The sequence below is a fragment of the Bubalus kerabau genome, chromosome 11, assembly GCF_029407905.1.
Source record: "Bubalus kerabau isolate K-KA32 ecotype Philippines breed swamp buffalo chromosome 11, PCC_UOA_SB_1v2, whole genome shotgun sequence".
Classification (NCBI taxonomy): Eukaryota; Metazoa; Chordata; class Mammalia; order Artiodactyla; family Bovidae; genus Bubalus; species Bubalus kerabau.
In genome coordinates this window covers 28,419,226-28,872,581 of record NC_073634.1, presented here as the reverse complement: position 1 = coordinate 28,872,581, position 453,356 = coordinate 28,419,226, and the positions used below count along the sequence as shown (strand labels likewise).

Genomic DNA, 453,356 nt, shown 5'->3' with positions numbered 1-453,356 from the left:
ATTCCCATCTCTTTCAGAATTTCCCACAGTTTATTGTGATCCACACAGTCAAAGGCTTTGGCATAGTCAACAAAGCAGAAGTAGATGTTTTTCCGGAACTCTCTTGCTTTTTCTATGATCCAACGGATGTTGGCAATTTGATCTCTGGTTCCTCTGTCTTTTCTAAATCCAGCTTGAACATCTGGAAGTTCATGGTTCACATATTCTTGAAGCCTGGCTTGGAGAATTTTGAGCATCACTTTGCTAGCATGGGAGATGAGTGCTATGTGCTACTGCACAACTGAGCATTCTTTGGCATTGCCCTTCTTTGGGATTGGAATGAAAACTGAACTTTTCCAGTCCTGTGGCCACTGTTGAGCATTCCAAATTTGCTGGCATATTGAGTGCAGCACTTTCACAGCATCATCTTTTAGGATTTGGAAGAGCTCAATTGGAATTCTATCGCCTCCACTAGCTTTGTTCATAGTGATGCTTTCTAAGGCCCACTTGACGTCACATTCCAGGATGTCTGGCTCTAGGTCAATGATCACACCATTGTGATTATCCGGGTCATGAAGATCTTTTTTGTACAGTTCTTCTGTGTATTCTTGCCACCTCTTCTTAATATCTTCTGCTTCTGTTAGGTCCATACCATTTCTGTCTTTTATCAAGCCCATCTTTGCATGAAATGTTCCTTTGGTATCTCTCATTTTCTTGAAGAGATCTCTAGTCTTTCCCATTCTGTTGTTTTCCTCTATTTCTTTGCATTGATCGCTGAAGAAGGCTTTCTTATCTCTTCTTGCTATTCTTTGGAACTCTGCATTCAGATGCTTATATCTTTCCTTTTCTCCTTTGCTTTTCACTTCTCTTCTTTTCACAGCTGTTTGTAAGGCCTCCCCAGACAGCCATTTTGCTTTTTTGCATTTCTTTTCCATGGGGATGGTCTTGATCCCTGTCTCCTGTACAATGTCATGAACCTCCGTCCATAGTTCATCAGGCACTCTATCTATCAGATCTGGTCCCTTAAATCTATTTCTCACTTCCATTGTATAATCATAAGGGATTTGATTTAGGTCATACCTGAATGGTCTAGTGGTTTTCCCTACTTTCTTCAATTTAAGTCTGAATTTGGCAATAAGGAGTTTATGGTCTGAGCCACAGTCAGCTCCTGGTCTTGTTTTTGCTGACTGTATAGAGCTTCTCCATCTTTGGCTGCAAAGAATATAATCAATCTGATTTCGGTGTTGACCATCTGGTGATGTCCATGTGTAGAGTCTTCTCTTGTGTTGTTGGAAGAGGGTGTTTGCTATGACCAGTGCATTCTCTTGGCAAAACTCTATTAGCCTTTGCCCTGCTTCATTCCGTTCTCCAAGGCCAAATTTGCCTATTACTCCAGGCGTTTCTTGACTTCCTGCTTTTGCATTCCAGTCCCCTACAATGAAAAGGACATCTCTTTGGGGTGTTAGTTCTAAAAGGTTTTGTAGGTCTTCATAGAACCGTTCAACTTCAGCTTCTTCAGAGTTACTGGTTGGGTCATAGGCTTGGATTACCGTGATATTGAATGATTTGCCTTGGAAACGAACAGAGATCATTCTGTCATTTTTGAGATTGCATCCAAGTACTGCATTTCGAACTCTTTTGTTGACCATGATGGTTACTCCATTTCTTCTGAGGGATTCCTGCCCGCAGTAGTAGATATAACGGTCATCTGAGTTAAATTCATCCATTCCTGTCCATTTTAGTTCTCTGATTCCTAGAATGTTGACGTTCACCCTTGCCATCTCCTGTTTGACCACTTCCAATTTGCCTTGATTCATGGACCTAACATTCCAGGTTCCTATGCAATATTGCTCTTTACAGCATTGGACCTTGCTTCTATCACCAGTCACATCCACAACTGGGTATTGTTTTTGCTTTGGCTCCATCCCTTCATTCTTTCTGGAGTTGTTTCTCCACTGATCTCCAGTAGCATATTGGGCACCTACCGACCCGGGGAGTTCCCCTTTCAGTATCCTATCATTTTGCCTTTTCATACTGTTTATCGGGTTCTCAAAGCAAGAATACTGAAGTGGTTTGCCATTCCCTTCTCCAGTGGACCACATTCTGTCAGACCTCTCCACCATGACCCACCCGTGCAGGTGGCCCCACAGGGCATGGCTTAGTTTCATTGAGTTAGACCAGGCTGTGGTCCTGTGATCAGATTGGCTAGTTTTGTGATCATGGTTTCAGTGTGTCTGCCCTCTGATGCCCTCTTGCAACACCTTGCAACACCGTCTTACTTGGGTTTCTCTTACCTTGGGCGTGGGGTATCTCTTCACGGCTGCTCCAGCAAAGCACAGCCGCTGCTCCTTACCTTGGACGAGGGGTATCTCCTCACGGCCGCTCCTCCTGACCTTGAACGTGGAGTAGCTCCTCTCCGCCCTCCGCCGCCCGCGCAGCCACCGCTCCTTGGATGTGGGGTTGCTCCTCTCCTCCGCCTCCCCTGACCTCGGGCGTGGGGTAGCTCCTCCTGGCCGCGGCCCTGACCTCGGACATGGGGTAGCTCCTCTTGGCCGCTCCTGTGCCGACATAGTCTCGCACTCTCGGTCGCTGCCCCTGACCTTGGGCGAGGGGTAGCTCCTCTCTGCCACGCTTCTGCGCGGTCCGTCGCAGCCACTAGACCATTCAGGTATGACCTAAATCAAATCCCTTATGATTATACAGTGGAAGTGAGAAATAGATTTAAGGGACTAGATCTTATGGACAGAGTGCCTGATGAACTATGGACGGAGGTTCATGACATTGTACAGGAGACAGGGATCAAGACCATCACCATGGGAAAGAAATGCAAAAAAGCAAAATGGCTGTCTGGGGAGGCCTTATAAACAGCTGTGAAAAGAAGAGAAGTGAAAAGCAAAGGAGAAAAGGAAAGATATAAGCATCTGAATGCAGAGTTCCAAAGAATAGCAAGAAGAGATAAGAAAGCCTTCTTCAGCGATCAATGCAAAGAAATAGAGGAAAACAACAGAATGGGAAAGACTAGGGATCTCTTCAAGAAAATGAGAGATACCAAAGGAACATTTCATGCAAAGATGGGCTTGATAAAAGACAGAAATGGTATGGACCTAACAGAAGCAGAAGATATTAAGAAGAGGTGGCAAGAATACACAGAAGAACTGTACAAAAAAGATCTTCATGACCCGGATAATCACAATGGTGTGATCACTGACCTAGAGCCAGACATCCTGGAATGTGACGTCAAGTGGGCCTTAGAAAGCATCACTATGAACAAAGCTAGTGGAGGTGATGTAATTCCAGTTGAGCTATTTCAAATCCTAAAAGATGATGCTGTGAAAGTGCTGCACTCAATATGCCAGCAAATTTGGAAAACTCAGCAGTGGCCACAGGACTGGAAAAGGGCAGTTTTCATTCTAATCCCAAAGAAAGGCAATGCCAAAGAATGCTCAAACTACCGCACAATTGCACTCATCTCACACGCTAGTAAAGTGATGCTCAAAATTCTCCAAGCCAGGCTTCAGCAATATGTGAACAGTGAGCTTCCAGATGTTCAAGCTGGATTTAGAAAAGGCAGAGGAACCAGAGATCAAATTGCCAAAAAACACTGGATCATGGAAAAAGCAAGAGAGTTCCAGAAAAACATCCATTTCTTCTTTATTGTCTATGCCAAAGCCTTTGACTGTGTGGATCACAATAAACTGTGGAAAATTCTGAAAGAGATGGGAATAACAGACCACCTGACCTGCCTCTTGAGAAACCTATATGCAGGTCAGGAAGCAACAGTTAGAACTGGACATGGAACAACAGATTGGTTCCAAATAGGAAAAGGAGTACATCAAGGCTGTATATTGTCACCCTGCTTGTTTAACTTATATGCAGAGTACATCATGAGAAACGCTGGGCTGGAAGAAGCACAAGCTGGCATCAAGATTGCCAGGAGAAGTATCAATAACCTCAGATATGCAGATGACACCACCCTGATGGCAGAAAGTGAAGAGGAACTCAAGAGCCTCTTGATGAAAGTGAAATAGGAGAGTGAAAAAGTTGGCCTAAAGCTCAACATTCAGAAAACAAAGATCATGGCATCTGGTCCCATCACTTCATGGGAAATAGATGGGGAAACAGTGGAAACAGTGTCAGACTTTATTTTGGGGGGCTCCAAAATCACTGCAGATGGTGACTGCAGCCATGAAATTAAAAGATGCTTACTCCTTGGAAGGAAAGTTATGACCAACCTAGATAACATATTGAAAAGCAGAGATATTACTTTGCCAACAAAGGTCCGTCTAGTCAAGGCTATGGTTTTTCCAGTGGTCATGTATGGATGTGAGAGTTGGACTGTGAAGAAGGCTGAGTGCCGAAGAATTGATGCTTTTGAACTGTGGTGTTGGAGAAGACTCTTGGGAGTCCCTTGGGCTGCAAGGAGATCCAACCAGTCCATCCTAAAGGAGATCAGTCCTGGTGTTCATTGGAAGGAATGATGCTAAAACTGAAACTCCAGTACTTTGGCCACCTCGTGTGAAGAGCTGACTCATTGGAAAAGACCCTGATGCTGGGAGGGATTGGGAGCAGGAGGAGAATGGGATGACAGAGGATGAGATGGCTGGATGGCATCACTGACTCGATGGGCATGAGTTTGAGTGAACTCCAGCAGTTGGTGATGGACAGGGAGGCCTGGCGTGCTGTAATTCATGGGGTGGCAAGGAGTCGGACACGACTGAGGGACTGAACTGAACTGAACTGAGCTTGGGTGTGGCAGACAGTTCCAGGAAACCTTGATTGGAGTGTCAGCTGGACACTGTCTGGTCACTGAATTCCCAGCAGCCTGGGTAGTAAGTCCTTCCTTGAAGCATAGTCTTATTCCAGAGACATACAATCATGAATTCCAATGAAGTAGGTTATATTCAAATTTCCCTAACAAAAGAGTGTGTATTTAAAAAGGTGTGGAAAACACCAAAGGTGTATGATTGAAATCAGTATATTGGGAATATAATACAAATACACTTTCTCAGAGATATTATTGAAATCTGAAGCACTGCCATGTGGCTTCCTTTCTTTAAGTTTGATGGTAATAACTTTAAGTCAGAATTTTGGTTTACTTTGTCCCAGAACACATCTAACATTTTCCATGTTGGATTGCACATTACTTTTTCCTTTGAGGTACTATGAACTTCATTTTCCTATCCTTTTTCCATGACCTCAAGAGCCAACTATCTAAACAAATTTCACTTAAACTGATTCATATGGTAGCTCTGTACTTTGAAGTTCAGTGTTGATCTTTTGTATTATAAAATGATTCTTAAGCTTATTTTAAAGCAATGAAGTCAAGTGATTTCTTGAAATATATTCAATGTAATAGATATCATTCAAGAAGTTTAACATTATAAAAATTACCTTTTAGTGGGGAAAAAATAACTTTTCCTCTGGATCTAAGAATATTTTCTCTTGTGGGCTTTTTTTTTTCCTATCCTTGTCATTCTAGATCATTCTATTCTACTGCTGCTCTTTCTTTCTGACTGTGTTTCTTACTGGTTCTAACCAACGTTTCAAATGTTTTTCCCTAGCTCCTGTCTTTCATAGCTTATATGGAATTGCTATCAATAGGATCTAGAGGTAACCAATTATCCATTAAGGGCTGATTCTCCACTAAAAAAAATTAGACTCTTATAGACATTTAGAAAACTGTTTGCCAGACTCTTAAACCTCAAGACTCTTTTGACTCTGTTGTGCTTCCCTGTGCACTTGAATCTCTAGCTGTCACTCGAGGTGGTAGCCTTTTCCTCTTTGTTTTACTCCACCATAACAGAACAGCATTTGGGTAAGTCCAGCTCGGTTCTTTAGATGCTGTTGGAGCACTTGTTTGCAGCAGACTATAGCAAGGCGTCTCTGGTGACTCAGATGGTAAAGAATCCACCTGCAATGTGGCAGACCTGGATTCAATCCCTGGGTTGCGAACACCCCCTGAAGGAGGGCATACACACTGCAGTATTCTTACCCATAGACAGAGGAACGTGGTGGGCTGCAATCCATGGGATCACAAAGAGTTGGACACGACTGAACACCTAAGCACAGAGCAGGGACTAGAGGAATAAAGATAATTCCAGTCCTCCAGGATTCTGCTCTCTGATGGGGTAGACTTTAGTTTATATAGAGCTCAGTACTAACGAAGAGGTATACAAAATGTTCAATGAGAAGACAAAGAAAAAACACATAACTTAATCTAGAGGCTTATAAAGATGAGAGCTGATTTGAGTATTAAAGGATACTTAATAAGAGTTATCCAGTCCTGTATTACTAGAGAATTGTGTAGGAGGCACAGAAGGGGGACCATCAAAGTAATATATGCCATGCAAATAGCATGTATTGTATTCTGTAGGGCATGGAGACCACTGAAGAGTTTTAAGCAGAGAAGTGCCTTGGATTTTGGAAATATCATTCTCATTGGCATGACAGAAAGGAAGGCTCGAAAGTAGTGGTTCTCCATGTGCCCTGGATCAGCAACTTCAGCATTACCTTACAACTCAGAAATGCCAATTCTCAGGCCCCACTCCTGACCTACTGAATCAAAAACTCTGAGATTGGGACCCACCAATCTGTGTTCAAACAAGCCCTGCAGGTGATTTTGATCCAGGCCAAAGTTTAAGACTTACTGCTCTAAATCAGCCGGTGAGTGTGTGCTCAGTCACTTCAGTTGTGTCCGACACTTTGTGACCCCACGGAGCCCACCAGGCTTCTCTGTTCATGGGATTTTCCTGGCAAGAATACTGGAGTGGGTTGCCACGCTCTCCTTCAGGGGATCTTCCCAACTCAGGGACGGAACCTGTGTCTCCTGTGTCTCAGGCAGATTCTTTACTTGCTGAGCCCTCAGGGAACATCTGACAAAGCCTATAGCAGGGCTGAGATTAAGAAGGAACTCACCTCAGGTACAAAATTTAAGAGGGTGCTAAAATCTTCAGAACCCAAGATAAATAATATGTTAAATTAATGTAACATTTTGAAAAAATCAAAATGAATGCCAAAAATTCAGTGTTGTTTGTTTTAGGGCTCTGTGTTATTGTGCAATGGAAACAGTTGTTTCCAATCTGCTTGGGGTTCCCAGGGCCCACACAGCTGTCATATTTCCCAACAGGCTGATTGGGTAATGTGGGGTTCGGGTCTGGCTCCAAGGGTATGGGAACTGTGCAGGTGAACAGGGCCTCGCATGCAGAGGGACCCTACACTTAGAGAGGGCTCCCCAATTGTTCACCGTTCTGCTGTCAGTGTCTTGGAATTCTTCATAATTTAAGAAGGGGCCCTGTCTTTTCATTTTGTACTGGGCTCTGCAAAGTATCCCTGGAATGGTTTTCAGGGGTTTTTTCCCCTTCAAATTTCACCTTAGCAAAGAGTAAATTCAGTTTTCTTGTTATTGTATAACTTTAACTTTTTGCACTTAGTTCAAAATATGAGAGGGCATTTTGGGAAGTGTACGTAGGGCACACATTTTTCCTTTTGCCTCCAACATGGCCCAGCTCAGGACTAGTACAGAGATTAATCGTCACCACTAAGGTTCTACTGACACCTAGTGGGTCGTGACCAGGGATGCTGCTAAACACCCTACCATACACAGGACACTTCACATCAAGAAATGATACGGCATTGAAACATGTAAAATATCAGGGATGAAACGAGTTGCCAGTCCAGGTTCGATGCACGATACTGGATGCTTGGGGCTGGTGCACTGGGACGACCCAGAGGGATGGAATAGGGAGGGAGGAGGGAGGAGGGTTCAGAATGGGGAACACATGTATACCTGTGGCGGATTCATTTTGATATTTGGCAAAACTAATACAATTATGTAAAGTTTAAAAAAAAAAAGAAATTATATGGTTCAGAATGTCAGTGGTGCTGGGGTAAGGAGGTTGTTAGCTGTGTCTTGAATTAGGACAGTTATTGCAAATATGGAACTACCTGGAACTTGGTGAGTAGTCAGCTGGGAGGGAGTGGAGTTCAAGGGAAAGAAAAGTCCTCATTAGGAAATAAGCTATATGGAGAATTGAGGAGAATTCTGAAACAAGACAAAAAGAAATAGGAGTTTGAAGCAGGGCATCCGAACAGAGATGTTCATTTGAAGGCCAGCATCTGAAGCTCTGAACAGGGTTTAGCACAGTCCACAGGTACCTCTATTATGGTCCTCTGCCCATACCCAAAACTCCAGGACAATTCCACTCCTCCTGCTTCAGGGAATGGACACCACAGCTCAACCAGGGGACAAGGAAGGCAATTTTCAGCTTTTTAAGGTCCACATGATTTTTCTGAAACTCATGGCCGAGAAATTGTTTTGTTCATTTCAAATATTTAGGCCCTAAAGGGCTCAAGTACAGAGTTTATTGTCATGCTATAAGTAACAGACTGGGATAACAGGCAAGCACTTTTCTCTGAGATGAAATAAATATTCCACAGGTGGAAGAAGAAGAGGGACAAAACAACGTAGGGGAGAGGATGGCTGGGAGAACGGGATTGGGTCGGGGCACCAAGCCGACAGGATCTGAATCAGTACCAACAGCAGCACACCCCCACTTGCAAAGGCAGCCTCTTCTCCAGTAGCTGAGACCACTTGCAGGCCTCAGCATAGAGATCAAGGCCCATCACCTATTCTTGGGCAGGGCTGAAGGGATCCACCATCCATTACAGATGAATACCAAAGTAATCTCCTGTGGCTTCAATTACATTTACTACGCAAGCTTCTCTAGAACAGTTCCAGGATGACTTTTATTCCTTCTTCAATTTTTTTTTTATCAGCAGAGAGTGAATTGATTTTTCACCCTAAATATTTCAAACTTTTAATTTCCATCAATAAAAGGCAAGGATTTTTCTTTGTTAAGTTTATGGGATACAGTTTCTAACTACAAGATAATTTTCTATTTCCTGGTTTTTTCTTAAAAAACGTTTTTGCTTATTCTTTAACTCTGCCCTCATAGTTACCTTTGAAGGCAGAGACCTGGCCTTGTTCAATATCATATCACTAGACCATGGCATGGGCTTCCCTATGGCTCAGATGGCAAAGATCTGCCTGTAGTGCAGGAGACCCAAGTTCCATCTCTGGGTCGGGAAGATCACTTGGAGAAGGGAATGGCAGCCCACTCCAATATTCTCGCCTGGAGAATTCCATGGACAGAGGAGCCTGGTGGGCTACAGCCCACAGGGTCACAAAGAGTTGGGCATGACTGAGTGACTAACACAGACCATCGCACAGTGCCCAAAGCACAGTAGGAGCCAAGGCATTTGTCCCCTCAGTGTGGCTTGTCTCAGCTGCGACAGACAGCTCACTACCTGATCCAATAACTGCTCGATGTAGGACAGAAGCTCTGTCCCTTCCCAACAACTCCAGAGCTTCCAGTAGGATTGGCTAAGGCCTCTGTAGCAAATCCATCGCAGTTCAACACTTTCTGACCGGTTCTGTTTCCCTCAAGCCCTTGCCAGGGTTGTTCTCAAGAGTACTTGCCAGTAACTCTTCTTTACACAAATCTCTGCCTAGAATCTGTTTCCTGGGGGACTGACTTAAGACAACGTTTAATAAATATTCGTTGAATAAATGGATAAAGGAGCTCTTTCACTGTAAACTATGAGGTTCTTCACACTAAGCAGAAATAATTGCGGAAACCTCTGACCTTTATTTGGAGACTTAACATTTTATCTTTGTCATTTCAGGCCCTAAAAGTCAGAGCTCACACTCAAATCATTCACTCAGCTTGTGGGTCATGCATGACTTTCCTATGATGATAGTATCAATACCCAGTTGTTGCAGTTACGTTGTCATTTGGCCACCAGACACTCAGAAAGCCACTCTTTCTGGCTCTGGGTCACCTACTCCAGGATTTAACATTAAACCCAAATTACCCATTTAGTACCATTAATTCCCCAAGACCTTATTATTATGGCATTGTTTCATTTTGCAGGAAAGTGTCACCGAGACAGTTGGCCTCATTTGCATATAAAAAGGAGAGTTTGGAATATAATGGAAGGAGCCCTGGACTAAGTACCAGCACCACTGCACACTGGTCATTTGTTCCATTTGAATGTTTCTCCATCAGTAAAATGAGAATCCCAGCTCTGCCTGCTCTAAAGGTCTGGGTTAAGGAATACTTGAAAATGATTGGAATCGGGGGAAGGGGTCTAGTTGAAGGGAGCACATGCGTTCCTCCCTAGTACAGGACAGCTCTGAGTATAGGGGGCTAGGATGTTGTCCCATAGGTAGTGAGGAGCTAGTCTAAGCCAGACTCCTGGGCTGGGCAGTAATTCCTTTTCTTGTAGGACCCTTTGAGGTATGTTCCCCCTCTGAGAACAGCACAAAGGTTTCTTGCATGCTGGGGTGCAGACAGCATGGTTTATTTCTTCTGAGAATCCTCAACTCCTGCCCACCTGGGTGGCCTACCAGACTTGGAAGGGGTAGCTGGGTTTAGACAAATATTTCACGCTGTTATGAGATGGACCCTCACTGCCTGAATTTACCCATTCCCACGCCAAACTCTGAGCACAGGCAGAGGTGAGTGCCACACAAGCCAGGAAAGTTTGGGATAGGCTTAGGTCTCCCCCAGAAGACTGCAGATGTCAGCCAGACCTGGCCCCATGGGAACCACCTGAGACCGGACAACCATGATGAAACGCACATGTGCTTAGGAGATGCGCAGAACTCAGGGGGGGAATGCACTGTTGGTGGGCTGGAGAAATACCTCCTAGAGGAACTGCAGCCCCACAGCAGAAGGAGTTTGTTAGCAAGTACCCCCCACCTGGCGCTGCAACGAGGGGAGGAACTTCAGTGGTCATATGGCACAGGATATCCAGCACTACATCCACTTCTACCACTGGACCAAGCGGCCATTCTCCTGTTCCAATCTGGTTGAAAATGTGGATTGTGCTAGGTACCCAGGGATCTACCCCCAAACAGGGCCTGCAGCCTAAATTCCAAAGTCCAGAGACTGAATCTTTCAGCCTTTCTCAGGGAGCACCTTGATTTTTGAATCTTTATTGTGATGCTTTGTATCAGGTCTGTACTAGTTTGCTGTGGTTAAAAAACAACTAACAAAACAGCTTGCACTTGTATTCGTTTTCAATTCTATACTTCTCTGCTCCATGTCTTTTCTCTCCTCAAAATCTATTTCAATTAAGAAAAGAAAAAAAAGCACCACACAAAAATCCCAGCAGCACAGGGTTTAGTCTCACTAGCCCTACGGCTGTCTGAGCTAAGGGGCTGAGGGCTGAGGGCCAGGTGAGTACACTGGAGAGGGTCTGGCCTGGACCCTGAAGTAAACGGAGCCTGGCATCCACCCTCTTTTTTAGTTAGGGAGTACGTTAGTTTGTTATTGCTTCTATATCAAATACTACACGCTTGGTAGCTTAAAACAACACACACTCATTTTATTATAGTTCTGCAGGTCAGAAGCCTGAAATGGGTCTTATGAAGTTAAAAATCAAGGTGTCAGCATGGTTGTGTTCCTTGTCTTTCCGTTTCTTTCTTTCCGCCTGCATTCCTTGGCTCGTGGCTCTTTCCTTCATCTTCAGAACACGTCATGCTAACCCCTGCTTGTGTTGTCACATCTTTTTCTGATTTCAATCCTCCTGCCTCCACCTCATGAGGACTCTTGTGATAGAGGTCACCTGGAAATCCACAATAATCTCATCTCAAAAATCCTGTATTTAATCACATTTGCAAAGTCCCTTTTACCACATAAGATAACATATTCACAGGTCCCAGGATTACCACATGGACATCTTTGGGGCATCTTTGTTCAGCCTACCATTGGGGGTGCTGAAAATTAAGTGAGAGGCAGTGAGCCCCAGAGGGCTTGTGGTTGACCATCAAGTGTGAATGGGAAAAAATAACAGACCATTTATTGAACATGTTTTCTGTTCCAGAAACCCAGATAGGCACCTCCCATGTGCAATCTCATTTACTTATCACAGCAATGTAGGAAACTCAGTTCAGTTCAGTCTCTCAGTTGTGTCCGACCCTTTGCAACCCCATGAATCGCAGCACGCCAGGACTCCATGTCCATCATCATCTCCCAGAGTTCACTCAAACTCACGTCCATCAAGTTGGTGATGCCATCCAGCCACCCCATCCTCTGTCATCCTCTTTTCCTCCTGCCCCAAATCCCTCCCAGCATCAGAATCTTTTCCAATGAGTCAACTCTTCGCATGAAGTGGCCGAAGTATTGGAGTTTCAGCTTTAGCATCATTCCTTCCAAAGAAATCCCAGAGCTGATCTCCTTCAGAATGGACTGGTTGGATCTCCTTGCAGTCCAAGGGACTCTCAAGAGTCTTCTCCAACACCACAGTTCAAAAGCATCAATTCTTCAGTGCTCAGCTTTCTTCACAGTCTAACTCTCACATCCATACATGACCACTGGAAAAACCATAGCTTTGACTAGACGTACCTTTGTTGGCAAAGTAATGTCTCTGCTTTTGAATACGCTATCTAGGTTGGTCGTAACTTTCCTTCCAAGGAGTAAGCGTCTTTTAATTTCATGGCTGCAATCACCATCTGCAGTGATTTTGGAGCCCCAAAAACCAAAGTCTGACACTGTTTCCACTGTTTCCCCATCTATTTCCCATGAAGTGATGGGACCAGATGCCATGATCTTAGTTTTCTGAATGTTGAGCTTTAAACCAACTTTTTCACTCTCCACTTTCACTTTCATCAAGAGGCTTTTTAGTTCCTCTTCACTTCCTGCCATAAGGGTGGTGTCATCTGCATATCTGAGGTTATTGATATTTCTCCTGGCAATCTTGATTCCAGCTTGTGCTTTATCCAGCCCAGCATTTCTCATGATGTACCCTGCATATAAGGGAAACTAGCTATTATTAAAAGATGAGAAAACAGGCTGAAAGAAGTTAGCTTACTTAGTCAGTGGTAAAGTGTCACACTTGTGTCTCTGACTCAATCCTTTCTCTTAACCTCAAGAAAACTCAGTTTTCTCATTTGCACAATGGAGACAGTAATTTAGCTGATATTAATACATTTGTATAAAGATTAAGAGAGCTGTCCTCTGTGAAGGGCTGAGAAGAGGTGTGGCTTGTGTTGAGTGCCCATTAATGCTGGATGTTACTATTATAGACCTGACCTTCCCTGGTCTCTCCTTGCTCAAGTCCCTCCTCTCAAGGGCAGGGAGAGCATCACCATGTGCTAAGCCAATTCTGACCGAAGAAGGCAAAAGCTCTGGCAATGTAACTCTAGGCAAAGTAGGCTGTAAGTGCTGAGATTAGTGTGTGGCCAGAGAATTGGTACCATGAGACACTAGGGTGGAGCATTCAGTTGAAAGGAGACACTATTTTGCATGATATTTTAAAATAAAGATGAATGGCCCTATTTTGTAGATTTTCTAACAGAAATGCCCACAGAAGTGAACTGGGCTTTGCCTGAAAGGGGCAAAAGTGTTACCTATATTTCAAGTGAAGTAAAAGTTGCTCAGTCGTGTCCGACTCTTTGTGACCCCATGGACTATACAGTCCATGGAATTCTTCAGGCCAGAATACTGGAGTGGGTAGCCTTTCCCTTCTCCAGGGGATCTTCCCAATGCAGGAGTCTAACCCAGGTCTCCCACATTGCAGGCAGATTTTATTTTTTTTTAACCAGCTGAGCTACAAGGGAAGCCCAAAAAGGTATTTGCTAGTTGCATATGACTTACAGCCATGTCTACCACACAGTGCATTCTATTCCCAACCCTGCTGAGTAACTCTGGTTTCCTCTCTGCCCTTTATTTATAGAACATAACTATATTTACTCATACCCCAAAATGCTCCAAGCAGCTATTCTGCAGGCTTTCAACTCAGTCCTTCCAGAGGAATAGGACCACTACAGTATATTCACTCAAACCAGAATCCTAGAAATCATCTCCAATTTTTGTCTCTCATCTACTGCTGTACTCAATCAGCCCGCCCTGCGTTCTATTGGCTGGGCCTCCTAGTCATTTTTTAACACCATTTAAGTTCCTTTCAAAGGTACTTCTACTATGTTCCACAAGTAGAACAGCTCAAAAAGGGTATTTGGAGTATTGAACAATATATCTCCAAAACATTACCCCAAACTAGTCAATTTCTGTCCTCGTGGCTGAAAGAACTTGTCCAAGGATTCTCATTCTAGACACAGGAAATATGAATATGGAATAGTACACAGGTATATGGAAGCAGCCTAAGTGTCTACTGACAGATGAATACACAAAGAAGATGTGGTGTATGTGTGTTTGTGTGTGTATTAACATATACACACACAATGGAATAATACTTGGCCATAAAAAGTGAAATATTGCCATTTGCAGCAACATGGATGGACCTAGAGAATATCATACTGAGTGAAGTAAGACAAAGTCAAATATTATATAATATCACTTACATATGGAATCTAAAAAATAATACAAGTGAACTTATTTATAAAACAGAACTATGGACAAAGAAAACAAATTTATGACTACCAAAGGGGAAGAGGGGAGGAGTAAATTAGGAATGTGGGATTAACAAATACACACTACTATATACAAAATGGATAAACAACAAGAACTTACTGTATAGTACAAGGAGCTATATTCAATACCTTGTAATGACCTATACAGAAAAGAATCTGGAAAAGAATATGTACGTATAACTGAATCAATCACTTTTCTGCACTCCTAAAATTAATATTGTAAATCAACTATAGTTTTAAAAAAACACAATCTTTACCTTTTCCAAGAAATTCTGTTTTACAAACTTTGTTTTCTCCCCTCACAGGACCCAGCTGAGTCCTACTCTCTTAAAATTTAAATCAAGCTTTCTATCCCTTCTTGTCCTAGAGATTTCTTCTCCAGATGTCCCAAAGAAACAGTGGTAGGTATCTACAAGTTTGCTCCTCTGAAGAGATTTTGTTGTTGTTTAGTTGCCAAGTCATGTTCGACTCTTTTGCAACCCCATGGACTCTAGCCCTCTAGGCTCCTCTGTCCATGGGATTTCCCAGGTAAGAATACTGGAGTGGGTTGCCATTTCCTTCTCCATGGGATCTTCCTGACCCAGGGATAAAACCCCCATCTCCTGCATTGGCAAGTGGATTCTTTACCACTGAGCCACCTAATTTTTAAATTACTCACTGAAATTTTCTTTTAAAGCTTAAATATGTGATTTATGTAAAAAAAGTTACATGCATCAATATGAGTTTTAAAAACAATATTGAGCAACTTTTATAAACAAAATAATATTCTATTTGAATGTTGTATTTCAAAATAAACATATTATTTAAACTGAGCTGACAAGCTTTTCTAACATACTTCTGGGTAGGAAGTTAATAACCTAAAATCTATTTGTAAATATTTGTTTTATGTATCTTTCTGGATGAATTCTGTAATCCATGTGAAAAAATACGCTATCATTCAAACAGTGCTGAAATAAACAACTTGGTAAGTGAATGCCCCCTGTAATTTCACCCCCAGAAAAATCACTGTCGACATTTGGTGAGCATTCATCCTGGCTGAACTCCTTATTGAAAGCCAAAAATAATTCTGTAGTTTGCTGCCACATAGTGGTAAAGGAAGCATCACTGCACATGAACAAGGAAGAGAACTCGATGGTCTATTATCCCAAGCTAACAAGGAGATCCAACCAGTCCATCCTAAAGATCAGTCCTGGGTGTTCATTGGAAGAACTGATGGTGAAGCTGAAACTCCAATACTTTGGCCACCTCATGCGAAGAGCTGACTCGTTTGAAAAGACCCAGATGCTGGGAGGGACTGGGGGCAGGAGGAGAAGGGGACAACAGAGGATGAGATGGTTGGATGGCATCACTGACTCTATGGTCATGAATTTGGGTAAACTCTGGGAGTTGGTGATGGACAGGGAGGCCTGGCATGCTGCAGTCCATGGGGTCGCAAAGAGTCGGACATGACCGAGCAACTGAATTGAACTGAACTGAAGAAGTATTTGGTGAGTTACGCAGGGCACTGTACTAGTCAACAAGGACCCAAAAATGGTTCCTGTCTTGGAAAAGTTCATAAATTAGTAGGGAGACTGGCAAAGGTACAAATAACTAGCATGTCTCAACAAAGTGACAATGCCGAGACAAAACTACTGGTAGAAAAAAACAAGAATTTCTCTATCACACACATGAAATTTCACTGAGGAGATGATATATGAGATGGATCTTTGAAGTGTGAGCAAATTTCTTGGGTGGAAATAGAAAGACCTTCTGAGCAGACAGCACAGTACAATGCATGAAAGATTAGTGCTTTTAGGAAATATTGAGAAGGTCTCATAAATTGGAGCCTGGTGTATGGCGAAGGAAAGAAAGAGTACACAGAAGACAGCCAATATGTGCTCTTAGGTAGGGAAGGGATAAGATCAGAATCCTTACACATAATAAACCTAGATTTTTTATTTTTAAGGGAATTTGCTTAATTATTAAAATAAATATTTACACTGAGCATAGTTAACTCAGTGGCTTTCTTCACATTTTTTTTAAAGAGTCACAGAAGTTGCATTTATGTTTTAAGCAGTTGAGATGGTAAAGATTCTGTCTCTACTTCATAGGAAATAATTACATTCAATGACTCCTCATAACAGCCATTGCTTTTGAAGCACTGGTTGGGTTGGCATCTGTGATGGTAGCCAAATAAATGAGATTTCTATGTAACACATGCTGGTACTGGGTGCATTTGTTTGCCAGGCTTTTGTTCTGATACTCAGGATATAGCAGATCAGCTGGTCATTCTCCTCTAGGAGCCATCGGATCATTTTGATTGACTTCTGTTCTGTCTGTCAGCCAGTCTGGTATGAAGGCTGCTGACATCCATGCCCCATGAAGCCCTGTGCATCTGGTAAACCTAGCCTTATGATTAAATTCTGTGGCTGTCTTCTATGAAAATGTATGTCATTAAAGGCAAGTAAGTTTGTAAAAACACATGTAAGAACATTTAAGTGTTTCCATAAGGTCTACTGTGGAAATTATAATCAAACAACTCATAAATAATTTCTTACTTGTGATCCATTAGTCAGTATATTTTAAGTATTAAGAAAAATTTGCAGATGTGTTATACACAGTGGTAGCTAGCCTCTAAAGTGGCCCCCCAGTTACACTGGTCTTCTGGCATTTATCTGTTGGTGTAGTCCCCTCTCACAATGACCAGTACAATGAGAAGGGCTGACCTTTGTAATCAGTACTGTATTGTTGAGATGGTATGTGACTTCTGGGGCTGGGCCATATGAACCACTGAAGCTTCTACCTTGCTCTTTCTGGGGAAGGCCAGCTACTGTGTTGTGAGAATGCTCAAGCAGCCTGAGGGAGAGACCCACACAGGGAGTAACTAAGGCCTTTTGTTAACAACAAGCACCACTGAATTAAGTTATCTTAGAAATGGATCCTCTAACCCTAGGGTACGCCTTTGGGATGACTGCAATCTCATCAGAGACCTCTGGCCAGAAGGACTGAGCCAAGTAGCTGCTGAATTTCTGACCCACAGAAACTGTGAGATAATAAGTGTTAATAGTGTTTATGGGCTTCCCTGGTGACTCAGATGCTAAAGAATGTGACTGCAATGCAGGATACCTGGGTTTGATCCCTGGGTTGGGAAGATCCCCTGGAGGAGGGCATGGCAACCCACTCCAGTATCTTGCCTGGAGAATCCCCATGGATAGAGGAGTCTGGTGGGCTACAGTCCATGTGGTCATAAAGAGTTGGACATGACTGAGCAACTAAGCACAGCACAACAGTGTTTTAGACATTAAGTTTCAGTTCAGTTCAGTTCAGTCACTCAGTCATGTCCGACTCTTTTCGACCCCATGAATCGCAGCACGCCAGGCCTCCCTGTCCATCACCAACTCCCGGAGTTCATCCAGACTCACGTCCATCGAGTCAGTGATGCCATCCAGCCATCTTATCCTCTGTCATCCCCTTCTCCTGCTCCCAATCCTTCCCAGCATCAGAGTCTTTTCCAATGAGTCAACTCTGCATGAGGTGGCCAAAGTATTGGAATTTCAGCTTTAGCATCATTCCTTCCAAAGAAATCCCAGGGCTGATCTCCTTCAGAATGGACTGGTTGGACCTCCTTGCAGTCCAAGGGACTCTCAAGAGTCTTCTCCAACACCACAGTTCAAAAGCATCAATTCTTCAGCGCTCAGCCTTCTTCACAGTCCAACTCTCACATCCATACATGACCACAGGAAAAACCATAGCCTTGACTAGACAGACCTTTGCTGGCAAAGTAATATCCCTGCTTTTGAATATGCTATCTAGGTTGGTCATAACTTTCCTTCCAAGGAGTAAGTGTCTTTTAATTTCATGGCTGCAATCACCATCTGTAGTGATTTTGGAGCCCAAAAAAATAAAGTCTGACACTGTTTCCACTGTTTCTCCATCTATTTCCCATGAAGTGATGGGGCCAGATGCCATGATCTTAGTTTTCTGAATGTTGAGCTTTAAGCCAACTTTTTCACTCTCGTCTTTCACTCTCATCAAGTGGCTTTTTAGTTCCTCTTCACTTTCTGCCATAAGGGTGGTGTTATCTGCATATCTGAGGTTATTGATATTTCTCCTGGCAATCTTGATTCCAGCTTATGCTTCTTCCAGCCTAGCGCTTCTCATGATGTACTCTGCATATAAGTTAAATAAGCAGGGTGACAATATACAGCTTGACATACTCCTTTTCGTATTTGGAACCAGTCTGTTGTTCCATGTCCAGTTCTAACTGTTGCTTCCTGACCTGCATACAGATTTCTCAAGAGGCATGTCAGGTAGTCTGGTATTCCTATCTCTTTCAGAATTTTCTACAGTTTATTGTGATCCATACAGTCAAAGGCTTTGGCATAGTCAATAAAGCAGAAATAGATGTTTTTCTGGAACTCTGTTGCTTTTTCCATGATCCAGCGGATGTTGGCAATTTGATCTCTGGTTCCTCTGCCTTTTCTAAAACCAGCTTGAACATCTGTAAGTTCACAGTTCACATATTGCTGAAGCCTGGCTTGGAGAATTTTGAGCATTACTTCACATGCTAGTAAAGTAATGCTCAGACATTAAGTTTAGGAATCATTTATTATGTATCAATAGGTAAGTAATAGAAGTGTCATACTTTCTTTCATTGACTTGGGGAGAAACATATTACCAAATAACATTTTTATTATATTAACAAAGAACAAAATATATTAACAAACAATAAATCATATTCATAGCTCTAGTATATGCTTTTGGATTTCATTGTACACATGAAACTATTAAACAGGGATTATGATGAGGGATTTCTTAATTACATAAATCACCATGCATTGCTGGCAGCTTATCATAAAGTATACTTTTTTAGGATGTGGTGACTGATAGACTATTATGATTTTCGGTTAAGGAAAACAACACCTACAGGAGATACCTGCAATTGGAGTGAAGTTTATGAACAAGTAGTAAATGAATAGGGAATTAAATCCCTTTTTTTGTGGTTTTAAAAGGTCAAATTTTAATTATTCAAATGTAAAAGAAGTTAAAAAATCATTATGTATGAAAATGCATCATTAAATAACTATAAAAATATTCCCTTCCCTAACTGAGGGAATTTGATGCTTTTGAACTGTGGTGTTGGAGAAGACTCTTGAGAGTCCCTTGGACTGCAAGGAGATCCAACCAGTCCATTCTGAAGGAGATCAGCCCTGGGATTTCTTTGGAAGGAATGATGCTGAAGCTGAAACTCCAGTACTTTGGCCACCTCATGTGAAGAGTTGATGCATTGGAAAAGACTCTGATGCTGGGAGGGATTGGGGGCAGGAGGAGAAGGGGACGACAGAGGATGAGATGGCTGGATGGCATCATTGACTCGATGGACTGAGTCTGAGTGAACTCCGGGAGTTGGTGATGGACAGGGAGGCCTGGCGTGCTGCGATTCATGGGGTCGCGAAGAGTCGGACACGACTGAGAGACTGAACTGAACTGTACCTGCTTTAACAGGTACATATTTAAACTACACTTAAAACCCAGATATACTAATAACTTTTCATGATTTTATGTAGCCCACACTTTCACAATAAGATGCCACTTATGTATTTTCTTTTATACTTTTATATATTAAGGATTACCGAGTCTTCAAAAATTCCCTTGGAATACGTTTTTACTAGTAAAATATATAGCTACTTAAAAAATGGTTCATAGCCCAAATTTATGCTATGTTCTGAAAAATCTCAAGCAGAGAATTTAAAATAGTCTCAAGTTGGGCTTCCCAGGTGATGCAAGCAGTAAAGAACCTGCCTGCCAAAGCAGGAGGTTCAAGAGATGTGGGTTCAAACCCTTCTGGAGTTCGAAGATCTTCTGGAGTAGTAAATGGCAACCCACTCTAGTATTCCTGCCTGCAAAATTCCATGGACAGACGAGCCTGGTGGGCTACAGTCCATGGGGTTGCAGAGTCGGACATGACTGAGTGAGCACTTATAAGCTGGCAGTGCAAGGTGACTACAAAAAAAAAAAAAAAACTCTTTTCCAAACACGTTACTCTTTCAGTCTTTAAAACCTGAACTTTCTCTTGCCTTTATTTCCCCTAAAGTTACCACTCCATTTATTTGCCCCTGTGTACTAGAAGCACTGGAGTTGTCTCTGCTTGATCTCATCATTGTCAGTTCTTTTCCTCCCAGTCTCTTTTACACCCATTCAAACCCACTCCAAGCAAACTTTTGCCCCATCACTCTATGAATGGAAACTTTATCCTTCCAGTTGCTCAGATCAGAAATCTTGGAATCATCTTTAACTCCTCTTTTCCTCATACCCTATTTTATCTTTCAGGAAATCCTGTTGGCTTACTTCCAAATCATATCCTGAATTTGTCCACTCTTCACACATTCCACTGCTACTGTTGTGATCTGAGCCGCCAGCATCTTGCCTGCTTAGTTTATAGCAATAGCCTCTTCACTCACTGGTCTTCCCACTTCTGCTAAAGTCTAGTCTCAACAAAGTAGATCCAGTGGCTCTTTGTAGATTAATCCTATCACTTCCTGCTCAAAATTACTCCCCACTTCACTTAAAGTCCTTGTAAGACTTTACATAATGGAAACTCCCTCGTTTCATCCCCTGTAACATATACCTTTGCTCACCTGGTTCCAGCCACACTGGCCTCCTTGTGGTTCTTCCACACCAACCTCCTGCCCTGATACCAGTGCAGTGGCTGTTCCCTCTGCACAGAAATTTTGTAAATCTTTACTCCAGGAGGCCTACCCTGACCACTCTATTTAAAATGACAACAAATCTCCCCACAGTCCATTCTCATCTTCTGTTTCCCGTTTTCTCAATGGCAGTTAGTGCCTTTTCACATACATGTTTGTTGTGTTTGTTTGCCTCCAAGCTCATGCTCTAGTTTTGTGGGGAAGAGTCACAATGTCTGCCCCTTACTTTCAAATGGTTGGGCCAAAATTTAAAAAGGGTTGGAATACAGATCATTATGAAGTTAATTTCAGTGACCTGGAAACATATACTGAAAAAAGGGAAACACTTAAAAAGGGTGTTAAAATACAAAATTCAACCAAGTAAATTTGAAGATCTAATTGGTTTTATTCAATGATTCATGGATCAGGCAGCATCCCACCTAGTAAATAGGAAGGCACTCCATAAGTGGTACAAAACGGGAAGCTTCTATAGAAATGACGTGGGACAAGGAGGTTAACGATAAAGGAAAAGAAAGGATTGTTCCAGGTAAGGTTACCTCTCTAGTGCTGTTTAGAAATTCCATTCTTGAGACAGGCTGAAACTGCAATGAAGTCTTGGTTTGCAATGAAGTTTGGGGCTAGTGGCTCCACCCTGGGTGTGTTCTTTTTTTCTTCTTCTTTTTTAAAAACAATGGTTAAGATGGTAAATTTTGTTATGTGTATTTTACAACTTAAAAGACAGAAAATATCAGAGCACATAGCTCCTGTAGAGTAATAAGCAGTTCAAGAAATTTTTCTTGTAGTTACAAAGTATGAGTATTGAGGTGTAGTTGGTTTAAGGTTCAATGCATTTCTTACTACCAGTCCCAATCAAAATTAGAAAAAAAATTGATGTAGAGAAAGTTCTACATACACTCATCAGCTGACACATACAAGAAAGTTCACAGCAGCATTGTTAGAGGAAAAGCTGGAACCTATCCAGATTTCGAGAGGAGAATGGATAAATGTGGTATATTAAACAATGGAATAGGAGGCAGTAGTGGTAAAGAACCCTCCTGCCAACGCAGGAGACATAAGAGACTCTGGTTCAATCCCTGGGTCGGATCCCCTGGAGAAGGAAATGACAACCCACTACAGTATTCTTGTCTGAAGAATCCCATGGACAGAGAAACCTGGTGGGTTACAGTCCATGGGGTCGCAGAGTTGGACACGACTGAGGTGACTTTAGCACGTGAATGAAATAACTATCGTGAAGTCGCTCAGTCGTGTCCGACTCTTCATGATCCCATGGACTGTAGCCCACCAGGCTCCTCCATCCATGGCATTTTCTAGGCAAGAGTACAGGAGTGGGTTGCCATTTCCTTCTCCATGAAATAACTATAGGAACCTGCTTTTCTGTGGATGCCAAAAGCAATGGTGAGAGAAGCAAAGTCCTGGAGAAAACAAACCGATTCCATAAATAAAGTTCAAAATCAAACAAAATAAGATATACTCAGTAATACATACGTGATAAAATTACAAAGAAGAATAAAAGAAGGTGAGATAAAATTCAGAAAAGTCACGACTGAAAACTTAAAATCATTAACCTGGCTAAAGGTGTGGGGATATTCAATGTTTATCAATACTTCCCGAATTAATTGCACTTGAATATAGATAGCCTCAGTGTTTATTTCCTCATCTTACCGTCCCCCTCCCCCGACCCCCTCAGCTTCTAGAGTAGAGGCTGTTGTTCAGTCGCTAAGTCGTGTCTGTCTCTTTGTGACCCCAAAGACTGCAGCAAGCCAGGCTTCCTTTCCTTCACTATCCCGTGGACTTTGCTCAAACTGATGGCAATTGAGTCCGTAATGCTAGAGTAAAAGTTGGCACCTACTTATTTTATTTATGCATTTTTTTCAAAGGTCTGAACCATCTGATAAAACGTGGTCATCGCGTTAGTCAGTCACCTGAGACTCTTTACAACCCCAAGGACTGTAGCCCAGCCAGGCTCCTCTGTCCATGGAATTCTCCGGGCAAGAATACTGCCGAGGGCTGTCATCCTTTACTCATCTTAGTCAAAGTTCAAACAGTAGTTTCAGGGGACTGCCCGTCCCACCCCCTACCCCATTTCATAGGCTCTAAAGTCTTTAGGCTCCCGTTCTAGCGGCCCGGAGGCAGTTTTCTCCCTGTCTCGGCGCTGAGGATGAGGAGTGGGAGGAGAGTGGAACGTCTGGCTTAAGGCAAAAGTGCTTTCCAGGCGGTCAGGGGTGTGGAGGCCACAGTGAGAATTGCCCTAAATGGAAGGAGGCGAGCGGCGACTGGCCCAGCCAAGGCGGTGGGTGAAGCACTCCGCGCTCTCTTTAAAGCAGAGTCAAAACTCACTAGCACCGGTTCGCGGGTGACATCAACACCTATCTGAATTCCTGATTGGAGAAGCTCCCTGGTTCAATTCTCGCGATGATGCTTCCTCCACGTCAATTACTTCCCTCCCTAACCCGGACCCGGTAGTCGACTACAGACCACGCTGTGAGCTACCGAGACACCGTAGAACTAGACCAGCTTCCGGGACTCATCCTGACTGCTGCGACTCTTCTCAGACGCTCACGGGCACGAGGTTTGGCTTCCAGGCGTCTTCTTTGCCAGAGCCGCGGTAGTGCGCGACTCTCCACCGCTTGGCCACTTTACTAGGGCAGCCAGGGGATGCACATCAATTCCCGTTCTATAGTTACGCGAGAATTTGGCGGTCTTGAAACTGATTTCCGAAAGCTTAGGTCTCCATGGAGATAGCACTTTAACCACTCCCCCCCCCCCCCCCCACCCCGCATGTCATTCCCTAGACTCCACGTGGTTGGGAAATTGTCCACAATGTTTGTGGGAGTCAGCCAGAAAGGTGTAGGTTTCACTGGAGCAGCAATCATAAGGGAAGCAGCCAGTGGGGAGCAGGAGGAGTATAATTTACTGAGCATCTTCTGGCCACTTAAGGAGTGCCTTAAGGTGGGCACGAGATTTTCCACTATTGGGAGGACAAACGTTTGGGCATCCACTGAGCACGCATAAGCACCAAACCTCTTTGTGCAGTCTTAAGGGTTCCAAGATAAAATTCTGCGGCAAATTTGCTCACGATTCATCACAGAATCGTCTCCCCATTTGCCTATCTCTATCCCTTCTAAGGTTTGTATGTTGGTGACTTACCTGGGAAGTAATCCCTAGTGCTTATTCCCCTTGATTTAATCATGTCGCTTTTCAAATTTTTACCTTGTCGATGCCTTTCTAACAGTGTCCGTTTTTATTACCATTTTCTGTTAAGTGGGTTTTCCTATTTCACTGCTGTATTAATTTCTTACTTTGCAGAGCGACCATAGGTTCCTCATTGTGAGGACTAGCTTGTCACTTAGATGACAAGTAGTCCACTTTTCTGCTGTTAAAAGTACACATACTTTTTAGTACATCACTGATAAATGTTTGTTAACTCATTAGTTTATTCATCAAAAATTTTTAAGGACCTGATATATGCCAGGTACTGTTTTGGGAATTGATGATTAAAACAGTGAATAAAACAGATTAAACTTGCTGCCTTCATTGAATTTATTACTAGGGGAGACATATATGCAAATAAACAAGTTCTTTTAAGTTCAGGTAGTAGTAAGTGCTATAAAGAAAATAAAGCAATAGAAATGACCTATATGTGAGTAGAAGTGGTGGAATTTTAAATAGAGTGTCCATGGAAGGCTTCTTAGAGGAGGTAATGTTTGGGAAGAGACCTGAATGGTGAGGAGTTGGCCTTGCAAAGATTTGGTGGAGTAAGCCTAACAGTAGACATATCAGGACGTACAAAGTCCCCTAGATGGTGAAGAGAAGATTGATTTGAAGTGAACTGCAATGGAAGGAAGGGCCAGGTTATTTAGGGCCTTGAAGGCCAAAGTCTCAAATTTATATTTTATTCTAAGTAGAAATAAAAGCCCTTAGAAAATTTTAAGCAAGAGAGTAGTTAAATTTGAAAAAAATTGCTTTGAAGACTGTGAAAAGAATGGACTCTTCAGAAGCAGGATGGAAGTTTGGAGACCAATTGGGAGTTTATTGCAGGGATCCAGGTTAAAAGGGTTCATTGAATTTCTATTTGGATATTGGATAGTCTCAGTGTTGGAAAGTTCTCTGAAAGGCAGCTCATTTTATAATTGAACCGTAGATTTTTTCCTTTGTATTAAGCTGTAATTTGCCTCCCTGAAGCTTGCGCTGACATCTCCTAATTCTGTAGCCATCTAAGACAGAAGACATCTGAGACTTCCCTGGTGGTCCATTGGTTAGGACTCAGCGGTTTCACTGCTGTGGCCCTGGGTTCAATCACTGGTCCAGGGAACTGAGATCTTGCAAGCTGTGCAGCAATGTGGCCAAAAAAAGAAAAAAACCCCGAAAACTACAGAATAAAATCTATTCCTCTTTCTCTCAGTCCTCCAACAGCAGCACTCATTCTGTCCTCTTTTCTCTAGGCCAAACACCTTTGGTTTACTGAACTGTTTTCTAAAGGGAGGTGCTCTCCAGGACCTTCAGAAATCTGGCTGTTCCTTGGAAAGTGAAAGTGAAGATGTCTCAGTTGTGTCCGACCCTTTGCGACCCCATGAACTATACAGTCCATGGAATTCTCCAGGCCAGAGTACTGGAGTGGTAGCCTTTCCCTTCTCCAGGGGATCTTCCCAAACCAGGGATTGAATCCAGGTCTACTGCATTGCAGGCGGATTCTTTACCAGCTGAGCCACAAGGGAAACCCAAGAATACTGGAGTGGGTAGCCTATCCCTTCTCCAGCAGATCTTCCTGACCCAGGAATCTAACTGGGGTCTCCTGCATTGCAGGCAGATTCTTTACCAACTGAGCTATCAGGGAAGCTTGGAAGCTCTGTCATTTGCTATGGCTCCTAGCACATATGGCTCCTAGCACAGCACCTATTGCTCCATACATTCCCTGACCTGTGAAGATGACCATCCCTTGGTCTAGCTGATTCCTAATGCGGATTTTAAGTCATGTTGCACTATTGGCTTGTGGCTCACAAACCACGTGTTGAATTGTTCAAACCACATTTTATCTCTCCTACCTCCCCATCCTGTATTTCTGGGTATTATAAATCCTGTATTGTATTGTTCTTATCCAAAAGCAGCATTTTACATTTATTTCTATTTCATCTTGGTAAGTTTATTCCAGTTTATTGGTCACTTTTTAAACCCTGATTCCATCATCCAACACTGTGTTGGATGCTCCTAGCTCTGTGTCTTTTCTTAATTCACTGTATTATGTCCTCTACTGTCTACATGATAAACACCACTAAAAATCCTCAAGAAGAGAGCCCCATGTGGCATTTCCCTAGTGACTTGTCTTCAGACCACATGGTACTCTGAGTGTGTTCCTTTGAGTATCTTTGTTCAGCCTATTGTGAATCCTGTTAGCTGAAACAAACTCTATTTATTAGCTGAAAGCAAACTCACAGGGATAGTATGTGAAAGTTTACTTTATCAAAAATTTTTCAGAAATCAAGATACAGCTTGTTAGGATACCTCCTGATCTGTCAGTCCAAGAAGTCACAGAGATTAGGTAGGCCTACTATATTTTTGAAAAGCCGTTCTGGTTTATTTGTTTAAAATGAAGGTTTGCTGTATTTAAAATACAAAGACTGGGTAGGTAAAAGTAACCTTAGACAGTAATAAACTCTTCTTGAGTCTAAAAAAAGTTTTTCAAAACAGCAGTCCTTAGGCCAGTCGTTTAAGCCTGTGGCAGCTTTGCTCCCCAGGGGACATTTGGCAATGACTGGAGACCTTTTTCGGTTGCCACAACTTAGAGGAAAAAGGATGCTACTGGCATCTATCTAGTGGGCAGAGACCATGTCCTACAGTGCTTGGGATGATACCCTGTGGCAAAGAATTATCTGGTGCCAACTGTCAGCAACACAGAGTTCTTCAGTGCATTAGACAGTCTCTTTAAAAAAATCTTTATTTTTATTTATTTGTTTGTTTGTTTGTTTAGCTGTGCTGATCTTAGTTGTGGCACTCAGGATCTTTCATTGCAGATTCGCACTCTTAGTTGCGGCGTGTGGGATCTAGTTCCCTGACCAGGTGTTGAACCCAGGCCCCTGCATTGGAAGCATGGAGTCTTAGCCACTGGACCACCAGGGAAGTCCTTAAGCAGTGTCTTAAAACTCTTCTTTCTTGTAGTGACTACTGTTGATTCTATTTAAAATGGGTGTAAAGAAGAAGAAAGAAACACAGGTTACTTCATTGACCGTTTGTCATCGGGACCTTGAAACTTTGAAATGTAAGTGATTTCTGACTTGTTTATCTCTTTTCGAGGTTGCAAATGGTTGATTTATCTCTGGGACTCCATATCACAGAATGTTCAGACTCTTGGAATTTAATCATTGCATGTTCTTTACATTCAGTTTTGGATATAAAATGGTTTTCTTAAACATCTGTCTTCAGTCTAAGTTCTCCTGGGTTTTGTTTGTTTATAAATATTTAAATTTTATAGAACACATAACAAAGATAAACTCATATCTATATATTGTGAAAGCATTGAAGAAATTTTTGTTTTGTTTTGTTTTATATAGCCTTGGCTGATGTGGAAGGGAAAAATCTAGCTTCTTTGCTGTTGCATTGTGTACAACTCACTGATGGAGTGTCACAGATCCGTTATGTTAAACAGGTAAGGCTGATCTGATGTTCATGGATGCATCTTGTAGGTTATCATGCTATTATGGACTTCTAAAGTTAACTGAGCCACCAAGGAAGTCCTAAAATTAACTGATAATTTTTGGCTCCTAATTATTTTTTTACATTTGGAGTATATTTATGCTCCACAATGTTTGTTAGTTTCTACTGTTCAGCAGAGTGAATCATCCTTATATATAATATGTGTTGCTGTTTAGTCGCTAAGTCCTGTGGACTCTTAGGTACCGCATAGACTGTAACCTGCCAGGCTCTTCTGTCCATGGGATTTCCCAGACAACAATACTGGATTTGGTTGCTATTTCCTTCTCCAGGCTCCTAATTATTTAATACTGAGGTATCATTAAAGAATAGAAATTTTTTTTTCTATTCATTTTATGATTTTTTAAATTCAAAGTGGCAATGTAAGCCATATTGAGGCTTTACCACTGTTGGAATTGTATATAGGTAGGATAATGAGATAATTGACATTGACATTGAAGTCGCTCAGTCGTGTCCAACTCTTTGCGACCCCGTGGATTGTAGCCTACCAGACTCCTCTGTCCATGGAATTTTCCAGGCAAGAGTACTGGAGTGGGTTGCCATTTCCTTCTGCAGGAGATCTTCCCAACCCAGGGATTGAACCCAGGTCTCCCGCATTGTAGGCAGACGCTTTACCATCTGAGCCACCAGGGAAGTCCTTATGAGATAATAGTGCATTCTTTTTTGGTAGAGATAAATTAGAAAAATATTTTTATCTATCTGGATCTTCAAAACTTTTTAGCAGATACATTAAAAAGTTAACGCAAAATGTAAAAATTGTCCTTACCTTTGATATTAGGATTTATCATTTGAACCTGCATAGTATTTTTTGGAAAGTAGTTAAATGTATCATTGGTTTTCAGTAATGCTACAGAATTCCTGTACCTTAAGCCATTAACAAGTCAGTAATTTTCAGTGAAGGTGGGTCTGGAGGGTAAAGTGAGTGTTGGGGGCATGGTTTAAAAAAGTTAATAAATATTGAAATAGGTGTTTAAAACAGTGTAGTGTGGAAAATATTACACATTAAAATTGAGACTTAAAGTATTTGAATCCATGTTACTTTTCTATACTTGATATTAGAAAAAAATTACTATAACTTTGAATTTTTTGGATTATAGATTGTGCCCTTACTGGAGAAGGCAAATAAAAATGGCACATGTGATCCCACTATTCGAAGTTGTTTGGATATTTTAGCAGGCATTTATCTTTCTTTGAATCTAAAGAATCCCTTGAAGAAAGTCTTGGCAAGGTAAGAAAAAAAAAGAAAGCAAAGTTAGGCATTGTAAATGTTCAGTTTGACCGAAAGTAACTAGTATTTAAGGTTCCCTCTTTGGTAAAACTGAAATGAAATATATCACTTAGCAATTTCATTCATACAATTTTGTCTTTGTTTTGTTTTGTTTATTCATTTATCATAATTCTTTAAAAATGTAAAAGGCTTCTTAGGTCACAGACCTTAAAAAAATAGGCTGTAGGCTATAGTTTGCAGACTCCTGGTTTAGTACATTTACATGTAATGTGATTATTGGTTAAATTTAAACCTGTCACCTTACTGTTTTTTTCCTCTCTGTCCTATCTGTTTTTGTTTAAACGTTTTTAATTACATAGGTAATATAGAAATATATGCTTAGTGTAAAAACTTAAAGCTGTATAGAAGTACACAAAATAAAAAGTGAGCTTTCCATTGCACTATTTCTGGCCTCTCTTTTTTCTTAGTAAAGGTTATTACTTAACATTTTGGTGTTTCTTTGTAGATCTTGTCCCTGGATTTAGTGTATGCATGCTTTTACATAAATGGGATTATACTCTGGGTACTTCTTCGTAGGTTATTCTTTACTAAAGAATGTCTTAGAAATATTTTCATGTCAGTATAGTCTTTACTTTTTTTTTAGTCGTAGTTAAAAATCCCCCACATAACATAAAATTTACCATCCTAACCATTTTTGAGTGTTCAGTTCAGTAGTGTTAAGTGTATTCACATTATTATGCTGTGGATCTCTAGAATTTTTTCACCTTATAAAACTGAAACTGTACTCGCTAAACAAGAACTCCTTATTTCCTTCTCCCCCTCGTCCCTGGCAACCACCATTATTCTTTCTGTTTCAATGGTTTTGATTACTTTAGTACCCTGTATAAGTGGAATATTTGAACTTATCTCTCTGTGACTAACTTAATGTCCTCAAGATTCATCCGTGTTGTAACACATGACCGCGTTCCTTCCTTTTAAGGCTGATTAATACTCTGTTGTATTTACATAGCACATTGTCCATCCATTCCTGCTGATAGAGATTTGGGTTGCTTCTTCCTCTTGACTGTTGTGAGTAGTGCTGCTTTTTGGACACAGGTGTGCAAATATCTCTTAGCGATCCTGCTTCCAGTTCTTTTGGATATATATGCAGAAGTGGGATTGCTGAATATGGTAACTCTATTTTTAATTTCCCAAGGAACTTGCAAGCAATTTTCCATATGACTCCACTATTTTACATTTCCACCAAAAGTCCTCATTCTTTCTAACAGCTATAGATACTCCATAATATGGATGCACTGAAATTCATATGTGCCATATTACATATCTCTTCTCCATTGATAGATTGCTTTCAAGTTTTCATTATTCCAATAATGCTACAGTGATATTCTTGTGTATATAATTATATATGTGTATTTCTCTGAAATGAATTCCTAGAAGTGAAATTACTTGACCAGACTTATGCCTATCAAAATTTTTGATAGGTATTGCTAAATTGTACTCCTCAATATTCCTATTTTTCAATATTTTTTCCTTCCAGAAAAACTTTAGAATTGTTGAGTCAATTTCTTAAAAAAAATGTTAATTTAGATAAACTGTGGTAAAATTGGCATTATATTTAATTTACCCATTCAATAGATTTTTACTGATTATCTACTATGTGTCAAGTGTTCTTCTAGGCATTGGGGACATAGTGAATGAAACAGAATGGAGGTTATTTCTAAGAGGAAGACAGGAGATAGAAAAATTAGCAAAATATATAGGAGGGAATGAGTGCTATGGATAAAGAAACAAAGCAGAGAAGTAGGAAAGGGAGTCCCAAGGATGGGGGTGAGGGCTACAGTGTAAAATATAGTAGTCTTTTCAGATATCTTTGTTTAGTGTCATTGATTGGGTGATCTTTGAGATTGACCTGAAAGGGATGAGGAAATGATGAATGGGGAATAATCTTTGGGATATTTGAGAGAAGAGAATTCCAGGTGGAGGAAATAACAAGTACAAAGACTTTGGCATGTTGTTGGAATGGAGAAAGGCTGTGTAGCTAAAGCTAAGTGAACAAGGATCAAGATGAACCAGAGAGATGATGGGGGGGCCATATTGTGTAAAGTCTCATAAGTCATCGTAAGCACTTTGGCTGCTGCGTTGACTGAGAAGGACATTGTTGGGTGGTTTTAGGCAGAGGAATAAATGATGTTTTAGTAATATCAATCTGGCTGCTCTGTTGAGGTTAGTCCTTGGAAAGGGAGCGAAGCAGGTTGGAAACAGGAAGACCAGAGGAGAGATGATAGACCAAGGAGTTCCAATGATAGCGGTTATCATTGGGTAGTTCCAATGATGGTGAAGTTATTCTCTGACTGTATTTTGAAGGTATAGTTCAGTATTTCTTCATTTGTAATATTCTCTTCCCCCCCAACATTTCCTTGAACATACTCTAAGGTGGTCAAATTTTTAATATTTGGTTCTTTTTCTAGCTCACTAAATGGCCTACCTGAATTTTTTCTAATTGAGGCTACACAAAGTTTTACTTCTCGTCTTCAGGAAGAGTTGAATACGAGTACTGATCTGTACTCTTACAGAAAAGTTATTGACAATATATCTTGCTGTATGGAAAACTTCGACTTGGGTAAGCTAGCTTTTTTCTGGTACTTTTTCTGGCTAACATCTGTCATTCCATCAGTGTTTTGAATGGTGTTAATTTTAGTTCTGAAACTCCTTACCAGTGTTAATTTTTTCCCCACAGGTAGATCAAGTGTTAATAATCTTCTTGAAAATGGTAAGTTCTATTTTATTTTATTCTGAGAGGTGACTGCTTGTATAAGTTGTTTTGTAACTGATTCTTTTAAGTTTCTTGGCGGTGGGTGGATTACTACAGATGATGAAGGTATATTATGCTCCTTCCTTTTAAATTTCTACTTTTATGATATCGTTTTAGGTAGCAGTGATTTTAAATATTTTCTTGTGCTGAAGTCAGAGTCCACAGTTTTAAACTCTGATTTTTTCTTATGCCCTTTTTGTTTCAGTGCTTCATTTCCTGCAGAAGAGTTTAATTGAAATCTCAGAAGAAAACAGGCAAGTGTTACATGTCTTCATGCCTGTGCATGTGGTATGCACATTTGCAGTGGTACTTTATCTTTGTGCGGGCTTCCCTGGTGGCTGAGTGGTAAAGAGTCTGCTTGCAGTGTGGGAGCCGCAGGAGACACGGGTTCTATCCTTGGGTCGGGAAACCCCCCCGAAGGAGGGCGTGGCAACCCACTCCAGTAATCTTGCCTGGAGAATTCCATGGACAGAGGACCCTGGTGGGCTATAGTCCATGGGGTCACAAAGAGTCAGACATGACTGATGCGACTTAGCATGCACACACGCCTTGTCTTTGTACAAGGAAATTTTTAAGAAGGGTCCAGGGTGTACTTCTTTCCATCCCTCTCCATTAATATTAGATGTAATTATTTAAATTTATTTTTTGAGATTTGATATTTAATTAAAAAAAATCAAATAAGTTATGAGAATAAATGAGAAAGGGAAGAGTTCTTTTCTTTACTGTTTCTTTTTCATAGCATCCTGTTGTTATTTCATAGATGACATATGCTCTGTTATCTCTCTGAGAATATTAATAGAGTTTTCTTTTTTAAAGTTTTCATATCTTTACATAGGTCTCAGTTTCTTTCAAGCTGCCTTTTTGTTTGCTGCTTTTGGTCATTATGTTTGTTGCCAGAAGCTTTCCTTGGAAGTCTGGTAATCCTTGTCTGAGTACCCATTTAAGACTGGGGCACTGAGACTTACTTGAATCTCTACATATGGATGGGGGCTTCCCTGGGGCTCAGACAGTAAAGAATCCACCTGCAGTGCAGGAGATCTGGGTTTGATCCCTGGGTTGGGAAAATACCCTGGAGGAGGGCATGGCAACCCACTCCAGTATTCTTTCTTGGAGAACCCCATGGACAGAGGAACCTGGTGGGCTGCAATCCATGGGGTTGCAAAGAGTTGGACATGACTGAATGACTAAGCACACACACAGGTATGGATGGGGTTGATTGTAGGCTTTATTGAAGTCTGGTCTAGCTGGACTGTTTCTTTGGGGAACCCTTGATGTCAGTATCTTTAGGTCTTTTTGCATGGGTAGTGGATTTGCCAAGGAAGAACCTTTCAAACCATTGACTTAATATTCTGGTTGCTGAGTGAGGGAATAAAGCTGAGATCTTGACATTTAGCATTTATTGTGCAGATATTTTCCTAATTCTCCTGCTTGCAATATGGTATCGTTGCCTTAACTTTGTGTGTTCTCTTCCTGTCCAGTCACTTGCTGTTTTATCGTCCCTAGAGGTAAAACCAAGGAATGTTTGCTAGCTGGGAGGGATGGCCCAGAGCTGGCATTCTTCTTCGGCAGACTTGTAACCACTCTTCCTGTTTTCATCCCTACATTTTCCTTCATGTCAAGGAGCACCTGGTGGCAACAATTTTTTAGCCTTTAGGGGCTGCAAATCAGGTTGCTCTGGGTGTGTTCTCTGACTTAGGATTCAGAATCATTCTTGATCCTGTTAAGTCAGTTATCACTCATCCATCTGCTACTTAAATTTTAGTATTGTCTTGTCTGTTTGTTGCCCTTGTGTATTTATGTCTTTTAATGTTGTAAATCCCTTGGCTGTGGTTTAGGGAGCCTCTGAGGGGATAGTAAAAGTAACACCTGTGTGCCATGTTTAACCCAAGATCTCTTTTGCCTTACCTGGAGCTCCTTCTTGTCCCCTTTAGGCTTCTCTTTCTCTGCTCATCTCTTCGGTGTGGGTTCTGTCTTTCCATTCTGTTTGTTTTGACTGCTTAGTATTGTCCACTTCTTTGGTGTCACCTACATTGCTATATTTAGGATGCCCAGATTTATCACTCCAAGTTAGATCTCTTCTCGAAGTGGTAGACTACTTTAGTGGTTGTCTTCTGGACATCTCAACTTGCATGTTTTACAGGTGCCTCAGATTCAATGTATCCAAAAGAAAATTCACTGTCTTTTTATCTCTTCCCCAAACCCCTGGTAGCCTCTATTCTACTTTCTGTCTCTTTGAATTCTGGGTACCTCAAATAAGTAGGATACAGTATTTGTCTTTTTTGTCTGACTTACTTATAATGTTTTAAAGGTTAATCTTTGTTGTAATTTGTTTCAGAATTTCACTCCTTTTTATGGTGAAATCATATTCCATTGTATGCATAGACCATATTTTGTTTTTGCACTTGCTTGTTGATAAACATTTGGGTTGTTTCTATCTTTTGGCTAATGTGAATAATGCTGTTGTAAACATTGATATATAAATAACAGTTTGAGTCTCTACTTTCAGTGCTCTTGGTGTATACTTAGGAGTAGAATTGCTGGATCATATAAATATTCTATGTGTAACTATTTGAGGAACCCCCAAACCGTTTCCCCTGATTTTTCTTTTTATATCACTCTTGCATTCTGCTATGTTGAGAACAGACTGCGAGTGGCAGGCATAGAAGCTGGGAGACTAGTTCAGACTCTGGCAGTAACAGTGAGGGAGAGATGAGAGTGCCTGGGAGTAGCAGTGGAGGTGGTCTGATAATGGATATGTTTTGAAGGTAGAACCACAGGATTTTCTTACAGATAGGATGAGTGGGAAAGGAATCAAGGATAATTGCATTTTCTGTAGGATAGAGATTCTAGCAGGTGGAGCGAGTATGGAGTTGCAGATAAGTGTGTCAGACATCCAGGTGAAGATATTGAATACAAAGTTGTACATACAAGTCTGGAATTAGGAAGAGAGGTCTGGGCTGGAGATGAAAACTGGGGAATTGTCAGCATATAGATTATAATTTAAAGCTTATGAGCTAAATGAACTCAGCATCAAGGGAGTGAGTTAGATAGACAGAAGAGGTAAGGACTGAGTTGTGGTGAAATCTAATGTAAGGACATCAGGGAGAAGAGGATGAATTAGCCATGTTGTCTCAGAAGCATGAAAAAAGTGAAATAGAAAATCTAAGAGCATTTTGGAAGTTAGGTCAAGGAAATTGTAAAGTTAGGGAGTGTTCAGATTTTAAAATTGTGTCATTTATTCTTGATTTGTTATTTTTACTCTTAAAAACAAGAAATGAAGTTAGCCATTAGAAGAGAAAAAGGGAAAGTTTTGAGCTAAGTTAAAAGAGTGTCAAAAGTTTGCAATAAATGTCTACATAATTGAATATTTCTGGGAATGGAAAAAAGAGGCATAGATGTTGATTATAATCTAAAATTGATTTTGGCTGTTTGATGAGGAATTATTTTGATGAGAAAAGAGGTGACATTTTGACTTTTCTTTTGTAATAATGTCTTTTTTTTGTTGTAGAAAATTGGCTGGAAATCATATTGTTCAAACGCAGTTGATGAATGACTTGTTGGTGAGCATTAGAGTTTCGGTGATGTTAGTACAGAAAGTACAGGGTTTCCAGAGACTTCATTTGAAGAATTCTCCTACCTGGCAAAGTATGTGTGGACTGCTGAGTATGTTTACCAACTTTTTAAGTGATGGTAAGTATGAAACATACAGTGATGATTATAATTGAGTGTTAATCTGTTTTCACTTCTAATAGTATGAGATATTCAATACTTAGCTGTGATAATAGAACTTCCTTTCCCTCAGCCCCTCAAAGTGCGGAAAGATCCTGGATTATAAGGTTTTAATACTTTTTCTTTCAAAGATACCAGTTCAACTTATCGGGATAACACTTCAGGACTTTTCTAAATGTGTGTGTGTCTGTGTATGTGTGTGTGTGTATTGCATACAAAGCAGAAAACGTAACAACCTTAGTGTTGAAAAGCCACAGGCTTTAAAAAGTGAAAGAAAATTCTTGAGAAATTTCCAAATTTGAAGGTAAGATCTGGAAAGTTTAGTGTAACCCATACATTTTTCCTTAGCAGCAGGTGCTTCCTTCAAATCATGCCCGTGGTCACTGTGGGGTCATTCTTCCTCCTTCTGTCTCATGTTGATTCTGTCCATATGATCTGTACCACCAGGAAACCAAGTGATTAATGAGAGAAAATGTCTTTTTTTTTTTTTTAAAGTATTTCAACCAAGAAGCTGAAATGATAGAATTAGAATATCACCCTTCTGTAACTCCCAGTGAGTTGAGATGGGCATTAAGCATCAACGGCTGTTAACATTACAGAAAGAGACAACCAGATAACACGTGCCTATTGCTTTGTGGTCTTGATTTTATCACTTGCAGTTTTTCCCAAAGGGATTGAACTTGAGATTGTTCCATCTCTCAGTCACCTGCCAGTTTGCAGGAATTACAGAGGACAGAAGAATGTGTTGAATTGTGCTAGGGGTAAATAAACATCCAGATTGTGGAAAACTGTACAGGTTAAACGGAGAAGGCAATGGCAACCCACTCTAGTACTCTTGCCTGGAAAATCCCATGGACGGAGGAGCCTGGTGGGCTGCAGTCCATGGGATCGTGAAGAGTCAGACATGACTGAGCGACTTCACTTTCACTTTTCACTCTCATGCATTGGAGAAGGAAATGGCAACCCACTCCAGTGTTCTTGCCTGGAGAATCCCAGGGACAGAAGAGCCTGGTGGGCTGCCATCTCTGGGGTCGCACAGAGTCGGACACGACTGAAGCGACTTAGAAGCAGCAGCAGCAGCAGCCAGCAGTACAGGTTAAGAGGCCAGAGTTCTTCAGTAGAAATTATAACAAGAAGAAAAAGGCGAAGGGGGCACCTGTAGATTAAAGGACATATCACATTTTTTTAAATGGATGAAGCATTTCTGCCTTTCTGCTTTGCCGTCTTCAGTATGTTGCTTTCGTGCACGTGTTTGCTGTTTCATGGTTACTGTATGACTACTCTGCCTCCAGACCTCTTGTCTGTATTCAGGGTAGGAAAGAGGACCAGTTACATCTTTACCTTTAATCTGAAAGAAAAAAAATAGCCGAAAGATTTCTACTTATATTCCATTGGCCTAAATTGTCCTCTGGTACCTTCAGTTGTAAGGAAGATTGAGGAAACAGGTAGCCTGTCTTTGCCTGGGCACATGGATGTCCCAATCAAAGTCATAGTTAACAACTGTGGGATGAAGGGCAGAATAAATTTTTGGAAGATCGTTTATAGTAGCTATTCGTAATTCTTACCCCATGTTGAATAATCCACTATATTATTTTGTATACTTTCTTACAAACCAGAGGCTAATAGATAATGAAAAGAAGTACACCAGCACTGTTTGGTTACATTGGGTACAGTGCCAGTGAGAGCAGAGTTTGTAATTAGTACTGATGTAGGCTCTTTACACAAGCCCTGAGATCACTTTCAGAAAAAGTAATGTACATGGGAGTTGAGATGCATACACAGCAGTAGAAGAGAGGGGCCAGGAGGTACTGCTGAGGCATGTGCTGGGAGGCAGTAGATGGAGAGGAAGAGACAATGGATGTTTGGATTGAGTATTTGTGTGCTGAGCATAGAAGCCTTTATGTTCATTATCTATTTCAACCTTACAACAATTGTGTCAGATAGAGTTATTTTTTCCTCAATTTACAGAAGAGAAAACTGAATCCCTGGGAAGTGAAATAACTTAATCTAGTCTTAATCACCTAGTAAGTGGTCAAGCTAGAAATTCACCCAGTACTCTCTGGCCCCACAGCATGTGCTCTTTCTATTATACCACAGTGTCTATCATCATTTAATACATGCTTTCTGCTTTTTTGCAAATAGATGGTCTCTTACAGACAATTCAGAGTACATCTGGATTAGCTGTTATTCTTTTTATTAAGGCTATGTTTCATCCACCTGAAAAGATTCCTGATTTGGTAAGTACATGTCCTTTTTAGGATTGTACTTTGTTGATAGTTAAACATGTTTTAAAAATAGTTATAAAGAGTGAATTAAAACATTTTTTTTCATAGTCTTTCTGATTACCCTTTTCTCTTATAATGAGTGACAGTCTTGGGACTTCCCTGGCAGTCCAGTGGTTCAGAGTCCACTTTGCAATACAGGGGACATAGGTTCAATCCCTGATTGGGGAACTAAAGATCCCACATGCCAAGGAGCAGCCAAGCCCACACACTGCAACTACTGAGCCTCCATGCCATAACTAGAGAGCCCATGAGCCTCAGCAAAAGATCCTACATGGTGCAACTAAGACCCAACACAGCCACATAAATAATAAAGAAAATAAGTGACAGTTTCAAAAATTTGGATAAAGCAGAAAGAAGGCAATAATAGTCACATGTAAATCCATCTCATGAAGATAATCATTGTCAACATTTTTGGGTGTATATCCTTGTTTTTTTCTAGCATTGTTTTCAGTTCCATCTTTCAGTATCATAAAAGATATTTATAACATTAAACTTATACAGATGGAGAAGGAAATGGCAACCCACTCCAGTATTCTTGCCTGAAAAAGTCCATGGACAGAGGAGCCTGGTGGGCTGCAGTCCATGGGGTTACATGACTGAGTACTCATGCATGAGGAGGGTGGAGGAACATGGGTTGGTAGCAATAAACTGGTGGAACTGAAAAAAAAAATTATGCAGAGATTGATGTATAGGTATATTTGGTAATAACTTTTTGGTAAATATGTTATTTTCCTTAAGACTAACCCAGATATTGCACTAGAATCAGTTAGTTGTTCAGTGAATTTGATTATATGGAAAGTGTAAGTTCATAATTTGGGCCATAATTCTTGGATTTAGTACTAGCAGTATTTTTTTCTTATTGAGGAAACTTATTTTAGTTCTTTACTAAGAGCAAAATTACTTGATGCAAAATAGATGTGTACTGTTTTATGAGCTCACACAAAGTAGAATAAAGTTTAAAAATTCGAATTTCTCAAACCACCTCTAAAAAAAGCATTAGTTAGTACGCTTATCCACCTGCAGGGGGCAATGTGTTGTGCTCGCCCAGTACATTCAGACCAGCAAAAGGGTTCATATACTTAGATTCAGTTTTTTTCCTTTTGATATAATAATTTTAACTCTTGTGGCTTTTTGCGTTTAGGTTCAGCTGTTTTTCCTAGGATGTTTCAGGGGAGAGAGCATTTTGCATTTATATTTTGAAGTATCTCTGGAAAGTTTTAGAGGCTTTATGTGTATCAGCTCTGTTGTATTTTTGCAGATAAGCAGCGTGCTTCTCCGTTCCGTGGACCCCACCAGTGCCCCCGAGTGGCTTTTGAGCTGCTGCAAGAGCCTTTGTTGTGCTGATGTCCCCCCGTCAGCTCTCCTCTTCCTGTGTCAGGGGACACTCACTATGTTGGACTGGCAGGAGGGGAGGATGGGCCCCAGTGGGGAGGCCCTGCTCCTGAATACTGTGCGTGTTTTGTTCACCTTGAGTTCACAGTGAGTTTCGTCTCATATTTTGCTTTGCTTGTCAGACATTTATAAGATGGCAGTTAAGTTAGCTTGCTTAGTAATTCAGTGAAAAGTGGTCAGGGTAATCGTAAATTAAAAGGGAGATATGTGTAGAGAATGAAGTGAGTGTGAAAGTAGAACAGAAGATGGGATGATGGCACAGAGAGAGAGAAATTTTAGTGCAGGTTAACTTGTGACAATTTGTCAAATTAATTTTAGCATTCAGTCTCCTATGTAAGCATTTTTAAAAACCATAAATATTTGTGTATGGATAAAGCTTTTGAGTTTATGAATAACATCAACATAGGTAGTTCAGTGTGATCCTCACATGTCTGATAGATAGGATAGGAAACCCAATCTATTGAATGGGTAAAATGAAGCTTAGCAAAGTAAATGCTTACCTAACAGCATATTACCTACAAGCACCCAGGCCAGAACTGTAATGAGGTCTCTGACTTCATTGGATTGTATTTTGTGTTTTTTTTTTAAATGTAAGTTATGTACATTTTAAAGTCATTAAACAGCTTTATTGAGGTATAATTTACATTCCATACAATTCACCTACTTAAATTGTGCAATTACAGTTATTTTTCTTCAGTATATTTATAGGGTTGTACAACTCTCACCATAATCAACTTTAGAATAATTTCATTTCTCCCCAGAGAAAGCTGATTCACTCTAATATTCCCCCTCCCTGGCCCCTGAGTACATTTTTAAACACCTGTGAAACCATCACCACAGTTAAAATAATGAACCACATTTCCTTGGGTGCTTTTTTGGATTAACTTTTACAAAATGGAAAGATTTGAGATTTGTTTTGGCTGTGTTGTATTTTTGTTGTAAATATAATGATAATTTTATGATCATTCTTTATATTTTTAAGGTCTAAATGATTATAAAATTAGACTCCTTTTATTTGTCAGTTTATACTAACGTGCCTCATTTTTCTTCAGGATCAAGGAGTCAACCCTGGAAATGTTTCTGTCTAGGATTTTGGCATCTTGGACTAATTCAGCTATACAAGTCCTTGACTCAAGTTCCCCAAGCCTAAAGGACAACCTGAATGGGAATGCAGATGTGGTTAGGAGGCTTTTAGACTATGTCTATACCCACTGGGAACATCCACTGGATGCCTTGAGACACCAAACCCAAATCATATTCAGAAATATTCTCCAAATGCACCAGCTCACTGTAGAAGAGTCAGGTTCAGATTTGTCTGCTGATCGTTTCATTTTTGAACTGACCGAGAGTCTTCTGCGATTGGAATGGCATAGTAAAGGAAAGTACACATGCCTTGGTTGTTTAGTAGGCTTCATAGGAATTGACCATATTTTGGCATTAGCTAAAACCATTCCGTCACAAATCTTAGAGGTGATGGGGGACCAGTCTCTGGTGCCTTATGCAAGTGACCTCTTGGAAACCATGTTTAAAAATCATAAGAGTCGTTTGAAATCCCAGGCTGTCGACAACACTTGGATTGACAAGTGGCACGAGACTTGGGTTTCTCCTCTTCTTTGTGTACTGTGTGAAGGACATCTGGATCAGAAATCTTATGTGATTGATTATTACTTGCCAAAATTACTGAACTGCAACCCTGAGAGCTTAAGCTATATGGTAAAGATTCTTCAGACTTCTGCTGATGCTAAAACAGGTAAGAAAATGAATTTTTTTGTTTTAGTAATTTCTAGTTAAGCTGCTTAAATAGAGGTACCTACCTGAGATGTTGGCCATATTCAAATTTTAATATTACCATGTCTATAAATAGTAAAGGAGGATATTAAAGATAGAAATTTTGTATTGAAATGAATGTTTCTATATCCAGCCAAATAGGTTTTTGGGCTAAAGTCATTTCTGTAAGCTAAAGATTGATTGCAGTTATGATTATGAGTTTTCCTTTATTACTAGGTTTTAATTCATTTTACCAAGTTTTTATTATTTGGTTGTCAGCCTGGAGTAGATGTTTGTGTGTTTTATATAATTTACTTATTCAGGTGGTTGAGATAGTAATTACAAATTGATGTAGGCAAGGTTGCTGCTGCTGCTGCTAAGTCACTTCAGTGGTGTCCGACTCTGTGCGACCCCATGGACGGCAGCCACGTCTATGAATCCTGGAGACGGGATTCTCCAGGCAAGAACACTGGAGTGGGTTGCCATTTCCTTCTCCAATGCATGAAAGTGAAAAGAGAAAGTGAAGTCGCTCAGTCATGTCCGACTCTTAGCGACCCCATGGACTGCAGCCTACCAGGCTCCTCCGTCCATGGGATTTTCCAGACAAGGGTACTGGAGTGGGGTGCCATTGCCTTCTCTGGTAGGCAAGGTTAAAGACAGGTAAATTAGTAGTAGTAAGTACTTGTCTCTAGGAAAGAGAGAAAAATTTAGAAGCATGACCTCAGGAAAAAACTCTCTCTGGCTGTTGAGAGTAAGTATAAACATCCCATTGGAATTCAGTAACTTTGAAGAAATCACTGCATTAAAGCATAATATAGTAATTAATGTATAAAACAATGATCCTGATTCATCATGTAAAGCTTACATTTATTATATTCTATTTAATGCAGTGGGAATAGGTACCCTCCATCACATTTTAAGGTTATTTCCAAATAAAATTTAAGTTATTCTTTCAATCCTTCAAAGAATAACCATGAGCTAGCTGGAAGATTTGATTCCTGTACATAGAAATGAGCCATTATTTATAATCTTTAACAATAATCCCTCTTGCATTTTTGAGAAGCCATCTAAAGCTGAGGATCCGTGAGTCTGTTCTGAAGCTAGACAGTCTTTATATTAAATCAAGGTCTCCTGTGAGCCCAGAGCTCCCTGTCCTGTTAGTAACAGCTGCTGTCCTGGCCTCTGAAAGCATCAGGGTCTTTGTGATCCTCTTTTATCTTCTTTACTAAGAAGACACAGTAACTCCAAGATATGCAGATAGGTTCGGTGTTTGTTTTTAGAGAAATAATGGTATTTAGCCACAGAAGTGTTTTTCTTATTTTTGGCTGAAAATCATTTTAGTTATTTTTATTGTTTTAAATATTTCTGATTAAATTAAACCTGATTTTTTTTTTCCTGGTTTATTTTCTAACTGTCAAGGAAAAGGTAAAAAGATCAGCCAAAAATTATGATTTCTTAAAGTTAACAGTAAGTGGATTCAGTTTACAGAAATCATTGACATAAGACCTATTAAATCCTTTTAAATAATGATTTTATAATAGGAACATTAATTCATGTTAGAGTTTAGCTAAAAATACAATTTTTACTTCGTGAAATAACAATGTTAATGGGAAACGGGAATTGTTGAAGTTGTTAATAGCACAGTGGTGGTCTTTGTTGCTGTGTTTTTGAGACAACAGTAATCTTTTCCATCCTTAGGATCTTATGACAGCAGAGGGGCTCTGGGAGCTTTGATGGCTTGTCTAAGAACAGCTCGAGCTCATGGACATCTTCAGTCTGCAACTGATGCCTGGAGGGACCTTGTGTCCAGTGAAAGAATAAAGCAAGGCTTAATTCATCAGCACTGCCAAGTAAGTGAACAATGTAATTGGGAATTCATACATGCAGTAGATCCCTGATTCATTTATTCATTTATTAATAGTATGCAGTACATCTCTGATTCTGTTTTAAGGCTCCATAAGAAGGATGTGAAGCGTGTAGACATTGCACTTGGGCTACTTAAAGTTTAGTTTAGGGAATAAGAAAACCTTCATAAGACAACTGGAAAGTCTTTTAAAAGATAGCACAAGTATATCTTTATGCATAAGAACTTGGAAAGCTTAGAAGAGATTCGTCTGAGTATAGGTGATGGTTGAGTAGGAAAGTGATTTGAGGCAGGGAAGCCCTCGTGCCCACTCAAACTGGAAGGACACAAGTAAACAAGGACTGGAGGGTGACTAAGGACATTGTTTGGCGAGAATGGAGTCCTTTGTCCATTTTATGGATGCATTCAGTGCTAGGCTGAAGACTTCAGGTTTTATCCAGTTGGTAACTGGGAGCCAGAGTCACTCCACCTTCAGCCAGGAAAGTGGCATGAATGGAAACAGAGATGAATTTTCAGAGTGGGAGCAAAAAGAACCCAGGAGACCAGTGAGAAGTTCATGGCAATAATTGGAGAGTGAGGTGATGTGGTGCTGGGGCAGAATGGTCACTGAGGAAAAGGAATGTAGTTAAACATTACTGTGGAATAAGAATCTTCAAGATTTTTAACTTTTGTAAATACTCAGTTTGTACATTTAATGAAATAATTTTATAAGAAGTAATCACAGGATCTTTGGGATTATAGGACTTTTCTGAAATACATATATGTACACTGAGATTTATCTTTCTTTTCTGTCTTTGATATCTGTGTAGATAATTAAACATGTTAAGTGGTTTAGGCTTTGCTTTTGTCTTGGTAAAAAATCTGCCTGCAATGCAGGAGGCCTGGGTTTGATCCCTGGGTTGGGAAGATCCCCTGGAGAAGGAAATAGCTACCCACTCCACTATTCTCGCCTGAAAAAGTCCATGGGCAGAGGAGCCTGGCAGGCTAGAGTGCATAGGGTCGCATACAGTTGGACATATTGAGCAACTAACACATCACTGAAAAATGAACATCTTATTCTTTGGTGTATTTTAGGTACGGATTGATACATTAGGCTTGCTTTGTGAAAGTAATCGAAGCACAGAAATTGTTTCCACAGAAGAAATGCAGTGGATCCAGTTCTTTATCACATACAATCTTAACAGTCAGTCTCCAGGAGTGCGACAACAGATTTGTTCTCTTCTTAAAAAGGTAAAATTTCTCTTCAGAAAGTGTAGGAAAGTGGTAAACTTTGCCCTGAAAAATTATTTTTCGAAAGAGCCCAGATTTGGGAAGAGTGTGGGAAGAAGGGTCGTGGAATTGGACTACCAGAGCTCTTCGTGGCACTTCTGTGAATTGCTTGTTCTGTGATCCAATTGAGTTTACATTTGGGCTTAAAATCCAGAGTGAAAAAAGTCCATTCACTTTGGTGTAATAAATCAACCTTGAGCTCTTTTTTTGAAAGGGGGAAAAAAAAAATCTAGCACTGGAGTTTTCAGTGTGTAAGGTATTTTTTTAAAGTACTTTAAAAATATATATTTTTGGCCTTACCTCATGGCATTTGGGGTTTTTGTTTCCTAATCAGGGATCAAACCTGTGCCCCTTGAGGTGGAAGCATGGAGTCTTAACCATGGGGCCACCGGGAGGTCCAGGGTATAAGGTATTTTAAGAAAACTTTATTTAGTAAGAAGAGGAAAGATGTCCTTGTATTTTTATCATTTCTATAAGTGCCTTTAGCAATGGTCTTTATTGAATCATTTGGCTTAAATTAATCACCTGAAGTGTTTCTGAGGTAAAGAGTTGGTAGAGAATAGAAGGGAGTAAACCTAATCATCTTTAGGTTCACGTTGACCTAAGGGAAATAGGAGAACTGTGGTTTAATAACTGTGTATTCTGATTTGCAGTAATACTTGAGTTTTTGGTTTTATAAACATAAATGTTAATTTTCTGTCAGAAAGAAACGCTATGGTAAATATTAAGAGTTTGAAAACCAGTACTCTCCTTGCCTGAAGTTTTAGTCTAAAAAATTTAGAAAGTTCTTCCTTTGCATTTCAAGCTGGTATTTCAGGTTAATGTGGCTCACATACACTTCATTTTTCTTTTTCTCCAAGTTGTTTTGTAGGATACAGGAAAGCTCTCAGGTACTTTATAAACTGGAGCAAAGTAAATCCAAACATGAACCAGGGAGTGAGTCAACCAGACAACACCCTTCTGTTTCTTTACAGCAGTATAAGGTAGGTGATTTCCAGACATACAGATTTTTAAGACACCTGAAACAGTTTTGCATCTACATTAAAGAGAAATAATACTCGTGCTGAGTAGCATTTCTGCACTTTTTTCCTTCAAGCTGGGTTTTACATATTCCTTCTGGTGCTTTGTTACTTCTCTTAAGATAGCCTGAGTTGTGGAACCAGTGCTGGACTTGAAGTCTGTTACAGAATAACATTAATGGGCTAACCTTGATATTTTACAACTTATGTGAGCCAGATAAACTTAGTACTTTAATAAAAGGGCGTTGCAGCCCTGACTCCTCCACCCCCTCCCCAAGGAAGAGGACTGTTGTGTCTGGACCTGTTGCCCCTATCATCTTAACGTGAAAGTGGCTTGACGTTTGCAATTCCTGAGCCAAGGTCCAATTACTGGGGTTCCTCTCTATCCTGTTTTGAAGTGGGCTTGAAGAATAAGACTGGATTTTAGGGCACTGGAGTTAATGGCCTGGATGGAACCCCAGATATAGCAGCTGTAGTATGGGCCAGGGTTCAGTTTCTGTCCATCAGAACAGAATGAACTTTTTTCCACTGGTTTCTTACTCCAGATCTGTCCTCTCAGAAGCAGATGCATATTTGCTCGTAAGACCCAACAGAGCTCACTTGTTTTATTTCATTTAGGGAAACAGGTATAATAAGTGGTATAGTGGAACCATTACATAGTCACTCATCTACTTAAGGTTAAACATTACCTAAAGGAGAATATTCCTATACAGGGGCTGAAATTAGCTTCATCTTTGTAAAATCTGAACAACAAAAAGATAAGAAAGTCATAATCTGAACTTGAAGGACATAAATTTACTCACAATTCTGCCACTGACCACTTGGCTTACCTTAATGAGTCTATAAGTGGGATGAATAACCTCTCTAAAAAGGTTCGTTTTGAGGATTAAACAGGAATGCTGTCTGTAAATTCTGAATCACTCTAAAAAACTCTGCTGGGTATCAGTAAAAGTAACTATAGTTAATATTGAGCATTTAATGTGTGTGTGGAGCAGTTATATTTTAGTCCTTCAGAAGCACATCTCTTTTGCTTCTTTTTGCAAAGAATAAAATGACATTTGTGAAATATCAATTAGGTTCTTAAAAACACAAAACCAATTTTGTGGATGACATTCTGAATCTTTGTGTATGTGCCGTTTCTTAGTTTGTGGGCTTTTGAAAACTAGTCCTTCGGATTCTTGATCTGAGTCAGTCTCCTAGTTCTGACACTTTCTCCTGATGGTAGACTCTGTGGCTTTTGAAGGTTGCAACTTTGGAGCTGTTTTATGATCATCATTAGAACAGTGGGTGTCGTGTGCAGTGTCTGGTAGACTGTGCTAATCAACAAACTAATTGCTGTGGGAGAAGAGGAGGCTATGAGTGGGAAAAAAGTGTCTTCTAGTCTAGTGAAGAAGGTTATTTCATACCTAAATAGTAGCTAGTGTACTTAAAAATACATTAGCTATAGCAGTGGTCCCCCAACCTATTGGGTACACAGTCCCTGTGTTTTTGGTATCAGGGGCTGGCTTTGTGGAAGACAGTTTTTCCATGGACTGGGGTGGCAGTGGGGGATGGTTTCAGGGTAATTCAAGTGTATTACATTTATTGTGCAGTTTATTTCTATTATTATTACATTGTGATGTATAATGAAATAATTATACAGCTCACAATGCAGAATCAGTGGGAGCCCTGAGCTTGTTTTCCTGAGCTCAGGCAGTAATGCGAGTGATGGGGAGTGGCTGTAAATACAGATGAAGTTTCACTCGCTTGTCCTCTGCTCAACTCCTGCTGTGTAGCCCAGTTTCGAACAGGCCACAGACTGTTAACTGGACTGTGACCCAGTGGTTGGGGATCTCTGAGCTAGAGTACTTTAAGGTATAAAATGCTTTATATCAGTGTTCTCATTTATTCTTTAATGATAAATCTGTGAGACAGGAATTATTACTGTCACTTACCAAGTGAAATAAGTGACGCTTGGAAAAGTTGAATCAGCAAACTATCCAAGTTTCCTTAGCCCAGAAGTGGTAGAGCCAGACTCGAATCCAGATCTGCTCTGGACAACCAAATCAGAATAGTTTTCCCCTTAGTACCAGCTTGAGTGAAGGCTTGGAGGTAAGGGAGTACGGAGAGAATTTGGGGAATGGTTAATTCCCTAGTATGAGTGACGCATAAGATACCTGAGGGACAGAGGAATTGAATAACGGGAGATGAGTTGGAAAATCAAGTTGGGAATGAGTAGTAGAGAGTTTTGAATGGTCGGCCAAGGTACCTGGAAGCCTGGCCAGAAGCCTTTTCTAGTGGAAAAAGACTAGAGCATATACTGAGCCCTTACTGTGTGTTTAGGAGACTGTTTGTGGGACTAGGGACATAGAAGTCCATAGACTGTCATTCCTGCCTCCATTGTGGTTACAGTCTGGTTGAGGGAAAGAAGCACTATTTATAAAAATGTAATTGACACTGCAATTAGGATAATTCGTAAAGGATGAACTTGTTGCTCTTGAATGTGGATACTATACTACTCATTTATAATTAAAACTAGTTTATTGGATTTCAAAGGAACAAAGTAGCTAGGGCCTATAGGATAAATCCCCAAGGTTGTTTATCCTTGACTGAAGAAATGAATGCAGGGATGCTGTCTAAAGACAGGGACTGGGGCTGTTTATATGCTGATGAGCTATATGTTGTTGGAGCATAGCAATATATGAGAGTCTTGAGGATAACAGCTTTTCTTCCTAAGTTTTTTCTTTGGCCTTATCTAGAAGTTATAATTATTTGTTTTAATTAGAGGAAGAAGACTTTATCTTGGATGAAGTATTTCCCACATTGCTTTTTTTTTTAATTGCATTTTTACTAAAAGTTTTCATTTGTGATCAGTTGTATGTATAAACAGAAAGGCAGAGTAACAATCTCAAACGTACAGATAAAAGACAGTAAAATAGTTGGGTCTTTGTTTTGAATTGTGTCTTTATAGTCAGATATCAAGTACTTAGTTATCAAATTTATCAAGTAATATATATTGGATATTTCTTTGGTCATTTTAAAACTTTAAAAAGTATACATACCTTTAATGGTTGAATGCTTCTGGTGGAGAAAATCAGTATTCATACAGATTTAACACAAGTCAAAGCAGAATGGATCATGTTTTCACCAAAAAGAAGTTTTTTTTCTTGTCTGGACTACAGTTAGAATTGTACTTTTTGTTGTTGTTTTTAACTTAAAAAAAAAATCAGGTATAATTGATGTATTACATTAGTTTCAGGTCTATAATACAGTGGTTCATTATTTGTATATATTGCGACATGATTACCACACTAAGTCTAGTTAACATTTTTCACTATATAAAATTATACAAAATTTTTTTCTTAGCAGCTTCCAAATATATAATAGAGTATTATGTATTATGACTATAGTCACCATATTGTACATTACATTCCATGACCTATTTATTTTATAACTTGAAGCTTGTACCATTTTTTCAACACCTACCCCCTCCACCTCTGGCATCTACCAATCTGTTCTCTGTATTGCTTGGTTTTTTGTTTTGCTTTTTAAAATTAATTTGATTTTATTCTATATACAGTGAGATCATTTGTCTTTTTCTGTCTGAATTATTTATCTGTTTATCCATCCATAGATAGGTTGTTTCTGTATCATGGCTGTTGTAAACAGTGCTGCAGTGAATGTGGGAGTACACATATCTTTTTAATGAATGTTTCCATTTTCTTCTGTACTTCTTGTTAACTTTATAAAGATAGGATTCATTGAAGTCATGAGCTCATGGTCAAGGGTGCCAATCTGAATTGTCAAGCAAAGTGAACATCTAGTATTGCTTAAAAAATTTTTTTCTCTCTAAAGCAGAAAAAAAAAAAATTCACCCTTTAGAATGATACTAGTGGTACTTTCAAGATAACCTGTTGTTCAGGTCAGTTTGGTCGCTCAGTCGTGTCAGACTCTTTGCCACCCCATGAACCGCAGCACGCCAGGCCTCCCTGTCCATCACCAACTCCCAGAGTTTACCCAAACTCATGTCCATTGAGTCGGTGATGCCATCCAACTGTCTCATCCTCTGTCGTCTCCTTCTTCTCCTGCCTTCAATCTTTCCCAGCATCAGGGTCTTTTCAAATGAGTCAGTTCTTCACATCAGGTGGCCAAAGTATTAGAGTTTCAGCTTCAACATCAGTCCCACCAATGAACACCCAGGACTGATCTCCTTTAGGATGGACTGGTTGGATCTCCTTGCAGTCCAAGGGACTCTCAAGAGTCTTCTCCAACACCACAGTTCAAAAGCATCAATTCTTCAGTGCTCAGCTTTCTTTATAGTCCAACTCTCACATCCATACATGACCACAGGAAAAACCATAGCCTTGACTAGACGGACCTTTGTTGGCAAAGTGATGTCTCTGCTTTTTAAAATGCTGTCTAGGTTGGTCATAACTTTCCTTCCAAGGAGTAAACGTCTTTTAATTTCATGGCTGCAGTCACATCTGCAGTGATTTTGGAGCTCCCCCAAAATAAAGTCAGCCACTGTTTCCCCACCTATTGTGAGTTAGCACAATTATGTTTACTGTAAATTTTTTTTTTTTTTTTTAGAACTTCATGTCATCCATTTGCAATAGTCTTTTTGAAGCATTGTTTCCTGGCTCTTCCTACCCAACTAGATTTTCAGCTTTAACCATTTTAGGCTCAATAGCTGAAGTTTTTCCTGTGCCAGAAGGTAAGTGTTCAGTCGTGTTTGGGGAAAGTGTTTTCTTGCAAAGTATACTTTGTCAACATTTTGCTTTACTTGAAGTTTCAGGTTTATTGTCTTTTGTTTAGATTCTTATGGGAGGTGTTAGTCTTGTTAAATGGCTTCCCTGGTGGCTCAGTGGTAAAGAATCTGCCTGCCAATGCAGGAGTGCAGATTTGATCCCTGGGTTGCAAAGATCCCCTAGAAAAGGAACCTGCTCCAATATTCTTGCCTGGGAAATCCCATGGACAGAGGAGCCTGGTGGGGTACAGTCCATGGGGTCGCAAAGAGTCAGACAGGACTTAGCAACTAAACAACAAGTCTCATTATATAATTCTTATTTGGAGATAATTCAGTTTGCCAGTAAAGGGCATATGGGAGAGAAACTTTTTAGTGATTGTTATTTGCAGACCTGAAACTGCAGTTTTCATGGATCAAGCTTATTATGAGAAGAATTGCTAACGTCATCCCACTAATTTATGTGTTGCTGTTTTAGGATAGTGCCCAATCTGTTCTCTTAAGTTTAAGCAATTAAAATAATAATAGTTTCTTTTATGTATAACATTCCTCAGTGAGTCTCTGTGGTTAAAATGTGGTTCCCCTTATATGCTATCTGTTTCATTAATCTCAATCTGATTTCGAAAAGTCAATATAAGGATGTCATTTCCACGCATTCTGATTTAATCGTACCTTTTGTTTCTTCTACTGTGAAGTACTCAAGAAGATGAATATTTAACTTCCCTCTTCGAGTTGTTTCATTTTCATTTTGACAAGAAATGATTCTTATTATCCCCATAAATGAATGTATATGTGTTTTAATGATGATTTCTTGTTTGTGCTCAGTCTTCCTTGACTGTAGACAAACAGGAAAATGTCTTGCTCTTTTGGAGGGAATGGCCAAAGGACCAGACACTATAGATGGATTTTTTTTTTCTGTTTAAATTTTTAGGTAAAGTATAATTATTTGGCAGGGAGACAGTTATTTGCTGTTAATATAGCTTGCTTCATTTGAAGAAAACCCATTTCTTTCAAGTTTTTGTTTTAAAAAAGTTGAAATTAACAGCAAAGTTTCAAGAATAGTTCAGCCATGTACTCTCTGCTGCTGCTGCTAAGTCACTTCAGTCGTGTCCAACTCTGTGCGACCCCATAGACGGCAGCCCGCCAGGCTCCGCTGTCCCTGGGATTCTTCAGGCAAGAACACTGGAGTGGGTTGCCATTTCCTTCTCCAGTGCATGAAAGTGAAAAGTGAAAGTGAAGTCGCCCAGTCATGTCTGACCCTCAACCACCCCATGGACTGCAGCCTTCCAGGCTCCTCCGTCCATGGGATTTTCCAGGCAAGAGTACTGGAGTGGGGTGCCATTGCCTTCTCCGATGTACTCTCTACTTAGATTCATAGGTTGCTATTTTGTCAAATTTGCTTTACCTCACTGTTCTTTAAATTTTCTAACTATAACACAATGATCAAATTCCAGAATTAATGTTGATATGATGCTGTTATCTAATATACAGTTCTTATTCAGATTGTACCAGTAGTCCTAATAAGTGGCTTTTTATAGAAAATTTTTTTCCCCCACAATCCAGGAACTGATCCAAAATCACACAGTGCAATTCATTGTTGTGCTGTTTCAGTTTGGAAATGTTCTTATTTCATGACATTAACATTTTGGAAGAATGTATTTCGGTTTGGGCTGTTTTATTGTTTTCTTATGACTTGATTCAGGTTGTGCATTTTGGCAGGAAAATGCATAGGTGATGTAGTGTGTTTCTCAAGGCATGATAACAGGAGATGCATGATGTTGGTTTGTCCCATTATTCATGGTAATAAATTTGATCTCTTGATTAAGCTAAGTGTAGTAAACCGAAAAATGACCTCCATGCTGGGTACAATAATCTGGGCTGTAGGTTATTTTCTTTCATCATTTTAAGTATGTCTTGCCATTCCCTCCTGGCTTGAAGAGTTTCTATTGAAAAATCAGCTGTTATCCTTATGGGTATTCCCTTGTGTGTTATTTGTTGTTTTTCCCTTGCTGCTTTTAATATTTGTTCTTTGTGTTTGATCTTTGTTAATTTGATTAATATGTGTCTTGGGGTGTTTCGCCTTGGGTTTATCCTGTTTGGGACTCTCTGGGTTTCTTGGACTTGGGTGATTATTTCCTTCCCCATTTTAGGGAAGTTTTCAACTATTATCTCCTCAAGTATTTTCTCACGGTCTTTCTTTTTGTCTTCTTCTTCTGGGACCCCTATGATTCGAATGTTGTAGCGTTTAATATTGTCCTGGAGGTCTCTGAGATTGTCCTCATTTCTTTTAATTCGTTTTTCTTTTATCCTCTCTGATTCATTTATTTCTACCATTCTATCTTCTAATTCACTAATCCTATCTTCTGCCTCTGTTATTCTACTATTTGTTGCCTCCAGAGTGTTTTTAATTTCACTTATTGCATTATTCATTATATATTGACTCTTTTTTATTTCTTCTAAGTCCTTGTTAAACCTTTCTTGCATCTTCTCAATCCTTGCCTCCAGGCTATTTATCTGTGATTCCATTTTAATTTCAAGATTTTGGATCAATTTCACTATCATTATTCGGAATTCTTTATCAGGTAGATTCCCTATCTCTTCCTCTTTTGTTTGGTTTAGTGGGCATTTATCCTGTTCCTTTATCTGCTGGCTATTCCTCTGTCTCTTCATCTTGTTTAAATTGCTGAGTTTGGGGTGTCCTTCCTGTATTCTGGCAGTTTGTGGAGTTCTCTTTATTGTGGCGTTTCCTTGCTGTGTGTGGGTTTGTACAGGTGGCTTGTCAAGGTTTCCTGGTTAGGGAAGCTTGTGTCGATGTTCTGGTGGATGGAGCTGTATTTCTTCTCTCTGGAGTGTAATGAAATGTCCAGTAATGAGTTATGAGATGTCTATGGTTTTGGGGTGACTTTGGGCAGCCTGTATCTTGAAGCTCAGGGCTGTGTTCCTTTGTTGCTGGAGAATTTGCTTGGTATGTCTTTCCCTGGAACTTGTTGGCCCTTGTGTGGTGCTTGGTTTCAGTGTCGGTATGGAGGCGTTTGATGAGCTCCTGTCAATTAATGTTCCTTGGAGTCAGGAGTTCCCTGGAGACCTCCAAAAGAGACCCACACCAAATCCTTAGAATTCATGAGAATGTGAACCTTACTTAGAAAAGGGATTTTTGTAGATACGATTAAAGATCTTAAATTGAGATAATCTTGGATTATCTGGATGGGCTTTAATGCCATTGCAAGTGGTATTGTAAGAGAGAGGCAGAGGGGAATGTGACAAAAAGAAAAGGAGTCATTGTGACAGTGGAGGTAGAGATGGGAGTGCTGGGGCTGTAAGCTGGGGAATGCGGGCAGCCACCAGAAACTGGAAGAGACAAGGAATAAATTCTCCCTTAGATCCTTGAGAGTGATCATGGCCCTGCAGACACCTTGATTTTAGACTTCTGGCTCCCAGAACTGTGAGAAAATAGATTTCTGTGGCTTTAAGCCACCAAGGTCATGGTGATTTGTTATGACATCCACAGTAAATAAATTCAGGAGTACCCATTAGTTTATGGAATTTCAGTGGTGCTACAACTGAATTTAGAAATGAAGTTTTACCTGAGAATGATTGATTATCCATTCACCAAAAAGTTTTCTGTACATCTACTGTATGTAGAGTTATACCTAGGTATATGGGAAATATCTAAGGCTGAATTATACTGCTAATTTTTCAATTAAGAGAATAGTTTAACATGTTCAAATGTACTTTGAAAGTGAAAAACCTGTGTCATCTTCGTAATGAATGAGTCACATATAGTTAGACAGTGACTGATAGCACAGTAATGGTGTTAAACAGCTGAGAGGTAATGCCAGTAGAGCAAACCATACTGTACCCACTAACTGTAAAGGAGGCTAAAGAAACATGACTGCGGGCTTTCCTGCTGGTCCAGGGGTTAAGAGTTCACCTTCCCATGTAAAGGACAAGGGTTTGATCCCCAGTTGGGGAACTAAGATCCCACACACCCAAGGGCAACTAAGCCTGCATACTGCAACAAAGATCCAACATAACCCAATAAATAAATATTTTCAAAAAAGAAAGAAAAGAAGCATGACTAAAAAATACAGGAAGGGAAATGTAAATTCATTCTTCATCTTTATCTCAAAAATATTAATGTAGGTTTTTGTATCATTTTATAGAAAGATTATGATTTGAGATTAGTTAAAATGGTTTTTGCCTTTCCTCAAGTGTGTCCTGGTTCAAGAAGAATAAGTCACATGCACCCTTCTCATTTGGAATAAAATGTCACTGTATTCATGGTGAAAAATTGGATTCACAATTAGATTAAGAGGGTTTGTTCAACAAATATTTATTTAGTGCCAAGGATATGCAGTGTACAAAGCAGAGTTCTTCCCATTTTTGACTTTTGACTTTAGTGAAGGTAGACAGACAGTAATTCAGTGAATAATACATAGAACTTCAGATGGAGATAAGTAGTAGGAAAAAAATGTTTCAAGAAGAGAAGGGCGGGGAAATAGAGAGTATCTGGAGGTTGGGAGTAATACTCATTTCATACAGTGGTATCAGAGAAGGCTTCCAGTTTGAGCAGAGCTGTTAAACAATCAATGAATCAAAGAAATCATGAGGGCAATTAGAAATACTCTGAGAGGAAGAAAAAATATAACTTACCAAAACTAACAGGATGAAGCAAAAGCAGTGGTAATTGGGAGATTTATAAACTATAAATACCTACATTAAGAAAGAAAAAAAGATCTCAAATCAATTAACTTTATACCACATGGTATTAGAAAAAGAAGAGCATACTTAACTCTCATCTACGGAAGGATGGAGATAATAAAGATTAGAACAGAGATAAATGAAATAGAGAATAGAAAAACAATACAGAATCAATGAAACCAAAAGTTGGTCTTTTTAATAAAGATCAACAAAATTGACAAAGTTTTAATTTTACTAAGAGTAAAAAAAGATGTAAACCACTAAAATCAGAAATAAAAGTAGAGGCATTTCTATGACCTTATAGAAATAAAGAAGATTATAAGACAATGTTGCAAACAGTTATCTTGTACTTCTAATAAATTAGATAACCTATATGAAATAGACAAGTTTCTAGAAACATACAAATTGGTAACTCAAAAAGTAGACAGTTTGTACAGACATGTAAAAAATAGAGATGGAGTCAAAAGCTTCTTAAAAGTGGAGGACTGGCTTCATTGGTGTATTCTACTAAACATTTAAAGAAGAATTAATGCCGTTCCTTCTCAAACTTTAAAAAAATTGGAGAGGAGGGAAATAGTTTCCTAACTCATTCTATGAAGCCAGTATCCTCTGGTACCAGTGATACCACAAGAAAACTACAGCATCTTTTACGAATATACATGCAAAAAGTCTAAAGAAAATGCTGGAAAACCACATCTAACAGCATATTAAAAATATTATATACTATGATTATGTAAGTGGAATTTATCCCTGAAATGCAAAGGTGTTTCTCAATGTAAGACAGTAAATGTAATATACCACATTAGAACAAAGAAAAATAAAAAACTCACGATAATCTCAGTGCAGAAAAAGTGTTGACAAAATTGCACACCCTTTTAGATAAACACTCAGCAAACTAGGAATAGAAGAGAACTTCCTTGGCATGATAAAGGACATTAAGAAAACCCCATAGCTAACACTGTTTTCAATGGTGAAAGACCAAAAGCTCCTCCCCTAAGTTCAGGAAGAAGACACAGATGCCCCTTTTCACTGCCGCTATTCAACATTTTACCAGAAGTTTTAGCCAGAGGAATTAGGCAAAAAAAAAAAAAAGAAAAGAAATGAGATGTCTAAATTGGGAAAGAAGAGGCAGATTTGAGCAGAGGTGTGATTGAAGTGACAACAGCTTCACTTGCTTGACCTATGAATTTCACAGGGTTGGACTAAGTTGTGAGTTAAGATTAAATAAACTCACATGCTGATTTCTATTGAGCAACATTGAGCATTCTTCTAATTAAGCCTAGAAATATTTTCAATTATTTTGAGGGATTAATTTGTTAAATTAACCCCTGGGCTTCCCTTGTGGTTCAGCTGGTAAAGAATCCGCCTGCAATGCACGAGACCTGGGTTCAGTCCCTGGGTTGGGAAGATCCCCTGGAGAAGGGAAAGGCTACGTACTCCAGTATTCTGGCCTGGAGACACAACCGAGCAACTTTCATTTCACTTCACTTCAATTTGTTACATGCTCTTCACATCCTACCATGAAATCTTTCCACAGGTTTAATCTTAATCTTAAAATTAAATGGATTTGGTGACCATGATCATTCTTTAGTGGTAGTTTTTCTTCTTATTTCCTGGTTGGCCAGAATTCATCTTTTCTTTGAGAAGAGTTTTTAGGAAAATTAGTTCTTGATTTCTTGTACCTTCAAAAATATTTAGATTGCTGCTGGAATCAAGATTGCCAGGAGAAATATCAATAACCTCAGATAGGCAGATGAAACCACCCTTATGGCAGAAAGTGAAGAGGAACTCAAAAGCCTCTTGATGAAAGTGAAAGAGGAGAGTGAAAAAGTTGGCTTAAAGCTCAACATTCAGAAAACAAAGACCATGGCATCTGGTCCCATCACTTCATGGGAAATAGATGGGGAAACAGTGAAAACAGTGTCAGACTTTATTTTTGGGGGCTCCAAAATCACCACAGATGGTGATTGCAGCCATGAAATTAAAAGATGCTTACTCCTTGGAAGGAAAGTTATGACCAACCTAGATAGCATATTGAAAAGCAGTGACATTACTTTGCCAACAAAGGTCCATCTAGTCAAGGCTGTTTTTCCAGTGGTCATGTATGGATGTAAGAGTTGGACTGTGAAGAAAGCTGAGCACTGAAGAATTGATGCTTTTGAACTGTGGTGTTGGAGAAGACTCTTGAGAGTCCCTTGGACTGCAGAGAGATCCAACCAGTCCATCCTAAAGGAGATCAGTCCTGGGTGTTCATTGGAAGGACTGATGTTGAAGCTGAAACTCCAGTGCTTTGGCCATCTCATGTGAAGAGTTGACTCGTTGGAAAAGATCCTGATGCTGGGAGGGATTGGGGGCAGGAGGAGAAGGGGACGACAGAGGATGAGATGGCTGGATGGCATCACCAACTTGATGCACATGAGTTTGGGTGAACTCCGGGAGTTGGTGATGGACAGGGAGGCCTGGAGTGCTGCGATTCATGGGGTCGCAAAGAGTCGGACACAACTGAGCGGCTGAACTGAACTGAACTGATACTTGATACTGGAATAGGATTTTGATATGCAGATTTTCATTACTCCTCTTTTCCCTTAGGATTTGGTTAGCATTGCTCCACTATCTTCTGTTACTACACATGCCTGTGGCAAAGAATGAAGCCAGCCTGATTTTTTTCTCACTTTGTAGATGAATTGAACTTTTTACCTGAATGGCAAAAAGATTCTTTCTTTATTGTTGATGCCCAGGAATGCTATTAAGATATGTCATTATATTGATTATTCTGTGTCTGTTCACCTAAAGCATGGTAGGACTTTGGATTCTAGGATAAGAAGGCTTGAAGTGTTTTTTAAAAAGATGGATTCTTAAATTGTTTGTACTTGGTTAGTTGAAAAATAACTTAGTTATCTTTTATATAATATATAACTTTTTGAAAGAGAATAAAATAGGTTTAAACAAATTTTAAAAAATATTTATTTCCTTTTATTTGTCCCTGGGTACTTTTTTGATTTCCTCTTTGATTTCCTGAGTGAGCCATTGGTCGTTTAGAATCATATTGTTTAGCCTCCATGTGTTTGAATTTTGCAGGTTTTTTCTAATAGTTGATTTCTAGCCTCATAATATTATGGTCAGAAAAGATGCTTGATACAATTTCAGTTTTCTTAAATTTACTGAGGCTTGCTTTATGGTCCAGCATATGATTTATCCTGGAGAATGTTCCATGTACACTTGAAAAAAATGTGTATTCTGCTTCTTTTAGATAGAATGCTCTTTAAATAACAGTTAAGAACATCTGGTCTAATGTATCATTTAAGGGCTGTGTTTCCTTACTGATTTTCTGTCTGGATGGTCTGCTGTTGATGTAAGTGGGATGTTAAAGTCTTCCATTGTTGTTACTGTCAGTTTCTCCTTCTGTGTTAACATTTGCCTTATATAACAAGGTGCTCCTATATTGGGTGCATATATATTTATACGGAGAAGGCAATGGCACCCCACTCCAGTACTCTTGCCTGGAAAATCCCATGGATGGAGGAGCCTGGTAGGCTGCAGTCCATGGGGTCGCTAAGAGTCGGACACGACTGAGAGACTTCACTTTCACTTTTCACTTTCATGCATTGGAGAAGGAAATGGCAACCCACTCCAGTGTTCTTGCCTGGAGAATCCCAGGGACGACGGAGCCTGGTGGGCTGCTATCTATGGGGTCGCACAGAGTTGGACACGACTAAAGTGACTTAGCAGCAGCAGCAGCATATATTTATAATTGTTAAATATCCTTCTTGAATTGACCCTTTGATCATTATATAGTGTCATTCTTTGTCTCTTATAACAGTCTATATTTTAAAGTCTATTTGTCTGGTGCTAATATTGCTGCTCAGTCTTTCTTTTGATTTCCATTTGCATGGAATACCTTTTTCTGTCCCCTCATTTTCAGTCTTTATGTGTCTCTGGATCTGTACGAGTCTCTTCTGGGCAGCATATATATGGGTTCTGTTTTTGTATCCATTCTGCCAGTTTATGTCTTTTGGTTGAAGCATTTAGATGAAGGTAATTATCAGTATGTCTGTTTGTTTTGTCATTTTATTAATTGTTTTGGATTTGTTTTTGTAGGTCTTTTCTCCCCCTTTTGTTTTTATGATAAAACTTTCAATAAAAACACTTCAGAAAGTAGGCAGAGAGGGAACACGTCTCAACATAATACAGGCCACATATGACAGATGCACAGCTAACATCATACTCAGTGGTGAAATGCATAAAGCATTTCCTCTGAGATCAGAAACAAGAGGAGGATGCCCACTCTCACCACTTTTATTCAACATAGTTTTGGAAATCCTAGCCATGGCAGTCAGAAAAAGAAAAAGACGTAAAAAGAATCCAAATAGGAAAAGAACTAAGACTGTCACTATTTGCAGATGACATGATGTTATACATAGAAAATCCTAAAGATGCTACCTGAAAACTACTAGAACTCATTAATGAATTTGGTAAACCCGCTGGGTACAAAATTAATGTAGAGAAATCTGTTGCATTTCTATACACTAATAATGAAATATCAGAAAGAGAAATTACAGAAACAGTCCTGTATATCATTGCATCAAAAGGAGTGAAATACCTGGGAATAAACCTACCTAAGTAAGCCAAAGACCTATACTCTGAAAACTGTATAAGACACAATGAAAGAAACTGAAGATGTTACAAACTAATGGAAAGATATACCATGTTCTTGGATTGGAAGAATCAATATTGTTGGAATGACCATATTACCCTACAGATTTAATGCAATCCCCATCAAATTACCAATGGCATTTTTCACAGCACTGGAACAAAAATTTTCAAATTTGAATGAAAACATGTAAGACCCCCAATAGCCAAAGCAATCTTGAGGAAGAATAACACTCCCTGACATCAGACTACTACAAAGTTAGTCATTAAAACAATGTGGTACTGTCAAAAAAATAGACATATATATCAATGGAGCAGAATAAAAAGAAGTAAACCCATGCACTTACAGTCAGTTAATTTACAAAAGAGGAAGCAAGAATATATGTTGGAGAAAAGACATTCTCTTTAATACGTGGTGCTGGGAAAATTGGGACAGCTACATGTAAACATATAAAACTAGAACATTCTCTAATGCCATATACAAAAATCAATTCAAAATGGATAAAAGACCTAAATGTAAGACTGGATATTATAAAACTCTTAGAGGCAAACAGAGGCAGAACACTCTTTGACATAAATTGCAGCAGTATTTTATGGCTCCATCTCCTGGGTAATGGAAATAAAAACAAATAAACAAATGGGACCTAATTAAACTTGAAAACTTTTGCAAAGCAAAGGAAATCATAAACAAAATGAAAAGATAGCCTTTAGACTGGGAGAAAAGATCTGCAAATAATGCTACAGACAAAGGATTAATTTTCAAGATATACAAACAGCTCATACTTTATTTTTTATCTTTTGCTCATACTCTTAATATAAAAAAAATACTCAATTAAAAAAAATGGACAGAAGACTTAGATAGACGTTTCTTCAAAGGAGACATACAGATGGCCATCTGACATGAAAAGTTGCTCAGTAACGCTAATTACTAGAGAAACACGAATCAGAACTACAATGAGTGGGAATTCCCTGGCTGTCCAGTGGTTAGGACTCTGTGCTTCCATTGCAGCAGGCCTGGGTTTGATCCCTGGTTGGGGAATTAAGATTCCACAGGCTCATGGCATGTGGTGCAGCCAAAAAAACCAAAACCTACAATGAAGTATCACCTTTCACCAGTCAGAATGTCCATCATTGAAAAAGTCTACAAATAATGAATGCTGGAGAGAGTATGGAAAAAAGGAATCCTCCTATATTGTTGGTGGGAATGTGACTTGGTGCAGCCACCATGGAGAACAGTATGCTGTTGCTGCTGCTTAGTTGCTTCAGTCTTGTCCAACTCTTTGTGATTCCATGGACTGTAGCCCGCCAGGCTCCTCTGTCCATGGTGTTGTCCAGGCAAGAATACTGGAGTGGGTTGCCATGCCCTCCTCTAGAGGAGTTCCCGATCCAGGGATTAAACCAGGGTCACCTGCATTGCACGGCTTCCCTCATAGCTTAGTTGGTAAAGAATTCACCTGCAGTGCAGGAGACCCCGGTTCAATTCCTTGGTTGGGAAGCTCCCCTGGAGAAGGGATAGGCTACCCACTCCAGTATTCTTGGGCTTCTTTTGTGGCTCAGTTGGTAAAGAACCTGCCTGCAATATGGGAGACCTGGGTTCGATCCCTGGGTTGGGAAGATCCCCTGGAGAGGGAAAGGCTACCCATTCCAGTATTCTGGCCTAGAGAATTCTAGGCATGTTTACTCCATGGGGTTGCAAAGAGTCAGACACAACTGAGCGACTTTAACTTTTTGCATGCAGATTCTTTACTGCTGAGCTGCCAGGGAAGCCCAGAGAACAGTAAGAAGTTCCTTAAAAAACTAAAAACAGAGTTACCATATGATCGTGCAATCCCATTCCTGGGCATATATCTGAAAAGATGAAAACTTTAATTAAAAAAGATACACGCGTGTTCACAGCAGCACTGTTTACAGTAGTAAGATATGGAAACAGCCCAAATGCCCATCAACGAATGAATTCAATGATGTGTATACATACACACACTCACACACACACACATACACACACAGTGGAATACTACTCAGCCATCAGAAAGAATGTCATTTGCAGCAGCATGGATGGACCTAGACGTTATCATATTAAGTGAAGTCAGGCAGAGAAAGACAAATGTACGATATGACTTATATGTGGAATTCTTAAAAAATGATACAAATGAATTTATTTACAAAACAGACTCATAGACATAGAAAACAAACTTATGGTTACCAAAGGGGCTTATGGGGTGGGGAGGGGGGAGGTAAATTACTAGGGTTTGGGATTAACATATACACACTATTATATATCAAATAGATAACCAACAAGGACCTTCTGTGTAGCACATATCTTTTAATAACCTATAATGGAAAAGAATCTAAAACAAGTATGTAGTTAACAATCACTTTGGTGCACACCTGAAACTAGCAGAACGTTGTAAATGAACTATTCTTCAATTTTTAAAAATGGTTATTTAAAAAATATGTCTTCTCTGTTTGTAGAATTGTAATACTTATTATTTTATCATTTTTGTAAATTACTAGAAATATTTCTTATGCTATTGTGAGTGAAGTGTAAGTGAGTTCTTTTTATACTAATTTTCTGTTAATTTGGCTAAATAACTTTAAAATGTTGATTTCCTTGTCTTACTGTTCACTTAAAAAAATTTTTTTTTTTAATTTTTAGGTAGAGTCCAAACAGTGTATCAGCTGAGTCATGATATTGATGTTGGTCGTTTCCAAACACTAATGGAATGTTTAACTGGCACTTTTGAAGAAGTGAAAATTTTAGCATTTGATCTTCTAATGAAGTTACCAAAAACATTTGTACAATTTCAGGTATTTTGACTTTTCTTCTGTAAGTGTAAATGTGATGTATGCATGAAAACTTTCTGTCTTAGCAGCAGATAAAGCCGTCTGTGGATTGTCCAGGTTCTTTGCTTCTGCCTTCTTGCATCTTCTGTTTCAGTTATCTTTACTACCTCTCCAGCTGCAGGTGGTGGGATGGCGAAGGTAGGGATGGGTAGTGGGGCTGGAGGAAATGTTGTAAGAGAAAGAAAATCCAAATCAGTGAGCTTTGCTTTTTTAAAAACTTGTTTTGATAAAAAGGGAAGTGTAGGAAGCAGTAGGTTTTGTTGTTTACAAGAGTATCGATAGATTTCAGTAAACTGTGGTCTCCCCAGTTCCCCTGGACCTGTTAATATTCGATCAAAACACATCATTTACAGTAACTTGATTTTTTTTTGAGATAATCTCTCTGCTTCGTGGACTGGGACGTGCCTGTAAGTGAGGTAGAGAACATGTTTCTGATGTTCCAATAAGCAATAGCTAAACTGAGACTGAAACTCAGAGTACTTGAGGTTAACAACAGTTCTCTCCCTGGGCGTTCTACCCCAGCCCCCACGCTTTTCCTCATGCCTTGCTCGTCCTACCTCGGGGTGAAAATCAAAGATGGGCTCAGGAATGAAGGCACAGCTTGGGAATGGGTCTTCAGGGGGACCCATAGCCCAGGTATTTGACTCTTCCTTTGGGACCTAATCTTGGGCAGTGAAGTCACCAGTAGCGGTGGGGTGCCTGGCTCTAGAGCTTTACTGTGGCTCCTGGGGAGCTCTATAGAGGCCACGGGAGCCTTCAGGGGTAGCAGCTGAGCAATCGTCTGGGCTCCAGCTATTAGGCTCTTGTAGATGCAGTGGGATTCTGTAGGAGCTCGTGTCAGAGAGCCCAGGGGGTTTCCACTGCTTCTGGAGGACATTGCAAAACCTCAGACATCTCTTCTGATTTGGCTTCAAATTGAGAGTTGCTCTGTAGTGTCTGCCTGTCCTGGCAGTTTTTCAGGGGCCTTGATGAACAGAAGCTTCTTCAATGCTTAGGCTGCTCATTTTTGTATTTTATGAGTTTTTAAAGAAGATGCTTTCTCTTTCTCTATCTCCTTCTACCAACCCTTGCCTCTTACCTTTCATCACACTGTAGCTTTGTATCATATGTATAACTATGCCTCAGTCTTGACTATTTTGAGAGTATCTGGAGTGGGGAAAGGTATATATATTGTACCTATGTGAAATACCTGGTTCTAACATGAACAGTGTAACTATTTTGATAAACATGTGCATGGTATAGAGACACAAACTATAGAATTCAGGAAACTTAGGACATACGGCTTGCTCTAGGATTCTGGTGGTTATATATTTGGTCTGGCTTGTGTATTAGTAAACTGGTCCTAAGAATAGGCATTTGAGACTTTAAAATATTAATTATGCATTATGCTTTGAAAGTCTTTGAGTAGAACCTATATAGTATGTAATTAACTTTTTAATATAGTTAACTTGAAAACATTGTTTGAATGCTGGCCTAATCTCTCTAAGGACCTGTATATTTGTATTTTGATGGCATATCTTTCAAATATATGACTTTACTACTCACCTAGTCTCTTGCACTTCTTTCTTTTGGAGCTACATATCCAAGGTCTTTTTGTTGTGTTTTGACTGTCCTGAAATGAAAGAACAAAGGTGCTGTTTTAAATTCCAAAGGCTATTTATTTTGTTTCTTGCTGCTGCTGCTGCTAAGTCGCTTCAGTCGTGTCCGACTCTGTGCGACCCCACAGACAGCAGCCCACCAGGCTCTGCCGTCCCTGGGATTCTCCAGGCAAGAGCACTGGAGTGGGTTGCCATTTCCTTCTCCATTGCGTGAAAGTGAAAAGTGAAAGTGAAATCTCTCAGTCGCGACCGACTCGTAGTGACCCCATGGACTGTAGCCCACCAGGCTCCTCCATGCATGGGATTTTCCAGGCAAGAGTACTGGAGTGGCTTGCCATTGCCTTCTCCGATTTTGTTTCTTACTAATTGGCTAGTTAGGCAGTTTAGGGACTTATTGTCAGTTACAAAAAATGATTTAGATGCTTGATTGATTTCTTTCTAATGTTTATTTAGATATGAGCTTCTGACCAGTGTCTTTCAGTTTTTTAGGTCATAAAAAATTAAGCATGAAACAGCAAAGAATTTAAGTAAAAGTAAGCTATATTTGAATCTATTACCTGATATTTGAAGACATTATTAAATATTGATATATCTATGATCAAATTCAAAATTACATTTATAATGATTTTTTCCCCTTATATTAAACAGTTATGAGATAATTTTAGTAGATTGAATATTATTGAGCAACAAAACCCTGAGTGGTGAAACAGACAACTTGTTAACAGGGAGCTGGGACTAGGATCCATGTCTCTGTCCTCAGCCCCGTGCCCTTCCATGCATTATTACAGTGAACTGCCCTTTGTTCTGTCTTCTTGAGGACAGGCTGTGTGAGTGGATATTTAGATGAGATACAGCTGTGGGAGCTGATGCAGAGTTTCTGAGGTTGATCTTATCACTTTGCTTTTCACACATATATGTGGAGCTTTGCCAGGAACAGCCTGATGAGTTTGTATTTTCATTGTTGTTGTTCAGTTGCTAAGTCGTATCTGACTCTTTGCAGCCCCATGAACTGCAGCCTGCCAAGCTTTCCTGTCTTTCCCTGTCTCCCAGAGTTTGCTTAAACTCATGTCCATTGAGTTGGTGATGCCATCCAACCATCTTATCCTTTGTCACCCACACTCCACCCCGCCCTGCCCTCAGTCTTTCCCAGCGTCAGGGTTTTTTTCCAGTGAGTTGGCTCTTCCTATCAGGTATTCAAAGTATTGGAGCTTCAGCTCAGCATCAGTCCTTCCAATAAATATTCAAGGTTGATTTTCTTTAGGATTGACTGGTTTGATGTCCCTGCAGCCCAAGGGATTCTCAAGAGTCTTCTCTAGCACCACAATTAAAAAATATCAATTCTTTGCCACTCAGCCTTCATGTGTATGTGTATTTTTCTCCATTGAACTAGCTCTATAGGAATCAGCTGGGGAGAAGGGTAGGAGGTTGATGCCCAGTAAAATAAACCTTTCTTGCCATGTAAAAGAACTTTGGGCTATACAGAAATAATGATGATGATCTGGTTATGGTCATAGCAGAATTTCTACAAGAAAAAGTATACTTTTGCTGAAGAAAAAGGTTTTTCTTTTTGAATTTCCCAACTGAAATTTCTTTCAAGACTTTCATCACTAGAACTGATTAAAGTGAAGTTGCTCAGTTGTGTCCGACTCTTTGTGACCCCAGGGACTGTAGCCTACCAGGCTCCTCCATCCATTGGATTTTCCAGGCAAGAATACTGGAGTGGGTTGCCATTTCCTTCTCCAGGAGGTCTTCCCGACTCAGGGATTGAACCCAGGTCTCCCGCATTGTAGGCAGACGCTTTACCATCTGAGCCACCAGGGAAGATCTCTAGAAGTGATTAATAATCATTTAATTAATAAAAACGTCAGACTGTCTTCAGGGAATTAGCGTTCATATTGAGTTACAGTTGTGTGGCAAGCTCTGTCTTTAAATATGTGTTTTTCCTTCAAAGGAAAAAAGAAATGTTTCAGCGACAATGACTGAGTCTCTGCTTTATCCTAGGGTTCAGTGAAACTGCAAGGCTTATTCCAAGCAGCTCTGGAGCTTAGTACCAGCACCAAACCATATGACTGTGTAACAGCTTCCTACCTACTGAACTTTTTAATCTGGCAGAATGCTTTGCCGTCATCGCTGTCTGCTTGCTTAAAAACGCAGCAGGTTGCATGTGGAGATGGAGATAAGTCTGCTGCTGTGGAAGAAAGTAACACATTAATAGGTTCGTATTGAGGAAATGACCTTTTGCTTTTCCTTATCAAAACCAGTATCTTACTCTCTCACTGTTCATATGGTTAGGATATCTAATGGTTAAACACTTACTCTGTGGTTTTTTCTTTTACTTAAGAGTTTACCAGCTTAGTAGTTTACCAGCATATAAGTATATCATGGATTTCTCCTTTGCACATAAATAGTTTATTCAACTATATTATTTCTAAACAGAGGATTCATGTTAAATAAGTACATATGAAAATGTACATTACTAGAGCTTTTATTTAAATAAGACTTTGCTTTGTTTACCAAAAATGTACTTTCTTCTCTGCAGAAATTTTACTATGACTATAGCCAGATCAGGCTTCCCTTATGGCTCAGTTGGTAAAGAATCCGCCTGCAATGTGGGAGACCTGGGTTTGATCCCTGGGTTGGGAAGATCCCCTGGAGAAGGGAAAAGCTACCCACTCCAGTATTCTGGCCTGGAAAATTCCATGGACTGTATAGTCTATGGAGCTGCAAAGAGTTGGACGTGACTAAGTGACTCACTTCACATAGCCAGTTCATCTTTGTTAATTTTATGTAGAGCAAAGTTCCTCTGTCTGTTGGGGTTTATATTTTAACTGGCTAACACACTCTTCCCTTTTGCTCTTTCCATAGAGCCAGTTCCAAAACCTAGGATCTGAGTTGTTTTAGATCTTTAGACCTAATGATTTTAAACAAATATTTTTTGGAGGTTCGTATACTTAATTTTATCCTATTGAGTCTTCATTTTGGAATTGTACTATAAATAAAGACAGACAGGAATTTTATTAAGTAAAACAAAGGTCAGATCTAGAAAGAAAGGTGAACAGTGTTCTAAAATGGTGGAAAAAGCCATGAAAAAGAGAACTAATAATGGGAGAAAATTAGAAGCCATAGATAGTTCTGGTAGAGATGTAGCCATAGAGCTTGGCACAGAGAGATGACATTGCCATGGAAGGTGACATGTGCCCAACTCTAATTGTTTCAGGGCTGGGTTCCAGAGGAGACCCTGATAAGATGATAAGATGATAAGACAAGGTCTGCAACTGGGGTGAACTGGGGAGTTCATGCTTCATGTTGAGGCTTTTAAATCCAAGACATTTTAAAATTTCATAAAATATTTCAAACATAAAAAGTATATATATAGAATACATATATATAGAATCTAAATAATAATAGTATAAAAATTTCACAAGGTGTCCCAAGCTTGTGATATCACAAGCTAGGTGATAACACCTAGCTTAAGAAGTGTAGTAGCACGACCCATAGCGTTGAAGCCTCTTGCTAATCCTAGTTCCCTCCTCCCACCATGTAATTATTGCCCTATGTTTAATATTAATCTTTTGTCTTGCTTTTTACCAATTTTACTACCTATTTATATATTATTATATGATATATTATTTTCTTTTATTAATACATGATTATGAATATTATATAAATAGTCCTATATGTATTATACAAACTTACTACAGGGTATTAATTCATTCTCCTATTGATGAACTTCTTTTTTCTATATAAGTAATGCCAATGTGAACATGCTTGTTATTCTTATTATGTTATTAGATATAACTTCTAATGCATATGTCTAAGAGTTTATGATAAACAGAAAAGTAGAATAGCCTAGTCATAAAATATATGCATCTTCAACTTTACTAGGTGATGTCAAGTAGATTTTCAATTTACACTCCCACCCACCAATAAATTATGAGAATTGTAGTGCATCACTATAACTTGCTATTGTCAGATTTAAAAAATTTGCAGAATATCAAATGGTGTCTCATGTGGTTTCATCTCGCATTTTCCTGATTACTGATGTAATTGGGCATCTTTTTACATGTTTATAAGCCATTCACTTCCACCCCTGCTATGAAATGCATTTTCATGCCATTCGTTCAGTTTTATGTGGGGTTGTTTGTCTTTCCCCAAATGATTTTTGGGAATTCTTTAAATTTTCTAAATATGAATAATTTACTGGTTATACACAATTCTGAAACTTAAAATATAACCCTGTCCTGAATGGTGAGGGGAGACATCCACTCTGCTAGATAACTGGATGTCCACATGCAGAGGAACAAAATTTGACCCAGTACCTTATACTATATACAAAAATTAACTTAAAATGGATTAAAGAGCTACATGCGAGAGTTAAACAATAAAACTCTTAGAATAAAACCTAGGTGTAAATCTTTGTGATCTTGAGTAAAGTAGATAAATTGGACTTTGAAACTTTGACACACAAATTTGAAACTTTTGTGTGTCAAGGATGCCAACAAGAAAGTGAGAAGACAACCTGTAGAGTGGGAAAAATATTTGCAAATAATTTTATTTGTTAAGGGCCTTGTATCTAGAATATATAAGGAACTTTACAACTCACTAATACAAGGATATAAGCAAATTAAAAAACAGACAAAGAATCTGAATAGATATTCCTCCAAAAAACATGAATATAAACAATAAGTGGATGAAAAGATGCTTAGCATCTTTAGCTGTTGCTGCTGCTGCTAAGTCGCTCCAGTCATGTCGGACTCTGTGCGACCCCATAGACGGCAGCCCACCGGGCTCCCCCATTCCTGGAATACTCCAGGCAAGAATACTGGAGTGGGTTGCCATTTCCTTCTCCAATGCATGAAACTGAAAAAGTGAAAGTGAAGTCGCTCAGTTGTGTCCGACTCTTAGCGACCCCATGGACTGCAGCCCACCAGGCTCCTCTGTCCATGGGATTTTCCAGGCAAGAGTACTGGAGTGGGGTGCCATTGCCTTCTCCCTTTAGCTGTTAGGAACATGCAAATCAAAATCACAATGAGGAAGTACTGCACACTCAGTAAGATGACTATAATTGAAAAAAAAATAGGTGATAACTAGTGTTGATGAGGATTCAGAAAAAAATGGATCTCTCCTACAGACTGTTGATGGGAATGTAAAATGGTCTGGCCCCTTTGGAAAAAGATGTCTGGTTTCTCGAAAGGGTAAACATAGAATTTCCATATGACTCCACAGTTCCTCTCTTGGACATTGTCTTAGTCAGCTCAGGCTGCTTTAACAAGATACCATGAGTGGTAAACAACAGGCATTTATTTCTCACAGTTCTGACGGCTGGGAAGATCAAGATTACGGGGTCAAATGATTTGGTTCCTGATGAGAACCCTCTTCCTGATTTGTAGAAAGCAGTCTTCTCAGTCTGTTCTCTCATGCAGGAGAGAGCAAGCTGTGGTCTCTCCTCCTCCTGTTATAAGGACACTAATCCTATCATGGGGGTCCCACTGTCATGACCTTAGCTAAACCTGATTACTTCCTAAAGATGCTACCTCTGAATACCATTGCAATGAAGGTGAGGGTTTCAGCATGAATTTGGGGCAATGGCAAGGAGACACAGACATTCAGTCCATTATGGGCATTTAGTGAAGAAAAGTGAAAACTGTGTCCGGACAAAAATTGTGTGTGAATGTTCATAGCAGCATGATTCATAATAGCCAAAAAGTGGAAACAAATCACATGTCTATCATCCGATAAATGGATAAATAAAATGTGGTTTATCCATACAATGGACTGTTATTCAGCTGTTTAAAGTAATGAAATATACATGCTATAACATGGATGAACTTTGAAAGAAGCCACATATTGTATGATTAGATTTATATGGTTGTGTCCAGAATAGGCAGAAAACAGGCAAGTGATGGCCTAGGGCTGAGGGAGGTGAGAGGCACAGGGAAGGGAGTGTCTGGCAGTGGGTAAAGCTTTTCTGAGGGGGGTAGATTAAAATGTTCCAAAACTCACTGTGGTGGTGGTTTTTGCACATAGCTGTGAATATCCTAAAAACCAATGACTTGTACACTTTGAATGTATAAATTGTATGGTGTGTGAGTCATAGCTCAATAAAGCCGTTATTTTAAAAAATCTGTCCAAGTAGCACATGGCATATGGGCCTGGGATTTGCTAACCCAGATAGAGGATGCCTAGGAGGAATGATCCAGAATGAATGCTGTAAATGGATCCAGGAAGTCAGGGCAGAGACACGGTTCTGCCTTAACTGGAAATGGAGAACAGGCTGGATAAGCTTGGATAATCTCTTTTTTCATTCAGAAACCTCTAGTATAAAATTCAGTTGAGTTGAATGTCTTTGTGGGAACTGTTCTGCTGTGCACAGATTTGTAAATGTGTTTTTAAACTGGTGTTATTTTGGTGGGTTTTGTTTTGTTTTGCATTTTTTAGTTATCAAATGCTTGTTGGAAAATCTTGAGGAAGAAGTATCTCGGGCTGAAAATTCTCTGCTTCAGGCAGCAGCGTCATTTCCAATGTATGGGCGGGTCCACTGTATAACAGGAGCTTTGCAAAAGCTGCCTCTGAAGTAAGTATATCCCCCTGTCGTCTCCTGAATACTCACTTCTGAGCTTTAAACTCCTGTTGGAATGTGTCTTGGGAAAGGAACAGATTGCCTTAAAGATAATTAAAAATGAAAACATATATACATATACTTTTATGTCTTACATATTTCATAGATGGAATGATTTTGAAACCCAAATTCCTTTGATCCCTTTTGTCTGTTTCCATCCTGAAAATGTGGTTTTGGCTTTTCGTATAAATTCCTCTAACATCCTTGTTGCAGCAGCCTGCAGTTGGTGAGTGAGTGGAGACCCGTGGTGGAGAAGCTCCTTGTGACCTCCTATAGGGTCTCGGCCGTGGTGTCTCCAGTCATTCAGAGCTCCTCCCCAGAAGGCCTCATCCCCAATGACACTGATGCAGGTCAGTAAACAGAAAAAGCTAGAATGACTGTGTTTTTTCCCTTACTCATTTCTTCAGAGAGATAGGTTAAATGGGGGACAAAGACATTATTATTATGACTGGTGATATTTCTATCTGGGATAGGCAAAGACCACTGGACACAAAGGCCATTTAAATGAAAAAAAAAATTGGAAGAGACGCTCAGAATGTCCAGACTAGAACTCATGAAATTTCATCTTTCTTTCCCTCCCCTCTTTTATCTTTGCAAACTGTTCTACCAGAGACCTGTTTGTGCAAGTCAGGAGCTAGGGCTGCCCGACATCTCCCCTTTACTCCTTGTATCTAGCCTATCTCCACGTTCTTTCAGTGGTGCCCCTTAAATATCTGTTACATCTCTTCTTCTTTTATCTGCATCTTCTTACCTTACTGCAGGCTTTTATCCTCTCTTGTTTCCCCACATCTACTCTCATCTCCTTCCATTTCCTTTTTACTACATCCAAAGTAATCTTTTCTAGTCATATCATTTATCATGTTACACATTATCTTTACTTAACCCTTGTGCTCTACCCATCCCCCTTCCTTTTTATTTAAAACATGTTAGTGGCTAGGTTCTATAATAATTTCGTTCCTGCTGCCTTGCCAGTCTTGTCTCTTAGCACTCTCCCCTTCCCATAGATTTCTCCTTCGTTGGAGTTGTTGCAGTTTAACTGGGAATTTTGTCTGTGATTTCCTCCCTTGCACTTGGCACAGTGCCTGGTAGAAGTAGATATCCAATGAATAGTTGTCATAATGAATAAACAATTGCTGCAAGTATAGGAACTAAATTCAATGCCTGCAATGTCCTAGTGGCATATGTATGCAGCAATCCCCTCTTATCTAAGGGGTAGATGTTCGAAGACCCCCAGTGGATGCCTGACAATGCAGATAGTACCCATACTTATGATAACATGTTTTTTCCTAAACATACACACTTATAAAATTTAAAATTTAACTTACAAATTAGGCACAGTAAGAGGTTAACAGTGATAACTAGTAATAGTAAGCATTAGTCACTCAGTTGTGTCCAACTGTTTGCAACCCCATGAACTGTAGGCCGCTAGGCTCTGCTGACCATGGCATTTCCCAGAATGAATACTGGAGTGAGTTGTCATTCCTTTCCCTTCGGGATCTTCCCGACTCAGGGATTGAACCCAGGTCTCCTGCATTGCAGGCAGATTCTTTACCACCTGAGCCACCAGGGAAACCCCAAACCAATAATAATATAAAACAATTATAGCAGTATACTGCAGTAAAAGTTAGGTGGATGTGGTCTCTCTTTCTCTCAAAATATCTTACTGTACTGAGCTCACCCCTTCTTCTTATGATAATGTGAGATGATAGAATGCCTGTGTGATGAGGTGAAGTGAGATGAATGGCATACGCATTGTGACTCACTGTTTGTTCAGTTCAGTCGCTCAGTTGTGTCCAACTCTTTGCGACCCCATGAATCGCAGCATGCCAGGCCTCCCTGTCCATCACCAGCTCCTGGAGGTCACTCAGACTCATGTCCATCAAGTCGGTGATGCCATCTCATCCTCTGTCGTCCCCTTCTCCTCCTGCCCCCAATCCCTCCCAGCATCAGAGTCTTTTCCAATGAGTCAACTCTTCGCATGAGGTGGCCAAAGTATTGGAGTTTCAGCTTTAGCATCAGTCCTTCCAGTGAACACCCAGGGCTGATCTCCTTTAGAATGGACTGGTTGGATCTCCTTGCAGTCCAAGGGACTCTCAAGAGTCTTCTCCAACACCACAGTTCAAAAGCATCAATTCTTCGGTGCTCAGCTTTCTTCACAGTCCAACTCTCACATCCATACATGACCACAGGAAAAACCATAGCCTTGACTAGATGGACCTTTGTTGGCAAAGTAATGTCTCCGCTTTTGAATATGCTATCTGGGTTGGTCATAACTTTCCTTCTATCACGATTGACCACCTGGTGATACATTAGAAGAGGATTACCTGTATCAGTGTTCCTGGATCATCAAGCCCTGGAAATGTTGATGGTTGGATGTCAGCTTGCAGATGATGTTGATGGTTGAGGATCCTAGGTGGAATGGAGAGGGCCAGCATGAGATTTCATCATTCTATTCAGGATGGCATGCAATTTCAAACTTGTGATTTCTTTATTTTTGACATTTTCCATATAATATTTTCAGATCATGTTGACCAAGGATAACTGAAACCTGGATAAGGGAGGGGATTACTGGACCCATACTACAACAGGCCAGAAGTGGTTGACTGTTAAGGATATATACTAACAAAGTGTTTTTTTGAACACTTAGAAAATCATGAAGTAGATTTGTATTTCATGTTGAAATAAAGTTGGTGAGTGCATTTTGGAACACAGATGAGAGGCTTATATTAAAAATACACTGAGTATATCATAAACACACACTGAATTATATAATACTTTGCACTGATAATGAACCTAGAGTTGTGTGCTTGCATAGAAAATGTTATGTTTTGTTCTTTACTGAAAATGAGCTGGTAGGTTGGTGATGGTTTATGATGTGTGCGTGTGTGCTCGGTCGTGTACGACTCTTTGCGACCCCATGGACTATAGCCTGCCAGGCGCCTCTGTCCGTGGGATTTCCCAGGCAAGAATACTGGAGTGGGTTGCCATTTCCTTTGTCAGGGTATCTTCACCATCCAGGGATTGATCCCACATCTCTTGCATCTCTTGCATTGTCAGGCGCGTTCTTTACCAGTGAAGCCCCAGTTTATGATACTAATAAGATAAAGATTTATTTTGGCTGATAGACTAAATACTAAAACTTTTTGGTTTAGTTTTCCTACTTAAGCAGTGCATAGGAATAAAGACCATCCAGTCTGAGAGCTAATATTTGGATCAGGCAAGTACCAATATATTTTGGATGAGAAATTTGGAATGTTTGTCACCAGTTATGGGTAGGGCCTTCAAAGTATGCCAAAATTCTGTTTGTTATTAAAGTTTTTAAATATCTTCAACTTAAAAACTGTCTATAGTTCACTGACTTTTCCTTAATTTTGCATTTTCTTTTTTCCTCTGATTGTCTCCATTTTTCTTGTATCTTTCCCATGTTATCTACTGTGCATTCTGAATTTTTTGGTAAAAGTCACCCCTGAATGCCACAAAAATGAATGAGTAGGACTCTTAAAATTTTATTCTGGTTATCCCTCTGTTTTTTCTTAGTCTTTCTGTGGTTTGTTTTGGGGCCAGTGCTTTTTTTTCATGGCCATCAAAATTTGTTTTGGGCAAAATTTCACGGAAGCCACGAGTGAACATAAGATGTTGGCTGAATCACTACAAGAGCAGTTTGGGTCTTTGTATTTCCTATAAAACTTAAAATATTTTGAGTGTGTGTAATAGGTATACAGTAAATACTCATTCTTTTGATTTGTTAATTGGTTTCCTGTTACCTGTTGTTATTTTCCTAAAAAACATCTGAGCCTGGCTAGCCCTTTATTACCTAGTCATCCATAAATTCCTTCAGCCCATGTTACTAAACCTCTATGAGGCAGTTTCTGTTCTAGGCATTAGCAACTCAACAGTGAACAAAGTCTTGCATTCATGGAGTTTACATTCCCTAGTCCAGTGAGTGCTTACAAAATAAAAATGAAGTTAAATATAATAGTAGGACTGTAAATCTTACTTAGAAAGCAGTATATTGCATATGCATCTCAAGGTCAGTTTTTATGATATTCCTGGGCTAGAAAAGATCGTTTTTGTAGGTGATGGGGTTTCTTACCTGTTTAAAGAAAATTCATTGAAGTATATTGCTCTTCCTTCATCTGTTTGAGTGCTGTGTTTAAGATTCTTAGACAACACTAAGAAAAGCCACGTCAGATGGCAGCTTTTGTCTGTGGACAGTTTCTGTTGTGTTTTTTGGTCCAGTCTTCACCCTACTTAAAATATTCGCTTTATTTTCAAAGTACATTCAAGTATCATGAAGACTTTATATAAATAATTTTTATATTATCCACCCTGGAGTCCCTTCTTATAGTGCTAATCATCAAGAATTAAAAGCTACAAAATTTTTGAGGGCAAACGACCCTTAAGGGATACCTGCATCTGATATGGAACTGGGGTTTTATGTAATCTTGTCTTTCTCCCTTAGAGTCAGCAAGCCGCTTGCACAGGATTCTGAATGAGATTCAGCCACGAGATACTAATGATTATTTCAGTCAAGCCAAAATATTGAAAGAATGTGGTAGCTTTGATTTAGAGGACTTGAGTGCCAGTGTACCGAATATTGATACTTCTGCAGAAATCAAAGGTATATGTAAAATCAGTACTGGAGTCAATATTTAAGGGACAAAATGTGCAAAATGCTCTTTTCCTGTAGTAAATCAGGGGCTGCAGATGTATGCAGGACTGTGGAGAAAATAAGGTCTTTTTTGAGCTTATAATGATTTATTTTGGGGAATGAGTTTATAAAACTTTTACCAGAAATTGGTGTGCCCCAGTCCAGGATACAAGGTGCTTCAACAAAAAGCCTTTGAGTCCTGAAACCTCGCTTGACAGCCAGGTGATATAGGAACAGTGACGCACAGTGAACTTGGGTTTGGGCAGCAGTCCGCTTCTCCCAGCAGAATGGTCTGATGCTGTGAGCGTCCTTACAGTCAGGCAGCCTTTTAAAGGAAACAAATTTGTGACTTATTAAAATGTGAGCTACTCTTTTGCATCAGGACTTCAGAATTCAAATTCTTACTGTTTGTTTTCTCAGTTATTCTTTTATAATTTTCTTCAATGCTATAAAAAGTTATCAGAAGCAGTAATATCTTATTGGTTTCGAACATATTCTACATTCTCCACTAGATGGGGATATTGTCTTGTAAAAATTTCTCTATTTTTAAAAAAATTATATAAATGTATGCTTGTTGTAATCGTTTCAAATAATTCAGAGGTAAATGCAAGCTAAAAACAAATTAATTTCATTTTTTTCCCCATTTCCTTATTTCCTCTCCAATCCTACTTCTTCCCTTCTTAGTGTATATGTTTCAGACCTATTTGATGTATTTAAGTGTATGTATTGACACATTATCCTTTGAGTTTAGCAGACTTTTAAAAGACAAAGGGGATTATGTTCAAGAGATTATTTTGTTAACTTACCTTTTAAATTTAATAGTTTGTTTTGGATTTTTTTTTTTAATGTCAGTACAAAAATATTCCTAAAGCTAGAAAAAGAGAGTAAAGATTATAGCTAATTGGCTATGGAATTTAAGTATATTTAAAAAGATAATTTGTATATTCCTTTGAAAGGAAAGTCGTATCCTGTTATGCTACTGACGTAGCAACCACCCCCACTGAAACAAATAGTAAAGTATATTTATTATAGTCGTATTTTATGGATGACTGAAAGGCGGAAAGAGTTGATTCCATTAATTTCCAAAAGTTAGAGTTTGGTTTTAGAAGACTACTGTTTTTATTTTACCTTAAATATGGCTATATAGAGGGTGATTCCGGCCCATAGCACATGCCTGACAAGTGTTAGTTATTTTCTCCTGAATAAATATAGCATATGACAGATTGGTTTGTTCAAACAGATTATTCTTGGGGAAATTATGAATAAGCTTGTTCTAAGAAACTTGGGATGTGAGTAATCAAGTGTCTAGTGTTGCAATAGTTTTTTTATTTTTTTAAGGTAAAGAAGGAAAAACATGTGACGTAACTGCTCAGATGCTGCTGGTGTGTTGCTGGAGAAGCATGAAGGAAGTTGCTTTACTCTTAGGCTCTCTGTGCCAGCTTCTACCCATGCGGTCTGTGCCAGAGTCTCCCGATGGATTGTTGACGGTGGAGCAGGTAGGGTAGGCGTTGATTCCTCTTGGTATAATCTCTGGTCAAAGCATATATCCCAAACTTTTATTCATAACCCAACTTAAACAAATTTTTTGGAAACATTTTTCTTGAATAAAATCTTAACAGATGTCAGCTGAAGAAGGTTCACTAATGTGTAGAAATTGGACCTTGCAATACATTTCCAAACTTGGGCATTTTTAGAAATGTTTTTATTTTTCTAAGTTATATAAATAATTTTAGCTCTTACCTCACTTTTAACTTCAGTATTATCGTTTGAATTTTTGTTTCTCCATTGAATACACACAAACTTCAAATTTAAATGAAATCGTCTGTTTAGGAAAACTCCACAAACCTCTTAAATTTTGGAAAGAAAAAAAATATACATATATAGGTTAATTATGGATCTCATGGTTCTCTCTGCATTGATGATAAAGTTATATAGTTACTTTGGTTTTTTTGGCTGACTTTTATTTTAAGACCACAAAGTTAGTTCACCATCTGGGACTGTTCAAGGGACTTGAGTGCAGTGTTTACAAGAAATTAGCTTACCACAAGCATTTCATTTGGAAATATTTTAGATTTATTAGATTTCTGTTTTTAATTGATTCCCTCTTCCTTTCCATATGGTTTCAACAAATCCATTTCCCACCATTTTCCAGCAAAGATATATTAACATGTACTTTCATTTTTAACCTTTTTCAAATAAAGATAATTTTTCCCGTAGGGTGTTACGACATCTAAGAACAAAACAAATACTGTAGTATGCTAATACTGATTATTTCTATAATAACCATGTGACCACTACCATGGAAATAATGCTAATATTTTTATTCTCACACTTGCTGTGGCTAATGTGCTCGCATCTGGTTAACAGCTGGGCATGTGATGTTGCAAGGCTCTGAGATGGAGAGTGGTGAAGGGGAGCAGGACACTGCCGGCTTCATCATGTTCCGTATTCTCTTCCAAATCAAATAGGCGTTAGTGTTCCAGCGTTCCTTGCAGTCCTTGCTGGTGACTGGCTAGAGTGCCAATGCCAACATCTTTGCTGAGGAATCCAGCTATGATTAATGATTACTTCACTGATGTTCACCATCTCACTAAGAAGTAAACATGGGCTAGAGAGCCCCTTGACTTCTCAGCTTTTCAAGGACAAGTTAAAACATCTAGTTTTGGGGTTTGTTGGCCTGTGTTTTAAAAAAAGAAAATTAAGGGAAACATTGTTTTACTTTTACTGTAACTGAGAAAGACCTGAAAGCTTCCTGTGAAAATCATTTTGACTTGACACCTTTTGTAGGACATCCAAGTCATATGAAGGTATGTGGGATATCCAGGTTAAAACTGGGAGTTCAGTTCAGTTCAGTTCAGTCGCTCAGTCGTGTCCGACTCTTTGCGACCCCATGAATCACAGCACGCCAGGCCTCCCTGTCCATCACCAACTCCCGGAGTTCACCCAGACTCACATCCATCGAGTCAGTGATGCCATCCAGCCATCTCATCCTCTGTCGTCCCCTTCTCCTCCTGCCCCTAATCCCTCCCAGCATCAGAATCTTTTCCAATGAGTCAACTCTTCGCATGAGGTGGCCAAAGTACTGGAGTTTCAGCTTTAGCATCATTCCTTCCAAAGAAATCCCAGGGCTGATCTCCTTTAGAATGGACTGGTTCGATCTCCTTGCAGTCCAAGGGACTCTCAAGAGTCTTCTCCAACACCACAGTTGAAAAGCATCAATTCTTCGGCACTCAGCCTTCTTCACAGTCCAACTCTCACATCCATACAAAATTGGAAAATAATGTAAAATAGACAAGATGTTTGTGACAACAACAAAGAGAGGCTGTTACAAACCAAAGAACTCTCCTGATAACTGTTTTCTTGAATAAGAAATAGAATCCTGTTTTTCTGTGAAATATTCATTTCCATTCTAATGAGGTCTGGTCATTTCTTCATGTCGCCATTCACATGGCGACCCCACAAATATTTAATGACTGAGTGAGTGACCAAGAGCGTATGTGATAGCACTCTTCTGACATTGAAACCCTGCCCTCTTTGGAAAACTTGAATCTTGATTACCTTCAATTTTACTAAAAAAAATTTCAATTTTTCTAAAAAAATTAAATGCTTCTGAAAGTGTGGGAGCATGTAGACAATGAACTCTAAAGTCACCAAGAAATTAGCGTTATTTGTATTATAGAGGATTCCTGCTTTTAAACGTAAAATTTTGTTCCATGAAATTCCTTTAAACATACTGCCATGTACTTAGTACTTTTAAGAGTTAAAAATATAAACAACAGAGAAGAATGTAGTTTGCGTTGGAGTGGCAGGACCAGGCCTAGGGAAGAACACAGATGCCCTAGTCTCTCCAGGTCTTCTGGGCACATAGTGGCAAAGCTACAGATTTAAGAATCCCCAGTGTAGGTGAATGTCACCACAGGAGACCTGCAGAGACAAAGGTGACTTGCAGACAGAATGCTCCCTGTTTGAGGTGAAAATTGGGAATTTGGATTTCTTACTGTTGAGAATCATAAAAACCATAATCTGCTTTTCTCTCAGTGGATGAGGGAAGCTGTTCTATAGATCCTGAAATATTGATGTGCAGCCTGATGCTTTTCTTGTTCCCCACTCACCCTTCACTCTTGAAAAAGTAATAGGATTCCATTACAACTGGGAATTTGAGGTCTCACATGTAGATGGAGGACTGGATTTCTTTTGGAAACTCAGCTCCTTGAAGCCCACCCTGATTTGACAGCCCTTGGACAACTTCAATCCCCCATGCATAAAGATGCTTTTAACAGGCCAGCAGGTAGTGAAACTCCAATTTGGGGATTTTTGCTGCTGTTCGAGTAGAGGAGCTGGTGCTTGTTTATAATTCTGAGTATATAATTCACAGACTCCTCGCTGGAAGGATCACAGAGATGATATTATCCAGCTCCCTTGCACAAGGGGTGACTGAAGCCTTTGGATGTTACCTCGTTTGCCCAAGATCACAAAGCTGGTTTGTGGCAACTCTGGGATAGGAACCCGATTCTTCTGCTTCCCAGCCTCGGTTCCGACACGACACAGTGCCACCTTTGTTCTGCATGGCTCATTTAATCTTTCTTTAAATTTAATTTTCCCAGCTTCCCATAGCCAACCAGATTTTTGCAAGTAGTGGGTAGTCAGGTTAACTTGCCACTGAACTTTTGAGCAAATGCGCCTTCCCTCGATGACTGCGTATGAAGCAGTGTGTCCTCCACGACTTAGCAAGAGGAAAATGTGTTCATTCAGAGGCACGTCTGACCTTCCTCCTGCGCTGTAATCATGAAATGAAAGGTTCTTTCATAAGGTCCCTGTCCCAGAGGCAGAGATAAAACCAGCTTTGAGGGATGTAAGTCGAGACCCTCAAAGAGTGAGCAGTGCATGCAACCTTATCTTACCACTTCCTGACTAGTTTGTGTCTGGGCTTTGAGCTGGAAGCTTTACTTGATACATTGTTGGTCCTCTTTCCATGGGATATTGGATACCGAGTACCCACTGCTTTTCTTAAACAACTTCCTCTACTGGGCCATCAGTTCATCTCTTTATATACTTCTAATATTCCTAAAAAGAAGCTTCTGGGTGGAATTTTTTTTTTAATATCTGCTTTCCCCTTTCTAGTAATTATTGCCCCAGAAATCACATGAATAAAAATAATTAACTGTTTGAACTATTAGAAATGGGCAATTAAAAAACTCCTACTTTAGATGCTGTTGTAATTTTCATATACATTTCCTCAGTGCCTTTTGTTTCTGTTTCAGTTTTTGTTAATGATCTACAAATGGGATATATGTTTATTAGTATTCATCTGTCTTCAAGAGATTGCTTCTGTATTTTCTTCTACCAAAGTTTAGTTTTTAGAAATCAGTTCAAAGTATTTATTGAACTGTACTGAATGCAGGCTACACGGTTATGTTACTGGGATGTGAAGTTGAGCATGGAATCACATCATTTAGTCAACTATATATTGACTGCCTTACTACATGAGTTGTGGCAGCATTAAGAAATATAATATGTGGTTCTCTGACTTCAAAGGGCTTAGAAGTGTAGTAAGAGATTCAAGACAGAATTTCATTTCAGAAAGTCAGACTGAAGGGCAACTGTTAGTTAAAGTGGCACATGGTTAAGAATTTGCCAGAAGACAAAGAATAAACGTTCTGATGGGAGGATACCTGAATACCAGGAAACCATCATCTTTGTTATCATTATGTAGGAGGACAATGTTTGGGCTTTGAAGAAATCCCAGGTGTTAGTAAGAAATCACAATGGTAGAGAATGTCCAGTGTAAAACGTTATCTTACTATACTACAAACTTTTATGAACTATTCTATTTAAGCAAAGTGGAATTAGAAATTCCTCTTGACATCCCTAAGGTTATAAGAAGTGGCTGTGTCTTAAGTAAAATTGAAGGTTTGAATGAATGTGTGTGTTAATCGCTCTGTCATGTCTGATTCTTTGAGACCCCATGGACTGTAGCCCACCAGGCTCCTCAGTTTATGTGATTCTCCAAGCAAAAATACTGGAGTGGGTAGCCATTTCCTTCTCTAGGGTATCTTCCTGACCCAGGAATCGAAACCAGGTCTCCCACATTGCAGGTAGATTCTTTACCATCTGAGCCACCAAGGAAACCCTAAGAATACTAGAGTGGGTAGCCATTCCCTTCTTCAGGGGATCTTCCTGACCCAGGGATCAAACTTGAGTCTCTCACATTGCGGACAGATTCTTTACCATCTGAGCCACCAGAGAAGGTTTAGGGAAATTAATTAAGGTTTTAGGGATTAAGTCTCACTACCTCATGACACAAAATAAAAACAAAAATTGACATTTAGCAATATTGCTTGCTACTCTCTGCCAGGTACTCTGCTAAATGCTTATATGCATAATCTCATTTATTTCTTAGAATAATCCTGTGAAGTAGGTTCTAGTTTTATCCCCATTTCACAGAGCAGGGAACTCTGTTACATAATTAGCTTGTATTGATAAGGAAGCTGAGTAGGGTTCCTAAACCCAGACTTCTTGTCTCCAGAATCCCAGATCTTGACCACTGCACATGCTCTTTGTAGAAATGTCCCACCTGTATACTTGAATCTGTTTTGGCCTTTCTAACTTGTAGTGAAGGGAATTAGCTTTTTATTTTATTTTTTTTACTGTATTTGTCTCTACTATTTAGATAAAGAACAAATGAAAAATGTATTTACATTTGTCCTTTGTGGAGTTCATGCTTTAGATGAACATTTATGTTGCTCCTCTGTTTAGTCCGTAGTTGAATTATAGGTGCCTGGAGACGTGGCATGTCCCCTGTGGAAATTTACACCTTGTAAATCCATAAAGCATGTTAATTTGTCTATAGAAGTAGGTTTTATGGAAAGTTAGAACCAGAATATACTAAACTTTAAAAGATAGTGTTGTTCAGTCACTAAGTTGTGTCCGACGTTTTGCTACCCCATGGACTACAGCACATCAGGCTTCCCTGTCCTTCCCTATCTCCCAGAGTTTGCTCAAATTCAGGTCCATAGAGTCAGTGATGCCATCCAGCCATCTCATCCTCTGTCATCCCCCTCTCTTCCCTGCCTTCAATCTTTCCCAGCATCAGGGTCTTTTCCAGTGAGTTGGCTGTTTGCATCAGGTGGCCAAAGTATTGGAGCTTCAGTTTCAGCCATCAGTCCTCTCAATGAATATTCAGGGTTGATTTCCTTTAGGATTGACTGTTTTGACCTCCTTGCTGTCCAAGGGACTCTCAAGAGTCTTCTCCAGCACCACAGTTCAAAAGCATCAGTTCTTCGGCACTCAGCCTTCTTTATGATCCAACTCTCACATCCATACAGGACTATTGGAAAAACCATAGCTTTGACTATATGGACCTTTGTTGGCAAAGTGATGTCTATCCTTTTAAACACACTGTCTAGGTTTATCATAGCTTTTCATTGGTGACCAAAACCATCCCCCAAAAACCTAGTGACTAGAATTTAATTTTAAGACTAGAAATAAGTGGCCTTTGAAAAAATTTTTATTGATACTTTAATTCCCTTTCAAAAAGTCTAAGATATGTATTATTTATTAAGAAAATGTTTTATAAAGACATCATCCATGAGAAAAGAAATGTTTTGAGGCTTTCTTGGTGGCTCAGTGGTAAAGAATCCTCCTGCACTGCAGGAGACACAGGTTTGACCCCGGTCTGGTAAGATCCCACATGCCATGGAGCAGCTAAGCCCATATGCCATGATTATTGAGCCAGTGCTCTAAAGCCTGGGAGCCACAACTGATGAAGCCTGCGTGCCCTAGAGCCTGTACTCTGCAACAAAAGAAGCCCCCGCAGTGAGAAGCTGGTGCACTAGCTCCCGCTCCCCGCAACTAGAGGAAAGCCCATGTAGTAACGAAGACCCAGCACAGCGAAAAAAACATAAATAAAAAAGAAAGAAATGTTTTTGTGAACTTTAAATAGGAGATTAGCATCAAATAGAATAAAAGACAATCAACTTGAATTTTCAGAGGACTGTTTCATTGTTTTAATTAAATTAAAAAATTATTATTCTGATTCTACTATTGTTGTAAGTTTCTGCAGAGTTAAATATGTTCCCTGTACTCTGTTCATCCAAGGGAAGGCATGGCTCCTTTTCCTTGTCCAGCTACTCATGGACCACGTTGCCAGGTTGACCCCTCCCACTCCTTGTGTGATAGGTACATCCCTACCTTGCAACCCTGTCTTCTTCCACTGTTTTCTAGCATGAAACCTTGAGGCCATTCAGCTAGGTCTGCTATTAATCTCCTGTATAGTCTGTGTTCATTCATATAAAAAGACCCCATGAAGTATCTGGGAGGTAACAGGTACTTAATAAGTGTTTGTTCATTCATTCTAATATCCCAGCTGTTTCTTATGTTAGTTATCTTTTTCCATATTGATTCACCCAAGTATAACCTGTTTAAGGTCTAGCCACTAATCTTCAGTTCAGTTCAGTCGCTCAGTTCTGTCCAGCTCTTTGCAACCCCATGGACTGCAGCACACCAGCCTTCCCTGCCCATCAACAACTCCCAGAGCCTGCTCAAACTCATGTCCATCGATGCCATCCAACCATCTCATCCTCTTTCGTCCCCTTCTCCTGCCTTCAGTCTTTCCCAGCATCAGGGTCTTTTCCAGTGGGTCAGTTCTTCACATCAAGCCATTAATCTTACTGTAATAATTTATTTCAATGTAAAAAGAATTTTCATTTCTTAGTGCAGTTAAGCTCCTGATAGGTACCATCCAGCATATTGGTTTTCTCTGAACTGAAAGCCTTCTGAGGACAGACGTCTTGTTTTGTTCTTTGTCTACCCAAAACTGAGCTACTGAGCATTTGACAGACTGCTAAAGAAGTACTTACTATCTGATGAATAGAAATATACTCTCTTTAAAGGGAAAAATTCATATTAAGCCTTGATATTACCTAGGTAGGTTTGTTGGGAAATAAAGTGCAAATTGAAATAAGAAAAACTGTCTACTTCTCACATATGTCTTTAGAATCTCATACTGTTTTCTGAGACCAGGAGTACCTAGGGTTGAGAAGAGAGACCATCTATATGCTTTTTGATTTGGGCCCCTTTAAAGGGAATTAAGGTAAAGGAAGCAAGGAACATCTGATCTTTGTTTGAGAACTAGATTGTAAATCCACAGAGAAGCACTTTACTGGGAACATTCGTTTTCCTGAAGCATGTTTTAATATCTTTAATATTAAAAAAATTCAGGATATAGAGAGACCCCGTCTCTGTGACTTCCTGTTTTTATTTTTTGTGCCTTAAAACACCTTCTTAGAAATCTTTAGTTTTTCAAGTAATGAAAGTGATGGTCATAACCAGATAAGTAACTGATATTTCTTTCGGTTCTATTTTGTAAGGTTATTGAGCTACAGGTCTGTCTTGGGGGTTAAATGCAGAATTAGTGCTTGATAATTCTGTTCAAAATATACTCTGAAATTACATATTGAAGGTAAAAGGGTAAGGCTTACCCTGACAACTAGTGAAAGTCACTCAGTCGTGTCTGACTCTTTGCGACCCCATGGACTATACAGTCCATGGAATTCTCCAGGCTAGAATACTGGAGTGGGTAGCCTTTCCCTTCTCCAGGTGACAACTAGTAGTATGTAGCTTATCAAAAATATTAAAAATTAGGGGTATCATCAGATCTTCACCTGAAAACTTTAGCTGAAGAGCACGACATGCCACTCTTTGATGATACTGAAGTGTTTTAAACTTAAATAGATTTAAAACTTCTGTTGTAGCTTGCTTCTTTGGTTCTTTCTTGACCTCATGTCTGATTCTTATATCTCTAAATGTATCACCCATCTTTCTATAATTGTATATATTTTGAGTTTAGAATATGGCGTTACCTTTTCTCTGTTTGGAAGCCCATATGGAGCTCAAGTTGAACTGAATGGGTTTATAAGTTAAGGGCCTATGCTGAGCTTTTAGATTTATTAACTCACTTTAATATACAGTCTATGCTGCTGCTGCTGCTAAGTCACTTCAGTCGTGTCTGACTCTGTGACCCCATAGACGGCAGCCCACTAGGCTCCTCTGTCCCTGGGATTCTCCAGGCAAGAAGACTGGAGTGGGTTGCCATTTCCTTCTCCAATGCATGAAAGTGAAAAGTGAAAGTAAAGTCGCTCAGTCGTGCAGACTCTTAGCAACCCATGGACTGCAGCCCACCAGGCTCCTCGTCCATGGGATTTTCCAGGCAGGAGTACTGGAGTGGGGTGCCATTGCCTTCTCCGCACAGTCTATGAGGCAAGTGCTATTATTATTCCCAGTTTATAGATGAGGAGACTGAGGCAGTTGCCCATGGTCACATGTTCAACTGCTCTTTCTACTGTTTATCATCTCTAATGTGTGCAGAACACAGTCACTGTACTAGGGTAGAAGTTGTTTCTGGATAAACATGTGTGAGCTATTTGGGGTAAGCTTCCTTTTTCACCATTCTGTGACCTGCTGGGAAGACCTGGATCAAGAGGTACTGAGGTTGTATACAGAATCTTGATTTTCTAAAGCTGATCAGCTACCAAATCTTATGGTATAAAAGTACAATCAACCCACTCATTAACAGTTCATGCTGTGCAGAACCTCATCAGCAACTAACTGTCAGTCATGTCTTCTTTAAAATATATTGTCATATTTGTTAATTGTTTAAACTTGCATGGAGAAAGGCAGCATGTAGGAAAGTGATTGGGTAGCATACTGGAAAGCTCCATGCTTCTGACTCAGAGTGAAGCCTGTCAATTTTCAGGGTGCCCTTTGCCCTAAATCTTGCATGGCCATTAACGTTTGTGTGTGTGTGTGTGCACGCGCGCATGTGTATAAAAAGGTAATTTTTGGAAAATATTGTTTAGTAGGTTGGAGCTTTAGTTTGGGAAGATGAAAAATTCTGTAGATAGATGGTGGTTGTGCAGCAAAGTGAATATACTGAATGCCACTGAACTGTAGACCCAAGAATGGTTAAAATGGTAAAATTTATGTATATTTTAGCCATAATAGAAAAAAAATTTTTGAAGAGAGAAAAAATAGGTAATTATTTCACCTAGGCCTAGGTGAGTGAAGGTTGTCACTTTTTGTGATTTGCTGTTGGTATTGAATGATGTGAGCTAACAGAGAAAACAGCAAGGTCTGTGAAGCTGGCATAGGGAGGCAGGTCTAGCGTAGCTGTTAAACCTTGGTCAGCTCTGGAGCCAAATTGCCTAGGTTTATGCACTGTTTCTACCATCGACTTGCTGTGTGACCTTGAATAAGTTACTTGGTCTTTCTGGGCCTCATTTTTCCCCATCGTAAAGTGGAGATAATAATAGTGCTTCTTTCATGGCTTCATTGTGAGAATCAATTGTGATAGTGTCAAAATGCTTAAAATATTAACTGTTGCATAGTAGGTGCTAGACAGACATCTAGACCTGAGTTCTAAGTGGTTACAGACATAAATACACCTGTCAGTGTAAACTTAAGTTGAGTATTTATTTTTTGATTTTGTTTTGAAGGTAAAAGAAATAGGAGATTACTTTAAACAACACCTTTTACAGTCCAGGCACAGAGGAGCATTTGAACTGGCTTACACTGGCTTTGTGAAACTCACTGAAATCCTAAACAGGTAAAACAAAGCAAATATCCCTTTGTGTACGTTTTAAAAAGACCACATGTACAAGCCATGTGCTTGAAGTAGAATTTAGCTATGTCTTTTGATGTTTAAAAGAGTAAGAGTTGGCTTCAAAACTCTTGGAAGAAATTGTTTTCTTAGGTTTCACCGTATGATTTACTGCAGATGATGGAGTGAAATGTCCAAACCGAGTTGCTCTCTTATTGAAAGGTGATTTGACACAAACTCAAAGATCTTACTAAAAATAGCTTTGAAGTTTAACATTTATTTTCATTGAATGAAATCACTGTTTTGTCTGTTTGAAAATTACTTGGCTTGTGGAATAAAATAAGCCCTCCAGTTTTTTGGATTTGTGTGCATTACAGACAGAGAAACACTTAAGGATTTTGTGTTTTTATTCGTAATTTTATCTTGTAGAAAAATGTAAAAGAACAGTAAATAGACCAAAAAATATAAAAGATTTTCCCACTTACTTGGAAAAATACTCAGGTAGATTTCATATATTTAGCCAAATGTATTTTTTTTTTTACATTATAGGTGCTGGCTGATAATTTCATTCATTCATATAATAGATTTCCTCCAAAGAGCTTGTGAGGAAACCTTAAATTACTTAATGACTAAGTGTTCATGGCAAGTGTTCTCTAAATAAAGGTAGTATTTTCCAAGAAAACATTTCCATTGCCTGGAAACTTTTTGAAATGAAGCAGAGTTCTGCCAGCCTTGTAGCCTCAGCAAACATTTTATTTTGGGCCGTTAAGACATCTACTCCTTGAATATTTTTGAAACACTTTTTCACACTCCTGGTAAAAACATTTATAAAACATTTCTACCGTTATGAGCTGCACAGAATATCTTTAAATGATACATTTTTAAATGTCCCTGACATTAAACTGCTGATCTTGAAAATGTTTTGTTATCTTTGCAACTCTTTCTTTCCAGTGTAGAGATGACTTAAGAATATTTTTTTCTCACAGCACAATCCACTTCACTCCCTTCAAATCAGTTAGCAAATGTATGTATTGAACACTAGCTGTGTGTTTAGTCCTATGCTTGGTTTGGAGGCTGAAATACTTCTTTATGAGACAAGCTTCTTGCTCTCAAAGAGCTTATGGTTTAGTTGGGGAAATAAGCAGGGATGAAATTCAAAATATTTAACAAATGGTATGTCATGGGCACTGACTGGTCAGAACAGACAGTGGCTGTGAGCACCCAGCATTGCTGTCTGTATGGATGTATATTAGCTGAATACGAGCCTGGAAAGTGAGACCAAGACACTTGAACAAGATGATCCGATATAACTGTCAAAATTTGGGCGAAATTTGCAAATTCTGTAGGAATAGCAGAGAGAAAGCAACAGGGATAGGCTAGTAGGGCTTAATGGAGGAGGTAGAATTTGTGCTAACACATGAGTAAGGTTTAAGTAGATAGGAGGAGAAAGGAGGAGACTTTGTAAGTAAAAACTGAGAGGCTATAATCAGCCTGGCAGATTGTTAGGTGAGTAAGTGAGCCAGCCTGATTGTCGCAGTGGTGGTAGAGTTACTAGGCAATAACATCCAGTTGAATAGAAAAAGCCTTATTATGGATGCCTAGAAAGCAGAGTCGCTATAGTTGGGATGGAAAGAGGCACTGAACATTTTCTTAATCTGAAACAGATCTCAGGAGGCAAGTAGAATAGAGAAATAACAATGATCTATGACATGAGGTCTTAGTTCTGCTGGCAGTGAGATTGTATAAAATTGAATCTCCTCAGCCTCTGGTCTCTTTTTATCTATAAAGTAAGGAAGAGACTATTTGCCCTAATGACAGATCTCTCTGGTCTTTCTTATATGGATCAAGTAAAATAGATATTTATGAAGATCCTTTTGCATTATAAAGTTTTCTACAAGTGTAAAACATTATGAGACTGATGTTGGTTATGGTGTTGGTACATCAAAGTAGTTTTTCCGTTGGAAGTGTTAGGTTAGATAGATTGTAATGACAGATAGTAGTGAGGAGAGCCTGGCATCAGCTATTAATAATCTGGAGCAGAGGTGATACAAGCTTTGATGATGGCTCTAGGAATGGAGGGAAAGAAGTGACATCTCAATTAATGTTTAGCCCCATGTAGTAACAACTCTACACATGACATTTTGAATGCTTAGAAGGGAAGCCGTGGACATCTCTTATTTTATGATTTTATGCGTCAAGAATTAGGGCAGTACATACCTGAGTGATTCTTCTCCTTGGGTTATTTACTGAATTCAGTTGGTGGTATTCAGCTGACAGATGAACTGGTCAGGAGGGTCCTAAACAGATTTATTCACATTATGGCACCTTGGTGGGATAACTAGAAGATAGGGCCTCGTTTGGACTGCAAGTGGCCTTTCAGCATGGCAGTCGTAGGGTAGCTGAAGTTCTTATATGGCAGCTGGCTTCCTCTAGAGAGAGGTTTCCAAGAGAACCAGGAAGAAACTGCATGGTCCTTTCTGACCTGGCCTTGGAAGTCTCATAGCATTACTTCAGTTACATTGTTTTGGTTCTAAGTGAGTCTTAAAGCCACTTGGATTCAAGGGGAGGGGCATTAGACTTAAACTTTACCGTTTGATGGTAGAGTGGCAAGATCATATTGTAGAAGTACATTTGGATGGGAGATATAGTGGTGGCCATCTTTGAAGAATGGAATCTGCCACGTGAAGCAAACAGAATGTGTGTAATGAAGGTCCCCAGGGAGTCCATGACTGTTCCTGGGCTTTAATTCCTAGTGACCAGAAAAGTGGAATTGATGTTAACAAAGGCAAGGGGACTGAAAGAGGGGATTCGTTTGATAAAGACGACTAAGTTTGTTTTGTATGTGTTGAGTGTGAGATGATGGTGGCATATCCTGGTGAAAATATTTAAGTCATAACTGGGAGATGGATTAGTTTGGGTGATATTACAGAAACGGAGATAATCTTCTGAGCTCTCTTCATAAATATCATAATATGATTGCAGTCTTTAGGGAAAAACTTAAAAGGAGAAAAGAACAGAAGACCAGGGACAGAGGCTTTTCAACAACTGTATTGTGTAGTCGAAAGTACTATTGAAGGCATTCCAAATAAATGGAGTAGGAAGACAAGACAAGGCCCAGTGCCTAGTATTGCAGCCTAATCTGCATTAAAGAGCTCCTCATGGCTGTCACTATTGGCTTTTAACCAACCTGTTATGAGTTCCCAACTGTTGCTTCCAAAACCAAGTGGTTCTTGATCCCTTTGGAGACATCTCAGATCTGCTGAACAGAATGTTTTACGGAGAACATCTTTGCAGTATGTGTGGCTTCCTTTTGTTTGGTTTTTATTTTTAAAAGAAAAATATGTTTCTTTTGGATCCTTTTGAAAGCTTTTAAGTTATGAAAAAGTTATTTAGGCATACAGCGTTTTTAAAGTTTGCAGAAAGAAATCTGGACTTTCATGAAAATCCACTGAAATGGAGGCCAACTGCTGGCCACCTCTTGAACTACAGCTGTGTGAAGGAAGCAAGCACTTAAAGAGATTAATGGGTAAATAACCGAAGAGTTAAACATGAGCCACATTGTTTGAATTGGTTTTTAATAAGATTATTCAGAAGGTCTTCAAATGTAAACTGACTTCACCATTAAACAATCATCTAAGAATAAATAGGAGTGGCAGACACTATTCTTTTTTCTGGGAATTTTTTGAAAGCAACACTTGCATACACATACATACACACAGACACACATACTTAATACTTAATATGTTGAGTTAATTTTCTCAGATTCTAAGAATCTGATTTGTAATATGGTGCTTTCTGTTTAAAATTTTATGAAATATTCATATACTTTTTAAAAAAGTAATCACCTTCCTATGCATAATTCCCTGCTTAAGCATTTGATTAGTGGTTTAATGCATTAAAGTTACAACTGTAAATTCAGGTTTCTGATGAAATTCATATATGCTTATTTATGTGCTGTCACTTTAGTATTTCAGGTTATTCTTTCAATGAAAATGAACTGAAGAGTGCTACACCAGGGAATCTAGCTTTCATTTATTCAACCAGAAATTAAAAGCTTAACTCTTAAGGGGATTAAATTGTTCTGTAATTCTAAATCTAGAAGGAAGGTTCATGAGTACTTGATATTGTCTTGCTCTTCATTTTTTTGAGTTGCTCTGCTTATTGAAATGTAGCTTAATCCATGAATATTTACTGCACTAATTACAATCAGTCTCACATTATTGGCTTGAAAAACTGAACTGCTGACATTTAGCGATTTTTGTCATAGAATGCTGGTGCTGACTTATGGCATCAACAGTTATGGTGGACAGAAGTCATTTTTATATGTTTTTCAACTTTCATGAATTAATTATAACTACTACAATTCAAATTCAACAGAAAACTTCTTATACACCTTTGGAATATAATAATAAAAAATAATTTCACTCTACTGGAGACTGAAAGATCAAGTCTCTAAAGAATATGCAATTGAGCAAGAAATAAATGTAGAACATAATGTACAGGTTTGGGGAAAAGTCATTCAATACTAAATTAAAAAAAATACATATATAATCTCTCAGCCTTATCTTCATCTCCATTGGCATTTCTGAGTATCCTATGATTTTTATTTGAAAATTTTTTTTTATATTTTATTTTATTTTTTAACTTTACAATATTGTATTGGTTTGCCATATATCAACATGAATCCGCCACAGGTATACATACACGTGTTCCCCATCCTGAACCCTCCTTCCTCCTCCCTCCCTGTACCATCCCTCTGGGTCATCCCAGTGCACCAGCCCCAAGCATCCAGTATCGTGCATCGAACGTGGACTGGCGACTTGCTTCATAGATGATAGTATACTTGTTTCAATAATTAAAGAAGAACAAATTAAGTGGTCATCCACTCTTGGAAGCCATATTAATACTTTATGTAGGTAAAAAAGTCCTTTAAATCTGCCATTTCTATAGTAGATTAGAAGGATTTGAGGAAAACTAGAATGTCTTAATGAGTTTTTTCTGTTTTTAAAATTTTTTAGAATGTCTTAATGTTTAAAATCTAAATCTTTGTGTGTTTGACTTGTGATCCTTGAATTTCTATTTTTAAGTCCACCCCACAGTTGCATAAGATGTTACCTTCTTTCTGGAGCTTTGAATACTCATTTTTTTTTAAAGTTCTGATACTAATTCTCAGTGATTTTAGACTCAGTAACAGATGGATCTTGTTCTTAGTGAATAGCTTCTATCTCAGCTTTTTTAGTAAGATCCCAGAGTTGTTAATATTAGTTTTTTCCTTTGTGATCTCAGGGAATAGTTACATTAAATAAGAGAACCAACAATTTGTTACATTTATCTAACCACTTTTTTTTTAAATCCACATTTATCTAACCACTTTTTTTTAAAATCCACCGTATCTTGCCCTTCTCCTTATGGCTTGCCGACTGGTAATTTAATTTCTATTTGGCCATTGTTGTCAGCCTGTGCCTGCAGCTGAGGCTTTACAGTAGCCCCTGATGTTTTAGCCTGCAGTAAACCTCAACAATATTTGACGGTAGAGAGGGAGGTTAAGATGGCTTCTGTTGATATGTAGCTTTCTCACTGGATCTCATTTGGGCAAATCGTTTTTCAGGCTTAAAATTTCTCCATGCTTCAAGGCTGTGTTCCCTTTTTAAAATGTGCATGTACATGCCCACAACCTTCCTGCCCATCTGTCACTGTTTAATTTAATTGAAATAATAAACATGAACCTTGAAATAATAAACAGTACTTGACTGAAGAATGAATGGAGTGGAGAATTGGAGAATTTAGCTTATGAAATAATAGGAGCTTGGAAAAATCTCTAAATTAGGAAAAATAACCCTACAGAAAACGTCTGAGGAAATGAAGGTAACATTTCTCAATCATAATATAACTAATCAGAACTCGACAAAAAATAGCTCTCTGTTACTGTCCTTAGGTGGATGGATAAACCATTGGAAAGCCACTGTGTAGTCAGGGGACCTGATTTATTGGCACAAAATAGTCTAATGACCAATTAGTTGGGTATACAGCATGTGTAATTTGATTTCAGTCTGGGTTTTATGCTTATCTTAGAATCCTTACCCACTACCAGTGAGATAGCTTTGTGGATAGAAATTGGACTAATCTGTTTATGGAAGAATAATTTGCTTCAGTGATCTTCTCAAGACAACACAAAGACCTAAAAAGCAGCCATGGACTGGCCTGTTCATTTCTGTTACTTTTGGTAGAGACTCAAGCTATGAAAGTGTTAGTCACTCAGTCGTGTCCGACTCTTGTGACTTGGGCTATGGCACTTAGCAGAGAAAAACCAAACCAGATCCAGACTCTCTTGTCTCTTTCCTGTCAGCCTTTTAATTTTATTTCTTTTAATTTCTACTATTTCTTGACTGATAAACAGGAAAAGCAGAATGATCTGATTTCCTTCCACATCCCCATCCTTAACCACCACCTCCCTCAGAATGTAGAGGAAAGAATATTGAGGTATGAGTTAGAGCTGAGTTCTACCTACCAGCTCTGTTGACACTAGCAAAGCCATGAAAACCTCTCTAGGCTGCTGTGTCACCTTTGATAAAGGAAGAGAATTCAGCTTTCTAAGGCCTTTTTCGATTTCCATTCTACTCATAGTACAGTGCTGCTTACTAGTTTCTGATTGGGAAAGTCTGGGGATTTGGGGTATGAAAGATTGAGGGATGTTGGATACATTTTTAGTAAACTTCCTTCAGAAGTGGTAAATCAATCTCTTAGGAGTCTTTTGTGGATTAATAACATTTAGTGAGACTGGCTTATGAAGAACCTTGAATCCCTTGTAAGAAAGTTGCAATTTTTATGATGTACTCAGAGATTAAAGACACTGTGTATTTTGCATTAACTTGACGCTGGAGTGAAGTAAAACAAAAGAGCCTCAGACAAAGCGGATGTCAGCTGTTTTAGTGGAGAGGCACTAGCTAACCGAAGCAGGCTTGGAATTCCCCATGGCTGGGGCTGGTGAACGCATGGGGCTGGCACAGACAGCCATGGACCACTTTACTCAGGGACCTTTCCCTGGATTGTTTGATGAGGAACCAAAACAAACAACTAGAGTTGGTCGCATTGTTCTTGGGAGCCTTGCATGGTTCCATTTTTACCTCTCAATTCCTTCATTATCATAAACAGCAGCAACTCTGGAGTTTTGAAATCACTTCCTTGTGAAGTAATCTTTCCTTGCTGGGGAACAGACAGACGCTTCATTGAATAGTCAGAAGTCTAGGTTGGGCTGTTGTTTTTTTCTCTGCACAGCACAGTGACTTCACCATTGAGGAGCCTTATGGGTTTTTTAGCCCTCCTTTTCCACATCTAGTTTTTCAGTTATCTGCCTAATTGGAAGCACAGCTAATATGGGGTAGCTGGTACCAATACTAGTTGGTCCTTATTTATTCGTTGAGCACACGATTTCCTGAACATCTTCTGTATGCCTGGGTAGAAACACTCTGACCATTGAGAGTGTGATATGGTAAGCCAGAGTTTCTCTGAACTGAGAGACAATTATTAGGATCTGAATTAGAAACATTTATCGCTGTAGAACTAAGAGAGGCATGTGAGGACCTGAATAAGGGACTGTAGCTTGTGATGCCATGATGAGGTGTTTTGGGGACAGTCTAATGAGGAGCTTTGGGTACTTATATAATATAGGGTCATTGTTCTCTCTCTTTGGAATAGTAACCCAGATAATAGTGTCTCATTATTAGTGATTTTATTTTCATTCTTGGGCATTGAGAAATCAAGTGATTTGTCCATAGCCACACAATTAGTTGGGCTTCCCTTGTGACTCAGCTGGTATAGAATATGCCTCAATGTGGGAGACCTGGGTTCGATCCCTGGGTTGGGAAGATCCCCTGGAGAGGGTATTTAACCTCAGTTAAATACCACTTTATACAAACCTGAACCCTCTATAGGGTTTTGAACCCTATCTTTGATTTTGTTCTTGAATATTGGGGAAAAATTCTCTCTTGGGGTAATATTTAGGTTAACAGATTTTATTTTGCTTGGGGATTTCAGTAGAAAGTCAGTCATCACCATCATCACCTGAATGAACTATGGCCATGGGATGTAGAGATTTCTGAATGTGTTCATTCCTGTTTGAGGAAGCTGAGGAGGGGAATCAGCTGTGGCTCTAAGGGCTCCTCTTGGCATTGGAAAGCACTTTTGTTTACACTTTGCTTTCCAGTTGCTACACCCTCTTGTTGTGTCAGCCTGGTTTCTTACAGTGGTACACTTAATGGAGTTGGTAAGTCATAAGTTGTTCATTTATTCAGCAGATATTTGAGCCAACTATTGGGATGCCAGACCCTATTCTGTGTGTTTGGGAATAAAGAAGTGAACAGGACAAAGTTTGTGCCTGATATCACGGAGTTTGTATTTTAAAGGACATCTAGATAATAATAAACTGTCAGATAAATTTTATGTGTCCTTGGTGTGATAAAGTTTAGTGTAAGGAAAAGTCTCTCTCTCTCCCTACACTAAAGTAAGCCAAGGCTCAGATGACAAGAAGCAGCAGCTTCCCAAGCAATGGGAACAGTGGATACAAAAGCATTTCGAGTAAAGAGTAGAATGGTATAAGATGAAGTTAAATGAGGCTGTTCAAATATGTAGGGCTTTGTGAGCTAGGATCTGGTGTTCCCTGGATTTTTTTTTTTTAATTATCGTTTGTAGATATTTTCATTCAGGTGATGATGGTGATGACTGATGATGCTGAGCTTGAGTAAATACTCATTATTTACTATATATTAAGGTTAGGGACAGGCTTCCCTGATAACTCAGTTGGTAAAGAATCCGCCTGCAATGCAGGTAGACCCTGGTTCGATTCTTGGATCAGGAAGATCCCCTGGAGAAGGGATAGGCTACTCACTCCAGTATTCTGGCCTAGAGAATTCCAGGGACTGTATAGTCATGGGGTCGCAAAGAGTCGGACGTGACTGAGCAACTTTCACTTTCAAGGTTAGGGACACCTCCTTGTTTTGTTCCCAGACAGACTCATTTGTCTGCCTTATTTAAAATTATCTAAACAATTAGCAAATGAAAAATAAGGAACCATGGTAAGGTAAAAGTTTATTAACAATCAGTAAATAAATAGCTTTGTTTTTATTGATGTTTGCTTTTCTGTACCCAGTAACTTACTTATTTGAATGAATTTTCATTTGGAGTTGCTGTTAAACCTGACAAAATGAACGTATGTTTATGGGAAAGGGAAAGGATTTACTTCCTTCTTAGCTAGGAAAAAAAAACCCTTAGTGATAATAGCTTGGTAAGTTATTGTTTTAGGAAAAGAAGATAATTGGTAGAGGCTTAACTTCTACTCAGTTGAGGTTATACTTAACTAATTTCCTGGCAATTGAATTTTGATAATTTAATTTTGCTTCATATTTTGGCCTTAAGTGTATTTCGTATTTAAAATGTGAAATTAGTTGCTTTTGTTTGAAGGTGAAGTAATTTCTTTAGGCGATCAGTGAGTCATTCAGTTGATTTAAGAAAATAGTTTATTAATGGTAATAAATGTCCCCAGTTGTCTAAAGGAGTTAGAATACCTTCACAGTTTACCTCAAGTCAGTCACAAGTAGCTTATCTACTGAGTGGATTTCTTGCAGGCAATTTTGATTCTCCAGCTAGCTTTCTTTCCATATCACCAGTTTGTTTCAAAACTATTTTAAGCCCTACTCTAATGGTGGATATTCAAGGATTGAAATGAATCTGAAAGATAACCTGACTAAAATATGATTAAGAAGGCAATCCTTAAAAACAATATACTCTGGTAATGCATTCTAGGGCTTCCTAGTGACTCAGTGATGAAGAATCCACCTGCTAGTGCAGGAGACGTGGGTTCGATCCCTAGGTCGGGAAGATCCCCTGGAGAAGGAAATGGCAACCCAACTCCAGTGTTCTTGCCTGGGAAATCCCATGGACAGAGGAGCACGGTGGGCTGCAGTCCATGGGGTTGCAAAGAGTTGGACACAACTGAGCCACTAAACAACAACGGTAACAACAATGCATTCTAAATCCAAAGGAACCTGCTTGCTGGATTGAGTGTAATTTGGAATTTGTATTCTACTTCTCCCTTCCTAGGGCATAGCATAGTGCCAAGCAGATCTTTTTGATCTTTTAGACCTTTCTTTTTCCAAGTGAATGAATGAAACCTACTGAAGCAAATAATAAGAGAATTGATAATATCTCTCTCATGAACCAGATTGAGCCAAATATGTACCTGAGCATTTAGGGCAGGCACCTGGTCCCAGCTCAGGGAGGCCCCGGAGAAGCTCATTGACAGCGTTGAGGAGGGGGCATTACTGAACTAGTATTTGTTGTGCTAGCATTTCAGTGCCCTTGATAAAAAAAATAAGGAAATAGGAAAATACCCCTCATCTCCTGCAGTTCCTTTTCCCCCTTGTGTTTTTCTTACTTAGTGAATTCCTACAGGAATACTTAACCTTCATCTGAAGCATTGTCTGTAAGCCGGTGGTCTTGGGGTGGGGAAGAAAATACGGGCCAATGAAATCCACAGAGAACTTCAGATCAAACAGTCTTTCCTTTTTTCATCTCTGTGACCCCAGCTTTTAATCTTGGCTGGTAAGATCACAAAAAGATGTCTTTGCTTTAATTCTCTCTTTTGTTTTCCCCCCCCTGTTCACCCATTGTGGTATAAGTTAACCCAAATATACTTAAAAGACAATGAAGAATGAGCCAAAAAAGGCAGTAAGCCATAACTGGATCATTAGCACTTAAATTTAACAGCTCCTAGGGATTTGGGTTTCATCTTTTGACTGGGCAACTGTGTGAGGATTATACCAAGTTGGCAACGTTAGTAGTAAATGAAAGATATTGTTCTGTAAAACAGATGTTTTCATCGTAATTTGTAAAAGATACTAATACATGCCTAGTGATCAGAAAGTAACTTCAGTAATATAAGTAACATGTGGATTATTTTTATTATTAAAAATTCAAACATATAAATGGATTTCTTATGAAAATTTCCAAACATATAAATTATAAACATATAAAACATTAAAATTTCAAACACATACACACATATGTGTGTGTGTGTGTGTGTGTGTGTATATACATGAGAGAGAGAGAGAGAAAGCATAATGTAATGAACCACCTTTATCCATCATCCAGATTCACCAGTTACCAGAGTTTTGTTACATATACTTCATCTATCCCTTTCATTGTCCTTGGCTAAAGTTTTACAAAGTATATCCCTAAAATGTTATTTTTACTCCTATGCACTTTATATGCATCTCTAAAAAATACAGACACTTTCTTCCACATTCACAGTGCCATTGGCACATCCTATAAATAATTCCTTGGGATCATATAATATCTAATATATACGTAACTATCTGTATTATTTGAAAGTATCCTTTTTTACATTTGTTTTTTTCAAGTTGGAATCTAAACAGGGTTCATACTCTGAGTTTGGTTGTTCTGCCTTTGAATCTCTTCTAATCTTGTGATTTAGACTGTTGATGCCTGGTTTTTGTGGCTGAGGGAGCCAAGTGGGAAGAACCAGGAATGAGGTAACGGATTTTAAGCCAGGCTAAAAGGAAAAACCTTTAAAAGTCACAGAGCCTGCTGGGAATAGGGAGATTTGGTTGTAACATCTGTGGCTGAAATAATGTTTTTCAGGCCCATGTCAAACTTTAAAAAATGCCTCCTTTCAAAGCAGTTGTATTGATGTATATTTTGTTCTATGCAAGACATAACTAAATTTGAGTTGCTATTTGGAATGTTAGAAACTGAAGTTGTCATTCTTAAACCAAACTAAAATAAAGAGAAAAAGTCCCCACCAGAGAGTAACCCAACATTGTATATCAACCATATTTCAATTAAAACACACACACACACACAAAACCACATGTTTCTAAGAGCTCTAATTCTCTTTACAAATTAGAAATCAGTTACCTTTCTACAGATTGTCTTCTTCAATTCAAAAAAGAGAAGAGTATTTTTCCTTTGGACTTTATCTCTCTATTTTTGTATTAATTTTTAAAAAATGCAATTATCCTCCTAAAATAATTGTCTATCTACCATTAAATATGCTGTTTCTTAGGATAAGGTTATATAATTGCATATTAGGACATAGCCTGGTGGAGGAAATGGCAACCCACTCCAATATTCTTGCCTGAAGTATTCTATGGACAGAGAAGCCTGGCGGGCTAAAGTCCATGGGGTCACAAGAGTCAGACACGACTTAAGTGACTAGACCACCACCACCAAACCACCACATTAGGGCATATGCTGAAAAAAAATTGCATTCTAAAATAACAGTTAACATAGTAGAGCAGAATCTCACTAAGAGTAATGTCCAAATAACTTCACAATGTTTAAGGCTCTTTCCAAACAACTTTCTTTATTAATTCTACATAGGATCTGGATGAAAATTTAGTTTGTAATAGACTACACTTTGAGAAACCAAAGAGTAATTTATTAAAATATAGTTTCAAAAATATATTTTCTCTGAATATATATAGTTTCTACAACTGCAGACTATAAACTATAATAAACTATAAGGTTATGTTCCTCTCACTGGAAATCTTGAATTTTGCAATATAGAACATTGGTGAGTCCTTGGTAAACCTTCAGAACATTTTGGATGTGGGTGCAAGCTTAGATATTAAAGCTCATTTACAGATAAGACACGTGCTGTGTGTGTTTTTGTAAGAAATAGAACCTGTCACAGCTTCAAATCCTAAGACCCATCATAAAAAAGAAAGTAGGTGAAAAGTAGAAAGTGAGACACTTTTAATTTCCCTCCTTCCGAATGCCAGGATTTTGTTCTTTCCTAACAGTGTTAATGTGTGTCAATAGTTTGTGCTTTTACCTTTTGGTACCTGATAATTCCAAATGTTTGCTTTACATATGCCTTTTAGGTGCCCTAATGTGAGTCTGCAAAAGTTACCGGAAGAGTGGTTATTGAGTGTTTTAGAGGAAATTAAGTGCTGTGATCCTTCGTCTAAACTCTGTGCCACAAGACGCAGTGCTGGAATTCCTTTCTACATACAGGTATTATGCTTACCTGCAGGATCATAGCTGGGGGTTTTGTTTGTTTTTTGATAATAACCCCCCTGACCCATGAGTGACCGTATTGCATAAGGGACATTTCTGTCTTTTCTGTAGTTCATTTCACAAATACTTTGTTATAACGTGTGGACATTGTGTTCCTGTGACAGATCTCTTCTTGGAACAAACCCTCTAAGAGGTCAGTCTTATAATATGAGCAGAGAGTGGTAGAGATTTCCGCCTGTGTGTGAAGTATGAAGACATCACTGTGGTGCATTCATTCCTCACTTCCAGAAGTGCACATCCTACCTTTTTTTCAATTAGAAAGAATATTCTTCCTCTCTTTTCAAAGACCCTTAAGACTGTAGGCAACCAGTGTTAAAAGTTTCTTTTGAATCCTTCCACAAAATATCCATGCATGAAATAATCCTAATCCTAATAGTAGCTTTTATAAGTGGTTATTTCACATGTTTTCTCATTTAATCCTTTCTCAAGCCCTACAAGATAGATCCTATTATCATCCATATATTGGGCCATAGAAAAGTTAGGTAAGTGACTTGCCAGTGGCCATAGGGATAGTAAAAGCAGAACTAAGACTTGAGCTGAGCCCAGGCACCCTGCCTCCTGAACACCTGTCTTATGAGAGAGAGAGAGTGTGTGTGCATGCATTTTGTTTTTTATCACTGATGAAAGCATATTCCACACATTGTTTTGCCCCTTACTTTTTTTTTTTACTTAACATTATACCTTAAAGATTGCTCCATATCAGCATGTTCAGATATTGCTAATTGATAGGAAAATATTTCCACAGTGTTGAAATTAAGAGGCCATCACCTTTATGAATCCAAAGAATAAAAACTAAGTCCTCACAATACTAAATCAGACCCGACCTGAAAGATCTTTCTTTAATATTCAGGAAGATAAAATCTAGGAATAGGTTTAAAAAAAAAAAGAAAATGAAAATAAGTGAAATGAAGTCTGTCTTTTAGTGTCCCAGTATTTTTTCCTTCCCTTTGTTATTCCTCCCCCAAATTCCCAGAGTCATGATTTTTTATGACAGTGGGTACCAGTTGGAAAGGTTGATTTGACACACAGATCACCAAGGTGGTAGATTTTAGTGATCTTCAGAAATCAACTCATTCTGACCTAGTGTGTTTTTGCCCCTTATGTCTGTCTGAGAACAAGTGTTAAGGCAGCAGCAAGGTTTGGTTGCACATTTGTGCTGTGTGCTTATTTCTTGGTTCCCAACTAATATCACATATTGGGTGATAATGATAGAGAGGTCAGGACTGTACTTTCTTAGCCCAGCCTTGAGAAGAATGTCATAACTACACACAGCTCTTGGGGGAAAAAAAAAAAACCAAAAAACTATGGTTCCCAGGAGACACATCAGTAATCACATATGGCTTTCTTATTTATTTTGGTTGAATAAAATCTAAATTAATAGAAAAAATCTGCTCAGGAAAGTCCCCTTTTTCCTAGTATAACTTTACCAATAAAGTGATATTCTTGTTCTAGTGGAAAGCTCTGCTCGGTGTTAGCTGGGAAGAAAAACTGCTTACTTAGTTTATGAGCTTACCTTTGGTGTAGATATATATAAAATTTTTTTGAATGGTCAAAAGATAGTTTATGTATTTTCTGAGCATAAATATGTTATGAGAAATTTCTTTTTTAAACCTGTTTTGCCTATGTATTTTTACTTTGCTCCTTATGGGTTATAAATGTTTCAGAAGAAGCTGAATGACTTGAAGCTTTCACTCTTGGCAGCCAGTAGCTACATATATATGAAATATTCTGGCTACTCACAGTCCTACACAGCTACTAACCTATATTCTGTCTGTATAAATGGAATCATATAAAATGTGGTGTTTGTGTTTGTCCTCTTTGACTTAGCCTCATGTTTCAAGGTTCATCCATATTGTAGCATGTGGAAGTACTTACTCCTTTTTATTGCCTCAAGTGGTTTCATACTACTGTTTTTATGTTTATCAAAATGTTAGAAAGTAAGCAACTCTTGAACATTCAAATATAGGACCTCTTTGAAGTTCATAGTATTTCCTTTTGTCCCATGGAGTTTCCAGTGCTACAGTTTGAGAGTCCTCCAGCCTCCAGTCCTCTCATGAAGAGTTGAATAACTGATCTATCTCCAGGGAGTTTCCACATCCTTACAAGAAATTTAATCCAGAGGTTTTTTGTTTTTCAAGTAAAGGGAAGTTTCTTGTTGGATAATTCAAACTTATTGTATCTGAGACCTGCCACTCAGTTATGGTCCTAGAAGAGTTATCAACAGGAGCTGTTTTCAGCCTCTTAGCGTTACATAATCAACAAGCCAAACTGGAGGTAACCGTAGAGATTCTGTAATATCACCACCTGATTTTACAGGTGAAGTATCTGAGGGATGGAGAGGTTAAGCTGCTTGCTCAAGGTCACACAGCTTAATTAACTTGCTTAACACCCCATTGGGGAATCCATTCTGGGGAATAGCAGACCGGTGTATATACAATAATAGTCCTGATAATTTCTTTGTTGTTTTTCCATAGGCATTGTTGGCATCCGAACCTAAGAAAGGCAAAATGGATTTGTTGAAAATAACAATGAAAGAGTTAATCTCTTTGGCTGGACCTACAGATGACTCACAAAGCACAGTCCCCAAGGTAATAATGCAAATACACAAACTCTGCTAGGAAGTCAGTGGTTTAAATCTTTGCTGTACTTAAAAAAGAAAATTTAAAAAATCTGTCAAAGATGCAGAGCCCCTGAAGATAAGACAGACATTTGAAGCTTATTTGGAGAGGTTGCTTTTGGTTTGGTTTTTCTAGTCCACAAAATAAACCATTGCTGTAGTTGGTATAGATTAGCCAAGATGGTCTGTTTTTTAACTCTAGTGAAAACATTTGACTTAGACAAGGTATTTTACAATATTACAATTGTATCTAAAAATTAAAAAATGAATGTGCTATCACTTTCAGATTTCGTGTGTGCTGCTTTGAGTTGATGTATATTTTAAAATTTAGCAGTTGGGTTGTCCCCTAAAATGTAGTGTCTGGCTTTTGGTATAGTCACATTTTAATTTTAGCTAATTCTTAGTCCTTTTTTGTCACTGCTAACGTTGGATTAAGTATATACTTATTTGTGTGTATGAAGTTGGGTTAAGTGTTCCTCACAGTTCCGCCCCACTCCATGGTAGTACACACCTGTCAGAAACTTCTTGTCTAGGCTTTCTCAGCCAATGCCTCGTGGTAGGATGTTCCTGCCCACCTGGTGGAGGCCCATGTTAGGTAGAGAACAGACTGAGAGCTGAAGTTTACAGTCAAGTACAGTAAGTACGTATGGTTTTATGTCAGAGCCTGTGGGAGGTATTAAAGGGAAGCCCATGGGCCAGAAAGTGGGCCAGTGGGAAAGGATAGGGTTTATTAACACATGTCACATAGTGGCCTGTGACTGTATGATGTAAAAATTCTTTGAAAGTTTTAAATGAAAAGTTACAGATCATCTTTCAGAAATGATCTGAAATCACTTTAAGATTTTTTCCCCCCTAAAATGTGAAAAATATAACTGGTTCCACTTTTTAGACTACGAGTTAGAAAAATACTATTGTTTAATAAGAACATCTGAAAATAGTGGCATTTGATTTTTAAGAGTGCTTTGATTACCTTACTCGGCTTCAAAGTCATTGATTGCCATTAGTGATCATTTTTATTAAATCAGTAAAAATTTAATATTTCATCTCTGACCAGTCTTCTAGGTGTTAGATGATTTGCTTTGCTACTTTTCTCCCATGGTTTATTTCTCTATATTTTTTAATGTATCTGAAATATTTCAGCACATAAAAGTGTATGGCGACTAAGCAACATCCATAAAACCAATTCCAAGTTTAAGAAGTAAAACATTACAGATTGAATACACTCTAGATGCCTCCATATTCTGTTTCCCTTTTTTCCTTCTCAGCTATAAATCACTAAACGAAAAATTTCATGCGTGTTTTTCATTCTTTAAGAGCTTTTTTTTTCCTCTTTGAATATGAATTGTGTTATCTACACATTGTTTTATTTTGGGTTTTTTCCAATCAACATATTTTAAGGTTAGTGAGCTCCAAGTTCATTTTAATTTCTGAGCAGAGTTTCACTATATATAAATGTTTTCTTTTCTGCTTGGTGTGAAATTATTGTGTTCCCCAGTTTTATTTGTATTTTTCTGACAACTGGTAGCTTTAACAACTCTCTGTATATTTATTAGTCTTTTGGATAACCTCTGTGCATTGCCTTTTTAAAGACTTTGCCTACCTTTAATTTGGTTGTCTTTGTCCGGCAGGAGTTGGGTTTTTTGTTGTTGTTTTAAAATTGTTTTCCTGATTTTTTTTTTTCCTTTTTTGTTATTTGAATTACACGTCTTCTCTCAGTCTATTGCTTCTTTTCACTTTGCTTATTATTGTTATTGCCCAGAAGTTTTAAATTTTAATAAAATGGAATATATCAGCCCTTGTGGTTTGTGCATTTGGATATTGTTTTAGAAAGCCTTCCATAACCAAGTCAGAAAGATATTTCATATTTTCTTTATATAATGCACCCTTTACTCTTGTACTGTTGTACTAACACCATTTATCTCAAATACTATTTCTGTCGACATATGTGTCTGTTTCTGTGCTCTATTATGTTAGTCTGTCCCTAAATCACTATTTTATTTACTGTATTTTTTTTAAATAAGCTTCGATATCTGATAGAATGAATCTCCTTTTCTTCCCCCTTTGGAATTACCTTGGCAGTGCTTGTCCCATTGCTCTGCCATAAAAGTTTTAGAATCAGCTTGTTAAGTTCACCCAGAAAGCCCTTTTGAATTTTGGTTGGAATTTAAATTTATTATTTGGGAAAAATGACTTCTTTTTTTGATTCAGTTCATGCAGATGGCTTTATATCTCCATTTATTCAGATCTTTCTTAATGTTTTTCATTACATTAAAAGATAATTTTCCATAAAAGTCTTACAGATCTTTTGTGAAATGTTCAGTCACCTGCCTAAATTGCTGTAATACAGCTAATGACTTATCTGTAAATTCCATGCATTTTCTTTATAGATAATCATATCCTTCATAAGTAATGCTAAATTTGCTTTCCTTTCCTGATTCTTTAAAAAAGTTTTCTTAACTGCTGGGTGGCACGTAGTAATAGTTCTGTATAGAAATAGAGATAGCCAGCATCCTTGGGTTGTTTCTGATAGTTGCTGTAGGTTTCCTCTTTTCAAGGAAATTAGATTTTATTGAACGCTTTTAAGCATTTTTGAGATAAATGTTTTCTTCTAGAATTTGCAAATATCATGAATTATGTTGACTTTTTAATATAATATGACCTTTACAATAAGACAATGAACTCCTAACTTTGAAATGGTTAATTTTTTTACACGTTGCTAGATTCACTTAAAAATTTGAAAAAAAATTTATTTCACATGTTTTCACTGGATTTGAAACTGATATTAAGCTGTGCTTTTCCTTTTTCATGCTGTATCTGTCCTTTTTTTATGTGAGAGTTTTTTGTTGAATTATGCTAAGCATACAGAGATGTGTACAAATGTTTGCCTCCACAAAGTTTCACAGAGTGAACACACTTCAGCAAGAAGGGAAACATTTTAGCACTTGAAAGCCCACTCATACTGCCTTCTAAGCAGCACCTTTCCCCCAAGTATAACCACTAACTTAGTTTTAACACCTTAGGTTTACCTGTTTTTTTAAAAAACTTCTTATGAATGTAGCCATACATTCTATACTCTGATAGAATTTCTTTTGACATTTTGTTTATGATATCATACATGTTGTGAATTATGCATTTTCATTGCTATGTAGTAGTATGTAATTAGAACTTTTTGGAGAAGGAAATGGCAACCCACTCCAGTGTTCTTGCCTGGAGAATCCCAGGGACGGGGGAGCCTGGTGGGCTGCCGTCCATGGGGTCGCACAGGGTCGGACACGACTGAAGCGACTTAGCAGCAGCAGTGACTCAGTTGGTAAAGAATCTGCCTGCAATGCAGGAGACCCACGTTCGATCCCTGGGTTGAGAAGATTCCCTGGAGAAGGAAATGGCAACCCACTCCAGTATTCTTGCCTGAAGAATTCTGTGGACAGAGGAGCCTGGCAGGCTACAGACCATGGGGTCACAAAGAGTCGGACACGACTGAGAGACTAATACCTTCACTTTTCAGTATATAATTTGTTTATCTGTTCTGTTGTGAACATTTGGATAGTTTTAAATTTGAGGTAATTAAGAACAGTGCTTTTAAGAACATTCTTTTACATGCTTAATGGTGAACATATATGTACATTTCTTTGGAGTAGATACTTAGGAGTGGTTATTGGGTATGTACAGGTTGAGCCTTTAATAGATACCATTTCTCAAAGTAGTTGTCCCTACCTCTTTTTTTTTTTTTTTTTTAAAGTTGATAGCCTATTTAATAGCCAGGCTACTGGACTGTTGAAACAAACTTGGGCATTTCTCTTAATGGTTTAAGTAAGATTGGAATTATCTATTCTTTGAATATTTGGTAGAAATTATCTATAAAGTCACGTGGGTCTTTTGTGTGTATGAATGTTTGTGTTATTTTGTTGGGTTTGGTGTCTTGCTTTTGTTTTGGTCTATGTGGGAGATTTTTAACTATTGATTTCCTTTATATAATGGTAATGTCTCTATAGCTTTTCCGTTTCTCCTTGAATTTGGCTTGATTAGTTCTGCTTTCTAGAAAATTGTTCATTTTGCCCTAAATTTTTCTGACTAGGAAACTGGTCAGTTTATAACTGATGTACCTTTGTAACTCTGATGTACATTTTGTTTTTTTAACTCTGATGTACCTTTAATCATGTCCTCTTTAGTATTCATGGCATTGTTTATTTTCTTCTCTCTCTTCTTGGTTAGTCTCATGATTTGTTTCTATTTCAAAGAATCATCTTTTGGTTTTGTTAATGCTCATAGTTAAGTCATTGATTTTAAAATTTTCGAATCTTTTAAATTTTCTTTTTCAATTTTTAATTTATTGTTCTTTCTCTGTTGTCTTAATTGGACATATTTTCCAATTTTTAAAATTATAGCTGATCTACAATGTTTTATTAATTTCTGCTGTACAGCAAGGTGATTCAGTTTTATATATATACAGTTTTTTATTTTCTTTTCTGTTATGGTTTATCATAGGATATTGATTATAGTTTCCTGTGCTATACAGTGGGACCTTGTTTTTATCCTTTCTATATATGATAGTTTTTTTTTAAATAGATGCATTTAAGGTGTATGTTTCTTTTAGATTCCACTTAAATGCATCACACAAGTGTCAATGTGTAGCATCTTTATTATTATCCACCTCTAAATATTTGTTTTCTTGGACTGTGCTTTAAAATGTGTCAGTTTTTAAAGTATGTAAGGAAACTGATTTGTAACTTAATTGCACTATGATCAGAGCATAATCTGTAAGAAATTAATTTTTTTAGTGCTTGTTGAGGCTTTACTTGTGGTAGGTTTGAGGTCATTTTAAAAATAAATGTTTCATGTGTGCTTGAAGAGAATGTATTGCCTGTATTTCCTAGGTATAGGATTTTATATAGGTCCATTGGATCAGGCTTTTGTATTGCATTGTTCAAATCTTGCTAACTTAAAAAAATGGATTTATCAATTATTAGGCATGTTTTATTAAAAATCAATTTTATTTGTGAATTATTCATTTCTTCCTGTAATTTGGTAAATTTTTTGTTTGCTACTGGAGATATACAGATCTGAAATTACCATGGTCTTCAGCCTACAACTAATTTTGAACTTTTTATTCTAGGTTCATGCTTTAAATATCCTTAGAGCCTTGTTCAGAGATACACGTCTGGGAGAAATTATTATCCCTTATGTTGCTGATGGAACTAAGGCCGCGATTCTGGGCTTTACATCCCCAGTCTGGGCAGTAAGTGCATTTGCCATTTATTTTCATTGACTTAATTACACTTATGAGTAGATTTTAATAAACTAACCTTTCACTGAATGATAAAAAATATGTACTGCATTTTGTTAAGGAGTTACTCCAAGGGATAAATCCTTGAGTCAAGCTACATTTTGACCCTTGGTATTTTACAGTTACATTCTGTCTCCTGTATTGGCTGATTAGCCATAACTCTTTGTTTTATTATTTTAGTGTTTGCTTTAGAGTTTATAGTATTAATATATATCTTCAACATCATAGTCTGTCCTCAAGTAATATTTTACCATTTCTTAAGAACTTAGCAATATGTACTCCCATTTCTCTCCTCCCAATCTTTGTGCTCTTAGGATAGATTTTGCTTTATGTATATTGTAAATTCACACTACATTGTTATTATTTTTGTTTCAATTGTCAATTATCTTTTTTAAAAAAACTAAAACCATTTTAACTATACATTTCAGTGGTATTAATTATATTCACAGTGTTGCACAGTCATTACCACTCCATTCTCAGAGCTTTTTCATCATTCCAAACAGAAGCTCTGTACCCACTGGATAATAACTCCCCTCCACCGTTTTCCTCCCAACCCCTGGTAGTCTCTGTTCGACTTTTTGTCTCTGTGAATTTGCCTATTCTAGGCACCTTATGTAAGTAGAGTCATATAATATTTGTTCTTCGTGTCTGGATTATTTCATTTAGCGTGGTGTTTTCAGGGTTCATCCATGTTGTAGCATGTATTGTAATTTCATTCTTTTTTAAGGCTGAATGAAATACCATTGTGTGGATATTTGACATTTTGTTTATTCATTCACCTGTTGATGAACACTTAAACTGTTTCTCTTTGGCGGTTGAGAATAATGTTGTAGTGATCTTGTATACTTGTATTGATGTACAAGTAACTGTTTGAGTCGCTGCTTTCAAGTCATTTGCATATATCATATACTAATTCTGTGTCTAGTTTTTTGAGGAACTGTGTTCCGCAATGGCAGCACTGTTTTATACTCCGATCAACAGTTCACAAAAGTTCCGGTTTCTTCACATCCTCACCAGCACTTGTTATTTTCTGGGTTTTTTGGTAATAGACATCTTAACAAGTATGAAGTGATATCTCATTTGATGTTTTGATTTCCACTTGATGTTGAGCTGGAAGCAAAACAACTTTGAGTATCTCAATGTGTCTTTCTTTTGGATGTTGTAGGCCCTGGGTATCAGTGTGTTGAGTGAATGCTGGAAATATACTCTATCAAAAGGTGAAAAAGACAATCACAAAAGATTAAAATGGAGGTTAAATGTTGAGTCGCTTATTTTGTTTTGTTTTTTGCAATATATCCAAAAACTTTTTGATTGAGAATTATAAGATTGTTGGCAATACCTAATACAATTGTTGGATTTAAGAAAGTAAACGTTAACCTTTTTTTCTTTCTGACTGGAGAAAACACCATGATTTTATTGTTTTCCTGCATCACTGTGCCTTATGGAATAAAGGACACTAACCTGTGGTTTGCAGGCACTTGCCTGTGTCATTAGAAAAAAAAAGAAGATTAGTAAAGGGAGAGGAGAAAAGAAGCTAGATCTGCAGAATAAGAGAATTTACTAGAAAAGCAGATTTCCCAATCAGCGAGCTGCACACACCATTTCATGACTCTCTGATGAGCCTCTAATTGAGAGTCAGTATATTGCAGTGTAGCCCAGGGCACAGACTCCCAGTGTAAAGAGGAATCCTCAAGGTTGCCAACTGTTGCCTGGAAAACTGTAGGTCTTCCTGTAAGAAATCTGCATCCTGCCTAGGAGCATTGCCTAACTACTCCTGAGGACACGGTGTTTACCTTTTGCATTTACAGGAAAACAGAGCAATACCCGTATACAGTCAGGAGAGGCAGGTAGGAATGTGGCTTGACCGTCAGGAAGAGTAGAGATCATAAAACTGATTGCCAGAAACCCCAGTATTGTTTTCTTTACTCCATTCATTCCACAAGTACAGACAAATGTTCTCTGTGAAAGGCCTTCCAGAGAGTGAAACCCAGCGACTTTTCCAACTGGCAAAACTAAAAGTATTAGAAATGAATGAATCATTTTTTTGGAAAAGTCTTCTGAAAAGACCTTTTAAACAGTAACACATGTGCACTGCAGAAAGTTTGAAAATAAAAGCATAAAAGGAGAAGTCACCTGTTTAACTACCATACAGATATAATAATTTTTAGTATTCCAATATGTTCTCTCTTTTTTTCTATACGGCTTTTACATGTGTGTACTACTCACATATACCCTTAATAGCCTGCACAAATATATGTAAGTGCTTATATATAGTTTTATTTGGGAGGAATCTTCCCTTTTAACACTGGTTATAAAGGAATCTTTTTGTTTCTATTCAGTTTGTTTGTTTACCAGAAGAAATAAACATCACAGCTATAATGATCCATACTCCCATGTAAGAGCCTGATCTAAGGTAACCCCAGTACCCTGTCAACATAATGAATGTGAAGAAGTCTTCGTTTTACAAAACAATTCACTGTAGCATTCTGTGTAAAGTTCTTTAAAGAGTGCTTTTTCCTGACGGTGTGTGAAATATGCTTTGATTTAGAAAAATCTTATTTGTACACATCTTCTCAGGAATATATCTTGTTCGTAAAGGTGACTCCATCTGTACTTTTGACCTAATTGTTTTTCTTGGTAGGTTAGATGGGGAAAAAAAAAAAGGTAAAACAAGCTTAATTTTAATTTTGCAGTAAAGGAACATTTTCTAAGAAGCATTCATGTATATATTTGTACAGATTCTTAATCTGTATTAAGACCACACACATCTCTCCATCTTTACCACCTATTAGGCATTTTTAAAATGCAGGGGAAATGTATTATTGCAAAATGTTAAACACTAGAAATACAAGGATAAGTAAGACATAATCATAATAATGACTGTCTCATTGACTGTTTTCCTTGTGCTTGGCAGAATTACATTACCACAGTTAATGCTTGGAATAATCCTGCTAGGTAGATTCTATTATTAGAACCCCTGTTTTATAGATAAGAAAAACAAGTTTCAGAGAGGAGAAGTAACTTTCCAAGAACACACTATTATTTGTGAATCAGAATCTGTGATATTATTGGGGAACATTTTGCATATTTCAGGAAATGTAGTGAATAAGTACATCTTCCTTATCTTGTAGGGTTTTGACCTGTCCCCCCGAAAACAGAGCTGAAGATGTAGCCTAGGTGCTAAGTTTTTATTGAATGATACAAACCCAAAGCAGCAGGAATGTTGGGAAGTGAGGTGAGAAAAGACATTAACAAGCAGGCCTTACAGGTTAACTTGGAGGAAAACTGAGCTCCTTGTCTCATCGTGTGGTGCTTCTTCTAGCCAGGCCGTGTGAAACTACCAGCTCTGGGAACAGTCCCACCCTCTGTCTCTGCTGGTCAAAGTTCACAATGTGGGCAGGTGTTGGCACAACCCTTGGGCAGCCGCTAGAGAAGCCAGATCCAGTGCCACATGAGGCCGAGTCTCATCCGAGTCTGCAAATGGATGAAGGAGCCGCAGCCACCATTGGTGTCTGGGGTTTGATGCTTGCTGTTGAGAAATCCTGCCTGAGAGAGTTTCACAGTAGGGGGGTGCTTGGATTTGACTGATGGAGTGAAAAATGGAGTCTTGATTGTGAGGTGAGGGGAGGTGGAAGACCACTCAGGAAGATATTGTAATAATTCTGCCAAGTGATGATGGTGGCTCAGAATAGAGAAATATGAGTAAAGGTGGTGGCAAGTGATAATCTTCAACACATATGTTAGATGATGCTTGTTTAGTTAAAAATTAGGTACCAAACGTAATTTTCTAGGTGTGTTTACCCATGGAAACTGAGAATTTTCCAGGCAAGTTTTGGGATTGGAGACATTTCTGGGCATTCCCTTTTTTATGTTCAGATGCCTGATCTTCTTCCCTGTATCCTCATTGCTGGACAGGTAACTCATCCTTTTGTTTGCCTGGAAGCTCTGTTGAGTAGGCCACATTAGGGCCCTGCCAAGACCCACACCAGGTTTATATTTCTATCCGGTGCATCTGACTTTGCATCTCTTTGGGCCACCTCTGGTTTACAGTATGCAGTGGGTTTCAGAGGAGAACAAAGGGCCTTTCAGATCTTCCCAGCAGTGCTGCCCTGTGCACTCTGTGCCCTTGTTGGCACTGTCTGCAGGCCCTCTGGTGGTTGTAAGCTTGCTGCAAGGGTGCCAGGCTGAGAGCTGTGCGGTGCTGAAACCCAGCCATGCTCTACATGCCATGGCGTGGAGTTTTATTCACTCACAGGAAGAGTGCTTTTTCCTTAATTCACCCATAGGTGATGTATGGGCTACTGGAAGCTCTGTCTCTTCTTTTCTCCTGTTGTGGGAAAAGTGTCTTGTTACTTTGGAAGAAAGTCACTCCAAATTCCAGTCAGGGCTAATCCTCCCCCTAATCATAGGACCAGAAATCCTAGTATGGTTTTCCTAGATTGCAGATGAGGGATTTGAGACTTGAAGTTTTAGATGTTGTTTTCAAGGTCCATGGCTAAGAAGTGATGGAAGGCGAATTAGAATCAAAATCCCATTTAATTTTTTCAGAAAGATTTCTTTTTAGGATAAACTGGCACTGTGTGCACTAGACAAAATATTTCATAATTCCACCCTCAAGAACATGACTGTCCATGAAGAGTGAAGATACATGATATGTAAATGATCAGACCACATAGTGATTGCACATGGTAGGTTCTTCATTCATATTTTTAAATATTTGTTAAGGCAGCATTCTTATTATTGAAGAAATTCATGTTATATAAGAAAATACAAACGTATAAGAAAAATGTATAATATAGGGCTTCCCGAGTGACTCAAACAGTAAAGAATCTGTCTGCAATGCAGTAGACCCTGGTTCGATCCCTGGGTCGGGAAGATCTTCTAGAGAAGGGAATGGCTATCCACTTTGGTATTCTTGTCTGGAGAATTCCATGGACAGAGGAACTTGATGGATTACAGTCTGTGGGGTTGTGAAGAGTCAGACATGACTGAGTGACTAACACAGACATACATATGTGCACATGCATACATACACACTCAGAATACACACACATTCACACACTCAGAAACACACACACACACTGCTTTGTGCAACCTTATTTTCATTTACCTAGCTCTTCTGTATCTTACAGATCTGTATGAAAACTTCTTCATACCAGAAAGGAAAGAAAAAGCGTATGTACTCAGGAAAAACTTTGGTAGCAGTTGTCAGTTTGTAGCCAAATACCAAATCTCTAGGAGCCGTATGTTGAGGGTGTGATGGCAGTAAGGGAACAGGTTTTCTGGTATTTTGCTTGTGATAAGGATTGATTATAGCTAGAATTATTTGGGAACCATTCTATTCTGTCCCTTTCTAACTTTATCTCGACTTACTCTTTTCTGTCATTCCTTTCCTTTAAATTTGCATTCTCCTTGGTCCTTCCTTGCTAATAAGCAGGACTGTTTTCATGGCCATTCCTGCTGTGAGTTTTTCAAAATATACTATCACTGTATATGAACTTTTTCATTACCCATGTTAAGATTTAACATCTGTGACTCACATTAGTGTTTACTATCAGTGTTTTAGGAGTTGATGATGCAGTTTGTCAGTTAGTCACAGACTTTTTCTCAATTGTACTTCTTAGTTCTCCTCCTCATTAGCTTTAGACTGAACGAGGACGTGCTACGCTAAAGCCTTTGACCATGTGGATCACAACAAACTGTGGGAACTTCTTAAAGAGATGGGAGTACCAGATCACTTTACCTGTCTCCTGAGAAACTTGTATGCAGGCCAAGAAGCAACAGTTAAAAACTGGAGATAAAACAACTAACTTGTTCAAAATTGGGAAAGGAGTATGACAAGGCTGTGTATTGTCACTCTGCTTATTTAACTTATATGCAGAGTACATCATGCAAAATGCTGGGCTGAATGAATCACAAGCTGGAATCAAGATTGCTGGGAAAAATATCAACAACCTCAGATATACAGATGATTCCACTCTCATGGCAGAAAGTCAAGAGGAACTAAAGAGCTTCTTGATAAAGGTGAAAGAAGAGCGTAAAAAAGCTGGCTTGAACCCCAGCATTTAAAAAACTAAGATCGTGGCATCTGATCCCTTCACTTCTTAGCAAATAGAAGGGGAAAGAGTAGAAGCAGTGATAAATACTATTTTCCTGGGCTCCAAAATCACTGCAGATTATGGCTGCAGCCATGAAATTAAAATATAGTTGCTTCTTGGAAGGAAAGCTATGACAAACCTAGACAGTCTATTAAAAAGCAGAGACATCACTTTGCTGGCAAAGGCCTGCCTAATTAAAGCTATGGTTTTTCCAGTAGTCCTGTATGGCTGTGAGAGTTGTACCATAAGGAAAGCTCAGCACTGAAGAATTGATGCTTTCAAACTGTGATTCTGGAGAAGACTCTTGAGAGTCCTTTGGACTGCAAGAAGATCAAACTTGTCAATCCTAAAGGAAATCAGTCCTGAATATTCATTGGAAGGGCTGAAGCTGAAACTTAATACTTTGGCCATCTGATGTGAAAAGCCTACTCATTGGAAAAGACCCTGATGCTAGCAAAGCTTGAGGGCAAAAGGAGAAGGCCGCAGAGAATGAGATGATTAGCTAGCATCACTGACTCAATGGACATGAATTTGATCAAACTCCAGGAGATGGTGAAGGACAGGGAAGCCTGGCATGCTGCAGTCCATAGGTCGCAAAGAGAGTTGGACATGACTTAGAGACCAAACAACAATGAACAGGGACAGAAAGTATGGGTGAACTATTAGAAAATTAAAAAGGGTACCTAAAACAGGTATTCTTGAACTATTAATAGTATCACACAGAAACAAGGACACTGTTCTAGCTTAAGTAACATGTAGTCTTCATGCTAGTTTTCTGGTCTACATTTACAATAATTTAAAAAAATACTATGTTGAATAACATCTACATTTTAAAAACAGTATATATACTTCAACATATGGAAGTCAATTAATATATGAATAAAGAATGAAAAACCACATGATCATTTAAGCAGAGGTAAAAAGCAGTTGACACAATCTAACACTATTTCATGTTAAAAACACTTAATAAACTAGAAATGGAAGGGAACTTTCTCAATCTGATGAAGGCTATCAATGAAAAATCCATAGTCAACAATGCACTTAATGGTAAAAGACTGAAAGCTTTTACCCTCAGATTTTGAATAGGACAAAGATATCCACTCTTGTCACATCTATTGAACATTGTACTGGAGATTGTAGGTAGGGGAATTGGGCAAGAAAAAGAAATAAATAGCCAGATTGGAAAGAAGATGCAAAACTATTTCTAATTTTTGATCGCACTTATATATAGAAAATCCTAAGAAGTACACACACACACACACACACACACACTTAGGGTTAATAAACAAATTTAGCAAGGTTGTAGGACACAAAATCAGTGTACAAAAATCAGATGTATTTCTGTACACTACCAATAAATAATCAAAAATGAAGTTAAGAAAACGTGTATTTATAGAAACATCAAAAATAAAATATTTAGGAATAGTGTAACAAAAGAAGTAAAAGATTTGTGCAGTGAAACTTACAAACCATTGTTTAAAGAAATTAAAGAAGGCCTCAGTAAATGGGAAGATTTAGCAGCATTGAGGAATGCAAGTCAAAAGCATCGGGAGAATACAAGTCAAAACCTTAGTGAGCCGTCCATTTCATACCCAGTAGGATAGCTGTAATTTAAAAGATGAACAATAGCAATTATTGTGAAAGATTTGGAGAACTGGTGAAAATGAAATCCTCTTATACTGCTGGTAAGAGTGTAAATGGTGCTGCCACTTTGGCAGTTTCTCAAAAGGTTAACATAAAGTTACCACATGGCCCAGCAGGTTCATTTCTTGGTGTATACCCGAGAAAAGTGAAAACATTCACACAAAAAGTTGTACATGAGTGTTCATAGCACCATTATCCATAATAGACAAAAAGTAGAAACAACCCAGTGTTCATCAAATGATGAGTAGATTTTTTTAATGTAGTATATCCATAAACGGGAATATTATTCAGTCACAAAAAGGAACGACATGCTGACAAATGCTACAACGTGGGTGAACCTTGAGAATGCAAGCATGAAATTCATGCTTTCATGAAATTCATTTCAAAAGGTTGCACGAATGTGAAATGTCCAGAATAGGCAAATCCATAGAGACAGAAAGTCTTGCCTAGTGCGGGAAGATGGGAAATGACTGTTAATGTATATAGAGTTTCATTTTGGAGTCATGAAAATGTTCTGGAATTAAGTAGTGGTGATCATTTCTACTTTGTGAATATAGTAAAAATTACTGAAGAGTACCCTTTAAGATGGTGAATTTTATGATATGTGAATTATATCTCAATAAAAGGATAATTAATTTTTAAATGTCTTATAAGTTTATCTTTTGGTCACCTTTGGAGATTACTGTGGCATGAACTCATTATTCTGCAAAGTGGTAAATTTATGGAAATAATTCTGTATTAACTAATAACAGAATGACCAAACAGCTCATGAGGGAAAGCTTTTTTTTTTTTAATGGTAGTTTTTCTAAAAATTATAACTAATGGTAGAACACCACTAATTTGCTGTATCTACTGGAAAAATTAATGGTAGTCATTGGCTACTAATGAGGGAACTTGATGGTGAATGGATCAGGATGGTAATCCGTCTGATCCATCTTAACATTACTCAAAGACATTATGTGTCTCCTGCCTTCAGCCTATTGAATCAAACAAGGGAGTTTTCCTTCTGCAGGTGCTCATTCAATCTGTAAAACAGTCCTCTATAGTTTTGATAAAGTGTGCCTCCTCAGGCTTCCCCTTTCCTCTCCAGGAAGTCCTGTCTTAACTTTACTGCCTCTGGCAGTCTTTGTCAGAAAGTTTGGTTTAGGGCAAGATGAACTTTGTGTATTGATTTTTCTTTTCTTTTTATGCTTTTGTGTGATTCTTTAAAAAACCCAACAAACCCCAACTTTTTATTTTATTTTGGCGTGTAACCTATTAACAATGTTGTGGTAGTTTCAGGAGCACAACAGAGCGATTCAGCCATGCATATGCATGTATCTGTTCTCCCCCAAACTCCCTTCCCATCGAGGCCGCAGCATAACATTGAGCAGAGTTCCCTGTGCTACACAGTAGGTCCTTGTTGGTTGTTAATTTTAAATATAGCAGTGTGTACCTGTCCATCTCAAGGTGATAGGGTCATGGATGTCTTTACTAAGTCATCTTCAACCTAAGGAGTCTTTGGGAACCAAGTCCATAGACTAGGTGAGAGGTAAGACCTGAGCTAGGTCAGAGGGGATGTCACTAGAGTACCAGGACAGAGTGACTTGTTTGGGGATATCAGGGATTTCATTAATGTTTGTTAACTGTGGAATGGATGTAAGTGAGCTTGTCCAGTTTTAGGGTTTCATTGCAATTAAGGTATGAATTGTGCCAATGTATCTGTGGTCCATTTCAAGAGTTACCACACAGAAATTGAGTCGGTCATGTGCTTCTGGAGGAGAGGTTACACACTGGTGGCTGATACGTCAAATCTGGCCCACAACTGTGTTTTATTTGGCTCCCACAATACGTTTTTGTTTTTTTTTTTCTTTAATTTGTTGCCAATATTTCAAAATAGAATTCACATAAAACTTAGGGTTTCTGGCTTCTGTTGAAAAAGCAGAAGACCTGGCAACACCGGGCATACATTTTCCTCAGGGCATTAGCTTCAGCTTAAGCTTAATAGTGCCTGCCTTAGACCCAGTCCTCTGCCGCCTCTGTAACTCACTGCCTTTGTGGGCATTTGAATTTGTGATCCTTACTGCAGGAGTTTCGGGAAGCTGTTTTCTAAATCCTACATTGTTACTGTCAGCTACCTTTCTTATTATATTGCTGTTTTAACACATTATATAACTCCTATTTAATTAGAATATGAGCTCTGTGTTAGCAGTTAGTTGTGTCTTCTATTTCTGGATATTCTCCATGCTAGTATACAGCCTTACATACTTAGGGAAGTCAGTACATATTTATACATCTCTACTCAGATTTGGCAAGGTAATTGAGGAAGCCCAATATCCCTGGTATAGGGCTTCCCTTGTGGCTCAGCTGGTAAAGAATCCGCCTGCAATGCAGGAGGCCTGGATTCAATCCCTGGGTTGGGAAGATCCCCTGGAGAAGGAAAAGGCTACCCACTGCAGTATTCTGGCCTGGAGAATTTCATGGACTGTATAGTTGATGGGGTCGCAAAGAGTCAGACACGAATGACGGACTTTCACTTTCACTTTCAATATCCCTGGTGGCTCAGATGGTAAAGAATCCACCTGCAGTGCAGGAGACCTGGGTTTGATCCCTGGGTTGGGGAGTCCCTTGGAGGAGGGCATGGCAACCCACTCCAGTATTCTTGTCTGGAGAATCCCCATGGTTAGGGAAGCCTGGCAGACTACAGTCCATGGGGTCCCAAAGAGTCAGACACTACTGAGCGACTGAGCACAGCACAATATGCCATGATATTCAAGATATTTTTATGATATAGGAAACTGTCTTGATACATTGGTTGGGAAGCAGATTAGTATTTTATTGGCCATATTAATAATGTGGATCCATTGAGTTAGATCTGTTAAGTATTTTCTCATAGGTAAATGATTGTAGAAAATAAAAGGGAAGAGCTAAGCTCTTTCTTGGGATATTCATCAGAGATGATGTAGAAAAATAAATTTATTGGTTTTGTTTTTTTAAAAACTGTTACTTGATGATACAGGTACAAAGAGATAATGCAACAGTTGGTGGTTGTAAAGAAGTATAGGAAAAAGCTATGTTGTGTACATGTGGTTAGATTGTCAAGCTCAGTTTAAGAGGAAGTCCTTCATAGTAATGAAGTAATTGCTATAAAGTTATTGAAAATTGTCTTATTTTATGAACACAACTATATCTTCTTTAGCCACACACTAGGCAATCGGGTAATGGTTTTGAATGTCTAGTTTGAACATTGTAAATGTTGGTTTCATGCCATGAATATTTCTTAACCTGTATTGTGTATTTTTACACAGGTGAGAAATTCATCCACGCTTCTCTTCAGTACCTTGATCACAAGAATATTTGGAGTTAAAAGGGGAAAGGATGAACTTTCCAAAAAAAATAGGTAAGCTTCATCTAATGCTAACTTTATTTTTTACAAAATATCGTTCTGGCCAAAAATAATTTTTAGAATTTTGCTTACTTTTATAGATTGATCTAGGGCATAAAACTATTAAAAATAATATAGTAAATGAACCTATGCTGCCAAATGCTAAGCCCCTATGCAAAAATATCTACTGTTTAATAAGTGGACCTTTCAAAGCAACAAAAATATTGGAGGTAGCAAGGGCTGAAATGTAGAGCTTGTTTCTCAGTGCAACAGCTAAAGTTGTTTTTGTTTGTTTGTTTTTGATTTAATCTTCTTCAGGTATTCCTGAAATGTCCTAAATTGCTTTTTCTTGATGTATCATCAAGTACTAGCTTGTGCAATATCTTTGCTTTTATAGTAACTGGAAGTTTAAATGTCTAAGGTACGCTCATCAGGCCTTGTCCCAGATTACTTCTGCATTAACCTGTAGCCAGGGGGAGTAGTTAAAGGTGTTGGCCACACTGAATAAACAATGCTCTTTACTTTTAGGTCTATTGTGTTATACTTTCTAAGATGTTTTTCTCTTAAGATTTTTTTTTTTTAATGTCTGGAAAAAAACCTTATTGAAACACTTTGATTATGAGTCATCTTTGGATACAAGGCAGAAGGTCTGTTTGTTGGTTTTTAAAGAAGAGAAGCTTTGAATAGTTGTTTATTAGCGGTTGGGAGGGTCTAATGGCAGGCTGGTGGCTTGCAGTTGTTAACACTAGATGTCACTGTCGCTGCGTGTGTTATCACCTCCTGTAACTATTTAGGGTCTGATTTGGCCCAGTGGTCTTTCTCTTGATGCTCTAGAGATATATCAAGCCCTATTCCTCTCCTGCCAAAAAAAGTTGATGATCAAACTTTTAATTCAGATTTTAAGCTCTTGTTTATTAAAATATATTTTCTTGTGGTGGAACTAAGTCTTAGGGATTAGAAAATATCATGAAATAATTGTTTGATGCACCGTTAGTAATTCTAATGAAACCTATTGGTAGTTCCGAATTGTCATTTAAATTGTTGTTTATCACCCCTGCCTGCTAAGTTGCTTTAGTTGTGTCTGACTCTGCAGCCCCTATGGACTGTATCCTCTGTCCATGGGATTCTCTAGGCAAGAATACTGGAGTGGGTCGCCCCACCCTCCTCCAAGGGATCTTCCTGACCCAGGTATCGAACCCACATCTTTTGCGTTTCCTGCCTTGCCAGATGGGTTCTTTACCCGTAGTGCCAACTGGGAAGCCCTATTTATCATTCCATAAAATTCAGTAAATATTTAAATGGAAAGCAATTGGCTATGAATGTGAATTCCTTGAGTATACTAAGGAAATATTAGAGAGGTATTTTTGTATTTGTTTTTTAGCTGAGTTGTATTTTTAATAAGGATAACATTATTTTTTTGAAAGAATGATTATAATTTTTACTATTTGGCCCAGTTCCTAAATAAATTCTTCCTGTCACTGGTTATTTTTCTCTTTAGCTTTGCTTATTTTGTTAATAATTCAACAAAGTGCTAAGGGTTAAAATGGTTTGGTCATATTATAAGGCCATGGTAAATAGTGTATAAATAAAATATGATATGAGGTTATCAAACAAGTAAAATTAATGTTTAAAACTGAACTCAAAGAAATGCTTTCCCCCCCCCTTTTACTTTTTATAAAAGTGATTCTTGGATGTGTTGCAACTTTTACTATGTATAGGATAAAATGATCAGGTTCATTTTATGTAGGTTACTTCTGAGGACGGTGGACGAACAGCACAATGAAACCACACTGCTGTGATCTCTTTCCCACATCATGCTGATGGGAAACCTCTATTATAAGTTCATTCCTCTTAAATAGGAAAAGTTACAGAATATATAACTTTCCTAGAAAGAGGGAAATTGAACATTCACATAATTGTTTTGAGTAAGGCTGACAAGTGAAACGAAGGTATTAAAATGTTAACTTTTCAAAATGTGATGAGCAGTTTTGGTAAGAGTTTTTATTTTAGTAATCTGAAGCTTGGTATATTTCATTACATTTTCAAGGCTTCTGTTCTCTGTTTAACCCTCCAAGAGTCTATTTCTTTACAGCATTGCTAGATTTAGTGTTTTCAGCTTGCCATTGTTTTAATGATTCTTCTAGTTGTTCTTTGTTTAATTATGTCATTTTGGGATGAAAATGTTTATGTACCTGTCTGCTACAATATTAAGTCCCTGAGGGCAGAACCTTTTGCTTCTATTTTGTGTATATGTGATGGGTGCTGTAAGAATGCTAGTAATAATGATGTCTTTCTTGTTGGTTGGTTACTCAGCCATTGAAGAACTAAACTCAGCCAGTCAGACCTCACAGGCCGGTGAGGTCTACTTTCACAGCCACAGATTGTTCTGCCACAATCTTGCAAATGTGTACTCTTGATCAGAATGGAACTGGACGTAAAAACATCTGCCTTTCCCATCTAGTGGGGGGCAAAAGTGTCTATCTTGGAGTAAACAGACTTGGTTTCTAAGCATTTTGCTGCCACTGGAGATGACCTTAATAGACTCCCTTATCTGCTTTGCACTTCAGTTTCTCCATCTATAGAGCAGGAATGATAAAATCTGCATTCTGTATTCATAGAGCTACAGGGAGGATAAAACAAACTATTAACAGTTCATTTTCTTGTAAAATATTCAAAGTTCTATGCAATTAGAAATATAATTTGCTTTTTCTTTGTTACCACTTCTTTTATTATACTCATTCTATTGTCTTACATTGTCTTCTAGAGTACAGAATCAGTATCTTATCCTTATTTTTGTTTGCCTGGTGCCTAGCATAGTGTCTGGCATGGCCAGAAATACTTGAATAAGCAAGGTTTTTTTACTAGATGAGAGATGAGACATTTGGTTTCTACTCCTGCCTTTGTTGTCATAGAGACACCATAACCAACTGAAACAAATTAGTTAACCTGTCTGGGCCTTGGTTTTCTCCTCTAAGATAAGCGATTTGGACTATCCTTGAGCGATTTGGACCTCTTGTTTCTATCAAATACTAAGCTAGGGTTTACATAATTGTTACTAGAATTGTGAGTTTGGTAAACTGCTGTGCTCCCAGTGCCTAGAACAGTACCTGCCTGGTAGTTCAGTTCATTTCAGTCGCTCAGTCGTGTCTGACTTTTTGCGACCCCATGGACTGCAGCACACCAGGCTTCCCTGTCCATCACCAACTCCCGGAGCTTGCTCAAGCTCGTGTCCATCGAGTTGGGGATGCCAGCGAACTATCTCATCCTCTGTCGTCCCCTTCTTCTCCTGCCTTCAGTCTTTCCCAGCATCAGAGTCTTTTCCAATGAGTCAGTTCTTTACATCAGGTGGCCAAAGTATTGGAGTTTCAGCTTCACCATCAGTCCTTCCAATGAATATTTAAAGGAATATTGATTTCCTTTAGGATTGACTGGTTTGATCTCCTTGCAGTCCAAGGGACTCTCGCGAGTTTTCTCTAACACCATAGTCCAAAGTATAAATTCTTTGGAGCTCAGCTTTCTTTATAGTCCAACTCTCACATCCATACTTGACTACTGGAAAAACCAAAGCTTTGACTATATGGACCTTTGTCGGCAAAGTAATCTCTCTGCCTGGTCGTAGGGACAAGTTCCCCTTTCATGTATAAAGAAAGGAGCAGGGAATTTCTATGGTGGTCCAGTGGTTAGGAATCCACCTTGCGATGCAGGGGACATCGGTTTAATCCCTGGTCCAGGAACTAAGATCCCACATGCTGCGGAGCAGCTAAGCCAATGTACCACAACTGGTGAGTTCATGTGTTGCAACGAAAGATTCCCACGTGCCACATCTAAGACCAAATGCAGCCAAATTAAAAATACATATATACTTTTTTTTAGAAAAAGAAAGCAGCAGAGGTTCTGCATCCCCATTAATAGGTGTGTAGAGTAGCCCTATGAAGGCTCATAATGATTGAACTCTGGAGCTTATTAGCCTTGTTCTAGATGGGTCTTTTGGATTATGAAGAATGAGAAAACATAAGTTTTACTTGTTTGTTTTAAATACTGTTATTACATTTTAATTTCCTAAAGCACCTTTCCTTTCTGTTTATTACCCCCCAGACTGACTTGGCCTGACAGAATGAATAATTGATCCTTTGTAGAATCAGAAGCGACACAGCTCTGTGATGTGGGGAGCATGCTGGGCTTCCCACATGGCCTCCATCTGCCTTGAGTGGGCTCACCTTGGTAGTTCCTCATTCCTCACAGACAGGAGCTAAACCAATGTGATCTTTAACTCTGGTCTTTGCCTTTAACCCCTTTGTGTATTAACTGTCAGCTGTTCTAGTCCCCGGTAAATGACAAATATCAACATACATGTAGTAGTCTGAAAAGCTTTATTTTATTCATTACTTTTTAAGAGCTTATTTTTGTTTTCTTTAATTTTTTAAATGTTTAATTGGAGGATAATTGCTTTACAATGTTGTGTTGGCTTCTGCAGTGTGAATCAGTGATAAATATACATATGTCCCCTCCCTCTTTTTTTCTTCTTTTACTCAGCTTTATTTATTGATGTAAAAATGACAAAATTATATATATTTAAAGTGTGCAACATGATTTGACATACATATACATTGTGAAATGATTACTAGATTTTGCAGTTCTGTTTGGAATTTTATCTCAGTTAAGTTGAAGTTGCCCTAAAATATTTTAAACATATAACTACCTGATTTTCAAAGATAAGCCTGAAATATGATTTTCCCCTCAAGATGAAATATGAGGAATTCAGCACTTATTTCCATGAAAAGCTTTATTTTAGACTTTGCCAAAGCTTCATGCAGGTGCTCAGTACAGAGTGTTCTATAGCTCTTGCTCTCTCCATGTTAAACCAGTCAGACAATAAGAATTTATAAGCATTTGTCATTAACTCAATGTTGGCACAGCAGAGGAGTCCATGAGAAATAGAAAACGTGGACCTTGCTCAGGGAGCTTACCTTTCAGCTTGGGAAACAAGAACTGTCATTTGTGAAACAGGTACAAATAGAAGACAACATAACAGTAATCAGGTGCACAGAGTAATCTGAGTAATGGATGCATTAGAAATTCATCAGTGGAGAGTTGAGTGAAGCACTTGGGTGGACTGTGTTTCTGATAAAGCTCTGGGGATGAGTCGATTTGGGGTACACAGAAACAAGTAGGTTGAAAAAGAAGAACAAAAGAGAAATAGTCTTGTTTTCAATGTTAAGTACAATCTTCATTCTGTCGTATTAGAGAGAGCTCATATTCAAATTAATAGCTTAGGATGTGTAGTACAATTTAAGGGGAAAATGTTTGTAAAAGGATCACTAGGTCCAAGTAAAATTATTTCTAATGAGCATGTTGGGAGATGTTAAATTGTTTTATTTTTCTGAGTATAAATAACAGAGACTTGCTTTAGTTATTTCCCTTAAGGTCTTAGTGGTGTAGGTCTGAAAGGATCCTCTAAGGGACATCTAATCTAGTCCAGCCCCTGCTTATAGACAGATTTTGAAGCAATTTCCAGACAGACTGGCTTCTCTCCTGTTGTTCATGTTTTCTAGGAAAAGAGATTCCGCAAGTTTTTGTGGTTACCCACTCCTTTGTTTCGGAAAGAACTGGGTTCTCAAAACTAAAATTGGGAGCTGTCGGGCAACTAGGTTTTTATATTTTCAAGAATGTAATTATTAGAATTCAGAATAGCTTATTTTATTTGCTTTGAACTACATAGTAGTTTGTAGCATGTGCCTATTTGGCCAAGCTGAAGATTCAAATTTTCTTTTGACTGTGGCCTGGATAATCTTAACATCCTCATACCCAAAGGGTTCTCGTTTTTTCCCCATTCAACAAGCATTTATATTGTGTGCCCTCTGCTTTATATTGTGTAATCCTCTGCTGGGCACTGGGATCCAAAGATGAAGCAGACATACTCTTGGCCCTAAGGAAACTGACCATCTGATGAAGAATATGGCAGTTACCTATTGTGCTAGACTCTCTGTCCCACCCATGTAAAAGGAAGGAAGAAGTAGTGAAGGAAGATGGCATATCCATTTGTGTGCTCAACATATGCCAAAGTCTTTATGAGTGTCTAATTTAGCCTTCATCACAGCCCTGAAGAATGGATAGAGTCATTGTAATTTCACCGAGAAGTAAATTAAGGTTGGTGAGGTTGAGTTACTTGCTGGAGGTCATGCAGCCAGAAAGTGGTGGAACTTGAATCCAAATCCAGCTGCATCTGCAGAGGGCCTGTGGATTTACCCAACAGCACACACAGCCCTTTGTGATCGGTGAGTCACCGTTGAGAGCCTGGCTTTAGATTTTACATCCTGAGACCATGGGAAATGAGGCACTTCACCCAAAGTTTCAGTGTGGAGCCAGGACTCGCACATCTCCCTTATGGCAAGTTGATTTTAAGACCCTTTAATTACTCCCAATAGGATATCAGTGTGGCCAGTAAGCCATTTACCTCTATAAAACTCCTGTATTTGATGATAGTTGGGTACTATAGAGAGAGGATTTGGGGGTTTTGTTATAATCTTTGTCTATGGTATGATGTCTTCCAAGCTTAACCTAATGTTTTTCCAAATCTCTAATTATATTTTTCATTCATTTGTTTAATAACAATTATAATAATAGCCCTCATTATATTAGTTTTTGTATTTGAGAGGACCTAAGAAGCTACCCTGGAGGAGGCAATGGCACCCCACTCCAGTACTCTTGCCTGGAGAATCCCATGGACGGAGGAGCCTGGTATGCTACAATCCATGAGGTCGCTAAGAGTCGGACACGACTGAGGGACTTCACTTTCACTTTTCACTTTCATGCACTGGAGAAGGAAATGGCAACCCACTCCAGTGTTCTTGCCTGGAGGATCCCAGGGATGGGGGAGCCTGGTGGGCTGCCATCTATGGGGTCACACAGAGTCGGACACTGAAGCAACTTAGCAGCAGCAGCAGCAGCAGCAGCAGCAGTAAGCTACCCAGTCCTGTTCTCATTTTGCACATGTGAAAATTGAGGCGCTCAAGGTCACACGGCTAGTGCTGGAAATAAGGTTAATGGTTATTTTTAGCCCACAGTTAGCTCAACTAAGACATTTAAAAAATTTAGCTGATCATTTATAAATGGAGTTTCTATTAGCAACAATAATACTAGTTTGGATTCAAATATTTTGAAATTAAGCTAAGAGCCCCAGTGTTTTGATATGGTCTGGAGGTGTCATTCATGCATTTTTCACAGTTGTTTATAGAACATTCAATCTAGGTCTTTAGGCAGAGTAGGTAAATGTGTACTTTTGGAGACTGAGAAGTAAAGTACAAGTCTTGAGTAACTCTTATTGAGAAGTTCTTAAAATCAGAATTCTGCCTACTCTGACACTTTGGCCTACTGAAGAGTTTCATGTTTCAAGTTTTTGTTCATTCTTAGGTTCACGGATCACAAGTAGGAAAACCACAAATAAAAATTTTAACCAAAAAGAAGCTCTTAAAAAGAAATATGTTCATGAACTTGAAGTGGGAATTAGTCACTGTGTTCTTAAATATTGACTCTTGCCGGGGCGAAGTAATCTTTGTTCCTAAGTACTGCTTCAGGCCATTGCCTTCTTTAATAACTAAGGCATTGTTGCTTTAGTTTGAGCATGTTCTATGGAATTTTGGCAATGCATGCATCCTCTTTCTGTGTCTCAGTAAAAGCATGAGTAAATATTTTTTCTTAGCTTTGGTATTTTTGTAGCTTACATTTTATATGAACCAGACTAATATACTGTTAATACCAGGATTACATAATTTAGGACATCAGGATTTCTTCCAGAACTATGAGATAAAGTCCTCACTTATCAGGGGCTTTACAAGCAGTATTTGTTGCTCATTCAGTACCTGTAGAGAAACACCACAGAGCTCTTTTCCCAATGAGAAAATGGAGTCAAAGAGGTTAAAACCAGAGGGAACAGTTTCTTTAGAACTTGGATCATACTTCTTCTTTATTCAGAACTTGATCCTTTTAACTATTGATTTTAGTAATGTATAGTTTAGAAATTCTAGGAATTTCAGACTATTCTTATTACACACCAAGATGCCAGACTTTTAATAAAATATAATCAATAAAAAGTTTTCATTGAATACTTATGATATGCCTTTCCACTCTAATATCTCCTAAAGTAGTTTATGACACGGTCTTAGATTTAAAGGAGTTTATTATTTACTGATAGAGAAAACATGTGAGCTAGTTTAGAAAAAATGAATATCCAACTCTTCTGATATTGTCAGGGAATAGGGGGCAGAGGGAGTCAGAGGAGGATGAGGTCAGTCTCCATGCAGGAGTTAGAGCTTAATCTGGATTTGAAAGGATGGTCAGGATTTGAATAGGTAGAGAAGAGGATGTGGCCTATAAGGTTATATAGGCATGAACAAAGATATCAGTGGTGGAACACTTGTTGTATATGTCTGAGAAAGCTAGAAGATAAACCAGACCAGGGCTGAAAGCTCACAGTGGAAATATTCATTCATTCATCCATTTTTTCCATTTATTCCTAAAGCCAAGGATACATTGATCCAGGATCCTACCCTCTGTAGGCACTAGATCAGGTTCTGGAGCTATATCAATGAGTAAAACAGATAAGCCAAGGAGACTAGTTTGAATTTTACATGACATTATGAGTCATTTTGAAGTTTTAATCTTGGAGTATTCCATGATACAGGCATTGTTTTAGGAAATCATTTGAGAAGTGATTGCATTTTGTGTTCCTCACTGGTAGTATTGGAAAATATGATGCCAGACTATGGAAGAAAGTTACTTAGGAATAGCTTGTACTCTCTGTAGATTGTTAAAGCATGGTTCCAGCTTGATGTGTTTTTTTTTTTTAAAACATTTATTCTATTTGTTACTTCTAAATTGAGTAGTGGCTATATTAGAGGGGAATATACCTTATGTTTTGAGGATTACTAGTTTCTTCAAGGTATTTAAAAGATATTTAGTGAAAAGTAGTTTATTATAAAGTCAAGTAAGTTTTGCAAATACTGGATTAAATTCAAATTTCTTTATGACAGGACTTCTCAGAACCTTTCATATGCTCTAATAGGCTTTGCGAATCTTCAATAACCCAACGTGTTTGACCATGGATCTCAGCACATCTATTACCCTCTTGTGTTCCATCACACATACTTTAGGGGATATTGCCATGGGGATACTGGTCGAGGCAGGTGAAAGGCATGTTTCCAATCATTAGGAGCTGTACCATACAAAGGAAGATATTCATTTCAGGTCTATCTTGGTAGCAACAGAAGGACTTCGTTTTAGTTGCAGTTAAATATGCTGTAAGTTATCTTGAGTTGTCAGGTAAAAATTTAAGATGGTATCCTCACATATGGTAGGTGGTCAATAAATATGAATCAGTAAAATCTCATAACTTTAGACCTTTTAAAATCGTATATATAAAATGCTTCTTTGGGAGAATAAACTTTACGCCAAATTAGTTTCTTCTACCATTTTGTCAGATGAAGATAACATCCCTTTTCCCCAAAGCTTTGATCATTGATAATGGGGGAAATAGGGCCTACACCATGGTTGATGAACTTAACAAGGTTAGTGCCAAGCCCATCAGAGTATGATGTATGTATCTGTGTGTGTGTGTATGTGTGTGTTTGTTGGGAGGGCAGATAGGGAGAGGAGAGCAGAACAGTAACCAGATTTGAAATATAATAGGTAAGACTTTAGGACCTAGTAGTATGGCTGAGTTCTATACCTTAGGTCTGTATGTCTTGCTAGCAGCATCTTGTTGTCCTTCATCAAGGACACTTGGAGCTATTATAAATAGCTCCATTGTAAATATTTAAACAGAGGCTTTAAATAATTCAGATTTGAAGCAGTTAGAGTGCTTTTGGCTGCAAGTAACGGAAAACTCAAATAAAAATTTAAACTATAAGGAAAAGTTACTATCTCAAATACAACCAAGAAGTTTTAAGGGGGGGTTGATTTATTCATCATTGATGCATTTGATGAAGTTGATAACATCACCAGAGACCCAGGTTCTTTCCCTTTTTCACCTTGCCATCCTGGATGTGAGGGCACTGGCCCCAAACAAGCTTTCTTCCTGATTTCAAGATGGCTGCCGCTCCTGCCATCACATCTCGATGCAGCAGATGCAATGTGCAGTGGCTTGTGCGTCCCTCTTTCTTTTTGAGAGTGACAACACCACCTCCTGTGTGAGTTCCCACACTCTCAGCTCCACACTCTACAGACTTCCCTTCAACATCTTTTTGGCAGTGTTAACATCTTAGTATGCCCCAACTTATCCCAGACAATGGATCCACCATAATTAACTTAGACTAATTAGGATTCTCCAGTTGGGTCTGGGGTTGGTGCCAGCCCTCCCTGAAGCATATGACTACGGAGAAAAGGGTGAATACCCAACCAAAGTCAAATACTGTTAAAGAAAGGATGGGGTGAGGGAATGGATCTTTATTAGGTGACTAATAATGTCTGCTGTTACATCCTTCTAGGCTATCTCAAAAGCTGTGAAAATGTTTTCATTTCATTAGGAAGATAAATTATATATGTGGCATTTTTAGCCTAATAGGAAAGTATGTTTTCCCTTTATTTATGCAATTCCTTCATGTAATTTTTAAAAGATATGAAGTAGTAAAAGTGTCTGGCTTTCTGTATCACTCCTATAGGCAAGGCTTCATTAAAAATTTTTGCTTAGGAACAAAGTTTTGTCTTTACACATGAAAGAAGTTTTGTATAGCTTCTTTCTGAATAAAATAAATATGAATTTCTAAGTCAGAAAATGCTACTTTGCAATATGAAATATCTCTCTGATTCATAGCTAACCTCCAACAAGCTAACAGAGCATTAACATTGTTTTTATTATAAACTCTAACTCACTTTGGAATTTGACCCATATTACAACATTGATTTTGTTCTTGTAGGGTCAAATGGTATGAAGTCAAATCTAAATTTATTGAAATTGGTACTTAATTATTTTTATTTATAAACACAAAATCCCTGTTCTATTTAAACTGAGCATAGTATTTTGATGTGACTTTTGGGGCCTCTGAATTCAAATTAGGCCATCTGTCTTGAATGATTTCTCTATCTTTATCTGCCGGGTTTCTTTCTTTTCTGTCTGTCCAAACTGTTACCATTTTATTCTGTACAAACTGCCTCTGTAGAAGTGGAACATGTCTGGGTCACAGTAAACCAGCCCAGTTCAAAGGAAGCTGGGGTCAGACTGGCTACATTTGACAAGGATCAGTAAGTCTGGTCCAGGTGCTAAACCTTCGCGGTCTAGAATTTTCTACTGTAGAAACACATCCCTAGAGCCATCCATTGCTCCTAATACATCTTTGTCTTTCTTCTGTTTATCTCTATGATTACTCGTTGTGAATAGCTAATTTAGACACATAAAAACGATCCTCCATTTATAAGCACACTTCCTCCCTTTAAATTCACTTGATCCCGTTTTCACCCCCCTACAATCAGAGCCCTCCCTCCTAGGTCACCGGTTTCACTCTTACAATTGGTGGTCTGTTTAGATGGGTCAGTATTTTTTTTTTCTTCATCATTTGTTCAACGTGTTTACTGTGTTCAAGACACTGAGCACTGAGGGGAGTACAGACCTTTGTGAAGTGTGATCTGTGTATTTGAAGAATAGTGGAGGAGGAGAGCTAAGACTTGAACTCAATTGTCATGCAAGGTGGAAAAGCCACAAGTACTCTGAGAGCACCTTTCCTGTCCCTCAAGGGAGAGCTGGAGTGCGCCACTCATTCCGCTTCCTGGCTTCCTTCCGGCAGCGGAAGTGCACCTGTAAGAGCTCACCCTCTTCAAAAGCTCATCCTCTCTAAACCCTTCTCCTTCCCTTCCCAGTTCTACCATTTAGGTGGGAATATCTCACGTGGCCATTTCTTTATCTTGCCTTTGTTTTATCTGTGGGACAAGCAACGATTCAGATCATAATCAGTAAACGAGAGGGCAGTATTAATGATATCCCTGCCCTGTCTGTATTTGGAAACGCAGTTCTCTGTAGTGAACTTCACGCCTCTGAAGGTGGTGAACGCCCACTTTTTTTCCCAGAAACACACCACAAGTCATCCGCTCTGCGTCCTTTCTGCTTTTAATTAAGCCAACTTAATTTTCCTAAGCTTCAACATGTTAGGGAAATAAAAGAGAACTTCTCTTCAATGGTGTTCTCTTGCTTTGATTAGCTACTAATGCTGCATGTAATAACATAAGGTTTAACTTTTTATCGTTGTTAAAATATAATGTTTCAGTGGAAAAGTATATATTTTCTAAGGGATACCTGCAGTGCCTCCATTTATAATATTTATGTCTTTGGAAAACATGTTTCAATTGCCAGATGATCATTTGTAAATTGTGGCCTTTCTACAGATGGACATTTCTTTCTTAAATAACTTGCTTGTTCTTTTGCTTCTTGTTTTCAACCCCAACTGCCTTTAGAATTGTACTGCCAAACTGGTTGGTTCACCCATGAAAATTTAATTCCAGGGAATTTGTGGCATTTTCTGTTTAGGTTTCTTTCTCTGGAAATCTCTTCCTGTCCCCACCCTCCATTAAATTAAAATGTAATGATTTTTCTTGGTTTTGTAAATAAAACTCTTTCTAGCATTTTTCTAGCATTTTAAAATAACATTCCTTATGATAGACAAATCATGGTTAACTTAATAATTCTCTTACTATTAAATATTTAGTTTTCCCCTAATTTAAAAAATATTTTTAATAATGTCGTGGTGAGTATCTTTATTTACAAAGTGTTTTAATACGTAGGATTATTTCTTACAGATAGATTCTCCTCAGTGTGATTTCTTGGCAACAGTATATAACTAGACTTCAGATTCTTTTTATGTATTGTCAGAATTCTTGATAAATTAGTCTTGAAAAATGATTTCCCCCTGTCACCCTCTTAACTCAGGAATTTTCATTAGTTCTCTGTTGTCCATGGTCTAACATCTCTGCCCCTTTAACTGGCCTTTGTCCTTTTTGTTAAATCTTTTTTTTTTTTTTTCTTGTTTTAACCAACTGTCTGCCATTGAGCATTTACAGTCTGTCTCCTTTTTCCATGTTATAAAAAGTGGTATAAGAAATACCTTCATAGTTTTTAGATTTTCCTATGTTTTCTGGACTATTTCTTTGGGATAAATGATCAGAAATTGAAATACAGAATTAAAGAATATAAACATTCTATGAAACTGATAGCCAGACTTCCTTTAAATAAGATAACAATTTACAAATTTGCCAGCACGTATAATCTTTCTAGTAGTGGGTATTGTTCTTTTTTTAAAGCAGGTTTTTGAGAAGGTGGGAGGGGAAAATTAGCATGTTTCAATTTATATTGCTGTTATTAATGATAAGGTTGAACATTTGCCCACATTATTTGTTGGTTAATTGTATTTTTGTCAGTTTAGCTTTCAAGGCCCTATATAATTTGAACCTGCCCTTTTCACCTTGTCTCCTATTAATCAAACCCACAAATATTTATTGAACTTCTACCAGCTACCAATGAATGCATGTAGTCTAATCAAGCTAATCTAACTACTGTTCCTTTCAATGTTATGATTTTCCTTTTTGTTGCTTTTGTTCGTGTTTTTTCTGTTCCTAAAATGCTTATCCCTTCTTTTCTGCTTACAGCATGCTGATTTTCCCCATCCTTTAGGGTTCACCCTGCATCTTTTTTTCCTCTGAGACATTTTCCCTGACTTTAATGTGGCTTCCTTGAGAGCAGGGCCTGTGTCTGATGCCTTTTCTTTGGCCCTAGTATCTTGTAAAGGGTCTGCCTTACATAGGAGGCAAAGAAGTGATCTATTGATGTTGATAAGAAAATGCATGTGGTGTTCAGCAGCTCTTGATTTAACCTTTGACTCTGACCTTAGGCAAGTTTAGTTTGTTGAGTCTCAGTTTCTTTATCCCAGCATCATCATAGATTGGAGATGATACTTCAGTCTGCCTCCAGAGTTGCTGTGAGGAGTGAGTGTGATAAAGCTCATAAAGGGCCTGGTGCAGTGGTACTTGGTATACAGGAGGCTCTTTCAGTGAGAATTGTTTTTAAATTAGCTGAATGAATCATGCTTGTCCTGGCAGTCACTGGTTTCCCTTTTCTTAGGCCTCTTCCAGGTGTACCCCAAATGATGTGTGCTGTCTCTTTCTTGTGTTGGGATTGCTTCTTGTGAATTAGTTTGTTGCTGTTCAGTTGCTAAGTTGTGTCCGACTTGTTGCGGCCCCGTGGACTGTAGCCTGCCAGCCTTGAGGTTTCCCAGGCAAGAATACTGGAGTGGGTTGCCTTCTGCATTGGCAGGCAGATTCTTTACCACTGAGCACCAGGGAAGCCCATGTGAACTAATTAGGTACTCTCAAATCAATTCCAAGTTATTCAGGGGAGGAATTGTGTTTTAAATCAGTTGCATGTCCTAAAGCAATGTGTATTGATTGGTTAGGTATAGCTGAGTAACTTTGGTAGCAATGAAAATAAGGGCAAAGCAGTGATGAAGATCTCATTTCTGTTTTTTACTGAAATCTTTACTGGACCTTTGCTAGAAGAAATTATTTTATTTTAGGGTCTTTAAGAAATGCTTAGTTTTGTTGCCTGTTCAGCCAACTGGAGTTAGTTATCCAGTAGAAAATGGTAAAAATATCCAGATAACACCACTGGATTTCACTTTTCCATATAGTGTTTCAAAGTGTTGTATTCATTAATATTTGTGAGAAACCTATGGTTAATACCACCAGAAGTCATAAACTAAACCAGATTTCCCCCGTTTTAGCTTTCACATGACTTGGATTAACAACAGTGTTACTCCCTAATTTACACCTGGGATTTAAAAACCTTCTCAAAAAGCTGAAACAATGATTCATATTTAGTCACCATATGACTGGATTATTTTCATTTATTGAAAATATAAACAAGAAAAAATATCCTGGATAAAGAGCTCCATGTATTTTAACTAGTGACAGATGCTATGATCAGAATTTCTACTTAAGTCAGGCATTTTTGACATACACCTCAAGCCTCGCAATTAAGCTTTATGCCTTTCCAAACATAACAGTTAACCAATAAACCAAAATATCAGCCCGGTCTGGCTTAGCTCAGCGGTCTTTTGATTTCTTCCAGTCTGTTTGATGTGGAGGCTTATTGAGATTTATCTACTGAGCTGTTCATAGTTTGTAGGGCTGGCTATATTATATAAGATTCCATTAGTGACGGGAGAGTGTAGACAGTCTCTACAGTGTAGATAATTTAGTCAGTTGTGCTGGTCATGGTTTTGTTGAAATTTTTAAGACTTCTGTCAAGATTTTTAAAAACTTATAGTCAATGATTTTTATTTCCCAGTTTATACCATAGCCTCAAAACAGATATAATTTGATTGGTCCAATTTAGTTGAAAATTTCTGTCAGTAGAAATCTCTATGTAGATTGAAAAGTTTTCCACTTATTGGGACCAGTTTATCCACAAGGGAGATAAAAATAAAAAATATACAGTAAGCAATTATAAATGTTGGGTATGCTACATGCTAAGTCATTTCAGTCACGTCTGACTCTCTGTGACCCTGAAGACTGTAGCCCGCCAGACTCCTCTGTCCATGGGTTTCTCCTGGCAAGAATACGAGACTGGGTTGTCGTTTCCTACTCCAGGGAATATTGGGTATACCTAATATTGGGTGAGTTAGATATCATTCCATTATGCTGTTTGTGATGATAATAGCATCAGTATCCTCAACTTTATAACATAAAAGCTGCAGGGGACTTTCATTAACTTATGCCATGCAATCTGGAATACTCAGTAAGATAATTATTATTGTCCTCATTCTAAATGACACACTTGGAATTCATATTATTTATTTGCTACGTGTCTTGTATCTAGTACGAAGCAGAGCTGGTGTTCAAGTTCAGATACAACTCCCAAACCAGTTATTTTTGCATTTCGTTAAAGCTTTTTGTTATATAATACACAATATTTCTAAAAGTAACAATGTCCTGCCAAACAGCTTTTCAGTGGTTTAATCACATCCTCTTTCCTAAGAAGTAGATTAAAATTACTCATGTTTACCCTGCTGGAGATAAGAGAATAAGAGCATATTGGAGGAATAATAAAATGTATTCATTCTTTCTGCCTCAGTTGCCTCATGTGTTGAATGGGGGAAGTAACTAGTACTCACCTCATTGGGCTTTGAGGTGGATTAAGTGAATAAATGGGGCTTCCCTGGTGGCTCAGATGGTAAAAAATCTGCCTGCAATGCAGGAGACCATGGTTTGATCCCTGGGTTGGGAAGATCCCCTGGAGGAAGGCATGGCAACCCACTCCAGTATTCTTGCCTGGAGAATCTCCGTGGACAGAGGAGCCTGGCAGGCTACAGTCCCTGGGGTCCCAAAGAGGCGGACATGACTGAATGACTAAGCACAGCACAGCACAAGTGAATAAACAAATGCGATTAGAAGAGTGCCTGGCATTGAGTAAATGGTAATATGTTTTGCTGTTATTGCCTTCATTTACTCAGCAGGGTTTATTCATCCGTTGCTACATGCCAGGTAATGTACTAGGTATTGAAAGGTAAATAAGTCCAAGTCTTTGGTCTCACAATCAAGGGAAGGAGACATACAGCAGACTATACACCATTGGCATGAATGTTCTACACAGAGGTCTGCAAGGAGAGATTTGGAAGCATGAGCAGAGATGAGTACCTGCTGTTAGAAAGGCTTCCTGTAAGAATGCGGGCTGAGCTTGATGTAAAAGTTAGCCAAGAAAACAGCAGAGGAAGAAAAGGGAGCCAGAAGGACAGATGACAGTGGTAAAAGGTTGGTATGAACACATTTCCTCAATTAGGATTTCTTGAAGACTTTCCCTAGTAGTCACAGTATTGTTGTTCAGTCGCTGTCATATCCAGCTCTTTGTGACATGATGGACTGCAGCCCACCAGGCTTCCCTATCCTTCAGTATCTCCCAGAGTTTGCTCAAACTCATGTCCATTGAGTCGATGATGCTATCTCACCATCTCATCGTCTGAATAGTTACTTGTTTAAAATATTGACTTATGGAATGTTTTTTATGGAGAATATTATGAAGAACTATGTTTTAAGGAACACACTTTGGGAAATTGAGTAAATCTGGTGGTGAGAAGTGAGTGCAGGTCAGAAATGGGATAGACATGGAGAAGGGGGTATAGTTAGAGATATTAAGTCAGTTTAACAGTATTTAATGAAAAATGAAGAGACCGAGGGACAGGAAAGGAAGATAGCGAGGTGAGAGCAGATTCAGGGCTTAGAATATTGTCTGGGGCTGACAGTGCGGTTTACAGAGGTGAAGATTTAGGAGAAACATTGGGAGGGTGGAATGGAGGAGATTCGGACTTCAGTTATTGGATCTGTTTTGAGGTGCCTGAGGGACACCCAAGGGAACATACTCATCACACCGTTCATTGTCCTGGGTCTGGAGCATATGAGTGAGTTCTGGGCCGGGCGAAGGAGTCATTCGTGAGAGATGGTATTTTATGCCAGGAAATTGACTGAGAGAACCCAGTCGGGCGAGCGTAGACTTGCTGGGGCCATCACTGTTTAAGTGACGTGTGGAGAAGGAGGATCTCTCAGCAGAGGTTATTTGGACAATCTAATATTCTTTGGGACAGTTCTGATATTCTTTGGGACAGTCTGATATTCTTTGTCAGTTCCCTGTGCCCTCTTTTCAAGATCTATGAGTATTTTGTTTTTTTGTGTGTGTTTTTTTTTTTTTGGAAAGTGTCTGACTCCACCCATGCAGGAAACCTACTTTGCGGGCCACTCCTTCTCCCAGGAATCTGAGTAGTTGTAGAAAGAGGCACTTCACCCACACCCTGAGCTCTCTGAGGAGAGTGTGAGAGACACCGCCCAACCCTTCCAAGCCCAATGGTGGAGGGTGGAGCCATGTTGCGCTGTTAAGTTTTTGAATATGAGGTCCTTCAGTGTAACTGGAAAAATCATGAAAGAGAAGTATTCCACTAGATTAAGCAAGTTCAATGGGTTTTAATTTTCCTGATAAACTATTATTAAGAAATTGTTTTGGAGATTTACTCTCTGAGTAGGATTAGCTAACCTACATTTTTCATTTGGATAAGTAGTTCTTTAATTAGAAACCAAGATTAAGGGAATAGTTCCCCATTGCTTTATATAGTGTAGAGAACGTATGTGAAAATGCCAAATGAAAGTTTTCCTCATGCTAGTGAGGAGCAGGGAAAACAAGAGGAAATTATAATATGTTAAGGGAAAGGATTCTGTTCTCCCAGCATGCCTGCTTTTATCTTCAATTCTGGAAGTCTCTGCCGGCATTTTTTTTTTTCCTAATTCCCTATTCTTGTCGTGCCAGAAGTTGCATATTTCTGGCAGAATGTTCATTACTGGCTAGGGGTGCAGCAAAAAATCCTTTGCCAGAGAATTAAGCAAGCAGAAGTCTGTCAAAACAAATATTCTAGTTTGAAAATATAGTCCTGTTGGGGGGGAAGGGGGAGGGGTGGATAGTGGAGGAGGCCAGGGCATGTTCTAAGGCTGAGTATTTATTTCATAAGAATTCTGTGTCCTGAAAGATTGTTGCTGGTAGGAGTGCTGGAAAAAAACAGGATTGTGGTACATTAAATGTACCGATGAGCAAGGATGGATTTTGGGGGATTTTTGGTTTGCTCTCATGTTTGGTATTTAGCTCCTATAATGACAGCCTTTGCTAAGAGTGAAACATTTGATAACAAATAGCCTGTAAATTTAATTGAAGAGGAATTTAACAAAACTTATGTTTACATGGAAAAACTCTCAGGCCTGAGGATATTAAACATGTATAAATAAACATGCACATAAACACACAGTCCACTTTATAAGCATTTATTTGACTGGGAAATGCCAACTTTGTGTAATTTCAGCCTTAAAAGTATTGGCCTATTGATTCTGAAAAAGCACAATTTTTTTTTCTTCCCAACTTTTCCTTGTACCTCTCTTGTTACTTTAAAAGAAAATCATTTTATAGAAGAATGATTATAGATTGGACAGATGTCATGTTTTGGGATTTCTTTGCTGTTTAGTTCCTTAAACCTATTATAATTTGCTCTTCAAGTTGGAGAGACATAGACTGACATTTGTGTTACTTTCCACTGGGATATGGGGTGGGATTAACCATATTAAGCTCCTAGGATGAAAATCATCACACACAGAGGTGGATTTTGAAGATTTCCTGACCATATATCTGCCTACAAATGATATTATTTTTTGAAAGAATTTTAAAAACTAAAATGTGCTGCATTGTAATATTGAAGTAAGTGATCATACATAATAGAATGTCTACATAATAAAGAAAAGCCCTCAAAGGAGTATTAATGAAATGCAGACTGCTTTATTCTTATCTCCTTTTAGGCAAGTTTTAGACTAGGTGCCATCTAGGCAATTCAGGGAACACATATGTGCCTTTTTCTGAAGTAGTGGGCGAAAACCTTCTTCTTGGTCTTTGATTTTCCAGTTTGATGTACTTTAGTTACTGGAAGAAACATTAATTAATATACTTAAAACAATATAGTAATTCAAAAGAATAAATTTTTTTGGAGGGGTTGAAAAGATCATGGTGCACCATTGGAATTTGCCTTTAGTAAATGTAACATTTGTTTTCTAAAGAATTATAACAACATACTTAAATTCCAGAACAGTAAGCAAAATAGCTTAAGTTCACTGACTTGAAAAAACATTCTTTTATACTGCATGGTTCTAAAATAAATACTTAAAAGAAACAGAGAGCAAGCCATTCTATCTTGGATTTCATTTTCCTTCAGATAGAACAGCTAGAACAAACATTCTTGCTAGTTAACATTGCCTGTGTTTTTATGAAGTTAATAACTGACCTGTCAATCATGTCCTATATAAATACGGTAGTTGAATGCTTTCTGCTTTAGAAGCACTTTTATTTACAAGAGCTGCCAGCCAAGATTTCCAAAGGACTCCACGGGCTGTTTGCTTTGATCTGTTTTGAGGGCTGGTCTCTTTATACCTGTTGGTTCGCTATTTATGATACCTTTGTGTAATCAGGTATGGGGAGAGCAGATGTGCAGAATAAACACGTCTTAAGGAAACCAAGGCTCAAGAGAAATCATGTAATTATGCACCAACAGCTTTAAAAAGAGAGAGAGGGCATATTTCCTTAAATCAACTGAGTTGCTGTTATGACAAGAGAACAGATGTTGTGGTATTCACCCCAGAGAAGGAAAAGATGCTCTCTTAAATCTGAGTTTGTAATGAATGGAGGTGGTGTGTTTATCCCTACCCTTCAAACTGTTGCTCTCCTTTTAAATTTTTAAATTGCTGAGATGTTCCAGCTCCTCTCGGTTGACTTTTTACCTTTGACCTTTTTTCGTTTGCTCCTTGCCTCACAAATGTTTACCACATGTCTCTATCCAAATAATCGTCTCTCTGTGGAAAGAGTTACCTTTGCGTTTTGAACTGAAAGATGCCTTTTTATGTTTAAGGCAGGTTTCAGAAAGGGATGACTTTTTGTTGTTGTGTGTTTTCTTATTTTGCTTTGGGGTCCGCCTCCTAAGGGATCCTGAAAGCCAAATTCATCTTTGTATCCCCCACCATGCCAAGCATAGTGCCTCTGATAGTGTAAGGGCTCAGTCATGAAAGAATGGCAGAAATTAAGAGAAACCCAAATCCTTTTGTCTTGTTTCCAAATTGACCTATTGATCTTTTGGTTTCTTTCATTTTTCAATTAAATGTTGCCCTAATAATTCCTGTACGTTATATTTACATATTGCTTTTCTCTAGGAATCTGAATGTTTTAATATATTGGAGAGGTGCTTAACTTCTATTTTACTTTAAAATTGGAAAGCTTCCCCTACTTTTTCTAAAGTAGAAAACTCCCCATCACTTTGCAGTGCTCTACTGATTTAGAGATTTCCAGGCACTTGGTGTTCCCCTGCTACTTTGGGCAGTTCTCTTTATCCTTTTCATTCATATCCATTTTACTGACATGTTTTGGTCAGCAACTTTTCGTCTTGTGACACTGGCATGAATCGTAGACTTTCTAAGGAAGGGTGCCTGAACATGTCCTAAGGTTTAGAGAGCAGATCTGTTATTAACTATTTTCTCCTTGCTGTCATTATTGCTCAGAAACGTTTCAAAATCCAGTGCCTTGAGCTGATATGATTGCTACTTATTTGATTCCTTATTTATAGTTTTACTTTTTTTGGTTTTGCTTTTTCTTCCAATTTTATTGAGACATAATTGACATACAGCACTGTATAAATTTAAGGTGTATAGCATAATGATTTGACTTACATACATCAAGAAATGCTTACCACAGTAAGTTTAGTAAATCTGTCATCTCATATAGATACAAAATTAAAGAAATAGAAAAAAATATTTTCCATGTGATGAAAACTCTTAGGATTTATTCTCTTAACAACTTTCATATTTAACACAGAGCACTGTTAATTATATGTATCATGTTGTACATTATATCCCTAGTATTTATTTGTCATATAACCAGAAGTTTGTTCCTTGTGACCACCTTCCTCTGGATTGTAACCACCCCCACTGCTGGTAACCACAAATCCGATCTCTTTTTCTGGGAGTTTGTTTGTTTGCATGTTTTTGAAGTATAATTGACCTACAACACTATGTTAGTTCCTGTTACACAATAAGTGATTCAGTATTTCTAAACATTTCAAAACGATTACTGTGATAAGTCCAGTTAATGCTGTGTGACCATACAGATTTTAAATGTTAGCTTATGTAAGATAATCAAAGTATAAAATACAGCCTCAGATATGGTATTTTCAGCATATTCAGCAGCCTTCCCCAGATAATCACCTGCCATAGTGTAAAATCATTTTGTAAACTTCAAGGTGGATTAAAGCTTGCCTTTACATTCTGGACTCCCTCTTCACAACTTGTGGGGTCAAAAGTGGGAAAGTCCTTGGGTCACCTGGAGCCAGTGAGAGCAAGAGAGAGCAGTCATGTCTCCTTTGTTGAGGTGCAAGACTCCAAAAGGTATGAAATTGCCCAAATTACATTTGAGCATTCTCAGGCCTTTGATTGCAGAACCTCTGTTAGAAGTTGAGTGACACAGGGCAGCCCAAGATCAGGTCAAAGAAGGAAGCAGGACTAAGCTGCAGTCAGCCATGCCCCAGACACCGTGGAGGAGACTGCCTTTCTGCATGATGTGCGCAGGGACAGTTTTGAAAGTCCATGGTACTGCTTAGTTGGCAGACTAGCGAAAGGAAAGTCCCCTCCAATATTTTCATTTTGCATTCGTCCAAGGCTCAAACCTATAATTAAATTTTCTGAACAAAGACCCTATTAACGCACACCATCCAGATTGATGACTAACAGCTCTTCCTTCCAGGTCCATAAGGAAATCTGTAACGCTTTATGCAAAAATAAAGACCCTAGTCAGGGGCTTTCCAGGTGGCCCAGTGGTAAAGAATGTGCCTACCAATACAGGAGATATGGGTTCAGTCCCTGGGTCAGAAAGATCCCCTGGAGTAGGAAATGGCAACCCGCTCCAGTATTCTTGCCTGAAAAGTCCCATGGACAGAGGAGCCTGGCGGGCTACAGTCTATGGGGTCACAAAGAGTCAGATGTGACTGAGCACATACTTTTCAACAGAATAAAGATTTATTTAAAAATTTAAAAAAAGACCCTAGTCAGGTTTGGAGGGGGGATTGAGTAAGGAGTGGTTAGGACTGGGTTTGCCTTTAAGAAGCCAGCCCCAGCTGATCCAGGGTATTCGAAGGAGAGACGGCTAGGCGAGGGTCGGGGAACAACTGCTTAATTAAACGTTAATTAAGGATATAAAGAGTAATGGAATAAGGATAGCTCAGTAGGAAAATTCAGTGGAGAAAAGAGGCTGAGTAGCTTGGTTTACGCGGGGGACCAATAAAACTTCAAGACAAGAAGCTTGCACCACTTACGTAGGCCGCAGGCGTCCTTCCGTTCTCCCGAAGGAGAGGAGACACTGAGGCCTCCCCGGTCGGATCTTAGAAGCCCAGGCATAATTAGTAAGCATGGTGGGTTCCGCGCTCCAGATGGAGACTCAACCAGAGTGAGAGAGAGAGAGAGACATGGGGAGACCAGTATTTCGAGAAACTGATCCCAATTCTTTATTTTCCATGGTCTACTTTTATACACTGAGGTGTTATGCAAAAGTCACGCGGGGTCAGCAGTCCTGACTTTTATCAAAGTCAGGTGCTTCATACAAATGTATACAGAGGTCTTAGGGGTGTTACATCATCTTCTGGCCGGGGGGCCTGCTGACAATTTACGACCCTAGCGGTCAGTCAACCAGGACACTTATTTCTCCAGGGGTGATTATTCTTAAAACAGACGCCACCCAAATAAAGTTACATTCCTATAGGGTGAGGGTGTAGTGGGTTTTAGTTAAGGAAAGAATTTACTTAGCCTAAGGTCTAACGTGATTTATATCAAAGGTTAATACTTATTTCTTTTATATATTCATTAATGTGTGTAAGGGCAGGGGATATGGAGACTTAGCAGTAAACATCAGCTCAACAAATGAAAAACCCTTCACCAATATGATTTCTAATCAGCCCATTATACTTATACTAATAATTTTCTAACTTTTCTAAGGAACCTGTTTTTAGAAGGTTTAAAGCATCTTGTGCCTCGCATGGTTGGGAGGCTGTGAGCAATCACATGTGGCCGGACAAGCCTGTCAGGCAGGCTAGAGAACCTTCAGAGGAGTTTGTAGGTTAAAACACTCTTGTCACGCCCAGGGGTTTTTATCAACTGGAGCTCTAGGTTAACTCCTTCTCCGAAAGAGGTGGTGGGGGACAGCCCCCCGTAAAGTCAGAGGTGTAGGTGAGAGCACAAAGTAGTAAGGTAGGCAGGCTCTGGTTATGGGGGTAGACGCTCGAGGATTTCCAGGGGGACTCCTGAGGCTCGATCCCGCCTTTGCGTATGTCGAGCCTCCTTCCTCATGACCTTTGCCATGGGCGGAGTGCCTCACTCTGGCCCCCAACAGAAGTGCTGTGTAAAATGATCAAGTGGCTGCTGCATATACTCAAGTATATGTGATTGAGTGGTCTAAAACTTAGTCACAGTGAGAGGATTTTATTTAAAAATCTATGAAAATATTACTGGTTTTTAAATTTTTGAAACATTGCTGAGAAAAATTCCTTCTTTTAATTCTTTCTTGTGGGCAGTATAGACTTGCCTAAAAATGTTTATGACAGACCTAAACACAGTTTTTTCCTCACGTGACCAAAACTTCAAGTAGCGTTCCAGTATTTGAGAAATCAGGTTGAAATTCATTAGGGTGACATTCAGGGCCTTCCATGGCCCAACCTGCTCTCTACCAGAGGAGCTCTAGACTTCTGCCTTGTCCCCAGGCAGGGCTTACACATCTCTACCTGCATGGAGTCTTGTGCAGCCTCATCTCCTCTACATGCTTCCTCTACTAGAGGCTCTTCTTGCCTTGGGAAAGGGAACCCCTAGCTGTCCTGCAAGGCCAGGCGTCACCTAGATTAGTTTAGGACCTCTTTTGCCTTTGCTCTGCATTTCCAAATGGGTCTACCTGCTGCTTGCCTTCCAGCTGTGAAGCTGGCCTTCCCTGAGTAGCCCTTTGTAGGGTCTCCTCTCTGCTTTGGCCTCCAGAGCAAGGTTATACCATTCCATTGGCTCTTACCATGCCAGTCCTTCAGCCATGCTTTGTTTTGATTTCTGCCTTGTTTTTCACACTTGATTTTAAGTCTCTGAGACTTAGAATTGTATCTTCTATGTGCTAGTATCCTCCAGAGCACTTAGCCTAGTGCTGAGCACATGTTTGTCCTTTCCTTGCTTGGTGCTTGTCTAGGCCCAGGACTTGATCATTAGCAGTTTGTAAAGACAGTGAGCTATTTTCAGAACCACTGGGTACCTTTGTACACCAGGTTTATTTTTTGGCTTGTCAGCTCAGTCGTGGAGATGTCAGGCCCAGTTCTGTCCAGAAAACCTGTTTTCTAAATCTTTGCGTGAACAGAAGAGTGTTACAGTCACACTCTGGAGCAGTTTCACCTGGGCGCTGCCAAATCTTTCCTATGGTGATGAGCCGACCCATGTGGGGTGTTCCTCAGATCTCATTTCAGCCTTTTGGGGTACTTTTATTCTTAATTAAAGGTAAGCTTATTTCTAAGACCTTTCTTGAACCAAAGGCAAGTGATTATTCATTAAATGTTTACTTTCTTGACGTTAATTCACTTCAGTGGGTGATAACTCAGGTGGGATTATGCCTTGACAGTGATCTGACAAGGTTGTTGTTCATGGTAGTTATTGACTTTTCCAGTGTGAACCTTTTCAATGCAGCAAGAAGCCAGCACCTTGGTGTCTGAACCATATAAGGAACTGGCTTTCTTTTAATTTTGTGTTTTGAGTTTGAGGAAGAGGCAGGCTGTGCCAAGTTGGGACTTTCAAGACTTCAGTGCTTAATTCATTTGATCTGAAAATTACTGGCAAAATTACTACTTTAGCGAAGTATAGAATCAAGTCTTAGAATAGCAAATGCCCTGGTATGACTGACACAGCATGCTTTAAGGCTTCTGAAAGCATGGGCTGGACTCGGAGAGATTTTAATGGGCCAGTGTGAAGCCAGTGCCCACAGCAGTCAATCCTTCATGTTAGTATAATGCTTTTTGACACCCCTGTGTTTATTCATTCAACAAATAATTTTTGAGCACCAGCTAGGAGCAAGGCATTGTTCCAGGTTCTTGGGGTACAGTGGTGAACAATTACCAAATATTTCACTTCTCTATTATTTTGAATTCTAATCTGTCTCCCCTTACTAGAGTGTCAGCTCTTTGGAGGTCAATCTACCTTCTTCACTGCTCTATCTCCAGTGCCTAGAGCAGTGCCTGACGCATAGCAGAAGCCCAGTCCGTATGAGTGCGGGAGTCAGGTTCTACAACGAGGGAAGGAAGAGTTGCTGCCATAATGGCACAGTGGGGATACATGCAATCTGGGCTTTGAGGAATCCAGTAAGACAACCTAGAGCAAGAAAGAAAACAAAAGGATATGCAGTATTTACCTGGGGAAGAACAGGTGACTGCTCCTGTGCAGAAGTCTGGGGGTCACAATGAGCCATCACCACACGCCCGCGCTCTGCAGAGTGCGCGGGAGGTGTGGCCTGAGGTGAGGTGAGGACCTTGTCTGCCATCTTGAGGACATGTGAGCAAGGGAAGTAGTTTAAGCACAGGTGTAACAGGATTAGATTTGTTTTAGTTTGATTATTTTGGCCACCGTGTAGAGAACACACTGAAGCTGAGTTGGAAGTAAAAGTTGAAGACTGGGAGATCAGTTTGTTTGAGTAGTTTTGTTTAAGATAACATAGGCTGATGGTATCCAGACATTTAAACTTCATGAACCAGCTGAAAAAAGGACATTAAAAAACACCTCACTTGTCAGAATCATTTCCTAAAATAAAGGCCATTTTAATATACATGCCCACAAATACACATGTACCACTCACAGGAGAATCTCAAATAAATGGTAGATATTTAAATGGAACATGTTTAGCTCTATGTGCATTGCCCTGGGTTTTCTCCTTTTCCTCCTGAGTGGGCACCTGTGTGGTCTGATATTTGTAGAGGTGATCCAGCTATAAGGAAGAAATACGGGCAATCTGAATTAGACTAGTGACAGTGGAAATTGAAGTGAATAGAATGGAGAGAAAGGAGGTGAAATCAGCAGAAATTAATGATTTCAAAGTACTTTCAGGTCTCTCACCTCATTTGATAGTAACAGGTAAGGTACAGTCCATGGGATTCTCCAGGCCCGAATACTGGAGTGGGTAGCCGTTCCCTTCTCCGGGGAATCCTCCCAGCCTAGGTATTGAACCCAGGTCTCCTGCATTGTGGGTGGATTCTTTACCAGCTGAACCAAAAGGGAAGCCCAAGAATACTGGAGTGGGTAGCCTATCCCTTGTCCAGCAGATCTTCCCGACCCAGGAATCGAACCAGGGTCTCCTGCATTGTAGGTGGATTCTTTACCAACTGAGCTATCAGGGAAGCCTGGGATTAGGTATAATTATCCCCATTTCATACATGAGGAAGCTAAGACTTGGAAGTTAGGTGACTGACCTGAGTCACATATGTGAGTAATAGCAGAATTGAAATCACCATTGAAGTAGTGTAGAACTCTGGACATGTGGTTTCCTCACCCCACCCCTTTTTGTCTTTTTTTCAAGTTTCAGGGGGAAAAGGAAAAGGAAATGTGAGCTCCCTGTGAGTCATATCTTTTAAGGCAAAACATATGATATTGTCCATCCTTAGAATAAAGCAATGTTTTAGCGATGACTCTGATTCACCCTTACTTTGCAATGCACATCATCCATTACCAGTCCATGCACTTGAGTAACCCTTTTTAAATTAGGCCACAGGACACTAAGAGGCTTCTTTGGCTATATTCTCATTTTATCCTGTGTTACTCTTTGTCCTTTCCATAAATAACCTTTGGGCACCCTATTTATGAGTTTTTGTGGGGGGAGTGAGGCTTTGTGTGTATGTCAGGGTATTTATCTCCTACCACCTGGTTTGTTTGTTTTTTTTTTTTCCATTTTCTTCCTCAGTGTACTTGTCGATCAGAGTTACTTGGTACCATACAAAATTTTTGAAGAATGGTATAGATTTTATAATGTGCTACCCCCGTTGAAGTGTACAGAAAGGAAGTGGAAGTATTTAAGTTCTATAACGTCTAAAAATAAAGGCACCTGGAAAATTTAAAAAAAAAAAAAAACAACAAAATTGGACTTAAAGGAAGGAAAAATGAAGCCATAGCAATTTGAATTGGACAAAAGGAAAAAATGTACTAGAAAATATTTGTGGGCAGTTCCCTGTAAATGGCTTTATAAACAACATTTTTGGTGTGTAGTCACAAAATCCTCTGACCTATGAAACACCAATTTAATGGAATTAATTAAAAATAAGATGGAATGCCAAAATTTACATATGAAAACTATTAGTGACTGTTCCTTCAAATAGTTATTTTATTTAGTGTTTTAGCAGTCATTTTTGTAAGCTCCATGTTTTCTGGCTAATTTGGAGACTTTTTGGAAAACTATTAGAAAGACTGTATTCCCATAAAGACTCAACTGCTAGATGGTCTATTGTAATCACAAATAATTATGAGAAATATGATTTTCCTTTGCCAAGGATGAAATATACTTTTATTGAAGCATCAGCACCTGTTTGTGTGTATGTTCAGTTATGGAAATGTCTGTTTTTACTAGTAGAATGGGCACATCCAAAATAAATACTACGTTCTTAGAATATATGAGTGGAAGAATGTGAGAGCAGCATTGTGTACCATCGTTTTTATTGTCTCACACAATCCTGTGTGTGTGTGTGTGTGTGTGTGGTGTTTGTACTTAGACACCCTAACCATGTTTTTTTCTACTAATATAGATCCATTCATCCCACTTTATGGCTTTCTTCCTGGCCTTTGACTCTTATATTTATGATTTAGTATATGACTACGGCAAAAGTACAGGTGTTAATATATTCAAAATGCTATGTAAAAGTTTTTGTGCCAAACCCAAATTTTACCCATATTTTCCGTGCCTGCACGTCTTGTATTTTTAAAACCTATTTGTATGGCAAGACTGAAAATGACTTCTGTTCTATGGTACTCTTGGATCTCGGAATCTCAGAATGTATTGACCTTAATTGTAATTTGTTCTAATCCCCTTTCTATTCCTTTCATCTCCTCTTTTAAAGTGGGGAGAGGAACAAAGACAGCAGCGTCATAGGAGCCAAGGCCAAAGAACAATGCATGTGTAATTGGATGAGAAGATAGTGTATTAGATTTGTCTATATATTATCTCATTTCTCACAGTAAATCCACAAAGTAGGTACTGTTATTCCCATTTTACAGAAAACAAAGGGGAAAGGTACTCAGCAAGGATTCATAAATCACCCGAGGTTAGTTACACTGCAATAAGCAGTCCTCCACTGGTCTGGCTGATTCTGAGTCTTTGCTCTTTCTCTACGTTGTGTTTCCTCATTTCATCTCCACCACAGAATAAATAATCTATGGAACACAGTTTCAGACTTGAAGCCATGATGTAGTAGAGGCCCTTTCTAAAATAAAATGTTGTGCGTATTGTGTAAAAATATTTTGCTATTGAAAATAGGCTTAATGTAGGCAGATAAGTAATATTTGAACTGCCCTAGTATATTAAAAAAAAAAAAAATGTGAGGAGGGCAGGTCCTTTAAACTATTGTTATGACAAAACAGATGTTTAACAGCCCAGGTAGTCTGGTAAGGAGCTGAGTTTAGTGCTGGTGGGTCAGAGGTCTCTAGTTCTGTTTTTTAAAAGCAGCTAGAGTCTTCTGGGGAGAAGACAATGGCACCCCACTCCAGTACTCTTGCCTGGAAAATCCCATGGATGGAGGAGCCTGGTAGGCTGCAGTGCATGGGGTCGCACAGAGTCGGACATGACTGAAGTGACTTGGCAGCGGCAGCGGCAGTTTATGTCATATTTTTATCTTTGAACTCATGGCGTTATTTTACTTTTAATATACTTATATAATTAAGATGGGTATTTGATTTAACACTTGTGAGTTTTACACATCTTTAAGACTTTACTTGTAGGTATTTATATATTTCAAATATTTACTGGGAAGTATCTTTGCAAAGTGGGGTGAAACATTTTACCAAGCTCCCACTTTCAATGAGTCTCTGTTGGGAAAGGTTAAATAGCACTGTAGAGTAGTCTTTTGGAATTCAGGCAATTCCTCTGCTCAAATAACAGTGAGTATAATTGACAGTCTTAGTAATAAGGTCATAAAGTCAAAAAGAGTTACCACAGTGTGGTCAGCATTTTGACCATAAGGAACAGTATGTAAAAGTTGGTTAACTGAAAGGATTTCCTGCCTCCTTAGTAACTATTGTGTCTCTGTTTCTTTAGAGTCATAGCCAAACTGGAAAGAAGGGGAAAATCTTTTATGGTAGAACATTTGGCATTTAGAATTTGTATTCTTTAGATTCACATGATGAAAAGCTTCTACAGAGAAAAGAAAACCAGAAGCTATCCTTTGAATAAAATGCCTTTCTGCTGTGTTACTTATTCAGGGTGGTCTTCATTGTGCTGTTTTTTTCTTGGCCTATTTTCTGCACCCTGTTTGACACATTATGGAACTTCATGTTTTTAACTGATAGATTTATTCTTTGCATTGGAATGTGTGTATTTGTGCAGCAGGAAGAGAGGTACTATAATCACTCCAAGAAACAGCTGCCACCTGAAATTTATAATCAGTATTAGAAGAAGAGTATTTTTTTTAAAAAAAGGAATTGAATAGAAGCAAATATAACACAGTGGCCAGAAGAAAACTTAAAATGAAAAAAGGTAGATTAACATTCTCGGAGAAATGAGATAAAAGTGATTACATGAAATAAAAACAGGATGGTATTTCTAAAAGAGCAATCAGAATAAGAAAGAGCTATAGGGAATTAGAAAATATGATAGCCCTCAAAAAGTCTACAAGCAGTAAATGCTGGAGAGGGTGTGGAGAAAAGGGAACCCTCTTACACTGTTGGTGGGAATGCAAACTAGTACAGCCACTATGGAGAACAGTGTGGAGATTCCTTAAAAAACTAGAAATAGAACTGCCTTATGATCCACAATCCCACTGCTGGGCATACATACTGGGGAAACCAGAATTGAAAGAGACACGTGTACCCCAATGTTCATCACAGCACTGTTTATAATAGCCAGGACATGGAAGCAACCTAGATGTCCATCAGCAGATGAATGGATAAGAAAGCTGTGGTACATATACACAATAGAATATTACTCAGCTATTAAAAAGAATGCATTTGAATCAGTTCTAATGAGGTGGATGAAAATGGAGCCTATTATACAGAGTGAAGTAAGTCAGAAAGAAAAACACCAATATATGTAACGCATATATATGAAAAAACGCATATATATGGAATTTGGAACGATGGTAACGATGACCCTATATGTGAGACAGCAAAAGAGACACAGATGTAAAGAACAGTCTTTTGGGCTCTGTGGAAGAAGGCAAGGGTGGGATGATTTGAGAGAATAGCATTGAAACATGTATATTTTCATATGTGAAACAGATCGCCAGCCCAGGTTCAATGCATGAGACAGGGTGCTCAGGGCTGGTGCACTGGGATGACCCTGAGGGATGGGGTGGAGAGGGAAGTGGGAGGGGGGTTCAGGATGGGGAACACATGTACACCCATGGTGGATTCATGTCAATGTATGGCAAAAATCACTACAATATTGTAAAGTAATTAGCCTCCAATTAAATAAATTAAATTTTAAAAAAAGAAAAAAAAAAGATGGAAGACAGAATAAAAGAACCCTTTCAGAGGCAAAACTCAAGAGGTCAAGAGAGATGGAAGGTGAGAAAGGGATTTAAAAAAAAATTAGAAGATTATTTCAGGCAATTCAGTATTCTACTTACAAGAGTTCTAAGGGAGAGCACAGGGATTTCCCTGGCAGTCCAGTGGTTAGGACTCTATACTTCCACTGCAGGGACAAAGGTTCTGTTCCTGGTCAGGGAACTAGATCCACATGTGTATGGTACAACCAGAAAAAGTGAGGGTGGGGGGACAGGAGGTTGGAGCAGAGCAAAGTAAGGGCAGGAAATTGTCAAAAAAAAAAACAGCACAGGAAATTTTCCTGGACCTTAAGGACACAAGTTCTGGTACAGTGACTGAAAAACAATCCACACCAAGACACAATACATCATTATGAAATTTCTAAAATTTTGTAGAGTTAAGAAAAACAAAAACAGCTCACATATGGAGAAATAAGGATCAAAATGGGAGCAGCCTTAGAAGATAGAAGAGAGATACCTTTAACATTCTGATGGAGTATGATTACCTTATTTTCATTTTGTATTCAGCTAGATTATTGATCAGGGCTTCCCTGTGGCTCAGAGGTTAAAGCGTCTGCCTCCAATGTGAGAGACCTGAGTTCAATCCCTGAGTCAGGAAGGTCCCCTGGAGAAGGAAATGGTAACCCACTCCAGTATTCCTGCCTGGAGAATCCCATGGACGGAGAAGCCTGTATGGAGATAAAGTAATAGATTATATTTTTATTCAAAACATTAAAAAAAATTAGTCACAAGGGACTTCCCTGGGTGTCCTGTGGTTAAGACTTCACCTTCCAATGCAGGAGGTGCAGGTTTGATCCCTGGTCAGGAAGCTAAGATCCCACATACCTCAGGGCCAAAAAACCAAAACTTAAAAGAGAAGCGACATTGTAACAAATTCAATAAAGATCTTAAAAATAGTCTGCATCAAAAAAAATCTTAAATAAAATAAAATTAAGGACAAGAAAAACTTGATTTTTCTCTTTCTACTTACAGAATCTAAATAATTTGTAAAGCACCAAATTTTTTTTTAAAGTGAGAGTTGCTGAACAGTATTCAACACAAACCCTCCTGTTGACCACTCCTCCAAAACAGCTATGTGTATTATATGTATATTTTTTATGTTTTTATACATATATAGAAAAGGTCTTGAATGGGGCAGTGTGATATTTCTTTTACTACTTACACATTTGTATATTGTTTGGGGTTTTTTTTTAATGAGCGTATATTAATTGTAATTAATAGAATATAACTCAAAAGAGGGGAAAGAGATGAGACATGATTTATTCCTTAATTTATTTTTAAATGAAGGCAGCACATGCTATGTCTGTCTCTTCTACTAGGTGCTATAGGAGATACAGTTGAAGTAGCAAACACAGCCTCAGCCTTTTGAAGGGTTTTGGGTCTGGCTGTTGAGGGGAAACATGCTTGGCAGAGAATGGCTCCCAGCCGAATTGAAAGCCTGCCTCTGTGTGATCTCAGGGTACAGGCTGCTCTCAGGGCCAAGCATATGGCTTTCCAGGGTCTGTGAAGAGGTGGTACCCTACTTCCTTGAGAGTATTAAAAAAAAACAAACAAACACAGCATTCGTGAGAACACCAAACACAGAGCCCTGATCCTGGAATGTCTAATTTAATAAATTTCGTTTGCATTTCTACAGAAACCAACATGCTTCTAGCTTCCAAACCTAGGAGCCAAAGGTTAGGATTTTAAATAATAATAATAATAATGAGTTATACTTATTCCAGATTAGTTTTCTGGCTCTCCAAAAAATAAATGGCTAAGATGTCCAAAATGTTCTTTTTACAACTCTGCCAAATGCTGGCTTTCCCTCTTCGTCTGGAGATCCAGCCAATCTGTTGAAAATTATCCCATCTTTTTGAGTACTTCCAGGCAGTTGTTCAGAGAGAAGACTAAATCCTGCAATCTAAGAGGGACATAGAGACTCTTAAATACTTTCACAGCAGAAGAAATCATTCTTTGATTTCTTAGTCTTATTTCCTCTAGCTGTGAGTTTGGGAAAACATACACTGGACATCACATCATACCTAGGTATAGACAATGTTCTGTATTAACTGGGAGTGTGACATTTGCCTGATGACTCCTTGGCTTTTTTGTTTTGTTGTGTTTTGTTTCCCTTGTAAATAAGCCTTGGCCTGAGTATAAACTTACAAAAAACATGGATTCACTAGGGAGAAGCCCTTGAGTCTGAATAACAACAAGTAAACACACTTTCTTTTCTGGTTTGATTTGCATGAGATTTAACGGATTTTTTCCTTTATATTTTTGTTTTTAGTTTTTTTGAGGGGAAGGTCGTGGTGGTGAGAGTGGTTAAGGGTATTGTTGTATACTAGGAAGATTCTCTTAATTTGAATACAGGGGAGACAAGACTTATTAGATCAAATGGAGTATCTGTGGTCCATTGACCTCTGAAAATGCTTTTTAAGGGCAGATGGATAGATTTTTAAGGATTAGTTTAGTTGCCAGTTTGCCCGCACATCTACTCCATTTAAAGGTGGTGAGTGGGCCTGGCTCAGTGTATGGAGCTTAGGGAGGGAATCTTAATCTAAGTTGACCGGGGCTGATTGACAGCAGGGGAGGGATGGCTATCTGATCCCATCACGAGGACATGAACTCCTTTGAAAACTGGACTGTCTGGGCCACAGTGTCCTCTCCTCATTAAGCAGATGCCTGGTACAGGATGAGTGGATTACCTGTGTAATGGAAACCCTAAAAAAGTCTAGTGGCTGGATTGGGAAACAAGAGAATTGGGTTCTAGTCCTGAATTTTCCCCCAACTTGCATTTTGAATTTGGGAAACTCAGTTCTTCTGAGCATTGGTTTCTTCATCTGGAAAATTAAGTGATTAGAGTAGTAGACCTTCGCTGAGGGTCCCTCCTGTTCTGATATGTTCCTTGAAGTCTGGAACTCTGTTGGCACCTTCCTCATGCTTTAGTAATATGAATTTGGCAAATTCATATTAGTCTTAGTGAACATGTCCATAAGGTTTAGAGTAGGATCTTGAAAAAAATTAGTTGAGTGAAAGCATTACAGGGATAGAAACCAAGAAATTTTTATTCTGAAATATTGGACCTTTTGTTAAATTAGTCTATTAATTGCTAATGAGTGAAAGAGAAGTTTCTAGGTGATTTCTTGCTAGAATTTTGGATGAGGATGAGACCAATTCAACACTGAACTTTTGCATGTTTAGTACATTTGGTTGACTATAGTTTTAATGCTTATATGATATTCTTTCAGTTCGGTCGCTCAGTTGTGTCTAACACTTTGTGACTCTGTGAACTGCAGCACGCCAGGCCTCCGTGTCCATCAGCAACTCCCAGAGTCCACCCAGACCCATGTCCATTGTGTCGGTGATGCCATCCAACCCTCTCATCCTCCATCGTCCCCTTCTCTTCCTGCCCTCAATCTTTCCCAGCATCAGGGTCTTTTCAAATGAGTCAGCTCTTTGCATCAGGTGACCCAAGTATTGGAGTTTCAGCTTCAACATCAGTCCTTCCAATGAACACCCAGGACTGATCTCCTTTAGGATGGACTGGTTGGATCTCCTTGCAGTCCAAGGGACTCTCAAGAGTCTTCTCCAACATCACAGTTCAAAAGCATCAATTCTTTGGCACTTAGCTTTCTTTATAGTCCAACTCTCATATCCATACATGATAATTCTTTAGAATTACCAAATAAGAGCTTTTTAATCCTGTTCTTATTTTTAGAGTCAGACTCTTGGGAAATGGACACTTATGGTTGAAAAGAAGACAGCCTGTCCTTTCCTGGAGCAAGATTTGTGGAGGGAATTCTGAGAAAACAATAACAAGGGAGCACTGAGTGTCCTATGTACTAGCACCATTCTAGGTGTTGAGGTTAGAGAAGAAATAAGACAATTTTTAGTTTCAAGGGTCTAACTTCCTAGTAAGAGGAGACAGGCTTGGAACATGTTTTAATAAAACAGCAGTAACTATTAATGTTACAGAAAAGATGAAATATTATCATAGGGACTTATAGGCAGTGACAGATGGAGTATGCTTTCTTAAATAGAGAGATTTGGAAGTTGGGAATAAAGGGAAGTAAAAAGATAGGGAGTGTGGACCGCTATCTTGGGTTTTACTGTCTTCCAAAGCCCCTCTAAACTGTGTCTCTTGGGCTCACATAGGTATATCAGAGCCTGTACATCAGAGCCTGTGCTTGCTAAGGATAAGAGGGAGGCCAAACTGATGATCTCTCACCCCAACCCTGCTTCCACCAGAACAGTTCCGGTTTGTTGTTGTTTTTCTAATGTTTTAAATATTGGGATTATAGTTGAAAAAAAGTGGTCCATTGCTTTAAAGATTTGGAAAATAACTGCCTTGGAATTAACCAGTTATGTTCACTCTTGCCCTGAGTGTCTTAACTCGTAGGTTTTCGCAGTGGTACAAGGCAAATACCGGTTCTCTCACTCCCTCCCCTCCACCCCAGAGACATCAGTTCTTAATCCCTAGAACCTGTAAATGTTACCTTGTAAGCAAAGGGGGTCTTTGTAGGATCTTTCAATGAGGTGACTATCTTGGATTATTTGGTTGGGCCTTAATGCCATCACTGGTAAGTGGAAAGCAGGGGAGATTTGAGAGACAAAAGAGGAGAAAGCAGTGTGACTGCAGAGGAGATTGGAGATGGTGGGAGTGTCAGCAACCATGCAGAACTAGAAGAGGTGAAGATTTGTATTCTCCCCTAGAACCTCTGGAGGTGCAACTCTGACTCTTTGATTTTTGGACCATTGATAATGATTTCAGATTTCTGGCCTCCAGAACTGTGAGAGGATAAATATAGAAGTTAAATTGTGAGTTCCTTGTTATCAGTGTCCTTTTTATTTAGTATTTACCTTTTTCACAGAGTATAATTCAGTGTCTCAAATGTTATAACTGTGTTTCACTTAACCATTGCTACAAAACAAACATCCCCAAATTTAGTAGCTTAAAATAAGGACAGTGATTTTTTTTTTTTTTTTAATCTCTCACAATTCTGTGGGTTGGCTGGGTTCGGCTGGGTGGTTCTTCTTTACCGTGTGGTGTCATCTGGGGTCACTCACATGGTGGCATTCATCTGGGGCCTCAACTGAGGCAAGGATGCCTGGGCAGGCTAGTTCGGACTCTCTTGCAGAGTGGCCACGTCCTCAGGACAGTGACTACAGAAGCTGCCAGGCCTTGTGACGCCTAAGACACAGCTGGCACTGCATCACTTCCACTACTTCCTGTTGATCAGAAAAGTCACAGGACTACTAGACTAGAGGCCAGGGGAGAGGAGATGGAGCCCGCCTCCTGAAGGGAAGGGGTCCTGCACGTGTAGGGAGGCAGTAGGAACTGTTGTCGGCCATCTTTGGAAACAGTCTACCACAGACTGCTTACACAATGATTATTGGATTAACCCAGATATACTGAGATTTTTAGATGATGGAATTCAGTAAGAAACGTTTCCTAAGAAAAAAATCTCTGATGTTTTTTTTTTTAAAAAAGAAAATTCCAGTAAAGGGAAGTCCCCTGGTGGTCTAGTGGCTAAGATTGTATGCTCCCAATGAAGGGGGCCCAGGTTTGATCCCTGTTCGGGGAGCTAGATCCCACATGCCACAGTTAAGAGTTCACATGGTATAACTAAATGACACCTGGTACAGCCAATGAAGTAAATAAATACAACAGTTTTAAAAATCTAAAAATATATTGTATAAGCTGCCAGAATGGGACCTTGCACACATGAGGAATTCAAGAGATGCCTGCTTACTGACCAACTGGCCGGGTAAGGACAGAAAACGTATTTCCCAGCTCTCTTATGACCGGTGATTTCACAAGGAGTAGGGCAGGGCATTTCTAGAACCAAGACCATTCACTTCTCTCCCTGGGTATTGCATAGTGATGGCTAATTTTGTGATTCGGAAGCTTCTCCACCTGGAAAGCAGTTCCTGCAGGAAAGGGTTAGAAAAGCTTTCAACATGGCCGAGAACTCCATGGCTATCTACAGAGATTAGGAAGGTAGATGAGACTGGCAGGCGACCTGGTCAGAGTCCTTTAACTTCCTACACAGTTTGCCTGAAATTTTATAACAGGACTTCCTGGTGGACGCATCACAGTGATTACAAGTGCTTGTTGAGTGTGAGATTCTGACCCTGGGACCCCTGCCATCCCTTTTGTCCAATCCCTTATTCTTGTTTAGTTATTACAACTCTAGGGAGAAACTCTAGTGTCAGCCCCAGTCAGAGGTAGGGAGAGGATTCTGGGAACGGAGTCAGAGATGGTTTTCTTGGTGGGATTCCAAATCCAGATTTCTTTTTATTAGTTGTTTCTAATTTTTGAGTTTGCATTTGATCATCCTTTGAAATGTGTGTGTGTGCGCTTTGTCTTCTTTGTAGGTTTGTTTGCATTTGGGGGTACTGTATTTCTCAACATGAGTTTGCTGTTTTTATCAGCAGTCACTGTGGCAAGGAAACGTAGGCCCTTAGCTGATTTCTCTCCTCTGGGGTGGTTTTATAGACCAGAAACTAGGGAGTAGCTAGGTTTTAATAGTTTATTGGGTTCCTATTTGAAATACCAACTGAAAACCCCCAGGCTTTTGCCTTCATCATTTGTTTTCATCTAATGACCAGTTTTATGGTGTTTTCCATAGCCTGTGAATAAGTCCAGGCTTTTTAAAACCAGGCACACACTCTACCTTTGCTGCTATTTGCTCTGCACCTCCTTGCTGCTGCAGGTTTTTGCTTGCCCTTGCTAGCTTTCTCTTTTTATACCTTTGTACATTACTCTGTTGATCCTTGTTCCTGGGAGGATTGAGAGTGATAAGGAGTATATATGTAGGAACTGGGAGGTGGAGATACCTTATTTCAACATGTTTCCCCAAATACTTCTTTTCTTTGCATGATAGTTTTCATCCTGTGTGAAACTCAGAAGCACGTGTGCTTCTGGCATTTCAACTAATTAGGACACAGATCTCTAAGAGAAATAGAAGCTTGCTGCACGTGAAGGTTTCTCTTGGCTGTTAGATGGCAGGGAGAGTTCATAGACTACTGAAATGACCAAAGGTCAGATACTGTCCAATGCTCGACTCTCTTGGCGTTAACCAAGATTAGGTGTGGAATGTGCAGACAAAAGGGCGGTGCTGGAGTGAGGCTCTTTCCGCACATGGCTTAGTGGTGCTGGGTTGATGTCTGGATTAGTGCCCCAGGCCTGTGTCCAAACATAGGAGAAGCACAGAGAGTGTACCACACAGAGGCTACTATATCAAAATGGGTTCAGATCCATGTGGACCAGCGTTCTTCATATATTAAGTGTAAAAAGCAGATTATAGAGCAGTATATAAGGAGGAGAAAGGTATGAACGGACATCAAGACAGACTGGCCACTAACTTTGGATAGTATGATTGTGGTGATTTTTAGATTTTTCTTTGCAATGTTCTTTATTTATCTAAATTTTTCTCAATAAATAGGAAGTGTTAGAATAGATTTAAAATAGCTTTTAAAATAAAAACAAAACGGTGCCAGGTGGGCATTTTCTTTCACTCCGTAAACCTCTCTTGCTAGCTTCTTTCGTTCTCAGCCCCAGCTGGACTCTGGGGGAGTCTGTCCAGGAACATGGCAGCTAAGGTTCACCTTGGTGGAGATGACAACCACCCTGTGCTCTGGGCACCTTGCTCTTGGTGCAGGACATGTTGATTTATTCAAGCAGCTTCTGTGTTTCCCCAGGAGCCTCTCATCCGTTGTGCTGGCATTATTCTTACCTGGGATGGGGAACAACTCACCTTTTGATAATCTGAAAAATCCAAGGTTAAAGCTGCTTATTCTAACCCTCTATCCTGGATTGTTTGTTTTCTCCTGTGTTTATCTGCTTTATCCCATTCAGAGTTTTTGCTATTCTCCTTTGTCTTCCTAGGACATTGAACTTACAGAGGTTCAGCTTTTCCTTTTTATCATTTTTCTTGTTTCCGGTAAAGTTGCTGGGCTAGTTTTTGGCCACATAGGTAAACAGGTTTGAAATGCCTGTCACTGGAGAATGTTACCCCCAGTTCAATTCAGTTCAGTCTCTCAGTTGTGTCCGATTCTTTGTGACCTCATGGACAGCAGCACGCCAAGCCCCCCAGTCCATCACCAACTCCCAGCGTTTACTCAAACTCATGCCCATTGAATCGGTGATGCCATCCAACCATCTCGTCGTCTGTCATCCCCTTCTGCTCCCACCTTCAATCTTTCCCAGTGTCAGGGTCTTTTCACATGAGTCAGCTCTTAACATCAGGTGGCCAAAGTATTTGGAGTTTCAGCTTCAACATCAGTCCTTCCAATGAACACCCAGAACTGATCTCCTTTAGGATGGACTGGTTGGATCTCCTTGCAGTCCAAGGGACTCTCAAGAGTCTTCTCCAACACCACAGTTCAAAAGCATCAATTCTTTGGCACTCAGCTTTCTTTATAGTCCAACTCTCACATCCATACATGACTACTGGAAAAACCAAGCCTTGACTAGACGGATCTTTGTTGGCAAAGTAATGCCTCTGTTTTTGAATATGCTATCTAGGTTGGTCATAACTTTCCTTCCAAGGAGTAAGCGTCTTTTAATTTCATGGCTGCAGTCACCATCTGCATTGATTTTGGAGCCCATAAAAATAAAGTCTGACACTGTTTCCACTGTCTCCCCATCTATTTGCCATGAAGCAATGGGACCTGATGACATGATCTTAGTTTTCTGAACGTTGAGCTTTAAGCCAACTTTTTCACTCTCCTCTTTCACTTTCATCAAGAGGCTCTTTAGTTCCTCTTCACTTTCTGTCATAAGGGTGGTGTCATCTGCATATCTGAGGTTATTGATATTTCTCCCGGCAATCTTCATTCCAGCTTGTGCTTCATCCAGCACAGCATTTCTCATGATGTACTCTGCATATAAGTTAAATAAGCAGGGTGACAATATACAGTCTTGACGTACTCCTTTTCCTATTTGGAACCAGTCTGTTGTTCCATGTCCAGTTCTAACTGTTGCTTCCTGACCTGCATATAGGTTTCTCAAGAGGCAGGTCGGGTGGTCTGGTATTCCCATCTCTTGAAGAATTTTCCACAGTTTATTGTGATCCACACAGTCAAAGGCTTTGGCATAGTCAATAAAGCAGAAATAGATGTTTCTTTGGAACTCTCTTGCTTTTTCGATGATCCATCGGATGTTGGGAATTTGATCTCTGGTTCCTCTGCCTTTTCTAAAACCAGCTTGAACATCTGGAAGTTCACGGTTCACATATTGTTGAAGCCTGGCTTGGAGAAGTTTTGAGCATTACTTTGCTAGTGTGTGAGATGAGTGCAATTGTACGGTAGTTTGAGCATTCTTTGGCATTGCCTTTCTTTGGGATTGGAATGAAAACTGACCTTTTCCAGGGCTTGCTATATCTGGGGAGGTAACATATTACCCTGTTGGCTTATTTGGGGGAACTGGAATCAAACCGTTTGTATACCAGGGAGACGAGCTTTATATATTTGTGTTTAAGAACATTTTGAGCCCTGCCAAGATACTCAGTTTATTAATTTAGATGATTCCGAATACGCTTAGATATAGCTAATGATGCACTTTAGGAAATTATTTATTTGTTATCATCTTAGTCATAATTATTTTTCTCCTTGACTTTGTCAAGAACTCTTTTCTCTAGCTTCATTCACCCAGCAACTGTTCACCAGCTATGAACTGAGTATCATACTTAGTACCTGAGATAATATGGAGAAATAAGATACATATGGTTAGTCTCTGCCCATGGAGAGTGTGTAACTGGTGTGAGAAATAAGCAAGTTATGGCATGCTCTAAATGCTGTGATGGGGAGATTGTAAGTTATAGTGTAAGAGCAATGTCAGGCACCCAACCCATGTTTGAAACATCAGGGATGTGTCCTGGGAGAAGTTGGCTTAAGCCCCAAATTCAAAGATTGGGGTTAGTCTGGGGTGGCCGAGGGCAAAAGTGTTCCTAACAGAAAGTGTATTTGCCAACATCTGGAGACTAGAAAGAGCATGAAATGTTGATAGAACTGAAAGAAATTCTGTGTGGCTGGTTTTGAAGGTAGAGAAGCAGAAGTAGCTGGACAAGTGAGTCAGAATGAGCACCACTTTGTAAATCAGGCTGAAGAGTTTAGACTATCCAAAGAGCACTAGGGAACTATTACTCTCATAATGTAGGTTTGTATTTTAAAGACAGTTCTTACCACAATAGAGTTACAGAGAGGGAAGATCTGAGGCAAAGAGGTCAGGTGAGAGGCTGATAAAGCTTCTAGACAAGAAACAATGGCATCAGACTTGTGGTCTAAGTAGGGGGAATGGTGGGAAATAGACTCAACATATACTCTGGTGGTAAAAGTGGCAAGCCTTGCCTATTGATTGGTGCATTGGGAGCTTTGGGCTTGGGAAGCTGAATGAGTAGTTAAGTGTCAGGTAGGTACCAGTCACTGAGAGAATAAAGGCATAAAGCATAGGTTTGAAGTCAACTATATTAGAATTTTTTTTTCTTCTCTGGCTACCATTATTTATTCATTCATTGCCATAATATTTACCAGTCAACCAACATGTACAGAGTATTATGCCATGAAGCAAGAGAGATGCAGGAAAGCCTTGATGCCTATAAATTAATGCTCTAGTTGAGGTGAAAAGGTGCGCATGTAGTGAATGTCCATGGGGCCACCGTGTTTCTAGTCTCTCTAGTCTAGTCTGCTCTTGTCACGTCTCTCTCCTGTTCAGAAACTTTCAGTGCCTAGTAAGACACAGGTGAATCTATCTAGTTTGGGTTTCAAATTTCTAAAAAACTGTATGTTTTCCTGTGCTTTCTATGCTTTCTACTTTCTCCTGTCATGAAGTTCTCTTTTCATCCAGCCAACTTTTCTATCCACTTAATGCCTGTACCTACCCATCCTCCATGCTGTCTTTTCTCCTTTTTAATCCAGTCTTACCAGTTTTTCAAGACTCACCTTAGTGTCCAAAACTTTCCCTACGTTTCTAGTTCCCAGTGATACCTCTTCCAACTGTGTACTCTTACTGTAAACATCATTTATTTGACCCTTACACTGGTTTGCCTTATGTTCTTAGTTATAGTCTATAAATATGCCAGCCTTCCTAATCAGATTTTAGCTCCAAGAGCAGTGGCTATCTCATATTGTTAGTATCTCCCTGAGGACCTAGCATAGTGCTCAACATGGAGTATACAGATATGTAAAAATATATATTTGCTATGTTCTTGAGAAAAACATGAGCACACAGTTTTGATTAAGCAGCAAGTGAAAGGTAAAACTTAGATGTTCTAGGATTCAGAGGAGGGAGATTCAAACGTGGATTAAAATGGTTCCATGACCTTGGTCTTTTAAAATGAGTTTAGATTACAGACCTATACAGGCAGCCCAAAACCTATGAACTGCCTCCACTTAGAAGCTCTATTATACACAGTGGTTCTCCATTCAGTATAATCATAAAATGTAGTTGTTTGTTAGTTGAAGGCTGGAATTAATATATATTAGCAGCTGAAGTTCTGGATTCAAGATGCTGTAGACCTTTTGGTGTAGTTGAGAATCAGAGGTGAGTGAAGTGTGAATAAGCCCCTGAGTTAATTTTGATATCCATTTATGTCTAACTTGAGACTCTGTTTTATAATACACAAGAAGTGTTAATATTGCATATCCTTCAGGCTACACTCTATAAACTTTTAGCCAAGTCATTAGTAGCCCTTGGCTGATGCAGAGTTCAGTTTATGCTACCTGGAAAGTAAATCCTAGAATAGAAAGGCACCTCCTGTGTCTCAGCAGTCCTGAATACAAGGTCAGAATTCTCCTTTAAACATAATTTTCCTTTTTCTTAAACATTGGCAGATGCACAAGTGATGCTTCTGTCTCTTTCACCACCAAGCAGGGATACAGTAATTTTAACAGAATATTTTTTTAAAGATTTAGTCAAAACACACCAGGCTATTAAGAACAAAACAATTAGTTAAAAGATTCACCAAATAGTTAACTTTGAGTAATGTACCTTCTTCATATAGCCTCCAAGATAAAATGGTTGGTAAATGTTTGCTAAAGTAACTGAATGAGGTAATTTGCTTTCATTCCATTAAAACAATGACTTTAGGGAATTCCGTGATGGTCCAGTGGTTAGGACTCGGTGCTCTGTTTGCTGAGGACCTGGATTCAGTCTCTGTTGGGGAACTAAGATCCCACAAGCTTGTGTGGCATGGCAAAACAAAAAAAGACTTTCATTTTAGAATAGTAGCTCCTCAGCCCTTGTCTCTGGCAGTATTGTGGTCAACAGGGCCAGTTATTTATCAAGGCAGTTTCTAGATGATGGTGATAACGAGCATATGGTCTACTTAAGTGAGAATGTTTATCTTTGTTACTCCCCCAAGAGATACCAGGCTGCTGGAGATTAGTGACTGATTCTTTGAGAAGATATGTCCTCCGGGCTTTGTTGTGTAGATGGAGATGTTCTGTATGGGCAGGTAGTACTCAGGTATCCCAGTACTGAACTCCTAGAGTTTTACCTTTAAATGACTCCACTAAAAACGGAAACTGATATTCTTAACCATTTTGCTTGGAGATGGTAAAGAATGTGACATAGCCTGTAGGGGAATTGGTTTGTCTTCCCCCTCAATAAAACATTGACCTTGCAAAACCCAGGTTTGCATTTTTAACTAAAAATTTTATACATGTCATCCTTTGTAACAGCAAGAGACTGGTAACAACCAAAAGCCCTAACCATTAGGGATTAAGTCACACGTAGCTATAATACGGTTTACTCTGCAGTCATTAAATGGAAAGAAATAGATCAGGGTGCCTGATATTGAATGATTTTGTAGATACAGTTTTGATGAAAAAAAATCAAGGTGCACAACAGTATTTGTAATATGCGTATTGGTTGATGGAAAAAAGTCGAACAAAAAGTGTGTACTTGAATTCACTGAATTTTATAAAGGAGAAAGCCAAGATACTTTTGCATAGTTTTCTATGAGGAGAGGCATTGGGCAGTCTGTTTCTTTTAACATTTATTAATTTTTCCCATAAAAATATGTAAGTATAAAGAAGGAAATGAGCTTTCTTTACATAAAATGCCCAATAAATGTTCAATAAATCTATAATTTGAAATGAGTAAGGACTTCAAAAAATTTTTATTTTACTGAATATGAAGTAGTTATAAAAAGAAATTTATAAAGTTGTGGTAAGGTTTAAAAAGTTTGCAATAGATGTAGAAAAAAAACTTAAGATACCAAGCAGGGAAGAAAGAGGGTGGGATGAGTTGGGAGAATGGGATTGACATATATACACTACTATGTATAAAATAGATAACTAATAAGAACCTACTATATAGCATAGGGAACTTAGTGCTCTGTGGTGACCTAAATTGGAAGAAAATCTAAAAAAGAGGGGATATATGTACACTTATAACTGATTCACTTTACTGTACGGCAGAACCTAACAGAAGATTGTAAAGCAATTATACTGTGATAAATTTTTTTAAAAGTATGCAATAAATAAAAGTAATCACTCTTCTCCAAAATCATGAGAATGGCTAAAATGGAAAAAAAAAGACAACAGGAAATGTTGGAAAGGATATAGACCTACTAGAATGCTTGCTTATTGTTGTTGAGAGCATAAAATATTATAATTATTTTGGAAAACCATCAGTTTTCTAAAATATTAACCTTCAGTTTTATTATCAGATATTTATCTAAGAAAAATTAAAATATATGTCCACAAAAAACCTTGTGCAAGAATATTCATAGCAGCTTTATTCATGAAAGCCAACAAATGGAGACAGTCCGTGTCTGTCAAGAGAAGAATGGATAAACAGACTTGTATATTCATGCAGTAGAATACAAAGCAACAAAAAGAATCAATCTATTGCTACATTGAATAACATGAATGAACATCATAAGTTTTATGCTGAGTGGAAAAAAGCAGACCCAAAAAGTAAAGTAATGCATTATTACATTTATATGAAATTCTAGCATAGACAAACCAAATTGTGGTGATAGAAATCAATTCGTGGTTGCTTTGGGGATTCAAAGTTGACTGGAAAAGGGGAGCAAGAGAACTTTCTAGAATGATGGAAAACTCCTCAGGCTTCATAGAGGTGTATTACATAAGTGTATGCTTTTATGAAAATTGACCAAATGGTATACTTAAGGTTTGAGCATTTCACTGTGTGTAAAATGCGCTTCCAGTTTTGAAAAATGGTATTTGGGATCTTTATTAGTAGGAGAATGCATCTAGAGTTGATAAAAGGGCAGGTTTGGGAATATGTGTGTCACCCCTTCAGAGTAGTTCCTTCATAGTTTTGGAGACACAGTATTTAACCAAGTGCCATATTTAGCTTGGGCTTTTTTGTCGATTGTACAGTTGAAAGAACTATTTCAAGAATCTTGTCCGTGCAGAGAGCAATTGTTTGTAAAGAGGAGAAGATAATCCTCGCAAATTGGCACTCCAGAACCTTACACGCCATGCCTTCTGATGATCATGCTCCAGACCAGTGGGTCTCAACTGGGAACTTTTCTTTTCCTCTCAGGGTGCATTTGGCAATGTCCAAAGAGATCTTTGGTTGTCAGTTGGTGTGGGGAGGGGTGTTGTGCTACCTGCATCTCATGGGTAGCTGCTAAACCTTCTGCACTGCACAGGATAGCCCCCCGCAACAAGGAGTTATCTCATCCAAAATGTCATTGATGCCAACTTGGAGAAACCTTGTTTTACATTTGTGCTTATTACAGAAGCTGAATCAGTCTCAGTCAACCAGGTGCTGATTCTACTCATGGTCCAAATCAATTGTGGAAATTTGGCATTTTCACAAATTGCACATTTCTTCCCTGTCAGAATTTAATATTGAAGACCTATAAGTATATGTAATCTTAAATTTTGAGGTAAACTTCCTTGTGTTAAGAGCATTTCCAAAATCCAAAAAATTAAATTCTTCAGATGTTAAGTTTTGTTCTTAACTTTATTTCATTAAATATTCAAACAAATGATCTTAGTTGATGTTCTTTAAAAAAATGAATAAGTAAAAAGGCTTTATCAACTCAGAGGAAATAAATGATAATTTATCTCCTTTTCTACCTCCACAGAATGACAGGGAGCGAATTTTTCTCTCGTTTCCCTGAACTCTATCCCTTTCTTCTCAGACAGTTGGAAAGCGTGGCCAGTACTGTGGACAGGTAAGAAGAGAACAGGGTGGGCCAAAGTGGAATCAAGGATGTGAATTACTTAGAGATTTTTCCCTCCAGGCAGCAGTTTTTAATCAGCTCCTTCCTTGTAACATAGATGGATTTTTTTTTTTTTTTTAAAAACCTGCTTCTTTATTACATCGTATTGCCTGATGCTCTGTAGCAGATTTGTACCTGTAAAGTTATATAAAATCAGGTTTTTAGATTTTATTTTACCTTTTTACAAATCCTGTTTTTAAAGTTTTTGATGTTTTACAGGAATTAGATTTTTAGAAGCATATTGTGATTTCTTCTAAGAATCATTTTCTTCCCCTTAAATTTAAGAGCCTGTGTGTTTACACATTGAGTTTGCTTTAACACACACCTGTCATTTTTTTTTTTTTAATCACTGGTCTATTGCAGCTGACTCATCTGGTCATGTATGATCAGAAATGATACTGTTCCACTTGAGTGAAGATGGCCAGCGGCCCTGGAAACACAAAATAAAGCTGATAAGAGGGTTTCCACTCTAATCAGGGCAGATTAAAAAAAAAGTTCACTGCTGTCCTTTCCATCACAGTCTGTGGCTGGTAGTGGAATTTTAGGTATGGACATCTTAGAGCATGGGCCATTTTATTCTTTCAGCAGTTTTTGCACTTGGCATGAATTTATACCAATTGTCTGTAATGAGAAAATAAAATCGCATCAATGAATTTTTACTTCTGTTTATGATACATTTCCTGACAGTAATTTGTGCAGACCGGCTTTTCTGGCCCTGGTAAGCGACTGTTCACGCTTTCTTAAGTACATTTGGATGTTGAAAGTTTCACATTTCATACTCTGGAACAGGTATCTCTCTACTGTCTGAACAGCTCAAATCAAAACAGAAAACTCTAATTATCAAATAATACGCTTTGAGAAGAGAATCGTGTGCAAAAGCCCAGTCTGCGGCTTTGCCAGTAGTTCTTCCTTATTTGTACAGTAAGAAGATATGAAGTAAGTGGAGGAAAGAAATGCAAAAAAGGACAATTATCCCTGATCATAGTCTCACTTTATATATTGTGTTGGCCAAAAAGTTCATTCAAGTTTTCCATAAGATGGTATGAAAAACCCAAATGTACTTTTTGGCCAACTCAATATGTAATTATTTAATGAGAAAAATGTTTGAAGACAGTGCCTCCGCCTCAAGTCTTAAACCTTTTATGTACAATACTTTCTTTTTTTCAGTGATACAGGAGAACTAAACCGTCATCCCAGCATGTTTCTCTTACTTTTGGTGTTGGGGAGACTCTACCCTTCCCCCATGGATGGCACCTGTTCCGCTCTCAGCATGGCACCTTTTATTCCCTTCATTATGAGGTAGTGTATGCTGTGTACAAATAATGGGAGTGGCATGGGCTGTATGGGGCTATTTAATCCTGTTTCTATTTCAGAAATTATAGTTTTTGTGTTTTTTTTTTAACTTTGGGAGGGTGCTTGTGAAGGTGGAGGCCTGGAATTACTGCCATTGCCTCCTACTGGCCTCCAGTTTTTTCAGATTACGGGTTTAGGAGCTCCTATCTACTGTTTAAGAAGTGTTCCCTGGGAGTCCTGCCTGCTAATGGGCATGTGGTGTTGATAGGAGATACCCCCTTTTGATAAATATAGCCTTATCCCTGTGCCTGGTCAGCACGGGGCAGGCTCAGTTCTGGCATACACCCCTATCCCTGGGCTTAAGGGGACACCTGGCTCTTCACTCTGGAGTTGGAGGGTAGTTTCAAGGAGTAGCATCTAAATGGCAATGCTGTGTAACATGCGTTTACTTCCCACTCATCTCCTCTTTAAGCTTGGAGTGTCTGAGAAAAAGCATGCATAAAGAATATGCATGGAATCAAATGATAATAGGCATTTCTGCTTCTATAGCCTGTTACCACGTCCTCTGTTTCATTTGTTTTGAGGCACTTGCCAGCTGCTACTTTCCCTTTTTTTTTTTTTTTTACCATATGTACTCTCTTACTGCTAAATAAACATGTATTTCCATTGATGAAATGTAAAAACTTGAAGGTAAATGTTTCTTGATACATAGATAATATAAATTAAAAACCCAGTCAAAATTAATATGCAGTGAGATGGAAACAATTATAGTTTGCACTCAGTGTAATGACATTTACCAGCTTCTGATCACCTTTTTTGTTTTGGATCAAAAGCCTCAATAAATAGGCCTCTGAAAAGTACTGAAATTTTCTTATGAGATATTTCTGAAGTCCTGTCAGCTTTAGTTACCTTTTTACCTTTCTGCTTCCCTCTTGACAAAACAGCACCTTCATTTTTATATATCTGCCAAAAATTGAAATAGATTTAGAGCAGAAGGATGAAATATAACCAACTCAAGCGAGTGTACTTGTTATTTATGTGGTGTCCTGGGTTCCACTTCCTGGTTTCACAGAGCTGACTGATGCACTTTAATGTGAGAAACCATTAAACACGAGATTCTGGTGTGTGATTGCTGTAGCCATTTGTTTGCACCAAGCCTGGCTGTGGCTGTGTTATCTGTGATCACAGAGATGACTCACTCAGATTGGTTTTTGTTTCCTGATACACAGAGTTACCAGCCTCCCATATCCAGCATTTGGTGATTCATTTGAGGAATTTGGGTCATAAATTTTACTTTCAGGAGCATTTAAAAATTGTACTTTCACATATAACTGGAAAGAGCTAAAAAATATTTCAGAAAGTTGATGGTGGGGGGAGGCCCATATACAGAATGACAGCGTACATTAAAAACAAAGATAGGCTTTAGAACTTCATCATCCTGTGTTGAAAACATTCAGTTTGTGGAAGGTTATCATCAGTCAGTCTGACATGTGTTACATCCTAGAAACCAGAAGTTACTACTTTGAAAGTATCCTTCCTGTTATTTATTAGTTTACTTATAAACAGAATGCTTATACTACTACACCTATATTCAGAGCACTTTGATATGTAAACATATCACTTGAGATGGGGGTCTCATAAATTGTGATTAAGTAGGCCTGGGGTGGAACCTGAGTTTCTGCATTTCCCACAAACTTCCAGGTAATACTGATGCTGCTGGCCTGCCGATCACACTTTGAGTAGCAAGATTAAATTTGAGAACTTAAACATGATCAGAACCACACAGAGAGAGATGATTTTAATAAACTGTACAGTAGTAGGGTCATACTTGGAACTTGGTTAGACTATTCGGGAGGTTTATTAGAAGTAGCTTTTGATCCAGGAATGCAGAGAACAGCAAGAAAGTATTCTGAGCAGAGAAGTCAGTAGGGAGCAGACCAACCTTTGCTGAGCCTCCACTGTTGGCCAAGCACCGAACTGGGCATTTTTCGTATAGAGACACCGAGAGAAAGTGTTACACCCCTCTTTACCTGTTGAGGAAACTGAGGTTCAGAGAGCACGGCAGTTATAGAGTTGGAAGATGAAACCCAGACTGCAGGGCTTGTCAAGAGTGAAGGGTGTTCTTTTTCAATTACAGCAAAACATGCAGCTCCCTTTTGTATATAGTATAGAGCTGTAGCTACACTGAGTAGGTCCAAGAGCCCTGAAATCCATGCACCTAGGAGCCATTCGGAGCCTACATGCAGTCAGTGAATCTGAGTGCAGGCTGAAGTCCCAGTGTGGAGGGTGCGCCCCGCTAGCAGTGCGATCTGTTTCTGACCTCACTCTTCCAGGGGTGGCGGTGGCCTGCCTGGGGGCACCCTTTCTCTCAGACTCGCATCTGTGGGATCATTGCTTGGGGTAATGGGTCCGTCTATGGCCCAGGATAAAAGAAGGCTGGCTTTGCTTTCTTGAAAAGATAGTGAGAAGATCCTCATTTTAAAGTTAGAAAACCCAGTTTGCAGTTTCATCAACCTACTGCCGGGACAACCTTGTACTACTCTAAAAGGTCCACATCCCATTGGGGAGATGAACTATAAACAGATTTTTTAAAAATAGTGAATTTGGTAAAACTGCACACATTTGATTTATTGATAAACTACTTCTGAGAAAATTATTCATGAAGAAAGTGAAAGATTGATCAGAAAACTTGCCAGTCCAGGTGGTATTTGTGGTTCTAATCATGGTAAAGATTGGGCTGCGTTGACTTAGGATAAGCCAAATAGGTGGCTGTATGCACACAAGTGGATGGGCAGTGTTTTATTTTTGTTGCATTGCTAATTTTAATTCATGTTCTTGGAAGAGATATTAATCAGGCTCTCAGATACTCTGAGTTTAGCTGAAGAGAAATTTTTCGGCTAGTGGAAATATTACAAAGGTTGCTCTAACTGTGCTAAAGTGAATCAGTTGTACAATGAGAAAATTAAAAGCTCAAATGACAACTTTTTATTTCCCTTTGAATTTACATATACTTACCTGCCATTTCCTTCCTCTCTATGAGGTGTTTGTATTACTTGTATCTTTGTCCCTCATTCCACATTTGGGAATCTAAGCTTATGTCTCTGTTAACTTAAATCTTAGAAATTTCTGGTTTGGATCTTCCACAGTTATGCGTGTGTGCAGCTATGATTTGTTGCATCATCTGGAATCAGAAATGATCATGTTAATTCCAGTGTTTTGTTTACAAGTTTGTTTTTTTTTTTTTAAGAATCCAGTATATTTTATGTCCCCAGTGGTGTGCTGGATCCAGATCTTTTCCATGCAAAGATGATAACTTCAACTTAAGGCCATTCACCCTTTAGCTCAGAATCCACAAAGCAGAGTGACTCCTGCTTTAAAAGGGACCCCAACTAGCTCCCTGAATATAGTTCGTTTGAGCCAACTTGTCTGGGGCTTTCTAGAGACCAAAATATCTCTGGATATACACCTTGGAAATTCACAAGCAAGTTTCGAGTTTGAATCAATGGAGCAGTAGGAAACCAAATATGCCCCAAACCTAGATGATAGAGCATGGGGTCCTGAACAGAGACTTGGTTCTTACTAAGCACTGCCACTATTCACTAGCTGTGACTCTTGAACAAGGCTCTGTACCCTCCCTGGACCAGTGTGGCACCTGTGTGTGTGAGGCAGAAAGTGCCTTCTGTTGCAGAGAACTGAGGTCTCAGCATCAGACTCATTGCACTAATCCCCAGTGGGAGAAATACCTCCATTGCCTTCTATTCACTCTGGGATGCTTTTAAAAGGATCTCTCACCCTCCCCCTTTTTGACTTATTTTCATGGCAAATGACTTTCAGTATATTTTTCCCCAACTTGTTTCAATCATTTTTCACTTAAGGTAAATTTTCAGTGAAATCTGCTTTTCTTTTTCTGAAAAATTTTGAGGTACAAATAACCATACAATCTTAATTAAACACGTGGCAGTGGAAATCACCCATAGCAACCTATGCAGTGGAAATTTTTTTAGTTGCGATATTAAAACATCTAGTCAACAACCAAAACAAAAATGGAAAAATATGCATTTTATGTATTTTTAAAATATTTCATGGAACCTTTTGACTGTACCAGTCTTAGAAAGGAGGGGTTGGAAGTACAAAAACTAAGATGTAGGCCTGTTAAGCCAGTGATATTGGGAAATAACAGTGACTCTTGTTTTCTTTTCCTTGAAAGTTGCATAATGCAAGGATTATCACTTTACTCCTTACCCATGTTATGAAGTTGAAAGATCTTATTTGCCGTAGTACAGAGTTGGGGATTTTACAGTAGACCATAGTTGGCTTCCACCTTTATTTGTGATTATAATACTAGGAACTTTCCTCCCAGGCTGTACATTTCTATCTGTTATGTCTTCCCAGAATCCTTGTAGATAAGTAGAAGGCAGGTTTTGCTTTATAGAGAGAGAAATGAGACAGAAGGCTGCTGAGACACTGCTGGGAAAGAAGACATACCCATCTCCCTTTCTCTCTACCCCAGCTCCTAATCCGCTCTCCCCCTGAACAGCTCTACCATTAATTTAAACCTCTTATCTTGTTATTCATCATTATTGTATTTTATTGTAATTTATATGCTCAATGCTTATTCCTTCCAAATAAATTGTAATCTCTTTCCATGGTGAAGCAGCTGTGGATTTTGTGGGTTTGTTTTTCCTTTTTGGTACCTTTTTCTGCCTAGCCCCAGTTTGGTCTCAGAGACTGAATTATTAACCCCAAAATGAAACTTTGAAATGAGACATTTTGTGTCTTAGCAGATCTGTGTATCTATGAAGTACTTAAGGGACTCCTAGTCCTACAATATTGGAGCCATATTTATATCCTACTGGTTACTGGTTATGTAGAAAGGAGGCTCAGCCCATTTTTGTGTTTTTCCTTACCTTTGAGGAATCTTGTGCTCTAAGGTGAGCTCTGACATTTGCTTTTGCTTTGACTTCACCTCTCTGACCCTCGGTTTCCTTTTCTGTCAACTGAAGGACCTTGTGCTGTATGCTCATTCCCTTCAGTCGTGTCTTACTCTTTGTGACACTATGGACTGTAGCCTGCCAGGCTCCTCTGTGCATGGGCTTCTCCAGGCAAGAATAGTGGAGTGGGGTGCCATGCCCTCCTCCATGGGATCTTCCCAACCCAGGGATCAAACCGGTCATGGTCTTCTTTGGCCTTATAAGCCTATGACCTGAGACCTTCCTGGACTCTGAACTCCTCCTCCATGACTGCTGTCCAGTCAAGAGATCTGGAGGGCCACCTTGCAGCTACTCTGCTGTAGGCTTTAGAGTGAAATGAGAGGAGCCTGGATTGACAGGAAGAGAGGGAGGTTGAAGAATTGTACACAAGCCAAAATGTGTGGGAGAAAGCCTCCCAGATTAACGTGGGGTGAGTAGGGGGCCCCTAGGTGCTTCAGGCTGTCAGTCTGTATAATGGGGACAACACTGACTATAAAATAGCAGATAAAAGCCCCTTAGTTTGCTTGTTAAGAAAAATTCTAGAGAGAGGAAGGGGTTGATAGTATAGTGGTGATAGAAAGAGGACAGATTTTTTTTTTAGCTCCTGCTTTAATTTTATCTCTACCAGTAAACTGGAAGGAAGGCCCTGAAGCCAGATGTAGGTGAGGTAACAGAAAAAGAATACTGTCTCTTCTGGATAAAGGCAAACCCATGGACCCAGATTAGCCTAGAACCAAGTCAATAATCTGGAGGGTGTGTGGAATGAGAATGTTATCCTCCAAGCTTGCAGAAAGATTTCAAAAGAGAGAGAAAGGCATATTTTTATCAGTGACCAAACACTTGTGTTGATATTGGTTGATTCAGACTGGATCATCTGATATACGACTTGCAAGTACTTCATACTTTATTTGCTGAGAGCTAGTAAGGATTCCCAAAGAATTAGTCATGCCTGAGTCACCTCATTGTTTTGATGGGATTACCAGTCTGATAGATGAGGACAGTGCTGCTTTATTCAGCATTTGAATTACTTAAAATGAAGACAGACTAGACTGTGTGCTTATTAGGTTTTCATACAACAAATATAATTGGTGATGGACTCAAATTCAAAACAGTCCTTAAGCATAGGAGTGACAAACAAATTCAGGCTCGTAGCCATTGCCTTTATGAAGCATGGAAGGAAGGCGATGAAATTAAGGAAGTATACACTAGAAGTTTGTTTTGTTTGTGATGTGTTCTTAAGCTGGGTTTTGGGCAATTGGTTGTCATGTTATTCTCGAGGCATGGTTTTTTATTGGATGTGTCTGGTGTCAAAATCATAGTTGAAAAATGTGATTTCATAGTAGTCTTGGAAAACTGGTTTGATGGCCTGAGACTATTAAGATAACATTTAATAGAGATACGTTTCAGGTTCTGATTTTTTTTAAGTCAAAATTACACATATATAGAATGAGAGCTGTTGGCTTCATAGCAGCTTTTATGAGAAAATCCTGGGGATTGGGTTTTCCTAGTGAGCCAGACATGACTGAGCGACTTCACTTTCACTTTTCACTTTCATGCATTGGAGAAGGAAATGGCAACCCACTCCAGTGTTGTTGCCTGGAGAATCCCAGGGACGGGGGAGCCTGGTGGGCTGCCGTCTATGGGGTCGCACAGAGTCGGACACGACTGAAGCGACTTAGCAGCAGCAGCAGCAGCAGCAGCAGCAGTGAGCCCTGAGGAAGCATATACCACAGTTGCTGCTTCTAGGTACGTACAGCCGTAGTCCCCCTGAACTCTTCTGGTTAGACTAAACCCACATCATTCTGCTATAATGTTACTGTGCTCTGGGCTTCCCATTTTAGGAGGGTCACTGATAAACTAATATTTATCCAGAGGAGGGTGACCAAGATGAGAAGGAAGCCAAAACATCTGGAAATAGTTAGACTGGAGAAGACTAGTTAGAGGCAACATGGTAATGGCCTTTGTGTAGCTGAGAGGCCACCATGTCGCAGAAGGCACATAATTTCTGTTTTGTGCTGACGTTGGGAAAGTAGGAGATGGATTTCAGACTTTAATAGAAGGAAGAATTTTGTGAAAGTTTGCATTCTACATCAAGAGAACCAGCAGATTTCCATAATACTGAGCTGCTGGTCATTGAAAGTCATCAAGGAAAACTGATCACATGCTGTGTATATTTTGAAAGGATTTCTGCAATGCATCTGAGGTTGGGGTGGATGACCAGCAAGGCATCTTTTTGAGGGGTCTTGTTTCAGAATAGCTGAACAACCCAGCCGTAGATTCTAAATGTGCAGTGAAATGATAAACCTGCCTTTAAACCTGCAACATATTTTTTATTTGTACGTTTTTTATCCATGGGTTCTTCCATCAACCATTTGGGATGTCATTCTTGGCATGGCCCACAGGTCATGATGGTCTCCTGAATAGTGCCCTCCAGCAGTTAATCCACTTAAATTTAGCTTCTAAGTCACTTCTATAACTTTGTTCTGGATAGTTCTGAAAACATTTTTTTTGGCCTATGGGCTGTTATGTCTGAAAAGGATTCCTTATTAATTTAATTATCTTTTTTGTGTGTGTGGTTGTATATTTTTCTCCATTCCAGATGCTGACCTAAGCCACATTTGTTTTCTGACAAGTACAAGGAACATCTGAGTCTTTAAGAAAAGTCAGAGATACTTTTCTGAAGAGTGATTAAAATAGATAACTCTTTGTTGTTCAAATTTCCTGAATAATCTTCTTCAGATTGAGATGGCTGTAAAGAGAACAAGGAAGTTGCAGATCCTAGCCCATTACTAGTAAAAATATTGAGAGTAAGGGCTTTCTGGTTCTGTTACTATAGCATTTCCTCCTGCTGGCCAGCCTAGAGGTTCGGGACTCCACCCTTCCCTTCAGTCCAGTTCAGTTCAGTTCAGTCGCTCAGTCGTGTCCAACTCTTTGCGACCCCTTGAATCGCAGCACTCCAGGCCTCCCTGTCCATCACCAACTCCCGAACTTTACCCAAACTCATGTCCTTTGAGTTGGTGATGCCATCCAGCCATCTCATCATCTGTCGTCCTCTTCTCCTCCTGCCCCCAATCTCTCCCAGCATCAGGGTCTTTTCCAATGAGTCAACTCTTTGAATGAGGTAGCCAAAGTATTGGAGTTTTCAGCTTCACATCAGTCCTTCCAATGAACACCCAGGACTGATCTCTTTTAGGATGGACTGGTTGGATCTCCTTGCAGTCCACGGGACTCTCAAGAGTCTTCTCCAACACCACAGTTCAAAAGCATCAATTCTCTGGCACTCAGCTTTCTTCACAGTCCCACTCTCACATCCATACATGACTACTGGAAAAACTAGTCCACCTTGACTAGACGGACCTTTGTTGGCAAAGTAATGTCTCTGCTTTTGAATATGCTGTCTAGGTTGGTCATAACTTTCCTTTCAAGGAGTAAGCGCCTTTAATTTCATGACTGCAATCACCATCTGTAGTGATTTTGGAGCCCCAAAAAACAAAGTCTGACATTGTTTCCACTGTCTCCCCATCTATTTCCCATGAAGTGATGGGACCGGATGCAATAGTCTTAGTTTTCTGAATGTTGAGCTTTAAGTCAACTTTTTCACTCTCCTCTTTCACTTTCATCAAGAGGCTTTTTAGTTCCTCTACACTTTCTGCCATAAGGGTAGTGTCATCTGCATATCTGAGGTTATTGATATTTTTCCTGGCAATCTTCATTCCATCTTGTGCTTCTTCCAGCCCAGCATTTCTCATGATGTACTCTGTATATAAGTTAGATAAGCAGGGTGACAATATACAGCCTTGACGTACTCCTTTTCCTATTTGGAACCAGTCTGTTGTTCCATGTCCAGTTCTAACTGTTGCTTCCTGACCTGCATATAGGTTTCTCAAGAGGCAGGTCAGGTGGTCTGGTATTCCCATCTCTTGAAGAATTTTCCACAGTTTATTGTGAGCCACAGTCAAAGGCTTTGGCATAGTCAATAAAGCAGAAATAGATGTTTCTTTGGAACTCTCTTGCTTTTTCAGTGATCCATCGGATGTTGGCAATTTGATCTCTGGTTCAGAAAACGAAAATCATGGCATCCGGTCCCATCACTTCATGGCAAATAGATGGGGAAACAGTGCAAACAGTGTCAGACTTTATTTTTTTGGGCTCCAAAATCACTACAAATGGTGACTACAGCCATGAAATTAAAAGACACTTACTCCTTGGAAGGAAAGTTATGACCAACCTAGATAGCATATTCAAAAGCAGAGACATTACTTTGCCATCAAAGGTTCGTCTAGTCAAGGCTATGGTTTTTCCTGTGGTCATGTATGGATGTGAGAGTTGGACTGTGAAGAAGGCTGAGCACCAAAGAATTGATGCTTTTGAACTGTGGTGTTGGAGAAGACTCTTGAGAGTCCCTTGGACTGCAAGGAGATCCAACCAGTCCATTCTGAAGGAGATCAGCCCTGGGATTTCTTTGGAAGGAACGATGCTAAAGCTGAAACTCCAGTACTTTGGCCACCTCATGCAAAGAGTTGACTCGTTGGAAAAGACTCTGATGCTAGGAGGGATTGGGGGCAAGAGGAGAAGGGGACGACAGAGGATGAGATGGCTGGATGGCATCACTGACTCGATGGACATGAGTCTGAGTGAACTCCGGGAGTTGGTGATGGACAGGGAGGCCTGGCGTGCTGCGATTCATGGGGTCGCAAAGAGTCGGACATGACTGAGCGACTGATCTGATCTGATATGATCCTCTGCCTTTTCTAAAACCAGCTTGAACATCTGGAAGTTCATGGTTCATGTATTGCTGAAACCTGGCTTGGAGAATTTTGAGCATTACTTTACTAGCGTGTGAGATGAGTGCAAATTGTGCAGTAGTTTGAGCATTCTTTGGCATTGCCTTTCTTTGGGATTGGAATGAAAACTGCCCTTTTCCAGTCCTGTGGCCCCTGCTGAGTTTTCCAAATGTGCTGGCATATTGAGTGCAGCCTTTTCACAGCATCATCTTTCAGGATTTGAAATAGCTCAACTGGAATTCCATCACCTTCACTAGCTTTGTTCGTAGTGATGCTTCCTAAGGCCCACTTGACTTCACATTCCAGGATGTCTGGCTCTAGGTGAGTGATCACACCATTGTGATTATCTGCGTCGTGAAGATCTTTTTTGTACAGTTCTTCTGTGTATTCTTATTGCTAAATTCCATGAACCTAGAGGACGGGATTAAAGGTTAGGAGTTTTCCCTGTACCATCCTGATCTGTTAACAATGGTCTGGTGAAAAAAGGCACCTGCCATCCCATTAATGTGTAGAAACCCTGATTCTGGTTTTAGTGATGTGACTCCAGGCCAGGCTTTGAGCAAGACTGTCAAGGTGCAGATGTTCATTCCACTCAGGGCTTTCTTGAGTACTCAGTGTTCCTCTTTGCCTGTAAGCCAAACTTGTGCCCACTCTTTGCTTTCATACAGACGTGTAAATGACCCCAGTCATTACCTTCCTTGGGACTGTATGTTGTATTACACAGAGATACATTTTTAATTAAAGTGGTGAATCTAGGTAATGGAATGTGGAGCCTTACATAAGGGAGGACCTAAAAGTAGAGTTGGAATGTGGTTTCCTGTTGCTGGTGAAATCCCACTTTGGGCAGCTATCTACTTGGTCTCCTTTTGACCATGGCCCTGCCTAGCTAGTGCTTGATTTGGAGGGCTTTTGTTTTTTTGCTCATGGCCTTCTGAATTTCCAGATTCCACCCAGGGGTAGCTGAGGTTCGGTGTGTGGAATGAAATCCTAGTTTCTGTATTGTGGGGCTCTTTTGCAGAGAGTTCTGGCATAAAAAGATACTCTGTCATCTGTCACTGATTTTTATCTCTCAGTTCCTAGAGAGGGGCCTGGCCAACTTCTCTCTCTGGTGCCAGATCTCTTTAAGACCATTTTTTAAATATGTTTTTGAGCAGAAGGAATGAGGAGTTCACCTCTTGTGGAATGCATTGACAAAGCAAGCTAGAAAAACAAAACTTGTAAGGACCAGCTTTTCTGCAGCATTATCTGTTACTTCAACAGGCCAGTTCAGGTCATGTTAGAACAAGTGATTTGATCTGCAAACAGCCTCATTCTTAGGTGAAATTTCTGACAATGATGATAATCCATGGCCTATTGATGCCATTCACTCTCAAACTTAGAACCCAATCAGTTAATAGATTAACCAGGTAGCTGTTAAACATCCATTGTATACCTAGCTAGCGTGAGGTCCTGGGTAAGATGTGAAGAAAAGGAAAAAGGTCTTCATTCTTGAAGAACTTATGACCTAGCTAGTGAGATAAAACCCACACTTGTGAACCTGACCTGCCATACTGCGCCTGTGTGTGTGGGCACGTGCACGTGTGTGTGCTCAGTCATGTCTGACTCTTGGTGACCCCATGGACTGTCGCCCACTAGGCACCTCTGTCCATGGAATTCTCCAGGCAAGAATACTGAAGTGGGCAGTCATTCCCCTCTCCAGGGGAATCTTCCTGATCCAGGAGTCGAACCCCTGTCTCCTGAGTTTCCTGCATTGGCAGGCAGATTCTTTACCACTGGGCCAGCTGGGAAGCCTGTGAAACACTTAACTATGTGGCAGGTACACTAAGGATTGAGGGCCTATAAGCAAGAGGGGAGCACCAGTGGGTTGGAGCAATTCAGGGGGCTTTCCCTAGTAGCACAATAGGAAAAGAACACAGGAATTCAGTGTGCCATCAGGGGGACTTTTAGAAATCTCCCAGGCAGGTTAGTAGCTCTTATGAGAGGAGAAGAAAATCATGCTGTCCATTCTGTAGACAGTGAGATCTAACAAGGGGAAGATTGTGACAGAGTTTTGTGATTAATAACTTGGAATTTATCATCAAGAGCTTCGCTTTGCTTGGATCATGGGTGACCCAGGAAATTCACAATATAAATGGTTTGCTACTTAACAGGAGAAACCATCCACAGTGAATCTTTGGCAACTTTAATTATGAACAGGATTTTCTCTAGGTGTTCCATTTCCAGGTCTTCTGCAAATAATGAATAGTAATGGATAAATTAATACAAATATCAGATCAGATCAGTCACTCAGTCGTGTCCAACTCTTTGCGACCCCGTGAATCGCAGCACGCCAGGCCTCCCTGTCCATCACCAACTCCCGGAGTTCACCCAGACTCACGTCCATCGAGTCAGTGATGCCATCCAGCCATCTCATCCTCTGTCGTCCCCTTCTCCTCTTGCCCCCAATCCCTCCCAGCATCAGAGTCTTTTCCAATGAGTTAATTCTTCGCATGAGGTGGCCAAAGGACTGGAGTTTCAGCTTTAGCATCATTCCTTCCAAAGAAATCCCAGGGCTGATCTCCTTCAGAATGGACTGGTTGGATCTCCTTGCAGTCCAAGGGACTCTCAAGAGTCTTCTCCAACACCACAGTTCAAAAGCATCAATTCTTTGGTGCTCAGCCTTCTTCACAGTCCAACTCTCACATCCATACATGACCACAGGAAAAACCATAGCCTTGACTAGACGAACCTTTGATGGCAAAGTAATGTCTCTGCTTTTGAATATGCTATCTAGGTTGGTCATAACTTTTCTTCCAAGGAGTAAGTGTCTTTTAATTTCAAATATAGTAATATTTAAATTGTAAAACATTTTAATCATGTTTTCCCTTAAGGAGCCTTTATTTCCTGAGTCTTAATTGTTGTCTCAAAAATTATAACCAAAGTGCTCAGCAGGCATTTTTAATGCTGAATTGAAGATTTGAGAGGACCAAGCCCCAAATGCCAATTAATTGGAAGTCATCTTCTCCTACATGATAGGGAACATTTTAGGATCAAAACTGTATGTTTTTCTCTTTAAGCAGAAAAGTCCGAATTAAGGAATAGAGTATGAAGGTAAAGAGGAGTTACAGTAGGCTTAAAATGAGCACAAGGAGAATGAACGACATGCCGTGTTTTGATTATCTTTCTCTGATTGGAGCAGTGTTTTCCCCTCCCTCTCCTCTGGACCTTGACCCTTACCAGTCTATTTATAATTTTCTTGTTTTAATCAAGCTGCAGTAGTCCTATCAGCGGCACCAGATACATTCACCCTCACATCTCTTGACTTTCCCCTTGTGTCTTATTTTCCTCATTTCACCTAGAGTGTTGAGAGTCCTGACTTCTCGTCTTGCCCCTCCTCCACACAGCAACAAGGGCTCGCTTCTTCACCATGTATTCTTGTCTTTCACTTTCTTCTGTAAGTGCTCTTCATCTCCTGGTTGTCCAGCCATTGAACGTATTTGCTGAGGGCCTCCTTTGTGTCGTTGCCCAAACCCAAGCCCCCTACTTTCATCAGCTCTTCTTTACAAGAGAAAATGGAATAGCCCATCAGATATGGACTCTTTCCATAGAGACACCCACGTTACCCACCACCATAGTTCCTTCTCTTGTTTTACAACCAGGCTCTTGGAAAAGGTTGCCTGTGTTTACAGTCTCCATTTCCTCCCCCTCTTATTCATTCCTTCAATCACTGCAGCCCGGATGCTTCTTCCACAACTTCACTGAAGCTTCACTGACAAAGGTGACATAGTAGTGCCCTCTTCATTACAAAAGCCACTGGATGCTTTTCAGTCTTTAGCTTTCTGGATCTTTCTCTGGTATTTGACACTCTTGTGCACTGGCTTTTCAAGACGCTCTTCCTCTGTGGCCTTCTTTGGCCTTTGTTTCTTCCTCGTCTTTTAGGGCTCCTTCCTCACGCTGCCTCCCAAATGCTGGTACACCTCTTTATCTTGTTCTCCACTCTTTTCTTTATTCACTTTACCTGTATGGTACTTCTCCGGCTGGCAACTCACATATGTTGATGAGTCAGTCCTAGCTCTAGAATGCGTATGAAAACATAGACTCAACTTTCTGTTGGACAGCTCCTTCTGTATGTCCATAGATATTGAAAAGTCAGCAGTTTCCCCCAGGAAGTTCCTCTGCACACTGAGGTTTGAACAGCCATCTCTTAGGGCCTAGCACAGTGTCCACACATTCCCTCTGGCTAGCTGGAGTCAGAAGACTTCTTTGAAAGGAAACAGAACTCAGGATATTATGGAGTATCCTTCCCGTATTACTGACTGTGTTCATATGAACTCAGTAACAAAGGAAAGTTGGTTTAAAAAGTCATTGACTTTTGATATCCCACCAGTAAGTTTGAAATGGTCTGCTTTTTTCCTTACACTGATGATCATCAGTTTGAGGTAGCAAGTGGCAGCTGTTGGTAACTTTGGAAATGAAAAAGTTAAGGCCCAAAGGAGCGAGCAGAATGTGTTCACAGTCAAAAACTGATTCATTAAGGAGTCAGGGATTGATTTATTTATTTGTTTACTCAGCTGTAAGCATCGATCAATGCAAAGAAATAGAGGAAAACAACAGAATGGGAAAGACTAGAGATCTCTTCAAGAAAATCAGAGATACCAAAGGAACATTTCTTGCAAAGATGGGCTCGATAAAGGACAGAAATGGTATGGACCTAACAGAGGCAGAAGATATTAAGAAGAGATGGCAAGAATACACAGAAAACTGTACAAAAAAGATCTTCATGACCCAGATAATCACAATGGTGTGATCACTCACCTAGAGCCAGACATCCTGGAATGTGAAGTCAGGTGGGCCTTAGAAAGCATCACTACAAACAAAGCTAGTGGAGGTGATAGAATTCCATTTGAGCTATTCCAGATCCTGAAATGTGATGCTGTGAAAGTGCTGCACTCAATATGCCAGCAAATTTGGAAAACTCAGCAGGCGCCACAGGACTGGAAAACGTCAGTTTTCATTCCAATCCCAAAGAAAGGCAATGCCAAAGAATGCTCAAACTACCGCACAATTGCACTCATTTCACATGCTAGTAAAGTAATGCTCAAAATTCTCCAAGCCAGGCTTCAGCAATATGTGAACCGTGAACTTCCTGATGTTTAAGCTGGTTTTAGAAAAGGCCGAGGAACCAGAGATCAAATTCCCAACATCCGCTAAATCATGGAAAAAGCAAGAGAGTTCCAGAAAAACATCTATTTCTGCTTTATTGACTATGCCAAAGCCTTTGACTGTGGCTCACAATAAACTGTGGAAAATTCTTCAAGAGATGGGAGTACCAGACCACCTGATCTGCCTCTTGAGAATTTGTATGCAGTTCAGGATGCAACAGTTAGAACTGGACGTAGAACAACAGACTGGTTCCAAATAGGAAAAGGAGTACGTCAAGGCTGTATATTGTCACCCTGTTTATTTAACTTATATGCAGAGTACATCATGAGAAACGCTGGACTGGAAGAAACACAAGCTGGAATCAAGATTGCCAGGAGAAATATCAATAACCTCAGATATGCAGATGACACCACCCTGATGGCAGAAAGTGAAGAGGAACTAAAAAGCCTCTTGATGAAGGTGAAAGCGGAGAGTGAAAAAGTTGGCTTAAAGCTCAACATTCAGAAAACGAAGATCATGGCATCCAGTCCCACCACTTCATGGGAAATAGATGGGGAAACAGTGGAAACAGTGTCAGACTTTATTTTTCTGGGCTCCAAAATCACTGCAGATGGTGACTGCAGCCATGAAATTAAAAGACGTTTACTCCTTGGAAGGAAAGTTATGACCAACCTAGATAGCATATTCAAAAGCAGAGACATTACTTTGCCAACAAAGGTCTGTCTAGTCAAGGCTATGGTTTTTCCTGTGGTCATGTATGGATGTGAGAGTTGGACTGTGAAGAAGGCTGAGTGCTGAAGAATTGATGCTTTTGAACTGTGGTGTTGGAGAAGACTCTTGAGAGTCCCTTGGACTGCAAGGAGATCCAACCAGTCCATTCTGAAGGAGATCAGCCCTGGGATTTCTTTGGAAGGAATGATCGTAAAGCTGAAACTCCAGTCCTTTGGCCACCTCATGCGAAGAGTTGACTCATTGGAAAAGACTCTGATGCTGGGGGGGATTGAGAGCAAGAGGAGAAGGGGACGACAGAGGATGAGATGGCTAGATGGCATCACTGACTCGATGGACGTGAGTCTGAGTGAACTCCGGGAGTTGGTGATGGACAGGGAGGCCTGGCGTGCTGCAATTCATGGGGTCGCAAAGAGTTGGACACGACTGAGTGACTGATCTGATCTGATCTGATCTGAAGCATCGGTTATGTGTCTGGCATGATAAAGGGGAGCATCAGAAAGATAAGAGTTTTGGCAAAATGGGATGTCCTTTGTGCTGTGTTGCCTCTTTGTCCCTATCATCTTTGCTCTAATTTTTTCCATATAATTAGTGATAAGTGATAATAATTAGCAGATGTTTACTATGAGCTAAACACTGAATGCATACCAACTCATTTAATCATCATGACAGCACTCTGAGGTCCCTAACATTATTATTCCCATCCTACATCCTACAGAGAGGGTAAGTTGGGCAGTGGGAAGTTTAGAAATGTGCCCTAGGTCAGGGTGCCCAACCCCCAGGCCACAAACCAGTACGTTCTGTGGCCTATTAACAACCGGACTGCAGAAGGTGAGTGGCAGGTGAGCCAGTGAAGCTTCATCTGTATTTACAGCCACTCTCCATTGCTCATGTTACTGCCTGAGCTCCACCTACTGTCGCATCAGTGGCAGCATTAGATTCTCATAAGAGCACAAGCCCTCCTGTGCTTGAATCATCCTGAAACCACCACCCCAAACCACCACCCCACCTCCGCCCCAGTCCATGGAAAAATGGTCTTCCACGAAACTGTTCCCTGGTACAAAAAAGGTTGGAAACCACTCGCTGCCCTAGGTCATACTGCTCTGAAGTGCTAAGGCTTGTATTTATTTGAACCAAGCAATATGGCTCCAGAACCTGTGCTCTTTGCCACTCCCTTAACTACGCTGGCACTGAATACTACAATTTACTCTTTGCTCCTCTGTTTACAATGCTCCATCTGTGGGGTGTGATGAGCTAGTTCTCAACATGCCAAAATTAACTTGCCATTAAATAACAAACAATTGGACTTACTTTGCTTTCTTGAGAGATCTCTCCTCTGAGCTTCTTGGGCATTGCTCTAGCGGTGCTCTCTTCTTCTAGTCTGAAATCAGTAGAAAAGGAGGAAAAACTTGTTGTTAAGCCCAAGTGATTGTGACAGGTTGCTGAATAAAACTGGCTCAATTGAATTTCTGAGATTCTTGAAAAACACTGAGAATTTCTTACAAAAAAATTGTCCTTATAATAGGGGATCGAGGGTCATTGCCCAGTTATAAGTGTCTTAGCAAAGGAAAAATGTTTCTTGAGGCTAAGAAGCATAAAATCTTCATGAGATTATGTATGGGCTGCTACTTAGGCATACTTTTTAAATAATTAGAACATGTATTTTCCATCTGACTTTACCTAAGTTTCTACTGTTAAAACTTAACATAATTTTGAAAATCTTCAGGGTTGTTGAAAGAGTAAGAAAAAAAAATATTAACAAGCATTTATATAAAGAAGTTGAAGTTTACAATATACTTTCATACACAGAACCTTACTAGATCATCCTCCTTTTACTCTCTTAGAAAATAGTATCATAAAGATATCACTATATGTTGAAATTTTTAAAAATTGCCAATGTTTTCTTATGTGGTAATCCTACACTTGAAAAGGAGCCTTAAAAGGCAAGTTTCAATCAGTGAAGTGTTCAAATTACTGAATATTATAAAATGAAAGTTTCATTGCTCCAAATGGTACATATAAATTGAGGGAACTGCTTTCTAATGGGTAGGCGACAGTAGCCTCTGGTTAATGTATTAGTTGACATGCCCCACCGTGAAGCCTCTGAGTCAGATTGAAATCCCCCTTTATTCATCAGTTTTGTATTTTTCACGTGCGAAGTACCACTTCCTTTCTTCACAACCAAAGGTTACTTGCCAAACCTGCTGAAGGGCACACTGAGAGTGGGATGTGTGAGACGTGCCCAGTGACTTGTGTTCTGTTTTGTTTTGCATCAGGGAAAATTCCTGGTTTGGGATATTTATGTCCTGGCCACCAGTCCCCAAGAGACAGCCACATTTCTCCCAAGTTTCAATGAAACTCTCAGTCCCAGAGGTAAACTTCAGCTCAGCCTCAGTCTGAATAATCACAAAATCAAAATTAGTCAGGCCCACGTGAATGAGATTTTCTGTTTGGCCTATACAGTGTCCAGAGCGTTAGCAACACGTCTATTTGTATGAAGGGTGATACTATTGTCAATAAGCCTGCTACTTTTTGATAATTGCAATCATACAGGAAAAAGCCATCTGTTTTGGTAGAAACTATGGAAATATATCTAGGTAGCCAAGGAAAAGCTGGATTGTTACTAAAGGATGTGTCACACCAACAAGAAAATAATTTACAAAGCAGTGTGTAGAAAATATTTTCAAACACTAAACAAGTGAGTCTCTTAAGCTATCCTTTTGCGTGATGGGTGAGTAGTGCTTGTTTGTTTTTTGCTTGACTGATTATTCATTTTTTTCCCCCCAGAAGAATCTCTTTTCTTGTGAAGTCAGAGTTTAAGGCTCAGCTTCTTTTCAGCTTGAATAAAATGAAAAGTAAAATTCTTCTGTTACTAATGGTAACCTACATAAGTCTTGTGAAGAGAAACTTAAATGTAATTCTTGCTTTCTAGCTGAGCTTCAGTGCCATATAATTAATAAATTCAGTTACTTCTTACCCACCCCCCCTTTCTTCTTTTCTGCATGATTTAAGACGTCAGAATTTAATTCATAGCCAGAATGAAAACCGGACTTAGGAAAAACTTGAAAAGACTAGAGAGGGATTTCATTCTGTTGCATGGTTGAGCACGTCGCTCAAGTAGCAGCTTTAGAATGTCGTGTCCTGCTAGAATTCCCCGTAGAACACTGGCCAGCAGAGCAGTCTCCTAATGCCCTCCCCCTGGTCTGCACCACTGGGGACTGTCATGAGGGCCCAGGATCTGAACCGAGGGGGCTTCACAGGATTGCGCCACCGCCTAACAGAAGGGCACTAGTCTCACTGGGCAGTCTGTGCTCTGGTTCATCAGCCCCAGGCTGTGGGTTTTGGAGTTGGCCAGCCACCCTGGCTCGACTTTGGATAAATATTCCTGGGTTCTATGTAGGAGGGGGAATTCAAAGCCCTGTTTTTCCCAAGTCCTTCCACAACCAATCCACAGCATGTTATGAGGTCTGAGTGGAGTGGCCGTGTTTGGAGGGGTTAGAGAACATGTTCTGCTCCTAATTAATATGTACACCCGTACTCACACAGAGAGCCAGATTTTAACCCACTTTATTCACCCAGACCAGCTTCACTCCCAGTGTAGCTGAAACCTGTATGCAATGATTCGAAAGCAGTGCCTTTTACCCACCCAGCTTTCTCAGATACCTCTTCCCTTTTGAGCTGAATCTTTGAAGTTTTACAGGTAGTCTTTTATTCATTAAGTATATGGGTTTTGTGCTCAGTCACTCAGTCATTTCTGACTCTTTGTGACCCCATGGACTGTAGCCTCCCAGGCTCTGCTGTCCATGGGATTTTTCAGGCAAGAATACTGAAGTAGGTTGCCATTTCCTTCTCCAGGAAATCTTCCTGATCTAAAGATCAAACCCACGTCTCCTGCATGGCAGGCGGATTCTTTACCTGCTGAGCCATTGGAGAATCTTTAATCCTTTCTAAAATGGACATCTCATAGTGAGATATAACACTTTAAGGTATTATTGGTTATTTAAACCATAAAATGAATTATAATGTTCAAGTTTCTTTGATTTTGACAGGAAGAGACATCGGTTGGGTGCACTCTTAGAGCTGGGATAAGGCCAGTGGTGGCCATAGGGTGTAGAACCTGGGGCGAAAACAGATTGCACTTTGCCTGGGTGGGGACCACAGTGGCTTCTTCCCCATCAGAACTCGCTGCCATGCATTTCCTGAAATAGGGCATCCTATTTTCTATTTATGTCTCCTTGCTGGCAGGGAAAGACTTGGAGGTCTTTTTACAGCTTTGACTGTTCCTCACCTCTTCTAGTTGTGGTTCCATTTCCATTCCAAGATGAAAGCTCGTCTCTGTCCCCTCCCACAATAATTCCAGGCAGCAGAACACAGTGAATCCTTCCAGATAAAAGACCTGCTGATAAGATACCAGATTGTTATCAGAGAAGCAAAGTGAGGGGAGTCCCTGCCATTAATTACCTACTTACAGCTTTGTTTATATCCTGTTCATTTGGAGGCATGTTTTCCTTGGGCAGTTTCTTGTCTGTATTCTGAACTGCAGGCTGATGTTTGTAAGAATCCCAAAGGTCAGGGAATAGTGAGTTCCTTATATTCTGAAAGGTTTAATGGCAAGGAAGAGAATATCAGAGTTTCTATCTTCCACCTGGAAGGAAATGGACGAATGCTTGGTTTGGGTGGTTCTTTCCTCACCTCAAGCATACAAGTCCTAGTGTGTTGAATGAACTCTGATTTTGTATACTTCTTCAAGAGGTTACCTGGAAATAGAATGACATCTGTCTCTGTGAAGCCATGAATATTAACTAGTGAATGCCTGGATATCTAGATACTGAAGCCAGAGTCTAAAATGCTCTAACCTTGCTTGGTGAATGTGCTTAATGCCACTGAACGGCATACTTAACAGATGCGTAAGTTTTGAACCAGCCCATATTTGGGGTCTCTTGCCTCCTGAAATGGTCCACACTCCGTGGAATTTGTTTCTCCCAAGTCCGTTCTCATCTTTTGAGATGGACCACATTCTGTCTGTGGAATGTGTATCTCTCTAAATAAATCTATTTCTTACCTTAAAAAAAAAATAATGTGTGAGTTGTATGTTACGTAGATTTTTGTTGCTTTTGTTGTTGTTTAATCACTCAGTTGTGTCCAACTCTTTGTGACCCCATGGACTGTAGCCCACCAGGCTCCTCTGTCCATGGGATTTCCCAGGCTAGCATACTGGAGTGGGTTGCCATTTCCTTTTCCAAAGGATCTTCCTGACACAGGAATTGAACCCATGTCTCCTGCATTGACAGCCAGTTTCCATACTGCTGAGCCACCAAGGAAGCCCCCTATGTATATTTTACCACAATATAAATGAGTGAATGAATGAATGATACTTGCTTCCTGGGAGCTCCAGTACTTCGGACACAGATGGAAATACCACAGCTTAAGAACCGTGTGACTAAAGCACAGAGAACCTTAAAGAACACAAGACGAAGAGACTGTTTTGCTGACATCATAGGGACATATTGACAACTCTGGGATTGGAGAAGAGCCCTGTCTTGAAAGTGATTGATTCTAAACCACTCTAGCCACGCTCTTTCCACAAATGTAACAAAAGAAGGGAATGGGGTCTCTTGGTGGCCAGAATAGCAGCATCTATTGCTCAGATTTTCAAATAGTGGCATTGAAATGCCCAATGACCAGAAGTAGTGTTAAGTTAATGTCATCTGCAAAGCTCCTTGAGTGGCCAAGCATGTGTTTCTTCACCAAATCAGATTCAAACCTGGCCTTATATTTTCCTGTTAGGCTGTGTTGGTCCAACTAATTTTTGTTGTAAGACTGACTTTTGACCAGTGATTCAACCAGTTCTTTTAGCTTCACTGGTCATGGTGATTCTTTTGGAGGACTAGACTCTTCCCTTTTTAATATTTTTTAGTTTTATTTTTGCTAAACCAAGAAACTTCTCTAACATTGCAAACATGTTACCCCGTGATACAGCTGAAGTGTGATTTCCGCATGGAAAAAGAAAGTATGAAAACAGCGCTATTGCAAACCAGGAAACTTTTTTTGTTAAGCCTGAAAGCCCTGAACTCAGAATTCTGACTAAAAGGTGCTGCTTTTTTCCTGTGTAGGAGAGAGAGTGCTTATTCTTACACTTATTTGAAGGTAGTTGTGAACATTCACCATGGTTTCAGCAATACCTTTTTTTGTATTTAAATTTAGTACTTTCCTTTAGCAAGGTGCGAACCTATAGGAATTGAGGAAGAAACTAAGGTAAATTTAAAATATTAATGCTCACTTTGAATAAAACCAGTAAAAGCATGCCCTGACATTCTCATACATAAGAAAAATTTGAATTCAAAAAAGAAAAAGTTTTCTTTCAGGAAATAAAGATTTAACCAGAGTAACATGGATAGATAAAGCAGTATGTTGTGAAAAGTGCATCTTAAAAACCTCCACTTTAAAAAATAAGATTCTTTACTTGAGAACCCTATATGCAGGTCAGGAAGCAATAGTTAGAATTGGACATGGAACAACAGACTGGTTCCAAATAGGTAAAGAAGTACGTCAAGGCTGTATATTGTCACCCTGCTTATTTAACTTCTATGCAGAGTATATTGTGAGAAAGGCTGGACTGGAAGAAACACAAGCTGGAATCAAGATTGCTGGGAGAAATATCAATAACCTCAGATATGCAGATGACACCACCCTTATGGCAGAAAGTGAAGAGGAACTAAAAAGCCTCTTGATGAAAGTGAAAGAGGAGAGTGAAAAAGTTGGCTTAAAGCTCAACATTCAGAAAACGAAGATCATGTCATCTGGTCCCACCACTTCATGGGAAATAGATGGGGAAACAGTGGAAACAGTGTCAGCCTTTATTTTTGGGGGCTCCAAAATCACTGCAGATGGTGACTGCAGCCATAAAATTAAAAGACACTTACTCCTTGGAAGAAAAGTTATGACCAACCTAGATAGCATATTGAAAAGCAGAGACATTACTTTGCCAACAAAGGTCTGTCTAGTCAAGGCTATGGTTTTTCCAGTGGTCATGTATGGATGTGAGAGTTGGACTGTGAAGAAAGCTGAGCGCCTAAGAATTGATGCTTTTGAACTGTGGTGTTAGGGAAGACTCTTGAGAGTCCCTTGGGCTGCAGGGAGATCCAACCAGTCCATTCTGAAGGAGATCAGCCCTGGGATTTCTTTGGAAGGAATGATGGAAAGCTGAAACTCCAGTACTTTGGCCACCTCATGCAAAGAGTTGACTCATTGGAAAAGACTCTGATGCTGGGAGGGATTGGGGGCAGGAGGAGAAGGGGACGATGGAGGATGAGATAGCTGGATGGCCACTGACTCGATGGACGTGAGTCTGAGCGAACTCCGGGAGTTGGTGATGGACAGGGAGGCCTGGCATGCTGCGATTCATGGGGTCGCAAAGAGTCAGACACGACTGAGCGACTGAACTGAACTGAATGATTTTGTCAGATTAATCATTTGAATAGTAAATGAAATACTTGGAAGTATGTAAGGGAGCGGAGAACTTTTCTGTCCCTTGTATGAACTGGTGATACAGATTATAAACTAAATGATTCCAAATTTCACCAATTTACTGAGGATCCAAATATTAGCATTTGTACCCTAAGCCATAGAAATCTACTGAGAAAATCATAAAAATGAACAGAAGTGATCTAGATTGTTTCCTTTTCCTTTGAAATGTTGATTGCATTAAATCTTAGCAACCCAGAAGTTCAACAGTATTGAATTTCACACATAGCACTGTATTTTTAATCTTAGGTTGAAGGTTATGTCCATGGCATGATTGAAGAATGATTCATACAGTTTGCACTTTTTTTTAATGGCCAAGGAGGGAAATTGGGGAGTAAGGTGATACTGAATTGATGCTAAATTTATTAATTGAATTCAAATGGGAATAAAGAACATCACTTAATGATTTTATTTCTTTTTATATTCATTTGTCTACCCTTTGTAAAGATTCTCTTGAATGTTACTTATGCTTTGAATGCAATATAAAAATATCTTTTGGCCACTAAAAGTAGCAGTGGATATTAGCAGTGATTTTTCTCCTAGTGAATGTATCAAGTCGTGCCACAGCCAGAACCTTCAGTCACATGGACATATTTGAGGATGTGACCAGAGTTCTTTATTAACATGGTCCCCATCTTAAAATACAATTACCATGAAATGAATGTATTAAGCCTTAGTCACAACCTTAGTCTTAAGGAAAGACTTCAAGGTAATGTGACTCTGCTTATAATTAGTAAGCTAATTAAATGCTGGAAGGCTTCAACCACTTTGTGATGTACCTTGCTTCTGAACAAAGATAACATCACCACTGAAACTGTATACTTGTAACACTAGTATTTTTTTCATTAGTGGTAGAGTATGTGGGTATGTGTGTTTATAATCTATTTTGTTTCATCTTCAAATTTTGCACAGCAGTTTCCATTGTGCATTCACTGGGACTGTGTTAAATAATAGTACACTAATTTGGTTTCTGTTTGTTCAGAATTCAGCATGATACAAATAGGGATGAGTTGAAAATTAACCTTTTCACTGTGGAATAAACAAATTACCAAAATAAGCACGTGCACCAAAAAAGATACTAGAAATCAGGTTCAATCTACTCAAGATGGAGGATAAATCTGTTTGACCTTAACCACATGAAAAATTCTAATGCTAAATGCAGTACTTATGAAAGCTGGCCCATTCTGCCATTGCTTGGCAGAAGGGTGTGGGTTGTCAAGTATATGTAAGAGTTATTATAAAATTGTATTTCTTTTAGTATTTGTTATTGTTGTTCCATCCTATGGTGGTAAAAATGCTTTATAGTTGGGGCATGCTGGTTTTTTTAACTACCCTGGTCTCTGGAGTCAGTCAAACCTGACTTTGACTCCTGGCTTGGCCGTTCACTTCTTTTGTGAGCTTGGTCAAATCACTTACTGTCTCTGAGCCTGTCCTAGAAGAGCACATGGAAGGCTTGGAATACTGGGTCCTGAAAAATAGTTTCTAATTCTCACTCAGTTTATTGTTAGGATTTAAGTGTTTATTGATTTGATTCTTTAAGAGAGCACAAGGAATGGGCCATTCTGGTCATAAAAGTTCAAAGTCAATATCTGGGCTTGTTTAATATGCAGAAGAGAAGATTTGGGATGTTTTGGAGGTGTGACTGGTGACTGAAATGGGAGAACAAGATAGGGTGTGTAACTTAACTTTTCTAATGTATGTGAAATGTTATTCTTAAAAAAAATAGTATTGAGGTATAAGATAAACTGCACATGTTGAAAGTGTACAATTTTGTAAGTTTATACATCCATAACATCATCCCCAGTGTGGGATGGTAGTCATATCTAGCACTCACAGAAGTTTCCTTGTGTCCCTCTGTGGCCTTCTCCAACAATCCCAGCCCGCCTCACCTGGCAACAGCTGTTCTGCATCACTGTAGATTAATTTGCATTTTCTAGAATTTATATAAGTGGGGTCATATGTATTTTATTTGTCTGACTTTTTCACTCAGCATAATAGTTTTGAGATTAACCCATGTCATTACACATATAAGTAGTTTGTTCCTTTCTATCACAGAATAGTATCCCATTGTACAGCTATACCATGATTTACTTACATCCCTGTTGAGGGACATTTTTGCTGTGTCTAGTTTTGACTACTACAGATAAAGTTGCCAGAAATATTCATATACAAGTTTTTATATGGACGTATGCTTTTTTTAGAGTGAACATCCAGAAGCGGAATGAGTAGCTTGTGGAAAATGGTGTACATTTAACCATTTAAGAAACTGCCAAATTATTTTCCAAAGTGATTGTGCCATTTTACATTTCCACCAGCAGAGGATGAGTTCCACTGGTTCCATATGCTGGTCGACACTTTGTGTGCTTGGTCTTCTTAATTTTAGACACTGAGCATCTTTACATGTGTTTCTTTGCTATCCATATATCTTCTTTGCTAAAGTCTTGGTTCCAAATTTGACCCATTTTTTTTTGTTGTTGGTTGGTTTGATTTCTTCTCATTCAGACTATATTTTGGGCACAAGTCAAAAGGTTATTCTTTTAGGTATAAATTCATTTATTTCCCTGGCATGTGGAACCAGAAAAACAAAATTAAGTTGTGACAAGAAAAGAGTGTAAGTATCCTTAAGGAAGTACTTTTTGACTGTGAAATGAATGTGGGTACTGGGGCAACCGAAGGAGGATGTAAAACTTTCCCTGGAAGTGTTTAAAGATAGGGCTGGCAGTGGTCTGCTTGGACGCTGTAGGGAGGCTGATGTGTGACTCAGTTTACCTAATTTCTGTCTTCATTTGAGATAAGAATTTTTCCAGGGGCAGATCTCTTATTAACATCTCAATATGCTTTGCTCATTTGTGCTATTTTTTCAGGTCAAAGAAGTACAATTTCTTGGAACTTTTCAAAACTTTCCATGTACTTCGTGGTTTAAAAAAAAATTCACTCTTTCTGATTTTAGCTTAAAGTGATGCTGTGAAACCTGAGGAGGGTCACTCAGGGGTATTAATTAGCTTCAGCAAAAACAAATTGCAGTCTCTAGAGAATAATCAGATTAAAAGAAACGCTCAAATTTCTCTCATCTAGCAGGAGCACAAATCACTGTTTTAGTTGATAGTACTGGGAAGATTCATTCAGCTCTCCATTGAGGCAATGTAATTAACTAGATTCTGGAGAAGAGGTTCTACATGATTAAAGGAATTGGAGTTGGTTTAGCCCACGGAAGGGAAGAGTAAGGGGTGACTTAATGACAGGATTCCAATATAGCTAATGAAGGGTTTTCCTGTGTATAGAAAACACTGGTCATTTGTTCTCCAACTCCACAGAGGCTCAAACTAGAGAAAATTGGCTCCCAACTATAGAAAGATTGAGTGTGGTTTGTATTAGACATAAAACTTCTATTATCCGCATCAATATTGTTGTTATGAGATTAAGCAATGGAGCAAGTCAAGAGAGGTCATAAAGATATTCTGAAATAAAAAAGATAGCTGTCTGCCTGGAATGTTTAAATGTCCGTTGAATTATAGGATTTTGTTATTGAAGGGGACCTTCAAGATCACTTACTCTAATCTCCTTTTACAGATGAGGATGTGAAAGGACATTATGTAACTGGCCTACAGCCACATTTAGATACTAATATTTTAATTTGAGGATGTTTTAAAAGTAGTCTGCCTAACGAGGCACCAAAGGGACTGTGTAAGAATTTCTGCTTAAAAAAAAAAAGAAGGAAGTTTCTGCTGAACAGTAGGTTTCACTCCACCAAAATAGTCACTTGAAGCTGATGACTATGTGTATTATTTTTTCCTAAGCCCATGAAGATCCTGCCAGTGTGCTGACCTGTGTCTCTTGTCTTTAAAAATGTTAAAGATTTTTATTCTTGGACATTTTGAGCTTGTCTCTAAATAAATCCTCTACTTCAAAAGACTGTAGATGATTTGACCCAACTTGGCTAATATTGATAGAGGACAGCAGAGCTCATTCCCACAGCCCTTGGGGAGCCTGTCCCAGTCTAATGCAGGGTTCTCCAGAAACCTTTGGCCGCTGCCTATGCTACAAAGACTACAATTTCCTGGACAGCTATTCCCTGGTGACTAATTTGCCTTCCTTAAAGATAGTGAGTTATGCACCCTTGGGTTTTATTTTATTAAACACTAGTTGGAGCAGTAGGAAACACATTTAGGCCACCAGTTCGTTGTGTATGGGATCTGCAAAAATGAGTTCTGACCATTGGGGTTAATGGGATAAATTGCTTATACAGGATTCCACATCCATTAACCACAGCAGAAATCGGCACAGTGCACTTTATTTGCTTGTGGATATTTTATTTGGTAACTCATCATTCTGTACATGTTCCCACTAGACCATCTAGAGCAAAAACTGACATGTGTATATAGTATTATATCCTCATTTCAAAGGATTTATGTGAGTCCTAAAAGTGAGATAAAATATTTGAAAGTGCCTTGCACATGGCCTGATACCTGGCAGACACTCTAAACGTTCCCACTTTCCATTCCCTTTCTCTTCCTTGGGTTTTAGATAGATATTGGAATCTCTCAGAAATGTAACAGCTTCTTGTCAAAAAGGAAGTTCATAAAATTGTTTACATTTATAAGTGTTTATTTTAAAATTATCAGGCTATGTTAAGTACGCACATTAACTCAAAAAGATTTTAATATCTTCTCAGAAAGAGTCACCTGAAAAGTCAAGTTCCATTGGTTTGAGAAAGATGTACTCAGCGCCTATGATTTGTCCACCGAATACTGGGCTTAGTTTAGGGTGAGGGCTTCCCTGGTAGCTCAGTGGTCAAGAATCTGCCTGCATTGCAGGAGTCACAGGAGGCATGGGTTTGATCCCAGGGTCAGGAAGATCCCCTGGAGGAGAATATGGCAACCCATTCCAGGATTCTTGTGTGGAGGGTCCCGTGCACAGAGGAGCCTGATGGGCTATAGTCTATGGGGTCACAAAGAGTTGGACATGACTGAGTGAAAAAGATATATATATATAAAATCTTAAGAAGAGAGTAAGTTTTCTCTGTATCTTTGTGTAGTTTCTTAAATTGACTATCCTGTCCTGGATTAGCGAACTGAAAATCACTCACTGAGTATGGAACCACATGCCCTAAAGGTTAATGGGTTGTGTTTCAACTGTGTGAAGTTACTTAGAGAACTCGACCTCTGATCAGTTCAGGACTATTTTTCTCCAACCCACCACTACCTGCAGGGAAAGGTGAAGACATGCGGAGAGGCCAGGGAGTCACCTCAACCCCGTTAAAGGCCCAGGGACTGCCTGAATGTGTTCATCTCTCGTCTTTAGAGGAGCTGGGCAGAAACATCGAGGGGTTTTGCTCCTGAGAGGAATGCGCAGCTCTTTCCCTCAGTCTCCACAAGCAGCAGCCATCAGCTCCTGCCCTGCACACAGCTTATCCCAGCTGGAGAGCCCCAGGGGCAGATCCAGAACACTTTTCCAGCTGTCCTTGCGGAGGCCAGTAGACCAGTAGACCAGAATGCAGCTTGTTGATCCAGAGTCAGAGAGGAAAACCCACAGATGGACCGGGAGGAAGATCGTGCCAAAATTTCAAACTAAGTCTAGTAGTTATTTTCATTATGTAGGAAAGTTTTATACCATTTATGTTAGCTTTTTTTTTTTTTTTTACTTTATAATACTCCATTTTACTCTGGGTAATGACTGAAAGTAATGATTCCCTTTTAATCTCTAGGACCTCCAAAGTCTTTGTGTTTATGTTGCCAGAAAGTCTTTACCATGTTTTTCATAGTCAGGAATGAATCATTGTTAAGTTACAACTGCATTTCAGTGCTCCAGAGGAGAGGGGGAAAAAACCTCCTTTCCAGCTGTCTAGACAATTTGGTTGGAATCTGAAAAATTAAGTTTCAAATTGTATTTGTTGTTGTCTAGGCAAAAAATAATGAAAGCATAAAGTGAAATTTCAGATGAAATACAATTTTCATACTGTATGTTTGGATATCAGGAAGCAACCAGAGATTAGTATTCAGAAAGCATCCTTTCATTTATTTAGAACATGTTTGTAATTCTAAATAATTAAAGAGTATTATTCAAAGATCTCTTTAAACTGAGCACCACACTGAATACCTTCCCCTGTTGGCAAATTCCCTTGCTTTATTTCCTAACACTAAAAGGGATGATATGAATGCAACTAGCCTTTGCCACTGCATCCATCACCCTGTGTCCTTGCCACATATGTGGACAAGTGTGTGCCCAATTCTTACAGGGACAAGCTAAGGGTGGCAGAGTGTTGGAAGCTGATTCCCAACTCCTGGCAGTTGCCATTTTCAGCCCTTTGGAATTAACAGCCTATGGCTCATTGACCTGGGGAAAGCCTTGGTAATTTGGAGGCAGAGTGGAGATGACCTTAAAAGGATGCTCTTTCTACAGCTTAAACTCTGGTTGAGATGTCCCAGAAGTACACACTGTACTTCTCAGATGTCCTGTTTTGGCTTATTGATTATTTTCAGCATTTCTTTATGTAAATTTTTGTAAAGATCTTAACATGTGGATTTGAGTTAATTTGTAAAGAGCAATTACAGCTTTGAGCTGCCTGGTAGCCATTTGAACTAAACACTCTACCTGCAGAAATTATTTTTATATATATATATATATATATATACACACACACACACACACTTGTCCATGAAAGCTAGAAATGTGCAATTTTTAGCTTAGCTACTGTCTGCTGCTCTTATTTCTCCCTTACTACCCAAACCAAGAATTATTTTTAAAATCAAACTTCAGAAGTCCTGAACCCATTACCCTTCCAAGAAATATATTTGAATAAAGAAATCCATGAGCTGTGCAGAGGCCAAGATTACAGTAAATGCAACTTCTAAGTGCTAGCGATTTGAGTTGCAGGAAAAGGAACGAGTGGTTCAGGTGATGGTAGGCCCTTTGATGAACTGAAAATCAGTAGAGGAGAAGGACAAGTAGAGACTGGCAACTATGGCTGAATCGAACTCACCTGAAAATGTGCAAAAAGGACTTCAGGAATAGCACTTGTAACAAAAACATATTTTATACCGACAGGACATGCTGAACTGTTTTTTTCACATTTGCCGGTATAACCTTATTTTTTTTAGTGGTTTCTCTCTTTTATGCATACACACGTACCCACACATGTACATGTTTCCGAAGGCAAGACTGAAACTAGGAACCACACACAATAAAAAGGAAAAATAAATCTTTGGTGAAATGGCATTAGAAACAGCATTAGAATTGACAGAAAGTAGAATTTGGGCCCTGGACCTGAGGAATAAAGGCAGCAGACCCCACATAAACAAGTCAGTTGGCCCCAAAAAAACTCAGTCTTCTCTTGTTTCCAGCTCCTCTGGTGGGGAGGGAGAGGGACAAGCTTTTATGAGCCCTGAAGCCTATTGGCTATCATAAGGCTCTATCCTCAGCCAGTTGTTGAGATAGACAACACTAGAGATTTTATATGTGTGGCTCAAGCTTATAAGTATAAGGCATTTTGCCTTATAAGGCATTGTGTTTTATATGCATTGTCTCATTTAAGCTTCACAACAGCCTATGAGATAGTTACCCTTCCTCGTTTTATAGATGGTAAAAACTTAGGAGGTTCACTGACCTGTATAAGGTCACCCACTAGGCAGAACTTGGACCTAAACAGGTTTTCTGGATTCTAGAACAGGTTCTTAACTCCTGTCTTATTTGCTATATTACTCAGAAACTAAAAAGATCCTATTTCTGCTCTCAAGATAATTTTGGTCTAATAGAAAAGAAACTTACAGTTACCGAAGGGGATAGGAGGTCAGGAAAGGATAAATTAGGAGTTTGAGATTAGCAGATACAAAACTTCTAAACATAAAATAAACCATAATGGCAAAGAATATGAAAAAGAATATATATATATACGTTACATATATATATAAAACTAGATCACTTTACTATATTCTATAAACTAACACAACATTATAAATAAACTATACTTCAATTAAAAAAATTTTTTTAACATCATTTTGGTCTAGCCAACATGATACCTGAGAGAGGAATATAAGCAGGATGTTTGCCCTGACACCTGTAAGCATGCCATTGAAGTGACAGGGTGTGTGCATGAATGCTCAGTCGCTCAGTCATGTCTTACTCTTTGTGACCCCATTGACTATAGCCCTCCAGGCGTCTCTGTCCATGGGATTATCCCAGCAAGAACACTGGAGTGGGTTGCCATTTCCTCCTCCAGGGAATCTTCTCGACCCAAGGATTGACTCCATGTTTCTTAGAGCTCCTGCACTGGCAGGTGAATTCTTTCGCTCTGAGCTGTTTGGGAAGCCCAAGTGACAGAGCACGGGAGAGCAAAGGATTGAACAGAAGTTACACCTGAGCAGAGTTCAGAGGATACAGAAGAGTTCCCCAAGTATACAAGGGTGAAAAGTCCATTTATTCCAGTGAGTGTAAGCTGTGGTGTGCAAAGGCACTAAAGATGAAACAATATTTGGATTGACAAAACGTGCATAGAAAGTTTTTTATTTTTGTATACCTGTGGGCTCAGCCTACTTCTTCCTACCCAGCCTTCAGAGATACCTCGTGAGGTAGGGTCATCTCAGCTTTGAAGATTATCTATAGATGAAAAAAGGGAAAGTGAAAGTCACTTGGTCGTGTCCGTCTCTTTGCAACCCCATGGACTGGACTGTACAGTCCATGGGATTCTCCAGGCCCGAATACTGGAGTGGGTAGCAGTTCCCTTCTCCAGGGGATCTTCCCAACCCAGGGATTGAACCAGGGTCTCCTGCATCACAGGCAGATCCTTTACCAGCTGAGCCACCAGGGAAGCCCAAGAATACGGAATGGGTAGTCTATCCCTTCTCCAGTGGATCTTCCCGACCCAGGAATCGAACTGGGGTCTCTTGCATTGCAGACAGATTCTTTACCAGCCGAGCGACCAGAGGACCATTCCCTAAGGGCAGCTGGCCATGCTGTAGGAGAAACAGACCATAATGGCATGCATTCTTGAATAAAGCTAGTGAGGGATTCGAGGAGAGGTCAGACATAGCTTCTTCAAACTCAGTTTAGTCCCTAAGATGCTGACACCTTGGTCAAGTAGGGGCATCTCGAGAAAGTGGATGATTATTTTCATCAGCAGCAGAGAGTCCCTTACATTCAAAATTACCTCCCCCACATCGCGATTAATGTTCTCTCAGCCATTCTGCCTTGTAAGGATTAAATGATGTAATACACGCAGAGCTTTTAACGATAGGTCTGGCCCTCCATAGATGCTTAGTAAATGTTAGTTACTATCATCGTCATCTTTATTGTTCTGCTCCACAGTCTAACAATTAGGGACTGGCTGGTTCCATAAATCATTCATACCTCAATGTGATTAGGTTGAACCTGTTACTTTGGAAACATTTGGTGTTTTCAAGGCTCTGAGGATCTTGAGGCAGCTGCACTGTTCAAAGTCTTTGACTAAATTTTGCAAGTGGAGAAACCCTAATTAAAATGCAGGATCTGCCACTTGCTAGTTTTATGACTTTAGTATGTTGGGAAACCCTACTTTTCTCATCTTCAAATAGGGCTGATGATGCTGGCCTTATAATGAAGATTTAATATAAAGTGGTGTTTCTGAAGTCCATAGCCAGCTCTGGCACACAGTAATCATTTAATAAACCTCAGTTCCCTTCCTTTTGACTGCGGGCCCTGGGGGACAGTTTGGGTTCATGGGCAGAAAGGCATAGGGGCTTCCTTCTGTCTGACCCCACTTAGTCACAGCGGGACCCTGATGACCACCCACCCTCCTTTCTGGGGGTCCCACTTCAGTTCCCTACAGCAGCCTGTGTTCACTTCTCATGATCCCAGAAGGCGCTGGCTGATTGGCCTGAATTTCCTACTAGATTCTACACTCCCCATGACCTGGGCAGTGATTCTCTCTGGTTCCCTCATTCCTAATAACTCAGTATATGCTTTTGCTGGGCACTCAGTGGATGTCTCCATGCCTGACAGCTATGAGTGATGTCCAGCCACTTACCAGTAAAATGTTCCACCGGAATAGCTTCAGAGGCTAAATATAAGAGAGAAACTCCGAAAAAAAAGCTTAGCCACCACACTGTGAAACTGGATGATGTCAGAAGAATGATTTTTCCCTGCTCAGAATCGTGTATTCTAAAATTTCCAGGGCCCGCCAGGGTTCCTAAAGTCCAAAGGTGTGTATCACCCTCCCTTGAAGATCGTTCATCTCCTCCAGGAAACGACTCGAACTCTCCCTCTTGTTCTCTTTTGTGCGCCGCTTCACACCTTTGGATGTCCCCATGGGCCCTGCTGGCTGGGGATCGTGAGGCTGTCCGGCTGGCTCCCCCTGAGCTGACGGTTCCCTGTGACAGCGTCCTGTTCTCCATCTCCACATCTCTAAAGCAGAGTGCTTACCTGCCAGGCACAGTCACACTGTGTGCAAAGAAGCAACTGCAGATTCTTAACCTGGATCTGGGAAACTCTGCCCCAAGGGTTTTGAGCATGAGCCATGAACCTCCTAAAACTGGTGGGAAATTGTATGTGTATGCATGTAAATCTACTGTTCTGGTGAGAGAATCTATAGTTTACATTAGATTCTAAAAGGTTTTCATGAGTCTACGAATGTTAAAAAGGAAAAAACCCACTAATTTAGAGATTTTCCACATACTTGTAAATTCAGGCCCATGTTTTCATTAGCTGGGAGATATTTTTATGGTCCTCCAATACCTAGGTATGAGGTACAACTTGAAATAGCCCACAAGCTCCATCGCAGAGCCATGGATGGCAGTTCTGGTCTTGGAGCTGCCGTTTATACATCATGGAGGGTTCTCTGAGACTTTTGAGCAGCATTTTACTTTTTGTCCATTAACTGAGGTTTATAATGCCCTCATATCTTACAGGAATGCTGTATAGAGAGATAAGGGATGTGCAGGCATTTATAAGCAGCCAAGGGTTGTACAATTGTGGAGCGCAGGTGTTACTATTACGAATGTGTCATCTCTCATGTTATACAGGGTCAGGAACACAGTAGGCAATTGATACATGTACGATTAAAATGAACATGGACAGGGTTTATTGAAGGGAGAGAGCTAGAGGTTTAAGACACCAGTGTCTATGTGTTCTGCAGATCCTGTGAACGATTTAGTATTCAAGCCTAGAACACAGCTGGGGTACTGAGAAAATGCTTTCCAAACTATGATAATAGACGAAATGACCTTCAAGATTCAAAACCCATTTGTTTTGTTTTCCAGAGACTTAAAAGAGTAGAATTGAAACTTAAAAGAGTAGAAGCTGTCTCACCTTTTTCAGGAGGCCTCCAGAGTCATCCTTATCACTTTATCATGTAGGCAAAAAAAAAATCCTCCTTGTCATCATATCATCAATTTATTGTTCTTTTCTTTTTTGAAATCAACCCTGAATATTCGTTAGAAGGACTGATGCTGAATCTGAAGCTCCAATACTTTGGCTACCTGATGGAAAGAGCTGATTCATTGGAAAAGAGCCTGATGCTAGTAAAGATTGAAGGCAAAAGGAGAAGGGGTCGGCAGAGGGTGAGATGGTTAGATAGCATCACCAACTCAACGGAGATGAATTTGAGCAAACTCAGAGAGAGTGGAGGACAGAGGAGCCTGGTGTGCTGCAGTCCACGGGGTCACATAGAGTTGGAGACGACTGAGTGACTGAATAACAACAGCAGCATTCACAGCACAGTCTTAATTCTCTCATTGGGGCCACAGAGAGGCCTGCCATTCCTAGACTATACTGATCCCATTGTAACAGAGGCATGGCATATTATTGAAACTGTATTTTCAAAGTACCTTCCTTCTTGGAATGTTCTCATAGACACCATCTCACTGGGGATAGATAACTGCCATTACTGTCTGCACAACAGATCCAGAGAGGGTCCTACAACTTGTGCAAGTCACAAACCCTAGTGTTCAAAACAGGATGATTATTCCTAAAGATCATCTCTGCCTGATTTTGGCACCTTTGCTGAATCAAAACTAGAAAATTCTATGGGAAAGATAGATTTTTAGCGTCAAATATATTCCACTTAGAGCTGAAAAGACTATTTATATCCCCTCACACTCCAGGCCACACATATCTGAAGAAAAGCTGGATCTCATCACACCCGCTTCAACACCTCAGTTCAGTTCAGTTGCTCAGTCATGTCTGACTCTGCGACCTCATGGACTGCAGCATGCCAGGCTTCCCTGTCCATCACTACCTCCCAGAGCTTACTCAAACTCATATCCATCAAGTCGGTGATGCCATCCAACCATCTCATCCTCTGTCGTCCCCTTCTCCTTCTGCCCTCAATCTTCCCCAGCATCAGGGTCTTTTCCATTGAGTCAGTTCTTCACATCAGGTGGCCAAAGTATTGGAGTTTCAGCTTCAGCATCAGTCCTTCCAATGAATATTCAAGACTGATTTCCTTTAGGATGGACTGGTTGGATCTCCTTGCAGTCCAAGGGACCCTTAAGAGTCTTCTCCAACACCACAGTTCAAAAGCATCAATTCTTCAGTGCTCAGCTCTCTTTATGGTCCAGCTCACATCCATACATGACTACTACCATAGATTTGACTAGACGGACCTTTGTCAGCAAAGTAATGTCTCTGCTTTTTAATATGCTGTCTAGCTTGGTCATGGCTTTCCTTCTAAGGAGCAAGCGTCTTTTAATTTCATGGCTGCAGTCACCATCTGCAGTGATTTTCAAGCCCCCCAAAATTAAGCCTGTCACTGTTTCCACTGTTTCCCCATCTATTTGCCATGAGATGATAGGACCAGATGCCATGATCTTAGTTTTTGGAATATTGAGTTTTAAGCCAGCTTTTTCACTCTCCTCTTCCACTTTCATCAAGAGGCTCTTCAGTTCCTCTTCACTTTCTGCCATAAGAGTGGTGTCATCTGCATATCTGAGGTTACTGATATTTCTCCCGGCAATCTTGATCCCAGCTTGGGCTTCATCCAGTCCAGCATTTCTCATGATGTACTCTGCATATAAGTTAAATAAGCAGGGTGACAATATACAGCCTTGACGTACTCCTTTCCCAATTTGGAACTGGTCCATTGTTACATGTCCGGTTCTAACTGTTGCTTCTTGACCTGCAAACAGATTTCTCAGGAGGCAGGTCAGGTGGTTTGGTATTTCCATCTCTTTCAGAATGTTCCACAGTTTGTTGTGATCCACACAGTCAAAGGCATGGGCGTAGTCAATAAAGCAGAAGTAGATGTTTTTCTGGAACTCTCTTGCTTTTTCTATGATCCAACAGATGTTGGCAATTTGATCTCTGGTTCCTCTGCCTCTTCTAAATCCAGCTTGAACATCTGGAAGCTCTCGGTTCACATACTCTGGAAGGTTCACGTACATCAGGAAATTTCTTGTTTCATAAAAAAGGCTTCCTCAGTGATCAATGGAAAGAAATAGAGGGAAACAATAGAATGGGAAAGACTAGAGATCTCTTCAAGAAAATTTGAGATACCAAGGAAAAGATGGGCATAATAAAGAACAGAAGTGGTATGGACCTAACAGAAGCAAAAAATATTAAGACGAGGTGGTAAGAATACACAGAACTGTACAAAAAAGATCTTAATGACCCACATAACCACAATGGTGTGATCACTCACTTAGAGCCAGACATCCTGGAATGCAAAGTCAAGTCGGCCTTAGGTAGTATCACTACGAGCAAAGCTAGTAGAAGTGATGGAATTCCAGTTGAGCTATTTCAAGTCCTAAAAGATGATGCTGTGAAAGTGCTGCACTCAATATGCCAGCAAATTTGAAAAATTCAGTAGCCACAGGACTGGAAAAGGTCAGTTTTCATTCCAATCCCTAAGAAAGGTAATGCCAAAGAATGTTCAAACTACCACACAGTTGCAGTCATCTCACATGCTACCAAAGTAATGTTCAAAGTTCTCCAAGCCAGGCTTCAACAGTATGTGAATCAAGAATTTCCTGTCCTTAAAGACTGACAAAACAGTATCCTGGAAACTTTTTTTTTTAACTTGATAGTTGTGCGTGTGTGAGTGTGTGTAGTAGAATCTGTCCTTCCATTTAAACAATTTGCCATGAGAGAGGAGTTTTAAATTGAATTTAGTCATTGCTTTAGAATGAATGGTACTTAATTAAATATTACTTTAAAAATCGGCTTCTCCTCTTTTTCTGTAATTGCATTACTTTTTTGAGGGGCAGTTTTGTTTTGCTCTTTAACCTGATTGTGTGCATTTGGAAAGTACCCTAGTACAGAGTATCAGAAAGCAGAAAATTCTGGCACTTCTCCCGACTTTCCATTCTTTCTCCTGTATGGATGCCAGATTCCTTTGGGAAATCATCATTTGTAAAAGGTCAGGAGCAAAAGCAGGGGGATTCTTTAGTGTATGGTTTCTGCTAATTAGAAACTAAACATCTGTAACCATGTCAGAATTATTTGTATTTGAAAAGAAACATTTATACACAAGTGTTTTTTCAGTAACATAAAGCACACTATAACACCAAGTATTATGTGTCAGAGGGGTGGGGGACAGACAGCCCAGGAAGCTTCCGACAGATGGCTGTACTGGGTGAGGTCATTTGCTAATTAAATCTCAGAGCTTTTTCAGAGGATTTTCTTTTCTCCATCAATTGAAGTTTTCTCACTCACTCCCCCACTATGCGCCCCTCTCCACCTCCACCATGGCCAAAGCAGACATTTGACTCCTTTTGCCAATTACAGATCAAATGTTTAATCATTTTAAAGGGAAGATACGTGAGAAAATGGATGAGTTGGCAAAGTCCAGTCAAAACCATTGGGAAATCTCTAGCTCTCTACTGTAGCCTTAGTCTTTAGTGTCTGCTCACATCATGTTGTAAGGTGAGCTAGTCTCCATCCTGGAAGTGTGTGCTGATTGGCCCATCTCTAGCCTGCTGTCTTGGGGGGGGGAACAACACAGTGTTTTGACTTATCCTGTACTTCTTTCTCTTCTTTCCCTACTTTCTCCTACCTACCCTTCTCCCCAAGATGAAATTTTGCTTAGATCAATACATTTGTACTTATATCTGCACTTTTACTGTCATATTAAGATACATGTCAGTGATGCCTCTGAAGTGTTACACTTTAGTCAGGGCTTTATCTCTCTATATGCTAAGCGTCAATGGCCCCATGGGCCTAATGGTCCAGATCTTGCCAGTCATTTTTTTCTTGGAATATTGATTAATTTTGGAAAAAAGATAAGAGGCCATCTCTTTCCCCTGCAGAGTCTGCTGTCTTCTGGTCTTCCCCATTCTTGTCTTGGCATTTAAGACATTTATACAAGTTGAATTTTTTTTTTTTAATGGGCTGAAAGATCTTTAAGTCTTGAGGGTTCTAGTCAATAATTTATTTAAGCTAAGACTTAACCATATTGGGCTTTCCTTTCAATTAAGACTGTGAAGGCCCTCAGGTGCACAGTTTCAACAAAATGGTTGTGGACTCTCAGGTTCCAAGTGTTTACAAAAAAGCAGCCTGTAGATGACTTGCCTTTCTAATCACCTCTGTAGAATCTCAAAATAACCTCTTGTCCATGACTTTCACTTACTTAGGAACTGGCTTCTCTCCAAGCTCTTTGGGTGTGAGGCAAGGACTTGGTGACTCAAGGGTCTATCTCTTGTTCTCTTGACAATAAATTCAGAGCCTGTATTTGGCCATTTCAGACACTCCCCAGTCTGGCCTGACCCACTTCTCAGCCTGCAGTTCCACTGCTCTTCATGAACCTGATTTAGCCAGACACATTTAACTATACTATACCTCAGGTGTTTCTACCCTTGCTTTATGTAACTGTCCCTGGTTGAAACTGCCTGGTTTCTTTTGGCATACTTGAATCACACTTGCTTTCCTGATTTCCATCCTTTGCAATACGATAGCCCACAGCCTACAACCTGTGGTAGAACCACAGATGTTAATGATGTTTATGAAAAGAGCAGAGTCACCTGTAGACCTAATATAAACAAAGAAACAAAAAATCATTTGAAATCAGGGCAGTATAAAAACATCATTTGGAATCGGAAGCAACTCCTTCCCCCGTTCCTGCCGTGGGATGTCTCAGCCAGAGCTAGAGAGAACATCAGCATGTACAAAGGTGTGGATGTAGACATGTGTATGGAATGGTCTTGTGTGTTTGTCTCCTCTCAGATGTGGTCACTCACCTGTCTACCGCTCCCGTGAAATGGCAGCACGTGCCTTGGTCCCGTTTGTTATGATGGACGAAATCCCTAATACCATCCAAACTCTGTTGGCCAAACTCCCTGACTGCACTGACCAGTGTTTCCGGCAAAACCATATTCATGGGACACTTCTCCAAGTAAGTAAAGTCAGTCTTTATGACTTCTGTCAAATACTGCAAGGTGAACTTTGGTGCTGTTAAGCAGGTGACGATTTGATACACAGACTTTTCACTTTATGCGTAGAAGTGTTTTCTAATGCTGAAAGAACAAGTATTTCCTAGGGGTGCTTTTTTCATCATAAACATGAATGCAGTGTCACAGTGTGATTCAGTCAGAACATCTTTTGCATTAAAACCTAGGTTTTCTATGGCCTGCTTTTCCATCTGGCTTTCCTCTCTGAAGAAGTTGTGTCTTTTCCATCAAGTATGCCTGAAGAACATTCTGGGCCACTCCCTGTTCACAGTGAAGTTGCGAGCATTCCTTGATACACATCAGGCAGCTTCATACCTTAAATGTCAAACCCTTTCCTATTTTCTCTGTGCTACAAGGCAGACTTCTTTTTTGAATAAATAAGCAAAATGACTTACTGCTTTTAACTTAACATTTCTTCTAGGCAAGACTCAAGGACAATAAATGATTGAGAAATAGGCTTCTTATTGAAACAGTCCTTTTTAAACCCCGGCTGTAAATATGGGGATAGATTGGTATTAGTGGGGTCTGCTGTTCATGTGGCTGGTGTGGAGCAGGGCTGGGATGGGATTTAAATATCAGGTCATGCTTCTGATTTGTGAACAGATTTGAGAGATGGCCTTGAGATCCAAATATATGTTCTAAGCCTGCAGTCCACACTGCTGACATTGCAGGAAGTGTGTAGAGTGGTTAAAGCCTGCAACTCTGGATCTGGTCTTGTGTGGGTGTCGATTTCAGATCCACCACTCAATACCTATACATGTGTCTTCTCTTTTAAACCAAGGATAATAATAGTAGTATATACCTCTTAGGGATTTCTGTGAAGAATAAATGAATTAATGCATATAAGGTACTTAGAATAGTACTTGGTCCATAGAAAGATACATAAATATTATTATTCATAGTTTTAATAAATCTGTGATAAAATGAAAACTGATGTTTTTAGTTACTAATTCTGTCTAGTTGAGAATGTAAAAGAAACCTGGTTTTTGCCTTCCTTCCTTGTTTTTTGTATATATTCAACAAGTATTTATTTTGTTGAGTGACTTCTTTATACTACTGTGTCAAAGTCAAAACAGAGACCAAGTTCTTGTGTTGAAGGAGTTGAGGGCAGTAAAAAAGAGGACTGCCCTGGTGGTCCAGTGGTTAAGAATATGCTTGCCAATGCAGGGGACACAAGTTTGATCCCTAGTCTAGGAAGATCCTACATGCCATGGGGCAGCTAGACCCATGCACCTTAGAGCCTGTGCTCCACAGCAAGAGAAGCCACTGCAGTGAGAAACCTGCTCACCGCAACAAAGAGAAAGCCCTTGAGCAGCCACGAAGACCCAGTGCAGCCAAAACCAAATAAATAAATTTATTAAAAGAAGAAGACCAGAGAATGAATGTGCTAAGTGCTGCCGGATTGGTCCTGGGGATGTCAGGAAAGGCTTCCCAGAGAAAATGACATCTAAGAAGACAGTGGAAAGTAGCCAAGGGAAGGGGAGAAGGATACCCACCCTTCAGAGGGAACAGCATTTAGAAAGGCTCAGACTGGCTCAGAGTCAGCCCACCTGGGAACTGCAGGGCTGGGTGGGACAAAACTTCTAGGGTGGCGGGTCTCAAACTGGTCTCAAGATCTCCTCACCCTCTTGAAAGTTTCTGGGCATCCCAAGTGGCTTTTGTCTATCGATATTTAATTAGAAACTAAAACAGAAAATAAAACACAGGAACTCATGAGCACACGTTCCATTAGTCATTAGAGGGGTGACATCATCACACACCTTGTAGCCTCTGGCAAACTCCACTGTACACTTGGGAGAGAATGAGAATGAAAGAGGAAACTAATGTCTCAGTGTCATTTTGAAAATAGTTTAATCTTGCAGATCTCCTGAAAAGATGGTGCAACTCCCAAGCGTCCCAGACCAGATGCTCTGGCCTCTGTTATGTGCATTATGGATCGTTGGTGGTTTCTTTAGTACAAACTCCTAAGCACTCATCTCCCTTGGTCCTCACTGTATCCCTGTGAGGAAGAGGGGTAGGGGTCATTATCTTGGTTATAAAGATGGTACCCTGAGGCCCACACAGTTCTGTGCGACTCCGCTGTTTCTTTGAAGGGAATCTGTAGTAATGAGTCATGCAGAACAGGCTTTTCAGAGATGCATAGGGGATGCAGCTGAGTTAGAAGGAAGGTTCAGATTGTCAGGGGGCATCCAGTTTTCTTTATTGAAGAGCCACTCTTGGCCAAACTTAGAAGCAGTGAGATTGACATTGTTTCTTTGGCTCTTCCACCAGCGGTACAAATGGGCCTCCCAGCCTCATTCCCCATACTCACCTCTAAAAGGTCTGGCTTGCGTTCTGCCAGTCTGTCCAGCAACAACATATAGTCTCTTACTCTGTCTCTGGGCTGCCTTTGCTATTCTCAAAGTTACTTCTTCTGCTGCATAATATGTGAAACACTGTGGGAAAGTCAAAACCCTCTAACGCTGGGGTGCTTGTGGCTATTGCTCTTGTTCCTGAGTGTTAGGGAAATGAATGGCTTGTTGGAAAAAACAACACGTATATGGGTGTTGGGTGCTCGGTATTGTGTTTGTGTTTGTCAAACAGATTCCTGTCTTTACCAAGATTGGCTTATACCCTGGTTGCAAAAAGGAAGTCAAAGGCATGTGAAAATCTTTTTGTCATGTCTATTCGGGTGTCTCATCTGTGTTGCAATAGTTCTGTTTCACTCTGTTGTTCTTTGTGGGGAAAGCAGGAGGGGTTAAGATGGGGAGGGCTCTCTTTCTTATTCCCTTCTGTGGCATATAGATTCCTTCTCTGCATAAAGCTACCTTTGAAATCAGTAAAAATCCTGCACCTGGAAAAGCGATATTAGGGCTTGAAAGGAATAGTCATCTCCATGGGACTTTCAGAGCCAGCTAAGTAAATAGAAAGTTGTTATTTTTTTCAAAAGCAGGAAATCATTTTGTAATCAGAAAACAAATTCTTTCACAGAACATTTTCTTGAATTATAAATTTTGACATCTTTAAAAAATGTTTACATAAATACATTAAACCTCAGAGTTATCTCTGTAGTATACCTTGCAAACAAGAAATATGCTGAGCTCTGAATTTGGGGGAACTGTGGAAGAAAGACTCAAATTATAGGACATGAAAAAAAGGAAAGAACATGTGGGATTTGTTCCTTAATCATTTTAAAAACCAGAGGCTCATAATTGCCATATTGAAATGGATGTTAAGTAACACACGTCAGAAAAGGTGAGATTATCCTGCAGGTTCACTAGAGCCAGTGGTAAATGACATTAAATCTCAATAAAGACTAGATAAGAGCCATGGACATTACCTCATTTGGGAACAACACTGGCAGGGCTACCCTGTCTTTTAAGTAAAATTAAACATCTGTTCTTGTTGCCAGAATTCTTCACATTGGGGACTTGACATTATTGCTAGGTTACTTATTACTCCCAAGAAATTGTGTTGGAGTTCACAAAGTTCTCTTGTATGGAGGAAGAGTTTGGTCAACAATCATGAGGAAATATTTATTCTGGTTCTTGGGTACTTAACTCACCTTTGGTTGTTTCATAAGGAAATATATACTATTTGAAGTCAAAAATTGAATTCTAAAGTTTTTTCATTTCCTGCCCATTTCAGTTATTTTTCCTATGATATAGACATATAAAAAGTGATCCTTGCTCTTTCTTTAATTAAGCTCTTTTATTTGGGTAAGCTAAAGTGGGAAGTTGAGGAAATTCAGCTGCTATTAAAGCAGAAAAACCACTTTTGCATTTATATGTATGTTCTAGGCAAAGATATTCTTTTTTTCTTCAGTTAATCCAAATAATCTCCATAATTCTACACGTCCCTTTCCTGGTATTACATTGTCTCCATCTTTACCAGCAGAATCTGTTGAATACTTTAATTCTTTTATTTCAGCTCCCTAAATTTGGAGCCTTGATTTCTGCACTTTGAGAATTCTGGGTTTAAAAGCTTCTACTTTTCTAGTTACAGAGCTGAGTAGGATTGCTGTATCCTTGGGTTGACATGAAATATTAACCAGGGATGGGCTTCAGATAGCCTAGGCCCACACACTATCACACACACGTGCACACACACGTGCACACACACACACACCATTCTCTGTGTTTCTGATGAGGAAATTGAGGTGAGCCTGGGAAAGATAAAGTCACAGAGATAATCAGGGTACAGAGAAGACATTAAAGCCTGCGCTCCTCTAGTGTTTAGAACTTGCTGCCTCCCTGATAGTTATGTGAATAATGACTTTTTATGCCTAGGGAAACCAAATCAAGAATCTATCTTTGCTCTGTTTTTAATCCCGTATCACTCAATTAGTCTGCGTAAGTCTAATTTGATATACTACAACACTGGAAACAAAAAAGTCCATCCATATTGTATAGAGGGACAAAGGATGCCAGTGAAATCCTGCAAAGCTACAACTGGTAAAAGACCTTTCAAAGTACTTATTGTACCTTCCTTCCCTCTGCTCATCTCTTTCCCATCATTTCTCTTTGGTCTCCCATTTAATACTCCTAACCTAGAAATACAGAATCCTCAGGACCTAGGTCATAGCCAAGTTCACAGTTGCCACACCTCTGTCTTCCTTAAGGGTGTAACAAAGCCTCTCAAACTTGGACAACCATATAGGTCCTAGGCCTGGGAGCTGCTGGGACCATGTAAAAGTGGTCAAGATTGAATTCAGTTCACTGTGGAATGCCTGCCCTGTTCTAGGCTCAGTGAAATCATGAGTTTGCCTTTAAGGCTTTTACCTCCCAGTGTGGGGAGCTGTGGGCTAGAAGCCAAGTGAGCCAGTTAAACCCTCAGGGACTAGGGAGCGTATGAATAACAGAAACAAAGATACAGCAAAAGATGAAGGCATCAGTCTTAAAAGGAGACTGAAGCGAAGGCATTTCTGCTTTAGTCTGTAACACCCTGATAGACTCTGTGGTAGGGCCAGAGTTAAGATCTTTAAGTGGGTGGGTGTAGGGGTGCTGGGCTGGGAGAGACAGCACAAAGACAAAAACAGAGGTAGATCTTGGTGTTACCTTTGTGGAAAAGAAAAGCAGAACACCAAGAAAGAAAGAATGATGGGCCACTTTGGTCAGCTAGTTGTCTGAAGGAATCACTGTTCAGGAAAAAGGAATAAGACCAACCATCCTTTTTTCTCTGCTGTAAAGAGAAGCAGTGGAAACAAATAAAAAGTCAGTAATGGAGGTGGCCTTAAGTATAAATTCTGTTGGAGTTTTCTGAGTAAGGAAATGAATGTTTTTAGGGGAAAAAAAAAGTTTTTACTAATACTGTTGCACCAAAACCCATGAATAAGTAGAATTTGGAAGAATGATCAATTCCATCTTTTCAAAATGTGACCATATAATACAGTACCTTATGCTTGAAGGATTTTAACATCTTTCTCATATTTCTTAAAAGTGCAAAATTGTGAAACATAAAGTAGAAATTCTCTCTAGCTGTCCAGAGATGAAACATTCCTTGACAGATTCCACTTGGTGACCTAAGCTTGGCCTGTCTCCATTGTTTATTTTCTACACAGAAAATAGAATCTCAGAATGGAAAATCAAAAACAAAAGATGAAATTATGCTGATGTTGTAAGTTATAAATGGACGGCTGGTCACTGTGCTTTTTTTTTTCTGGAATGAGTCATGAAGAAAGGCTCACTCTTGTCGCTAGTGGCCAGATTTACTCATTCTTTCTGAGTACTTGTGTTCCTGTGAAAGGAGAAAAATCTAAACTGCTAGGTCCCCAGTCCAAGAAACACTAAGGCAGAGCTTCACATGGCTGTACGTGTAAGTCTTTATTGACTCCTTCAGCACCCAGGGAGTCTGAGTGAAGCCTCCAGGGGCTGGAGGCTCCAGGCAGTTACCTGCAGCGTCTCTTTATCCCCAAGTGCCAAAGAAAGGTTATATTCTGCAAGTGCCTTGATGTGAAAAGGATTGGGAAGCCCTGGGCCCTTAAGTTCAAACAAACCAACCAACCAACTAGACCTTGTTAAATCTTACCTTTTGGCAATATATTTCTATCTGGATATAAGCCCAGAAAAGTCATTTTTAATTAAAATGCTTCTCTTGAAGATGAATTAATCCCTTCCTTATAAATATCGAAAGGCTTTGATTTGATGTGTGTTATTTAGAGAGCCTGTTCTGGGTGTGGGGGACAGCTTTTAGCTGCCAGGTCTGGATCACTGACGGTAGTACACCGTGGCCGTCACTCGCCAGCGTCCTGCTGCTGTTTTCCAGTGCTCTGTACTGACAGTGTATCAGCCAGGGGTGTGCAGAGTTCAGAGGTTTTTCAGTTGCTGTATCCCCTGGCTTTTGTACTGTTTGGAATTAGAGATGGGGAAGTAATGGTAGAAAAGAGTATACGTACGTAAGTATGTAGATATAACACACACACACATACATATACACATGTATAGAGATGCCAGTTATTGAGAGAGTGTGTGTGTTTATATGTTTGAGGGGGAGGTGTATGTATTGAGGATCTATGGCTGCTCTTCTGAACAAAGGGTATTAATCCCATCACAGTGATGAGAAAACTGAGAGCAACAGAGGTTATGCGTTTGACTAATTAGGCAGGGATAAATGGTCAAAATGTAGCTGGGAGTTAAAGCAACTTCTCTGGAAGAGGGAAAAAACATTTTTGGGCTAGAGTGACTCTCTCCGGGGCTTTCAAGGTGTGGGGTAAAGTGGAAGTTGACACCATCTATTTGTTCGTTCATTCAGCTGTTGACTGAGCACTGCTCTAGGTGCTTAGAATACATCAGAGAACAAACCTTGGCTTCAAGGATCACAGCTCTCAAAGAGTGTACATTCTAGAGGCAGGGAGACAGGCAATAATAAATGTTATAAGAAAACTTACTCCATAGTGGCTGTACTAGTTTGCATTCCCACCAACAGTGTAAAAGGGTTCCCTTTCTCCACACCCTCTCCAGCATTTATTGCTTGTACACTTTTGGATCGCAGCCATTCTGATTGGCGTGAAATGGTACCTGGTGGATTCATGTTGATGTATGGCAAAACTAATACAATATTGTAAAGTAATTAGCCTCCAATTAAAATAAATAAATTTAAATAAAAAAAAGAAAGAACACTTACTCTAATTTATTGTATGAAGTATAATAAATAGGTATGTCATTTATTAAGAAGTAATCACTGCTGTAGACCAAAGGAGCAAGTAGGATAAGGAGGATCAGGAATTGGTGAGCGAGGAGGGCAGACAGCAGTATTTACTGCATCAGAACAGTCATTTTGAAAAGGTAAGTCTTGAGCAAATCCCACCAAGAGACAAAGGAAAATGTTACTATTTTTTAAAATAAAGAATAAACATTTTTTCTCCAGAAATTGGTTTGGTTACACATGTATATATGTTCAAGACTGAAGATCCCCTGGAGAAGGGAAAGGCTGCCCACTCTAATATTCTGGCCTGGAGAATTCCATGGACTACAGTCCATGGGATCGAAAAGAGTCGGACACGACTGAGCAACTTTTACTTTACTTGTGATCATGGGAAGTGCCTGTAGAGTGGGCACTGGTGGATATGCAGGCCAGAGCGATGTTGTTACATAGAGGCTTGCGTGCTTTATAAAGTCCCCATGCTGTATGTGCAGGTTATGGGGGACTGTTTGAAGTCCTTTCCCTACAGAGTCACAGTCTGTCTTGGTTCCTGTGAGCTTAGGCAAATCTGAAAGTATCACATTGCCTCTTCCCTCTCTAGAATGATCCTTACCCTAACTGTCTGTGGCTGGGCCTTAGAGATAGGGAGTAAATGTGGAGAGAGTTTGTTTATTCTCTTACTTAGCAGATAGCTATTGCGTAGGGATTTTTGTTTGTTTGGGTTTGGGGAAAGATTTGTTTGTTTTTGTTTTGGCCAGGCAGCAGGGCATGCAGGATCCTAGTTCCCCTGACCAGAGATTGAACCCATGCCCCCTGCAGTGGAGGTACAGAGTCTTAACCACTGGACCGTGAGGGAAGTCCTATTGTGTGGTTATTAAGTGCATAACACTCAGCTAGGTTCTCTGGAGAATACAAAGAAAAGTTAATATGTGACATGTTTTCTGCCCTCAAGAGGCTTGTGAGCTGCCATGGAAAACAAGCCATCCACACCGCAGACACTACCCAGAGACACGCTGTTCTAGGCAGGTGGTCAAGAACGCATGTCTGAGAGGAGAGCGCAAAGAGGCTTGGGAAGAACCTTTCAATTAGTTTTCTGTGGTGGAGACAAGGGGCTTGGTGAGAGCCAAGGCACGGAGGAGGGCAATGCAGAAGCTTTTTGCAGAAGAAGTGAGGAGACGAGTCAGGTCTCAGAGTGCACTGGGGAGCCATGGTATGCCTAGCCTCTAAAGCGTGGTGTGTAAGGCAGTAAAGTGTGTGCAGGAGCATGTTAGTATGTTGTTTCTTGTCTGTCTTCTTTTTAACTACTATTTATATCAGGTGTATCACATACACAATGTATTAATGAGGCCCTATATAATTTCTGAATAAGTCTGCAGAAGCCGGGAGCGTGTGCTCAAAGAGGGCATTCTATGCGGTGAGGAAGAGCAGAGGCTTCGGGGCCAGCTTGTCTGGGTCCCTGCTCTGCTGCTTGCTAGCTGTGCTGTGTTCAGCGAGTTGATTTCCGTGCCTCTACTTGTTCCTCTGTAAATGGGCAGATAAAACTACCTTCTAGTTTGCCTGTGAGGATTAAATGAATGAACTAATACATGGGTCATGTGTTCCAAGGTCTCCAGCACGTAGTAAGTGGTCAGTGCCTGCTGGTTATTACTTTTTGGCGCTGCGGCTGCCACCACTATGACCACCACCGGGTTAGGGGTTTATGATCCAAAAAATGTGAGGCCCACTGATGCAGATGGCAAGTAAAGGATTTTGAGCTACAGAAAACTGGGCTTTAGAAAAATTAATGTTGTGTGTCAAAATAGTAATGTAATAATCTCTATTGATACTTGAGTGTGTGCGTAAGAGAGAAATAAGTATTTTCAGCAATTTTGACTTTACGTGTTAGCATGCTTCACAAAGGCGTTCAGCAGCTCAGTCAGCACTCTGTACCTTCCTGTAGATCACACTGAAGATGATAAGAGCTCAAATTAGTTCTGATTTTCAAGGGCCGAGTTCCTGCCTATCAGGTTGTTTTTCCTTGCACCTGTTTTGTTTTGAATTACACCGCCTCCCCCAGGCCCCATCAGAAAGCCAAGGAAAGGAACACTGTCAAACTGTGCCAGACAAAGGAGTCTTTTACCATTTGAAGGGGGGGATTTGACGGTTCCTAATGGGAAAGGGAAATGCAGGATCCTCCTAGACAGATTAATCTAGCGCTTTTCCAAGTTCGTTTTTCATCATGGAAGACACACTTTCCATCCCCTTCCAGCCTTATTGTTTGAGGCTTTTTATGACAGAAGATAATTCTGGATGTACTCTAAGAACAGAGCACAACAAAACACCGCACTGTGGGCACTCTAGCAAGCTCCTGTCATTTCCCAGGATTCCTATAAATATCAGTCCCATTAGGGGATTCAGTTCGTTTGGTGGGCCTCCATCCCGTGAAAACAGTATTATTTGCTGTTTGTTTTTGGTTCTGCCAATCTAACAGGCAAAAGGAACGCCTCGTTGTTTCTATGAAGGAAGCATTTTTGAGCTTGCAGAGCACATGTACTCATTGCATAGCCCTCGAGTTTATTTAGAGCACCCAATGCATTTCAGTTACCAAGGACTCAGTTGGCTCTTCAGAAGAACTGTGGTTGAGAATAGCCAGACAATATGACAGCCATCTTAGAGGGCTACAGTAAAATCAGTCCCGGGCCTAAGAGAAAGTTTAAATAAGCAATAAAAATCTTTCTATTTTAAACCATGTTACTGTTCGTGACATTCTTATATTTCTCTGTGCAGTTGACTCTTGAACAACAATGGGAGTTGGGGTGCTGACAGCGTTCAGTGGGAAACCCATACATAACTTTTAAAAAATAATAATTTATTTTAGGATTGCTGGGTCTTCATTGCTCGTAAGGTTTTTTCCTAGTTGTGGCGAGTGGGGGCTACTGTTCATTGCAGTGCTCGGACTTCTCATTGCGGTGGCTTCTCTTGTTGCAGAGCACAGGCTCTAGAGCATGTGGGCTTCAGTGGCTGCAGCACATGGGCTCAGAAGTTGCAACTCCACTCCCAGGCTCTAGAGCACAGGCTCAGTATTTGTGGCACACAGGCTTAGTTGCCTGGTGGCATGTGGGATCTTCCTGGACCAGGGATTGAACCCGTGTCTCCTTCATTGGCAGGCAGATTCTGAACCACTCAACCACCAGGGAAGCCCCACAAATAGCTTTTGACTCTACTTAATAGCCTGCTGTTGACTGGAAGCCTTACTGATAACACAGTCAAGTGACATATTTATAGATGTATTATATACTATATTCTTATGATTAGTAAGCTAGAAAAAGAAATACACTCCTAGATAGTGTATTAAAAAGACACATTTCTAGTGTCTAGGTTTGTCATAGCTTTCCTTCCAAGGAGCAAGTGTCTTTTAATTTCATGACTAAAGTCACCATCCACAGTGATTTTGAAACCTAAGAAAATAAAATCTGTCACTGCCCTCACTTCTTCCCCATCTGTTTGCAATGAAGTGATGGGACTGGATTTTGAAGAGCATTTCACATGATGTACGCTGCATACAAATTAAAGAAGCGGGGTGACAATATCCAGCCTTGTTATACTCTTTTCCCAATTTTGAACTAGTCAGTGGTTCCATGTCTGGTTTTAACTGTTGCTTCTTGACCTGCATACAAGTTTCTCAGGAGATAGGTAAGGTGATCTGGTACTCCAGTCTGTTTTCCACACTTTGTTGTTATCCTCACAGACAAAGGCTTTAGCACAGTCAGTGAAGCAGAAATAGATGTTTTTATGAAACTCCCTTGCTTTCTCCAGGATCCAACAAATGTTGGCAATTTGATCTCTGGTTCCTCTGCCTCTTCAAAACCCACCTTGTATATCTGGAATTTCACAGTTCATGTACTGCTGAAGCCAGGCTTGAAGGATTTTGAACATAACCTTGCTAGTATGTAAAATGAGCACAATTGCATGATAGTTGGAACATTCTTTGGCATTGCCTTTCTTTGGGATTGGAATAAAAACTGACTTTTTCCAGTCCTGTGGTCACTGCTGAGTTTCCCAAGTTTGCTGATAAATTGAGTGCAGCAATTTAACACCATCATCTTTTAGGATTTGAAATAGTTCTGCTGGAATTCCATCACCTCCATTAGCTTTGTTTGTAGTAATATTTCCTAAAGCCCGCTTGAGTTCACACTCCAAGATGTCCAGCTCTAGGTGAGTGACCATGCCATCAGGGTTATCTGGGTCATTAAGACTTTTCTTGTATATTTCTTCTTTGTATTCTTGTCACCTCTTCTTAATCTCTTCTGCTTCAGTTAGGTCCTTATGAGATATCTTTCTATTTATTTGTGTCTTTAATTTTTTTTCACCGTATTTTAGAGTTTTCAGTGTATAGGTCTTTCATCTCCTTGATCAAATTTATTCTGAGTATTTTGTTTTTCATGCTACTATAAATGAGATTGTTTATTTCTTTTTCAGATAATTCACTGTTAGTGGATAAAAGTGCAACTCGTTTTGTATGTTGATTTTGTATCTTCCAACTTGACTAAGTACATTTATTGGTTCTAACAGGTTTTCTTTGGGTGGAGTTCTGAATTTTCTATATATAAGACCATGTCATGTACGAACAGAGATAATTTTACTTCTTTTCCAATTCAGATGCCTTTTATTTCCTTTTCTTGCCTGCTTTCTCTGGCTAGGACTTGTAGTACAAGCTCTATATCATTAACTTCATCTTTGTTTTTGCACATTCCTATGTTGAATAAGAGCACTGAGAGTAGGCACTCTTGTCTTGGCCCCGATCTTAGAGGAAAAGCTTTCAGCCTTCCATTACTGAGTATGATGTAGGCTTGTTGTGTTTGGGCTTTATTTATGTTGAGGTTCATTCCTTTGTATACCCAATCTGTGGAGAGTTTTTATTGTGAACAGATTTTGAATTTTGCCAAAGTGTTTTCTATATCTGGAAGATGATCCTATGATTTTTATATTCTCTTCTGTTAATGTGATATGTCACATTGATTATATTGCATATTGTTGACCCATCCTTGTATCTCAGAAATGAATTCTACTTGATTATGGTATATGATTTTTCAGTGTGCTGTTGAATTTGGTTTACTAGTATTTTTGTGTCTGTATTGATCAGGGATATTGGCCTGTAGTTTTTTTGTTTTTGTTTTGTTTTCTTGTAGTATTCTTACCTGGCTTTGATATCAGGGTAAGCTGATCTTGTAAAATGAATTTGGGAGTGTTCCTTCCTCTTCAAATTTTTGGGAAGAGTTTGTGAATGATTGATTTAAGTCTTTAAATGTTTCGTAAAATTCACCAGTGTCCTGGAATTTCTCTGTTGGGAGGTTTTTTTTAAAATTATTGTTTATTCAGTTTCCTTATTCTTTATTGGTCTGTTCAGGTTTTGTTTTTTTTCTGATTCAATCTTGTAGGTTCTTATACATGTTTTTAGGGATTTACCCTGTTGACCAATTTGTTGGTGTACAATGGTTGATACAATGTCTTTCTTCTTTGCCATCTTTATTCTTGTGTTCCATTAGACCCTCAGATAATAATGCGTGTATTCAATAGAATGACGTATATGCATCTAGCTCCTAGAGCAGTGCTGACCATTCTGACACGCTTGACCACCCTGGACTCCCTCCTCCCGCCCTGTATCTCATACATTATTTAGCCTTCACTCTCAGACCATTAGGTTTCATCTTTGCCCTTGTGCATCATCTGTGCTGCTTCTCCCAATTAACAGTTCTGTCTCAGTGTAACAGTAGTTGAGAAGGGAGGGAAGGCCCTGGAGTAAGACTGTCTGGGTTCAAATGCCAGCTCAGCTGCCAGCTTAGATTCCTTAACCTTCATTCCTAATTCTATAAAATGGAGAAACAAATAGTTTTCTGGGGATAGCTGTGAAAAAAATGAGATAAAGCAGAGTGACTCTAATGGTCAGATCACTGACTCTAATGGTCTCCAGAAGAGGGCTGGGGAGGGGGCGGTGGATGTTCTTCAAGGCAATAAGGGGCTCTTTTGAAACTGTTCTAAAGCTGCATTGGTTGTGATCTCCTTGGTGTGCAATGAGTTTCATGATCACTCTTTTTTGTTGTTTTTTTTTAATATAAATTTATTTATTTTAATTGGAGGCTAATTCCTTTACAATATTGTATTGGTTTTGCCATATATCAACATGAATCCACCACAGGTGTACACGTGTTCCCCATCCTGAACTCCCCTCCCACCTCCCTCTTGAGTGCAGGATGCTGTTGGGGATTCCTAGCAAGTCTCAATCTCCACATTCCAGATGGTCCCTTTTTTTAAAAAATTTTTTTACTAAATGAAGGTAGACTGTTGCCTTCCTGCTTCATCCTCCACTTTCTTTTCTTATTAATAAAGGGAATGTGTGTTACATACGTGAATGAATGGCACTCTGGGGCAGTTGTTAGGTATGTACAGGTGTCATATGTTTTAATATTTGACCTATATTCATGTTGAAGAGGTAAGCCTCTCTTTTCACTAGGATCTTGGTCATTCTCCTATTTGGGATGCCTTTTTAATCTTAGCAAAGTGAAACTTCGGGGAAGGGGAAGTTTTTCATTAACTACCTGAGAACCATATTTCCCAAAAGGGAACTAAAATTGTTTGGAGTTATTTTTTATACAAAATGGGTTTAACGTGGTTTTTTTGGTGTGACTTTGAAGAGTTTATAAGTGCCAGAAAATTCCATCACCTTTGTTACACTTCAAAGAGATCAGTATAATTAACATCTCAAATGTGCTATTTGACATTTTCCACCCTTATTCACTATTTAAGCCTTTTTAAAGTATCTTTATTTCATGTAGATGGTAAGACAGGTTTTACTTACGAGTTTAAGTCAGTTTATAGCAAAGGAACATTATGCCTTTCCTTTCTTCTTGGATTACAGGACATGTTTCTAAAATACAGTTGTAGTTTCATGTTTTATAATTTTTTTTTAAGTATGTGAGACATTTACTAGTCCAATTAACAAGCTGCTTCTTTTATTCTGAAAAGTGGTATTCATTGATCAGTCTGAGAGAAAATTTAGTCATCAGGTTTGATTTTCAAATGTTTGTTTAGAGCACAGTTATAGGGCAGTTGTTTATATGAAAATTTATGATTGAGCATACACTCACATGTGTATGTATGCATTTAGAATTAAAGTGCTGGAAATTTGAGTCCATATTCTCATAATGAGATGGAGATACAGTACAATCTGTAACCCACCAACTCAAAATGAGGTGGTAGATTTCTGAAGATCAATATCAGTGCCCTGCAGCCTGTAACCTCCAAGCAGTAGCAGGGCTGCTGCTCTTGTAGCCCACTCCTCCCCAGGACCTCCTCAGCCTCACTGAAGAAGGAGGGGGACTTCCCTGGCAGTCCAGTGGTTAAGACTCCACACTTCCATTGCAGGGGGCATGGGTTCAGTCCCTGGTCAAAGAACTATGATCCCACATGCAGGATGGCACAGCCAAAAAGGAGGAGGCGGACCGTATTGTTTTGCATTGATGTCTTCAAGGTCATTACTTCATCATTCTGGATCAATGTATAATTTACTTTGGTAATCTTCTGTGTCCTCACTTTTCCTTCTTTGTTGATTTCATTCTTTCTCCCTCCTGAAGGCGAGTACAGAGTGAATAGAGATACACAATTCCCAGCTGTCTCCCCATTCCAGAAGTTAAATCTTAGATATCACCACCACCTCAATCGCAATGAGTTTGGTCAATGGAGGTAGCTTGTGTGTGTGTGTGTGTGTGTGTGTGTGTGAGGGGCCAGGAGTGGCAGTGGTTGTGCGCCTAAAGCTATCTACAGATTAATTTAAAATAAAAGCAACACCAAAAAGTTGACCTCGGAATTTATATTCCAGAGACTAGATCTGAGGATTGAAAACATTTCCCTTTTGCTTCCTCGCTTGGCCTCTCAGACATGGGGTGGGTCGCCGTGGAACAGAAGAAGCACTCCTTCCCAAAAGAGTCAGACACCATCTCGAGTGCCTTGTTACTCAGAGTGTAGGGCCAGGCCAAAAGCATCAACACACCTGGGACTGATCCAAAATGCACAATCCTGGGCCACCCCAGACCTGCTAAATCCACATCTGCATTTTCCCAAGATCCCCAGTTAGACGTGTATGCTCATTACAGTTAGAAGTGCTAGTCCAAATAAGCCTTTTCCAGGATGTTGCAGTGGGCTTGTAACCTACTGCCTACCTATACCGATGTAAATAAATAAATGATTGAACAAATGGATAAATGATAAAGAAGAGGTACAGAAGGATTCCAAATAATTTATGTAGTTACCTGCCAGTGCCTCCTTCAGAAGGTGAAGCTTACCTTCCCTCCCCTCATCCCTGGAGTGTGGGCTGCATGCAGTGACTTGCTTTTACAGAGCATGCAGAGAGACAGAGAGGAGAATAACTCCACGGTGGAGAAAGCTGGCCAACACCACCCCGTTATATGATCCAACCGAATATCAACAGTGATAAGTCATGTTGCATGTACCCTTGTTATATGATGAGAATGGCATGTCACCTGTGTGGTCTTCCTCCCAAAACCCATAATCCTTAGTCCAATTAAAAAAAGAAAATCAAACAAACCCAAATCAAGGGACTTTTTACAAAATATCTGACCGGTACTCCTTAAAACTGTTGTCATCAAAAACAACTGTCACAGACCGGAAGAGCCTGCACAGTACACCCTGGTACCTGGACAGGAAACAGAGGACAATAGGTAAAAACTAGTGACATCTGAATAAAGTGTAAAGTTAACATAATGTGCCAGTTGTTTTCTTAGTTGTGAGGATGAATCACAGTGTGGAAGGTGTAGCAATGGGGCAGCTGGGTGAGGGGTATACAGAAACTTTGTGTGCTGTTTTTGCAACTTTTGGTTTCATCCAAAACTTACTCTAGTACATCTACTTTCTCATCCTCTCATTTAGAAGACCAGTTTTTCTTTCTCATGGAGCAGTGGTGGGTAGAGGTAAGCATGCTGTGTGTGTTCAGATTGCCAGAGCCTCTGAAAGGCTCTTCTGAATGTCAATCATTACTGATACCCGACTTCATGCAAGTGCTGCATTTGGGCCTCGATCTGGAAAGTAGCAAGAGTCCTCACTGTTGACCCCAAGCAGGTGTTTGTTGTTTTGCTTCTAAATGGAATAGAATTAGTCTTCATCCATTTAACAAGTGACCTTCAGTAACTGAGGCTGAGTGTTTAGAATATGGCTCTTTATCATTGTCTGGGAACATCCCGGTAAATCCCTAACACGAGATTCATTTCAGGGGGAGGGACATTTGTTCTGTGTACTTGCAGCTTTAGAATCAAGAGAACTTTGAAAATGAATTGAACCAAGTGGAGGCCATGTTTGGAGAGAAGGTGCTTTTCATTAGAAATAAACGCCAGCTCATTTGTCTCAGCTGCTGGTAGGGGAAAAAAAAAAATCATCCAAAGGGTCTTTAAAAGAAGAAGATCTTTCTTCAGGAGCGTAGCAACAGTGTCTTTGTATCTGACAGTCTAAACAGAAGGCTTGCGCTTTCTGAGCTGTATCTTACTACACACCAAATAAAGTAGAAGACAGTACTGCTGGTCCTGTGTGGAATTCCTGGAAAGGACAGACGTGGAGAAGGGCTATTCTGTCTTCTACAAGAACAACGTTAACCATGCTGTGGCTCTGGGAGTTTCTCAGTGTTGATCTGACTTCAAGGGCCCCCTTGAGTCTGAAATGGTTTGCACTTGGGTGGTGTTTTTTGTGTTGAGCTGTGAACACTGACACCAGTCTCACAAAATTCTCTAGCAAAATGCTTTTGCTTGCCTGTGCTCCGTTTTATTCCTGCTCTTGGAGACCGTGCTGGTACAGGCCCGGTGCCGATTTTCCTCTGCCGTCTTACCACCATCAGCAGTTCTGTAACAGGATTAAAGGGATACCTCCATTTCCAAAAATAGAAGTTCAAGAGGCTTATTGCCCAGCAGAGGGAAGTCAGAATAACCCGTGTTTTATTCTTCTGGCATACAGATTTTCGGTTTCCCACATTGGGACCTTGTATGTAGAAAATGAAAACAGTTACAGAGTTTTCCTCAGTGTCAAGTTGTGTTGAAGCTCACTGTAGCTTCACTTGAACTCTCTTCTTTATTGGAAAGAATTTGGTATAAGGTGGATTCACCTTGACTAGTATTCAGTGGCTGAAATGCCAGGCTCTCCTGACAGAGTGGAAATAAGACCCCAGCATTACCATTTTAAAACTAAAAAAGCATAAAGAGAAGATACTGTGTTTTATTGTAGTCACTTCATTCCTACTTGATATGCACAATTTATAATCTTGCACTGTTTTTTTTCTCTTTTTTATTGAAGTACAGTTGATTTACAATGTTATATTAATTTCTGCTGTACAGCAAAGTGATTCAATTATACATTTATACATATAGATCTAATTCTTTTTTCTATTCTTTTCCATTATAGTATAAGAAATTGAATAATATCCCATGGTTTTAATTGCTTAGTGCTTAGAGTTTCTTTGAAACCTGTGTTATTTTATGGGTGGAGGATGGTATATAGAAAGAGGTTTGGGATCTAGGCTTGATGTACTCTTTTTCCACTTTGAGGGTATTTGACTTGGGGCAAATCACTTAAATTCTAAAATGAAGCTTAGACATCTATAAACTATTTATAACACATAATTTGAAAGGTTGATATAAAGAGTAAAGATGTTGTATGTACAACTTCCCAATATAGTGGCTATCATAGTATAATTTTTTAGTTAAGTGATAACTTTCATTTATTATTTTTATTATAAATTTTAAAATACTATTAAGAGTATTGAACCTTATCAATAGGAATTTAAAAATAAATTAATGGACAGCTATTGCATGATTTTTTTGGTCCCAAATTCATTTATTGAAAAGTACATTTTATCACTCCTGACAGAAATGTTATCGTTCTATCATACACTAAATTTCAGTATTCAGATCCTCTTATTTTCTAGGTTTTTAGTCTGCTACATTGAGTGGTTTGTCTGTTTATACACCAGTTGCTCACAAGAACTTTGTAATATGTTCTACAATTTGGTAGACTAATTCCCCTTCATTACTTTTCTTTTTCAGTACCCTGTGAACTCTAAATCAATTGTTTGGTTTTCCCATCCTCCATTCTATTGATACTTTTATTGGAATTGCATTAACTTAATGCGTTAAATTATTCACCATGCATAACATCCTTTTTATGCTGTTGACCTCCTCAAGACACCGTATGCCTTTCCATTCGTTTCTCTTCTCCATTCCTCAGTGGCATTTGCGATCCCATGGACTGTGGCCTGCCAAACTTCTCTGTCCATTTCCCAAGCAAGAATATTGGAGTGGATTGGCATTTCCTTCTCCAGAGGATCTTGCCAAGCCAGGGATCGAACTTGTGTCTCCTGCTTGGCAGGTGGATTCTTTACCACTGGGCCACTAGGGAAGCCCAAATTAGGTATTAGACACTTCAGTGTCCAATAGATCATAAATCTTTGGAATATCTGTTCCACTGGACAGAAATTATTGATATTAGTGTCTCTACCCAACAAAGTTCTGCAGATTCATAAATAACTTTATTAAGTCTGAGACCTGGGGTTATTCCTCCAGACCAGGGGTTGGCAAACTATAATCTACAGGCCAAGTTGATCTGCCTGCTGTTTTGTAAATAAAGTTTTATTGAAACACAGCCATGCCCACTTGTTTACTTATTTTCTATGGCTGCTTTTACAATATAATGCTAGAGTTGAGTAGTTAACAGCAGAGACTGTATGACCCAGATAGTCATTTTTACTCTGGCCCTTAACAGAAAAAAAAATTACTGAATACACACCTACATAGTCCTTGTATAATGAATTCTACACATATTTTGTAGATTTATCCAAAGATGTTTTAGTTCTATTAGAAATAATAATGTTTTTAAGTTAAAAATTCCAAGTGTTCACTGCTCGTTTTTAGGGAATATAGTTAATTTTCACATATTGACCTCATATTCCAAGACCTTACCAGTAAACTTATTAATTCTTGTATCTTTAAAAAAATAGATGTTTTAGGGTTTTTCTGCATAGATAGATAATAATGCCATCTACAAATAAGATAGTACCTTTCTTTCCAATCGGCATTTTGTTTCCCTACCACGTCTTACTGCACTAGCTCATCTTCCAGTATAATGTGAAATACGAATACTGAGAATGGACCTTCTTAGGCTTCCCAACCATAAGGGGAGAGCATCCAGTCTCATCAATACATATATTAGCTGTAGGTTTTTTCTAGCTATACTTCATCAAGTTGATGAATTTTTCTTCTATTTCTAATTTATTGAGTTTTTAATCATGAACAGATGTTGAATTTTGTCAAATGCTTTTACTGCATCTATTGAGGATGTTTTTCTTTTTTTATGTCTTCAACTCATGAATTACATTGATTTTGGAATATTGAACCAACTTTGCATTGCCAAGATAAACCCCATTTCTTCTTGATATGTTATCCTCTCTAGTAATTACTGGATTCAATTTGCTAAACTTTTATTAAAGACTTTGTGTCTAGAAAAATTTTTTTAGAAAATTCAAGAATTGTAGAGCTTGCCATATCAAATCCTAAAATATAATATAAAGGTATGTTAATATTTATATGTGTGTTATTTTTATCATACATTAATATAAAAGTATAGTACTAACTCATCATTAGAAAGGAATATCAGAGGACAAAGTGGAGAAACCAGAAATGCATCCCAGTATGTGTGTGCATGCGTGCTAAGTTACTTTAGTCCTCTCCACTTTGTGCGACCCTATAGACTATAGCCTGCCAGGCTCTTCTGTCCATGGAGTTCTCCAGGCAAGAATACTGGAGTGGGTTGCCATGCCCTCCTCCAGGGGATCTTTTCAACCCAGGGAGGGTGCAAACATCCTAGTATATATGAAAGTTAATATATTATAAGGCCTCCTAGGTGGTGCTAGTGGTAAAGAACCCGCCTGCCAATATAGGCGACATAAGAGACGGGTTCGATCCCTGGGTCGGGAAAATCCTCTGGAGGAGGGCCTGGCACTCCAGTATTCCTGCCAGAAGAATCCCATGTACAGAGGACCCTGGCAGGCTACAGTCCATAGGGTCGCAGAGAGGCAGACACAACTAGAGCGACTTAGCAGCAGCAATATAAATGTACTATTAGTCCTGTAAAGCTCACAGTTTTCATAGGGATACTGAAGATCTTGGGCTGTTTGTTTTAATCTTTGAATCACGATTTATAATTTAAGCTATATATTGTATATTGTACTTTAAGTAGCCATGTGAACACGTCACAGTTATTTTATATACTCCCATAGCATTTGACTGTAAACCCTCAACAAACGTTTGTTGAATGAATGAACTAGATTAATGCTGTTTTTAATAATCAAAAGGGTTTGAAATAGTGCTTTCTTCTTTTTCTCTGTGTTTTCCTATTGGTAGCATTAGAAACAAGTGCTTCTGAAATAATCTAATTTTAAATTTAAATTATAAATTTATAAAATTTTAAAAATCTGATTTTAAATATACACTAGACTGAGTATCTGCTATGTCACATTGGAGATTGACCTTTCTGCCACTTTGAGATACAGCTGGGATGGCTCATTTCCTTTTGGTGACGTGAAACATAGGAACGCAACATAGTTGAACAAGAAAACTCATGTTGTAGAAAACTCTCCTTCATCATCTGTGTTGATTTGGTGGTGATTTGAAGACCTTCACACCCTGCAATGCAAAGTTCTCAGAGTGGTTAGAAACTCCTGACTTAGAATACCAGGTTTACTGGCCACGTCAACTCTCACTTTGTTCATTAAAGAGAACGAGATTTTTCTAGATTAAAGAGGAAATCTCATTACCTTGAATTTTACCATTTTAGAGTTTTGTTTTTGTAATTCTCACTAAGACTGCACACACGTTTTCCTTCCTCCCTGAATGTTCACCGCCAATGAAGCTTCTGAATTTATTCAGAATCAGCTTAATAGAAATACGACTTGACAGGCATTTGTTTGTTTTAGTGTGGTTCATGTTACTGACCACAATTTTAAAATAGACCAGCAGTTCTTTAAAAATTATTTCTGTTTAAAAAAATTTCTTGTGCACTCAAATTGGTCTTTTCTCAATTATTTTGTATCTAGAAAGTGTTGCTGTTTCTTCGATATTTGCCACTGATATGTACACATTTATCTAGCTGAACACATCATCATCATGGCCTACCAAGGAAGAAGTTTATAAGGAGGTGACAACAGGCAGTTAAAAGATGGAGGAATGTGTTTGGATGAGTGGTGACAAAAACCTAACACCTACCAATGAGTTATCTCAACCATCAGAGAGGTCCAGGATGAATTGTATATCCTCAGCCTGGGTTGTATAATCCATCACAGGCTTGGGTGGTAGATATTTAAACAATGGGAAAAGTTAGCACATAAACATAGCAGCTAAAAGGACAAGTGATTTCTTAACGAACCAGAAAAGGGAAACGATAGTGGACCTTCTTAGCAAATAATTGGCCAAATTATTTATAGAGGTTTGGGAAACAGCCTGAAGCAGTTTGGTCCATAGACACTAAAGCAGTTTCAGTTAGAAAGATTGTAAAGATTTAATTCATTTTGTTTACTGAGGAGTTGATATATTCAAGAGTGAGTTACCAAAAGAATCATAGAGTTTGAAAATCAGAATCAATAATCTTTTCCCTCGTAGCGAAAGATGTACATTTCAGTTTTTCTTCTGTCTTCATTTTTATAAGAGCGTTTTCTTACTGAATATTTTTTAATATAATATAAAGAGGCAAAGTATTTACTCCTGAAGATTTATCTCTCCTCCAGCAAAAAGTGAGAGCTGCTCTTTGTTGTATTATGAACACTCAGTATCTACTGTTAGCATTTAAGTCAGTGTAGGAGGTGAGAACAGTTAGAACTGGATATGAAACAACAGACTGGTTCCAATCAGGAGAGGAGTACGTCAAGGCTGTATATTGTCACCCTGCTTGTTTAACTTGTATGCAGAGTACATCATGAGAAATGCTGGGCTGGATGAAGCACAAGCTGGGATCCAGATTGCCAGGAGAAATATCACTAACCTCAGATATGCAGATGACAGCACCCTTATGGCAGAAAGTGAAGAAGAACTAAAGAGCCTCTTGATGAAAGTAGAAGAGGAGAGTGGAAAAGATGGCTTAAAACTCAACATTCAGAAAACTAAGATCATGGCATCTGGTCCCATCACTTCATGGCAAATAGATGGGAAAGCAATAGAAACAGTGACAGGCTTAATTTTGGGGGGCTTGAAAATCACTGCAGATGGTGACTGCAGCCATGAAATTAAAAGACGCTTGTTCCTTGGAAGAAAAATTATGACCAACCTAGATAACATATTCAAAAGCAGAGACATTACTTTGCCAACGAGGGTCCATCTAGTCAAATCTATGGTTTTTCCGGTGGTCATGTATGGATGTGAGAGTTGGACTATAAAGAAAGCTGAGCACCAAAGAATTGATGCTTTTGAACTGTGGTATTGGAGAAGACTCTTGAGAGTCCCTTGGACTGCAAGGAGATCCAACCAGTCCATCCTAAAGGAAATCAGTCCTGAATATTCATTCATTGGAAGGATTGATGCTGAAGCTGAAACTCCAATACTTTGGTCACCTGATACAAAGAACTGACTCATTGGAAAAGACCCTGATGCTGGGGAAGATTGAAGGTGGGAGGAGAAGGGGACAACAGTGGATGAGATGGTTGGATGGCATCACTGACTCAATGGACATGAGTTTGAGCAAGCTCTGGGAGGTGGTGATGGACAGGAAGGCATGGCGTGCTACAGTCCATGGGGTCTTAAAGAGTTGGACACGAATGAACAATTGAACTGAACTGAGGAGGTGAGAATTCTACCATTTAACCAGCAGTGCACAAGAATGTTATAATGTATTTTCTAGAACAAATATGATGACTTAAAAATAATCTTAGGTAATGGACTCATTTGTTGAGTTATATTATTTTAAATTATTTTTTTTAAAAAGTATATAATTAGGCATATATAAAAATTCATCAAGCTGTACACTTTGGATTTGACACTTGAACTTGTATTTCAATTTAAAGTTCTCCAAGGAATGAAGCTTGTGATTAATTAAAAACATGAAGAATATTTTTAAACTCTGTACCTTCAAATCAAGTATTTAGTACAATTGAAGTCCAAGGGCTAAAAGAGAGTATGTTATGGACTTGATTTTCAGCATTCACTTCAAAGCAGAAATGTAATATTCATTAATCTTGTTCTTTGATTGTGGTGTTAGCTCTTTTGTTACTGTTGAGTTTACCTTGGCCCGAGTGCTGGCAATTAAATGGCACAGTGAAGCTTACTGGGAAACATTAACTTGTTATTGTTAGTTGACATCGTTCTAAGGTTGATGGGAATTAGCGTTTATAAATAGACTGTTCTATGCATTCAGTTAGAAATCTGCTCAGTTTCAGAGATGAATCTCATCATATGGACCACTCATTGTTTATATTTGAAGCTTTTTCGTTAACACAGAGTGGGTTCCTCTCTTTGAAAAATGTAATATTGAGCATAGCTGTGGTGTACCCCCACTGAAACTTTTGTTTTCGATATTAACTTCTTGAAAAAATTGGCTTCTTATTTTTTGCTCAGTTTTATTTTTCTGGATGTTATGTAAGTGATAATCTTTAACTTTTTAGAAAGGGTTCTACCTTCTTTTCTACTTAATACAATTCATTTCTATTTTAATCCATCTTCATGCTTTGAAAATATGGTTTAAAATAATCATACTTGAACATTTATAGTGTTCAACATGAAACTTCTCTCCATTTCTGAGAGGCGTCCCTACGTGTCCTTGCCTGAAAGCAGCCTGCTGCTTGAATTTTTATCATGCACTATCAGATGCAAATAATTAACTCAGAGCTCTCCCCAGCATGACGGTGGAGAGAACACAGGGTCAAAGTAGTAATCCTTGAGGGATAAAGGAAGTTGACTCTATTATGAGAAATCTAGGCAGTCAGACAAGGCCTCACAATAGTTTCTAGAAATCTGGCCAAGTCACTGAATAATTGCCTTCTTTTAGGCCAAGGAACAAACCCTAAATTACCATTTTCTCATTCTCATTAACCTGATGGTTGATGAAGGAGGGGTTCAGTGCTACTCAGGTAGACCTTAAGAGATGAAATTTTAGGGATTTTGTTTTTTTATTTTTGTTGTTTGGGATTTTTTTGTTTGCTTTTTGGTTTTTTGTTTCTTGAGTTGGATGGTGCCTTTACCAACCATTCAGCAAGGTTTAAATTGTTTCAATTAAATGCTCAATACTGTGCTCCTTAGGCACTAGGTGTGTATAAAACAGTATAAATTCATCATGAGAATCTTTCAATATGTCTGCAACAGAAAAACTAAAGTGCAGAATCACAGAGTATTAATTTTTAAGTTAAATCATCAGCATGGATGGAATAGGTAGAATCTTCATGACTAAAGCCTGTGTAATTCAGGTCATCTGGCTATATGTCTTCAGGTCTCTGGTTGTTAGAAAACTGCCAACAGGTTTAATAGTCTGTCACATATTCCCCAAACTTACTTGACACAAGAGTTACATGAGGCGTTGTTTAAAATACAGGTTCCCAAGTCTCTGTCCTAAAGATTTTGATTGTGTGGATCTGGAATAGGACTTCTGCCTCTTTCATGTGTAACACAGGTGATTCTTATGATCAGCCAAGTTTGGAAAACATTGGGTTAAGAGTGGAAGAGAGGGATTAATATACAAAAGTAAATTAATATAAGAAACAAGTGATTCTTATGTCATGTCCAGGGAATAACAGAGGAGATTTATCCCCCAAGTGATGGATATTATATATCAGTAGGTAATTTGCCACTGAAGTTAAGGGACCATGGGAACAAGAATAAAATCTTGACATTTCTAAACTCAAATATTTGAAGGGCAAAAAGTGTTCTGGATTTCATTTAATTGCTCAGTTTCTCTCCAAACCTGTTCCACTCCAGGAAGGGTGCTCCTGCTCATTCATGTGGAGAGCAATTGGGCAGACGAGAGTCCAGAGGAAGCATTTGAAACAGCAGCTTGGCGGATGCAAGGAGAGACTCTTCCAAGTTTAAAGAGCAGCAGGCAAGGCTGCCCAAAGGCAGGCGTGGAGGAAGTGGGAGACTGAGGGAGCTGTCTAATAGCACAATGTTTTGTGGTCAAGATCAAGGGGCATGAAGTAAGAGCTGTGGGAAACCAGGGCAGAGATAAAAATGTGCATGACCCATCTTATAAGGATCAAGGAGGTCAGCAGTGCACATAAACTCGTAGTCCTCATCCCGAGCTATAGAGGGGACATTGGTTGTATCATTTCAGTTTTACAGCTGGAGACCTAGAGGTAGTGGGAGAGGTGTTTTTTGCTACAGATAGTGAACTTGAGAAGGAAGTAAGAGAATTAGAACCAGTAAGTTTTCTGACCTGTGGTGTTGGGTAGGGTAATTGTTTGGAGGATGGAGAAGAGCAGAAAAGGATTATCTTGATGTTGAATTGGTGAATTGATGAAATTTTGGATTTCAGGTTAGGTAAATGAAAAAAAAAACTTATCAACAGGTTAAAAAAGTGGTGTGGAATGGAGTTAATGAAAAGAGGTGATAATGTTGAGAGATTTTTAGCTGTGAGCAAAGAGAAAGTAGATACTGTATGGGAAGCAGATTTGGCACAAGGGTATGATACAAGCAAACTTTTGTACCTCCTTAGGATGACTTTTAGATAATGGTTGTAATAATAGTCTCAACCACATCTTCTCTAATGAGCGTTATACTTTTTAAAATAGTCTGCAACAGAGAAGCTTTAAAAAATTAAATTCTGTCTAAGAATTTAAGCTATGGTGGTTGTTTTTTCCTCCATCATAGTAAAGAGACTGGAAAAGCAGTGCACACTAGAAAAGCAATAAAACAGGTCTTCACAGTGAACTGTAGTCAATGTCTTGAAAAAACCTATAACAGAAAAGAATATATACATTCAGTTCAGTTCAGTCGCTCAGTCGTGTCCGACTCTTTGCGACCCCATGAATCGCAGCACACCAGGCCTCCCTGTCCATCACCAACTCCCGGAGTTCACTCAGACTCACGTCCATCGTGTCAATGATGCCATCCAGCCTATATATATATAAAACAATCACTTTGCTGTTACCTGAATCTATGTAAATCAACTTTACTTCAATAAAACACACACAAAAAAATGGGTCTTTACTGTTTGCTTATATGTTGCACACTGTCACTTGAGGATCATTCCTTTTTCCACAGTTAGTACCATCTTATGGCTCGCCTCTAATGACAGACTTGGCTATTTTTAATTAGCATCTGATGCTAATTTTTGAGGTTCTCAAAGCATCTAATTAATGCAGGCTCACAGTATCAGTTGGTCCACTAAAGTAAATGTGTAGTTCACCCACAAGGCTTTTTAATAGATGAGGAGCTGTATAATCAGAGATTTTAAAACATGTCCCAGAAATGACACTGAATACAATATTATATCTTTCGAATCTAAAAAATTTTTAATTGTGATAAAGTACGTGTATAACTGATCATCTTAACTATTTTTAAGTGTTCAGTTCAGTAGTGTTAAATATGTTCCCATGTTGTTGACCAATCTCCAGAACTTTTTCATCTTACAGGACTGAAACTTTATGCCCATTAAACGGCTCCCTATTTTTCCTTTCCTTCTCAACCCCTGGCAACCACCATTCTACTTTCTAGTTCTATGAATTTGACTACTCTTGATACCTAATATAAGTGAAATTATACGATATTTGTCTTTTTATGACTGGCTTATTTCTCGTTGCATAATCTCCCCAGGATTCACCATGTGTTAGAGTGTCCTTCTTTTTTGTGGCTGAATATCATTCCATTGTATGCATATACCACATGTGTTTATCCGTTCATCTGTCAGTGGATCCTGGTTTGCTTCCACCTTTTGGCTATTGTGTATAATGTTGCTGTGAAATAGGCGTACAAGTATCTCTTTGTGACCCTCCTTTTGATTCTTCTAAATATATATTCAGAAGTAGAACTCCTGGATCTTATGGTAATTTTTAATTTTTTGAGGAACTGCATTACTTCTTTTTTTTTTTTTCTTTTCAAAGGAATGTAGGAAATCTTAATTTCTTGCTGTAGTTTGACAGTAACTTCATTGGGAACCTTAATGGTTTGTTTCTTGGCTTCACTCTCCTCCAGTATGAAGAAGTTTTGTATATAAATAAACTTGTGTTTTTTCATTCATAGTCCTCCTGTGTTGTGGATACCTCCCCCTCTGCCTAGCATCATACCCCATTGCTGTTGAAACCTTTAAACCTCCTAGTTTTTCATTGAAGTTGTTTATAGAGGTCTGAGAAATAAGACCCAAGTGGTCATGGAGGGTCGCCTACCAATTGTATGTATGCGATGCCAAATCTTCTCTGGTCTCTCTGTCTGTAACTTCTTCCTAATTAAAACGCCACATTCTTCAGAAAGTGAGCCTTTCCTTTATCCCACTTTCCTTAGATCTTTCATTAACTGAATGTATTTGTATATAGTTTGCTTGATAGTAAATCTCATTTGTTGGTATTTCACGTCTTAAGTGAAAGTGGATTTTATTTTTTATTTAGTAGAATTATACAGAACTCATTTAGCTTGCTGCTGCTGCTGCTGCTGCTAAGTCACTTCAGTTGTGTCCAACTCTGTCAGACCCCACAGACGGCAGCCCACCAGGCTCCCCCGTCCTTGGGATTCTCCAGGCAAGAACACTGGAGTGGGTTGCCATTTCCTTCTCCAATGCATGAAAGTGAAAAGTGAAGTGAAGTCGCTCAGTCGTGTCCGACTCGTAGCGACCCCATGGACTGCAGCTCACCAGGCTCCTCCATCCATGGGATTTTCCAGGCAAGAGTACTGGAGTGGGGTGCTGTTGAATATATGTAAAGTTAAAGAATAAAAGAGAAAAACTATTTACATATCGCCTGCTGAGTTGTATTGCCTTTTCTCTCAGTGAACATGTGCCCCAGAGTGAACAGTGAGCTGTGAGTTGGCAATGTACTGTCTCTTCAGAGTCTGTGGCTGTGCTGATTGTGACTGAAGGTCACTTTCTCTGTATACAGTGTTCACCCCGGTCTGTGACTTTATACCTTACTCCCACAGAGGGTGTGACCGTATTGTACCTGTATGCTGTCTCTTGAAATAAACCATAAACCTCTAGGATATAGAGATTATAAGATGATGTTTTCCCATCTGAGCAAATACACACTCTTTATTCCACAACCTGGCTGAGCCACAAACATGGCCCTCCACCAAGCTTTACATTCTCAGTGAACGGCACTATCATTTACCCAATTTCTTGAGAAACCTGGGGCTCAAGTTTCCTTTAGCTTGGTATCTAATCCACCAGTATCATCTGCTTCTCTACTCTCATTCTCTACACCACTATCCTTGTTCAGGCCAGTCTCCTCTTTTGCTTAGACAGCTACATCCACCTCTTTGCTTGTACTCACGCCCCCTTCATTCTACTCTCTATGTCGGACAGAAGGACCTTTTTAAAACACAGCTGAAATTTTCTTAATCCCTGCTTAAAGCTCATTAGCCGTGTTCCATCACGCTTAAAATAAATCCACACTTCTTACAGTAGTTTAGAAGAACCACAGTGATCTGAGCAGCCTGTCTCTCCAACTTCATCTCATACTGCCCTTTCCTCCTGTTATTCAACTCTTACCCCTTGAACTTCCCTGTAATACCCAGGCCTTGTCCTGCCCCAGGGCCCCTGTACATGCTATTCACTCTTCCTAGAAGACACATATCAGCAGTATAATATTTGCTGAATGAATGAATCAGTCCAGGACTTCCCTGCTGGTCCAGTAGCTAAGACTCCATGCTCCCAGGGCAGGGGACCTTTGTTCGATCCATGGTCAGGGAACTAGATTCCACATGCTGCAACTAAGACTTCGCATGCTGTAGCTAAAGATCCCACATACCACATCTAAAACCCTGCACAGCCAAATAGATAGATACTGAAAAAAAAAAAAAAAAGAATGAGTCAGGATCTTCTTAAGAAGGTAGACCATACTAAGTATTTGCTTCCCCAAAGTAGCTATAATTCATGGTATCAGTGTGTAGATTTGAATTCCTAGTGCAGGGATTCTCAACTGGGAGCATTTTCCCCCAGAGAGGACATTTTGCAGTGTCTGAAGATATTTTTGGTTGTTGTAACTGATGGTATGCCATCAGCATCCATCAGGTAGAGGCCAAGGATGCTGATAAACATCCCATAATGCAGAGGACAGGACCCACAACAAACAGCTTCTGGTCCCAAATGTCAGTAGTGCTGGGGTTGAAAAACCTTGCTTTAAACTAATACATTTGCGTTAGGAGAAGTCAGTTTTAGTCACTCTACTGGGCCTTTGAGTCTGTCACATTACATAAAAAGCCTACTTAAGTAATACTAGGAAAGTGACTCCTCTTGATTAAAGACTACTGTCCTATCCTCAGGGATTGTGTGTTATTTCCATCAGAGTCAATGCCCCTAGTCCACAACTTAGGAACCAAGACTCCCCTATTGGTGAGTATCTTGCTTACTTCCTCACAATGGTAAGATGAACCCTGCCTTTCCATTTGTTTTTCCAATGGTGAAATGACCAGTAATCGCCAAAGCTGAAGGCATCTCTCTGAACCAAAGTGAGACCCTCTTCCTCCTCCACCACTTGACTCAACTCCTTTTTCATGATAGCTAAGAGTCTGCCAGTCATGCAGACATACTTCATTCTACTGAAGTTCACCATTAATTTCAAGAGACTGGGAGTATATTGCCTGTTTGTGAAAATCAAGAATCTGTGGAATTTTCAACACATGCACACACACATATTAACACACCTTTTATCCAAGACTACAAGACCGTAAGGCCTTCCTTGCTATATGAAATATCCAGATATCCATTTTATGAGATTAATATACACCTGAAAGATGCTTTGATTCCTTTAAAAAAAAAAAAAAAAAAAACTGAAAGTGAAATGGTCAGATTCAGCCAGGAAATGACCTGAGTGGAAGGTGAAGTGTTTGTTACCTGATTTGGGTCATTTAGGAAATACTTAGAAAAATAAGAAAATATGCTTCCTTAGCTTAGTTTTTAAAGCATTTGCCTCTGTGCAGCAGGAAAATGGAGCTGGAGAGGTATAGCTTTGGATATGTGAGGTTATGGAGCATGGTTTGTTAGAGTATCAAGGATTAAACTCTTGAGGGTCATAACTTAGAGACCTAATATCTTCAAGAGTCACCAGTTATTCTTCTAACAACACTGAATGGCACAACTTAGCCTTAGATGTAAATCTAATGTTTAAATTTACCTTTGATGCAGAAAGATTAACTTGCAACAAAAAGAGCAAACTTGATAACAAGTACTGTACTTATACTCCTCAAAGCACCTGAAGGACAATTAATTTATCCTTGCCGTACACTTTGTTATTGTTAAGCTGTAATGAGATGATTAGTCAGAAAGCGCTGTTATTGGGAAAATTCAGAGACCACTAAGAAAAGCATTGCTAAGGAACAATACCACAACAGGCAGAAGTCCAGTGGCCAAGTGAAAACAATTGCCAAAAAAAAAAAAAAATAAGTAGGTACCACAGAGGATTAAAGAAAATTACCGAATAGCACAGTATCAGGAGAACATAGACCTCAGGTGGATAAAGAGGGATATCCACACTATGGAAATAGCACACAATCCCTGAGGATGGAAGAATAGTCTTTAATCAAGGGGATTCGCTTTCCTAGTGTTATTTGGTCTCCTTTTTACCTCGAGATGTTTCAAATGCACAGCCAAATTAAAATCACACATGGGCATGCATTCATTAATAAGGATGACTAATTTTTTAATGAGTAATTGCAAAGGTCTTTCATATCCGTTATCTTTTAGACCTCACTGTACCCTCATGAGATGAGCTATGTTATTAGCTCCATTGGCTAGATGAGGAAATTAAGGCTCAGAGAGGTTAAATAATTCTCCAAAGGTCTCCAACTAGGTCTTGACCGCAGAACCCTTGCTGTTACAGTAGGCCAGGGCTTCTCAACCTCAGCACTCTTGACCTTCTGGGCTGGATAATTCTTTGTTCAGGGGGGTTGTTCTGTGCATCATAGAATATTTAGCTTAGCAACCTCTCTGGCCTCTACCTGCCAGATGCTGGTAGCTTACAGCTGTGACAACCAGCAATGTTTCTAGCCAATGCTAAATGTCTTTGGAGGTAAAATCACCCTGGGTTTAGTACGTACCTAGAGGAGCGTCCCATTGTCCTGTAGTAGTCAGCCCCGATATTTGACAGGGAGGGCTTGTTTACGGGGGAAATTTTGTAACAACTTTTCTTAGAACTTCCTTAAACCTGATCCTCATAGCCTTCCAGCAGTGTAGCGAAAGAGGACAGGCCCAGATGGATCACGGATGGTTGCCCAGAAAGTCATTGTTTCATTCAGCCACTCACTCAACAAAGAAATCTTAACGGTTCAAAGAATAGTTTCATAGAGGCGCCAGTGTTTGAGCTGAAGTAGGTTTAGAGGGTAGATTATGAGCTTCCTTAAGATGAGGTTGGAGGGATGATGAATTCATATACATAACACAACATGTTAGTGGGCTCAGCCTAGCAGGCTGATGGCCCAGGCCGCAAACATGTTCCAGGCTCAAGGACTTGCATTCATTGGTCATCTTGCTTTGTAAGCCAACCCATTCGCAAGCAGTCTTGGTGTTTACTTTCACTATTGAGTTAACTATTGCCTTGGAAGTACTGTTTATCTCAGCCCACATGGTAATTGCCTTAAATTTAAAATCAAATCAACAAACTTTTGCATTCCAGTAAGGCTCTGTAGGAGATAAAAAGACATGGTTTACATAAAAAGATAAATAGCAATCAAGGCAACATATCTTAGGTGCCAAATGAGTGGTTCAGATAATAAATACTGTGGGATGAGAGGATGGAAAGATTGCCACAACCTAAAATTGTCAGGAAGAACTTCATAGAGGGACTTGATGAGCTGAGCCTGAATGGATTAAGTAGAAATAATATGAAATCTTTATAACAGACCAGAGATCACACCTTGATTAATGCCCATGGCACCCCATGTTTTAAAAAGTACCTTTTAGATGATTATTGTAATCCCATCTAGTTTCATTGTTTTGGAATATATCTCATAGCCTATAAAATCCTGTTTGAAACTCATCCATAATGTTTGTCCAGAGTTCATTATGAGCTAAGCCCAGAAAACTCACAAGTGAAAAGGGTGTTTTTGATCACCCTCAGGGATCAGAGGAGGTTCATAAAGATTGGTTTCACTGACCCTTGGCTTCAGTTAGACCTCCCGGAATCACCCTTCCCTGAACTGAGGCGCTTAGAGGAAACGGCTGGAGAATGGGAGAGAGCTTCCTGCAGCTGGGCTTTGTGACTCTGGGCCTTGGGACCTCTCGGGAGTAGGGTAGTGGAGGCACAGTTAGCAAGAGGTGCTACAGAGGCTTTTGCTTCTTGAGACACTGCCTGGTTTATTTCACAAATCCCAGCCATCCAGTCGGCTTTTATAATTCCACATAAAATGGACACAGCAGATGTTCCTGGACTTCGCTGCTGGAGGTGTCGAATGGCGAAGGAACAAACAAACTGGGGGAGGGGGAGAGCTGCCCACATCTCCATTCCTAGGGGCTTAGAGGAATCATTTTTTTTCCTCCCTCCATGTGAAAATATAAACAGTTGCTTTATAAACAGTTGTCACTTTTTGACTTATAAAGAGTCACAGTCTTTTCCTTTTGTTTACTTTGATGACCTTTGAAATAAGCTACAAACTACAGAGTCAAAAAAAAACAACCCACTTTTTTTCCATTTTCATTTTTCAGAAGGAGGCATCTCTGTTAGCACAGTGTGCTAGAAGCCAACAGACTCTGAGGCTGTCTCTGGCCCAGGCCCAGGTTTGTGGGGCTTTTGCCCCAAACCCCCTCACTGGGCAGCTGGAGTTACAAGCCTAAAGTCCAGATGCAGAAAGCCAGGCACTTCTGTGGGTCAAACCCTTTTTATAAGGCACATTTTACAGCTTCTCTAAAGTCTGGGAAATACAAATTAGTATAATAACTCTGCATTTCCTTTGGCTTTGTTTGCTGGAGACAACCCTGGAGATAGATACTCCTGCAGCTCTCTCTTCAGCTGGCCCTTCCCCACCTCCCTGGTGGTCCGCCTTCTCCACCCTCAGTGGGTCTCTCCCCCGACTGGCTCTTCCTCACTTTGTTTGGGCACAGATCTGAACAGTCAGAGGGGGAACCCAGGGGGAGCCTTGGAAAAGTCGGAACACCTTTTCTTTGATGTGTTGAAAGTTCCTTTTCTTTGATTTCTGTGGTGAAAAATGCCACGCAGCCACCCGTCCCAATAATTATTAGTATGTGAATTTTCATACTGAGTTGAAGTTGGGAAATATATGATAAAAAGAATGTTATTTTGTTTTATTATTTCTGATACCAAAAATAATGCTCTTCTTCCTTTGTGGTGATGAGACAGTTTGTATCTTGATTTCAGTGGTGGCTACATAAATCCAGGCATGGGCTAAAACTGTCCACCTGCCAAACACACACACAAAGAAATACATGTAAAACATGCTGACAACTGAGGAAGATATGTAGTCTAGTTAACAGTAATGTGGCTGTCGGTTTTCTGCGTTGGTTATAGAACTACAGTTACATAAGGTGTCACAAGTTAGAGGATGCTGACTGCAAGGAACAACTCTAGTTTTGCAACTTGTTATGATGAGGCTCTACAGTTAGCCCTTGAACAATGTGGGGATTAATCCACATATAACTCACAGTCAGCCCTCCATTGCCAAGGTTTCTCTGCATCCTTGGATCCAACCAATCACAGATTGTGGTACTGTACTATTTACTGCTGAGAAACACCCATGTATAAATGGACCCTTGCAATTCAAACCTGTGTTGTTCAAGGGTCAACTGTAATTATTTCAAAATATGAGGTTTTAAACTTCAAAATAAGAAGTTTTAAAAAGTAATACATTCTTACTGTGAAACTTTCTAAATTACAGAAATGTACAGTGTCGAAGGTAAAAGTCCAATCCCCATGATGTTAATAATTTGGCATCAGGTAAAATGGGATCATACTATTTTTGCAGCTTGTTTTTTCACTTACCAGTGTGTCTTAGAGATATTTTCATGTTGATCCATATAAATCTACAACATTATTTTTAATGAAGGCACTGCTTGGCTAGATATGATGGGATACTATGTAGGAATATCCCATCATTTTTTCAACCGGTCCTGTATTGACTGTTTCTAAATTTTCCTCTTACAGTAAGTGCTGCTTGAGATCATCCTTGGGCATCTGTTTCTGTGCCCATACCTGTAAATGTTTCTGTGAGATAAATTCCTAGAAATGGGTATTTCAAGGTTAAAGAAAGTTCATGTTTTCCATTTTGATAGCAACAGTGACATTCCCAACTTGCTGCTTTGTCTAACAAACAGATGAGGCCATCTATATGGAATACATTGTGTGTGCAGCAATGTGGCCCTGCTCCTTACCTCCCGAAAAGGTTGAAACAGTTCCTCCTCCCACCATGAATGACAATGTCTGTTTCCTTATCCCAATATTGATGGGTCCTACCCTTTAGAGAAAATTCTCTGTTTATTAATTTTTTTTCTTTTAAAAATGCATTGTTTGAATTGCCCTTCCTTAAATGTTAATGAAACTAAACATGTGTCCTCATGTCCTCATGTGTTTATTGGCTATTTGTATTTCATCTGTGAATTGCTTGTTTATATTCTCGGCTAAACAGATTTGCAGTTCCCAAAGCATGTGCCAGAGTGTCGTGGGATATTTTCAATTTGGGGCAGAGAAGGACAATGATACTTGCCATCTGTGAGATATTATGTGAACTACTTGCTTGAAGTCATTTATAGTTATCAGCATTAGCTCACACTGCATTCCTTTTGATGATTCTGTATGTCTTTGCAAAGTTGAGTGTTTGATAGTTGCTGTAATAAAGAGCTAGTCCCATGAGAAAATCCATGTGGAACAGGAATGAGGCTAGTGGAGTCCCGAGATTTCCAGAGCTTGCAGAGTTATAAAGTATCCAGCAGGCACACACATCCCATTAGTAAGTAATTGTGGTTATTAAAGAATGAAATAAAAATATTTTTGCTTTCAACTTATGTGTCTTATTTTTTCAAACAGTTCCTAAGTTGTAGGGCATAAATACTTATTAGGTTGTTTGGACCTAACTACTTAATAAATGGAACTGTTAGGTATTTCCTTTGGCCTAGAGGCACCATGAAAAGATTATTGAGGTGCTGAGGGTGCTATGAATGAGGAAGTGTGTAACTCCCTGCCACATTTCACTCAGTTACTTTCATTTTTGTTATTAATTTGCAAGAGCTTTGTTCCTTAGGGGAATTAGCAAATATTTTACCCCTGGCTTACCTATACTTTTGAATATTCCTGGTAGTTTTCACTACACAAAAGATTGCAGTTTTTATGTTATAAACACATCGTTTTTCTGCTTATTTTTTTATTCATAGCTTTGTGTTCATTCTTAGTCTGTTTTTGCCTGAAAATTGTAAAACATTTTCCTGTTTTCTTCTGCCATTTTACGGTTTCTTTTTTCTTAACATTTAATTATTTTCTCCATCTTAAATTTATTTACTACAAGTATTTGGATACAGACCCAACTATATTATTTCCCAAAGAACTAGTTGGTTGTCTATCTTCAGTTCAGTTCAGTCGCTCAGTCGTATCTGACTCTTTGCGACCCCATGAATTGCAGCACGCCAGGCCTTCCTGTCCATCACTAACTCCCGGAGTTCACTCAAACTCGTGTCCATCGAGTCGGTGATGCCATCCAGCCGTCTCATCCTCTGTCGTCCCCTTCTTCTCCAGCCCCCAATCCCTCCCAGCATCAGAGTCTTTTCCAATGAGTCAACTCTTCACATGAGGTGGCCAAAGTACTGGAGTTTCAGCTTTAATGAACACCTTCCAATGAACACCCAAGACTGATCTCCTTTAGAATGGACTGGTTGGATCTCCTCACAGTCCAAGGGACTCTCAAGAGTCTTCTCCAACACCACAGTTCAAAAGCTCAATTCTTCGGCGCTCAGCTTTCTTCACAGTCCAACTCTCACATCCATACATGACCACAGGAAAAACCATAGCCTTGACTAGACGAACCTTTGTTGGCAAAGTAATGTCTCTGCTTTTGAATATGCTGTCTAGGTTGGTCATAACTTTCCTTCCAAGGAGTAAGCGTCTTTGAATTTCATGGCTGCGATCACCATCTGCAGTGATTTTGGAGCCCAAAAAAAAAAGTCTTACACTGTTTCCACTGTTTCCCCATCTATTTCCCATGAAGTGGTGGGACCAGATGCCATGATCTTCGTTTTCTGAATGTTGAGCTTTAAGCCAACTTTTTCACTCTCCACTTTCACTTTCATCAAGAGGCTCTTTAGTTCCTCTTCACTTTCTGCCATAAGGGTGGTGTCATCTGCATATCTGAGGTTATTGATATTTCTCCCGGCAGTCTTGATTCCAGCTTGTGCTTCCTCCAGCCCAGCGTTTTTCATGATATACTCTGCATATAAGTTAAATAAGCAGGGTGACAGTATACAGCCTTGACGTGCTCCTTTTCCTCTTTGGAACCAGTCTGTTGTTCCATGTCTATCTTAAGTAAGTCAGTCTTTTCACTACTGTTTGTGTCACTTTTATCATCTTCTTTCAGTTATTTCTGGACCTTCTGTTCTCTATCTCTCTTACAACACTTACTGTTTTTACCTTGAATTTTATTTATGTACATATCTTATTTCCTGCACAAGATCATAAGATCTTTTTATATTGATTTCATCTCTATGTCCTATAGCAAGGTTTTTTTTCTTTCCCTTCTCTCCCTCTGTAAATATTTTTTAATTTTTTTAATAAAAATTTTAAATATACACAAATGTAGACAGAATAATATAATGAATCCCTTATGCCCAACACTCAGCTTCAGTTTTTTTTTTTCCTGGCCATGACACACAGCTTACAAGATCTTAGTTCCCTGACCAGGGATTGAACCAGGGCCACGGCAGCGAAAGTGCTGAGTCCTAACCACTGACAGGCAGGCTAAGTCGCTTCAGTTTTATCCACATCTTTGCGACCTTGTGGACCGTAGCCTGCCAGGCTTCTCTGTCCGTGAGATTCTCCAGGCAAGAATACTGGAGTGGGTTGTCATGCCCTCCTCCAGGGAATCTTTCTGACCCAGGGATCAAACACAAGTCTCCTATGTTATAGGCAGATTCTTTACTGTCTGAGCCACTAGGGAAGCCCACTAACCACTGGACCACCAGGGAATTGCTTTCAATTAACTGTCTTGACTAAACAAATTTTATTTTTCCTTAGTGAGGTTTACTGCATTAGAGAGTTACTTGTTGATCTCAGGAAACTCAATAGTTTGAGGATCCAGATATTAGAAAAAAATAAATTATCATGTATAATAAAGCTGTCCCTAAATAATTTAAACTGGGATTTATTTTACAAAGAAATAATTTGTAATTTGAAAAATGTTGTATGTAGCTTTTCAGAAATATGTCTGTGTTGTAAAGCTAGAAACTCTTAAGTTAGAACAGATATTGTATCAGTGTTTTGTAAATTGTTAGTTCTTTCTAAGCAAGTCTTTCTCTGTATGTTTGCTGAAGACTAACTCTAAACCTCATCCTAACCCAATTCCTTGGCATCCTTGACACTTCTTCTGGGTGATGGAACTTCTCACTGCAGGCCAGAGATGATCTAAGACAAATGTATACTCATTCCTTATTGTTTTGTTGTTTTAGTCGCTAAGTCATGTCAGACTCTTTGCAACCCTGTGGACTGTAGCCCACCAGGCTCCTCTGTCCTTGGGATTTCCCAGGCAAGAATCCTGGAGTGTTCTTATACTCTCTTATTAATACCATGTGTTTCCTCCAACCCATTGTGTGGGGAGAGTTTAGAGAGTTGACTCTTAGCATTCCAACTGCTGCTGCAAATATAGGTTCTGATCCTGCCACCCTGGCAAGGGGGCGGGGTGGTACTCTAGATGGATACATGCTCTGTTGATTGAGTCTCTTTCTGCCAGATAAAGCTGTATATTCCTGGAGTCCAGAGACTACGAAGAACAAGATGCAGTCCTTTCCTTCAGTGAGCCATGCTCCAGGAAAGGGAAATTATGGATTGATAACCATGATGACAGAGTTTAAAAAGTTAAAAGAAGAAATCAAATGAAATGAGTCATTGGGCACTGAGGAGGAAAGTCTTAGGATGGGGATAGGAGGTGGTGATAAAAGCTGAGCAAGGCTCTATGGAGGAGGTAGTATATAAGCTGGGTCTTACAGCATGAATGAATTTCAGTAGGCAGAGCTGAAGAGGTTGTGGGGAGAAATGGAAGGAAGTTCCTAGCTGGAAAAGCATTGTCAGGAATGGGAAATCATCACTCACAGCCACAGAATAGGTCATGAAGTGGAGGAAATTGGAGGGGAAACTAGAAAGACAAGTTGAGCCTTCGGTGCCCGGAAGATTATTTTAGGACACTGGAAATCATTGAAGGATTTTGAATTTGGGAGTGGTGCAATCAGGGCTTGGCTTTTAAGAATTCTCGGCAGCCATGTGTAAAATGAATTTTGGAGACAGAGACCAGTCGTTTAAGTCGTTTGCATCATCTAGGTGTAAGATCTTTTGGTTCCTGAACTGAAACAGTAGGAGTGTTACTAGAGGAGAAGGCATGCATTTGAGACACAAAGTGAATTTCTAGGTCCCCACAGACTTTGTTTGTGTACATTTTAATCCTTAGAGATATTCATGGCCTGCTTCCCAAGCCAGAGTCAGCTAGGAAGTAATGACGCTTTGTAATTAGCATCCTTTTCCTGGCAGCAACAACGCAACACAGCCAAGTGTCACCTTTTGGGAATTCACCCAGACCTTTCTAAGGATCTGTCCTCGTCTGATAAATAGGTTGTGGTTTGGGGGAGTAACCACTTGAAATGCTTCCTGGACCTGCCCTCCAGCCTAAGGTTAGATCAGTAAGTAGCCGTGGGTGGCACATGCCCACTAAGCCTGTTCTGGATGACCAGCATCCAAGGGTCACGCCTCCAGTCCACCCAGTGACCCTCCAGGGCAGGTAACAAAGAAGAGTATGTGGAGCTGTCTGTACAGATGACACAGGCAGGTAGGTACATGGACCCAGGAAGCGCTGTGCTCTGTGCTGTGGGAGTCAGAAGCCTGTGGTCTAGTTATGAATAAGATTAATATGCCTCTAGTTAAGAATAAGATTAATATGCCTAGAGCAGAAAATTAAATCCTCAAACACATTGTAATGATTGGAATCGGCAGAGAAGTTAGAGAACTCTTCTCTCTCTCACTTTCCCAACTTCACCTCCCCCTCCCAAACACACACATGCATGCAAATAAACACAATCTGCCTTTTAAATAATTTTTGCTGTATCCGTTTCCCAGCAGTTCTATGATTAGGCATGTTTCTGTGAATTAGAAAGTTTAGATTCCTTCTTCAGCCATCCCCCTTCTCCCCCAACCTCCTTTCAGTCTGACTTAAAGCCATAAAATACTTCTGCCTGCCTGCCTTTCGTTCTGTTTGTATGAATTAAGTCGACAGGATAAATATTCACATTCCCAGCTACAGGCTGAAACAATGTTTGCCTGTTCTGCCCAGTGAGTCGAAAAGAAAAGGGGGCCTGACATCACCCTATACTGTACATTCCCGGCATAGATCATTTATTTAAGTCCTTGAAAAAATACAGATGTTTTACCAGCCGAAATAAAATCCTGTGTAAACACTGAGCTTGGAAAAATGTGGCTCTAACTTTGCTGTGGGGGTTGGAGCAGCGTGGGGAGAAAGCCAGGAGGCAGAGTAGCAGATACAGGAATTTTATACTTGGGGCTGAATGTGATAGGGGCAGAAGTGTTCGCCCCCAGTCTGCGTGCTGTCCAAGAAGACCAGGCTTTTGTTTTTAAGGAAATAAATACAGCTGCAAAGGGGGATAGATTTGTGGATCTTCAGCAGGATTGTTCCTGATAAGGATACCTTCACCTCATTTATATCTGACCTATGAAATGAACATCCCTTTTCTCTTCTGAGTTGTCCTTTTTCACGGCCTGCCTAAACCTGGTCCTGTTACTGCTGAATCCTGCTGGTTTCTGGAACTCAGCTGCTGTTGATCTTATAAGGGGGGAAATTGCCTAGAAGCCATGCTTGGTGGAGAGGAAAAGCCATCTTAGCGTTGCATTCCCAAACAGCCATATATCATCTTGATCTTGTCTAACACAAGTCACTATTTTAGTCCAATAGCATAAACCAGACGTATTTCACTGGTGCAGCGCAAGTTCTTCCAGGAGTCTGACTCACGACTCTCTTTAGGCCTGTGGCATGTATTCAAAGAGCATTCCATTTGCTCTGTGGAGTCACTTTTGAGATTCAAAGCCGCGAAAATGGACCCCATGCTTTACCAAGATGTTTGGGGGCGCCCCTCAGTCTCTCTGTGTTTAGCATGGGATGAGGGTGGGCAGAGGCTGACTGTTCTCCAAACTCGTCTCAGATTCTCCCAGAGTTTCATTAAGGCTTGCATCTCAGGGGCAAGAAGTCTTAGGTCCAGGAGCTGCTTCCTGACCACTCCTCCTCAGAGCAGGTGTAACCGCCTCATCTCTGGGCGGCCCAGGCCTGTGAGAGTCGGGGGTGAGGATGCTGGTTCGTACTTGGTCGCTTTCTGTATGCATTTGTCTCCTTCTGACAACTATCTTAAGTCAATAAAGCCTTCTCCTGTTTTTGTTTTTGGGTTTTGTGTGTGTGTGTGTGTGTGTGTGCTGGAGACATCCCTACGTCCACTCTAATCTTTCTCCAAGGGGTCTGCCATGGCTGGAGGTTACCAACTGTCTCAGTCTGTCCCAGTATGATTATTAATAGAGCTCTTTTTCACTCTCAAAAGAATTCCTGGTTTGCAAGATAAATTACCCTAACAAGCGTCACATGGATATTCCTGATCCAACTCATTAACTCCCCATCCTTCATTCCCAGTCCTGCCACCTATTCTCATGATCCTGGTCTTGAAGCCTGGCCCTCCATCCCCAGCTGCCCTGGGGGAAGGTCTCTTTCCTGACCTTCAATGCTGGGTCTTCAGCAACTGCCAGGTCCTGCTTCTCCTGCCTCCAAGACGTCTCTCAGCTACATCCTTCCCTCTGCGTTCTGCTGCTGCCATCATTTAGATTGGCATGAAGTAGGGGTGTCACAAAATTGTCGGATCTTCTCATTTTTCCAAAGAGTTTCGACATCAGGTTGATTTTGATGTGAAATCTCCCAGTTCACACAATGGCGATTTCAAAATACCGTGTAGGCCAAATAAAACATCTGCAGCCACTTTTGGTCCACAGTCTGTTCTTGGTTTACAGGCTCTGGTTTCAAGCCCCACCACCTTTTGTCTAGATGGCAACAGTCTCCCTCACCCGACCCCTTCTGACCCAGCCTCCTCACTGTCCCTGGCCTTTCCTTTTCGAATTGGAGATCTGATCTCTGAAGAGGTCTTTGCTGTCTCCAGAACAGAGCACACATCCCTTGATTCTGCCTTTGAGATCCTTCCCCGTCTAACCTGACCCCTCTCTTCAGCTGTGTCTCCCACCACCCTGCACACATCCTGGCTCCGCTCTTGTTACATGCAACTATTTGCTGTCCCCTGAGCAGTCCCAATATTTTTCTTTTACTGAATGGGGTTTTTGTAGAACAATTTTGGATTTTCAGAAACCATGAGTACAAATAGTTCCCACGTTATTCCTCTCTTCCCCGTCCTCTCTCCCCAGTTTTCTCCTGTTATTAGTAACATGCATTAGAGTGGTATGTTTATTACAATTACAGAACCCATATTGATACATCATTATTAACTAAATTAATTAGTTAATAAAATAAACTACTTTTCATTTATTTTATTATTTTGCATTATAAAGTATATTTATTTATTATTTTATATGTATTTAATTTAAATTAAATTAAAAATTAATTAAAACCCATAGTTTATCTTAATGTTCATTTTTTTGTTGGCAATACCAATAGTTTAATACTCTTTAACACTTTTTAATAATTCAGTTTCCTCTGCTTGTGTATTCTTCCTCCCAATTCTGGCAAGATTCTTTTCAAGGCCACATATGGGTATCATTCTTCCTGCAAAGCCTTCTCTGTTTATTTTTGGAACGAGGGCTAGAAGGGAGGGAAGAGATGGAAAAAGAGAACTAGCGTTTTGATCAGGTGCCTAACATGTGCCAAGTACTATCTATTTATCTATATATGTTCTTTGAAATCTTTCTGTAGTTCTACCAGATAGATATTATTGTACTCTTTGTATTACAAATAATATTATACTCATTATATTATAGATAATATTATACTCTTTACTGTGGGGTAAACAAGTGACCCAAAGCCCTACAGCTAGAAACTAGGTTTCCACCAAAGTCCACTTGGCTCCGAAGTCTGTCTCACCCGCTTCAACAGGGTTGCATTCTGATCATTGATCCAGCCTCCCTGATTTCCCCACTGGGTTAGCAATCCACTAGGTTAGGAATCCATGGAGTAAGGAGTGTGCATTATCCAGCTCTGTGACTCTGCTCCTAACTTGGGGTTGGCGCCACCAGCAGCTCACCAAACCCATGGGTGTGTGTCCTAAAGGCAGAGATACTAGAGGAGGAGGCACCAAACATCAGCATCAGCTCAGCAAATGCTTGTGGTGGAGGCTCGAAGGTCACGTGGAAGAGCGGAGCGATGGCGAGGCCATTGTGCAGGTTATAAATCCCAACCAGGCAGAGTCTGGGAAACGACTGATATTTTTGTTTATCCACGACTGGAATGGAAGCTGCAGGAAAGCAGGGATTCTGTGTGTTCTCGGCCGCAGCCCCTAGGATAGCGCCTGGTCATAATAGTTGTTTAATAAATGTTTTTGGACTGTATGTTGGAATCCCGTTGCCACCTTGGGACACCTAAAGTGACACTGAACTCCTCAGGGTTCTCCTGTGGGTCCAGTTAGTCGTCATCCGGGTCTGGCAGCTTGGGTTTCTCTGTGTTTGGTTTAGTGCAGTTTACTAATTATCCCAGGCCTGGACTTGGCCACGCAGTTTGCTCAGAAGTTCCTCTGGACCAGAATGTCAGAAAGGGAGTTGGGGGGAGGAGCTGCCTCACCTCTGCCATCCTTGCAGAGCTGATGGACAAATGATCCTTACTGGAGCTTCCTGGAACTCCCAGACCTGACCTTGGACCAGAGTTCCAGAAGTCTGGCCTCACTTCTGGACTTGATGCAAAGGATGGCCTCATTTTCCTTGAGAGAATTAAGCCAGCACTCTTTTTTTTGGCTATGCCGCACATAGTGTGGGATCTTAGTTCTCTGGCCAGGGATTGAACCCTCAGCCCCTGCATTGGAGGCATGGAATCTCAACCATTGGACCAGCAGGGAAGTCTCAAACCCAGCAGTCTTCATGTGATAGGAAGGTAGTCATATATTCAAACATTTTCATTAATTATCTTTAAAGAAAACTTTTTCTCAAGCACCGTAATCTGTTTCAGACATGGCTTACAAGCCTCTTTTTCTGCTTTCGCCGCCCTCTGTCTTCTCTCCCCCTCCTCCCCTGTCCCCATTTTCCTTGTCTCCTCTGACCCTGTCTATCACATATATTGCTCCGTTTCTCCTGCGTGTATATTTCCACCAAGGTTCTTCTAAGTCTACCCTCCCCCACCATTGGTCCCATATGTAAATAGACCGCACTCCGTTCCCCACCATTGGTCCCATGTAAATAGACTGCACTCCGTTCCTGGTGAATAACCAGGATCACAATTGTTGTCTGGTTTGTGCCCGAGGTGACAGAATTGATGGGCTCATAGGCTGGTTTTCATAAACCAGAGCTACCAACCGTTTCAAAAACAGCCTTGTTTTTGCCAAGTAAGGTGAGCAAATATAGGACGAAGTTTAAACATCCATCAGGAGTTATTTTTGAAGTGATTGCTTCTAAATGAGAGGCGTTTGAAAAATCTCACAGCTTTCTTTATAAGTAAATTCCAAAGTCATGTATTTTGCTGGTGTCTGCTGATTAATTACAGTCCTGTGACACCATGAAAAGCCCCGGTGGTTGGTTCTGTGCAGCTGTGGAGAAAAGTAACGCAAGGCCCAGTGGCTTTGCCAACTCTCTCAGGATGGTGGGGATTCGGGCAGAGGGAGGTGATTTTTTTTCACTCTGGCAGTCACCACATAAGAACAGAAGCCCCAGCCAGAACCACTGCTCCAGACTTCACGACGGGCGGTATGGGTCCCCATGGGGGTGTGGTGAAGTAGTGATATTTGATCTGTTGCTTCTGAAATAACAGATCCATTATTAGAGAAAGCATTTTCAGGCTCCACACTGGGACTTGTGTGCCTTCTCCTATTTAGGGAAAAAAAAATTTAATAGCAGTTCCACACAATAAAATAATCAAAACTGACTCTAAACCAGAGGTGCTCGCACAGAATATATTTGTTTTTGGAAATTGCAGATCTCTGACCCAGGAAAACCTGCCTGCTCAGACCCCATTTAGGGTCTGATGGCTCTGGATCTCTTATCTTGACCTTTTGCTTTTTCTCATTACTTCCTTTCCATATTTAACTCGCAAAGTTATGCCCTTCATTGACAGGAGAGAAAGAGAAGAAAAAGTGGAATCCTGCCGTTTAGAAAGAATCATCTGCAGCCCTGGTAAAGGATACAACAGAAAGAGAAAACACTCTGATTATTAAAATAGGCTTCCCAAGTTCTTGATGTGTTTATCTGTGCTTGCTTTGCTCCACCCTCCTCCTCCCCTTGATAAAGGAGCTGAAGGATTTCTCTGACATGTCTTTTCCCTTGACACTAGTTAAGGTCTATGGATCTCGTTTATGCCCTCATCCACTTTTGTTCTCTGCTGCAGGTTAGTACTTCTCACCGAGGCCTTGTTAGTGTCATGACTGAATGAACCCAAGGCATACATATGGACACAAACCAGTACACACACACATGGCCTGTGCCATGGCCTTGCTGGAATTGTGGCCTTCGTTCTAAATATAGGCAGCTAGAGAGAGACAACAGGATTTGTCTTGCTCTGCTTAGTTCTAATGTATAATGTCATGGAAGAGTAAGAAAGCAGGGTTCTGCACTGCTGCCTCAGCTCCTGACATCTTAGAAAAGATCTAAAAAATCTCAGTAGTTTACAAGCATCACTATCCAGTATTTGCGAAGGCAGGCATCATTACAGCCTGCTTCTTCAGCCAAGCCCATTCTGATAAACCCCAAACCAGATTAGACTCACAGACAGTTGATTTTTTCCTGTATAGTAAGATTTTGACTTTAAAAAATACTGTTTGAGGGGCTTCCCTGGTGGCTCAGGAGATAAGAACCTGCCTGCCAGTGCAGGAGACACGGGTTTGATCCCTGATCTAGGAGGATCCGTGGAGCAACCAAGCCTGTGCACCCTTGAGCCTGTGCTCTAGAGGCAGGGAGTCGCAACTACTGAGCCCAGGTACCCTAAAGCCTCTGCTCTGCAACAGGAGAAGCCACCGCAATGGGAAGCCCATGCACTGGAACTGGAGAGTAACCCCCACCCTCCGCAACTAGAGAAAAAGCCTGTGCAAAGTAGCGAAGACCTAGCACAGCCCAAAATAAATAAATGCAGAAATAATTTTTTTAAGTACTTTTTTTTTTTTTCATGAGACTGCTAAGATAAAGATGTTTGTATTTCTTTGCTAAAATAAATTTTTAGGCTGTTTATAAGTAATAAACTCTTGCATCTAATGACTGGTCACAGAATAGTCATCTTTTTCTAGACTTGGTAAGGAACTCAGAGCACAGGTACAGATGAAAGACATAAGGTTTTTACCACTTGCTGCGTCCTTCCAAGATCAACATGCTTTTCCTGCAAAGAGACCAGAGCCACATTTTGCAGGTGTCTGTTTTCTTTGAGGGGAATATTTTGAGGAAACCTAAAAGGGAAGAACTGGACATTTAGGAAAAATATATTTTCACAGCAGGATATTGCTTTTTCTCTCTCTTTTTTTTTTTTTGGTTTAGGTTTTTCATTTGTTACAAGCCTTCTCAGACTCCAAATACAGAATGAATACATACTTTCAGCAGGAACTGGCTGACGTCGCTGTTTGTACCAAAGCCAAGCTCTGGCTGGCCAAGAGGTATGTTAAAGCCCCACATGAGCATGGAGTTATCGGGGGTTAGGAATACACTGGAGAAATGCTGTTCCTGGTTGTGGGAGTTTTAGAAGTCACTGGCATGAGTTTTCTAAACTTACTGGAGTTATATATCTTTTTCAAACTTTGGGTTGTGGTAAAGAAAGAAAAATATTTTCTTGACAATTTTTCTAAAACTGCTGGGTGACTGGGGGGGCATGTACTATGGCTTTTTATCTGTCTACCAGTTTGGTTTTTTGAATATCTGCTATGTGCCCAGTCCTGTGTTAGAGAACCTAGCAATGAAAGGCAGCAATTGACTGAATCATGTGATACAGACTACCGGACACCATGGCAACTCAGAGATGAGAGACTTGTGTAAGACTTAAGCCCTCGCAGAGGGGCCCAGAGGGGCTGAATAAGAAAAAGATACAAGTTGCCATTTTAGGTATGTAGTGGAGGAGCTTGAATAAGCCAGGCAAAGGAGGTTAGATACATTTTTTTTTTTTCATCCTTGCCATCATTAGTTTATTCTGAAACTTAAAGCATTTTCTGTGTGAAAGATGGAGTAAGAAGAATTTCTCAATTTTCTCGAATATACAGGAAGGCCTCTGTGTAACACCGTGTTCGATATCTGTGTCTCAGAACCTGATATTGGTTGGACAGTGTTACTGCGAGGATTTGCCACCCCCGTGTGCATGCTCTGTGATTCCAGGAGAAAGGAGTCCAGCAGAGGCCCACAGCCTACCACATTCCATGCTGTAGTATGTTGCCTTTGATTAATGATTAGTATCTTGGTTGTCTAACATAGCAGCCTCTTTTTTATTTTTCAAAAAATGTGCTGTTGTTCACTTTCCTTGGGCTCCCCACCTTACATGGTGAGGCAAACAATGGCTAATGTGAGACCCACAAATCAGTGGAATTCAGCAAAGTCTCGTTGAGCATAGACTACATAATAACCTCATTGTTAGGAGCTGTAGGGATGCAAAGATATAGAAGGAACTAGCCTTGGCTTCAAGGAGCCCCATCCAGCAGGTAAGAAAGATGTGTAAATAAATTATTTTCATTGAATATGGAAAGCGTGGTAACAAAAGTATATAGTAGGTATAGGAGTAGCCTAGTGGGTGGTGGGCAGCATGCCTTCAAGAGTTAAGAATTTTGCCAAGTGGTCACGACAGATGAGGGGTATTCCAAGCTCAGGGAATGTCATAGGTAAAGACATAGCAGTGTGGAATGCCTTGATAAGTGTGGAGAACTACACAGAAGTTAGCTCTTCTGAAACCTAAAGTGTAAGGGATGTGTGGCAGAAAATGGGACTGAGGAAATACATGGAAGCCACACAGTGCAGAGTCCTAAAGGAGACCTTTAGGTGAAAGGGGCCCAAGGACTTCCCTGGTGGTCCAGTGGCTAAGACTCCACACTCCCAACGCAGGGGACCCAGGTTCTATCCCTGGCCAGGGGACGAGATCCCACATTCCACAGTGAAGATCAAAGACCCCGAGTGCGACAACTAAGACCCAGTGCAGCCAAATACATGAATAATATATTTAAAAAAGAAAGAAAGAAAGGGATCTAATGAAGAATTTCTCAATGAGTGGAGATGTGAGGCTGTATGTTTTCTAAGCAACTATAGCTTTGACCAGGGTTATTGATGGGAAATTCTCTAGTATCTGAAATGCCAATATAGGGATGGTTAATGGTGAGCCTCTCATTTTTAGTCCAATTTTTGTTTCCTCTCCAAAAACTGCTCCCTTAAGCGTAGTATCATTTGCCTCTGTGTGGCTTTTAGACAAGGTCCCAAGATATCTTTTCTGAGAGAACAGGAACTGTGATCATATTCATGTTCTCTGCTTACCAATTAGTGGGCCTGGTCCTCGTAGCTGTTATTCCTGGGGATCAGGAAGTCAGGGAAATCATCCTATAGAAACCTCTGCTTCCAGCAAGGACTGCCCCAAGACAAAATCTGAATCTCCTATTCTTCAAGTTCTGTACAGAAGGACATTCTGCCCCCCTTAGTTTGCTGCCCCTTGATGAATCTCATAGAAATTCATCATCTTTATGATGTCTGATACTTGCTTTAATACAACTTGAGGGAGGAGAGAGGATTAAGAAGAGCAGACATACTTTGATAATTGTTAAAGTCTGGTCATGGGTCTATGTGACTTCATCATGTTATTCTCTCTACTTTTGTATATTCTTTAAAACTTCTATAATAAAAAGTTGAAGACAGGAAAAAAAAAAAAAAAAAAGAAATTCATCATCTGCTGGCTTCCTGAGTCAGTTCCTTCTTGGAAGGAGGAGATGGAGTAACAGGCCAGCCATCTGAATGGACCTTCATGTTGCACAGTGCCTGAGGATGGATGACAAAGCTGCCACCAGCCTCCTCTTCAGCTAGAAAAATCCTCTCGGCCTTCCCTGTGGTTCCTGTTGCAGTTTCCTAATCTAATCTTTTCATTATCCTTCTCCCTCCCCTTCTCTGATTTTCCTCCATGATTTTCCAGCCTAGAAAACAAAGACATGAATCACTGGAATTCGCTGGGTTTCCAACTTCCTTGCCCAGAGTCTAGGAAAGCCACTTTTATGTTTCCAGTACAGTCAACTCTTTATTATCCAAGTGTGAACTTTACACTCTGTGGGTGGTCTGTAACACCAGGCTTCCTCTTACTCTACAGCACACTTTTACCATATTAATCAGGATGTGTTCAGAGCCTAGAATAGAGTTTGAGAGGAAAACACATGGCCAGAACACAATATATCCCAAACCCATGTGTCAGTTTTTCTGGATTATGCATGTCACTGGCAGGATAACTTTGAATTTCCTAAATAGGAAAGTATAGAATCGGGTATGAGTGATGAAGCCTCAGCCTGCCACATGCCTGCCCTGTCCTTGAGGTCTTCTGAGAGTGTTGTCCTAAGAGCTGTTTGTCTGCACTGGGAGTTCCGTGCTTAGACGAGCCACTTCTGGGTCCGGGTGGGCCCTTCTTAAAGCCAGCCCCTGACTTATATTCTCATATGCTTTTCCCTGAAAGATGTTATAATACAAAGTATTCCAAATTTCACTGCTGAAGAGGCCTTTTTATGTCCCCAGCAATTTACGAAAGAGGAATAGTAAATGTTCCTTTGTGCCTGCTAAGGATTTTCTGTTTGAGTTTAGCTTGAAACATCGCTGTTATTGCAAAGAAAAAAAAAAGTCGGTTCAAATTTTAGCACCAACAGCTTTTTCTTCTTCAGTTTATTTGATCATTTAGCTTGAGTTTATTCAGTCTAATAGACACTAAAACATTAGTAAGGAGGTCATTTATTTATTCCCCAAAAGGAGGTTTAAAAAAAAAGTTCATTGGAACCATTGGATGATCAGTTCCATTTTTTAACATTTTGACCACAAAATCGAGGGTACATAAAGACTTTTGTCATATATTTGTGTTTTGACTTTGCAAGATTAATAGAGATTTATATGAGGTGATTAAGCAACAGCCATGGATTTGTTGGGGAATTTTTGGTGATGAATGGCCAGCTGGCAGCATGGCCGGAGTAGAGGACTGGGCTTCTGCTCTTACAGTCCGCTTTTCATTCCAAGATGTCAAAGCCTTAATGGAAATCAGCTCATTAATCCTTCGAGTCCCTTCCTTCCCCTTTCCCCACCATCCCTCTCTCCTCAGTCCAGTTTACTATCTCTCTCCTGGTGCAAAGACGGTTTACCAACTACTGGAAGAAAACTAAGCTGACCCAGGCCAAAAACCAAGTGGGAATAGGGGTCAGCTGCTGGCCTGGCGAGGCTGGCTGTGAGGACGGTGACGAGGAAGTCAGCACAGCCCCACTCGCAGCCCTGTCTGCTGCCCCAGCTCTATGCAGATTCCAGCCCTGCCGTCCCAGCTGGACCACAGGTCCTGCCTGGATGGGAAGGACTTTAAAAAGCCCTGTTAAGTAAGAGTAAGAGGAGAAAACATTTATTTCCTTTGATTGAGAGTTGGAATTACTGTATTTGGGGCTTTAAATTTTTTCAGAAATCAGCCTGGTTATCTATCATCTTTGGTTATAAAAGGAAAAACGTGTGTGTGTGTGTGCACGCGCGCGTGCCCTTTGAATAAACGCAGTAAACTAAATGGGCTATCAGACTCCATGCGATGGATGGTGTGATGCCCAAGAAGAAAAATGTGTCCTACTAAATTTCTTTCACTTTTTATTTGACTATCAGTGTAGTTTGTGTTTATCATAGATAATTAGGGAAGAAAATATAAGTCTGCTCTCACCAACATCCAGTGGAACCCACTGTTACTGGTCAACAGTTTTATATACATAGTTACTTCATCCTTCTTCCTGTATTTTTTTGAATGTAGTTGAAATTAAGCTGTATGTATGTAAGTTATCACTTTTTCCATTTAACAGTATATGAATGCATTTGTTGAAGAGTCTTCTTTTTTTTTTCTGGATGGGCTTTTTTTTTTTTTTTTAATTTCTGGCTGCCCTGGGTCTTTGTTGCTTTCTCTGTTGTGGTGAGCAGGGTCTGGTATTTGTGGTGAGCAGGCGTGTCTCTGTGTGTGTGTGTGTTTGTGTGTGTGTGTGTGTGTGTGATGTGAAAACTCTTTATGGTGTAGCTGCTATGGAAAATAGTAGGGGGTTTCCTCAGAAAACTAAAAATAGAATTACCATATGATCTAGCAATTATACTTCTGGGTATAGACCCAAATGAATTGAAAGCAGAGTCATGAAGAGATATTTGTGTGTGGTATAGTTGTATTATTCACAGTAGGCAGGAAGTAGAGGTAACCCAAGTGTCCATTGATAGATGAATGGATAAACAAATATGGTATGAATAAGAGAACCTTATTTAGGCTTAAAAATGAAGAAAATTCTAACACACAGTACCACATGGATGAACCTTGAGCACGTTGTGCAAAGTGCAAAGAAATAAACCCATCACAGAAAGACAAATACTATACGATTCCACTTATGTGAGGTTCCTGGAGTAGTCAAAGTCAGAGAGACAGAGTAGAGTGGTGGTTGCCAGGGGCTGGCAGGAAAGCGAATAGTTAGGGTTCTACTCAGAGAGCTTTCATTTTACAGGATGAAAAAGAGTTCTGGAGATTGCTGGCACAACCACGTGCGTGTGCTTAACACTCCCGAACTGTTCACTTAAAATGGTTAAGATGGTCAATTTTATACTATGTTTATTTTATCACAATTTTTAAAAATTTTAATGACAAATATTTAAAAAACTCTTTTTGTATTTTATCATTCCTCTAAGGTTATTGTTCAGACTTCTTATGATAATTATTTTCTTGCTTTTCTGTCTAGTTTTTACTGTCTATGCATCACTAAAAGTAAAATGCTTTTTTGCCTATTTTTATATTAAGAAAAAAGTCTTTGAAAACATCATTTGTTAAAGATAGCATATTTTTGTCACCTGAAAAATCAGTCATTAAGTTGACCTTACCATTGTTCCATTACTGGCCATTCATTTTGTTGCCCATTCATTCAACAAATATTTATTAAGCCCTGCTGTATGCCAGGCCGTATTAAGCATGGAAACTACTTATTAAAGCCCCTACTTTAGTATGGAGAAAGCAGCAAAACAGTCTTGTCAAATAGAGCCGTAGACCTAGAACTTTGGAACCAGAAGGAATCATAAAGTTATTGTAGTTCCCTCCCATCCCCATGCATGTGGGAAAGTGCAACCCAGAGAGAGGAGGGATTTGCCTGTGTTCAAACAGCTGACCAGGCTGTAACAACTACCTGATAACAGCTGACGTTTCTGGAGGGCTTAACTCCCTGCTCCTTGTCAGGCTCTTTCTACTGGACCACATTGCCTCTATCTAGCCAGTGTTTTTAAGTCAGGGCTTTGAATGGTGGTAACTGAACATTTTCTATAACAGTGCTTCTCAGACCTTAATGTACACATGGATCACCTTGTGGGGCCCTTAGAATGAAGAGTCTCCTTTAGTAGGCCTGGGGTGGAGCCAGAGATTCTGCTTTTCTGACGAGCTCCAAGGTGATTCCAAAGCTGCTTTCTGAGACAGTGCCCATTTGAGGGCCAAGGATCAGAGAGTCAGCCACTGTGGATCACCCTGCCCTTTGAAATACTCCCACCTTCACCCCCTCATTCTCAGGGCTTGTGTCTGGAGCTTGGAGCCATAGGAGAGGGTGAGGCTACTGAAGGGATCAGCACAGAATTCTTTTGTCATGCGTCTGGTGTGACCTGCAGCAAAGGGGACCACACGGCCTCTAAGGGGAGTCCACACTCCCTTGTCTGGGCAGCCATCCCAGGGGACTCAGTGCCTAGGGTAGGATCCAGGCTTCATTGGCATGCAGTGAATATTCATCATTTTGAAAAATAATAATAGTCTGATACTCTGTTTAGAAATAATAGTCTGATTCCCTTGTGGCTTAGTTGGTAAAGAATCCACCTGCAGTGTGGAAGACCTGGGTTCGATCCCTGGGTTGGGAGGATCCCCTGGCAAAGGGAAAGGCTGCCCACCCCAGTATTCTGGCCTGGAGAAGTCCATGGGGTCACAAAGAATCGGACACAACTGAGCAACTTTCACTTCACTGGTGAGAAAAACAGGCTCTCAGGAATACAAGAACAGGTCCCAAGGTTACTAGGGAAGCAACCTTGGGAAATAAATTTTTGAATAATCAGTGCTGATGGAGGGAAGAGATGATGGAAGGAGTTTATTATGTTTGTTGAAGACCTCCTCTTTGTCCCAGACCCAATTATTTGTTTCCCCAAGTTAATTCTTATTTGCAGAAAGTGTTAGCTGTATGACCCATTCACTTCCCCTATACAACTTCCTGTCAGTGCTCCTGACACCACCCAGGCCCTCCTTCATGTCTTTTCCATCTCCCTAGACTTCCTTCTGTATCCACCCACTTAGCCCTACTCTCATTTGCTCTCCCCATTTTCTCGCCTTCTTACTGGCCCCCTCTAAGCTGAGGTGGTATGCTCATGGAAGGCCTGGGATCTAAATACATAAGAAAAATATGCTTATAGAGACAAAGCTAAGGCTGGCTTTTGTGTGGCAATCCCAGTTCTGCCCCAGGGGGGGTCTGTGGCCAGCTGCAGAAGTCCTGGTTTAGAGTTCTGTTTTGCTTTACAGCTGAAGACAGCAGTTATTTTCTAACCACCAGATTTATTCACACAAGAGACTATACTTCCCAGGCAGAAATCCTGGGATTTAGGTCAGATTCCATTGTCCCAGTGTCCCTTAGCCCTCCCCCTATCCCTCGCATCTTCTGGACCAGCCCCCTCCCCAAAGAAAAGGTCCTTCTTTCACAAGCCCTGCGAGGGGCCTTAGCCCTTCACCAGAGCTGCAGGTTGCATTTCACTCCCCTGCTGCTGAAATGAATCCAGTGGAGATGGGTTGTTAAAATATTCAGATGATCATGTGGCATTCTAAGGCTGTCATTTGTGGTCCCTGCCAAAACTGTAAGGGAAGCAAGTCTTAACAGGGATGGTTACTTACATAGCAAGTTTCCAGGCATTACTGGGGGTTGGGTTTGCTTCGGGTTTGTTTCTTCTATGCTCTTTTTCTTTTTCTCAAAATAAAAGTTTTCCCAGTACTCCCCCGCCCCTCCCCCTTTTAATTGCTTTTCTTTCAACCCCCAGATTTTACCAGGGAGGGAGAATCTCATCAGGGCCCATCTTTAATCCCCCAGCTCAGCCTATTCAAAGTCTCTCTGAGCCTCGTGCATACTTGAATGATGAGAGAAATGAAGCTGGTGTATTTTAGACCCAAGCTTGTTGACATTTGTTCACTTCCCTTTCAGACTTCTCAGGAATGTTCAAGGTCATGATATCTCGGGATGAGATCCTGTTTGTATTTTTAAAAACAGAGAGAAACATTAAGTTAGCACATTTCAACCCAAAGCAGTGGACAGCCTTGTCCACAAAACCTTTTCTTCATTAGATATTCCTTTTAAAATTACATCAAGTTTTAAAGGAATAAGCTGTTTAAGAAGTGAAGCTTGAGACTACATGAGGTATTTCTTGTTGACAGGCTGAGCTTACGGAAACTAGTCAGGTAAAAGCACTCAGAAATGATCAATATATTAAACTGAGCCTTTGAACAAGTTGCCCAGGATCAAAGCTTCCTCCTTACTGCAGCAAGAAATAAAAATAGTTTGTTTATGCAACTGCGCATCAAGAATTCAACCCCCAACTTTCTACGTTTTAAATATAGAAATCTGCAAACCTAGCCTGGAGGTGGTAATTCATTTGATAAAGGGCTCAGAAAGATCTGTCTTGCTCCACTTGTAGCTGTTGGCTTCTTGGGGTATTGCTGTTGGAAGATTCAGGCAGTGTTGTCATTGCCCAGCTTGCAAGGGATGCAGGCTTTAAATGGCCTCAACACATTTTCATAATATTATGTAAAACTGTAATATAGTGGGTTACTTTTTTTCCTTAGCATGTGACATGTTTCATCCTTTGGATAAATCAACGCCTTGGTTACCTTCATTGAGCCATTACCAATGAATCCAAGCCAATTCAGATGGCACAGTGGAGAATGTAGAGATGAATGATATTGTCCCTATTTCAAAAACCAAGTGAATAACATGGGTATGGATTTAATTAACTGTAAACATGTAAGAATTTGGTAAATGCTGGAATGAGGTCAAAGTGTATTATAGAAGCCAGCTAGTTGGGGATGGGATGTCAAGGACATCTTTGAGGAGAAGGGAGAAGTCTTTAAAGGCTTGCTGCTGCTGCTGAGTCGCTTCAGTTGTGTCCGACTCTGTGCGACCCCACAGACGGCGGTCCACCAGGCTCCCCCATCCCTGGGATTCTCCAGGCAGGAACACTGGAGTGGGTTGCCATTTCCTTCTCCAGTGCATGAAAGTGAAAAGTGAAAGTGAAGTCGCTCGGTCGTGTCTGACTCTTGGCGACCCCATGGACTACAGCCTACCAGGCTCCTCCGCCCATGGGATTTTCCAGGCAAGAGTACTGGAGTGGGTTGCCATTCATTGTTAGGTAAGGTTAATTCTCACAGATTGGTGAATGAGTGAAGTTACACTGATATAGAGCCTATGATGTTAAATAAGCTGTGTAGGTCTCATTGTCCACTTACAAAGAAAGGAATTTTAGTAGTGCTCAGCATTGTGGGGACCATTTTTGTACACGCGTGCATACTCAGCCACTCAGTTGTGTCTGACTCTTTGCAACCCCATGGACTGTATCTCTCCAGGCTCCTCTGTCCATGGGATTATCCTGGCAAAAATACTGGAGTAGGTTGCCATTTCCTCTTTCAGGGGATCTTCCTGACTCAGGGATCGAACCCGTGTCTCCTGCAGCTCGTGCATTGGCAGGTGGATTCTTTACCACTGAGCCACCTAAGAAGCAGAGACCACTTTAGATATATATAATTAGGCCTCTATTGTCAAGGTTTAGTTATGATCCAGTCTAGTTGAAAAGAGCTTATCCATGTGGAAAAAAACCAACAATGACATTCATATAGAATTCTTAATTACGTAGTATGTATATTAAGTATAAGAATTCAGAAAAGAATGTGGATTGGGATAGCCAGGGAAGGTTTCCTAGGGGAGTTAGGTAATTGAGCTGGGTTTTAATGGGCGTGATTTGGAAACACTGTAAGTGGTGAGAAAAGAGCATATCAAGATGGTGGACAGCACGGTCAGGGACACACTAGTGGAGAAAGTATTTGCATTTAGGCCAGTGGGGGTGTAGAGCTGAAGAAGACGTGGTGTGTTTGGAGAGCTGTACAAGATTTGATAAGAGACCAGTTGTGGCAGGCCTTAAATGTCAGCCAGAGGAATTTGAATCTGATCCAAGAGGGAAGAGGAAGTCAGTAAGCTCAGACTAGTAAATAGGCTGCTGTCTCCATGTGGATGAGACACACTGAGGAGCGTGTTACATCTTCCCAGCCTCTCTCAGTGACTGAAAAACTCTCCAGCCCCTGCTGGAGGTTCATAGAAGCTCCCTAGTAGCACCCCACCAGCTCTGTCTGGTACTTGGAAACTCCTTTGCATGCCTGGGCAGTTAGTGAGGGGAATAGAGGTACTGCCCATGGGCATTTTAGACTTCATGGTTACTGTCTGCTCAACATTGCTAAGAGGACCGTAGAACCACAGAGTTTATAACAGGAAAGGGAATGTAGAGATCATCTAATCCAGTGGAATCCTTTCTTCAAACAGAAGCTTAAGTGGAAGTTCAAGATGTTCGAGATAATAGAGATGGCAAATACGGTGCAAATATGGGCCTGGAGGCCCACCCACATGGCTTCTCAACCACTGGAGCCCCCAGAGGGATGACAAAGAGCACCCTAACTCCCTGTTTCAAAAAAGTGAAAAAAGTGAAAGTGTTAGTTGCTCAGTCATGGCCTATTTTTTATGACCCCATGGACTGTAGCCCGCCAGGCTCCTCTGTCCATGGGATTCTCCAGGCAAGAATACTTGAGTAGGTAGCCATTTCCTTCTCCAGGGGATCTTCCTGACCCAGGGATTGAACCTGGGTCTCCTGCATTGCAGGCAGATTCTTAACTGTCTGAGCCACCAGGAAAGCCCCCTTATTATTTCAAAACAGGAATCTAATCCAAACCAGTATCTGTAGACAGGAAAATAGACACAAGGAACAGGTGACTTCTTCCTACTTGACAGCTGTGTCTGGCTGCAAAGATAGCCAAATTTGGGATTTCAAGAGCAAATTGGTTTTCTGCCTCTTGGTCCTCTTGCTTCCTTTGCTGCGGCTGGATCATCCTTGTAGGAAACACTGCCACCCCCAGCCTCTGGGCTGCCCAGGGCCTTCTCTCAGGAGCTGCCCTCCTTGGTCAGGACCCCATCACTAGACCTTCTTGCCAATACAACTCAGCTTCTCCAGATCCCCTTTCCCCAGAAATCCACCCTCAGTTGACTGACTGCTGCTTTTCATGACCCACACATCATGCTTACATGTTACTAAGCGCTAGTATGTACATAATTCTTCTGACTCTATAGCTGTTTCTTACTGTTGGTCTTCTGGAGACATTGCTTTTAACCGAAGTCAGTAACTTGAGGGCAGACTTTCCGGCAACACACAGACCCAGCAGGCACACTCCCGGAGGCCTCACTTGGCTTCCTGCTTCTCTGTTCCTCATATTGAGCCAACTTAGCTCTGGTGCCTTTGTCCTAATTGGCCAGGCTTTGGGCTGACCCTCCGAAGGCTTGTGGGGCACGTGGGCAGGCCTTATGTGAATAAGTCAAGGGAGCGGGTTTGAGAGAGACCCTCCAAAGCCTCACTCTCCTCCTCGCTGCCAGGGATGCCCAGCCTTCCTCAGCGATTGGACTGGCCTGCAGGTCTCTGGAAATAGCTTCCCCTCACAATCAGGAACTTAGTCCCGCTTGAGCCAGAAGGGACCCTTACCAGCCCGAAGGCCCTGTGTTCCTGGGTACCTACAGGGGGTCACTTTGAGAGGCCCTGGTTGAGTGGAAAAGACTCTAGCTGTGAGCACGCCTCCCTGAGGTTGAGGTGGGGCAGGATATACTCGCTGGTAGCATGTCTGTGTTCTGGCCCCCCGCTCAGCTGCTAACCAGTGACGGGTGGCCTCTAACTTCCTGGGGCCTCTTTTGTTTGTTTTGGTTTTAACATTTATTTACTTATTTGGCTGCTCAGGGGTCTTAGTTGTGGCATGTGGAATCTAGTTCCCTGACCAGGGATTGAACCTCAGGCCCCCTGCATTGGAAGCACAGAGTCTTAACCACGGGACCACCAGGGAAGTCCCAGGTGTCAGTTTTTTATCTGTTAAGTTGGAAGATCCAAAATAGGAAGTGGGTGAAGGTGGAAAAGAGCATAGTGAGTAATGGGCATGCAAATACGAAAGAGCTAAGCAAATAGGGAATATTTATTGTCAGATAATGAAGTCTTTATCAGTCTTGTTGGCCATGTTGAAAACAGGCCTTTCTGGTGGCCCACACAGAAACAGCTGTACTTCGAACCTCACTCTTCTCCAGACTGGCCACCAGGACACGCCACCAGAGCGTGCAAAGCAACATGCTCTAATTGTTCGGCCCAGCCTCTCCCCTTTCATCACACTGTGTTTGGAACGCACAGATACAATTTGTCTAGAAAACCTTGATGCTATTCTTGGTTTCTGCCCTGATCTTGGACAGGTCACTTGAGCTATGTGAGCTACTTTGTTGATTTATAAAAATGGGAATAATAATGCCTATTTTTCTCCTCTCAAGAATCTTTTAAAGATAAAATGTTTTTTGAAGATAAAACTTTTAATAAAATGCAGTTGATATTATTTTTGTGGCCAGGGCTAATTTCCAAGCGTGTGCTTCGCCAAGATTTCATGAACAAAGTTCAGACTGTCCTGTTAGAAATCCTCACCTGTGATCTACATTCAGACTTCTCTTGCAGCTACTAGAAGTTTTCACTCACCTCACTTATATATTCTAATGTTTTAAAAATAATCTAGGAAGAAAGTAAAGTTTGAAAAGAAAGGGGACTTCTGTTAGCATTTTATGTAATAACTGAAGCTAATCCAAGCCCCAAACTGTACAATAAAAGTTTTCTTGGACACTACCTTTCTCCCATAATCCCTAGCACATTGCTTATTAAGTTATTAACCAGCAATTTCTCTGGCAGCATATTAAACTTTACTTTTAAACAAGTCACAGAGGGGGGGAAACATGCATCTCTCATAAAAGGAATAAAAAACATACACCCTCTAAAATGGTTTCTTCAGGCTTTGAACAAATCCCAACCCCCACACAAGGTCTCTTTTTCCTCATTCTCTCCATATAACTTGAGTGTTAGTACATTAATGAGAAAAAGATGCCTAATAGAAAGATGGAAAAATATGAGGGCCTCTGGGAGGGGTGGGTGGCTCCCTGGGGGTCCTCTGAAAAGGCAGGTGAGCCTTCCTGGAGGGAAATACAAAGCCTTGGCATTGAGCTTGTGGGCTTCCTCTCATATAGCAGCACTCCCCTGGGAAGCAGAGGTGGCTGTGACTTTGACCTTGACCTAAGCAGAGCCCCAGGGCCTTATGCAGACTGCCTGGGCCTTTGCCAAGTGCCTACTCAGAACCTTGGTGGAGTAGTTGGGGTCCTCTTTTCACAGAGGCAAAGGAGGGTTTCCCTGTTGGCTCAGCTGGTAAAGAATCCGCCTGCAATGTGAGAGACCTGGGTTCGATCCCTTGGTTGGAAAGATTCCCTGAAGGAGGGCATGGCAACCCACTCCAGTATTCTGGCCTGGAGAATTCCATGGACTGTATAGTCCACGGGGCTGCAAAGAGTCGGACACGAGGCAGCCTTTCCAGGGGTGCATATGGCTTGGACATATGGTCCCTTTCTGGACAGACTCACAGCTCATGGTCTCTTGCCTTGTGCCTGACAACTTGGTAAGAATTCCTTACACATTGGTCAATATCCAGAGCAGGGCATGAAGATAGCTTCACTTTAAAAGGAGAATCCCAATAGAAGGGCTGTGGGGCAGCTCATATGTGTGGGTGTGAGTATAAATACTAGCAGAGCTCCAGACCAAGAAAGGCTGGATGGAAGCTGGAACATACCATAAAAATGGACTTCTGCTGCCACCAGCCTCCCCTCCCCCGGGGAAGCACAAGGTAAATGAGCAGGGCCGGGAGCGGGCGTTAGCCAGCCAGGGGGTGGCTAACAGGGGGTGTTGGCCCTGCGTGCTGCTGCCAGCTGGCCCTGCATCCAGATCTGAATTCTGTATGTTACAGAGTAGGGGGAAGAACTTATATATTCTGCAGTTCCTGACCATTTGGCATCTTGGTTTAAACAAATTCCCTATTGTTTCTCCAGAAATGTCATAGGAATGATTGCTTGGCTGGGGGCCGTGGTAAAAATGGAAATCAGAAGGGAGAGAGGGGTCCTTTTTATTTAATTTACACTTCCACATTTATATGACTTCATGGGGCCCACATCAGAGAAGTACCTCCTGGCTCCTCACCGCGGCAGCTCTTCCTCTTATAGCCAAATGTAAGGCGAGATGGCATCTGGTCTGCGGACAGCTAACATTGCAGAGTCTCAGACTGCAGAGGAGTTCAAAGATGGCCAGCGGGATCTCTGGGAGATCAGAGGAAGTCCAAAGAGACGTCCGCCATTCACACTGTTCTCCGAGGCCAGTCTCTGATTGTTGGTCAGGGACGGTTTCCTAGAGGACAGGCTTTGAAGTGAGTTTTAAGTACAGGACATGGTGTGGCTCGACATGTGTCCAGTGAGGGGACTGTGGCAGGGTGTGGGGACAGTTAGAGACCATTTCCGCCTTCCCTTTTCTGCCTCTTTCCCCGCCGCATTGTTCTGCTCCTCCCACCTGTGGCCCAGCTTCTCACCTGCCTGCTCTCCGCCTTCCTCTTCACCTCCTTTCCCTCTTTTTTTTTTTTTCTGGCTTTCTTCTTTCCAGCCTATTTCAGTCCTGGTGGTGGTCCCCAGAATACTGCTTCATTAAGCTCAGTGCTGGCTCCATGGCAAGAGGCTTTGTAGCCACTGTGGTGCAGACCAGACGTGAGCTGAATGGGAGTGAGTTCACACAGGATCCCAGATTAGAGGGAGAGATTGCCATGGACCATGATGGGCCCCTGCCAGGACTCACGACCCAGAGTCATTCCAAGCTGTCAAACTGGCCAGCTGCACCTGTTTGATTTTCTGGACTTCATTCTTGCCAGCATGCGGCAAGCTTGCTCCCATCTTTGGATCTTTGCAAAGTGAACTCTCTTGTCTGAAATTCCCGCTTTGCATTCAGTTGCGGAGTCTTTCCACATCTCCAGACCCTTCCTCCATGATATTCTCTCACATTGTTTTGTGTGTGTTTTGTTTTTCTCCACATACACCCTCTACCACCACACACACACACACACACACACACACACACACGACTATAAGCTCGTCAAGGCCAGAACCTGTCCACTTCTCTACTCCTCTTCCAAGTAGGATACACCCCATGGTACTTAGTAAAGGTTTCTAGATTAATAAAGTTAAACCATGAGTCTAATCAGGATTCTAGGGGAGAGTAATTCCCTGGGGTCTGGAGTGACCTTCAACCTTGACTGTTGAAGTCCAGATAGATTTCTCAGGATTTAAACCTTAACAGTGGAGAAGGCAATGGCACCCCAGTCCAGTACTCTTGCCTGGAAAATCCCATGACCAGAGGAGCCTGGAAGGCTGCAGTCCATGAGGTCGCTGAGGGTAAGACACGACTGAGTGACTTTCACTTTTCACTTTCATGCATTGGAGAAGAAAATGGCAACCCACTCCAGTGTTCTTGCCTGGAGAATCCCAGGGACGGGGGAGCCTGGTGGGCTGCCGTCTCTGGGGTCGCACAGAGTCAGACACGACTGAAGCGACTTAGCAGCAGCAGCAAACCTTAACAGACACTAGCAGCCTAAAGCCAGAACAGTTGTTTTCAGCCCTCTGAAGATGGCAGTGAATTCTTCTGAAAAAGTCATCCAAGGTGACAAGCAAAAATATGTCCAAAGTGAACTGTCTGTTTCTTGCTGGGAACCCTCCCAAGGCTGCATGCTAATGGGCCCTGGGGGCCCCAGCCATCCAGTGGACCAGTGGGGTCCCATCTGGGACCATTTGGAGCTTTTGGAGCTCTGAAAGGTCACTCCTAAGCACTTCCATTTGGGGCATGTCATCATGCGTCATTTCCTGCTGTCCCATCCATTCCACATCCCCTTTGTACTTCTTGTTCTTTTTCAAACATGTAACATGCCGTCATCTTCGGACATGCTGCTTCCTCTGCTGGAGTCATTCTGCCCACGGTCCATCTCTTAGACTCCTCCTGCAAAGGCATTTCTGGATTTACCGAGGCGTTTCCCCCCAACCCCACCCTTAGGTTTTACTCTTGTCAACCCTCCTTTGAGCACCAATCATACCACATGATTGGTTGTGTGTTTCTCTCACTAAACCACGGCCTTTCAAGGTTTTCTGACAGCCATTCACAACCAGAAAGAGATTTTACAGATGACTTAGTATGTATCTTTGTTCCCCGTGTGTATATCTGTGTGGATATATACACAAACATACCTGTGAAATCTTACATAATGTAAATTTTACTGTCTACATAAGATATGAACAGTTTGTAGAAAAATACAATGAGAGGGAATTTACTCAAGATTTAGAAGATTTAATTTCAGGAATGTTATCCACCATCATTTTGGATATCAAGAATACCCCACTGATACCATTTGGTATAATAGATGGTGACTTATTACCTGAAAAAGAAAAGGACATTAGACTAAATCAGTCAATATTTTTACTCAGAGTTATCACATTTTATAAATTATATCAAAGATAATTTATTAAAAATTCTTTCTGGACAAAAATTTTCTAGAAATCCTATATATAACAATTTAAGGGAGCGATGCTTACCCTGACTGCTTTGATGCAGTGTGATTATCTTTCACTGCTCCCCCTTTCCCTAGCTAGCTCTCTCCTCCCTCCTCCATCCCCCCTTCCTCTTCCTTCCTTTCTTTCTCTTAGGCTTTCTCTTAACACTAGTAGGTGGTCATCTAAACCTACTAGTTTATTTCATAACCAACAAAATGGGTCATAACCTACAGTTTGAAAAACGCAGTTCAGGACTCTAAGTTTCTTGAGGGCAGTGACGAATGCCACTGACTCATTTCATCTTCATATATCCATACCCTGGCATTATTTGGGCTCTCAGTTTCCTCTTAGTGAATGTTTTCTGAATGAATGGGCTTCAGTTAAAAATCTCTGCTGCCACTGGGATTCCGGAAGGGAAAGAAGAAGTGAATAATTTATCACAGGCTTCCCAAGAGCTTCTGGTGTCCTCCAGACACTAGGGCCATTGTAAACATGTCTGGGAAGCCTTACTCTCTCTCCTCTGCCTTCTGCCTCCCCCAGCTTCCAGGAGAGAGGGCAGGAGGTTTAATGAAGTTCAGAGATCGAGTTCTTGGGTGGGTATATGTCAAGGGACCAGTGATAAAAAGAGTGGAAGAAAGTTTTAACAAGGCCTGCATTTCGCTTTATTTATGTACTTAGTCCTCATAGTACCTGATTCCTGTTCACTCCTTCTAAAACCTCTATTATGCTGTTTTTTAGCCCATTTGTTAGACCCTGACCACTCCTGAGTTTTTTTTGAACACTCTCAATCTTTATTATACCATGCCCTGTGCCAGGATTTTTCCATCTGGGGGCAGGGAAAAAAAAACCCAAACCCACCAAAACCCTGTGGCTTGGTTTCCTGTCCAGCTGGCTTGCTCTTTCCCAGGATTTTATTCCCATCATCAAAGTGGCTTGACAGACCGAGAACAAACCTCTGGCTCACCCTGAACTCACAGTGTACCATTTCCAAGTCAGAACAAACACCAAGTCACAGGGAGAGAAAAAGAAAAAAAAATTATTTTCCTGACTTAGAAGCCAATTCAGAGCGAAGCCCAACTCTGATTCCAGACAGCGATGCTGTGAGGCTGTGGCTCTCCTCAAGGGTGGAGCCTTGAACAGTGGGCTCTGGGCCAGAATTTCTCTCTGAGTCAGTCTTGAAGGAGAAGCCATGGATGGACTCCTTTGTAGCCCCAGATCCTCTCTGTTTCCTGGAATCGAAAGCAGCAGAATTTGAGGGAGCCTCCCACGATCTCATTGACTACATCAGACTTGGCGTAGAACCTCAGTTCTGGGAGCAGTCAGAGTGGTCCCTGCCGAGTCCCAGGCTGCCAGGAAGGTTGGCAGCCTGTGCCAGGCCAAGAGAAGGTGCAGAACACTTTAGCCTGGCAGGGGGACGTAAAGATAGCCAACATTTCCTCTATTCATTTAGAACTGTTCTAAAATATATTAATTTAGCTAAAAATATCATGGAAACTAGGTTCCTCACTGAGCTTGAAAGTCAAACCAATTTCCCAAAAACTTCCCTTTATGGTTCTACGTGACTCCACTAGCAGGAAAACATCTCAGGTGAGAAGTTATGACCCTGTGAGGTCAAATGGAGCAGGCAGTACATTTTTATACCAAGGAGCACCAGTTAGCACAGAGTATCCCATCTCCCATGGGTCCCCAGACAAGCTAGACTCCTTTCTTCCTGCCTCTATTGCCCCCTCTCAAAATCCCCTTCCTTGTCAGCTTTGTCTGTCTAAATTCTTCCTGTTGTTTACAGTTGGGCTTAGGTCTTCATACATCTCTTCCATGTTTCTGCTGCTGCTGCTGCTAAGTCGTGTCAGTCATGTCCATCTCTGTGCGACCCCATAGACGGCAGCCCACCAGGCTCCCCCGTCCCTGGGATTCTCCAGGCAAGAACACTGGAGTGGGTTGCCATTTCCTTCTCCAGTGCATGAAAGTGAAAAGTGAAAGTGAAGTCGCTCAGTCGTATCCGACTCTTAGCGACCTCATGGACTGCAGCCTACCAGGCTCCTCCATCCATGGGATTTTCCAGGCAAGAGTACTGAAGTGGGGTGCCATTGCCTTCTCCGTCCATGTTTCTAGTCCACCCTATTATATTCTTTCCCTTAACTCCTTACATCCTGTCCCGAGTTTTGTATTTATTTTTTTCTCCAAAACAAGACAGAACTCTCCGAGGCCAGAAATCATCTCTTGTGCATCTCTTTCCAGCACCTGGCTCGCAGCTGGATGCTCAGGAGGCATTCATCCTGCTATCTGCAGGCCGTTTATTATTCAGCCCTGTGCTTCATGTCTGATAATTCATTAACCCTTTGCATTAGGTTTCCTTGCTTTCTCTCCCGAGTGATTTTCCACTGGGAGGAGGAAAGATATCCCACGTTTTAAACAGTGGACGTGCCAGAACAGGGAATGATACTGTTAAAGTAATTTTTGTAGACTATGGACTTTTCAACTTCACAAGTCAAATTTGACTGACCTGAGGAAAACTGAATAGAGACAAAATATAAAGGTAAGATTTGGGGAGAGTAAATTCCAAATAGATCAAAGTGTTAAACAAGAAAAAAAATGAAACTGTAAGATTTGCCTGGTGGTTCAGTGGTTAAGAATCTGCCTGCCAATGTAGGGGACATGAGTTCGATCCCTGCCTCAGGAAGATTCCACATGCCACGGGCAACTGAGCACATGCTCCACAACTACTGAGCCAGCCCTCTGCAAGTACTGCAGCATATGCCCCCTAGAGCCTGTGCCCTGCAGTGAGAAGCCACCACAGTGAGAAGCTCACTCACAGCAACTAGAGAAACCCCAAGTGCAGCAATGAAGATACAGCACAGCCGTAAATAAAGAAATAAATAAATGGAACTGTAAAGTACTAGAAGAAAAAGTACTAAAGAAAAATTTATAAATATAAATCTATATTGAGGAAAGGTTCGACTTTGGTAGCAGGACATAAAATCCAGAAGATAAAAGTAATATATTTGACTGCATTAAACCAAACAGTTTTGAATTCCAGAAAAGTACTGTAAATAAGTTTAAAGTCAGATGATAAACTGCGAAAAAATATTTGCAACACATATGACAAAGGACGGATTTCCTTAATATACAAAGAGCTCCTACAAATCAATAAGGAAAATACCAATAACATAATAGATCGGAGATTTGATCACAGTTCACAGGAAAGGAAATGAAGATATTTTTGAAAAGCTTATGAAGGGATGGGCAACTTCATATAAAATAATTATGACTTAAAATGATGAGGTACTGTTTTTCCACTTACCACCTTGGCAAAGGTCAAAAGGTTTAATCACAGTGTGGGTCAGGTTGTTGGAGCTGGAGGGGAATCTTAAACACTGTTGGTGAAAGCATAAGTAGTCCCAGTCTCTTAGGAGAGCATCTGATCTAAATGAAGCAAAATTTTAAATGCATGAATATCTTGATCCAGCACTTAAGCTTCTACAGATTTCTCTTTTGAATATCCATTCATATGCATAAACTAATATACATATATCTTTATTACATCATTGTTTTCAGCAAAATATCCTAAACAGTCTGACTTATTTCATTAGGGGACGGGTACATCCATGAAATGGAACAGTTCACAACCATTTCAGAAATGAGGCAAATCTGTGTTTTTTAATAGAATGATATCTTAAATGTATTAGTGAAAAAAAGGTAATGCTCAGAACTCAGTAAGTAGTAAAACACTACTTATATAAAAATAAACAAGTGGGGAGCTATAGATAGATGCTTGTAAAATGTGCCTGGAAGGATACGCTCTAGAAAGCAGTAATAGCAGTTGCCTCAGGGGAACAGAACATGTGGTAGAGGGTGGGGGCATGGAAAAGGAACTTCATTTTTACTGCATACCCTTCTGTACTGTTTGAGTTATTTTTATACCATGTGCATGTGCTACCTGTTTTTTAAAACTAATTTTTAAAAATAACTGGGCATAGGCATGAAACTAGGCCAAATGTGAAGTGTACATATAAACTAGTCGTTATGGCAGAGTCGGAGTCAGGGAGCAAGCAGATACTGTAGGTGAAGTAAGGCAGGGAACAGAAATGAGGCAGGTCAGCAACAGGGAAATCTTGAAACAAGACAGTTTTGTTTTAATGGAAAAGTATCTGGTTTGCTTTTCATGCAGATATCGCATGCCCCTAGGATATGGGCAGTTCAGGATAGAGTGAGAATAAACTTTAGAGAAATGGTAAAACTTAACTTATAGGAAGTGAGAAGGATACATCGAAGGATCAAGCCAGATGGAAATACACTAGCTGGAACTCATGTCGTTCCCTCATCCTAGGTTGGAGGCAGAGGAGCAGAGCAGGGAACATGCGAATCAAATGCTCACAGTGACTCGCAGTGAGGTGCTTGCGGTGTCCATTGTGCCCGTCAGAAATCTGATTCAGGTCACAGAGATACTAGATGGCAAAAAGCCAGGATTCAAACCCAGGTCTGTCCCTGTTGTTTTTACCACTTGTGTGCATGTGCTCAGTCACATCTGACTCTTTGCCACCCAATGGCTCTTCTGTCCATGAAAGCTTCCAGAGAAGAATACTGAAATGGGTTGCCATTTCCTCCTCCAGGGGATCTCCCTGACCCGAGGATCGAACCTGTGTCTCTTGCATCTCCTGCATTGGAAGGCAGATTCTTTCCCACTGAGCCACCTGGGAAGCCACTTTTACTGTTTATATTGAATTATTAGTACCCTCGGGAGGTTTGGGCACTTTTTCTTGACCAGTATGAACTGAGGCTCAGAGTCAGGGAGATTCAGTGCTATTCTCAAAAAAAGGTCTTCATTCTTCCATTTTGATCTAGACCCCCTCAAGCCAAGCCCACTTACTTTTTCCCCCATGTGGTTCAAAGAATAAAAAGACCTCCATTTATTGAAAGAAGAAAAGAAAAATCTCATTTATCAGGAAAGGAATGTCTGTCAACAGTGTTTGTTAATACTTTCATGTTTGTTTTTTCAGCTGCTTTTTTAAGTCTGTAAATACAGTTTATCATTTGTGAGTGCAATTCTCCTCCAAAATGCTAAATCACTGATATTCATAACCAATGATGTTTCCCCTAAATTTGTCCAGTTAAGAGGAAGATAATAGAATATGGTGTCATATTCCCTACTTCCCTCTTGTCTTCAAATAACTGGGATAGGGTACTGGTTTTTGTTTGTTTTCAGTTAATTTTCTTTGGCGCCAGAGCATAGAATTTTCTGTTTTGTACAAACACAGTCCCAACCTCTACCATAAGCACTAGGATTTTATTTTCATTTTCTTTTCATGAGAAATGAAAATTTCACCATTGTCAGCATCGGTGACTGTCCATCATTTTTAGCATTTGTTACAGCTCTGGGGCTCCCCAGGTGGCCCCAGTGGTAAAGAACCTGCCTGCCAGTGTGGGAGACATAAGAGACATAGGTTCAATCCCTGGGTCGGGAAGATCCCCTGGAGGAGGACATGGCAACCCATTCCAGGATTCTTGCCTGGAGAATCCCCATGGACAGAGGAGCATGGTGGGCTACAAGTCCATAGGGTCATAGAGAGTTGAACACGACTGAAGCAACTTAGCACACGCACACACAACTCTTTAAGCCTTATGATATGCCTGGTAGAAAATACCCATTTTCTCTTTTCTGTGGCCCAGGCCTCAGAGAGAAAAATTACCAATTTATTTTCTGTTCTTTACCTTTCTAGGCAAAATCCATGTTTGGTGACCAGAGCTGTGTATATTGATATCCTCTTCCTGTTGACTTGCTGCCTTGACAAACTCTCAAAAGGCAACCAGCCAGGTATGATTCACAGTTATATTATATTTTGGAGTGATTACAGGTCTTTGAAATGTAGGTGGGGTTTTGAATGGCTCTCCCACGCACTCCCCCACTTCTACTTTTGCAAGACTAAACCACATATCAAAATTACACTTAGTGTCATACGCTTCCTTCATAAAAGCTTCCCAAGGAAACTTGTCCTTGTTTAGTTGCAAGTTTGTTTTCTATTTGGTCATTCCGGGAAGAGTCTGGACTCGACTCTTGTCATTTTCAGTAACTCAGGAGTTCATTCTGTTCCATTTTGCGGCGATAACTGAGTAGACTCATTTGTTGCTGGAGCCTAGATATTTGAGACTCAGTCTCCAGTCTACCATGCACTACCTCAAGCTCTGACTTTGTACATGTTCTTTGGTGTCACGTATGTTTCCTGGTATGGGCCCCAGATCCACATGCAGTTGTTCTATTTTCATCATGATTCACAAAGTGGTTTTCTTAAAACCGAGAGGGGCAGCTCCAAAAAAAAAAAAAAAATGTTTTGATGTGTTTATATAAGAGGCCGCAGGAAGTGCTGTACATGAGTTCCAGGCCACAGACTGAAACTGATTTTCATCAACACAAACTGGAATGCAGGGTAATGAGCCTGCAACTGGTTAAAATCAGCCTCTTCTAATTGATTAGGCCTGTCTAAAGGAGGCTACAATTACAAAGTCAGATTCTGAGTACAAGCAGGCCAGGCCTTTCCTCTGTTACATTTAGTCTGTCAATGATTTGTTGTCTTCAGTAAATATATTCAGGCTGTCAGAGTCCAGCTCTGTCCATATGGAATCCTGTTCCCAAATTCAAACCAATTTAAAATGCTCTGGGGGGAGAGGCGAAGCTGCCTCACTCAGATCAGTGTATATTAGCCCACAAGGCCCCTGTGGCCACGCAGAGGTAATAAGAACACGCCTGGACTTTGATCAGCTCCACATCCCTGCATAGGAGTAGCTGTTGCATCCGTTTGGTAGAAGAGGATCATATAGTTTTATGGCTGTGAAACGGTTCTAGTTTATACCTCTTATCCCAGCATAATTATTAATAGTGCCCCTTTTACTCTTGAAAGTGTCCAGGTTTGCACAATAAATCACAGGTCACTCTAGCTGTAAGGGACCTGAGGGTTGTATCCACTTTATTTTACACTTGAGTTAACTGAGGTCCAGAGAGTATAAAGAGATTATGAATCAGACGTTACCATGTAAATCATTTGTACCATTTTTAGTACCAAAAAATAGTTTCTACGTAGCATTTTTGTATCTCAGTTCCAAATTTCATGTAGCTTAGTAGTACTTCTCTGCTTAATGTTTTAAAGAGCCTCGTTCATGAAAGAGTTGCTCACTACTTACAAGTCCACTCCCTGGGTTCGTATCAGAGTTGTGTGATCGACTCTAATCTTTCATTTGTTGAACTAAGTTTTTCCTGGTGTATTAGTACCATTATTTTTTGTCTGAAAGGGTTTACCCTTGAATATTGTAAAATACCCTTCTCTCTTCTCCAATTGCCCGTCCTTTACTAATGAATCATGAAGATGACTTTGGCCTTTTGAAATCATCCTTTCCACAAACTCTGACATTATTTAGTGTTTATACCCCCAGTTAAGTGTGCTCACAAGCTGTTGTCACTCAACAGCATTTCACTTGCATCAGTGTATTGTACCTCTTAGAGTCATTACTTGGCAGAGTAAGATGTGTAGGGGATAGGTCACTTTTACTTTTTTTTTTTTTTTTGGTATGACAGCCATAGCTCTAAATATTCCATCCTGCCCTCTCTAGTCTGGCAGTCACTAGCCACATGTGGGTCTTGAACTGTTGAGATGTGGTGGATCCAAGTTGAACTATTCTATAAGAATAAAATACACACTGAATTTCAAAGACTTGGTATGAAAAAAAGGTTTAATTTCTCAATAATGTTTATACTGATTACATATTGAAATGATAATATTTTTGATATATTAGTTTAAATAAAAAGTGTTATTAAAGTTAATTTCATCTGTTTCTTTTTACTTTTCGTTGTTGTTGTTCACTCGTTAAGTCATGTCCGACTCTTTATGACCCTGTGGACTGCAGCACACCAGGCTTCTCTGTCCTTCACTATCTCCCGGAGTTTGCTCAAACTCATGTCCATTGAGTCAGTGATGCCGTCCTTTTTAGAATATAACTATTAGAAAATCAAAATTTACATGTATGGCTCATAAATTCCTGTTGGACAAGCACTGATGGTTTTTTCTAGTCCTTTGGGAATTGCCCTCATAAACCACAGAATATATACGTATGTGTCTTTCTATATGAATGTGTGTATCTGTGTACTACATCCACACAAATAGCAATAGCAAATTTTCCTCCTTTGAAGATGAATTAGATTTTTGGAATTAACCAAGTATCAGATAAGGGTTTCCCTGGTGGTTCAGTGGTAAAGAATCCACCTGCCAAGGTGGAAGACTCTGATTTGATCCCTAGTCCTGGAAGATCCCCTGGAGAAAGAACTCACAACCCACTCCAGTATTCTTGCCTGGAGAACCCCATGGACAGAGGAGCCTGGTGTGCCACAGTCCATGAGGTCGTAAAGAACAGGACATGACTTAGCGGCTAAATAGCAAGAATAATAAATCTCAAATAAAATGGTGGCCAAGGTAAGTAGCACAGTTTAGAATAAAAATAAAATGTGAGCTTAAAATAATTAAATCGATTCTTAGTGTTTAATTATTTCCAAAGGCAGTTTGAGCAGTAGCTACACCAAGCAACGTGAGCACTCACCTGGATGTGTAGATTTCAGTGTGATTTCAAAGGATCATTGTGACAAGTTTACATTGTAAATGCCTTGAAAGAATGGATCATGCTAAGGTTCTGTGTCCCCCAGCTAAGCAAGTAGTAGGTGTGTATTACTGGCACAAAGACAGAAATATAGATCAATGGAACAAAATAGAAAGCCCAGAGATAAATCCACGCACCTATGGACACCTTATCTTTGACAAAGGAGGCAAGAATATACAATGGAGAAACGACAATCTCTTTAACAAGTGGTGCTGGGAAAACTGGTCAACCACTTGTAAAGGAATGAAACTAGAACACTTTCTAACACCATATACAAAAATAAACTCAAAATGGATTAAAGATCTAAACATAAGACCAGAAACTATAAAACTCCTAGAGGAGAACATAGGCAAAACACTCTCCAACATAAATCACAGCATGATTCTCTATGACCCACCTCCCAGAATATTGGAAATAAAAGCAAAAATAAACAAATGGGACCTAATTAAAATTAAAAGCTTCTGCATAACAAAGGAAACTATAAGCAAGGTGAAAAGACAGCCTTCAGAATGGGAGAAAATAATAGCAAATGAAGCAACTGACAAACAGCTAATCTCAAAAATATACAAGCAACTCCTGCAGCTCAATTCCAGAAAAATAAACGACCCAATCCAAAAATGGGCCAAAGAACTAAATAGACATTTCTCCAAAGAAGACATACAGATGGCTGACAAACACATGAAAAGATGTTCAACATCACTCATTATCAGAGAAATGCAAATCAAAACCACAATGAGGTACCATTTCATGCCAGTCAGAATGGCTGCGATCCAAAAGTCTACAAGCAATAAATGCTGGAGAGGGTGTGGAGAAAAGGGAACCCTCTTACACTGTTGGTGGGAATGCAAACTGGTACAGCCACTATGGAGAACAGTGTGGAGATTCCTTAAAAAACTGGAAATAGAACTGCCTTATGACCCAGCAATCCCACTGCTGGGCATACACACCGAGGAAACCAGAATTGAAAGAGACACGTGTACCCCAGTGTTCATCGCAGCACTGTTTATAATAGCCAGGACATGGAAGCAACCTAGATGCCCATCAGCAGATGAATGGATAAGAAAGCAGTGGTACATATGCACAATGGAGTATTACTCCGCCATTAAAAAGAATACATTTGAATCAGTTCTAATGAGGTGGATGAAACTGGAGCCTATTATACAGAGTGAAGTAAGCCAGAAAGAAAAACACCAATACAGTATATTAATGCATATATATGGAATTTAGAAAGATGGTAACGATAACGCTGTATGCAAGACAGCAAAAGAGACACAGATGTATAGAACAGTCTCTTGGACTCTGTGGGAGACGGAGAGGGTGGGATGATTTGGGAGAATGGCACTGAAACATGTATAATATCATATAAGAAATGAATCGCCAGTCCAGGTTCGATGCAGGATACAGGATGCTTGGGGTTGGTGCACTGGGATGACCCAGAGGGATGGTACGGGGAGGGTGGAGGGAGCGGGGTTCAGGATGGGGAACACGTATATACCCGTGGCGGATTCATGTTGATGTATGGCAAAACCAATACAATATTGTAAAGTGATTAGCCTCCAATTAAAATAAATAAATTTAAATTAAAAAAAATAATCTAAATGGATTTTAAAAAATTAATTTGTTTATCTGGCTGTGTCTGGTCTTAGTTGTGGCACACAGGGTTTTATTTGCATCATTGCGGCGCACAGACTGTCTAGTTGTGGCCAAAGGGCTTAGTTGCTCCTTGGCATGTGAGACCTTAGTTTCCCCGACCAGGGATTGAACCCACATCCCCTGCACTGCCAGGTGGATTCTTAACCACTGGACCACCAGTTCAGTTCAGTTCAGTTCAGTCGCTCAGTCGTGTCCAACTCTTGCGACCCCATGAATCGCAGCACGCCAGGCCTCCCTGTCCATCACCAACTCCCGGAGTTCACTCAGACTCACGTCCATCGAGTCAGTGATGCCATCCAGCCATCTCATCTGTTGTCCCCTTCTCCTCCTGCCCCCAATCCCTCCCAGCATCAGAGTCTTTTCCAATGAGTCAACTCTTCGCATGAGGTGGCCAGAGTACTGGAGTTTCAGCTTCAGCATCATTCCCTCCAAAGAAATCCAGGGCTGATCTCCTTCAGAATGGATTAGTTGGATCTCCTTGCAGTCCAAGGGACTCTCAAGAGTCTTCTCTAACACCACAGTTCAAAAGCATCAATTCTTCAGCGCTCAGCCTACAGTCCAACTCTCACATCCATACATGACCACAGGAAAAACCATAGCCTTGACTAGATGGACCTTTGTTGGCAAAGTAATGTCTCTGCTTTTCAATATGCTATCTAGGTTGGTCATGACTTTCCTTCCAATGAGTAAGTGTCTTTTAATTTCATGGCTGCAATCACCATCTGCAGAGATTTTGGAGCCCAAAAAAATAAAATCTGACACTGTTTCCACTGTTTCCCCATCTATTTCCCATGAAGTGATGGGACCGGATGTCGTGATCTTCGTTTTCTGAATGTTGAGCTTTAAGCCAACTTTTTCACTCTCCTCTTTCACTTTCATCAAGAGGCTTTTTAGTTCCTCTTCACTTTCTGTCATAAGGGTGGTGTCATCTGCATATATGAAGTTATTGATATTTCTCTTGGCAATCTTGATTGCAGCTTATGTTTCTTCCAGTCCAGCGTTTCTCATGATGTACTCTGCATATAAGTTAAATAAGCAGGGTGATAAGTCCCCAAATGTATTTGTTACTAACTGATTAATTGAAATCAAAATTTTTCAGTTTTTATAATAGTAACAATTGTCATCAAGATACAAATCTTAGGACTTCCCTGGTGGTCCATTGAGTAAAAATCTGCCAGCCAAACAGGGTTCAATCCCTGGTCCGGGTAGACTGCACATGCTGCGGATCAACTAAGACCAAGGGCTGCAACTCCTGAGCCCCCGGGTCACAGATGCTGAAGCCTGCACACTCTAGAGCCCATGCTGTGCAGCGAGAGAAGCCAACGCAGTGAGAAGCCTGCATGCCGCAGCTGGAAAGTAGCCCCTGTTCACCACAACAAGAGAATGCCCTCGCCCAACAGTGAAGACCCAGCGCGGCCAAAAATAAATTAAAAAAAGAGAAAAGGGTACAAATCTTATTTAAACTCATGCATCAGTCAGATGTAAATTCATTTTCCAAATTCAAATCAAATGTTTATATCATACGCATATGTTTGTAAATATACATCTGTCTACATCCAAAGCTCACCAAACTCAGAATAGGGAGTGTACCCCAAGGGCTGTAAAGCTTGATCCCTAGGTTTGAATCCCAGGTCTGCCATTTCTTAGTTTTTGGACCTTGGGCAAGTCATTTAACCTCCTTGAGACACTTTTTTCTCAATTGTAAATGGGGATGTAATAGAGTCTATACCTTAGAATGTCCTTTGCATGGCAGAGAATAAGCACTCAATAAATATTAGCTACTGTTAATATTATTATCATCATTATCGTTATCACTGGCTCGAAACCATGCAGGTAATCCAATTCCCTGCAGCCTGACAGAGTTATGACCAATTCCTCACATTTATAGTTCTCCTCATGTTCTTAAACATTTTCAAGAAAGAAGAAATGCCTGCTTTCCTAGGAAAACACTGAAACATACCTGGCATAGAATGTCAGGAATCCACTTTGGAATCCACTGGATTCGGGGTGCTCCTGCCTCTCTTACTAATCCAGAGAATGGCCATCTTGTTCGTTGATTTTTTTTTATTTATCAGACATGACATGCTAACATCAGACAAGCAACTACATCTGGAGAGGCACGTGGTATGTTTGAGGTTTGTAAATAGGCCCCAAAAGGGATTGAGATGCTATAAATGAAGTGTATATGGGATACATGTGAGGCACTAAAGAATAAAAAGTCATTTCTACTTGGTAGAACAGAAAAGGCTTCATAGAGGGGGAGGTGGCTCGTAGAGGAGGAGCAGAGTTTTGAGAATATGTAGAAATTCAGTACTCTTGCCTGGAAAATCCCATGGACCGAGGAGCCTGGTAGGCTGCAGTCCATGGGGTCTCGAAGAGTCGGACACGACTGAACGACTTCACTTTCACTTTTCACTTTCATGTATTGGAGAAGGAAATGGCAACCCACTCCAGTGTTCTTGCCTGGAGAATCCCAGGGACTGAGGAGCCTGGTGGGCTGCCGTCTATGCGGTCGCAAGAGTCGGACACAACTGAGGCGATTTAGCAGCAGCAGCAGCAGAAATTCACCAGGTGGTCAAAGTATAGGTGGGTGTTAGAGACAGAGGAAGGAGCATGTCTGAAGCCACAGAGGCTCACATCAAAGAGCTAGCTGTCAAAGAACTAGGACAGTGTGATTGAAGTGTTGGCTTCAAGGACAGGAAGATGTGACTAGAAGTGAGACTGGAAGGCAGGATCTCAGTCAAGGAGGGCTTCATGAGCCAAAGTCTGCATGCATGCTAAGTCGCTTCAGTTGTGTCTGACTCTTTGTTACCCTGTGGACTGTAGCCCAACAGGCTCCTCTGTCCACGGGATTCTTCTTGGAGTCGGTTGCCATGCCCTCCTCCAGGGATTCTTCCCCACCCAGGGATCAAGGCTGTATCTCTTACATCTCTGCATTGGCAGGCACGTTCTTTACCCCTGGCACTACCGGGGAAGCCTAAGGAGCTTGAATTTGACCCTGTAGACAAAGGAGATTATTGGAGGATATAAGACAGAGAATAAGGTCACATGGTTTTTTAAGATAAAGTGATGTTTTCTGTGCCCACATCCTTATAGGATATTTAGATTCCTTATGGAGCCAAGTGCTTTTGTCACAGAAAAGGAATGTAACTGAAAATGCTTTCATGGAGCGTCGGGGCATTATGATAGGCATTACTGAGGGTTTGGGAGAAAGGGGATCGGAAGTGGAAGACTAGAATTAATTAATGGCACACTGTGCTAAAAATAGTGCAATTTAAGGGAATTTCTTCCTCTTATTTTCCATTTTACTAATTTTACATAACATATTCTGTTTTACTCATGTGTGTGTATACATATATTTCAACAGTAACTATTTGTAGATATGAATCTTAAAGGATGTTAATTATTCCAAAAGAAATGAAGCAACACCAGTTTCTGGGAAACGTTTTTGGATGGAGGAGGATCTGCCCATCTCCTCTCAAACACTATTCTGTAAGTGACCTTGGCAGGCTATTTCTACCTCTGAAATGTCTTAGAACTACACTGAAGGGCTGGGGGCATAAACAATGAGAAAACCAGTGAAGGGAAAGGCAGAGAAGATGATTAGAACAGCTTAAGATAATGATGTGTTTTGTGTAATTCAAACTTTTATCTTAGTACTTCCCAATCATTTGAGGTTTCCTTAGCCATTAACTAGGTTTTAAAAATTCCAAATCTGGGGGTTTTGTTTTGAGTTTTAAAGTGATTTAAACCCACAAGGACTCTCTGTCCCCTGTATTCTTTTTCCTCTTCTGAATCCAGCTGTCATCATTAGTATATATCAGTTTCCTGCTAGAAAGAAAATTATAGTCTCCAGTTGGAGTTGGAGGGATAAGGAAGAAAGAGCCAAACTGCTGCAAGAACTCGGAGGCTGGGTTACAGGCCTGGGCAGGGACAGGGAAATGGAGAGCTTTCATTCTCATTTTAAGCCCATCTTAAATTATTTGCTCTCAGGTTGGAAATTTTCCATTGAAATATCTATTTACTGAAATACTATCTGAGAGTTGACTAAATATTTACCCCCTTTATTCTGAGAGGTGGATTTTCTATTTCTCTCTTATGCCCACACCCCTTAAATTTATGTTTTTCACAGCTACTGAATTGAACATTTTCTTTACCAAGTGTTTAAACAAATATCTTACCTATTTGCACTGACTTTCAGTTTAAGTTCTCTTGGTGGGTTTATGTGTGGGCTTTTCCTTTCCTAGTCTGCATTTTACTAATTTTATATAACCTGGTATTTTTTTTGTAATTATCTCTATGTGTTACATATTAAAATATGAATCTTGAAGAGGATCAGTTAATCCCAAAGAAATAAAGAAATGACATCATAACAGTTTCCAAAAAATATTTTAGGTGCGAGGAGGAGGTTTTGTCCATCTTGCCTACATCATGTAAGTGATCTTACAAGACTGTTTTCCTACCCCTGAAATGTATACAGGATTCCCATTGTATTCTCATTTTCAGGAAACATTATTTGCAGTATCATCTCCCTTGTAGGGGTCATAATAATTATGGTCAACCTGTATTGAGCACTTAACTCCATGCCAAACACTATGCCAAGCATTTTGTGTGCATTAATAAGAGGTACTAGTGGTCCTTAACTTTATAGTAATTTTTTGTTATTTTTTTAAAATTTTTATTTGTTTATTTTTGGCTGTGCAGTCTTTTCTCTAGTTGTGGCGAGTGGAGTCTATCTCTAGTTCCAGTATGAGGGCTTCTCATTGCAGCAGCTTCTCTTGTTGCACAGCACAGACTCTAGGGTGCACGGGCTTCAGTAGCTGCAGCGCTCGGGCTCAGGAGTTGTTCCCAGGCTCTGGAGCACTGGCTCAGTACTCTGAGCACACAGGCTTTGTTGTACTCTTGGCACACAAGCTTAGTTGCTCCACAGGATGTGGGATCTTCCCAGATCAGGGATCGAACCTGTGTCACCTGCATTGGCAGGCAGATTTCTTTACCACTGAGCCATCAGGGAAGCATGACCCTTCATTTTAGACGTGAGGAAACTGAGGTACAGAGACAACCACACGATATCACGTGTATAGAAGGAGCACGCCTGAGCTCTCCAGCCACGCCCCTTCCCGGCCCCACAGCACACTCAAGCCTGAGTCAGGAAAACCACTCCCTGTCTCAGGAAGAGGTGCTTTAGAGCTTCTGTTGATTCAGCTTCCCAGGAGTCTGCCCCTCCTGCAGAACCCCCAGGCCTCAGAGAGGGATCCCTTTTCCAGTAGCTTCCAAATCAAATGCTTTTATGGGGACTTTCTTGTCTGCGTTGCTGTCCCCCATCTCCAGGGTGTGTGGAATAATATGAGAGCGTACCCAGGACTAGTTACTAGAAAGAGAAATCTTGACACTCCCGGGAAGCCACCTGCCCTTTTTCCCTTTGAAAATGGACCTATGGCCACTGCACGAAAGACTGCCCAGTACCAGGCTGCTAGTGACCACATTTTGTGGTTTCTTTGTTACTTGGCATTTATAGTTCGGATCTCATCAATCTGCCAAGTGCGATAAACATTTTGTTCTAACTGGAATGTAACTTGTATTATTGTTATTATTTCTCTTCTTAATGCCATAAACATGACCAGTGCATGTGAAGTCAGGACCCCTAAATAGCCTGAATGCCAAGTTAGTGTGCATTGTAGATCAGTATAAGATTCGAAGGGCTTCCCTCATAACTCAGTTCGTAAATCATCTGCCTGCAATGCAGGAGACCCGGGTTCAATTCCTGGGTGGGGAAACATCCCCTGGAGAAGGAAATGGCAACCCACTCCAGTATTCTTGCCTGGAGAATCCCATGGACAGAGGAGCCTGACAGGCTACAGTCCACGAGATCTCAAGAGTCGGACACGACTTTGGGACTAAACCGCCACGACAATAAGGCGATTAGAAGACAGACTCTCATTTTTTACTGCTTGTATTTATATCATGAAGTTCAGTAATATAAGCTCTCCCAAAAGCCAGCTTAGATGTTGATGGTGTTTAAACGGTAAAATCTGTGAGGAATATTCAGCAGTGCCTTGTATTCGTACTGCCTTGAAGATGAATAATATATGTGTGACAATATAAGGTCAGTGCTTTTTACAACATTATTAACTTCCTTTACCCAAGTTCCTGGGAAATATAGCCAAACAATTATAGAGAATAAAAACATTGGCAACTTACAAACACCTGCTTTGATTATTTGGTCTAATTAGGTTAAATTTAACCAATCCCATCTGAACAAATTGAAAACCACTCTTATCTGTTCTCGCGGTCATGCACTTTCATCAGTGTTGGATGCGTATGTGCTTAATATGACACACTTGGTGCTATTCTCTCAGCTCTGGGTGGGAGATGAAAGGGAATTGAGAACATATTTTTAGTCTTCTGGGGACTTTGTGGATCTGCAGCTATGAAATTTCAAAAAAGTCTTTGTTGTCAATAAATTAGCTGCTTTTCTCCAAAACACTGGGACTGTCATCTGAACGGTTACTTTTGCCAAAAGTCTCTTTCCCAGGGAACAGTGAGCTCCTCAAATGAGCAGATGATTCCCAGCTACCTTTTGGAAGTCTCAATAATACAGGATGTGTTAGTAGATTGCTAGTGTCATGTGGTGTTGACCCTTTGTTAATTCCAAGCCTGGTGCTGAGTATGCTGGCCCACAATTCTTAGAATTTTTAGAGTCTAGAGATCATCAGTAGGTAGAGTGGAAACTGTAGCAATTAAGTGACTTGCCCAAGGTCACATACATAGCTGCTTAGTGAAAAAGTCAAGCTTTCCTGTATCCTGGCCTACTGCCCATTTCTGTGACCAAAGTCAATAGTATTGAGAGTTGGGCCAAGTGTCTGGATCATAACAGAACCATGTTATGAAACCTTTGTGCTCACATCTCCACCCCAGAAGTAAAATACTGTTCCAATGGGCATCTGGGGTCTCAGAACATCTGTGATTTCAGTTTTCTCTGTGTTTCTATCTTGCCCCACTCTAACCCGTCTCCTCATGGATAATCAGAAACCAGTTTGTGACCACATGGACTGTAGCCTTCTAGGCTCCTCTGTCCATGGGATTTCCCAGGCAAGAATACTGGAGTAGGTACCCATTACCTTCTCTAGGGGATCTTCCCAACCCAGGGACTGAACCCAGGTCTCCTGCATTGCAGGCAGATTCTTTACCATCTGAGCCACCAGGGAAGTCCAGTTACCCATGTCAATTAAATTAGTTAAGCATGATGTTTTTGCAAATTTATCCTAGGTATTCATGTAAGTGGAATCAAACAACATAATCCAACTTTTGTGTCTGGATTTTTTTCACTTAAAGTTTTCAAGGTTCACCCATGTTGTAGCCTGAATCTTTTTTTACGACTGAATGATATTCTGTTGTTAGATATACCGTGTGTTTTTTCATCACTTGATGGACTTTTTGACTATTTACACTTTTTGGCTATTATGAATAAGGCTGCTGTGAAGATTCATGGACACGTTTTTGTAGGTACATATGCTCTCAGACTGCAGCCATGAGATTAAAAGATGCTTACTCCTTGGAAGGAAAGTTATGACCAACCTAGACAGCATATTGAAAAGCAGAGACATTACTTTGCCAACAAAGGTTCGTCTAGTCAAGGCTACGGTTTTTCCTGTGGTCACGTATGGATGTGAGAGTTGGACTGTGAAGAAGGCTGAGCGCCGAAGAATTGATGCTTTTAAACTGTGGTGTTGGAGAGACTCTTGAGAGTCCCTTGGACTGCAAGGAGATCCAACCAGTCCATTCTGAAGGAGATCAGCCCTGGGATTTCTTTGGAAGGAATGATGCTGAAGCTGAAACTCCAGTACTTTGGCCACCTCATGCAAAGAGTTGACTCGTTGGAAAAGACTCTGATGCTGGGAGGGATTGGGGGCAGGAGGAGAAGGGGACGACAGAGGATTAGATGGCTGGATGGCATCACTGACTCGATGGACATGAGTCTGAGTGAACTCCGGGAGTTGGTGATGGACAGGGAGGCCTGGCGTGCTGCGATTCATGGGGTCGCAAAGAGTCGGACAAGACTGAGTGACTGATCTGATCTGATGCTCTCAGAAATGCAAAAAAGCAAAATGGCTGTCTGAGGAGGCCTTACAAATAGCTGTGAAAAGAAGAGAAGCAAAAAACAAAGGAGAAAAGGAAAGATATACCCCTTTGAATGCAGAGTTCCAAAGAATAGCAAGGAGAGATAAGAAAGCCTTCCTCAGCGATCAATGCAAAGAAATAGAATGGGAAAGACTAGAGATCTCTTCAAAAAAATTAGAGATACCAAGGGAACATTTCATGCAAAGATAGGCTCAATAAAGGACAGATATGGTAGGGACCTAACAGAAGCAGAAGATATTAAGAAGAGGTGGCAAGAATACACAGAAGAAGTGTACAAAAAAGATCTTCACTACCCAGATAATCACTATGGTGTGATCACTGACCTAGAGTCAGACATCCTGGAATCTGAAGTCAAGTGAGCCTTAGGAAGCATCACTACGAACCAAATTAGAGGTGATGAAATTCCAGTTGAGCTATTTTAAATCCTGAAAGATGATACTGTGAAAGTGCTGCACTCAATATGCCAGCAAATTTGGAAAACTCAGCAGTGGCCACAGAACTGGAAAAGGTCAGTTTTCATTCCAATCCCAAAGAAAGGCAATGCCAAAGAATGCTTAAACTACCGCACAATTGCACTCATCTCACATGCTAGCAAAGTAATGCTCAAAATTCTCCAAGCCAGGCTTCAGCAATATGTGAACCGTGAACTTCCTGATATTCAAGCTGGTTTTAGAAAAGGCAGAGGAACCAGAGATCAAATAGCTAACATCCACTGGATCATTGAAAAAGCAAGAGAGTTCCAGAAAAACATCTATTTATGCTTCATTGACTATGCCAAAGCCTTTGAGTGTGTGGATCACAATAAACTGTGGAAAATTCTGAAAGAGATGGGAATACCAGACCACCTGACCTGCTTCTTGAGAAACCTGTATGCAGGTCAGGAAGCAACAGTTAGAACTGGACATGGAACAACAGACTGGTTCCAAATAGGAAAAGAGGTACGTCAAGGCTGTATATTGTCACCCTGCTTATTTAGGATGAGAAACGCTGGACTGGATGAAGCACAAGCTGGAATCAAGATTGCTGGGAGAAATGTCAATAACCTCAGATATGCAGATGACACCACCCTTATGGCAGAAAGTGAAGAAGAACTAAAGAGCCTCTTGATGAAAGTCAAAGTGGAGAATGAAAAAGTTGGTTTAAAGCTCAACATTCAGAAAACTAAGATCATGGCCTCCAGTCCCATCGCTTCATGGCAAATAGATGGGGAAACAGTGGCTGCCTTTATATTTGGGGGCTCCAAAATCACTGCAGATGGTGATTGCAGCCATGAAATTAAAAGACGCTTACTCCTTGGAAGGAAAGTTATGACCAGCCTAGACAGCATAAAAATCAGAGACAGTACTTTGTCAACAGAGGTTTGTCTAGTCAAGGCTATGGTTTTTCCTGTGGTCATGTGTGGATGTGAGAGTTGGACTATAAAGAAAGCTGAGCACTGAAGAATTGATGCTTTTGAACTGTGGTGTTGGAGAAGACTCTTGAGAGTCCCTTGGACTGTAAGGAGATCCAGCCAGTCCATCCTAAAGGAGATCAGTCCTGGGTGTTCATTGGAAGGACTGATGTTGAAGCTGAAACTCCAATACTTTGGCCATCTGATGCGAAGAGCTGACTTACTTGAAAAGACCCTAACACTGGGAAAGATTGAGGGCGGGAGGAGAAGGGGATGACAGAGGATGAGATGGTTGGATGGCATCACCGACTCAATGGACATGAGTTTGGGTAACCTCCGGGAGTTGGTGATGGACAGGAGGCCTGGTGTGCTGCAGTTCATGGGGTCAAAGAGAGTCGGACATGACTCAGCGACTGAACTGAACTGATGGTCTCAGTTCTTTTGGATATTTACCTAAGTACTGCTGTGTGCACAACTGCTGAGCCCATGTGCTGCAACTACTCAAGGCTGAGCACTGCAAAAAGAGTAGCCTCTGCTCACCACAACTAGAGAAAACTGACACGCAGCAATGAAGACCCAGCACAGCCAGAGAAAAAAGCAGCTCTGAGCATAGGAGTATTTGTGTGGCCCTATGTTTCTATCCCTCTTAAGTAAAACCTGGGAAAGAGATTACTTATTATGTAATAAGGATTGTTTAAATAATAAGAAACTGCCAAACTGTTTACCACTTTACATTCCTACCACCAATGTATGAGAGAGGTCCAGTTGTTCTGCATTCTCGTCTAGACTTGGTATTGTCCCTCTTGTTAATTTTAGCCATCTGGTAGATGTATAATGGTGTCTCATTATAATTTTAATTTGCATTTCCCTAATGACCAGTTGGGCTTCCCTGAGGGCTCAGTGAAGAACCCATCTGCCAGTGCAGGAGACATGGGTTTGATCCTTGTGTCGGGATGATCTCCTGGAAAAGGAAATGGCAACCCCCTCCAGTTCCCCCTCCATTCTTGCCTGGGGAATCCCATGGACAGCGGAGCCTGGCAGGCTTACACAGAGTAGTCAGAGTCACAAAGAGTAGAACATGTCTTAGTGACCAAACAACAACAATGACCAGTTATACTGAGCATTTTTTCATGTACTGTACTTGCCATGCATATATCTTTTTGGTAAAGTCTCTGTTCAAATGTCTCATATGTGTCTTTTTTTACTTGTGTTTTTCTTGTTATTGAGTTGGTTCTTTGTTCTGAATATAAGTACTTTATACTGATAAATATTTGTTAAAGACCTTCTATCTGTTGCTTGTCTTTTTACTTAATGCCTTTTGAAAAACGACTCTTTTTAATTTTTATTAAATTAAGTCAGATTTCTCCATGTTTTCTCTGTGTTTTATGCATTTTGTGCCCTAGTCAAAAAGTTTTTGGCTCTCCAAGGTCACAGCAATGTTCTCTTAGGTTTTCTTTTAAAGTTTGATATTTAAGGTTTTACGTTTAGATCCATGATCCACTTTGAGCTAATTTTCGTATATGTCATGAGCTAAGGTCGAAGTTCTCCTTTTTATTTTTTCATATGAATATCCAGCTGTTTTGGCTCAGTGGGATCTCTGGGCTCTGGGTTCCCCTCTCTGTGCTGGGGTTGTCTCTAGGTAGTATTCCAGGGCAACTGTAAGGCTTACCTTGTTTGTTTCCTTCTCTCAGGGAAATATACTACTCATGTCTGATGCTTAAAAACAATAATTTCATACATGCATTTGTCTACTTTTCTAGTTGTTCATGGCAAAGGGTAATTTCTGTAGACTTTCATGGGCTAAAGCAGAAATGACTTTCATCACTTTGTTTTGAAACCTCTTAGTTCCTCAGTTGTAAAGTAGGGATAATACCCTCAGAGGATTGAAGTGAAGGTCACATGAAAAAAATTGTTAGAACTCCATGAAAAGGAAAAGTCCAACACTGGGAGAAAAAAAGCTGTGAGGAAGTAAAATTGATGGCAGGAACAAAGAAATGAATGGTCATCTCATCCATAATAGAAGACAGAGCTTCTGCTGGTCCCATGGCCAAGTATACTTACTCCCAGACTCACCTCTATTGCCCATCCGGCAGAATTTACATAATTGCTCCCTTCACCTTATTTAATTGCCACACTTCACCTTAAATCGAATTTCCAGTCCAACCAGACTGTTGGATTTGCCAGCTGTCAACTGTACCTTGCAGCAGCATTCCCAGAGGAGCTGATGTAAGTCATTGGTGCCAGGAACCTCTTGAGTCTTAGAGTCTGTTTCTCCCAGAACGGTAAACTGTAGTGCTGGCAGGGGACTGACTCATGGTCCTGGTCTTTCATTACAGGTGAGACAACAGAGGTAAGCCCCAGTTATTTAAGGGAATCTTCTCAGACCGCTACCAAGCCTCTTAAGTTGGTTTGGCACTGTACCTCATTGCCTAAGGGTGGAAGAGAACCCTGAGGTCCTTTGTGGGGGAAAAGGTTAAATTAAATGGGGGTACTGCAGTCCATGGGGTCGAAAAGAGTCGGACATGATGGAGCGACTGAACTCACTGAAGGTGTGATAAGGAAGTTTCTGATTTCCCAATCTTGTCCTTAGGAGCAATTCGCTGACAAAGAACCCAAAGCAGTGTAGGCTTAGAGGTAATTTTATGTTTGTGTCTTTGGGTTGTCATGTGTTTATCCGCAAGTATTTCCTGACTTCCTCCCAGTGTTGGGCAGAGCCAGGGATGGGATGGTGGGTGGAGACAAGAAGTAAAAACTGCTGGTCCCACCCAGGGCCTGATGAGCTCATTTTTAGCCGACCCAAATTCCTTCAGAGCTCTTATGGATCCCTGTCTCCCAAACCACAGGGACTCTTCTTATTTTGTGGGTTGACGGAGAGTCTTCAAATAGTATTCTCAGAAGCACATCCTCCTTCCTCAACAGCAGATAAGGAATTCTTAAAATATGCTTCTAGACTATGCTGGGGCAAGGGAAGTGGGGAATGTTTTCAAAGGGGTGTGTGTCAGTCGGTCAGTTCAGTCACTCAGTTGTGTCTAACCCCATGAACTGCAGCACACCAAGCTTCCCTGTCCTTCACCAACTCCTGGAGCTTGCTCATACTCACGTCCATCGTGTCAGTGATGCCATTCAATCCTTCTTAGAGAAATAAGGAGTGAGGAAATACAAAGTAAGGAAATACTTTGTGTCGGGGGCCACACTTAATGCCCCTCAGGCAGGAGGGGTTCTGGAGACCTGGAAACAAAAGTAGGCAGCAAAGAAACAACTAGTTCTGTTTCTCTAGACAAAGTCCCCAGACCCTTCCACCAGGTCATTCTCCGTGTTTGTAACTGGAAGGGCCTCTCAGGTCAGAATTGCTGTTTACTGGGAGCGGCAAAGGATTAAATAGAAGAATGGAATTTCCCTTTGATAAGAAGCAGCCAAGATTTATTAAATCAGTTGATTTTTTTGTTGTTGAACTGTTGTTGTTGTAGTTCCTATGGTTTCCTTCTCTCTCCAAATATAATTTTTTTCTTTTTAACTGAGAAGTTTCGTAACAGGACATTAACATTCACAGAGTGTACAAGTTATCATCTGTGATTATTTTTAGAACCCGTTTATCAACTGTTCCAGATAAGAACTTTTGTTGGATCTGATTACAGATCTCTCTGACCAGAGCTACAGTTCTTTGAAACAGAAAAAGCTACCCATCTCACGAAGCCTTATAAGTAAAATCTGCTTCGTATTTCCTCACTCTTCATTTCCTTAAGGAGGGTGGAGACTCTGGGGGCCAGGGGAATTGGGGAAATTTCTACAAACTTTTTTTGACCAAATGGTATCAGAGCATTCAGAACTGTTACAGTATATGAAAGAGAAGTTCATTCATTTGTTCATTCATTCATTCAAGGCAGAGGGAACAGCATGTGAAAGGTCAGGCAGAATGAAGAACCTTCTTCTGCGGCTCAGTGGCAAGTGACCAGCATAGTGGGACAATCAATATCACTGTCATTTATGTGGTATCCCCAATAAGTGACTTACTTCCCCTTTTATGGATTCTGACTGCTGCTTATTAGTAGAATACTGTGATTACTGGGGCTTTAGCTTCTCCTATAACCATCTCAGCTGGGGCCAAGAAAACTCTGTCACTTTGGACCCTTACCTTACTCCCTCCGGCCCTTTTGATTTCGGCCAGCTCAGCACAAAGCAATGAGGCTATCTTAGTTTGGGTCAGTAACAATGACAGCCAGAAACTGTATAATATTCAGGAACTCTTAGGTTAAGCACTAGATGAAGGGGTTGGCATATGATTAGCAGCCATGGTGTACAAAAACAAATACCATAAAACACTGGAATTATACATGTTCGGCACAGCAAGATGTTTATGCTGTGAGAAGCACGGATGATCTCAGATGGTCTGAGTAGCGGTTCTTAAAGTGTGGTCCCTGCATCATCAGCAGTAGCAGCAGCATCGCCCAGGACTTGTTCGGTTGTGACTGGGGGACGGGCGGGTGGGCTGACCCAGACCTACTAATCAGGAGCTCGGAAGGTGAGTGCCCCAAAGTTGGAGACTCACTGGTCTGAGGCAACAGCACCACCACCCTTCTGGGGATGTGCTCAGTGACTGGAATGTCAGATGAAACTGCCCTCTCTTTTAATTGTTATTTTTCAATTTCTCTCTTTCTCTCTGTTTGCTGAGTACTTAAGAGTTAAATTTACCTAAATTAAATGCTCTTAGGTGAACCTCCACTGTGTCCATAATTATGTGGTAATGATATCACCCACATTGTTTTTCAGAATGTTCTTGTTAAAGCTGTTTAGATTATCATGAATCTTTTCAGATTATGTTGATTTTTTTTTTTTTTTTTTAAACAAACCTGTACCAGTAGCTCAGAAAATCAGGAATAAATGACCAGCAGGCCTGCCCTTTCAGGCTGTGCTACTCCTCTAGGAGGAGATAGACTTCCCTAAATAATAAACCAGGATTTGGGAACTAGGATGCTGACCTTGCTGGAGGCTGTTGTTCAGTCACTAAGTTGTGTCCCATTCTTTGTGCTGCATGAACTGCAGCACGCCAGGCTTCCCTATCCTACACTGTCTCCCTGAGTTTGCTCAAACTCATGTCCATTGAGTCGGTGATGCCATCCAGCCATCTCATCCTCTGTCATCCCCTTCTCCTCTTGCTCTCCATCATTCCCAGCATCAGGGTCTTTTCCAGTGAGTCAGCTCTCTGCATCAGGTGGCCAAAGTATTGGAGCTTGAGCTTCAGCACCAGTCCTTCCAGTGAATATTCAGAGTTGATTTCCTTGAGGATTGACTAGTTTGATCTCCTTGCTGTTCAAGGAACTCTCAAGAGTCTTCTCAAGCACCACAATTGAAAGCATCAATTCTACGGCATTCAGCCTTCTTTATGGTCCAACTCTCGCATCCATACATGACCACTGGAAAAACCATAGCTTTGACTAGACAGACCTTTGTCAGCAAAGTGATGTCTCTGCTTTTTAATACACTGTCTAGATTTGTCATAGCTTTTCTTCCAAGGAGTCTTTTAATTTTGTGGCTGCAGTCACCATCTGCAGTGATTTTGGAGCCCAAGAAAATAAAATCTGTCACTGTTTCCATTATTTCCCCATCTATTTGCCATGAAGTGATGGGACCAGATGCCATGATCTTTGTTTTTTGAATGTTAAGCTTTAAGGCAGCTTTTTCACTCTCCTCTTTCACCTTCATCAAGAGGCTCTTTAGTTCCTCTTCAGTTTATGCCATTGGAGTGGTATCATCTGCATATCTGAGGTTGTTGATATTTCTCTTGGCAGTCTTGATTCCAGCTTGTGAAACATCCAGCCTAGCATTTCATGTGATGTCCCTGATAGCTCAGTTGGTAAAGAATCTGCCTGCAATGCAATCCCGGTTCAATTTCTGGGTTGGGAAGATCCACTGGAGAAGGGATAGGCTACCCACTCCGTTATTCTTGGGCTTCCCTTGTAGCTCAGCTGGTAAAGAATTCACCTGCAAGGGGGGAGACCTGGGTTTGATCCCTGGGTTGGGAAGATCCCCTAGGGAAGGGAAAGGCTACCCACTCCAGTATTCTGGCCTGAAGAATTCCATGGACTGTATAATCCATGGGGTCACAAAGAGTAGAATACGACTGAGAAACTTTCACTTCACTTCATTCACTCTGCATACAAGTTCAATAAGCAGGGTGATGATATTTGGCCTTGACGTACTCCTTTCCCAATTTTGAACCAATTGGTTGTTCCATGTCTGGTTCTAACTGTTGCTTCTTGTCCTGTACACAGGTTTTTCAGGAAACAGGTAAGGAGGTCTGGTATTCTCACCTCTTGAGATGAGGTTTGTTGTGATCCACACAGTCAAAGGCTTTAGTATAGTCATTGAAGCAGAAGTAAATGGTTTTTTGAATTCTCTTGCTTTTTCTATGATCCAGTGGATGCTGGCAATTTGATCTCTGGTTCTAGTTCCACTCTAGGTAGTGCTGCTTTTAAATTCTGTATTCACAGCCTGGATTGATGTCAGTGCCCTACCTTGGTTGGTTAGGGAATGGCAGCTTTGAAATCCAGTTAATTTAGCAATCAAGTTTCAGACATAACACTGAAATCTACAATTTCCTAAAGAACCAAAACTGCTAAAATAGCACATCTGAGACTCCCAGAGGGAATTGTGTGAATGGAGCACTGTGCTCCTTCTCATGGACACTCTGCTTGCCATCCTGAGGGATCGGCAGAGGCCCCCCATTCCTCTCTAGGAAACCTCTGTTCAGGTTGGGCTTGCTCTCCAGATGGATCAACCTCAGGAAACTTCCATCACCTTCTCCGAGGCTGCAGTTCCCTAATGCTGCTCCCTGGTGATATTTTCACCATAAAACCACAGCAGAATGACAACTAAGCAAATATTTCTTAAAACCACATTTCTCCCAAGAAGTGTCCTTTATGATGACCCTGGAAGTCTATGACTTTTTTATTGCTCAGATAGCCTTTTTTTCATGGAATAATGACAGCTAGTAGATTTTTTAACATCCTTTCTTTACCAAACAAAATGTTGGCAACTTATACCAGCTTGTCACATTGTTTTGATTTTTGATTGGTTCTTGAATTCCAAACTTTGGAATTATTTCTCCATTGAACCAGGACAGAGCACAGCAGGAAGGATTGTCTTTCCAAGTGAATCCAGCCATCCAGCCATTCCTGTGAAGGTTAGAAATATACTTGGTCTAAAGAAGAAAAAAAAAGTTCTTTCCAAAACTGAAATCATATTGGATGTTTAGAATCAGTCACACATACTTGGGTGACTAAAATGACTACATTGTTGGGAAAATCCAGCAATTCCAAATGAGTAGGGCTGGAAAAAACTCCAATTAACAAGAGTTTACAAAAATCATCTAATTAATGAAAAATCAGATGGGGCCATTAAAGGAGAGGCACTTAATTCTTCCACTGGAACACTTGGCTTTCCAAGAAAGATAGAAAGGAGGCACCCAAAGCCAGCAAAATTGAAATTGCAAGTAGAAAATTTGTCTTCTAGAAAAGAGGGTTGTCAGACCTCAGACTGAAGAACTAAGTGCCATCAAACTACTAACTTGAGCTTTTTTATGTCCACGAAGCAGTAACTGTGACCCCAGCTGCACAGTGGCATCATTTGGGTCACCTTGAAACCAGGCTCACCCTAGAGATGCAGTCAAGTGTCCCCTGACATAAGTGTTTTTCTAAAGCTCTCCAGATAAATTTAATGTACTTCCCAGGCTGAGAAACCACAGCTCTAGAGAGGAAGGCAACATTGCTGCTTGTATTTCTAATCCCAACCTCCTGTTTTACCCAGAGGACCCCTCATTCTGACACAGGTGGAGAGGGTGTTCCCCTTTAAAGGCGAGCTCCAGGAGAGCCGAGCCTGGTCTTTGTAATTTCCTGCTGCACCCTAGAGGCTTCCCAGGTGCAGCAGGAAAGTGGTAAAGAATCCGCCTGCCAATGCAGGAAACTCAAGAGACACGCGTTCCATCCCTGGGTGGGGAAGATCCCCTGGAGGAGGAAATAGCAACCTGCTCCAGTATTCTTGCCTGGAGAATTCCATGGACAGAGGAGTCTGGTGGACTAGGAGCTGGAACAGAACAGGTATATAATGACCCAGTGTTGAAAGCCTGCCTGTGAGGGACCTTTCTAGAGCTTATTCATTCTTTTGAATTCTTGGGGATTTCCCCTCCTTTGATGTTTTTATTGATAACAGAAAACGCGGGCAGTGAATTTTCTAGTTCTTCACTATGGTGAAGTACTGGGCTGGAATCAGTTGTGCTCTATGGAACTGCAGCCCATATCTACCCACCGTGCACCCCCCCTCCAAACCCTGTGAACCCCTATGAAAGTCATAGCTTAGGAGTGTGGTTCTCTGCTGGGAGACAGAGCGGAATTACCTGTTGGCTAATTCCAAACCAACCGAATTGGAGTCTACAAAGATGGGATCGGGGCATGTGTGGTTTTAATAACTTCTGGTTAAGAGCCATCACCTGAAGGCAGTGGTTTTCGAAGTACCTGGCAGCAGCGGCAGCATCAGCTGGGAACTTGTTGGAAATTCAGATTCCTGGTACCCGCCCCAACCATCCTGGATCAGAAACTTTGGGGGTGAGGCCCAAGCAGTGCTCTGTGGTTTAACAAGTCCTCCAGGTGGTTCTGATGCTCACTCAAGTTTGAGAAACTCTGCTTTAGGATCCCTCACTGGGTCTTTCTGCAGAACAAAGAGTATTTCTAACCAGCGGTTTGGAGAAAGCACCTACGTGAATGTCATCTGATAGTTTCCTAGCTTGTCACTCTGATGGAACCTCCCCCGCTGCTCCTCTGTTGACTGGTTAATTCAGTGAAGCATCTGCCTGCCTCCCTTTATCTACCCTCTCCCGGCTCTCCCACCCCAGCAACTGCCCTTTCCTCTTCCAGGCAGGCACCTCTGGGCAGCCTCAATGCCCATCTTAAATTGTGTTCCCTCCTGAAAGCTCCCCCACCACTTTTTGTTTTTTTTACTTCTTCTAATAGAAAGTAAGTGTATGTTGCATTCCTTTTGGTCATTCTTATGGCTTTTGTATTTCCTTTACCTACTATTTCCTGTGCGACCATGGGCAAGTAACTCATCTGTAAAATACCAAGGAATCATAATAGTGCCTATTTCATTAAATGAGTTAGTACTTATTAAAGTGCTTAGAGTAATACTCAGCTAGTGTCAACTCTAAGAAGACAAAGATTCAGTTGTGTCCAGCTCTTTGTGACCCCACAGACTATAGCCCACCAGGCTTCTCTGCCATTTCCTTCTCAATGGGATCTTCCCGATCCACAATTGAACCTGGGTCTCCCACATTCCAGGCAGATTCTTTACCATCTGAGCCACCAATTCTAAATGTAATTATTATTCATTCATTAAAAGATGGGTATGTGATATTTTATAGTGCCTGGCACATTAATACTCAGCAGTTACCAGCCCTTCCCTAGTGAGTTTAGGGCACCAAGCATTTTGCCGTTTTCGTAGTTGTTTTTATCCTCCCATCAGTTTTGAAGCTTTTTGGCAGCAGGTAAAATACATCTTCTCCCTTTCTCTTCCTTACTTCATCCTTTCTCTCCTCCACGACCACAGCAGTTGTTCAGCTTGTCTGTTTGCTTCTAATATTGCCCTCTTAGCAATAAAAACAGTTCAGTGAACATGTGCACTTGATCTTGTTGCTTAAAATAACCCCTCAGTGGCATCCCCTTCGCTGCAGAAGAATGTGTAGGTTCCTTCACATGGCCTAGGAGGTTTTCTACATCCTGGCCACGTTGCTTTCTAGTCACTATGTTCCCCACCTTGAATTCTGTGCTGAGATCAAACTGCCTATCGTTCCCCACATGGTCCATTCCATGTTATGCCTTTGAACCTTTGGCGGTTCCAATGCATTTTCCTCTTTCTTCCTCTTTAAGACTTCCACTACTATATTGGAATCACCTAGTCATTCATTTCTCTTTCTCCAACTAAAATACTAAACTCCCTAAAGGCAGTGTTCTTATTTTACTTAGCACCCAGCACACAGTAAGCAGATAGTAAGTATTTGTGATCAGAACTGAGGCTACAAAAAGATCTTGGCAATCTAAAAGGCAGGGTACAAAATTACAACAGGGAGATAAAATTTAACAGGTATCCATTTGGGTTTAAAGCAAATAAACAAAGAAAAGAAGTCTTGATCTGAGTCCTGAGTAGTACAAAGTGGGAGATGGGTGACTCATCACGGTCAGCAGACCATGTGAAAAAGAAAAGCCTGCAGTTTCAGTTGACTTCATGGTCCGCATGAGCCACTGGTGTCATACAACTGCAGCAGCCTCATGTCAGAAGAGGGAAAGGAGCAGTCCTTCTGCTCAGACCACGAGGGAGCCGTGTTCCCTTCTCTGGGGCCCTGCCTGAAGAGGGCATGAGGCGTGTCCAAAGGAAGGGGGCTCAGAATAGTGAGAGAGGGTGGACCCCATCATCTGGAACTAGTTGAAGGCAGTAGGAGTGTTTCACGTGGAGAACACAGATGGGATACAAGAACTATTCAGATGCCTAAAGGGCTCGCTGGGGACCTGATAATGCAGAATTGGGCCACTCAGTGGAAACTCCAAAAACAACTTTGGGACAATTAGATCTACTAAACAGTGAAACAGTCTGTCTCGTGAGCTCCCAGTCCCTGTTGGGTTCCACCAAGAGCCTCTGAGAAAAAGTGCTGTTGAGAGGATCTAGCCCCTGCAGGGAGCTTGGACTAGACGTTCTTTTATCCTGCTCAGCTTTGAGACTTGGTGATACAAGAGGTCACGGAGTTTGTATGTATTGGATGTTAGGGAAAGGTACCAGGAATGCATTTTCTGATACGAATGCCTTCTGTGACCCTGGGGTGGTACGGAGGGAATTATTTTGCCTGAATAGAAAGTACTTCAGGGCCAGAATTCTGAATCTTAGTGGCCTTGTCACTTCTTACATGGTTTATATGAAATCTACTCAGGAAGGAGGTCTGGCAGTTTTGCCCAGGGTATCCAGAGCCTTGCATGTTCTCCCATGTCCTTTGTGGACCCCTGAATAAAGTGATCATCTCTTTTAATTTGCCTTTCTGTTTTTTTAGTTCTGGAGCATCTTGGCTTCTGGGAGGAAGTCAGAAGGATCATCTTGGGATCAGAGCTGATAACAGGGTTCCCCTATACCTACACGGTGCCAGGCCAGCCCCAGTATCTCCAGAGCCTCACCAAACTGGCCATCGCTGCAGTGTGGGCAGTAGCGGCCCAGGCTGGAGAGCAGAACAGGGATGTTCCCATCTCCTTCTCTCAGCTGTTGGAGTCTTCCTTCCCTGAAGTGCGCCTGCTCATGCTGGAAGCCCTGCTAGAAAGGTTCTCAACAGCAGCCTCTGCTCTGGGAGAGAAGGGACTGCCGCCCTTACTGTGGAATATGGGAGGGACATTCTTGACATTGGTGCTGAAGGAAAATCACCCAGAATGCCTCTGCAAGGTAAAGGCTCGTGTACTGACGGGTACACTTTCCTCTCCCCACACTTTTTGGCGAGCCCCACTCAAGTAGTAAGGTCATGAGGCAGGACTGGGTGTGGCGTCTCCAGGATAGGAAGGAAATTCAGCATCCAAAGGGCAAGGACTCTGTTTGCACAATAAAAGGGCACTAAGAAAAGTGTTTGATGATAATGGTATTGCCAACAGAGATTAACCAAAGCAGAGATTGAGAGAGTAAGCCACTCAGTGCCCACGGAGACAGAGCATTGAAAATTGGCTATAGAGTGTACTAACGGGTAAGTCTCTGCTGACACGGCTCTTTAGGGGCAGATGGTTGCCTGGAAAGCACAATCAAAAGGAAAGGGCACTGGGACTTCCCTGGTGGTCCAGTGGTCAAGACTCCACGCTTCCATGCGGGGGCGTGGGTTTGATCCCTGGCCGGGAGCTAAGATTGCATATGCCTAGTGGTATGGTCAGAAATTAAAAAAAAAAAATTTTAAAGGAAAGGGCGCTGACCTAGGAATATGGCGTCTAGCCTCTGATCTCACTATGCTACTGCTCCCAGCTGTCTTGTTCTCTCAAAGCTGTTAAGGGGGAAAAAAAGAAGACAGTGGGAGCTTTCTGAGAGCTAGACTTCCTTATCCAAACAAGTGATTATTTTATTTAGATTCTGAAGGCTTTTTTCTGAGGTGTTTGTGTGTTTGTTTGTTTTCCCTGGGTCTGGCTCACATAGATACTGAAAATTCTCCATTGCCTGGACCCCAGTGAGTGGCTCCCTCAGACAGAGGACCGTGTCCATCTCAGCTCAAAGGAGTTCCTGATCTGGACGATGGATCTTGCTTCCCATGAAAGGTTTGCCCCAGTGCTCCCCATGCAAACTTGGTACCACCCGTGGTCCCGTCAGTTATTTATGTGATGAACCTGAGCGCAGCCCTGGCCTAAGGACTCAGGTCTTGTATTTCTTTCTAAGTGTCAGGCTGTGTTCTCAGCCCAAGCAATAGAATGATGTCAGAGTTTCCCATTAATTACCAAAAGGTAATTGCTTCCAGAAGCATTTGTGTAGCCACGAGGTAGAGATTTCCAGTCTTCACAGCCACATGGAGTACAGACTGTCTGCAAAAACCATATATATATATATATTTTTTGATTGATTGATTTTACTTATTTTCATAATTGTATATTTATTGAAGTGTACTTGCCTTACAGTACTATATTAATTTCAGGGTGATTTTTTCTTTGGAATGTCTTCTGGCTCACCTTTCTAGGTCTGAAATTCAAAGTGAAGCTCTGAGACTCACCTCCAAAGTGATTGCCCACCACATGCAGATGTGTGACGAGGTAAGGTTGATTCCCCTGTGCTAGGGGCTAGATTTCTGTTCTCTGACTTCCCTGGAGGGTGTCAGTAAAAGTACATCATCCCACAGGCAAAATCTGTGGCACGGGTGTGTAGCTTCTGCAAGAACATTGTTCATGTTGATTTTTCACTTTGGTTATAACTTGAGAAGAATTCTGTGAGCACCTTGTTTAGCATTTCTCTTCTTTTGTTCTGGGCACATTTGATTAAAGTCCATGAGGGTGACTCTATAATCCATTCATGTTATTTTTTAAGATTTCACATATAAGTGATATTTGTCTTTCTCTGTCTGTTGCTGCTGCTAAGTCGCTTCAGTCGTGTCCAACTCTGTGCGACCCCATAGACGGCAGCTCACCAGGCTCCCCCGTCCCTGGGATTCTCCAGGCAAGAACACTGGAGTGGGTTGCCATTTCCTTCTCCAATGCATGAAAGAAAAGTGAAAGTGAAGTCACTCAGTCGTGTCTGACTCCTAGCAACCCCATGGACTGCAGCCTACCAGGCTCCTCCGCCCATGGGATTTTCCAGGCAAGAGTACCAGAGTGGGTTGCCATTGCCTTCTCCATTCTCTGTCTGACTTACTTCATTAATATAATAATCTCTAAGTCCATCCATGATGCCACAAATTGCATTTTTTTCTTTTTCTGGGCTGAGTAACATTCCATTGTGTATATACACCACATCTTTATTGTGGATAAAGTTGATGGGTACTTAGGTTGCCTCCATGTCCTGCCTAATGTAAATAGTGCTGCTGTGCACACTGGGGTGCATGTATCGTTTTGAATTAGAGTTTTCTTCTGATATATGACTAGGAATGGAGTTGTAGGATCAATGGCAGCTCTATTTTTAATTTTTTAAGGAACCTCCATATTGTTCTGCATAGTGGCCTTACCAATTTACATTCCTACCAACAGTATAGGAGGATTCCCTTTTCTCCACACCCCCTTCAGCATTTAATATTTGTAGACTTTTTAATGATAGCCATTCTAATTGGTGTGAGGTGATACCTCACTGTAGTTTCGATTTGCATTTCTCTAATAGTGGTATTGAGCATCTTTTCGTGTGCCTGTTGGCCATCTGTATGATTCAATTTATATGCAATGTCCAGAACAGACAAATCCATAAAGATAGAAAATAGACTAATGGTTTAGGGGTGGGGAGAGGGGGAGCTGACAGGATGGGGGTGATAACTAAAGGATACAGGGCTTCTCTTTTTGCTGATTAAAATGTTCTAAAATTGACTCTGGTGGTGGTGGTACACACATATCTGTGAATGTACTAAAAATCATTGAACTATGTATTTAAAAGGGTGAATTATATGCTATGCATATCTCAATATTAGATGTTACTAAAAAGAAGAGTTGACTCATTGGAAAAGACCCTGTTGCTGGGAGGGATTGGGGGCAGGAGGAGAAGGGGACGACAGAGGATGAGATGGCTGGATGGCATCACCGACTCGATGGACGTGAGTCTGAGTGAACTCCGGGAGTTGGTGATGGACAGGGAGGCCTGGCGTGCTGCGATTCATGGGGTTGCAAGGAGTCGGACAGGACTGAGCGACTGAACTGAACTGACTGATAAAGAAACAACAATAGGGTTTTGTTTTAACAATAATGTTGGTTAGGATGCTGCTTTAAATGTAACAGAAACTCAGAAATACAGTGGCTTAAACCAGAAAGAAGCAATCCAAAACAGAGAGTGACTCGACAGTATTGACCCCCCAGACCCTTCTACCTTGTTCTGCTGTCCTTAGCATAGCTTCCATTCTAAGGTCCCAGATAGTTGCGGCAGCTCCCATCACCTTGTCTTCATTAAACTAGCAGGAAGGAGAAACCCAGGATGTGAGGGTCACACCTGTTTCCTTACATATGACCTAAAATTGCACAGATGCCACTTTTAATGGCATCTTATTAGTCAGAACTTAAACACAAGTTATGCCCCAACACAAGGGAACCTGGGAAATGTAGTCTTCAGCTGAGTACCCACATGCCCAGGCAAAAATCTAGGCTTCTGTTACTAAAGATAGAGAATCTGGTTTGGGGGACAACAGGTATTGACTGCCACAGTCTTCTCCCAGAAGTTTTGTCTTTACCAAAGCTATCAAATACATCAGTGTTCTAATAACCTGATTTGCATCCGAAAAGACTCCTGGAACTTGTTCTCTCATTACAGCGACTCCACATTACTGAAGGATCACATTTCCTTCCCTGGAGTTGTTTTTTTCTCCCTAGTTGGAATGGAAAAGCAGCTAATAAACCTTTCTTCCTTTCTCCTGCGCTGAGAGCTAACTTGCAGATCCAGTGTGGTATACGCTATGTTCTCATCCCTAATTCCCTGTCTGCTCATGTTGCCTCTTCTGAATTAGTGTACGTACACTTTGTACTTTCAGACCAGAGACTTGGTGGCCCCCAGCCTGCAGCAGTGGGTTCAGTTGGTTGTCTCTTCCTGTGGAGATCATCTGCCCACAGAGTCCAGGCGGGCTGCTGCTGAAGTTCTTGCCAGCACTGCACCATTTTTCCTCACCAACCCCCAACCCATTCTCGGTAAGTGCACTGAGCTGCTGTCTGGCGGGGGCTGGGGAGGGATGCGGCATCCATTGTACCAAATACACTAAAAAAATGTGAATAGATGCTCTAGGTTACAAAAGAAGGGAGGATGAAAGATGAAAGATGGCAGCATGCACCGTACCTTTATATCTTTGAACGATATTCCCATCCTCTCCATTCCTACTCTAATTACTTTTCACCAACAGCTTCCTAACTGGCCTCTTTTTTTTTTTAGTCTTGTCCCCCAAGCCATTCTCCTTATGCTTCCAAGAGCCCTCTGTGGTCTTTCTGAAATACAGATCTGAGCATTTCCCTCCACTGCTTGAAGCCTTTGAGTGGGTGCCCATTGCCTTCAGGATGAAACCTAAATACTCTTTAGCCTGGCTCAGAAGGCCCTTCCTCTTCCATGCCCTGGCCACTTCTTCTTCCTCACCAGCCCCCAGGCCCCATGCGTCATCAGCAGGGAATAGTTCTCTAAACAAACTGCTGCTTGACTGACTTCTCTTTGTCTTTCAAGACAGCCTAACTATCACCCCTCTCAGGAAGCCTGTTGGAGTGATCCTGATGAGAAATGAATGGGTGAGAGTGAAGAGTAGCCTTGAGGAAGAGAAAAGGCCAGGCTTGAAGGCATTTAGGAAGGAGACTCAGCAGGACTTGGTGTTGAGGTTACTCTAAAGGGAACAGTCAAGGGTGACTTCCAGGTTTCTGGCTTAAGTGACTGGAAAGATTGCTATGAATGAGTGTTCATTGAAATGAAAGAAAGTTCATTTCCCGGAAAGTAGTTTTAAGTTTAAAGCATCTTTGGGATTCCTGGCGGTCCAGTGGTTAAGACTCCATGCTTCCACTACAGGGGACACAGGTTCTGTCCCCGGTGATGGAATTTTCTACATGCTGCACAGCATGGCCAAAAAATAAAATAAAAAGGTTTAAGGCATCTTTGGGAAAGAAAGGTAGAGATATTTTGAAATCAGACGGATGTACAGTTCCAACTATATTGTCCACGTTCTTGTCTCTTTCCTCACTGTTACCCCCTATCATTCAAGAGTAATAATTAGGAAAGAGCATCATATCAATGGAGGTTGAGAAAACCAAGCTTTAGGAAATCCAAAGGAATTAAAAAAGCATAGGGGTTTTTGTTTTCACTTGAAGATATTTTTTCAGATTGTAGTGTTTTGTTTTTTCTTTTTTTTAACTTTTTATTTTGTATCGGGGTATAGCTGATTAAGAGGCAATGTTGTGATAGTTTCAGGTGAACAAGGAAGGGATTCAACCATTTTGTTTTGTTTTAAACATAGGGTTTCATAAATGGAAAACTCAGGACCCAGAGCAAAGTCTCAGTACTGACCCTGCCCCTCTCCTGCCATCTTACACTCACATTAACCACACTGGGATTCTCTTCCATCCGTTACTGGAATTCTGTTTTTGTACTCCTCCTCCATGCCCAGCCCTGGAGAATAAATCATGGTCCCTGCATCCAGGGAGCTTTTAGTATAGTTGTGGAGAAAACATTTTCAGAATAAAAGAGAGAATTGCTTTTTCAGATGGTGAGTTTCAAATTTTAAGTGTTATCAGAGTTCAAACCAATCAAGTGTCTCATGTCCCTGGATCTCTCTGAGGAACAGTTGTCTTTGGTATCTTCTTAAATCTTTCTTCTAAGTGACTTTTAGGCATTTTTTTCACACCCACAGGGGAACTTAAAAGGGGAGCTGCTACCATTTTTGTTTAATCATTGGACCCAGAAGAATAAGAGCCAAGGTTTATATACTTCGGTGACACTTCTCCAGGGAGGATAATATCATTTTGCAGCACATTTTCCGGGTGACTTTGGCTGTTCTAACCCAAGTTCATGTCAGGAAACTGTATATGGAATAATATAGAATTCCTGAGTGAAATTGAGTCCTGGGCAAAAGCCATTAGTTCATCATGAATTGCTGGAGCTGGTTAGAGCATTACAGGCAATGAGGAAGGAGGTCGGTGGTAGCTGATGGCCTGCAATAACATGAAAAACAGATACAGAACTGAGAAGCAGAAGACATAAAAGTGCATGGAGACAAGTGAAGGACAGACCAAAGTTGTTTAAGGAGAAAGCAAAATTGAAATGGACTAAAGAGGAAAGATCGAGGACTTTCAGGGTATAAGAAAATATTAAGAAGGGAAAATTTGAAACCCAAGAACAAATAGAATGGATAGATTCTTGAGAGAGTAGCGTTGACATATATACACTGTGTGCGTGCCTGCTGAGTTGCTTCGGTTGTTCCCAACTCTGCGATCCTATGGACTATAGCCCACCAGGCTCCTCTGTCCATGGATTCTGCAGGCAAGAATACTGGAGTGGGTTGCCGTCCCCTCCTCCAGGGGATCGTCACAACCCAGGGACTGAACCAGCATCTCTTAAGTCTCTTGCATTGGCAGGCAGGTTCTTTACCACTATCACCATCTGGGAAGCCCCATATATATACTACCATGTGTAAAACAGATAGCTAGGGAGAAGCTGCTATATAATACAGGGAATTTGGCTCGGTGCTCTGTGACCACCTAGAGTAGTGGGATGGAGGGGAGGCTCAGGAGGGAGGGGATATATGTGTCCTTAAGCTGATTTGTGTTGTTGTACAGCAGAAACACAGTATTATTGTAAAGCAATTATCCTCCAGTTAAAAAAATAAAAATCATAAATAAAAAGAAAAAAATGAATGAAATAATATTCAACTCCAAAAAAAAAAAAAAGGAAAGAGTAAAATTTAAAGCCAGATTTATAACAGACCAGAGAGCACAAACCCCAGAGGGAGTCATTACTATTCTTGGAATGACTGAATCGTTGGTGGCAGTTGTGGACGGATGTGGGAGAGAGTAGGATAAGGAGAGTTCTCAGGGCAGAGTTGGTTCCCCACTAAGCAGGCAGGGGATGGTGAGTGGTGGTCTTCCTGGCGGCCCACCCCACCTGGGCAGCATGCCTCCTTCCTCTGAGGCCCCGCCCCTTCCCACTCTCATGCAGCCCACCTCCCTTACACCAGCCCCAGGGACCTTGCCTCTGTGGTGAGTCACAGCCACGCGTTCCCAGCCCTGCCTTCCCCTCACCGTGTGTTCTCCACCTGATGTCCACTTCGGTCGCTCAAGGGCAGACGCTCTCTGATCCTTCTCTGTGGTCCCCAGCAGCACCAGGCATGTGGACTTGACAGGGTCCCTGCCCAGGGGGCGGCGGCGGTCAGGACATGGTGCAGCCTATATCGTGGCTCTTTGCTTTTTTCAGTTCTTGCTGCCCCCTCCCCCCCCAAGCATAATCTTGATTGAAACTTTGCTTTCAGAATTTATAAGCTCAAACAGTCACTCAGATCAACACTTGGCTAGTTTCCCCAGAGCACTCGTGAGGCATAAAGTTTCATTCCTGAGAAATATGAGTCATTGTGGACAGCTAGGCCTGAGTCAGCCAGGTCATACCTTCTCTGAGGGCCTTGCCTGGGGCCTCCAAAAGCCTTTCCTATTCCAAAGGACATTTCCAAACCTGCCCCCTTAGGGTCCTCACTGTTCCTGTTTTATCTGACTGTCAGGTCTCCCTTCCTTGCAATACCCACAAAAAAAGGAATAACTCATTCAGTACCAGATTTGAAGCAGTTATTTGTGCCAGCCTGTAGATTGCATCCTAGGTAATCTGAATTCTTTTTGGCCTTCTTAGGACTGCAGGATACGCTTGCTCTCTGGAAATGTGTCCTCACCCTCCTGCAGAGTGAGGAGCAAGTTGTCCGAGATGCAGCCACGGAAACTGTGATGACCGCCATGTCACAGGAGAACACTCGCCAGTCAACAGGTACTTTGTTCTTATCTCTCTTCGATGCCTCAGAGCTCTTGGACAGGAGTTGACGCATTTTCTGTGAAGGGCCAGAGAGTGAATCTTTTAGGCCATTCATTCTCTGTCTGAACTCTGCCATTTAGTGAGAAAGCAGCCTAAGCAATAGGTAAACAAGTGACTGTGTTCCAATAAAGCTTTATTTACAAAAGCAGGTGGCTGCCCAGATTTGATCTGCTAGCCACAGTTTGCTGACATCTCCTCTAGGACATTATAGAGAAAAACTGCTTTACCTTCTGTTGGTTACATGGTCATCTGTTTTAAGTAAGGCCAAGTCTGAATTTTCTCCGTGGTTACATAATCCAGGAATTACAGATCCATCATTTGGTTCCTCCGTGCATTTCAAGTTGATCCTCCTCATGCCTTGGCTCTTCATTTGGTGGTGACAGGAGGCCAGAGGGGAGTGGAAAGAGGAGCAGCCTAGATGAGTAGTTCTGAGTTCATAACCACTCAGCTCATAATATGAGCTTTTTTAGAGCTCTTGGCGCTGGTTACCTGTATGTGAGGGCAAGTGCTGTGGAAGCAAAAGGGAACTCCAGGCTAAAGACAGAAAATGGACCTCTGGGTAGAAGGGACAGGGCTAAGTGGAATAGAAGCAAGGTGACGCCTCTAAACAAATGGCCATATGGGACGGTAACTGCTCTGGTAGACTTGAATTCCCTGCATTTGGGGCTAGATCTCAGGAAAGAGCTCTGGGCCAGCCATCCCAAAGGGGAGAAGAACACCATTTTGAGACAAGTAGTCACAAGCTGAGCAAGGAAGTTTACATTAATGAATAGCAGAATGGGAGGGGAAGCAGCCATATAGTGTTGGTACCTGACTCGAGGTCCCTCATTCCCCTGGGAGCTTCTTCTGGAATGTGTGAACTTCTCCATACTTGAGTCATCTCTTATAATGGTCTGGTCACTTTTCTCTGCATATGTAGAGGAAGCTAGTGTGTTAGTAATCTCCCATGATACTACTCAAGTTTAGCCAGGATCAGCTTGGCCTCTCAGTGGGAAAACCTTCAGCTTGGCACTGCGAGCATTGTGCAAGCAGCCTTCTCCCATCCCTGTCCCAAGCTTTCAGAGTTCCTCATACCCCAAATTCTGCCATGAATGATTTATTCCTTTTTCCAATTATACATGTTCCTTAGAAGGATACATGGAGCACCCAGCAAGTGCTCAGCAAGCATTTGGTAGAATGTAATACTCACTAGATTACTATAGGACCCTCTCACCAAACATGGCAAAGATCATTTCATGCTGGAATTCATAAGTGGGCTTCTTCTCTCCTAATCTTTAGAGTATTTGCCCTACTACTTTGATTTCTTTCCGAATTTTTCCAAGTTCATTACTATGTGCTCCCTCCTTCTGGTTTTTCTCAAGAAATAGAAATCAGGAATTGTATATTCAGTGTCTTTTGCATGTAGACTTCCATGTGTGAAAGCCTCGAGAGGTGAGTAATGTAAAAGGCTACTTGTCTTTGTATTCCCCATCTTGATCTATAAAATTGAGGTGCGAAAAAGATAAGAATCTAGACCGATTAAATGTAGTATGTTACCCTGAACCAGATCCTGTACTGGAGGGGTGAAAAGCCATACGGAAAATGATTAGAATAGCTGACAGCATTGAAATATTGTCTGTAGATTAAAATCAATATTAAATTTCCTGAATCTGATAACCGTACAATAGTTTTGTAAGAGTGTTTTTATTCTTAGGAAATGGACATCTGAAATATTAAGGTGGAGAAGGGCACAGTGACTGCCACTTACTCTCAAATGGCTCAGAAAAAATAAAATTGTGTGTGTAAGTAGTAAACACAAGTAGTTACTATACTTGCATCTTTTCTGTATGCTTAAAATTATTTCAAAATAAAATGTTTTTTTGAAAATCCAATTCCACAACTAGAAAAGACTAATACAGTATATATATTGATAGATCATCTGCCTGGTTGTCGGGTATTCCACCCCCCAGTGTAACTTCTCTCACGTAAATTATGTGAAAACATCCTGCCCCACCTCCACCTTTTTTAAAAACTCATTTTGAGTGAATTTGCATCCAAAATACTCAAAGCCAAGCCAGATTCCTCGCATTCAGAGGTCTCAGCAGCATGACGTCACTGTGTGAGGATATCATTCACCGTGTCCCCGTGTGTTCTCTGTTCTGCCTGATAGCAATGCTTAGACAGAACCTCCATAATGCAGCGTGGTTTTCTTAAGCAAAAAAATGCACATCTTTCTGCTTTAGATGGAAAGCAACTGAGAACTGGGCACCACGCCCTGATTTTTTGCTCTAGTCAGTGTTTAGCCAGCTGATTCACTAGAACAGTATTGTCTTGTTTTGACATCTCTCAAGGATACCAAGCAGCTGATGGTTAAGTTTTCACATTCCTTGAACATACAGGGGTTTTCTAGAATACTCTGCTACTGGCTTGCTCTTTGGTGTTCCAAGTTAATTGTTACTACTGAGTCTTAAGTACATTGAAAAGGGTGGTGGTGGTTTAATCGCTAAGTTGTGTCCAACTTGCGTGGTCCCAGGGACTATAGCCCACCAGGCTCCTCTGTCCATAGTATTTCCTAGGCAAGAATCCTGGAGTGGGTTGCCATTTCCTTCTCCAGGGGGTCTTACTGACCTTGAAAATGTGCTGTGTGTGTTGTGCTTCATCACTGCTTTGTCTGACTCTTTGCGACACCATGGCCAGCCAAGCTCCTCTGTCCATAGAGATTCTCCAGGCAAGAACACTGGAGTGGGTTGCCTTGCCCTCCTCCAGGGGATCTTCTCAACCCGGGGATCGAACCCAAGTCTCCAGCATTGCAGGCAGATTCTTTACCATCCGAGCCACCAGGGAATTTGAAAATACATGTACATAATTTTGTCCTCAAATCAGTGGTTTAAAAAGTGCCACAGTAAAATAATCATATTAAATGAGGCTAATACTTAATGGCTTCTTTGAGAAGGCTAAGTGTTAATTCTTCTCCTCCTAAGAAAGAAAGAAACCATGAGGAGTCCTTGCCGCTGAGATCTCATCCTATAAATGATGGCTGGATAGGGACAGAAGGAGCTCTGTGCTCATACTGACAACCTGTTGGGGGTGTGGAGAAGTTGGGGTACATTTTGTTTGTGGGGCCTGGGGAGGTTCCTCAGAGTGGAGCTGCCCAAAGCAAGGGATAAGCTGCACACAAATGAGAGCATTTCAACGTGGAAGAAAAAGCCGGAGCCAGACTTGAAGTTGAGGGCAACTTGAGAGCTTTCTGGGGAGCAGCTGGCGGATGTGTGTGGCCAGATCACAGGCTGAGGCCAGGGAAGCGGAGCAGGAATCAAAGATAGAAAAGCAGGGGCGGCCACCACACTTGGCTTTGAATCCCAGGCCAAAGACCTTCTCTATAGGTGAAGGGAGACTGGCGAGGGTTCAGACAGAGGAGTAATGCTGCCAGGAATGTGGACCTGAGGCGCTCTTTCTAGAAGCCTCATGTGAGATGGATCAGGGCTGGAGACGCGTCAGTGGAGGGTGAGACAGATCAGCTGGGAGCTGGTATCAAGCATCCACGGGCTTCCCTAGTGGTTCAGATGGTAAAGAATCTGCCTGCGATGCCCAGGTTCGATCCCTGGGTTGGGAAGATCACCTGGAGAAGGGAATAGCAACCCACTCCAGTATTCTTGCCTGGAGAATCCCATGGACAGAGGGGCCTGGTGGGCTAATGTCCTCATGAGCTGCCTTCAGCAGTGATGGGATGGAGAGAGTGTGGGGTAGACTCAAGAGGACTGGGGGCTGTGCTCGTGGGCGGTGGGAGAGAAGGGAAAGCGGAGCTGACTTCAAGGCTTCAAACCTGGGAGGTGTCCAAGGGAGGTACCTGAACACGCCTCTGGCACTGACAGAGCAGGAGGACTGGAGCGTTCCAGGAAGTGAACCTACCAGGAATCAGGAAAGGCATGTAGAGGCCACAGTCACCGTGATCTGGGACAGAGTATTCCTTAGGCCTTGGAGCGTCGGCAATGGAAAATGAGAGGGCAGAGGGGGATCTTTATCTGCTGGAGGAACAGCACGCACTGTTGGCTCTGTCCTCCCCTCTCCAGTACACAGCGCAGTGCCGCTGGGAGGCCCAGCACTCCACCACAAAGCATGGAAGAGGCCTGCCTGAAACCAGTCACTATGCACACAGCCGGCTTGAGGTAGAAGTTTGTGGTGTGAATTAGTTAATGATTCTGGAAGGCCTGGAGGAAATAACTTGGTGTTTAGATAGCCCTCGGGAGGGTGGATTTGTTGTTCACCTCTTTGCCTGCCGAGTTCCACTGTGCTCCAGCACGTGCTGCACCCCACACGGTCACCAGGAAGGTGGAACTCCTCGGCTGTTAATAACACTCTGAGCACCCCTGAGGCTCCCTCAGCTTTGGACGTGAGGAAGCCCCATCAGCGGGACCTGCCCCACCGATCGTCTCCCCTCCCCTCTACACCAGTCACAGCATGCTAAGAGGAACAGAAGAAATGGCGCATGTGGTGTTTCTTGTGTGCGTGCGTGCCAAGTCACTTCAATCATGTCCCACTTTGCGACACCATGGACTGTAGCCCAACAGGCTCCTCTATCCTTGGGATTCTCTAGGCAAGAATACTGGAGTGGGTTGCCGTGCCCTCCTCCCGGAATCGAACCTGCGTCTCTTACATCTCCTGCATTAGCAGGTGGGCTCTGTACCACTAGCACCACCTGGGAAGCCCCGGGACTCAAGAGGAGGGGATTGAAATTCTCAGGAGGGAAGAGACAGTGTTCAGTCAGGACTCCAGGTGGGGCTGCACCTCACTCCTGCCCCTGCTCTGACTTGACATCAAGCCCTGAAATGCTCTGAAAAGTGCTCTCATGGCAGATGCAGGAGACACTAAAGGCCATCGCCGGGCTGCTCCTACTTCCCGGGCTCTCTGCTTCCACCTGAGCAGCTCGCTCACTTCTGTCTTACAGATTCATACCCCAGGATTTCACATCCGAGCTCATTTGAACAAGCGCTTCCATATGAGGCAAAAAAAAAAAAAAACCCCAGCCTGGACACTGTTTAAATTGGAATCACTAGATTTGTGTGACTCTGCGTGAGGCAGAGTTCTAGGTGGAAGCAGCAGGGGAGGCTTGTGAAGGTACAAACTTCAACCGCCTGTTTAGGAGGAGAGGATGAAAGGCACCTTCGAAAAACAACACACCCAGAGGTGTAGAAGATGGCCAAAATTCAGCAAGTTGAGGTTATTCCATAGCCTTTAAAAAAAATTCTATTGAAGTATAGTTAATTTATAATGTATTAATTTCTGCCATACAGCAAAGTGATTCAGTTATACGTACATATATTCTTGACATTTTCTTTTCCTTGTGGTTTATTACAGGATACTCTGCTATATAGTAGGACCTTGATATTTATCCATCCTGTGTATGACAGTTTCCATAGCCTTTCCTTTTTTTGTAGAACCCTTTGTCTCTGATACACAGTCTCTGCTAGGTCTCACTTGATACAGTGGCGTCAGACTTGAAAACTCTAGGATAAGAGGACGGAGGGTCTGACCTGAGGGGTGCTGCAGAGATGGCTGAATCTAGAGGCCTGAGGTGGAACCCTGCATGCTCACCTTGCAGAGGGGGTGCTCACTGTGAGCCAGAGGAGATGCAGGGGGCAGGCTGTGGTGCTCGAGCCTGCTCTGGCCTTCTGAAGCACCCTCCTCAGGCTCCTCACCTTCTCTGGCTATCCCTCCTCTTCCAGCTTCAGCCAGGGAATGCCACCTGATTCAGAAGCCCTCCTTCCTTTCCTTGTTTCTGTTTATGAGATTCAAAAAAAGTTTCTGATACCCAACAGTCGCTTTGGTTGATGCAGGAAAAGAAAGAAGCCAGTTAACAAGGAGGTCCAGACCTCAAACCACTGTCAGTGTTTAGGTTCAAGAATGATGACTTCGTGGTAGGAACTTTGTTTTTGTTTTTTTAGATATAACTGAGATAAAAGGCAGAAACTTTCTTATGAAGAGAGAGTTATAAAAGAATAAAGGACTTTTGGGAAAGAGAGACAGATACAGAAATGGAGAGAGAAGCGAGCACACGTTTCCTCATGGACATGAGCCATGGGTGGTTCTTTTCCTTGGAGTACTAGCTCCAAGGAGTTCTTATCCCTCCCTTCCACCATGTCCCCCACCACAAAGCAATCATAGAATGCCTGTTCATTCTGCCAAATAGAAATGTTTAGGGATGACACCCTAAATCCCACCTTCTCTGCAATGCCCCTCACCTTCCAAGATCTCCCCTTTTTCTGAACTCCTGCAGCAGTTTGGTTATTAACAGCCTTTGATTTCCTACTCTTTTATCATTTGCTCTTTCATACACTTTAGTTCTATCTTCCCAACTAGCCCATGAGTTTAGAGACTGTCTTCTATTAGGTACACAGTAGGTACTCAGTTGGTGTTGATAGCTGATCTTCCACCACAATAGGCCACCTACCAGTCGGTAGGGGCGTCATCAGTCATGAGTTCCCTGAGGATATTAGAGTGCCCTTTGAAACAACAAAGCTCCAAAACGGGCAGACTGACCCTCCCTGCTAGGACTGGCCCAGGGCGCTATGCGTGGTGTTCATTGCTTCGGACAATCTGGAGAGGCCGTCTTTGTGCATGACTCACTGTCTGGGGCTTGTGGGGTAAGAATTGGCAGCCCCACCAGACTGTTTGGTCCTTCCTCACTCACACCTCTTGGGTCTGAGTCTCAGACTGCAGGGCCAGGGAGCCAGCCTGGGGACTCGGGGCCATGGCCCTGGGGTAACCAGGAAACACTGCCGGGGCCTCCGTGCTCTGCATGAGGGCCACAGAGATCCGAGAACACGGATGGAGCTTAGCAGGGAGGCGGAAGAGTGTAGACAGGAGTAGGATGTAGAGAACTTGAGACTCAGAGGTGAGAGAACCAGGCAGGAGGCAGGTGGTCATAGTCTTATTTGTCGGGCTAATTGGAAACAGTTACACAGCCAGGACAAGGTGAGGAAGAAGAGAGCCGACGCCTGGTCAGTTTTCCCCTAGACGTGTTCCTCCCCCTTCCACACACCGCCCGCGCCTCACACATAGACACGCCACACTGTCTTCACCACACAGAGCCCCAGGGACCGCATGAGAGTGTGAACGTGGCTCACGCGCTCCGGCCCTTGAGCGAGCCGGGAGGGAGACCGGGTCACTGTGACATTACACAGCAGCCCTGCGGTGGCCGTTCCGTCAGCAAAGCCCGAGGCCCACGGGCTTCGTGCTGAGTCACAGACAGCTCCATCCTGGAACTTCCAGAGCCTCCCACCGGCCATGTGCCCGGCGGAAGGCCCTGCTCTGTTCCTGGTTCCTGCAGGTTCTCAGGGTTCGGTCCTCTGGGTCTGGCCTCCCTCCTGCCTCGGCCTTCCAACAGCTTCTTTCCTCTTCTACTCAGATACACTGTCTCCAAAGTGTCTCTTCTGTTCGGAGGCCCCCGAGACTGGCCCCAGCCTCCACTTTGCACCTTTAAGCCCCCATGAGTGTCATGTCACACGCAGGTACCAAATCCCTGTTTCTCGAGAACAGTGACCACCACGCTAGAATTCCCCTCATAACTGCCTCGAAGCCTGACCTAAATGCCCCTGGGGACAAGCTAAACTTACTTGCCTCGCTCATTCCTTGTGCGTATTTTTAAGTTCTGAATTGTTTTCTCACTCCTCCTCTTACTCCTACAGAGATAAACCACAGGTTTTTCTTTTACTATTTAAGTATGAGGCCAGAAGTGGTGACATCATGCATATTCATCCAACAAATATTTGCAAAGTGCCTGTCCACAAGGTTTGTTTCACGTGCCAGTTCAAGCTACCAGGATCTCTCACCTGGACATTGGCGGAAACTTCCAGCCTGGCCTTCCTGCCTCTGTTCTCGTCTTCTCGTCTGCCGGCAGCCCACAGTCCCTGATGTTGTTGAAGGGCCCTTCTTAGGGAACAGATCGGAGGAGGTTGCCCCGTCCTCAGACCTTCCCTTCCTTTTCGGAATGGAACCGCACTCCTGAAGTAACCTTTTCGGAATGGAACCCCACTCCTGAAGTAACAGACAAAGCCCTCCCCAACCTCACCCCTGCCTCTCTTTCCAGCCTCATCCCCTGCTAGGCCCTCTCCCTCTCTCTCAGCTCCAGCACCCTGGCCTCCTGTGGGGGTCCTGTGACTCATGAAGCCTCAGGGCCTTTGCACTAGCTGAGCCCACTGCTTGGAACGGTCTCCTCTGGTCCCACACAGCTGACTCCTTGTCTTGTCAATCTCAGCTTCAGTGTCATGCCTGCAGAGATGCCTTGACCACCCCACCCAGTTTACACTTACCATTCAGTCATTTGCTGATACTTCACCCTGCTGATTTTATTCTCTGCATGGTTCTTGGACCGTCTTACTATTTTACTGTTTACTTACCTTGTTATTTGTCTCTCTCCACCAGAATAAAGGGCTTCCCAGGTGGCACTAGTGGTAAAGAACCCACCTGCCAACGCAGGAGACGTAAGAGATGGGAGTTCGATCCCCGGATCGGGAAAATCCCCTGAAGGAGGACAGGGCAACCCACTCTAATATTTTTGCCTGGAGAATCCCATGGACAGAGGAGCCTGGTGGGCTACAGTCCATAGAATCTCAAAGAGTGGGACATGAAGCGACTTAACATGCATGCACCAGAATAAAAATTCCAGGGATTTAGGATTTTTGCTTGCTTTGCTTGTTACTGTATTCCCAGAACCTGGTACATAATAGATGCTCAACAAAAATCACTCTTGATGATCAATGGAATGGAGGGATGTATAATAACAGTAGTTAAACCCAATAGAGATTAGTGTGTTTTTAGAAACGACTTAAGGTAGAAGAGGTAGAGCTGTGTGGATGCTCGGCTGTGGAGTTGCCCTGAGATGGTGGGTCCTTGTTGCTGCTGCTGCTGCTAAGTCGCTTCAGTCATGTCCGACTCTGTGTGACCCCATAGATGGCAGCCCACCAGGCTCCCCCATCCCTGGGATTCTCCAGGGTCCTTGTTAGGGCGGGTTAACTCAGCCACAGTTAGACCCACCTTTTCTGCAGTGGCAGGTCCTGGATGAATTCCCCCTCTCCCTCCCATTCCATCCTGTCCTTTACTTGAGCAAGGGTTTCATCTGTGGGGGCCCCTGGGTCAAGCATGGGGCTGGCCCTGGGAAGTGCCCAGCCAGGGAACACCTTTCAGTTGATCATCAGGCTATGGTCAGTGGGCTGGGACCCATGCCAAATGAATCCATCTGGAAGGCAAACATTGGTGGCTGCAGCTCTGAGAATGAGGCCCCTTCTTCCTGGGGCCCTGGTCTGGGTGTGTAGGCCAGGGCAGGGTGGGCCAGCAGGGGAGGAGAACATTTCCCTCTGGAGGCTCCTGCTTCATTTTACCTTTTGTGATCTTCACAGTCACTCTGCGAAATACTTCACTCTCTTCTCCATTTTACTATCTTCTGAATTTCTCTGAAATTTCTCTGAAATTCAGAGAATTGAAGTAATGGACCCCGGGTCTTGTGGGAGATAAGTTTCAAGTTGGAATTGGCCAAGTTTCAAGTTGGAGTTCAGGATCCTGTGGTGACAAAGGCTTTTCACTTCTGTGGTGACAAAGGCTTTGCACTCAACACTTCTTCTAAGACAGGAAAAGGAGTCTAAGCCGAGCCTCTGGGTTTGGAACCTAGGAGTTAATAGAAAGTAGACATTGAGAGTCTTCTAAACGCAGTGCTGTGTTTAAAGAAGACGACACTGGAATCATAACCAGGAAAATGGATTGGAGCCCCAAGACTTCAGACACACAGAATTTATCCTAGAAAAGGGAACAGAAGTTGTGGCGGCCGGGGCAGTTGCAGCCAGACGTGGCAGGAGGTCCTCTGTGAATGCTGAGTGTGCCCCTATTTTCCTGTCCTTCCTAGAGAAAAGGAATAACCCGATCTGGGGGTTTTAGAGCCTCTACTTTACAGTTGGGGAAATGGAAGCCCAGGTAAATAAGTGATTTCCCCAGTGTCACATAATTAGTAAGGAAATGAGGCCTAAAACACAGACCCCCGAGACACAGAAAAGTGCTTCTCTCCACTGCTCCCCAAGCTGTTATCAATTTATAGAAACGAAGTGACAGAAATGTCAGGTGCCCACTGAGAATAATCCAGACTTCTGGGTCAGAGAGAACCCATCGAGGGTAAGGTGGATGCTGTCGCATAAGGCAGAGGAAATGGAAGGTTCCCTGGAAGAGAGAGCTTGGAGGAACTCCAGCATCATAGGGGTGGAAGAACAGAGTGTTCTATGAAACCAGGCATCTCCCAGCAATAAAACCACACCCTGCCGTCAGCCCTGAGATTCCACGGCCTTGCTCCCTCCTGGGCCTTCTCCCAGGGCCATCTGGATGTCCATCTATATTCTCAGTAGGTTCCAGGGAAGGAAACAACAAGTTAGGAATTGTGATGCTAACTCCCAAGCAGACCCTGGCATTGCCTGGGCAGAGGGCAAGGGGAAATGGCTGTTGAAGCGGAGTAGCTGAGCAGGAATTAGTTCTGTATTTTCCCATTTATTCCTTCAAGACTATCATGTGTGATCAAGACAGGAGCCCCACACACCCACCCCAGGTTCGGTGGACTGACCCAGCAGAGCCCCAGTTAACATGTACCAAATGTCCTTCCCATCAGTCGCCGTCCCAGGAAGCCTGGGCTCCTGACGTTCACCTGCGTCTCACTGAATGTGTCACTGGCAGCCGCCCCCACTGATGTGCAGAAGCAGACGCAGACTAATGCTCTGGTCTTAAATCAGAGCAGGTTACCACCGCCGCGGGGTACCCTGCCTCCACCTAGTTGCTAGGGTGATGGGATTGTTTCCATGGCCTCCCACTGACTAAGCCTCAGAGGGACAACAACCGGCTCCTCTAGAGGAAATGACAGTCATTTTTGCATCATTTTGCCTCCCCTATTGCTGCTCATGAAAGCTCCCGGGGCACAAGGTGTCGGCCCCACGGGTAATGATGAACCCACAGTCTGGGGCTCAGGCCATATGGTGCTGGTGTGGGTTTCATCTTCCCTCTTTGTCAGGGCGAGCCCAGTGCCCTGTGATCCTCATTCTCCTGCTCTTGGCCTCAACTCTCCTCTTCTGCGCTTCCGTTCCCGACCTCAGGGCCCGCCACGTTCCCCCGAGAGGCCACATCAGGATGTAAGGGTCTCGTATGCACCCGTGTGTGCAGTCTTCCCTTTTGAAACCTAAGCCAGTTTCATGAGTTGGGATCCCTTCTCTGTCAGGGATGACCAGAGATGGCCCCCATCTCCATTTACCCCTGGGCTGCTTAGGACGACTGGGGCCAGCAGCACCCCCAGCCTCCACCCCAGCTTCAGGCCTGACTCCCACTCTCAGAGAGTGGAAGTCTCTTCCACTGTGGTGGGCACTGACCCGTGTTCTTCCCAGCCCCACCGAGTACTCTCACCGACAGACTTGCCAGAGAACATCTTCTTCTGGTCCCAGCAACCAAAGGATGGTCTAACGCAAACTGTTATAACATAGCTATTGCCTGAAAAGTCACGTCTGGCTGCCACACTAGCCCCTCATTCCTCAGCATCCTGTCAGAGACTTGTAAGGCCCTCATCCTGCCTACGAAACCCTCGAGCCGTGTTCTCAAGTCTCTCAGAGCGGTAGCCTGGTCTTCCGTGACCCTGCTGCTCTTTTTTGACTTTAGGAACCCATGGAGCAGGAGCTGTAGACAGAACAAAACGGGAGGTGGCTCTGGTAATGACAGGGCATCTCCAGGAGTGTTTTTATCTGTGTGCACAGGAAAGGGGTGTGTGTGTGTGTGTGTGTGTGTGTGTACCTTTAGATCATGAATGGGTTGGTGGGTTATAAATCCATATGCCCTCAGGATGGCTCTTTGTAGACCATACACAGCAGCAGTTAGGAGGTAAGTGTATCAAGAGGAGTTCTGAGGAGAGCAGGATTTTAGGAGATTATGGTCTGGCCAGTTTTCTGATGTATCAGAACTGAGGAAGGAGGAAGTGTTCCCACCATCATCTAAATGAGGAACTCCTCACTGTATTGCAGTAATCCAGCTTTTCCAAAGCGATTTCTCGTGAGGCTTATGCACAGGAGTGAGGGCGAAAGCATCAGGTGAGGATCAGAGACAAAGGTCGGCCTTGCCGGCAACTCACCTCCTCTGTCTCTTCGTCTCTCTCTCTATTTCCCTCTCTACCCTCCCCCCACCTTCAGGTGAAGTGCCCCAGTTACAGGAACACAGTTAAAGATCTTAGTTTGGGGCCCATCTTAAAATGGACTTTCTAAGGTATTTTCTTGGGGTTTCAGACTGGAGACAGCTGATGTCTAGATTTGGCACCTGTAACAGACCCAAGTGAAAAGCCACCTAAATGAATGAGTGGCGTGTCCCTCCCTTCTCACAGAAAGGCTGGTGGACGGCTGAGGCTCCACCGTCATCAGGGACCCACACTCCCCTTCTTGGTGCCCTCCCAGTCTCAGTCTCAACTGTCCCTCTCGTGGTCCAAGACAGCAGTTCCGGCTCCCACCGCCACATCCACCATGCAGTGAGCGGGAGAAAGGGAGTCGCATACACCCCTTCCAGTGGCACCCCATCAGCCAGGACTTGGCCGTGTGCTACACGGCTCGGCATAAGAGGCTCGGAAATATGACGCCTATGCAGCTAGAAAGCCTGTTCCTATGTACGGAGGGGAAATTGATCTGGAGAGATGGGACCATCACGTCTCGCCATTTCCCATCTTCTTGTTTTCATACAGATACTAATTACTGAGTTCCTGGAAAGTTCTGGCCACTTGCTAATCGCCAGGGACACAGACATAATTAAGATACAGCCTCTGGCCTTAAGCTATTGGGAGTTTACCCTCTCAGGTGTTATTTACTTAAAATCAACAGGGTTTCCCTGTATTTGCATCCAAATTATTTTTTTTAGCAGCTCATATGGCTAATTTTGTAAGAAAAGGAGGTTAATCAATAATCCACAATAAGATTTTAATCTACAATTTCTCACTGCCTTGATAAGTTTAATTGCTTATCTCTGTTGCGTTTCTTAGGAACACACATCACTCAAATTGCGAACAGACTTTATTAGGAGGCAAGATTACAAGCCTTGCAGTGGCAATACCCGTAGCTAGAATTTACTGGAAAAGTATCTCTTTAATGGGGAAACCACACTTAGAAGAGACCCAAGAGTGGGGAGTAGGGGAGAGAGTCCCAGGGTCATCTCTTTACATATATCTTACCCATTCCCTCTGTGCTTTTGCCCATATTGACCTTGTGCCTGGTATGTCCTCATTTTGTTGTTTAATTGCCAGTCATGTCTGACTCTTTGCGACCCATGGACTATAGCCCTCTAGGCTCCGCGGTCCATGGGACTCTCCAGGCAAGAATACTGGAGTGTGTTGTATGCCCTTATCTACCAACATAAATGGTAATGGTTCTGTAAGGCCCAGCTCCAGGTCCTTCTTTCCCACAAAACCTTCCAGGCATTTGTATTCTCTTTCCTTTTGTCAGACTCACACTGCTAAGGTCTTCCATTGTTTCTTGGTTATGATCCTACCCACACCATAAACTTCTTAAGGTCAGGAGCCTTCATCAGAGCAAAAATGGGTAAACTTCTCGAGTCACTCATGTCAGGCTGACATATTGTCCTGACGCATGTTTTAGTTTTTTGGGGGTATTTTTGAGAGAGAAATGAACACACAAGATTGGAGGTGGGCAGCTCCCCGTGGGTCAGAGTCCCCTTCCCAGCCTCATGACAAGTCCAGGGGTTCCCAGTGATCCAAACAAAGCTGGGTCTTTAGATTAGGATGGATTGTCAGGGGCTCCCCAATCCATCCTGTCTCGTTACACTAGAAAATGAAATTTTCCTGATCTGTTTCAAAGCCAGTCATAGAACATAGTGGTTCTGCTTCAAAGTCACCAGTGTGTTACTTTTCTTTCAAAAGCATAAGAAAAAAAAGTCAGATTCTTACCCTCTCCTCCTCCTTAATCTGTTCCAAATGAAAGCTTCGAGGAGGAAAACTCCCAGAACCTACTGTGTTCAGCAAATTGGTTTCTGCTGTGAAGCAGGGCTGGGCTGGGGAATGGAGTTAGGAAAATATATGGAACGTGACGTAAAAGATTCGGTTTGTATTTGGAAAAGGATTCAGGTTGTTTTCAGGTTTTGAGTTACAGCTTGGGTGAGTTTGAAGAAGCAGCATTGAGCGCCAGCTCCACCCATGACCCTCACAGCCTTTGTGGGCTTTTCATTCGGCTTTTCCTACCTTGGCCATCCCGGTTCAAGATGCCTGGCTTGGCAGGCTGGCTGGGGAACCTTCCTTCATAAATAACTCCCTGGGAAGACAGGAGTGATAACAGACTTTAAGTGGGAGCTGAACTGCCTTAAGCACTTAGGAAAGGCCATGCAGAAGTCTGGTCCAGGAACTTTCCTTGCAAAGGCACGTGAGTGCTCTTCAAGTTTTCAGTTGGGTTACTCTAATTTTATTATTCCTCTAACCTCTCTAACCAGCAGGGTGACTGAGGCTCTGATTGTGAGCCCTGTTCTTATTTTTCACACTCTATTTTTATACTTTGAAGCTGTGGTTATAAAATATACACTCAGAAATGTTGGCTCTGCACCCACAAGACCCAGGAGGCTCTCCAGACGCATGGTGCCAGAGTTGCTCCCACAGGGCTCCTCCCCTAGCCCTGGCCTTTCAGGGAGGAACAGGGGACAGAAGTTGCTGTAAGACATTGGTTCTACCATGAGCAGAATTCTGACCAAGAATTTTACATTTGACTCTGAGAAATTGGCAGGTATATTTTTCTAGTGGCTCCCCAAATGCCCTTGGGTAGCAAGAAAATCAAACCAGTCTATCCTAAAGGAAATCAACCCTGAGTATTCATTGGAAGGATGGATGCTGAAGCTGAAGCTGCAATACTTTGGCCACCTGATGAGAAGATCTGACTCACTGGAAAAGACCCTGATGCTGGGAAAGATTGAAGGCCAAAGTAGAAGAGGGAAGCACAGGATGAGATGGTTGAATTGCATCACCAATTCAGTGGACATTAGTTTGAGCAAACTCTGGAAAATAGTGAAGGACAGGGAAGCCTGACGTGCTGCTGTCCATGGGATCACAGTCGGACACGACTGAGCGACTGAACAACAACGAAATGCACAACAACGGGGCAGAACCCTTAAAAGCAGAAGTTCCAGTTTCAGACAAAAGATTCATTTATCTTAATGTGGACAATTTTTCTGGCCCCCATCTTCCTCACCATCCATGCAGGAGGTGTGAGCCTCAGGACACTTAGGTAAAGACAATAAGAAAAAGCAGCTTCGTTTGTGTCTCACTGCCATTAGCCAGAAATGGTTGTCAGTTCATGTCATTCTAGAATTCAGAGACTGGGCACAAGAAATCATCCCAAGTGCCAACCATCTTGTGTTCTATTCTGCCAGTTCCAACCCCTCCCTCCATCTTCTTGCCATCTTTTCCCCCAAACTCCTCCCTACCCTGTCCTTCCTCCAACCAGAAAACATCTAGGAATCTCCTGACATTGTTTCTACCTTGGCTCCAAGCAATGCTGGGTCTTTTTGAACAGACTTGTCCATAAATCTTAGATTGTTTTTCATCTTTGAAAAAGCCGCTTCTATCAGCAAGTCATTATTCACATGTCAGGGGCAGGGAAAAGTTCACTGAATTTCAAACGTTAATTTCTTTTCACTCCAGTTTACATCTACTCCCCAGAAACCACAGGATTTTTTTTTTTTTTTAATCAGTCCCAATAGCCAAGGTACCCTGTGACACAGCCTGCTAGAACCAAGGCCAGCCACCTGGGTATGGAGGAGGACAGGGGGTGGGAGAGCAGGCTTAGGTGTATCTAAATGAGAGTGGGCTGGCTCTGACCCATGGGGAAAAATAATTTCGGCTTCTCAGAGAGCAGAAAAACTATTGGTCTTACTTTAGAGTGATGGTTTGGAGAAACAGGTAATATAATGAAAAGCAAACACCCTCTTCCAACAACACAAGAGAAGAATCTACACATGGACATCACCAGATGGTCAACACCGAAATCAGATTGATTATATTCTTTGCAGCCAAAGATGGAGAAGCTCTATACAGTCAACAAAAACAAGACCAGGAGCTGACTGTGGCTCAGATCATGAATTCCTTATTGCCAAATTCAGACTTACATTGAAGAAAGCGGGGAAAACCACTAGACCATTCACATATGACCTAAATAAAATTCCTTATGATTATACAGTGGAAGTAAGAAATAGATTTAAGGGCCTAGATCTGATAGATAGAGTGCCTGATGAACTATGGACTGAGGTTTGTGACATTGTACAGGAGACAGGGATGAAGACCATCCCCATGGGAAAGAAATGCAAAAAAGCAAAATGGCTGTCTGGGGAGGCCTTACAAATAGCTGTGAAAAGAAGAGAAGCGAAAAGCAAAGGAGAAAAGGAAAGATATAAACATCTGAATGCAGAGTTCCAAAGAATAGTAAGAAGAGATAATAAAGCCTTCCTCAGGGATCAATGCAAAGAAATAGAGGAAAACAACAGAATGGGAAGGACTAGAGATCTCTTCAAGAAAATCAGAGATACCAAGGGAACATTTCATGCAAAAATGGGCTCGATAAAGGAGAGAAATGATATGGATCTAACAGAAGCAGAAAATATTAAAAAGAGGTAGCAAGAATACACAGAAGAACTGTACAAAAAAGATCTTCACGACCCAGATAATCAGGATGGTGTGATCACTCACCTAGAGCCAGACATCCTGGAATGTGAAGTCAAGTGGGCCTTAGAAAGCATCACTAGGAACAAAGCTAGTGGAGGTGATGGAATTCCAGTTAAGCTATTCCAAATCCTGAAAGATGATGCTGTGAAAGTGCTGCACTCAATATGCCAGCACATTTGGAAAACTCAGCGGTGGCCACAGGACTGGAAAAGGTCAGTTTTCATTCCAATCCCAAAGAAAGGCAATGCCAAAGAATGCTCAAACCACCACACAATTGCACTCATCTCACACACTAGTAAAGTAATGCTCAAAATTCTCCAAGCCAGGCTTCAGCAATACGTGAACCATGAATTTCCTAATGTTCAAGCTGGTTTTAGAAAAGGCAGAGGAACCAGAGATCAAATTGCCAACATCCGCTGGATCATGGAAAAAGCAAGAGAGTTCCAGAAAAACATCTATTTCTGCTTCATTGACTATGCCAAAGCCTTTGACTGTGTGGATCACAATAAACTGTGGAAAATTCTGAAAGACATGGGAATACCAGACCACCTGACCTGTCTCTTGAGAAACCTATATGCAGGTCAGGAAGCAACAGTTAGAACTGGACATGGAACAACAGACTGGTTCCAAATAGGAAAAGGAGTATGTCAAGGCTGTATATTGTCACCCTGCTTATTTAACTTATATGCAGAGTACATCATGAGAAATGCTGGACTGGAAGAAACACAAGCTAGAATCAAGATTGCCAGGAGAAATATCAATAACCTCAGATATGCAGATGACACCACCCTTATGGCAGAAAGTGAAGAGGAACCAAAAAGCCTCTTGATGAAAGTGAAAGTGGAGAGTGAAAAAGTTGGCTTAAAGCTCAACATTCAGAAAACTAAGATCATGGCCTCCAGTCCCATCACTTCATGGCAAATAGATGGGGAAACAGTGGAAACAGTGTCAGACTTTATTTTCTTGGGCTCCAAAATCACTACAGATGGTGACTGCAGCCATGAAATTAAAAGACGCTTACTCCTTGGAAGGAAAGTTAGGACCAACCTAGATAGCATATTCAAAAGCAGAGACATTACTTTGCCAACAAAGGTCCATCTAGTCAAGGCTATGGTTTTTCCTGTGGTCATGTATGGTTGTGAGAGTTGGACTATAAAGAAAGCTGAGCACTGAAGAATTGATGCTTTTGAACTGTGGTGTTGGAGAAGACTCTTGAGAGTCCCTTGGACTGCAAGGTGATCCAACCAGTCCATTCTGAAGGAGATCAGCCCTGGGATTTCTTTGGAAGGAATGATGCTAAAGCTGAAACTCCAGTACTTTGGCCACCTCATGTGAAGAGTTGACTTATTGGAAAAGACTGTGATGGTGGGAGGGATTGGGGGCAGGAGGAGAAGGGGACGACAGAGGATGAGATGGCTGGATGGCATCACTGACTCGATGGACGTGAGTCTGAGTGAACTCCAGGAGTTGGTGATGGACAGGGAGGCCTGGCGTGCTGCGATTCATGGGGTCGCAGAGTCGGACACAACTGAGCGACTGAACTGAACTGAACCGATAAATTACAAATAGGCAATCCAGTATAATATAGCTAATGAGCTAGAATATACTTCACTTCCATGTTATAACAGCTAAAGGAGAGGTGAAGGGAGAGTGAATTTGGAGCCAATGGGAAGAGAAAAGAGGAAAGGAGGAAGAGAGAAAAGAGAAATGGGTCAAAGAAACCAACTCCCACACCAGGATCCAGCTCTTCCTGTCTTTCTGCTTTGAGATCCTCAGCAGGTTGACTTTTGACCTCGTGCTGGTTGTCACGGTTACAGGATAGTGTTTGAATCTCCAGATAGCTGCTCAACATTCTAGGTAGGAAGGAAGGAGCAAAAACATACAGTTTGCTTATCACAAGGTTCTTTATCAGGAAGAAAAAAATGTTCCCAACCCCCTACCCCTAGTAGATATCTCTGCATATCTCCCTGACTAGATCTGGGAACATGGCCATCTCAGCTACCCAGGTAGGCCAAGAGAGGAAGAATCATGCAAAGGAGAATGAGATGGGGCTACATACATCACCTAGAGCTGTATGCATCACCTCCCATAACAGAGTTGAATTTCTGTTAGCAAGGAAGAAGGGCAGTGGCTGTTAGGTGGGCTCCAGATGAGAACTCTGTATGTCCCCAGGGAGTGCCATGACACATTAGGGGACTATATGTGGTCCAGCATGAAAGTGTGAGTAGGGTGGGAGAGGAAGGACCAGAACTGGAAAGGTGAGGGCAAGATCTTCCAAGGCCAGGAATGCCCTGCTAATGAATTCCCAGGTTCTAAGTAGGAAATTGAGACGATGATGAACAGTATCCAGAAGAGGGGAGGAGGCACCAGTGCCCTCTAAAGCAGTGGTTTTCACACTTCACTGTGTACACAGATGACCTCTGAGGATCTTGTGAAAATTAGTTTTTGATACAGTAGGTCTAGGATTCCACATTATTTCATGGATTCATGGGGGATGTTGATGTGGGTCAAGAGACCATACTCAGAGCTATAAAACCTGAAAGGGTTTTTCTTGAAAACAAATGTCCAGATGTGTTTGTTAAGCGTTTTTAACATAACTGCTAATATAACTGAAATAAGAATTAAGACTCAAATCATTAAATAAAAAAAGACAGTTACTCTTAGATTGAGTCCCCCCCCCCAAAAAAAAGGCAGCATCTGATGTAATTTTTAGAAATCTGATTATCTCCATGTAACAGAAAAACCAAACCGACCATGGTTTGAACACAGTGGAAGTTCCTGTCTCTCTTGGGTTAAAGGGGTCCCCAGGGCGTTGTCCAGGCTGATTGGCAGCTCTCAGTCATGAGGGACCCCCTCTGACTTCCTCTGTCTTCCTGCTTCCCTCTCCTGACATGTGACTTCCATCCTCAAGGTCACTTCTTGGTCCCAGGTAGCTGCTGGGAGCCTCAGCCGTCCCAGTCCTCATTCCAGATGAGAAGAAAGGAAAGAATGAAGAGCAGTAATGCGCTCGCGCCTTCTCCCTCTTCAGGAGCCCTCCCAAAGTCCCATAGAGCACGCCTGTGGACCTCTCACTGGCCACACATTGATACTATGGCCACACTTAGCTGCACTGTGTGCCGAGAAGTGTTTTCTTTTGGCCTAGATGTATTACCTAGAGTTCTCATACTGAGGAAGAAGGGAGTGTCTCTAGCTGTGTCACTTTGACACAAGAGATACACCAAAAATGCCATGGAATGGTTGAAAATAAAGGGATGGACAGAACTATTCCAGGCAAATGGCAACCTAACAAAAGCAAAGGTGGCAAAAGAAATAGTAGACAAACTAAAATTTTGACAAAAACCAGGAAGATGGTCGTGCTTCCCAGGTGGCTCAGTTGTTAAGGAATTCACCTGGCAGTGTATGACCACGTGTTTGATTCCTGGGTTAGGAAGATCCCCTGGAGAAGAAAAGGACAACCTACTCCAGTATTCTTGCCTGGGAAATCCCATGGACAGAAGGACCTGGTGGGCTATAGTCCATGCGGTTGCAAAGAGCCGGACACGACATAGCAACTGAACAACAGGAAAGTTGTCAGAAAGGGATGCGCTGGATAGTGATAAAACATGTAATATACAAAGAAGATGTAACAGGTATAAACTTTCGTATATCAGGCAAAATAGCATCAAAATATGTATCCCCTTCAAAAAAGACACGCTATAAGAAATATTAGGGGAAAAAATTGTTAGAATTACAATCAAAGTAAGATACTTTAACCTTCCTTCCTCAGAATTTATAAAGTCAAGCAGATTAAATGTGAATAAGGTTATAAAGGATTTGAATGCCATATTTAAAAGCTGGGTTATGTTGAATTTAGTAATCTGAGGACAGAAAATAAGCATCCATTTCAAATCACTACATAACATTTATAAAAGTTGATTATATTTTGAGTCATCAAGAAAATTTCAGTTCCATGAAGTAGGAACCTTTGTAGGCCACATTCTGACCAAGTTGCAAGCAAACTATAAATTTAAAATAAAAACACAACAGTAAAACACCACTTGCATATTTGTATACCATCTTGTAAATAAGTTATGCCAATGACAGCAAAAAAAAAAAAAAATTAAAAACTCCTCTGAGGCAGAAACACTATTTGCCTTATTTTATTTTTTAAATTTTTTGACCTCGACTCACAGCATGTGGGACCCTAATTCCCTGACCAGGGATCAAACTCACGTCCCCTGCAGTGGAAACACAGTCTTAACCTCTGGACTACCAGGGAAGTCCAACTTTGCATTATTTTAGACAATTAAATTTTTATCCATAGCCTACAACGAATTCTTTGAAAGTCAATAAATGAAGATAATAGAAAAAGAGGCAAACGATTTAAACCTAGCACTTTGTGGAAGAAAAAAAAATAGCCATGAACAGTACACATATGGGAAAAATGGCCATCCTGACATAATAAAGACATGCCAACTAGAAAACAGTGCCCTGGCATTTTCCCCATATCTTACTGGCAAAGGTAAAAAGATGGCCTTTAACCCAGGATGGCTAAGGGTATGGAGGAACAGGCATGATCATAGCTGGTGAAGACTAAATTGGTACATTTTTAGAGGAAATTCAATATTATCTTCAGAAATTTTAATGTATATATGTGTATGTGTGTCTGTGTTTGTGTATATATAGCAGTTGGTCCAGTGATTCCACTTAGGAATTTATCCTGTAGAAACTATATGCACAAGTGCAAAGATTTATGTACGAACTTATTCCTTTCTCTCTTGTTTAAAAGAAAAGCAGGAAACAAAGGAACAACCTAAACATCCATCAAAGGATTGTTGTTCAGTCGCTCAGTCGTGTCCGACTCTTTGTGACTCTGTGGACTGCCGCACGCCAGGCTTCCCTGTCCTTCACTGTCTCCCAGAGTTTGATCTAATTCATGTCCATTGAGTCGTTGATTGCAATTCAACCATCTCATCCTGTGCTTCCCTCTTCTCCTTTGGCCCTCAATCTTTCCCAGCATCAGGGTCTTTTCCAATGAGTCAGTGAATCTCACTGGCTGACTCCAGTGAGTCGGCTCTTTGTATCAGGTGCCCAAAGTATTGGAGCTTCAGCTTCAGCATCCGTCCTTCCAATGAATACTTAGGGTTGCTTTCCTTTAGAATAAACTGGTTTGATCTCCTTGCAGTTCAGGGGACTCTCAAGAGTCTTCTCCAGCACCACAGTTCAAAAGCATCAATTCTTTAGCACTCAGCCTTTCTTAATGGTCCAACTCGCACATCCATACATGACTACTGAAAAAACCCATAGCTTTGACTATATGGACTTCTGTCAGCAAAGTGATGTTTCTGCTTTTTATTATGCTGTCTAGGTTTGTCATAGCTTTACTTTTCAGGGAGCAAGCATCTTTTAATTTCATGGCTGCAGTCACTGTCCTCAGTGATTTTGGATCCCAAGAAAATAACATCTGTCTCTACTTCCACTTTTTCCCCATCTACTTGCCATGAAGTGATTAGGACCAGATACCATGATCTTAGTTTTTTGAATGTTGAGTTTTAAGCCAGCTTTTTCACTCTCCTCTTTCACCCTCATCAAGAGGCCCTTTAGTTCCTCTTCACTTTCTGCCATTCAGTTTAGTTCAGTTCAGTTCAGTCGCTCAGTCATGTCTGACTCTTTGCGACCACATGAATCGCAGCACGCCAGGCCTCCCTGTCCATCACCAACTCCTGGAGTTCACCCAAACTCATGTGCATCAAGTCAGTGATGCCATCCAGCCATCTCATCCTCTGTCGTCCCCTTCTCCTCCTGCCCCCAATCCCTCCCGGCATCAGGGTCTTTTCCAATGAGTCAACTCTTCACATCAGGTGGCCAAAGTATTGGAGTTTCAGCCTCATCATTAGTCCTTCCAATGAATACCCAGGACTGGTCTCCTTTAGGATGGACTGGTTGGGTCTCCTTGCAGTCCAAGGGACTCTCAAGAGTCTTCTCCAACACCACAGTTCAAAAGCATCAATTCTTCAGTGCTCAGCTTTCTTTATAGTCCAACTCTCACAACCATACATGACCACAGGAAAAACCATAGCCTTGACTAGATGGACCTTTGTTGGCAAAGTAATGTCTCTGCTTTTGAATATGCTATCTAGGTTGGTCCTAACTTTCCTTCCAAGGAGTAAGTGTCTTTTAATTTCATGGCTGCAGTCACCATCTGCAGTGATTTTGGAGCCCAAGAAAATAAAGTCTGACACTGTTTCCACTGTTTCCCCATCTATTTGCCATGAAGTGATGGGACTGGAGGCCATGATCTTAGTTTTCTGAATGTTGAGCTTTAAGCCAACTTTTTCACTCTCCACTTTCACTTTCATCAAGAGGCTTTTTGGTTCCTCTTCACTTTCTGCCATAAGGGTGGTGTCATCTGCATATCTGAGGTTATTGATATTTCTCCTGGCAATCTTGATTCCAGCTTGTGTTTCTTCCAGTCCAGCGTTTCTCATGATGTACTCTGCATATAAGTTAAATAAGCAGGGTGACATTATATATCTCCATACCACAAGACAATTAAAAAGAATGAAATACTATAGTAAATCTATATGAACTGATACACAAAGGTATTCATGATATATCATTACCTGAAAAAAGCACATAGCATAAGAGAATTTGTAGAATGACCCCACTTACAAATAATAATAGTTTATGTAAATACATAATTTTTTAATATCTAGAAGGCCAGGTAGCAGTGGTTTAGTCCCTCAGTCATGTCCGACTCTTTGCAACCCCGTGGACTGTAACCCACCAGGCTCTTCTGTCCATGGGATTCTCTAGGCAAGGGTACTGGAGTGGGTTGCTATACCCTTCTCCAGGGGATCTTACCAACCCAGGGATTGAACCAGGGTCTCCCACATTGAAGATGGATTCTTTACCAACTGAGCCACCAGGGAAGCTCTAGACAGCCATATATTATGAATTACAGTCTCTGGAGCCTCCCGGGACCTGGCAAGGAGCATGACTGCAAGAACTGGTGGGTGTTCCATCAGAGCAAACAGGGTCCACGGTGGAACCGAGCACGTGCTGCCTGAACTGCAGTGCAGCATCGAGCAGTTTGGAGCAAAGTCCCACGAAGCAGTGGACCACAGGAGAGGCCACTATTTCTGTTTCGCCCGCTGTGTCCTCTTCACCAAGCACTCAGAGAACCTGGAGCTTCCGGTTGAGGTCAGCTTCATTACCCCTCCCCTGAGCACGGTGGCCTGGGCTCAGTCATGTCCCTCAGAAAATGATAGTGATGAAGATTGAGGTGAATGTTTTTTAGCACCCTAGATTATATACTGAGTTTTATTTTGGCTCTACTTGTCTCTCAGTGTTCCGCAAGCTCACTCTCCACCTCAGAAATTTCAGAATCTCACGGAAGCCGCACACAGGCCAGGTTACCCACAGGCCCAGTGTGCCTCTGTGCACAGTTTTTAGCCTCTCTGACTCTTGGCAGGGAGAGGGGGCCACTGACGTGGTCTCAGCAGGAAATCGTTCAAGAAGGAGACGACTTGAGAATTGACATTTTGAATTGCTGGCTACCATCCTGCCTGGCAAATCTCTGTGCTGCCTCACTCCTCATTTCAAAAAGTGACCTTCCACTTGATTTTTTTTCCCCCGACCCTCAGTGTACATATTGGCCGGGTCTTTGAGTTCTGGTCCAAAGAATAGTTTGACCTCCAGTATAGGATTGCCAAATTTAGCAAACAAAAATACAGGACACTCAGTTAAATTTGACTTTCAAATAAACCACAAATAGCTTTTTTGTGTAAGATGCCCCGTGCAATATTTGGGACATATGTACACTGGAAAGATGTTCACTGTTTACCTAAAATTCAAATTCAACTGGACGTCCTCTGTTTAATTCAATAAGTTTTCTCCCATGAACTCTTGTGGCTCCCCCATCCCAGGAAGGGGACCTGAGTATAAAGGGTAGCGATCAGGAGGGGTTGTAGGTGATAGTTACCCATGGACAGGCATTGCCCAGAGTCACTTGTCGCTTCATTCCAGAACCTACTCCGCACTCTGCTTTCTCTGCCTCCTCCCTCCTCTCACTCGCTTCCCTGCTTCTGAGCTTGGGCCTCACTTCCTGCCCCTGGGCTTTCCCCCCTTTAGTTTGTGGCTTTCCCCTACCTCACCTCTCCTCCTTTTCCCTCATTTTACTCTCACTGGTCCAGAACATGTAATTAAAGTTTACATATTTGAGTGTTGGTTGTACTTGACTAAATAAGGATTTATGTTCCTTGCTGTAATTTAAATAGCAAGGGGAATTGAACTTTGTGTGTGTTTCATTTTCCTTTTATTGATAGGTGGCCTTAAGTTTATTTTTAGCTATGTGAATCACTGACCTTCACCTTGAGTGGGAAGAAAGGTCTCCCGTTTCCGGCATGAGCTCATCTGCATCTTCCTAAGGCATCTGCCAACAGGAAGGAAGAGAGGGGAATAGATAGAAGTCGGGGGACAAAAGGGGACCCCACTATATGGACCCATGCGGGAAAGGAAGCTCAGAAGCCTCCTGTCCTCCCCCACAGCAGACCTTTTGGGATTAGACCCAGCTGCCCAGGGCAGGGGACACCTCTCTCCTCTTTGCAATGGATCACCTGACTCCTTCCCAGGGAGCAGCAGCCACTAACAGACAGTGACGAGCACGCTGGGACTCATTATTAGGGTCCCCCTGGCATTCTGCTTCTATACTCTGCCTCTCCCAATGGGAGCTGACACTTGAAGAAAGAATCTATGCTGCCCCTGAAGTTCCTTTCCCCCAGCCCCCAACACAGGTGAAGTCTGGGCAGTTCTCTGAGCTCCCTCTGCGTTAGATCGTCTCATTTCTAGCTGCTTCCCTGGGGGAGCTTGATTTCTGTCTTCTCCCTCATTCTCTCCCTACCTTTGTTTCTCCGTCCCTATTCTTCACCCACCAACAGAGGGCTTTCCCATCTGGGAAGGACACCTTTGAAGGGCATTGCCAACTTGTGAGAGAATAGTGATCTGAGAATCAGTCACCTGTGTCCTGAACTACTTGGCACTATTATCTTGGCCTCAGTTTTGTCTTCTGTAAAATGGGGGTGATCACATATCTCATAGCTATATTAAAATAGGAAGAAAAACAAATGTCAAAAAGTGAATATTTCTGTCCTCGATCCAAATGCTAAATGTATTTAATACTGGAAAACTAGAAATTTTGTTTGTTATAGGATCCTTTTCATGCACTCAATCAGAGAGCCTTACCGCTGTATTTTGGAAGCGTCTTTTCATTCCTTCTTTCTTATAGAATCATGAACATCTGGATGTTCTTTCCCATGTCTCTTTTCAGGCAGGGGAGAATTTTAAAAAGCATGAAAGAATAGGTCTGTCCCCCTTGACATTCCGCCTGTGTTTCACTAGAGAGCAGTTTGACTCTTTCCGAAGTTTGACTGTTTAACAGTTTGTAACCAAGTGGAGGCAGCTACCTGAGTTTGGGATCAACACTTGCCAAACTGCTGGAGCTATCCAAAGATTTTGGGGGCAGATCTCTCAACTTTGATGGGAATAATTAACAAAGCCTCCCCTAACTGGAAGCCTGGTCCTGAGGGAGGCCCAAGAACCTGGACCTCCCAGAGCATGGGGGAAACAGAAGATTTGAGGCCACCACATTCCGACCCAGTACTTGGACAGAGCTTGTCTGTTCCCTTGGCTACCGCTGTGCAGGGCTTCAGTCAGAGCCCTCCTCACCAGGGACCCCACTCACCTTGCAGCGCTGTTCAGTCCTTACCTTCGAAGCAGCCCCACTGCCAGGGACCAACAATGAAAGTCAGCCATACCCATGGAAATTCATGTGGGGGAGAGAAGGCAGATCAAAGCCTCTGTAACCCAAGAATTCCTCAGCAGCTCGGAGTCCCTTAATAATTATGGTTTGGAGATTTGCCAGAAGGCAAAACCACTTAGCATGCCGGGTTTAACAATGAACGTTTTCTGTGTTTGCAGTAGCCTCTGTGCAGAGCAAATAGGCACCTTGAACAAAGGGCAGGATATTTGTGTGTGTGTGTAAAAGAACCTCCCCTGCCTTCCCCTAGTGCGTCTGCAAGGAAGAATGCAGTGCTCCACTCTGGGCTGGTACCTGTTTTATGAGTAAAGTGGAGAAAGGCTGCCCGTCCTGCCCCCATCTCCACCTCTGTCTGTTAAAAACAAAAACCTTTGTTTAACTCGGAATTTTCCAGACTTATTGACTAAGCCAGATCTTTTTTTTTTTTTTTTCCTTGGGTCAGTTTTAGATTTTGGAGTTTTCTGTTTTGAGTGTCTGCTAACCTTCTAAAAAACCAATGCACATCCCAAGGGAAACTGGGAAATGATGGCCAAAGAGGGTAGGAAGCAGGGATTTAGACCAGTGGGAAGATGGAAAAAACAAGTCCCAAGCCCTGAGGGAAACAGGATTGCTGGAATTCAGGTCTGGACAGCAGTCTGGAAACCCCCTCCTTGGACCCTGTGTCATTGTTTGTCGGGTTAGTCATTTATTCGACAAACATTTGTTATTGGGGGAAACTGGAGAAGAATGGCTTCTTGGATGGAAGTCTGTTAGAGCTGAAGTTTTATAATTCGAGTGAGAGAAAATGGAAAAGATGGGAAACATTCCAGAAAGACAGAGATGGCCAAGTGTGAGGCACATTCAGGAAAGGAATAAATCAGTATACAAGCCTTCCTATTCGAGTAGGGGACTAGGGCGGGGCAGCGGAGGATGTTTGGATCAAGCAAGACTCTTGCACATGCAGAGGACAGAAAGTCTGATCCAACCCGCTCCAGCCCAGGGTGGGGCACGTTGGGTCATGTAACTGAGAGCTCCGGGGGGAGGCGGCTGGCTTCAGACGCGGCATAGTTCCGGGGCTCAGACAGTGTCCCAGGGACCTGGTTTTTCGTAATTTTTCTTCTCTGCTCTTAGGTTGCTTCTGTTTTCAGATAAGCTCTCGCTCCCCTTGAAGTTCTAAGATGGCTGCAGCAGTGCTAGCCTTTACATCTTCATTTATTCAAGGCCTGTGTCAGTCATGTCTCTTCACGTTTAAATGCTTTCTTTTTATTTGGCTGTGGCATGAGGCTTGCAGGATCTTAGTCCTCGACCAGGGATCGAACCTGCACCCCTTGCAGCGCAAGTGCAGTCTTAACTACTGGACCACCAAGGACGTCCCTAAATGCTTTTTTAGTGACTGTAGTTGGGTTCCAGGCCCATCCTGGAACTAATCTCTGAGGCCCAGAACATGAAGCCCTGAATGGCTTAGACCTGGGGCAGGTGCCCATTCCTGGAACAGGAGTGGGAGGTGTCAGCCATTCCCAGACCGTGTGGACTAAAGACATGGAAGGGCTGACTCTCCAGGGAAGATCAGGTACAGCTATCCAGAGAAGGCGAATGGCAGCTGGGCCACAAAACAGCACATGTCCACTGAAACCCGGAGTGCCAGGGCAAAGGATCTGGATATCATTTGCACCAGAGAACCAGTAAAACTTTTAGAACAAGTAAGTAACATGATCGGAGCTATACTTTAAAGTTAATTCAGCTACAGTTTAATAACTGCCATGTGCTTGGCACATGGTAGAGCCTCAATAAATATATTTGGAAAGAGAGAGATAAATGGATGAATGGGGGTGGGGAGAGAGAAATGAAAGTTGGGAGCATCCATCAGAGCCCATTGTAATGGTGTGGGAGGGGAGCTAGCAAAGGAAGTTAACAAAAACCCATCAAGAAAACCAAGACGTTCTGGCATCAGGAAACCCACATAAGGAAAAACTCAAGAGGGCGAGGTTGGTCAGCTGTGCCAATCACCATCAAAAGGTCAGGTCAAGGAGTATAAGGATTGAGGAAATGTCGTAAATGAGTGTTGAGAGAGAAGGTCCAGTGGTGAGAAGGTCAGAAGCTGGCTTCAAGGAGTTTAAAAGTAAGTACACTGTGTAACGGGCTTCCCAGGTGGCTTAGTGGTAAAGAATCTGCCTGCAAAGCAAGCAGACCTGGGTACAATCCCTGTGTTGGGATGACCCCCTGGAGCAGGAAATGGCAACCTACTCCAGTATTCTTGCCTGGAGAATCCTATGGCCAGAAGAGCCTGGTGGGCTGCAGTCCATGGGGTCACAAAGAGTTAGACACGCAGGCACACACTCTGTAATATTATCTATCTTCCTTCCAAGCCAAAAACAACAACAAAAAATGCTCCTTAACCTCCACACATTCTTCACGCAGCACCGTATGCCAACCCTGTGACCTGTCTGCAGCCGCAGCACCCTTTCCTCCTCTGCATCTTTCTGTTCTCCTTCTCCCTCTCTAGGCTGTCTCTCATATAAATATTGGTGTTACTCCCTTGTCCTAAAACCACATTTCCTAAACCTGGCTCTGCCTTCAAGCTAATGTTTCAAAAGAATCATTAGAGAAATTTTGAAGTTGGGGCGGACAGAAGTTTGAGCTTATGCTGAATGTCTTCTGTAGAAGACAAGATTATCTATAAGAATGAGTGGTTAGGGAGTAGGATATAGGGACAGGGAGATGGTCGAAGTAATTTACATAGAAGTTCGGTCAGAAATCACCAAAAAAATGAGTGAAAGAATAGCCAGGGGTGAGAGAGCAGCAAGAGGACAGCTGAGATTAAAAAGCATCCGTGGGGACTTCCCTGGTGGTCCAGTGGTTAAGACTCTGAGCTTCTGCTGTTGGGGGTACAGGTTCCATTCATGGTCAGGGAACTAAGATCCTGCATGTTGCATGGCCAAAAAATAGAGCATGAATGCATAGAGAACCTAAAGAGCATCCTGCCTCTCTCCAGTGCAAATCAGTGGCTCACAGTGGAACAGTAGATGGGTTTGGAAAGAAATGGTTATACAGCGCTGTTGAGCCTGGAACAAAATCAAGTTGATAAGGGAGATGGGTTAAGGAAGAGCATCCCAAACCCAGAGAGCCCAGGATGTACATAGAGAGACAAGTGATGGCCTGAGAGAAGGGCAGGGTCAAGATGTGCTCAGGATTAGAGTGAAAAGGTAGTTCCAGTGGAAGAAGTAGAAGGTTAAACCATTGTTTTAGGGATATCAGAGGCCATACAGTGTAGGAGCCACAGTGGATAGACTATGGTGTTTAAATCCCACAACCTCACCCGTGTCTCTGCTTACATCATTCCTAAAATGGGGCTCATAAAACCTTCAAAAGATCATTGTAATGAACACACATATGATTAATTTATATGAAGCACTATACATAATGACTACTTCATAAATGTTAGCGATGATGATATTCATTTAAAAGGGACCCAAAAGCTTAGAATTTAAGATCTTGAAGTCAAAACCATTCTAAGCAACAGCAGGGTCTCAGATGCTATCATGGTTGTTGGGCATTCAGTGAAATGGGAGATGGAGAGTATTGGTATTAAAAAGGATCAAGAATGGCGAAACCAAATCCTGGGAGGGGTATCTTTATGGATGTTGATGTCACCAGTGGAATGGCAGTGACTCTGTGTCATTGAGAAAGGCCAGGTCTCTAGTTATAAGGTTCTCAAGAACAGGAGGTGGTTAGTACGGACCCCAAAAGAAGAGAGATTGTTGAGTGAGAAGGAGGCAAGACTTGTCCAGAAGTCACAGAAGGCGTGGGCTGATCTGTCCACATCAGAGACAGGAAATGAAGAGCCTCTTGTGGAAAGTTAGGAGCACGGCACCTTCTGCCAGGAGGAGAAAGAAGCAAGGGAAGGGTGAGAAATGTGGAGAATTTGCTCACAGTAGAGCAGGTTTTGATTGAGAAGAGCTTCAAAAGGGCTTTTAAGGAAAACCATTCCCCGAGTCTGGGGGCATGTCTGAATCAGGCACGTGGGTGGGGGAGGAAGTGGAAAGGAGGTTCTGGCCGAAATTCCTGGGAAAGCCTGGAGAAGGAGGCTCAGTTCCTCGCCTTGACTGTGAGATGTGTGACCTTAGACAAGGTGGCTCAGGACTGCGTGCCAGGCCCCAGAGCCAGACCCCACTCCCTGATGGCCCACCCGCATCCCTGGTGGGGGGGGGTCCCCAGTTCTGCATGCATTTCCCAGCTCAGTGCTGCTGGGCCCTCTGACAGAGAGAGGGACCGGGAGAGCTGGGATTGGGGGGCTTCTGTCTTTAGAGAGAGGACAAATGGCTTTTAAAGAGAAGGAAACAGGACACCAGCAAGCTTCGTGGCTGTGTTCTCTTCCAAGAGTGCTGCTCTGTAATGTAATTGTATTCAGACATTTTTTTTACATGACATCAGGGAATAGCCTCCCTTAAAAGCTTTCATGAAAAAGCATGACTATAAAACAGACTCAGGCAATGAAATGGAAGCCAGACGATTGGGTCTGTGTAATTCGGGTAAAGAGACTTCTTACAGCTTTGTGACCTGATCTCTGCTCTGTGCATAAAACTCTATTTCATGGGCTCCACTTACATACGAGTCTTACCTGGCAGGTGCTTCTAGATGTGAAATGTCTTGCTTTATTACCAAACATGATGAGGTATAGGAAAGCCAAGGCTTCCCTCCTCAGTGGCCACTGAGACCACCCTCCTGGGCTTGCTTGCAGCCTTTCTAGTCCTCTAAGCCCTAAATCTCTGTCCCTGTGTGAGCCAGCACCCTCAGTGGGGAGGGAGAGCTGGCCTCTCTTCCCTCTTTGCCCTCTTACTCCCTGTGTACACCCTCATCTATCCGTCTACACCTCATGTCCTGAGCAGGCAGGGCACATTTCTTTGGGAAATGTGTCCTGGGGAGCAGTACTCACTGAAGAGCCCCATTCTCACCCATCCCTTTTATTTAAAGCCACAGAGGTACGGAAGTCAATTACCCACCATCCTCTGTCTTTGGCACACCCTCTGGCTCCATCCGCAAAGAGTCTTTGCTGTTTTGGATTTTTTTTTTTTTTTAATTAAAGTGAAATTCACATAACATACAATTAACCATTTTAAAGTATACTGTTCAGTGGTATTGAGTAATTCATAATATTGCGCAACCATCTCCACCCTCTGGTTTCAGAACATTGTCATCACTCCCCCCAAAAAATCCCATATCCATTAAGCAGTCACTCCCTGTCATAACCTCCCCTCCCAGCTCCTCATAACCACTAATCTGCTTTCTGTGTCTATGAATTTTCCTATGCTGGGTATTTCATACAAATGGAGTCATATATGACCTTTTATGCCTGCCCTTTTCTCTAGGCATAATGTTCACTGGAGGCTTCCCTGGTGGCTCAGATGGCAAAGCATCTGCCTGCAGTGCAGGAGACCTGGGTTTGATCCCTGGGTTGGGAAGATCCCAAATTTTTAATCTGAATTATACCAATATTCCCTGAATATTCATTGGACGGACTGATGCTGAAGCTGAAGCTCCAATACTTTATCCCCCTGATGCAAAGAGCCAACTCATTGCAAAAAACCCTGATGCTGGGAATGATTGAGGGCAAGAGGAAAAGGGGGTGACAGAGAATGAGATGGTTGGATGGCATCACTGACTCAGTGGACATGAGTTTGAGCAAACTCAGGGAGATAGTAAAGGACAGGGAAGCCTGGCATGCTGCAGTCTGTGGGGTCACAAAGAGTCAGACAAAACTTAGCGACTGAACAACAACAATACCAACATTAATGAATTTTCATCAAGAAATTATTTTCCAGTGTAACTCCATCAAGCCAGTTTAATACCTTGACCAATTTTCTGTATGCTGCTGCTGCTGCTGCTAAGTCGCTTCAGTCGTGTCTGACTTTGTGCGACCCTATAGACGGCAGCCACCAGGCTCCCCCATCCCTGGGATTCTCCAGGCAAGAACACTGGAGTGGGTTGCCATTTCCTTCTCCAATGCATGAAAGTGAAAAAATAAAGTGAAGTCGCTCAGTCGTGTCCGACTCCTAGCGACCCCATGGACTGCAGCCTACCAGGCTCCTCCGTCCATGGGATTTTCCAGGCAAGAGTACTGGAGTGGGTATAGAGCAGTTAAAATTTTCTAACAGTCTCCCTTATTTTCTTAAGTATCAACTCTTTTATCTATATATTTGGAATGAAGGTTTGCCTTTTCAGTCAAAAATTGTAGTAAGAGTCTTACCATATCTGGTTTCGTCTGTTTGCACCAAGTCACATTTTCCCCCATAGTTGTTGTTATCATTGTTTGCCGTTTTCAACGTCACCAACAAAATGACTTCTTTGGTCGGTTATGATGAATTTTATCTTCTGCTATTTAGCCACTGTCAGTTTAGTTTTATGTTGATTGTTGTTACCAGTAACATTCATAGCAAGATCAAAACATCCTCAAGGTCAAAAACAACCTGCTTCTTCCCAGAGTACCTCCTCCTCTTAATCCCTCCTCCCACCCTCCCCATGGAAGAGCTGATACTGAAGGCAAAGGAGCAGTGGCCTTTAGGGTCTCAAAACCCTTAAGACCCAGACGCTCTTCCTAGCAGCTCATTTAAATCCATCCTGCCAACAGTTTGATCTTTTCTCCTTTTTAATTGCTCGAAACCCAGAGCCTGTAGTCTCTTGAATGATCATCGCTTCCTTGGCTTGTTTTCTGTGGCCTCTCCCTTCCCTTCCCTCCCCCTCACCCTCCCCAGGCTTCTCCAGCCTCAGCCTCACCTCCCCTAGCCCAGGGTCTTGGCAGCAGGCAGTTCCGATGCCTTTGACAGAACTTCCAGGGAGGGTGTTGGGGAATGATGGTCACAGATAGGAAGGGCCTTGGGTGACCTGGGAGTGAACTCAATTTCAAGACACAAAATCCCCAGGAACTTTTAAATCACAGGCACTTATATTTTAAGCAGTGTTTATAAATCTTAAAATCACTTTGTGAGTTTAAGAGTCATTTATTCGTTGTTTTGTAAAGAATCCTCCTGCAATGCAGGAGACCTGGGTTTGATCCCTGGGTTGGGAAGATCCCCTGCAGAAGGGAATGGCAGCCCGCTTCAATATTCTTGCTGGAGAATTCCATGGACAGAGGAGCCTGATGGGCTACAGTCCATGGGGTCACAAAGAGTCAGACACAACTGAATGACTAACACTTTCACTTTTCACTTTTGCTCATTGTATTACCAAGGACTCTCTTTGTTCTGTTTAGAGCCATAAAAGCCTGAGAATGAGGAGTGGACATCTAAAGAGGAGCTTTCTGGATTTGGGAGAAGGCAGGAGGTGATAGTGGGAAAGTTCTCAGGAGAGAAAAATGACCATCCTGGATGTTTCTTTTTCTTTTTTTTTTAAGTGTAGCTATTTGTTTGTTTGACTGCACTGGGTCTCAGTTGTGGAATCTTTGATCTTCGTCATGGCATGTGGGATCTAGTTCCCTAGGATCAAACCCAGGCCCTGTGCATTGGGAGCTCAGAGTCTTAGCCTCTAGACCATGAGGGAGGTTCCACCATCCTGGATGTTTCTGGTTTCAAATTTCTAGTCTTTAGATACACACCCAGACCATCCTTATCCTCCATCTTCCATGTCCCACCAGTGTTTTAGGGGAGCTGGGCAGTCCCCCATCTGAGGGCCAGAGAAGCCTCACAAAGAACTCAGAAGGAGCTAGTCAGTCCTGAGCACTCAGGCTGAGAAGAAATTCCCTGTAAGAGAAAGAAATTCCAACAGTGAAATAAAGCAGAGAAAGCTAGAGTGACTTCAGGGAAAGGGAAATTGCAAGGTCCAAGCTGGTGAGTAAGACATGTGGAATGTACCTGCAGAGCCACTGAACTCTGCCCAGGCAGAGGGAGAGGAGGCTGGTGGAAGAAGGGATCTCAGGTTGCCCAACCTCTCTCCACTCCCCAAAAGGACTTCCCAATCTCTAGACATCCTCTTTGTACCCCTGCTTCCATCGAAGTCTCTCCTGCCTGCCCTCACTGGCTCCCTAGGCAGGGAGAGAGGGAGATGGGTGTCAGATTGCCCCTTCTGGAAGGAGAGCTTTGGGGTGAGTGACAGTGTAGAGAGGATAAAACACACAAGGCACTCACTTTCCACTAAGAGGTGAGGTGATTGCCCACTTTGGGAGGCTCAGCAGAGTGAAACCAACAAGGAGCAGGCCGAGTGCAGGGGATGCTGGAGAGGGCCCGGCTCACCTGAGGACCAGAGACTGACTTAGCACATTCACAGGAGGGGCCTGGCATGATTTGTCCTCGCTGAACGGAGGAATGCCAAGTGTGGGCCCAGTGCTATCATGCAGAGCCTCTCTGGTCTGGATCCAACTCAGTCCTCTCCCTGTGGCCTGTCACCCACCAGGGCCCCAGGGACACGCCTTGGTTATCCTGCTCTGGAAGGGCCACGGACAAAGCCCATGTGTGACTCACTCTTCCTGCTGACCTTGGGAGGTTACCACAAGAAACAGGACTGAGTATCACACACCAGAACTGCAGTCCCTGGAAAGGAGAGGCAGTGGGGGCCGCTCCCCTCTCCTCAAGATGCAAGCCTCTAGGAGGACCAGGTCTTGTCCATAGCGTTGCTGCCTGAGGGTGATATTTGTTTGAACCCATTTCTTATTCTTTGGTGTGGTTAGAAGTGAACAAATACAAGTATTTTTGTAAGCTTTGAGCCAAGGACACTGTTAACCAGCTGTAATTTATCAACCCTTTGTTGGTAAAGTGTAGCCCTACTGAATAAGTGCACACTTTTAGGAAATGCTTATTTGTTTTCATTCATGTTGACTGTATCCATTTTTTAAATGGGGGTGAGGGGAGGAAAATACATATATATGGGCTTTCCAGGTGGCGCTAGTGGTAAAGAACCCACCTGCCAACACAGGAGACATAAGAGATGCATGTTCGATCCCTGGGTCAAGAAGATCCCCTGGAGGAGGGCATGGCAACCCACTACAGTATTCTTGCCTGGGGAATCCCCAAGGACAGAGGAACCTGGTGGGCTATAGTCCACAGGGTCACAAAGAGCTGGACAAGACTGAAACGACTTAGCACTCAGGCATACATACATATATATATATATATATATACCCAGTGATTTGAGGTGGACCCACATTTTCTAAATTGTAGTTTTTTTAACTTTAAAAATAAAGATTTTTAAATATATGTATCTTTTTTTTTTTTTAATGGAAGCAAGGAATTTGCTGCAGTATTTCTGGTTTCACGATAGGTCACCAGGAAATGTATGTATCAGGCACATGACTGTATCCGTGGGGATCTCCATCTTTGGGAACTGGGTCCGTAGGAACTTTAGGGAACCCAGGCCCTCTGTTCCATATGAAAACAGCTAGAAAATTAAGAAAAAGCAAATTACTAATATTTGAAAGATTTTTTCCCCCGAACTATTTTTAGAACTTCAAACGATGGTATTTTTATCCTTTCCCTTCAGAATTGGAAAATGTTTCCAGTTCCAGACAGAAAGGGCTCTGTAGCAGGCTGTTCATCTCACATGACTGGGTTCCATGTGCTGCCCCACCTCTGCCCAGAAAGCTGGGAGTGGAGGGTGCGCCTAGGGATTGCCTTCCAGAAAAGGGAGATGAGGAGATGAGGTCTTCCTTGTCTCCCCCAAATAGAGAGTCAGGCCGCTGGTTCCTGATGAACACTGAGAGTTTCCTCTCTCCCTCCCTCCCTCCATTTACTTGCAGAGACTTCACGGAAGGGACTCTGCAGTTGTGCAGGGTTGTGGGGAAGGTTAAAGCAGGGTTTCTCAGCCTCAGCACAGTTGACATTTCAGAGAGGGAGCTGTCCTGGGCATTATGGGATGTTTAGCAGCATTCTTGGCCTCCACCCAGCTCATGCCAATAGCACAACCTCCTTTGAATTGTGACAACCAAAGATGACTTGGGTCCTGAGGGCCAAGAAGGCCTGGCTAAGTCAAGATGAGGAACATCTGTCAGACAGGGAATGATGAGGAAACAAAGCCATGAGAGGTGTAGGGAGAGGGGCGTGGGGCTGATGTGAGGAGAGGCCTTTGGTCATGGGTCTCGTCTATAAGATAAGGGGCTGGCTGGAGGCCTGCTGCCCTCGTGGGTACCCTATTTCAGCATCACAAGCCCACATGCCTGCAGGGGTGAGGTGGGAGGCAGTATGATGGTCCCAGACAGGGCACACAGATGCCTCCTGTAGTGCGTGGCCACTTCTGTGCTCCAGGCAGCACATTAAACTACAGACCTAGAGATACTAAGTTCCAGTTTTCTGAATTTTCAAAAGATGCTGGACATTTGGATTTTTATGAAAAATCTCCCTGGTTTTTAAAAAACCTTATGAGCTGTCCCAAACCTGTGTGAAGACCCAATAGTCCATCTGCACCCCTGCTGGGTACGTCTGCTGGGTCCCTTGAGGCCTGGGAACCCCTGAGCTGTGTGCCTTTGATTGGGTTCTGCCTCCATGTGTCCTGTCTTTTAAACAATGGTTTTCAGGGCTTAAGAAACCAAAAGAAAAAGAAGGAGGAGGAGGGAGAGGGGTCTACCTGGGCCAGCTGAAGTCTGAGTTCCCGGCCAGACTTAGTACCATGGGCAGGTTGGGAGTGAGGGGAGGGGCTGGCTGTCATCCAGGGCACGACGTCCAGCAGTGGATGCGTGGGCAGTGGTCTCAGTTACTGCTGGGCTGCCCTTGGGAGCACCGACCGGCACATGGGCTTCTTTTTTGATGAAATTTTCAAAATATTCAGATAAAGAACAGAGACTGATACCACAGATACCATGTTCCCCGACCCAGATTTCCTGCTCGGTTCATCAGAGCCACCGGAGGGGCCAACCTGTCTCTGTTCCTTAGGATAGAACCTTCCTCTGGGTCATTTGTCTGAGGTTGGGGGCATGTGGGAGCTCTGTTATGTGGTAAAGTCTGAGATGATGACCTCTGATGGTTTAGGAAGTTCTCTCACTGACTGAGGTGCCTGGAAGTCCCACCTCTGAGCCCTGGCTACTGGAGAGCGGAGAACCTGGGCTCTAGGGGTCAAGGGTCAGCCGAGGCAGGGGCCAGTGAGCCTCCCGGAGCCCCTGCAAGAGTTGAATGGCAGAGTCAGCAGCTGAGCCAGGCTTTGGTCCCATGGTTGTTTCTCGTGACTAGTTGTAATACTGGCTCTTGACCTCCTGAGGGGATGTGAAGAAATCCATGGAGAAGACTGGAAATGAGGAAGTTGGTCTAGAAACAGCCTGATGAAGCCTTAAAATATTTTCACTCAGAAAAAAGAAAGCACAGTTGTACTCACTCAGCTTTGCCCATCCCCCTCCCCTACCACCAAACCTGCCCTAGACTGTCTGCCCCTCCATCTTCACCTCCAGCTCCCCCAAACCTGCCTTCTCAACAGGCCGGTCTAATCTCCCTACTCCTCCCCTTCATCCCAGCTGTGTTTGTCCTCTGACCCTCATCTGCACAAGTTTCTCCTCTCTGAAGCTCCCCCTTCTTCCACCCCGCACTCTTGCTTTTTTCCCTTTTCCATCCTTTCATTACGGCTAGTAATGGTATAATCAGTCCATGTCGTGTACCATCTTGGACTCCTTCCTGACACTTCATATGTGTCAGCTTGCCTCTGACTAAACTGTTTGCTCTCTGAGAGAAGGGCCTGGAATTTTTCTTATGTTTCTCACAGCTTCCCCCCTCCCTTCCCCATCCCCACAACAAAACCCCTATCTGGTGATCAACAAGTATTTGTGGGGAGATAAAAGCTTGAATTGATGGGTAAATGGATGGTGAGGGGAGTTGGGTGGATGGCAGGGTTGAGGGGTTTTCCACAAATGCCTGACAGGATTCTCTAGAGCTGGTGGGAGGGAGAATCCAACTCCTCACCATTTGCTCAGCATTTCCTGGGTTGACTTGACCTGTCTTGGAAAAGACTGGGAAAGAGGCTTGACCAATGGCCTTAGTCTCAAAGGCATCTCCCTCATAATACTTTATAATCAGACGGTAGGTTTCTAATCCATGGTCTGAATTGGTTTTCATGGTTGGCAACACAGAAAAAAATCCATGTCAGCATTTTCACTTTAATCAGTACAGTTGAAAATGACCCCAAACCTGCCTAGAAATGAAAGATCACATGTCTTAGTTGGGACATTGACTAAGCTACCACTTTGAATGATCCGGCACACTGGGTGAAGCCTAGGTCTTCAGCTCCCAGCCCCAAGGTGGGCCTCTTCATGGAGGTGGGGAAGAAGACGGCAGGGGAGCAAGTCAGATGGCTTCTGATCCCCAGGTGGCTGCCTTGGCAGGAGACCTTGACATGGCCCAGGCAGTAGCGAGAGGAGGTCTGTGCGGCAGCAGCCCTGCAGCCTCTTGTCCGCTGTCCTCCACTGCGATCCAAGGGAGTTATCCATTCTTGTGCATGGTAAGCGTAGGATTAACCAGTTCTAAATGCCCATTTGTTGGGCTTCCGACTTGCTTCCAAATGACTGAGTGTTAATCCAGTCTGCCTTGCGTACGCGGCCCCAGACACGTGTGTACCAGCAACCCTTCCCCACTTGAAGCACTCCCTTGGATAGTGCGGGGAGAGTCTTGGAGGTGATTTATTCCCCCACGCTGACCTCTCCCCTTCCTTGGCTCCTGTGGCTCTTGGGATCCAGACCACTCCATTGATTCCCCACCATTGCCTGAGTGTTTGCCTGACCTTCCCATCCAGATCACCAGCTTCCTGAGGACAGGACAGGAGGTGTCAGTCTCTTGCTTTGTTTTCTACAGTACTTAGCATATCACTGGCTCAAAGCAGACCATTAGCTCCTATTTCCTGATTGTGTGGTGAAGGGCCAGGCAGAGTCTCAGCTCCTCCAGGAATCCTTCTTGAGCCTTCTTTCTGACCAACCATTCACCTCTGCAGAGCCCTCCAGCACCTGAGAACTAGGCCCTACAAGCATGTATGAAGCTCTAGACGTTTGTCCAGCCCCCTCAGTAGACTGGCCCTTTCCAGACAGACTCTGTGGTCAGGCTTCCTCCAAGCAACCGGAACCAACTTGAGCACATAGCAGATTTTTTTTTTTTTTAACATCCTAGTCTTACTGAGATACAGCATACATATATCATACAAGTCACCCATTTAAAGAGTACAAGGCAGTGTTTTTTAACATACTCATGGAGTAATGTAATCATCAGCACAATTTTCACACATTTTCATCACTCCAAAGAGAAATACCACAACCTACCCTTATTAGGTTCCTCCATATTAGTTGACTGTGGCTACTATAACAAATGACCACAAACTTGGTGGTTTAAAACACCACCGATTTATTGTCTCACAGCTCTGGAGACCAGAAGCCAGAAAATAAGGTGTCAGCTGGGCCACACTCCTTCTGCAGGTGCTAGGGAAGAATCCAGTCCTTGCCCCTTCCGGTTTTTGGAGGCTGTCCGCATTTCCTCATTAGGATCACTTTTGCCTCCGCCTCTGTCTTCACATCACCTCCTTTCTCTGTGTGTGTTACGTGTATGTTAGTCACTTAGTTGTGTCTAACTCTTTGCAACCCCATGGACTGCAGCCCACCAGGCTTCTCTGTCCATGGAATTCTCCGGGCAAGAATACTGGAGAGGGTTGCCATTCCTTCTTCAGGGGATCTTCCTGACCCAGGGATTGAACCCAGGTCTCCTGCATTGCAGGCAGATTCTTTACCATCTGAGCCACCAGGGAAGCCCTTCTTTCTATGTGTGTCTAGTATCGAATCCCTCTCCCCCTTATTAGGACAATGGTGATGATATCTAGGGGCCACCCGGATCATACAGGATTATCTCCTCATCTAAGTATCATCAACCAGATCACATCTATAGAGACCGTTTTTACAAGTAAATTAACATTCACAAGGTCCAGGGACTTTACATAGGTATCTTTTGGGAGGCCATTTTTTAGCCTTCCACACTCTCCATGCCCCCCCCCAATAAAACACATCATATAGCAAAAGATATGTAAAATTTAAGTGTACACGTGTACACATTTTAGTATATTCATAAGGTTGTACAACCATGAACACTATCTGATTCCAGAACATTTGCATCAGCTTAAAAAGAAACACTCTATCTAACAGCAGCCATTCCTCATTCTCCCTATTCTCCAACCCCTGGCAACCGCTAATCTACTTTTCTGTCTGTACGATTTGCCTGTTATGGACATTTTATATGAGTGGAATTATACAGTATGTGATCTTCTGTGCCTGGCTTCTTCACTTAGCATAATGTTTTCCAGGTTCATCTGCATTGTAGCACATATCGGTACTGCATTCCTTTTTATAGCTGAATTGTATTCCATTGTTTGGATGTACCACATTTATTTATCCCTTCATTGGTTCATGAACATTGTGGTTTCCACTTATTTGCTTTTATGAATAATGATCTTATGAGCATTCATGTATATGTTTCTGTGTGGACATATGTTTTTAGGTATATGTATATGTCTAAGAGCTGGAGAGACTTTCAGACAGTCAGTTTTCCAAAGTGGCTGTCACCATTTTACATTCCTACTAGCAATCTATGAAAGTTTTAATTTTTTTCACATCTTTTACCAAAACTTAGTATATGTCTTCTTGATTAAAGTTACACTAGTAAGTATGAAGTGGTTTCTCATTGTGGTTTTGATTTGTATTTCACTGATGATTAATGATGCTAAGCATCTCTGCATGTGCTTATTGATCATTTGTATATCTTTTCTAGAGAAACGTCTATTCAGACCCTTGGCACATGTTTTAGCTGGATTATTTGTCTTTTTATGATTGGGTTTTAAGAGCTTCGCTGATAGCTCAGTTGATAAAGAATCCACCAGCAATGCAGGAGACCCTGGTTTGGTTCCTGGGTCAGGAAGATCTGCTGGAGAACGAACAGCCTACCCACTCCAGTATTCTTGGACTTCCCTTGTGGCTCAGCTGGTAAAGAATTTGCCTGCAATGAGGGAGACCTAGGTCCGATCCCTGGGTTGGGAAGATTCCCTGGAGAAGGTAAAAGCTACCCACTCTAGTATTCTGGCCTGGAGAATTCCATGGACTGTACAGTCCATGGGGTCACAAAGAGTCGGACACAACTGAGAGACTTTCACTTTCACTTTATGTATTTAAAATACACACCCCTTGTATATTCTCCAGTTCTGTGAATTTTCCTTTCACTTTCTTAATAATGTCCTTTGAAGTATAAAAGTTTTCGATTTTGATGAAGTCTAATTTTTCTTTTATAGCTGGTGCTTTTGATGTCATGTTTAAAAAACCATTTCTTACTCCTATATTTCTCTGAGTTTTATAGTTTTACTTGTTAACTTTAGTTTTGATATATTTTGAGTTAATTTTCATGTATGTTGTGAGGTAGGGGCATGGTTTCATTCTTTTGCATGTGAATATTCAGTTGTCTTTGCTCCCTTGGTTTAAAAGACTGTTCCTCCCCCAGCCAGTTATTTTGACGCCCTTGTCAAAAATCAATTGACTGTAATTGTGAGAACTTATTTCTGGACACTCAATTCTATTCCATTTGATCTATATTATGTCTATCCTTATGCCAGTTTCGAAATCAGGAAGTGTGAGTCCTCCAGTTCTGTTGTATTTTTCCAGATTGTTTTGGCTGTTCCAGACACACAACAGATTCCTCCAACACGCTTGTTGCTTGGTCACTTGCTTTCTTGCTTCCTTGAGAGAAGCCTGTGAGAGCCTGGCTGGTCTGCAGGGTTAGGTTGAAAATCCCTTTCCCTACCCTTCAGCCTCCTCTTCAGAAGGCATTCAGCCAGTAGAGACTGGGCTGCTCTGGCTGAGCTGTTTTAGTCCAGGGTAAAGTAATAAAAGAAGGAACTTGGCAAGGTGCATCTGGCCTCTCAAGCAGGAGGTCTAAGTCTATCTAATCCTCCCCTCACCCCCATCCCAGCTCCCCTTCCTCGTCTCTCCTCACTTGGTGGGGTCGGTGTTTGGATGGTTATAATTCTAGTAGATTTGCTTCCAGAGAACACACCAGCTCTCCTCTAGAGCTTCAGTCATTCCCAGGACTCCCCTGGCACTTTCTAAGTGTGATGCCCAACTACATGATGCAGGACAGGGGACATCGGTCCTCAGGTGGGGCAGGTGCAACAGTCCCGCCTTCCTGGTGGCATCTCTGATCACTTCCGAGTGGTCTTCATGGACCCATTGGGAGTGTTGCACGAGCTGTAGGAACTGGTTTTGCTGGTGAATGAAACTATGTTCTTCCCCATAGAGCTTTCAGTCCTTGCCTTAAGGAGACAAAAAGAAGAGTTGGGGCAGGGAGGGATAAGTGGTGAATCAGAGGGAAGATTTTTCTGGAAGGTTTCAAGAGAAGCTGACCTGATGCTGGTGCCACAGTATAGAGGACTTACAGCTTTGACCCTTTCTTCAAAATATGACCCTCAGCTGGGAGCTCTTTTTAATGCATGAAAAGTGAAAGTCTCTCAGTCGTGTCCAACTCTTTGCAATCCTATGGACTATGTAGTCCATGGAATTCTCTAGGCAAGAATACTGGAGTAGGTAGCCTTTCCCTTCTCCAGGGGATCTTCCCAACCCAGGGATTGAACCTAGGTCTCCCACATTGCAGGCGGATTCTTTACCAACTGAGCTATCAGGGAAGCCCCCCTTTTAATGCATAAAAATAATAAAACTGAGTCTGACTTCCTCATCTCCATGGGGTACTGGGAGTGTTTCTCCAAGGCGTCCCTGCAGGATGGGCGTGGCCTGTGACTGAAAGATGCTTATTAGCTCAGTGCCGCCACTGCGAACTGTGAGATTCTGGACCCGTTACCCAACCTCTGCGAGCACACCTTCCTCGTTTAGTAAATAAGGATACCTCCCTTCTGGTGGTGGGAGAAGCCAGGGTTCAAATAAAAGGAAAGTCTCTGTTACTATCAGCTTATTGCTTGCTTTCTTTGTGGCTGTCCCTGTGTTAGTATTCAAACCAAATCAAGTAGGGTAAAGGAAGTTTCATAATCTCCAGAGTCATAAACTGGAATGTTCTGAGCATCTGCTGTGTGTTTCATTGTATGCTAGTCTGCATGTATATTTTCAGTCTTTGGGGCTTGAAAGATGCCAATTAGTGGTGTTCTCTTCCCCTTACAGATTCTAAAGTAGTTGAGAACTACACAGGGGAGTCAGCAGAGATAAAAAATAGAGATTGTATCATAGGCAAAGCCTAGACCAACACATGGCTCAGACCTGCAGCCAAAAATGCACTTTCACATGTCCCCTCAACTTTTTCTGTTTCCCAGTTTGAAGCCTGATGCCAAGCTGCAGAGCCTAAGGGGCAGGTGACCTGGGGGATTGATTTCGGGCTCTGAAGATGGTCACATTGGTCCTTGGGCCGCTTCTGTGAGCCCAGGCCCCACTTCATGGGCTCTGTGTAGTGCTGGCCCTGATGGAGGGTCATCAGCTCTGTTACTCTCACCATGAAGAACTACGTCTCAGGAATGCTGGTACTAGTTCTCCAAATCTGCACTCTGCATACACCATGAAACTTGCTGTCAATTCCAGTTTCTTTATAGCCACTTAAAGCTCTCTGACTGTATGCAAGTGAGATAACCTAACTGTGCCTGGATTCCTCATCTGTGAATTAGGAAAGGTAACACCCAAGCCAGAGGATGTTGAAGGACTGGAGAGAAAGGACCTGGGTAGGGGATTGGCACTTAACAGGTCCCCAGAGCCTGGCTCAACATGCTAGGGAACTCAGCTTTCTATTCCAGACTCTGAGGCTTCTCCCTGTGTGTTGAGCAAGTCTCTTTAGGGGCCAAATGGTCAAGGACAAGGTCTGTGGGCTGCAGTAAAGATGTGGATTTGAGAAAGATGAGGTCTCAGTAGAAGTGGGTCATTGAAAAACAGCATTGATGTATGGATGAGTCTGTAGAAATGTACTGTCTGTGTGGCAAGATTTCAGTCCCACGTTTCAGGCCTGCTCTAGGTTGGTGGGGGAAGGCGCAGGGTTGTTAACAGAAGTGTCAATGCCCTGAGCCTCCCTTCAAACCCATATTTAGGACTGTCTAAAAATCCTAAAAGATGATGCTGTGAAAGTGCTGCACTCAATATGCCAGCACATTTGGAAAACTCAGCAGTGGCCACAGGACTGGAAAAGGTCAGTTTTCATTCCAACCCCAAAGGAAGGCAATGCCAAAGAATGTTCAAACTACCACACAATTGCACTCATCTCACACACTAGCAAAGTAATGCTCAAAATTCTCCAAGCCAGGCTTCAACAGTATGTGAACTGTGAACTTCCAGATGTTCAAGCTGGATTTAGAAAAGGCAGAGGAACCAGAGATCAAATTGCCAACATCCATTGGATCATCAAAAAAGTGAGAGTTCCAGAAAAACATCTACTTCTGCTTTATTGACTATGCCAAAGCCTTTGACTGTGTGGATCACAATAAACTGTGGGAAATTCTTCAAGAGATGGGAATACCTGACCTGCCCCCTGAGAAATCTGTATGCAGGTCAAGAAGCAACAGTTAGAACTGGACATGGAACAACAGACCGGTTCCAAATCGGGAAAGGAGTACGTCAAGGCTGTATATTGTCACCCTGCTTATTTAACTTATATGCAGAGTACATCATGAGAAATGCTGGGCTGGATGAAGCACAAGCTGGAATCAAGACTGCCGGGAGAAATATCAATAACCTCATATATGCAGATGACACCACCCTTATGGCAGAAAGTGAAGAAGAACTAAAGAGCCTCTTGATGAAAGTGAAAGAGGAGAGTGAAAAAGTTGGCTTAAAACTCAACATTCAGAAAACTAAGATCATGGCATCTGGTCCCACCACTTCATGGCAAATAGATGGGGAAACAATGGAAACAGTGACAGACTTTATTTTGGGAGGCTCCAAAATCACTGCAGATAGTAACTGCAGCCATGAAGTTAAAAGACACTCCTTGGAAGAAAAGTTGTGACCAAATTAGACAGCGTATTAAAAAGCAGAGACATTACTTTGCCAAACAAAGGTCCATCTAGTCAAAGCTATGGTTTTTCCAGTAGTCCATGTATGGATGTGAGAGTTGGACTATAAAGAAAGCTGAGCACTGAAGAATTGATGCTTTTGAACTGTGGTGTTGGAGAAGACTCTTGAGAGTCCCTTGGACTACAAGGAGATCCAACCAGTCCATCTGGAAATCAGTCCTGAATATTCATTGGAAGGACTGATGCTGAAGCTGAAACTCCAACACTTTGGCCACCTGATGCGAAGAGCTGACTCATTTGAAAAGACCCTGATGCTGGGAAAGATTGAAAGCAAGAGGAGAAGGGGACTACAGAGGATGAGATGGTTGGATGATATCACCAGCTCAACAGACATGAGCTTGAGTAGGCTCCGGAAGTTGGTGATGGACAGGGAAGCCTGGCGTGCTGCGGTCCATGGGGTCTCAAAGAGTCAGACACAACTGAGCAACTGACTGAACTGAACTGAAGGCAAAATGGTGAAGTAAGCAATGGTTTCCCCAAGTCATCCACTTCCTTTATCCACTTCCTTTATCTTCCCCATTCTACTCTTTCAGCACCCTTCCCGCAGTCAGCTAAGAAGATGAGTATCTGAAAAATGAATTCAGTCTAACACAGAGGGCAGTGGACTATGAGCTAATTCCAGCCCCCCACCTGCCATTGGGGAGCTTCCCAGGTGGCTCAGTAGTAAGGAATCTGCCTGCCAAGCAGGAGACACAGGTTCAAGCCCTGGGTTAGAAAGATCCCCTGGAAAAGGAAATGGCATCCCACTCCAATATTCTTGCCTGAGACATCCCATGGACAGAGGTGCCTGGTGGGCTACAGTCTATGGGGTTGCAGAGAGTCTGAAATGACTTAGCAATTAAACAACAACAACTTGTCATTGTACAGCCTGTGAACTGCAAATGGCTTTTACATTTTTTTAATGGTTGGAAAAAATAAAAAGAAGAATATTATTTGTTGATACCTAAAAATCACATGAAAGTCCAATTTTATTGGAATATAAATAAAGATTTATCGGAACCTAGTAGCCACAACCATTTGTTTACATATTGTCTATGGCTGCTTTCCGCAGAGTTAATTGTGACAGAGACCATAAGACTTGCAAAGTTGAGATGTCCCTGGTGGTCCAGTGGCTAAGACTGCCAGTGCAGGAGGCCCAGGTTCGATCCCTGGCCAGGGAACTAGATCCCACATACCACCACTAGGACCTGGCGCAGCCAAACGAATAAATATTAAAAACACTCCCAAAGTCTAAAATATTTACCTTCTGGCTCTTTAAGAAAAAATTTGCTGATGCCCTGCTCAGAGATGTTAGAGATTTAATGTGTCATGTGCTCAATGGGACTTGCTTTAGAGGAAGGGGCATAAGTGATGGAGGTCAGGCATTGTCAGCAGGCCTGCAGAGGAAATGCTGGGTGGGATGCTTTCCTGATATCCTTCCAGCTGGGTTGAGGGGAGAGATTCCTGTAGATGGGGCAGCTTCTGTCCACACTGGGATAGGGGGCATGGAAATGGTGAGGTTCAGGCCTATGATTCATTCTAGTGTATAGACAGCAAATAACCCTTAGTGAGCCCCTCCCACCAGCTTCCCTGCCAGGCGGTGGCAGTGATTTTACCTGGGACTTTCGCTGCCTCCGAATCCTGCACAGACTCCCAGTTGGCTCTCAGCAGCACATTCATGGCTCACCTCTCTCATCTTTGCAGAATTTGCCTTCTGTCAGGTGGATGCCTCCAGCGCACTGGATCTGGCTCTGGCTGTGCTGTGTGACCTGCTCCAGCAGTGGGATCAGCTGACCCCTGGACTCCCAGTCCTGCTGGGATGGCTGTTGGGAGAGGGTGAGGATCTCATGGCCTGTGAGGAGAGCGCACATCAGGTAATCCCTAGGATCTCAGGCGGCAGAGGTGTGTCAGAGTGTCCTACCTATGCCCACTGGAGGCAGCACTTAACAGGCTTTTGTCAGCCTGATATGGCTTGAAAGTGTGCTTCCGGATGCTCAGATACACAGTAGTAACCGACTAACAAAATCTCCACATGACCCCAGCCTGCTGGGTGCTGCTCAGGCAGCTCTCCTGCTGATTCAGGGGTTCCCCATCAGAGTTGGGGAGGGGACTTCGAAAGAGGTCCCTTGGAAGTTGATAGTTTAATTATGGAGAATGCTTATTCATCAACATTAGAGTAACCAAGGGGTCCCCACAATTAGGTGTGAAGCTGAAACACTTCCAGAGAATCAGGGTCCTTCCAGGGTCTCAGCCGCTAGAAAAAAACTATTAAACCCCTCCAGGTTTAATAAACTGCTATTTTATTAAAATTAAAATTATTTTTATTAAAAAATAAAACTATTAAACTGCTCCAGGGGGAGCAGTCAACAGATAGGGAAACTGAGGACCCAGATAAGCAGCAAAAGCATCTTGAGAACTGAAATTCCCCTTTCATGCATTGGAGAAGGACATGGCAACCCACTCCAGTGTTCTTGCCTGGAGAATCCCAGGGACGGGGGAACCTGGTGGGCTGCCGTCTATGGGGTCGCACAGAGTTGGACGCGACTGAAGCGACTTAGCAGCAGCTGCGGCAGTGTCTGACTCAGCTGGCCTTCTTGGCATCCCCAGCAGGCCAAGAGTTCAAAAAGCAGTCTGTTTATGGGAAATTTGGAGACAAGATAAAGTGTCTGCAATAAAAATGACCTTGAAAGTCCCCAGCATTATAGAAATTGGGTTTCATCCTCAGAGAGCAGTGTCTCCTGTTTGGCAATACTTCGCTCTCTGCTCTGCTGCTCACATCTCCCTTCCCCCTCCTCTCTGATTTCTAGATGCACCTTCAGGTCTAGGGTCCCCTCCTGCGTTGAGGTCCCCTTTTCAGCACCAGTCCCCCAAGGTATCTTGGCTGAGAACCACAAACACATCCTTATCAAAGGTCATGTTAAGTCTGGGGAGGAGGAATTCCTCTCCGGTGGAGAAGTACAATGAGTGAAAATAGAAGGTGACCTTCAAGGCTGCAAGTGGTGTGTGTACAGGGGTGTTGACAGGCGAAAGTGGGCCCGCTGTCAGATGAGGGAGGGGACACACTGCTTCTGCATCTGCCAGGACTCTGCTCGGGACTGGGGCTGGGTCAACAGCCCCCATAAGGCTGGGTTTCGGCTTTTTCATCTGATTCAGGTGGAAGAAGACTACCCGTTTGAAAAAACGGAAATCAACTTTTGGGCCGAGACCCTGATCTTCGTGAAATACCTCTACAAGCACCTCTTCCGCCTCTTCTCTCAGTCCAGCTGGTGTCCCCTCAGCCCCGAGATGCTCCGTCACCTTCAGAGGACTGCGTCGGAGCAAAGCCACCTCCTCTCCCAGCTCTTCAGAGTGCTGCCTCCCACTGCTGAGTTTTTGAAGTCTGCAGAGTTCACGAGACTGCGCATTCGGGAGGAAAGGACTTTGGCTTGCCTGAGGCTGCTGGGTCTTCTGGAAGGAAAGCAAGGGGAGGACACCCTAGTTCTTAGGGCTTTGGATTCTCCTGCAGCAGCGAATCAGTTAATGCTTCCAAGAACAAAAACAGCTTGTTGAAGAAGGATTTGTGGGATTGGGGTGGGGTGGGTTATTCCTCCACTCAGTCAATAGTAAAGTGTTCAACAGAAACTCCAGCATCTTCTCCCCTTCACACCGTGCCTCTTCCCCCCACCTCCCTTTTGTGAATCTAGTCTTCTGTCCCACAGAGGATTTTTTCTTAGGTTCAGTCATTCAAGGCTGCCTCGTTTATTGCAGCTACTGTAGGAAGTGAGGCTACCACAGTGAATATTGACTCTGTTCCCAGGTGCAGGCCACCTGCAGGCCTGAATTAACCTTTCTCATCCCCCAGGACCTCCAATGTCCAACCAGAGCCAGCCTGCATTTTTCTCTGAATTGACTACACAGAACTGGGTTTTAACATATGATTTGCCCCCCACACCCATTTTTGGCTGGTTGTAAGAGTTGGATTAGTTAGCAAACAACCCACTTGGTCCAAATTTCAAATTTTATTCCATTTTAGTGAAGTAAGAAATATGTTCCAAATGTTGGATCCTGGGAAAATTAAGCATTAAGTTCATACAAATAAGTTTTTTACTGTCTGCATGTTTAAGCCTTCAGTGACCTACACATGCCATCCTCATTATTAAAAGAGCCATTACAAGCTCCTACCCCCTGACCCCCAATAAAAAGTATTTGTGCCATTGTTAAGAAATCATAATTCTACCACCCACTGAAACCATAGCCTCTTGGCTGTTAGAAGGAACCTGGGGAAAGGGGAGTCAGAATAAATGACTTATTTGATGTCTACACTGTTTACTATCATTTTTTTGGTTGCAGTAACAAAAAGATTCTTACTTAGTATCACAGAAAACATTTATCCATTTTAGTGATTTAATCTACAAACCTCGGGATTTTCTGCTTTTCTAAATCCAGCCCTCCCTACTTCCTCAGACACCCAGCAGGTGTCGCTATTGCATACGTTTTGCTGCTGATTTTGTTTTTCGCTGCTGCTGCTGCTGCTGCTAAGTCGCTTCAGTCGTGTCCGACTCTGTGCGACCCCATAGACAGCAGCCCACCAGGCTCCCCCGTCCCTGGGATTCTCCAGGCAAGAACACTGGAGTGGGTTGCCATTTCCTTCTCCAATGCGTGAAAGTGAAAAGTGAAAGTGAAGTCGCTCAGTCGTATCCGACTAGTAGCGACCCCATGGACTGCAGCCTTCCAGGCTCCTCCATCCATGGGATTTTCCAGGCAAGAGTACTGGAGTGGGGTGCCATTGCCTTCTCCTGGCTTACCGTTTTTAATTTGTAATTTCAGAGTGTCACTCAAAGACAGTTATCTTGAAACTCATAGCTTGGATAGGTCATAACCTCATCCACGTCCACTTCATCCTAGTTTTCTGAAGAAACCATTTCAGTAATTGAATGTACACTTGGTTCAGCTTTTAGAGTCTAAATATTTTTAAATACTTCACAGGTGAGCAACCAGTTATAATTATTTTATTGATGTTTGAGGGTTTGATCAGGCAGTTTAGAGGGAAGACGGTTTGATATGATCATTTCCTACTGCAGGAAGATTTATATTTCAAATATAATTTGTTTCTCTTTGAAAGAAAACCACCTAACACTAAATAAATAGAGCCTACTAGTAAAGAGCTGTAGGAAGAGGCATGGAAAGAAGTTAATTTAGTGTCCAAAGTTTTGTCCTAAAAAGAACAGGAAATTCCCTGGTGGTTTTGCACTATTCAGCTCAAAATGTGTTTGTTGTGATCCTGAATTAATTACCTGGTTAGGCATCTGTGTATCCCACACTTGATGGAAAGTTGCCAGCTTAACATTTCTTTTTGTTCTGAGAAGACATGGCTGGTGAGAAGTCAGGTAATTGTTGGTACAACATAATGATAACCATGGTAGAATAATTATGAAACTGGCTCTAATAAAGCTCAGCTCACTGGAAAAGGCCAGCATTCCCTTTTTCTCCATTTAAAATGAAATAAAAGCAGTTATATAATAATAAAAATATTTTTACCAGCAGGTACTCTGTACCAAAGCATATACCATACCATGTTTGCATACAAGCTCCAAAGTCTTCTACCCAACTCGCAAAGTGGGTGTTCTCATAGGTGTTGACTAGGAATTACCCCAGCTTTTGATCTTGGCTGGTTGTCACCAGCTTGGGAGTACAGGAGAGACACATGTTTCCACTGGTTTTTGTATGTGAAATCTTGTCACTGACCTTCAATAGCAGGGGTGGTGGCCTGGGAAATGGCTGTTTCACACTTTCCTGATGCATTCCTGGGGCAATTCAGAATACCCCACTGTCAGAGCCATCCTCAAACTCTTTGCATTTGGGTTCATTTCAACAAGGAACAAAAACAGGGTCAGGGTTCTTGGGTATTCTAGGCTACAAGTGTCCGCCACGAATGCCCAGCCTTGTCTAACGATCAGTGTAGGCTGGGTGGTGAGACTAGTCACTTCTTCTAAGGTCACTGCCCTTGGCTCCAAGCTGGAGGGTCCAAGATTTTGGTGCCCTCTCAGCTCTACATTCACCATTCTGTGGACCTTCACCCACCTAGCCATGATCCGGAGGTCTGACTTGCTCCATTTTTTTGCTTTGTCAATTTAATAAGATGGAATATACTTGTTTATCTTTTAAACACCATAACATAACTCATTTGCATTGGCACCTTGACAAAAGGTGATAGATTAGTAAAGCAGGAATTATGTTAGTTTTACAAGGAAACCCAGGTGCCCAAGTGATTATGTGATTTGTCTAAAACCATGTGGTTTATAAGGGAAGGAGTCTGAACTCCAGCCCTATGTTTCTGATCCTGAAGTCCTTGCAGCCCTGCCCTGGCTCAAGCACCCTGGATGGGTGGAGAGTCCAGTAGTTGGCTCTGCATGCAAGCTGAACTTGAAGGAGTTGGTTTCCTGAGAGACAGGCCTAGTTCATTCCTTCCCAGGGTACTGAGAGGGAGTGAGTGCAGCGGAATGTAAATAAGCACAAAGATACACAGTCAGAAATAAGATCAACTGGGCAAGGGGGCGTGGGTCGCGGGAGCTTCTTTCCCTGGCAGGTACTGGACCTTCCAACTTAGGCCCAGTAACAGCCTAGGCTGCCAGGTGTGCGAAATCATGGGCCGGATTCCAGCCTTTCAGAGGCAGCGTCTGCGGAGAAGTGTCCTGGACCGGACCCCAGATCTGACAGCGGCTTAAGCCTCACTGGGTGCTGGGGCGGGGTGGTGTCTGCCTCGCACCCAGAGGGCACCGGCTGGCAAAATCTTATATCAATGCAGGCTTCTGGGGTGTGGGACTGGCAAGAGAAGGTAAGGAGAGCCCACTAGGCGAATCCTTGGTGCCCAGCCTTGCCTGGCTGCGGGTCGGCCTCAGCGGGAGCCCGCAACCCAGGACGAGCTAAAGAAGGGCGCGGCGCCCTGAACGGCCAGGGAGGGTCTAGGAAGGCGCGCCAGGCCAAGGCTGCGGCGGACGGGAGCCTCGGCTGGCAGCTGTACCTCGACCCCCAGGAGGACTGGGGAAAGCCGGACAGACCAGCAGACGGACAAGGCGACAGGAAGTGGCCTCCGTGCCTGCGCGGCTCTCCCGGCCTTTCCTCCCGTCCTCCCAGCCGGCTCTCCCGCCCGGGACGCCCCGCGCCACTCCGCGACTTTGGCCCTGGCTCAAGGTCTTGTGATGTGATTAGCAAAGCCAGCGCCTTGTCCTCAGACACTCAGCCCTGCCCGGCAGGCCTCGGCATTCAAGCCCTGTTTACTGCAGTCTGGGCGGGAAGAGGGGCGGAGAAACGGGCCCAGGCTCCTCCGGGAGAGACTGCCCAGGCGGCCGCCCGCGTGGCCGCTCCCGCCCCCACCCCTACCGCATCTCCACGTGCAGTCGAGACGCAGCCACCACCCATTAAACTAGGGCCCAGAGTCCCCGCCCTCCCCCCCCCCCCCCCCCGGCCAGAGGACCCTTTGCAAAGCAGCCGGGCCACGCGGACGGTTGCAATATTCTTGCACTTTGCAATTCCCGCGCCCAGTATAAAAGAGTGGGAGATAAAAGCTCCGAAATTTCGCCTAGCAGGATCGGGCGGGGAAAGACACGTTCAGGGCTGCAGAAACCCAACCACGTTAGACGTGCTGGGGATTTCCGACAGAACAGCCCGAGGAGGGAGCCGTATCTTCCCGCCACCAACCAGCAGCACCCATCTGGGCCGAGATCTCCACGCCGCCCCGGGCGCCCAAGGCGGCCAGCCCCGCCCCGAGGCCTCTCCGTCCCCTCCCCCAGAGGAAAAAAATTGGCGGCGGCCAATGGGAAGCCAGGAAGGCTCCTGACGTCCGCCAGCGGGCGGGCGGCGTTGCCTGGAGACCCCGGCGGGGTCAGCGTTCTGTCCCCTCCCCTGGCACGCCCGCCCCGGAGCGGCCGCGCTCCGGGGGCTCTATATAGGGCGCGCGCTCGCGGGCCGCTGAGTTCCACCAGTCCGCGAGCTGCCGTCGGCTCCGCGCGGGGGGGGCGGGCCGGGCACCCCGGGGCGCGGAGGAGCGCTCTAGCTTAATTCTTCTTTCCCCCCAACTCCGTACTCCCGGGCACCCTCAAACCAGTCCACGCTGCTGCCCCCGCTCCCTCTTTTCTCGCCCCCCAGCAAACTTTCGGTCCCTTCCTCGCCCCTCGCCCGTTACTCGTCGTGGCTCGGGCCCGGCCGCGCCGCCCCGAGGGCTCCTCCGGATCTCCCAGTTTCCAGCTCCGACCATTAGAGGATCCAGAAACATGTCGACCACTCTTCTGTCCGCCTTCTACGATATCGACTTCTTGTGCAAGGTACGCGGGTGAGCAGGGAGCCCTTCGAGTTCTCAGGCTTGGCCTTCTGTCCTCGGCTTTGGGGGTTTTCTTCCCGCTCTGACTTTTTTAGATTGGGGAAAAATCCCAGAGTTTGCACTGTTGCTCGAGCCTTGTGGGCGGGGAGAAGGAGCAGCTGGGAGGAAAGGCAGAAGGGAGTCGCTGTAGCTGTTAGTTTCTCCGCAGCCGACCACAGCCACGCTGCCCGGGGCTTCCCGGACGGGGTTTGCGCCGCCCAGGCCTGCGGCCCACGGCTGAGGATCACATGTCGCGCCGCAGGGCGGCCTAGGGTGGGAGAGTCCGGCTCCTCCCAGTGCGAACTTGATTCTTGTGCGCGTTTAAGGGTGGAAGTTGGGCCGAATCGAGATCCGAAAAAGAAAAAGAATCGGAGGGCTGGTAGTGGCTACTCCGCCACTCGCCCCAACTCTTCCCTCCTCCCTTTTCATCTCTTCCCCGCTCCCCTCCTTTTGGCAGACGGAGAAATCCCTGGCCAACCTCAATCTGAACAACATGCTGGACAAGAAGGCGGTGGGGACACCCGTGGCCACCGCCCCCAGCTCGGGCTTCACGCCGGGCTTCCTCCGACGGCACTCGGCCAGCAACCTGCACGCGCTCGCCCACCCCGCGCCTAGCCCCGGCAGCTGCTCGCCCAAGTTCCCGGGCGCGGCTAACGGTAGCGCGGCGGCCGGCGGCTCGGCCTCCTACGGCACCCTCAAGGAGCCGTCGGGGGGCGGCGGCACCGCCCTGCTGAACAAGGAGAACAAATTCCGGGACCGCTCGTTCAGCGAGAATGGGGAGCGCAGCCAGCACCTCCTGCACCTGCAGCAACAGCAGAAGGGGGGCGGCGGCTCCCAGATCAATTCGACGCGCTACAAAACTGAGCTGTGCCGGCCCTTCGAGGAGAGTGGCACCTGCAAGTATGGCGAGAAGTGCCAGTTTGCGCACGGCTTCCACGAGCTGCGCAGCCTGACGCGGCACCCCAAGTACAAGACCGAGCTGTGCCGCACCTTCCACACCATCGGCTTCTGCCCCTACGGGCCGCGCTGCCACTTCATCCACAACGCTGATGAGCGGCGACCCGCGCCGTCCGGGGGCGCCTCCGGGGACTTGCGCACCTTCAGCGCCCGCGATGCGCTGCACCTAGGCTTCCCGCGGGAACCGCGGCCCAAGCTGCACCATAGCCTCAGCTTCTCGGGCTTCCCGTCGGGCCACCACCAGCCCCCTGGGAGCCTAGAGTCGCCCCTGCTTCTCGACAGCCCCACGTCGCGCACGCCGCCGCCACCCTCCTGCTCCTCGGCCTCGTCTTGCTCGTCGTCCGCTTCGTCCTGCTCCTCGGCCTCGGCAGCCTCCACGCCCTCCGGCGCCCCGACGTGCTGCGCGGCCGCGGCGGCGGCCGCGCTGCTGTATGGCACCGGGGGTGCCGAGGACTTGCTCGCACCCGGCGCGCCCTGCGCCACCTGCTCGTCGGCCTCGTGCGCCAACAACGCTTTCGCCTTCGGCCCGGAGCTGAGCAGCCTCATCACGCCGCTCGCCATCCAGACCCACAACTTCGCCGCCGTGGCTGCCGCCGCCTACTATCGCAGCCAGCAGCAGCAGCAGCAGGGCCTGGTGCCCCCCGCGCAGCCCCCGGCGCCGCCCAGCGCGCCCCTCCCTGCCAGCGCCGCCGCGCCGCCCTCGCCGCCCTTCAGCTTCCAGTTGCCACGCCGCCTGTCCGAGTCGCCGGTGTTCGACGCGCCCCCTAGCCCCCCAGACTCGCTGTCGGACCGCGACAGCTACTTGAGCGGCTCCCTGAGCTCGGGCAGCCTCAGCGGCTCTGAGTCCCCCGGCCTTGACCCGGGTCGCCGCCTACCCATCTTCAGCCGCCTCTCCATCTCCGACGACTGAGGCAAGAGGGCGCCAGTGAGGAGGAGGAAGGGAAGGCCGTTCTCGGGGTGTTGGAGGGCGCCCCTGTTTAGGGGCAGGGGGCCACGGGAGTGTGGGGGGTGACATCGGTCACAAGCAGACTGCAGGCTGTGCCGAGCACTTGGACTCGAACTTGAGTGCCGGGAGGGGCCCCCACCCCTCCCCTTTCGGTTCCCTCTTCGTTTTGTGTTTTTTTTTTTATTATTATTATTATTTTTATTATTATTACGAAGTTTCATTCTTGTTGAGCGGGAAAAAAGCCAACGAACTTTTTGTATTGATGAACAAAAGACTCACAACAGAGCAGTTGTGATGCGAATAGAACAAAAACCAAACAACAAACTTTTTTAGGTCTCCGATGAGTTTGGGATTTTAGGAAAAATCAACCCAGCACCAGCAGCTATCAACCACCATTCCATATCTTCACTTGAAAAGCATTAGTTACAGTCCAGATGTCGGGACTCTTATCTTGAGAGAGGTTCCTTCCTAATTGTTTGTCCCAGACCAGTGTAAACAAACCAGCCAACCACCGCCTTGCTAATAAACCTATAAGCTTTTAGAATCCAATATCTGCCAAGAATATGCCTTGATAGTAGACCTCAGCTCCATAGGTGTTTGTTTTTTAACAAAGTTATATATGTCTGGAAAAGAAAAAAACCTTGCATTCCAAAGTTTCATACTGGTTACTGGTTTCATTGCCACCACTTAGTGGATGTTTAATTTAGAACCATTTTGTCTGCTCTTTCTGGAAGCCTTGGGCAGAGCTTAGTTCATAATTGATGGGGAATAACTGCTGAATTTTTAGCTGTTTTGAGTTGATTCGCACCACTGCACCACAACTCAATATGAAAAAAAACTATTTAACTTATTTATTATCTTGTGAAAAGTATACATTGAAAATTTTGTTCATACTGTATTTATCAAGTATGATGAAAAGCAATAGATATATATTCTTTTATTATGTTAAGTTATGATTGCCATTATTAATCGGCAAAATGTGGAGTGTATGTTCTTTTCACAGTAATATATGCCTTTTGTAACTTCACATGGTTATTTTATTGTAAATGAGTAAAAAAAATCTTAATTTAAGAGATTGTATGTAATATTTATTTCATTAATTTCTTTCCTTGTTTACGTAAATTTTGAAAGATTGCATGATTTCTTTACAGAAATCTATCTTGATGCTGTGGACGTAGTTTGAGGAATATCTTATGAGTTTTTCTTAGAATGTATAATGGTTGTAGCCCATCCAACTTTAAAAGAAAAAATGACCACATTGCAATCAGGCTTACATGTGGCATGCTTTTCTCATTCCAACTTTATAAATTAGCAAAAGATGTTTTTGTTTGCTTATTCCACCAGTTCTACTGTGACATACTCTGCATATAAAGACATGTAGCAATAATGGGGGGGGGAGGGTAATCTCACAGTGCCTTTGGAAGGGCCAGAACTTGCCTTAAATTTTCCTCAACCAAATAAGTATTTTGTCTATTAGTGCTTGAGAGAATCTGAATGTAGGATGGGTTCAACTGCACAAAAGGAGAAGATTTTTACCACTTTTTTTTATATAGATATAAAGTGAAGAGGCCACCTCTTAGTGCTAAAATGGTATGTAGTACATGAATATGCCTTGTTTAATTACAGAAAATTCCAAAACTTGTACTATTTTTTTTTTCCCCGTGTGGAAAGGCAGGAATGCTTTTCTGGACAGCGGTTGAATGAGCAGTAGCTTTAGTTCGTTTGTACGTAGGTACAGTTGGAGCACTATGTATGTATGTATTGTGGACTACTTTGACAGAAGTAGGTATTTTGAATGTAACAAGGTTAAGTCAACTTGAGTTGTAATATATTTGGGGAATCAGTTCACTACAAATTGTGACTGTAAACATTGTACTGTAAATGTTTTGTAGTTTTCCCCCAATAAAACTTTTGGGAAAAAAAAAGGTATTAATGTGTAAGATAGCTTCCTTTTTTAAAATGGGGATATCTATAGAGCTTTCTAGCTTCCCACCACTGTCAGGCATTGCCCAGGTCTTAGAGAGTTGGGCGGTAGGGTTTAGAGGGCTGGCAGAGCCTGAGTTCTGAAGAGCTTGTCTCCCTATATGTTTTAATAGCAAGTTCTTTTAGCTGAAAGTAATTTAGACTGTCAAGGGCATTAGTTTAGCTAGCTGTTCCCTTTGCTAATAAGATGCATCCCCGAGTTGGCTGACTGGTAGCAGGTCCTGGCTGGGAGGCCTGAGGGGTGTGGCCCGCCTGTGAGTCACCAAGCGATCACGTGTCTGCAGTGGCAGCTGAAGGTCTGATTTTTTTTTTTTCCAGTGGGACGCCCGTGAAACTGAACTGCTTGGGTGAGGATGGTCTTGCCAGCCCCTGGCTGAATTGGGGGCGGGAAGTTAAAGCCCAGCCTTTCTGGGCCAGAGAACCAGGGTTTGGCCTGGACCTTGGAAAGCCTGGTTGTGCTGAGGACGGAAAGAGAAGGAAGATTAAACAAGTTAAACTTATATCTGGGTAGTGTTTGTTTATGTGGACAGCTTCCTCTGGGAGTGAGCACACACGTTATTTATGCAAAAGGATTAGTGTCTGTGCTTGAGACTACTATAAGCGGCCAGAAAGCAAATTCAACCCAGGTCTGGAAAAAAGGAAAAAAAAAAGCTTTCAATCTCTCTGCTGATTCTCACACAATTGAACAAAACCTGAGTATGGTTCTTTCCTACAATTGCTTTAAAGCTTAAAAATGTGCTTCATAAATCAATTCCTGTTTTTCCTTCTCTACCCCTCACCCACCCCTAACACACACACAGTTCACTTTTTGATTCTCACTTTTTCCAAAGTAAATAAGAGCTTTAGCAAAAGTTTGTTTCCTCATCTACAGCAACTGGCTTCTATCACCCGTACTCCCAACCCCTTGACCCTGTGTTCACTGGGGTCTCCTGAGTCTCACAGCTGAGTCTGGTTGGGTGGGGGTGATCAGTGGAGCCTGCCAGGCCTTGAGCAGCTGCTTCACGCTAACAGTGTTTGCACTGGTGTTAACTGGAGCGTTTTGGTGCTGGGCGCATGCTGCCAAAGGGGATCGGGAACAGTTTCTAAGTTCTCCCAAATGCCTGGCCCCTGGCTGAAAGCTTCAGCTGTGGGGGAAGGGAAGCTTGCGGCCCTGGAGGATTGGATGGGTGAAGACCCTGCGGGCTCAGAGTCCTTTACCGTAAGAATGTACAATGGCAAGGAAAAGTCTAAAATGTGGTGCTATGTAGGGCCAAACTGCATTTCAAAGGCCTTGTTTCCATTTCATTCCAAAACTGATTTTCCTAAACAAGTACTTTTTGATCAACTGGAACATTCAAATTCTTTTTGGGGTAAGCCACATTCATTTTTAAAAATCGGTTTGTTTGAAAGCCCAACTGCTAGGAGCTGATGTTTTGTATTTTAGACCCAGTGGAGCATGCAAAGCTTCAGGGGTGTGTGGGGGGATCATTCAGAAATTTCCTCTTGCTGCAGATCAGTGGAGGGTATGGGGTCATTGTCTTCCTGCAGTGGCTGGAATTAACAGCAAACAAAACGCTCTACTATTGCTGGATCACCCTTAGACAAGTTTCCTTGTAAATTAAGGGAACTTGAAGTAAAAACTGCAAGTAAGTACAAGCCAGGATTCCTATCACAGGACGGGGAGTGGAACCAAAACTAACTCCTGTCTTATACCCAAAGTAAAATTCTTTTGTAGTTAGTTGTGAAAATGAGCCCAGAGCATGATGATGTTGAGAATGGCTCGATAGTAGCGTTTCCACTAGCTGTTAAAAACTAAGGTATTTTTTAAGCAGCCTAATTAGTGTACGTCACTTTCTAAATTATTTCTGAGACTGGCTGCATGCATGTAGATACTGCCCACCCCCTCACTGTCTGAACATACTGCTGAGTGTATGAAACGGGGGCGGCGGGGGCACACAAAAATACTATTGAGAAGGCCAAAGCTCTGCACCCACTGTTGGGAATAGATGGAGGATTGTGCGCCCTGCCATGGTTCAGGAACCCACATGAAAGGACCCGCCAGGGTCCTTGGGCCTGGAGGGCCCAAGGTGGGAAGGACAAACAGGCATAGCTCTTGGCTGCAGATCTGGCCCAGCACTGGGATGCTCGCTGGTGAAGTTGGCCTGGGGGTCTCAGAAACCTCCAGGCTAAATGTATGCAGAGAGTAAGCCCACAAGAGAGCATTTGAACCTGGAAGGGAACTGTCTCCAGGCATTTGATCGTCATTGTGCTCTAGGTGACAAAAGTGAGGACAGATATGGCCTCAAGAGTGTGGCAAACTCTGGCCACATCTTGAAAGCAGAAGTTGGGTCTCTGCATCTTCCCTGGCCTTTGAGTTCATGGGAGCTTACACCGCCCCTGGTAAGCAGCCAGGCTTCAGTTTAGTTCAGTCACTCAGTCGTGTCCGACTCTTTGCGACCCCATGAATTGCAGCACGCCAGGCCTCCCTGCCCATCACCAGCTCCCGGAGTTCACCCAAACTCATGTCCATCAAGTTGGTGATGCCATCCAGCCATCTCATCCTCTGTCGTCCCCTTCTCCTCCTGCCCCCAATCCCTCCCAGCATCAGGGTCTTTTCCAGTGAGTCAACTCTTAGCATGAGGTGGCCAAAGTACTGGAGTTTCAGCTTTAGCATCAGTCCTTCCAATGAACACCCAGGACTGATCTCCTTTAGGATGGACTGGTTGGATGTTCTTGCAGTCCAAGGGACTCTCAAGAGTCTTCTCCAACACCACAGTTCAAAAGCATCAATTCTTCGGCGCTCAGCTTTCTTCACAGTCCAACTCTCACATCCCTACATGACCACTGGAAAAACCATAGCCTTGACTAGACGGACCTTTGTTGGCAAAGTAATATCTCTGCTTTTCAATATGCTATCTAGTTGGGTCATAACTTTCCTTCCAAGGAGTAAGCGTCTTTTAATTTCATGGCTGCAGTCACCATCTGCAGTGATTTTTGGAGCCCCCAAAAACAAAGTCTGACACTGTTTCCCCATCTATTTCCCATGAAGTGATGGGACCAGATGCCATGATAGATTTCTGAATGTTGAGCTTTACGCCAACTTTTTCACCCTCTTCTTTCACTTTTTTATCAAGAGGCTTTTGAGTTCCTCTTCACTTTCTGCCATAAGGGTGGTGTCATCTGCATATCTGAGGTTATTGATATTTCTCCCAGCAATCTTGATTCCAGCTTGTTCTTCTTCCAGCCCAGCATTTCTCATGATGTACTCTGCATAGAAGTTAAATAAGCAGGGTGACAATATACAGCCTTGACGTACTCCTTTTCCTATTTGGAACGAGTCCGTTGTTGCATGTCCAGTTCTAACTGTTGCTTCCTAACCTGCATACAGGTTTCTATCAAGAGCCTGTAGCTATTTTCCATTGTTGTTACATCATTGAACTGTGTTTATTTTTTCTTGTTTGCTTTCTGGGAGATGTGCAAATTTGTAGCCATCCAGGGCATTTCCAATTTTTGCTGCTGGCAAGGCCAGGAGGGAGGGAGGAAAAGAGGGAGGGTCAGGGAGGAGTCAGAGCCTGGCAGCGGAACAGGCCTGCCTGGGGAGGAACCCTGTGGGAAGGGCCCCCCCACCAGAGGCAGCAGAAGCCATAGCACCTCCAGGTCCATCGCTGCCTAGGTGGGTTCTCCCAACCTCTCCTGACAGTTTTTGCTGGACCTGGAAAGTGTATGAGTGTGGATATGTATCTAAGGGTGTATCTGTATGTGTGGAAGGAAGTCTTTTGAGAGGGCATCCACATGGAGGGTGTTTCTGGGTCCTTGTCTCTCTGGCTGGGCGTATACACGGGCATGGTATTGCTTAATGTCAGGGGTCTGTGTCTGTGTGGGGGGTTGCTGTAGAATACTGGTCTATGTGGCTGCAACGGTGGGGTGAATGGATCTGTTACATTTGTGATATTTGTGAGGTATGTATGTCTGCAGGGTGTGAGAGTTGGTGAGTGGGTATGGAAATCTGTGAGTGTGGGTGTGGGTTTGGGTGTGTCTGTTGCTCTGTGTATGTGTGTATGAATGTGGGTATAGGTTTGAATGTGTCTTGCTGTGTGTGTGTGTGTAGGTATGTATCTATATCTGTGCGAGTGTAGGTTTCAGCGTGTCTGTTGCTCTGTGTGGGTACAGGTTTCAGCGTGTCTGTTGCTCTGTATGGGTTTCAATGTGTCTATTGCTGTGTGTGTGTTCTGTTGCTTTGTGTATGTATCTGAATATGAGTGTGGCTGGGTTTGGGTGTGCCTGCCTGTTGCTGTGAGTGTGTCTGTGTAGCTGTTGCTGTATGGCTAGGTGTGTGGGTCTGTGGGGTGTGGGGAAGGATCTGGGGGTGTTGCTGTATGTTTGGATCTGGACGTGTCTGTGTGATGGAGTGTGGGTGTCTCTGTTGGGGTGGAGAGTTAACAACATCTTCTGAGGAAAAGCAGTCCTTTATCACAGGCGTCTTTGAAGTTGAAAACTGTTTTCAAAACCCGGAAATGGCAGCCAGGCTGTCACCCGTTTCCTGCAGGGCAGTGGGTAGAACAAGGCTGAGCGGGAGGGTGGCAGACAGGCTTCAGCCTGCAGGGACCCCAGACCCACTTTATGGCCGCTCACACCTGCCAAGGACAGGCCTCCTGGGCCTGACTGCAGGGACGTATTTAGAAACAATTAATTCTCTGGTTGGCCGGGGGAGGGGCCCTTTTATTTTCATCTGTTGCAGAAATAGCTCTTGTCAGATAGAAGTTCTTGTGCCCTCTGGGGTGAGAGGCAGCACTGAAATAGAAGGAAAGATATTAAGGATTTTAGACAGACAAGAAAACTCCTGAGCTCGGCTGAAACCGAGTTTTAAAATATTTCTCTAAAAATAAGCTTTGTTTTCCTTGTGGATTCCTCTGGCAGTCGGGCCCTCCTGTCAGGGTGTTTAGCTGGCCTGGGAAGCCAGGCGGAATTTTTTTTAAAAAGCAAGTGTTTCCCAGCTGTGGCCTTGGAAAGTTCTCTGTTTTCCACTTATTAAACTCCTCGTTTCTGGCTCATTAAAATTATTTGCAAATACAACTCCATGGCCCCCACACTATTTGATGAAACGCAGAATTCCCCGTGACCCTCTGTAGGAGGCCGGACCAAGCTGTGGGGTGGCCTGTGACCTCTCCACTGGGCCTGGTGCCAGTTTTATGAGGAGAGGAGACCCTTTGAAATGTAGGCCCAGGGCCTTGTCTTATCAAGTCCCACCGCCCCTGGACTAGCTGGAGGGAGGGGCAGCTCGCAAACAGTCTCTGAGCCCCGCACCACTGGAGAAGGAGCTGTGGGCCCTTGGTGGCCTGCTATTTGTTCGCCTGCATCACTGAGTGAACGGGTGCACCCCAGAGGAGAGGAGCGTGGCTAAGGGACATGGATAGGTAGGTGATCCTGGTTATTTCTCCCTGGCCTGGCTACTGTTGAAGCTTCAGGGCCAGACAGGCCAATGTATCCACAGGATGTCTAGACTCTCAAGGTGATGCATTGTGAACATGGAAATCCCAGGTGCCACAGGGAAGAAGGCATATATTGCTGAGGGCCTGGGCTGGTGTGAGTCAGACAGGCAGCCTGGCTCCCTTCCACGGCCTTGGGATGCTGTCCGGGACCTTTCATTCATCCCACAGATCATTCTTGCTTGTCTGGTGCATGCCGGCGCTACAGGAACAGAGGTGAACTGATGCATGCCACTCCTGCCTTCACGGAGTGTGCTTATTTTCAAGGTTCATTCATGTTGAATCAGCCTTCATTCTTTTGTACGACAAGATAATATTCCATCCTAGGAATAAAAGCCTTTTGTTTTTCACTCGTCAGTTGATAGACATTGGAGTTGTTTTGCACCTTTTGGCTATTATTGAATTATACTGCTGTGAACATTGATACACAAAGTTTTGTGTGAACATGTTTTCAGTTCTTTTGGTTATATAGCCAGAAGTAGAATTGCTGGATCATATGGTAACTCCCATTTAACTTTTTGAGGAACTGTTAATTCTATTTTCCAAAGTGATACACTGGTTTTTCTTTTTTTCTGTTTGCTTTTTTAATTTGGCCGCGTCACACGGCATGTGAGATCTTAATTCCCCAACCAGGGATAAAATCCATGTCCCCTCCATTGGAAGTGCAGAATCTTAACCACTGGACTGCCAAGAAGTCCCTACATTGGTTTTTATAACTTTTATTGTCTGTTTCCCCTACATAATGATGCATGCTCCATGGGTGACCACATAAAAATACTTGTGCACTCATTCCTGATGGCCAAGACTGAAGCCCTGTTACTATCCCCATTTCAAAGATGAGGAAACTCAGCTCAGAGGAGTTGTCATAGGCCTGAGGCCACACAGCTAGGAAAAAGCTGCAGCAGAATTCAAAGGAAGCTAAGCAGTGGCTCTTCACATCATCCCAGGCTACCTCTCAGACTCCTGCTTTACTCCCACACTATCGACAGATAGAAATTTCCAGGAGGCCTTCCAGGATTTCTTTCCAGGGTAGACCCTGTCCTGCCTCACCTGAACTTTTAAAACACAATGAGTTTGAGTCACCTTTCAGCCCAAAATCCTCACTCAGAGTAAAATCTCAAAATCTTACCAAGGCCTTACAAGGTTCTTGTCTATCCCTCCCTGTCCACCCGTTAGCCCTTTCCCTTCTGACCTTGACTCTCCCCCTCATCTGCTCCTGCCACTCAGGCCTCCTTGCTGGTTCATGATCATGCTGGACCTGCTCTCTGTCTCAGGACCTTTGCATATGCTATTCGCTCTGTCATGCTCCTCCACACTTCTTCAGTCTCCTGTAGTCACCTTTCCAGGGGGCCACCCAGACCTCTCTGTCAACACAACAGCCCCATCTGGCACCTTTCATCCTGCTTTATTTTTTTCCCTAGCATTTTTTATCCTCTGACATATTTTAAATGCATTTGTTTATGTCTATATGGTCCTTCCTTCTTAGGCTCTAAGCTTTATGAGGGCAGGCACTGTCCCCAGGGGGAAGCCATTGAAGCGTTTTAAGCTGGGGAGTAAGACAGCCCCAGTCACATGTTAAGATGATGTCGGTTGTATAGCAAGTAGATTTAAAAAAAAAAAAAAGATTCCTTATAAAAACAATTAAAAAAAATTTTTTTTTTATTTGGTTGTGCTAGGTCTTAGCTGTGACATGCAGGATCTTTGATCTTCATTGTAGCATATAGGATCTTAATTGTGGCATGTGGGATCTAGTTCCATGACCAGGGACTGAACCTGGGCCCCCTGCATTGGGAGCACAGAGCCTTAGCCAATGGACCACAAAGGAAGTCCCTAAAAACAATTTTAATTCTAAAAAAGGGTTTAAAAAACCAGGACCTAGTGTAGCCCTTTCATTCCACAGTTAAGAAGACTAAGGGTAGAAGGACCCTTCTGGAGACTTCCCAATTTCTGGGTGTCTACATAAATCCTAGGAAAAGAGACCACCCAGGACACTTGTCCTCCCTAGGTAGAGCTGTTGGTGAAAATGCTGAATGTTGACTCATACTGAAGCAGACCTAAAACCCTGTGGGCCTAGAGGCTCAGTGCATCAGGTCTGGATATTCTGTTCATCTGGCTCCTCAGGGAGGGCCTGGAGGGTTTACAGGGTGGACATACCAGGAGTTTACTCAGCACAGCCCTGGGAACTCAAAGTTCTGCAGGGCCTGGAGTGTGAGAGGGCTCCTGGGAGGCATCATCACCCCTCTATGCGGGGTCCCAGTCTTCAGGGGCTACAGGCCAGGGCTCCCACAGACCTGGGTTCAGATCTCACCTCCCAGCCACTCCCTACCTGTATAATCCTGAGCCAACTCTGAGCCTCAGTTTCCTCATCTCTGAAATGGGGATGATCATGCAGCTTCTATTACACAAAGCCCCCAGGAGGGTGAAAATATGATGTCATGGGTGAAGTGCTTAGGAGAGAGCCCAACTCAGGGTCTCACAGATGACACTGTGGGCAGGCAAGCAGAGTGGGTAGCAGAGAAGCCATCAGGTTCAAAGCCTAGCTTCGCTACTGCCTACTGTGAGATCGTGACCAGTGGCTTGTCGTCCCCATTTATTTATAAAATGTCGGACCTATCCCCCAGGGCTATCATGAAGTTCAGATGAGTCCGTCAACCCAAATAGTAAGGACAGAGCCCTGCAGGTAGGAAGTAGGATGTAACAGCTTGTTAACTGCTCTCTTGGTTTGTTGTTGTTGTTTCCACACTCCATCAAATAGACACCCAGTCTGAGGGGATTCAGGAAGTTTCTCTCACCTGCTGCCAGCAAACCCACCCAGCCAGTTGGGCCTTAAGATGAGAGTGACCACTGCCTTCCTTTAGAAATTCTAGATAGACCTGTGCTGCCTCATATGCAGGCACTAACCACATGTGGGTATGGACGTTTAACTTGAAATTTAAAACTTCATAAGTCGCACTAGCCACATAGCAAGCTACTAGCTATAGCTCAGCTGTAGCTGGGGGCTATTGCACTGATCATTTCCATCTTTGCAGAAAGTCCTGTTGGACAACACTGCTATTCTGGAATATTCTAGTAAAAGGCAAACAGGGAAGGAAACTTCCATCATTTAACCCTTGAAGGGTTAGTCCTTTCCCAAAGAAATTCATGGGATACGCCCATGGTGCCCTTGATGGATGTCCCTCCCTCCACAAGCCAAGAGACTCCAAAATATTCCTAACCTGCCCCTCTGTCCCATAGACTGTAAATGCCAGTGGAGGAGAGATGAAGGGACTGCTCACCTCACCCCTGGTGGCACCTCGCAGCCCCACCCAGCAGCCTGGGACCCACCCCCAGAAGCACAGACCCTCACTCCCACCCATCCTGTTGTCTGTCTCCACAGCTGTGACCCCATATCCATCCAGTCACCTATGCCAGAACCTGGGGTCCTCCTTGGAGTCTTCCTCTCGCTTCCCTCCACCCCTTCCCTCAGACTGCCTGAACTGCTGGACTGTGCTTTATGACCAGGCCTGGACACTGCTCGCCCCAGTCTGTTTTACAGCCTCAGCAACTCAGGAGCTTCCTCATCTGGCCGGTGGAGAATCCAGCTCCCAGCTGCTCCTCCTTCCAGCCACCATCTCCAGTGTCTACATCGAGGCCATTGGGCCCCTCCTCCCCTATGACCCTGACAGGTGCCTCACCCCCCACCTCAAATCCAAGCTTCTAAACATGTTCTTCCAGGCTCTGCCTCAAGCCTGACGGCTCCTCACCTGGCCAAGAGCATGGATGCCTGATGATGCCTACTGCTCTTCACCACCCTGGTCTCTGCTCCCCTGGGACATCCCCCCCATGTTCCCCGACTTCCTCTGCCTCAGCTGAAAATCAACCTCAGATCTAACCTCTCACTGTGTCCCCAGGGCCCTGTGCAGGCCTTTGTAGGAGCACTGAGCACATGATCTGACACCAGCTGCTGACGGCTCTGTCTTCCTCTCTGGCCTGGAAGTTCCTTCAGAGCAAGAATGTCATGTCCCTTCTTGCACGCCCCAGGCCAGCCCCTAGACCGTTTGTGCAACAAAACTAGCTCCTCCCGACCCATGAGAGTGGTACCATCCACTCCCATTTGACAGTTGAAGAAAATGCCGCTCAAGAGAAATGAAGACAGTCGCTCACCGCCCCAGCCCATGAATGGTGGGGCCACAGTGCATGCCCCACCCCGGCCCCCACCTGCTTTCGAGGCCCTTCAGAACCGGGGACGGGGGGATAGACTGTAGGCATGACCCCCACTTGAGTTTGTCCTCTTGTTCCAAACTCATGCATGCTTGTTCTGAGTACCCAAGCAGCAGACAGTGCATTCCAACGTGTCCAAACGGAAGCATTCCTCCAGAGCGCCCTCTTCAGCCCCACTCGGCACAGCTGACCACACAGTAGCTGCTTTGAGTGAGGCCTTCCGGAGACTTTGACTGTGTGACTATATCTCTACAAACTCGTGCACACTTCAGTTCACAGAGCAGGGTCACACTTACCACCCTGGCCATGGACCCACCCTCCTCAGTCAGCCCACCAGCATCTTCTCTAATGGAAGCAGGGTACCCACCCAGGGTAGGAGGGAGGGCTTGGTGGCGGCCACCAAGGCCCTGCACTTTTTCACTTTTTCACGAGCAATGCAGCACAAACATGCTTACTCACAGACTTTTGGGTGAATCTTTGCCTCAGATGAATTCGTGGAGGCAGCATTGCTGAGCTGCAGGCTAGCCCATGTGTAGAGCAGAGGTTCCCAAACATTTTGGCACCAGGGACTGGTTTCGTGGAAGACAGTTTTTCCACAGATCCGGGAGGGCAGTGGTTTCGGGATGATTCACGTGCATGACCTTTCTTGTGCACTTTATTCCTATTATTATTATGTCAGCTCCACGGCAGATCATCAGGCACTAGATCTCAGAGGCTGGGGACCCCTGCAGAGGGCAATGTGCACTTAAAAGCTTGAAACCAGCCATCATAGAAACGCCCCCAAAATGTCCCAATACACCCCTCCCTCCCCACCCCCAGCCCAGCTCTGAGCCTCCAAGGCCATTCCCACCCCCGTTTGTTCCCTGTGTGCCTGTACTGAGGTTTTTTGGAGTCCAGGTAACAGGGGCTATCCCCTGGGGTCTGCTCTTTCTGTCTCCCGGTCCTGTTCTCAGTTCTTCCCATGTTGAGCCCCAACTCCTCACACCCCCAGGCTCTCAGAGGGCAGCTCACCTTTGTCCACCCCCATCCCCCATTGAGCTGGAGCCAAAGACTGAGGCTGTCACCCAGGAGCCCCTGGCAGGCCTGGATCAGTCCCTCTGGCTCAGGGCACCTGGGACTTGAGGGCCAGGAGGTGGGAAGACTCTCCCCCTGAACCCAGTGGGGAGGCCCCATCCGTGTGACTGTGGTTGGTGGCGGGGAGCCCGTAAAAATCCTCCCAAGACAGGAGCGTTGCCCACTGAGGATGTGAGACTGTGGAGGGGCATCTCAGCAAGAGCATGTGAGTGAGTGTGTACGTGTGCAGAAGCGTGTGAGCCTGAGCGTGGTCAGTGTGTGTGTGTGTGTGTGTGTGTGTCAGGGGCCGTTGTGTCAGGGGTTATGTAAGGGAGGCACTCCCTGGGGCCAAGAAACCGCAGTGGTATAACCGCCGGCCAGCAGGGCCACCAGAAGGAAAGGAGGGAAAATGTAAACAGCATGCTGGGCCTGTCCCTCACCCGCCAGCGGCAGGCCCTGGACAGCACAGCCCTTCCGGCCCTCCAGTCCCACCACCTCAAGCCCTGTGGGCTGGCCTGTGAAGGGGTGATCATGGAGGCCAAGGAGTCCAAGGCTGGGGGTCACAGAAGCTCTACAGGAGTGGACATCCCCAGCTTTTGATCTGGGCCCAGAGGACAGACCAAAGGGTCTCCCTGGGCTCCTCCTGGGCCTGCTGTAGGCCATGCACCCCCTACAAATAAAGTATGCTACCTTCCTTACCACCAGAGCTGCTCTCTATTAAAGCCTTTGGGGATGGGGGTCTCTGTCGCAGAGGCCTCTGCCTGGCATGGAGCACTCCCTCTGTACTGAGCCAGTGTGGACTCACAGCTCACCTGCTCATATCCTTGGCACAGCTGTCTCTGCCACTCTCTCACAGATGAACAAAGGTGCCCCACTTCCCTGCACATCTCATCCCCAGCCCAGATGCCTGCCTTCCAGTCAACTCCCAGCCTCAGCCCTTAGCACCACATCTGAGGCCTTCTCTTCCAGGAAGCCTCCCTGACTGCTCCAGCCTAGAGTCTCCACTCCCTGCTCTGAGCTCCTGAGGTCCTTCTGGACACACAGCCTGACATCTGGCCACACAGCCTGACATCTGGCCATGCACAGATGTTCCTTCTCCAGTTCATCTTAATAATAGCGGCCAACACTTATGCAGCACATTCTCCACCAAACCCAGGCCCTTGAAGTTGTGCTAGCCCTAGAAGGCGGCTTTCTAACTGCCATGACGTGGCAGGGAGCCCATGATGGAAGCTAGAGGTGTTACAGTACATGCGTGGGTGGACTGCTCAGCCCCAGGAAAGCCAGGCTCTGACCCAGAGGACCTGCAGCCAAGACTCGCCCTGGTGGCTTCAGTGGGCTGAGAGGTTCAGGGGCCCCTCGACCTTGAGGTTCTTCCCTGAGAGTCCTTTGGAGTTGTGACTGAGCTGGCTGTGTGTTCTTGTTAGTATAAAGGAGAGAGGGAGAGACAGAGAATTCTTACCAAGGTGGAAACTCAAACTACAGAGACAGGTGAGTAAAAACCAGAAAGCTAGAAAGTAAAGATGACTCAGGAGACAGCTGTGAGTCTGGCCGAAGTCAGAGACAGGGCAGGACAGCAGGAAGGAAGGGGGACCCTGGGGAGAGGGAGGGGTGGCCTAGGGCTGGCTCTCTGGCTCCCCATCCCCCTCGGGAAGAAGCATACTGCCCGCTTGCCCTGGCCTGTGAGGTCCCAAAAACCCAGGAGAATATCTCCTTCCCTCTGTTCCCCTGTGTCAGTGGGCCCAGGGCAGTCACCCCCCCTCAGAGGGTAGGAGCTGGTCAGGAACTGAAATGGCTAACCTCCCCCAGCAGGAAAGTTGTCTGCTGGGCAAGGATTAACTGAAGTAACATATACCACACGTGGCACACAATAACACTAGAAAATGTTAAGGCCCAACTTTCTTTCCCACCCTTGCACCATCCATGCAAACCTTCCTCTGGTCACTTGTAGAAAAGTTGGGTGCTAGGTTCCAGGGAGGAGGGACGCAGAGAGAAGGCAACTCCCCTCTCACGTTCCTTGGGTGAGCACTGGGTGAGAAGGTACCTCTGCCTCCTTTAGCCCTATTCATCCCCTCCCCCTTCTCCACCCAGCTTACTCCAACACCCAGACACTCCATAACGCCATGCCTTCCAGCAGCCTTCGTGGTCCATCTGGTTTCTCAGAGCACAGATTCTGGAGCCAGCCTGACTGGTTCCCTCCCAGTTTTCCCACTTATCAGTTGTGTGACCTTGGGCAAGTTCCTCAACTCCTCTGTGCCTCTGTTTCCTCATCTATGATTGCCCTGTTCCCTGAAGGTCCAAGGGGAAGTTTTGTTTCATCAAATGAGCTTCAAGTTTCATAAAAGTAAAGGAAGCTCGCTCATTAGACCACACTGTCTCTTAAAAATCTCTACCTCCACTTTCAGAGAGGATGATCCCATACTACAGAGGCAGAAACTGAGGTTCAGAGAAAGTTCATGCCTTGCCCAAGGCCACCAGGCAAACCTGCCTCCAAGAGCTCTCTCTACCTGCGTTGGGTTAATTGCACATCTGATTTCTAGGCTCTGAGACCGTCCCAAGAGATTCTGGCCCAAGGGTGACTGGGGGTGATTAGGAAAGAGGTGAGTAAGCATTTAAAATGCTCTAACAAGAGACTGGATGCCACAAAGAGACCTGTTTGCAGGGGCCCAGGCCAGCTCCAACAGCATGTCTGTGAGATGGTAGAATCCACATGGCCCCCAAATTGCCTGAGTCTGCGTGTGCTGACCAGAGAGATCACTAAGTTATGAGGTTACAAGAGCAAAGGAAGATCTGTCCCACAGCACTGCTTCTTTTCCTGTACCTTCTGTTTAATGGGTATACATGCGTGCATTATATGCTTGTATCGGCCTAACATTTTTTTCGGGCAGGGGACACAAGAAACTGTTACCTGGTTACCCTCAGACAGAGGTTGGGAAAATTGAAGGCAAGGTGGGGGAGATTTGTTTTCTTTTAAATCTTTCTCTTTTGTTTGATTTTCCTACCATGTCCATAGGGGAAAAATATTACAGGCATACCTCACAGATATTGTGGGTTCAGTTCCAGACCACTGCAATAAAATAAATGTCACAATAAAGCAAGTCACACACATTTTTCTGTTTGGTTTCCCAGTGCATATAAAAGTTACATTTACACTATGCTGTGTTCAGTGTGTAGTAGCATTATGTCTAAAAAAAGCAACATATATACCTTAATTTAAAAATACTTTATTTGCTACAAAAAAAAACCTAGCTGTCACCTGACAATGCAGACTTGCCACAAACACTCAAATTTGTATAACATGCAATATTGTGAAGTGCAATAAAGAAAAACACAATAAAACAAAGTATGCTTTCATTTTTTAAATGCCAACAGGTGTTATCTGAGCACTGGGTAATAAAAGCCATTCTACTCTTTTTCTGTAGTGCCAAAAAAAAAAAAAAAAAGAGGTGAAATGTAGATGAGTAGGAGGTGTGCATGGTCGTCTTGGGTCTCGTTGCTGGGGGCAGGGCCTGGCTGGGAACAAGAAGCTAAAGGGCCCAGAGACCTCCGAAAGGGGGTGGGGGAGGGGTGCTGTCTTGATTCTTCTTCCACCATAATTGGCTCAGGAGGACTTTGAGAGGCCTCCGCCAGCCCTCAAAGCTTTGAGGCCCTCTCTCCCATTTGAGCTAAACCTTCCAGAACCCAGAGCACAGGCTCCTTTCTTTTCTTAAAATATTTATTTATGTATGTATGTATTTGGCTGCACCAGGTCTCAGTTATGGCGTGCGGGATCTGCAGTTGTGACATGTTAGATCTAGTTCCCTGATCAGGGATCGAACCTTGGCCCCCTGCACTGGAGAGCACGGAGTCTTAGCCATTGGACCACCAGGGAAGACCCTCCTAGGTTCCTTTACTAATGAAGACAAGAACCAGGACCTCTATCTGCTTGCCTGAGGTTTGCCTGCAATTTGCATGACCTACGATTGGCTATCCTGCTTTATGAATATCTGGTCTCAGGCTTCCCTGGGGGAGCGCCCTCTGTGGACAGGGTGCCACACCCTGCTGGCCAGTCATGGAGGGCCCGGGGATCTGCTGGGGGGTTCAGTGGCCCCCTGAGTCTCTCCTCAGCCCTTGCTTGTGGGGCTCCTTATTTTGCAGTCACTGCTGGCCCAGTACCATGTGAGAAAGCCTGTGGCTGCTGGCTTCACTTGCCACTGGCCACCATACCAAGCCATGACCATAGCCTACTGAACAGAGACACTTTATAGGCTAAGAAACTGAATCCAGGTTGGTAATTGACTTGCCAAGGCCAATGGTGAGCCAGTGACTGAACAGTCCCTAAGATTCAGGCATTTCTCCATCCTGGGTACTTGACCCTCAAGAGTGGACTGATAAGAAATGAAGTTAATATGATCCTAAGATTATTTGAAAAACAAACAAAAACCTGCCTTAAAATTGACCCAGATGATCAGCATATGCCATTATGAAATTATGAATTAAAACAACGAGATACCATTACATACCTGTTAGAATGGCCAAAATCTGGAACCCTGACAATACCAAATGCTGGCGAGGATGTGGAACATCAAGAACTATCACTATCTCTGGTGAGAATGCAAAATGGCACAGCACTTAGGAAGACGTTTGGCAGGGCTTTTTTTGCCTTTTTTTTTTTGCAGAACTAAACATACTGTTTATGATCTTGCAATTATGCTCCTTGATATTTACCAAATGAGCTGAAAACTATGTCCACACAAAAATCTGCCCACAGACGCTTGTAGCAGTTTTATTCATAATTGCCATAACCTGGGAGTAAACAAAGTGTCCTTCAGTAGGTGAATGGATAAACAAATTCTGGTAACTCCAGACAATGAAATATTATTCAGTGCTAAATGAAATGAATAATAAGCCAGGAAAAGACATGGAGGAACCTGAAATGTGTATTTCTAAGTGAAAGAAGCCAATCTGAAAAGGCTCTATACTGTATGACTCCAACTTGATGACATTCTGGAAAAGGCAGAACTCTGGAGACAGTAGAAAGATCAGGGAGGGTTAAAGGGGAGAGAACGATGAATAGCCAGAACACAGAGGATTTTGGCGGGGTGGTAGAACTACTCTGCCTGATACTATAGTAGTGGATATATGTCACGACACTTTTGTCCAAACCCACAGAACGTACAACACCAAGAGTGAATCCTAATGTAAACTATGGGCTTTGATGATAATGTGGTGTCATGTAGGTTCATCAGTTGGAACAAACATACCACTCTGGTGGAAGATGTTGATAATGGAGGAGGCTCTGCATGTGTAGGGGCCGGGGTGGGGGGTTTGGGAGGGGGGCGGTGTATGAGAACTCTCTTGTACTCTCTATTCAATTTTGCTGTGAATCTAAAACTGTTTAAAAAAATAAAATCTATGAAAACACAAAAGTCACTCAGGAGCAAGGGTTCTAAAAGACCCTCTCCACAATGTCTCCCATAAGAGGACAGTGTTTCCCCGGGAACACTTGGGTCCCTACCAGCCAGGAGGTGGGTTGGGGGTGCTCAGTGCCTGTGCTGGGCTTCTAGCATGGGGGCTGCAGGGTGGGCAGCCCCGAGTTTGCCCCCGCCACCTCCCCACATGTTTCCTGAAGGAGACTCAGAGATCCCCAGCCGTTAGCCCCCTTCTCCCCAGCTTCCTGTTTGGGCTCCAGAGAGACGTTGGGCCGTTTCTGCAGCTGAACTGGGAGCCAGTTGGGCTGGTGGGAGGGAGGCCTTGCTTTGTGGGCCAGCAGGTCAGGGGGCTTTGAATCAGTTGCGGCCTCAGCTTGGGTACTCAAATCCTGGCCTGGAAGCCCTTGAGAGGTCAGCAAGTTCAGCCCCCTGCCTCAGAGCAGGACATATTTGGGTCCTGCAGCTGAGGTCCCAAACAGCACTTGGCCCCTAACAGCCCATGCAGGCGGACCTTCTTCCCGGCCAGTGTGCCTTGAGGAGTCACTTTACCTGGATGCGCCCCAGCCTCATCACCTGTGACCACCTACTCTGTAGGAACACGGTATGACACACAGCAGCTCTTACCCCTGTGGCAGGTGGGACCCACACTTCACACGTGTCTGAAGGGAAGAAACCCTGACTTGTCCCCCCTCCCACTTGCCCCAACCTCACTGCCCTGGCACACCTGAGAGTGTCGTCCCAGCTGCGCCTGCCGTGGTCATGGAGAACAGACGGTACAGACTGGCCCTCAGGAGGCCCCAGGCTGATCAGGCTAGAGCCACACACAGGCAAGTATCTTCTGAGAGAGCAGCATGGGAAAGGCCAGGGAGACACTAAAGCGACTCTGAGGTTGCTTCAGGAAAGGCTTCCTTAGGAAAGAGATTCTCAAGGCAAATGTTCATTGACGAGTGGAGTTAGCCTGGTAGAGACAGGGTCCATTAGCAGAGGCCCAGTGCCTGGAGAAGCCCCATGGACAGAGGAGCCTGGCGGACTGCAGGCCATGGGGTTGCAAAGAGTCAGACACAACTGAAGCGACAGCACACAGAGGCAGGCAGTCAAGTATGTGATGCAGGCGAGACTGTGGTTAAAGAAGGTGCTGGGAGGGGAAGCCGGAGAAGGCAACAGCACCCCACTCCAGTACTCTTGCCTGGAAAATCCCATGGATGGAGGAGCCTGGAAGGCTGCAGTCCATGGGGTCGCTGAGGGTCAGATACGACTGACTGCTTCACTTTCACTTTTCACTTTCATGCATTGGAGAAGGAAATGGCAACCCACTCCAGTGTTCTTGCCTGGAGAATCCCAGGGACGGGGGAGCCTGGTGAGCTGCCGTCTATGGGGTCACACAGAGTCGGACACGACTGAAGCGACTTAGCAGCAGCAACAGGGAGGGGAAGCCAGAGGTGGTTGCAACAGTCCAGCTAGCTGATTCCACTTCCCTTCCTCTAGAACATGGCCCTCATTGCCCTGGGGTCTCAGCAGGCTAGCAGTCCTGCGGCCCCACCTCTGCATCCAGGACCATCAGGCTCCGCCTGATCTGGCAGAGGCTCAGGCCACTGCCCCCACCCCACTTTGTGGCTCCAGAGTGGGTGTGGGGCCCTGGGGAGGCCAGACCTCATACCCTCAGGGTCAGGGAGTGGGGAGAAGGGAGGATGGCCAACCCACGCTCCTGAAGGAAAGGAAACCGCAGCCAGGGGCACCTGTCCTTGATGAGACCAATTGATAGCCGGAAAGGCGTTGCCTCAGGCCCCCGCTGGGGTATGTTGGTAGACAGGCTTCTCTTTGGAAATGCTCCAAGAGGTGCTTTTGGAGTTGGGAGCTCTGCAAGGTGAGGGCTGAGTGTGGGGTGGCCCCCAGCTTCTGTTTCTCCAGCCTGGGAAGCAGCCCACATCCCACATGAAAGTGGGACTCACTTTCACCCCTCCTCCCCACAATGTGCCCTCATAAGATGAGGACCTTCCTGGGCCAGGTGCTTGGCCTCTCCATCAGACTAACAGAAGTCAGCTTTCCTTCTAAGACAGTCAGGGTCTTTGCCCCTTCTGGCAGTTCCTGAGCCATTCTCCCCAGGTGGCATTTATGACGTGCAGATCTCTGCTTCTGTCCTGTGGGCGGGCAGTTCTAACCATGTCAGGCCAGACCTTCTCCCTGGGTCAGTGAGGGCTCCACAGCGAGGTGAGGCTGAGGAGGGCCTGACAGGGGGAGAGGAAGCCGGGACATAATCTGGGGAGACTAAGACAAAAATGAATTGGGGCACCTTATTCAAAAATTTAAATTCCAGGATGCCATCAACAAGAGTAGTAGACCAAGGAAGGGGGTCCTTCTAATCCGCAGGGACTTGCACAATAAAGCCAGAAGTGGGGGCACTCTGTGAAAAGAGGAAAGGAGGCTGGAACAAGGAGCAAGGGGCAGGGAGGACTTGGACCTCCTGGACTGCTGACAACAGGGAAAGACGAGGCTAAGTTTGATAGACCAGATCCAGAAAGACCCTAAACACTCACATTTGAACTTGATCCTGAAGGTAAACACTAATGTTTCCTGAGCCCCCAGGGAATCAGGAGAGGCTGGACCAAGGTGGAACAGGAGGGGGCCGATGGGAATCAATTGCCCCGTAGATGATTTACTGGAGAAGAAACGAAGGCCCAGAGAGGGACAGAGACTTGCCTAAGGTCACCCAACCAGGGGTGGGTAAGAGCCAGGTCAGAGCTCCAGCTGCCTGGAATCTCCTCTCAGGTTCTGTGGGAATAAACTGAGAACGGGTGTGCAGCGTGGGATGCCAGGTAGCGCTGGACCTCTGACGTCTGGTCCATCTAAAGAGCAGGAACACCCCCTCCCCCAGAATGCTCCGTCTCCGTGGGTTCCACCCCCCACTCCCCCTCACGGCGCCTGCCTGTCCTCTTCTGGCCCTGCCTCTGTGTCTCTTGTGCTCCCCCTCTGCCAGGCCCATCCTCAGGCTTCTCCATTACCTTCCCTACCTGCCCCCAACAAAGTTGTGCCTCTCCACGCACCTGAACCTTTGACTCATTCCCGCCTACCCCTACCCCCTGGCCTGCAGTGGTCTGCAAGTGAGTAGGTGCCCAGAACAGGGGTCTCTGCCCTTGGAAGGCAGACAAGGCCCAAAAGGTTCTTCCAGGCCCCGCCCAGAATCTACTGTTTCCTCTCCCCCAATTCAGCTTGGTGTTCTGCCCCCTCTCTACTCCCTCCTGCACTCCAAAACCCGGATCCTGAGACCCAATCTAGGCGTTTGGAAACCTCGCTGAGGCCTCGGTGCCCCCTGGGGCCCCTAAATCCGTTACTTCTCTGTGTTCTTTGGGAAAATGGAGAACTTCCAAATCTGCCATGCAAATAGATGCAAAATAGATGCAAATAAATAGTTGCGAGCCGTCTATTTAAAACCAGTCTCGGCCTTGGGCGGTAGCTTCCCTCCTTCCTGCCCTGCTGGATTCACCTAAATTTGTGAGTGTTTGTCAGTAACTGTGTGTGTGTTTGAGAGAAAAAGTCAGAGACAGAAACGCAGAGCCCACCAATAGCAGGGTGGAGACAGGCCTCTGAACCTGGGTGAAGGGGCGGGGCCTGGATGAAGGGGCGGGCCTTGGTGAAGAGGAGGGGCCTTGGCGGCACTTCCCTGCCCACAGGGTGGCCCTTGTCAAAGGGTGTATGTGGGGGGAGGTGGGAGATGGGAATATTGTATGTGGCTAAGTTTCTTGGGGTTCCTCAGGGTCAGTGTCAAGGGTGGAGGAGGGCTGAGTCTCGAGGTGGGGGGCAGTGGCCTGGGGGCAGAGCTAGGGCAGAGGGGAGCAGGATGAGGCTGCCAGGGTGAGCTGGGGGCAGGGGTTCTGCTTTGAGCCTCATATAGAGGCTGTAACTCCCAAAGGAAACCTGCCCAGGCCTGGAGGCCCCCATTAGTGCCAGGACGAGGCCATGGTACACTCGGTGCCACTGCCACCCTGAAGAACTCATGTGGAAGGTAATGTCCTTGACCTCCGGTGGCCTTGGTTTCCTCATTTGTAAACATAAGTGACGGTGTGAGGAAACCTCTATGCAATGCTGATTCGAAGCAGTCTGGGTCTGGTAAGATGGTTTACAACCTGCAGAAAGAAGGAAGGTGGTAAGTCCTTCCTGAAGTCTCTGTGAGAACCTTAGCAAATTTAGGAGGGACTTGGAAATAAATCCCCATCTGAAGTTCCTGAATCTCTGTGTGGAGTCTCCTTGGGTCACATCCCAGATCATAGGAAACAAGGGGTGTATTTGCTGGGAAGAGTCCCACACAGGAAAACTCTTCAGGATTGAGTACAAGTATCAATATGGGTGAAAGTTAAAAGAAGAAGGAAGGACATGGTCAGTAACTGGTTTGAAGAACTGAATTTGAGGTTCCCTGCTAGGTTCTTTTAAATTTTGTATGACTTTTGGGTCAGACAAGCCAACCTCTTGCCACTTTCTAGCTGTTTAACCTCACCCAGCCTCAGTTTCCCCATCTGTAAAATGGGGATGATCATGTCTGTCCCCAGGCTTGCAGTGGGAATGCCGTTCTGCAGAATACACAGAGGGTAGTCCAAGGCCACATGGGTGTTCAGCAGGCAAACCGGGGCTTCCCCCTGAGCAGAAACCGAGAGCTTTCAGTACCATTATTACTTGAGTAGAGAATTCAGTTTTTTCTAGAAAAAGACTGAGTGAGCCCTGTGTCATCCTGTCTGTGGTTCCTGCCATGGAGAGGCTGACCACGGGCTTGGGTGTGATACAGCTGTCCCAGCCCTCTGCCTTTGGAGGACCACATGGGCTGACCGGTTGAACTTCAAAGGACGGTTCCAACAGATGCAGCCAGCTTCCTGCAGCTGTAGGCAACAGCCCACGCCAGCCTGAATCAGCCAGGGCTGAGGGAAGCTGGGGGAGCAAGGTCCAGGACAACCTAGACCTAGATCAGTCTCAGAGACTTCCTTGAGTGGGCTGGCCCCCAGATCCTCCCTGGGGAAAAGAAGAACTTGACTGGGGAGGGTGCCTCTCTTTTGTGATTTCTTTAGTGAAATAAATCCTTGTGGCCTGGGGTGTTGGGGTCTAGGAAGCATAGATTCAAAGAGGTCTCTAGGTGGAGGAAGGACTTGGGCAAGGAGATAAAGACACTGATAAACCAGATCACACAGGGGAATGTAACCTTCTGACCCTCCAGTCTCCAAAAACACAGAGCAGTTAGCTTCAGGCAAGTCCTCCTCTTCCAGAAAGCCCACCAGGACTGCTGTCAGCAGTGTGGCTTGCAGCTGTCAAGCTACAGGAAAACCTCTTGGTTCTGTGCTGTGGGTACGGGACAGGGCTTGGATGAGAAGAAGCTGGGTTAGGGATAGGGCCAGGGTGGCTGCATGGGGAAGTGATGGCCAGAACAAGGGGCTTATAGGCCCTGTGTGAGCCTGGCCCACAGCAGGTGGGAGGTATTTTTAGGTAGGCTCAGGTGCAGACAGAGACATTACGCCATGGCCCGACAGGTGGTTAATATTTAATCCCTTCCTTAATCATTAACTCCTTGGCTGGCTGGAGAGGAACAGGACTGTTGTCAAATCAGTAACCACAGGCTGGGAACAATGTCCACTGAGCTCTCGGCCCCTCCTGCAGCAGGGAGTGCTGGCTGGGTGGGGTTGTCCCTGGCCATGGGGTCCCTGGTTCATCTCCTTCCAGCAGTGACCTCAGGATGCAGAGAAGTTACAGGAGGTCAGGAAGAACCCCCTCCAAGCTGGGGATTGCCCTCTGACCCCAGGCGCTTACTGGTAGGGAGGGGCTGGGGGTGGGGTGGGGGGCAGTGTCCATTCAGGTGTGAGGTTTCTAGACCCTGCTTCCAGGCTGAGTGACCTTGGATGAGTCATGAAGCGGCCCCTCTAAGCTTCAGTTTCATCATCTGCTCACTGTGGATAAGTATTTTTATCTTAAAGGGTGGTCATGAGATTTGAATGAGATATGGGTGTACAAGGAAGTACTCTGTAAGCTGAACATTGAGACAGCAAATAAGTTAAGAGAAAGGATGGATGGAAAGATACAGTAAAAGAGTTCAGAGCTGAAAGAGGAAAGCTAGTGGGCTCTAGTTTCCAGTCACTTAAATGTGTTTCCTTTCAATACAGTTGGCTTTAATTCAGGTCAGGAGTGTGTACTGGGCAAGGCAGTATCCCCTGTCCTAAGCTGGACTTTGGGGTAATTTGACAGGAGTCAGCCTCGCCCCCAGAGAGCAAGGGTGACCAAGCTCCAAGCCTGAACCAGAACAAGATGAACAGTGTTGGTAATGTATGTCAGCAGGTCAGGGCTGCGGGGTCAGCAGGGAGGGGGCAGGGAGAGGACAGTGTGAGCTGGAGGGTCAGAACAGGCTTCAGGGGTGAGGCGGGTGGGGGCACGCCCTCAGGGATGAGTAGAGTTGGGTGTATAGGGGAGGGAGGGCTCCTGAATACCTGCTCGCCTGTACCCAGAGCATTCACACATATAAGCAGACTGTGCAAGGACATACATGCATCACACTTACACACCCACATATACAAATTGATTCACAGTCACCCATGGCATGTACACACATACACACACACTCACAGAGGCACACCCCCTTGGGCACGCGTGCGTCTCCCCTCCCTGCCTCAGCCCTGAGACCCTCCAGCTAGCTCAGCACATCTGAGCCTGGCTGACACCCACCAGAGAACTGAAGCCTTCAGGGTACATCTGAAAGCAGGCAGCAAACTACCCATAAAGCAGTAATTTTTCCTTTGTTCCCTCCTTCAGCTGAATTTTTAAGACTGAATTTTGTCATTTATCTAAAGAGAAAATATGCAAATAACTCTTAATGGTCTTAAGAGTGCAATATTATATTTTTATATAGAAATAAAAATTATATTGGGATTATTTATTCAGCATGAAACTTAATGTCATATATTATTTAATTAATATAATATTGTATGTACTTGTGTGCTAAGTCGCTTCAGTTGTGTCCAACTCTTTGTGACCCTATGGACTGTAGCTTGCCAGGCTCCTCTGTCCATTGGATTCTCCAGGCAAGAATATTTGAGTGGGTTGCCATGCCCTTCTCCAGGGGATCTTCCCAACCCAGGGATCAAACCTGTATCTCTTACATCTCCTGCATTGGCAGACAGGTTCTTATTGTATATTAATATACAATATGCATATTGTAGCAAATATTTCTATAAATTTTCACAAGCTCTGTTATTGTCCTGCCTCTTCAAATTGGGAATCAATTTCATAAAAAAAAATTTTTTTCTGGTCATGCCACACAGCTTGTGGGATCTTAGTTCCCTAACCAGTGTTGATCCCAGGCCCTCTGCAGTGGAAGCCTGGAGTCCTAACCACTGGACTGCCAGGGAAGTCCCATAGGAAAAAATTGTTTTAAAAAAGAGGTACAGCTAGAGTCTCATGTGGATATGGGGGAGCTGCAAGGCAGAAAGCTTAGAGTTGACATGGGCATCTGGACACATCCACCAACTGGGACAGGAGACCAGCAGGACAAGGACAAAGGGACTAACTAGACAGGGGCAGGTCTAGGGGAAGCAGACACAGCTTCTTAGAGGAGGTGGGTATGGACTGGCCTTTAGGAAAGGAGGATTGGAGGGGCAGAGAGAGGTCCTGGGGGCTACTGGGGCCCCCAGGAGCCTTACTGTCAGCCCCCCTCTGGCTGTGCCATCCACATCCCATGCTCAGGCTGGGACCAGGCCCCCATAGCCAAAAAGAAGCCAGGCAGAGACTCTGTGGAATTGGCCGTAGGGATAATGGAAACAGAATTCTTTCCTTCCCTCTAGGGCTGTGTAGCAGTCTGGGGTAAAGGTCCTTCTCTGAGCTCTCTAAGCGCATACTAAGACTCGGGTAGGAAGCCATCCTGCATGTTCCCTGCCCCAAGGAGCTTCTATAGTGCAGTGTAGCCAAGGAGGGGGCCCTAATGGAGATATAAACACTGCTAGGGTCAGGCCATTGGTGGCTTACAGCTCAGGCTCTGGATCCAAACAACCAGAACCTAAACTCCGCCTCTGTCCCTTTCCAGCTGTGTGACTTTGGGCCTGCTACCTGACCTCTCTGTGCTTCAGTTTTTTGTCCATAACATGGGGATGATAATAGTAAAGTACCTGATACTCGTGGTTGTTGTGAGGGTTAAATGAGACACAGGGCCTTGCCTGTGCCTGGGACATGAAAAGTGAAAGAAGTCGCTCAGTCACGACTCAGTCCGAGTCTTTGCAACCCCATGGACTGTAGCCTATCAGGCTTCTCCGTCCATGGGATTTTCAGGCAAGAGTGCTGGAGTAGATTGCCATTTCCTTCTCCAGAGGATCTTCCTGACCCAGGAATTGAACCCGGGTCTCCCGCATTGCAGGCAGATGCTTTACCATCTGAGCCACAAGGGAAGCCCCTGGGACATGGTGAGTGCTAGATCCATTTAAAGGAGAATTAGTTTCTGACTCACATATTCAGGGAAGCTTCCTGGAGGAACATTCCAGCTGGCCCTTTAGGGACCAGCAGGGTTGCCATAGATCTAGATGAGGGAAAGGTGTCTCTTTCCTAAGGAGGGGCTGGAGTAAGCAGAAGCCAAAAAGGACATGGCCTGTTTGGGAACCATGAGGAATTTTGTGTGGCCATATCCACTGCCTGGAGGATGGACATAGGAGTGGTGGGTGGGGTTGGGAGTAGTCGGGGAAGGTTTGGAATGTCCAGTTATCCTGGAGCAATGGGAACTCAGAAAGGCTGGTAAGTGCGACCCTGACAACACTTAAGGCTGAGTTCTGGCAGCAAAGATCAGGTTTTGTTGCCAGGGAAAAACCCAGGCTGGGGGTAGGAGCCCTGAAGGAGGCGGGTCTCAAGGCCCTGGGCTTGGGTGACTTGGGAGGATGGCCTGAGACCACTGGGGACATGGGGGTGCTGAATCTTCATCTGTGTGTCTTTCACCCTGCTTAGACTCAGAGTGTAAGTTTGAGTCCATGGAGCTCCATCGCAGAAGCCTTCGGGCACGTTCTCTGAAACTCTTACAGTCCCTGCATTCTATAGGTCTGGCCCAGAAACCTTGGGCAAGTCACAGCGTTTGTCTTGCTTCCATTTTCCCATCTGTCATGTGAGTATAGGTATTCCCGTCCACCGTGGGATATAGAAGCTCCAGGGGGATGCTTTGCTGCTTTTCTGGCCAAGGTCAGGCAAGCAAGAAGGTTCAGGGCAGTGTAAGACCCAGGCCACAGCTTCCCCTCTGTCTTGCCGCGGTGGCCCCTCAGCTTATCTGCGTCAGGGCAGATGGATGAGGAGGAGATACTCCTTCAGGCAGCCAGATAGTGTGAGGAGGTGATAAAGGGCACAGGTCCAGTAACTGACTTAAAGAGGGTGGGACAGTGAGGCTGTCGTTTCCCTGCCCCCCTGCCCCACCCCCATGCACCCTCCAGGCCAGCTGGGTACAGCCCAGCCTTCCACCATGCCCCCCACCCTCCCACCCCACCATGGGGCAGGAGGAGGGAGAAGAGGCCACAGGAACTGACCTTGGAAGGTTGTTGGTGGCCTTTGGACACTGTCTCAGGGGATCGATGGGGGCAGAGGCCAGACTGTGAGGGAAAACCTCACAGGGTGGACAGAGGGTGACCACCATGTCCTTCCCAGTTTTAACACTGAAAGTCCATCCTCAGAAAGTCCTCAGTCCTGAGCAAATCAAGATGGTTTGCCTGGGACTGTCCAGCTTTTTAAACTGAAAGTCCCCCCAGTCCCAGGGAAACCAAGGCAGTTGGTCACCCTAGTAGAAAAGAGTAAGTCTTAGCAAGAGTGACTAGAATGGGGAAGCAGACAGCTCTTTTTCTGAGTTTCCATAGCCCTGATTCTTTTTTTTTTAATTTTAATTGAGGTAACATTGGTTTCTAACATTACATTTCATATACTTCTGTATATATTACAGTGTGCTCACCACCAAAAATTTCATTTCCATCTGTCACTATACACTTGATCCCCTTTTCCATTTTTCCCTCCCGTCTCTCTCCACTCCTTCCCCTATGATAATCACTGTTGGGTTCTCTGTATCTACGTGTATCTATTTCTCTTTGGTTTGTTCATTTATTTTGCTTATTTGTTTGTTTTTTATACTCCACATATGAATGAAATCATATGGTGTTTGTATTTCTCTGCATGACTTATTTCACTTAATGTAATACTCTCAAGGTCCATCCATGTTATCACAAGCAGCAAGATTTCACTGTTTATGGCTGAGTAGTATTCCATTGTGTATATGTGTGTGTGTGTGTGTATCTTCTTTATACACATCTTCTTTATCCATTCATCTGTCAATGGGCACTGAGGTTGCCTTCATATCTTGGCTTTGTAAATGGTACAATGAACATAGGGGTGCATATGTCTTTTTGAATTAGTGTTTTCGTATTCTTTGGTTATATGTCCAGAAGTGGGATAGCTGGATCATACGATAGGAAAATCCCATGGATGGAGGAGCCTGGTGGGCTGCAGTCCATGGGGTCGCGAAGAGTCGGACATGACTGAGAGACTGCACTTTCACTTTTCACTTCCATGCATTGGAGAAGGAAATGGCAACCCACTCCAGTGTTCTTGCCTGGAGAATCCCAGGGATGGGGGAGCCTTGTGGGCTGCCATCTCTGGGGTCGCACAGAGTCAGACACGACTGAAGCGACTTAGCAGCAGCAGCATGATAGTTCTATTCTTAATTCTTTGAGGAATCTCCCTCATGTTTTCCATAGTGGCTGCACCAATTTACATCCCCACCAAGAATGTAGGAGTGTATTTACATTCTCCACATCCTCACCAACACTTAGGATTTCTTTCTGTAGCCCCACGTAGTAACCATGCCTCCCTGTCCTCGGTGCACGCCCTGGGTGAGGGAACCACTCAGGCTGTATTTCCAGTGGATGGATCTGGAAGTCTGGAGCTTCTTCATTAGAGGGTTTCTTTGCCAGGCTGAGGCTAGGAGGGAGGGGTGGACAGTTCACATGAAAATCTTTGATGCTGCCTGCTCTGCCCACCAGGAACCTTCAGAGATAGAGAAGGGGCTTGGGATGGGTTGTGTGCCTCACAGCTTGACACTCTCGTGAGTGAGATGTTAGAATACTGCAGAGGGAACCAGCAGCCAGATCTCTGGGATCAGGAATTGCTGAAAATCAAAGTTATGGTGCCTGCCTGGCTTTGGGGGTCCAGTCACAATGCTCTGCTCAGAGCCCCCACTCCTGCCTACCTCTCAGGCTCTCTCACTTGGCCCTGTCCTGTGTGGGCCTCTGAGATTCGAGCAGGTTCTGGAGACAGGCCAGGAAAACTGTCAGGTGCATGGGAGGACAGTCAGAGTCTCCTCCCAAGAGAAGACTTGGAACAGGACAGGGGTGTCAGAAGGCCGGTTTTCTGCTGCCTTCAGTTCAGGCTGAGGCCTCCCTGCCTCGGGGCTTGGTTTTATCTCATACTCACCTGCAATGCGGGAGATGCAGGTTTGATCCCTGGGTCAGGAAGATCCCCTGGAGGAGGACATGGCAACTGACTCCAGTATTCTTGCCTGGAGAATCCCATGGACAGAAAAGTCTGGCGGGCTACAGTCCATGGGATCGCAAAGAGTCAGACATGACTGAGAGGCTAATACTTTCGCCGTCACCCTGGAAAAACTTTTTTTCCTGGACTTTCCTTTTTCCAACCTGGGACCTGGAAATCCCAGAGAGCCTTGTCCCCAGCACCTCTGTCCTCAGAGCAGCACTGGCTGGTCAACATGCAGCCAAAGCCTGATGGGGCTGATGAGAGCAGGGCCTGGGAGACACAACAGGGCACCTGAAGAGAAAGGCCTATGGGGAGATGGGCAAAAGGGACGGGAGAGGAAAATGGCACCCAAAGAATCCCGTAAGACATCTCCCTGTCTACTGGCTCAGCTAGGGAAGATTCTGAGACACTTCATGGGCCCTGGGGAAGTGTCTGTACCAGGTACCCACAGAACAACTATTTCTAGACTTGATGGAAAAATCTATACCACTTCCCCTTCTGAGGATCCCTGAGTTGGTTGGGTGGGTGAGATCTGTTAGTGAAGTCAGTTGTGGCCTTGCTTTTAACATCAAGGTTGGCAAATGGGCCAAACTGAGCTGACCGTGTCCTAACTTTAGGCTTGCTTGCTTCCAGAAAGTTGTCTTCCCTGCCTGTCTGGGGAAGGGACAGGCAGCCTCAGCCTGTCCAGAGGTGAGGGCCTTCTCAGAGCTCACCTCTTTTTACCTGTATCAGGCCCTATTGCTTTCACTATATTCACTTATCCAGCACCTTTCTGAGTTGTGGTCCCTGTCTGGTCCCCTCTGAGCCCCTAGCGGCTCCCAGATAGTATCTCAGCAGATGTCTGGAAGCTTAACGTGTAGTGGGCCATGGGAGCCCCCCAACAGTGACCATGAAATTCCAGACAGGCGAGGGGCCTGGGGAAAGGAGCTGGTAAGGGAGCGGGAGGATGGGTCCAGAGACCAGGCTAGGTTTCCTGGGGGAGAGAGAGATGGCGGGAGTCTCAGGGTGGGCCTGTTCTGGGGCCCTTTGTGTCTCAAACTCAGCCTTCTCCGCCTCCCACACCGACTCAGCCACGAGGCCAAACTGTGTGAACAAATGGTACCAATGGTCCAGGGGCCAGGACGGAATCCCCCCAGACAGGCTGGCCAAAGGGTCCCTAGGCTGATTTCCTTGGTCCGCAGGGAGCCCCAGGGAAGGGGGCTGAGGGGCTGAAGGGAGAGGCTGGGGGCAGGGCTACCATTGGGGGTGGGGCTGAGGGAAGGGGAGCCAGGCCTGGTTGGCCTTTGAAGGGTAGGCCTTCCTGAGGTGGACACTTTAATCGCCCCCAATTAAACCATTGCCGGAAGCTTTTAACAGCCCCACACGGCCTTTCAAGGACTGCCCTTTTGTTAGACGGCCAAGCTGTCATGTAAAAGGAGAGCAGGCTGGGGGCCTCTGACCACTCACTCCAGGCCCCAAGGCCAGCCAGCCCCAAACTCAGGCCAGCCTCTGAAGGGTCTGCTTCTTTGCGAATCAAAGGCTGAGGAACCTGCTTTGATCTGGGAGAAACCCAGCCCTTCCTTGGCTCCCCAGATTCAGTTCCCTCACTGAGGGTGTGGGTCCTTCCAGGAAGGCTTCACCCACACAGTTTCCAGGTCTGGGGCTAGCCAGGCTGATCCCTGGGGTCCTGGGAGTCTGCCCCTCGCTTCAAGAAGCAGGTCCACTGAGATGGTGAAAACTTTCCCTGCTCCTACTGCCCGCCTTGGGCAAGGAAACCCGGGCCCCACCTTCTCCAGCTGCTCTAGGGTCTTCTAGCCCTTGTGACAGAGTGTAGTCCTCAAATGAGTGTCTTCTGGGACCCTGTCAGAAATGCAGACTTTCAGGCCCCACGCCTTTCAGACCTACCGGATCAGAATCTGCTTTTAAACAGCTCCCGCAGGTGAAGTTGGAGAAATACTGCTCTAGTATTTCATCCCCTCTCTGCATTTCCTCTCCTACTGCCCCCACCTCTGCCCCCAAAGGCAAGATTAAGTGTAGAAACAATACTAGCCATGATAAGCTATGGACAATATAGCCCTCTGCTTTGTAGACTCTACAACATATACTTTCTAGAAAGTCAACAACAAAGCCCTTCCTGTCAATAGCAGTTTCTGGAGGACCCCAGATGGCAGGCTTCCGTTTGGTCATTTGGTTAACATCAAAACTCTCCATCCTGACTTCCACACTTGCTCCTTCATTTCATTCTCAGAACTGTCCAAGGAAGAGAAGACAAGCACCCCCATTAAACAGAAGAGGAAACTGAAGCTCAGGAAGGTTCGTGAATAGGCTGGAGGTGGTGGTGAAGTTGAGGGGGCGGGTAACCTAGAAAACCCTCCTCGGGGTCTCCCTGCTCTTAGGTCCAGCAGGGCTGCCATCCACAGCTATGAGGTGTGTGACGGAGCTGCAGCCCATTTCCCACTTCACTCCCCAAAAGTGTCCTGGGGGTGGGCAGGGCCCCCTGTGTGGGAGGAAGCCAAGCCTCTTTCTGTTACACAAAAGCCCCCTACAGGCAAGGAAAAGCCTGGAGCTTCCAGAATTTCCCAATTCCTACCTCTTCCCCTTCCTCCTCACAAAAGCTGCAGTTCATCCAGAATCTATGACACGCATGCCAGTCTTCAGGCTTAGCGCTTTCTCTTTCACCATCCCACTTAGTCCCCGGGACAAATCTCCACCACATTCTTCTGGATAAGACTCAATTCTTCTACTTCTTTCCTTGAAGCTGATTCCTTGAAAACCAAACAAGGCCAGAATAATCAGATCCTGTCGGGACAAAGGTCTCCCACTGCCCACCCTGGATGAACAGCCTGGCTCAGCCTGGGGAATGACAGGAGGGGCTGGTTTAGAAGAATTTCTTCAACATTCTCAGATGCTGCAACTTCAGTCCCATCTAGGGCAGGTCTTGAGTACCTAGGGATACAAAGAGGCTAAACTCCACCTCGCTTTCTCACCAAGATTCTACAGCAAGCGCAGCACTTAGAGAAGGACAGCAATCTGTAGAGGCAGATGGTGTGTTTAGAATTCCATGGGTTTGAGCGTCATCCACAGGAGGCAGCCTGGTGGCGCCTTTTGGAGCTAACTTCTGTGAAGGATCAAAAAGTAAAAATTTTAGGCTGTTCTCCATCATAAGTCTGCCATCGTAGTGTGAAAATAACCGTCGACAACGTCTAAACAAATAAGTGTTTCTGAACTCCAGTGAAATTTTATTAACGGACACTGAAATGTCAATTTCATGTGCCAAAATGTTATGCTTCTTTGGATTTTTTTCCCCCTAATCACGTAAAAATCATTCTTAGCTCTTAAGTTGCACAAAAGCAGACAGTGGGCAGAATGTGGCCTTCAGGGTCATAGTTTGCTGGTTCCTGGTTTAGAGCAAAAGTTTTGAGGTCAGTTGTCAGTCTTGGATTCAAGTCCTGGTTATTTCACTAACCAACTGTGTGATTTGGGAAAAGTCACTGAACTTCGCCGAGCATGCTTCCTCCCTGTCAAAGGGAGATGGTGGAGCCTGTCTTTCAGGGAGTAGGTAAGATGCATATGAGAGCACCTACTGACCTCAGGGACTGACATGTGGCAGGCACACCCTCAGTGTGAGTGATGAACACTGTAGGAGACTGGTTGGAGGTCAGTGGCAGGGGGCTCTGAGGTTGCAGAGGTCAGGGGGCCCTTCTGGGAGGGAGGAGGTTTGGGGTAAACTGGGCCTGAAATGATTTGAGAGGTGTGGTAACAGCGGAGGGGAAGGTTGAGAGGTCAAGCCAAAGAAACTGACTTCAACATCATTAAAAAGTCTACAAATAACAAATGCTGGAGAAGGTGTGGAGAATAGGGAACCCTCCCAAACTGTTGGGAACATAAACTGGTGGTGGACATTATGGAGGACAGTATAGAGGGTCCTTAAAAAACTCAAAATAGAGTTGCCACATGATTCAGCAGTCCTACTCCTGGGTATATATTCAGAGAAAAGTAAAATTTGAAAAGATAATGCACCCCCAATGTTCATAGCAGCACTATTCACAACAGCTAAGACTTGGAAGCAACCTGAGTGTCCACTGACAGAGAAATGGCTAAAGAAGATGTGGTATATATACACAATGGAATACTACTCAGCCATTAAAAAAATGAAACAATGCTATTTGCAGCAACATGGATGGACCTAGAGATTATCATATTAAGTGAAGTGAGTCAGAAGGAGAAAGGCATACACCATGTGATATCAGTTACATGTAGAATCTAAAATATGAACTTATTTGCAAAACAGACTCACAGACATAGAAAACCAACTTACGAACCAAAGAGGAAAGAGGGTGGGGAAGAATAAGCTAGGAGTTTGGGATTAGCAGATACAAACTTCTATATATAAAATAGATAAACAAAGCCCTGCTGTATAGCACAGGAAACTATATTGAATATCCTGTAGTAAATCATAATGAAAAAGAATATGTAAAAAAGAAAAAAAAAATGGAATTGGCTTCAATCCTAGGGTCTGGGATGGCCACTGAAGGCCCTGAAAAGGGAATACTTCAAAGTAGGGTCAAGGGACTTCCCTGGTGGTTCAGTGGCTAAGAAGCTGAGCTCTCAGGAGTGGGCCTGGGTTTGATACCTGGTCAGGGAACTAGATCCCACATGCTGTAACTAAGACCTGGCACAGCCAAATAAATAAATTAAATAAATATTAGAAAAAAAAAAAAAGTGGGCCAAGGGGAGGTCCATTTGCAAGGACTGCTCTGGCCTGGGGCAGGGGGTGGTGTGTGTGTGGGGGGGGGTGGGGGCAGGGTAAAGGAAGGAGGAAGCCTGTAGGGGAAACACCAGGGACATGTGATGAGGTTACTGCTGAGTCCAGGTGAGTGGGAGCTGTGGGGTGGAGGGTAGGGGGTTATCAAGGGAGTGTCAAGAATCAATTGGTGGTAACATAGCCGGGTGTTGTGTTTCATTTTTAGTCACCTGCGGGTACTAATTAGCCCCCTTTCTTGACTGCAAGCTCATTTCCAGGTTAATAATTTGGACTGCCTTTTGTTTTTGCTGACCTAGCAGTCTTCCTTCCCCTCCCCCATCCCCACATGACAATGCCACAGTGTTATTGTAAATGCCAGTCCCTTTGTTCCTCCACCCTGAGCCACTGAGCGGGGCAGGGGGAGGTGCCCAAACAAAGTGGAACCATGGCGATTCCTTCCCTGAGATTCTGTTACTTTGGGATCAGAATATAAGTCCCTCTCTGGAGGAGGGAGCATCAAGACATGAAATGCAGACAGGGTCAGCAGCTGCACGCCCCTTCCCAGGAAAGAAGTTGAACCCAACAGGAAGCAGAGCGAGAAGCGAGTCCCTCCAAGGACCTCGGTTCTGCCCTTTGTGCTGTGGCTTAGTGATTCAGTTCTTCCCCTGATTGTAGGAGATATCCTGAATCCTTTGAAGAAACTCTTTTTCTAAAACTAGTTTGAGATTCTATCACTTGCAAATGAAGAGAATTACCAACCAAATCCATCCTCGAAGCTTTCCTACTCAGAGTTTGTTGTACTTGTGCTGTGTGCGAGGCGCTGGGTACAGTGCCTTACATCCATGACTTAATATAATCCTCAGTTATGCTGTGAGCCATTGGGTACTATTACCTCCACTTTAGAGATGATAAAAGCGGGGCTCTGTTTCACTTGACATTTAATGGGGTGCACCTCAGGTCTTTGGCCTGATCCTCTGACTGTCATAGATTACTCTCTCCCAGGCAATCTTATCCATTCCTATGCTGATTCCATTTCTACAATTTCCAATGCTTATTCCATTTCTACAATTTCCAATGCTCAATCTAGACCTCTCTTTTAAACTCAAGTCTGAAATATCCAGCCTCTACTTGATATAGGTGTTTCAAACAAAGATCTCTAAAACTAGGCTTCTGTTATCCCCCCTCCCAGGCAATCTGCCCCTGCTCTGGCGCTTCTTCTCTCAGTAACTGGTCCTACCCTTCGCCTAGTTTCCCAGGTCAGAACTTGAGCCTTAAATTCGACATCATCTCCTTTGACCTCCATAGTCACCCTATTACCAATTCCTATTGTACCCACTCCTTAAGCATGTCGTGACTCTGCCCACTTTTCTGTTAGTCCAACCACAACCCCCTCTCCCTTGAAAGACAGTCTGCTCCTTGGTCTCTCTGATTCCATTCCAAGCCATTATCCATTGACCTGCTGGACACATTTTTGAAAGCACTCTAACTGTATCCCCCACTCCTTAAAACTACCCAACGATTCTAGTCCAAAGTCTTTCCCAAGGTCTATGTGGTCCCACCAGATCTAGCCCTTTCTATTCTTCAACCTCATTGTGAACCTCTCTTTGGCTCATTCACTATAGGCTCCCTTCAGTAAGAGTACCAAAGTCTTCTGATCTCAGGGCCTTTGCACTTGTTATTTCTGCTGTCTGTACAGTGTTCTTCCCCTCTTCCTTCCCCACTCATTTTTCATTCCTCACTATCCTTCAGGTCCTGGCTCAAGCCACAGAAATACTGTCTCTTGAGCCCTCCATGAAATATCATTCCGCAGCACCTTCACTCTATGTAGCACTCAATAATTATGTTACTGTATATATATTTAATGTTTGTCTTCCTTGACAGACTATGATTCTCTGATCTCAGGGATTGGATCTATCTTTTTCATTGTGCCTGCAGCACCCTGTACAGTGTCAGGCACAGAGCAGGGGCTCAGAAATATTTGCTGAATGAATGAGTGATAGAGGCTTGTGACCCGGGACTCACTGCTAGTAATGGAGGAGACTGGACCCCAACGCCAGTCTCCAGTGCTGCTGAATTGGACTCAACTTCTTTTCCCCACTAGGGAAACCAGGAGGGAAGAGGTTCAGAAGCCCGCCTGGGTCCTTGGATTCATTACAAAGGATGCAGGATGCAGGGGTGGGGAGGGGTATCAGTCTACTGCCAAATGGAGTCCGGCTGGAGGTAAGGAGATTCTCTGGTCTCGGGTGAGGATGGGGTGGGGGTGGGCTAGAGGACACTGGTCGATGGAGTCCTGCCCCCCGGCGGCCTCACACTAAGAGCTTTGTCTGTGTTGCCTCATTTAATCCCCTGCCAGCCCTGCAAGGCGGGATTATTACCTCTTGTCACAGACAAGGAAAAGAAGCTTTAGAGAGAGAGAGAGTAATTAACCTGCCCAGAGTCTCTCGTAAGGTCAGAACTTAGATTTGAATCTGGTACTTGAGCCTAAGAAATCAGACTATTTGGGAAATTCAGTCCAGAAAAGAAAATGGAGGGACAGGTACCCCCAGTGGACTTCAGGGAGTTTGCCACACAACCTCCACCCCGCCCCCACCCCTCCGCCGCCGCCCCCACTCTGCCCTGGCCCTTTCCATCACTCCACCCCTGTGGACTATCCATTCCTGGGGATTCTTTTTGAAATTCTAAAAGCTCTTGCAAACCCTCTCCATGCAGCCCCTCAGGTGGCCAGACCCTCCCCAGGCTGGCGCCTACCTCCCTTGAGGATTTCCCCTGCACAACTTCCATTTGAAAAGGAGTGTGGGGCCCCAGTGCCTACCTGCTGGGGCCCATCAATGCCCTCTGTTCAGGGATGCAAAGTGAAGAAGCTTGGCCCACTGAGGGGAGTGAGTGGGAGATGGTGAAGATAGGGGACTGGAAAATGCCCTCAGAGCCTGGATTAGGGTGTTCATTATTATAGACCTTCCCCCCACCCACGTTTAACACCACTTACATAGAACTTTTTTTTTTTTCAATGGTATTTATATAGTGCACTTGGGCTTCCCTGGTGGCTCAGTGGTAAAGAATCCATCTGCCAATGCCAGAGAGGAAGGTTCAATCCCTAGGTCTGGAAGAGTCCCTGGAGAAGGAAATAGCAACCCACTCCAGTATTGTTGTCTGTGAAATTCCATGGACAGAGGAGCCTGACAGGCTACAGTCCGTGGGGACACAATAGAGTCAGACACAACTAAACAATAATGACATATAGCCCATTTTAAATATGAACTCATCAATGCTCAGAACAACTCTGAAGTAGGTACTGGTATCCCAATATTTTGTAGACTGGGGAGGTCGAAGCAGATAGGGTTGGTGACTTGCCCAAGGCCACCCACAGTAAGTGGCAGGCAGAGCTGGGATTTGAATGTGGGCACCAGTCTCTGGATGCTACCATCTGAAATCCCTCCCCTTTGCAGAGGAACCTGTCAGGGAAGAGGAATCTCTCTGTTCTCCAGAGATAACAGCCCCTTCTCTTCTCACATGTCCAGAGACAAGTGTGTTTACTTCAGGTTAGCAAGTGGCTGCCCCAAACAAAGGGGATGCAGGCAGAGATAACCCAATCATCCCAGGCCTGCCTGGGCCGTTAGGAGGGCAGGGATTGAACCCAGCCTGCTTTGAGGCTGGACTTCGAGAAACTGCCAGGGCCAGGGCCTGGCCGCCTGTTTGTTGCAAAACAATGAGTCAGCCTGGCAGGGAGGGGAGTGGGGCGATGGGGGGATGGGGGTAGAGGGGCCCCTAGCCCTGCCTCTGGTCTTTACCAGGGTAAATTCTGCCCACCCCCAACCCTCCTAGCCCTTAGAAGGTTCACCAGTTTCCTTTTTTCTTGTTTGGATGAGTTAGGAAAAGTATTGAAAAATAGAAAGTGCCCTAGACAGGAAAACACTCTGAAAGCTGAAACCTGCCTGCTGAGGCCAACACCCCACTGGGGAGTGGTCAGCCAGCCAGGAGTCCATCCCTGGCCTCCTTCCCAGGCACTGGCCCATGGTGGCACCTTAAGCCCTGGGCAGGAGAGAAGAGAACTTGGAAGTCCAGGGATGAGTGGTGACCAGTTCAAGGTCACAGCCGTGCTGATGGCTGGGAGGGAGGGTGGGCAGATCCTGTGGGGGGCTCTTGGGAGCCACATTACTGAACGGGAAGAGCCTGAAAACAGAGACCTCCTTTTTTTCAGTTGGCCTTGCTGAGGGACCCTGCTCTTCCATCCTCATGTGGGGAGAGCCCTTCACCCGGGGCTCATCAGGATATGGGGCAACTCTCTACTCTAGCTGTCACTGCTTAAGCCAGCATGGTTGCCCCTGAGGGATCCCATTTAGCCACAAGCTCTTCCATTCCTCTCCTGGCCCTTCCCCTTCTACCTCGGGGCTCCTCCCTCCTACTTATCCAATAAAGACAGTGCTTTCCCCTTGTTAGAATGGGACAGAGGGGATTTGCTCAAGGTCACAGAATAAATCCATCAATTTATTCATCAAAACGTTGGACTGCTGTTGAGCCAGACTCGGCAGAGGGTGAGATGGGGCACAGTCTCTTGGAAGCCAGTTGCCTAAACCAAGAACTGCTCTATGATAGTGTGTTGATCAGGACATATCTACTGTGCTTGCAGCAGGGACACAGGGGCCTGACCCAACGTGAGAACCAGGGAAGGCTTCTTGGAGGAGGCAAGACAGAGTAGGTCTTAAAGACGGAGCAGGAGTGTGCTAGGGCCAGGGATGGCAGAGGAGGGTGTTCTGGGCTAGAGAGAAATCAAATCTGCCAGCTCTGGGCCCACTTTCTAAGCTCTACACCCTGGCCTACAAGCATTACTGAACTCCTACAATGGAACAACAGCTAGGACCTAGGAAAGATACAGAACAATGGTGCCTGCCTTCCAGAACCTTCCTGAGTCAGTGGGAAGACACAGAGTCCTCCTGGGAATTCTGAGGAATGCCAACAAGTGTTGGGGGCTCCACTGTGTATCTCTACATAGGATATATCTCATTTAACCCTCACCCAACCCCTACGAATGGATACTGTTGGCATCCCCATCTTATACAGAGGAAACAGAGGCTTGGGAAGTATCAGTAACTTGTCCTGGGTCACCACTTGGTAAGGGGGTAGAGCCAGAATCTAAACCCAGGGGCCTGACTATGGAGCCTGAGCCCCCAACCACTGTGCTCACTGCAGCCTGGGGAAGAGAGGAAGCTATCATAGACTCTGTTTGGTGGGCAAGCACAACTGGCAAAAGCTATGGCGGTCAGGAAGGCATGACACAACTGTGTTTTGGCATCATAGCTCCAGAGGCCACTTGGAGGATGTGTTAAAGGCACAAAGCAAAGGAAGAATGCAGCCTTAATGTCCATGTGACAAAGGATGAAGGCTGAGGAGGACCAGCGGGAATCGAGGAAAGCGAACACTTACAGAGGTAGAAAGTCTGGCCTTAGCCCTGCCCTGGGCTCATCCTCAGGAAAGTCATCTTTGCTTGACCTCCTCTGACTCTCCAATGCCAGTGAAGCTCAAACAGCGGCTGTTTGTCCAACAGACACAAACTGAACACCTGCTAAACGCAGGCCTCGTCAGCCCTGGGAAACAAGAGGGAGCCCAGAATCCTGTGGTGCAATAATTCCCAAAGAGTTAGCAGTGTTACCTGTGTTCTTCCTCCTAGCCTCACACATCTTCAAGAGGAGCTGAATTTCCATTTAGACACTTCTCTAATGGTTTAGGCACAATCCTCTCCCTACTACCATCTCTCTCAGGTCTCCAGGAGATCCCGAGACTCATCCGTCCCCTTACACTTTCCACAGGACCAAGTACCGTATGGAGTACAATACTAAGTACTCATTTAGTACTTGCTGAGACTAGTGAGTCTCAATGAGGAAAAGCTGTTCTCCAACTACCCTCTGACCTTGAAACTAGATCACAACTCCTTAATCTATCCAAACAGTTTTCAAAAGGCGCTTTTGGTCCCAGAGTTCTGTCCAAGAGTGAAGCTGACTGATGGGCCAGTTCTGTGAGATCAAGTCCCTCACTGAGGATGACACTGCTGAGCCTTTAAGGCCACCTTGTATGCAGGGGGCAGACCTCTGAAGCTGTCAGTCACCCCAGATGAGCCAATCAGCACAAGATATCTGGACCTGCAAGCTGAACTAGGGGATGAATGGGAGGGCTCAGGCTAGGGTAAGGATGGGTGTCCTTCAGTACCATGAACTGAAGGTTACTCCAGACTTTGATTGTTGTGGCCACTAAGGTACAGGCAAGTTGATTATAGGAAGAACGGAACCTTGTGAGGTATCACTGCTCTATGGAGACTTCAGATAAGTCAGCTCAGAAAAGAGAAATGGGGCAAGGCCTGGGACCCCTGAGTGGGAAGTGGCCATGGGAGGTGGCCAGTGCTGGTTTGTATTTTAGGGAGGGGGTGTTTTTATTTCCTTTTTGCCCTTCTTTAGGATTTACTAAAGCCCTCTGGGAAGTTTCAACTGCCTCTGTTGTGTCAGTGTGTGTGTGATCTTGGGTGGTGAGATGACCAGTGGGGGAAGGGTTGGATAAGGACCAGGAGGTGGGGGTGCTGAAGCTTGGGTTTTTGAGAGGGCTACTCTCTCTTCCCCTCCTACACCCTGTCCGGGTGGCAGGCCTAAGGCTGGACTGGAACTATTTCTTCCTTTTATTTCTGGCAAAAGCTACAGAAGGGAGTTCCCCTTCTCTGTTTGTTTTGATTCTGTTGTTTTCTTAAAGAGAGGAAGGAAAACCATCATCACTTTTTCGGTTTTGTGAACAAAGGCAGGCAGAGAGGATGTTCGCTGGGGCAGGGGATGTGGGGGCTGGGCCTCACCTTCCCCCTCTCACTCCCCCTCCCCTTCCTTCTGGCAGCTTCGAGGCCACCCCCACCCGCCCAGAACATAGATCAGGCCCCACAGTGTGGGGTCAAGTTTAGGTGCTGGCTCTGCTTTTAAATAGCTTTTCACCTCTCAGAGGTACATCTGTCAAAATGGGGGTTGTGGGATCTGCTTTATAGGATTGCTGAGGTTAAAAACAAAAGAAAATCCTAACCTGTAAAAACACAGACTGCTCCAGAAATGTCTTTCCTTTGCTTCCTTCCTTTGGGGAAAAGGGGGTGGTCTGTCCCTTTGGCCCAGTAGTGTGGAGTAGGGGGAAATTGCCCATTGAAAGCCCCCTCCCCCATCTTCCTTCTAGTCACACAAAGCTGGCTTTGGGCCGAAGGACCTGCAGTGCCGGCCTTATGAAAAGGCTCCTAGAAGAAACAACAGGTAAGGCTGGTACTCCTGGTTCCTAGAATTGTCCCCACCCTCTGGGAGACAGTGAAGCCCCCGAATTTCTCCTAGCCCCTTTGTCCCTCAAGCTCCAAGCCCCACTGGGTTGTATTCCCCAGAGTCTACCCCTGCAGCCCTGGGCAGGCTCCCTTCTGTGATGAGTTCTTGGGGGCTGCCCTGACCAGACAGAAAGGGAGCCCCACCCCACTTCTAGTACCCTCTCTGGGTCCCCTGTTTGGTCTGAAACTTGGCCAGGATGTGCTACCTCTCAGGGCATGGGTGTCTTAGTCTGTAAAGTGGTTTCGGGACTTTTTTTTTTTTTTTAATAAACACTCTTTTAGAGAATCGAAACATTTTGCAGACCAGCTCCCTGCTTCACGTGATAGCAGTCATACTTTAAAAAATCCTTTGATTGAGAAAAAATACAAATGATCATAAACAAATATGCATTCATTAACACTTATAAATGAGTATGGGTTTTATCCAACAGTTTCTACATACATGTGAAACTATGTCTCCTTATGGGAAGATGTCAACTTGTAGATGGTGCCAATACCTGTGGGAGCTTGAGGCTCGCATGGTACCCGCTAGTCTATAAGGGCACAGGGAGCCTGGGGAATGACGGGTTCCTTCTTGGCCCTCCTGGGGCTGACCCAGGGACTCAGGGACACCCTAACAGTCAATCTCAGGCCCAGATGATACAGAAGCTCAGGAGTAACTGACAAAAATGCAAAGTGTGGTGGCTTTTCTCCAACACATGGTTGCTGCCTGGGCTTGGACGCTGTCTGGGCCTGACTCCTCGTCCTGCTACCAATAAGCTGTGACCTGGGCACATGGCACTTAACCTCTGTGGGCCCCAATTTTATCATCTGTAAAAATGAGAGTCATGGTAATGTTGACTTTTCTTGAGGATTCAATGAGATAATCAATTCATGGACTTGGCACAAGGCCCAGTCAGTGCTTAATAAACATTTCATTTTAAAACAAAAACAAATCCACAAGTACCCCTGCTTACCTTCTTGCAATGGCTGCTGGCCATCACGTGGGCTGGTGCTGACCCCTTTGAGAATGGTCTCCTGGGCTTCCCCCCATCTGTCCCCCTGGGGACAGAGCTGGGAGCATGCCCTTCCTGCACTCTTCCCTGCCTGGCCCTTATCTACCTGAGGCGGGATTCCAGTCTCCCCTCTCATGGCTTGGCCAGGCCTCCAGGCCTCCTCCACCCCAGGCCTGGCCTCTACTCTGGGGGCCAGCGTCTCGGTTTCCGACCACATGAAGGGAAGGCACACGAAAAAGCCATAAACTCAAAAGGCTGAGAGGGATGTTTGTCAAAGTAGGACAGAGCTGCGGCCAGGGACGGGGAGGGGGGCCAGGGACGGGAGGGGGCGTGCCGGGCCTTGAGCGGAAGCAGGCGTTTGGGGGAGCGGGGATGAGCAGCCGGGGAGCTGGCTTGGGCAGGGCAGGAAGGAGGCCCATTAACACTTCGGCAGGACCGCGCTTCATCCGGCACCTCGGCCAGGGCGGACACAGGCGCGTTTGTCCCGCTTTCACTGTGGCGCTGTGTTCGCAGCAGCCCCTGCCCCCCAGCCCCAGGTGGGCGGTGTTGCCCGGGCACAAACGTCCTTTATGGATGGGCAGTGCTGGAGGAAGGCAACACCTCCGTGGACAGGGACCACCCCCCAGAATTCCGAATTGACCCTGGAGCCTCCTCCCCTGGCAAGGCTGGCACTGCAGGGAGCCTGGTCAGTGGGGGCGGAGGGGCACGGCTTTGCCAGGGTTTGAGGGGTAATCAGGGGGTGCGTCCTAGGAGAGGAGAGGGCGGCCACAGCCCATTCCTTCCAGGTCCTGTCTTGGGGGACAGTCCTCTCACCCTGACTGCTGCCACCTCCTGCGGCTGAGGTGGGGGACTTTCATCTCCTTGAGGGGTTCTTTGGGAGGGCCATGCCTTGGTGAGACCTGAGAAGAGGGAAAGCAGGCAGACTCCAACTATTCCACATCCCCCTCTCTCCCAAATCCCTTGAGAAGTGTTTTTTTGTTTGTTTGTTTTTTAATAGATTTCACACCTCCCCAGTTCCCCGTCCCGTGACACCGCGCAGCATGCGGGATCTTAGTTCCCCGACTAGGGATCAAACCTTCGTCCCCCTTAATCGCTGGACTGCCATGGAAGCCCTGAGGAGTGGGGTCTTAATCAAGCATTCAGGGACAACCTGACCATCCCCTCCATGGAGCGCAGTCCTTGAAAGCCTGGGACTGAATTCTCGGAGGGCCTTCCCCGAGCAGATCCCCCCACCCCCACCCCCGCGCGCTCTTCCTGCAACCAGCGGGCGACAGAAATCACACATCTCCCAGACAAACTCTCTTCAGGCCCCACTGAACTTCCGTCCCCCATTCACACAGATCTTCAAGCCCCTCTCCCCCTCCCAGGCCTTTTGACCGTTTAACCCATTGACAGGTGCAGGCTTAAGCCGGCTGCCTGGCAGCGCCCCCTAGAGTTGGCCCATGGACCTGCCCCCAAAGGGAAGGTCTGACTGAACCATTTCTCCGGAGTCCAGCAGGAGGTGGGGAAGGGAGCAGGTTGCTGAGCTTTGTTCCCTGTGCACGTGACTCCAGGCTCAGCCAGGTGCGGGTAACCCCTATCAGTAGGATTCCTTGGCTTCCTTTTATATATGGAAAGACTGAGGAGAAGAAGCCCAGCGTTCTGGGGTTTGCAGTCTGGCTGGGAGCAGGGTCAGGCGGGGGCCTCACAGTGCGGGACAGACCCACATGCTGGTGGAGGGGCACCCTCCCTGTGGTGCCTGAACAGAGAGCTGCCTGGTGGTGGTGTTGGTGCCCTTGTTGGTGTTGGTTGGTGATGTTGGTGGTGTTGGTGGTGTGTTCTCTCTGCTGGACTCTGCAGGGTGGGTGACCCCTGGGGATAGAGAGAACAAGGCCCTGCCTTCCTTTCCCTGTCTCCTGAAGACCCCTGTGAATGTGACCCTGCTCTGACCATGGCCACCAGCGCTGACTTGGTTTATCTCTGACCCTCTCTCCAGGCCGAGGGAGGTGTGAATGGGGGCAGCATCACTGGCCTTGGTCACAAACCCACTATTTCACATCCTGCAGAGTCAGAGGCTGGGCTGGCGGCCCAGACACAGACACCCCCAATGCCTGCACAAACACAGACAGAAAGGATTTCTCCGCCCGGCACCCACCTCCTCCACAACTCAGATATCCGTGCAGATGCTTCTCAGGCACTCATAGCATGCCTCTAGGGTGCGTGTGTACATGCTCAGTCACTTAGTCGCGTCACTCTTTGCCACCCCACAGACTGTAGCTTGCCAAACTCCTCTGTTCATGGGATTTCCCAGGCAAGAATACTGGAGTGGGTTGCCATTCCTCCTTCAGGGGATTGTCCCAACCCAGGGATCGAACTCCCCGTCTCCTACATTGTAGGCAGATTCTTTACTGGTGAGTCACCTGGGAATAGACACACAACACATACTCCTATGCCTATCCCAGCAGCAATGAGCGCACAGCACCCACCCCCACCCCAACCCTGCACCCATAGAAACTTTGTTTGGACCACAACCTCACAGACCCACGTATATGCTACAGCTCCCGTCACAGACGTCCCCTCCTGATCTCAGTCATACAAGTGAACTCACACAGAGACCCAGCACGTCAGAGACTCTAGAACACTTGTGGGCACACACACAGACGCATCCACGCAGATGCACGTAGACACACAGACACATCCACGCAGATGCACGTATGCCTCAGCTCTCTGAGCCACGCTCCTCCCCTCCCCCGGTGCTGGATGGAGGTATTTATGCTGATAACCACTTATTTACAGTTCATGGATTCGGAAAGGCAGTTGCATGTGTGTGGTTGCGTTTGTGGGTGCATGTGCGTGAGTGTGTGAGAAAGAGAGAGAATCTGTAAGGTGTCGGGCAAGCAGAGTGGAGAGGAAGAGAAGGAAGGAAAAGCTCTGTGACTCACTTCCAGCTGAACAATGCCACATCTCAGCCTCCACGGCTGGGGGAGGGCACGTGTGTCAACACAGCCAGGGCCCGGCTGTGAGATGGTCAGGGAGGTGGGGACCCCATCCAAAGAGACTTGCCCTTCCCCTCTCTGCACCCGGGGGGTGTGAACGCAGCATCCCACAGCGCCCAACACCTGTCTTGTCTACAGCACAGTACATGAGCACATAGTCTTGTGAAAAGCAAAGACAAAGGCAGTGATGCCTCAGCATGTGCCTTGTGCTCAGTCATGTCTGACTCTGAGACCCCATGGACTGCAACCACCAGACTCCTCTGTCAGTGGGATTTTCCAGGCAACAGTACTGGAGTATGTCGCCATTTCCTCCTCCAGGGGATCTTCCCCACCCAGGGATCAAACCCAAGTCTCCTGTGTCTCCTGCATTGCAAACAGATTCTTAACCAGCTGAGCCATCAGGGAAGCCCCTCTCTTGTCTGTGAGGCACCTACCTCCAGGTGCTTTGGCTGTACTCCTCATCTCTGACCAAAGAAAACTCCAGAGCCATCTATGTAGCCTCACCACAATTCCTGAGGTCGTACGACCCTACCACTCAAGCCTTTACTCCTACTGCCCCTGTCTCTGTGGTCCCTCATTTGCCACCTGACTGCTCCCCTCCAGCCGCTCCAGGCCTTTCTTCCAGCCGTGCCAACTGCTTGCTCCCTGACACTCATCCTCTTGCTTGCTCCCCCACACTCTCCATCCTTCAGGCTCCGGCTCTGTCCCTGAGCTCTTCCTCCCCGAAACCATGGTTTCTCTTCCTCATCTTTTGGATAGTCAGCCATCCCCCTCCCTCCTCCCAGTTCAGGCTATTTGCTCTAAAGGGCAGGCTCTAGAATGCCTTCCTCTGCTTCCAGAATCTTCTCTCCCTTCCTCCCAGCAGGGCCCTGGAAACCAGCTAGTTTCCAGCAGGGTTTTGAGAGGTGAGAAGAGTAAGGGATGAGAAGGACAAAAAAGGCAAGGGGATCTCTACTTGGGCCTCTACTCACTAGGTAACTGGTTTCCCTCTGGATTTGCTTCTCCTGAACAGGCCCCTCCCCATCCTGCAGCTCACACAGTCTGGGGCAGCTAGGGAGGGAAGGGAGGGTTTCTTACCAGGCTCCACCTGTGCCAGGACCTGAGAGCAGGAGCAGGGCAGGGCCTCAACCATTGCGTACCACCAGGGACCGGGCCTGTATTAGCTTTGCTTGTGAGCTCACTTACCCCCCAGTAGCCTTTTGATGGGGGTTGCTCATTGGCCTCAGTTTACAACTGAGGAAGCTGAGGCTTTGAGAGGCTGGATAATTGCCCAAGTGATCCAGCTGGTAAGCGGCACAGCCCCAGAGCCTGTGCTCCCCACATGGCACCATCCGGCTCCTTAACAGCTTTGCCTCTTGTTCCCAGTTTGTCTTGACTCTCGCTGGTCTCTGACTTTGAACTTTTATTCCTCTTCATCTGCTGAAATTCTGCTTGTTTCTGCCTCATACACACCTCTTTGCCTGACTGTACCTCCTTTAACTGGCCCCTGAAGCAGAATGAAGTCTGCCTGTGGTTGAGGGTGACTCTAACTGCTACTTCTTATAGGGAGCCAGGCTTAGCACACACATTTGGATGTGGAAGGCTTTTAAAAAGTCTGGGTCAGAAGCTTGATAGAGAGACCTGTGCTTCCTTCTCCTGGGCACCAGCTGGGCTAGACTGGCTAGACACTTCTCATCAGCCTGTAACCTCCTTTCTGGCTCACTTTCTTACACACTCACACAAATACACACACATAGCAGACTTGCCCTCAGAGCTTGCACAATCCCTATTGCAAACAATGATGGAAAAAACAGGTAATGGACTCTGGGAAATGCATAGGGCAGACTCTCCTTGTGGTACAAACTCGAGTGTGATCCCAGCCTGCAGATAGCATGTAATTATTTGGTAATAAATCGCATTCCAACCCCAATGGTTGGAATCGCATTCTTTCCCATGCTCCTTGCCAGACCCACAAAGTCTTGGTGTTGGATATGAAATATGGTTGTGATTTTCATGTCTAACCAAGTAAAGGCTGATTCCTCGATGAGTGCAGTTTTGCTAGAAGATAAAGATTGACCCAGATTCTTGTGTGTTCATGCTATGAAGGAGAAGGGGTTCCTAGGGGAGGAGAGAGATGAGCATCCTTTAGATGAGAGAGAGGTAGATTCTCTGCCAAGGGGGATTTGGGTGGCCCAGTTGGGAGTGGCTGTTAGCATAGCTGGGAATGGACCTGAGCCACCTTGGGTGGCTTTCATGACATAGAGTTAGGAACACAGGCCTGGCAGGATGGAACTTCGCCACCCCCTTGAAGTGAGTGTGGCTGAGTGACCTGCTCTGGACAATGAAATGTGATTGATATATGCCACATCCAGATAGCAACAAGAACTAAGGTATGAATCCTCAAATCCCCTTCTGGCTGTCATGGTGATTGTGACCAGTGATGTTGATGGAAGCTTCCTTTGGCCTGGGTCCGTGACTGAGGACAGCGTAGCTCAGAGCCCTCCTGGTGACCTACAATGCTCCTTTGGCATGAAGGAGAAGTGAATCTTTTATAAAATTTTATGTTTTTAACTTATTTTTGGCTGTGCTGGATCTTTGTTGCTGTGCCGGCTTTTCTCTAGCTATGATCAGGGGCGGCTACTCTCTGATTGCAGCCCATGGCTTCTCATTGCGATGACTTCTCTTGTTGCAGAGCACATGCTCTAGAGTGCGTGGGCTTCACTAGTCGTGGCATATGCGCTTGCAGTTCCCGGGCTCTAGAGCACAGGCTCAGGAGTTGTGGCCCAGGGGCTAAGTTGCTCCATGGCATGTGGGATCTACCCGGATCAGGGGTCGAACCCCTGTCTCCTGTATTGGCAGGCAGATTCTTTACCACTGAGCCACCAGGGAAGCCCGAGAGATGAATCTTTAAACCACTGAAATGTTGGGATGTTTGTTACTGCAGCATAAACTAGCCCATCCTGCCTGATCTGCCTATCTTACAGGGTAGATGAGAGGATTCATAATGTAATGTATATGAAGAACTTAGCTAAGTGCCCCTAAATATGCTACTTCCTCTTCCTCCTCCTTTTCTGATGTTATTTCACTTTGTATGCATTTGAGCCAAGTCACAAAAATTGACCCAGGCCCGTTAAATGTCTGGGACAGGAACGCAAAGATGAGGGGGAGGGCAGCTAGAGATGTGAGGGTGGCTAGAGATGTAGGGCAGCTAGCATGATGTACTAATGCTATATTACGTGTATGAGCCGGAGCTAGGTAAGCCCAAGGCAGGGAGTGATAAATCTATTGGGGTCCTCAAAAGTGAAGCCTGAACTAGATTTTTGAGGGGCTGGTTTGATTTCTTCAGATAAAGAAAGGGAATTGTTGTTTAGTCACTCAGTTACGTTCAACTCTTTTCGACCCCATGAACATCAGCACGCATAGGGAATGGCACGGTCTAATTGTGAGGGCACCTGCCATGTAGCAGTGTCTGCTACATGCCAGACCCTGAATTGGGCACTGCAGCCAATTCTCCCCAGTTGTCAGAGCGATGACAAGGTCTATGCTGTGTGCTATTGTTGTGCTCATTTTCTAGATGAGAAAACCGAGGCCAGAGAGGGCAGCTGGTAAATGGCAGGGAGCACGCATGCATGTATACAGAGGTGTGGCGACTCCTGACTGGCCTTCAGTCTCGAGCCTGTCAAAGGGCCGCGTGTTACAACAACTCCAGGGAGACAGATCGAAGGGCGTGATCATACTCCACTCTGTGACCTGGAGACATTTCCAAAACACGGGCTCTGGGAAAGTCACGTCACTGCTCGCTCACCTGCTGCGGCTCCGCACTGTGTTCGCCCCACGAGGCCCGGCAGTCTGGACGACTCCTTTGAGCCCCGCCTGAAAATTTCCAGCATTGTCTGTAGCTACAGCTATTCACGTTCCCAGGCTTCTCAGCTGTGCCTGAACATTTCCTACCATTTCTGCCTCCTGGGTTTTGCTCAAGCATTTGTTTGGAATGCCCTCTCCCTATCAGTTCGCCTGCCCGAGGCCTACCTTTCCGGCAGAGTTCCGCCTGACCTCTGCCTTCTCTCTCTGGCCCAGGCGTCTCTGCTGGAATTGAGCCTCAGGGAGTGTCAGTGGGTTTGATTTGATCTGCTTTCAATGATGGGATGAGAAAAGTTGGCTTATTGGTGTGTAGATATTTGCTAATATTTAATATGCTGTTTTCCAATAGTGGATGTATATGGTTGGTGGATATGTATAAAAATATTAAAGGTATGTGCTGAGAGCTATTTTTCACTGATAGGAGCAGTCAGTCAAGCAAATCTGGAGGCCTCCGCCATGTAAGACTACCACTTGAGGGAGAGATTTGCTGTTTACTGGCTGTTTGACTTAAGAAATTTACTTGACCTCTCTGAACTCAAGTTTTCCTATCTGTAAAATGGGAATATCTCAGTTCCTACCTATGGGGTTAGTGTGAGCTCAATGAAATAAAGCTGTAAAGGAAATGAGGCTTCAAAATGTGTCTAGAGACCCAGTCTAGGGACTTCTAGGCTGCTGGGGGGATCCTGATGGGAGAGATGGAAGAAGGTGATGTCCCTGTTGATGAGGACTCTGTGACTTGGCAGGCCAGGCTGAGACAATCCCAGTGGTGTTTGATAAAAGGCGGGAGCTCTTCTCTGTCAAGTAAATATTATAAGAAAAGGCCGTCTCCAGGGAACAGCTCCCTCCCTCGAGGGTCAAAGTCCCCAGGGGCCAGTCTGGAGGCTCCTTTTATGTGACTGTAAAGTAATCCCGGGCCTGGCAGGGTCGAGGCTGGGCGGGCACTGACGCGCAGGGCGGCATTGATGCAGTCAATGATTACCTTTTATGCCTAGCCATAAAGGCAACCTGCCCAGTCCCCTGGACAATGCCCCCTCCAGACAATGCCCCAGAGGGTGGGTACACGTGCGTGCATACACACACACTCACACACACAAAAACATGGCTGTTGGGCAGGAGCCCATCCCTGCCTGAGTCTCTGAGGACATCCTCAAAAGGCATCTCTGTCTCCCCTGGGTGGTTCCTGGAGACCTGGCTCAGGAGCTAAGGGGGTTGGGGGTGATAGTAAGTGGGACCCAGTGAGGGTCAAGACACAAAAGAGCTCCATCCAGGCCCCTGGATCCTGCTCCAGGTGGTTCTCTGCAGGGGGGCCATGTGGTCGCTCAGACTCAGGTACCATATCTCAGTGGGAAGGTGGTTCTTCTAGACCGAGCTAAGGACCATTTCCAGTTTACAAGTGATGCAGTTGAGGTGTGGGTGCATGGAGACTTGCCCAGGGGCCTGAGGAGGGAGACAGTGGCCAAGCTGGGAGTAGGACCCTGGTCTTCTGACATCATTAGACCAAGGGGGTCCAGGTGGAAATGTCAGTTGGGTGTCAGGAAAGGATTGGGTCACTTTTCAGAGAAGCCATCTCACCTGGGCTCAGAGGGGAGCTGGGAAGGACCTGAGGGCCTGGCCTAGAGGCTAATATTGGAAAGAAACCAAGAAGGACCCCCTTGAATGCCCATGGGCTGCATGCAGGGCCTGCCTTGCTCACACAGGCCCCTCCCATGGCCTTCGCACCCTGTCCTGATGGGTACACATCTCGCCTACCTGGAGTGGGGTGGCTGGCTATGAGGGGGCAGGGCTGGGGCATAGATGGCCAGATTAATACTCCACCTCTTGGGCTGATAAGGCCCTGGGACCTTGGTTCTGGCAATAGAGGCTGGAGGAGCAGGGGCTGCAGTCCCTGGTAGGGGCTTCTGGCAGTCTGGTTGCCCAGGGCCTCACTGCTGGCGGCCTGAGATTGCAGGTCAGGGGGTCTGGCACCACCTTCCTGTCCTGGCTGAGGGCAGAGCGCCACACTGTCGTACTGGTGGATGTGGTTGGGGGTTCATAGGCATCTCTGGGACAAGCCGTGCTGCTATCTTGTGGAAAGAGGGCTGTTATTCACAGCGGTTATAAATGCTTCGTGGAATCAGAGTGAAGTTGCTTTGAGCCTCGGCCAGAATCCTCCAATCAACCTTTGGCTCTGATAAAGATAAGCGGACCCAAGGTGATAACACACAAACCAGAAACTGTCAACAGGTGCTAATTAGGGCACTTTGGTACTGAGCCACACCCACTACACCTGACCCAGGGAGAAATCTCAGGTGGGGAGCCAGGGCTCCATCTGGGTGGGGGAAGATATGGGCTCACTGCTGTATTCAGCCTTATCGCTTTCTTGTCACCTCCTTCTTCCAAGGATTTCCCCACCCCGATTCCAACCCCCACCCCTGCCTACCTGGCACTATATAACATGAAAGAACAAAATATATTCCAACATTGTGTAATAAAACACGATGACTGTGATGTAACATGGTGGAAAGAGTCCTGGACTGGGAGCCAAGAGACCCGACTTGTGTCTTGCTCTGTGTAACCTCGAGCCAGTCATTTCTTTTGGAACTCCACTCACCACCACTCCCACCCACCCTCTGCAAAATGAGGGGTAGAAATGGGGCAGTTGTGGAGTAAACCCGTGCTGGAGTCCTGGCCGTGTCTAAAGTTCATGCTTTTCTGCTGCAAGACACTGCAATCGGTGAAACCTGCAAAACATGTTGCTGTTGCCACCCAGCCACATTGGGGTGTGTGTGACACTTGACAGAGTCACAGATCCATTTGCAAGAGAGGGGGCCATGCGGAGCGCACTGAGGCGTAGACAGTTCTCAGGGCCCCTGGAATCCCTGTCTATCTGAGCCAGAGGTCAGCGTGACTGCTGCCTGCTCTTGGGGCACTCGGGGGCTATTTTTAACTCAGTGCCCCTTAAATAAACATGGCATTGCTCTGCTGGCTCATTTCCCTGCCTGCCCCCAGTGCACACACACACACACACTGAAGTGGCTGCCCAGAGGTGACCCAGTCGTAGCTGGGGCTCCCAGACTTCAGGTCCATGCTGGGCCGGCTCGAGCTGGGGTGCTTGACCAACACCCAGCCCAGATTCTATTTCCCAGCAGCAAGGCCCAACCTGCGAGCTTGGCAGGAGCTTGCCCACTTTCCCCTGGCATCTGGTAGGAAAGGTGGGGACAGGGCTGGACTAGGATAGATGTAGAGAGGAGGAGGAGAGGAGGGTAGCGACTGGGGAATGGAATGAGGACCCTGACCATCCTTCCTCTGGCCAACATCCCCAGGCAGCAAAGAGTTACCTGCCCAGCCAGCTTGCCAGGCTCAGCCCTGGGCAGTGAGGCCGGTGATGACTCAGACCCAGGCCCGCCCACAGCTCTCACAGGGCCCTCTGCACAGGACAAGGGCAAACATCAGTGCCTCAGGGCTGAAGTAACAGCCTCAACAGAAAGCATTCCATGGGGACAGTGGCTCTAGGCTGGGGGCAATGAGAGGAGAAGGGAGGGCCCCAGGAAGGTGGGGCCGAAGGTGAATCTTAAAAGATGGGTGGAAATAAATGCATTACTCCTTAACCTCCCTCAGTTACAGTTCCCTCATCTGAACAATGGGTACAATTAATGGGACTTTCCTCCTGGGCTTCTTGTGAGGATTGAATGAATGAAAATATGTAAAGCTCTTAGAACAGGGCCCGGCTAATGGTCAGTGCTCAAGTGCTGACAGCTGACTTTACATCCGGAAGACAAGTAGGCAGGGCGTGTTGGGCAGAGCCAATGGCAGGTCCATGGGGGTGAAAACAAAAGAAAATGGAATGCCTTGTCCCGGGCGGTCCAGTGCGACCTAGGAAACAGCATGGAGCCACATCACGTGCCCCTGTGTGCTGGAGCAGGAGCTGGCTCGGCCAAGGTGTGCCGATGGTCATGAAGCCATCCATTGCCAAGTCCAGACTGGGGAATGGGGTGGAGGTTGGGGGGCCCAGCAAGACAGAGCCAGGGAGGGGAATCCCTTAAGACTGGGACTCATTGGGGCCTGACCTCAGTTTTTGAGGGTTGAGTCAAGGGCCAAGGTTTTATGGAATTTGGATACTTTGTTCAAGAGGCTAGAGTAGTAGGGAGGAGACCTTGAGGAGTTGCACAGGAATCTAGCTCTGTGTGTGTGTGTGTGTGTGTGTGTGTGTATATGAATGAGAGAGAGGGTGAGGCTTCAGGGTTGGGGCACAAGCAGATGAGCTAGCCCCGGAGGCAGCCAGGATTTGCGCCTCTTCCAGGGGTGGTGGTGGGGATACCCAGGCCTATACCTGGGCTTCCCTGGTGGCTCAGACGGTAAAGAATCTGCTTGCAGTGCAGAAGAGGCAGGAGACCCAGGTTTGATCCCTGGGTTAGGAAGATCCCCTGGAAAAGGAAATGGCAACCATTCCAGTATTCTTGCCTGGAGAAATCCATGGACAGAGGAGCCTGGTGGGCTACAGTCCTTGGGGTTGCAAAGAGCTGGACATGACTGAGCAACTAACACAGAGGGAACCAGAGGCACAGGCTCTTTCCCAGGCCTCTGGCTCTGCTTTCCTGTACCAGGGGGTGCTGGGGCCTCCACACGAGAGGAGGCTGTGCCCCACACAGGCTGTTCTGGTTCAGTCCAGCACCTGCACTGTTTCATCTCTGGTCAGAGCGTGGCTGGGTGTGGATGAGAGTGTGTGTGTGTGTGTGTGTGTGTGTGTGTGCGTGCGTGTACATGTGTGGCATTTCTAGATCAAGGAATGCTCAGAAGGTCCTGCTAAAGGTCAGGCCAGTGAGGAGTGAGGGCCTGGCCCATCTCCTCAGGCCCTGGCACCAGGACAGCGCCTTTCCACCCAGATCTGCGGACGGGCCTCTGAGTCAGGCTGAGCAAGGAGGAGGGGCCGGAGTGGCAGGCCACGGAGTGGGTTAGTCATCTGCCCAGCAGCAGGGGCAGAGGGTGGGGCAGTGTTGCTGGGGCTTTCTGACAACAGCCGCGGACGGTGCCAGAGGTCAGCACTCAGACTTGGATGGCTCTCCTGAGCAGCCCAGGGAGGTCCCAGAGGTGTATCTGGGGCCACTCCCTGAGCACAGTCTGGGTAGATCTTTGGGGACGTGCTGCCACCCCGGGCCACCAACAGCCCATGGGAATGTTGCATGGGGCATCCGTGCGGCCCAGTGAGCTGTCAGGGCAGGTCCGCAGCACCCAGCACAGGGCTGGGAGCTCAAGAGCACACTCGCAGAACTGAGCAAAACTGGCGAAGAAGAGTGCTGGAGGCCTGGACTCCGCTGAGTGGCCAGAAGCAGCCCCAGAAGACACACTGGGATGGGGAGGGATGCTTCGTGGGTCTCACAACTGCCCAGGCCTCTGCCACGGAGAAGAGGAACCGCCCTGAGGCTCCAGAGCCGTGCCACGCATTCTGACCCCAAAATGGAGCTGCCAGGGGATTCTGGGTGGAAACCTTCTCTGCTTATCCCAATTCCAGCTGCAGAGGAAAAATCTCCCCTGAGAGGAGCTGCCTTTGAACTTTCCAGGAATGCTGGCCTGGGGGTGAAACCAGGGTGGCAGTGGAGGCGAGAGGTGCAGGGTGGTATGTTCCAGAACAGACTTGGACCCAAACCCAAGGGCACTGTGTTCCCATGGACCTGATGCCTGACCATGGAGGAACCAGGAGATCATGGATGTGCCTGGCAGCACCAGGATGAAGCACTGTGTGTGTGAGAGAGAGACACACCCACACACACACATACACACAGGACTGGGAACGACCTGGAATATTGTGAGTTCATGCCCCTAGTGCCAAAGCCAGCCTGGATCAAGTAATCTCAATTTTACTTTAAAAAAAATTTTAAGAGAGACATAGAATAGTCGTTAAAAGTTTGGGCTTTGGAGCCAGACAGCCTGGGTCTGAATCTGGATGCCTCTATACACTCCCAGCTGCTGTGACTTTAGGTAAGTTGGTTTATCCAGCTCAAGTTCTCAGTTTCCACAGAGGTAAAGTGGGCATCAGAATAGCATCTGCCCTATAGGGTCACTGCAAGGATCATAAATAAAGTACTCAGAAACGGGTGACTCAGCGTGAACACTGTACAGGTGTGATTGGTCCTGGCTGAGGTAATGAAATGCCATGTCATTCAATCAATCCATCCATCAATCAGTCAATCAATGTCAGGCCCAGGCCCAGGTCCAGCCCAGGCCAACTGAACCCAAGTGGGGTGCGGAAGGGCTGCCAACCTCAGCACATCCGAAGTCCCTAGACCTGTTGAGTCGGTAGAGTGCCGGCCCTGGCATTCTCCAGCCCTGAATAAAGCCCTAGAAAAGTGCTTGGACTCCCCAAAGTGTCAGAAGGTGGAGGGAACAGGGTATTGGGAAACCGCAGCCCTAGGTTGAAGTCTCCTTCTGTGGCCTGCCAACCTGCTCTGCTCTTGCTGTAGGCCTGGACCTGGCAGACTGGTCAGTTGTGCATCTTTTCTATGGCAAGTGGAAGGTCAAGGGTGTAGAACTCACTCCATGGAGACTGTAGTGATGAGTGTGTGCTTCTATGGGTTCAAAGTCCCCAGCCCATGAATGCTCCCCACTCTGACTAGAATTCCGTAGCAGCTAGTCCATCCCACCCTTTTCAGTGCTAATTCTTAGCTGACTTATATTTCTAATGATTTTATCGAGCTGGTCAGTTGGTCAGTCAATCAACAAACACTTATCAAGGCCCTACTGTGTGTCACATTATTAAATCTTAGGTATATAGAGATCTGTCTTGAATGAGAGGGCAAGCATGTGGGGTCCAAGAGTGAGATGGGAAAGGGATTCCTGGTTGTAGGAATAATGTGGATTGGAGAATATGGGAAGGAGAGAACCCACCCAAGATGTGAGATGTTGCCAGAGAGAGGGCAAACGTGAGGAGGTGAGGCAGGAGGCAGGGCTGGAGAGTGAATCAGGAAGAGCCCTGTGGGCCCAGTTTTTTCTGGAAGGAGTCACAGAAGACAAGACTTCAGATAACGGGAGGGTGAGGAGGTGCTCTGGACAGCCCACCAGGTTGGTCCAGAAGCTGTTCAATGAAAAGGTTTAATGACAGCGTAGCACTGGGGCATATCTGAGGGTCCAGGTGGCCCCGTACATTGTAGCCCACATGATCAGCTCGTTCTGTTGCTCTGTGTTATGGTGGCAGTGGCATTTGGGGGCCTAGTGTTTGGGTGTCAGTGACTGGGTCTCCATCTGTGCATGCGTCAGCAAGTATTTGTGGGGCTGATTTAGCCAGTGTGTGTGTCTGTGTGTGTGTGTATGCGTGCTGTAATTGGGGCGTTCCCTAGCTGCTGGGGGGCAATTTTCAGAGAAATGAGCCCATAGATTTGGCCCCTACCCCATCCCCACCTGCTCAGGTGGGAACACCTGGAGGTGGTATCTTATCTGGGCTTGTACTTGGCTGGAAGTGCATCTCCCGGCATCAGGCCAAGCGGGTGATGGCCTCCCTGGGAGGTTGGTCTGGGGAAGAGTTAGGGAGTGGGGCTTGAGAGGGGGTCTTGGTGGGAAGAGCTGGCTCTTCTGGCCTTGTGGGGCTTCAGAGAGCAGTCAAGGAGATGTCCAGTGGCCATCCGCTCATTTGAGTGGACCACTTGTCCATTCATCCTTCGGTGTCTTTCAGTCCATCTGCTAGTCTATCGATTTGTGCATGCACTGGTCACCTGTCTGTCCCTGCTCCTCCCCTCCATCCGCTTGTCCCCCTCAGGCACATTTTTCTCGAGTCCTCTGATACAGGCTGTGAATACAAGCCCCACCTGACCCTCAGGGATCACGGCATACCTTCCTCATCCGTGGTGCTCAGTCCACCCATCGGCCTCCACTTCACCCCATGGATGTCTGAGCACAGACATGGTGCTCCTTTGTCAGCCCCAAAGTCAAAGGAGCTCAGATGCCCCTTCCAGCCGTCTTCCCAGGAGGGTCCTCCTGTCTGTCACTGTACAAGGTCCTCTCCTCCAGGGAGTCCTCCCTGAGCACCCCGCTCTGCTCCCCTGTCTCCTGGCCTCACTCCGTCACAGTTGTGCGCAGGTTGTGGGAAGCCCAGCCCAGGCCCTACGGGAGCAAGCCGAGGGTTCCTAGATGGGGAGTGTCACCTAAAACGGGGAGCTCCCTCAGAAGAAGGGGCCAGAGAGGGCCGTGGAGCTGGTCACATGTCCCCCCTCTTCCTAGGATGTGGCCCAGCCAGACCTCCACAATCCAGAACTCCAGCACAGTGCTGTGGCTCCCCCGGGCAGGTTTTTCCTGTAGAAAACGAGGATTCTCACATGTTCCCAGACAGGGGTTCAAAGCTGCCGGTCTCTGGGATGCTCTCCCCACCACCCACCCAAGCCCTCACCCTGGCTTGGACTCTGGCTGTGGGGGACTGGGCAGGCCAGAAAAGGACAAGCCTCCTGGTGTTGCCCTCTCCAGGGCTCATAGCACCTGAACACAGGGGCAGGGATGGAGTGAGGATGAGGGTAACTAGTTATAGAATGTGTGTGTGTATGAGTGGAGGTGTGCACACATGTTCATTTATAAAACAGACGACTTCCCTGGTGATCCAGTGGCTAGGACTGTGGGCTTCCAATGGATTCCATTCAATCCCTGGTCAGGAAACTAAACCCCACATGCCGCAACTAAGAGGTCACATGCCACAATTAAGACCTAGCACAGCCAAATGAATGAATAAATAAAAATACATATTTTAGGGACTTCCCTGGTGGTCCAGTGATAAAGCGTCTAAGCTTCCATTGCAGGAGGCACAGGTTCAATCCCTGGTCAGAGAACTAAGGTCCCGCACGCCGTGTGGTGAAGCCAAAGAATAAAGAATAAAAAATACAGCGCAAACGTTTCCTGAGCACCCGGTGTATGTCAGGTACTGTTACAGACATTGAAGAAAGAGCAGTGGGCAAATTCAACAGGGCGCTACCCTGGAGAGGCTGGTGTTCTAGTGGGGAAGCCCTTGGGTTTGTCTGTGTCGGTGTGTGTTGGGAAGTATGAGTGCATTGAGGTTGTATGTGGACCAGGGACCTATATACAAACAGGAACAGGCCTCAGCAAGGTTATGTGTGTGCAGACTTGGTGCATGTGTCTTGGGGGTGTCCGTGGGTTCCTGGGGTCTGCACAGGCAGCTGATGTGATGTCTGTGCAGGTCCAGAACTGCATATCAACCAGGTTGGGAGGCTGTGTGGCAGCCACACCCAGCTGACTCCCAGGCTGTGGGGCTGTATTTTTAGGAGTGACAGCCTGTAGATCCCCCTAAATACTTAGGTTCCCAGCCACTGGGGAGAGGGCGCAGCTGGTCTGTGGGTGGGGCGAACCTGTCTCAGCCAGTGCCCCCGCCTCTCTGCCAGGTAGACCCATGCTTCATATGGAGCAGCCTCTGGTCGAGCAAGTGGGCTGTGCCTAAGGGCCCAATGGATGATCGATGGGGAATCTCAGCACCCATGCCCCACACCTGCAGCTCCTCTTATGACCCAGTAACACCCTGCTCCACCTCCCTTTGCAGGAGACCCACCTCTGGAACCCTCTGGGAGGCCGCTGACCCACCATACCCAGCTCAGTCACCCTGAGAGGGGGACTGGGCTGGGCTGGAGGTGGGAGGAGAGGAGGGGCAGGTGGATCAGGGATGACCTCCTCTCTTGCTAGATAGTCAGGTCCCTCCATCACCGCCTCCTTCCAAAGGGCTGCTTTTCTGGCTGTGGGTGGATTGTCCAGAGACACAGAACAGCTGGGCGGCCTGCATGTCACTCTTTTCTGCCTCTGACCCCTCCTCCTTTTCTCCCCTTTGTGTTCCATCTCTCGCCCACCCTGTCCCTTGTCACCTGAGTTAATGACACTGTGCACTGAACTCCAACTGTATGGCAGGCATGGAGCCAAGTGCTGTACACATATCTCATTTAACCATCACAGTGACCCTGTGAGGTCACTGTGGTTGTCCCGCTTTACAGGGAGAAGGCTGAGGCCCAGAGGGACCCAAATCACCCAATGAAGAGGGTTCAGAGTAGGGGGTCAAGCCCAGGCTCAGGCACACCATTAGTAATGCTTACCCTTGGGCTCACTCTGTTCTTCTCCTCCCAGACTTAATCTTCGTGGGAGCTGGACTGTGGCCCAGGACCCTGTCCCTGGGCTATGGGAGGGGTGCACAGAAGGGAGAGTGACAAACACCATTAGGGTCCAGCTAGTGGCTGTGGATCCAAGGCTCGGGCCCCTCCCTTGCTACAGAACCTTCCATGGCTCCCTATAGGCATTTGGGGGCCAAGCTTAAAATCCTAGCTGGCTGGCAAGCAAGCTTTCTTGCTCTGCCACCATCTCCTCCTCCCTGACAACTCACTCTTAACCAGGTAAACACTTGCTTTCCCTCCAGTGCAGCTCAAGTGTAAGAATAAAAAAAAAGCCCCACCCAGAGTTAAATGCCTTGCTGATTTCATTTCATTTCATCTGCATCAGGTCCCTGCAGACTAAGTCTTTTGGTGCCCTTTGTGTGAATGAGGAAACTGAGCTCAGACATGGGCAGTACCTCAGCAGGGGCGGGTGTCACGACAGCTGGCAGAGAGCAGGAGCGGGACTCACAACCACTCATCTGACTCCACTGTGCCCTTCAACTCGATTGGATTTCATAGACAGTGAATGTAACAGTGCTAAATCCTGTCCCAGAGGCTGGCGACTGACACAGTATTTGGGGAGGGGGCACGTGTACACACACACACACACACACATGCAGGCATGCATGTTTGCATGCATGCAAGACATACTCAAATGGTTCTAGCGCCACTTCCTGCAGCTCCTCTCTGCCCTTCTTCCTCCAGGTTTCAGAAGGGGACAGGAGGCAGACAGGGAGGAGGAAAAGGTGCTGAATTGGTCACCTCCCTGTCTTAAAACCTTCACACTTGTAACTTAGCCCCCCAGATGGTCCCTTTCAAGGACAGAGCTCTATTTCCCTTTAAAGGAGGGAGAGAGTAGGGAAGAGCAAGACACATTTTGTTCTGATGTCTCAAGACATCATTTGGGAACAATTTGTCTCTTTTCCTCCCTATCTCTGTCCCCACCTCTTCTCCACCCCCACCCCAGGCTGGTCCTGAGACCACAGACAGCATCACCTCCACCCCATCCTTCCCCACATGGCTCCATTACCCCATGGAGCTTTCCAGAATCCCAGTGTCTGGTGCTGAGTCACTGGGCTGGGGGTGGGTGTGACACAGGAGACAGTTTTTTCTCTGGCATTCGGGGGTTAGGAGAGAAACCAGGGGTCCTTGGCTTGCCCAGGACTCAGATCTGATCCACTTCACTGCCTCTCCTACTTCTGTTGAGAAGGCAGCTTGTTCTTGGGTCAGAAACTCCGTAAGACTGAGACCTTGTCTGTCTGGTTCAGAGTGTTATTGGCTTTTTAAAATAGAATCACCATTGGTCCTTGACACACTTACTTTTGGAGGCCCCACCCAAATCACATGAAACATATTAAAATTCACTCTGATTCCACATTGAATGTCATTTTTTTAAAAGGGTTTTCGATTAATGATTGTGAAATTATTCAATGCATTTAGTTTAATGTGTTTAAATTAAAATGGACTCTAATTTCTTGAAAAGCATCATGAATACTTGGAAATTTTTTAAAATGAGAACATCTAAACAAACAAATTGCTTTCACATGTAATGAAGTGTTTATGAGTTTTAGTTTTCAGTTAATGAACTTTTGTCATAAGGTTTCATTTGGTCAACAATAAATTACATCATCTTAGGTTCAATCTTCCGGTCTCCAGCCCAAGAATACTGGAGTGGGTAAGCGTCTGCCTGCAATGCGGGAGACCTGGGCTCGATCCCTTAGTCAGGAAGATCCCCTGGAGAAGGAAATGGCAACCCACTCCAGTATTCTTGCCTGGAGAATCCCATGGACAGAGGAGCCTGGTGGGCTACAGTCCACGGGGTCACAAAAAGTCAGACATGACTGAGCGACTTCACTTTCACTTTCACTTTAGGTTCAATTTTCTGGTCTTTAAAAATTATTTTCAAGCCAATACATTCCCCACCCTGCCAGGTCTCAAACTTTTTTTGTAGGACCTTGAAATCTCCACAAGTCCCACATATGTTGCCTACATGGCTATGAAAATGGACAGCCTGGTGTACAGTGACTCCTTAAACACTGTTGAAGAGAGGTAAAGGAAAGAGAAATACAAAGATTTGGAAACAGGAAAAGAATGCTAATGCCTCATAATTAAAGTGAAAGTGAAAGTGGCTCATTGTGTCCAGCTCTTCGCGACCCCAGGGACTATACCTGGGATTCTCCAGGCCAGAATACTGGAATGGGTAGCCTTTCCCTTCTCCAGGTGATCTTCCCAACCCAGGTGTCCTGCACTGCAGGTGGATTCTTTTCCAGCTGAGCCACAAAGGAAGCCCAAGAATACTGGAGTGGGTAGCCTATCCCTTCTCCAGTGGATCTTCCTAACCCAGGAATCAAACTGGAGTCTCCTGCATTGCAGGTGGATTCTTTACCAGCTGAAATATCAGGGAAGTCCCTCATAATTAAAAGTGTAAATTAAAATGAGATACTACTTTTCAGATTGGCAAAGACCAAAAAGCGGCTTTTGGTACAGTCTGGTATAATGTTTTTAGAGGACTATTAGATGATATCTATCAAAATGCAAAGTACATGTCCCCTTTACCCCAGAAATTACTCTTCAAGGAATCTGCTGCTGCTGCTGTTAAGTCACTTCAGTCGTGTCCGACTCTGTGTGACCCCATAGACTGCAGCCCACCAGGCTCCTCCGTCCCTGGAATTCTCCAGGCAAGAACACTGGAGTGGCCTGCCATTTCCTTCTCCAATGCATGAAAGTGAAAAGTGAAAGTGAAGTCGCTCAGTCGTCTCCGACTCTTCGAGACCCCATGGACTGCAGCCTACCAGGCTCTTCCATCCCTGGGATTTTCCAGGCAAGAGTACTAGAGTGGGGTGCCATTGCCTTCTCCCTTCAAGGAATCTAGGCTCCTATAAATGTACAAAGATCTGGTAACAGACTATATGTCAGCCAGTTAGGACTGACATAAATGGCAGGACATTCCCACACTGGATAGTACACAGCTGTGTAAGAGTGTGCTGATATGGAACAAATACCTCACTACAGTGTTAGGTGAATAAAAAAATCTGGGTGCAGAACAATGCATAATGCATTACTGCCTTTGTGAAAAAAGAAAAACAGTACACATACCTGTGCATGCATGTTAAGTCGCTTCAGCGGTGTCCAACTCTGCAATGCTAAAGAGTGCTCACCAGGCTCCAGTGACCATGGGATTCTCTAGGCAAGAATACTGGAATGGCTTGCCATGCCCTCCTCCAGGGGATCTTCCCAACTCAGGGACTGACTCGCATCTCTTATGTCTCCTGCATTGGCTGGCAGGTTCATGTATTTACATTTATACACGAGGAAATAACCTGGAAAGGATTGGAAGGAGACTTAGAAACTGGGAAGGATGGTTGTCCCTGAGAGTGAAACTGGGAGGGTGGAGGAGAATTACTTCTTGCTTTTGCTACTTTTTTTGTTTTTTTAACCATCAGTACATGTCTGTTTGTTTGTTTGTTTTTCATGAAAAAAATGTAATTAACAGACAAATATCTGTGGAATAAAAGAAGTAAATGAATGAATGGATCATAGGTGCCCCATGGAGGAAGGAATTGCTACAAGGGGCTCCTGCCACCCCACGGAGAAGATCCGCAGGAAATGCAGAGAGTTCAACTGTTTATTTGACTGAGGGAGGAGGGGAGCAGAGGATTCCAGAGGCTTCTTCCAGGAGAACCCGAAGGAGGCAGAAGGCTGGGCAGGGGGAAAGGAGTGGTGGGGGAAGGTTGGTGGGCTTTTGTTGTGGGAAGGCTCTCCATCCATGTCCCTACCCCCTGCTCCTCCCTAGAGTGTGTGTTCTATTTCAAGCCTGGAAAGTCCCAGCTCCTAGCATGATGCCTGGCATATAATCTGTGGCAATAAATAGTGGTTGACTGAATGGACGGAATCAGTCACTGGTTAATCCAGGTTACAGTGTTAGTCACTCCTGTCCCTCCTCTAAACACCGCCCCTCTGCCAAACGGCACCAACAAATGACTCTCTCAGGGCTGCCGTGCACAGCTGTGTACTGGGTTCACTGCACAACCGCAGGAGGTGCCATTTTCATAGACAGGCATGTAAGTGATGCCTCCCGAAGTTGTGGGACATGGTGCACCTATGAAACAGTTTCTTCTTCTTTCAGGCTTAGAAGGGCCCTAGCCGCACTGAGGGTGAGAGGGTTCAAGGAAGGGACCCTCCTAATCCAGGCACTGAAGGCCCACCCGCTGCCCTTTTGCTTTCTAATTCCTAAGGCCCCTTTCTTTGTTCCTCTCTACCTTGGGTTTGAGGTGGCTTAGCCAAATCTGACCAATTACTGTGTTCCTTGACTACAGAGTTTAGGACTTACAGTATGATCTTGAGCAAGTCCCAGAACCTCTTTGGGTCTCTGTTTCCCCATCTAAGAAGTGAACAGATGTGTAGGAAGCACTTCTTTTTTCTTTTTTAAAATTGTTGAAGTATAGTTGATTTACAGTTGATTTACAGCTAGTTTCAGGTACATGGCAAAGTGATTCCATCGTGTCTGTGTGTGTGTATATATATATATTGGCTGTGCTAGGTCTTCGTTGTGGCACTTGGACTTTCTGCAGCACACGGGCTTCTGTTATGGAGCATGGATTCTAGAGCACACAGGCTCAGTAATTGTGGGTGTGAACTTTTCTAGTTGTGGCTTGTGGCACAAAGGTTTAGTTGCCAAGGTATGTGGGATCTTAGTTCCTCAACCAGGAATCTAACTCGCATCCCCTTGTATTGGAAAGTGGATTCTTAACCACACTGGACCAGCAGGGAGGTCCCTATATATATTTTTTCAGATTCTTTTCCATTATAGGTTATTACAAAACACTGGATGTGGTTCCCTAAGCTATACAATAAACCCTTGTTGCTTATCTATTTTATGTATAGTAGGGGAGCAATTCTTGATGACCCTCCTTGGCTTGATGGGACCTTATAGGGATAAAAGGTTGAAAGAATGCATCTTTGCAGGATGTGGCATTCTTGCAGGGGACAAACCACCCCATCCTGCCCAGTTCTGCCCAGCCCTGCATGCCCTGTGGCCGTGAACTGAGTTCAGGGGGCAGCATCCTGAAATGCAAAGAACCTGTGTGGGGAAAAGGAGCCCAGGTTGAGTCGTAACTCAGATGGTAACTGTTGTGTGCTAGTGAGCAAGCCACAGCCCTGCCTGGGCCTCAGTTCCTGCCTGTGTAGGATGGGTAGTCGGGCCAGATCAGTGTCAAAAGCTAGACTGAGACTGTCAAGGACTTTATTTTTCTTTGAATTTCTATAATTTTTGTTTTTTTTCTTTCTGATTACAAACATCACATATGTTCATAAAAATTCAGACAGTGCCAAAATAGCTTATGTACCAAGTGAAACCCATCCTTATTGAGAATCACTGCTAACTCACTGCTCTTTTGGGTGGGAAAGGAGTAACCTTTAATTCTGATATAATTTCAAATTTACAAAAAAAGTGGCAAGAATAGTACAAAGACTCTGGTATAGATTTTATTCAGCTTTATCGATTATTTACACCTTATCCCTTTTGCTTTATTTTTCCTCTGCGTATGTGTGTATAATTTCTTCCCAAACTACTTGAGACTGAGTTGAGACGGGTGCCCTTTTACCTCTAAATGCTACAGGGTGTATTTCCTAAGAACAAGGACATTCTCTTACCATGTAAGACTTACAAAACCCCTGCAGTTAACAAAATCAGGAAACAGCATTGATAAATACCATTACGTAGTCCACAGTCTATATTCAAAGTCACTTGTGTCTTTGAATGCCCTTTACACAGGCTTCCAGGGAAAGCAGAAAAATCCAGTTGATACACCGAGGTTTTCTTAAACCTAACCTATATTTAGTTTTAAGGATTGTGCTTATTCTAAAATTGCACTGTCCACTCTCCTGTTTTCTGGTTGTTTGCTGTTGTGGTGTTTAAGATGTCCCCACTTTTATAAAATGATGGTGAGGGTAGAAGTGGTGTATTTATTTGCTTTAAAAAAAATTCTTGGCAAGATAAAAAGTGGGTGATCCTATGTTCGTCTTCAAACTTCATTTGCAGGGATTCCCAAGGTTTGGTTCCCCAGTACCAGTGTTCTCTGATTCCAGGTGACTCAGATCTCCATACTTTCCTGAAGCCTGTTTAAGAGTATTTTCCTAACGCTGGGAGTGTGGCAGCCACAGGCCCTGCTCTTCTGGATAGCAAATGGTCTCTCACTCAGCAGAGCACACCTTTATCCTTCCCGTGACTCTCCAGCATCTGTTTGGAGCATCCCCTACCTTTTGAGTCTCCCAGGGAGGCAGAGCCCTCCTCCTCCTGTCCTGGAAACCAGACCTCACTTTCCCAGCCTCCTTTGCAGTTGTAGAGCAGGCACGTGACACAGCTCAGCCAATCAGATGCAACCACCTAGGACCTCTTCTCTTAAGCAGGTCATACAAAGGAGCAGAAATGGAATGTATCTGACAAAACTGGCAGCAGCAGCAAGAAGAATTTTCAGAGGCAGTGGAGCCTCAGGACCAGTTGCACCGTTGTCTTTCCTGGTCTCACCCTGTGGTGTGCTTTGGGCTGGGGTTCTGACTGTGGTCTGGTGCTCCTTGGTTTCTGAGCCAGCTCAAGGAGTCTGTGAGCCTTCTGTGCTTGCAAAAGAACCACTAACACAGAGAAGTGAGTATTATGGGAACAGAGAGGAGCTGAGGCCTGAAGTATGGACACATAGGGACTTGGTAAGCAGAGATTCTGTAGAGTGGAAGCCACCAAGGAATCCAGTTTCCTCTTCTGGAAAGTGGGTAGGTCATTTTGTCTAGGTGCTTGGTAGGGTGGCCCAAACAGGAAGTGGTGGGGGTGAGGGGTAGGAGGGATGTGAGAGGAGAAATCCTGGAGCCTGAGGATGAGGCGTGCACATGTGTGGTTGGCAGGGGGTTGGGGGGACGACTTTGTAGTAAGAGACAATTAGTTTTGCTCACATGGTTCCACCTGCCCCAATATTTTCTGACCCTTTTCTATATCCAGGCAGTGTCTTGGTTAATAAAACAGTCTGGGAAATGAGTATTGTTATCCATATCTTCCACATCAAGGAAGAGTGAGACAGAAAAATGATACAACTTGTATAAGATCAGGAAAGTCGAAAGGGACTGCGCCCAAATTCAAACCTGGCTCTAACTTCTACACTGATGATCTTAAGAACCTCAACAAATGCTCAGATGAGGGAACAAAGTCTCTGCCTCAGTCACTGAGTTTTTATATACTTCCAATGAGTACTTTAGGTAAAATATACTCCCTTTAAGTACTTGAAACAATATAGTTGATTAATAGGATCTGGGAGCCTGGCTCACTTTGTAAATACCAATTCTTTCCTCCTTTTCCCCTACCTGCAGGAAAGCAGGGCCCAATCAAATGAGCTGCAGCACACACAATTGGTTACCTACCCCATGGCCCTCCCACGTCCCCCCCCAGCACCCACTGAGCCTAGGTTGGTTTTGGGCGCCTATGCTTCTCCTTCTGTGCTCAGGTTAGTACTGTGGCATTAATAGTGGCATTTTTCTCCCTTGTTTGGGATAGATTCAGGCATGGAATGTGATTCCCTTCTGGCCAATGAGCAGGAAGAACAGCCTTCTGGGGCCTTCTGAGAAAAATTGTCCTTGATTTTATAATGGCACACAGGGAAGTCCCTGTGGTTAGGTCCAGTGGTTAGGACTGTGCTTTCACTGCAGCAGCCTGTGTTCAATCCCCAGTCAGGGAACTAAGATTCCACAAGTAGCATGATGTGGCCCTCCCCGCAAAAAAAAGGGACACAATAATGAGATGTTTCCTGGGGTTTTGTTTTGCTGCTGTGGACATTGAAAGACAATGTGATGTCTTCAGTTCAGTTCAGTCACTCAGTCGTGTCTGACTCTTTGCAACCCTATGGACTGCAGCACGCCAGGCCTCCTGTCCATCACCAACTCCTGGAGTTTACTCAAACTCATGTCCATTGAGTCGGTGATGCCATCCAACCATCTCATCCTCTGTCGTCCCCTTCTCTTCCCACCTTCATTTTTTCCTAGCATCAGGGTCTTTTCAAATATGATGTCTTGGTGGGAGCAATCATCTTGTGACTATGAGGCAAGCTGCTGCTGCTGCTGCTAAGTCGCTCAGTCGTGTCCGACTCTGTGCGACCCCAGAGACGGCAGCCCACCAGGCTCCGCCGTCCCTGGGATTCTCCAGGCAAGAACACTGGAGTGGGTTGCCATTTCCTTCTCCAATGCATGAAAGTGAAAAGTGAAAGTGAAGTCGCTCAGTCGTGTCCGACTCTTAGCGACCCCATGGACTGCAGCCCACCAGGCTCCTCCGTCCATGGGATTTTCCAGGCAAGAGTACTGGAGTGGGGGTGCCATTGCCTTCTCCATGAGGCAAGCTAGCCAAGGACAAAGCAACTTGCTGAGAATGGTAGAGGGGAAGGAAGAGAGGAAATGATCTGGATCAATGATGTTGAGTTGCAGGATTAATCTCTTCTGAAGTTACTGTTCCTCTGGACTTCTTGTTCAATGAAAGAATACACCTTTGTTATTTTCTAAGCTAATGGAATAGAAGTTCTCTGTTTCTGGCCACTGAAAACATCTTTACTGAGGGATGAGCCACAGGATCAAAAGAATAAAACACCCAACAGACTAATTTGATATACTAATAGCTGACAGCTGGGACAACAGCTTTGGTTAAATGAGGAAAACCTGATTCTTTGACCAAGTGAGGCCCCCAAGAACTCCTTTTTCTGCTGGTGCAGAGGGGGAAGAGTGTGGCAGCCTGAGGCCCTGTACTTTGCATCTTGTCAGGGCGTATGGGAAGCCTCCTATCAGAGAAGTCCACTCCTGGCCAGCTGAACTTCTGACTCCCATTTCCTGTAGGGTCAGCAGAGGAAAGCAGCTTTATTTACTGAGTCAGGATGGAAAACAGATGTCTAAGCACCCCGCTGGGCCCAGGGTCACCCTGGACAGAGGCAGGGCCTGTTCTCAGCCCTGACCTGCCCACTAACCCCTTGAGTCCAGATGTGGCCACTTCCAAGCTCTAATAATAATTTTGATTTGTTGCAACTAAGTAATTTATATCCCCTCTAGCTCAACCCTCAACTCTCCAAGGAGAATAGGAGTAACACTAGGAAATATTTGAAGGAAGCTCTGGTAGGGCAGAGAAGAACATGGACTTGAGAAGCAGGGCAATGTGGGTTCAACCATAGCCTGGTCTCATATTAACTGTGTAATTTCAACCATTGTATCAGTCATCAACTGCTGTGTAACAAGCCACCACAAAACTCAGTGGCTCAGAAAGAGCAGCTGTCTATTTGTTCACGGGTCTAGAGTTTGGGCAGGACAGCTCACATATTCTTCACGATGTGCAGCATTTAGCGACGGAAGTCCGATGGGACGATGGAGCACGTAGAGCAATTGGTGTAATCTGTGTGACCACCTGGCTCTTTGCTTCCTTACCCCGCATAGATAATTCCTTTTCCCCTTGTCCTTCCTTCCTCATCAGCATGCTGAAATCAGAGAGCATTGCAGGATGTGTGCATATTAAGGAGAGAAGCTCTTCCCACAAGTGGCCTGAAGTCGTCTCAGAAAATGGTTCGTTGTTCACTTGATCCAGAAAACCCCACAAGATCATGCAAATCAAGAGGGTCAAATCTTCTTGCTCACTTTATGAACATCCATGAAACTGCCCAGGCCATCGGGGATCTGAAGGATGTCACTTCCTGGAAGCAGTGCGTGCCACTCCATCATCACAACAGTAGGGCTATAGGTCTGTCCCAGCCAAACAGCAGGCCTGGATGCAGGGTCAGTGGCCCAAAGAGAGTGCTGAATTTTTGCTGCCCCTGCTTGAAGATGCAGAGAGTACTGTGCAGTAAGTACTGAAGGGTTTAGATGTAGATTCCTGGGTCATTGAGCATATCTAGGTAAACAAAGTCCCCAAGATGCACAACCAAACTTGCAGAGCTCCTGGTCTGATGAACCCCCACACAAACTCACCCATGAGCTCACATAGAGATGACTGTTATTGCAAATGAGCAGATTGTTCCTAAAACAGAGGAAGAGGTGGAACAGAAGAGAAATCTACCCCAGAAGAAACGGAAGAAACAAAACATATGGCCTGGGAATAAATTCAGCATAAAATAAATGCAAGTAAAAGCGAAATCAGAAAAAAGGAGAAATAAAATTAGTTTTGTGCGGTATTTTGTGCAGTGTTTCCACTGTTCTGGTAAGAATGAAATACATCTGCATATATGAGCTATGAAATAGGAATTGCATCATTTTGGTGGTTCCACACAGGAGTTAGATGCTCTCATATTTGCATTTAAAACTGGCATTGAAAAATATAAAGTTAAACAGTAAAATTCATGCTAATATTTAAATTTTTTATTAGAATAGCATTAAGTAGCAAAAAATAATAAGAGAAACTATGGAAGGAGAGCTTTATATTTTAGTACCAATAATGACATTTTTGTCTTGCTTTTTGAACAAGGGGACCCACACTTTCATCTACTTTGAACCCTGCAAATTACGTAACTGGCCAAGGGGCCAGTTCTCTTAAGGCCTTGACCAAAACTGACACAGCATCACTTTTGCTGGTTCTGCTGGTCGAAACAAGTCACAAGACCAACCTGGAGTCAAGGAGGAAGGGAAACAGACTCCAAGTCTTGAAGCGAGGAGCCGCATTCAATTCTGAGACGGGAGGAATTATCGGTGACCATCTTTGAGGTCATAGGTCATCATCTTTCTGATTCTCAGTCTTCTCACCTGTAAAATGGGAATAATTCTGTCTACTTCCCAGGGTTGTTTGAGAATCAAGGAATATGTGTTGTGGTTGCAAGTCCTGGAACACAGTGATGGCTCAGTCAGCTCACTCAGGGTCCGCCCTTCCCGTTGTTTAATCTTGCTTTATAGATACTTGCTCTCTCATTCATTCATTCACTCATTCAGTATTGAGTCCTGTGACCCAAGTTCTGCTCTAGGGGTGGGCATCAAAGCAGAGAGTAAAACAGACAGATGTCCCTGTACTGTAAACAGACAAAAGGTATAATCAAATAAGTGGTAGGTTCAGTGGGGAGAAAAGCTAAGAACAAAAAAGCAGGGTAGGGCAATAGACTGAGCTCGGGGCTGCAGTGTAAGCTGGTGTGGTCAGGAAGGCCTCAGTGAGAGAATGTCATTTGAGTAAACCCTGAAGGCGGAGTCCTGAGGATACTCCAGGCAGAGGGAACCACTAGCGAAAAGGCTCTAAGAGGGGATTTCTGGGTGTGTGTGGAATAGCAAAGGCCCAGGGTGGCTGGAGTTGAGAGTGAAAAGGAAGATAAGAGAGGGGAGAGCAGGTCCGCATGGGTCTGTATAAAGACTATAAGGACTTTGCCTTTTACTGTGGATGAGATGCAAACATACTGGCTGGTTTGGAGGGGAGGGTGAGTGGCTGCCAGGGAGGCAGGGAGGCCGGTGGATGGTGGCCTGGTGAAGGTGGTCACCTGGATGTGGGAGAAGTGGTCAGACTAAGAACAGGTTTTTGGATGTAGAATAGGCAGGGTTTACCTGTCGACTCACAGTCGAGTAACTTGGCATGGAAAGCAGGTGTTGGTGCATTCTTGTTTCACACGAGAGAAAAATCAAGCCTTGGCGAGGCCAAGTGACTTCACAATGTCGCATAGCGGCTGAGTGGTGTCTCTCGCAAGCAGGAAGGCTGACTAGGATGTGGGCACGAGTGCCATCTGCGTGTGGGTGTGGCTATGACGCACCCTTCTCTGAGTCTCCGTATCTATCACCCCATCTCCACCTGTCCCCCCACCACTTTCCATCCTCCTTTCTCCTTCCACTTTGCAGACACATCTCCCAGGCCCATTTCCAAGGGGCCTATGTGCTTCTGGCGCCCAAGGGACGCAATCTCTGTCAACGAGAGTGTATCACTGTGGTCGTGGATGGCCTGCCTTACATGAGAGTGTGTCTGAGTGTTTGGCTGTGTGTGAGGAGTACGTGGATATCTCTGGAGATATGCGTCTTGGGGAGTGGGTCCTTAAGGGACTGAGTGAGTGTGTGTCAAAGTCCAGACGTGTCCTGTCTCCTCTCCCACCCACTCTCATCCTAAAAGCCCAGGTCAAGCCTCCTCCCTTTATGCTAGTTCCTGACCTCCCACTGCACCCCACCCCCCGCCCCGTCTGTCAACATCGCACCTTGGCTAGCCTTGCTTTCTTTGGTTGTGGTCTGCCTGATTTAGAGGGGATCTTTTTTCTGGAATGTCAGTTCTCACAAACTTCAAGCAGGAGGGGCTACATGAACATCCTCGTCCCCTGGTCAACCATCAGCGTCCATCTCCTGAGATCAACTGCCCCACCCTCCTCCTCCCAGTCGGGTGCTTGAATGGGAGAGGGGCACTGACCTCGGAAGGGTCTGGCGGCCCCAGGAGGCAGACGGGTGGTGTCAGGCTCCTTTCTCCCTGTGGATGCCAGCTGACCCCCGTCCCCACCCCAGCAGCAGGATACAACCCCACACTGCATTCTGAGTGAGCTCCCAGGGCAGAGTTATGGGGGCCCTGGCACCCCTGAGACTTCTCCCCACTCTAGAAGCCTCCAGCCTAGGGCCTTCTCCCCGAGCTCAGCCATAGGCTCCTTGTAGTCTAACCCCCCTTTTTCCTCTCTGTCCCCTACTTCCCAAGACATTGGTTCCTTAGAGAGCCCTTGGCCTTTTCTGTAGGTACCACAGGGTTCTTTTCTTTAACCCATGGACAATCAGGCCCTCACTTTGAGCAAGGCGAGCAGATGCCAGGAGGAGTGGAGCCACATCAGTCCATGCTCAGGCCAGCTTGTCCTTCCCTCAGTCCTGACCAGACACACTTCTGCCCCAGGGCCTTTGTTCTGACTATTTCCTTGGTCTGGAGTGTTTCCTCCCAGACCCTACTTGGCTTCCTCCTCCCCAAGCTTTTTTTTTTTTTCTCTTTCCAAGCTTTTGTTAAATGTCACCTTCTCAGTGGTGCCTATACAGACCATCCAACTTATCAATAATTCTGTGACCTGTATGCATGTGGACACATACAAATGCCCTCAGAACACCCCTCTTCACATACACAGCCCGGTATTCAGACCCCCTCACACACACCCCCTCTTACCTACCTGGCACTCTTCATTGCCCCTTTTTCCCCATGGTTCCCACCAACTACTTACATACATTATTTTATATATCCCATCTACTGAGTCTCCCTAGCTAGCATGTTGGCCCCATGAGGGCGGGGATCTTGGCTTTGCTCACGGTGTTTCCTGAGTGCTGGGACCTGTGTTAGGCATTATAGCTGCTCCGCAGACATTTGCACTGTTGTTGTTGGGCCTGTGGCTCAGAGAGGAGCACCTGTGGGAGACAAGGCTAGGCCTCTGAGGGGCTGGGGGGCAGGGCAGCTGCTGGACCACAGGACCTGTGGTCAGAGCCGGGGGACTCTATGCCCTGCCTGCCCTCCTCCCTGGAACCACACCCCTCAGGCCAGCCCTGCACACACAAGGGGCACACCTGCACACCCTGCATCCATGGCCCCACCTCCCCCCAAGCCCTGGTGCACACACCACTGACGTGGTGGCTGTGGTTACTGGGCCCCAGAGGTGCAGACTAGAGTCGGGGCATCCTGTTCTTTGTGGCTGCAGTAGCAGGTGGGGGTGGGGGACAGGTTCCCCCTGCAAACAGGCGCACGCAGAGGCCCCGTCTCCTTGCATTTTTATACACACACACACATACACACATGTGCACACGTGCATGTGCACACAGACACGTGGAAAGCCAGGTGGCCCCAGCAGGCTGACTGCTCTGAGACCCCAGGCACGGGAACTGTGCACCCGTCTGTAGCAGGGCCCCTTGGATGGGGAGGGGGGCAGAGGAAGCAGCTACAGGCTCCCTTCCCAATGCCTAAGCTCCCACCACTACTGCCCGTGCCCAACACAGGGCTGGCCGACCTCGTCATCAGACCTTTCCTTTGGAGGAAGCATTGCGCTGTCTTGTCAAAACCACAAAACCCAGTGAGAGGGGTCCCACATTCAGCCTCGGTGGGGTTATTTGTCTGCAGTGTGAGCACATGGCCAGTCCTGGGAACATACTGGTCCCTTGCTCAGAACACTGCCATGGCTCCCCGGTGTCCACCAGGTCCAGCTCACACCCCTGATCCCAGGTCTTCCCTGCTCCAGGAAACCCCAATTCAAGGGCAGGTGAGTATGGCCTCTGCCTAGATTGAATGCCAACTCTGTGTGACCTTAGGCGAGTCACTTAACCTCCCTGTGCCCCAATTTCCTCCCTCGCAGAGCTGTTGTGAGAATTATGTAGATTCATATAAGTAAAGCAATTAGTGCAGCACCTGCCATGCAGGAAAGTTGTCCATAAATGTTAACCGTCACTGTTATTGTTTCCTTGCAGGAGGGACCTGAGGTATGGCCTCTGTTGGGGCTTGCAGCCCAGCTCTGGCCTTCCAGACTGAGCCTGAGGCGTCCGGGCCACCTGGGAGCTTGTTGGAGGCTCAGAGCATCAGGCCCCGCCTGGGGAAATCCTAAAGCAGCAGGTGGGCGGCAGGAGAGGCCTGCACACCATGGCCTGCAGTCATCTGTGGGACAGAAGTCTGTCCTGCCCCCGACCCCAGCCTCAGACCAGTTCATCACCTGTGCCGTCCCTCATCTTCCTGCCTCTCCAAGTCCCCTCTGCCTTGCAAGGCTCCTCTCGGGACATCTAACCATGCAGCCTCAGTTTCCTCAAGTAAGAATGAGGATAAAAATGCCCACAAGTGGGATTCACATCCAGGGAGGTCATGGATAAACAGTGCATGGCTGAGGCAGAGTCAGGGCTGACCCTAATTACTGCCAGCACCCCATGTCTGGCGGGTCTGTGCTGGGGTTCCTTTGGGGATGCAGGAGAGACCTGTTCATGGGGTGGGGGTCTGGGATGAACCCTAGGAGCTGAGAGGGAGCACAATGACTGGAGCTTACTCACAGCAGCCTGACAAGGGAGGAAGGAAGGGAGGGCAAGCCGAGCACACCCTGGGCCCCAGAGGAAGTTGAAAGCCGGGCCGTGGTGTGACAGTTCAAGGGCCCACACCACAGCACCCCACCCGACTCCTACCTGCTGACGTCAGTGGACTCCAGCTCGGGGCCCTCCCCCAGGCTCAGGGTCTGTGAGGCAGAGTCCTGGCCTGGGGGCTCCCTCAGCTGTTCTCTGTACACAGGAGCAGCTGGCAGAGCCTTGAGGCTTTAGGTCAGCGTTACCCTCTCTGGGCTCCCTTAATGAAAGGCAACCATTTGTGGCCCCTCTTTACAACACCCCATCACCTCACCTCTCCCAGGTGTGGCCCTAGAGTCTACTAAGCACCTCCTATATACCTGGTGGTGACATCCACTAGCTCCTTTAATCCTTCACAATACCCCGAGGAAGGCATTTTACAGATAAGGAAACAGGCTCAGAGAGGCTAAGTAACCTGCTTGAGGTCACACAGCTTGGAGGTAGTCAAGCTGGCCTTCCAACTCAGGCCCTGTCATGAAGTTCCTCGGGCTTCGGGGTGGGTGGATTCACGCTGGAGGAGCCCTCAGAGAGGCAGGGCAATTAGGCCTCTTGTTTGTCAAGGAGGAAATGGACACCCCACACTGGAAGTGAATGCCCCGGGCCATGCCACAGGCTCCTGGCAGAACAGGCAGGATTAGAGAACTTTCTTTTGGCACTGGATGCCTGGCGGGAGGAGCTCTGCCGGGAAAGTTCCTTCTTTTACTGACTCCGGGTCTCCACTCTTCTCAGGGAGAAGCTTTTCTGGCCAGTCTTGGCAGAAGCAGAGCCGTGTCACCCTCCGTCTCCTGGCCTGGCTTTATTTTTCTTCACGGCACTCCCTGTCACTTGCAGTTTTATGTATCAGATTATTTGTTTATTATCTCCCTCTTCCTAGAATGTGAGCTCCGTGACTCGGGGAGGGCCTGTCTTGTTCCTTTGCTACAAGCTCAACAATTTTTTGTGCTATGAGTGAATGAATGAAAGGAGTCAGGTGGTAAAGGGAGATGTTTACCCTCACAGGGGAAAGTTGGATATGAAGACAAACTCGTTATGGGCAAGCTAAATAGATCATTCTAGGTGGAGCTGGGGAATGACAAGTAATTAGCAAAGGGAAGGGACCGTGTACAGCCACGCGGTCTAGCACATAGACTAAAGTGGACGGTGCCCCGCCAGTTGTACAGTTCTCAACCTGTACAACCGTTCATGGTGCCCCTGGGGAGGGGGAGAACCCAACAGTTTGGACCCCCTCAGCAGGGCTGGGTGGAGGCAGCTGTACAGGTGCCTGCCGCTGAGGGGACAGGCTGTACCCTCCGTGAGGATGCCACGTGGTCACGGTTAGCAGTGTGCGTCCGCTGGTGGTGTAGCCGCAGACGGTCATCCAACCAGGGGGAGCAGCTGTTCTGCTGTTAGTGATCTCTGGTGCCTGGAGTGCCCGGCAGGACCTGGTTGGGGAAATCACCCTGACACACCCCACAAACACACACCAAACGCGGTGGACAAAGATAATCACACACAGTGGGAGGGAGGGCTGTTTCCTGAACCAGCTGTGAGCTCCGGAGGCGTAGGACACTGTGTTCTGAGGCTACATCTCCATGAGGGCTCAGCGAGGAACCCAGCCAGGCCCCCTCCATGTCCTGGGCCCCACTGCCCGGGCGCAACAACCACCAGCCTGCGATGGCGGGGCTCTGTCTGTGATGAGTCACCTTGCCCACAGCGAGACTTGCTGGGAGATGTTATCAGCTCCTCTGCTTACTTAATTCCTTAGTTGACATCACCACCACCTCCGACCTCTCTTCTCGGCACTGCAGCCTGCAGCCTCGTGTGTCCTGGAAGGAGAGGTGCTGGAGGGCCCTTGCCAGAAGCTAGCGGGGCAGGTAAACCAGGACCCTCAGCTCTTTGATCTTTAGCCTCGGGTACTTGGCCGAGTTCCTTGCCACATAGGAACCTTGGTTTACCTCCCAGGAAATGCTGTCTGGAGTCAGGTCTAAGAGACCCCTTCTCAACCCTGCCCGAAGCTTATTCCCTTTCTCCTCGTTCAGATATGGGCTGAACCCCAAACCCCTCAGTGTGTCCTGCTGGATCCTGGGGGTGCAGCCCCAGAATCCAGCCCTCTGCTGCCTCAGGCATGTGCTCTAAGCTCTGTCTTTTGCAGGCACAGCTGCCCCTGGGCCTTTGGGACGGGCCTCTGAGTTCCCAGGCACAGGCTGTGCTGCCTCGCTGACCAGTCACTCTGCCCCAGGGACTGGCTCCCTCAGACCACCCCTCACTCACCCCACCTGGCTCCAGGGAGCCGAAGCCTGAGCTTTTCATCCATAGCCCAGGATCCTTCCCTCCCCTCACCTTGTCAGTGTCCCCGAGCTGACCCAGCATGGTCAGTGGCACATGGAGGGTACCAGGGGGTCAGTAGAGTGGTGTCAGGGGCGACCAGAGGCATGCACTGTTTCATTTCAGCCTCCCCTGGTGTCCCCTCCGTGGCTAGATGGGATGAGAAGGGAGGGGTTCCGTTCCTGCTCCCCCCACCCCACTGTCCTATTCTGCCCCTCCCCACCTTCAGAAACGGACAGCAGGGCAGTGAGGCTGAGAGGCCGCCAAGAAAGGCTCAGGGTCCGGTCCCCGATGGAAGGCTGCCCAAGCCTGTCCTGCCAGGGAGGCGGTGAGGGAAGGTTGGCGGTGGGGGGTGGGGGGTGGGTAGGGAAAGGAGCCAGCCCTTTGAACTGCCCCGATCCCATCCTCTGTGGCCCCAGGAGACAGCGCCTCAAATGTCACTGCCTGGAGCCAGGGAAGGGGGATGGGGAGGTTTCTCAACACCCGCCACTTTTACTCCAGTTGTGAGACCAAAATGAATTGTTCTTAGAAGGAAAAAGAAAAAAAACAACCAAACAAAAAGACCAAAAAACCCCACTGCTGAGGTCACTCCTGTTGCCCCAGTGGCTGATGTAAAGATCCTGAGAGCAGATAACACACCTGGGCAGGGTCTGCTCCCCTCCCCCGTCACCATTCTCCCTGTCTGCCCACTCTGCACGCCAACACCAGCTGCTGCCTTGGCTTCCCGGAACAGGGCAGAATGCTGCTCCAAGTTAGGAGGGGATGGGCCCCAAAAGAGGCCTGGAGAAGCAGGCCGGGGCTCAGCCCCACCCAGCCCAGTCTTGCTGGGTCTCTGTCCCCCAACTGCCCCGCCAAGTGGGGGACTCCACTGAGGAACCAAGGGCATAATAAATGTGAAAAAATGCTTGGCAGTGATCGCTAATCAGCCAATAAGCTGGGGTCCTGTAGAGAAGGAAAAAGGGAGTTAGGGAGGGTTTCAGAGAAGAGGTCACTCCTGAACAATTGAAGAACATTAAGTCAGTTGGTTACATCTGCTCTTGGAATCTTTCAGGTTCCCTTTTGAGTTCTTATTAACGCTCTCAGCAGCATGCACACCTTGAGAATGACGGATACCATTGTTGAACTCAGCCTGTGGTCTGCTCAGACCCCTGGACTCTTTTCAAGTTTGAGATCACAGGGTCATCAGCTTAGTCTAGTGGGTGTTCTGCTGTAGTGTTCTCCTTCTTGGCTGCACACTGAGCTCAAATGCTAGTGAAAAGCTCGACTGCTTTCCTCAGTTAGAGAATATAGCTTGATTTCAGCGGCAGTTTGAGCTCTTATCCCTTTTAACCCTGAGCCTGAAGCTCTCCTACACTCTCATAGCCCACATCTCTCCCCGTTGGCTCAGCAGTAAAGAATGTCTGCAATGCAGGAGACACAGGAGACTTGGGTTCAATCCCTGGGTCACAAAGATCCCCTGGAGGAGGGCATGGCAACCCACTCCAGTATTCTTGCCTGGAGAATCCCATTGACACAAGACTGCCCATAGGGTTGCAAAGAGTTGGACACGACTGAAGTGACTTAGCACGCACACGCTTACTTGTCATCTTTCTCTCATTAGCCCCTTCCGTCACTTGTGTGCTAAGATGTTGGTTCCTGGTAAGACTCCCTACCATCCAAGCCGAAGGCTGAGTCATCCTTAACCATGGCCTCTGTCCATCACGACTGATTAGCCATCTCATCTAGTGGATTCTGACACTGGTATCTCGAGTCTTCCTCCCTTCTTCCCCACAACCCCCAGTGTTTGTAACAGTTTAGATCTTTTCTTAAGATCTCATCTCTTTTCTTAAGCATGGCCAGTGGAACCAATCAGACCTCCCATCCTCCACCCAGCTGATGTGATGGCACCCTCCCCTCCTGGTGGCTGCGGCCTGCCTCTCTGCCCTCCGGTCCCAGCACTGCAGGACACGTACAACTCACTAGCATGCTATGCTGGAAACAGCTGGGCCAGGCTGCTTCCTTACGTTTGTTCAGGCCGCTGAATGGATTTGTGGGCCACTCCTTCCTCAGCGCCCCACTCTGCTCTGTCCACTCTGTGTTGAGCGGCTGAGGGTACACAGAGTGTACCCTATTCTGCTAGTGTACCCAAAGTGGTAGGGTACACAGAATAGTGTACCCTATTCTGCTCTCCCAGCCACAGACTCAGCCCTGACCCCAGACGCAGAAGGGCCTACAACCTCTCTCTCTCCCTAGACCCTGAGACCACCAAGAGCGTGGGGGTCCACACCACAGAAACCTGGGTGGGATCTCGTTTTTGCCCCTTTCCCACTGGGGACCTCAGACAAGTTATTTTATCTCTGAGCAATTTTTTTCCTCATCTCTCAAATGGGGTAATATCACTACCTGTCTCCCAGGATGGGTAGTTGAGTCTGTCAAGTGCTTGGCACAGAGCCTGGCACGTCATGAGAGGGCAGCAAATAACTTTCATGGTTTCCACTCTTGTTATTAATCACTAGGACCTGGGAGAAAGTGCAGATAACTCAGAGTGGCCTCAGCCCTTCCCTCTCCTCCCCAGACTCTCCAGCACCTCCTTCATCCCCTCTGCACTTGTTCAGAGCCTCCTGTTCGTCTCCTTTCTGGCTGTCGGCGCTTGTTCCCTAAACAGGGGCTTAGGCAAGGCCTCCTCGTTCCCTTTTGCCAGCCCTTCCTCCCAAGACCCAGCGCTGTCCCCACGGGGCTGCGATCCCAGCATCAGAACTGTCCTTAGCCTGGGGGTGGTGTGGGCTGCCGCGTTCAGCTTCTTATTACAATGGCAGTGGGATTGCTCAGTAAGGCCCCAAAGTCTGACCCCAACCACACAGGGAGTGAGATGCTGAACTGGCATGCTGGCAACCCAGGTCTTCTGGCTCCAAAGCCAAGACTCTCTCCATTCTGCCCTGCTACCGTCCCTTCCAGCCTTTCTTGCCTCTGTATGACTCAGTCTCCTCATCTGCACAATGGGCATATAAATTCCTTCTCCTTCTTGATTCAGAGGAGGGGAGAAGAATGGGGTTGGGGTGGGAAGCTGGGAGGAGGTGGAGGCCATTCTGTGTACCAGGCAGGCAAGCCTGGCTGGGGTGAGGACTCTAAGAGGGTAAACAGGAGGTGAGGGAGGCCAGACCAGTCTCCACCCTTCCAGCTGTGCAAGGACAGTGTCTGAGTCCACAGCGCCCCCTGCTGGCAGGTCACCCAGAAGCTCCCTGTGGGCAGCAGCAGCCCCAAGCCTCACATTTCCCTTTGGTGACCACTGGGAAGGTGTCACCCTTCCCCTCAGGGAGCCCAGTCTGAGGGCGGACATGTATCCAAGGCTCAGGAAGCCCAGGTTGGAGTGGGAGCCAGTGTTTCTGTCTGAGAAGGGAGCTCCCTAGGCCAAGGGGTTCAACATTCTCTTCCGGAGAGCCCATTGAAATCTCTGCCAGAGAGAAAGACCTGCAGACCGGCAGGAAGCCAGGTGGTCTGCCCCATGCCCAGCAGCTACCCATGGTTAGAGCGTCTCCCACTCTCCCACCCCTATCCCACAGGGACGACGGGGGAGACAGGTGAGGGCAGACGCTGAGAAACCAGGGCCCTTGCTTCCCCTCCAGCCAGGTCCCCTCATCAGCACCCTCGCCATCTACAAATGGTCCTTTTAGCCCTCCAGAGCCCAGGCCCACCTTCCTCCTTGCCAGGACTCTTCCCTACATTGGCAGTAGTTTCATCATCTCTGCATTTCCTTAGCCTGATTCAGTGTTAGGTGCTAGGGACTCAGAGCAACAAGCCCCTAACAAGCCCACCAGCACCTCCAACATGGCAGTATTCTCCCTATCTTCTCCCTTCCCACTAACCCCCTGGATATTCCATGCTCTGGGCTCCAGGACCTGCTCTGCAGGGCAGTCTTAACACACCCCAGATTAAAATCCAGCAAGTTGTGGTCACCCTCCTGCCCCCTCCCTGGAAAGTCACCACTCACCACCTGCATCCAACCTTGGGCTCTTCTCACTGCCTTTGAGACTTTTCCATCAACCAGCACCCTTCCTGGACTGTTTACATAAGGAGCAGATTGCGAACCTCCTCTTCCAGGAAATCTTCCTGGAGGAAGCCCAGTGATTTCCCTGAATTCAGCCTTTTCCAGGATCTCCTGGCACCCCCACACTGCTGTGTGCTGGGTACATCTGTTATCCTATCTGTCCCACAGAAGCTCTGAGCCTCAGGAGGGAATACCTCTGTCACCTCCTTCCCTGGTAAGACATGGGACATCCATACATGAGCCTTTAAGTCCACTTACATCAGTGGTTCTCAGCTGGACACAGTTTTGCCCCAGGGGACATTTGGCAATGTCAGAGACATTTTTGATTGTTAGAATTGGGAGGTGGTGCTGCTGGCAGCTACTGGGTAGAGATCAGAGACACTGCCCACCACCCTACAGTGCACAGAACAGCCCCTACAACTAAGAAACACCCAGCCCCAAACGTCAAGTGTCAAGGCTGAGAAACCCTCATTTACAGAAATCCACAGATTGAAATCTTCTTGGTGGCGCAATGGTAAAGAATCTGCCTGCCAATGCAGGATAGGTAGGAGATGTGGATTTGATCCCTGGGTCAGGAAGATCCCCTGAAGAAGGAAATGGTAACCCACTCCAGTATTCTTGCCTGGAAAATCCCATGGACAGAGTCAGACATGACCAAGCACATATGCACATGCGCAGACTGAGGAATAAAACGGTGGCCAGAAAAGGGGCAATAGCTCATGCAGGGGAAGGGCCAGAGCAGATGTCTCCAAGTAGACACAGGCTTCCCTCCTGCGTGGGCTTTATCCTCCTGTGTGCCTCGAACACCTCTTTGTGGGCCAGTCCTCTCTTGTGTAAGTGGAGGTGACCTGATCCAGAGGAGAAGCCAGGGCCTGCCTAGAGAGTCCCTGGGGAAGTGGGCTCTGTGTGGGGAGACCTTTGGGAGCAGAGGGTGCTTTGGCCTCAGTTTAGTAATCTGTAAAATAGGGTGGGTGTTCCCATCCAGTCCAAATGGTCCTAAATGGTATCTCTCTAATGGGCGCAGTCATTTCCCCCACTGCTGATGAGCAGGAGCCCTCCCACAGGGCTGAGGGTGGAGTACCTGCCACCAGCCCCTTAAACAGATGTGAGGGTTTATTGTTGTTCCAATTGCCCTCCCAGGAAACAGCTGTTAAGAACAAGGCTTCTTTGATAGACTTCATCAAAGCTGCTTCCATGTCCCCTGGAGACTGAGTAGGGGGTGGGGGTGGGGCAGAAAGAGTCTCCATCTGAGAACAGCTAATGGCCAAGCCCCAGCACAGAGGTGGAGGCTGTGAAGGGCGCCCTCTTCTTTGGTTGGGGTTGACATGGCCCTTTGAGGGGCTCTTCAGGGCACTTCTCTGCTCCCTCCCTTGGTGGGCTTGGGGGACCAGCGCTCTTGGCAGCTGAGAGCTCTTTCTCTGTGGTTCCCGTTCCCCAGAGCAGGGGATGAACAAGGAAGGTAGAGGGAAGCCTGCCCTCTCAGTTGCCTTCACCCCGAAGGTCCCTGGGGCTCTGGTCAAGGAGGGGACCCTGATGACGTCTCTCCTCAGAGCTCCCAGGCCTACCTTACTCAGGGGCCAAGCCTGTCCAGGAAAAGGACTGGTCTCTGAGGAGAACCAGCAGGAGGAAGAACTAGCTTAAAACCTCTCTGCCCCTCCAGCACTTTCCATGATGAAAATGTTGCCCAAGAGCTGCTGTTGCTGCAGGGTGGGGTGTGGGCATGTCCACCTGTGTACACGTGTGTGTGTGTGTGTGTGTGTGTGTGTGTGCGCACACTGTCTGGAGACTGAACTGGAACAGTCACAAGTCTCCCGTTTTGGCCTTGGGGTTAAGGGTGTATTTTGGAGTTAGCCCCAGGCCAGAGGCTGGAATCTCTACCAAGACGTTCATTTAGTTCCTCAGTTTTCTCATCTGTTAATGGGCCTAATACTGTTCATGGGGTTCTCAAGTAAGAATACTGAAGTGGTTTGCCATTCCCTTCTCCAGTGGACCACGTTTTGTCAGAACTCTCCACCATGACCCATCCATCTTGGGTGGCCCTACACGGCATGGCTCATAGTTTCACTGAGTTAGACAAAGTTGTGGTCCACGTGATCAGATTGGTTAGTTTTCTGTGACTGTGGTTTTCAGTCTGTCTGCCCTCTGATGGAGAAGGATAGGAGGCTTATGGAAGCTTCCTGAGGGGAGAGACTGACTGATGGGGTAACTGGGTCTTGTTCTGATGGGCTGGGCCATGCTCAGTAAATCTTTAATCCAATTTTCTATTGATGGGTGGAACTATATTCCCTCCCTGCTATTTGCCTGGGGGCCAAACTATGGTGGCTGCGTGGTGCTGGAGCGGTGAGCCGTGGAGAGGAGATACCCCACATCCAAGCTCAGGGGTGGCAGCCGTGAAGAGATACTCCACGTCCAAGGTAAGAGAAACCCCAGCAAGACAGTAGGGGCTGAGAGAGGGCATCAGAGGGCAGACAGACTGAAACCACAGTCACAGAAAACGAGCCAATCTGATCACATGGACCACAGCCTTGTCTAACTCAATGAAACTGAGCCATGCCGTGTGGGGCCACCCAAGACGGACAGATCATGGTGGAGAGTTCTGACAAAATGTGGTCTACTGGAGAAGGGAATGGCAAACCACTTCAGTATTCTTGCCTTGAGAATCCCATGAACAGTATGAAAGGGCAAAAAGATAGGATACTGAAAGAGAAACTCCCCAGGTCAGTAGGTGCCCAATATGCTCCTGGAGATCAGTGGAGAGATAACACCAGGAAGAATGAAGGGACAGAGCCAAAGCAAAAAACAACACCCAGTTGCGGATGTGCCTGGTGATGGAAGCAAGGTCCGATGCTGTAAGGAGCAGTACTGCATAGGAACCTGGAATGTTAGGTCCATAATCAAGGCAAATTGGAAGTGGTCAAACAGGAGATGGCAAGAGTGAACATTGACATTCGGAATCAGCGAACTAAAATGGACTGGAACGAGTGAATTTAACTCAGATGACCATTATATCTACTACTGTGGGCCAGAATCCCTTAGAAGAAATGGAGTAGCCACCATGGTCAATAAAAGGGTCCAAAATGCAGTACTTGGATGCAATCTCAAAAATGACAGAATGATCTCTGTTCATTTCCAAGGCAAACCATTCAATATCATGGTAATCCAAGTCTATGCCCCGACCACTAATGCTGAAGAAGCTGAAGTTGAACGGTTCTATGAAGACCTACAAGACCTTTTAGGACTAACACCCAAAAAAGATGTCCTTTTCATTATAGGGGACTGGAATGCAAAAGTAGGAAGTCAAGAAACAAGTGGAAAGGAAAGTGAAAGTGAAGTCGCTCAGTCATATCCGACTCTTTGCGACCCCGTGGACTGTAGCCCACCAGGTTCCTCCGCCCATAGGATTCTCCAGGCAAGAATACTGGAGTGGGTTGCCATTTCCTTCTCCAGGGTATCTTCTTGACCCAGGGATCCCACATTGCAGGCAGTCGCTTTAACCTCTGAGCCACCAGGGAAGCCCAGAAACACCTGGAGTAACAGGCAAATTTGGCCTTAGAGTACAGAATGAAACAAGGCAAAGGCTAATAGAGTTTTGCCAAGAGAATGCACTGGTCATAGCAAATACCTTCTTCCAACAACACAAGAGAAGACTCTACACATGGACATCACAAGATGGCCAACACTGAAATCAGATTGATTTTATTCTTTGCAGCCAAAGATGGAGAAGCTCTATACAGTCAGCAAAAACAAGACCGGGAGCTGACTGTGGCTCAAGAACTCCTTATTTCCAGTCTTATTTCCAAATTCAGACTTAAATTGAAGAAAGTGAAGAAAAGCACTAGACCATTCAGGTATGACCTAAATCAAATCCCTTATGATTATACAGTCAGTCAGTTCAGTCACTCGGTCGGGTCCAACTCTTTGCGACCCCATGAATCGCAGCACGCCAGGCCTCCCTGTCCATCACCAACTCCCGGAGTTCACTCAGACTCACGTCCATCGAGTCAGTGATGCCATCCAGCCATCTCATCCTCTGTCGTCCCCTTCTCCTCCTGCCCCCAATCCCTCCCAGCATCAGTCTTTTCCAATGAGTCAACTCTTCTCATGAGGTGGCCGAAGTACTGAACTTTCAGCTTTAGCACCATTCCTTCCAAAGAAATCCCAGGGCTGATCTCCTTCAGAATGGACTGGTTGGATCTCCTTGCAGTCCAAGGGACTCTCAAGAGTCTTCTCCAACACCACAGTTCAAAGGCATCAATTCTTCGGCGCTCAGCCTTCTTCACAGTCCAACCCTCACATCCATACATGACCACAGGAAAAACCATAGCCTTGACTAGACGAACCTTTGTTGGCAAAGTAATGTCTCTGCTTTTCAATATGCTATCTACGTTGGTCATAACTTTCCTTCCAAGGAGTAAGCGTCTTTTAATTTCATGGCTGCACTCACCATCTGCAGTGATTTTGGAGCCCCCAAAAATAAAGTCTGCCACTGTTTCCACTGTTTCCCCATCTATTTGCCATGAAGTGATGGGACCGGATGCCATGATCTTCGTTTTCTGAATGTTGAGCTTTAAGCCAACTTTTTCACTCTCCTCTTTCACTTTCATCAAGAGGCTCTTTAGTTCCTCTTCACTTTCTGCCATCAGGGTGGTGTCATCTGCATATCTGAGGTTATTGATATTTCTCCCAGCAATCTTGATTCCAGTTTCTGTTTCTTCCAGTCCAGCGTTTCTCATGATGTACTCTGCATAGAAGTTAAATAAGCAGGGAGACAATATACAACCTTGACGTACTCCTTTTCCTATTTGGAACCAGTCTGCTGTTCCATGTCCAGTTCTAACTGTTGCTTCCTGACCTGCATACAGATTTCTCAAGAGGCAGGTCAGGTAGTCTGGTATTCCGATCTCTTTCAGAATTTTCCACAGTTTATTGTGATCCACACAGTCAAAAGCTTTGGCATAGTCAATGACGCAGAAATAGATGTTTTTCTGGAACCCTCTTGCTTTTTCCATGATCCAGCGGATGTTGGCAATTAGATCTCTGGTTCCTCTTCCTTTTCTAAAACCAGCTTGAACATCAGGAAGTTCATGGTTCACGTATTGCTGAAGCCTGGCTTGGAGAATTTTGAGCATTATTTTACTAGAATGTGAGATGAGTGCAATTGTGCTGTAGTTTGAGCATTCTTTGGCATGAAGTGAGAAGTAGATTTAAGGGACTAGATCTGATAGACAGAGTGCCTGATGAACTATGAACAGAGGTTCGTGACATTGTACAGGGGACAGGGATCAAGACCATCTCCAAGAAAAAGAAATTCAAAAAAGCAAAATGGCTGTCTGAGGAGGCCTTACAAATAGCTGTGAAAAGAAGAGAAGCAAAAAGTGAAGGGGAAAAGGAAAGATATACCTATTTGAATGCAGAGTTCCAAAGACTAGCAAGGAGAGATAAGAAAGCCTTCTTCAGTGATCAGTGCAAAGAAATAGAGGAAAATAATAGAATGGGAAAGACTAGAGATTCCTTCAAGAAAATTAGAGATACCAAGGGGACATTTTATGCAAAGATGGGCTCAATAAAGGATAGAAATGGTATGGACCTAACAGAAGCAGAAGATATTACGAGGTGGCAAGAATACACAGAAGAACTGTACAGAAAAGATCTTCATGACCCAGATAATCATGATGGTGTGATCACTCAGATAACCACGATGCTGTGATCACTCACCTAGAGCCAGACATCCTAGAATGTGAAGTCAAGTGGGCCTTAGGAAGCATCACTACAAACAAAGCTAGTGGAGGTGATGGAATTCCAGTTGAGTTATTTCAAATCCTAAAAGATGACGCTGTGAAAGTGCTGCACTCAATATGCCAGCAAATTTGGAAAACTCAGCAGTGGCCACAGGACTGGAAAAGGTCAGTTTTCATTCCAATCCCAAAGAAAGGCAATGCCAAAGAATGCTCAAACTACCGCACAATTGCACTCATCTCACACGCTAGTAAAATAATGCTCAAAATTCTCCAAGCCAGGCTTCAGCAATATGTGAACCGTGAACCTCCAGATGTTCAAGCTGGTTTTAGAAAAGGCAGAGGAACCAGAGATCAAATAGCCAACATCCGCTGGATCATGGAAAAAGCAAGAGAGTTCCAGAAAAACATCTGTTTCTGCCTTATTGACTATGCCAAAGCCTTTGACTGTGTGGATCATAATAAACTGTGGAAAATTCTGAAAGAGATGTGAGTACCAGACCACCTGACCTGCCTCTTGAGAAATCTGTATGCAGGTCAGGAAGCAACAGTTAGAACTGGACATGGAACAGCAGACTGGTTCCAAATAGGAAAAGGAGTACGTCAAGGCTGTATATTGTCACCGTGTTTATGTAACTTATATGCAGAGTACATCATGAGAAATGCTGGGCTGGATGAAGCACAAGCTGGAATCAAGATTACCAGGAGAAATATCAATAACCTCAGACAGGCAGATGATACCAGACTTATGGCAGAAAGTGAAGAACTAAAGAGCTTCTTGATGAAAGTGAAAGAGGAGAGTTAAAAATTTGGCTTAAAGCTCAACTTTCAGAAAACTAAGATCATGGCATCGGGTCCCATCACTTCATGGCAAATAGATGGGGAAACAATGGAAACAGTGGCAGACTTTATTTTTGGGGACTCCATAATCACTGCAGATGGTGACTGCAGCCATGAAATTAAAAGGCACTTGCTCTTTGGAAGAAAAGTTATGACCAATCTAGACAGTATATTAAAAAGCAGAGGCATTACTTTGCCAACAAAGGTCTGTCTAGTCAAAGCTATGGTTTTTCCAGTAGTCATGTATGGATGTGAGAGTTGGACTATAAAGAAAGCTGAGCGCCAAAGTATTAATGCTTTTGAACTGTGGTGTTGGAGAAGACTCTTGAGAGTCCCTTGGACTGCAAGAAGATGCAACCAGTTCATTCTAAAGGAAATCAGTCCTGAATATTCATTGGAAGGACTAATGTTGAAGCTGAAACTCCAATACTTTGGCCACCTGATGAGAACTGACTGATTTGAAAAGACCCTGATGCTGAGAAACATTGAAGGCCAGAGGAGAAGGGGACGACAGAGGATGAGATGGTTGGATGGCATCACCGACTCGATGGACATGAGTTTGAGTGAACTCCGGGAGTTGGTGATGGACAGGGAGGCCTGGCCTGCTGCAGTCCATGGGGTCGCAAAGAGTCCGACACGACTGAGTGACTGAACTGAACTGAACTGTATGGGCCTAATAGCAGCTCCTCCCTTACATGCTTTCGCCAGGGTTGAATGAAATAATGTATTCAGAGCACAGAGCACAGTTCCTGGGGTAGAGCTAGCAGCCAGGAAATGCTGTCAATTGTGGTTGGTGTTATCGCCGTCATCATCACTATTTGGGGTAACATCTTTCCAGGTTCCAGTTTCAATGCAATCTATTACTTCAGCCTGATGTAAAAAATGAAACACTTTCAGGGTTGAGTTGCTTGTGTTTTAGCTTCTTCAGGAGGCATGGTTGGGAAAGCCTTGGACTCCAGTACCATCTTGGATATCTCTGGTTCAGGATGATGACCCAGATGGGGATGAAACTGTGGGACATGTGTGTTCTGGGTGTTTGCTAAGTGGGAACTTTTCCCAGCCTCTATGCCTGTGAGGCTTTCTCGCTGTGACTGATCCTCTGGGTTTATCGGCCTCACTGTTTCCATCTTTCTTTCTCCCTCCTTTTCTTCCTTCCTTTTCTCCTTTCTCTCTGTCTTTCTCACTTTCTCTCTCTTATCTTTCTTCCTTTCATTTCTTTTTTTGGCTGCACCTCATGGCACCCCACTCCAGTGCTCTTCCCTGGAAAATCCCATGGACGGAGGAGCCTGGTGGGCTGCAGTCCATGGGGTCACTAGGAGTCAGACAGGACTGAGTGACTTCACTTTCACTTTTCACTTTCATGCATTGGAGAAGGAAATGGCAACCCACTCCAGTGTTCTTGCCTGGAGAATCCCAGGGACGGGGGAGCCCGGTGGGCTGCCGTCTCTGGGGTCGCACAGAGTCGGACACGACTGAAGTGACTTAGCAGCAGCAGCAGCAAGGCATGTGGGATCTTAATTAACCCTACCAGAGATCAAACCCATACCCCCTGCATTGGAAGCGTGGAGTCTTAACCGCTCAACTGCCTGGAAAGTCCCCTTTCTTTTGTTTTTACACTTTATATTTTTTTTAATTTATTGAAGTAACATTGGTTTATAAGATTTTGTAAGTTTTACTGTATACAACATTGTTTTCCTACTTCTATATACCATACAGTGTGCTCACAACCAAAAATATAATTTCCATCTGTCACCGTTCATCTGAACTGAGCCCTTTTACCTATTTCGCTCTCCCCACCCCTCACCCCTTCTCCTCTGATAATTGCTACTCTGTTCTCTGCATCTAAGTGTTATTTTGATTGTTTATTCATTTTTGTTTTGTTAATTTGTTTTTAGAGTCCACACAGGAGTGAAATCATATGGTATTTGTCTTTCTCCATCTGACTCATTTAGCATAATACCCCTAGCATAATACCCTCATGCTCCATTCATGTTGGCACAAATGGCAAGTTTCATCTGGTTTTATGTCAGAGTAGTATTCCATTGTGCGCGCGTGTGTGTGTATATATACATATAACATCTTTATCAGTTAATCTGTTGGTGGTACCTCACTGTTTCTTTTATTTTTAAAAATATTTAATTTGTTTGTTTATGGCTGGGCTCGGTCCTCATTGCACAATTCGGCTTCTTATTGTGGTGGCTTCTCTTGTTGTGGCTCAAGGGCTCTAGAGTGTGGGCCTCAGTAGTTGTACTGCGTGGGCTCAACAGTTGTGGTTCCTGGGCTCTAGAGCACAAGCTCGATAGTTGTGGTGCACAAGCTTAGTTGCTCCAAAGTATGTGGGACCTTCCTGGACCAGGGCTCGAGCCTGTGTCTCCTGCACTGGCAGGCAGGTTCTTTACCACCGAGCCACCAGGGAAGCCCAGATGGTGCCTCAGTGTTTCTTGAGTGAACGCATCTGTGCACCTCTCCATGCTTTTACTTTAGCTGCCATGCGTTTTTTTGTGTGGGTACTACTGGTCACTGGGTCCTTTCCCATGTGGCCCGGGTAGGCTTATTTGCGGGAGCCGTGGCTGAGTGAGGAGCTCCGAGGCTGAGGTAAATGGAGGGGGATAGGCTGCTTCCTAAGGAGGACTGGG

At 43.2% G+C, this 453,356-nt stretch overlaps 4 protein-coding genes, 2 long non-coding RNA genes and 1 pseudogene across 17 annotated transcripts; 5 read left to right on the top strand and 2 right to left on the bottom strand.

The window, feature by feature from the left end:
• Positions 1 to 16,516: 16,516 nt before the first annotated feature.
• Positions 16,517 to 16,762, bottom strand: LOC129622713 (SS18-like protein 2; annotated as a pseudogene).
• A 6,002-nt stretch (positions 16,763 to 22,764) lies between these two features.
• On the top strand, positions 22,765 to 357,298 carry THADA (THADA armadillo repeat containing). Of its 6 annotated transcripts, none has more exons than XM_055539939.1 (39): positions 22,765 to 23,668; positions 27,253 to 27,352; positions 27,645 to 27,739; positions 28,902 to 29,032; positions 31,501 to 31,652; positions 31,770 to 31,802; positions 32,050 to 32,098; positions 35,353 to 35,534; positions 37,716 to 37,810; positions 39,117 to 39,337; positions 40,303 to 41,000; positions 42,716 to 42,867; positions 43,956 to 44,111; positions 44,485 to 44,559; positions 45,011 to 45,133; positions 49,739 to 49,862; positions 61,900 to 62,051; positions 65,687 to 65,900; positions 70,124 to 70,259; positions 70,518 to 70,654; positions 74,767 to 74,925; positions 76,294 to 76,451; positions 86,448 to 86,557; positions 99,451 to 99,583; positions 102,121 to 102,234; positions 107,377 to 107,499; positions 118,577 to 118,668; positions 165,065 to 165,154; positions 166,370 to 166,501; positions 205,770 to 205,938; positions 252,168 to 252,283; positions 274,282 to 274,376; positions 299,470 to 299,849; positions 300,579 to 300,697; positions 301,069 to 301,183; positions 303,586 to 303,739; positions 307,413 to 307,544; positions 354,704 to 354,873; positions 356,153 to 357,298. In XM_055539939.1, exons 2-39 carry the CDS (start codon positions 27,277 to 27,279, stop codon positions 356,546 to 356,548), a joined length of 5,958 nt encoding a protein of 1,985 aa, XP_055395914.1. In that variant the 5' UTR covers positions 22,765 to 23,668; positions 27,253 to 27,276; the 3' UTR covers positions 356,549 to 357,298. The 6 variants fall into 6 exon arrangements, with proteins under 6 accessions (XP_055395914.1, XP_055395915.1, XP_055395918.1 ...); XM_055539940.1 differs by having other exon boundaries at positions 22,766 to 23,668; positions 301,111 to 301,183; XM_055539943.1 differs by lacking the exon at positions 44,485 to 44,559 and having other exon boundaries at positions 22,766 to 23,668; positions 70,521 to 70,654; positions 301,111 to 301,183.
• LOC129622984 (uncharacterized) lies at positions 62,059 to 69,113 on the bottom strand. The gene is made up of 3 exons (XR_008700235.1): positions 68,997 to 69,113; positions 63,633 to 63,699; positions 62,059 to 62,244 (listed from the first exon to the last, which is right to left on the bottom strand). It is a non-coding gene; the product is annotated as an uncharacterized LOC129622984 (long non-coding RNA).
• A 3,627-nt stretch (positions 357,299 to 360,925) lies between the features above and the next one.
• On the top strand, positions 360,926 to 365,164 carry ZFP36L2 (ZFP36 ring finger protein like 2). The gene is made up of 2 exons (XM_055539937.1): positions 360,926 to 361,299; positions 361,792 to 365,164. Exons 1-2 carry the CDS (start codon positions 361,249 to 361,251, stop codon positions 363,199 to 363,201), a joined length of 1,461 nt encoding a protein of 486 aa, XP_055395912.1. The 5' UTR covers positions 360,926 to 361,248; the 3' UTR covers positions 363,202 to 365,164.
• A 1,012-nt stretch (positions 365,165 to 366,176) lies between these two features.
• On the top strand, positions 366,177 to 374,469 carry LOC129622981 (uncharacterized). Its single transcript, XM_055539938.1, has 2 exons — positions 366,177 to 366,569; positions 374,062 to 374,469. Exons 1-2 carry the CDS (start codon positions 366,317 to 366,319, stop codon positions 374,415 to 374,417), a joined length of 609 nt encoding a protein of 202 aa, XP_055395913.1. The 5' UTR covers positions 366,177 to 366,316; the 3' UTR covers positions 374,418 to 374,469.
• A 10,100-nt stretch (positions 374,470 to 384,569) lies between these two features.
• Positions 384,570 to 396,137, top strand: LOC129622380 (uncharacterized). 2 transcript variants are annotated; one of them, XR_008699941.1, is made up of 3 exons: positions 384,570 to 384,835; positions 395,079 to 395,143; positions 395,589 to 396,137. It is a non-coding gene; the product is annotated as an uncharacterized LOC129622380 (long non-coding RNA). The 2 variants fall into 2 exon arrangements; XR_008699940.1 differs by lacking the exon at positions 384,570 to 384,835 and adding an exon at positions 386,945 to 387,132.
• Positions 396,138 to 428,056: 31,919 nt separating this feature from the next.
• LOC129622979 (uncharacterized) lies at positions 428,057 to 440,272 on the top strand. 6 transcript variants are annotated; one of them, XR_008700234.1, is made up of 4 exons: positions 428,103 to 429,576; positions 436,918 to 436,979; positions 437,185 to 437,517; positions 438,547 to 440,272. XR_008700234.1 is itself a non-coding variant. In XM_055539935.1 (3 exons), the coding sequence occupies exons 1-3, from the start codon at positions 429,187 to 429,189 to the stop codon at positions 438,763 to 438,765; spliced, it is 942 nt and encodes a 313-aa protein (XP_055395910.1). In that variant the 5' UTR covers positions 428,104 to 429,186; the 3' UTR covers positions 438,766 to 440,272. The 6 variants fall into 6 exon arrangements, 1 of the variants encoding a protein (XP_055395910.1); XR_008700233.1 differs by lacking the exon at positions 436,918 to 436,979 and adding an exon at positions 430,165 to 430,298 and having other exon boundaries at positions 428,106 to 429,576; positions 437,185 to 437,326; XR_008700231.1 differs by lacking the exon at positions 436,918 to 436,979 and adding an exon at positions 430,165 to 430,298 and having other exon boundaries at positions 428,107 to 429,576.
• Positions 440,273 to 453,356: the final 13,084 nt, after the last annotated feature.

Bases quoted from the DNA above. Each gene is read 5' to 3' on its own strand.
- THADA (XM_055539939.1), top strand. From the start codon at position 27,277: ATGGGTGTAAAGAAGAAGAAAGAAACACAGGTTACTTCATTGACCGTT. The intron at 86,558-99,450 runs GTAAAACAAAGC...TATGCCTTTTAG, and splicing joins CTCACTGAAATCCTAAACAG to GTGCCCTAATGTGAGTCTGC. The intron at 107,500-118,576 runs GTAAGTGCATTT...ATTTTTACACAG, and splicing joins TTACATCCCCAGTCTGGGCA to GTGAGAAATTCATCCACGCT.
- ZFP36L2 (XM_055539937.1), top strand. From the start codon at position 361,249: ATGTCGACCACTCTTCTGTCCGCCTTCTACGATATCGACTTCTTGTGC. The intron at 361,300-361,791 runs GTACGCGGGTGA...TCCTTTTGGCAG, and splicing joins ATATCGACTTCTTGTGCAAG to ACGGAGAAATCCCTGGCCAA.
- LOC129622981 (XM_055539938.1), top strand. From the start codon at position 366,317: ATGCCTGGCCCCTGGCTGAAAGCTTCAGCTGTGGGGGAAGGGAAGCTT. The intron at 366,570-374,061 runs GTAAGCCACATT...CTGTCTCCACAG, and splicing joins ACATTCAAATTCTTTTTGGG to CTGTGACCCCATATCCATCC.
- LOC129622979 (XM_055539935.1), top strand. From the start codon at position 429,187: ATGCAACCACCTAGGACCTCTTCTCTTAAGCAGGTCATACAAAGGAGC. The intron at 429,577-437,184 runs GTAGGTCATTTT...GTTTCCTTGCAG, and splicing joins TTTCCTCTTCTGGAAAGTGG to GAGGGACCTGAGGTATGGCC. The intron at 437,518-438,546 runs GTAAGAATGAGG...CACTCTTCTCAG, and splicing joins TGCAGCCTCAGTTTCCTCAA to GGAGAAGCTTTTCTGGCCAG.